Source organism: Mesocricetus auratus, unplaced genomic scaffold (assembly GCF_017639785.1).
Source record: "Mesocricetus auratus isolate SY011 unplaced genomic scaffold, BCM_Maur_2.0 Super-Scaffold_100676, whole genome shotgun sequence".
In the NCBI taxonomy this organism is placed as follows: Eukaryota; Metazoa; Chordata; class Mammalia; order Rodentia; family Cricetidae; genus Mesocricetus; species Mesocricetus auratus.
In genome coordinates this window covers 60,692,728-61,269,443 of record NW_024429266.1, presented here as the reverse complement: position 1 = coordinate 61,269,443, position 576,716 = coordinate 60,692,728, and the positions used below count along the sequence as shown (strand labels likewise).

The 576,716-nt window shown below is 41.2% G+C and overlaps 8 protein-coding genes, 2 long non-coding RNA genes, 1 other non-coding gene and 2 pseudogenes across 26 annotated transcripts in view; 6 read left to right on the top strand and 7 right to left on the bottom strand.

Moving 5' to 3' along the window:
- Map3k19 (mitogen-activated protein kinase kinase kinase 19) overlaps positions 1-34,087 on the bottom strand; it is a 50,894-nt gene extending 16,807 nt beyond the window's left edge. Inside the window, exons 1-6 of the mRNA XM_040737042.1 lie at positions 33,789-34,087; positions 30,115-30,310; positions 27,222-27,410; positions 21,157-21,311; positions 19,644-19,759; positions 17,458-17,570 (exon numbers count right to left, since the gene is read on the bottom strand). Of these exons, the coding sequence (XP_040592976.1) occupies positions 17,458-17,570; positions 19,644-19,759; positions 21,157-21,311; positions 27,222-27,410; positions 30,115-30,310; positions 33,789-33,841 (822 nt within the window). The 5' untranslated portion in view covers positions 33,842-34,087. The remainder of the gene's footprint in view (positions 1-17,457; positions 17,571-19,643; positions 19,760-21,156; positions 21,312-27,221; positions 27,411-30,114; positions 30,311-33,788) is intronic.
- Positions 34,088-47,963: 13,876 nt separating this feature from the next.
- Positions 47,964-103,809, top strand: Rab3gap1 (RAB3 GTPase activating protein catalytic subunit 1). 3 transcript variants are annotated; one of them, XM_040737224.1, is made up of 25 exons: positions 47,964-48,034; positions 48,134-48,189; positions 56,572-56,647; positions 58,038-58,170; positions 60,367-60,445; positions 66,393-66,512; positions 68,784-68,949; positions 71,774-71,873; positions 74,386-74,467; positions 77,780-77,848; positions 80,252-80,325; positions 84,737-84,829; positions 85,462-85,628; positions 87,891-87,980; positions 88,566-88,738; positions 90,135-90,189; positions 90,405-90,776; positions 94,296-94,433; positions 97,104-97,331; positions 99,264-99,360; positions 99,446-99,549; positions 99,855-99,970; positions 100,519-100,621; positions 101,655-101,675; positions 102,412-103,809. In XM_040737224.1, the coding sequence occupies exons 1-25, from the start codon at positions 48,017-48,019 to the stop codon at positions 102,646-102,648; spliced, it is 2,967 nt and encodes a 988-aa protein (XP_040593158.1). In that variant the 5' UTR covers positions 47,964-48,016; the 3' UTR covers positions 102,649-103,809. The 3 variants fall into 3 exon arrangements, 2 of the variants coding, with proteins under 2 accessions (XP_040593158.1, XP_040593159.1); XM_040737225.1 differs by lacking the exon at positions 101,655-101,675; XR_005873642.1 differs by lacking the exons at positions 100,519-100,621; positions 101,655-101,675; positions 102,412-103,809 and having other exon boundaries at positions 99,264-99,347.
- On the bottom strand, positions 65,202-65,658 carry LOC106021927 (annotated as a pseudogene).
- Positions 103,810-114,102: 10,293 nt separating the features above from the next.
- Positions 114,103-257,285, bottom strand: Zranb3 (zinc finger RANBP2-type containing 3). Of its 6 annotated transcripts, none has more exons than XM_013120402.3 (21): positions 256,722-257,276; positions 248,634-248,801; positions 212,647-212,665; positions 195,419-195,597; positions 192,974-193,205; positions 188,782-188,867; positions 176,038-176,209; positions 173,248-173,364; positions 159,668-159,787; positions 156,618-156,737; positions 152,221-152,400; positions 149,400-149,552; positions 138,765-139,155; positions 136,493-136,651; positions 131,153-131,244; positions 128,264-128,365; positions 127,155-127,297; positions 120,914-121,024; positions 119,701-120,091; positions 115,969-116,100; positions 114,103-114,747 (listed from the first exon to the last, which is right to left on the bottom strand). In XM_013120402.3, exons 2-21 carry the CDS (start codon positions 248,792-248,794, stop codon positions 114,649-114,651), a joined length of 3,159 nt encoding a protein of 1,052 aa, XP_012975856.2. In that variant the 5' UTR covers positions 248,795-248,801; positions 256,722-257,276; the 3' UTR covers positions 114,103-114,648. The 6 variants fall into 6 exon arrangements, 5 of the variants coding, with proteins under 5 accessions (XP_012975856.2, XP_021088541.2, XP_040594260.1 ...); XR_005874039.1 differs by lacking the exon at positions 114,103-114,747 and adding an exon at positions 116,975-117,060 and having other exon boundaries at positions 115,972-116,100; positions 256,722-257,285; XM_021232882.2 differs by lacking the exon at positions 152,221-152,400 and having other exon boundaries at positions 256,722-257,279.
- On the top strand, positions 182,645-182,941 carry LOC106021923 (annotated as a pseudogene).
- A 491-nt stretch (positions 257,286-257,776) lies between the features above and the next one.
- R3hdm1 (R3H domain containing 1) lies at positions 257,777-372,730 on the top strand. 9 transcript variants are annotated; one of them, XM_005079876.4, is made up of 27 exons: positions 257,777-257,935; positions 293,710-293,918; positions 297,041-297,251; positions 303,924-303,965; positions 304,451-304,540; positions 309,492-309,606; positions 310,499-310,577; positions 318,697-318,756; positions 318,839-318,979; positions 322,502-322,610; positions 322,702-322,797; positions 325,483-325,520; positions 325,620-325,670; positions 325,752-325,978; positions 328,352-328,606; positions 330,328-330,479; positions 333,747-333,848; positions 336,152-336,466; positions 339,591-339,714; positions 354,817-354,971; positions 360,282-360,433; positions 364,239-364,342; positions 365,678-365,850; positions 366,973-367,117; positions 370,221-370,303; positions 370,695-370,779; positions 371,401-372,730. In XM_005079876.4, exons 3-27 carry the CDS (start codon positions 297,081-297,083, stop codon positions 371,760-371,762), a joined length of 3,426 nt encoding a protein of 1,141 aa, XP_005079933.2. In that variant the 5' UTR covers positions 257,777-257,935; positions 293,710-293,918; positions 297,041-297,080; the 3' UTR covers positions 371,763-372,730. The 9 variants fall into 9 exon arrangements, with proteins under 9 accessions (XP_005079933.2, XP_012975828.2, XP_012975829.2 ...); XM_013120374.3 differs by lacking the exon at positions 257,777-257,935 and adding an exon at positions 266,024-266,160; XM_013120375.3 differs by lacking the exon at positions 257,777-257,935 and adding an exon at positions 281,468-281,679 and having other exon boundaries at positions 325,752-325,930.
- A 4,589-nt stretch (positions 372,731-377,319) lies between these two features.
- Positions 377,320-379,932, bottom strand: LOC121136661. The gene is made up of 2 exons (XR_005873705.1): positions 379,679-379,932; positions 377,320-379,389 (listed from the first exon to the last, which is right to left on the bottom strand). It is a non-coding gene; the product is annotated as an uncharacterized LOC121136661 (long non-coding RNA).
- A 270-nt stretch (positions 379,933-380,202) lies between these two features.
- Positions 380,203-414,193, top strand: Ubxn4 (UBX domain protein 4). Its single transcript, XM_040737379.1, has 13 exons — positions 380,203-380,464; positions 388,369-388,471; positions 392,321-392,349; positions 393,864-393,982; positions 396,274-396,448; positions 396,655-396,748; positions 397,728-397,782; positions 399,410-399,574; positions 401,920-402,044; positions 404,787-404,889; positions 408,767-408,898; positions 411,287-411,489; positions 413,588-414,193. The coding sequence occupies exons 1-13, from the start codon at positions 380,383-380,385 to the stop codon at positions 413,724-413,726; spliced, it is 1,524 nt and encodes a 507-aa protein (XP_040593313.1). The 5' UTR covers positions 380,203-380,382; the 3' UTR covers positions 413,727-414,193.
- Positions 414,194-417,916: 3,723 nt separating this feature from the next.
- Positions 417,917-456,289, bottom strand: Lct (lactase). The gene is made up of 17 exons (XM_040737941.1): positions 455,625-456,289; positions 450,217-450,296; positions 446,668-446,751; positions 444,527-444,629; positions 443,317-443,395; positions 440,422-441,130; positions 437,304-437,949; positions 434,312-435,868; positions 432,652-432,920; positions 429,279-429,569; positions 428,242-428,440; positions 426,999-427,201; positions 424,588-424,700; positions 421,950-422,084; positions 420,464-420,687; positions 419,264-419,494; positions 417,917-418,321 (listed from the first exon to the last, which is right to left on the bottom strand). Exons 1-17 carry the CDS (start codon positions 456,265-456,267, stop codon positions 418,101-418,103), a joined length of 5,787 nt encoding a protein of 1,928 aa, XP_040593875.1. The 5' UTR covers positions 456,268-456,289; the 3' UTR covers positions 417,917-418,100.
- On the top strand, positions 420,593-421,262 carry LOC121136772. Its single transcript, XR_005873897.1, has 2 exons — positions 420,593-420,702; positions 421,100-421,262. It is a non-coding gene; the product is annotated as an uncharacterized LOC121136772 (long non-coding RNA).
- A 3,176-nt stretch (positions 456,290-459,465) lies between the features above and the next one.
- On the top strand, positions 459,466-459,569 carry LOC121137289. Its single transcript, XR_005874551.1, has one exon. It is a non-coding gene; the product is annotated as a U6 spliceosomal RNA (small nuclear RNA).
- A 97-nt stretch (positions 459,570-459,666) lies between these two features.
- Positions 459,667-485,628, bottom strand: Mcm6 (minichromosome maintenance complex component 6). The gene is made up of 17 exons (XM_005079875.4): positions 485,407-485,628; positions 482,780-482,926; positions 480,077-480,187; positions 477,589-477,838; positions 476,434-476,599; positions 476,056-476,201; positions 475,547-475,697; positions 473,903-474,044; positions 472,501-472,642; positions 471,130-471,237; positions 469,138-469,293; positions 466,877-467,005; positions 465,303-465,464; positions 463,584-463,719; positions 462,824-462,979; positions 461,463-461,602; positions 459,667-460,105 (listed from the first exon to the last, which is right to left on the bottom strand). Exons 1-17 carry the CDS (start codon positions 485,511-485,513, stop codon positions 459,989-459,991), a joined length of 2,466 nt encoding a protein of 821 aa, XP_005079932.1. The 5' UTR covers positions 485,514-485,628; the 3' UTR covers positions 459,667-459,988.
- Positions 485,629-495,928: 10,300 nt separating this feature from the next.
- Positions 495,929-543,320, bottom strand: Dars1 (aspartyl-tRNA synthetase 1). Its single transcript, XM_040737752.1, has 16 exons — positions 543,110-543,320; positions 541,322-541,379; positions 539,439-539,531; positions 533,306-533,408; positions 519,727-519,829; positions 517,625-517,705; positions 515,560-515,619; positions 509,546-509,657; positions 507,768-507,902; positions 505,302-505,449; positions 503,354-503,500; positions 501,441-501,483; positions 500,622-500,702; positions 499,253-499,364; positions 499,033-499,104; positions 495,929-496,730 (listed from the first exon to the last, which is right to left on the bottom strand). The coding sequence occupies exons 1-16, from the start codon at positions 543,173-543,175 to the stop codon at positions 496,639-496,641; spliced, it is 1,506 nt and encodes a 501-aa protein (XP_040593686.1). The 5' UTR covers positions 543,176-543,320; the 3' UTR covers positions 495,929-496,638.
- Between the last annotated feature and the right edge of the window lie 33,396 nt (positions 543,321-576,716).

Genomic DNA, 576,716 nt, shown 5'->3' with positions numbered 1-576,716 from the left:
GGATGTAAGACAGGAGGAGACAGAAGCAGTGCAGTCTGAGGTTTGGGGGAAACAATTGCAATTTGAGTTTTCCGTGGAGACAGATTTGCCAATGTTGACTGAGATACAGGTAAGAGCTCAGGTCTGGCCACTTTTCTTTTCTGATAATAATGCAAGTTTTTGTTAGATTACAAAGAATATATTACTACACATACTTCATTTATTTCTTGTATCTGGTAGAGCCAAGAGTCTCTCCATTTACCTAGGAATTGGTTTGAATATGTGTGTGGGAGGGCATGGGTGTGTGGAGCGTTGGATGGACCAAAGCACCTTAACATCAATCACAGAAGACAACCTTGTTCCAGAGTGAGTAAAATGACAAGGCCAGGCCTGATCTGTTGGCAAAGTTCTGACTACTGATTTTTGAGACACTTATTTTCAAGATCCAAGTTCCTGAAATGTCTCCTCAGATGTCACAAGTGATGTATTTCTTTCTGGTCTACAGTTTACTATTAGCTATGGGACCCTGACATATATAATTATCTTGCTATTGTTTAGTGCAAATTGAAGCCAGCAAATTTGGTAATCAGGTTTAGGTGAGACTATTGATTTCATCAGAAAGTCTCAGACTCACTGTGTGGGTCAGATATTAGGACACAGCATTCTCCTATATTCAGTTTGGCTCTAGGTAGGCAGCAAGTATATGGGTAGTCTGTGTGGAGCTGGTCTAGGACAGCCTGAAATTAATTGTGTGAAATTCAGTTTTACACAATAGGAAGGACTGGTACATTGTGGGAGGACCACTCACCTGTAAAGAGCAGTTGGGAGGGGTCAGACATTAGAGAGTTGAAGGAGAAGACTGAAAACTGGAAGAAATTAGAGAATTCTCAGTAATTGGCTTTGGGGGAATCCAAGTGTGTGAGGACAGTGCACTGTGAGATAAAGAATTAAGTGTCAAAGAGCAAGTCCCAGATTCAACTTCAAGCCTGTAATGTGGGAAGTATCTTTGAGCAGAACTAGGAGCTGAGGTAAAGGCCTGTTACTCCCTGGGACCAAAAAACTACTCAGAGCCACAGGTTCCAGGTTCCAGGTCAAGAGTCATGGGAAAGTCACCAGTAAAGAAGACAATGTCGAGCTGTCCCTCTGGCATCATCAGGTAAACAGGCCAGCTTCCCGGCCTGTGTTCCAGAGCCTGCAGATCGCCTGGGAACTGCACAGAGCTCCCAATCCCGGCGGGAGCATCAGGTAAACAGGCCAGCTTCCCGGCCTGTGTTCCAGAGCCTGCAGATCGCCTGGGAACTGCACAGAGCTCCCAATCCCGGCGGGAGCCAAGCACCCCAGACCCCAGATCTTCTCTCCCACCAAAGAGACCAGGAAACTACAGGAGCCAGGGAGACGAGGGGAGTAGCTGTTCCGGATCAGGTACAACAGGACCCAGCATAGGGTCCAGGGGACCAGGTAGGAGGCTAAGCGCCCCAGATTCCTGTTCTTCTTCTCTACCCACGGACCAGCATTTGGACAAGGCATAGAAGAACCACCAGATTACTGGACTTACTAGCACCCACCAAAAGGGAACTCTGGTCCCCAGACCAGGAAGGGGCTCTTTCTGCACCCACTAAAAGAAGAGATGGGAAAGAGACAATACAAAAACACAGTCAGCAACAGAAAAACAAATATGACACCGCCAGATTCTAGAGACTCCACACCAGCAAGACCCCAATATTCCAACGCGAAGGAAGCAGAAGAGAACGACCTTAAAAGCACTTTCATGAAAATGATAGAGGCCCTAAAAGAGGATATTGGAAAATCCCTCAAAGAAATGGAAGAAAAACAAACCAAAAAATGCAAGAAATGGAAGAAAAACAAACCAAAAAATGCAAGAATTGGAAGAAAAAACAAACCAAAAAAGGCACGAAATGGAAGAAGAAATGAAGCAAAAATGCAAGAAATGGAAGAAAAAGCAAAGCAAAAAATGCAAGAATTAGAAGAAGAAACATACCAAATAAGGCAGGAAATGGAAGAAGAAACAAAGCAAAAAATGCAAGAAATGGTAGAAAAAACAAAGCAAAAAATGAAAAAAATGGAGGAAGAAACAAACCAAAAAAGGCAGGAAATGGAAGAAGAAACAAAGCACAAAATCCAAGAAATGGAACAAAAAGCAAACCAAAAAATGCAAGAAATGGAAGAAAGAACAAACCAAAAAATTCATAAAAGGCAACAAACGGACGAACAGATAAACAGAAAATTGCAAGAAGCAATGCAAACGCTGCAAGGGTTGAAAACTGAAATAGAGACACTAAAAAAAACACAATCTGAAGAAAGGCAGAAAATAGAAAAGCTGGACAAACAGTCAGGCACTACCAATACAAGCATTACCAACAGAATAGAAGAGATGGAAGAGAGAATCTCAAGTGTTGAAGATACATTAGGAGAAATGGATTTATCAACCAAAGAAAACCTTAAATCCAACAAATCCTTAACACAAAACATCCAGGAATTATGGGACACCATGAAAAGACCAAACCTAAGAATAATAGGTATAGAAGAAGGAGAAGAAATCCACCTCAAAGGGGCAGAAGGCATATTCAACAAAATCATAGAAGAAAACTTTCCCAACCTTAAGAAAGACATGCCAATGAAGGTACAAGAAGCCTACAGAACACCAAATAGAGTGGACCACAAAAAAATCCCCTCGCCACATAATAATCAAGACCCCAAACATACAGAATAAAGAAAGAATATTAAGAGCAGCTAAGGAAAAAGGTCAAGTAACATATAAAGGCAGACCTATCAGAATTACACCTGATTTCTCCATGGAAACTCTGAAAGCCAGAAGGTCCTGGATAGATATTCTACCTACACTAAGAGACCATGGATGCCAGCCCAGACTACTATACCCGGCAAAGCTCTCAATCACTATAGACGGAGAAAACAAGATATTCCATGACAAAACTAGATTCAACCAATATGTGTCCACTAACCCAGCCCTACAGAAAATTTTGGAAGGAAAACTCCAACCCAAGGAAGCTAACTACAACCAGAAAAACATAAGCATTAGAGAATCCCTCTCTACCAACAGCCAAAAGAACAAAGGGGCGAAATTCCACCCATAATTCCACCAACAACAACCATCGCAAATCGAAGAAGGATGAGCAATCAATGGTCATTAATATCCCTCAATATTAACGGCCTTAACTCACCCATAAAAAGACACAGACTAGCAGAATGGATTCGAAGACAGAACCCTTCCTTCTGCTGCATACAAGAAACACACCTCACCCTCAAAGACAGACATTACTTGAGAGTTAAAGGTTGGGAAAAAATTTTTCAATCAAATGGACCCAAGAAACAAGCAGGGGTAGCAATCCTAATATCTAACAAACTAGACTTTAAAATAAAATCAATCAAAAGAGATGAAGGAGGTCATTACATACTCATCACAGGTGAAACCCACCAAGACGAAGTGTCTATCCTGAACATCTATGCCCCCAATACAAAGGCATCCACATTCGTTAAAGAAACATTATTAGAACTTAAATCTCATCTAAAGCCCCACACAGTTATAGTGGGAGATTTCAACACACCACTCTCACCACTAGACAAGAATACCAGACAGGAACTCAACAAAGAAGCAAAGGGTCTAATAGAAGTAATGACCCAACTGGGATTAACAGATATCTATAGAACATTTCATCCACATAAAAAAGAATATACCTTCTTCTCACCACCACATGGAACCTTCTCAAAAATCGACCACATACTTGGCAACATATCAAACCTCAGCAGCTACAAAAAATTGGAATAACTCCATGCATCTTATCAGACCACCATGCCTTAAAATTAGAATTCAACAACAACACAAATTGCAGAAAACCTACAAACTCATGGAAATTGAATAATGCTCAACTGCACCATCCCTGGGTCAAAGAGGAAATAAAAAAAGAAATTAAAGACTTCCTCGAATTCAATGAGAATGAAGACACAACATACCCAAACCTATGGGACACTTTGAAAGCAGTGCTATGGGGTAAGTTCATAGCACTAAGTGCTCACATGAAGAAACAGGAAAACAGTTATACCAGAGAATTAACATCACAGCTAAAAGCTCTAGAACACAAAGAAGCAAACTCCCCCAGGAGGAGTAGACGCCAGGAAATAATCAAATTGAGGGCTGAAATCAACAAAGTAGAAACCAGGAAAACAATACAAAGAATCAATGCAACGAAGAGTTGGTTCTTTGAGAAAATCAACAAGATAGACAAACCTTTGTCCAAACTTACCAAACAGCAGAGAGTGAACACGCAAATTAACAAAATCAGAAATGAAAAGGGGGACATAACAACAGACTCTGAGGAAATCCAGAGAATCATTAGGTCATACTTTGAAAACCTGTACTCCACAAAATTCGAAAATTTAAAGGAAATGGATGACTTCCTGGACAGCTATCATTTGCCAAAACTAAATCAAGAACAGATAAGCAATTTAAATAGACCTATAACCCCTATGGAAATAGAAGCTGTCATCAAAAGTCTCCCAACCAAAAAAAGTCCAGGTCCAGATGGCCTCAGTGCAGAATTCTACCACAAATTCAAAGAACAGCTTATACCAATTCTTCTCAAAGTGTTCCACACAATAGAAGCAGAAGGGTCTTTGCCAAACTCTTTCTATGAGGCTTCAATAACCTTGATCCCCAAGCCACACAAAGATACAACCAAGAAAGAGAACTTCAGACCAATATCCCTCATGAACATTGATGCAAAAATACTCAATAAAATACTGGCAAATCGGATCCAAGAACACATCAAAACAATCATTCACCACGATCAAGTAGGTTTCATCCCAGGGATGCAGGGATGGTTCAACATACGAAAATCCATCAACGTAATCCACCATATAAACAAGCTGAAAAACAAAAATCACATGATCATCTCACTAGATGCTGAAAAAGCCTTTGACAAAATCCAACACCCCTTCATGATAAAGGTCTTGGAGAGATCTGGGATAACAGGGACATACTTAAACATAATAAAAGCCATATACAGTAAACCAACAGCCAACATCAAACTAAATGGACAGAAACTCAACGCAATTCCTCTAAAATCAGGAACAAAACAAGGCTGTCCACTCTCTCCATACCTTTTCAACATGGTACTTGAAGTTCTAGCTATAGCCATACGACAACAAAGGGGGATCAAGGGGATACAAATTGGGAAGGAAGAAGTCAAACTTTCACTGTTTGCAGACGATATGATAGTTTACATCAATGACCCAAAGAACTCTACCAGGGAACTCTTACAGCTGATTAACACCTTCAGCAAAGTGGCAGGTTACAAGATCAACTCAAGAAAGTCAGTAGCCCTACTATATACAGATGATAAAAGGGCTGAAAGAGAAATCAGAGAAACATCACCCTTTACAATTGCCACAAACAACATAAAATACCTTGGGGTAACGCTAACCAAACAAGTGAAAGACCTGTATCGTAAGAACTTTGAATCTTTAAAGAAAGAAATTAAAGAAGCCCTCAGAAAATGGAAAGATCTCCCATGCTCTTGGATAGGTAGGATCAATGTAGTAAAAATGGCAATCCTGCCAAAAGCAATCTACAGATTCAATGCTATCCCCATTAAAATCCCAGCACAATTCTTCACAGACCTTGAAAGAACAATAATCAATTTTGTATGGAAAAACAAAAGACCCAGGATAGCCAAAACAACCCTGTTCAACAAGGCAACGTCCGGAGGCATCACTATCCCTGACCTCAAGCTCTATTATAGAGCTATAGTCCTGAAAACAGCTTGGTATTGGCACAAAAATAGACAGGCAGACCAATGGAATCGAATTGAAAATCCGGGTATTAACCCACACACGTACGAACATCTGATCTTTGACAAAGAAGCTAAAAATATACAATGGAATAAAGAAAGCATCTTCAACAAATGGTGCTGGCATAATTGGAGACTGGCATGTAGAAAAATGCGGATCGATCCATGTTTATCGCCATGCACAAAACTTAAGTCCAAATGGATCAAAGACCTCAACATAAATCCAGCCACACTGAACCTCTTAGAAGAGAAAGTGGGTGGTACCCTTGAAAGAATTGGTACAGGAGACAGCTTCCTGAACATAACACCAGTAGCACAGACAGTGAGATCAACAATTAATAAATGGGACCTACTGAAACTGAGAAGCTTCTGTAAGGCAAAGGACACAGTCAGCAAGACAAAAAGGCAGCCCACAGAATGGGAAAAATATTCACTAATCCCACATCTGACAGAGGGTTGATCTCCAAAATTTACAAAGAACTCAAGAAGCAAGTCTCCAAAACAGCAAAGGACCCAATTAAGAAGTGGGCTGCAGAACTAAATAGAGAGTTTTCAATAGAGGAGTCTAAAATGGCTGAGAGGCACTTGAGAAAGTGCTCAACATCCTTAGCCATCCGGGAAATGCAAATCAAAGCAACTCTGAGATACCATCTCACTCCTGTCAGAATGGCTAAAATCAAAAACACCAATGACAATTTATGCTGGAGAGGATGTGGTGAAAGGGGGACACTCCTCCATTGCTGGTGGGAGTGCCAACTGGTTCAGCCACTTTGGAAAGCAGTATGGAGATTCCTCAGAAAAATGGGAATAAACCTACCACAAGACCCAGCAACTGCACTCTTAGGCATATATCCAAAAGATGCCCATTCATATAACAAAGATGTCTGTTCCACTATGTTCATAGCAGCTTTATTTGTAATAGCCAGAACTTGGAAGCAACCTAGATGTCCCTCACCCGAAGAATGGATAGAGAAAATGTGGTACATCTACACAATGGAGTACTATTCAGCAGAAAAAATAATGGAATCATGAGATTCGCAGGCAAATGGATGACACTAGAAGAAACCATCCTGAGAGCAATACGTAACTGAACGAAGTACTGGGATTTTTTTTATGCACATTGCTGTGAAAGAGGTGGGGTGATCGGTTAAGAAACTGAGGGGAATAGAAGCTAGAATCATTACAGTATCAACTAAAAAAGTTACTTAAAGAACATGGGACTGCAGTCAAGTCTAAAACCCTAGAAGGCTTTCTAAAATCGATCGAACGAGCCAGTCCATGGTTCATTACTGGGGGAAGCTTAAATATTCCAGATTGGGAGGAGGTTCGCCGTGATCTTCATAGACTTTTACGAAAAGAGGGATCTGAGTCCTTGCCCCCTACGACATTCTCCTTATGGAGATTAGTGAGGGGAGCACTTTTGACAGATAAGGTTCGTCACCGCCAGGTAGTTCAGGACACAAAAGAGGCTTTTTAGAGTTACAAGAGACTGAGACTCAAGCCTCCTTGAGTTCAGGGGCAGAGAGTGATGATGAAGAGACCGTGATTGAAACTAGAGGCTCCATTGTTAGTGAGGATGAGGAGGAGTCTCTTAGTAACAACAAAAAAATGGGTAGACATCTCCGGGTGCGACCCAAAAAGAAGGACTCCGGTCAGAATCGGTTATATCCTTCTCTATCAGACCTAGAAAATGGAAGTAGCTCAGACTCAGACTCGTCACAGTCTGAAAAGGAACGGTTACTTGCTGAGATCGCGGCCCTTAAAAAGAACTAAAAAGATTCTAATTAAGGAAAGACAGGACAGGGAGAGAAACCCTTCCCCATACTCTGAAAAAGGGACTCCTCCTATGAGATAACCCAGTCCTTCTTGGACCTGGAGGGAAGACCCAGAGGAGGGGTCCAATGCTGCCCGGTGGTGGCCCCGGTAATGGAAGTTCCAGACCCGAACAATTCTCGACAGGTCATTCGGCGCCATGACCCTTTAAGTTTCAAAGATATAAAACAACTGAAAGAGGCAACTTTAAATTATGGAGCACAGGCTCCCTTTACACTTTCCTTAATGGAATCTTTTGCGTCTCTTAATTTGACACCTGGCGATTGGCAGCAGCTTTGCAGAGCAGCTCTGTCAGGGGAGATTATTTGATTTGGAGAGGTGAGTTTCAGGAAAGATGCAGCCAGACAGCCCAAAGGAATGCACAGGCCGGACAGCCCCAGAGAAATGTGGAGATGCTTACCGGGAGTGGTCAATACGCCACCATTCAGCAACAAATGCAATATGACATCGCAGTCTATGCCCAAGTGGCAGCAGCGGCCCAAGGGGCTTGGAAAGCATTGCCTTCCAAGGAAGGAGGGGATCATCTGTCCAAAGTCCTTCAAGGACCTTCCGAACCTTTTCAAGACTTCGTAGAACCGTCTCAGTCAGGTAGCAGAAAGAATATTTGGGGGCATTGGGCCTGCGATGCCAGTCATAAAGCAGATGGCATTTGAAAATGCAAATAAATATTGTAAGGAAGCCCTTCGCCCCTATCGCAATAAAAGTCTAAATGACTATATCCGGATCTGTAGGGACATTGATGGGAACTTCATCCAGGGCCAAGTGCTAGCTGCTGCTATTCGGCCCCAAGTGGGGAAAGAAAGACCTACTCTGGGAGGGAGAAAAACATGTTTTAGCTGCGGTAGGGAGGGACACTTCCATAGAGAGTGCCCTCAAAATAGTACTGCGGGTCTCAAGAGACCTGGTTTATGCCCCCGTTGTCGAAGGGGATATCATTGGGCCAATAACTGCTACTCTAAAACTGACAGGGAGGGAAATTTCCTTTCTGCTAATAATAATCAGGGAAACGGGAGGAGGGCCCCGCCCCAGGGCCCCAAAACCAATGTGTACGGGGCAATGACCCCTGCTCTGGGCTGTGGCAGGACTCATTTTCTCCCCCAGAGCAACCCCTTCATATCTCAGACCTCCTTAGAGCCACCTCAGGGAGTGCAGGATTGGACCTCGCTCCCTCTGCCCGGGCAATCCTAACACCGGAAATGGGGATCCAGGCCCTCCCTACTGGGGTGCATGGGCCATTGCCCCCAGGCATGGTTGGACTACTCTTGGGACGGTCCAGTACTATTCTTCGAGGCATCCAGGTACACCCCGGTGTTATAGACCAGGATAGTGAGGGGGAGATTAAAATAATGACATCAGTGGGCAGTGGGGTTGTTGCCATCCCTGCAGGAGAACGGATTGCTCAGATACTCCTTCTCCCTACAGCTCCTTGTGAGGCTAGAAAAATTAAAGAGAAAAGGGGCAACCAAGGTTTTGGAAGTACCGGCCCGGCAGCATTTTGGGTAGCCACTATGGAGAGCCGCCCCCAGCTTACATTAAAGATAGAAGGCAAGTCCTTTAGGGGCGTCTTAGATTCTGGGGCAGATTTCTCTGTCCTCTCAGATAAATTCTGGCCCCCCGCCTGGCCGAAAGAGGAAGGAACAGTGACCCTCCAGGGAATAGGACAGGCTGTGCCCCAAAAAAAGCCTCAGAATCCTAAAGTGGCAAGACTCTGAGGGCCACACAGGGCTTTTCCAGCCATATGTTTTGCCTGGCCTCCCTATTAACCTCTGGGGACGGGACCTCATGCAAGAAATGGGAGTGGTCCTCACCACTCAGGCACCCAAGTCCAAAAGCAGGGGCCCCCAGATGATGCAAGGGAGGGGCTGGAGCCCAGGGAGGGAACTAGGTAAACTAGAACAGGGAGAGGTTTGCCCTGTGGCATCCCTCCCTTTGGAGACCAGGGCCCCAGGGGATAGGAAGGGTTTTGGCCATTTTTGATGAGGGTCACTGTTGCGCCGCCAGCCCCCATACCCATCACATGGCTATCAGATGATCCAGTATGGGTGGAACAGTGGCCCTTACCAGCGGAGAAACTAAGGGCGGCTCACCAGCTAGTTCAAGAACAATTGGAGGCAGGTCATTTGGTTCCTTCCACGTCCCCTTGGAATACCCCTATATTTGTAATTAAAAAATCTTCAGGGAAATGGAGGTTACTACAAGACTTGAGGGCCGTGAATGCGACCATGCAGCCTATGGGGGCTCTGCAGCCTGGCTTGCCCATGCCTGTGGCCATTCCTAGAGACTGGCATTTGATTGTCATTGACTTGAAGGATTGCTTCTTTTCTATTCCCTTGCATTCTCAAGATAGTCCTCGGTTTGCATTTAGCCTTCCTTCGATTAACTTTAGGGAGCCTGCCCTTCGCTTCCAATGGGTGGTGCTCCCCAAGGGATGGCTAATAGTCCAACTATATGCCAGATTTATGTAGCTGCCTGTTTAGATCCCCTCAGACGTAAGTTCCCTGATCTTTACATTATCCACTACATGGATGATATTCTTTTGGCTGCGGCCGAAGAAAGACAATGTTACATAGCCTTTGCAGAGCTACAGGAGCTTCTGGAGGCCCGAGGATTTATTTTGGCTCCTGAAAAGATCCAAAAGAGACCCCTTATACTTATTTGGGTCATCAAATTCAACAAACTGGCCTCCGGCCACAAAGACTCCAAATTGATTGTTCAAATTTAAAAACACTTCATGATTGGCAGAGATTCTTGGGAGAGGTGCAATGGTTTCGCCCTTCTCTTTCTATTAAAACAGGGGCTCTTAAAGCGCTTTATGATATTCTTCCTGGGGACCCTGCTCCAACTTCCCTAGACAGATTACCCCAGAGGCCAGGGAAGCCCTACAATTGTTGTTAAGAAGTATAGAGCAAGCCCACCTTCGGCGTATAGATTATGGGCAGCCCCTTGTTCTGGTTGTACTTTCATCTAGCTTTTCGCCCACTGCCGTGTTCTGGCAGACTGGTCCTATTTATTGGGTACATTTGTCAGCCTCCCTAAGAAGGTAGTGACCCCTTACTATGATCTCATTTTACAATTGTTGTGGAAGGCACACAAGTTTAGCATTCAAACCTTTGGAAAGAGTCCTGATAAAATTATCCTTCCTTATGGTAAGGAGGAGGTGGAACATCTACAGATCTTCCATGATGGGTGGACCCTGTTTATTACATCTACAGGCGCACAGTTTGATAACCAATATCCCAACAGCCCCTTGATGTCTTTTTTCAAACAACACCCTGTGATCTTTCCCAAGATTTTAAAGGAGAACCCTCTAGTTGGAGCTCGCTCAGTCTTTACAGACGGCTCCTCCAAGGGTTTCGCGGTGGTGGTTTCTTCTCAGGTGCAGAAGAGGGTACCCACAGGACAGATGTCAGCACAAGCCGCCGAGTTGTTTGCTTGCTTGATGGCTTTCCAAATGTTTGAGGGAGAGCCCTTTAATTTATATACTGATAGTGTTTATGTTGCCAACATTGTTAGACCTTTAGAAACTTCTCCATATGTTCTTCCAACCTCCCAGGTTCGTTCCTTATTAGTTCAGCTCCAACATCTTATTTGGCAGCGCATCCACCCTGCTTATGTGGGATTTATTCGTGCACATACTAACCTTCCAGGACCCCTTGCCCAGGGCAATGAAATTGCTGACTCCTTGACCCGCCCTAGGGTCTTATTTACTCAGGAGCAGCTGGCCCACCAGCTCCATGAGAGGTATCATCTAAATGCCCGCTCCATTAAATTTCACACTGGGTGCCCCTTATCCATAGCTACACAGATTACCTCTCAGTGCCCTGATTGTGCCCCTTATCATAATTCTCCCAATGAGGGGGTAAATCCCCGGGGCCTCAGGGCCAACCATCTCTGGCAAATGGATGTCACTCACCTGCCACAGGCAGGGAAATTAAAATACATGCATGTCTCGGTGGATACGTATTCTAAACTGATTTTTGCCTCTCTCCACTCAGGAGAGAAGATTAAAGATGTTATTTCTCATTGCCTGCAGGCCTTTGCCTACATGGGCGTACCCGATGCCCTAAAAACGGACAATGGCCCTGCCTATGCCAGCAATCGCTTTGCTGCCTTTTGCAGGGAACATCACATTGTCCATTCTTTTGGTATTCCTCACAACCCCACGGGACAGGCTATTGTGGAGCGCACCCATGCCACTCTCAAACAGTATTTTAAGAAAATAAAAAAGGGGGAGTATGTTACCTCCCCCAATATTCAGTTATCCACCATACTTTACATTTTAAATTTTTTGACCGTAGACCATAATAATTTGTCTGCTATGGAGAGACATTGGAACAAACCCTCCCAGTCCTTGGGATGGGTCAGATGGAAGGATTTGATTACAGGAAAATGGCAGCCACCCACTCCCCTACTAGCTAGGGTCCGAGGGGCTGTTTGTGTTTTCCCTCCAGGAAGTGAGAAGCCCATTTGGGTCCCCGAACGGTGCATCAGGCATGTCGACCCCAATACTACTCCGGATACTAGGAATGCTCACCGTGATAAAGATCCAACCATTGCTGAACACTCAGGTAAGGGAAATATGGGCGTTGGTGAGGATTCCCCCCCCATGTTGATGCCAGTTAGTCATTCCAGCTCCCTGTTCATCAATTTTTATAACACCAATAATACATTGGGAGCGGCTGCTGCCAATGAGATTAAAAAGTCAGAAACTAGACATTCTGAGTTTCCCCCCTCCTAAGCCTGATACCAGGGTCAGGAAGTAGGGGAATCCAAGAGATTCCCAGCGGCATACGCTTTTAATCCCAACACACCTTTATGCAAGTCCCAGGATAGCATCCAAACAATACAGAGAAACCCTGACTCAAAAAAAAAAATGGTACTGGTATTAATTAAAGAAAAAGACAAAGACAAAGGTATATGAAATGGAAAATTTTGTTTACATTTAAGTTCTATTTTGTGAGTCATCTCTAAAAACTTTTGGCCAAAAGCCTGGCCTCTCTACCTTGCATCTACAGAGTTACAAGGAGTAGGTACGGCTGTACCCCATGACTGTAGCTCAAATGAAGGAATGATAAAAACATATAGGACTTTTTAACCTTTTTAGTTCAAGGATTAGCTGGAGTTGTTCTTTTACATAGATTTCAATTAAGGAAGCTTCATTGCAACAGACTAATCATGACCTAGGGAAAAAGGATGACTGAAAGATGCATGTATGTTCTGAATGTATGGTGTGGCCACACCAGTATGTATGAAATGTGATTGTGAATGCGTGAGTGTAAACTGCTTATATGATTAAAAGGATACTTAAATCCCTTCAAAAATAGTTAAGAAGCTACCTAGATTGCTTTAAATATAGCCAAAAGGAACATCCAGCCAGTCTGTTAATGTTTTAACAGAAAAATTTAAGATGCAAATGAGGCCTTGTCAGCTAGTGAGAGCTCTACAGGTTAGATTGGGAAAGACTGCTCACAGACTTCAAATAATTTTCAAAAAGTTATTTGGACACAGTATGGTTTACAATCTTTGAGTGATTTTTCAGAAGTTTTTGGGAAATATTCAAAGGATATGTCCTTTTTAATGGACATCTACAAATAATCTAAGTAATAAGCCCAATTTACCTAGATAGTTAAACAAGGAGGGTAGACAAATCCTTCTACTGTTATGGCCCAGCTTCAACAGTTCAAAAAAATTTTTTAGAAAATAAAAAAGGAGAAATAATGCCCCCAGTCCCCACATGACTCATCAAATAATACACTCCTCATTTAAAAATTTTATAATGTGAATGCCAGTGAGTTTCAGACAGATTCTGGCATGATGGAACTTGAGCAACCATTGCTCAGGTCAAATGGAGACATCCATACACTAGACAGTGGAGAAGACCCTAATTTGGGGTCGAGGGCATGTTTGTGTTTTCTTGCAGGAAAAGAATAAAGCTTCGGCAGCTGTCAGACCATTTAGTGAGATGCATGGAGCAGAGAAAAACTGGACCTGAGACCATGGGAGCCTACCTAAGCCAGTTTGAGTGAGATCTCCTAAATCAGTGTTCCTGACCCTTGATGTCATCGAATCTACAGCCCAAGAAAGAAAGAAAACAGTCAGTTCGAGATTTCCAGTTTCTCAACACACCTGCTGCATCAACCTTCCAGACCCATGAGTTTTCATCATGAAGCCAACAGAGAAAAAAGGACCCATTTAAAGCATTTGGACATTGGTATGGACTATGATGAGTGGCAAAAGCCTCTTTTCAGTATTTGAACAGGACATGGTCACTTGAAATATCAGACTTGATGGTTCCTATTTCTGGAATCACGACTAGGCCAGTGTATTTTTCTGGAGAAATGCAACTTGTCCTAATGTGACAACTATTGTTCATATTTTTCATAATGCTACATGTGTAACATCAATGATTGTGCCCAATGTATCTGTGCAAGTGCACTTTCTAAATGCTTTCCTGAGCAGATCTTGAAATGATTGGAAACTTTATCAAATTGTAAATGTAAATCACATGCGGGTTACCCTTGTAACAGACGAAGGCTGGTAGAATGTTATGGCCCAGATCTGGTGATGGGTATGGTAATGGAGAGGCGCTATGTCAATGGGGGTCCTGGAAATGGTGGCAGTGGCGGTAGGCATTCTGGCTTTATGCCAAGCTCAAACGTGCCTTGTTCCAGAGACAAGAGATCCGTAACCAAGTATTGCTTAGCTTAGCCCATGGCAATCCCGATAGCCATGAAGGTTGGTTACAAATGATTTAAGGTTGGGGTATCTCCGATGACGGGCAACCTGTGGGGAAGACCCCTCCCACCTAAAACAGGGGTTCAAGGTCCCCCAAAGACGGGAAAGGGAGGGTGACCCTACTTGACCTAAGCCAGGAGTGCCTCATTTGAAAATAAAAAGGGGTGAATTGTGGGAACACCAGACCTTGAGCAGAGACCCACTTCCCCTTCTGCCTGGGAGTAGGCAGCTGTAAGACAATGTTTAGTAAAAACATGTTTACTAAAAACGATACAATAAGTTCCTGGCCACTTCCCCTTCTGCCTGGGAGTAGGCAGCTGTAAGACAATGTTTAGTAAAAACATGTTTACTAAAAATGATACAATAAGTTCCTGGGAAAGGCCTTCCCACAGAAACCGCCCTGACCTCGACCTTGTCCAAAGACTAACCGCACCTTCAAAAACCCACACACATCCACCTCTGGGGTCAGAGCAAAACCAGCCAGGGGAGAGGAGAGAGCAGAAGCTTCTCTGGTGGGAGCTTTTCTTAGGAGGTTTTCTTGAACCTTTTTGGAGCCTGTTTAAAGTTCTCTTTATATCATTGAACGAGTCTCTGTGTTTTCAATACCCGACACCCTCCGCACGTTCTCGGACACAGGCCGCGCAGCAGACGTGACATACCACCACTGCCCAGCAGTGGTAAGCATCTTTACCTTCTGAAGCATCTTGCCAGCCTCAGAGTCATTATTGATGATATGCTCCTTTACTGGAAGTTACAACTGATTTTGTGCTTTTAAATTTCTACAACCAGCTTGGGGTGTAACTCAATGTCCCCAGCACCATGTAAAACTGGGCATGGTGGCACATATTTGTAATCTGAACACTTGGGAATAGAGGCAGAGGTATGGGTGGTTCAAGGTCAGTCTTGACTATGTAGGGAGTTTGAGGTCAGCCTGGGATGAATGGGACCTGACTCGAAACTGAGTTTCCAAATGTAAAGGGCATTTCTTGGTCCCAGTCCTATAACTAAGTCCTATAACTCTAGCCTTGTGAACTTTCAAAACACTAAAACTACCAGAAGATTCTAAACCCTGAGAGAAAGAAGGGTAGGGAGAATGTAAAGCATGAGAAACTAGATTGTGAACAGATTTCTTAAAAACGCCATTGGAATGTCAAGGCGATGTCTCAGTGGGAAAGCCACTGGCTGTCAAGAATGGTAACCTGAGCTTGATCCTGGGACCCACATAGTATGAAGAGAGAACTGACTCCCAAAAGCTGTCCTCTGACTTCCATGTGTACTGTAACATGCCTGTGAGTTCCACCCCCATAAAAATGTAATTCAAAAATTTAAATAACATCAGAAGCTAAAAATGTGCTAAAATGAAGAGTCTGACATTGCAAGGAAAACAATAAAGAGTTAAAAGTCATCTAAAATAAATGGAATCTTATGGCATGGTATTTAGTACAGACAAAGCCACAACAACGTCTGTGTTATCCACATATGTGACAGATCACAGATAATGGAATGCCTGTCTCCCAACAAGGACTTTATGTTGGAGTCCTAACTCCCAAAACAATGGTGGTAGGAAGCAGAACCTTTGGGACCTAATTAGTTCATGAGCGTGGAGCTCTTTCAATGGGCTTAGTGACCCTATTCAAGACACCAGAGAAGCAGAATGAGGAATGAACCAAAGACTTCCAGCGTGTGTGTGTGTGTGTGTGTGTGTGTGTGTGTGTGTGTGTGTGTGTGTGTATGATTGAGCTCCTAAGATTCGGGAAGCTCATAAAACTTCCAAGACTCAGGCCCATCCCAAGGTTATATAGGCAGTAAAAAATTACTGGGAGAGGGAGACAGAGAGACAGGGAGACAGAGAGAGAGAGAGACAGAGAGACGAGAGAGAGAGAGAGAGAGAGAGAGAGAGAGAGAGAGAGAGAGAGAGAGAGAGAGACTCTAGTTGAGCTTCCTGTAGATTCTGAGTTTCAAGGATACAGCTTTCCTGGATTCACCACCCATGTTGCCTTTGGGTCACCTATGCTCCTGTATGAAGCCCCCTCACCCGTGATCTTAAAAAAAATCAATGAGATCATTGGGTCACCAAGCTAGCTGTAAGTGGAATCTTTTCTTTGGTTTGTCATTTGTGCCCTGTCAGATGACTAGACATTTGTTGACCTATCCCCAGGAAAAGTCACACAACATCTAGTCTAACTCTTCAGTCTCTAGAACTGAGATATAAATTTCTATTGTTTATGAGTCACTCTATGGCATTTTGTTGTAACAGTAGGAATTAAGATGTACACACACTCCATGTTAACTAGCTAATTTACGTTTAAAAATTATGTCTGTGGGTGTTTTGCCTGCCTGTATATCTGTGTACCGTATTTGTGCAGTACTAGCTGAAGCCAGAAGGCGGTATAGACGTCCTAGTACTGGAGTTACAGATGGTTGCAAACCCCAATGTGGGTGCCAGAAATCAAACCTAAGTCCTCTGGAAGAGCAGCTGGTGCCCTTTACTGCTGAGCCATCTCCCCAGCCCCCAGTTACATTTTGAATTGTAACTGATCTGTAGTTGATCAGCTGGGGACACGGTGTTATATCCCACAGGATCCTGGGACACTAGAGTTGGAGGATCAAGTGTTCAAGGCCAGCTTACACTACATAGTAACAGTATAACAAGACTGCCTCAAAATACACATGATACCGACATTTACATAATTTATATGGTATTTGTGTATGATTATTACAAAACACTGAAACAGTACAAATGATGCAGTAGGTGGGTCAGGCATTCCACTTTTGTTGTTGCTTTTTGAAATTTTACTGTTTCTCTTTTTAAGATTTATTCATTTTAGTTCATCTACACCAATGTCTTTCTTACTTGAGTGTATGCACACTGCCTACAGCTGGTGTCTGTGGAGGTCAGAAGAGGGCACTGCATTCCTCAAAACTGAGTTACAGGTGGTTGTGAGCTGCCATGCAGGTGTTGGGAAGCGAACTTGTGTCCTTTGCTAAGGCAGTGTGCATTCTTAACTGCTGACCTGCCACTCCATCCCCTGTTTTCTCTCTTTAATATTTTCTTTAGCCTGTTTCTTTATGTGGGTCCTCTTACCTCACTGCTGCTGATGCTCTGCAAGATGATGTTTTCAGTTTTGGAAACTGTCACATCCATTGAAGAAGAGCTTGTCTCATGACAGATGTCAAGCAGTGACTCCACATGTCTTTCTGTCAAAAAGAAACAACATGTTCTTTGTGAGATTCAACAGTCTCATGGGAGGATCTGTCTCTAGGTTTCATCGGCTCCATTTGGTCAGATTTCTCTGGAAGGATGGTCAGGCGTGAAACTTTAGGTAATAATTTTCACAGGAAAAAAAAAGGCAAGAGCAGGACTGGGGAGATGGCCCAGGGGACAAGGAACTTGCTATGCAAACATGAGGCCCAGAGTTCAGATCCCCAGAATCCACGTAAAAGCCAGGCAGGTGTAGTAACGGTCTGTGATTTGAGCACTCAGGAGGCAGAGACGGGATCCCCAGGACAAGGTGCCTACCTAGACAAGCAGAAAGTGTATTCTGGGTTTAGTGAGAGAACCTGCCTCAGTAAATAAAGTGGAGCATAATGGAGGAAGAGACCTGATGTCAACCTCTGGCATGTGTGTGAGTGAACACACACACTCACACACACACACACAGAGTATACCTACTTCACACACAAGCATGCGGGGGGGAGAGTCAGTTTTTGGCTCAACATAATTATAGCAATTCACTCTTAATGACTTCATTCTCACAGCCACACCCTCTGTGAGGTGCTGGGACTTGGGGAAGAACTTTTCAACCATCAGAGCCATCAACAGGTATCTCAGGGTTGAGATCCCTGCCTTTCCAGAGTGCTACAGACAGGAAGGATGTCTGCCCTTCACAAGATGAACTGTTGAATGGACTTCTGTTGGTGGGTGGTTGGGTGGGTGCATGGGTGGGAGAAAACCTCTCTATTCTCTTCCAAATAGATTTGCTTACAGTTCTGAAGGAAGTGCTGGTTAATAACTGTCCTTTTGCTCTCTTGAATTGCCCTGGAAGAGTCTCATGGATTCAGGATGATCCCCCCCCACAATATGATAGCAAAGGAAATCAAAGTAAAATGTAATGTGAGGATTTATGAAGACCATTCAGTCATTTAGATACCTCAAACTAACTCTTGGGAGAAGGTTCTGTTGACAAAGTGGTTTCCTGCAGGCAAAAGGATCTGAGTTCAATAGCCCTAAACCTGAATTTAAAAGAAGGGCCAGAGGGATTGCTCAGTGATTAGGAGCACTGATTGCTCTTCCAGAGGACCTGGGTTTGATTCCTTGCTCCTACATGGTAGCCCATAACTGTAACTCCAGGAAATTTGGTGCCCTCTTTTTGCCACCATTGGCGAAAGGCACATATATGATAAACAGACATACAGGCAGGAAAAACATCCATACACATAAATTAAAATAAATACATTTCAAAATAGGAAAAGAAGCCAGCATGGTGGTATGAATTTGTAATCCCAGTACTGGGGGAGGTGGAGACCAGAGAATCCCTGAGGCTAACTAGTCAGTCAGTCAGCCTAGCTGAATAAGCAATTTCTAGGAAAAAGGGAGAGATCCTAGTTTCAAACAAACAAGGTATGGGGGCTGCAGAGATGGCTTATTGGTTAAAAGTACTTGTTATTATCAAAGAGAACCAGGCTTGTTTTCTAGAATCCACGGTGGCACACGGTCACTTCTAACTCCTGTTCCAGGGGATCTAACATTCTCTTCTGGCCCCCGTGAGGACAGTGTACATGTGGTACACATATCGACAAGCAGGCACACGCTTACACACATAAATTAATTACTTAAAAAACAAAAAGTAAGATGTATAGCATCCTTAGAAAAACACTAGGGGTTGACCTCTGACCTATACACACACAGGCACACAAATACATAAGAGTGAGGAGCAAGACTTCTTTGCATCCTTTAGATCATTAGATCATTAATCCTGTGCTCAGAGAGTCGCTGCTCAATAAAGAGTCACCGATTTGATTTATTTAAATGAAGTAGGGTGTAATGGAACACACCGTTGATCCCAGCACTTGTGAGACAGAGGCAGGCAGAGCTCTGTGAGTTCAAGGTCAACCTGGTCTATATACTGAGTTCTAGGCCAGCCAGGGATATATAGGTGTGATCCTGTCTCAAACAAACAAATGGAGTTATTCAATAGATGTGAAGCAGAAAGACAGACTTCAAACAAGACTTTCAAACTGGGGAGTGTGTATCTAGAAAGGAATATTTACCTGGTTTGGGCATAGAATTCATCAGGATGTCCAATAGCTGCTGCTTCCTCCAACTTTCAATTTGTGACACATAATGTATTGCTGACTTGCCACTGAAGTCACAAAGCTTAGGATCTCTGGGGAGAATAGAAGAAGCATCAAAGATTATTAGGTTAAATCTGTTAAGACATAAGAAAACTGACATCAAATAAGCAGAAAACTTAAGTCTGGGACATAATAATGATTTAAAAACATAGGAGGTGGAGTGTGACCTTTTCTCAAAATTTTAAACATGATGGCCAGTGCTGTATCTCCATTGGTAGAGTGCTTGCCTAATGTCTTAGTTAGGGTTTCCACTGCTGTGAAGAGCCACCATGATCACACAGCAACTCTTATAAAGGAAAACATTTAATTGGGGTGGTTTACAGTTTCAGAGGTTTAGTCCTTCATTGCGGTTGGACATGGCTGTGTCCAGGTGTACGTGGTGCCGGAAAAGGATGTAAGAGGTCTACATCTGGATCTGTAGGCAACAGGAAGTGAACTGAACTTGTTGTAGCGTGAGTATAGGAGACCTCAAAGCCTGCCTGCACAGTGCTCTTCCTACTTCCTACAACAAAGCCACATCTACTTCAATAAGGCAACACCTCCTAATAGTGCCACTCCTTATGAGCTTATGGGAGCCAATTATATTGAAACTACAACACCTAATATGCCAAAACCCTGTGTTCTATCCCTAATACTGAGTAAGCAAGGCATGGTAGCCCGTGCCTGTAATTCTAGACTGGCCTCAAACTCAACTGTGGACCTGAGAATGACCTTGAACTTCTAATCCTTCCTTTACTTCCCATGTGCTGAGATAACAGATACCACAACATCTGACAGGAGATTGAACCCAGTGCTCTACCAACTAAGCTACATCTCCAGTGCCCAAAGAACAATTATCTAGACCAATAGTCAGATGTCTTAAGAATAGTGGTCCGCAGTAAAAAAAAAAAGAGTGGTCAGTTTAAATATTAGTCCATTCCTCAAAGTTTGTTTGTTTGTTTGTTTAGTTTTTCAAGACAGGGTTTCTCTGTGTTGTTTTGGAAGCTGTCCTGGAACTCACTCTGTAGACCAGGCTGGCCTTGAACTTACAGAGACCCGTCTGCCTTTGTCTCCCGAGTTAAAGGCACGTGCCACCAACACCCAGCCTCCCATTCCTCAAAGTTATACTGAAGTCCCTTTTATAGTTTTACAAAAAAGTCATATATATTCATATATACATACACACACACTTATATATGAAACAGTCCACACATCTAGGTTTACATATTCTGATAAATTACAATGGAGTCACTGTCTTTTTTTTTTTTTTTTTGAGACAGGGTTTCTCTGTATTGTTTTGGAGGCTGTCGGTCCAGCCCGGCCTCGAACTCACAGAGGTCCGCCTGCCTCTGCCTCCCGAGTGCTGGGATTAAAGGCGTGCGCCACCACCGCCTGGCATGGAGTCACTGTCTTTCAGCTGGTGCTGTGCTGACTGACCACCCATACTCACGCATGATGCCTGAGGAGCTCAGCTAGAACTTCCGCAGGTTTGTAGACTGTTAATATATCCAGACTTTCAAATAGGTCCACATCTCTCACAGCCAGCATCAGAGGGGTCAGGCCATGCAGGTTTGGGAAGTTTATATCCAGGAACTCTTCAGATGCCTTCAACAACAAGAGTTTTGGTTACTGCTGTGTTTTTACTATATGGCTACTAAAACCAATCTTTGCATTTTCATTGCTTGACCAAATTCTCATTTTAACATTTTTTCCTGGAATGGGGATTTCACTGAGCTATACCTCAGCCTTAACTTTAATATAGTCTCCCCACCCAGGTGAAGGCATTTTTTATTGAGTCTTTGTATTTTATTCTTTTGTATTAATTTATTTTTTATATTCCAATCCCACTTCCCCCTTCCTCCTCTCTTCCTGTTCCCTCCACTCCCTCCCTCCTTCCATCTGCTCCTCAGAGAGGGTAAGGCCTCCCCTAGAAAGTCTACTAAGTCTGTCCCATCATCTCATTGAGGCAGAACAAGGCACCTCTCCACCCTCACATCCCTGTGTCTAGACTGGGCATGGTATCTTTCCATACAGAATGGGCTCCACTAAGTCAGTTGTGCATTAACGTTAGATCTTGGCCAATGGCTTCATATATTGTCCCAGTCACACCATTGTTACCTATATTAAGTCTAGTTCGGTCTTATGTAGGTTCCCCATTTGTCAGACATAAGTCAGTTGATCTCTCACTAGCTCAGGTCAGCTGATTCTGTGGGTTTCCCCATCATGGTCTTGACTCCTTTGTTCATATTTTTGCTCCTCCCTCACTTCAATTGTACTCCAGGAGCTTGGCCCACTGGTTAGTTGTGGATTTCTGCATCTGCTTCCATATGTTTCTGGAAGAGGGTTCTCTGAGGGTTGTGACTTTTAAGCTGGATTGCTTTATGTCTGGTATTCACTTATGAGTGAGTAATACTATATTTGTCTTTCTGGTTTTGGGTTACCTCACTCAGAATGTTTTTTTCTAGTTCTGTCTTGAGAATTTAAGGATGTCATTGTTTCTTACTGCTGAGTAGTAATCCATTGTGTAAATAAGCATGTGGAGGCGTTTTAATTATATTTTATATAGAATGCCAGGATTTTCCCTCTTGTGTGTTTTCATCTTGCTACTTCATAGTTGAGGCTGTAAGTCCAATGAGACAAACTGATGGGATGGGAGCAGATTTTTCTGTTATTTTCTAGGTCTTTGAGCTGCACATCAAACCTAGAGCTGATGTCTTCGCATTTGTTTAACCTGTCTTCGGGATTCACAATGACTTTCCAAGTTCTGTGATCATCGATGACTTCAAATTTGCCTATGTGGCCATGTTTCACCATTATAGTTAGGAACTGGACAATGACTTTGAGCACAGCCTGATGGAGCCCTGGAGTTTGCCTCTCTTCTAAGTGTTGCTGATGCTCTTGAGAACATCGGACAGAACATTCATTTATATCCTGGTGATGGCACAGAATGATTTCATAAACTGTCTGGAGTTATAGACAGTTGTGAGCTTCCATGTGGTGCTGGGAATTGAACTTGGGTCCTCTGGTAGAGCAGTCAGGGCTCTTAACTGCTGAGCCATCTCTCCATTTTGTTTTGTTTGTTTTTTTTTACAAGGTCTCATGTAGGTCCAACTGGACTTGTACTTTCTACATAGCTAAAGGTGACCTTGAAGTTTTGATAATCCTGTTTCCAGCTCTGGGGTTACAGGCCTGTGCCACCACACCTGGTTTATGTGATGCTGGAGGTTGAACCCAAGGCGTCATTCATGATAGGCAAGCATTCTACCAATTGAGCCATGTCTCCGGCCTCTTCAATATACTGTTTCTCAGTACCTGTCCTGAGAATCAGATAAAGCAAAAGACCTCGGCCCTGGGTTTCAGAGTTGGTTCCCAAAGCCATTTAACATATGTGTAGGTTATATTAGCAAGGCACTGTTAAATGGTTAATTTTAAAAATCACTTTGATGGGGCTGTGGCTCTGACTCAGACAGCAAGTGCTTGCTGAGTAAGTGTGATGAGGACTTGACTTCAATAACCTGAATCCAAATAAAAAAGCCAGGAGCGGCAGTGTGCACACACGATGCCAGTGCCGGGGAAGCTGTGACGTGACAGGTGGGTCCCTGGGCCTCAATGATCATCCAGACCAGCCTACTTGACAAGCTCAGGGCAAGTGAGAGACTGTCTTCTAAAAAAGGAAAGAAAGAAGAAGGAGAGAGAGATGCAGGAACAGAGGCAGCCAGAGAGAGACAGAGAGGAAGAGAAAGAGAGGAAGGAAGAGTGAGTGATTAAAGAAAACCGCCTGTTACCTGGCCTCCACCTGCACACAGGTGCCCGTATGCACTTGAAGATGTACATATCCACAAGTACACAGAAAACAAGTAACCCCAGCAAAATAAAGGAGGAGAAGTTAAAGGAAGAATGATTCAGCACTTTTATTTGGCACATACACTAAAAAATAATTTGTTTATCTGAAATGTAAATTTAATGTCCTCGCTTCTATAGCTGATAAACCAAACATAATTGGATGTCCAGTATTTTTATTTGCAAAATCTGGTAGCCCTATTTTAAAGTATCTTACTGTGTGTGTATGTAGGTATTGTGTGTGTGCGCACACGCGTACTTGCGTTTGAATGCAGGTGTGTACATACCATAAGAGGTATGTTGGTTTTCTCTTTCCACTGTGGGTCTTAGACATAGAACTTTGGGTGACAGGCTTGACCAGCAAAAGCTTTTACCCAATGATCCTTCTGCTAACCCTAGCAACCCTATTTACTGTCCTTCTAAGATGCACAACACAGGTGACATACCAGTGTTTCCCTGTAGGGTTGCATGCATGACTAGTGACACAATATGAAAACCACTTAGCAGTATGACTTACACAAGACAGGTGTTCCCTGAACATTGATGACTGAATGATTTGCAATAGGAAACCATGTCATTTAACTGCATTTATATAGTCAAAGCAGAAGTGGCATGTGGATATGATTAGTTGCTTTAGTAAAAATAAATGTGGGCTAGGAAAGTGGTTTCACTTATAAAAATGCTTGCTTGTGAGAACCCAAGTTTGTAACCCCAGCACCCTCAGGAAAAGTCCAGTATGGCGGTGTATGCCTATAATCCCAGGAATGGGGGAGCAGAGCCAGAGGATCCCTGGAGCTCGCTGACCAGCTGGTCTAACCAAACTGGTGAGCTCCAGGCTCAGAGATGGAAAGACAGGCAGTGATTGATAAAAACACCCAGTGTTGAAATCTGGAAAGGGTAGAGAGAGAGAGAGAGAGAGAGAGAGAGAGAGAGAGAGAGAGAGAGAGAGAGAGAGAGAGAGAGAGAATATATTCAGACCATCATAATCAAAAGTCTGTTGGAAGGCCAAAAATATATAAACTGCTTGTTTTATAGACCAAAGTAACCTGCTAATTTTCACCTCTGTTTCACTCTCTGCCATGGCAATATAGTCTTTACCTCAGCTTCTCCAGGGGCAAAATGGAGATAATGATATTACCTCAGCAGGGTGCTATGGGAATTAGTTAATTTTTTCTCAGTCTCTGAGAAGAAACTACCTCTTAGATCAATGCTTATTATTATCGAGAGCCGACATGAAGGTTTTGAGCTGGGAGTCGTATTACAACAGCGCATCAACTTAGCATCTCTTGGTTAAGCTTGGGTTCACATTCCAGGCAAAAAATAGTTCCTTAAAGCTTGGTTGTCATTTCTTCAGGGGTGAAAACAAACAAACAACCAAAAAACCAATGTAGTTATAAAAACAGAGATTGGGTTACAGTTATATACGACAAGACTACTATTAAGAAAAATGGATTGCCTTTTGGAAATTTTTCTAAGCTTCAGCTATGGAAGTATGGCATTTTAAACTATCATTGAGTACAACAAAAGCATGAAAAATGTCCTTTTGTTTTGTTACAGTTGTCCTTGAAATCCACCTGGTGAGGATAGCTTTTATTTATTGATCTGTTTATGTCTTTACCATAAGGGATTAGGAAAACAGTGTTTCCTAGCAGCAATATTGATTGCCTTTCAGTTGGAAGATCACATGGGCCACTGCTACAAGTGATAAATTGCTAATAATTAAAGTCCTTGGTTAGCCATACAATTTTGTAAGGTGCTTTGGGCTGAAGTCTCTAAATAAGAGTATTAGCTACCTCCAAAGACAACATTTAATAAATATATTCTTGAGGCCAAAAGATGGCTTAGTGGTTAAAAGCCTGTACCATGCTTGCCGAGGACCTGGGTTCCGTTCCCAGCATGCAGGCTGGGTTGCTCACAGTCACCTGTAACTCCAGGTCCAAAGGATCCAATCAGTTCCCTGCTGGAGTCCAGAGGCACTGTACTCATGTGCTCTAATGCACACACAAACACCCACAATTAAAAACATAAATAAAATCTTTTTATAAATGTATTTTCAGGCTGGAGAGGCATCTCAGTTGGTCAAGTACTTGCCATGCAAATATGAAGACCAAAATCTGATCCCCAGAACCCACATAAAAATCCAGGCCTGTGTTATATAGTAGTTTCCTCTGAGATTAAAAACATTCATCTTGGATGGGCACTCATTAAAACACAGGGTGTTAAAGGAAGGTAAAACTAAAGGATGTTCTAAATGGAGGTCAAATGTTCCATCTTTCAGGGAAGCTCATTAAGACGGCACGTAGACAACTCAAATAGCTTCAGGAAGTTCCAGAAACTGACCAGATTCATTCCCCTACCGCCTACTGAGAGTCCCATTCAGCTTTGCAGCACAGAAGAAGCAGAGCCAAGCTGAACTGCCTGGAAGAAACAGCTGGCAGCCAGCAGCCCACCATCTCTAGATATTCAGACCAACTGAGCTACCTGCAAAGGACATTCTCTACCCTTTTGAGCTACTGCAGGTTGTGGGTTAGCTCTAGGTTCCAGGTTTCAGGAGCTTTTACCTGTGCCTGGGTGGACTTTGGTGTTGCAGCTCCCTTTGAGACATTTATGTTCCTGTAGGAACCTCCTCACCCATATCCTGTAAGTCACACCAACAAAACTCACTAGTTCACCAAGTTGGACTTCGTGGTATCCATACTTTGGCTTGTTTTCAGTTACCTATCTGGGGTGAATAGATGCTTGCTCATATCTTCACAGGAATATTGTCACACAATAGCATGGTGTGGCATGTATTTCCAACCCCAGTGCTGGGGAGTGAGACAGGAAGAGCCTTGGCTAGCCAGCCTATCCTACTTGGTGAGATCCAGGCAAATGTGAAACTGTCTCCAAATAAACAAAACAAAACAAAAAGACCAAGTGATGCCTACAGTTGGTCTCTGGCCTTCACATGCATATGCAGACATGTGCACATGGACACACACACACAAGCAAGTTCCCCTAAAGTTCTTTGGGCACAGCTACATATTGTGCAATGTGTAAGCTCTCTGATTCCCTTTTCAGGATAGCGATGATAATTGCCAGTGGCCCAAAGGGATCTAAACAGCAACTGTGCAAATGGCAGTGATACCCAGGGAGCATCTCTGAGCAAGCTGACAGCGGTCCTCTGGGTCTTCCTGGGGTTCATCATTTCCCTGGGGTGCTGCCTGACTTCTCACTCTTAGATAGAGGGGGTGGAAATAGGTTGCCTCTCTGTTCTTCTAGAATCTTGCTTTCTACTTCTGACCTGTCTGGTCCTGTTATCTTTCTTATCTCTCCTGCCTGAGACTTTCTGGCATTGCATTTGAAAATAGCCTTCTTTTCCTTTGGAAGAAGCCTTGGGGGCTCAGCAGTTAAGACTGCTTGCTACTCTTTTCATAAGGACCAGAGTTCAGTTGCCAAAACCCAGAGTAGGCAGCTCACAGCTGCCTGTGACACAGGCTCCATGAGATCTGACAGCCTCTTGTGGCCTCTGTGAGCACTCATGCCTGCATTCACACACACACACACACACACACACACACACACACACACACACACAATTAAAAACAAAGATTAAAAACTTAAATGTCCTGTATCAGGCATAATCTGTCTTCTGCACATCTGTCCACCCCTCCCCAAGTAAACACTGTAACTAACCAGCAAGTGTTGGAGCTGTTCGAGATCCCCTTGCCACGAACTTCTTAGCAGCTGCATTTGGGGGTCTTGAATTCTCTTGCCTGCCAAGAGCTGTCTTCGTGTGTCACCATTGGCCACGTGGATGGCAGTTTGATTGCTGTAATTGCAGAGGGTGATATCTGCTCCCCTCTCTAGAAGAATCTCAACAACCTGTGAAACAGTAAAGTGATTAAGATTCAAAGACTTGTTTTTATTTTTATTTTAAAATGTTCATAATTACATACGTTGAGCATATTCTCCTCCCCACTCAAATTTTTAAAGGTTTTTTTTTGTGTGTGTGTGTTTTGAGAGCATCTCACTCTGCTACCCTGGAACTTGCTATGTAGATCAAGCTGTCCCCAAGCTCAAACAGATCTGCATACCTCTGCTTCCTGATGGCTAGTATTCAAGATATGTATTACCATACCTGGCTTACAAAGTTACTTTTTGTTTGTTTTGTTTTTCAAGACAGGGTTTCTCTGTGTAGCCCTAACTGTTCTGGCACTCGCTCTTGTAGATCAGGGTGGCCTTGAACTTATAGAGATCCACCTGCCTCTGCCTCCCAAGTATTGTTGGGATTAAAGGCATGCACCACCACCACCTGGTTTATAAAATTAGTTTTTAATTTAATTAATGTTTGTGTATATCTTTGTGTTTGTGTGTGTGTATGTGTGTGTGTGTGTATGAGTATGTGTGCCTTTGTGTGTTGAGGGGAGTGTCATGCAGACCAGAAGACGGAATCAGATTCATTGGTTACTTGTGAGCTGTCCTATGTGGGTGCTGGGATGCCAACTTTGGTCTTCATGATTAAGCAGCAAGTGCTCTTAACTACTGAGCCATCTCTCTAGCTCCATCTCCAGAATTCTTCATGTTTTTGAGTGTCAGCTGTACCTTTAGGGCCAGATAGAAGATTAGTTTAGATATGGCTCTCATTCCTAATAAAGCAAAAGCAGATAAGAGTGGAATAAAAATGGAGGACTACAGGCTGGGGGTGTAGCTCAGTGGTGGGAGCCCGTGCCTAGTATCCATGAGGTCCCCAGCACCACAAAAAATATTTGAATTCAGAGAATTATTATTTACCTTTCTAAATGTTGAAACCAAATCTCTGTGATGGCTGGTGTGGTGGAGCACTCCTTTAATCCCAACACTTTGGGAGGCAGAGACAGGCAGATCTCTGTTTGAGACCAACCTGGGCTGCATAGTGACATCCTGCCCCTCCACATCCCTCAGAAAAAACTCTAAATTAACAACAAAAAGACTCTGTGATATGGGTGATTTCTGAGAACTGTATTTTTAGACTGGAGGTCTATAAATATTTTCTTCTAAGGATGCATAAGCATTGAAATCTTTGTTATTGTTGTAGTTTGAAACAAGATCAGGATCTTATGTAGTTCAGCCTAGCCTTGAGGACCCTGAACTTCTGATTCCCTTGTTCTATCTCCTAAGTGCAGGAATTAGAAGCATGTTCCATGACACCTGGTTTATGTGGTGCTGGGACTCAAACAGGGTCTTCATGCATGCTAAACAAACGCTCTACCATCTGTTTATCATCTGTCTGCCTATCATCAATTATCTATTATTTATCTATATATCTATCATCTCTATCTGCCTGCCTGCCATCTACTTATCTCAATCAATCTACCATCTATCTACCTATCATCATTCTACTTATCTTACGCCTCCCCACACCCCCCTCCATGATCTGGTATTTATCTACATGTCTATTAGCTGTCTGTAGAGGAGCAAGTATTGGGCTCAGGGTCTTGTATTTTCTAGGCAAGTACACTTTACTCCAGCTTAGATTGGCTTATAAAGTCCTGAATGCTTCAAATATTTTTATGTCTTTCTGGAGAGTGAGTAAACTACATTTAAGTGCAAAAGTGATTAGTTTTTCAGTAAGTATGGAATAGGTGCACAGTGTGTGTCACGACTTTTCCCTGGTCTAAACCCTAGACAGTGAACCAGGTAACTACCCAGACTTCAAGCTACTCATAATGTTTTGGGGATGCAGAGACTGCTGAGAAAGCAGCAGTGTGGTGAATGTAAAGATGGGGACGAGCACAGGAGACTGGAGTGGTGTCAATGCGGAAGACCACTGAGCTGTCTTTCAAAGTCCTGGAGGACTTCAGCAGACAGTTCTTACAAAGGCAGAGGATGGAGCTCAGATGGTAGAATGCTTGCCTGGCATGCATGAAGCCCTAGAATTTGTCCTAATACTGCAAAGACTGGACGTGGTGGCCCACATTTATAATCCCAGTGCTTGGGAGGTGGAGGAAGGAGGATCAGAAGCTCAAGGTCATCTTTGTGTATAGCAAGCTCAAGGCCAGTTGTGGTGTGATAGTGTTAAGTATGTTTTGTTTGGGTGGTTTTTTGTTTGTTTGGTTTTGGTTTTTAGGTAGGATTTCTCTGTGTAGCCATGGTAGTCCTGGAACTCACTATACAGACCAGACTGAGCTTGAACTAAGAGATCTATCTGCTTCTGCCTCCCAGGTGCTGGGATTAAAGAAGTGTGCCACCCTGCCCGGTGGTGGTGTTAATTATAACTTGACAGCATCTATAATTACCTAGGAGATAGGCCTTTGGGCATGTCTGTGTGAGAGTTTTTGTTTTTTATGTCTACATTCTTCCTAATAAGCTGTTGAAAGCGTAAAAAATAATAATAAAGGCTGAAAGACCCCCGGATCTATCAGAAAACAGAAGCTGAATTAGACAGTGCTGTCATAATGATCTTGACACCCCCCCCGAGCTAGGGTTTTGCAAGGCCTGGCAACAGAACTTTGTTGGTGGAGGAACAGGAAGCTACTATGGTTCAGAAAACCAAAGGTAAACACTCCTTGCTTTCTGCCAGACTCCATTTTATTCCTCCCCACTGTACCTCTGATAGATTTTCTTCTGCTGCAGTAATGAGAGGCGTATTTCCAGTCTGCGGGTGCTGAAAGTCAAGGTTCCCAAGGACTGAGTGGACTTCAGGAATATGGCCACAGATGCATTCCACATCTCCCCTGGAAACCACTTCCAGGAAATCATGAATCAGTTTGTTTTTGTTCATCTTGCTGGTTCCGTATAATTGCCTTAAAGGGGAAAATGACTTAATGACATGAAGGCCAGCAAAACAGTGGGTGGTTCCGTTGTAACAGAGTCTGCCTTTATTGTTACTTGATTCCGTCTAAAGAAAAACAGGATGGGATGGAGGACGGCTCCGTAGACAAAGTACTTTGCTGCTCAGTGTGTTCAAATTCTCAGACCAACATAAAAGCTAAGCATACTTGGCAACCACCTATAATCTCAACACTCAGGAGGCTGATGGAGGATCCCCAGGACACGCTGCCAGGCTTAGAGAGAGACCCTGCCTCATTAAAGTGGAGAATGACTGAGTAAAAAGCCCAACATAAACTTTAGGCCCCTGTATGTACATACACATGCATGCATACTCACATACCATGTATACACATACATGCACATGTATGCACACTACACACATACAGATGTAAAATATAATACATGGGGTCTGGGTAGATGGCTCAGTTGCTAAGATCACCTGCTCTGCAAGCAGGAAGACCTGAGCTCAATTCTTTTTTTTTTGAAGATATTTATTTATTATGAATACAGCATCCTGCCTCCGTGTATCCCTGCACACCAGAAGAGGGCGCCAGATCTCACTATGGATGGTTGTGAGCCACCATGTAGTTGCTGGAAATTTAACTCAGGACCTCTGGAAGAGCAGTTGGTGCTCTTAACCTCTGAGCCATCTCTCTAGCCCCTGAGTTCAATTCTTTAGAACTCATGAAAAAAAAATGAGTTTGACCCCAGGACCCAATTAGTAGAGAGAATTGACTCCCTGACTTCCATATGTATACTGTGGCACACATTTACACACAGACACAAAGACATAGATATACATTTATACCCACACACATTAAATGAAATGTAATAAAAAATAAAAATATTGGGGCAGGAGAAATGCCTCAGTGGTTAAGCACACTGCTGCTCTACCAGAGGACTTGAGTTAAATTCCCAGCCCCTACATGGCAACTCACAGCTGTCTCTAGTTGTAGTGCCTTCTTCTGGCATGCAGACATTTTTGCATATGAAACACCCATATTCATAAATGCGTAAATAAATCTTTTCTTTTTCTCTTGCTTTTTCCTTTCCTTTTTCTTCTCCTCTTTCTTTTTCTTTTTCTGAGACCAGGCTACTCTGTGTTTCCCTGGCTGTCCTGGAACTACCTCAGTAGACCAGGCTGGCCTCGAACTCATAGAGATCCACCTGCCTCAGCCTCCTGAGTGTGTATGTCCCACCACTGCCCGGTAAATCTCTAAAAATAAAATAATAAATTTACGTAAGTGATATTGTAATGTGCCAGGTAGTAGGGACACACGCCTTTAATTCTAGCACTTGGGAGACAGAGGCAGGTGGATCTCTATGAGTTTGAGGCCAGCCTCGTCTACAGAGGTAGTTCCAGGACAGCCAGGGATACACAGAGAAGCTCTGTCTTAAAAAAAAAAAAAACCAAAAAGTTAAAAATAAATAAAATTTAAAAATGTATATGCACAACTTGCTACTTTTAAAACTTTGTTTTAGGTACATCCATGTATTTTTGTGTAACCTCCAGTCCTTTACTCCATATCTACTGTATTTTATTATTTCTTCTCTTAGTAATGGGCATCTAAGTTGCCTCTGGTGTTACACCCTACAAACAACAACAACACTGTGATAATATCTCTATTGGAGACTTGTTATACATAGTCCAAAAGTCTGCTTGCACCTTATATGTCAAAGATATTCAATTTCACTAAAACATGCCAGAATATTCTCCAGAATGACCTCAGCAAGTAGCAACACCACTTGGAGTTCTTCTAAGCAGCCATTTGGCTGACTGCAGTGACTTAGTCATCATACCAGTCATTAGCATTTAATAAGTGTCACGATTGGAACGTCACTAAAGGAAGCAAGAACAGACAATATGTTCAAAATTAAACCACAGAAAATTTTCAAGCCAGTACACATACGCATCTTAGAAAATCATTTTGCAACTCGGATTTATTCATAAGTTGCTTCTCAAAATGCAGTAGCACTTTAAGGCTAGTAAATGCTTTCATAAACAAGATAATTACAGCCCATCCTTCAATAAAGCTGAAAACCATGTATTCAAATAACAATCAGGCAAGAAATCAGTATTTATGTCATCTGATTATTCATAAAGGAGAACTAAAATCTCAAGTACCCAACTACTTTTCTCCAAGGTTGTTACCTAGCAATGAATGTTTTAGAGTCTGTGCTTTAACTCTTGCGGGTAACCTTTTTGTTTGTGTGTTTGTTTCTCGGGTAGGGTTTGGCTTTGCAGTTCAGGCTGGCCTAGGTCCCAGGTTTGGTTCCAAACTCTCCATCCTCCTGTCTCAAACTTTTGGGTGCTGGTATGGCATTATGTACCATCGCACCTGGATCTTACACAACCTTTAAGAAAGAATTTCCCAAGTAGTAACTGCTCGCTAATATAAAAATAAATGACTAAAAATGTGAATTTAGCGAAACTGTGATGTCCAAGTCATCCAGTCACTAGAAGACCTGCAATGTGATCACTATGTGGTGATCTAAGTTACACTCTAAGATGTCTAAAGAAAGAGAGTAGCGAGTCAAGGACACGTGTAGTGTCTCCACACATCAATCACTGCTTCTTGTGGCTGAGTGACATTTCCTCCTCTGACTTCCAGCCTGAACATTTCAGTGTTAAGTTTCCCATGAACAAAAGTTTTCTTGATTTCCTATATAGAAGTATTTTTTCAAGTAATAATTTTTTTAAACAATGTTTTATGTTCTATAAGGTTTATCTTCTACTGGATAACATTCATCTTTGTTCCTAACTGTATTATGGACTGACTTGTAAAGTCAAAACTTTTATAACTAGTCATACACAACACACTGTTTCACGATGATGTATTCATATGTTTATAATTTCTTTTGATTATATTCATCCCTGATACCCTGTCTCCCTCCGACACCCACAGACCACCTTCCTCTTCTCAGCTGATCTCCCTTCTATTTTCATGTTTTCTGCTGTCTTTGTTTTGTGGCCCAGTGAGTTTTGTTAAGTTGCGTTTGAGAGTGTGGTCATTTTCCCAAAAAAATTTTTTTGTTATATTCTACATTTGGCTTGGAATATTATAGGGAAAAGGCTTAAAGCAACTGAAAACTGACTTTAGGTTAATAAAATGTGCCCCAAAATATGTGAGTTATAAAAATTTGCAAATATTTAGGTAATTAAAGTACAAGATTATCTCTACAAAGTATTCAATGGAAGAGAGTATTTTTATTAATAAACTTTTCTTGTCATTACTAGTTTTTCCTGTGGTCTGAAGGCATTTCCACAAAGTATTGGAAGGGATTATTTGTAAAGTCAAAACTAGGTTTTTACAACTCGAGCTTAGGACACAGTTTCTTCTGTCAGTTTACCTGATGTTCCTCCCCTGGGACATTCTTCCAGGAGGAAAACAAAAAGTTGCAACAGTCTGTGTTATCTAAAGCAGGGTGAAAAATGAAAACTTGGCTTACCTAGTGGTGTTTGGCTGAGGGAGTTTTGTTGAGGAGCACAGCTGAAGGAGCATCCAGACGAGTAGCAGCGCAAATCATCCTACCTCTTCATGGCTCTGATTTCCAGAGCAGCTCTCAACCCTCACTTCAACTAGGCTTCCATTTAAAAGCTGCATAGATTTAGAACCTTTCCTTTGATTCTGTTCCAGCGTTGCACAGTCCAAACACTTTATTTTTAAAAAGTATTTAAAACTGGTTCTGGGTGCACAAACCCTTTGGCTCAGTGCAAGGAGACTTGCTTAGTTTACAGGCTGTCGCCCAGGCAACCAGCCGCAGCAGCGTGTTTAGCTTGGAGAATTAAAAGCAGGATAGTCTCATGGAGGAAGGAAAACAAGTGTCGTACCGGCTTCTAAGCTGCTGTTGGAGTGGTTAGAAAAGTTGGCCTGTACACATCCATGGCTGACCCACTTTACTCACTGAGATGTTCTCTAGAAGAGCCATGCCTCTGTCGTCCCTACTGTGTGCTGAAAGGTTCCCTCTTCAAATCCAAGCTAGGCCAGAGGGATAATACAACCATACAGGCAGGAATGAAGACATTCTGAAGAGACACGGCACCCCAAGAAATTGGAAGTCCCGTGCTGGGAAAGGGAAAGATTGGAGCCTGAGGCCAGCCAGAGGAGGAGCTTGTCTCCCAGGAAGTGATTTCACACAACTTGCAGGTGACACTGGGGCACAGGCAATGATGGTCAGTACTGGCAGGACCACATTTTCCCCAACACTGCTTAGTTATTTGTACCTCTTGCCCTTTGTTTAGACTAAACTTCACATCAGGTTCTCAAGGATGAGTTTGGGTAGGGGTCACTAGTCCTCTTTGTTACTCTTCCCAGCACGGCAACATTGAATAAATCTCTGTTCTCTGCTTTTCACTTATACTCGTCTATTTAAATGGCCTATTGAAGGTGGGTGGCCCAGCCTGATCTATTAAGGATTTCCAAGACTTACACTTTGAATCTGATGACATTGGAATCCAGTCCAATTGACTGTCACTGGATTGGTTTCATTGACCCATTCTTGAGGAATCCTTTCATTAGAACACATTTATCTTTCCTCCTCCTTCTCCCCTTCATTATTTGAAACAGGGTTTTTCTGTGTAACAGCTCTAGAGTCCCTTAAATTAGCTCTGGTGTTCCTGGAATTAGCTCTGTAGATCAAGCTGGCCTCAAACTCACAGAGATGGGCCTGCCTCTGCTCCTGGTGCTACATTTCTTGTCCAGAGAGGCTTGTAGCATCCTAACCACAGGCTTCAGCAAAATTAATGCATTTTTGTCTGACTCATAGGCTACAACTAACCCAGCATTGAGAAAGACCATGAAGACAGAAACGTACTCATAGGAACATACCAGAACATAGGCTAGCTGGCATTGGGAGCTGCTAGGCTTTTCTGCTATCTTCTGAAGGGTGTGGAGGTCTCTTCTTTGAAGTTGTGATATCATACATTCTCACTGAAATGAGATGCAGCTGTGCGGTCAATAAACTCTTCAGATATCTTTGAAAACATGAAGCTTGTGGCTGGAGAGAGGGCTCAGCGGTTGAGAGCACCTGCTACTCTTACAGAGGACCAGGTTCAGTTCCCAACTCCCTGTGTGGTTTGTTCACAACTTCAGTGGATCTGACACCTTCTGACCTCAGCAGGCACCTAAACACAGGTGGCATACACTAACACAGATACACACATACGTAATAATAACAAGTATTTGTAAAAAGAATTTGTTTCTATTGTGGGATTTTCCCTCCCTCCCCCATCTATTCAGACTAATCTTTCTAAAGTTTACTTAGGGTTTGCTCTCTGCTGTACAGAGTTTTTGCCAATTTTTACCAAAGCTCCTGGGTCATTGACAGCCCTAAAATCTGCTTTTATTAATTGCAGTAGTTTTTGTTGTATTTTTTGTGGTTCTTTTAGATTTTCTTCAAACAAAAGAAAGCACACCATTATTCCAGTTGGGTAGCTGAGGATTCAGAGGACCACCAAGTGGGTTGCCAGACTTTACAGATGTAAACACAGAACAGGGTCTTACACAGCTTAGGGTAGCCTCTGTTTTGCCAGGTAGCCTAGAATGGCCTTGAACTTTGGATCTTCCTGTCTCTACCTTCCAAGTGTTGGAGCTGCTAGTGTGGACCATTCCCCACCAGGATGGGGTGCTTAGGCTTGAAACCAAGGATTTGCACATGCCAGGCAAGCACTCTACCAGCCTGGGAATCAGTTTTACATACACAAAAACTAGCAAGGACTGGTCACCAACAGACCGGTACTACAAAATATACTACAGGAAAATCCCCACCATGGCGGGGAATGATATCAGTTCTAAAGTGATATTTTAGAAGTTGAATTAATGGGATATGTTAAAAACATTGAAACTGGGAGGTGTAGGAAGGTGTTGAGGGAAACTTTTATTTGGGACTTAGCCAAATGTGTAAATGGTGCTCATTTACTTGCCAGAAGTGGTAGAAGAATGCTTGGGCTAAAACCAAAAGAGTTATTATGGACCTACTTAAGTTTGAGATGCTTGTTAATCTTCCAAGAGTTGATATCAGGTAAAGCAGATGGATCTGTAAAGGTTTATGGCACAATGGGTACTATGTAGGTGAGAGATAAAAAGTTGAGTCACTGGGGCAGCCTGGGGACATCTCAGAGGAGTTCCAGTGAGGGTCCAGTGATGATGGTGTACCTGAAACCAGAGGCCTTGAACTAGACCAGTGACTCATTGCAATGAACATTTGCTAGTAAGGCTGATTGGACTAAAAGGTTTACTGACACACCTCAGTTCCCAGTGCCACCAGGACAAATGAAGTGTTAGAGAGACAGGAAAGATGGAAGAGCAAATAGGTGGGTTTTTGTGGTTTTGTTTTTTGCTTTTTTGTTTTTTGTTTTGGATATGGGGTGACTGGCAGGTAAACAGAATTGGAGTACATGATGTGAAATTCCTAAAGAATCAGTAAAGAATTTATGTTAAATAAAAAAGTTGAGTCACATATATATGCAAGGCAATTGGCCTCAACGACTGAATGAGAGTAACCAAAGTGGACCCAAAGAGAAGAAGGATGTGAGGTCATGTTTCCTTTTTTTTTTTAAACAAAATCTAATGTATTTCAGGTAGGACTCAAACTTGATATGTAGCTGAATATATACCGGAATAGAAGCAGGGTTCTCATTCATTCATTCAGTATCATTTCTAGTGTGTGTGTGTGTGTGTGTGTGTGTGTGTGTTTCACATGTGAAGGTCAGAAATTTGCAGGAGTCAGTTCTTTCCTTCTACTATGTAGGTCCCAGGGATTGAACTTAGATCTTCAGGTTTGGTAGGAAGTGCCTTTACATGGTGAGCCATGTCACCAGCCTTCAACAACGTGTCTTGAGTATCTTTGTGTTTGTGTATAAATGCAAAGTATCAGTCTAAGCACTGAAGTTATCAGATAAAAAAGACAGATAATATAAAGCCATTAATAGTCATGGAGTTAGATAGCCACAAATGCTGTGAAGAAAATTTCAGCAAGGGAAGCAGAGAGTCATGAGTTAGGGGAACATTATCAGAATGTGCTCATGGAAGATCTCCCTAAGAGGTGACTTGGGGGGTGTTACTCTTCTTGCTTTTGAGATTTATTTATTTGTTTATAACGATTGTGTGCATGAGATGTAGGTACACACATGCATCAGCAAGCATATGGAGGTCAGAGGATAACTTTTGGGTATCGAGTCTCTCTTTCCACGGTGGGATCCAGGGATCAAACTCAGGTTCTCAGGTTTGCATATCAAATGTGTAGCTGTATCACCAGCCCCTAAAAGATGACAGTTAATTTCTTACTTCAAAGAAAGGAAGTAGCTGTTCTCTGGTAGAGAGTTCCAGGCTGCACAGCTGACACAGAGGCACTGAAGTGTGTAAGTGAGTAGTGTTCAAATTCAGAGAGGAGGTTGGGTAAAGGTGTCAGAACTGTAAGAAGGTGTACAGAGGCCAGATCTTCAAGGAGCCAACAGGAATGGGAAGTATTTGACTCTGTTCCAAACGCAGAATTACAGCCTAACATATCACTCAAGGGAGTGACAGGATCTAATTTGCTTTCTGTTGTTTGTTTTTGCACTTGTTTATTTGTTTGCTTGTTTGTTTGTTGAGTGTGAAGGAAAGAGGACAACTTGCAGAAGTTGGTTCTTTTCTTCCACTATGTGCTAAATCCACTCACTTGACTGATTAGCAAAACTTGATACTAGGTAAGATCTGATTGTGTAAGTGTGACTTGAGAACATGATCCTCTGTACACACACACACACACACACACACACACACACACACACACACACAGGGCGGTGGGCAGAACAAGACACAAGACTGTGGTCAAGACTTCCCTCTGGTGGCTAAAATGTTTGAGAGCTTGCCCTCATTGGGATACACTCCTCTGGGATCTAGTGCTTTCTTAGTCTCATGCTAACTTGTCACAGCTAGAGTCATATTGGTAGAGGGAACCTCAGTTGAGAAAATGCACCTACCAGATTGACCTATAGGCAAGCCTGTGGTGAATTTTCTTGATTGATAATTGACATGAGAGGTCCCGGCTCACCATGGGTGGTGTCATCCTTGAGTTTGGTGGTCCTGAGTGCTATAAGAAAGCAGGAGGAACAAGCCATGAGGAGCAAATGAGTAAGTAATACCCCTCCATGGCATCTGCATCATCTCCTGCCTCCAGGTTCCTGTCTTGAATTCCTGCCCCAACTTTCCTCATTGATGGAGTGTGACCTGCTAACTCTAAGATGAAATAAACTCTTTCTTCTGTAAGTTGCTTTTGGTCATAGTGTTTTATCACAGCAATAGAAACTTGAACTAAGACACCCAATGAACTTCTCCAATATATTCCCCTATTACACTCTATTCTTAGGTCATTAGTACTTCGTTTATGACAATATAGTCATCTTTATTTTAGAGTTCTGATTGTCTTCCCCTCCCCTCCCATCCTCTCCCCTCCTCCCTACCTTCATTTCTTCCTTTCTCATTCTGTACTGAGGATTACAGGACTTGCAAATGTTGGGCAAGCATTCTACCAAAGAGCAACAGCGTGTGCCATATATTTCAGATATTTTATGTTTCCAGTATGTTCTTCTTTCTGGAAGACAAGGGATGTGCTTTAATTACTTTCATTTCCTCTATTGTGTTTCACATATAGAAGATTTCTGGTGGATGTTTCCAGAACGGATTGTCTGCCCAGGAAAACTTTAAAGACTGTGAATTTCATGCACTAGCATTTTGCTCACTAAATGAGAACCCAGAGTTTTTAACAGAAGCTGTGCTTTTGTTACATTTTGTCTATGTAGAGATGTTAATCCCTAATGAAATGCATAAGAACAGGTTTTAAAGGAGGACAATTATAGTTTTGAGTGCAGTTTTAGTTGTAGGAGAACCCTGTGAGTACTTTTGGAATGCTTGGGCAGCCTCAAGCTCTTCAGCAGAAAAAGGACTAAAGGGTCTTTCCATTTTAAGAAGCTTTTCTGCTGAGGCAGCACTACTGTCAATGTGAACTGCATCACCAGCATGTTAAGTATGACCTCCTTGTCCTTACAGCATAGTGGTGAGAAAAAGTTGTTTGCTTGTCTATTTATTTTGCTGAAAAATCATGAAGGAGTTTGTTGTTTTGTGTGTGTGTGTGTATGTGTGCATGTTTTAATTATATATAATTGTATATATAATTAATTATATATTGTGTTTATATTAATAAATAGATTATATAAATATATAAATTAATTTGAATATATGATACATGTTATATATTTATATGCATGAATGTGTTTGTGCATGTATGTATATGTGGAGGGCAGAGGCTAACCTCCTGTATCATCCTTCAGATGCTACACAGCTTGTTTTTTGAGACAGAATTGCTCACTAACCTGGAACTCACTGAATAGGCTAGACTGGCTGGTCAGCAAGCCCCAGATACCACTTGTCTCAGCCTCCCAGGCCATGGGATTACAAGCACATGGCATCATGCCTTTCTTCTTCATGCAGGTTCTGGGGACTGGACTCCAGACTCATGCCTGCATGACAAGTGCTCCTGAGCCATCTACCCAGCCCGAGTCTATTGCTTTTTTTTTTTTTTTTTTTTTTGGTTTTTACGAGACAGGGTTTCTCTGTATTGTTTTGGAGGCTGTCGGGCCAGGCCGGCCTGGAACTCACAGAGATCCACCTGCCTCTGCCTCCCGAGTGCTGGGATTAAAGGCGTGCGCCACCACTGCCCGGCAAGTCTATTGCTTTTAAGGAACACAAAGTACCTGGAGCTTTGTTCTAACTGTCTTCTTTTTTACTTGGGAAGAAGATGATAGAAAGAGCAAGAGAAACAGGGCATCTCCGTGAACGGAGAGAAAGCATTGAGGTCTATGGGCTCCAGCAGCTTGGAGAACTGTAAAAAGAGACTGAGATTTCCTGTGATTCTGACTAAGAGATTGCTGGTTTCTTAGCTGAGGTTTTCTGCATCTCAGAGAGGCACTGAGAGAAGGAAGAACTTCAGCTCTGTGAAACAAAGCCAAACAAGGATGGACAATGCTCATAGCCCTGGCTCCTAAATACGGTTGACTACCAGCTTCACTGGAAAGATTTTATAAAAACTCAGAGTAAGGGGCTAGGGAGAGGGCTCACATGGCAAAGCACTTATTGTAGCATGAGGACCTAGGTGAGGAAAAGCTGGACATGTGTTCTTGCAATCCAGGGCTCCTGTTGTGAGATGGAAGGCAGGGACAGGGGGATCCCTAGAGGCTCACAGGCCACCTAGCCTGTGCTCAAAGCAGAAAAACAACGAAGAGACTCTGATTCAAGTTAGGTGGAAGGCAAGGACTGACTACACCTAAGGCTGAATTTGAAAGCCCCCAATTGCAGGGTCTTAGCACAACCATGGAAGGCTGAACTGGGTCCCAGGATCCCAGAGACAATCAGATGCAGCAGGGAGACTAGTGAAGCAGGAACTCGTTTATTGCCCCACAGCAAGCATCTTTTAAAGTAAAAACCCGCAGAGGGGGGAAAACAACCAGCCAATGATTTTAAAGGTCAGCCTATCACGCACCTAGGCACCCTATGCTTTACCTAGTAAACACAAGCTATTCATACAGTGACCCCCATCTGGTTCGATCTTGGCAACCAATCACCCTTTTTTGTAAACATCTCAGGACTTGCCCTTCTGACTTCCCCTCAGCACCATTTTTAACTGGCTCCTGTGCCCTTTACCCAATGTACATCATGGCATTCACTCTCTGTCACACACACACACACACACACACACACACACCACATTAAGCAACTAAAAACATTTTTTTTGAGACAGAGCATATGTAGCCCTGGCTTGCCTGAAACTTGATATGTAGACCAGGCCAGTCATGAACTCACAAAGATCCACCTATCTCTGCTTCCCCAGTGCTGGGTTTAAAGGTGTACAATACCACACCTAGATCCATGAAAATATTTTTAAAGGAAACCCATAAACTTGGCCAGGCAACTTTACCTTCCAGTAAGTGTTGTGCTGTCTGAACCTATCAGGCAAGTTGTAAACTTTAGGACCGTAGTAAGTGGTTTCTAGCTTAGTATCAGCCAAAATAATTCAGTCACTTTATACTTAAACTTCCTGAAGACGTTCACTTGATTTTGAGAGATGATGACTCAGCAGTTAAAAGCACCTGCTGCTCTTGCAGAGGACCAAAGTTTTAGCTCCCAGATCCATGTCTGATGATTTACAGCTGCCTATATTCCAATTCCAGGAGATCTGATACCCTCTTCTGGTCTCTGAAGGTTCCTGCACATATGTACATATAAACACACACACACACACACACACACACACACACACACACACACACACATACCTCTTTAGGGTCTTTCTATCATCTCTTTATTTCTTTTTTTTTTTTAACCTCTATCCCCGTGTAACTCTTCTGTACCTCTCTTGAGTCTTCCTTCTAACTAACTTAATTTTTTTCCTTACAGCTTGTATACCTCAGCAAAATCTTTCAAGCAGTATAAAAATTACAATGTGGTTACATTCTATCTTTAAGTGAATTATTACAATGAATACAAATAAAAAAGTTTTCATATCCCTTACATGACTATTTTACATATTGCAGGTGAAAGACTAATTATCTCCAAGAATCCACATACATTCATCCCCAAGCAACTTGTTATAGGTTAACGGTGTAAACTAGCAAAGTATTTTTCTCTGCCTGGTCTTTTACTGGCAAGCTGCATTTTGTGATTACAAAGACAGGATCAATCACTTTATTATTTATCTTAAATGGTAATCTTAATAAAAATCCCAAAGGAAATACAAATCTAAACTTTTATAAGAAAAACAATCAATCAGGTCTATTTAAATTCTCAGGGTGCACACCCACTCATCAACAGCTTTTTATATCAGGAAGCTGAGGGCAGAAATGGGTACAAGGTATGAATCGTTACTTTTGATCACCAGCCCATTCTAGCAAGTACGGCATGTCAGCTATAATAACTGGCTTGTTTTTGTTCTTGTTTCTTGATCTCAATGAGCCCCTCATTCAACTATGTGTTCTAAACTTGAAATTGTTCCCCAGGATTTTCTACCTCAAATCCATTAACAAAAATAACTTAGTCCTCCTAACAATCTGCATGTCTAAATTCTTTCTAAGTCTGGTGGTTGGATCATTAATCTGTTCCAGCAGCAATGCTTGGAAAAAGTCAGTCGTTATTATTGTAAGTAACAGTAACACTGCCCAGAGAGTGGCTAGAAATCCCTTGAGAGTCTTCATATAGCCCAAATCATAAAGGATGTGGTGACCCCTGAGGCAACAATCAGAGAATGAGGGCTTCAGGACACATAGTCAGGCTTTGCCTCTCCAAGGCTCACTCAGATGTGACTTTGCCAACCACCCAGCCATGTTCCATAAGTTCCAATGCTGCCTGTTGTTTCCCTCGAATGTCCCCTAATGTTTTGTTTAGTGTCCCCCCCCCCAAACCCTGTGTAACAGCCATGGATTCCTGGAACTCACTCTGTAGACCAGACTGGTGTCAAACTCAGAGATCTACTTCCTCTGCTTCCTGAGTGCTGGGATCAAAGGCATGTGCCACCACTGCCCAGCAAGGAGTAGCTATTTAAAAAAATGTTTATTGGATGAAGAGATAGCTGAATGAATGGTGAGTGACTGAATTCAGATTTACCTTGCCTCACATTCTCTGGACGTTCCACACCTAAGGATCTTATTTTGGATTCAAGAAACAATGACTTTAAGCTGGGTGTGGTATATCATATCAGTAATCTAAGCACTCGTGAGACTGAGCCAGAGGATCACTCATGGTTATGAAGCTAGCTTGGATGACATTGAGTGGTCCAAGGCAACTTGTGTTACAGAATGGAACCCTGTCTCAAAAGAAATAAAAAACTAAACCAAAACAAGCAAACAAAAACAAAACTCCCCAAAACTCCAAAATACAAACAAAGAACAGTAGGTCTGGGGGCACAGGTCAGTCAGTATAATGCTTGCCTTATAAGTAGAAGGACCTGAGTCTAGCCCTGAAGCCACATAAAACAAGTTGGGCATGGTATAGTGCACTTGTGATCCGAGTGCTGGAGAGGCAGAGCTAGGAGGATCCCGTGGCTGTCTGGTCAGTCAGTCTCACCTAGATTTACAGTACCAGGTAAAAATTCCCTCTTTTGAAGCAGGTTTCCAGTCCAATCAGAAAGCAATTGGTTGTTCCCCAAAACCTTCATGCCAGTCCTTTATACGGGGGCACATCTTACCAGCAGGTGCGCTGCAGCATGCAGGGCCCAGTGCTGGCGAAGACCATTGATGTCTTTTCTCTCCAGGTGGCTTGCATTGCACTTTCCGACACTATGAAAACCAGCAGCTACCAAGGAGGAAGTTTTCAGGTCAACTCCAGCTCCATTTCTCTATGGCCTGCAACCAAAGTGTGTTGCGTCTTCACCCATAGGGTCTTGCCATCTAGTTATGATTGGTCATAAAGAGCAATTGAACAACCTGTGCTGTTTTGTGGGGCATCTGCCGTCTTCCTGACAAAACAATACCTCATAGGGAGCTATCCCATGTCTGGCACTGAGATGTTCATTTAACTGACCCACATCTTATGGTGGAAATGTTCTTCAACTGTGCTAGTCCAACCTGATTGGCTAGCTGCAGGTCAATCAATGATAGACCTGGTCTCAAGACAAAAGTGGACAGCATTTCTGAGGAACAACACCTGAGGTTGTCACACACCACACACCCTTGAGCATGTATGCATAAAACAATGAAGCGACAAAAAAGTGGGCTTCATTTGTGAAATTACAAGTGTGTCCTGAAAGCCACTTGAATATTTTTCTAGCACTGATTTTTAAGAGTTTTAAGAAATTGGCTAAACATCACACGAGCCTTGCTAAACCACAACATCATTACTTGTGTGTTATCTCTGTCCTCAGATGGAGAATACCGTGGGAGGGGATTATCCTTCACTGACTCCCTCCACAGGATCAACTATACGGTCCAGACAGTAGATGCTTGACAAACAAGAAAACACTCTCTGGCAGTTTTGGCTTTTTAGAGGATCTCTCTTTGAAGATTCTTGTTGTCACACTGTCCTCCGCTTCCAGTTGTAGCTTCTGTTGTAGGCATGCTGGGACAGATCATGGAGAGGTCCTGTTTTGTCCTGCACAGTGCCATCAAGACAGACAGATGAGGATAGTGGAGCCCCACACAAATGGTGTTTTCTTTTTCTCTATGACCTAATTAAACTGTTATGCCCCCACGGTCCCTGGAGGTCCCAGTTGAGGGTGATTTTTCCAAAGCTGCTAATCTCTTAAATTGCCTGTGCGTCAAAATAGCTCCCTGTGGCCATTATTGGTAACACCTTGAAATAACTGAATTATACTAGTGAGGAAATCAGTTTCTAAGGAAAAGCTGTTGCCTCAGGATGTAGGCTGAAACGGTCCTTCATCCTGGAGAAACAGAATCTTTTCTGCTTTTGGAGGCAGTTGGGGGGAGAAATCTAATAAAAGCGTGTCTCCCATGGGTTTCTACATCATTAGCATCCTGGCTTCACACTTCGCTGTAGCAAATAACTTATTTTAAAATTTTCTCCAGGGAGATGACAAGAAGCCAAAAATATCTTGGAAGAAACCTTGCCTTAGCAACCTCGTTCGGCAGCTTCATATATTTTCTAAAGTTTAACTTCAGGAAGCAAAGTCTTTGAGACTGTTTTACTTTCTGAACCATCTTCAGTACTCATCAAGGAGGGAAAAAAGTAATGCCTTGTATTTAACTAGTGTTTCATGGACATTCGTTATTAAAAACTGCTACTGTAGTTGTTCACCTGTCTCAGGCTGGACTTTGAGTTGTTCTTATGTGAACTCAAGCTTCAATATAATCCTACATAGCAGTTGGTATTACAGAGCCCTCTTTACTAAAACGAACAGGTTTAAGGAAGTTAAATAATTTGCAAAAATCTAAATAGTAAATGGCTAAAGTCAGATCAGTCTGATCCTAAGACCCACAGACCTACTTGGCTTTAAGGATCTTAAATGTGAAAAAGAGAATCTGTTCAGGGCCAGAAGAGATGGCTCGGTGGTAAGAGTACTAACTGATCATGTAGAGGACCCAAGCTCAATTCCTGGCAGCTTGGAGAATCTGATGCCCTCTTCTGGTTTCTGGACTCTGTGGGCATTGTGTACCTACGATACAGACAAAGCTCCAAGTAAGAAGAAAAGAAATCCTTTTCCATGTACAAATTTCCCCAGGTCTCTAGCCATTGTTTCCTCTCCTCTTTCTAGTTCTTTGTCAGCTCATTGATTTGCCTAGTCTGGCTGGCCAGAAAGTGCTAGAATTACAGGCACATACTACCACATTTGATGGTTCTAGGGTGAACCCAGGACTTAATGTGTGCTGAGGGAGTTCTACCAACTGAGCTACATCCCCTTATTCCTTTTTCTTTTCTAACTGTGAAAACTTACTATCGCTTTGTTTGCATCGTCAGAATTTATGATGTTGGTCTTTCTTTCTTGTTTTTATATCTAGCCAAAAAAGACACATTGGTTACTTTGCCAGCCTTAAAATGGACCCAAGAGGTTCCAGATATAACATATAGTCCAATGTTTGTTAAGTATACATGAGCCTCTGGGTTTGACCTGAAGCACTACATACACCAGACACCTGTACAATATTTTGTTATATGTGGCATAATTTTTCATAGTTTATTATTTATCTCTTTGTGTGTTTGAATGCACTGCCCACCACATTTATGGAGATCATTTTTAAAAACTACACCTAGTTAGTTAGTTAGTTAGTTAGTGGGGGGAGGGAGGGCTAGCAGAATTGTGGAAGTCAGACGAAAATTTGCAGGAGCTGGTTCTTTCCTTCTACCGTTCGGGTCCTGGAGATGGAACATAGGTTTTCAGGCTTGGCAGCAAGGGCCATTATTTGCTGAGCTCTTACTGGCCTGAGGCAGAATTTTTTTTCTTTTTTAGATTGATTATTTAAAGTCTGGGTATGGTGGCACGTCTTTAATTCCAGTACTCTGGTGGAGGCAGAGAAAAGTGAACTTCTGTGAGTTTGAGTCTGGGCTAGTCTACACAGTGAGATCCAGGACAGTCAGAGCTACATACTAGAGAGACCTTGTCTTAAAAAAAAAAGATTTATTTCTTATCTCTGAGTGTCTTGCCTTCCTGTATATATGTGCCCTGTGCGCATTCCTGTTTCCCATAGAACCCAGAAGAGTGTGCTGGATCCTCTAAAACTAGAGGTATGGAGGATTGTATGCAGTTGTGTGGGTGCTAAGAACTAAATTCAGGTTCTCTGCAAGAATACTCAATGCTCTTAACTTCTAAGCCATCTCTCCAGCCCCCAGCAGAACTCTTAACTGCTAGTTGGCACTCCTGTTCTTCAGTGGTTTAAAAAGTGAAGCATTCCACAAATAGCATGCTGCTCTCCTCAGAAAATATGTAACTTGTATGATATATATGTATATATAAAAATCAAACTATACAATTAAAGTTATATATAATTTGAAAAAAATATATCTTTAATTGTGTAGTTCCTCCCCTCTGGGGAGGTTAAGGAAAGGAGGTTGTGGGTTTATAGGACTGTGGTCAGTGTCTACAAGTTAGTGGAAATCTGATCAAGGTCTGAGGATACAGCTCAATTGGTGGAGCATTTGCCACAGAGTCCTGGGTTCCATCTTCACTGCACAGTCCTAGCTCGGTGCTTCATGCCTATTATCAGGGTACTCTGCGGAGGCAGGAGGATCAGAAATTCCAGTTCATCCTTCTCACCACAGTGAGTTTGAGTCTGGCTTGGGAACCCTGTCTCAACAACAAAACAAATAACGTTTGAATGGAAACAAACTCAAAGTACTTTAGATTTTTAAGTGCAGTTTTGTTTTTTGTTTTTTTTATTTTAATATAAAAAGGACTTTTAATATTCTTTGAAGACTTTTGCATAATAAAAACATAGATATACAAAACTCAATTTTCTCAAAATAACAGTATGTGATCAATGTCAATGATAGATGCCAGAATAACAAATTCAAATTTTTCACGTGGTGTTCACAGTCTGTATCAAAGCTCTTATGAGACTTCACATATAATAAGGTCAGCAACTGTCACATTAGAGAAAATACATACCTCTCATGTGTTGGGTCTTTGCCATATAGGACTGCATGTGTCCCTGAATACCTATGAACGTGGCTCACTACATTTGTAGATTACAATGTCATCTATACTGTCAGCTCTTCTTGAGTCTAAAGAGTACTTTTATTTTTTTAATTCCTTTAAAAATATTTCTTAAATTTAATTTAATGTGTGTGTTTGTCAGAATGTAAGTCTGTATACCATGTACATGCCTCCTATCAGTGGAGGCCAGAAGAGGCATATGATCCCCTTTGGACTGGAGTCACAAACGGTTGTGAACTGTCGTGTGGGCGCTGGAAGTTGAACCTAGGTCCCTTGGGAGAGCAGCGGATAGTCTTAACCGCAGAGCCATCTCTCCAGCCACTACAGGCCTTTAAAATAATTATTAAGCAACCGAGAGGGAAAGTGGAAGTCACTCTAAATCTTTCTACCTGGAGAAAAAAAAGCACCACGCCCTCCGTGGGCGGGTCTGTACCATGGCCACACCCACTCCGCACCGAAGTCCCGCCCACTGTCATCAGTGTCCACCTCCTAGCTCCCTTCTTCCCGGCAGCCCTCGCGCGCGGCCTGGCGCTCCGCTCCGCAAGATGGCGGCGGACAGTGAGGTGAGTTCTCCTCCCTGGGTGCGTCTATCTGTCACAGGGTTCTGCCGGCCGCGTTAGTGGCCCGCGGCTTAATGTCTGCGCTCTTCTCTTTGTCCGCAGCCCGAGTCCGAGGTGTTTGAGATCACGGACTTCACCACGGCCTCTGAGTGGGAGAGGTGAGTAGCGCGTTTGGTCCTCACTGGCCCGGGCGGCATCACACAGGTGACGCTGGTTCCGAGGGAGACGCCCACGTTTCGTGGCTCTTCTGTGGCCCTGGCCAGCTGTGGCTTCTTCCGCTTCACTCGTCGGGGCAGGTCAGACAGACCTTCCGACTCCGCCTTCAAGGAAAGTTGCGTTGACTTCCAGACCACGTCCCTGACACCGAAAACCATTTCCGAAGTCGCCCCTGTGTCTTCTGCTTGCTTGTCGGTTTGCCTCAGTTGTCATCGTGGGCTGTCAGCTGGGCAGCTGCTCTGTTCTCCCCGCGCGTGTTGGCAGACGCTTTCCTTTAGTGGACTGATGGCGGCTCATCTGCCGTCCTCCGACCATCTCCGTCGTCTCTTCCAGAATAATTTATTTACGCATTTAAAAACTTATTTCCTTATTCCTTTACTTTCTGCCCTCCTCCCCCTCCGTCCCCCCTCTTTATTTTTACAAACAGCATGTCTACATATGACTTTGGAATGTTTTGCGTCACGTCATTACATTTTAAATTTGGTTATGTGCCCAGGCTCCCTGAGCTTGTCAAACTCAGATGAACAACTGTTCCGATGAAATTGCTCCATCACCGAAGTTAGTTGGAAGCTAAGTTTGTTAAGACTTGATAGCTTAGGTTGTGATTTTCTGTTCATTGTCCCAGAAACCCTTTAGTTATGGGTACTGAGGTCACTTTATTGTTGCAACGTTTGTAGGCTTTCCAGTTTGTGCCTCTCATATCAAATGGTGGCAGAGGAAAATATGCAAGATCCTTGGTGAAATAGTACTTTGACCTGTGTGTGTCCGTCCCCACACTTCATAACACACTAGCAAGACTTTATGAGCAAGTATTCTGCCCTGACATATACTAAAGATGGGGAAATCTGTACCTTTAAAAAAAGCCCAACAAATAGTTAAAATGTTAGTTAGTAGTAACTACAAAAGTCCAGTTCGACAGGGGAATGTGGACAACAAAATTGTTGAAATTTTTGTAGGGAAAAGACAGGAGATACCCTGCTTTGAAAATGGGAGGTGGATGGAAGCTGGGCGGGGTGGCACTAGCCTATAATCTTGGCTACTAGAAAGGCTGAGTTGGAAGGATCCCTTGAACTAAGGAAATTAAGACCATGGTGAGCAATCTAACAGACCTCATCTAAAGAAAGAAAATGGAAAATGTTTAAGGGTTTGGTTAGACAGAGAAGGGACTGACATTGCTAGTCATCTAAGTGAGGAGCTACCACTGGGGAATAAATAGAAATAAGAAAGTGAGACCCTCTTCCAAAGCCAAGCAGAGGAATCTAGAATTGGTGCATTTGACTAAAAGTTTCAAACTTGACTGTATCAGAATTTGCTGGTCTCTACTCTCAGCTTTTCCCATTAATGTAGATTTTAGGTCAGATCCCAAAATTTGCTTTTCTGGTCCCAGGTAATACAAATGCTGCTTAATAAAGTGGTAAGAGATTTTGGTCAGATGGTACAAGGATTGTTTGATTAAGTTGTTACATTGTGGTAAAATGAGGTAAGCAATTTACCTTGATTCATGAAGTGGAACTGTAATTAGTTGAATAGAATGAACTAGATTTTGGAAGATGAGCTTAATGTAACTCTGAGGGGGAAGGTTCAACCATGAAACTTCCCTTTCTTGCCTAAAAGAATGAAGTAAAGTATCAAAGTAACCAGAGTGCAGTTTTGGGCATGTTGACTCTAAGGTTGATATTTTGAATATAGAAAAAAAATAGAATTTGATCTTGGAGGATAAGTGATAAGGAAACATCAGTGGCCAATTTTGGGAATGGAAAAATGATGGTATTCCTCTAGTTAAATAACTTATAATTTCCTGAGGGGAGCTGGAGAGATGGCTCAGCGGTTAAGAGCACTGTTTGATCTCCAGAAGACCCAGGTCAATTCCAAGCACTCATATGACAGCTCCCAAACATTTGTAACTTGTTTCAGAGGATTTGACACATTCTTCTGACCTCCATGGGCACCAGGCACACATGTGGTGCATAGGCATACATGCAAGAAAAACACCCACATGCATATAAATTAATTAATTAATTAATGTAATGGGGGCTGGAGAGTTGGCTTAGCAGTTAAGAACACTGACTGCTTTTCCAGAGGACCCTGGTTCAATTCCCAGCTAGCAAATGACTGTATCTCCAGTTCCAGGTGATCCAACACTCTCACATAGACATGCATGCAGGCAAATACCAATTAGTTAAACAAACAAACACAAAAAAAAAAACCCAAAGCCTTTTCCCCTGCTGCCTCTGAGTTGGGTAGAGATGGAGGCTCAGGTGCATTCAAGATTAGGACTCACCTATAATCCACAGGAGGAAAGCATTGCTGAGGTATAATGAATGCCAGTACTCCCTTATTATTAGAGTTTCTATGATGGCCTAGCATGGAATGGTATTTTCAAAACTGCCAAAGCCTTGACAACTGCCAAGCCCATCTTTGTGTGCTTGTATGCAATTGTGAGGAGTCTATGTATGTCAGGTTGGTGAAGGCCCTTTATGCTGAGCCATCAAATCAACTTAATTAAGATTGATGACAAGAGACTAGGAGAATGGGTAGGTCTCTGTAAAATTAACTGAGAGGGGAAGCCTCATAAAGTGGCTGGTTGCAGATGTGTAATGGTTAAGGATATGGTAAAGATTCCCAGTCCAAAGATGTCATTGAAGACTACTTCAAATGTAAAACATGAATAATTTTTTGGGGGGCTCAAAAAGAATTTCCTGAGGGGGATATTAAAGTCTTTGCTTGCTCACGTGAAAATAATTTGTTAGCACAGTTATGACGGTTGTCACAAAGTAGGAAATTAAGCTTTTGACTTTTAAGTTTCTCTTGGTAGAATAAAAACCAGTATTTTATAATTCTGAGGCAAGTGGGGAGATTTTGAAGGTTTTCTTTTCGTTTTTGAGGCAAGGTTTCTCTGTAGCCCTGGCTGTTCTTCCACTTGCTCTGTAGACCAGGGTGGCCTCTAACTCAGAGGTCCATTTGCCGCCTGTACCTCCTGAATGCTGGGAAGGCATAGACCACCACTGCCAAGCCCGACTTTGAAGTTTCTTAAGAATTGATTTTAATATTTAGATGAAAAGTTCTTCTCAGTATTGAATGAAAATGAAGATATCACCACTCTTAGGTATGGTTGAGGAGAAGGCTTATTGTAGATCTGAGGGAGACAACAGAAAGTGGCTTTGATAGAGTCCAGACTGAACTAGCCTTGAGAGGGGGTAGCAGTGGAGAGGAAGAGAAGAGGGACCAAGAGACCAAGAGAATGTGTAGCCAAAACAAAAAGAGAAACTAGAAAAAGGGAAGAGAAGCTCGGGATAGGAGAGGTTTAGGGTGGCGGAGAGGTTGCCAGCCTAAATGACTGTGTAACAGGTACTGTGAGTAGGGATTGAGGGAGCCTAGAGGTTCATTTAGATCTTGAAATGCTAATAGGTACCATAAGCAGAGTTTAATGGAAGAGCCATATGTCTCTTTTGTCAGAACTATCTTAAGTCCCTGAGGGAATGCTGGCTTTTGTCTAAATGCCAGAATGGCAAAAAGACTTTCTTGAGACCTAACATGTATTTTATTGAATGAGAAAGGAAGGAAAGAGAGGACATGACTGCTCCAAGGCATGGTGGAGGAGAAAGTTTATTGCAGATATGTGGGAGGCAGGGACATCTGGGAGAACCCAGAGTGGTCATGACCAGACTGAGCTCTGGGCCATGTGAGGAGAGGCAGAGGGGAAGGGAGAGGGGAGAGAGGAGAACCAGGTGCGGCAGCCAGAAGGCCCAAGAGAGCAGACAAAAAAGACCAGGTAACCAAAATGGTTGATGATCTAGGAAGGACAGTCCAGCCCCTGGCTAGAGAACAAGTTGTGCCAGACTAGGCTGGGAGAGCCTAGTGGCCAGTGTCCACTTTGATTTGTTAAGTAGGCTCTTCCTTTAAACTCTGCCTTTTGTCCCAGGTTTGAGACCTAACAGTTATGTACCATACAGATAATTTATTGAGAAAACCTAGTATAAACCTGAAATTACATTTTTCATTTGAAAAAGTACTTACTGAATGCCCATGTGTAAGACACCATGTAAGACTTTGGTGATTTAGTAACTAGTAAAAACAGATAAGGCTTAGCATGTTCGTTGTTCTGGGTTCAAGCCCCAGTACTGCAGTAAATAAGAAAAAAAAAAAGGTTCCTGCTCTTATTTAAAGTATAGTCTAGCAGAAGAAATGGCTATGAGTCAGATAATATGACTGAGTCTGTAATTACAAGTTGACCTAAAAGCTATGAAGGGAAATAGAAAGAAAACACATTCTTCCAAAAGTATGTACAAAAGAGCCTAATATAGGAGAAGGAGTTATGCAACTCATCAGCTAAGATTCAGAGAATTGTTAAAGAAAAAGGTTACTAAAATTTTCTAGTCAAATATCAATATTTGTAGGGTATAATTGCCTCATAACAAGCACTGCTAGAGTTACTAAGTAACAATATTTTAAGATGGCTCTTTTACTCTGAAAATTATATTTTAAATTATTTTTATAGCAGCAATAATACCTTGTAGTAAAATAAAAAAATACCTTTGAGCCTTCCACTGAAGATAGCTGTTAAATTTCTGACATTTTCTTTTGCGTATATGTAAACTTTTAGATCACACGGTATCAATGAGTGTTTTTTTATTTAATTTTTTAATTTAAATTAGAAACAAGCTTGCTTCACATGTCAATCCCAGTTCCCTTTTCCTCCTCTCCTCCCCTGCTCCCCCAGTCCCCCAACCCCACACCCAATCCCAACTCCACTTTCCAGGGAGGGTGAGGCCCTTTATGGGGGATCTCCAAAGTCTGTCATATCGTCCCAGGGCAGGGCCTAGGCCCTCCCCCATGTGTCCAGGCTGAGAGAGCATCCGTCCATGTGATATAGGCTCCCAAAGTCCATCTGTATGTCAGGGATAAATACTTACCTATTGCCTGAGGCCCCAAAGAATGCTGAGGCCTCCTCACTGACACCCACATTCAGGGGGTCTGGATCAGTCCCATGCTGGCCTCTCAGCTATCAGTCTGGGGTCCATGAGCTCTCCCTTGTTCAGGTCAACTGTTTCTGTGGGTTTCACCAGCCTGGTCTTGACCCCTTTGCTCATTGCTTCTTCCTCTCTACAACTGGCTTCCAGGAGTTCAGTTCAGTGTTTAGTTAGCTGTGGGTGTCTGCATCTGCTTCCATCAGCCAGTGGATGGAGGCTCTAGGGGTGGCATAAAAGTATTGGGGAAGGGCATTTAAGGTAGCCTCTCCATTATTGGTTAGATTGCTAGTTGGTGTCATCCTTGTAGATCTCTGGAAATCTCACTAGTGGCTCCCTCTATTATGGTATCTCTCACCCTGTTCTCCTCTATTCTTCCCCTGACTCAACCTTCTTGCTCCCCCATGTCCTCCTCTCCCCTCCTCTTCTCCCTATCTCTTTCTCCCAACTCCTTCTCCCCTCCCCCCATGCTCCCATTCCCCTCAGGAGATCCTGTCCCGTTGCCCTTCTCTGGGGTACCATGCATATCTCTCTTAGGATCCTCCCGGTTTCCCAGACTCTCTGGCAGTGGGATTGTATACTGGTACTCCCCTGATTCATGTCTAAAATCCATATATGAGTGAGTACATACCATGTTTGTCTTTTTGTGACTGGGTTACCTCACTTAGGATGGTTTCTTCTAGTGTCATCCATTTGTCTGCAAATTTCAGGATTCCATTGTTTTTTCTTTCCCGATGAGTAGTACTCCATTGTGTAAATGTACCACCATTTCTCTATCCACTCTTCAGTTGAGAGGCATCTAGGTTGCTTCTAGGTTCAAGCTATTGCAAATAATGCTGCTATGAACATAGTGGAACAGATGTCCTTGTATCAATGTACATCTTTTGGGTATATGCCTAAGAGTGGAATTGCTGGATCTTGTGGTAGACTGAGTTCCATTTTCCTGAGGAATCTCCATACTGATTTCCAAAGTGGGTGTATGAGTTTGCACTCCCACCAGCAGTGGAGGAGTGTTTCCCTCTCTCCACATCCTCTCCAACATAAACCGTCATTGGTGTTTTTGATTTTAGCCATTCTGACAGGAGTGAGATGGTATCTCATAGTTGTTTTGATTTGCATTTCCCTAATGGTTAAGGATGTTGAGCACTTTCTCAAGTGTCTCTCAGCCATTTTATACTCCTCTATTGAGAATTCTCTATTTAGTTCTGTACCCCCACTTTTTTGTTTGTTTGTTTTTTGAAACAGGGTTTCTCTGTATTGTTTTGGAGGCTGTCCTGGAACAGGCTGGTCTCGAACTCACAGAGATCCGCCGCCTTCCTCTGCCTCTGGAGTGCTGGGATTAAAGGTGTGTGCCACTAACATCCGGCGGTGTACCCCACTTTTTAATTGGATCTTTTGGTATTTTGGACACTTGCCTCTTGAATGCTTTGTAAATTTTGGAGATCAGCCCTCTGTCAGATGTGGGGTTACCTTTTTGTCTTGTTGACTGTGTCCTTTGTCTTACAGAAGCTCCTCAGTTTCAGGAGCTTCCATTTATTAATTGTCGATCTCAGTGTCTGTGCTACTGGTGTTATGTTCAGGAAGCTGTCTCCTGTACCAATTTGTTCAAGGGTACTTTCCACTTTCTCTTCTAAGAGGTTCAGTGTGGATGAATTTATGTTGAGGTCTTTGATCCATTTGGACTTAAGTTTTGTGAATGTCGATAGACATGGATCTATGTGCAGTCTTCTACATGCCAATATCCAGTCATGCCAGCACCATTTGTTGAAGATGCTTTCTTTTTTCCATTGTATAATTTTAGCTTCTTTGTCAAAAATGAAGTGAGTGTTCGTAGGTGTGTGTCAATGAGTGTTTCTATGGCTTTTTTTTTCCTTCATTTAACATATGGACACTTCTTATTTCCTCAAATGTCTTCAGAACAATTTTTAATAGGTACATATTAGTCTAGTGAGTGGATGTGTCATTAACTTATGATTGTTTGCTGCAATTGCACATTAAAGTAGCTCCCAGTTTTTGCTTTCATAAAAAAGTACAGCGTAGTTTTAGTGCTCTCTGTGTAGTTAGGGGTTGCTTGGGATGGAACTCAAGCATTCTGATAAGTACTGTACCGCTGGACTATATATATTCCTAGATCCTTGCAGTGGTTCTCCATTGGATAGAGATTGCATTTTTATTTGTTGTATAAATGTGAACTTATTTCTATTTCATTCATCTTCAAATTTAGCAGTTGTCATTTGTGTGAACTCCCCTAAAGTGAATTCATATATGAATAATTATTGTTTGAATTTTAAGGAGCTATTCAAATCACAAGCTGATTTATTACTTGGTGTCATTATTGTCTTAAAAGAAATGTGCTAATTCATAATGCTATTGAAGGAAAAATCTGATGCCTTTAAAAACATTTAACTTTAATTACTCTAGAAGCTCTTTCTAGATGTTTTAGGTAGCAGTGCTACTGCTAGATTGCATTACATTTCAATATAAGCAGCTTGACAGTCTTCATTTGCTGATTTTGAGCTGATTTGATGCTAATCAAATTTAGTCAACTTTTTTTTTTTTTTCCTGAGACAGGGTTTCTCTGTGTAGCTTTGGAGCCTATCCTGGCACTCACTCTGTAGACCAGGCTGGCTTCGAACTTTCAGAGATCCACCTGCCTCTACCTCCGAGTGCTGGGATTAAGGGCGTGTGCCACCAACACCCGGCCAATTTAGTCAACTTTTAAAGATTAACTTATTGTTTTTATTGTATGTAAAAATGTTATGTTTGCATGTATGTATGTGCATCACATATGTGTCTGTTATCCTCAGACCAGAAGGCGGCATTAGTAAGTATTATTTTAATCTGTTAGTTTTTTACTTCTCTTCTAAATTAATTATATTAATAGAGTATTGCTCACTTGGCACTCAGGAGGCTGAAGGCGGTCTGATCTCTGAGTTCGAGACCAGCCTGATCTTCAGAGCTAGTTCCAGGACAGCTAGAGCTGTTGTTACTCAGAGAAACCCTGTCTTGAAAAACAACAACAACAACAAAAAAGAGGATTGTTTTTAATTTATGTTTTGTGGAAAAAAGGCTTTTATTGAGTGAATAGATTCAGACGAGATTGGGCGCGTTCAGGGTGGTATGGCCGTAGACGAGTGAATAGATTCAGATGAATCAAAAATTAAGAATTCTTGAACTAAACAACATTGTTTCCTCTTTTGTTCTATATCCCTAAGTTAGGATCATAGTATCAAACTTGTTGAGCAGTCTCTTATTTCTAATGTTTGGATGTGAGGAAATACCTTTTTAAAGAAATTGTATAGTAATAGGAAAAACATGTTTTATTAAGTATTTAAAAAGTTTCCCCTCCTTCTTTAGGTTTATTTCCAAAGTTGAAGAAGTGTTGAATGACTGGAAGCTGATTGGAAACTCTCTGGGAAAGCCACTTGAAAAGGTCAGATCTGTTTGCTTATCTCTCTAGATTGAAATTTACTTTGAAATCCTATTTTTATGCCCTTTGCTACACATGATGCAATTGAATTAAATGTTTAATTTTAAAATTATATATAGTCTCTATGAACATCAAATGGCTGATGAATTTGAATTTGGATTTGAATTTATAGCAAATGATATATGTGAGATATTTGTGAAACCTATTTACTTATTTAATTGACTTTTTTTTTTTTTGAGACAGGGTCTTAACTATGTAGCTCTGGTTGTTCTAGAACTCATTATGTAGACCAGACTGACCTTGAACTCAGAGATCTGTCTGCCTCTGCCTCCCCAGTGCCAGGATTGTCATCAGGGCTCGCTTGTGAAACATTTTTTAAATCAAAATTTTACATATAATGTATTTCTTGGTGTGGTTTCATTAATTTCTTCTGAGTTTACTTTTCTCAAAATCAAAGTGTTCTTTTAGCCAATAAATATTTTTTCAGAGTTTTTAATTGATCAGAGAGAAATTGGACTTACCAATCGTTCATTAATGAGAAAACATTGTCTACAGAGCGAGTTCCAGAACATGCTCCAAAACAATACAGAGAAACCCTGTCTCGAAAAAACCAAAAAAGAAAAAAGATTGTTTTATGTGTGTGAGTGTCTGCGTGTATGTATGTTCATGTACCAAATACATGCCTGGAGCCTCTGAGGCCAACTGACGTTGGTTGAGTACTCTGAAACTGGAGTTAGAGGCAGTTTTGTGAACCACTGTGGGTGTTCAGAACTGAACCCCTGTCTTGTGCCAAGGCAGCAAGTGCTCTTAACAGCTGAGCCATCTCTGGCCCTGATGTAGAAGCTGTGAACCAGTAACACATTCTTTGCCTGGTATTTTTTCAGTAAATGTTGATTGTCTTCCCAGAATACATGATTATCGCTTGCTTTGTTGTATGTTGCATAAAGTACACAGTTTAAACACGTTATATTTAGTTAACTATTTTTTAAAGCAAATATGGAATTTTCTGTTTATTCATGATTTCAAACATGACATAAAATTATTTGAAAGTTAGGATTTTTGTAAGTTACTTGATATTTAACACTCTGGAGGCTTTTTAAAAAGAACACATTTATTTACTTGTGTGTGTATGCTTGTATGTATGCATGTGCTCGTGTGTGCTCATACTGTGGTATGCAGGTGGAGGTTAGAGGACACTTTGGTCAGTTCTCTGTTTTAAATAGCCACTGTGATTAAAGCATTTATGCTTTTTTTGCCTTTATTATTTAGAGAGAATGACTGTAGACTGCAACTCCCCAATTAATGGGTAGAAAAGGGGGGAATCCTGTGCATAGTAAACACTATAATGACTTAAATAAGTTGGCTGTTTTCCCCATTCTGCTGTTAAATGCAGGGTATATTTACTTCTGGCACATGGGAAGAGAGATCAGATGAAATTTCCTTTGCTGACTTCAAGTTTTCAGTTACTCATCACTATCTTGTACAAGAGTCTACTGATAAAGAAGGAAAGGATGAAGAATCAGAGGGTATGTTTTTGTTTGTTTTGTTTTGGTCCTATTTGTACAGTCTTGACTTTTGAATTTAAGTTCTCATAACTCAGTAGTATCCATAGGAAATTTTTTTTTCTGCATCTGAAGTAGAGGAAGAAGTACAATGACAGTCATTTCTAAATTGACTGAATCGGCACATATTTCTGGAGTAACTAATGTGCTAAGTGTTTGACTAAGTCCTTTTGGATAAAATCTTACATGAGATGTGTATTTCAGTAGGGAAAATGCAGTGTTTAAGTAACTGTAAAAAGAGGTAGAAAGTAATAAATGACATCACAAGGACAGATGAAATTCCACTGAAGTTTTCGTGGGGGTGACTCTTAATCAGGACAGATCAGGTAAGGTTATTTGGAGATTGAAGCAAGTAAGCTGGCCTGTGAAGGAGTACAAGTAAAGGGAATCTGTTGGCTAATAGTACAGTATTTTAGAGTTGCTTGTAGGAAGTGCATTAGAATTCTGATTGTTTGGACTACTTTCTAATTACCTTTCCAAACTAGTGTTATTTCTTTTGTAAAGTAAATACTAAGTACCTGGAGGGTTAATGTGAAGATTTAATGAGGTATTGTTCCTAAGCCCTTATTCTAGTATTGGTCTGTGCTCGGTATTTAGTCAATGAAGCTTTTAATTGTTAGTAGGTCATGTAATCTAAAATCTGTTCTGAGATGCACTAGTATGTAACAGTGAGCAAAGTGTTGAATAAGCACAAATTTCAGTTGCTAATCAAATAGTAGTCCCCCCTCTTCATCCCAAGATGCTTGAAACCATTCACATTATCAAGCCTTCTACATAGTATGTTTTACAAATGCATAAATCTGTGACAAAGTATAATTTATAATTTACCATTATAAGAAATTGCCAACAGCAAATAGTAAAATAGAATAGTTATAGTGATATTTTATGAATAAAATTTATTTAAAATGAGTTGATTTTGAAATTTACCATTAAATGTCATTGGGCCATATTTGGTAGGAAACTCCAGAAAGCAAACCAAAACCATAGATATGATGTAAGAAATTTACCGTCACAGTCTTTCTGGAAAAAAAAATCTGCACAATGATTGTTCCTTTTTTTTTTTCCTTTTTGTCAAAGCAGGTTATCATTTGTAAGCATGGGCCTGAAGTGTTTGCTTTTCCTAGGTAGGCATAGCAGGATACTTTTCTGTTATATATAGTCCTACAGACAAAGCTATATAACTTATGCATTTAGATTTAAGAATAATAACATTGACTAAATAGACACATATGTAGGATAATCATGTAGTAAAATAAAACAAACAGAAGATAAGTATCTGTTTTGGGAGAAAGAAGAAGAAGGAAATGTGTGCATTTTGTGGGGTAATAATCCAAGGGTAGTGGAGTCAGGCTATGCCTACCTAGGAAAAGCAGACACTTCAGGTCCATGCTTACAAATGATAATCTGCTTTGACAACAACAACAAAAAAAAGTAGCAAACATTGTGCCAGTGTTATAGTGATAAATGAAGGAAGCTATTCAAAATAAACAAAGTTTTGTTGATTTCAGGAAAGCCCTTATATTAGAAATAGGCTGCTAGAGTGAGGTGCTTCAGAATAATGTCTCTGAGATGGCAGATGAAGAGGGTTGGTGTAAGAGAAGATGAATGAATTGAAGGTGGTTAAGCTATTGTTGCTTGTGCTGGTGTACTATGAAGTTTCTTTTTTATTTGGTTGTGATCAAAGCTGTAACTAATGGAGAAAGTTAAAGTAAAACTTTAGTTAACTTAGAGATACACATTTAAAGCTGTATCACCAACAGTTAAAAGATTGAGAGCTAACTTTCATTGTTTTGGACTTCTTTATTATTTTTTGGTGTAAAAAAAATTTTAAGGTGTCTAGGAGTAGTGGTGGTAAATGCCTTTAATCTCATGGGAGACAGAGGCAGGTGAATCTCTATGAGTTTGAGGGCAGCCTAGGCTGCAGAAGGAGTTCCAGGATAGTGAGAGCTATACAGAGAAACCTTGTCTCGCAAAACAAAACAAAAGAGAGAGAGACAGAGACAGAGAGCTCTTGGGCTATCTATAAGAAGTGATAAGGATTTGACAGTAAATCTTTAGCAGTTGCAAGTCTGCCCAGTAACACAAGCTTTCCTCAAAGTATGTATAAAATTGCTTTAAAGTTTAAATAGATATTTTTTTAATTATCAAATGTTTCTGTAGATGCTATTCCACAGTCAATGCAAGATTTGCTGTGTATGAACAATGACTTTCCTCCAAGAGCACATTGCCTAGTAAGATGGTACGTATCTTTTTTATTTAGATGTGTGTGTGTGTGTGTGTGTGTGTGTGTGTGTGTGTGTTGTTTGCTTTGAAATAGGGTCTCTCTACATAGCCCTGGTTGTCTTCAAACTCTTATGTAGACAGGCTGGTCTGAAACTTACAGAGATTCCCCTGCTCTGTCTCCCAAATGCTCAGGTAGTATGTGTGTTAAGGTTACCCCAAGGCTCACTCTAGCTTCAGTGATGGACTAGGAAGCTGAACGGACCAGCATCTGGCTGTACTTACAGCTACTTATAGCAGCAGATGCAAAGCACTGTCAGAAGAGGGGAATTCAAAACCTGCAGACACAAGCTTGGAAGAGCTTTTTCTTTTTTTTTTTTCTTCTTTTTTTTGGTTTTACGAGACAGGGTTTCTCTGTATTGTTTTGGAGGGGGTCGGTCCAGCCCAGCCTCGAACTCACAGAGATTCGCCTGCCTCTGCCTCCCGAGTGCTGGGATTAAAGGCATGCACCACCACCGCCCGGCGGAAGAGCTTTTTCTAATGAGGTCCTATAGGTTATTCTCAGTTTCCTCAGCAACAGGTCATGACAACATATGAAACATTGTCTGTCAGGAGAACCTTTTAGAGGCTACTTCCTCAAAGCTTTAAAGGACTTTGTCAGTAAGCATCCTCTGTCTGGATAATGTATACCAAAATTCAAGATTCCTGAAAGGACAACAGGTGTAAATCATAAACCATATTGTCTGTATAAGCAGTTTAGATACACTGAGTAAGTCTTTAATCAACCTGGGAATGATGAGAACCTCTCTAAATCCAGATTCCCAGGTGCTAACCAGGAGCCAACTTGATAGGCATCTCTCAGGGCTGCTGTCTTGGGTTTGCTCTGAGCTCTTTTGCACACTGTGCTTCATAACCCATCATGATACCTACTTTCAGTACTGATGAACAGCAGAGAACACTTAAATATAGAAGATTTAGTGTGTATTATTGTAAATCTCAAGTAAAATGTTGATTTCAAAAAGTTACATGATGGGGAAGTTACATGATAAAATTAAAATCTATATGTCTAAGTATCTGAAATGTGATACATTAGTGTAAGAGGCACTTTACATTTGAAGGATTTCTTTGATCTTTGTCAGTTATTCATTCAGAGTCTCTGAACTTTATGTTGAAGGGGTACAATAAAGAGTAGTATCTAGGGAACATAATTCAGTGGGTAGAGTGCTTACGTGCCATGCATGAGACTCAGTTTGATCCATAGAACCTCATAAACCAGATGTGGTAGTACACAACTGTAATCCTAGTAATTGAGGGGTGGAAGCAGGAGAGACCCTGTTATAAAACATTGCTTTATTGTTGGAAGTTACTTGGAGATTTTTCTCTTTCATCTTTTCTAAAAATTAGAAAATAACACCCAAGTATTTGAAAATTAAACATATTAAATGTGCCTGTATTTTTTTCATTTAAAAAAACATAGTCATACCAAAATATGTGCCCTTCATCAGTGTCTTAGTTAGGGTTTCTATTGCTGTGAAGAGACACCATGACCATGGCAACTATTAAAAAGGAAAACATTTAATCAGGGTGGCTTACATTTTCAGAAGTTTAGTCCATTATCATCATGGTGCAGCATGGTGGCATGCAGGAAGACATGGTGCTGGAGAAGTAGCCAAGTGTCCTGCATCTTGACTTGTAGGCAACAGGAAGTGAAACTGAGACACTGGGGGTGTGGCTTGAGCGTATATGAGACCTCAAAGCCCCCTCTACAGTGACACACTTCCTCCAGCTAGGCCATACCTACTCTAATAAAGTCACACCTCCTAATAGTACCACTCCCTTTGGGAGCTGTTTTCTTTTAAACCACCACAATCAGTAAGCTAGCTATGGTTTTAGTAAGGAAATAGACAGTCACCACACTGTGTGACAAATGTACAGTACAGATTTAATAGAGGGTCTATCCCCGTAATGCACGTAGATCAAGTCTGGAAAATGTTTCTTGGAAGAACTGATAATACACCCTAATCCTGAAGAAGGACACATGATAGTAAGCCAGGCTGTTTGGTTTGAATATGAAATGCTCCCTATAGCCATTAGTTAACTGGCATTCCTTCTATAAGCTTTGGTAAACCAGTATTTGTTTTCCATCTGTATAAATTTTAATGCTTTTAGTAGTTAATAAAAGTGGAGTATTTACCCTTTTATGACTTACTAGCTAATTATGTTTTCAAGGTTTATTTATGTGCATTCATTCTGTTTTAAGGGTACTTACTATTCCATTTTATGATGTATTCCATTGTATTTTATATTGGCTCAAGGTATTCATAGGGCATCCAGGTTGTTTCCTTGTTTAGAATGGGGTAAGTGCCTGGTTTTGTTCTTTTTGGTATATACCCAGAAGTGGGATTGCTAGGATGAGTGGTAGTTCATTTTTAATAAAAAAATAGTATTCTTGAGTTGGACTTCCACTATGTAGTTTTGATTGCCTAGAACTTGCTAGATAGACCCAGACTGGACATGAACTCAGAGATCCTCTTTTCTCTTCTTGCTGAGTGAGTATACCACTATGCCTAGATGTTTTAATATTTTAAAGACTTCCATACTGTTTTTCATAGCAGCTTCACTGTATTCTAGTCCCACTGTTGAAACCAGAGTTCACTGTTTTCTTCCTCCTTTTCATTCTTGGTAATAGCACCCTGATGATTGTAAAATAGTGTCACTTGATGACTCTCTGATTCTGTGCCTCCTTCTAACTACCGATATTCATCTTTTCATGTGATAAAAAAAAGCATTTGTATAACCTTTGGGGAGATAATAGCTGTCCAGATTCTTTGTTTATTTAAAAATCCACTTGCTTAGCTGGCCAGGGTGGTGTGCAGTTTTAATTCTGGCACTTAGGAGGCAGATCTTCGTGAGTTTTAGGCCAGCCAGTGATACACAGTAAGACCGTGTCAAAAGAAAGGAAAAAAAATTACAAAAACATAGTTGTTTACTTTTTGTTGTTGGTAGTTTCTCTCTCTCTCTCTCTCTCTCTCTCTCTCTCTCTCTCTCTCTCTCTCTCTCTCTCTCTCTCTCTCTCCCTCCCTCCCTCCCTCCCTCCCTCCCTCCCTCCCTCCCTCCCTCCCCCCTTCCCTCCTTCCCTCCCCCTCCCTCTCTATCTCTCCCTCTTTCTGTCTGTCTCTCAATGTTTAAACTAGCTCCTTAAAATATTTGATATCGTGTGTGTGTGTGTGTGTGTGTGAGTGAGATTTCATATAGAAAACAATGCATGGGGGTAGAAGACCCTGCAGAAAAATAAAGGGTTCTTTACTCAAGCAGACAATAGTTTATTAACACAAAGGGTTATTTGGCAGCAGATAACACTGTCAGAAAGGCAGATGTTTGTTCTTGTTATTCAGGAACTTCCATGAATGTACTGTACAGATTAATTTCTAGAATTCACTCCCCATTAAGTTGTTTCATCACCAGCAACCTGGGAGTAGGAAATGGTCATTAGGGATTGGTCCATGAAAGTGAGGAACAGATAGAACATTTCTGGAAGAACAGCTAAGAAACTTGCTTTCTCCCAGGGACTCATGTCCTGGGTTCTTTTACTTATCTGCTGCTGCCCCCACATGATGAATGTTTGTTTCATGGGTCAGAGGGGGGAGGTGAGCTGAGAAGTGAAATAATTTTTGCTCATGAATCCTTGTGGAAACCCACAAGCTCTCAGAGTCATAGCAGCATCTAAACAGTGAATAGATTATGAGTTAAACTTTAAGGAGAGTTTTTATATTCTTCACCCCAAGGGTTTTCTTGAGAAAGTTTGATAAATCAGCATTTATAACTAACATAAAATAGGGAAGTGACTATGAGTAATGTCTCATAAATTATCTTTTTTATTTAAAAATTATTAAATATTGTTAATACACTTAATAGTACCAAGGAGATGAGTTGTTGTTAGGTAGAAACAATCACAAACTTGGCCTTAAATTACTATTTTTAAACGTTAGCAGGGACTGGAGCAGTAGCTCCACTGGCTGCTTTTCCAGAAGAATTGGGTTTGGTTCCTAGCACCCATAGGCAGCTCACAACCATCTGTAACTCCAGTTCTAGGGGATCCAATGCCCTCTTCTGGCCTGTGTTGGCACTAGACATACATGTCGTCTATAGATATACATGCAGGCAAATCACTTCTACACATATAGACACAGGCAGCAAATTTGTGGCTTTAAATGACGTGGCAACTAAATGAAAAATGTAGTTACAATAGTAAGAGGAAGCCATAGCTTTTTTTTTTTTTTTTTTTTTTTTTGGTTTTTACGAGACAGGTTTTCTCTGTATTGTTTTGGAGGCTATCGGTCCAGCCCGGCCTCGAACTCACAGAGATCCACCTGCCTCTGCCTCCCGAGTGCTGGGATTAAAGGTGAGCGCCACCACCACTCGGCATAGCCTAATATTTTTAACTCCTGTCTAATATATGTTCTTAAATAAAGGCATGCAAGAAAAATTTTAAGATACTTTACAACTGTGTTTCATTTTAAACAGTACATGTATATTAGGGCTGGCAATTATTTTCCTTCCATTTATGTATTCTACATTGTTGTACACAATACCATCAGTTATATTAGGTGAGATTTCACTTATTCTTTATATTATAAACTGAACTTTTATTTGTGTGTGTGGCATGTAGTATGTATGTGAGTGAGATTGTGTGTGTGTGTATGTGGCATGGCAGACTTGTGTATATAATAGGAAAGCCTTGTGGAGTTTGTTTTTTTCTTTTCTTTTTCTTTTTATTTTTTGGCAGTTCTCCAACTTTATTTGACGTTCAGCAGGTTAGTTCTCATCCACATTGACTGTCTGTAGATTTTTGAATGTGGTAACAGGCACGTAGGGTACCAATGTATACAACTTGTTTGGTGAGTCCTTATCCTCATTACGTTTTCTGGACAATTGTACACGGATACGGTATGGAACATTCCTTATTCCTTTGTCCCAGACTGCTTTATTGAGCCTGGTATTAATGTGCACATCTGGAGTTCCCATCTCTTTCATGGCAAATTTCCGGATTTCCTTGAGTGCCCGAGGAGCCCGAGGAGCACTCTTCTTGAAGCCCACGTCATGGATGCGCTTGTGGATGTTGATGGTGTACTCTCGGGTCACCACCTCGTTGATGGCAGAACAGCCCTTCTTTGCGGGAGCCATTCTGCCAGGCCAAAGTTGGAAAGGAAGGGCGTGAGGGATTGTGGGCTAAAATGTGTAGCCCAGGATGGCCTTGAACTCGTGATCCTCCTCCTGCCTCTGCCTCCTTCAGCAAATCCTACCGGCGTGCGCCACCACAACCGGCTTCTTTTATTTTTATGTGGGGATTGGACGTATGTTGCCAGGCCTGCGTGACAAGAGTCTTTTTTCTGGCTTGTAAAGTGAATTTTTGAGACAAAATTGTTGGTTAGCAGTTACTATAATTACAACAAATGACTTCATTTCTAATAAACAGAGGGGACTGAAGAAGATGAAAGTACTTTTTAAAGAAAACTCAGGACCTGGGGTTAGATCAGTAGTAGAGCAGTTACCTAGCAAGCATGAGACCCTGTTTTTGACCCTAAACTTCCAAGGAGAAAAATGAAAAAGAAATTCAGGGCAAGAGGGCTCATTAGTAAAAATGCTTGGGGCATAAGCCTGACAACCTAAGTTCAGTCCCTGAAACCCAATCAAAGAGAACTGACTTCTGAAAGTTGCCTTTGGCCTTCATGTGTGCACTGTGGTATAGTCACGACCCCCCCCACACACACTCACACTCACTCATACTCACACTGATTTTTTTTTTTAAAGAAAGATTCAAATGTATACACATCCAGTTGTCATGTGGGGTAGGAAAAGGAGAGAGTCAAAAGTCTGGTAGTATAACTTTATCTTAAGTTTTCTGTGGGGAAACTTCCCCCATTTTCCAATAATGGGTGTCTTTACTGGGTGATTCTGTCTTGAAGGTATGGCCTGCGTGAGTTTGTGGTGATTGCTCCTGCTGTACAGAGTGATGCAGTTCTCAGTGAATCCAAGTGCAACCTCCTTCTCAGCTCTATTTCTATTGCCTTGGGAAACACTGGCTGGTAGGTACACTTACAACAGATGTTGAAAATATGTTAAAATACTTTTAATGATATAATTTAGGAAGGTAAATGATTATTAAATGTTACCTTTTTCTATAATGAAGAATTTAGTGTCTACCCTTGCATATTATTATACTAGAAAATGGTTTGAGAGGTTAGAGATGTGCATGGTGGAGCAAGTCTTTAATCCCAGCATTCAAGAGGCTTGGGCAAGAGGATCATAAATTCAAGACCCGTCTGCACTGCACAGTGAAACCTTATCTCAAAAGAAAAATAATGAACCAAGATCTCCAAAAGGAGTATCATAAATAAGTAAAATATTTTTGGAGGTCATTCCTGAAAAAAATGGAATATTCCTTGTATATTTCAAATGAAGGATGAATTTTACTGCAAAAAAATCTTAATTTAAAAATTTGTGTCATATTAAATATTATTTTAGGATTAACTTTTTTATGTGCATGGATTTTTTGAGATAGGGGTTTCTCTATGTAACATCTCTGACTATCCCAGAACTTGCTTTGTAGACCAGGCTGGAATCTCACAGAGATCCACCTGCTTCTATCTCCTGAGTACTGGGAATAAAGGTGTGTACCACACCACTGCCTGGTTTGTGGTTAATTTTTCAAAGAATTATTTTTATGACCCCCCCCCCCTCTTTTTTTGAGACAGGGTCTTATTATGTAGGCCTTGTTTATCTGGAACACTGACCAGGCCAGCCTTGAACTCACAGAGTCTGTCTTGCCTCATCCTCCCTTTATTTAGTACTGGGATTAAAAGTATGTGCCACCATGCTTGGCACCTCCCTATTCTTAGATGTAAGTATTTAAGAACATGATGTTAGCTTTATCCATATTCTGCTATTTTTAGTTGCATTTACTTTGCATATCAGATAGACCAGGAGACTCTAAATGTAAATTTACTAGCAGAAAAATTAATGTACTAGAGTACCCTAAGTGCCCTAAGGAATACTTTGGACCTTTACTTTTTTTAAAGTGTTTGGTAGTATAAGTCTGGCTTTCAATGGTTGAACCATCTTTCTAGCTCTTTCCTTAGAGAAAACCTGACAAAACTGAAGTATTTACCAATGTAGCACTATTAACTTAGGAACACATGTTATTGCCTATTCTTATTATTTAATATATTTGTGTTCAATAAATACCATAGATGTCGTATCAACCATTGTTCCTAGGGGGAAATACACACGCTCTTGTGAGCTTTTGGTCATATTCTTATCATCTGTATATATTATGATCTTGTTTCATGTATGTTTCTGTTTAAAGATGCCAGATCATGCTTTTACACATTAATATGCATTGTAGATTCACTAAGATGGAGATCACAGCCAACTTATAAAAGTGTGTAACATGTTTGAATGAAGCATATCTTGCACATGTATTCTGTCTGTAAGACATATTACAGCCTTCTGGCACTTAGGAACACTGTCTTCATATCCACCTAGATCATGACAAGAAGCTTGTTTATAGTCTGAGAGTTGGAACAGGAAGGCACATCATTGCTAATTTGAGTTCATCTGGGAGCATACACTTTAGATACACAGATTCTTACTGCTCTGCATATTGGCAAATAACTTAGTACTGCTAGTATTGATTTGGGGGTAGTGAGTAGGCTAATTTCCAGATGCAGAAATCTGTGAATAGTAAGAATCAACCAGTGCTACCTACCATTAAATGGTAAAGTAAGAAATACTTCCTCACAAAGTTAGTTTATAATAGTTTCCTTACTAAAGTGCAAGTGGGCTTCATTAGTTCTGGGAGTAAGGAGAGAAGAGACTAAGTGTATCTTTGTTATAAATGAGAATTTGTGATTTAGAGGTCTTCTTCTTCTTCTTCTTCTTCTTCTTCTTCTTCTTCTTCTTCTTCTTCTTCTTCTTCTTCTTCTTCTTCTTCTTCTCCTCCTCCTCCTCCTCCTCCTCCTCCTCCTCTTCCTCTTCCTCCTCCCCTCCTCCTCCTCCTCCTCCTCTCCTCCTCCTCCTGCTTCTTCTTCTCCTCCTTCTCCTTCTTCTGCTGCTGTTGTTGTTGTTGTTGTCCTGGAACTAGCTCTTGTAGACCAGGCTAGTCTTGAACTCATAGAGATGCGCCTGCCTCTGCCTCCCAAGTGCTGGGACTAAAGGTGTGCGCCACCACCTCCTGGCAGAAGTTTTCTTTATTGAGTATTTAAAAATATTTGCAATTAAAGTAACAGGAACAGTGTTGAGGATTATTTACAGTTTAATAAACTTGATTTTTGTTCCTTTTTATCCATGTCCTATAGCCAGGTACCATTGTTTGTACAAATACATCACAGATGGCGAAGGATGTACATGGGAGAATGTCAAGGTCCTGGTGTCCGAACTGACTTTGAAATGGTTCATCTTCGAAAAGTGCCAAATCAGTACACTCATTTGTCAGGCCTGCTGGACATCTTCAAATCAAAGATTGTGAGTTGATATTGGTATTGTCAGTCTTGTTTGGGATCCAGATAAAAGTAGCAGTTTGGTAATTTGAGCTTATGGAAATAGTCTTCTAATATCAATAATGTAATTACAAGAAACTAATGAATTATATATTACTATGTACATTTAAAGAAAATGCCTCATAAAGGACCTGCCTATTTTTCGTATGGATGGTTAATATCCACTAATTCTGTTTTTCTATAAGAATAATTTTGATGGTCCACCAGTTTAGTAAGCTTCAGATAGCAGCTTTTTTGAGACATTGACTTTGAGCATCTTGACTCTGAATCTGTTGGATTCTGAATAGCCCTTTTCTATTTTTTCAAAAATGTTTTTTTTCAATATTCATCCTGTTGACCTTTAGGTTTAATATTCATATTGTGACTGATAGCTGCAAGGCTAATCAGGTCTACCGAATGTATCAATGGTACTCTATAAAAACATTGGACAGCAAGGTGGCTTGGCTAGTAATGGCGCTTGCTGACCAGCATGATCCCCAGGACCCAAATGGTAGAAGAAGAAAACTGAGTCCATTGACCTTTACAAGTGTGTAGTGGTACATGTGTGCACCTCCTTCCAAATGGAAGGAATGTATGAGTGTTTTGCCTGTATGTATGTATGTTTGTGTACCATGTGTGTGCCTGGTGCCTGAGGAAATCAGAGTGGGCATTAGAGATGGTTGTGAGCTACCATGTAGGTCCTGGGAACTGAACATGAGTCTTGTGCAAGAGGAGCAGAAAGTGCTCTTAACTGCTGCACTCTCTCCAACAGCAGAAGCAATTTTTTTTTAAGTCGAAAGCAAAACATTATCATGAAGATGGTGGCCTTTCACAACTGGGGGCGGGGGGGTTCTGAGTGCTGAAGTTGACATTATCTTATGTAAGTGTCAGATCAGCATACCACTGATTTGTCAGGCCTGTCGGACATCTTCAAATCAAAGATTGTGAGTTGCCATTAGTTTTTATTATCAGTCTTAATTAGGTATCCATGAAAAATTAGCAACTTGGTAATTTGAGCATATAAAAACATTCTTATATCATTAATAATGTAATGAGTTATATTCAAGCTTGATTAACAAGCTGAACTCGAATATGTACTTAAAATTTAAAGATTGCTCAGTGGTTAAGAACACCAGCTGGTCTTCAGAGACCTTGAGTTCAATTCCCAGTAACCACATGATGGCTCACAACCATCTGTAATGAGATCTGATGCCCTCTTCTGGTTGACAGGGATACAACAGATACACCTTCTCCCCTTCAAATAAGTAAATAAATAAATAAACAAACAAATTAATTTATTAATGCACAGATTTTTAGGCTGGATGGTTGTGGCACACACCTTTAAACCCAGCACTCATGAGGCAGAGGCAGGAGGATCTCTGTGAGTGTGAGCCAGTCTGGTCTACAAAGTGAGTTCCAAGACAGTCAGAGCTATTACACAGAGAAACCCTGTCTCAAAAAAAAAAAAAACCAATCCCAATCCCAACTGACATATCTGTGCAACCATTACACCTAAGGCTCAGAGAGCATCGTGGAAAGCGGTGTGGAAAGATTGTGGTGTTGAGTAAGGGGGAGGGCAGCGTGTCTTATATGACATGAAAGTAGAAACAGGGCTGTTGTGGATAGGAGAACACAAGGAAGGGGAGAAGAAGGGGAGAAGCAGCGAATACAATTTGAAAAATACACTCCAATGAAAAGTAATTCTCTTAAAGATAATAAACTTTTTATGGAAAGAAAAAAAAGGGAGGAAGAGACTACAGAAAGAAACAGCACTGGTAAATGCCAGACTGTCCTAGAACTTGCTCTGTAGACCTGACTGGCCTTGAACTCACAGAGATTTGCCTGCCTCTGCCTCCCAAGTGATGGGATTAAAGGTGAGCGCCATCACTGCGTGGCTGTAACCACTTTATTTTAAAGTAATTTTATTTGTTTGTTTGTTTTCAATTTTTCTAGACAGAGTTTTTATGGGCAGCCTTGGCTGTTCTAGAACTCACTCTATAGACTAAGCTGACCTTAAACTCACAAAGGCTGTCCACCTGCCTCTGCCTCCCAAATGCTGGAATTAATTTGTTCCCTGACATTGTTTTTAGACCTTTTTTGGGGGGAGGGATGTTGACATGGTTTTCACTGTATTGCCCAGGCTGGCCTAGAATGCCCTGGGATTTTAACACAGTGGCTTAATTTTTTAAAATTTACATAGCTTTTTCATCAGTTGAAAACATTTGTGGGAAAGTATGCAGAAATTACAAAGCTCTCTTACTCTACAAATATACAACCAAATAATAGTGACTTTTCACAGACTGTACTTTTCCAGTTTTAAAACAAGGTATGGGGACAGCATTTCTCAGTGTAATAGTTCTGGCTCTCCCGGAACTCAACTGTGTAGACCAGACTGACTCTAACTCACAGAGATCCTCCTGACTTTGGTGCTGGGTTTAAAGGTGTGCAACACCACTGCCTGACCTTCCAAAAAAAAAATCTGTGTATTTATTTACTTATTTATTTACTTATTTATTTCTGAGGCAAGGTGTCCCTATGCAGTCTTGGCTGGCCTCAAATCACAGAGACCTGTCTGCCTCGACTTATTCAGTGCTAAGATGAAAGGTGTATACCACACAGCCAGTCTCTTCCGTCTTGATTTTCAAAGTTATATACTACTAGTTCAGTCTTATATTTCCTTCCCCTGTTTCGACTCTATACACTGTTGTCTAACACTATAAACTTAAATTCCGGCTTTGAAATGTTGATGCTGACGATTTTGGAACATAGGTTAAAACATTTACATATGTTATCTTTGCATGTGTTTCTAGGGCTGTCCTTTAACTCCATTGCCTCCAGTTAGCATTGCTATTCGGCTCACATATGTGCTTCAGGATTGGCAGCAGTATTTCTGGCCTCAGCAGCCTCCAGGTGAGAACATTTGAAACTCTGTTTAGCCTATTGAATATAAATTGAAAAGAAAATGTATTAAGAAATTAAACTTAAGCCGGGCGTTGGTAGAGCACGCCTTTAATCCCAGCGCTTGGGAGGCAGAGACAGGCAGATCTCTGTGAGTTCAGCCTGGTCTACAGAGAGAGAGTTCCAGGACAGGCTCCAAAACAATACAGAGAAACCCTGTCTTGAAAAATTTTTTAAAAAATTAAAATTATCTAATGGTATTTCATACTAGAAATACCTGTACTCATAAATGTAATTGCTGATTTTGTCTGTCTGTGTAAATTTTTCTCCTAAAGAAAACTTCTCATGTCTTTTAGAGACAGTGTTATTTTATATTTGACAATCTATAAAAGCTGATATGATTTATAAATCATCCCCTGTGATAGAACACTGTATGCATGTATTACCATATACTAGGTGATGATTAAAATGCCTGTTTTCAAAGTGTGAAGGAAGCCACATTCATAACTAGAAACAGTAACGTAGAAATCTTAGAGCAGTTGTGACCCCTCGAGAACCAAATGACCCATTTACAGGGGTCATCTGAGACCATCAGGAAACAGATATATTTATCTACATTATGATTCATAATAGTAGCAAATTTACAGTTATGAAGTAGCAACAAAAATAATATTATGATTGAGGGCCACCACAAAACTAGGAACTGTATTAAAGGGTCACAGCATTAGGAAGGTTGAGAACCACTGCCATAGAGTATTAGGAAAAGAAGAAAAATGAGTTTGTATATAGTCTTATGGAAAACGACTATTGAATATTTAATATATTAAATATTAAATGACTTAGTAAAATGTCATCAGAATTTGTTTCCTGCTTGATTGTTAATTAGCTCAAGAGTCATTAGTTTTAGCCTGTAGTAACCCAAGTTATTCCAAGGACTCAGATATGAACAAGGCATCACCTAAGGTCTAGAAAAGCTCAGCCAGAAGGACATAGAACCTCATTGAAGTTTTTTTTCCTGCGTAATTTGTTGGATATAACTAATTGTACATAGTACTGCTTTTAAAAACCATTTATTTAATGTTGTGTATATATGTGTAGGCATGCTTGTCACCTAAGTCAGCTCCAAATTCCAGTCTTTCAGTTGCAGGGCACCCTGTGTGGGATGCTCTGGGTCTGGGACCTAAAGGTGCTCTCTTGGAAACCTACTCTGCAGTCCTTACTCCATACACTCGCTCCCCAGGCAGCCCCTTTTCATCTTGTCTCCTTTTTGAGACAGGGTCTCTCACTGAACCTGGAACTCACAGTTTCGGCTAGACTGGCTGGCCAGGAAGCCCTCAGGATCTTCCTGTCTTAACCCTCCAGTTGGGGTTACAAGTAGTCACCATTGTGCCTAGCTTTTACATTTCTGTTGGGGATCAAACTCAAGTCCTTATGCAGGCACAGCAAGCACTTTGCTTACTGAGCTATCACCCAGCCCCACTCCATTTTTAAAGTCAGGGTCTCCTTTAGGCCAGATCTGTGAGTGTATTTACATTTTAGACACACTTAATAAGAAAGATTTATAAATAACTAAAAGGCTTATCACTCTACCTCCTTTTTTGAGGCAGGACCTTGCTGTGAATTTCTGTCTGGCCAGTACTGACTTTGTAGCCCAGGCTGGCATTGAACTTCACGGCAATCTTCCTGCCTTAGCATCCCAAATGCTGAGATTTAGGTATGAGCCACCACACCTCTGTATTAATAAACTTCTAGCTTAAAAACATTTTTTTTTTAGCGTACTGCCTTCAAAGAAAACCAAAATAATTTTTTCATGGTTTATTTTGTTCTAACTCTGGCTATAAGATTCAGAATAATTGCTAGGTTAGAGATAATACTGATAATGAAATTACTGTCATACACAATCTTTTGGCAGTTATGTGTACCACTACTGCTTTTGTACTATTGAGTAACTTTGAACTCTAATGTGCAGAAAAGAGCTACATCTAAACATCAGCAGTACCACTGCATGGTTTATAATCTGCTTCAACTGACAAGTGTCCAGTCTTCTTCTTTTCCTTTTTCCAAGGCTACGCTACTAATCAGTTTTAAACCTTTCCCAATGTAGAACCTTGGGTGTATACCAGAGACAGAGTATATATTTAGCGTGTGTGGGTCCTTGGATTTAGTTCCAAGGTGGTGTGGTCACTAATGATCTAAGAACCCCAAGACTAGACTCTTAAATTGTAATTCTGAAAGCTAATAAGGTGCTTGATGAGTTCTGTTGCCAGATTTTTAAAAATGTGGGCGAAACTATTAACATCCCTAGTAGACTGAAGTCTGTATAATCTCTTAGCATTTTCTTTTATAACTTGCTGTCTACACTGTTATAAGCACCTCAAAGCCATTAACTTCTCAAAGATTTAACTAGTGTCTGTCCATCCCCCAAGGCAAAGTCTGTATAGTTCTGGCTGGCCTGGAACTCACTGTGTAGTGTTTATTTCTACTTTTTGCCAAATAAAAAGGAATACATTTTCCCTATGTTTAGATATAGATGCCCTTGTGGGAGGAGAAGTTGGAGGCCTGGAGTTTGGCAAGTTGCCGTTTGGTGCCTGTGAAGATCCTATCAGGTGAGAATTTCAGCCTGTCACTTGAGTTACAGGATTATTTTGATTTTTATGTTTGTACTGATGTTCATTTTATGACACTACTGTTGAAGTAATGCTGGAAATAACTGTTTGCTCTCTTTGGTTTGTAACTTCGCTTGAGAACTTCCACATTGACACTCTTCCTAAGATTTGGTAGACTGTGGGCTGGGATGTGACTTAGTGGTCAAGTGTCTGCAGAACATGCACAAGCCCTGTGTTCAGTCCCAGCACAAAGAGCTTGGCAGTCTGTGGCTGGTGGGTCATGGCCAGTGTCTATTTTTGTGTGGCACATTTTTAAAAGTGTATAAAACACACACACACACACACACAAGAAAATAGCCGATTGTACATGGCTCAGAACACCAAAATATTTGCTCTTTGGCTTTTGTATGAAAAATTTGCCATCTCATCATCTCTATACATGATGTTTTTCAAAATTGAGAAAATTAATCTGTCATGCAGTTCAGCACTTCAAAGTGTATAATTTGATGATTTTTACTGTAGATTAGTGCAGTCACCATCTAAAACATTTTAATACCTCAGAAACTATTCTTTTAAAATTTTTATTATTTGTGTTTATGTCTTTTAAACTACGTAAATTCTGTGATGGATGATTGTTCCTTTAAATTTTGTGTTTTGGGGTTTATCTTGGTAATTCTCATCAGCAAAGATATTTGTTGGATTAGTGGGTTTCATGGGAAACATGCTATCTTAGCCATTTATGTTTTTATTTTTGTGATGTGACCTGAGCATGTGGACTTATTTCTTTGCTTGTGTGTCTGATGTGAGGATCTGGCCTTCTTTAGACAGGGTCAGTGTAGGAGCTGCATGACTGGAGCTGGGTGGGTAAAGCTGGTGCACAGATTGTTTAATTGGACCAGGCAAGATGACTCCTGTAACACTGTCTGGCCTAGGGCGGTGGGAAGGGTGGGAAAGGGAAAGAGAAACTGACCAGGCAAACGTGGTTCAGCAGCTTCAAAAAAATTGGAATAACTCCATGCATCTTATCAGACCACCATGCTTTAAAATTAGAATTCAACAGCAACACAAATTGCAGAAAACCTACAAACTCATGGAAATTGAATAATGCACAACTGCACCATTCCTGGGTCAAAGAAGAAATAAAAAAAGAAATGAAAGACTTCCTAGAATTCAATGAGAATGAAGACACAACATACCCAAACCTATGGGACACTTTGAAAGCAGTGCTACGGGGGAAGTTCATAGCACTAAGTGCCCACATGAAGAAACTGGAGAATAGTTATACTAGAGAATTAACAGCACAGCTGAAATCTCTAGGATACAAAGAAGCAAACTCCCCCAGGAGGAGTAGATGCAAGGAAATAATCAAATTGAGGGCTGAAATCAATAAAGTAGAAACTAGGAAAACAATACAAAGAATTAATGCAACGAAGACTTGGTTCTTTGAGAAAATCAACAAGATAGACAAACCTTTGTCCAAACTTACCAAACAGCAGAGTGTCAACATGCAAATTAACAAAATCAGAAATGAAAAGGGGGATATAACAACGGATTCTGAAGAAATTCAGAGAATCATCAGGTCATACTTTGAAAACCTGTACTCCACAAAATTCAAAAATTTAAAGGAAATGGACGACTTCCTGGATAGCTATCACTTGCCAAAATTAAATCAAGAACAGATAAGCAATTTAAATATACCTATAACCCCTATGGAAATAGAAGCAGTCATCAAAAGTCTCCCAACCAAACAAAGCCCAGGTCCAGATGGCCTCAGTGCAGAATTCTACCAGAAATTCAAAGAACAGCTTATACCAATTCTTAAAGTATTCCACACAATAGAAGCAGAAGGGTCTTTGCCAAACTCTTTCTACGAGGCTTCAATAACTTGATCCCAAAGACACACAAAGACACAACTAATAAAGAGACCTTCAGACCAATATCCCTCATGAACATTGATGCAAAAATACTCAATAAAATACTGGCAGATCGGTTCCAAGAACACATCAAAACAATCATTCACCACGATCAAGTAGGTTTCATCCCAGGGATGCAGGGATGGTTCAACATATGAAAATTCATCAATGTAATCCACCATATAAACAAGCTGAAAAACAAAAATCACATGATCATCTCACTAGATGCTGAAAAAGCCTTTGACAAAACCCAACACCCCTTCATGATAAAGGTCTTGGAGAGATCTGGGATAACAGGAACATACTTAAACATAATAAAAGCTATATACAGTAAACCAACAGCCAACATCAAACTAAATGGACAGAAACTCAACACAATTCCTCTAAAATCAGGAACAAGACAAGGCTGTCCACCCTCTCCATACCTTTTCAACATTGTACTTGAAGTTCTAGCCAGAGCCATACGACAACAAAAGGGGATCAAGGGGTTACAAATTCGGAAAGAAGAGGTCAAACTTTCACTATTTGCAGATAATATGATAGTTTACATAAATGACCCAAAGAACTCTACCAGGGAACTCTTACAGCCGATTAACACCTTCAGCAAAGTGGCAGGCTACAAGATCAACTCAAGAAAATCAGTAGCCCTACTATATACAGATGATAAAAGGGCTGAGAAAGAAATCAGAGAAACATCCCCCTTTACAATTGCTGTCCTGGAACTAACTCTGTAGACCAGGCTGGCCTTGAACTCATAGAGATCTTCTTGCTTCTGCCTCCTGAGTGCTGGGATTAAAGTCATGCGCTCTCACCATTCCTGGCTCTTACTTATATGTTTTGTTTATATGTAATGTAACATTTTATATTCATAAAACAACTTCATATGGATATGCTTTCCTTTCTTAAGCTAGTAGTTTTCAGTTTACTGCCCGTAGCACCACTTTTTAAAAGTTCATTGTTTTTATTATCATGTATTAATTATATATAATGGGCTTCATAGATTTATAAATGTCTTTTGATTATATAATGTCTTTTGATTATGTTCACCTTTCCCATTACCATCTTATCTCCTCCCATTCCTGATCATCCCCTTGCTCTCCCTAATTAATACCCCTTTCACTTTGATTAGTTTTTCCTCTCTTTTTCTTTTGGGGACTCAGTTTTTTACAGGAATGTGGGTGTGGATGAAGGGTCATTTACAAGAGTATGGGCAACTTGCCAGTGATTACACCCAACTGAAGAAAATGTCTCCCTCTCTTAACAACCATTGCCTACACCACTTTACATACATCTTTAGTTGTTTAGGACATTTTCTAGAAATAGAACTACTGGGTCATAGGAAATACATGTACTGTTTAGCCCTTTGGATGTATTTTGTTTTTAATTTTTTTAATTTTAGTGAACTCCATTTAGCAACAACATGGCCTCATCTGACAGAAGGGATCATTGTGGACAATGATGTTTATTCGTAAGTATGTTAAGAACTTTATTCTAATAAATTAACCACCAAGTGCTTGGTACAACATTTTGTTTTTTTGAAAGATCAGTTTTTAGACTTGTTTGTGAGGATTTAGAGATGACTTTTTAAGATGCTGCTTTGGGAAGGTGTTACTTAACTCAGGGGAATGGACTATTTGAATCTTACTATTGCAGCATAGTGGTCCCTACCATTTAGTGTGTGATTCTTTTGAACTCTTCTTAGCTTCTAAGAATTATTGTATAAGCTGGAGTGTAACTCAGGAGTAGAGTACTTGCTCACTGTGTGGCTTGATACTCTACACACACACACACACACACACACACACACACACACACACACATAAATTCATGAAATGCTTCAAAGAAGTAGAGAGGAGGCTGGAGAGATGGCCCAGTGGTTAAGACTACCAGCTGCTCTTCGAGGATCCGAGGACCTAAGTTCAATTCCCAGCACCTATATGGCAGCTCACAAGTGTCTGTAACTCCAGTGCCAGGGGTCTGGCACCCTCACACAGACATACATTTAGACACAATACCAATGAAGATAGAAAATAAATCAATTAAAAAAAGAAGTAATGAGTATCCAGATATATGTGATTTGTTCTCGTGTGTGTGTGTGTGTGTGTGTGTGTGTGTGTGTGTGTGTGTGTGTGTGTGTGTGTATGATGTGACTGTGGATAGGCAATGCCACATGTGTGGAGATCAGAGAGCAACTTTGAGGAGCCAGTTCTTTCTTTCCAATGTGGATTCGGGGATCAAATTCAGGTTGTCAGACTTTTAGCCATTTTGCTGGCATGGATATTTGATCACTGAGTGTTCTAAGTAAGAAAACAATGATGCCCCTGTTCTGTGCAGTGGGAACAACTTGAATATTTCAGCAAAGTTAGAATATAGTGAAAGAAAGAAGCATTTTACTTCCTTTTTATTCTGGGTGCAAAACTGAGAAATAGACACTTTCTCTTTTTACAGTTAAAGGAAACTCATTGTATTAATTGATGGTAAAAATAACAACATGAATGTTCTCACTTAGACAATTAGGTGTAAGGAAGAAAATAAAGGCATTATAGTTTTCAAGGGCTCATTAAACCTTGTCTGTTTGTTTATTTTAAAGATTTATTTGTTTGTTATGTATATAGTATTCTGTTTGCATGTATACCTGGCACACCAGAAGAGGGCACCAGATCTCATTATAGATGTGGTTGCTGGGAATTGAACTCAGGACCTCTGGAAGAACAACCAGTGCTGTTAACCCCTGAGCCATCTCTCCAGCCCCTACTGTAGATGTTTTTAAAGTTTAAATTTATGTATCAATTTGCTTTTTTCTTTTGGTATGTTATGTCTTGTGTTTGCATGCCATGGTGTAAGTGTGGAAATCAGAATAAAATGAGCTCTGGAGACAGATATCAGGGCGTCAGGTTTGGTGGCAAGTACCTTTTACTGCCATCTTGTTGGTCATGAATTTAAAAAGAAATTGTGCATAGTACTTCACTGAGTAGATCCTCTGTAGTCTGCTTGAGGAACAGGATGCTTTTGTTTTTTTCAAGATTTATAGTCCTTATTTTCATTAGTAGTGATATTAAATTAAAAACAGGATGTTCAAAGTGATTGAGCAGGGGGCAGAAAAAAATCTAAAAAAAGATAAGTGTACGTTTTTTATTATTTAAAAATATGTTTGTTTCACTGAATGGTGATGGTCCATGCCTTTAATCCCAGCACTTGGGAGGCTGAGACAGTTGGATCTCTGTAAGTTTGAGGTCAGCCTGGACAACAGATCAAGTTTCAGGACAACCAAGTCCACATTGAGAAACCCTGTCTTAAAAAAACAAAAAAAAAATGCCCTGTGCATCTCATAATTTTTATATTTTAAAATTTTGTTTTGATCTTTGTAGTATTTATTTATTTTTGGCTTACAGAGTTTCATGTCTTAAGAGTTTATATTTTTAACAACTTGCTTAAATGGCAATGTATGTCTGGATAACAGTAAGTTTAAGGGATGCAAATGTAGCTGGGTTTGGTGGTGTATAGAGGTAATCCCAGCACATGGGAGACGGGGCTGAAGAATCATGAGTTGGAGGCTAGCTTGTCTCCAAAAGATACAGGAGAGAATGAAAAATGAATTGTTTTTCCCATTATGGAATGTATTTTTTCCTATAGAATGTTAAATGCATTTTATTTGATTATTTTATTTTGCTCTTTTTTTTTTTTTATTTCTAGACAAGGTTTCAATATGTAGCCCTGTTTGGCTTCCTACTATTGAGCCTCCTGCCACAGTCTCATAAGTGCTATGATTACTGGTTTGTGCCATCCTACCTAGTTTTCATTCCATTGCATTGTGACATGTTTATGAGTCCTAGAGATGATTATAATCACTGTCTTATTTATTACATCTTAGTGATTTGGATCCTGTTCAAGCTCCCCATTGGTCTGTTAGAGTTCGAAAAGCTGATAATCCTCAGTGTTTATTAGGTAAGGTCCATCATTATGCTCCCTTTCTGAAATGTCACATATCTACTTTCCAAATTGGAACCCTGAATACATTCTTTATACTTTATTTCTCCTATCCAAAATATTGTCTTACATTTTATAACCTTCTCAATTAACATGTTATAGAAAACTTCTTTACCAATTACAGTGACTCTTATTAACAGCTATAGCAGGATTTCTTTCCTTTAATGAATCTATACTTCAACATTCTCTATTATGTTCTCACATCTTGGTTTGCTTTTCTAATGTTACTGTGTCACCTTACACATCTTCAGTTGCGTCCTCTTTGTCTTGATGTCCTCCTGGGCCTGCGATGTGATGGCACAAGAGCATTGACTTAGTGTGCACTGGAGCAGGGCTGCTTCAACTCTTTCCAGCTGTGGTCCTTTTTCACTGAGGCTTCTTTGCACGATACCAGGTGTATATAAGATAGGCATACAGGTCAGCATGACGAGGTAAAACTAATTTCACAAAGGTTTAAATCTTAGCATTTTCAACATTTTACAGAGTTGTTTTTAATGATTTATTATTTTTACCTTATGTGCATTGGTCTTTTTGCCTGCATATATGTCTGTTTGTAGGTGTCACATCCCTTGGCAGTAGAATTACAAAGAGGTAGAGCTGCCAGGTGGGTGCTGAGAATAGAACCTGGGTCTTCCCGAAGAGCAGCCACACTCCCAACCACAGAGCCATCTCTCCAGCCCCCAGAGTTGATTTTTTAGTTCTATAAATGTCACTTCTGAAAATGCTGCTTTGCATAAGCATGTAACATAAAACAGCAGGATTGTGTTGAGGGTCATTTCAGAAATTGTTGGAAGTTCAGTTTTAATATCAAATCAAAATTCACTTGAACTATTTGTTATGCAACTCAAGTTCAAAACTCAGCAGTTTTTAAAAGTAAACTATCTACTAGTATAGTCTGAGGATACAGTCATATTTTTCTTACATGCTGAGGAATAAATGGTAAGAAAATTTGTCTTTTTCTGTAAATATATCATTATGTTTATACAAAGGCAGAAAACTTGATATGTCCAGTAAAAATGCTGCAGTACATAACATACAGTAGTGCGGAGTCTCAGCATCTGCAATGCAGAGTGCATACTGAGTGTTCAGAAGCGAACTGCAGTGCAGTTTCCAAACGGCATGTGTGGGCACTGCCAGAAACATCTCAGACTTATTACGTTTGATTTTGAGTTAATTTTTGATCTATATTCAGAAGCTTTTTACTTTTTCCAATTTTTTAAATGTGTGTAGAAATCATTCAATTATGAAACCACAGTTTAAGAAGTTGGGCATTAATGCTGGAGAGCTCCCCCTGGTGGTGAGAATGTGGGAGACCTAGTGGGCTGACAAACAGCTGGCACCCAGGTCCAGAACCAGGGCTATGGTTTGGCCCAACCCAATATTCACCCCATCTATGATCTGCAGGAGCATGTGAAGGGACCAGTCCTGCAGATCCAAAGCTGCAGGATCTCCACAACACAGGGCAACAACAGGATAACCAAGAGGAGTCCCAGTGAGGGCCCAGCATAGATAGTGTAGCAGAAACCAGAGACCTTGAACCAGACCAATGACTCTGCAGTAAACACCTGCAAGTAAAGATATATGGACAAAGGGGTTTACTGCAGGATTCACTGTGTCACACTATAGCTTCCACGACGATACTGATTTTTTCATCTTAAATTTTATTTTAGTTTATCTTTTGGGGGAGGTTGCAAGGGCAGAGGGTAGATATGAAGGGACGGGAAGTGAATGGTATCAAGATGCATGATGTAAATGATACAAAAAAATGAAACTGGGCATTAATTTTTCTGCCAAGTTGTATCACATCTGCAGACCTATTTTATAGATTCACCTAGCAGATTATTTGAAGATTAAATGAAATATAAAGTACCTTGAAAAATAGTAATTGCCATTCAGAATCTATGTCTGGAATTGTTTCTCTTTTTTATCTTTTCTTTATCTTTTTTCCCCCTTGAGATAGGATCTCTCTGTGTAGCCCTGTTTAGCTTTGAATTACTGTGGACCAGGCTCAGGCCTTGAACTTAGAGATTTACCTGCCTCCGCTTCTTGGGTGCTGAGATTAAAGGCATGTGCTTCTATTCCCTTTTTTAGGTTTATCACTGCAGGTTTTCTTAAACACATAACCTTTATGGCGCATTTCCTTATTTCCCTCTTACATTTAGTACACATGAAGTTATTTTCTCTCTTCTATTCAGTCATGCCCACCTTACTTTGTATCACCTAACATGTTACATTAAACTAATGTTATTAAAATAATGCTTATTAATGACAGTATGTTTCTTTAAAGTATTTTTATTTCTGTTAATTCTTTCAAGTTTCATACTTTTTAGCTCTTAATCATTTGTTGTGTGGTATTCATCAAATGTCAACTAACACTTGTCACTTATAGTACCTGATAGTGGAGAAAATGATCATCCTTTTGTGAGTTTGTCTGGGGCCTTTTCGAGACAATATTGTCAGTAATGAGTTGACAGACCCACATCTTACACCCACAAGTCTGAACAACCTTCCTAAGCTCCTGAAGCAGCAGCCTCACCAGTAAAACAGTTTAAGTTGCTACACATCTCATGGCATGCTAGGTGCTAAAAGTGCTTATGCATCTATATGTATATCACACTTTAGCCATTGTCCTGTTCTTTAGAAACTGCAGTGGTTATGTTGTATAATAACTGATGTGTTACATTGGCAAATTTGCCTACTAGACCCCTTCCTAGTACCTTCTATATCTGTTGGCTTTTGTAATAATTGTAGAAGACCTGAGAAACATCCTAATTTTAAGTTACTGGCTCTTGATCTCACCCTAAACTTTCATATTTTTCCCCCAAGACAAGATCTCTGTGTACCCTTGGTTGTCCTGTAGCTCTGTACACCAGGCTGGCCTCGAACTCATAGAGATCTGCCTGCCTAGACCTCCCAAGTACTGGGATCAAAGGCATGTGCCACCATTGCCTGTTTGTGTAGTTTTAATGAAAAAATAATTATAATTTTCTACATTGCTGAAAAAAGGTCAAGAAATATTAGTAAATTCTAAAACTTAAATGTATACTTTGTATGGTATTTCAGTACTGAAAATTCTTGTTAAACATTAATTTCTTGGTGCAAATATAACACTTTTTTTTTTCCTTTTGAGTCAGTGTCTGATGTAGTAGGCTGTTCTTTTTTTTTTTTTTTTCTTGGTTTTTACGAGACAGGGTTTCTCTGTATTGTTTTCGAGGCTGTCGGTTCAGCCCAGCCTCGAACTCACAGAGATCCACCTGCTTCTGCCTCCTGAGTGCTGGGATTAAAGGCGTGCGCCACCACCGCCCGGCTAGTAGGCTGTTCTTTAACTTACCATGTAAGTTGACGATGACCTTGAATGCCCCAATTCCCGCTGATAGAGGAGTGCACCGCCATACATGATTGTAGTTGAAAGGAGTTGACAGGAAAGATACTCAGCCTCCCAGTGAAAAGCTCTGCAACTCTTGAACATGTAGGAAATCATTTTTGTCTTTACAGTGACACAAAGTGTCATTAATATGCAACCAAAGATGTAATAGCTTCATGTTACATTATTTATTGATTCTCTAGTAACATCTTTGTAGTTTATTTTTAATATATTTTGTTTCAGAAGTATTGTGGGATAATAGGGAAAGAAAATGATATATAATCATATTGTTACTTTTATGATTTAATGATAAAGGATATTGGCAACATTGAAACCTGTGGAAAGAGCTTAATATTATGAAGTATATTTTTGTTTTCCTTTCATTCTAGAAGGACATTTTTATTACAGAAATAGAAGCAACTTTTTGAGAATGAAAGTGCTCCTGACACTGGGAGCTGGCTAGTGAGTTCAGGGGAAAGCATGACCCCAAACAAAAGCAGTGCTGAATAGAGACTCTACTCTGTCCCCAGATGGAAAAAAGGAACAAGTCAACTTCTGAAATTGGGCAGTTTTTATCTTCCTCAGAGCAAAACACATTGTTTTCCCCCAACCATAGCTCTTAAGATCAGGGTTTCTTGTGTAGTCCTTGCTGTCCTGGAACTCACACTGTACACCAGGCCGGCCTCGAACTCACAGATTTGCTTGCCTCTGCCTGAGTGCTGGTACTAAAGGTATACGCCACCACCACCTGACTTCCCAGCTACATCTTATCTTACAGCTTTTTTAAGAGACATGTACTTAGGCCAGGAATGCTTATCCCAGCACTCAGGAGGCAGAGGCAGGTAGTTCTCTGTGAGTTCAAGGCCACCTGGTCTACAGAGCAAGTTCCAGGACAGACTCCAAAGCTACACAGGACACCTTATCTTGAAAAGGCTGGGGGGAGGATTATGATAGACCGATTTCTTGGAGTTGTGTCAAAAAGGAGTAAATTTTTTTTCTTTGTAGGTGATTTTGTAACTGAGTTTTTAAAAATTTGCCGTCGAAAGGAATCAACTGATGAGATTCTTGGACGATCCACATTTGAAGAAGAAGGAAGAGGTGACATACGTTTCCTTTTTTTACACTCTTTTGTTTGCTTGTTTGTTTTGTTTTTTGAGACAGGGTTTCTCTGTATTGTTTTGGAGGCTGTCCTGGAACTCACTCTGTAGACCATGCTGGCCTCGAACTCACAGAGATCCGCTTGCCTCTGCCTCTCGAGTGCTGGGATTAAAGGTGTTCGCCACCAACGCCTGGCTTTTTACATTCTTTTTAAAGCCTTGCCTTTGCTCTTTGGAATATATTGTAGCAACTTTTTATCTGAGTTAAGTTGGAGAAGCAAGTGTAGATGGATTATACACCTGCCTTTCTTCCCAGTCTGTACCTAGAGCTTAAGACAGCAAATGCATTTAGTTAATTCTTGCCACCAAAAACATAGTAATAAGATATTTTGAAAAGCAGAGTTTTAAATATTCATGTTTGAAGTCCCCTGAGGAAAAATAATTCATGTGATTTATCTCTGACACCCACACTTCCATGTAAAGCTGAACATGTGTGTCAGAACTTTAAGTTTTATAACTCTGAAAGCATGTAATATTTGTGTAAAGAAGAACTCAAATGTGAATGTCATCAGTTTACTGATCACTTTCCTGCCACCTTTGGTGATATAATTTGCATTTCTTTTTACTTTGTAGAAGTTGCAGATATAACTCATGCTCTGTCAAAGCTGACAGAACCAGCACCAGTTCCAATTCATAAATTATCAGTTTCAAATATGGTACATACTGCAAAGAAGAAAATACGGAAGCACAGAGGAGAAGAGTCACCACTGAACAACGATGTTCTCAATACCATTCTCTTGGTAAGTAGCTACCTCACTTCTATGTGTGTCTGCATAAGCATGTACTCATTATATATCCAGTTCCTTCTTTACGGCAAGCACTGGATTGGAAGTGTAAAGTGCAAAACCAAGTTCCGCATTTAGAGACTATCACTAGTTAGTGGGAAGAAGAGGAGTGGAGTGACAGTCAAACAGGACAAGGAGGCAGTGAGAAGAGGAGAGAGAGAGAGAGAGAGAGAGAGAGAGAGAGAGAGTGTGGGCGTGCGCGCACCAGTTTATAGCCATGCATGTACTAACGTGCATGGGAGTCAGGATGCTTGCTTCCTAAAGAGCACTGGAAGCTAAGTCAAGAAGCACAGGGCTGAGGTTTCATTTTGCAGTGCTGGGGATCAAGCCCGGGGCCTTCTGCTACCCAAGGCCATGTTGAACAGAGGTGTTTGTAGGGTAAGGACGGGCAGGTAGCAGGAAACCCGTATGATACAGCACTGCCCTTTTGTCTTACAGTCCAACACCGCTTGAAACAGATCAGTTTGTGACAGAAATTGAACTTTCAAACTGTTCTTATCAGAACAGTCTAGAAAAATCTGTACAGTGAGGACTAGAGGAAACAAAGAGGAGGGTTGGGTGGGTCCTAGGTACAATGCAATTGGAATTGGAATGGGTGCAGCCTAGGAGCCACAGGGCTGAATGAGTACTGACTCCAGCATGATACTGAACAAGTCACTGCAGTTTTCTCATCTCTCACATGAAGCTGATAGTCCAGCATGATGGTGCACACCTTTGATGCCAGCACTTAGGCAGAGGTAGGTGGATCTCTCTGAGTTCTGGTCTATGTAGTGAGTTCTAGGATAGCCAGAAATACATAATAGAGAGACTTTGCCTCAAAAAGACCAGAAAAAAAATGAGCTGGAGATTGTTGTAAAATTAAAGGGCCATGTGTGTAATAGACCTTTATTTAATGATAGCTGTTTTATTGTAACTGTACTTGTAATACACTCTTGAGGGAAACCCTTCAAGCATAGAGTAATGACGGGAAGGGAATGCTGTGTGTGGATCTCATGCTGACCTGAGCATGTGTCTTGCCATTTTTCTGAACAAGACTCTTAGTCAGGTCTATAGCTGGTACATTATAAATATAGGTAAGATGAGAATGGGATAGCATTTGTAAATGTACCTCTACTGGCTCTTAGTAATTAGTAGTTACTTCAATAAGTTTGATAAATATTGGCTAAAAAACTAAAAAGTCTGAGCATGTGACAAAGAAGACAGATTATTGGGTGTCAGTATCAGTATCAAAGTTTAGATACTAATAAAGAAAGGTAATCCAATACAGAAGACTCCTTAAAAACGTGTCCTTATAACTTGGTAAGGTGGCATAAACCTAGAAGGCTAAGGCCGGAAGATCATGAGTTCAAGTCCAGCCTAGGCTTTATATTGAAACCTTGTCTTCAAAAAAAGTAACCTTAAAAGTTTTCAAAGTGCAAATTATACAGTCAGTTGTCATCATCACTGAAACCTCCCATCTCATCAATGTCTGACTAAACCCACACACACTGAGCTTAGAGAAGATACACTGACCTTTGCAGGCTTAAGCTCCTCATTTCTAGGTCTTTCATACCATGCCTTTAGTATTTCATACATGAAAACCTGTGAATGATCTTACCACAGGTTCTCTTGAATATATAGGTGCTTTTAGGGTGTCTGTTAGCTTTTTCTTACCCAAGATAAACAATTGCATTATCTATATCTATATATGTATATTTGATCAGTATGGAATCAGTGTGTTGCTCAGCTCACAGAATCAAGTGGTTATTTGAATGCAGATTTTCTGAAATTTGTGTATTACTGAAAAAATTTTCTTTTGATTGAATATAGATCAGCTGGACATCACTGTAAGAACATTTCTATACTTTTAACAGCAAATTCACTGGAAAATCAGACAGTGTCTTCTGTGAGTTATAAAAATCAACAGAATAGCTAGGTGTGATTGGTAGCTCACACACTTATTCCCAGAACCTGGAAGGCAGAGCAGGTCTAAGATCTCTGTGAGTTCTTCCATATCCTGGTCTACATATTGAGTTCCAAGTTAGCCAGAACTATATAGTGAGACCATGTCTCTCAAAAAAGAAAAAGAAAGGAAATAAAAAATCAGCAAAGCATGGGGGGGTGGGGCGGGAGGGAAGAGGGAACTGAGAGTGACATGTGTAAAAAGTTAAATAAAAAAATATGAAAAAAGAAATCAGCAAAGCAAGCAAGTTTAACATGTACTACCCCCTTCTCCAGTTTTTGTTCCCAGATGCTGCTTCTGAGAAGCCATCTGAAGCAACTACTTCAATAGACAATAGCAACCCTCCACCAGAGGGTGAAGACTATGTAAGTTGGACTTCAACATTAAAGTATTTTAAATGCACTTAATTTCTAAGGGTTTGCTGAATGTCTAGTGTGGCAATCTCAAGTATCTCTTCATTTTAAAAACCATCTTGAAGTCAGTCAGTAGTGGTGCATGCCTTTAATCCCAGCGCTTGGGAGATAGAGGCAGGTGGATCTTTGTGAGTTGAAGGCCAGCCTGGTCTACAGAGTGAGGTCCAGGACAACCAGGGCTACACAGAGAAACACTGTCTCGAGCCCTGCCCCTCCCAAACATCCCCCAAAAACAAAATCTTGGGAAATTGAGTGGCGTTCACAGTCACTCAAATAATGACCTGCGTAGAACATTTGCATAGATCCCTCTTTTGGGTAGCAAGAGCTTTTAGGAGACAGAAGATAATAGCATAATTATACTATGCATAGCTGTCAGAGTCCCCTTATTTTAGAGTTCTTGTTAAATCATTAAGTTTGTTTTGTAGCAGACTCTTATTGGTTAACTATGATGTGATTCTTCTTACATGCTTTTGTTCATGTATGCAAATTTGCTGTTAACAGGGTTTTATTTGTTTGTTTCTCTTTTGTTAAATTTAGACTCTCTACAATCAGTTCAAATCTGCGCCCTCTGACAGTTTAACATACAAACTGGCCTTGTGTCTTTGTATGATCAATTTCTACCATGGAGGGCTGAAGGGAGTGGCACATCTCTGGCAGGAATTTGTTCTTGAAATGCGCTTCAGATGGGAAAACAACTTTCTGATTCCAGGGTAATCATTTTAATTTCCAATTGTTTAGATAGTATTTTTTTTTTTAAATCAGCAAACACCTGACTTCTTTTAGGAACCCTTCCTGAAAAAGTAGTAAGAAATGTGGATACAGCTTCCTTGGAGGTGTTCAGTGCAATTCATTTATAATAGGAGAAAAGGCCTGACACCCTAACTGTCAGCAGAAGAATGGTTCAGTTATGCTGCCTGTCTGCAGTTTTTGTGAAGAATCAGGGTTTTTTGTTTGCTTGTTTGTTTAAGTGGTGTATTAGGGATTGAACCCAGAGCCTCATACATGCTAAGCAAGTGCTCTACCACTGAGCTATATCTGCAGCCCTCAAGAACCTTAACACAGGAGCTATGTTATGCATGGTTGGTGGCACATGCCTTTTTCCCAGCACTCAGGAGGCAAGAGGCAGAGGCAGGCAGATCTCTGTGAGTTCAAGGGCAGTGTGCTCCGTATAGCAAGTTCCAGCCCAGCCAGAGCTATACAGTGAGATCCTGCTTCGACAAACAAGATTAAGTCATAGAAACTGTATTAGTGATTAGGTATGGTTATACCTCACAGAATGCTTTCAATTATGCTGATATGTAGGTGTAGGAAAAAGATTGGAGAGAAATATAGTCAAATGCTAATAGTTTTCCCAGGTGTGAAAGTACTTTTTTCTTCTTTGTATTTCTAAGCATCTGTATATATATATTTTATCATTTTAAGAAAAATACCTTTAAAGGGCACTATAAGTTCATGAACTAAACATTATCTAGAATCTTTTTGTATGGACACTTCACTAATTGAATAGATCATTTACTGAGCATTCATGGCCATACTTCTAGGCTAGTGCTTGTCTGCCTGTGCTAAACAGAAAGATGTGAATAGTGGAAAATGGCCACTGGCCCACAATTGCTTTGCATTAGGGAGTTTGCCAGTCTGTTTATCTGGATTTTCTCTGGGTGGTTACTGTTTTGCTCTGGAAGTCATCACACATGCAAAAGAAGCACGCTGAATGGAAGAACCTAGTGATTTAGAACCTGAGAATCCACCTAATAATTGAAAGATGAATGCATAGCAGACTTAGTTCATGTGAAGTGCAAAGTACTGTACACTAGTTACTTCCTGTGGTGGGTTTAGAGACTCAAGTTTCCAATGAGCTTGGAAACTGTTGTGAGTTCACCCTTATGTTTCACATGTCTTTTACATTTGCTGTTGATTGTGAGCTAGGAGGATAAAATAAATTTGAACTTTGAATCATATGTACCCTCCTGGAACCTGGCTTTCTTATGTAGAGAAATCTAGTGTTAGCTTCTTGACAATATAGCTAAAAAATATGGCCATGAATAAATAGGCTTATCTGTATAATTTTGCTAAAACTAAGCTTTTTCCTCCCCCTTTATTTGGTAGCCTAACAAGTGGACCACCAGATCTAAGATGTTGTTTACTACATCAGAAACTACAGGTAACAGTTTCCTCACAGCTGCAGCAGTGTGAACACACACACTGAAGCTTAAGCCAACACTTAAGTGTAGTAATGGCTTATATAGGCTGTTTTCCTTGTGCTGCATGTGGGTTGCTTATAATCCCTGTAATTCGTAGCAAGGTCCTGGGAAAAAGCAATTGATACACTTTGCTTTTTATTAATTCATCCATAAATGTTATTTCTGTTTTCTTCAGATGTTAAATTGTTGCATTGAAAGGAAGAAAGCACGTGATGAGGGGAAAAAGACGAGCCCTTCAGATAATGTAACTAATGCATATCCAGGGGATGCTGGGAAAGCTGGAGGCCAGCTAGGCCTGGACCATCTCAGAGATACAGAGAAGGAAAAGGGAGAAGTGGGGAAATCCTGGGATTCCTGGAGTGATAGTGAAGAAGAGTTTTTTGAATGCCTCAGTGATACTGAAGACCTTAAAGGAAATGGCCAGGAGAGTGGCAAGAAAGGAAGCACCAAGGAGATGGCAAACTTAAAGCCAGAAGGACGGCTGCACCAACATGGGAAACTCACTTTGCTGCATAATGGAGAGCCTCTCTACATTCCGGTGACCCAGGTATGTGCACAGGGCTTCCAAACTCAGTTTCCTTTTGATATTGATTAATTTCTTCCCTAGTAGGAGATGATTGCTTTTGGTTAGGGAGATTCCTTAAAATCTGTTTAGGTTTGGAATTGAACTGTGGAACTTCTAGATCTGTGAAATTGACTGGTGTTTTGAACCTTTAGCAAATAGCACTCACCTTATGTAGTAGATAGTACTCACCTTAGATACAGTGATTTATTAATTCTTTGAGAATTCCATGCACTGTGTTTTGACCATACTGTCCCTCACCTTCTTCCCCTGACTTCTTCTAGAACTTGTATCTTCCTTACCCTCCTTAACTTTGTGTCCTCTGTTTTGTTTTTAATAGCCCATCAACTCCAGTTTTTTTGCCTACTGGAACATGGTTTGCCACACCCTTAGAGAAAAACTGACTCTCTTCTCTCTGGGAAGCCATCATCTGTCCATGGCTCCTCACTCATGGGCGAGGGCTCATGAACCCCTTTCCACTCCCTGTTGGAATACTGACTGGCTTGATCCTACGCAGCCAGCTGCAGCTGCAGCTGCTGTGAATCAATGGGTGCAGGGGCCTAGTCATATCCAGACATGCTGTTTTGCTTTTGTCTTCTCCTTGACTTTCTGTGCCCCTCTCCTACGGTGGTCCCTGAACCTCATGGAATTATTATCTCTTAAACTGAGTATAATACTCCAAAGCTATGGAATGGAGAGAACAAAAATAATAGTCCTTTAATTAGGATTATTTTTATTTCTTCAAATATGTTTTAAAACCATTTTATACCATTAGGACATTCAGTGTCTAGGAAAGAATTAATTTTTGGTGGTTGGGTTTTGCATAAATAATATGTGAATACCTATTATTGTAAAAAAATAGCTATTGCCTACTGGTTCAACTCTTACTATTTGAGTTATGTTTCTTATACTTGTTTCTTTGTATTGATATATACATATTGATATTTATGATTTGATTTTGTTTCTGAATATGAGCACTGGTATTCGGCTCTTTGTTTATCCTGTCTTGGTGGTCACCCCATGTCATTATATGTTTATCTGTGCCATTTCTTTATAATTGCCGCATAATATTCTAACACATGGAATAGCTATAGCTTATTTAGTTATTCCTGTCAATCACAAGGTTTTGCTCTTTTAAATGGTCTGTCTCTGCCATTATTACATAAGAAAAGTGACATTACTAGGTAATTGGATAGATGTTCTCAAGCTTCCTTTATAAAGAGGTCGTACCTGCTTTACATCCTCATCAGTGGTAAAAGAAAGGGTAAGAAAAAATTAACTCTCACTCTTTTCCTTTCTCATATGATGCTAAGAGGTTGTAGCTATGGATTCAATAAGGTTCTAGCACTGAAATTACTTATGTTTTACTTCACTTTCATAAACCACATTTCCAGTCAGTATTGTCAGTAGTATACTGATACAGTATCTTTTATTTCCCTGACTTTTTCCTTTTTTGGCTTTTTAGAGAAAGGTTTTACTATGTAGCCCTGACCATTGTGATGATCAGGCTGATCTGTTTGCTTCTGTTAACTGAGGGCTGATCAAAGGTGTACACCACCACTGCCTGACTTCCTGACTTTTTGATGAATCTAAGCATCCTTCAGTGTTTATTGGCCATGATTTCCTGTGAATTTATATCATGACATGTTTTCATAGCTATTACTAAATCTAAGTGGTTGATTTGATTTCTACCTTACCAACAATGTATGTGATTATTGTGTCTGATCACCTTCATTTGATGTGTCAGGGATCCACATGTAGTAATAAGTGAATAAAATGTAAATGGGATTATTTGTATTATGTGTTCACAGAATAATACAGGATTGTTCTGATTAGTTTTTGTCAATATGACATAAAGAGAGTCACCAGAGAACAGGAAACCTCACTGGAGGAATTGGCTCTATAAGACTTTTTCTAGGTATGGTACCACCTCTAGGCAGGTGGTCCTGGGTTGTATAACAAAACAGGCTGAGCAAGCCATGAAGAGCAATTAGTTGCAAACAACATAACTCCGTGGCCTCAGCTTCAGTTCCTGCCTCCAGGTTCTAGCCCTGAATACCTGCCCTGACTTCCTTTAGTGATAGATTTTGACTTGAGAATTATAAGATAGATAAACCCTTTCCTTCTCAAGGTGGTTTTGGCAGCAGAAACCTAGCGAGGACAGAAATATTCTTGGCTTTTGATGTGGGGAGAAGGGGAGAAAGATGAGTCAGGTCTCTTGTAGTCCTGGTTGGTGTTGAATTCACTGTGAAGCTGAGGATGGTCTTAAACCTCAGATCCTTAGCCTCCATCTTCCAAGTACTAGGATTACAGGCATGTACCATCATGCCTACCTACAGTATGTGTTTATATGGCTAATTCTTTCCAGCACAGTTTTATTTTGGATATTATTGTACTAATGGTTCATTCGTGTATTATTTAATAATTTTTCTGTGCCTTCTCTTCCATGCTGTGACTTCATACCTATTAAGATAGCTCCTTAATAGCAGGAGTGAAGCCTCTGCTCTGAAGTGTGGTGTTTCAGTAGAAACTCATGTAATTTGGAAACCTGTCTGCCTGTAATAATCCTGTTTAGTTTGTGGGAGAGAGTGAAGTATATATGTGTCTTGCTTATAACTGCTAGTGTTTACTAAGTGTGTGCCAGGACTTAGCTCTCAGAGAACCTCTGAGAGGAGTGAAGTCACATAGTGGAATCCCAGTGTAGACCTGTCTTGGGAACTGTTTGTCTGGCCACTGTGCCATCTGCCTCACCAGTCATTGTCCACCCTGTGTGTCAGGAAGTCTCAACTGGCTCTTAATTGTTGTCCATTCAAAGTGATGGGTGGTAGCTGTAGAACAGAGAAAACAAACCTTTGTAACTTCACAGCAGAACTAGCATTCTAATACTGATCAGTTACAGTCTGGTTTCTGCACTAAAATTTTTGTTACATTAATAGGCAGAAACATGTGCCGTAAATGCCAGGCCCATTTTAGCTTAGTGTTCTTGACAAGGGACACTTGGTAGTCTTGTCTGTCAGGGATAGGAGACCTAAGAGTCATCTTCTCTTCTCTTCTCTTCTCTTCTCTTCTCTTCTCTTCTCTTCTCTTCTCTTCTCTTCTCTTCTCTTCTCTTCTCTTCTCTTCTCTTCTTCCCTTCTCTCTTCTTCTCTTCTCTTCTCTCTTCCTCTTTCTCTTCCCCCTCCCTCCCTCCCTCTCTTTCTCTCTCTCTCTCTGTTTTTTTCAAGACAGCGTTTCTCTCTAGCAGGCTGGCCTCGAACTCACAGAGATCCACCTGTCCCTGCCTCCCAAGTGCTGGGATTAAAGGTGTGCATCACCACCACCCAGTAGGTCATTTATTCTTAATTTGTTACTTTTTTAAAATGTTAAATTTTTTCATTTCTTTGAATTCTTTCAAATGTGTATGCTGTGGCTACAAGGCAGAAACAACTTTTTTTTTTCTATTTTTGTGATTCTCCTGTGTCTAAAAGCGGCCACTGGTAACTTTTGTCCTTCTGTGCTTCACAGGAACCAGCACCCATGACTGAAGATCTGCTGGAAGAGCAGTCTGAGGTCTTAGCTAAATTAGGGACATCTGCTGAGGGGGCACACCTCCGTGCACGCATGCAGAGTGCCTGTCTGCTTTCTGATATGGAGTCTTTTAAGGTGGGTCACACTTTCAGAGTTCTGGGTCTATTTTCAGCTATTCTGGGGTGAAACTGTGAAAAACACTGTGAAAGTGTTTTTTGACTGTGTCTTTTTTAAGTGTTTGGATTCATTACTTGCTACAAAACTCTACCTCAGCTCCCAAAGGATATATCAGACTCCATTCTTAGGTTTGAAAAAAGAAAATCAACCTGCTTTCCAAAGTTGAGAATTGAATAAATTTTCTCTGTGTTAGGCATGTTGTTTTCATTTGTGTGTGCTCTACCAATTTAAGGCTTTTAGGAAACTCTTGGGATTTAATATGGACTATTTTACTCAACAAACATTTGTGTGCCACACAATATGAGTAGGTAGGGGGAGATACAGTATTTAGTCTCTTGACTTGTGAGAGAAGATCTATGTTTTACTGACTAGTCTTCAAAGAATGCAGGGTCGGAGAAGTGACTCACTTGTTGACCAGTTATGGGGAGTTTCTCAGAAGAGTCAGTGTTTGTTACCTGGAGGGGGTTATTGTGGGCTTGGATAATACTTGGTGTACAACACATAGCATACAGGTAACAGTGACATTTGAGTGTCCTTAACCATAAGATACTATATGATCCAATATCTGAAACTATTTAATTTTATGTGTGTGGCTATTTTGCCTGCATGTATATCTGTGTACCATATGAGAGCTGGGAATTAAATTAGTGTCCTCTGGAAGAGCAGGTGGTGCTCTAAACTGCTGAGCCATCTCTCCAGCTCCCAGTATCTGACACTTAAAGTGCTGACCTAATACCATGAGTAGAAATTCCACATGATACAAAATTGCTTAAGTCATTGTATAAAATCACCTTTGTTTTTTATGTGTGTATGTTATGCATGAAAAGTAAATGAATTTCATGTTTAGATTTGATTCTAAGTTCATTTTGTGACTCTAAAAAAAGTTCAAAACACTCTCAGCCCCATGTATGTTGGATTAAAGAATACTCAACCTGAGTGTGAAAAATAACTCAGATGGGAGACCAGTGGGCCAAAGGCTTCCCTATCTACTTGTGAAGTTCTGGACATTTTCAGGCCTCTGTCTTCCCTTCTCAGTCCACATCTGTCCTCTGTAGGATGGCCTGAGCTTGATTTCTTTCTGAAATACTGTTTTCTTCTTAAACATAAGCACCTTTTCCACTTTTTTTTCCTGCTAGGAGGTAAGTGATAACAAAAGGAGGCCTTTTGTTCTTTAAAATAACAGAAGTGTGTGACTTTTATTCTGCTGTGCAGTAGAAAAAATATTTGGTGGATAAGAGAAGCCAGTTGCTGTCTGAATAGAACCAAAAAGATGGGAGTCAGCTGGTGTGGATGAGTACAGCAAAACGTGTGAACTCCTCTGCAGTTTTGAAGCTGCCTTTCTAGTTCAGTGTCTCTGCAGAGGTGTGTACAGGAAGATACTACAAACTGGAACTATGCAGTTCTTTTAACATTGTGCATGGGCAGAACTACTGCTCTTAATGTGCTTTTGAATTAAGCTGGGTACCTACAAATCTGTAATAACCTTGCTTTAACTAGAAGATAGAAGCATGTATGTAAGGTGGCTCTTAGAAGCACAGCTGTGTGGGACAGATGCTTTTAAAAGTAAGTAGTTGATCTAAATATATGGCTGCTTAGAGATTCCACAATGGGACTGGATATGTGCCCCGAGGCATCCTTAATTGTAAGGGCTCACTCTGGGATACCCCCTGTGATAAATTCTTTAAAAATAAAAAGAAAATAAGCTGTGGCTAAGGTGTCCGTCCAGCCTGGTGTGTTACCAAGAACTTAGGGTAGGGGAAGGCTGTAATATAGGAACTGTATTGTTTTCTATTAAGCTTACTTTCTGTACTAGTCAAGGTTCAAGGATAGCCACCACCCTGTCTTTATTCAGATGGGTGTGCTGCCTGGGTAGGATCCAGACATCTGTGCATAAATCTCTAGTCATTGTCATGGACTGTGGCACAGCCTTACGAGAATGGATTCTAGAATTAGTGGAGAACTTCCTTCTGGCTCCTTAGTTGTGGGATGGTCAGGCTAGACATTAAGCCCTGTGAGTTTAGCCATTACATTTGAAACAGACTATTCTCACCAACAGTGCTTACCATGCCCATCCTTAGTACTCTGCCAATAACACTGGACACTTGAGGTCTCACCATAAGCATTGTGAGGCATTTCTTCTAGACTTGCAGGAAGTGCTGGAAAGATTTTGGCATAAGTCATTGTTAATTCAAGGTGCTTGTGCAATGATTGGAATTTATTGCCTCCACAATAAATAGTGGAATTTCAGTTCCTTAACAGAATGAAAATTTAGATGATGATGTTTTTACTTGAAGTCTTAGAGTTTGGTTGCTGAGTGGACTATGTGTGAAGCTAGCTGATTGCAGGGCTGATATTGACTGACCAAGGAGAAAAACAGAGTTTCTGACATTGTGTTATTTTGGGTGTGCTGTGCATTATTTAACTTACCATACTTCAGTTTATTTACTGCTTTGTTAAGTACTGAGTAGCTATACTACAAAGTTTGTGCAAAATCATGACATGAAAAACTGCCCCTGTTAAAAAGAAAATGCTTTTGGTATTAATGTGTTGTTCAAACTTAAAGTGGAACATGCATGTCAGTAAATGTTGATTTTTTTTTTTCCTTTCTTTTGCTGTTTTTTGCCTTAGGCAGCTAATCCAGGTTGTTCCCTGGAAGATTTTGTGAGGTGGTACTCACCACGGGACTACATTGAAGAGGAGGTGACTGACGAGCAGGGCAACGTGGTTCTGAGGGGAGAGCTGAGTGCCCGCATGAAGATCCCCAGCAACATGTGGGTGGAGGCTTGGGAAACTGCTAAGCCCATTCCAGCAAGACGCCAGAGGAGACTGTTTGATGACACCCGAGAGGCTGAGAAGGTAGTAGGAAATTATTACTAAACCTTAGACATGAGAGTGCAGACTGAGCAAGTAAAACATTGGAATTCAGTAAGTGTTGTGTACCTAATATCACATGTAAGATTTTAGAGCTAGTTGTAAAGGTTTATATAGGACTCTTGCACTTGCATCATACTGTCTCATACTTTATGTCAGAAGTGTAAAAAATAAGCATGTCCTAAGAAATTCCACCAATATTACTAGGGGACTATTGAGAGACACAGGGATCTGAATACATGAATGCTGTTCAAAGTCTTTAGTTGAAAAGGGAGAAACAACCAAACTTTATATGTATAAAAAATGCTTTCAGGCAGGCAGTGGTGGCACAAAACTTTAATCCCAGCACTCAGGAGGCAGAGGCAGGCAGATCTCTGTGAACTTGAGGCCAGCCTGGTCTACATAGTGAGTTCTAGGACAGTCAGGGCTATACAGAAAGACCCTATCTCAAAAATAAAACAAAGCACACACACACAAGCTTTCACTTTTAGAGAATAGTGGCTCTCTCTGGTTCCCGATTGCCCCTTACATCATCCCCATGAGTAAATTTAAAAGTGAGTAAATCCATGCCTCCAGCACTATTAGAGATAGAAATTAATAGAGATCTTCAGATTAACAGTGGGTAGGGAAATGAGCCAGATTCCAGTGGTTCTCCCACTGCTGTAAGCTTGTGGATGCAGGAAGTGGGGACAAGAATCCTGAAAGTCAGGAGAAGGGACAGAGGAGTTGCTCAGCACAGCACTAACAGTGGAGCCTTGGAAAGAATCCATCCTTAGATGTTGTATAATGATACTTCAGGACTCCAGGAGGCCAGGGTGGTACCAGAAGATAAGGTCCTGTTGTCCCATAGTATTTATTTACCTGAACATCAGAGGGCAAGGTTCTTACACAACTGTATGAGGTTCTGCCAGCTAGCTGTATAAAAGTATTGCACATTCAGTCATGTATGTATACATGATAATTGGTAATAATAATAGCCAACTGTGTTACTGGGATGTGTTTACTGTAATTACCTATAAGCCATGTTATCCTGTCAGTAGCCTCAGATGTCTGTTGTTCACCATGTCTTTTGCTTGATCAAGAGGCTGGGCTGTGGTGACTGACACATCATTTGGGTTTGTCTTAAGTAGTCTTTCATGTTCATACATAGTTGTTGAGGTAACTAGGTAACTGTTTTGTGAAAGGTCACATGACATGCAGAGTCAGGAAGCAGGAAGCAGAGAGGAGTGAATGACAGTGCTCAGCTCACTTCTTCGGTTTATGGGATACTGCAACTTACAGTTAGGTCCAGGCTCATACCTCAGTCAGCTTAGCTGAGACAAACAGTCCCTCACAGACAAGCCAAGGGGTTTGTCTAAGTGACCAGCAATAATAACCATTATAGTTTTAAACCAAAAATAAGTCTACCATCATTCAATGATCAAACTGTAAAAAGTACACAAATTATTTCTTAAGGAAGAAATTCCATGTTTGAATAGATACAGAAGGTAAACAAGTTCTGGGTGACACCTCTATTTAGTGTTGAAGCCATGAACATCTTCATAACCCACTGGGAGATGATGCTTGTATATACTGCTGTTGGCTAACGGGAGGATCCATGTATTGTACATTTCTCCGTATGTTTACAAAAAGAACTGAAAAAATTTTATGTTTTAAAAAGTAACAAGCAGAGTGTGGAAGGCTGAGAAAATCAAGTTACAAAACACATTTAATATTAGTGGCTATATCTATGTGGGGGGGCTTGCATGTATAACATAAAGGCACAGGAAAATTTATGTAGTAGTTATTACAGTTCCCAAGTGCAGTGGCACACCCTCATCTCTGCCATGGCTGCTGCTTAGCTGGGGAAGAGGCAGGAATGAGCCAGCGTCAGGCTTCTGTGTCCTGGGGATGCCACCTGCAGTGTTTCTCCCCCAGGTGCTGCACTACCTGGCCATGCAGAAGCCTGCAGATCTAGCTCGGCACCTCTTGCCTTGTGTGATTCATGCAGCTGTTCTCAAGGTAAAGGAAGAAGGTAAATGTCGCAGTTGATTAGTTCCTAAGTGAATTTCCAAAGAAGTATTTTGGTTTTGTTTTTAACTGTTTCTTTTCATAAATAGAAATTCTGGAAAACATTCCTTCAGTTAAGAAGATTATAAAGCAGATCATAGCCCATTCCAGCAAAGTTCTGCACTTCCCCAATCCTGAAGACAAGAAGTTGGAAGTAAGTGTTGTGTCAGAGTTTTGCCAAGAGCTCCCCCCACCTGGCAATACTTACTTTAAAATTTTTAAGCTGTGTTTCAAGTTTTCTTTTTATATTTATTTACGGGATGGTGAAAATGGTGTGCATGCACGTCAGGGCATGTGCGTGGAGGTCAGAGGGCAGAGGAAGGAGTTGGTTCTTTCCTTCCACCCTTGACTCAGGATGTCAGGCGTGGTGGTGAGTACCTTCCCTCCTGAACCGTCTTCTTGCTCCTAAAAGCTCTGTATGTCTGTTGTCCTCATGCTTGTGCCTCCCTTCTACCATAGGAAATCATCCTCCAGATTACTAATGTGGAAGCTATAATAGCCCGAGCCCGCTCCCTCAAGGCCAAATTTGGAACTGAGAAATGTGAGCAAGAGGATGAAAAGGAAGATCTTGAAAGGTACTGTTACTTGTGTACCTCAGTTTGTCTGCAGGAGGGCAAGCTGCTAGTCTCACTTGGAAAAAATGTGGAAGTCCAGCCGGGTAGCGGCAGTGGCGCACTCCTTTAATTCCAGCACTCTGTGAGTTCAGAGACCAGCCTGGTCTACAAGAGCGAGTTCAGGACAGGCTCCAAAGCCACAGAGAAACCCTGCCTTGGAAAAAGAAGTAAAAGTTCTGAGATGTGATGATGGCATAGTGGCTTATGGCTATAATCTCAGTACTTGCAAGGCTGAGGCAGGTTTACATTGAATTTAAGGTCAGCCTTGGGATACATAAGTTGTCTCGGGTTAGCTAGGATTATTGATGCAAACCCAGAAACGAAAGAACAAAATGAAAAAGTTCTGCCCCTCTGAGTAGATACAGAAAAATATTTAATGCTCTTAGGATCAGGCATTTTTGTCATTCATGCTTTCGATGGGTGGGTTTAGTGGGAGTTGACAGTGGAATCCATCCTGAATGAGCTCAAGCTGCCTCGAGAGCATCACACTTCCCTTCTGCCTCCTCTAGGTTTGTCAGCTGCCTGCTGGAGCACCCTGAAGTGTCAGTCACTGGGGCTGGGAGAGGACATGCAGGCCGGATCATCCACAAGCTGTTTGTGAATGCTCAGCGGGTATGTGAATCTCTGCCTGCTCCACACCAGCTGACAGCGCAGAAAGCAACCAACTCCAGGGCTTCTAAGGCTTTGAGATCCACTGAGATAAGTAAAGTGATAAGTGTATTGCAGACCTGAACTGTGGAAATTAGAAGGATCTCACACATTGTTCTAAAAGCTGGTGGGGACTTAGTTAATGAGGGCCAGAGGAACACTATGCTGTGGAAAACCATGTGTATGGCTTTCAGTTTCTAACTAGTCTGTAGTAGAGATTGACTTGAAAGGAAAAGGGTTTCAGACTGTAAGGATTGTGGAAACAGGTTCGGTATAGAAGGAAAAATCCAGTTTGAAAAATTATCTTCTCATCCCCTCCACTCAGGAAAGGGGGAGGTTAAGTTATATAGCCCCTCCACTACTGATTAAGGGGTATTGGTCACACACAGATACCTACAGGTGATTGTTAATGGAACACATTAGTATAGAGTTGACTGTGAGTATATAGGTTTGGGTTTGTGCATAGTTAAATGGGAATGACCAACTGCGATCCAGCCCTGCTTAGTTGAGCTGTTCTAGACACCAGTTCTTAAATTCATGGTTTACCTGTCAGGCCACTTTTTAAACGTCTTCTTCAGCCGGGCGTTGGTGGCGCACACCTTTAATCCCAGCACTCGGGAGGCAGAGGCAGGCGGATCTCTGTGAGTTCGAGGCCAGCCTGGTCTACAGAGTGAGTTCCAGGACAGCCTCCAAAACAATACAGAGAAACCCTGTCTCGAAAAACCAAAAAAATAAACATCTTCTTCAGGAAGAGTGAGGGTTTTCAAGTCATCTCCTCATTAAATGACCCTGCACATCACCTGTTGGGCCATCAGATGCATGGGCCTGAGGCACTGGCCACCTGAGTCGCCTGGTGTCCTCGTGTGCTTTTGTGGGCCTTCAGTGGTCATGCCCACAGTGCATGCTGTTCTGAAGAGACCTTGAGTCTGCCCAGATCTTTAACCACGTCACATGATCGTTCCCTTTCATCACTGTTTCTTTTCTCACCTTTCTCAAGCTGACTGAGTCTTCTGATGAGGTAACAAAATGGCCTTTGTCCCTCGTAGTTCCTCGTCCGTCCCCATCCCTCTAACGTCATAAGGTCATCTTAACTAACCGGCTGGATTTGGCATCCCCTCTGGCTGTACAGCTTACAGTGACTTCATGTTTCCATTGCCCAAAGAATTTCCCCAAGCAATGGCATCATGAAGGGAGACAGCATTGAGTTATGAAGGCTCTTTGGGCTGCACTTGGTGCAGTTGGATATAAAAGCAGATGCCTTTAACTTTGTTCAGCCTTGAACACCTTTCCTTTGTGGCCATTGCCATGGGCATCTGTCAGCTCACTGTCACATTAGCTGTCCAGCAAACAAAGCTAGTGTTTCTGGTTCTGATTTGGCAAGAGAATCTGAAAAGACCTTATTGAGAGAGTAGAGATTTGAGAGCGAGTCTGGCCTGTTGGCATCTGACTCGGCCTTGAGTCACACTGCCTGAAGAAATGAGACACCAGTGCAGCTCCACCATTGCTGAGGCGCCACGATGCCCTCGCTTCTCAGAGCAGAGTGCCAGCCACCCGCCTCTGCCTGCCTCGCTAGTGCTCACGCTCTCCAGCTTCCTGCTTTCCCGTTTTTGTTCTTTTGAGCAATCATGACACACAGTGGACATATTGCATTTCCAAGTAACGCGGGACATTGTGTGTTTCTCGTGTTTTTCATCCACCCTTCAGTAGCTTAGCTTTCAACTAGCTCTTGAGTTTGGCATTTGGTTCTGTTCAAGGCTGCTGCAGTGGTTCTGCCAGAGGAGGAGCTGAAGAGGTCAGGCTACCCAGAGGAGAGGAGACAGAACGCGACATCCGACTTCCCACCTCCTGTAGGCAGGGAGCTCATCCTGAGGGCCACTGTGCCGCGGCCTGCGCCCTACTCCAAAGCCCTGCCACAGCGCATGTACAGTGTGCTCACCAAGGAGGACTTCAGACTTGCAGGTGCCTTTTCCTCTGACACCTCCTTCTTCTAGTGGGACGGAGAAGAGGCAGCTCCTGCCATGGACACTGAGGGCCACCAAGAGGACCTTATCCAGCCAGCAGCAGGAGTCACACCAGCACCCAGCGCCATTTCCAGCACCACACTTGAGCCAGAGGGACGGATAGGAGGTGTCAAAGACACAGATGGCCTGTGTGGAGGAACCACACATCAGTGGGCCTCTCACCTTGGGGACAGTCATCTGTGTAAACACGTAGTGGTCTTTATTAGTATCACGGATGCAAAATTGAGTATCTGTTCGCTCAGGTTCTGGAGTGCCGAGGTAGCGTTTAGCCCCAGAATCTGTGTTCTTGAACTGCCATGTGACATTCTCCCTATCTAGTCACCTGGTGGTCAGCTTTAGTATGCCATTTATGAACATTTACTAGAACTGCAGCTTTGTTTTTCCACGTCACTGTAACCAAATGTATTCCTTCTGACCAATCTGTACGTGAAATGTGGCTGCGAGTTAGCTGTGCGTGTCTGTCTTGTAGGATCTTTGTCCTCTGCTGCACCCGTCTTTGCACTTTACTTCTGTGCTGCTGGCTATGGACGGTGTTTAATGAGGTCGTACGAGCACATCTCATCACACAGCCTGGGAGCATAGGTCAGCGTGCAGTCAGTGAACCACGGGGTTTGTGCTGAAGCCAGCGGGCTGCACTGATGGCTCCTGGGGCTGTAGTGGCCAGTACAGGGGGTGATGGCACCGCCCTTTGTGTGGCTCAGGATGTGTGTCATGCAGGACCTCGGTTTGGTGGTTGTCAATTATTCTGGGACCTGAAATTCCCATTTGAATCCAAAGTAAAAAATGGTTATGCTGAAGTGTAAATTCTGCCTGTGTGGTTTTTACAAATTGATAGAACTGCACAAGCCCTGTGTTATTTTTGTAAAAACAAATCTATATGTATTAATCTGTATAGTGTGTGCAGACTGTGAATCAGGGCCTGTGTGAGGGGCCAGCTGCTGACCCCTAGGCCTCACAGTGCTTTTCTCTGAAGTACTGGACTTTGCTTAGTTTCTGCCTATAGATACTGGCTGAGGCCTGAGTGTCAGACCAAGTAGGAGATGGTTCCTGCAGGACCCTCTGTCTGCTTTTCTGGGTATTACAGAACTCTACAGTGTGGAGGTTTATCTAATAAAAAGACTGGTGTCTGTGTGGCTGCTTGTGCTTCTCTCTCCCCAAGGGCACTTGTCACTTCACTTAGTTCCCACTGCTTCAGCTCTTCCTAATGTTACAAGGTACTGTCTCTAGAATTTTCTTTATGCCTTCTGAAGTGTAGTTACCCATTCTCTTTCTTTGGTCTTATTGCTGTTCATTTTGGACATTGGAAAATACCTCAGCTGACATTTAAGTGTGACAGTTTTCTACGGCTGGCACAACTCTTAAAACGATCATGTATTGCCTAAGATATCAACAAGCCCGTACACATTCTAGACATGGGGCTGTGATTCCAAAGCTAGGGTCCTAGACCAGCAGTCAGTATCACCTGGGTGCTTAGGAACAATGCAGATCATTGGGACTGGGAGATGGAGGCGTTGATAAAGTTTCTGCTGTGAGAAAACCCCAGTTCAACCTCACAACCCAATAAAAAGCCAGGTGTGGTGGTCTGGCTGGTGACACGGACAAGCAGAAGCTCACTGGCCAACCTAGCTCCAGGTTCAACGAGAAAGCCTGTCCCAAAAACTAAAGGTAAGATGTCAAAACATGACTTTTGGTTTTGATTTGGGTGTTTTGTTTGTGTTTTGAAATGGGATTTTCTCTGTGTAACAGCCCTGGCTGTCTTGGAACTCACTCTGTAGATCAGGCTGGCCTCTAACTCAACAGAAATCTACTGCCTCCTGGGTGCTGGGATTAAAGGCATGCACCTTCACACATCTTTATTCCTAGTACTCAAGAAGCAGAGGCAGGCAGATCTTTGAATTCCAGTCTAAACTGATCTATATAGTAAATCCCAAGCCAGCAAGGTCAGTGAGACCCTGTATTGGGAAAGACAATGGTAGAGAGTAATGAGGAAGACACTCAGCATGGACCTCTGCTCTCCACACCTGTGTGCACACACCCACACTAACAATTGCAAACACAAACACTCACCCAGCACTCCCGAGCAGGGCTGCTATATCTGGAATGTTCTCTAGTCTGAGAGCCTCTTTGTTATAGACCTTTCTGAGGGGGTGAGGCTGGGGGGTGGGGGAGGGGGAATCAGGACAGTTCAGACACACTACACAAAATGCACAGTCCACAAACCCTGACATCCTTGGACTGTAGCAAAGGTATCTACAAAACAAAAAATAAAGTCAACGTGGTATTAAAAGCATAGCTCTGGGCTGGAGAGAGGGCTCAGCAGTTAAGAGCACTGACTGCTGGCAGAGGACTAGGTTTTGGTTCCCAGCACCCACATGGGTCTGTAACTGACACCCTATCTGGCCTCCAAGGGCACTGCATGCAGTGTGCACAGACACATAAAAATAAACAATACAACAAACAAAGCCCAGCACTCAAGGGGAAAAGAGCCCATCAGCAGTGTCATGCCACCAGAGGCCATCCACCTACAGGGGTCTCAACATGAAGTTGTTGAGCAACATTGAAGGAGAAAACTCCAATCAATTTATTTGAGCAAAACTGAATCAAACTGCAAATCTGGAAACTCCCTGCACCAGAGCACTGTGGGAACTCCAACCAGCAACAGGGTCACAGCCCTTAGAAAAACGAGGTGAAGCCAATTTGACTCACACCTGTAATCCGCACATTCAGGAGGTCATGGCAGGAGGTGAGCGGAGGCCACTCTACACCATATAGCATGACCCTGTTTCAAACAAAACAAAAGAAACCCCAGAAGCAATGACAACAAAAAGCAGAGTTCAGACTCAGAAAAGAACGGTGAGGTGAGGAATTCAAGTACCCATCCATGTAGAGATGGACCCTCTCTGCAGCACCCAACACAACTGCTCAGCTCTGACTTTATAGTGTGTTGCACACCTCTGGCACACTCCTCCATGGAAGGGGTTCCTCTATTCCCTCTCATCACGTTCCTGGCTCTAGCATCCTCGGAACACCATAAGGCAATTATCTGTCTCAACTGACTCAGACCATGGCTCAGTGGCTCAATATTTCAGTCAGGACACGGTCCACATTCCACATGAAGGTGGTGGACGGTTTCTGGTAGCCTGTCCCACTCATCAGGCAGTGAGAAGACCCTCTGCTGAGAACGGTAATGAGTTTAACTTAAAAAATGGCTCCTGTGCTGAACCCAACGCTAACAACTTTAAAACCCCAGGCTGCAGAGAGATTTCCCTAAATTGTGAGCCGCTCACATACAAGTTGTCATCCGTTCTCATCTACCTAGTTTGTGCATGAGTTGCTGGCTAAGTCAGCCAGTGGGTTTTCGGTGCTGCTTAGTGCTAGAGCATGCACTTAGCATGTCTGAGGCATTGGGTTGGAAACACCCTCCACTACATACACACACACACCAAATTCCAGGAATTCACAGGAATTATACTGACAGCTATGAATGCAGTCCAATACAAAATTCATAAACTTAAAACATCACTAAAACTTTTTGCAATATTTTTTCTTCTATAGCTTGACTGTGCAGTTCTCAAGTATGAACTCAGTAGGTGACAATACTTACCCCAGTGTTCAAAGGCATACCTGCTTTAGACCAAATAGACTTAGGACACACCATAATCCAAGGTTCTGCCTTCTGCATGTATTTCTGGTGGCATTGGGCTGTCAGTCCTGTGAATGCTCCTCAGGAGTCCCCAGGGCCTGTTAACTTGCTGATCAAATGCCATTTTTTTTGTTTTTTGTTTTTGGGCTTCTCTGTGTAACCTTAGCTGTCCTGGAACTAGCTGTGTAGACCAGGCTGGTCTCAAACTCACAGAGATCCACCTGCCTCTGCCTCTTGAATGCTGGGATTAAGGGTGTTCGATACTACAACCCAGCTTCAAATGTCATTTCTAAATACATTTCCTCACTGTTCACCTCACTGCCCACTTCACAGTGCTCTCTCCAAGGACACTGGCCCTTTCCTCTAAGAGACCTTAGTCCTAATGCCCGCTGCCCACCAAGACATAGCAGCATAACCTGGAAGCCTTGCTAGACACCAGTGAGGCTCCTTACCAATGCGAGCCTCTGCTCCTCCCACTGTAATAGCCGGGCTGCCCCCGTATTCCTGGTGCAGACTAGGACCCTTTTCTCCGCCTGTGAAATTGCCTCACCAGAAACACACCAAAATAACAGACACCTGCAGCTTCCCAAGCAGCCAGTGAAGGTCAGTCCTGGTGTGCCATCCAAAGACACGGGGAGCACAAGTGCAGCGCTTTCTTTGCAGAGAGGAGCTTGCTAAGCTGATTCCAAACTCCTGAGCTCAAGTGATTTTCAGTAACAGCTTTGCCCCAAAATTCCCTCACTATAATTTCAAATTATTTCTGCCACGGTTAACCTATTTCTACAAGACAAGTGCAGGTTTGGGTGCTTTTTAAATTTTTAATTTTGAGGCAAGGGCACACATAGCCTAGGCTGGCTTCAAACTCTGTATGCTAAAGATGACCTTGAACTTCTGCTCCCTCTGCCTCCACTTCTGCTCAGGAGGCTCTAGGTGTGCTCCCGCTGCTTGCTGCAGTGTGGAGAAGCAGACTTGGGGCTTCATGCTTGCCACACAAGCTGTTTACAGGCTCAGCTGCATCCTCAGCCTGTGCCTGGGATTCACAGGAAACCGTGGGGTCCCAGACAGCCTGACGCTGGCCAGTTTCTGCCTGCAGCTCGCAGCTCGCTGGCTACAGCTCACACTGGAATTCTGTTTAGTGGTCTTCCCTTCTGAACCCATCAGACAACCACGGCCTCTCTACAGATCAGGCCTGCTTTGCCCCTATCCAGACATCCACAGCTTTGTCTGCACCAGGTGGCACCTCAAACTCAGTATGAAAACCCAAATCCACCCTGGGTGGTGGGGGTGCACGTCTTTAATCCCAGCATTAGGGAGGCAGAGGCAGGCAGATCTCTTTGAGTCCGAGGCCAGCCTGGTCTACAGCCAGGGCTGTTGCATAGAGAAACCCTGTCTTGCAAAACCGAAAATACCGAGGAATGAAACAAACAAAAACCCAAATCCCAACAACACTTACCCATGCCCCCTAGACAGGTGGGAAACTGGGCCTGGGCCCGGCAGGGTCCACACCTGTGACTAGATGCTCCTCGTTTGCTGTGTTTCTGTTCCAGAACCTGGTGATGGGGTTGAAACTGTGACGAGGTAAGATCCTGGAGCAAGCTAACCTGGGTAGAGTTTCAGGAAACCAGAAACGATCCATCAGTGAACCCGAGAGCCGGTAGAGCGGATCCTGAGCCTTCTACCCAGTGTGCTCAGTAGGGGCTGCACGGTTTAATAGACCACAGCTTGGCCGACCAGCCAGCCAGCTGGGGATTGCTCAGCTGGGGTTTCACAACGTCATCAGCCGCAGGGTCTTCTCCAATCAGCCATGACTCGGCCACTGAGAATAAACTGCAATGGTTTGGTCACCTGGTGCCAGGGTGGTCATTCAGTTAAAACCCATGGCTTCCTAACTAACAGGGATGTGTGCGTCGAACTCTGTTGCGAATAATCAAGGGAAGAAATTCTCTTCCAGGATGGTGGTCTTTGCAGAGGAAAAGAGAATGTGACTGAAGAGCATGTGCGCGTGCGCGTTGGTGAATCTGTGCGTGTGAGGGTCCATGGGGGCGGAGTTTACGTGCATGTGGAGCCCAAAGTTAATGTTTGGAATCGTCCTTGATTGCTCTTCCGCCTTATTCGAGGCGAGGGTCTCTCAATCTCAGAGGTGGAAAACACAGCTAGTTTTGTGAGCCAGCTCACTCTAGGGATCTCCTGTCTCTCGTCTGGGGCTGAACTGCAGGACGATGTCGTGCTCACTGGGCTTTTTATATGGTCCTCACACATGCCCCACTCCATCGTCACTCCGGTCCTTTATCGGGACAGTGTCTCAGGCTGGCCTCAAATGTTTCCAATTTGATCTGAACCCCTGTGTCTCACTTCTCACGTGGTGCCCCCCATTGGTTGTAACCATTTCACAGAGACCACCGATGGCAGTTTTCAAGACACCAGCACAAAACTGCTTCCCACGAGCCTTTGAAAAACATTCCCTGGTACATGCAAAAGCGTAGGCCACTAGATCACACATGGGAAGGTGACATGAAAAGCTGGTAGGGCGTTTAGGACTGTTGAAGTGTAAGAGACCCGTGTGTCACCTAGGAGTGACTTACCCATGCCGATCACTCACTAGCTTTGGGACCATGGCAGGTCTTTCTTTAGCTTGGTTTGTAGAGAAAGCCAAACCTATGCTGAGATCCTTGCTCAACAGATGCTAGCGACTGCTGTACTTCGAATGGACAGATGTTTTACAGCTTTAGTCCCCAGAGTCACTGGAGGTATGCCCTCTAAAAGGATGGATGGGATTTTGGCCACATCTTTCTTGTGATTCCTGGTTGATGAGGTGTTTGGCTCTGTCACATGGTTACCATGGTTACTACAGTTACTAGGATTACCATGATGTTACTGTACTGTGTCCCAAAACAAAGGAGCCAAGTGAGCATGCCAAGTGATGGGCTAAGAATGTTGTGCCCAAATTCTGAACCCCCAAATCACCAAGAGGCCCATTTCGATGCAAAAGCAAAGAGTCTTTTATTGTAGTTGTTTAGTGAGCTAACCCCATTAGCTTGGGCCCTTCACCCCACCACCATGGCGAATGGCTGGAGAAAAGACCCTGAGAAACCTCAAGGCAGGGGGGACCTTAAAGGGCAGTGTAAGGGGAGTGTCTAGGGGTATGAAACTGTCTCAGGATTGGTGCGCTTCTAGGTGCTATGTTCTGCACGTCACTGTTGTGCACTGTCCGTAAAGCACACCCAGAGCCGTAAAGCCCAGCCCCTCCAGCTAACTTCTGATTGGTTCCTTGCCACGAGGATGGCATCTGACCTTAGTGACCAAGACAGGAGCGGCAAGGTCATGCAAGCACATGTTAGCCTGTAATGGCTGCTAAAATGGGGAACTGGTCACTACAAGAACACCTTCTGTTTCAAGGAAGATCACTTCAGGTTTTTTGTTACAGTGACAGGAAGCTGGCTAACCCCATTACTATACAGATATAGGTGTTGTGAAGTTCTGAAATCTAACACTGAGATGTGGTTATATACAACTGCAGAAAGGCTGTAAAATATACTAGTCACATATGCACAATTATATCTATCCACCTACCGACTTAGCTACCCATCTATCTTTTTGACACAGGGTCTCCCTATGTCATGTATCCCCTGCTGTCCTGAAACTCACTATGTAGACCAGGCTGGCCTCGAACTCACTGAGATCCACCTTGAGTGCCCCTTGAGTGCTGAGATAGAAAGCATGGTCCCCCATGCCTGGCCCGAAATGATTCATTCTCCTTCCTTCCCCACCCACCATGTGTTTGTGTGTCCCTAGGTACCCAGGTGCCATAGATGCAGGTACAGGCAGGAGGACAGACAAGGTCCCTCACCCCCCCCCGTGTGTTTCGGACAGGGTCTCCACTGTTCACTCCTGGTCACACAAGCTGGCTTGCAAGTTTCTCCTGTCTTCACCGCCCTATTGCGAAGGAGAGCTGGGATTACAGATGCACGCTACCTCATTAAGCTTCACAGGATCCGAACTCAGGTCCTCGCACCCCTGTAGCTCTTTTACCCATTCCCCCAGCCCCACAATGCTAGTTTTGTGTTCCAATGGCCTGTTTCCAGAAAGCCTCCTTATTGACTACAGGAAAGACACTACCCAGTGACTTGAGAGTGAGGAGAGAAAGTCCTAAGGGAGTAAAGCAGGTGGTTAGAACCCAGGAATCAAACAGGAGACAGTGGTATTTCTAGCTACTAAATAAAAGTATGCCGAAGCTAGGTGCCAGACACCCTCCGCAACAGAGATCAGCGGAAAACCTAGAGGTGACATGGGACATTCTCCTGGCGGTTAGATAATCAAACAGAATGGCACAGTGATGAGAAGCTTGCAATTTTCCAGTTCAAAAGAATAAAGGTGGAAAGTGAGAGGCGGGTAAATACTGCCGCAGAAAATGAGCTGCTATCTGCAGTCTATTGTTGATGGCTGATCTCCATGGAACACCCTTTCCTTCACTTGTGAGTTAAATGCTTCACACCTTTATTTCTGAAGCATCCATATTTTAGATGTTCCACTCAAAGACCGGAAGAAGTCTGCTTTATTAAGATGTGTGGGCAGAAAGCCTTCCCATATAGGTAAAAAAAAAAAAAAAAGATCTTTTGCTCAGCCTAGACACAGGGGGAAGGGCCTCCTTGGTCCTGCCTCAAGTTGGTGATGGAACGTCCCCCATGGGAGGCCTTACCCTCTCTGATGAGCAGATGGGCGGTGGGGTGAGGGGAAGGTGGGGGGAGTAGAAGGAGGGAGGACTCGGTGTCTCCCAGAGCTGAGCCCATCCTTTCCAGTTGTTTCTTAGTGTGCCTGCGGGTTTGGCTCTGTCCACACTGACGGTGTGGCCTCCTGTCTCTCTGACGGTGCACTTCTGTACACAGCTCAGGCCCCCCCCCTTCCTGCCCTCTCTCAGGTCCTCCACTTGGTCGTGGCCAGTTTCTTTTTTCAGACAGAGAATCATGTACTATGAAGTCTAAGATGACCTTCAACTCCTGATCCTCCTGCCTCCGGCTCTTCAGTGCTGGGACTACGGGTCTGCACTACTGCTTCTGATTTCTATGGCACTAGGGATGGAACTTTCTAGGCAAGCATTTTACCAATTCCCAGCCAGAAATACGAATCTTCTTTTCTACCTGCTGCGGTGCTGGGGATTGAACCCAGGGCCCCACACGTCCTTTGAAAACAACTTCCTCCAGTGCCAGTCCCGAGTGCTCCCTTTGGGACACACACAGGGCAGCTTTTCCTCAGACACACAGGGCATCCCTGGGGCCAACCTCTCTGTCCTTGTGTTCATTCCCCTAACCATTCATGCCAGTGCACCTGGAAGGTAAAGCAGAGCAAACAGGGAGGCGAAGCAGCTGGGCTGTGTCCGGGAGCGATGCAGATGAGGCAGCTGGGGACCTGCATGGCAAATGCCCCTTCTAGACAAGAACACAGCGCCATGGATCATACCTTGAAATGTTGCGGGGTACCCACCAGAGAAGACTGCTCGGACATGGGCTTAAGTCAGTAGAAAGTCTTTATTACCCAGCCGGTGATTGCACTGGGTGTTTGGGATCCCAGCATAGTCCGAAGTCTTCTTCAGGGTGAGATTTTAAGCACAAAAACTACATCCCGAGTTGGCATACTTCAGTTAACAAGAACAGTTAGCAGAAGCAGAACTACAGAAACCAAAAAGCAAGGTTAGTACATTTAAGAGACTTGCCCACAACTATGGACTTTGATGGATTAAGTCTTTGTTTTCATTTTTGGCAGGTGGTGCTGTCTACATGCTAAGTTTCACAGCCTGAATGGTACTCCCACCATGCAGTCAGTTGTGCTAAGGTCCGGGGGCTGTTACACAACCACCATGCAGAATTTACATTTGAGAACATCTCCTGAGAATTCCCACTGTAGTGAGTGGAAAGCTAACCTACTCAGACTAAACTCTACTGCAAACACCATATGCTGCTGGGCAGTGGTGATGTATGCCTTTAATCTCAGCACTCTGAGGCAGAGGCAGGTGATCTCTGTGAGTTCGAGACCAGCCTGGTCTTCAAGAACTAGTAGTTCCAGGACAGCCTCCAAAGCCACAGAGAAACCTTGTCTCGAACCCCACCCCCAATATACCTCATGTTGGAGGGGAAGAGCAGGTAACTGTGCCTGGCTTCTTGCCTATGAGCCAGATGATTCCTAGGTTACTGGAAATGAGGCAGAAAACTGCAAAGAGCCAGGCATTTGAAGCAGAAAGGAGGCGAAATAATACCGGATCTCATTTACAAGAGAGAGGCCACTTGATCTCACACAGTGAGTCCATTATAGACTTGATAACAGCCTTCTAAAAATAAGGTGTAAACTACTAGCTGCTAATTAAAATTGTAAAATGTTTAAGCATTTTACATGGGTTTGCATCCCAATGGTATCTATAAACAGGTGTCTTCGGGGCTGTAATTCTTCCTGGTGATGTTCTTTCTTTCCACTGCTCGCTCTTCCTGATGGTGTCTCTGTGTCATTTCATTATCCCTATTTTCTTTTTTAAAAGATACTTTTAAAATGTATTTTATTCTCATGGCAGGGGCCTTTTGCCTCTATGTCTGTCTATGCACCATGTGTGTACAGTGTCCAAGTCAGACCAAGGACCTGGATTTTCTGGAACTGGAGCTCTAGATGGCTGTGAGTTGCCATGTGGGGCTGGGATTCAAACCCAGGTCCTCTGGAAGAGCGACCAGTACTTTTCCCACTGAGTCATCTCTCCAGTCCATCATTATCACTTATTTCTATGATGTTACCATTGTACTAAGTGTGGTTAACCTCCTGACTATGTTTTTATATGGTGAATTTTATCGTGCGTGTGTGTGTGTGTGTGTGTGTGTGTGTGTGTGTGTGTGTGTGTGTGTGTGTGTAGAACATGAGTGTGGAGGCCAGAGGCCTCCTCAATTGCTCTTCACCTTGTTTTTGAGTCAGTCTCTCACTAACCCTGAAGCTCACCGTCTTACCTGGTTCTTCCCCAGGGAGCACCAGGGATCCTTCTGTTTCTGCCTACTTGGTGCTGGGGGTTAACCATGCACCACCACACCCAGGTTTTACACAGGCGTGGGGGCTCAGGCTCAAGCTATCATGTTTGTGTGGCCAACACCTTATCAACTGAGCCATGGCCCAATCCCACCATCACTTTATTTTGGAGATAGGGTCTTACTACATGGCCCTGTCTGACCTGGAACTCACTATATAGAGCTGGATGGCCCCAAACTCAGAGATCCACATGCCTCTGCCTCCTGAGTGCTGGGATTAAAGGTGTGTGCCACCATGACTGGCTTGTCATCTTCTTTTAAAAAGAGGTACCAGAAATAAACTTAATAAAATAGGATCAGAAATGGATTGGTGGCTCAGTGGTTAGGTGTGCTTGCTGCTCTTCCGGAAGACCTGAGTTCAGTTCCCAGCACCCTTGCTGAATGGCTCATGGCTCCCTGTAACTCCAGGTCTGGGAGAGAAGAGGCGTCTGCACCAACTGCACTCATGTGCACACACCTCCACACGGGAACACACATACACACAATTAAAAAAAATACAGGCTTTATTTAAAAAACAAAATACTACCAGGATTTTAAAACCACAAAATGAAGACCAGGAGACAAAGGCTCTTTTGACGATTAGCCTGGTTTTACCCATAAAAACAAAACAAAATGCAAAAAGCAACTAGCAAGCAGAAAGCTAGACCATAAGGCTTTGGAGGGATTATGTTTTACGTTCTATCATTTGTTCTCACGATTGCCCAGGGCACACAAATTCTACACAGATACCACGGTCACAATTAGTTTATTTACAAAAGTATCTTTTCAACAAAGATAATTGGCCCAGAAGGAGGCGACATCCCAAACACACACCCAACCCTGTTGTGGGGCTTCTTGTACAGGAAGCAGGCTGGTCATGGTCTGCCCAGAATTCCATAGAATGATGGCTTGCATCCAAAGGTTCCCTGACTTTTCTGGAATGTTCTATTTACACCACACAATTCAGAACCAACACTAATCAAGAAGCAACTGTTACGTGACTGGGATCTATTTATCACATGTTATCTATGCACAATGAAGTGGGGAAGGTGTGCCGGGGACGCAAAAGCTGAACAAAATCTTGCTGAAACATGATTGGCAATCTGCATGAAGCCCACAAGACCACAGAAATGCTTCCCGTCACACCTCAGGTCCTGCTAACACGAGGAGTACTTAGCACAAAATCTAAGTCTTACTTCTTTATTATGTTTAAAGACTTTTCACTCAAAACACTAGACAGACATGAAATGTCAAACCCTTCTACCTGTAAGTCATTTGCTCTGTTTACACCTCTGTCTACTTCTTCACCAGAAACCGAGTGATGTCTGACCCGTGCTTCAATGCCAGGGAGCGCCGTTTCGCCTGAATCCTTTCCTTGGCTTGTTGGGCAGTTCTCTAGAAGTCAACAGATGCAGGTTCTGGTTAGGGGGAAGATGCTTTACTGTAGTCTGGAGAATGTACATTAGCCACATGTGTAGTACTTAGCCTACAGGAGGTGCTCCATGCTACAGGCAGAGTCCCTGCAGCTCTGGCAAGTGTCCTGAGATCCTAAGTTAGTGGTATCAGGAGAAAACGGATTCTTGTAGGAATGTCTCACTGCCCAGAAGACTATGAATCTTGCATTTGTGGACTAAGTGAAGCCATGAATCTCCTCATCTAAGTAAGTGCTTATAATACATCTAAATTTCCCAGAGTTTGTCTTCTTATTTTCTGGGCCCAGCTCAGAAAATTCATTCCCAATTCAACACATAAGACACTGTAGAAAATTAAATGGGATAGAACCGATTCTTCTGCTAAGTCCAAATTAAGAGGGATGGTTCAGTGATTAAGAGCACACTGACTGCTCTTCTAGAGGTTCAGTTCCAGCACCCACATGGCAGCTCACAGCAGTCTATAACTCCCAGATCTGACACCCTCATACAGATAAACATGCAGGCAGAACACCAATGCAAGTAAAAATAAATAATTAAAAATGTTTTTCACAAGAATCCAAAAACCAAACGAACATAGGAAAGGTGGCATTCCTTTTTGTGAGGTCTTTTATTCCTTTACACATAGCCTCATGTAGCCAGCCCCACATGCACTATGTAGCTAAGAATGGCTTTGGACTCTTTTTGTTGTTGTTGTTGTTGAGACGGACTCTCTGATTATCTAACTCTGGCTGTCCTGGAGTTTACTATGTAGACCAGGCTAGCCTTGAACTCAGAGATCCACCGGCCTCTCAAGTGCTGCCCTACCGTGTCTGGCTGACTTAGAACTTTCTTTTTTTCCTTCTGTGCAGCTCTGGCTGTCCCACAGCCCGTGGACTAGGTCTCACTCTGAGCCTCTCGCTTTGCCTCCCACGTTTGTGCAGGGCAGGGAGGGAACCCAGGCCCATGAGTGTTAAGTGAGCACTCTGCCCTCTGAGCTGTACCCTCTGCCTGGAGGATGAGTGACCAGGGTAGCAGCTGTCTTGCATCTGTGACGACGAACTTCCACAGAGCCCAGTGTCAGTGACGAAAGAAGCACCGAGCATTCTGCCTCCAGGTGGGGCTGCAAGCTTGCCCAGCCTTGCCCACCCGTGTGCACACTGCCCCCAGGGCTGCTTGGACTCACACGTGTGTGAGTGTCACTGACCTCCTTGTGGCACAGCGTGCAGAGAGTCTGCAGGTTGTCCAGGGAGCACTGCCCCCCTCCCTCATACACGGGCTTGATGTGATCCACCTGCCAGAAGTGGCCTTCTGCTGGGCTTCTCAGCATTTCATTGAGCTGCAGGAAGAACACAGAGTCAGCAACTCTGCAGATCTGTTATAGGAACTGCGGGCTGTGCACTGTGCAGTCCCTGTAAACAGCAAATCACAGGGAGAAACACATTAAGCTGCCTTTTATAGCTGTTGTTGTAAGTTAAAAAAACACACAAAACTCTAGGTTAGCAATTTGAAAGCAATAAAATGTGTTTCTAAAAGAGTTTTTTCCCCATGTTACCTAACATATTTGGAAAACCTTAAACCAAATATAAGACATCAGGGCTCCTGACAGTTTGGGGGGGGGTGAATTGGTTGTTTTTTGACCCTTTAAGATGCTTGGTATATTTATGAAGCCAAAAGTAAGAAAATAAGAACAGATTGGAAATTAAAAGCTTCTCAATATTAATAAGTAAATAACCATTCATTGTTCCTATATCAATGGCAGACTAACACTGTCTATCGCCCACAATGTTTTATTTGGTATTTTCTAGGTAAGATCTCTAGTATCCTAGGCTGGGATCAAACTAACCATGTAGCCAAGGATGACCCTGATCTCTTGACCTTCCTCTTCCACTTCCAAGTGCTGGGATTACAGCATGCAGCACCTTGCTGGGTTCACGCAGTGCTGGGCCTGGCACCCAGGCTTCCACAGGTGCCAGGCACGCCCTCTACTGTTGCATTCCCAGCTCTGGCCAGAACTTTGTTATTTACCAGACAACTTCCTAGGTTCATGGACTGGCATGGCATGAAATCTCCTGAACAAACTTCTGTACCTTGCATATTTGGAAGAAACGAAGATAGTTGCTTAAAACAGCCAGTATCTAGGCCAGTCTACACACACACACACTTAGCCTGCGATCCCCTATCCTATAATGAGATATGACTGAACATTTTACCTGAGAGAGTAACACCAGCGTGCACTAGGGTGCTGCAGCTGTTTAAGCATCAGAGATTAGTATGTAAGATGTTTTTATTTTTTAGTCTGGGATAAGAAAGAAATTACAATTAATTTTATGAATGCTGGCCATAGGAAGCCATGATAATTTCAACTCCGAATCAGAAAGAAACACAAGTAGAGGCATCATATTCCTGACCTCAAAGTGACAAAGACAGTATACTGCTGGCACAAAAAAAGATACCCGAGGACCCAGAAACAAACCCATACACCATGGACCCGTAACTTTTGACAGTGTTGTGGTGGTTTGAACGGGAACGGCCCCCATAGACTGGTGTGTCTGAATGCTCAGCCCATAGGGAGTGACACTGTTAGGAAGTGTAGCCTTGTTGGAGATAGTGTGTCACTTTGGGGCCAGGCTTTGAGGTCTCATGTGCTCAAGCTATCCCCAGAGTGACCCACAGTCTCCATCTGCCTGTGGATCGAGATGTAGGACTCTTGGCTTCCTCTCCAGCACCATGCCTGCCTGCACACCACCATGTTTCCTGCCATGACAACAATGGACTAAATTTCTGAAGTGTCAGCCAGCCCCAGTTAAATGTTCTTCTCTGTAAGAGTCGCTGTGGTCATGGTGTCTCTTCACTGCAATAGAAACCTAGCTAGGACAGGTGTCAAACATACACCCTGGAAGAAAGGACAACCTGTTTAGTAGATGATGCTGGTCAAACTGCACATTTGTAAAGAAGGCACTTTTGAGAAATGTGTAGGACTCTGGGCTGGACCAGTGACCTGACCAATGGAGTTGACCCCCCGAGTGTTCCCGGTAGCAAGATGGTGCAGTGACTTTGTCTTGCTGACTTTTGTCGCTGCTTGCCTTTCTCTCCTCTGTACTGAACTTTCTGCCTTCTGTTAGGAGGAACAGATTGAGCTTTAGAAGTAACTAGAAATGTCATTCTAAATGGCATACTCTTAGAAGAAAAGACTCCATTTGTCTGCCTTTTGCAGCCAATTTTTTCTCTCAGAGCATCTCTAACTGACAGACTCAGCGATCCAGAAGACGTCTTTATTTCTTTGGTAAACGTGCGGCAGAGCTCTCGACATGCTGAATGTGCCCCATGAAAGACTCCTGTGCAGGTGGTGCCCCCTCACCCCTCACCCCCCACCCCCCGGCTTCTTCCCTCAGCACTCCTGGATGTGATGTCTAACGTGACTGCTACAGCCCCAGACAAGCCACTTTCACCACACATCTTCAGGAAGCCCGAATGCCCAGGCAGCAGGCAACATGGGAGCTTGTCTGACACCCTCCTGAGGGTGCAGTTTCTCCCTCATCAATCAGACCAAGGGAAATCTCAGGAATACTGTTAGAGACATCATGTGTTTCTCTAGATCCAAGAGACACATTAATTCATCTTTTAGAAGTGAATGTTAGCTAATTCTATCACAATGTAGCAGGTAAACTAAAATATATAATTTGTTTCTTAATTAATTTTAGTCTCATTATGTAGCCCTGGCTATCCTGAAACTGTGTAGACCAGGTTGACCTTTGCCTCCCTAGTGCTGGGATTAAAGGCTTGTGCCACCACACCTAGTTAAAAATATATAATTTGTTTAAGTGACAGGAATCCCTCTGATGTTTTAGTGGGCAGGGATTGTTTGGGTGACCCTTTTTTTGATGAAGCACACCACAAAATGAAACATTTTCCTTTAGCTGGAAACTTAGAATAATTTTTCTCAGAAGATCAGACATCTGATTGTGCTTTGAAAGCTAAGTGAATACTGATAAATGTGCTAGGACAATAAATGGCCATAAACTTTTATTAAAGTGGAGTTTCCTTTTCACTGTGAGCTGCATTTTGGGGTTACCTCCTTAAGCCCCATCCTAAGATACGAACATACTGGAAGCAGCTCAGTGTCTGTTTGCCGCTGTGTCTCACCACATAACCTCTTAAAACAGAATCAGAATCCAAGCACATCCCAAGGCCGTATAGCCACAACTCAGGCAGCTGTCGGGACAGGAAAACATGTCAGGGGACACCGTGCGGATACAGCGAGACACACAGAATGAGGAAACGACCCTGTTCTTTCCCTAATCAACCCTGTAAAAAAGGGAGGGGCTAGAGACGAAACAAGGCACGAATGGCATTACGTCCAAAACAAAGACATGCTTTGATCCCAATTTGAACACAATGAATGAGACAACCTTGAAAAGCAAACACGTGCCTACTATAATTGAGGAGTTATCATTCTGTTGGCTGTATTTGTTTGTGGTGTCATTATATTTTAAGAGAGGAAGAGCTGAGAGAAGAGAGAGGGAGGAGCAGGGAGGGAAAGCAAGAGGAAGGGATGGGAATGAGGAGGGCAAGGTAAGAGAGACAGGAAGGGAGGAAGGAAGGGAGTCGGAAAGAAGGGAAAGACAGGAAGGAAGGGGGAGGAGGGAAGAAGGAAGGAGGGAGAGGAGAACAAAGGAGAGAGGGAGGAGGGAGGCAGGCGTGGAGAGAAGGGAGGCAGGCAGGCTTTACCCACGAGATGCGTAACGAACATGAGCTGACTGAACCAAGCGAGAGACAGATGGACGTCAACAGCAAAGATGGTGACCGCTAACGCTGGGGATGGCATGTGGTTCTTTTCTCTCTCCCTGGGTACATATTTTCACAAGGCTAGAAACTGACAGCGTCAATGGGCATTCACTACTGACTGCACCCCTGCCCCTGACATGCCATGACATACCTGCTCCAATGGGAGCTTTGCAGTCCAGGCGGCATCTAGAAGATTCTTCCTCTGACTTTTAGGAGCATCTCTGACTCGAAGAAATAGTTCGTGTGCATTCACACTGCATAGCTGACACACACCATGTTCTGTTGCAAACACCTGGGCCCTCAGGTAACTGTTATTGGATCGGATCCAGAATTCCTCCTGGCATCTTAGGGAGCAGAACCGTGAGTCCCAGGCGCTGGCTTTGGAGCCTTGCTCAGGCTGGCAAGTGGGATGCTGGCAGCGGAGACAGAGCGGCCTCCCTTCCTTATCCACAGCCTGAATGTAGCCTTTGGATGAGGATGGCTCCACAGTGAGGCCAGCTGGGCAGGGACTCAGACACGGGACACAGGCTCTGTCAAGCTGTCTACAATTGAACAAGACACTGTGCAGGTAAGTAATGAAGCTGGGCCATTGCTCTGTAGAGACACTTCAGATCTGGTGTTCAGTCAGGAGGCGAAATAGCTGTGCTCAGCTCCCCATAGTCTAACCAACTTGAGACAAGCCATGCTATAAAAGGTAATTTGACACGAGCAACCCCTTTCAGGCACTGGAATGCCTCCCCACTGAGCACAGACATCAGCCTATGCTAGTCAATGACAGGCACTTGAAATGCCCATTCAGACTAGTGTGAACTCTCTGGAACCCTAGTGGCTATGTTGCCCCTCACTTGACTGGCCCAAACACCTCCTCAGCCTCAAGCACTATGGATTCTTCCTGTTTCTTGGCTGCCTTACAGGGCAAAAGGACTGTTACAGCCCAAGTGACGGACTAGAACAGAACACTTGTTAATTATCAGGTTTCTCCAGGTAAACTTCAAGTTGGTCAGATAAACATTAGAAGTAGAGTACAACATGCCAAGTGCTCACCTGATCAGACCCCAAGCAGGCTGGGCTGATGCCACCGGAACAGTGCCAGGCTGGAGACAGAGCTCAGGTCTCCTGGCATCTGTCCCCAGGCTTGGGGCAGGTCACATAGACTCCTGGTTTGGGGCATTCCTTTTCTCTAATGTCTATGGTGATGAGCTCATGGGCCTCTGAGGGTTGTTAGAAGGCCTAAAAAGCCACTGAATCATGACACTGTTTTGTGACCTCTGAAGTGGTCACACCATGGAGGCTGTTAGCACAGAAACTGGTGTGTAAGCTTGAAGCGTATTCTTTACTATGTGTACGAATCATGGAACACTTACTTTGTAGAAGGGTCTTGTGGCCTGGACTCCCTGGTGATCAGACGGATATGGCCGCCATCAGCTTTCGCCTTATTCATGGAGGCCGTGGCAACATCTTCTTTAGTGATGTATCTAGAACAATTAGACGTCAGATATATTTTTCTCATGCAGGGGTTTCTGGGGAGGGAGAGACATGCTCAGTGTGTAGCCCCTGGTGAGGTGTTCATGCTCCGGTAATTAAGTCCTCAGCCATGTCCCTGTCAGCAGCCCTGAGTGAGTTCACAGGCCACACACACAAAGGTGTGGAAGCAGAAGTGTGAGACGAGCTGGGAAGAGGAAGAGGTCAGCAGGAGGGGACAAGAGAGGGGAATGGGAGTGAGTATGGACATAAGAAGAAAAGGTTTCTATCCTTTCCTGTTTTGAGTCACATTTTGTAGTCTTGGCTGGCCTGCACTCCCTATGTAGACCAAGCTGGCCTTGAACATGGAGAGATCTGTCTGCCTCTGCTTCTGAAGTGCTGGTATTAAAAATGTGTGCTACTCAGTTATTTTCTGTATTTTTAGAAAATTCTTACAATTTTAAAATTGTGTGTGCACATGTATGTATGTACACACACAATGGGAAAGAGATGGAGGGGGGAGAGAGAGAAAGAGGGGAGGGAGGGGGAGAGAGAGAGAGAGAGACAGAGAGACAGATACAGAGACAGAGACAGAGACAGCAGTACCGATAAAGGCCAGAAGAGGGCATCAGATTCCCCCTGAAACAGAGTGATAAGCACTTAGGAGCTGCCCAATGGTGGATTCTAGAAATCAAACCCAGATCCTCCTAAGTATCAAGCACTATTAACCACTGAGTTAGCTTTATAGCCCCTTAAATCTTTTAAAAATAATAATCCCTCTCCCCTTCTCTCTGTTACAAGTCAGGATTGGTTTTCTCCTAACACAGGTTCGGTGGCAAATGCCTTTACCACCGAGCCTGTAGCCAGACCACACTGGGTTGCCAATACATTGTTCACTGTGATCCTGGCAAAGGTAAGGAAGCAAAAGCAAGATGCAATTATGCTTCCTCTGCTGACCATGAAGTCTGGAAATGTGCTCGCCCTTCTGGCTGCTATTTGTTATATGGGAAACGCTTATCTTTGCTCCAAATCAGTTGTCACAATATTCGCTTCTCCAAGAAAATCAAGAGTCATTCATGATTTTTAATTGCCAACTAAACACAGTCTAGTTGAGTAATTACCTAGATCTGCTTAGCCTGTGGGCGACTACCGTGATAGCTCATTAGTGTAGGAGGTCCCAGCCCACTGTGGGTGGCACCATTCCCTGGCCAGATATATGGCCCCACATTGTGTAAGACAGCTAGCATGAACACGGACAGAGTGACCAGACAGCTAACAGGCAGGCAGCAAGCCTCATGGTTCCTCCCTCGAGTTCTCAAGCCAACTTCCCTCGTAGATGGGGTGTGACCTGGGAGTAGAAGCCGAACAAATCCTTTCCTGTCCAAGTTACTATTGCTGGGTCTTTTTCTGTAGCAAGAAAACTAGAATACAGAAATTTTCAAAATTTGGGGGAAGAAAAGAGCAGATGTGGGCATAAGAAACGATCAAATACACGCACGACTGACAGCCTTAAGGGAACTGCCTCTCCAGCTGCACAGAAACGTTCCAAGTGTACCCCTCCTCTTCTGAACTTCTCTTGGAGGCCCCAGCAAGTCACCTCCTCGCTCCAACACTGCACGGGTTTTGTGTAAAGTGATTCGTTTGTTAACTGAGCTCAACTGGATCTCCTATAAGCTCGGGGTTTCTGCCCAAAGCAGCAGCCCCTTCACTCGCCACAGACTTAGCAGAACAAAGCCCTTTGGGTGTGGGAACCAGACCCTCTCATGCACTATCAGTAATACACCTGGTGAAGATGCTGGAAGTAAGAAAGAAAATAATTCAATTAAAGGTGAAGGGGGAATTAGGTAGATGAAATGCAAATTACCCAATTAATTTTTTATAATTAGCACGACCCAGTTTCGAGGCTAGTTTACCCTTACTGGAGATATTTTAAATTCCACATGCATTTAAATATGCTCAGCTTTTTGTTTTGTTTTTTAACATGGGTGATGGGGATTTGAACACTGGCCTTCATGCTCACACAGCAGGGTCTCTTTACTCACTGACCCATCTGTCCAGCCCTCTCTATTTATTGTAATGGTTCCATGACACTCCACTATGTGGAGGATGAACCACAAAATAATCTATGTACTCAGTTTCTGATTAGTAGGCTATCAGGCAACAGCATACATTTATACCCGCCACGTTTTAAAAATGCCCTAAAGTCTAAAGAGGACACGGGTCTCCAAAAATACTTTGGTTTGTGTGTATGGCTGTTTTGTCTGCACACACATCTGTGCACTACTTGTGTGCCTGGTGCAAGCATGTGGGAATCAGAAGGCATCTGGTCCCCTGGAGCTGGAATTACAGACTGTCCTGAGCTGCTCTGTAGGTACTGGGAACTGAACCTGGGTCTTCTTGAAGAGCAGCCAGTGCTCTTAACCCCTGAACGATCTCTCCGGCCCTCCACTGTATTTTTACACATGAACTGTATATATAGGGATTAGGGTGATGGTCCAGCAGTTTAAGTGCTTGATGAGCAAATGTGAGAACCAGGGTTTGAATGCACAAGAACCCATGTAAATGCCAGATGGGTGTGGCAGCCCACCTGCAGTTCTGTCTCAGAAGCTTGCCATATAGTAAGCTGTGGGTTTGAGAGACATGTCTCAGTGAAAAAGATGGAAAATCAACCAAGGATATTCCTGACATCACCATATGCACATACATACATGTGTACATGTACTACACACACACACACACACACACACACACACACACACACGAAACAGAAACACATATACATACTAAATACCCAGAACTAGAACGTTTAATTCCAGGTTAAAAGTCTCCGCTGCTTTGAGCTGGGTTTAGCGCCTTTAATCCCAGCACACAGGAGGCAGAAGTGGTGGATCACTGTGAGTTTGAGGCCAGCCTGGATTATGTAGTGAGTTCCAGGACAGCCAAATAATTCCGTGAGACCCTGTCTTGACAAAACAAAAGACAACAACAAAAGTCTTGGCTGCTGTGTGTTGGGGTAAACCTGACAGGCTGTTCTCTTCTGCAGTACAGCAGTACAGGGCTCCACCAGTGCAGAGCATGCTTGCCCTCATATTCTCGGTAGCACAGCAATGCCACTAAGAATAACAGGGTAGCAGGCATCTGAACTCCCAGGGCTCCTATGTGTGATGGGAAGCAGAGACTCGAGAGTCTTGGCCATCTAGTCAGAGTTAAAAACTGAAAACAACCACTTGCTTTCATGTAAAAGGTTTAAATGTAAGTATTTTGAAACTACAAGAAAACGATTGACCCCAAAGAAGGTAAATGATATCTTTTAAGACTTAGTGTCAAGTTGCCAATATTCCATTTTTCATTGTGTCTTGCAGATATTCATGGAAGTATGCCAGCTCCCAAAAGGGTTATGGTAAACCTCAATTTTGGCAAACAAAAGGAGTCTTCACAGTTACCCACAAAACCAGTGTCTGCATAGGATTCCAGCAGAAGATAAACACTTAAACATTTTTTCTAAAGATTTATTTTAAGTATATGAGTATTCTATCTGCATGTATGCAGAAGAGGGCATCAGATCTCACTATAGACTGTTATAAGCCACCATGTGATTGCTGGGAATTGAACTTAGGACCTTTTGAAAGAACAGCCAATGCTCTTGACCTTTGAGCCATCTCTCCAGCCCCCAGGACAGACATTTTTAAAAGAAGTGTGTGCTTTGGGAAGTGGCTCATAGTGATGGATGTAATCCTGGGCTCTAGGGTGCTGACCTGCTGGGAAAGGATCAGACATAACAGGGCATCCACTCAATCAGTTCTGAGAAACGGAACCCACTCAGGAACCAATGCAATGGTTTCTGGTCTTGGTTATTTCCAGTCATCGTAGACTGAGTTACCTGGACGCTGGCTGCAAGACCTCAGCTTAGATAAGGCCGGCTACTGCTGGGAATGTTTGCGGCAGCTGTAATCTTGTGGGACATCTGACCACTTTTTCAGGAATCCCAAATTTAGTGCTTATGTCTTTTTTGTTGCTCTTCTTGAGACATTCAGAGACAGGGAGAAAGACAGAGACAGAGATAGATATAGAGATAGATAGACAGAGAGAGAGAGAGAGAGAGAGAGAGAGAGAGAGAGAGAGAGAGAGAGAGAGAGAGAGAGAATGTGTGTGTGAATCTATGTATGAAAGTGTGAATGCATTTGGGTGCCCGTGGAGGCCAAGGGTTGATATCAGGTGTCTTGCTGCCGGATCACTTACCACATTACCAAAACAGGGTCTCTTGCTGAATCTGGAGTTCACTAATTTGGCTAATCTAGCTAGTCAACTTGCCTAAAGGACCCTGTCTCTCTCCTGAGTTGACTGCTGCATCAACTCAGCTCATATCTGAGTGCTGGGGATATGAACTTTGGTCTTCAACAAGCCACTTACACCCTGAGCCATGTCTCCAGGCTGCCATCTAATGTGTTAAAGAAGTGAACCCTCCCTGTGCGTGCCTGCATCTCCCTTCATGCCCACGGGCTGAGGGTTTCTAAGAGGTTCTTAAGTCAACTTTCTCTAAAAAATAATCCAGTAGGATGACAAGGGGAGAGAGACTAGGAGTCTAACGCTGCCTCAGGCAGGGCTCGCCACTCAGCCTGGTCCTCCTCACTGCTCTGTGGACACACCCTTCACCCTTCCTCCTACAACTGCCACTCGGTGAGGCTCCAGCGCAGGGTGCCAGTGCTGAGCTGTCCCCTCTATGACTGCAAAGACCCGAAAGACTTCCCTCTCTCTTCCTCCATCCAATGGTCACCAAGGTGTTTAGATGAAGCCTGGTAACAGTTTTCCTCATTCTCCTTCTGTTCCAATGGCTGACTCCTTAAATAAGGCGGTCCTTAGGTATGTTCTGTAGTTGTGATCATCTAAAATGTCTCCATTGTGACCCTTAGGGCAGCTGTCTTCCACCTCTGGGAACATGGTGCCTATGGAGGAGGAGGTGCCTATGGAGGGGATCTCCCCTATGGGGGGAGGAACTAGATCCCCTTGAACTGGAGTTACGGATGGCTGTAAGTTGTTATGCGGGTGCTGGGAACCAAACCCAGGTCCTCTGCAAGAGCTGCAAGTGCACGTGACCACTAAGCAACCCCTCCAGTGCCTTGTTTACTGATGCAACATAGACTTACACAGGAAGGTGTAGTAGGTAGGTTTGTCACTGTGATTTCCTTCACAGAAAGAACTTTACTACAGAGCAGCTGGCAACTTCTCCTGACACTCTTCCTTCCACACCAAGAGAACCAGGGTTTATGACCACAGAGAAAGTCACTGAAGGAAGACACAGATGCTTACAATGCCACATACGGGGGTTAGACATAGACTTTTGGTGAAGATGGAAGATGATACTAAAAATGTGCCACAATTAACCTTGATTTTCCAACCGTGGACCTGACAGTTATTTTCTACTTCTGGAAACATGGTGGTGTGTTACAATAGGACCAACCCCCTGCTGCATGTCAGATGGAGACGCAGGGCATGCTCTGAGTCTCTCTGTGCTAACTGCCCCAGGCTCAGTAGGTTGCAGGTACACCAACCCCTGTCTCTGGCCTCTGTTAATGTAGGATTCCCTATAAGCAAAATTAAGACAATCTGATGTCTTCCAGCAGATCTGACCAAATTCACTACATATATAACTATGTTGCTATGAAATGCTGTAACTATTATTTTAAGTATAATTCTTTTTCCCTCCCTCCTTCCCTTAAAACAAGGTCTAATGTTGCCTAGACTAGCTTTGAACTCCTCATACAGCTGAAAATGACCTTGAATTCCTGATCCTCACACTTCCGCTTCCTCAGGTATGAAATTACAAGAATGTACCCCACAGCTGGCTTATCCAGTGCTACAAAGGGATACCAGGCAAGCACTCTATCAACCAACTGTCCTCGGCATGATTTCCCCAACTTACTAAAATTTCCTTAGTGGTTCCACAAGATGCCTCAGATGCTTACAATAATACATGCAGGGATTAGAAATGGAATCAGTCTATAGAAAAAGTCATGGGGGTGCTGGGGAGGAGGGGAGGGACCTGGGATTGACATGTGAAGCAAGCTTGTTTCTAATTTAAATTAAAAAAAATGAAGAAAAAAAACAGTCTTGGGAAGCAATATACTACAAGAAGGCCACCCTTACCTTTTAACACTGTTCTCTTTGGCCTGTTGTTTTGTGATCTCTTCCAAGGCCAGGATTGGACTACAGAATAGCTGCCCACTTTTCCTGATCATCCTCTGCTTCATGGCAGTCAGACCGTTCCACTCTCGGACAAACCTCAAAATCTGGTAGAAGAAGAGAAATGATGAAGAGTTAACAGTTCTCCTTGTACCTCCCTTTGAAAGTCAGGTTATTTACAACATGAGGAAATCAATGTCTTACAGCATCCTTACACAGGTTGAGTCCTATAGTTTGTCTTTCTTCAACTTGACACATCTCTCATGATATAAATTGCCTACGCCCTTTCATCCAGAGTCTCTAAAGGCACTTCAGCAGCCCAGCATATTCTCTGAACACACAGGTACCAACAGCGAGAATGTACTCACAGAGACCCAAACAGGGTAGAAGTATAGACCTCTGCAGCAGCCCCAGAAAAGCTGGCTTCAGCGAAGCAGACCCTGCAGGGGTGGCAGGGGATGGTGCAACTTCCCATGATCACACGGTACTACATGCCTCAGACACCACAAGACAAAAGCCAGCAATAAATGGAGGGTTATCACAATTGTTCTTTATCAATCAATTGTGGGTAACTGGTTCACTGGCTTTGGTTTTCTATCTATCTGTCTGTCTGTCTGTCTGTCTGTCTATCTATCTATCTATCTATCTATCTATCTATCTATCTATCTATAAAATAGCTCACTGCTACCTCTTCCTATCAGCAGGATACAGCTGACTTCCAGGGTTAAAAACAAAAATGAGCAAACCCATTGTTAGAATTTAACCTTAGAAGACAAAGTGTGATTCTGACAGATGTGTCACAGCTGCTAATCCCATGAATGAGAGTGAAAAGATGTGAGGATGAGTCTGTCCTCACAGCCAGGCCAGGTGTGATCACTCATCAAGGAAACAGATGCCACATTTATTCTTAGCACTGGTGGAAATAATAGACACTGTCTGGAGGGATAAAAACACAGCCTGCAATCTGAATCTGCAACAGTCATAAGGTTTGTTTCATTAAACTAAAATGACCTTTAAAATTGCTAAATATTATTTCAAATAAATGCAACTGTATCATTTCACACTCTTCTTACCTGTGAGCGAGTCTGTTTTAGTTGAAAGCTTGCTGGTAAGTCTTCCCAAAGGTCTAATTTTATATCCAAAGGAATAAAATTACAGCTCATCGGTTTTCCATCCTGATAACAGAGGAGGAGGCCTTGTTAGTGCACTTTAGTCTGTAGGCACTACTAACGACTTTCTAACAAAGTTTAATTCTGATGTAGCATGGCCAGTCTCCTAATTATACACCAGGAGGCACCTTCTAGAAAGGGGTGTACCCAACATGAGTCCCCTGCAGAGCTGAGGTGACAGGGGGAGGTGTCACTCTGCCTGGACACCGCCCAAGCTTTCTGTTGTCAGCCTGGATGCTGCACTCACTGCCCGACATAATTCTCTACTGCCTGACCTTGGAGATACACACGGAGATGATGAACATCTGCAAACTAACACAGAACAGCACATCATGACTCCTATCAAATGACAGCCTTGATAAACATCTGACTGTTCCGTCCCAGGTGGGCTGATACAGCTGTCCATTGTTATTGTCAAGAGGGGAAGGAAGACAGAGAAATTCTAGAGACTCACTTAAGAAATTTGCTTCCCCAAAGCCATGTTACATTACTGCCCCAAGATAGAGTCCATGCCCCTGCCTGCAGAGGAAGCTAGAATTGTATTGAGGAGTGTCACCTCTCAAGCATGAGTGGATGTCATCTCCTTTTTAAAGGAGGGGATGGTTGCCATGTGAAAATTCACTGCGTCCACAACAGTTTCTCATATTCAAATTTCTTAGTCAAAACAAATGCCAGCAGTCCACAATTGTTTTGGAAGAAGAAAACGATGAAGACATTTATGATGTGATATATACTTGTGTATGTAATTACATAATTCTTAATTTGGAGATATAATTCCAAATCCTAGATTTGGAATTTTCCTGGCAATAATCAGCTCTTTCTGACACAGGATGCTAAAGTTCTGTTACTGACTCCCTTATGGGGTACACTCGTAGGCAATGAATTAGGGATTTTACAAACTCCTACTTGTAGAGGTTCCTTGGGCCCTTCTAGGGTTAAAAGGTAAACTGTCATCCCCACCCAGTCACAGCTGAGAAAAGATGTCAACATTCCATCCATCTATACATCTGTTTAGGAAATGACAGTAGTTGCATGATGCCATTTTGATGGTAATGGGATACATAAGTATTTAGAACAGCCATAAAAATGTCTGAGACTGTGGACAGAAATGTTAAGGACAGGAAGCCCAGGCAGGAAGCTGGGATGCTACTTAAGTACTCCACCTTTTATCAGGAGTCCCTGAGTACGATTATATTCTCTGACTCCACCCTGAGGAGGACAACCAGTGTTACAATACAATAGTGTTTACAGACCCAAGGGGCTTTGGAAGCCACACTATGTTCTGACTGGGCAGTCTCTTGGCTCCTAATCTTTATATATCTATGTGGGGTCATCATTCTGCTCCTTCCGTGTGACGGTGAGAGGGGACAGCATGGAGCTCCATCAAGAGGTTGGCAGGTACTAAAGACTGCTTGGAGATGAGTGGGTAAGTCAGACATGCTCCCCAGTCTGCCTCCCCTCATGCAGAGGCTTCCCAATCTGGGCTGGGATTCAGGCCTACAAGGGTAACAAGTACCGCCTTCCTGGTCTCTGGGGACTCAGCCTCATTGTGGTCCACAGTGGATGGTGTGTAGTGGTTTGGTATCTGTGCAGTCATTTCCTTCTGACTGAACATGACTGTAGCATACTGCATATCAAATCTGCTCTTGTAGAAAACACAATAGGGGGCTGAGGAGATGGCTCAGAGGTTAAGAGCACTGGCTGCTTTTCTAGAGGTCCTGAGTTCAATTCCCAGCAACCATATGGTGGCTCACAACCATCTGTAATGAGATCTGGTGCCCTCTTCTGGTCTGCAGGCAGTCATACAGGCAGAATACTGAATGCATAAAAAAAAAAAAAACTCTGCCAACTTCTCCATACTTCTATCAGTATAGTTAGGACAATGATCCTCACATGGCTGCCAAGACCTTCCCAGAGTCACAAGCTGGGATATTATCTGCCCGTCAGGCTCTTATTCCCTTATGAGTGAGTTCTCCTTAACAGTCTTGCAGGTGGATCTCTGAGTTTGAGACCAGCCTGGTCTACAGTGTGAGTTCCAGGACAGCCAGAGTTACACCGAGAAGCCCTGTCTTGACCTCTCTATCCCCATCCCCCCCCAAAAAAACAAACATCCCCATCACCCCCAAAAAACAAACAAGAAGCACTTGTTATTTATATAAATGTTAGTTATTTTAAAACTGAATATGAATACATGAATATTTTAAGTGTCTTCATTTTACCACAGAATGGTGTATCAATAGGTATAACCCATATCAACAAGAGCTCTTAGGGTCTTCAACACATTTTTGTCATAAAAAGGACTCTTCGGATTAAAATGTGTGACCTTTGCTAGCGGAGAGTCTGAGTGGTCACATCAGGAAGCCTTCTCTCTGATGCTCAGCACCGAGGGTGGGGTGAGGGTGTGGGTAGTGGGGGTGGGGCAGTTGAAGATGGGGGCCGGGTGTTAGGCAGCTATAAGACTGTTGCTCCAAATGCTAAGTAACCTACGGGGATGAACTCATTCTGTTCTTGCAACAAACCCTCCTTACATTTTACAGCCGAGGCAAAGGAAGCAGAGAGCAGCTGGATGTGTCCAAGATAAACAATAACACTGAAATCGAGGTCTGTTCCCCTGAAGTCTTAATGACTCTGCTTTTGCCTCTCCTTGTCTGTAGATTTTACACAGGAATTTGATGACAAGCTGTGTGGAGGCAAAAAACTGGGCACCTATCTCATTGTTAAAGATCTCCACTGAAAAGTGACAAAAGAAGCCTGTCTTTATATTCTGAGATACAGAATCTGTGTGACACTTACCTTGGTATAGAGGTGGATCCTGTCTGTGTTCCTACTTGCACAAAACATGAAGGCCTCAGACACGGGAAGGGCTCCTGAATTGTTCAACTGCTCTAATGAAGAAGACAAAAGAGAATCTGAAAGGCCTGTCTAATCTCTGTCTAAAATAGCATATTTGGGGTCTGGAGAGATGGCTCAGCAGCTATGAACATTTGCTGTAATCTGAGTGACTGTGGTTTGACGTCTAACACCCACTTGGGTGGCTTACAATGCCTGTAACTCCAGCTTGAGGGGATGTGATACCCTCTTCTGGCATCTTCGGGTGTCCACACACACGATCATATACGTGGTCAAACACAAATAAAAATAGATCTTCAAAAAATAGCTTATTTCACTGTTGTACAGGTTAGAATGATGAAATAGCAATGTAGAAAAAGTAACACATTTGATAAGCTTGTCTAGGCTTGAAATAAAACTCTCAAGGCAGGTCTTCAAAAAGTATCGGCATGTTTGGAACCTGGGCCTTCTTTACTAATGACTGAACAATAGATTCAGAATCATTTGAAGACATATGGGTTTGTCAGAAGGGACCCTTTACTAACACCAGAAACCATTACCAGACTTGAAGGGGTTTAGGATTTCTCCCTTTTGCTAAGCTAAGCATACTGCAGCTGGCACTAAAGAGTCCCCGTTTGATTATGAGCATCAGGACAGGCCTGCTGAGTGCCACTGATGCGCCTGGTTCCCTGTGGCTGCTGTCTCACCCGCAAGGAGGTGACCAGACATCTTTATTTTCTTATCAGCGCTTAAAAGCATTTAGTTGGTCCCATTATCCAGAATTCTCTAAGAGAGACAAAACTCACAGAGGCAAGTCTACATAATAATTAGAGTCAAAGGGGCTGAGGCTGTAGAGTACTTGTCTAGCATGCCAAAAGACCCTGGCTTGGATCCCTACTACAATTGAAATCAAACCCCCAGTGAGTGCAGTGAATGCCCACTAAACACATCAGTGGCCCAGGAACTGTGATAATTACTATCCTCAGTGCATCTCTCACATGAAAAGCACATTTTAACAGGAGGAAGCTCAGCCCATTAACTTGCTCAACTGTAAAAGGGGCTCTAGAGCTTGTACTCTTAAAATGCACTTACTATTTTTATTTATGTGATGTGTACTCCCGTGTGAATTTATGGGCACTGTGTGCGTGCAGATGCCAGTGGAGGCCAGAGGGCATCAGTTAAAGTGATCGTGAGGCCCCTGGGTTGGGTACTGGGAACCAAAGCCAGGTCACTCTTGGCCACTGGCTGTCTCTCCAGTTGCAGAGCTTATACTCAGTTCAGTTGGGGTTTGTCTGTGACCTCTGAACATTCTTTCCCAGGTCTAGAAGCTCAGCTTTGCTCACCATTCCACTAGGTAATACCAGCATCCCATTAGTTTTCTAGTCTAGGCACTGGCTACTTTGCAAGTCTAGTTTGTGGATTATTCTTATAAATGAAAAAGAAGTAACAAACTCTGAGAACCAGGGAATGAAGGGGAAGGACACATTAGTGGGAACAGAGAGGGGAGGGCAAACATGGTCAAGGCAGAATATGCACATATGGAACTGTCATAGTGAAAAGCCACTAATTCACAAAATTAGCGAGTGTTAATGATTAAAAAATCTCTGGAATTGGTGTCTAACAGTCAGTGGTAACAAAGGCATGTTGCAATTATTATTGCCTTGGTGGCAGCTGTGAAGAAGTTGTGTGAGCCCATGCAAGCGAGCTCATGGCTAAAATGCTACTGCCATAAAGCCATTCATGATGTACATGCACTCACTGCTCTTACATGTATTGGATTTAGTTAACTTCAAGACTCCTAGCCCCCACACGTATGCCATGGCACACACATGGCCATCAGCAATCACACACACACACACACACACACACACACCAGTAATAAATTAAATTAAAAGGTATTTTTCAATATGTTCTAGAATCAAAAGGAAGAAGAAATATCAAAAAACCTGGTTAACGAATAGGAGAGTGCTAGGTGGTGGTGGCACATGCCTTTAATCCCAGCACTCAGGAGGCAGAGGCAGGTGGATCTCTGAGTTCAAGGTCAGCTTGGTCTACAAGAGCTAGTTCCAGGAAAGCCTCCAAAACCACAGAGAAACCCTGTCTCGAAAAACAAAACAAACAGACAGAATAGGAGAGCACAGTTTTCATACCAAAGAAGCAAATATTGGAATAACTAAAATCTCTCAGGAAGCTGGCTCCTGTTTGGTTCGTAGGCATGTTGTGCAAAGAGTCCCCTACTATACACCAAACAAAGCCACTGAAGGCAGGAGGTACTGCTGGTCCAGATCCCTGGACAAACAAAAGGCACGGCCACAGAATGTGGCAAGTTTGGGCTTTGTAATGTGCTGTGCCTCCGTTTCACAAGAGGTTCTTTCTGCTGACCTCGGTCAGAAGATCATTTGTAATCAGTGTGTCTTCATATTGGAAGAACTCTGTATTAATGTGTAAAGATTAGAAGTCATTCTCTGACAAAAGGCCAACAGGGTCAGTGCCAAAGTAGCTGACACTTGGTGGGAGCTGAGAGCTGCATTATGGGAACATACCCTTTTCAGTGTTCCCAAGAAGGGTAATGATGGTCTGAGACTGCAGATGAATCTGTGGAGGACACAGCTTTCCCTCCAGATTTGTATGTTTCTAGTTAGAATAAAACTGCAGCTCCACAGCTTTTCAAAACACCTTTTTCCTGCTGTTTCTCATGGAAATCCATGTTTGCTGGGAAGACATGAAATGTGACTCTTAGATAGTTGAGGAAGGAAGCAGGGACAGGTACAGGGAGATGCTAGTGTGTCTGCAGCAGACAAGGATGACACAGATTTGCAGGCGGAGTGGGCATTCTAAAAGCTACTGACTTTTAAAAAGTACTTATTTACGTGCTAAAGTGTGTGTGTGTGTGTGTGTGTGTGTGTGTGTGTGTGTGTAGGTCAGAGGACCTTCTACTATGTGGGGCCTGGGATCAAACTCTGTGGTCAGGCTTGGTGGCAAGTGCTTTAACCCACTTGCTGGCCCCTGCTTTGGTTTTTTGAGACAGGATCTCCTGTAGCCCAGACTGACCTTGAATTCACTATGTAACTGAGGACAACCTTGAACTTCTGATTTTCCAGCCTTCCGTATGTACCACCACAGCTGGTTTATGTTAATGTTTGGTATTGAGCCTGGGCTTTGTAGGCTAGGAAAGTCTTGTATCAATGAGCTACTCTCCGGTTCTTTGTAGTGGTAGGCTAGCAGATGTCTGTACCAGGGAACCAGTGCACAGCTACCAACCGAGGTCCTAGCAGGGAGGAACTGTCCAACGACAATGTCCAGATTAGTCCCCTGAGTATGTGCAATCCCAGGCCCTACGAGTCTTCAGCACTTTGGTTTGGTCTTCTAAGAAGCTAGGGACACACAAGAGGATGAGCCCCAAGTGTATCCTGTTTATGTAAAGGCTATGAAATCAGATCTAGACCGTGTTCACTCTAACACACGTTTGGAAAGACTCTGAGGGAAGGAAGAGGAAGGCTGAGGAGAAAAAGAAGAAAAGAAATGAGAACACATTAGGTTTAGGCTTCCTTCCTTCCTTCGTTCGTTCCTTCCTTCCTGTAGGACAGTGTTTCCCTGGCTGTCCTGGAACTCGCTCTATAGACCAGGCTGGCCTCAAACTCGGAGATCTGCCTCTACTCCCGAGTACTGGGATTTAAGGCATGTGCCACTGCCTCCACCATCACTCAGCTAGATTCAGAAAACTCTTAAGTGAGCATTTCATTTTGAAGTATGATTCTCACTCCAAACAATATGAGTGTTGCCAGCAGCTAACTTAGAAAGTTTTCTGGAGCCTCATCTAACAATTTAGGATAGTCTTTTTAAATTACGAATTTATTAAAATTATTTATTTATTATGTATACAGTGTTTTGCCTGCATGTATGCCTACATGCCAGAAGAGGGCACCAGATCTCATTAAAGATGGTTGTGAGCCACCATGTGATTGCTGGGAATTGCTGGGAATTGCTGGGAAAGAGGAGACAGAGCTGGGCGGTGGTGGCGCACGCCTTTAATCCCAGCACTCGGGAGGCAGAGGCAGGCGGATCTCTGTGAGTTCGAGGCCAGCCTGGTCTACAGAGTGAGTTCCAGGACAGCCTCGAAAACAATACAGAGAAACCCTGTCTCGAAGAAAAAAAAAAAAAAAAAAAAAAGAAAGAAAGAGGAGGCAGTACTCTTAACCACTCAGCCATCTCTCCAGCCCCTAGGATGGTTTTAAGATGTACACCAATCTGCAGGTAACTATGGTCACAAATCAAGTCAAAAAAGAAAAGAATCCTAAATTACAGTATTCAGCCAGCTGGCCCATGAGAGATGGTATGTACAACTACTGGCTGGCATTTACTGCCCATCACAGCTGTAAGTAACACAAACAGGACCAAGCAACAAATAAATAAAACCTCAACACCAAGGAGTCCAAGTGCAGTCAGTCCTGATTATTTGGTTTTTGTGTCTGTGTAGAATGTGTGAATTTGCACCCGAATGCTGGGTTTACAGGTGCGCATGTAGCTCACACCTAGTTTTGCATGTGGTTGGTGGGGACCAAACTCAGGTTCCCATGCCAGCAGGGCAGGCACTTTACCCACTGAGGCATCCCTCTAGCTTGCTTCAGATAGCCTTGAAATTATGTTCCTTAAAATTGTTTCTTAGAAGAATACTAATTGAGTTTACCCATCTAAAAGCACCCACTGTGAAAAGGATTAATGACTTGCTGAAGAGCTGTTTTTCTCTGTCAGTCTCATTGCTGTGGCCTGACGTACCACCCAAAGACTAACAGCTCTCTCCCTGCCAGTGAGCTCCTGTGGTTGGGCAGGACAACACTCCGGTGGCAGCAGCAATTGCTGCTTGTGATACTATATAGCGTTGATGCCAGCAGAGAGCATCTAGTATTTAAAGATGTTTCTGAGAGAGGCAGATGTTTGTAACATAAAAGGGAATAAAAGGTACTTGGGACAAGGTATCACAAATCTAGTAATGGCATTATGTATTAAAGTATAGGGCACTTATTTATTTAGTTGGCTTAGTTTTCAGACTCACTATGTAATCCAGGATGACTCTGAATTCACAATATTCCTGTCTCTTCCTCCTGAGTCCTGGGATTATAAACTTTCACCACAACTGGTTTATGCAGTGCTGGGGACTGAAGCCATAGACTCACACATAAGTGGCTAAGAACTCTCCCAACTGAGCCGCACCCCTAGCCCTCACATAGTTACTATGTGAACACTAGAAACGGAAGCAGTACCTACGATTCCCTGCCTGGGACGTCACTCTGTCTTCCTTCTCACCTTCCAATGCTGCTTCCTTGCTAGCAGGCACCTGCTCGGGTGCTGGCTGTTCAGGGAGTTGTTTTACACAGTCCAAACTAGCCTGATCATCTTTGGAGGTGTTCTTCTGAGAACCAACTTCCTCATTTTTGTTGTCATCCTGCATCTGGTTGAGGCCAGCTAGAATTATTAAAATAAAGAAAGTTACATGTAATAAGCATAGATTAAAATGTCACACCTCAATTTTATTATTAGAAAAAAAAAGGAAGAAACAGGCGGGCATGGTGACACATGCCTTTGATCCCAGCACTTGGGTGGCACAGGCAGGCAGACTAACAAAACATTCATCAAGGAATCTGCCTTGCCTCGCCTCCTGAAGGATCCCTTCTAAGATGCACAGATACACAAAAGTGTAAACAAACAAAAACTGTATGTACAAATGAGGAGAGTCAACTTGAGCTTGTGTAAGAGAACTGGAGGCAGGAAAGGCAGCTAGCAAAGGGCGGAATCCAGAACCACAACAGAACAATATTAGACTACTGCACATAGAACAGGTTGTCCCACTCACGCTCAGAGCTGCTGCTGAGCCTGGCCAAGGGCTTATACTGTTGGATATACTCTACATAGCACTGGAGAGCAACGGAGACCTTCAGACAGAGGAATAATGATGATTGCAGTTTTGGTGGTGGTGGTGGGTATTTTTCCCACCACCTTTATGTAGCCTTGGCTGGCCTTGAACTCACAGAGATCCATCTACCTCTACCTCCAAAGTGCTATGATTAAAGGCATATGTTGCTATGCCCAGCTGATGCCCATTATTAAAGGGTGATTCTGACTGTTTTGCATGGAAAGATTCCAAAGGGCAATCTAGAGGTTGCTAGAGTAGAGGTTGCTACTGAGCTGATGATGCTTTCATGTGGTAGCAGCAGGAGTTGGATTGGGATATATTTTGGAGTTTAACAATTGAGGGGAGGTGAGAAAGAGATCAAGGCAGGCGATCACTATGCCAACCGTAATGTTGAGATGACCCTGTTATTATAATTTTTATTTCTTCTCTAAGCAGATTGTTTCATGCTCACAAATGTGTTTATTTTTTAAAGTTTCTTGGCAGGTTGCTTACTGAATCATAGGTTTAGAAACTTTCATTGTTGTTCTTGGCATCATATGGGAAAAATCAGAACTATCAAAGATATAATAAATTATGATTTCTAAAAATATAGTGATTGATTTTAAGTTTGATTTTTCCCCTAAGCTAGTCACCTGATAATCTTACTGTGAGCTGACATTATTTTATAGTCTCCAGTTGCTGTATTTTGATGGCCTGCATCAGTCACGGACTGCAGGAGGTCATGTTAACTGTGGCAAGGGCACTACATGGACAAAGTGTGTGGTTCTGGTTTAGTTTCAGAGAACAGGTGCCCACATAACAAATACAATTACCCAGCTGGCCACTTGTCAATTTTGATAGAGTTCTCAGAAGTGAGAGAGGAAAGACTTAGCGACTGATTTTCCTTCAGAACAAAACTGAGAGAACAAGGAGCAGGGAAAATTGTAACATCAGAGTTCTTTTAGCTCTGTCTTTGTTAGAGTCAGTTTTGGAAAGAAAGACTATATATTGGAGAATTGGTGTGAACAACTACATATGCCATTGATAAAATAACCTATTAATAGTTTCTAAAACAGTCAATTGAGCATTTTTTTCATTGGCATATTCTCTGAAACTGAAAACAGAGAGAATACTAATGGCATTTTTTCTGTTACATTGTATTGATTTTGTATTTGTGTGTGTTGGCAGATTCCTTTAGTAAAACCTTGAGAAGAGCTCATGACTTGTCAAGCAAAAACACCATAGCACAATGTATATTAAGCCGGCAAAGTAGTTACCAAATGATTCCCCTTAAATATAGAAATTCTCTATAGTTTCCTTAAAAACAAGAATATTGACTCGTTTTATAACAGCAGGTCTGTGATGGGCAGCACATTTGCTACCATAGCAACAAGGCTTCTCCTGCCCACTCAGCTCACATCCTGCTGACATTAATCAGAAATGCCCACTTGTGTCAATTTAGTGCCAAGCCAGTGACACTCAGGATATATGTTCTTGACAGAACCAGGAGTCACTCACATTGCACAGGGGATGAATTTACAGTCTTCACTCAGTGAAACTCTTACTCCATTTTGAGGGCTGCAGGCTGATGACTCACAAGACACTTTGGTAACGATAGCACTGAAAACTTGCACGGTCTTCAGGCCCCCCATCCCTCCACCCCACTTCACCGTCTTGAGGACTCACCAGCTCTACTCTGAGGGTTCTCACACATCTCACAGTAAGGAAGGACTGAATCATTGATGAACGTGCAGAAGCCACACTGCCAGCCCTTCTTGGGAAAGGCTGGGGAGGCCAGCGGGGACTCCACCTCATGGACACCTTCCATGGATCTGGCTTGCAGGGATGGTTTCTCCTCCAGGGCACTGCTGTGGTACTCGGTACTCACTGACTTCAATCTTTTAGTTTCAGGTTCAAAACCATCTTTGTCATCACTTGCAGTCACTTTTTTAGGGTCAGAGGCCACCACTGTTTTCTCTTTGAATGCCTCTGGTTCATCACAGGATGCTTCCAACTGTCTCCTTTTCGGTTTTGGTAAGAAGAATGATCGAATATCATGTTGTCTTTCTTTTTCAAACTAAAAATCAGTCAACAGTTATCAAATGAGGGAGCAATTCTTCTTAAATGAAAGAACTTAGCATTTTCATTAACCAGACTGGCAGGAAATGAATCTAATTATAGTGCCACTCTTCATAAATACATATAACTCAGTGGAATAAACACGACCAAGCACTGAGTGAACACAGCCATGTCCTTCCTATGCACTTTAGCTTAGCACTTATTGTGGCCTCAACTCATTTAACCCAGTGCTAGCTCTGTGGAGCTGGTATTCGGGTGAGGAAACACAAACACTATGGAGAAGTTAGAAACGTTATGAAATAAAAATATACTTTCTAAACTACCTGCCTTAGATGCACATCAGGTAAAAGAAGGAAATGTGTATGTCAACATTTCAGGCATATAAAATAATATTTTAAGTCAATCAAGAACCTAGAAAAATGCTTTTATGGCCAAACTGTAAACACACTATACACAACTATGACACTCATATTAAAACATTACATTGACCAGGACACATTTTTCAAATAACATTAAAATAATCATTCTGACCTTTACACATACATATACATGTGAATGTGTATTCCCACATGTATTTCATACATCTGCAACATACAAACGCACAGATACATAACACAGACACACATATACACAAATGGAAATAGAAAAAAGAAAACCTTTTCTACATCTTAGAGGATTTCATTAACTTCTATCTCTAGTATCCTAAAATTTCATAATTACCTACATTTATCTATATCTATGTGATCTATATGCCTCAAAATTCTGCTCAGCACTCTGAATACCTTATTAATTTGCTTTTTTTTTTTTTTTTTTTTTGGTTTTACGAGACAAGGTTTCTCTGTATTGTTTTGGAGGCTGTTGGTCTAGGCTGGCCTCGAATTCACAGAGATCCGCCTGCCTCTGCCTCTCGAGTGCTGGGATTAAAGGCGTGTGCCATCAATGCCCGGCTCTTTCTTTCTTTTTATAAACAGTTTAAAACTTTTTTGAATGAGAAGCAAATAAAGCAGATGTCCAAATGAGGGCTGTTCTTGGTCATCAACTTGACTACATCTGGAGTTAAGTAAAATCCAAAAACGGAGGGCACACCTGGGAGGGGTTTTTGCCTAATTTGAAGCTGGAAGCTCCACTTCTAATCGTATCTTAGAGGCGGGAAGACACACCTTTAACCTTCTGCTGGAAGGCTATGGAAAAACATGGAAGAGCAAGGTTTCGCTCTTTGCCTGCTTGCCCTTGCCTTGTTAGAAAGTCCATTCCTTCTCTGGCATTAGAGCCTTTTTCCTCAGGCCAGTATAAACTGAAGACTAGTTGAGACATGCAGCCTCATGGACTGAACAACTACTGGATTCTTGAACTTTCCTTCCACAGCCAGCTACTGTTAGATTAGCTGGACTGCAGCTTATAAATCATTATAATAAATCTCCTTTCTATATAGATAGACTTGTTCTATAAGTTGTTACTCTAGAGAAACAAGATTAATACAGTTATATATGAAATAAACATCAGTGAGCTATCACATACATTCAGTTGTGCTTAATAATACTCATCACCATCATTGGATGCATGTGTGTGTATAGGCCTGAGATTGATGAAGGGTGTCTTTCTCAATTACTCTTCACCTTATAAACCGAGGTAAGGTCTTTTTTTTTTCCGGGGGGAGGTTTTGAGACAAGGTTTTTCTGTGTTGTTTTGGAGCCTGTCCTGGAACTTGCTCTGTAGACCAGGCTGGTCTCGAACTCACAGAGATCTGCCTGCCTCTGCCTCCCAAGTGCTGGGATTTTAGGCGTGTATCACCAATGCCCAGCATTTTTTTTTGGTAGGATCTCTTCTTAACACAGGCTCACTACTTTGGCTAGTCTGTCTGACTGACCTATGCTGATGATACATGTCTCCGCCTCCTTTGTGCTGGAATTACAGGTGGGCCACCATGTGCATCTGACTTTTAGTGGCTTCTGGAGACCCAAGCGCTAGTCATCATACTTGCATCAACATAACTGATTTCCCCACAGGCCATCTCCAGTCCCCCAGTCTACATTTTAAATAATTTTTTTTCTTTAAAGACTTACCTATCCAGCTCAGCATTTAAAGAAAAAAAAAAGTGTATAGGAGTTCTTAAAATGAAAGCAATCTTCCCAACAATTGTAGCATGAATAATAAAAACCCAGAGAAACATATTGTGGTTCAAGTTGAAAATGAGAAAAGCAAAGCAGTCAAGCCACTAGAGAGTTCTTACCTCTACCAAGGCTAGGCCAAAGGGAGAGGGGCTATCCTGTCCTCAGAGTGACTGCAGACTGCAATGCTCTCCACCAACTTCAGACTGCCCTAAAACTGCTCTAAACCCCTGCTTTAGTTCAGTTAGTTCAAGATCAGCCTGGTCTACAGAGTGAGTCCGAGGACAGCCAGGGCTACATAGAGAAACCCTGTCTCAAAAAAAGAGTATCTAGTTTGGGAAAGCATCATTTGAGAAACTCTCATTTTGTGCTAGAGGGACCTGAGAGGGATGTGTAGCAGTGAGAGACTGCACTCTGAAATAGAAGTCAGCCTCTGCTGTGCTCAAGGTCACCAGCAATGTGTGGTAGAGATGGGTGAGTCCAGTGTACCTAATAATGGAAAACCACTGAAACTTCAGCAAACAAAGTCCAGGAACGAGGAAGTGGTTAGAAACAAATAACTAATAATTTCTCAAACCAAAGGATACGCCAAGAATAGAATTCTTGCAAACAGTGCATGATTAGTGAGGACTCTGCCTAATTCTGAGGATGGTTAGGCTGGATAATGAGGAATTCTGTCACAGGTAGTGAAACTGACAAGAGCCTATGTTGGCCCCAGGGCTGCCAGTGGCTGGAAGGGCTGGCGGAAATGGAGATTCCTTTACAATCATCAGTAAGCAACCTGATTCCTAGCATCAGTTGAACTTTCTGATTAGAGCCTCTGGGCACATGAGCAGGGAGTTACTGATGAGGTTTCTTTGACCTTTATCAGCTATGATTGGCAGAAAAATAAGACAGAAAAATCTCTTTGATACATCCTAAAGGTAATTACACACGCTGGTTGGGAAGAGAGAAGGATTAGTGATATGCATTCTTGCAAGCCACAGACAGCCTCTGAGACTGACTACACTTGTTTGAACGTGTGTGCATTTTTTTTATTTTTGGTGGAAGAAGGTCTTTATTTCCTCTACAGTCTCAAAGGAACTCAAGGCCCAACTAAGGTGAAGGTATGAGAATAAAATATCTGAGTTTTACAAGCTCCATTTCTCTCACCAACTTAAAGTAGATAAAGAGGGACTAATTGTTCACAAGTAAAAATGTACACTGGTAGTAAAGGGAACATATATATATATGAGTGTATGTCTTTGTGTGTAGTATTTGTGCATGTGTGTGTATGCATGGGAGTGATGCCCATGACTGTACACGAAGGCTGGAGGACATCGGGTGTCCTGTTCTATTTCTCACTGTCTTATTCCATTGAGCTAAGGTCTCTCACCCAACCCAGACTTCACCTCTTTTCAGATGGGATTGCTGGGCAGCAAGCCCCAGTGAGCCTTCTCTCTTAGTTCCCCACTGTGCTAGGGTTGTAGGAGTTGGGAGCCACGGCCAGATTTTTATGTAGGAACTGGGGATCTGAACTCAGGTCTTCATGTTTGCACGAGTACTCTTACCCACTGAGCTGTATCCCCACCCCCAAGAAAACAAAGTATGAATTTCCTCTTTTTGTTTTCTTTTTTCTTTGAGAGATGGTATGATATAGTCCAGGCTGGTCTGGAACTTGTTCAGTAGCCAAGGGAGACCTTAACCTCTGGCTGCTTTTGCTTCCCTAGCATTAGGATAACAGGTGGAGGCCACCGTTTCTGGCTTTTGGTTTTGCAGAAGTATCTGGATACTTCGTGCAAATCCCTCTGCCTTCAAAGAATACTACTTTAAAATTTAGTACACAAAGCAACTCTTGTGCAGCCACAACACGTGCTCCTGCAGTTCTCTGCACCCCGCTGCAACCGCACTCGGGAGAAGCCCTGGCACAGGAGTGGAGACTGACAGCAGCTGAAAGAGGGTGCTGAGCACGAGGGGTGAGGAAAGTATGGATCCTAGGAAGCCGCTGCACTACAAGGATCTAAGGGATGCAAATGTGGGAGCTGGAGAGATGGTTTAGGGGTTCAGAGCAAGCACGACTGTTGCAGAGGTCCCAAGTTTGGTTTCTAGCACCCACACACAGCTCCAAAGGATCCCATGCCTCTGCCTTCATGGACACCTGCTTCACAAGCATACTCTGACTTTCTTACACACCATACTCTCTCTCTCTCTCTAATAAAAATAACTTGATGCCATGCAGCTTAAAACAAAACACACAATCCCTAACTGTGTCTATCTGCAGATGGGACATCCAGCAGACAGGTGGGTGTTTAGGACATGGCTGGTTAGTAAGAAGAGGAAGCAACTTTGCCTGTGAGATGCTGGTAGAACTAGTATGGTGTACCGCCCTGTGAAGTGTGGAGGATCAGAAGTTCAAGGGCATCCTTGGCAACGCAGTGAAGCTGAGCAGCTTGGGAAACATAAGATTCTGTTTTAAAAAAATGCTTCTAGTGAATTTTTGTTTGTTTGTTTTGAGACAGTCTTATGTAGCTCTGGATGGCCTTGAGCTTGATATACAGCAGAAAGAGACAGTGAACTCCTGACTTCCTGCGTCTAAGATTGTAGGCAAGAGCTACAATACCCATTTCTCTAATGAGTTCTATATTGTACTTTATTATTACGCTGAGTTTTATTGAGCATCCACTTTTAGTGTTAGTGGTTGTTGGAAAACGGTTCAGGAATGGAGTCCTTGAGGAGAATTCCAAGTGTTTGTGAGAAAACTCCAAGAAAACAAAAGAGTCTTGCGACCTTGTTTCTTCAAAACATGGAACTGTTCTTGGAATGTGTTTTTGTGCTCCTCCCAGAGGTATCAGATAGGACTGAGTTTACTTCAGATTGCTCATTGTTGCTTGTGCTGTTATTGAGTTCACTGTTTAAACTATCCTTTATATGCCTCTATGGAAAGAACATGTTTCTGCCACGTACAATTTGTCCTTGTGATTGTATGCAGCTTGGACTCGTGAGAACTCTACTCAGGAGACTCTTCTCAACCTCAGAGTTTTAATTGTCTGAGGCTCTGAATAAAGTTGGCTATTGCATGAGACTTTAGTTCGCTTATTTACTGGCTGCACTGTCCCACCATCTCTCGAGTGGTAACCCTGACATTCCTGGAGTTCTTCCTGGATGCACAGAGTAGGCATCTAAGCATAAGGGACTAATTTTCCAAACAATCATGTTTTCTAAAAATTTTACATTTATCAATAATGTGATTCCCTGTCACTTAGAGGCTAAAGAGATAAGTTTGTTGGTCTGACTATAAGAGGCCAGGATCTCCAAATTCTAATGTTCAATCTAACAGCTTAATGTTAGCATTCATATCATACTGCCAGGACACTTATTTTTTTAAAACATTCATTAGCTTTAATATTATGTGTATGAGTATTTTGCCTTTATATATGTCTGTACACCATATGCATGCCTGGTGCCCACAGAGGCTAGGCAGGCATCAGATCTCTAGAGCTGGAGTTACAGACAGTTCTGAGCTGCTGTGTACTGGGTGTTGGGAATCAAACTCTGGTCCTCTGCAAGAGCAGCTAGTGCTCTTAACCACTGAGCTATATCTCTCCAGCCCTGTGGTTTATGTTCAAAATGAATGACTATTATTTTCATTATTTTTCTTATGGAGGCAGTAACACAGAAATGCAAAATATTTTTATGAGCTAATAAAGCTGTATTATCCAATAGCTATATTATTCTTACACTTACAAAAGTCTGTGTAGTAGTATCACGGACACGATCCAATTCAACATGAATATTTGTCCTTTAATCACAGCAAGTGATTCTCTTTATGACTGATAAGTAAGGAACTTAAAAGTTGGCATTTCTAAATAGGAGATAGGATCTGACCAGACAGACATTTTCATCATCAGTGAGAATTCAAGTTCCCGGAAAAAAAAGCCACACCTGTGATAAAGAGTCTACAAAGCTGATGGGCTGATTAGCACTTCCCGGACTGTGGAAAGATAAAAGTTAAAACATGGACGCAAAAGCTTCTTGGGCAATCTTTACTACCCCATCCCCTCCTACTGCTGGACACTGCCCAGCCTGGAACTTGCTATGCAGACCGGGCTTGCCTTGAGTTTGCAGGGACCCTTCTGTTTCTGCCTCCTGAGTTCTAGGATTACAGGCATGTACCACCACCACACCCGGCTCCCTGGCCTTCTTATATAAGTGAGGTGTTCTGGGATATACAAGCACACTATAAGCTTCCACCAGCCCAAAAGCTCTTGTCAGTAGACAGCATCTGAAAACTATAGCAGAGATTCCCCCACTCTGCTGTAAGCTGCCTGTCTCCTGGTTCTACTAGTGTGTCAAAATGCCTTGACTTATGACTTGTTCTCATCCTGTAACTGTAAAAACTTCGTGGAACCATCTCCACATTGGACCTTGCTATTTGGAGCTAGACAAAGGCATGCTGCCAGGCCATGGGCACTCATACTTATCTCAATAAAGCCTCTTTTAATTCCTTTTGAGGGGAAAGCTGTTTCTTGAAAGGACACAGAAGAAATTCCTCTTTTCGGTTACACAGCTAGCACTTGCTGTGTCCCTATCCTCTGACCACTGTTCAATAAAAACAAAAGAAACATATTGCCTTTGGTGACAAGTGCTGGGAATAAGAATTGCAAAATGCTTCTGATGGTTAATGCATGCTTTCTCTGAAAGGCTGGGGGCTGCTATCAGCTCTGCTTTGCTCATGGTAAATGCAGGGTCCTTTGAGAAAAATCTCCTGGCCTTGAAGATAGGATTAAAATCAGTTATTAGAGCTGAAGGAGTGGAAAGGAAATGCAGACAGACTCATAAAAACAATAAAGCACTTCAGAGCTGGTGCTGATCCAGCGGAGACCAGGCCACTGACATGAGGGAGCGCCGATGTCAGGGCTAATAGACTCTGATCAAAGGCCTCTGTAAGGAGTCATCCTGCCTCCTGTCACTCAGCCCCATTCCTAACAAAATTAATAAACCTGTTTTCCAAATGAGGACAGGGGCATCATGCTGACCTCCACAAAGACCCTGAACGGAACAGCATCCGAAGACCTTCACATCTGTAAACTCCACAGTCTGTTTTCAAGGAAGAGAGTGACAGCAAGGATTTAACAATCTAAGTGGGAAAAAATGTACTTAAAGTACCTTGACAAAGAAATTACTTTGTTCCATCCCTCTAGATTTTCCAAACAGACCTTTCCCATATAGCTGAAAAAAAAAAAAACATTCAACAGTGACCCACTCTTAGGTAAACCCAGTTTCTCTGCAAGCATAAAGAGAACAAAACAAACCAACTCTAGTTTAAAACAAAAGCAAAAAATAAAATAAATACGGAAATAAATTGTGTGCTGGCACGATGGCTGGGGGGGGAGGAGTAAAAGTGTCTGTGGCCTACTCTGACAATCCAAGTTTGATCCCTGAGACCTATGGAAGAAGGAATGAAGACCCCTGAGACTTTTCCTTTGACTGGCACATGCAAAGTACATATTTACTTTTCTGTGCAAATATATATGTTTGTGTTAGATTGGAACCTCCAGATTGCCCCTGCGTGATCCAGACAGCCCCATTCCTGTCTCTTTCTCCAAACCCTGCCATCTCAGAGAATCTCCAACACAGAAAAGGGGACAGAAAGCCCAGTTCCGCATTCCTGGAGACTACTGCAACTCCCTCCACTGCTGCCACCAGCAGCCCAAGGCCTCCCTAAGCATTCCAAAGCTTTTGACTACACTTGGGTACAAACACTGCCTGTGGCAGACACAGTATCACCCCTCGACTACATCTTATATCATCTCTCTGCTTTAGTTCAGGCCTGTGACTTCTCTGGCCTCCATCTCTGGGACTGAAGAATCCACCCGAGAGTTGCTTTGCTCAAATAAAGCTGTTATATGTTTTCAGTTTGGCTTAATCTGGCTGACTTTGTTGGCAGAGAAACCTATTATCTGGGCACAGAAAACCTGTTAGTTTGCATGTGGCTTTTCACATTGAAAAAGTGCCCTGAAACAATGATATTCCAAAGGAGTTAAAAAAATCTTGACTTTCAAATAGTGTCTGGTAGTGAACGGAAGTAGAAAGCTCCTTTTAAAGACAAGCCCAGCTTCAAGCTGGAGCCAGGAGGTGGTGGCACACAACTTTTTGTTTGTTTGTTTTACGAGACAGGGTTTCTCTGTATTGTTTTGCCGCCTGCCTCTGCCTCCCGAGTGCTGGGATTAAAGGCGTGCGCCACCACCGCCCAGCCATGTGGCACACAACTTAGAAATCCTAGTGAGGCAGAGGCAAGGCAGATATCTGTGAATTCAAGGCCAGCCTGGTCTACAGAGTGAGTTCTAGTACAGCCAAGGCTACACAGAGAACCTCTGCCCTGAAAAACCAAAACAAACAAACAAACAAACAAACAAAACAACAATGTGGATTTGAGATATTTTGTTCACCAGAAAGCAAGGAAGCACTTCTAATAAAATTGTGGGACTGAAGAGATAGGTAAGTGTTATTGTTGGGCAAACGTGAGGACCTGAGTACCTATGTCCAAAAATAGTAACTTGTGACTGTACCCCAGCATTATGGGGTGTAGAAACAGGAGGATCGCCGGGCGGTGGTGGCGCACGCCTTTAATCCAAGCACTCGGGAGGCAGAGGCAGGTGGATCTCTGTGATTTCGAGGCCAGGCTGGACCGATAGCCTCCGAAACAATACAGAGAAACCCTGTCTCGTAAAAACCAAAAAAACCAAAAACCAAAACAAAACAAAAAAAAAGAAACAGGAGGATCATTGGCACTTGCTGGCTCCCGATCTAGTTCAAGGTTCAATGGGGAGACTGTGTCTCAGGAGAATATGGGGCGAGTGATAGAGCAGAACAACCACCTGATGCCTTCAGCTGCATGCATGTGTACCTACAGATAAGGGTACCTTTCACCACATACACACATGCATGCATACATGTACGCACACACAGACACACCTGCACACCCAAATAACAAAAGTTCTTTACAGAAAAGTGCAGCTAACAAATATAGCATAAAGATATAAATAGAAAAATCAAAGCCATCATTCAGAACTGAGTCAGGCAAAAGTCACTGATGAAAGCTAAAACCACTGGGGAGGTATAGGGACTGTGTATAGGAACAGGATAGTCACACACTCTGAAACTGTTTATCAGGGATAACTTGCCACGGTTTTTGGGAAAGCTCACCACACAGCACCAGTCACAGTTAGCAGCATGGTTTGCCTTACTTTCTTAATAAGTTTGTTTGTTGGTTTTGTTCTTGAGATGGGTTTTGCTATGTCCAGGCAGGCCTCAAACTTAGGATCCTCATGAATCAGCCCCCTCCGTTTTATTTTTCTGCAGTCAGCACCTCAATCTGTTTCTTTATTACTTGTGTATTTTGAGGCAAACCACTATCCTTCCTCACCTTCAAGGTCATAAAAATATTTTCTCTAGAATTATCTTCTGAAGGTTAGATTTGATGCTGATTGTTTTTCAAGAGAGCTAAGTATTAAGTTTTGAAACTGCTGGAAAATATAAACTCATGTAGTAGCAAAGTTAATTTTTGATTCTTCAAGTTTTTCTGGCTGTAAGTAAAATAGCTTTTCAAGAGCATAAATAATTGAGAATTCCTGTTTAAAATGTTAAATGATAATGTACATTTTCCAGGTATTAAGAAAGGAGAAAAAAAGGGACTGGCAAGATGACTCAGTGGGTCAAGGACTTGCTGTGAAAGCATGAGGACCTGGGCTGGGTGCACGTGTGTGTGTGTGTGTGTGTGTGTGTGTGTGTGTGTGTGTGTGTGTGTGTGTATGGTGTGTGGTGTGTGTGAGTGTGTGTGTTTGTGTGTGTGTGGTGTGTGTGAGTGTGTGTGTGAGTGTGTGTGTGTGGTGTGTGGTGTGTGTGTGGTGTGTTTGTGTGGTGTGTGGTGTGTGTGTGGTGTGTGTGTGTGGTGTGTATGTGAGTGTGTGTGTGGTGTGTGGTGTGTGTGGTGTGTGTGTGAGTGTGTGTGTGGTGTGAGTGTGTGTGTGTGTGGTGTGTGTGTGATGTGTGTGTGAGTGTGGTGTGTGAGTGTGTGTGTGGTGTGTGGTGGGTGTGGGTGTGTCTGTGTGTGTGAGAATAAGAAAGCAGAAAAGAAGGAGGAACATTCTCTTACATGCGTGAACACAGCGTCCTTGCTGAGCCCGTCACAACTGTCACTTGGGGTCCACGCTTCAGCAAACTGCAGAAAACCCCACTTTTCCTTGTCATCTTCTGTAGCCTGGAGTCTCTCCTTCCTGCCATTCAGTGTGCTCCCTGTGACCTGAGCCTGGGAGACAAAAACATGACGATCTTACGGCAGTCACCCCACAGCTGATTAGTACCTTCATTTTAGACTGAAGTCAAAAGTTACACACTGAGAAAATCTTCTTGCTTCAACATGGCTTTAGTAATATGATTATTTTGAATTACAATGTAATCAGCAACTGTTTAGGGAATTTTAACAGAAACATGATACAGTATTCACTTTCTTCATGAAATTTCTATGTTAATGTTTATATACTTAGGAATCTTCCCTAAATATGATTGGAACTCATTGCAATAGAATGTTTGTTTGTGCCCTGACCCCGAACTCATTATGGTGAAATCCTTACTCTCGGTGTGATCATGTTAGGAGGCAGGATCTTGGGGAAGTGATTAGGTCATGAATGTGGGACCCACTTCCACGGGATTAGGGACAGAATGCATTTCTATTTTTTTCTATGGTATTTTGCTGCAGCAGCTCAAATTACTTATACAGAAATTGGTGCCCCAAAAGTGGTATTGCTACCTGGAAGTATTTGAGAGTAAAGTAGGATGGTGGCTGGCAGTTTAAGTATGTATGCTAGATAATTCCACCAAAGTAATTTTAAGGGTATTTCCAGCTAACAAGGAGAGCAGCAGAGAAAGCATCTCTCTTCTTTAAGAACACCCACATAATCATGAAGGGAATGTTGCTGGGAATACAGGTCACAAAGGCCACTATGATAAGGTTTCAGAGGAGAACGAGAAGCATGCTATGGGAAACTGGAGGAAAGGTCACTTTGTTCAAAAGCCAAGAACTTAACTGCATGGACAATGTTCTAGTTATTTCTGGAAGAAAGAACTTGCAAGCAAGAAAACTACATCTCTCTGAGATTTCTGAGGATATGCTGAAGGAGCAGCATGGCTCCTTCCGATTTCTTGTGGTAAATGCAAGAAGAGATAAATACAGAAAGAATTGTTAAGCAGAAAGGTAACAATTTCCATTTTGGGAAATTCTTGGCTCATCAAGATTGCGGAAAGGAGAAAACTCGTCTTGTACAGGACATTAAGGTATATCCAAGTGGCCATTTAATATAACAGCTGGCATGGGCATGAACTGCAAAATCAGTCAACTTAGTAAATCTGAGAAACAACAGACAGAACGGTATCAGTAGAAACTGTGTCAACTGGAGCGAACCAATCACAGACAATATGACGGAGTGAGGGTAGCCTGTCAGCCTTCTGGGACTGCTCAGAACTGCAGTGCAGTGCTGCTTGGCTGGAAAACCAAACAAGGGGAGAAAGACTACACAAGCAACTTGGGGATCACCAGGGTGCCACTCTTGCCACAGGCCCTGGCAGTGTCGCAGAGTGTAGTGACAGATCTGCCTATACGTGGATTTTTAAAAGCAGTGCTGAGGGAGCTTCAGGGTGTGGGGCTGCCTAATAGAGCTCTGGAGTTGTGATCTATCTCCACTCTGACAGACCCTGAAAGCCCAGGCTGGGGTGGGGGGGGCACTACAGACTGTGTGGCTAGTGCCTAGCTAAGACAGGCTGATCTCTCCATCACAGAGGATCCAGAAGGTAGACCTACTTTCCTAGGCAGTCTACAACCCTTACCCAACTTGACCATGCTGGCTCCCTGATGCCACCTCCCATCCTCCAGATCTGGGAGGAATATGATTCCATTCATTACATGCTACCCAGTGTATAATGAATTATAGCATCCACAATGACTAAGAAATCCTTCTCTATAAGCATCCTTCAGTGTTGGGAAAAAGAGACAGTCAAGGAGAGGGTACAGACTGTCTTCTGCTAATATTAGTTGAAAACTCAAGAATCTTTTTGGAAAATATTTGGTAGTTTGGTCTCAGTAACACAAAGGACATGGTCCTTCAAATGTTAGGTTCCAGCTGATTCTAGCCTCGCTCCTAAAGCAGCTTAAGCAGTCATGAAAACACTTGTGAAGCATGTGTGAGGCATAGTCAAGATCCTGAGTAAATCTTAGCATAGGAGAAATAAAATAAAACAACAACAAAAGAACCAATAGAAAAAGGGCTTCCACAGGAGCTAGAAAGATGGCTCAGGAGCTAAAAGCTCTTGCAGAGGACCCACAGTTGGTTCCTTGAACCTACAACCTTTGTAACTCCATCTCCAGGGGACCTGATGCTTTTATCTGGTCTTCACAGACACCTGAACTCATGTGTACATACCCTGACATGAGCACGCACACACACACACACACACACACACACACACACACACACGCACGCACGCACGCACGCACGCACGCACGCACGCACGCACGCACGCGCACGCACACGCACACTCACACACACACGCACACGCACACACACTCAGTTAAAAACAAAAAGACAGTGGTGGCACATGACTTTAATGACAGAGGCAGATGGATCTCTGTACTGTAAGTTCGAGGCCAGTCAGAGCTATTATACAAAGAAACCCAGTCTCAAAAAACCAAAACAAAGAAACAAACAAATGAATAAATAAAATCTTAAAAAGAGAAAACAAAAAGGGCTTGGAAGAAATGAAATAGTCATGCTTGGAAATTGATGCCTTGGTATGGTAGAGGATGGTATGAAGTGAAGTACCTATTATTGTTATTTTGGTAAAAAAGTAGCCTTTGCCTGGATACATTAAAACTCAGCCTCCTAACTCATGCAGTGCACAGACCATTAAAACTCAAGTACTACCTTTCGATTCAGCATTGCCCACATTAGGCTGTCCAGAGTACCGTTTGCAATAAGGTAGTGAATATTCACAGAACTGCACTGTCCGATTCGGTGAGCACGGTCTTCAGCTTGTTTGATATGTCCAGGGTCCCAATACAACTCAGCAAAGACAACATGGCTTGCAGCAGTAAATGTTAAACCCTAAGCAAAACAAAGCAAAGTAACTGAGGCACAAATAAGCTGAGCATGAGATATATACACATAGCATGAGACACACATGTAATATAAAGTCTTCCTGAACACATTTTAGGAGAGAGAATAAGTGCTCTACTGTTCTAGTCAGCTTTAACTGTCAACCGTCTAGAGTCATCTGAAAAGGGAGAAAACAGTTGAGGGATTGCTCAGGTCAGCCTGGCCTATGGGCATGTCTGTGGGGGAATCATCTTGGTTGTTAATTGATATACGAAGGCCCAGCCCACGGTGAGTGGCACCATTCCCTGGGCAAATGGTGCCGGGCTTTGTAAGAAAGCTAGCTGAGCCTGAGTGAGTGAGGTAGTTAGCAATGGTCTCGCTTCAGGTCCTACTTGTGTCTCCGACTTTCCTCAGTGATGGAATAGAACATGTAAGCTAAAAATAAACCCTTTCTTCGCCTAAACTGATTCTGGTCAAAGTGTTTTTATCACAGTTACAGAGATGAAACTAGAGCACTAAGAAACTTGAAACAAGCGAGTCATGCAAATTAGGAAGATTTAACATAGGAACAGCAGATGAAGGCTACTTATTGCAAGATACTCAAGTGAGCTAAAAGGAAACATATCTGACAGACATTTCAATAGGCAGGGTATGGGTACTGAACATACAAACAAAACCACTTTATCCTTTGTAAGAGTCAGATTCACTTTACTGCTGGGAAATCTAACAAAACACATTATAAAAGGGACTGTAACACATAGTATCCATGGCAACTAGGCATCAAGCATTGACATACTCTTCATTTAATTCAAACCACTGTGCTGGAAAGTGAGAGAAACATGTCTGTAGTCAAGCGATTTCTTCCTGTGAAATCTCCCCTGCTATAACTCCAAAACCCTGAAGTTTATTGCCTCTAGTCAGTGTGTTATGCAGCCACTGTATTCTCTGTGCAACTGGCTTTTGCATGAACTTGAAATACTGTGGCAGAAAAGCATTGCCTTATTTTACATCCAATACATGAAAATGTGTCAAGACGCATCGCTCTATGATGGCTGGCTGAGTGAATTTTGAAGCCTGTTTAACTGTGGCCTCATACAGCCAAAGGTGTGGGCAGTGGATGAAAAGTGCCTTGCTTTAGAAATATGCTTTAATCCACATTGTTCACAAGTACTGGAGGGACAGGTTTTTTGAGGCTGTTAAACTATTATTTTTAGTTTACCTTAAAATATTTTTGTGTTATAACAAAACCATAATTTGCTGCCCTATGTAATGAGTAAATATTAAGGAGTGCAACAAATATCCTGAAAATCAGTTGCTTCATAAAATGGGTCAGAAGTAATAAAACCAGGATAAACTAAATGCAATATTAAAGCTTTGGTGCTATTTAGGACTGCAAAGCCATATTAAAGGTAATACTGAAAAACCAAGTATTATTATCAGAGGAACATCATTGAGCTTGTAAAAAGCATATATGATCAGGGCCAGAGGAGAGAGTTCAGTCAAGAAAATACTTGCCTTGCAAATATAAGGACCAGAGTTCTTTTCTCCTAGCCCATGTAAAAAGCCTAGGGTGGTGATGAGTACTTGTAATTCTAGCACGCAGGAAGTGGAGACAGGCAGATTCCTGGGACTCACTACCAGTCAACCTAGTCTACTTGGTAAGCCCTACCTTGGTCTCAGTGAGAGACCCTGTCTTAAAAACACAAGGTGCAAAAGCCCAGAGCTCAGGAGGCAGAGGCAGACAGAAGTCTTGTGAGTTCTGGGACAGAGATGGGTATGTAGAGAAACCCTGTCTCTAAAACCCCCCCAAAAAAGAAACAAACCAACCACCAACCAAACAAGGCAGATGAGTTATAATTCCAGACCCTTGAGACTCACACATGACCATGCTCGCAAGATCACTATCATTTTAAGTAGTCAATCTACAGTATGAGACATCACCCAGACAGCGTCCTTCCTGCTTCTCTTTGTTCTTATGAGGATATCAGCCTTCAAGTATACAAGTGTTGACTTATATAAGAGCTTCAGGAGCAAAACCTTGGGTAAAATATGAGTGCCCTGTACACTTAATTTCAAGATGTCATTTATTTTTTATCATATTTTAACCTCATAATAACTCTGGCTTTCCTGTCTGGTTTCATCTTATCATATCTCCTGACTGGGGGTGGGGGAGGAGGGGAGGCACTCACTCCATTTCTAATTTTAGGTTCTTGGTAATATTCTCTATGGTTGGAATACTCTAACCACACATATGTCAGATTTTAGGATGTTTAATCCAACATAAGGAAGTAATGAGACAACTCCTAGTGGGTCTCTAAATTGTTTCATCTTTATAATTTTTCTACACATAGAATTTTATATACCTCAACAAGCGGGGTGAAAACTGATGTTTAATATATAACAGGTATATGCCATGGAAGTATGCTCAGTCACCACCCCCACCCCACCGTGCCCACATGCGAAAGGACCTGGTTTAAACATTCACATCAAAATGTTTATTCTAATGGCATAAGTCCAAAAGAATCTTAACTTACATAGTGTGGCTACAACTGCCATTATTTTATTTAAGTATATTCTCCTCAATCTGTTTAACATGACACCTGATTGTCAGTGGGCAATGTGGTCTGTGATGGTCTGAATAAGAATGATCCCCACAGGCCCATATATTTGAATACCTAACCCCTAGTTGGTGGAACTGTTTGGAAAGGTCAGGAGGCGTGGCCTTGTTGGAGGAGGTGTGTCACTGGTGCAGCCTTTGATGTTTCAAAAAGCCCACACTACTCCCAGTTAAGGTCCCTGTCTTGTGCTTGTGGAGCAAGAAGTAAGCTCCTAGCTACTGCTCCAGCACCATGCCTGTCTGCCTTCAGTTGTGCCCCTTGCCATGATGGTCATGGACTTGAGCCCTCTGGAATTGGAACCATAAGTCCCATATTTAATGCCTTTTTTTAAAAAAATAAATTGCCTTGGTAATGGTGTTTTGTCACAGCAATAGAAAAGTAACTCAGACACAGACTACAGACTGCTCCTCCTCGTGTTAGCTGGGGCCATGAACTAACTGCTGTCCATTGAGAGGCAATGTGCTTTCCTCTCCAGGAAGCCAACTGGACTATAGATTTGAGGGAGGGATGTAAATTGCCCTCTTAGATAAGACATCCTTGCTTGGAGGCTGGGCATGGTGGTGCATACCTTTAATTCTAGCTCTGGGGAGGCAGATGGATCTCTATGAGTTTGATGCGAGACTTGTCTACAAAGTGAGTTTCAGGATAGCCAGGGCTGTTATACAGAGAAACCCTGTCTTAGAAAAGAGAGACATCCTTGCTTGGAGAAGAAAGCAAATTCTGGAAGAAGCCAAATGTAGTGGTGCACAGCTTTAATCCCAGGACTCTGAGAGGCAGAAGCAGGAGAATCCAAGGCCAACCCTGTTCTACATAGTGAGGTCCAGGTCAGCCAGGGATAAAAAAGTGAAACCTCATTCCAAAAACCAACCAACCAGCCGGGAGGTGGTGGTACGCGCCTTTAATCCCAGCAATCGGGAGGCAGTGTCAGGTGGATCTCTGTGAGTTCAAGACCAACCTGGTCTACAAGAGATAGTTACAGGACAGGGTCCAGCGCTACACAGAGAAACCCAGTCTTGAAAAACTAAACAAACAAGCAAAAAACCCAACCAAACAAACAAAACAAAATAAAATTCTAGAAGGCATGTGGTCCTAAGGACTTTGTGGAACTATTTCTGTGCAAGGTAAAATAATCTGCATGATAAAATTTCATTAATTAATTAACTGTGTGTGTGCATGCACAGAGGTCAGAGAACAACCTGAGTCACTTTCTTTGGTTCGGATGGCCACTGGTAGGATGTCCATACCCAATGGCTGACTCCACATCCATGTGCACATGTGCAGAACTAATTGGACACTCAATGGGTTATTAATTAAAAAAGGAATGAAGTCAGGAGGGAAATGTGTTGGAGGAGGGTGAGGGGAGCTGAAGAAAGTGGGTAAGGGGTTGACATGAGTAAGATGCATATATATGTGTGTGTGAAAATGTCAAAGAATAAAAATAAGAGCCTTCCTTCTGTTATATTTTCCAGTACTCTGAAGTAGAATGAATGCCTTTTATAGCAGACATCCAGATATAATATTATAATTTTATAAACCAAAATGAGCATTCATGAACTTTTTGTTATTTCCATGACACTTTCATATCAAACTTAGACTCAAATCTCTTACCTGGCCAGCAGCCTGAATGCTCAGGATAGCCACACGAGTACTGGGGTCCTTCTGAAATTGATTAACCAGGTGAATCCTTTCTGAAGATGGAACACTTCCATCTATCCTGATGTAACGAGCCTAGCATAAGAGAAACAGCAAAATTAGACAAGCCCTAGGCAGCCTTCTTATTTTACAAATTTTATACCTTATTTTAATAGTCATATAAAGATGCAAACTCCTTAAAATGACACATCAGCAAATGTTATACAGTAGGAATCCTAACAAAATATAACAATTTCTTACTTAAAAATTATTATACATACTATTGTCATGTGTGTGTGTGTGCCATGGTACATACATGGAGGTCAGAATGAGGACAATCTACAGGAGTTGGTTCTCTCCTTCTACCATGTGTGTTTCAGTGATTGAACTCAGGTTATCAGGCTTGGTGACAAGCACCTTTTAAGCTGAGCCACCCTGCCTACCCCCATTCCTGATTTTTTTAACCTCCTTGAAGATAGGCTTTATGTTTCGCGCATCTTAATACTACTGTGGTGGTTTGAATGAGAATGGTCCCTATAGACTCACTGCTTGGTCCCCAGTTAGAAGGACTGTTTGAGGAGGATTGGGAGGTGTGGCCATGCTGGCGGAGGTGTGTCATTGGGGATGGGTTTGGAGTTTTCACAAACCCATACCATTCCCAGTTAGCTTTTTCTCTGCCTCATGCCTGTTGTCTCAACATGTAAGCTCTCAGCACTGTTCCAGCACCATGTCTGCCTGCCTCCACGCTCTCTGACGTAATGGTCACAGATTCACCCTCTGAAACTGTAAGTCCAATAAATGCTTCCTTCTACAAGTTGCCTTGGCCATGGTGTCTTTACACAGCAATAGAGAAGTAACTAAGACAGCCATCAATGCCAAGGACAATTGCTTTTATGCAACAGAAATTCTATGAACATTTTTTAGTGAAGCAAATATTTCTGCAGTAAAATTCTATGAAAGTTCATACATAACCTTTAGGCAGTAGGTAAAAAAAAGTAATAGGGTCATAGGATAAGTTACTCTAGAATAAAACCAAAGCCAAGTGAGAAAGAAAGGAGAGACATTTTTTTTCAGGTATTAGGGAAGTACAGAGAACGGTGCATGTGTTTCTGAAATACAACCAAATATTACTTGGGAAAGTAACAATCTTAAATCTACCATTCATGACCTCTTTTTTCACATTATTAACCCTGAAAGAATTATGGGAGATAATTGTACCCATTGAAGTGAGGAATTAAAACACCCACACACACCTTTAAAAACAGAAACTCATTAAATGTTAAACTGAACTGATTTGTCTTCAAGAACTATTTAAGCTATGAAAAGGGCTGTATGTTAGAAATAGCTAAAAAGAATAAAGTCAACTTCATAAAGGCAAGTTAAGCTGCCAGGTTTGAGGGGGGCTGTGGCATACATCTTTTATCCCAGCACTAGGGAGGTAGAGGTAGTTGGTATTCAAAGTCACCCTCACCTACAGAGTGAGCTCCAAGACAGCTAGGGCTACATAGATTTTGAAAAGTCAAAGAAAAAAAAAAAACAAAAAAAAGTTAAGCCCTTTCAAGTCAGACTGTCCAAGTATCATTAAATGATCCTTTTGTTTTTTTTTAAACCTACATACCTGTACATATGTATGAGTGTGGGTCTCTGGTTTTCCTGCAGTATACAACAGGCTAGCAGGGTTGGCCTGTCTCTGCTTCCCATCTCACAGCAGGAGTGCTGGGATGACACCAGCTACACCTCAGCTCCTCATGCTTACAGAGCACACCACTCACAGAGTCATCTCTCTAGCCCTAAATAGTAGCTTTGTTTCTTCACAAAGTCTTTATTCCCTGATCAATGAACCACTCAGTATCCCTTATGGATTATAAAATCCTCTCAGGCGCTTTCTAAAGAAAATACCTGGTCAGAGTAGGGAAAGATGGAGAGAAATCCACCACGCTCCATGGATATCTACATTTTTAACTCTGTAAAGCTGAGTGAGATTCCAACACATCAGCAGAATGGGTAAGAGGAAGAGAAGTGGACTGATGTGCCTGGAACAGAATCTAGGAAATTTAAGATTAAATAAATGCAGAATAGGAAAATAATATGAATCTATTTATTGTCAATGATTTAAAAATTACTTGTAAGGTTAATGAAGTCTTTCTCAGAGCGTGAAAATCAATGAGAAAGAATCTTCCATGTTATAACATCATACTATGCTATCATAAATCCCTCTGAAGGAAGATACCTGAATATTATGAACACACTAGTTAGTGCCTAACCTGGTTTTAGTTCTGATTTTGAAAACTGACCTGCACTGGCTGTATTGCTCCATGTGTACAAGGCTTACACCACTTGCCAGGACATTTCTTATAGCTGCCACTGCACACTTCTGCAAGTCCTGAGCATTTACAGGACAGATGGCAGGAAAAGCTTTGAAATGAACAATGGGAGATACCATCTCTGATATGAATACTAGAAATTGAGGTGGCTCTCAGAGGATTCACAGAAGATCAGTGCCGTGTGGATATGGCCTGGTCAACTGCGTGGCCAACCACACAGTCCATGAACTTTAACGAGTCTACTCATTCTTAATAACAGTTTTCCACAGAGTACATGGCCTGTGACTTTAAAAGATCTGAAAGTTTCGGGGCAGTGATTTTCACTGGATTTGTTCTCTTCTATTAGCCACATGAGATGCATTTGAGATTATGCCACTCTCCAGTGTTATCTCCAAGAACAGGAAGGAAATCCCTTATGGAGTCAGGACAGAATAGCCTTAATCAACTCAGATAAATTGGACAGAGGAAAAATTTAAGATTGATATAAAGAAGAAAACAGTATGCCATGGTGTTAATATAATATTACTAAAATTTGTAAGAAAATATTTAATAAATTGTTGGTAAAACAATGTATTTTGGAAACATCACTCAAAGAAGAATAAAAAAGTCCACATAAATCATGAGATTAAAAGTTATTCAGTATAGTAAAAATATGTATTTTTCATATAGTGAAAATTATCTTATAGAAAAGCATCACAATACCTTGTTTTCGATGACTGCTTCTGTGCAAGCTTGCAGCATACTTAAATGGTGAGCAAAGACCAGAAATTTAAGCGACTCATTCTGAAGCAACATCTTAATATAGTCCTTCACTGCACCTGCCTAAACATTAAAGTTACATTTTATTAACATTATCATTTTTATTAAAGCACCGCGTCACTTTTAATAAAGGAAAAATAAAAGTTCCTGACACCAGGAAGTGTCTTTAGACGTACATCCTCATGACCTTCAGCTGCTCTGTCTCTAGGCAGCCTACTGAGCTGGAACCCCACATGTAAGGGACATGTGGAAAAGCTATCTGATACGTGCACTGCTTTTTTGTTATTTTTTATTGCTGTGACAAAATACCCAAGAGAAGTCAATTTAAAGCATGGGAATTCCTTTCAGTCCCTGGTGAGTTCTGAGACCGGGGAGACAGACCATCGTGGCAGGCAACCTGCTCAGCTCACAGCAGCTATGCAGCAGGGGGCAAAGGCACCATGGACTAGACAAACATCTTTTCAGGACATACTCCCAGTGGCCCACCTCTTTCAGATAGGCTCTGACAACCCACTCCTCACCACTTCCCAATGATGCCACCAAGTCACAAATCTGCGTGAATTCAGCCACTGATGAGATAGCACCTTTATGGCCCAGTCACCTCCTCAGAGCCCACAGTTAGCAAGAAAGCCTGTAGACAGGGGCCTGGGGCAGCTCAGATTGAAACAGCAACACAGGTGGGCTGAGGGAGAGGAGAGGAAAAGAGAAGAGGATGGGTAAGAGGAGAATGGTACCATTGTTTAGAAGGTTTGTTGTTCAGGACAGGCTATTTGTGTGTAGCTTTTGGAGCCTATTCTGGCACTCGCCAGGCTGCAGAGGATGGCTCTTAAAGTAGTTGTAACCAAATGAAAAGGAAGGATCAGGGAGGAATAAATAAAAGCTTTTAAGAAGACTGGGACTGAAGCTTAAGGCTGAAGAAAATTTGGTTCACCTTCTTAAATTGAGATAGTGAGAGGGGCTTGAGAGATGGCTCAGAGTTTAAGAACACTGACTGCTCTTCAAGAGGTCCTGAGTTCAATTCCCAGCAAGCACATGGTGGCTCACAACCATCTGTAATGAGATCTGGTGCCCTCTTCTGGTCTGCAGGGATACATGCAGGCAGAGCACTGTATATAAAATACATTAGTAAATAAATAAATTAAACAAAAGAGATAGTGAGGTAGATGTAGGAAAAGGCAGTTAGAGAAGTACAAGAAGGCCAGGAGAAATGGAAAATTTGTTTATAGAATGGAGAAGTGTGCTGGCTAGTTTTTGTTACCTCCAGACAAAATAGAGTCATTTGGGAAGACAGACTCTCATTTGAGAAACTGCCTCCATAACCTGACCTGTAGACAAGACTGTGCAGCATTTTCTTGATTAATGATTGATGAAGAAGGGCCTAGTCCATTGTGGGAGGTGGTATCCCCAAGCCAGTGGTCCTAGAGCAAGCAGGCTGAGCAAGCCATGAGAACCAAGCCAGGAAGCAGCACCCCTCCATGGCCTCTGCATCAGCTCCCGCCTCCAGGTTCCAGGCATGCATGAGTTTCTGCTCTGACTTCCCTGGACTTACAAGCTGTAAGGTGAAATAAACCTTTTACTCCCCAAGATGCTTTTGGTCATGGTGTTTCATCACAGCAGTAATAACCATAATAAAACAAGAAGGTTGAATGGACATTCTTAGCTAAAGTCTCTCCAAGTTATCCAGAAAGAGTAAGAAATAAGGATGGGGTGACAAATGTAAAATATGAATAGACTATCTCTTTACTGTTAAATACTAGCTACTGGTTGATTGTGGTGGTATACACCTGTAATTCTAGGAGGTTGAGCCAGGAAGATTACTAGTTTAAGACTAGCCTGGGTTATACAATGCATTCCAGGCTAGCCTGGGCTCCAGAATGAAAAAAAAGAAAAATGAAAGGGAGAGGGGCTGGAAAAATGGTTAAGTGCGTGTTGCTCTTCCAGGGGACCCAAGTTCTGTTTCCAACACCTATGCTGTGTGGCTCACAATGCCTGTAGCTCCAGGAGATATGATAACCTCTTACGGTTCCTCAAAGGCTTCTAAGTGTACGTATACACACACACACACACACACACACACACGCACGCACGCACGGAGAGAGACATATAAACAAAATTAAAATAAATGTTTCAATAAAGTTACTTATGAATTTTGGATAAATACGGCAGGCTGAACTCACTCAACCCCTATTCCCTCTTAGTCTAAATATAGCAAAGGGCATAGGCACAGAAGTCAAGAGCAGAATCTATGGAAGCTAAGAATACATGATGCTTGGTAAGTGATTCTCCATCCTGAGAGATCCTGGGCTGCCAGTGTGGAATGCTTAGAAGTACCTGGTTCCACTGCAGCCATGTAAAAGGCCCTGGAGGGACAGGGCGAGGGGAGCTAGAGAGGGGGCAACATAAGGAAATATGGAGGTAGGGGACTTTGCACAGCTTGTACCTCATCCTGTCCATAGGTTCCACAGGTACAGACTGCACCCATCCTGGCAGCAAACTGGAGTATATCTTTCAGATGGGGGTAAAACAGAATTCCTTGGATAAATGGAATCCTGCAAGCAGTATGGTACGAGGCATGCTTAAAGAAAATGCACCCGGCATGTAATCCCCAATGCAACCAACAGTGGTGAGTGGCAGGGCCTAAAGACAGGTATAGCATGAATTCTAATTGATCTTAATAATAAAAACTAAGAGACAGATATTGGGGTTCAAGCTGAAGACCAGAGAAGCAAAGTAGCCAGCCACTGGGGAGTTCTGACATCTACCAATGCTCAACTGAAGGGGTGATCCACTGAACCTCAGATTGCATTTCCAGACTGCACTGCTCCTCAGACTCACTCAGACTACAAGGTACTCCTGTATCCTCCCACTTTATATTCCTTTCTAGTGCTGGCATTAAAGGCATGGGATCCCAAGTGCTGAGATCACCTTTATGTGAACTGTCTCTCTTTTATACTGGATCAATTTCGTGTAGCTCAGGGCAGTCTTGAACTAACAGAGATTTGTCTGCCTCTGTCTCCCAAGTGCTGGGATTAAAGGTGTGTACCACCACTGCCTGGCCTCTACGGCTAGCAAGTGTGGCTAATTTTGCATTCTGATCTTCACTTGTTAAATCATAAACAAAATAAGTTCTACGCTCACGAATGGATTGATGATAATTATAAAAAGGCTGGAGACTATGAGCAATCCTTTATTCTTTCTATTCTCTCTATTCTTTTGGTCTTCTGCTGTGGGATAAAGAAGCACAAAAGTCTTCATCAGGTGCAAGCACCTTGATATTGGATTGTCCAGCCTCCAGAATTGTGAGCTGGAAAAGCCTTACATTGTTTATAAATGTTCCGGTCTCAAGTATTCTGCCATAGCAGCCAACAAGGGAACTAGGGAGTGGGCACAGTGTATGAGAATCGAGAGGATTAAATTAAGGTCATACTAACAGATACCAAAGGCCTGGGTATATAGTTCAGTGATTATGCACATAACAGGAGGCTCAGCCTCCTGGAATTGCAGGCATGTACTGCCACAATCAACCAGTAGCTAGTATTAAACAGTTAAGAGATAGTATAATCATATATTAAATTTGTCACCCCATCCTTGATTCTTACTCTTTCTGGATAACTTGGAGAGACTTTAGCCAAGAATGTCCATTCAATGTTAATGTACAAATTTCTAGGTTTGATATCTAGAAGTTAGGAAGAAAGGAAGGGAGGGAGGGAGAAAGGGAGGGAGGAAGAACAGGAGAGGAAGAAGAGGAAGAGAAGGAGGAAAGAGAGGGCAGGAAGAAGAGAGAAGGTGGAAGGAGAAAAGGATTGGAGGAAAGAGAAGCGGGAAGAGGACAAAGGGGAAAGGGGAGGCAGAAGGGAAATGAGAAGGAAGGAGAAAGAAAAGGATGATGACAATCTTGGAAGGTACTAACTCCAAAGAAAATAAAATGAATTGTATAGGAAAGAAAACCCAACAAATGAGAACAAAGATGTAATTAAACACAAGCAAGACATTCTGGTGTGCTACTACACAGTTGTGGATACTGTAGTGAACATTTCAAAAAGTTAGAGCTAAAGAAAGAACTTTAAATGTTTCACCATAAAAATGACAAGGTATTACATGCTTGCCCTGATTTAAACACTATATATTAGAACAGTACACGGCATAAAAATAAACAACAGTATATCCCCAGGTTCACCTGAAAATATTCTAAACATGGGTTTAAAAACAGATTAATGAATAATGATTAGGCCAAATTACCATAATTTTAAAAATTAGTAAAATTATGCCACTTGGATGGAAGAGTGGGATAAGAGACAGGTATGTATCTGGGGAGGGGGCAGAGATGTAAAGAGGTAAAATTTTATCATAGCTATCGACAAGTCAATTGATATAGCTGAAATTACAATGGGAGCAGTAATGCAATCTAAGATGCTACAAAAGCATTGTTGAGATTTGAGTGGATTAATACAAAACAAAGAACACTCAGATTTTACAAGACCTGAAAGTGGCAGCTAATGGGGAATACAGCTAGGAGACTTATTTTTTGGAGTGATTGCTTTCTGCTGTAAACATAACTTTAGTAACCTTTAAATAAAAATTGGAAAATACCTATCTAAAATTCATATGTATTAACTGCAAAGCCTCAAGGGTTATTCCACAAGCTGTATTTTGCATGTCTAAGTTTTCTGAACAATGGAATTCATCATATAGTGAGCCTGGAGCCTGGCAAGAGCTTTGGATGTCAGTGCCTCAAAGTGGAAATGAAGTTCTCTCAAAACAAGCAGCTATAAATTCCAGATATGTTGTCATGGCAACAGAAGCACTTTAATAAAGTGCATGTTTGCCTAAAGAGCTATATTTACTGGGATAAGCTTTTTGGTAAGTACATGTCAAGTTGGAATGAGTAAAGAGTACATTCATTATAATCCACATCTAGATTTACAAATGGAACAATTACTGTAACCTGGTCCCACATGCCTTCTTCCCAATGAGTTATTCCCACCCTCCTGTTATTAACAGCCCCTCCCCAGGACCAGAGCTGCTGAGAGAAGGCTCAAGCTCTCTGCACCCATTCTTTCAAACCACTGCTTTAAAATGAGGCTTACGGCTGGGGACTTAGGGCTGGGGAGATGGCTTTTAGTGGGTTATAGCTCTTGCTCCACAGGCATGAGGAACTGAATCCAATCCCCAGCACCATCTCAAAGCTGGGCAAGGATGCACATGCCTACAACACCATTCTTGGGGAACAAAGACAAGAAGGATCCTGGGAGCTAGCTAGCCAGCCAACTTAGTTAAAATGGGGAGGTTCCAGGTAAGTGAGAGACTCCATCTCAAGGGAATGTCCTGGAAAACAATAGAGAAAAACTCCCAATTTTCTCTGGTCTCTGAACCCAGGCACACCTGTACATACATGTGCACATATACGCATATATCACACATACATATATTTACATACAAAAGTAAATGCTCAAAATGCTGAGAATAAGTGTCTACAAGTGCTTAGCCATAGATGGTAGATCTATGTTGAGCCCTCCCATTCCCACCCCAGCCTGAGGCTCAGGGAATGTTTCAGAAAAAGTGGTGTGGAAAGAATAAAAAGAGCCTGCGATTGGGGACACGCTATGCAAATGCTGCTCTCTGGAAATGGCACGGCTCTGGCACACAGGAATTCACAACAGATGTGGTTACCTGTATAACCATGCCAGTTACAACTCCAGCGTGGAGGGGGGACACCTGAGGCCCCACAAAAGTGAGGCTCTGCTAGGAAACATGGAGCTAATTTTCTTTGAGACTGTGGCTTCTAACAGATGTGTAGCTCCTCACCTATGAGCAGCAGCACTAACTGGACTCCCTGGGTTACATTTAAAAGAGGGGACATGAAGTTGGGAGGGAGATGTCTTGGGGGAGGCCATGGAGTTTTAATGAGGAGGAGTGGGGTGGATATGATCAAGATACATTGTAAGCATATATGAAATTTTTGAAGGATAATTTTTAAAAGGAAGAAATGATGACTGGATGGAGTTTTGAGCTGATGGCATACATAGGTCATTGAGAAGTTCACAAAGGCAAAGTTATTGTATGTACGTGTGTGCGTGCACATAAAGACATATGCTCAACGCAAGCATAAGGATGATTTTCAAAAGTTAAGTCTTATAGAGTATGGTAGTGCGTGACTTTAGATACAGCACTGCAGAAATAACTGGAGAGGATCTCTGTGAGTTTGAGGCCAGCCTGGTTCACATAGAGTTCCAGGCCAGTCAGGACTACATAGTAAGACCCTGCCTCAAAAAAAAAAAAAAAAGTCCTAAAAAAATAAGCTTTTAACTACTAGGACTGACCCAGCAACTTAAGTATCATTTGAGATACTGATTTCTAGGAAAGAATGCATCTGGAGTACAAAATACCTACGTACTAAGTGGACTCTAAGGATTCTTTCAGGTTCTGAAGTTAGCAATAGCATTGATTTGCATTTTATTTTACTCTGCACATGAATTTGGGTACCTACAGAAGTGAGAGGTGTCAGAGCCTTTATAGCTGGAGTTACCAGAGCTTTACATACCCAAGATGGGTTCTGGGACTTGAACTCTGGTCCTCTGAAAGAGGTCTACTAGATCTTAATTGAGTCATCTCTCCATGATTGAGGTTGGCATTGTAAAATGTACTCTACATATATTTTTACTATCTTTCATTCTAATCAGTCATCAGCTTCATTGCACTGTCAGATTTTAAATAATCTGAACAAGCATTTTTTGCAATGTTACTAGGTGTGTGTGGTGGCAGCCCTGGTAAAAATCGGTACCTTGGTGATGCTGGCTCAGGTTTTGTGCTAGTTGCAGAAATGCATGAATTTACAACTATTTTTATTTTGCTGAAATGAATATCCGTCTGTTAGGTCAAAGCTTAGGTAATTAATGGAAACCACATACTATATCTTATTTAAGGAAACAATATTTTTAACTGTTTGTTGAGATGGGTCATGGAGCCCATGAAAATACGCCTGTCCCTGACCATGCAGTGCTGGGATTAATCCCTCCAAGTCAGGGGACTGGGAAGAAAACTGGCTCAGTGAGTAAAGTTCTCACCACACAAGAGTGAGGAGGACCTGAGGTCAGGTCTCCCAAACCCATGTAAAACTGGATGCAGTTGAATGCATCTGTAATCCCAGAGCTCCTACGGAGAGATGGGAGATGGAGACAGAATCACCGGAGCCTGGCATAAGCACCAGTGAGCAAGAGACCCTATGTCAAAAAATGCAGCAGACAAGGACTGACACCCGAGGTTTTCCTCTGACTGGTATGCATGCACCATGGCACTCCCACACTGGTACTCATACAATGAGTACCCCCCCCACATACAAATATTAAAAAAGAAAACAAAAAGAAATCAGTCAGATCAGGTTTACAAGAATGCTCCAATCCATCATACCTCTATTTAAGCTTCTCCAACCTACACAAATTCCCACTTGTCCTTTCCTATTACAGCAGAGGTGACCCATATTGCAAAGTATTCTTTAGAGTTGGACAAGCATCACAACGATCCCCGCTTTGACAGCCATAGTTGATAGCTGAGGGAGTGCAGGCACAGAAGCCGCTTCCTCTAAAGCCCTGAAGTGCTCTGGCTGGGATGACAGACATGCTAGGTTTACAGGTGTTCTGGGGATCCAAACTCCAGGCCTTATGTCTGCCTGGCAAGCACTTTAAGGACTGAGACATCGCAGCCCTAATCTCCAATTGAGAGCACCTCCTTTTGTTTCCTCTAAGACGATGTTGGCATTTTATTTGTACTTTATTGATTACTGCTGGCTGCTTCCTACTAATGAACAGGAGGCAGGCTGTCTGCTCCTGGTTCAGAGCCTGACATTTCCCAAACCACTGATCAAGCAGAGGGGTAAGACCTCTGCAGCTTTGGCTTCTCCTAGGACCTGGACAGCAGGGAATACTGTAATGACCTTATTATCCCTCACTGCATTTTTAAGTGGGAGTCTACTCATATTACACTGCTAAAGAAATTAAATAGAAAACACACTTTGTACCTTAAGGAATATGTTTAAAGACATTTGCCTTCAGCAAATAAGGCACTACTTATCCTCAAAGTGCTACTATCCTCAAAGTGACAGGAAAATTTAAATTACAGCTTGGTTTTAGTAATTTTCATTAAAAAAACTGGCATTCTCTTGAAATGGTTTTCTCTAAAAATGAGACAATGTTGTAATGTGCCCTCCACATAAGTGATGATTGGTTGAATCAAATATATCTTGTTTTTAAGAAGATTTATTTGAGGGCTGGAGAGATGATTCAGTGAATTATTAGAACTTGATGCTCTTGCAGAGGCCTTGGCTTCAGGTCCTAGCATCTACATGGTGGTTCACAACCATCTGTAACATCAGTCACAGGGGATCTGCTGCCCTCTTCTGTCCTCCATAGGCACTGCATGCACGTGGTGCACACACACACATACACACAATACATACATGTAAAACACCTACACATAAAAGAAACAGCTCTTTAAAAAGGTTTTTTAAATTATATGTATGCATGCTAGTGCAGATGCCCACGAGAAGGTGTTGGATCCTCAGGCTGGAATTACAGGTAGCTATGACAAGTGATGTGGATGCTTTCAATCAAACTCTGAGCAGTATGCTTGCTTAACTGAGTCATACATTTCTCCAGCCTTGAATATCTGCCACCTCCTCACAGTGTATGATGCTAATTCTAATTCGGGGGAATCTTCCTTTTATCAATTGCATCCATACTAAGTAGTATAAAACAAGATACAACAGACACAGGGGGAAAATGGTCTTTCTTGTTGGAGCTGGAAAGCTCAGGGGTAGGGTTGTTTGCCTAGTTTTGGTTGCTTGGTTACACCAGTTCTAGGCAATCTTTGTGAATTTGTAAACTGCTTCGTCTGTAGGAAATGTATTCCTCCAGTGCCATCCCTACCTCCTTTTCTACTTGAGTAGCTATATCTACTTAAACATTCCTTAAGACATCTTTTCAGTAGCCTTCTTCTGAGTGCCTCCACAGCAGCTGGGTTTGAAACAGTAAGCAAAGCCTTTTGTAGGTGAACATTTATTTCACTGGCCTCTCCAAAGGCTTCACATTTTGAGAAGTAGACACTGTCATTTTCACCATGCCTGCCAAGAAGCCCACTTCATAATAGGAACTCGATGTTACCAATCAGAAAAACACTTTCTTTGTTTTGCTTTTAAAAGGAAGCTGTGACACTAATGCATACACTGTAATAACTAATCTATAATCTGTATGACTTCAATTTAATTTTCAAACTGGTATGGAAGAACTCAGCAACATATTTTGTCACAGAAAAAAATGTAGCCTATAACTAGTTACCTCCTAAAAAGCCCACTTCACTTACATTATTCAGAGTTATAATAGACTCTTAACTATTAGAATTCAATAACAGGTGGGGGAAATGTATTGAGCATCCTCGCTTTGTAAAAGCAGGAGCTAATGGTTTCTGGCTGTATCCAGGAATAGAAACCCGTCTAGCATACCTTGGTGGCTGAAGACAGAGCTTCTGGTGTGGAGGGGCGGAAGGAAGACTAACATCTCCAGCAGCTGAGTGCCAGAAATAGGGTATTTGCTTCGCTTTATCTTTAAGAATGTAATTCAATTCAGAGACAGTTGGTTTTAATCTCCTTTCTTTTCCTTCAAGGGTCTTAATGAGTCAGATGTCAAAATCCTACTAATGAACTACAGCTTCTTAACACAGAGAAAAAAAATCACCCAGAGAGTTTTTTCTCTTACTTTAAAGAAGTATTCTGTATTTAGCATTAAGCACAAAGACAGATAAGCAAGCAAGCAAACAGAACAAGAAGATGGTTATTAACACCAAGAAAAAAAAGTATCTGTCAGGGAAATGTAGTTAGAGCTGGAATGTGATGTATTTGACTGTCCACTGTGAACAGTGATCAAATGAGAACTTATGACTAATCCACAACTATACCACAGGAAAATGGAAGAGAATGAAGAATTGTCGATGTTTTCTTCCAATTTATGTCCTGCACCTTCATTCCCATAAACACGGCTTTCAAACAGAATACTTAAAAAACAAAACAGTATAAGCATTAAAGTTTAACTCATTTTTTGAAATTTGAGTCCTTTATTCCATCTGAAGATTTGCCACACACAGAGAATGGTAAGGTTTTTCAATTCATGTATGTTACTAAGAGTAAAATTTTAGTTTTCATGTTTAAGTTTACGATTGACTTCAAGTTAATGGTATGTGTGTGGGCATCTATGATTGTTGGTGTGTGTGCTGGTTCACATCTGCAACACCAGCACTCGGGAGGGGCAGACAGCACTTGTGCAAGTGTGAGGTAAGCCTGGAGACAATGTAAGACAACCAACAAAACAGAAAGGGGAGAAGGAGAGAAGGAAGGGAGGGAGGAGGGAGGGAAGGAGGGAGGGAGGGAGGAAAGAAGGGAGGGAGGGAGGGAGGGAGGAAGGGAGGAAAGAAGAAAGGAAGGGAGGGAGGGAAGGACAGAAGGAAGGAAGGAAGGGAGGAAGGAAGGACAAAGACAGACAGAAAGGAAGGAGGCAGGTAGGCAGGCAGACAAGCGGGTATGATTATAAACCTGTGGTAGTTAAGACACTGTAGCTTACGGTGAGATATATAGGTCAAGAAAACAAAGTATGGTTTAGAACAGACCCACACATAGATGACTTAGTCATTTTTTTAAAGATGGTCTTGACCTAGTCAGCAGCAGCTATCAGTTTGTCATGAGCTAGAGTCGTCTAAGAAGGGGGATGTAAACTGAGGAACTGCCTAGGTCAAAATGGTGTATAGACATGCATGTGAGGCAGTGTCAGTCACACGGATGACTGACCACACTATGAGCGGCAACATCCCTAGGCAGGTGGACTTGAGCTGAGTAAGAGCTTGCTGAGGGCTGGAGAGACGGCTCACAAGTTAAGAGTACTGGCTGGTCTTCCAGAGGTCCTGATTCAACTCCCAGGGGAACCAACGCCATTTTCTGACCTCCTCAGCTATCAGGCATATAAGTGGCATACGAACAAACATACATGCAGGCAAAACACTCACACAATGAAATAAAATAAAAATAGAAAACATTAAAGAAAAGATTCCATTTAAAAAGAAAGAAGACAGACAGATAGGATGGATGGAAGGGAGGGAGGAAGGGAAGGAGGAAGCTAACTAGCTGGGCACAGGCCGAGGAGTAAGACAGAAACCTCCATGGTTTCTGATTCCAATTCCAGGTTGCTGCCTTAAGTTCCTGCTCTGACTTTCTTCAAACAGGGATTGGGACCTGAAATGAACCTTCTCCTCCTCATGTTGCTTCCGGTCAGACTGTTTCACCACAACAACAATGATGGAACAAGAAACACGATCAAATATATTGCATCGAAAGATTTTTAGATAAAAAAAAACTACAACTGCCAAAAAATTCAGTGAGGAAAAAAATGGTGTTTTAAACACACAAACAATAGAAAAATAGTGTCTTACACACACACTGGGCACAAATTATGACTCAACAGTGACAGGACAATGGAGCACTGTGACAGAACAATGGAGCACTGTGACAGAGCAGTGGAGCACTGTGACGGGACAATGGAGCACTGTGACGGGACAGTGGAGCACTGTGACAGGACAATGGAGCACTGTGACAGAGCAGTGGAGCACTGTGATGGGACAGTGGAGCACTGTGACAGGACAATGGAGCACTGTGACAGAGCAGTGGAGCACTGTGACGGGACAGTGGAGCACTGTGACAGGACAGTGGAGCACTGTGACAGGACAGTGGAGCACTGTGACGGGACAGTGGAGCACTGTGACGGGACAGTGGAGCACTGTGACGGGACAGTGGAGCACTGTGACAGGACAACAGGACATTGTGGTGGAACAAGGAATGCTGTGATGGGACGATGGAGCATTGTGACCAGACTGTAGTGAACCACAAACAGACACTGGAGCAGTGTGATAGGAACAGTGGAACACTGGGAAAGGACAACAGAGCCCTGTAATGGGACAACAGAGAATAGTAATGGTACAAGGAGCACGGTGATAGACAATAAAGCACCCTGATAACACTGTGATGAGATTATGGAGTACTGTGAAAGGACGTGGAACATTCTGATGAGACAGCAGAGCACTGTGCGAAGACGCTGGAACACACAGAGGTATTACTGGAGCACTGTGATTGGACAGTAGAGGACAGCGTAGACAATGGAGCACTCTGATGAGACAGTAGAGGACAGTGTAGACAATGGAGCACTGTGATTGGACAGTAGAGGACAGTGTAGACAAGGGAGCACTGTGATGGGACAGTAGAGGACAGCGTAGACAAGGGAGCACTGTGATTGAACAGTAGAGGACAGCGTAGACAAGGGAGCGCTGTGATTGGACAGTAGAGGACAGTGTAGACAAGGGAGCACTGTGATTGGACAGTAGAGGACAGTGTAGACAAGGGAGCACTGTGATTGGACAGTAGAGGACAGCGTAGACAAGGGAGCACTGTGATTGGACAGTAGAGGACAGTGTAGACAAGGGAGCACTGTGATTGGACAGTAGAGGACAGCGTAGACAAGGGAGCACTGTGATTGGACAGTAGAGGACAGTGTAGACAAGGGAGCACTGTGATTGGACAGTAGAGGACAGTGTAGACAAGGGAGCACTGTGATTGGACAGTAGAGGACAGTGTAGACAAGGGAGCACTGTGATTGGACAGTAGAGGACAGCGTAGACAAGGGAGCACTGTGATTGGACAGTAGAGGACAGTGTAGACAAGGGAGCACTGTGATTGGACAGTAGAGGACAGCGTAGACAAGGGAGCACTGTGATGGGACAAGGGAGCACTGTGATGGAATAATGGAGCACTATAATGGAACGATACAGCACTGTGATCTGGCAGTGACGCACAGTGGTAGGACAGAGGACACCCTGAGGAGACTGTGAAGAACTTTCTCCTTATATGGAACGTTGTGACGGTACAGGGGAGTAGTGGGAAGGAAGGAGAGCACTGTGAGAACAATGGAACGCTATGATGAAATAGTGCGATGGTGCTCTATCTTCCCAGTGCTGTAACTGTATTACTGTTCCTCATGCATTTTATAACCATAAAATTATTATTATTATTATTATTTTTGGTTTTTATGAGACAGGGTTTCTCTGTATTGTTTTTGAGGCTGTCAGTCCAGCCTGGCCTCGAACTCACAGAGATCCGCCTGCCTCTGCCTCCTGAGTGCTGGGATTAAAGGCGTGTCACCACTGCCCAGCTTGGCTCAACTTTTTAAAAGATTATTTGCAGAAATCATGTGTAGAAACCATGCCAAAAGTTAATAAAGAGGACCATCTGTATATTCCTTGAATAACAAGAAGTACATGCGAAACTACATAAAGTAGTGGTTTCATACTGCTGTCTGTTTTCAATACATTTTGGGATTTCTATAATAATTCAAAAATGGCAAAGACGTGTTGTGGTATATAAGTAACCTACTGGGTTAATTAAAACATACTGAAAACTTTTTATGAAGACAAATACATAATGACCCAATAAGGAGTACCTTGGCAATTGCGGTCTGTTTGAACATGCATGTTATCAACCCCATAACCGTCTCCATGGCACCTGAATTTGGAGCTCTCATTAATTTTTGCCATTCTTCAAAGCTGGCATTCAGTTCCTATGTGGGAAGGAATAACATTGCTTAAGAATACAGCATCAAGAACAGAACAATTAATTCAGTCATTCATCAGGTCCTACTTCCCTCTTCTCTGTGTAGAAACTTATAAAAAGAAAGTTCCCATAGATACCAATGCGCTCATTTAAAACCACAATGCAGAGACCAGTCACATGTCTATGCTAATGAGAGAAGCCAGTGACAAGCTATGTCACACCAGAATTCAAATGATTGAAACTTCCTCTTGAAATAGTGTATGAAGTGAAAAAGATCTGAACACATAAGACAATAGGGTGTTGGACTGGAGAGATGGCTCACTCAGCCGTTAAAGGCCAGGCTCACAACCAAAAATATAAGAAAATAGGGTGGTGAAATTTATTTTTGTAGTAAGATATATTATTTAAACAAGCATAAGGATGAAAGAAGTATTACTTATATAAAACATAATATAATCATAAATTAATTCTTCATCTCATTATTCTCTGTAATGCTAAAATAGCAGATAAATTTGTATTTGAGAAATGCCATAGTATCCAATGTTTCTTAGATATTTATTTAACTTCTAAAATGTAACAATGAAAACCTTCATATTCACTCAGTCACATCCAGAGACTGTACAGGTACTGTGCTCCCCAAAAGTAAATCTAGATGAGGATCAGGTAAAATAAACATTTGTCTTTCAGATATGTTAATATTACATCCTACCACATTATCACAGGGTTTCAGATTTCAAGAACAGAGTTATATTCAAGTTATTCTACAGTAAAGCTTAAATTAAAAAAAAACCTTCATGTGTATGATGTGTGTGTCTCTGTGTGCACATGCATGCATGCATTCATGCACTCTATGGCATATGTTTGTGTGTGGGGATCTCACATCCCCCCCTCATTTGAGATAGGGTCTCCTACTGTTCACTGCTATGGCCTGAAAGCTTCTGCGGACTCTGATGTCTCGGCTTCCATTTCATTTCAGCAGCACTGGAATTGCAGATGCAACTATTATGGCACCAGTTTCACCTATAGAGCCACTGCCCCAGCCCCAGCTTATGTATGTGTGCGTGTGTGTGTGTGCATGTGTGCATGTATGTGTGTGTGTGTGTGTGCGTGTGTGTGTGTATGTGTCTCCATAGAACATGAAACAGAGTATCTCTTACTAATTAATTACTGGGGCTTACATTATAGACATCATGAATCCTTAATACTAAATAGTTTTCAAATCATAGTGCTTTTTTCTATATTCAGTGGAAGAGTTTTGAATCACAAGGTGCTGACAGTATGCTGTCCAAATTGGACAAGCATGACACAAAAGAAAGTAACTACTGAACTTTGCAAAAGACAAGGTAGGACAGTACTGCTACACAAGCAAGTCTGCTAGACATGCTAGGCCTTAGGCCAGAGTTCCATGCCCCAACATTGCAGGGAACTTTGGGTGCCTGTCCAGACCGCCTGATGGCCCTGTCATTAGGTAACATTTCATCCTTCTGGGGTCTTTGATGGAGTCGAAGACGAAATAGTTAAGCTTATAGTTTTCCTTATTTATGATAGAAAGCAAATTATATATAAAACTTAAGATTCATATAGATAGTATAGATAATGGAGTATTCTCTCTGATTTTGCCAAATGCAAATGTGATTCTTACTTGATAACTGTTTTTTGTATATATAATTTTACTATGCTAACATTAAAACCTTCCTATTAAATTAGACAAACATGGGGAAATGACTTGAATAATTCTTTTGTACACTGTACAGATGTGTTGCTCTAATTGTTAATAAAAAGCTGATTGGTTGGTAGCTGGGCAGGCGGAGAGTGGGCAATACGGCTGAGACACACAGAATGGTGGGATGAGGAATGTGGAGTCAGAAGAGAGTCTCAAAGACATGCAGAGAAACCAGATGGGCATGCCATACTGAGAAAAGGTACCGAGCCAAGTGGCAGAGCATAGAAAATATGGGTTAATTTAAGTGTAAGAATTAGCTAGGAACAATCCGGAACTAATGGCTGAGCATTTGTAATTAATACTAAGACTCTGTGTCAGTTATTTGGGAACTGGTGGTTCGGTCCAGACAGGAAAACTCCATTTACAACTAACAGCTGTATCTGTTATATATTTGATAATTAAAATTAAAATCTTTTTGTGCTTTTCCTGAAATGATACAAAACCAATGGACACTCTACTAATCAAACCTGTTTTAAGAAAGCAGAGCTCTTGGACCCCAGACCGACAGTGGGGAGGCCAGCATGGGACTGATCTGGACCCCCCAAATGTGAGTGTCAGCGAGAAGGCCTGGGCAACCTATGGGGCCCTGAGCTGTGGATCAGTGTCTATCCCTGGTATACAAACAGTCATCATGTGCCTATAGCACAAAGAGGGATGCTCTCTCAGCCTGGACTCTTAGGGGAGTGCCTGGACCCTACCCAGAGTGAAATGACAGACTCTAAATATCCCCTATGTAGAAGGATTTGGCAATAGGGTGGGGGGGTTGGGGGGAAGGGGAGTGCGGGAGGAGGGGAGGGAGAGGGACCTGGGATTGACATGTAAAACAAGCTATTTAAAATTAAAATAAAAAATGATTAAAAAAGAAAGCATGCTTTCCTGTGAAGCATGATATACAATCTTTAATAGCAAAATTCATAATGTTTAAAGTAAGACTCTCAAGTGAATATAGGCTCTCACCTTGACAGCTACTGGTGGAAGGTCAAATGGAATACGCTGTCTGACTTTAGGAGGTAGCTGGCTTAAAACTTCACTCTTTAATCTTCTGATCATTATGTTGCTTAGTAGCTGGTGAAGTTCACCAAGGTTTGATGCCCCTCTACAATCCCATTGACGCCTTTTACCAAAGTATCTGTTAAGATAAAAAGACAAGCAGCAAAGTTGAATGCTAGAGCAGGAAATCCATGCATGAAGTATATCCTTCCTTTTAATAAAAAGGTGCTGTTTCCTGCTATTTCCAAATGAAAACCAGTTTCAAAAAGCTAATCTAAGGGGCTGAAGAGATGGTTCCAGGGTTAAGATGGCAACTGCTCTTGCAGTGGACAGTCTCCAGCACTCACAACAGGTGGTTCACATTTGTCACTCAAGCTCCAGGGATCTGATGGCCTCTGAGGGCATCTCTCTGTCTCTCTCTCTCTCTCAAACACACACACACACACACACACACACACACACACGCACGCACGCACGCACGCACACACACACACACGCACGCACTCACACACACACACTTTAAAAATAAATCTTAAAAAAATATCCTAAGTATATAATTCTCACAATTGTAATTTAGGACTCAAGGGGCTTCTGCAGGGAGATAACCATGAATGTATACTAGGCAGTCATTCTACCAACTGAGCTACACCCAATCTGATATATTTTCATGCCACTGAAATATGTTGCTTCGTTTTTTGTTTTTTTTTTTTTTCTTTTGGTTTTTTGAGACAGGGTTTCTGTGTAACAATCCTGGCTGTCTGTCCTGGAACTCTGTCGGCCAGGCTGGCTTTAAACTCAATGAGATCTGTCTGCTTCTGCCTCCCGCGTGCTGGGATAAAAGGCGTGTGCCACCACCGCCCAGCAAAATGTTGCTTCCTTTAATGTTTGCATACTCATACTTAAAGATTTGTGTACACATTAAACTGGGAAAATGCTGGGCAGTGGCAGTGCATGCTTTTATGGGGAGGCAGAGGCAGGAGGATCTCTGAGTTCCAGGCCAGCCTGGTCTACAGGGCAAGTTCCAGGACAGCCAGGGCTACACAAAGAAACCCTGTCTTGAAAACAAAACAAACAAAACGAAGCAAAACACAGGGAAAATGCTTATCAATACCTGATTCTGTCATGTATTTTTCCATTCACCATACTAGGTACTTTTGACCACATCATTAACAAAAGAAACCTAAGCTGCCAAACTAACAACACAGAAAGAAGTGGTTGGAAGGACTCTTTAATTTTGTTTTTAGAATGAAATGTCTGAATTAAAATGGAATGTTAAGCCACACTATCTGAAGGTTCATGGGATAAGACTGTATACAGGCAGGCACAGATCACCATAAAGGTCTTATCAGCTTCCTGCAGAGACCAATGTCTGTGTTTCCAAGTGCAGACATCTGAGCTTTTTTTTTTTTTTTTTTTTTCCTCATACTAGAGATTGAACCTAGGACTTTACACATGCTCAGCAAGTTGATTCTCAGCCTGAAGTTTGGGCAATCTACTCTCAGAATGCCACAGTACAGTGTTAAGCATCACGGGGAGGCCTCTCAACCCTCCCTGGAGACTAAGCATCACAGAAGGAAGCATGACCAATTGCTTCCTGGGATTCTACCTCAAGCCCACTGTAAGCAGTGTGCTTGGCATGAAGCAGGGATGACCAAAAGCATTTCTCACTGCAATCTACCTCCACTTCACCTCTTTTCAGCAGATGCTAGAAGCTAGTGGTGACACTCACTCTAAAGAACACTGGAAGCTGGGAAACAGGGCGGGGTGGATCTGGGAGGAGTTAGGGGGAGAAAAGGGGAGGTGTATATGATCATAATGCATTGTATGCACATGTAAAACTCCCCAAAACCGGCATTGTAATGTAAAAAATAAATCAATAAAACAGACTTCAAAAAACTCCCAAAGAATAAAAATATTCTACTAAAGAAAAGAGGCTGGAGCATGGGAATGGCTGCACCCCCTAAACAATCCCACCAATTAAGAGCAGAGTCAGGCTTATTTCTGTGAGTTTGAGACCAGCTGGGTGTGTGTCAGAAGTTCCAGGAAAGTAAGGGCTGCAGAGTGAGACCCTGTCTTAAAGCAAAAGAATTCCTGACCTCATATTTGGGACGCAAAGGGAAGGGCAGAGCTAGAAGAGCCCCCACCCACCACCCACTGATTACTTGCCATTAGATTTGATAGTGATTGTACATAACTTCTGTAAAAATCACATTATGTATTCATTTGGGAGGGGCATATGCCATGGTACAAGTGTAGAGTCCAGAGAACTGTGTGGGAGGCAGTTCTCTCCTTGCACCAGGTGGATCCTGAGGCTCAAAGTCAGGTCATCAGGCTTGGCAGCAAGCACCTTCACCGTATGAGTCTGCTTGCCAGCCCTAGATGACTATTCCTGTGCAACCAACATACTGTCATGAATATCTGTTCAGCAGAGCCTTCTAGCCAATTTTTCTTTTTAATGTTTATGTTATTCTGGGTCCCTTACAATTCCATACAAAATGAAGCCTGGTGTGGTGGCACACACCTTAAATCCCAGCAGTCTAGAGGCAGAGGCAGGCAGATCTCTGAGTTCAAGGCCAGCCTGGTCCACAGACTGAACTCCAGGGCAGCCAGGCTACACAGAGAAACCCTATCTCAAAATAAAACAAAACCAACCAGACAAAAATCCACACAAAATCAACTTGTAAAAGACAGCAGTCCCATTGCCAAGGCAGAGGTAGGCTTACTGCAATCTTGGCACACCTGGTCTACTAGTGAGTTCTAGCCTAGGCAGGGGAACAGAGACTCGCCTCAAAAAGTAAAGCAAAGTAAAATAGAGGCAACAGAGTCTGCAGGGAAAGGAAACTGACTGGATCTGGATATTGGCAGGAAGGTATAGATGGTAACTAGACCCTCAGGATATTTTACTACTTTTAGTACATGGGTCACATGCAGAAGTCAGAGGTCACCTTTTGGGAGTTGGTTCTCTCCTTCTACTTTCATCTATGTTCTGGGGGTCAAACCCAGATTGTTAAGATTGTGTGGCACACACTTTACACACTTATCCCATAAGTTTATAGGTGGATTTAAAAAAATAAAACCCAGCTTGGAAACACTATTTTGTACCAAGTGTTTAATCAATTTTATGAGAGTAAATGGAAATTTAACTAACTAAGGGAAGTGAGCTCTCAGTTTATTGTCCTAAAATTTCATTCTTCCAATGTATACTTCTGGATTAATAATCATGCAGTTTATCTCCTTGCTCTAATTAACACCTTTGCTTATCATTTACCTTTGATGTTAAGAGACACTGTTAATACATCTTGTGCTCCAGACAACATGATTACAGATGTTCTCCCCCTCACCGATGAAGCTTCTTTTTGCAACAGACAGAAACCATTAGAGGAAGCCAGATTGGTGAAAATGCAGAGAATAATTGACTATGGGGTTCCCAGCCACAGTTGATATACTTACACTATAACCACAACACCTAAGAGGGCTTGTACATCATACCATGATGTGGGTACTTAAGAGTATATATCTGATATATCAGTATATACCTATAAACATAAACAATTGGAGCTAGAGAGACAGCTCAGCAGTTAAGACTACAGATTGTTTCTCTAAGACCAGTGTTTGGTTGCTAGAACCCACGGTGGGCAGCTCATAACTACCTGTAACTCCAGCTCCAGGGGATCTGAAGCCCTCTCCTGGCCTCTGAGGTCACTACACTTGTGTACAAAACAATACACAGATACACATATACACATAATTAAAAATAAAGTTATAAAAACAAAAATTTCGTATGTATGGAGCACCATGTACAAATACCACTTTTACTACTTACTTCTAGCCACAAAGGGTGATGGCTACAAACAGCAGTATGCAACAGTGCATAAAGAAAAATGTATGGCCAAGGTGTCTGCACTAACCTCTGTAGGTCTTCATGTACATGAAAAACTGTCCTTATAGCAATCATGGTAAAGTATAGCCAAGGTGTCTGCACTAACCTCTATAGACCTTCATGTACGTGAAGGACTGTCCTTATAGCAATCATGGTAAAGTCCCTCAAAAAAGGAAAGACCACACTTACACCAACCACAGAAACTCTTCATGCAAATGAAGAATTGCCTCATTCCCAGGCCTTCTGCTGAGTCAGCAGGGAACCATATATACAGTTTTCTGAAGCCCCCCACCCAGTACTTCTCCTCTTTCCCCTTTCTTCCCCCTCTCTTCCTGCCTCCTTCTCTCCTTCCTTCCTTATGACTTTTTAAAAATATTTTTTGTGGGGGGTATTTCAAGACAGAGTTTCTCTGTCCTAGCTGTTTTGAATTTTTTTTTTTTTTACTTTTTAAAGACAGGGTCTCATATAGCCCAGGGTGACCTCAAGATCAGTATCAAGTGCTGAGATTACAGGGGTACCCCATCAAGACTAGCTTCAGAAACTAATATACACTGAATTTTTCTAGAAATTGTAAATAATGCTAACTAAAAGGGATAGTCTACATTATTTTGTTGGAAATTCAACCCAGAATACTTTGCCAATGTGGAAAACCATGCTGTTGATGCCCCCCCAAACATTCTGGTGGCTAAGCTGTAATACATATAACTGTGATTTCTTAAGTACCCTTTGAAAATATCAGTGGAGTACTGGCTAACATCCAAATACAGCTGTGGTGTACTGGCTACCGTCTGAGCACAGCTGTGGTGTACTGGCCACCATCACAGCTGTGATATATTAGCTTCCATATGAACGGCAGTATCCACAGTTCTAAATATACCAAATTTTTATCAGTTTTATGACTTACATTTCTCTAGCTTTATAAACCTAGAATTTATAGATGTACAAACCAGTTTAACTTCAGAAATTACCCTTTGGTGGCATATAAAAGTACATATATCACAATTGATGAAGTTTCAGATTTTATATAAACGTAAATATAAACTTTTTTTTACACTCATTTAAAATTGTGTTTTAATGTAGTCTTTGCCTACTTACATATTAAAGTACAAGTTTACCACTACCTTATTTTCTCCCTACATTATGCTGGATTCTTTATTTGAAATTACATGTGCTATATATGGTTATGCTATGAATTTCCTTCCAGTATTCAAAGGGAGTACTGAATATTCATTATGAAAGTGGGCATTAGGACAGTAGAGCTGAGAAATGCTGCCCTTCAACACTGACCATTTTGTTCACTTAACAGCTACTGTGCAGAACACATAAGATGAATGAGGGTTGAGCAGAGACAATCCAAGGTGGTCTGCATTTAGTGACAAAATTTGAATTGTTAATTAATATTCTTCTAAAACAGAGACCACCAGGTCCAGGTGATCTTGAGCTCTACCAAACATTTCAAGAAGAAATTATGTGAGCTGACTAGGAAGACTGCTCAGTAAGCAAAGTGCTTGCCATACAAGTATGAGGACTGGGGTTTCATCCCCAGAGCCCACGGTTCCAATTCAACATATATAAGAATGCATATGTTTAAAGTTCTCACATTAGCCAAAATCTACAACCCAAGTAAGTTCCACTGCTGGCCTAGTTTTTCTCCTTAGTGACACAAAGACAAAAGCCTAGTTCCTCTAAAATGTGACAGATCTTTAAATATTTAAGGACTTGTTCCCCTAACTATCATTTTCTTAAATTTCAGCAGCTTCCTAAGATTGAGCACTGTCTTACTTGTCTTTGGATCACTTGCAGCTCTGAAACAATGTCTTAAATATAGAAGGCAGTCAATAATGAGACATTAGTGGAGCTGAATGTGAACTCACTCATTATTCTGGTTACCCTTTCCCAGATGCATTACATTTTTATCTGGTAAAGGAACAAGGATGACACCAATAGATACGTTAACTTGAAGAGGCTTCATTCCTAGACAAAGAACTACAGGCCACCAAGGAATGCTGAGAGTGGGAGGAATAATCTTCCCAGGGAAGAATTATCCAATATGAACCGTCAGTCCTGAAAACATACACATAGTAACATTATATGGACAGAGGAGGTTGTATTTATCTACTTAGGAACACACAGTCACAAAATTAAGGAAAAGAAGGCTAGAATTTGGGGGAGGGGATAGATGAAAGGGAATAGAAAGAAGAATGGGAAGGAAGAAATGATGTAACTATAATCTCAAAAAATAAAAGTTATAATAAAATTAAATAAAAAAGAAAAGGCTTTTTAAAACATGGCTTTTAATTCCCTCCTGTATCCTTGTACTTCTTGTCTTTATGAGCTTCTAAAAGTATACTCCCCGCATTCCATTTTCATAGCTATAATCTCATCCAGAAACGAGCTCAATCTGGAAAACTAAGACCTTGTGCTCTTGGAGGCTGAGAGATGGTTCAGTACTGAAGAGCTTTCTGCTCTTGCAGATGACTACGAGTGTGAGTCCCAGCACCCATGTCAGATGGCTCTCAATCACCTGTAATTGCCATAAGTACAGTTCCAGGGGAATCTGTAGTCTATGGCTTCCAGAGCCACCAGAAATCTTTCCCCAACATATACATAAATTAAAATAAAACAAAACTTTTAAAAAATGGCTTCCTTTCTACTCCAACCAAGCAGCTGCCTTCTCATCTATCTGCCAAAATAATGCTGGGTCCTACAGAACAGCACCTCAGGCATGCTGCAAAAGATGTTCTGATCCCAAAAAGAGACAAGGACAGAGAGGTGAAGATTTCACTAAATGTTGCAAGGATGCCAAAATCCCTATTTTAGTAAAATGTTCAGAAAGAAAATTCTGCATTGGAGGAACGTCTAAATACTGACTATAATGATACAGCCTTTTATGAAGAACATAAACTTAAATATCTCAAGGAATGGGAAGAATTCAGAAAAACAGGAATTCCTACTGAGAACAGGCTGCAGACACTTCCAACAAGCATGTAGGCAAATATTTAAGTGAGTCAGAAATTTTCGTGTTTATGGAAACCATTTATAATGTCAACTACAAGTTGCAGACAGAAAAAAATGTTTACTTTATCCTCATCGTGAAAATACTGATATTTTATGAAATAATCTTTGGCTTCAGAGTTTGGTTTATTAAATGCAGGGTAGGAGGAAAAGCTAAATTAATAATAATCCTGGTCTTCACTCACTCTCTTAGAGCACCTGTTCATTTACTCTGCACCCTGCCCCTCTCACTGCCTGTACACAGTCCATATCACAGTGCCTTTCCTGTTCCCACACCTTCCTTGCCCATGCGGACTTCTGGGTCTTCGCAGGATAACTAATCCTCCTTGCCCTTCAGCTCCTATATCTATCGTGTTGAAACAAAACTCCCAATATTAGACAGATCTGACTTTAGGCCTATACCATATTGCTGTGGAAATCCACCATTGAGAAGACCGGCTCTTCTACTAATCTGTGTTACTGGTCTCAAATGGTTACTCAGCATTGCTAATCAGCCTATGTTACTAATCTCACTCAGTTCCCATCCTGTAGAAGTTCAGACCATGTCAACTTTCGAGGTTTTAATCCCCTACTTCTTCATTTCTTTGAACACAACAAGCTGTCTCTTTCATACGAAAATGTCATGAGATGCAAACTCCATTGAGCCCCTATCACTCCAGAAACTATTGTATAAACCTATAATGCAAACTCCCTCATATCTCTTGCATCTCAAAAACTACATTATAATCTCAACAATATGCCTTGTAGCTATAAAAAAGGATACAAATATTTATGAAGAAAAATGATCAAAATTCGGAAGTACGAAAATGCTTATGTTTTTAGTGCACTAATCTCTTTTCCAAAAATTATGAATTTGCCTATTCTTCTATTGGTTTAAAATTTTGAAACATGTAAAAATATAGTCCTAAAAATAGTAAAAGAAACTTGTAAATTGCCGTGCCCGCTGCATAGCCTGTATCTGAGAATGTGGCGAGTGTGTTAAGACTGATGACACAGAGACCAGTTGGTTGCGTTAAGAAAACTTTATGCACCCCAAGAAGGCTCAGGAGAACTCCCCAAGAAACACTTTCCTCCAGAAAAGCTTCTGCCATACATACACCCACACATGCACACACATCTCTCTTCCTCCTCCTGGCTGGTGGTTAAATCCCTGACACCAGAATCGGTGACAGCAGGGGGCAGGAAGAAGTGGCTAGCCATTGGGAAGATCAAAGTCAGGGTATTTCAGTGAGCGAGCCCTTATCAAGCCCTTATCAGGAACTTATAGCTCTGGTAAACATTTCTTAAGGCACTGGATTGTTTTCAGTAAACATTGTCTCACAGCTGCCTGCTCCCAGGCTGATGGAGGAGTGGGTTTCCGGCCAAGGTCTGTTGTTCCCACAGCAAATCTTATCACACCTTACTCTCCAACACTTTGCAACTTCATAGTGCAGAGGCTGAATAAGAGATGGAGAGCCGGGCGTTGGTGGAGCACGCCTTTAATCCCAGCACTCGGGAGGCAGAGGCAGGTGGATCTCTGTGAGTTCGAGGCCAGCCTGGTCTACAGAGTGAGTTCCAGGACAGCCTCCAAAGCCACAGAGAAACCCTGTCTCGAAAAACAAAAAAACAAACAAACAAACAAAAAAAAAGAGATGGAGAACACCCTTGAATGGGTACAGAGATTTGGATTAGGATGATGAAATGTGCTAGAAATGAAAAGTTTTATAACTATATGAATGTATCTAAGGCTACCAAACTATATACTTAAAATGGTTAAATAGTAAATTTTCTTATGTATTTCTATTCCAAAAAAATCCCATAATAGCAATAAGCAACACCCACAAAAGAAACAGAAGACACCCACAATGTCTTCCTATTCCTATTCTGATGAATAAGACTATAATTTGACTCCTACCTAACTCTATCTTTGTCTAGAGATCTTGGTTTAGTTCTAGAATGCTCAGTTGAGCTGGACTTCCTTTAGTTCCTCAACACCACAGTGTCTCTCTTGTTCTGGCTTTAGCATATAGAATTCCCACTTCCTGAAGAGGAAGGAAATAGGTTTGCTCACAGGATGCTCTGAGCTGTCTTGACTGGTTCACTCTGGCACACTCAGTCATCACACCCATTCCCTTCCTCCCACACCCTCCCATGACATTCATCAAAACTGCAATTACCTAGTTGGTGCCTCAATTGACAATTCAGTGAAAGCCTGATTTATTTTTTGTGTATTTCGAGACAGGGTTTCTCTGTGTAGCCCTGGCTGTCCTGAACTTCACTCTGTAGACCAGGCTGGCCTTGAACTCAGAGATCTGCCTGCCTCTGTCTCCTGAGATTAAAGATGAACCCTATCACTACCTGGAAAGCTTGAATTATTTTGATCCTAGAGCATATCTGATGGGTAACACATGGCCTGGAATATACCAGACAACCTAAAAAAAGTTTTATTCATGTAAATTTTGTGTGTGTGTGTGTTTTGCCTGAATATATGTCTGTGTAACTCAAGTGTGCCTGGTGACTGTGGAGGCCAGAGGAGGATGTTGGATCCTCTGCAACTGCAATTATAGATGTTAGTAATTGTCATGTGGGTGCTGGAAATTGAACCTAGGTCCTGTGAAAAAGCAGCCAGGGTTCTGAACCACTAAGCCATCTCTCCTGCCCCCTAAAAATACGTTTTGAATGAATGGATTAATTAAAAATCAAGCCAGAGCCAGGAGGTAGGATAAAGTGACCTCATAAACCAATTCAACATATGAAGATTCAAAATCAGAAGTCTGTTGGAACTGAACTATAGACACTCCGTTCTCACATCTCTTTAGCAAAAACCTGACTTTCCAAGCATAAATGCAGAATCCATCCTACATCTTATTTAACTATTCCTCAAACATACCTTGAGTGTTCAGTATACTATCATTTCAGATCCTTGCCATTTGCACACAGAATACTCCTGGATTTAGCCAAAGGAAGAACACTAAATGATACAGTGCTGGAGATATATGGAAGAAAACATGCCCCTGATCATGCTGTAAATGAACATAACACCTTGAGTATATATTATCAATCTGCATTTCCCCTCTCAAGAAAATTCAGACAAGTAATTCTCCTAATTAGTTGAACTGGCATTGAATGTGATGTTCCACACTGAGGACTGAACCCAGCACCATGTGCATAAGAAGCAAGCACAATCTCCCCGGATCTTCTAGGCAAATTTAAGTTTTAAGCACAACATAAGAAAGGACAGATGTCTTCCCAAAGCACATCTCTGTTTTTAGTTTGAGACAGTGTCTCACTATGTACCCCTGACTGGCCTAGAATTCAGAATAGCCTCGAAATCAGAGATCCACTTACTTCTGCCTTCCAAGTGCTAGTATAAAAGGCTTGTGTTGTACACCTGGCTCCAAAGCATATGCTAAGGAGAGCTCTGATAGAGGATGCTTGGCTGGATTAATCACATGTCTTCTTCTTGTAAGTACAGGAGTACTTATTCAAGTGGCCACTTCTGAAGTCTCTCATGTTTAGAGAAAAAGTCAAGAAAAAATGGGGAGGAATACAAAAGAAAATAACAAGATACAGGGTAAGCGATTTAACCCCTGAAAATGCCCAAAGGGACTAAGTGTGCTCTAAACCTTCCCTAGCTTGAACAATGTTTGTCAATTTATTCACTGTGCTTCCTTCTCCAAATCCTGTGTGTATTTATAGCTTCATCTAAATAGAATTCAGCAGAGTGACTAACATATGGCATTTGGGTAAGGGTATCCTGGTTGAGTAATCCCTTTTCCCTGTGCCTCTCAAATCAAGTGGGGTATGTGGTATTTGGTTCTTACAACCTAAGTTCTTTCATCAGATTAAATTTGTATTAACATGCTTCTTTAGGCCATTACTCAGGAATTTAATAAGCTTTTTAAAGACAAAGTAACACTTTTGCTTGAGCATTTCACTTAACTTTATTTTGAATGCAGCATGACATTTCAAATATAAAACATGGGTCTAGGATGGAATAACGATCCACGATTTGCATTCTGTAAAATTATAGTGTGAAAATGACACCTTTCCAGAATAAAAACGCTGTGGAAGAAAATATAGCCTCCCACAGCCTAACTTAAAATGTCAGGAAATGCCTTGATCTGAATCAAAGTTTATGGAACCACAGTGCTTTCAAGGTAAAGAAATAAAGGACTAGAAAGACTTCTGAAATAGATGTAGAAAACATCTTCAAAGGGCTACAGATGGCTTAGCCCTTATGAGGACATAAGGGTCTTGAAGAAAACCTAAGTTTGGTTTCCAGTACCCATCCTGGATGGCTGACACACTAGCTCCAGGAGATCTGACTCCCTATTCTGACCTCCTTGGGTACCTGCATTCACATATGCATATACCCATTTACATACACACACACACACTTAAAAAGAAAATGCTTTTGAGAAGCAGAATGTTGCCCTTGAAATTACTTTATCTAGCAAGTAAAAAACAGAAAACAAAAGCTAACCTTCACAATCACACAACATTTCAAAAGGATGAAATATTTCTCTTTGAAATACTGTTTGCATAATGAGTGAGGTACACACTTCCGTTGTCATATGGCAGATACACAAACCCTAATCAAGAAACAGACAGTAGAGGGCTGAAGAGATGGCTCAGCAGTTAAGAGCACTGGTTTCTCTTCCAGAGGGCCCAGGTCCAATTCCAGCCCCACATGGCAGCTCACAACTGTCTCTGACCCCAGTTCCCCGGGATCTAACACCCTCACATGGACATACATGCAGACAAAATACCAATGTACATAAAATAAAAATAAATGAAAAAAAAGAGACAGTAGGATAGACAAGTAGATTAAATGTTTAGCCTGTTTTAGCTGTCCAATGAGAAATCTAGAAACTGTATATCAAGTAAACAAACTTTGGCATCTCCAGTACAAGAATCATCATTAAAGTTTTTCATTTTAATCAATACCTAGACTCATACCAAACAGACCCATCATGGGAACAACACAAAAATTAGGAAGGATCATGTATGGGAAACATAATTCTGTCTAAAAGGGACTGAAACCCTGAATCAGGATGGTTTCCTGAAACAAAAGTATCACAACACATAACAAGAAGCAGAGTGCAGGAAAGTTCCTGGACACTGACACCAGGCTCCACACATCTCTTCACTTGTGATGGTTTGAATGAGAACGGCCCCAAAGGCTTATACATTTGAATGTTTCATTCTCAGTTTGAGATTTCAAAAGCCCATACCAGGCCCCGTCTAGCTCTCTGCCTCCAAGTGTGGGTCAGATGTAGATATAAGCTTTCAGCTGGTGCTCCAGCTCCATACCTGCCTGCTCCCTTGCTCCCACCATGATGGTCATGGACTCACCCTCTGAGACTATAAGCATGCCCCTAATTAAATGCTTTCGTTTATATGTTGCCTTGGTAACAGAGTCTCTTCACAGCACTAGAACAGTAACCAAGACATCACTGTAACAACAACACCTACCTCATCTAAGCCTGACATCCCAACACAGTCAAATGAATAGCAGAACAATACACCTCCATGTACATACTCATCTCAAGAATAGGCACATTTTCTTTCAACAAGGACTCATTATGTAGGCAAGTATGGCCTATAGCATTTCTGCTGCTCTACTTCCCAAGTGCTGGAGTTAAAGGCATCTGCCACCACACCTAGCTATTTCCTATACATTATATGTAGGTCATTCATACAAGCTTTTACTTAAATTCTTTCCCAGCTACAACAAGTTTGAAAACCACTGGAATAAGGCATGGCTAACAGTGTTTAATGTTTAGAGTTTTAAGCATGTGCAGATAAAGGTTTATGGAAAATAATTATCCTACCTGATGTGTGCATTGCAGTATCGTTTAGCGTACTCCATCCAAGTCCCAAATTTTTGTGGGAAGAGAGCCTCAATCTGCATGAAAAGCTGTAAAAATACAAATGTTCTTAATATAGTACAATATTTTCAAGTAAGTTATTATGATAAAAAATAATTTAAAAATAAGTATAAAAGCAAAAATATTTCTTCCTCAAGGCCTTTCTTTTTTCTTTATCTCCACCCTATCTATTCTTTTTTTTTTTTTGGTTTTTCAAGACAGGGTTTCTCTGTATTATTTTGGAGACTGTCCTGGAACTAGCTCTGTAGACCAGGCTGGCCTTGAACTCACAGAGAACCGCCTGTCTCTGCCTCCCAAGTGCTGGGATTAAAGGCGTGTGCTACCAACGCCCGGCCACCCTATCTATTCTTCAGGGATAAAAATTATCTGTTTCTAAATGTAACAAATAGACACATATATGTGTATTTATATATGTGTATGAACACTCTTTAAAAAAGATTTCTGTCCATCAGCAAACACTGAACTGAACTTCTGGAATCCTGTGACAGAAAGGGAGAACTGATGAGCAAAGGAGTTAAGACTGGGCTGGTTTAACCCACAGAAACAGTTGACCTGACAAGGGGGAGCTCTTGGACCCCAGATTGATGTCTGTGTGGAAAACATGGGACTGACCCAGATCCCATGCATGCGGGTGTCAGTGAGGAGGCCTAGGTAATCTATGGGGCCTTAGGTAGTATTTATCCCTTGCGTACAAATAGACTTTGAGTGCCCATCCCACAGTGAGGGATGCTCTCTCAGCCTGGACTCTTGTGGGAGGGCCTAGACTCTGCCCTGGATGAAATGACAGACTCTGGAGATCCACCATAGAGGGCATAGATAAGCAAAGTACTATAACAATAAAAAACTTTTTTAAATCTTGGAATCTCAGCTGAAGACGGGGGCATGATTATTGCACACAGCTTAATCAAGGACGTAGTTATTACACACAGATAAACAATGGGGCAGGTTTATTAGATACATCTGAACAAGGAGACAGGCTTAGCTAATCTCTGTGGGGAAGCAGTCTTCTCAACATAAACATTCAAGAGGAGAAAGCTATGGTAGACATTTTCGGCACTCTGTCTGCCCCTGCCTCCAGAGTGCTGGGATTAAAGGCACACTACCCACCCAGAATTCTGAGACTTTGAAAATAAGATAATTTGCATCATTCAACTATAGATATTGAATACAATACAATACAATTTATTCAAATAAGTTGACTTAGTCCAGTGGCTACAAAGTAAAATGGAAAGCGAGTGAAAAACTAGAAAAATTATGATATATTTTTAGATCAAGGATTATAATTAGAATTGAGCAAATATTTTCAAGATATAAAATATCAAAATTGTAAGTTAACCCAAAAAAAATCAAACCCGTTAAAATTGAGCCATACATAAAACTGACATATTCTCTCTGAGGTACCCTTGGACAGAAGAACTAGAAAAGTGGATCCCAGAACTAGAGCCAGATGAGATCAATATTATCATGAACAAAACTGATATTGGGTAAGAAGAACTTAGTTGTCTTGAAGAAGTATAGCCAGATGTTGTGGTGGCAAGACCTTTTCAGAAGTCGGAGGCAGGCAGATACCCGAGTTCTAGGTCAGCCTGGTCTACAGAGTAAGTTCCAGGACAGCCAGTACCACATAGAGAGACCTGTTTAAGAAAAAAAGAAAAAACAAAAACAAACAAACAAAAACATGTTTTCTTTGCATTTAGTGCACACAGTATTTTGGTTTGCTTTTGATTTTTTTTTTTTGGTACTAATGATCAAATTGAGAACCTAGTACACTGTATTCATGTTTTGAATGGAATATCATTTGCTATCATCAAAAAAAGGTGATGTGGGGAGCTTTGTTTTACATTTTAAAATGTAATTATTTACCTAAAACCTAATACCTACGGTATACTTTTAAAGTAAATGTAAGATATGTATACTTTTATAGATGTGTGCAATTATTTCTTTTTTTTAAGATTTATTTATTTATTACATATACAGTGTTATGCCTACATGCCAGAAGAGGGCACCAGATTGAATTGTAGATGGTTGTGAGCCACCATGTGGTTGCTGGGAATTGAACTCAGAACCTCTGAAAGAGCAGTCAGTGTTCATAACCTCTGAGCCATCTCTCCAGCCCCGCAATTATTTCTATATGCCTTAAACATACTTAAAACTAATTAGTTTCAGGTTCAAAAATAAGTTCCATCAGTTTTTCAAGACTGACCTGATGTTGTGTGAACTTAATCAACAATCTTGACATAGTTTGCTTTCCAGGTGAGCATGGGTTCCTTTCCAACTTGGAGGCTGTGACACAGCAAGGAGAAGGGGTTGGGAGTTGGGAATAGGGTGCAGGGTACAGAGAGAGTCTGGGGGTGGTCCATGGGCGGGTAGGTGGCCTACTTGGATTTCTGGTGGCTGCAGTGACCTCTTGCTACACAGGGGGGTTTCTCCCCAAGATCAATAATAATTAAATAATTAATAAATTAAAGGGCTGAGTAATGACATACTATTGTGTACAAGATAAAAAATTTAAACATATGCCTGATAGTGAATAAACATATTATTTTTAACTTTTATGCAGTCATAAAAATTAATAATTTTATATTATTGCATTTTTGTGTATATGCTATCAGTCATCTACCTATCTATCTATCCACTCATATATTTGTTTGTATGAAATGGGGTATTTATGTAGCCATTATGTAGCTAGGCTGGCCTCAAAATTTAATCGCCCTGCTTTGGCTTCCTGAATGCTGAGAGTAAAGGTGTGTGCCACCAGACCCCCAAGCTTATTGCTATGTTCTTATTCACTGAGTTTTACATGCTATAGAGATGGAACAGTTGGTGTTAGGGGTTAACCCAGAGCCTTAGGCATTGTAGGCAAGCTCTATATCACTAAATTTATTCTCTGGTCCAAGAAGTATGCTTTTCCTTTTCTTTTGGTTTATATCTCTGTGTGTGGTGTACATGTTCCTGTGGAAGCTTGAGGCTAATATCAGTGTCTTCTTCAATAATTCTGTACCTTATAAATTGAGACAGAGTCTCTCACTGAATCTGGAGCTTGCATTTCTGCTGGTTTAGCTAGCCAACTTGTTGGGGGGATTCTTTGTCTCCTTCTCCCACACTGGAATTACAGTCTGCTGTCACATCTGCCTGACTTTATGTGGGGTCCTGGGGATTGAACTCTGCTAAGTTGTCCCCCCAGTCTAGATACATGTTTTAAAAAATTATTTAAAGTTTACCATTTGGGCTAGTAGTATTACTAAGTTTTTTCATCTCACAACTCTAATAGGCTGCATGCAATAATATTTTACTGTCAGTTTAAAAGGCTCTTTAACATAATAGCTTTACTGATATTAATATACCATAAAGTTCACTCTTCAAGTATGACTTTTAGCACAGTCACAAAGCTATACATCAATCACTGCTATTTACACAACACTCCATTAGCAGTCAAAACCCCTTCCCCTCCCACCCGATCCTGGCCAGCATTAAGCTATTTTTTACTTTCATAAATTTTCTATTCCTGGTATTCATATAAAAAGAATCAACCACAGTGCAGTCTTCTGCTGAATGCACCTGTGTTAACACGAAATACAAATCTCCAATCAACAATCTAACCTCCCAGCTAGAAAGGGAAGAGCAAGCTGAATGAGAAGGCAACCACTGAAATAAAAACACTAAGCATTTTGATGAAAATAGAGTAGAAAATAGAGAAAATTGGCAAGCCCAAGTCGGTTCTTAGAACAATCAATAACACAGACTCAACTTTAGTTAAGCTAGCCAATAAGATGAAAGCTTTAAAAATTAGTAATACATAAGGAAACATAACATCAGTCATAGAGATACCACATAACAGAGAATGATACTATAAAAATGGTCGGAACTAAAGGAGACTGAAGAAGACACTGAACATGACTATGTTCCTAGACTAAGTTCCAACTACATACCTCGCCTGGCCTATAGTGAGCCCTAGTTTGTCTCCATATTCCAAAGTGTAGCTACTGAAGGGAAAAAGAAGTATAGACGAGTTCTGCAATGAGTATAAACAAATATCTGGAGCTAACAAGGTATTTGAAGCATCTGACTTGAAACTCATCAAGCAGAAGACAGATTCAGTTTTCCCATTACACTTAAAGCACAGAAATCCTAGTACCTCCTCAGGCCTTCCTAGAGCTGGGGTTCCCGTAAGAAGAATGGCTCGCCTGGCTCTCTGTACCAGGGGCAGGAGAAGCTTGCTGCGGGCAGCAGTTCTGGACTTCATGTAGTGCGATTCGTCCACGATCACCACTTGGAAGTTCTGGCTATTCAGCGCATCCATCAAAGTCTCTGCATCTGTGGTTATGAGACCATAGCCTAGAACTGTCACTCTGCTGCTTGATATTCTCCTAGAAAAGAAAATCCACCTGCTTAAAAATACCTGTCTCAACAACACACTTGGTGAGAGAGAGGAGAGGGAGGGAGAGAGGGAGGGAGGGAGGGAGGGAAGAGAGAAATAAGAAATGGTCCTACTGCTAAACATCACCTATTCACATTATTTAGATTTTACATTTTCCAACACGTACAATTTGAACAATTCAGTTCAAATGGTTTTTGGAAGATTTGATAACTAGAAAGTCACAATGTACTAGGATAAAAATGTTACTCTATGACAATGATTTCTTCCATGCATTCATTTTTCAATCTGGGTGCTGTTGGTATTTTATCAGAACAACACCTAACAGAGATGTCCACTGCACATTCCCAGTCTTTGCAATCTCATCTAACATAGCTCTCAGGCACTGTGGTACTGGGGTGATGGAACAGGTGAGAAGGACCCTCCCCTTAGACACAGGGCCACCAAGCTAAAATAAAGTGATTCTCTGAGCTTTGGTCTCTACAATACACACCTCTGCAAATGTCTTTAATTACTATTATACGCTTATTCCTATGCACATTTTCTTAGTAATGTCTGAGACCAGTGAGGAAAGAAAATGTGTTTTATTCATCTTTATACACATAGTATTTGCTCCTAGTGTAGAATGAAGTAGTGAGACAAGCTCATGAACACTAAAAGGTACCAACTTTTCATTCTATTTTCACTAACAATACAGGGCTTCACCTGCCACTTTCTTATTCTGTGCATTTAGGCATTTATACATGTGTAGATGGGAGGGAATGTGCTTGTTTGTATACATATGGATACCAGAGGTTGATTTGAAGTATCCTCCTCCATCCCTCTCCAATTATCCAATATCCAAGGTATCTTGCTGAACTCAGAGCTCTCCAACTTAGCTAATCTAGCTAGCCATCTTACCCTGAGGTCCCTTGGATTTTCTCTACAACTCAAGATTGGGATTACTGGCAGGCTAACATGCTAGCCCAGCTTTTATGTCAAGATTCCTTGTCTCCATCTCTCTAGTGCAGGGAATGAAGATAGGCCATTATGCCCACCCACCATTTATCTTGGAGCTGGGGATTAGAAGTGCTTTATCCTCACAGCCATCCCCTATTCCAAGCCCCACTTTCTGTCCTCCGAGGAAGAAGTGAGAGCTCCTAACTTGTGAGCAGCATTTGAAGGCCTGGACACATCTAATCAACATGGAGAACTCTGTGTGTTCAGATAGCAGAAGAGCCTACAGAAGAAAAGTATGGGCTTAGTATTATGAGCTAACTAAGATATACTATGAGGAATAATATTCACCAGACAATGGTGTTGCAGGTAACTGCAGCCATCTTGGTGGCTTCTATTCTGATATACCAGGACTGGGTGGTAGTTCAGCAACAGATGGCACTAGGAGTAATCTCTATATACAGTAAACATACACTGACACAAGTTGGTGCATATCCAAAACTGCTTCTCCATGGATTTAGAATATACCAAGTAACTTTTATGTCCTTGTTAATACCTTCCAAAATTGCACACTCCTGGAGTTGTGGTCTTATCTAACACACCCAAATATTATATAAACAAAAGCCACTACCACTATTTAATCACAAGACTGTGTGCCTCCTAAATAATAATGAAAAGTAGATCATCCAATGCCAAAAAAGATGACAAAGGATAAAGTTTAAGGAAATGTCAGTATAGACATCTAAGTTCTCTAAATTTGTGTCTTTTCAATTTTATGCAGTTTTTCTGGAGAAGTTACCAGTTAACAAGAATTGTCTACATTTTATTAAAGTATGCAAATAGGGCCTAAAATTTTCTTGGATTCATACATATAAATGCTAATGAATTAGGGTTCCAAGGTTAAAAGACTGTAAAACATCCTATACCTATACCTATACCTATACCTGCTTCCTCCTCCATGTAAGCCTAAGTTATCCCTATAAACACTATTTATATTCATAGTGTTAGATAATACAGTTCAGAACAATATCACCAAGAATGATCTAAGAACTAACAGATATTTATTTTTGGTAGAGGTGTTACTTTTGAAGCTCAGAAAGTGCTAATTCTAGGTCACCCATCTCCTTCCTTTTTTTCCCCTCCCGACACAGGGTTTCTCGGTGTATGGCTATGCTAGAACTCACTCCATTTACCAGGCTGGTATCAAAAGGTCTTGCCACCACAACATCTGGCTATATTACTTCTTCAAGACAATTAAGTTCTTCTTACCCAATATCAGTTTTGTTCATGATAATATTGATCTCCTCTGGCTCTAGCTCTGGGATCCACTTTTCTAGTTCTTCTGTCCAAGGGTACCTCAGAGATGAAGGGACGACTATCAGCAGAGGCCATTCCTCTTTGTAGAAGTACGCAACTGCAATTGCCTGAATTGTCTTCCCCAGTCCCATCTAAATACAAATTTAAAAAGTACACGTTACAAATAAAGCCTATATGCTGAAAGAAATTATCAAATATTAAAAAGTGTTACATCAAGAATTTTATTATATCAACTGGAATATATAGTTAATAAAAAGTTCAAAATTACTAGGAACTTGAAGAGTCAATAAAGAAATTATACTATTTTAAAAATCATTTGTGATTAACATTAAAGACAGATGACCCCTAGATATAAATATTATATTGATTTCATTTATAGTTTTTCCTTTTTGAGAACACAACAATAAATGCATTAATTACCTACCTACAGGAAAGATCATGTTACTTAAAGTTAAAATAACTATGAGTCATACATGTTTTCCAAAGGAACTTCTTTTTGTGTTAGATAGCAATTAACAAAGTGGTCTACAAATGGTCAATGGACAGAGAATACGAGACTTGGGAGTACTTGGCACTAAATGGGACATCTATGTCATACCCTTCTCCCAAAGACTCAGGGACTCTCAAGGAAGAGGAGAGGTGGAAAACTCTAAGAGCCAGAGGTGGGAGTTGATTGCAATGAAATTTTTTTAACACAATACTGTAGTTGCATTTATAAGTATTCATAAGACCTATGCCAACTCAAGCCAGATTCCAGCATGGGAGCTAACCCATAGCTGAGAAAGGATTTGGTAATTGATAGCTGATGCTCCAGGGCAGCCCTCACACCCAAAATTATTTGGGCAACACAATTTGACTCAATAGGCTTAAAAAAGAAAAACGGCTAGAAGTTGGGTGGGTGGGGATAGATATGGTAGCACTTGGGGGATGGGGGGGCTGGATATAATCGAAGGATACTGAGTGCAACTCTCAAAGAATTAATAAAATATTATTATATATAAAAACCATTCAGTGGGTAGAGTTTGTCTAGATGAAGCGCTGGGTTCAATTCTCACTGCCGAATAAAATGGGCATGGTGAAACAACCCTGTAATATACATTTATGAGGTAGAGGCTGGAGGAGCAGGAGTTCACGGTCATCCTAAGATACACAGAAAGTTCAAATTAAGCCCAACCTATAGATGACCCTGCCTCAAAAAACAAAACAAATGACCCTGCCTCAAAAAACAAAACAAATGACCCACCCCCCAAAAAAAAGAACAAAAAAACCAATGGGAATGATTCAATTAAAGTTACATTTATGGCAACCAATAGTCCATATTAATGAGAAAATTAGTGTGACCTGTTTAAGAAAATGTTCTTTTATAAGAAAAAGATTACAGTGAATAGAATTTGGGAAGTAATATTTGTGACCTAGGACCTCGCCACTGCCACAGGTATTACTTGATTGCCCAAGTGAATGGGTGCTTTAAGGAAAGGTAGCAACTTTACATTCCCTGGAGTTGATGAAGCAGAGATGAGCAAGGTGTTTGCTGTTCTAAACAGGTGGCACCAAAGCTTTAATAGCATTCAGCTTCAGGCCACATGATGGAACTCAGATTCCTTCAAGTCTCTTGAGGGAACTCAAGTGTAACTACTTTTAATACTGAGGGACTATCAAGCTCAAGGTCAAAATGTTTGACCCAATCTCTCAAGGATAAAATTGAGGAAGCAGGTATAGTGGTGCAGGCTGAAGCAGGAAGGGTCTGGGTTTTAAAATATCCTGGTCTAGCTAGCACTTTCAAAGCCAGCCTGGGTAGCAAAGCCACTCCTATCTCTCTAGGACAGGGCAAATTTGTTCTAGAAAAGAATTTTGCTAACAGAAAGATGACTGTATGTGATTATGTTTTTCTGTTGTTGTTAGATACAAACTTTTAAATCATGGACTTAGAAATCATAATATTGAGAATTTAAAACAGAATAATACTCAAAGGAATAACACACATAATTTTGGTATATGAAAAGAACTACACTCAATAGGTAGCTCAAAAGTTTTGGCCTTAAAGGTTAAAGTAGAATCCTCCAGTGTTTCTTCCCTTAAGACTAAATTACTATTAAGAACCGAAGCTGACTCAATGATAGTATAGATGTCTACATAAGGATTAAATAGAATATATGAACTTTAACAATACATTTTATCAATGTTTTCAAAATAGTAAATCATCATTTCATTTGGAAGAATAATTTCATGTTTTCTATTAAAACTACAAAGAATAATTAAATAACAATGATCTCAATATGGAACTTTAGTTTCAATTTGTTATGCTGGGATTGCTTTTATATAGCAATTTTTAAACACAGACAATGCCAGCTACTGAGAACCTTTTGAATTTGGAAAAAATTCAAGTTTTAGAGTTAAAAGCAGCTAGCACCTTTTTAGTGTGGAAATGGGGGAGAGAGGTTATTTTTAAATCGGATGTTCTATTTGTCCTGGAAGAGGCTCCCTGGGGAAACCACTTTAAGTTAGAAGGTTTAAAAATCTTAAGAGACTTAAAGTAAGGAAACCCACATAGGGAAATATAAGATTTAAAGAGTATTTTCTTTTATTTACTTATTTATTTATTTGTTTGTTTTAAAGCGTGTAGCACTGGCTGTCTGAGAACTTACTCTGTAGGTCAGATTGGCCTCAAACTCAAAGATCCCTACCTCTGCTTCCTGAGTGTTGGGATTAAAGGTGTGCACCCACCAGGATATTATTTATTATTTTAAGGAGCATATGTTTTAGTAGAACTATGTCTTTGGGAGTTTCCTTTTGAGTAATTAAATTACAATTGTCTTTCCTATTGGGAGTTTTAGGTGGTATATGTGAAAAATCACTGTTCTTAGAAGACCTGCAGGGGAGCACAACCACAGGAATACATTCAGGTCCATTTCTTCTTCTCAATAACAAAGAGTCACTGAGGTCACACTAGAGGGACATCTATCAATACTGCACTGCTGGTTAGCTCACCCCTTGGCAGGGGCAGGCCTTCTCTTAAAGAGAACCCACTGATTCAAAAGGTCAAGAGGGAGAAGGTAGGGAAGAATAAAACACCAATTTCTCTCTCCCCTCCTTCTCCCTCCAAACGCACCACATTTGGGTTGATAAAGGTCTCAAGGAGACCTACAGTTTAAAGAATGGCTTTAGAGAAGCTCTGCTGGGCTGGGCAAAGTAGAGAGAAGGCAATAGAAAGGCTATTATTATTATTTTAATATTCTATTTTTAGGTTCATTGGTGTTTTGCCTGCATGTATGACTGTGTGAGGGCATCAGATGCCCTGGAACTGGAGTCATAAACAGGTGTGAGCTGTCATGTAGGTACTGGGAATTGAACCTGGGTCCTTTGGAGAGAGGCCAGTGTTCTTAACTGCTGAATCATCTCTCCAGCTTCCTAGAAAGGCCATTTTAAAGGTCTGTGAGCAAAACTGCCTGAGGAGGAGTCATTTCTCAGAGTAGTAAGATGTTAGGCTTTTATAGGATGGCATTCTTAACTGAAGTTTCTAGAAAGCTCTTATTAGAGCCCCTTTAAAAATGGGATAAAAAGATAGGCATGGATAGACAGATAAAGACAGACATGCACGCATGCATAACAGAGGATAAAATTATTCATGTCATTTCAGCTCTTATGTAACTGTGAAATTCTTTCTAAATAAGTGACTGGAAAGCACAAAAACACAGCTCTAGAAGACACCATAAGCTGTACTTAGAGGAAGGACAAGAGCACTGTTCTATTAGGAGTGGCCAAGAAGAAAGAACACTAAGCTATTTCAGACACTGATCAGAGAAAAAGCTACCAAATTCTTTCAAAAGTATTTTAAAAGTCAGTGCAATACTGATACTAAGGGCAAGAAAAGCAGCATAAATGATAGAGATAAATTCTGTATGAAGGCATTGGTAAACACATTTTATGAGCATTGGTAAAAACATTTAAAGTAGATTATTAAGATACAAAATTCAGAGCCAGGTGTTGGTGGCGCATGCCTTTAATCCCAGCACTTGGGAGGCAGAGGTAGGTGGATCTCTGTGAGTTCGAGGACAGCCTGGTCTACAAGAGCTAGTTCCAGGACAGCCTCCAAAGCCACAGAGAAACCCTGTCTCGAAAAACAAAAAACAAAAACAAAACAAAAAAAGATACAAAATTCAGTAAAATGCCCTGCCTGTAGGCGTTTTTTATAGGCATGTCCCCCTCATCATGTGTTTGAATGGTTCACCTCTAAGGTCAATATTAGGAGACAAGGCCTTGATGGAGAAAGTATGGCCTTGTTGGAGTAAGTGTGTCACTGTGGGGAGGGCTCTGAGGGCTCAGATGTTCAGGACCAGGCTCAGTGGCACACAGCTCTTTTCTTACTACTTATGGATCAAGCTCCTTCTTCAGCAAATGTCTGCCTGCATGCTGCCATGCTGCCATGCTTTCAGCGTGATGATAATGCACCAAACCCCTGACACTGTTAAGCAAGCCCCAGTTAAATGTTTTCCTTTATAAGAGTTGTCATGGTTATGGTGTCTCTTCACAGTAATAAAATCCTAACTAAGACACTGACCAAGAGTTCTAGTTCAAGAACTGTTCAACACAAGAAAATCCATTACTACAATGCATCAGACGAGTAGTGAAAAGAAAGAATGTGTGTGTGTGTGTGTGTGTGTGTGTGTGTGTGTGTGTGTGTATGCCACAGTATGTGGGTACCTTCAGGCTACAAGAGGGTGTCAAATCCCTCTAGAACAGTATTTCCCAACCTTTCCAAATGCTGTGATCCTTTAACACAGTTCCTCATGTTGTGGTGACCCTCAACCATAAAATTATTTTGATGCTACTTCATAACTGTAATTTGATGCTGTCATAAATTGTATCTGATATATCTGATATGCAAACCCAAAGGAGTCGTGACCCACAGGTTGATAACCACTGCCCGAGAACTAGAGTTACCAGTGGTTATGAAGTACCTGATGTGAATGCTGGGAACCAAATCTGGGTCCTCTGGAAAAGGAGGACAGGTGCTCTTAACAGCTAGGCTGTTTCTCCAGTTCCTAGATGATAATCTTTAAATGTTGAACAGGCAACTAACATAATTTAATTTTCATTCCTAAGATTTTAAAAAGCTCTTAAATTGCCAGGCAATGGTGGCACACACTTTTAATCTTAGAATTTGGGAGGCAGAGGCAGGTGGATATCTATGAGTTGAAGGCCATCCTGATCTACAGAGCTAGTTCCAAGACAGCAGACTACACAGAGAAATCCTGTCTCAAAAAACCAAACCAAACCAAACCAAATTATTAACCATTACTAAGAAGATAACCTATTCATATGAGGAAAAAGTATGTATCTGAACCAAAAATAATAAGGACCCTAAAGGAAGACTTATATGAATGGTGATGAGGTTGCATTTTGGGGATCAATAATGACTAAACAAAATAAAGTCTAGGAAACAAAGAGCAGACACTAAAAACTTGCATTTGATTATTAACAACTATAGACCAGTTCAGATATAGATTGTATAAAAAAACAAATGCACAGTACTATGATGTGTTATGTACTTTTTGATGTGGCAACACTATAATTAAGTTGAACATAACATTAGAATTAGGAATAAAGTATGCCATACTGAAATTCAGATCAGTCTTTTAAAATAACATTTTTGCAGTTATACATAATGACACATACAATTATGGTGGAATGAAGTAAATAAAATTGTAAGTTATTTTTGCTTTCAAAACAAGAAGTCAAACGCAAGTTAACCAAACATTTAGAGAGACAAAATGTTTCCAAGGCTGTTAGGAAGCCTGTAGCTGAACAAGTAGTTGGACTAATCTGTCAACTCATGTGTTGATACATAGCAATCAGTTTAGAACCCAAAAAACGATCTTGAAATTTCAGTTGGGAAATTTTTGATTAAGAAATGTCAAAGATTCACTATGCAGATTCAGAACTAAGACCCATTAAAAAAAAATGAGACACACACACTGCCACCATCCAAGTGAAAAAAAGGAGGCCTTGATTAAGAAAAAGCATTAAAGGGTGGGAGAGATGGCTTAGTGGGTTATCTGTCTTTCTGGCCTCCATGGGGACTTGCACACACATGTGCATACCCTGGCATACATGTACACAATTAAAAGTTTTTTTCTGTTTTTAATTATAGAAAAAGAAAGATGAGAATTAGCTGGGTATAGTAGTACAAGTCTTTAATCCCTGCACTTGGGAGGTAGAAGCAGACAGATCTGTGAGCTCAAGGCCAGCCTGGTCTTAATAGTGAGATCCTGCCCATTCCCACCTCCCCCAAAATAAACCAAACAAAACAAACAAAAAACAAAGCAAAAGAAAAACATTAAAAATTGATTTGCTTAAACGGTTACAAGTTACGGATGCAGTTTAGTTGTTGAGTACTTGCCTAGCATGCAGGAGGCCCTGGGTTCTATTCCCAGTATTTCATCAACTGGGTAAGGTGGTCCATGACAGTAATCCCAGTACTCATGAGGCCAAACTACATGAGAGACCCTGTTCCAAAGGGAACATTTGGAGGTGGATTATGTGGGAGGTGTTAGAGGAGGCATGTGGTGGGTGGACAAGACCAAAATACAGTATATATACATCTATGAAAATCTCAAGAAAAAATAAAATGTTTTAAATGCAGAAAGATGAAAGAGGCAAGCAATAAAAAAATAAAATGCTACTTAAGGACATCCTTAGCAGCTGTAAAACTGTCACAACTGGCTAGAATGAAACCCAGTGAGTTGGATGTATCTCTAAGGGCTAAAGTATAAAGGAAGCCAGGAAACCCAAGGCTCAAATTAGAAATGAGGGCTTTCAAAGAAGTCAGGCTGTAAAATCAACTTCCTCATTCTAAGATAAGGTTATGGAATATTACAAACAGTAATATTTGCCATTTAAATGGTTAAAGCTGCATAGGAAAACAAACAAGAAATGGATACCAATGGAAAAGAAAGAGAAAACCAATGCCTTTTAAATACCAGTTAAAATTAGATTTCATACATTTAGAGGATATCACAGTATTTTGTTTGTTTGTTTTGCCTCAAAGTAAACCATGTCAAAGTAGACTTTTGGGGGTCCAAACAGGATAGTTTTCTTCTTCATGAATTTGTATAGGAATAGGTTACCTTGGTGTTAGAAACTAACACAAATTAGTATCTCTGAGTCTGTTCCAGGAAACTGTTTAGAACAGGTTGACCACAGCATGTCTGAAGGGTAGCATGCCTCGCTTGTTTATTGACAAGGGAAGAAATGGCTCACAGCAGGTAAGGGGTATTATTGCTGGGTTAGGGGATTTGAACTATATGGGAGCAGAACACACATAAGTAAAGGAAGTGTATGTATTTATTGCTCTCTGCCCTTCACTGTGAGTATAATGTAACTAGGTGTTTTCAGGTCCTCCCACTTTTGAGTTCTGTTATGATAAATTGTAAACTACAATTCAAGGCTGAAATAAACCTTTCTCTCCTAAATTGCTTTTTTGTCAGGGCATTTTATCACAGCAAAGGAATAATTACATCTGTGTTAGACATAGTTACAGGCAATTTCTTCTATAATGCCAAGTCATCATGAATTCACCATGAATCTCGAAATCTATTTGGTTTCTGATATTTTTCTTGGGGAGGAACACCCCACTATTTCACCAATATTACTTAATCGATTATTAAACAACTGCTCTCTTCTTTAGTAGGATTAATAATGGTTTCAGATTTCCTTAACACCTCTAGGTACAGAATTGGCCCAAAAGTGCACAGTCTATCAATTCTTACTGAATTAACTCAAATTTGATCTATAAAAGTAAACAAGATATATCAAAATTATAAGGTCATTGAGTCTTTTCAACTCTTAACTATGAAATTACTTTCAAATAAATGACCAGGAAGCAAAAGAAGCTAGCCACATTACTCATTTATAAAATATTATCCACGTCAATAAAAAAAATGACTGGTTTTAGGGAACCAGTTGAATAGAACAAAGGAAATACATCTGAATTCAAAAGAAAATATTACACAAGAAAATCTTCCTAAGAAATAAATTTCAAGTTAGGTTAACAGTAAAAATAAATGTTATTTGAAACGTATTAGCAACTATAATACAAATCAGTATTATAGGCGTATATGGGTTTATGCTAGGAATCTTAGTACTCAGTTTTCAGTCAGCCTGAACCATATACTGAGTTCCAAGACAGTGTGAGACTGTCTCAAAAAAGCAAAAAAAGGAAAGAACAAAGGGCTAGAGGGGGAAAGGAAAGGGAGAAAGAGAGGAAGAGAAGGAAGGGATGGAGGGAGGAAGGGAATTCAAGGAGAACCTTAGTCAAATACTAAGTTCAAGGCAACCCTGGGATATTTGAGAACCTAATCTCAGAAAATTGTTAATAATTTAAATCCATACTATGTTATAAACTAGTAAGGGTTTAAAAGTTATGAAAATAGTGAAATAAAAAGTAATAAATGATAGGAGTTAATGTTAAAATTAAAAAGATAACTAATTCAAGCTCTGTGCTAATAATATATTATAAATTAAACTAAAGAGTGGGGACTGGGAGGGGGCTGAGGGGTTTAGTGGGGGGTTGGGGGAGGAGGGGAGGGAGAGGGAGCTGGGATTGACATGTGAAGCAAGTTTGTTTCTAATTTATACAAAAAAAGAAAAAAATATTAATTTAGGCCAGGCATTGGTGGCACATGCCTTTAATCCTAGCACTCAGGAGGCGGAGGCAGGTGGATCTCTGTGAGTTTGAGATCAGATTGGTCTAGACACACAGTGAGAGACGGGACAGCCTGGGCTACATAGTGAGACTCTATCAGAAAACAAAGCAAAACAAACAACAACAAAAAAACCACCATAAAATGTAGATCTCAAACAAGTATTCTACAGTGACAGGAATACTTAGCCGACAGGACTTCTTCATATATCTATTCTAATACTGCTTATCATTGATGGGTTTAGGACACATGTCAATAAAGATAAAAGATTCATAGTATTTTGACTCATAATTTACTTAGAGAAGAAAATAGAACTGAAGAATAAGAACAGACAAGAATCTTAAAGTAGCCAAAGAGATTAAATAAGACGTTTCATGTATGTCAATAACTGATAACCCTAAGTAGTAAGAAAAATTTTTATTCTCAGCCTACAGTGCTGAAAGAAGCAGAAACATACAAAAGATCATATGGAAAATTCACTGCAAAATTATTATGGTCAAAAAATATTAAATGGCTGTTCTAAAATTTTTGACTAGTGGTTGTGATTTGAACTAGGTCCTTCCACTCAAAAGAGATGATAAAATCCCAACCCTAGAATGACAGGATTTGGCCCGAGTTGGAAATATATTTGTTGTAGATGTACAGTCTTCATCCTAGAGGTTAAGTCCTTAATTCTAATGATTAGTATTTGTGTAAGAGAAGACACATAGACACACAGAGAGAACAACTTAAGAAGATGGAAATAGAAAAATGAAACGATAACATCTGCAAGCCAACAAATGCCAGGCACCCAGCCCTTACAGACAGGTTATTCCCGGGTGCTCTGAAAAGAACAGCCAGGCTGACACCTATCTCAGGGTATGCCCTCACCACCAAGCCACAGCCCCAGCACTCTGACACTGACTTCAGACTTCCAGCCTCCAGAACGTTGACATAATACAGATTTAAACTTATTCGTTCAGTAATACTTTATTATACCAGTAACAGGAAACTGATACACCGTGCAATACAACAATTCCTTGATTTCCATTCAACCCATGCAAAAACTGATGCCCACAGGAAAACCTGAAGGGACCCATTACACCCATATTATGAGTTACACCCATAATTATCAAACCCTAGAAGAACCAAGATGTTGCTTCACTGGGTTGAATAGAAAAAAAATGTGGGAGACTGGACAGATAGGTCAGAAGTTAAAGCTCAGTGGTGGTGGCATATGCCTTTAATGACAGCACTCTGAAGGCACAGACAGGCAGACCTCTGTGAATTCGAGGCCAGCCTGGTCTACAGAGTGAGTTTCAGGACTACACAGAGAAACCCTGTCTCAATAAGAAAAGAAAAGAATGCTCAGTGCTTTTCCAGGTAACCTGAAGTCAGTTTGCTGGTGGCTGACAACTTCTTGTAACTCCAGCTCCAGAATATCTGACATCCTTTTCTGGACTCCACAGGCAATGCACTCATGTGCACACAGCCACAACACACACACATACTCACTCACACGTTTAAAGATTAAAATGCAGCTTTAAAAAAAAAAGAAAAAATTGTGGTATTTCCACATTATAAAATATCAGTACTCAGTGACACAAAAGGAAAGAAAGAAGAACTGCTAAGCTAAGAAACATGTGGAGAGGTTGAATGCAATGGCGCACACCTTTGATCCCAGCACTCTGGAGCAGAGGGAGGACCTCTGTGAGTCTAAGACCAGCTTGGTTTACAGATCAAGTCCCAGTCCAACCAAAGCTCCCTGTTTCAAAAAGACAAAACAAAAGGTGTGGAGGAATCTTATGATGGTTAACACTGCTTGCCAACTTGAAAGGGTGAAGAGCAAACTAGGAAACTGACCTCTGAACATGTCTGTGAGGAATTCTCTAGATTGCTAATTGAAGCGACAGGATCTACTCTAAATTTGGGCAGCACCATCCTATGGCCTGGGGTTCCACACTGAATAAAAGGAGAAAGCAAACTGAACACCTGCACTCACCTCCCTCTGCCCTGACTGTAGTGCAATGTGACCAGCAGCCTCGAGCTCCTGCAGGTGCCTTCCCCACAGCAAAGAACTGCATCTGCAGACTGTGAGCCCAAAACCACTCCTTCCCTAAGCTGCTTCACTCAGGTATTCTGTTGTAGCCACAATATGTAACTAGCACAGCCTTAGACATGTATCTCTATGAGAGTAAAACCAGGGCAAAAAAGCTGCATTTGATTCTAGCTATATGACAGTTTTGAAATATAGTCATTAACTATATCACTGATGGCAAGAGACACAGAGAATCGTATAGGACACTGAAACTATATTGTTATACTGCAATGAAGTGTACAGAGCATTAAGCATTGGTTAAAGTCCACTGCTGAAAATTTAATAGCTCAAAAAATAAACCTGAATATGCACATATATTTAAAAAAATAATTGAGGTGGTTAGGAGATCCCAGAATGAACTGCAGAATGCAATTTGTTCAGAAGAACCAATGTCCCCTTCTAGCTTCTCTGGGCTCCAGGCACAAACACAGAGCAAAGACACATGTCCAGACAAAACAGTAATACACATTAAGTTTTTTTTTTTTCCAAAGTGTGAAACATTATCACTGAACGGCATTTCAGAAGAGTTGAATGCTGCTGGGCATTGGGGGTGAACGCCTTTAATCCCAGCACTCGTGAGATAGAGGCAGGTAGATCTCTGTGAGTTTGAGGCCAGCCTAGTCTGCGAGTTCCAGGACAGGCTCCAAAACAATACAGAGAAACCCTGTCTCGAACCCCCCCCCAAAAAAACAGTAGAGTGCTGGAATTTGGATATGAATGGCACGGGCATGCATACACACAAAAACATCCATTCCAAAAAAAAAAAAACTGTTCTAGGTACTAGGGAGATGGCTCAGGGGTTAACAGCACTTGCTGCTCTTATAAAAGCAAACCTAGATTTGATTCCCAGCATCCACAATGAGAGGCTTGGCGACTGATCGCCTGTACCTCCAGCTCCAAGGGATCCAGTGCCCAATCCTGGCCTCTGCAGCCAATAGACTCACATGCACATATACACAGAGAGATGCATATTTATACAAGCAACTTAAAATAAAAATAATGTTTTTAAAACTGGAAAAACTTCTCAATGAATTGAGTATGTCAAAGGAACAGCTGACTGGAAGTCTCTGATGGCCATGGCTGGTAAAACTTGAACAAGATAAATAAAAGAACAATAGACTAAAACTCATGCTATAAAAGGAATAAACATGAATCTTTATTGATAAAAATATTTTAAAAGATGAATGAGGGGTTGGAGATTTAGCTCAGTGGTAGACCGCTTGCCTCTTTCCCTCACCTCCAGAAAAAAAAATAGAAAAAGAAAAAAAAAAGATGAATGTATGTATGAGTTCCAAATAATTTACCTATTTGCCTAAAAGGAAGTGGAGCATCAAGCTTCATTCCTGCAGTGTGAGATATGCATATTTACTTTCCTTGAAAACACTGACTTGGGGGACTGGAGAGATGGCTCAGAGGTTAAGAGCACTGGCTGCTCTTCCAGAGGCCCTGAGTTCAATTCCTAGCAACCACATGGTGGCTCACATGGGATCTGATTCCCTCTTCTGGTGTAAAGGTGTGCACAGATCAAGTATTCATAAGCACAAATAAATAAATAAATAAATCTTAAAAAAAAAAGAAAACACTGATTTGGGAAGGGCGGTGGTGGTGCATGCCTTTAATCCCAGCACTCGGGAGGCAGAGGCAAGTGGATCTCTATGAGTTTGAGACCAGCCTGGTTTACAAGAGCGAGTTCCAGGACAGCCTCCAAAGCCACAGAGAAACCCTGTCTCGAAAAAACAACAACAACAAAACCACTGATGTGGAAAGGAAGGAGGAAAAGAAGCCTGACTCTACAGTGTAGGAACCTGACCAATGTTACCCCAATCTAAGTAATCAGAGTAACGATGATGAGTCTGGTTGACAGGATACACTGAGAAAGGTATATATATATATATATATATATATATATATATATATATATATATATATATATCTCAGGCTGGGCTGAAACTCATGTATCCCAGGTTGATTCAAGAGACCCATCTCAGCCAGCAGAGAGCTGCATTATAGGTATGTACCCCTATGTCTGGGGTGTGTTCTTAGTAAATTGTAATTAAAGTGACATTTTTTTTCCTACATTACCTAAGTCTGACCATTAAAGAAAACAACATAAAAATCCTAACGAAGGGATACTCTACAAAACACACAATTGCCATCTCAATTTTAATGCCTTTGGAGTGGAAGCCATCTTTCAATGGGGTTCCCTGGTATCTCCAGACACCTACTGACTTCTGTCTGCAGGGAAACTAACTTTCCAAGCTTGACTTCTGCCTTCAGAGACACTCATATCTGTGAGCTTAAACCAGCAATGATCACCTCCCTTAGTCTCTCTCCTCCAACTTCCACAAAACAAATGGGAACAGTAACTGTGTTTGAAAATATTTACCCATTGACATGTCCAGATTACCCACCAGATAAACCAAGCCTGGAACTACCACTACATTGGAAAATGGTTTCATTTTCTTTGAAAAAGTAAAGGAATTGATACTTTAATATACCATCCTCCTCTCTCTGATAAATGTTTTTCTAGTAATAACAGCAAAACCAAAGAACTCATTGGTGGTGCAGCTGTAATGCAAGGTAGTAACTAAAAGTGGTACCTAAGAGGAAAGGAAAATACTCAGTTCCCAGCACTCTTGTAGTGTGTCTCACAAAAGTGTGTACCTCGGGGGGACCCAACACTCTCTGGCCTCCATAGGCACCCAAACAGACACACCCAATACAATTCGCATCATTTTTTTAAATTAAAGTTTTAAATACAAAAAAAGATACTGTGACTTCCATGGGTTCCAGTTTCCCTCCTATTGCTGTGACATACGCCATGACCAAAGCAATGGAGAGGAGGAAAGGGTTTATAATACCTTACATTTCAAGGTCACTATACATCACTGAAGAAAGTGAAGGCAGGAACCTGAAGGCAGGCATGCTTGCTATTCCACATACAGCTAACTCTGACCAGGGGACTTACTCATAGCCTAGGAAGTGCTGCAGAAATGATGGGAAAGCTGCTTAGTGGTTTTCTCATAAACCCATGCTTAGTTAGTGTTCTTACACAGCCTGGGACAACTTGTCCAGAGTATGGTACCATTCACAGCGAGCTTGGTCCTCTTACATCAACTAATAATCAAGACAGTCCCAGGAAGGACAATCTTACCTCTCAGCAAAATTCAACGAGACTCCAGTGTCAGGTGACTTAAGGTTGTTTCAAGTTGACAATTAAAGCTAATTAGGCAAATCTATTAATAGGCTAGTCATATAATCTAGACTGTTCATTCTGTCATCTTAAATAAAAAATGTTATAAAAGTTCTCTAAATAACCTTCTAGAATAAACAATAACCTTTAAGTACTTGAAAAGAATGTAGAATGTATTTAGATTTAATTTTTTTTCCGAGACAGGGTTTCTCTGTGACGTTGGAGGCTGTTCTGGAACTAGCTTTGGTAGACTAGGCTGGTCTTAAACTCACAGAGATTAAAAAGATTTAATCTTTTTACAAGGTACCATCAATGAAATTGTGTGATTTGTGTTGACAAAAAAAATTAGTGTTTAAAACATAATCTTGTAAACAAAAATTTCAATAACTCCATAATTCTTAAATAAGAAGAGGCAATTCTTAAATATGTTTCAAAGATAATTATTAGAAGTTTCTTTTAAGATAATTATTAGAAAACAACATATAACAGTACACAAATCCAAGTACCAATTGAGATCCAAATGACATTATTTATGCAACAGAGTTTGTAACTATTAGCATGTTCTGGTGAGAGAGAGGCCAGGAGAAGGGGACTATAATCAAAATATATTCTATCCATATAGGAAATTCTCAAAGAAAAAGAAAATTATTACATTAAAAAGTACATAAGTGTCTCTTTATAATCAATGCACATTGATCGATAATGCACGTTTCATTATTACATTGATTGAGACAGAAAAAAAGTAATTAAACAGTTTCAACAGAGCTTACAGTTCATTTTATGAAATGTTGTGACTTTGTTGCTTATTTAACATATAGTTCTGTAATGTAACTGAAACACACAATGACTGCATAATTAAACTGAATTAAGCAGAACTTCAACCATCATTTTAATTTGTAGTCAGTAGCAGTAATACATAGTAGCTGGATTACACAGTGTTTCAAAGACTCAAGTGTGAGAGTAAGGTAACAGGAAAGAGTAGAAGAGGAGAGATGATGCCAGTCACATGCTTGTAAAGCTAGAGAGGCAAGATCACACAGACAGCTAAGTCCCCAACATCCCAAGTGGTGTTCAGGCATCTTCAAGAAGGTTCAGCCACATGGGTGTAAAGCCGCTCTAAGGCTTCCAGCTACTGATAAGTCAGTCATCATTACCAAAACAGACTCTTCAACAATCAAAAAGCAACTGGCCTTCAAACTATAAATTGCATTTCTTCTCTAGCTTCCATGTCACCTTGAGTATGAGCAAAGGAGAAGTAGGATATAGAATGACATATAATTAACATACGTGTGTTCTTTTTACTTCAGAAGTCCCCCTACCCCAGACAGGGTTTTTCTGTATAGCCCTGGCTTTTCTCGAACTCATTTTGTGGACAGGCTAGCCTTGAGATTCCACCTGCCTCTGCCTCCCAAATGTCAGAATTTAAGGCCCACCATGTCTAGCTACATCAGAACTTTTTTTTAATAGTTTACTTATTTATATTTTATGTACATCGGTATGTCTGTATGTGGGAGATGGATCCCCGAGAACAGAGTTACAGACAGTTGTAAGCTGCCTTGTGGGTGCTGGGAGTTGAACGTGGGTCCTTTGGAAGAGGATCCAGGGCTCTTAACCACTGAGCCATCTCTCCAGGCCTCTACTGCAGCAATATTATATTTAAAGAACATCAATTCTACTCACCACTACAGAGAATATTAGTGGCTCTAAAGTATGTGCTTAGATATACATTTCTACAAGCTTGATTTTTTTGGTCATTTTTGTTTTAAAGAACTCATCTGTAAAGGTGAGGATTTTTTTCTTAATTAGCATTATCAGTTAGGATGTAACATCACAAATCTTGTGACGTCCAACAGATAGAAAAGAATACTCTTCAAGAAATTGGGAAGATGCCTCAGAGGCTAAAGTGCTTACAGTGTAAGCACGAGTACCTGAGTTCGGATCCACAGAAACTACATACAAGCAGGGCAGACACTGCGCTGCCTGCCTATAATCCCAGCATTTAGGAGGCAGAGAAGGAATCTCCAGGGCAAGCAGACCAGCTAATGTAGGTGAATACGTGAGCTCCAGATCCAGCAAGAGACCCTGTGCCAGTATATAAAGGGGCAAGCAATCTAGGGATATACCTGTTGTCAACTTCTGACTCTATGTGAATGTATGTACATGTATGTGCAATGCTCCAGACACATATGAACGTGCATATACACATTCCTGCACATCACACACATATGCACATGAAACAACAAGAAAAGATTCATCTTTTAAAAACTACAGAAAAGAAAGAAGCAATTACGATGAATTAAAATGGAGGTGTTCTTTTTTTTTTAGTACTGTGGAATTATTAAATGGCTTCTTTAAAATTCATTATTCTAGGGCTGGGGATGATGGTGAATAGTAGAGCACTGGCCTAGCACATGTAAGTACCCAAGGTAAACAACCAGAACACACACACACACACACACACACACACACACACTAGAGAGAGAGAGAGAGAGAGAGAGAGAGAGACAGACAGACAGACAGACAGACAGACAGACAGAATACAAATAATCTCATTAAATAATTATGGCTTGGGGGGCTAGAGAAATGGTTCAGTGCTCTTCCAGGACTGTGGCAGTTCATAACTGTCTGGTGACTGAATGCCATCTTCTGGCCTCCACAGGCACCAGGTACAAATTTGGTACAAACATACATTCAAACAAACATTTGTATAAAAAAATTAAAATTCTCAAAAAGGTTTGAAAGAAGACAAAAAAAGCTAGCATGAAAATTGCTGTGAAACTGAAAATAAGAAAAGAACAAAACAACTCATGTTAGGAAAAGACTACCAGGTTAAGAGTTCATAAGGAATTCTGTAAATAGGCTAATGTCTACTGAGAACACTGGAGACTGGGTAGAAAAGAAACTGACCAAATCTAAAACTTTGTATAGTATACGTGTGTGTGTGTGTATGTATGTGTTTTAACTTTGTATTTTATGTGGACAAAACTGGTTGTATTTGAAAGTTTATACACAATACACATAATTATATGTACTGTACACAGAAGTATTTAGGAGGAAATGGCTATTATACAACTACATTTTTTTCTGTTTGTGTTTCCCCCACTTCATAGATAGGTACATGAAAAAACAGAGGCAGATTAAAAAAAAAAGAAGAACAAGAACAAGAAGATAGTAAACACTAGTTTATAAAAGGCTGTAAGGTACTCACTTCATCAGCCACCATACACCTGGAAAAAAGAAAAACAAAGTAACAAATTAATTTCTTAATCATCAAAGGAAAGAATATTCAGAGTTCTGATTAAATAACCATACCACAGGACACTTTACAAAGGCTAAAAGGTTACATTAGAGAGGTGTCTGTAAGGGCATGAGAACACAAACAGTGATGATTTCAACTCCATAGCTGCCAATGACACGGTGTATGTGGGAGGGTCAGTGCTTCAGGTAAGTTATTACCACTGCTCACTGTGCAGGGAACTGCACAAATTTGTGAGGACCAAGTAAGATGGCAAGAGACTGTGAAGAATGCCTTCTGCCTCCATTCTTAAACTGTAAGCCTAGCTGTTCTTATAGTTGAGAATGCCGATTAAGGAACAGGGTGCCGGCACACGCCTTTAATTCCAGCACTCTGGAGGAGAGGCAAATGGACCTCTGAGTTCAAGGCCAGCCTAGTCTACATAGTGAGCTCCAGGACAGCCAGAGCTACATAGTGAGAATCTGTTTCAATTAATAATTAAGTAATAATTAAATGAACACAAAATGAAAGACTTCATTTTATTTCTGTTTCTGTAATAAATTTGTTTTCTATTATTTTGCTAACTTCTCTCTACTTTATTCTTGCGTGGGGGGAGTGAGTGAGTGTGAGTGTGTGTGTGTGTGTGTGTCCCTGCACACACGTGTGTGTTTTCTATGTGATCACAGGCATATAGAGGTCAGAGTGAAAGGTCTCCAACCTCCTATTTTGAGAGAGGTTCTCTCACTGAACCTGGGGCTCATTGTCCTGGGTAGACGAGCTGCTTACTGAGCTTTAGGGAAGTCTCCTGTCACCACGTCTCCAGGGCTAGTATTACAGACATACAACCCTTTGTCTGTACTCAGGTCCTTCTGCTTGTGCAGTAAGCATTCCACCAACGGAGCTATCTCCCCAGCTCTATCTACTGTACTCTTTTTAAAAAATTAATTTCTAGAAGTAAAACTGACCCAGTGAGAAGCAAGGACTGAGATTCTAACTAGAAGAATACAGAGAAACAAGAACATACAAGCATCGTCAGGATAATCAGTGGCAGGTTTCAGACAGCAAGCACAACATGGGGACAAAAATAATCTCAACTAAAGAAAAAAATTAAAATTAAAATAAATTAGTAGGAGTTGGTCTATTACACTATTTAGATAAAGTAGAAAACTAAGAAGTAACATGGTATTTTTCCAGACAGATTAATGAATACACACTTTTTCATTTTAAAATCCAAGCCAGAGGCTGGGAGGATGTGGAGGATCTGATTCCAGTGTCTAAAGCACAGAAAACCTGGGCATGGTGGTGCTCAGCTGAAATCCCAGCATGGAATAACTGAGAGACAGGAGGATGTTTGGTGCTCACTGGCCAGCCAAGATAACCAAAATGGTGAGGTCTGGGTTCAGTTACACACCCTATCTCAAAAAATAGGCAAGCAATATAGAAAATAGCCAAAGTCAATCTCTAATCTCTACAAGTACACACACAGGTAAGTGCACTTGTCTCAAATAAGGAAGTAAAATCCAACTGAAATTGATTAATATGTCTCTTGACGAGTATATTATTTATTCACAGTCTATTGTGTAGCTATCACTGTTCTGGGGAGATAGTGAACTTGAGTCTTTCCTTTATGTACAGTGACTGGAAGAAGAAAAAAAACATGATTTAGGTGACAGTAAGTGCAGTAAATGCTCTTTAAAAACTACAATAGGTACATACCATGTTTGTCTTTTTGTGACATGGTATGCACTCACTCATATATGGATTTTAGATATGGATCAGGGGAGTGTCAGCCTACAATCCCAGTGCCAGTGAGTCTGGGAAACAGGGAGGTTCCCAGGAGAGATGCATGATACCCCAGAGAAGTGGAATGAGCCAAGATCTCCTGAGCAGACTGGGAACATTGGGGGAGGGGAGAGGGAAACAGGAAAAAGAGAGGGGGAGAAGAGGAGGGGAGAAGAAGACATGGGGGAGCAGGAAGGTTGAGTCAAGTTAAGAATAGAGGAGAGCAGGATGAGAGATACCATAATAGATGGAGTCATGATAGGCTTGAGGAGAGAGCTGACACTAGTGAGATCTCCAGAGATCTACAAAGATAACACCAACTGGCAAACTAAGCAATAGCAGAGAGACTACATTAATAGCCCCTCCTTAATGATAAGATTGATGACTACCTTATATGCCATCCTAGAACCTTCAGCCAGTGACTGATGGAAGCAGAGACAGATACCCACAGCTAAACAAAGAACTGAACTCCTGGAACCCAGTGACAGAGATGGAGGAGTGATGAGCAAAGGGGTTAAGACCTTGCTGATGAAACCCACAAAGACAGCTGACTGGACAAGGGGGAGCTCTTGGGCCCCAGACTGATGGTTGGGAGACCAACAGGGGACTGATCCAGACTCCATGAATGTAGTGTCAGTGAGGAGTCCTCAGAAATCTCTGGGGCCTTGGATAGTAGATCAGTGTTTACCATGGCCTACAAATGAACTTTGGAAGCCCATTCCACACAGAGGGATGCTCTCTCAGTCTGGACACATGGGGAAGGGCCTAGGTCCTACCCTGGATTAAATGACAGACTCTGGAGATTCCCCCCAAGAAGGGCCTCACCCTCCCTGGGGAATGATATGGGGATTGGGCGGGGGGGGGGTGGAGGGGGACGCTGAAGGGGGCTGGTGGAGGGGAAGGGAGGAGGGGTAGGAGAGAGAGCTGGGATTGACATGTGAAACATTCATGTTTCTAATTTAAATAAAAACATATATTGAAGAAAAATTTTATGCAAATTTTCTCAAATGGTTAAAAAAACTACAACAGGTAAGGAAAAATAGAGACTAGGGAATGGAGGGAGGGGAGAGAGTCATGAAGGAGTCTCGAGAAGGAGTATTTCAACAGGGATTAGCAAGTGCAAAGGCCCTGTGCAGCTAAGGAAGATCAAGGAAGCTAATGTGGCTGGTGTACAGGGAGAGTGGGAGAGTGAGGTCAGAAGGGAGTGGCTTCCAGTCATGGACAGTCTCCTAAGTGATGGTGTGAAGCCTGGACAGTCTTATAATCCTTTGTTAAAAACATTACTCCAGGGGCTAAAGAGATGCTCAACTGTTAAGAGCACTGGCTGCTCTTGCAAAGACTATGGTTCAGTTCCTAACACCTACATGGTGTCTCACAAAAGGCTGTAACTTCAGTTCTAGGAGTCTGACATCCCCTTCTGGCCTTCATGTGTTCCTGCACTCATAAACTCAAGTAAGCACATATACACTGGTTCACAAATAATAATAATGAACAAATAAGATGTGTGTCAGGTATCACAGCACACATCTTTAATACCAGCACTTGGGAGGCAGCCTGGTCTACATAGTAAGTTCCTGGTCAGGCAGCATTAATAGTGAGACCCTTTCTCAAAACAAGACAAACCCTCTAAATTAGATGTGTTGACTCATGTCTATAAATCCAGCACTTGAGAGGTGTCACCCCGTACACCATGACACCCTGTCTTTGTTTGTTTCAGTTTTTTTTGAGACAGGGTTTCTCTGTGTAACCCTGACTGTCCTGGGACTTGCTTTGTAGAGCAGCCTGGTCTCAAACTCAGAACTTCTTGCCTGTGCTTGCCTCTGCTTCACAAGTGCTAGAATTAAAGGTGTGCACCACCACCAAAAACCGGCTGACAACCTATCTTAAAAATAAAAATAAAAAAAAACAGAAAAGATTATCCAAGAGAAGCACAGGAAGTTGTTAAGGAGGAGGGGAGAGGAGGTCATGGGGGAGCAGAAAGGTTGAGGTGGGGGAAGAATAGAGGAAAGCAGGATGAGAGATACCATAATAGAGGGAGTCATTATAGGGTGGAGGAGAGATCTGGCACTAACCAGTGAGATTTCCAAAGATCTACAAGAATGACACCAACTGGCAAACTATGTAATAGTGGAGAGACTACCTTAATAGCCCCTCCTTGATGATAAGATTGATGACTACCTTATATGCCATCCTAGAACCTTCATCCAGTGACTGATGGAAGCAGAGGCAGATACCCACAGCTAAACACTGAACTGAACCCCTGGAACCTAGTGACAGAGAGGGAGGAGTGATGAGCAAACGGGTCAAGACTGTGCTGGTGAAACCCAGAGAAACAGCTGACATGAACAAGGGGGAGCTCATGGACCCCAGACTGATGGCTAGGAGGCCAGCATGGGACTGATTCAGACCCCATGAATGTGGGTGTCAGTGAGGAGGCCTAGGCAATCTATGGGGCCTTGGGTAGTAGATCAGTATTTATCCCTGGCATACAAATGGACTTTGGGTGTCCATCCCACAATGAGGGATGCTCTCTCAGCTTGTACTCTTAGGGGAAATGATACTCTGGAGATTCCCCATGGGGGGACTCACCCTCCCTGGGGAACTGAGTGAGAATTAGGTAGGATCTGAGAGGACTGGTGGGGGACAGGGAAGGAGGGGAGGGAGAGAGAGAGCTGGGATTGACATGTGAAGCAAGCTTGTTTCTAATTTAAATAAAAAAACTACCACATTATAATTATAATAAATGATGATTCACAGTCATATTAAAAATAAAAAACAAAAAAATTGAGAAAAATTATCCATTGTTAGGGCTGGAGAGGTGGCTCAGTGGTTAAGAGCACTGGCTGCTTTTCTAGAGGACATAATTCCCAGCACTCACATGACAAGTCACACCTGTCTGTAACTCCAGTTCCAGGGCTTCTGACACCCTCACACAGATGTACATGCAAGCAAAACACCATTGAGCAGAAAATTAAAAAAAAATAAAGTATTTAAAACAACAAAACCCTATCATGTTTGCCAGACAGTAGGTATGCCAACATCTCTACAATTCTGTTGATTTTAGAAATAACTTGGCTTTCCACTATTTAAAAAAAAGTTCTAAATTCATTGTTAATTGGTTGTACTGTAATTTATCTAGTTTGACTATAGATATTAAAAAGACACTTTGCATTTCACTGAGCTATTTCCAAAGCCTGAGGCTCCTCACACTCATCATCTACATACAGTATCAATATGGACACCAGTATTTGCAGGGTGCTCACATTCAGTGTTGGCTATTTTTTAATTGAATTCAGATACAGATAAGAAACAGAAAAGAAGAGTATTATGCTTTCTGAAAACAGTTTTATATACTATCCAGTTTTCTATTCAAAGACACAGTTTAACTGAATGATTTATATCTAACTTGAAGCTTTTCAATTTCTTGACATAAGAAACAACTTCTATCATCACCATATCTCTTTTCAATAAATTACATATATACAAAGAAAACAGCTTGACTCTGCAAGAGAATTCTGTAATTCCACAGAAGATTCTGTGAGGGGCATAGACACAAAACGGGCACTCTTCCTCTGTGGGGATTCTAAGTACTCTGTGCTTGCTACCTGAGAACAAGATGTGTTTAATCAGTTATCATAAAAACTTGAACCTCAGAAGTAGACTATTGTTGCAGGAAAAATTTTGGTCTTGTAGGCACTCATATAAAATTATTCCAGTTAGGAGGTGGTGGTGCATACCTGTAATTCCAGAACTTGAAAAGCAGAGGCAGGTAGATCTCTGTGAGTTTGAGGCCAGCCTGGTCTACAGAGTGAGTTCTAGGACAGCCAAGACTGTTTCACAGAGGAATTCTGTCTTCAAAAAAACCAAAAACCAAAATAAAACAAACAATTATTTTAATAGTAGGAATCAACTCCAAATCATGTATGTGTATGAATGTGTGCATGCATAAGCCTACACTCATGTACATTTGTGTTCTTAAACTATTTTATCAATTCTAACATAGTAACATAGGTGTTATATAAGAGGTAATATTGTCACCCGTTTAAGGCCAAGTGACAATTTTTGTAAGGGGGGGAAAGAATGTGAGAGACAAAGGAAGAGGAAACTCCCATGAAACTGTTTTCTGGACATGCCATGCACTGTACTTGTTAAGGCATAGCAGATGTGGCTTGACACTGTAGTTATCCCAAGACTCTTCCAAATTCTTGCATACTTTTCTAGAAAGATAATCTATACATATAAGTTATTCCATATCAAAAAGAGCCTATGAGCTACATCTTTTCTAATTTAGTATAAAATCTGAAATATATAAAAATACATAAAACAATATCACAGCATCATAAAACTAAGATAAAGAAAATTTTGATTGAAATAAAAAATGATCCCTGCTCGCCGTTTTGGCAAATGGAAATATGCTCTGTCCCATCACCTTCATCTGCTCTGAGCTTGGCGTCTTTGAAGTCTTGGGTAGATAGAAGCACCACTTCTTGGGAATGTGTGCATGAACCTGAACATCTCTTTGTTCTCCTTGGAGCTCCTGTTTCAGTTTCTTCCTCTTCCCACCCTCACTGATGTTTGGCCTTTACACATTTAAAAACCTGTTCGGGGCCTGGGGGATGGCTCAGTGGGTACAGTGCTTATCATGCACACCTGAGGATATGACTGTGAATCTTTAGACCTATAGAAAGCTGGCCAGGGTAGCACTAATCTGTAATCCCATTAGTCCTATAGAGGGGTGGGAGGGAGAGACAGGACATCCCCAACCACAGAAGTGTGCAAGCCAGACAGCCTGGCACATACAGGGGTGAGGATGGACACCTAAGGCTGTCTTCTGATTGCCACATTCATGTATTTACACACACATATACATACGCTGTTTGGGAGCATGTTTTTTTTTTAACCTAGAGAGACTGAAGTAATCACAACACAGAATGGATACTGACTATTTGACAAAACAATGAATAATTATGTTAAAAATTCATAAAGAGTTATTTGAACAATTGAGTCTCAGATTCTTAGACTTTTCTCAGAAATTTCTATATTGAAAACTATGAAATCTAGTGCTTATTTTGCTTGAATAACAAATTAGTTGTTGTATTTCTGGAAAACCTCAAAGAATACTTTTATTTTCAAGCTTAGGATTAGAAATACTTTACCAAGTCCCATTTTGAAAAAAAGTTATTTATTTATTTGTACATGTATGGACTCTTTGCCTGCATTTATATCTGTGAAGCACAGGTATGTAGTACCTCAAGAAGCCAGAAATGGGTGTCAGATGCTCTGGACTAGTCACAGATAGTTGTGACCATGGAATCATAGATTGCTCTGGAATCTATGTTCTTACTTGCTAACCATCTTTCCAGCTCCTAGACTTATCTTTTGAATCTCACACATTTTGTGAAAAGCCTGGGTAAAATACACCAAGTGACAACTGTCCTTTGCAAATAAAGAGTACCATAAAACCCTTATTGTTGTTTTGACGGTGATACTAAGTCTTGTTTGACACAAACCAAAGGGCTAGGTTGCTTTGCTCAAGGATATCAGCAATGGGATTATAGGAGTATTAGAGAACAGTAGCTTCAGACTTAGCTAGTATAACTGGAAAAAAAGGATTGACTTAAAAATAGTTTTTAGAAACTGTTTCAATCATAATGCAGACCAAAATCCAAAACCAAACTCAAAATGGTTCAGTCGCTAATGAGAGTCCATTATCCTAAAACAAGGATCAAGAGTGGGACAGTCCAAGGTCCATTAATTCTAGAAGTTTTAGTTTTAATTGTCAACTTGTCCAACCAAGAATTATATGGGAAGAGAGTCTCAACGAGAGACTGTTTAGATCAGGTTGGTCTGTGGGTGTCTGTAGGGGACTGTCATCATTGTTAATTGGCATAGGAAGACCCAGACCATGGTGGGCAGCACCATTCCTTAAACTGGATCCTGAACTATACAAGAGTAAAGAAATTTGGCTGCAAACACAAACAAGATACTTTGATGTGATGTGACTAGCTGCTTGAGGGCTTGCCTTAAATTCCCCAAATAATGGACTATAACCTGTGAATATAATCCAAAAGAAACCCTTTCTCCACTAAGTTGCTTTTTGTCAGTGTATGTTATCACAACAGACACAAAACTGTAACAGAGGCCTTATCATCTCATCCCTCTATTCTCCTGGTCCATCACCTCAGGAGCACATGGCAGGCACACTCACACAATGCTAAGGGAGAGGAAGAGCTGAAGAAACGTTAATAGCTACCAGCTAAAACCTTGAAAAACAAGTTAAAATAGCATTTAGTGGTTTTGCTCATTTAGAGCTTTTTTTTTTTTTTACCATTAATCAGTCATGCACAGGAAAGATATAAAAACTCCTGAAAATTTCTGAGTAAATGAAGAGAAGCAGGGGAATGCAAATAAGTCTTCTTCTGTATGTCCTGAAAACCTAATGAGTTATTTAAAGAACTGCCTCTTCTGTTTATTAGCTTTAAAAAATTAAACTAGTCCTTATACTTAGTAATATTGTAAAAATATTATGCTTCATTAATCTGACCCCATTAGCACAAAATTTCCACGTAGCTTTTACACACAACTTTGTAAAAGACAGGAAACTAGTCTCTGTGTCCTACTAGACGTTTGGGGGGGGGTGCATCTCAATGGTTAAAGGTGCTTGCTACCAAGTCTGACAACCTGAGTCAGGGTGGAGGGAGAATCAACTCTACCAAGCTGTCCTCTAATGAGCATGCTACTGCCCACCCTTACCCCCAAGAATGTAAAAACAGTCTTAAATAAAGTAATTCAGGTATACTTGATTGAGTCTATGGAAATTTTGTAAGTAAACCAAAACAACTACAATAAAGACAGACAACTTCAGTAACTTCAATTTCATTGACAGATATAAGGATGAGGTAGACAGTGTTGGTAGAAATAACAGGGTCACTAAGCTCTCTAACTTCGGACACAATGTGACCAGCCTCATGCCCCTGATATCATGTCTTCCCTTCCAGGACATACTGTATTCTCAAACTGTAAACCAAAACAAACCCTTCCATTCTTAAGTTGATTTTGTCACATATTTTATTACACTGATGAGAAAAGTATCTCATACAAAAGAATAAATTTTATATTGTATATATTTTAACACAATAAAAATTATTTTTAAAGCCGGGCGTTGGTGGTGCACGCCTTTAATCCCAGCACTCGGGAGGCAGAGGCAGGTGGATCTCTGTGAGTTCGAGGCCAGCCTGGTCTACAAAGCGAGTTCCAGGACAGCCTCCAAAACAATGCAGAGAAACCCTGCCTTGAAAAACTAAAAAAAAAAAAAAAATTATTTTAAAAATAAGAGCAGATTAAAATGCCAAATATGAGGCTTTCAAAAAGCCAAGAATACAGACATAAGATATCCTGAAAGGTACACAAGGAATGCTTATGAATAAAAAGTTTAGTTCTTATTTCCTTCATCATTTACTTTAAAAAGGGTTAAATGTGTGCACCACCATGCCTGGCTTACTTTAAGATTTTTTAAAGATTTATTTTTTTTTTATTTTATATGCAATGGTGTTTTGCCTGCATGTATGTCTGTGTGAGGGTGCCAGATTCCCTAAAACTGGAGTTACAGTCATGAGCTGCCACGTAGGTGCTGGGAATTGAACCCAGGTCCTAGTGATGTTCACTAAGAAGAAGAAGAACAACAACAACAAAACCCCTCCAAAAACAAACAAACAAGCACAACCATTCAGCAACATGGATAGGAAGGGGTTAGTACACTGTGGTACATTCTTAGAACAGAATCTTGTAGAGCACTGAGAATCAACACTCTGTAGTTACACAATATGACAGGGTAAAGCCCACAGAAGTCATCAGCTAAGCAATATAGCTTTTAGGGGAAAACCAAACTTAATGCAACATGATGTGATTTTACTTATAAAATATTCTGACATGAAAAGCAAAGTAACTTCAGAGTTGGAAAAGGGACTAATAGTGTATGAGAAAACACCCTGTTCCTTGGCCAGTGGTTCTCAACCATCCGGATGCTGTGACCCTTTAATACAGTTCCTCATTGCAAAATCATTGTCATTGCTACTTCATAATTGTAATTTTGCTCTGTTATGAATCAAAATGTAAATATTTTTGGAGCTAAAGGTTTGCCAAAGGGTCACAACCCAAAAGTTGAGAACCACTGAGTTAGGAAAATATATTTCTGGATCCAAATCCTGGTGAATGCCTTTATGAAAAATTCACAGAGCTATTCATGTGCATTGGGGGCCCTTTCTGTGCACATGACAAACTTTAGTTACAACTTATATCGGGAAAAGCTAAGCATGGTGCCAGAAACACAGATTTCCGGGCGGGGGTTGGTGGCGCACGCCTTTAATCCCAGCACTCGGGAGGCAGAGGCAGGTGGATCTCTGTGAATTCAAGGTCAGCCTGATCTACAAGACCTAGTTCTAGGACAGCCTCCAAAGCCATAGAGAAACCCTGTCTTGGAAAAAAAAAAACCAAAATCAAAACCAACAAACAAACAAAAACAGATTTCCAGGGCACCAGAGGCTGAGCCATGAGAACAGCAATTTCAAGGATAATAAATTCAATGTATTGTTGAAATACATTGGAGAACTTACCTCAAAGCATGGTGGCACTTGCCTTTAATCTCACCACTCTGGAGGCAGAGGCAGGCAGATCTCTGTGAGGTCAACGCTAGCGTTGGTCTATATAGTGAGTTCTAGGACAGGCAGGACTATACAGTGACATTCTGACTTAAAAACAACAACAACAAAAACTCTATTAATTTATTCATTTGTGTGCATGTCATACAAATGGAGGTCAGAGGATAGCTTGTAGGTAGGTGTTAGTCCTCTTCCACCAGGCAGATCGTAGGGATTGAAATCAGGTCCTCACACTTGGTGGCAAGTGCTTTTATCAGCTGAACAATCTCATTTAGTTATCTTAAACAGCATCTCCTAGCCGGGCATTGGTGGCGCATGCCTTTAATCCCAGCACTCGGGAGGCAGAGGCAGGCGGATCTCTGTGAAACTGTATTAAAGGATCACAGCAACATGAAAGTTGAGAATCACTGCCACAGCGTGAAGAATAATCCCATCTGCCATTCTCACCATCCTCTTGCCATAAGCAATTCCACTCCTGAGGTCAGTATTGATAACCCTCAATATGGTTTCTATATCAATTGCATCATTCCTTAAATACAGATATTATCTGTTGATTCCTTTAGAAAGAGAAAATCACAAACATATCTTTCCTTTCATCCTTACCAGAAAATATTTATGCTGAGGCCAGAGCCTTGGGCCTGAATAAACACTTGTTAATGAAGAACTTTTGAAAACAGAAGGCAGGTTTTTGAAAGTCCCCCTGCTGGTTCAAATGTGCAGCCAAGGTTGGCTGAGACTGAATCAGAGATCTGCCCAACTGTCAGAGTTCAATCCCCAGACTCACATAGTATAAAGAGAACGACTTCTACAAATTGTCCTCTGACCTTCACACATGTGTTATGGAACATGTACATATACACACATACAAAATAAGTACACATAATTTTTAAGTTAAAACCCAGGTCTCTGAATTCCCAGTCTAACAGATATTGTAATTTGCAGATTATGAGATAGCCTAGGCTCACAACTTACTAATTAGACAAGCATGATGTCCAACTTTCGATCCTCCTGCTTCCATCTCCTGAAAGCTCCTATTCAGTCATGATCACCACACCCAATTTATGCACTACTGAGGATCGGCCTAAGTGCAGTATTCATGCTAAGAGAGCATTCCGTAACTGAACTGTATACCTAATCCAATATACTTCTTTTACTTTTCTTTTACCTTTACTGTAAAATGAAATGAGAGTATTCATGCCTTTCTTTTCCATATGTGAATGACACCCACATTTTCACAGTTCAGAAAGTCCCAAGAATGCAATGATGGAATCAGAAGTTAGATAAAATCCTGAATCATTCTATCTGAGCCATTCATTTTGCCTTATTCTTTTCTCAATTGAAACTTATACTTTATATGCTTTGGGATGCAGTATCATCACTGTAGCAGTAAATTAATCTCTTTATCTAGTTTTGATACATTTTCCTCACTCCACAGTGTCCAAATTGTCCAGTAAAAGCTCAGGCTCAAATCAGAGGAATAAGAAAAAAATCATACTCTGATCAGAGAAGAATGAATATCACATCATTGTAATTTCTTCTTATTATTAATGCCCTATTATTATTCTTTCAAACAAAGATACAAAGAGAAGAAACCATGATCCTTTGTTCCACTGGAGAATAGTATTTGCTTTTTTGATTTAAAAAAATCCATTTTGTCACACTGCTTGTCATTTAAAATCTGAAAAAGAAAAGGTCTAAAAAAGTAAGAGCTGAACAAAAGCCAAAGAATTCATCTGCTTCCAACACTTACTATATCTGTAAATTCTCCTCAAAAAGAAAACCTTGTAACGATGTAGTTAAATGTAGAGGGGGCTGATCTAGACTGCCGACAACCTTCTGGAATACTAGCTTTGAAAACAACTTAAAGAAATCATTTTGATTTGATCCACACTAATTTGTCAGTAGATATAAGAATTAAAAAAAATTCAAGTGACAAATCTTCTGTTAATTTGTCTCAAAGATTAGTCTAAAACCCTGACTTTTGACTTTTTTCTGCCTTCCTCACTCATGAGGACCTCGTCACTGATGTGGCATTCCTCACTAAATGAAGCTATCCTTCATGGGAAGGGGAATATATGAGAGAGAGAATGTGATGAATGTGGAAGTTGTGTACATGAGAATTTCGAGTGTCTCTCCCAGATGTGACTCAGAATTCTTATGTCATTGTCAGCCACACAAAAAAGTTATACTCCAGAGATAATTTTAAGTTCTGCTGTATATAGACAGTTTTGAACTTAAATAAATTATGCTTCTTGTTCAAATCAGATTTTCAGAAACACATCTAATTTAGTATTGTATTTTTGCATTAATATTTTATAATACAACTAATACAATATAAACTGTAATTCAACAGAGCTATACTGTCTAATAGGGTAGTCACTAGTCATTCGTGATTAATTTTAAATGCAAATTAATCAAAATGAAAAATTTAGCCCCTCTGTCATGCTCTGTAAGCACAGTAGCCATTAGGTGCCACATAAGACATCAGAACAAGTATGTCACTATTATAAGGAGTAATTCATAGGAGGACTAAAATGACTATGGAGGCTGACAGTCCCAGTAAGAGTGCAATTTCCCCATGGGTACCATCATCATTCCTGGGTAACTTATACATATACTATTCTTTTGTTATGCTATAAATAAGAATGACTGGTAACAATGGTTAGATCTTTACAAAGAAAATTTAGTGATAAACAGCATACATGTAAGATAGGCTTGGCAGTAAATTCATATGTCATCATCTATGTGATAATAAACCATTTAGGACTAAAAATAAGTAAAATTATGAGCCTAAAATGGGAAACACTGTACCTGCATTGAGAAACAGCAGGTTCATTGGTGCTGGGGAACGATGAATTACTTTTAAATTCAAATATAGCTTCCTTGCTTTCTGGCTAAGAAACCTTAACTTCACTGAGGCTAGTTCCTTCACTCAAAAAACCCTAGATATCAGTGCATACCTCAAAAGACTTAGCAGGATTACAATTTTAAAATATATAAACCACTCAGCAGGTTCTCTATGCAAAGTGAAAATTCACTGAACATTCCTATCCTGGAAGAGATTACATTCCAACAAAAACATTTCAGAATTCTAGAGGAAGAGGATGAAGTGGTGTTAGTTTTAAAGAAGAGTCAATGGGAATAACAGAACATTACATAAAAAAAATCAATGGAATTTAAATAGAATAGTAATATTGCCTTTTTATTTCAGATGTTTATATACCTATCATATCTATGAATGTATGTATCTATCCTCCCTTATACCTATATATCACATTCTATCACTTATCTGTCAATCATCGATCTTATATCTACATATCTATCATTTATCAGTCTATTCTATTTATCATCTATTTTATATTTATGTATCTATCATCAATCTATCCATTCATTTATCATTTATTATTTGAGGACAAGATAAAACCAAAACAGGAACTGGAAAGATGGCTCAGTGGTTAAGAACACTGACAGCTCTTCCAGAGGTCCTGAGTTCAATTCCCAGCAACCACATGTTGGTTCACAGACATCTATAATGGGATCTGATGCATGTAGGCTCTATTTGCAGACAGAACACTATATACATAAAATAAATAAATCTGTAAAAAAAAAAAAAAGAACTGACAGTTGTGACAACGTATCTCTTTGCTTAGGAGCCTATGAGTTTCTCCTTCCTATAAATGAAATCCTTAAAGACTACTTTAAGGATTTGTTCCCAGAGTTCAGAATATAGCTTGGTGATAGAGTGATTGTTAAGCACATGTGAGGCATTAGATTCAATTGCCAGAGCTTCAAACACACAAACATACACACACACACACACACACACACACACACACACACACACACACACCTTGTTTCCTATGATTTCAAAAAGTTGTAGCAATAATCTACAGGTACAATTCATATCAATAATTCATATAACCAGGCATAGTAAAAGCACCCTATATTCAAGTAGTTTTTAAATACTAAAATCCTCTTCCCTTAACTTCTTCCTCTCATTACCTTTTGTCCAATCTACAATCAACCAATCTTACCACGTCTCTAACAAGTAGAAACTAATTTAAACATTATGGGGATCAAATGTGAAATTGATATAAGTCTGACATATGTTTTGAAAAAGCATCAGTGGTGGGGGAAAGAATAAGAGGTTGGAAAGTTGCTGAGGATAGAGACAGGCCTAAGAATGCTCATTATTGGACCACGTAAGGTAGCACATGCCTTTAATCTCTGCACATGGAAGGCAGAGCCAGGAGGATCTCTGTGAGTTCAAGTCCAGACTGGTCTGCATAATGAATTCCAAGACAGCCAGGGCTATGTATAGAGACCCTGTCTCAAAAAACAAAAACAAACAAACAAGAATGCTCACTATGTTATTTCTATTCTGTTTCATGATGTAAATCATTTTAAACCATTGCTAAATATTCCAAAAAAGGACAAATTATTTGCTACTCTTTCTCCTATTTTTGTACAAAAAAATATCAGATGAATTATTAAGTTGAGAACTAAATTTACCTTGAAGATAATCAACTACTTTGATCTTAGAGGAAAAAAAGTTCCAGATTCATTTATCTACAAAATTATGAACTTCTATATTTTAAGTGTTGTGTCTGTAGAAGGTGCAAATTTCTGGATGTGGTGGTATACACCATTATCCTAGCACTCAGTAGGCAGAGGCAGGCAGATAACTGAACTCAAGGTCAGCTTGGTCTACAGAGTGAGTTCAAGGACAGTCAGAGCTACACAAAAAAATCTATCTCAAAAAACAAATATATGCAATAATCATAACTTTGAGAAATGAAAAGGATTCCCTACCACCACCAACACACACTCAAAAATGGCTGAATCATAGTCTCCAGGATGAACTATGGTCATTTACAACTGACAGATAGGATCAGTTCTTAAAACAAAATTGAGTTTTTGTTACTTTTACATGAACCCTATTTATTCAAAATAGGGTTTCTCAAAATATTTATTTTTTAAATGTAAAGAAAGGCTTTCTGCCTCAAAAAGTAAGGAGCTGAGATAATTCGTAGAGCTGACATTCCTACTTATTACTGAACAGTCCACGAGGCCTCGAGCAACTTCAGAACACAGCTACAGTGGCTCACGAAGCATGTACAAGCTAGAGATGCAAGCCATAGTGCTTTCCTCAGAACAATGTACAAAAGGCCATGTGTCTTACAATGGGGGCTGATTAGACCCTAGTGTGATTCTGGAAATAACATTTAAAAATATGAATTAAGAAAAAAAGATCAGATTATGTCATGAAAATTCTTAGGAAAAAAGCCTGAGAAATCTAGCAAAGTTGGAAGGATCATGTGACTTAGCAATAACCAGATGAAACCAGGAAGCGGCTTTTCCCTAAGTTATAAAGCATATGCTACTTTGGGATCAACCCTTCACATGGAAAGGGTTACCTGCCTACTTTATGTGAATTCATTTCAAGAAATGTTGACAAGTCCTTCTAAAGAGCATGTGCAGTACTGAGGGTGACCAGACACACAGACACAGACACAGACACACACAAACACACACACACACACACACACACACACACACACAGTGAGGGGAGGGAGTGATATACAAAGCTCCTCTATGCCATTTAGAAACACTTAGAGTTGAGCAGACATAAAGAACTAAAAATAGTCTCAGTCTAGAGTACATACTAGCTCCAAGAAAAACAAAATTCAGAGTGGAAGAAAGCATTTTAATCCACAGAAAAGTGGGAGTACAGAACTGAATTTGTTAAGAACTGTAATGGTAATCCAGTTCCCTGGGCATGATAGATATTCTATATATCATCAAAAAATGATTAAATCTTTGAAAAAAGGACAGTCAGGCAAAATATCTTAGATTCAAAACACATTGGTCCAAGCGTCATCTTCAAGTTCACATATGCATTTTCCCTTTGGCTGTCATCATTCTAACACTGGTTCTTATGAGAAGACAATGAAATCTGCATCCAGAACTGTAAGTCTGAGTTATTACACATGGCAGTCAGCTTCAAATACATATTCAGTGTCATATTCGGAAATTTGATCTATTCCATTGAAAGTGAAAAACACAGGAATTGAGAAAAATGTTAAATGTCCTTACAGTATTTGTTGCTAAGTTCTTTCTAAAATACTCAGTTTGATTACACCCTTACAATGATAATGACAATGATAACTGTTTCAAGACCTGAAATTTTGGACTTTTAAAAGGTTTTCATTCAAATATTCCTAGGGACAGCAAGATGGCTGACCTAGTTGGCTTTCACTGCTGTGATAAACACTATAGCCAAAAGAACTCTGGGGAAGAAAGGGTTTATTTCATCTTATATTTCCAGGTCATAGTCCGTCCCTAAGGGAAGTCAGAGAAAGAAGCTGGAAGCAGGAACTGCAGCAGAGGCCATGGAGGGAAGCTGCTTACTGGCTTGTTCCCCAGGGCTTGCTCAACTATGTATGCAAACAACACAGGACCAGCTGCAGAGGGGCATCAACACCCACAATGGGCTGTGCCCTCCCACATCCATTATTATTCAAGAAAAAAACCTCATAGAGTTGCATATGGGCCAGTCTGATGAAAACATTTTCTCAATTGAGGTTTCCTCTTCCCAGTTTGTGTCAAGTTGACAACAAAACAAAACAAAAAAAACCTAGCACAACAGCTTGGTGGGTAAAGGTGTTTGTCACCAAGCCCAATAATCTAAGTTTGATTTCCAGGATCCACATAGCAGAAGAGAACTGTGCCCTCTGTCAAATAAATGAAATGAAAGTTATAGTGTGGATGATCTCATACTAAAAAGAAATTCCTAAATGAAGAAAAACAGAAATTGAAAAAGGAATCTGTGTATGATACACAGATATGAGGGCACACATGTGGGGGGGTCACAGAACAACTTCATAGAGTAGATTCTCTTTTCCTCCATGTAGATCCTAGGGATTGAACTCAGGCTCATCAGGCTTGGTGGTAAGCACTTTTACCTGTAGATATAATCTAAAAGAAAGATAATCTAGATGTTAGTAAGGAAATAGCCATATACTATTAGAATATATAACCTATTGAGTCAAAAACAATAACTGACATGAAATAACAACCTAGAATTGAGTGTTATACAAGAGCTAGTCTACAAATATAGCTGACCATCTAAATTAGATACTTCAAGAGGGACATCAATTAAATGCTGGTGACTAAGAAGAATCTGGTGAAGAATCTGAAAACCAGGCCATGAAGAAGAAATGAATAATCATTATAAGTAAAAATGTTTTAGATGTGCGTCAGGCATGACAGCAATCCTAAATATATATGCAAAGGCTCTGCAATTCCAGTTTTAGACGGTTGCTAAAATGAGAGGAAATGTAGTGTGGGTGAGAAAACAGGAAACTGTGAGTTAAGAACACTTAGTTTGGGGTGGGGATAGCCAGTAAGTGCTTTCCCCACAAGCCTGAAGGCCTGAGTCTGATGCCCCAGAATTCATGAAATGAAACAAAACAAAACAAAACAAAAACAGCTATAGCTATGCATACCTATAATCTCAGCACTAGGGAGGCAGAGACAAGAGGATCGCTGGGAGTCAATGCTCAGCTATTCTAGACAAATTGGCAAGATTCAGGTTCAATGAGAGACCTTGTCTCAAAAGGTATGAAGGAGAGCCAAGGAGGAAGACAGTCTACATCAATTGCTGATTCTCCACATGTACAAGTGAACAGCTGTATGAATATATACATATAAACACAACTATGTATACACAGATAAAAATAAAATTTGTTTTTAATGAAAAGAACTTGCAGTTCTACCAAAAGCTATGTTTGGGAATCAAGTAGTAACTACAGGCACCAATTTTCTCTTCTATTAAATGGTCCATAACATTAAGCAAGCTTTAGAATTTATAATTGTGTTATTTGAAAAGTGACTACAAATACAGGTACTTAGAATAAGTTTACATTCTTTTTTATTTTCTCTACACAATGTTTTTCTGTGTAACTTTGGCTGTCCTGGAACTCACTCTGTAGACCAGGCTGGTCTCAAAATCCCAGAGATCTGCCTGCCTCTGACTCCCCAGTGCTGGAATTAAAGGCGTGCGCCAGCACTGCCTGGCAAGTTTACATTCGTTAAGTGTAATGCTGTTACTATTTCTGTGGTGTCAGGACTTCACTTTCCCTGACGGCCATGAGCTGTGGCTTTATGTCTCAATACAATCCTTCTCTTGGTTACTTGCCCTCCCATGTTCACACTTCAGCAGAGCCAGTCTGCTGCTTTATGCCAGGCAGTTACAGCTTTCTGCATTAAAGCCCTCAGAAACCAACTCTCTGCCTAGTTGTAAAGATTCCCAGAAGAATTTCAAGAGTACTTTCAGCAAGTATGAGGCTCATACAGGTACAGTAGACTCCCCTTATCTTTAGGGATACAGTCCAGGAACCCCAGAGGATGCCTGAAACCTCAAACAATAACAAATACTAGATAAATGATGTTTTTCCTATACATACATACCGACAATAAAGCTTATTTTACATGTTAGACACAGTAAGATATTAACAATTAATAGAAAAACAGCAATTGTAACAATATGAAAGGGTGAAAGCTATATGAATGTGTTCTCTCGTACACTCAAAAGGAATTACTTAAACAAAAGCACAGTAATTCTGTGACAATGGATCTGATAACCAACATGGCTAACAGGTATGTAGTATATACAGTGTAGACATGCTGAACAGAAGATCATTCCCATGTTACATGGGTTAGGGTAGCATGCTGCAAAATTTCACCATATTACTTCAGAATGGCATGCAATTTAATACTTATGAATTATTTACTTCTAGAATTTTTCTTTTTTTATTTCTTTAATTTTAAATAACTTGCTTCACATGTCAATCCCAGTTCCCTCTCCCTCCCCTCCTCCCGCACGCCCCCACCATCTCCCCCAGCCTCCCACCCTATCGCCACTTCCTTCCACATAGGGGATATCTAGAGTCTGTCATTTCACTCAGGGCAGGGTCCTGGCACTCCCCTAAGAGTCCAGGCTGAGAGAGCATCCCTCTTTGTGTTATGGACACACGAAGTCCGTTTGTATGCCAGGGATAAACACTGATCCACTGCCCAGGGCCCCATAGGTTGCCCAGGCCTCATCACTGACTCTCACACTCAGGAGGTCTGGATCAGTCTCATGCTGGCCTCCCAGCTGTCAGTCTGGGGTAGAATTTTTCATTTAATAACTTTAAACCACAATTGATGCAATTGAAATTATGGAAAATTGTGATGAGGAAGGATTTTCTTCTGACAACTTAAAGTACTATATGTTCAAGCAAAGCAGTCCAAAAGCTGACCCAGAGATAAACCAACCACAGTTAATTTGGCAATACTAACCTTAGCTCTGTATCTACACCACACTCACGTCCTTCCAGCCTAGGTAGTATTCCTTCAAGCACAGTCTAACTCAGTTCTCCAGATCTCTCTTCTTACATTCCCATAATAGCTCAGTATTGATTATCTCTTCTTTGACCTGTTTCTCCTTCTCTTTGCTGAATAGTTTTTATTAGCATTCACACATGCTAAGCACAGCCACTGTAAAAATAAACAGAAACCTCTCCTGGTCCTTACTTTGCTTCTCTGGCTTCCAGCTGCTTTCCTCCAGTTCCTCAGAACCAAGCTTCTAGCCTCATTTTGTGTTGTTCTCAGTCCCAGTCCTCAGACCCACTGAGCTATGTCCAGTTCTTTAAGTCAGGCTCTGCAAGCAAATGGATGCAGCCTCCAGCATTTCTGTTGGTAAAGACAGCTGGATCAGCTCACCTCTGTGCCTTAGTTTCTAGCATATCAAGTGGGGCTACCAACTTAACAAACTGTTGATAAATGGCCCAGTGTCTAACTTATATTTTTAAAATATGCAGTAACAGTAATACCAGCACTCATGTAGCTGAGGCAGAAGGATTGCAAATTCAAGGCCAAATGGGCTACAAAAGCTGGCCTAAGCAATATAGAGAAACCCTGTCTCAGGCAAACACACACACATACATACACAAACACACACACACACACACACAGAGAGGGGGGGTGAGTTAATTCTTCAATATAAGCATAGCAGAAAATTAAGCATCTCATCATTCTCTGTTAGTACCTGATAGTTGTATCATTTGTGAGTGACATCATTAATGCTTAATATTGATCAGACATGGATAAAAAAGTAATCAGTGCAAACACAATGTGGTTAAGGCTGAACTATTACAAAGTCTTTCTTAGAAAGAAACAAACAAACAAAACAAAATAATAATATTCTTAACAAACATCTGTGAGCTGGTGAGATGACTCAGTTAGGTAACACTGCTTGCCATCAACTTTGATGACCTGAGTTCAATCCTGGGATTCTACATGGTTGACAGAGACTTAACTCCACAGAGCTGACCTTGGAGCTGCACACATCCCCAATGGGACACACACACACACACACACACACACACACACACACACACACACACAATGTAAAAAAAGGCTATTCTACAAAATAAGGGAAAAACCTTCTAAAATAACACCTGTATTCCTCTTTAACAAATCTCCCTACATTCTGTGTTCCTTTTGCCTAAAACAATTTTATGAAAATTCCCTTCCTATATCCTACCTTACTGAGCTAGGGAATGCATATTTGACCTTTAAAATCCAGTTTGTAGCAATCCTCTGAGAATTGTTCCAGATCACATGTGTTTCTGGCTACTAGCTACAGTCAGGATGACCTGTTACTGTCAACACACTGCCACTGTGGCATCTACCACAGTATAACAGTTCTTTTGTGTATGTTCTACTACTGGACAATAGCTTCTTGAACATAAGGCACTGTCATTCAATTCTACATCCCAACAGCTTCTCTGTGGCCAATACACAGAGAATCACACACACTTATTTGAAGTCATCCCAGAAAGAAAGCAAGATACTTCAACCCTAGCTTGAGAATGTAGGTTTAAGAAACACATCCTTTGTCAGGTGGTAGTGGCAATCAGGAGGCAGAAGCAGGTGGATCTCTGTGAATTCAAGACCATCCTGGTCTACTGAGCGAGTTCCAGGACAGCTAGGGCTGTTACACAGAGAAACCTTGTCTCGAAAAACCAGGGGTGAGGGGAGAGAAACACATCAAATTCTAGAAAACTCTCCCCCCACAAACACTTACACACACACATACAAAAGCATATAACATCTTTAAAACAAAAATCACTGATAACATTCTATTGCCTAGATCTAAACACCAGGCTCATAACAGTAAAATCTGCCTATAAAGTATAACTTGGATTGTATGCCTTTTAGGACTTTAGGACTTTTGTTTTTTTGTTTTTTCGAGACAGGGTTTCTCTGTATTGTTTTGGAGGCTGTCCTAGAACTCACTCTGTAGGCCAGGCTGGCCTCGAACTCTGCCTCCTGAGTGCTGGGATTAAAGGTGTGCGCCACCAACGCCTGGCCGCCTCTTAGGACTTTTAATGGGTATAATATTGTTATTAACCTTTTAAACTTTGCAGCAAGTTTGTATTCTCTAGGATGCAAATAAGCCCATACCAATGACAAATGTGAAAATCTAAGACCTGTCAGTGGGGCCTTGGAATAGGCATCCAAGGAGCTGTATTTCTCCAGCAGTAGGGCCAACAGTCCCACACAAGCTGTCAACTTATCCATAAGTGTACCCATATCTCTTAGCTCCCCTTAAGATTAAGAAGGAAGAACTTCTTGAGGGGGTACTGTATAGGGACCTAACAGCTCAGGTTACAACACTAACTACAATGTGAAAACAAACACAACAAGCAGGTTTCATATGCAACAGGCAGGCAACTATACTTCTTGAGTGAGTAGGTAGAGAAAGAGGGAGCCAGGGGCAAATTGGTTCAGACCAGTGACTGCCAAGACGGGTATTACTGTGACTGAGAACTGTCCGTGAGCCTCATTAAGCCCTCTCTGTAATAGGATAGTTTTGAGCCCAATGGAAAAGAAGCATTCACAATAAAAGTCCCCTCCTTACCAAGAAAACCACCCATACTCAAAATCTTTCCTGAAAGGGCATGGCTATTCCAACTCTTCACCACAAAAGAAGTATACATCCTTGCTGTGTAGCTACTGTGCCAGCTGGTCCATCCTCACACAGGTGCTGTTTCTTCTCTGTAATAAACTCTCACTTGACACCAACAGCCAAAAACCAAGTCAGCCAAACAAAAGAAAACACCAGAAAATTCTCCATATAAACAAAACTGTATTTTTGATATTCAACTTAAACACTTTTGGGACAATAGAAGAAATATAGTTAATATTATTTAATGCTACCATGCAAAAGTGTGCCTTCATTAAAATTTAACTCTCAAAAAGACAGAATCTGAAAAGTGGAACACTATATAATACATTGTCAGTAAAATAGCTTGGTCTGTTTATCAGACTGGGGAATCTGACCTGATAAAACATTATTTAATTGTACTGACACTTTATTTTAAACATATCCTAAAATAGTCTCACTGCTAGTTTGCTTTATTCTCTGGATCTTAAGTTTAAAAAAAAAACACAAAAACAACCTGAAGCATAGCAAACTGCTTCAACTTTGAAACAGGCCTTTTGTCTTATTAACAATGTTCAAGATTTAAAAGATTTTAATTTTTACAAACAAAGATATTCACCAAACCAATGAAGGAATTACTGAAATTTGTTTAATGAAACTGTTCCATTAAGCGGACTGCTGGAATGTGGAATAAAGAAGAACAGCACATATTGGCTTTTTCTAGTGTGGGTGTCCTGGTATCCTCGGGATCTTTCACCCACTCATGAGTCAGTTTTACATAACAAAGTAATGTATAATTTCCCTCCTACTCACAAGCCAACACTTCGAAGCTAACATTTTACCCTGTGTTATTTAAAGAACATGGTAACTTGGAACATTTTAATATTTTGCAAAACGTATAAACAACCAAATTATTATCATGTCAGTAACAAAGCTCTTTGGCTTCAAAGAAGCATTCCAGTGTATTTTAATGCTATAATGACTTAGGAAAAAGTATTTGGAAAATATATAAAACTGTTTGGAACAAAATAAAATGTTAATTTTTAAGTTTTATATTTGATTCTATGTATGCATGTGTGTCTATGTGTTGTATGTGCATTCGGGTGCCTGTGCCTGTGGACAGTATTAAATCCACTAGACCAGGAATTACAGGCAGTTGTGACTGATGTGGACACTGGAAAACAAACTCGGGCCCTCTTGAAGAGCAGCAAGTACTCTTAACCACAGAGCTAACTACCCAGCTCCTAAAACTATTTTCTTAATCTAGGTAAAATTGGTCATTTTTGGCCATAGAGAAATCAAGAAAATAGACAGTAAATTAGCAAATATATATTTACTGGCGAATTGTTTCCACAGCTACTAAAGTAATAAGGTTCCAGAAAAGTAGGATTGGGGGCAGGTGGGCAGGATGGACTTTGTTTTCTCCACAGTATATATTTCTTTCTAAATGGCAAAGATATATATGTGTGTGGATGTGTTTACCACAAATAATAAGTAAATATCAAGATCATTTTGTTCTCTATGCTAAAACTCTTACACTCCCAGTATTACTAGAATTTCTTTCCTTGACAAAACTTTGGAAATCATGACTATATTAAGACCTTTCTCATTTAATTACTTATTATGGTGGGAAATTTTTCAATTTTCTATTATTAGAAGGAAAGAATCTTCAAAAAAGAAGGAAGGAAAGAAGGAAGAAGGACAAAGAAAGAAGAAGGAAGGAAGAGGAGAGCATGATTAAATGAAGATAGGTTTAAGAAGGGAAATCATCCCTCACAGGTGGTACAGACTCAGGCCATTGTGAAGAGATATTGTCTTGGTTTCTTACTGCTGTGACAAAATACCTGACAGAAGCAACTTACAGGAGAAAGGCACAGCCCATGATCTGGAGAGGACATGATGGTAGTAATGTGAGGCAGCGGGTCATGCTCTATCTGCAGGCAGGAAGCAGAGAGAGATGGTGACATCCGGCTCACTTTTTCCATTTTCTTCAGTCCAAGACCCCAAGCCATGGGATGTGTCTTCTCATTTCCATTAACCCAATCAAGAATCTCTCACAGGCATACCTAGAAGCTAATAATCCCCCAAAAGTATGCTTGGAAGCTTGTCTTCCAGGTTTACAGTTAACACTGACCATTACAGGAATCAACTACATCTGGGGAAACTGACTATCAAACAACAAACTGTTGCAGCAGATGGCATCACAGCACATGAAGTGTTCTCATTTTACATGTCCTACACAAAATAGCTATGGCTTGCTTAAAGGCAGCAGAAGCTGGGATTATCTCAGGGTGATCAAACACCCAAGAGCAGAATTTTCTTTTTCTTCTGATGAAGAACCATGGCACGCATTCCATTATAATCTACAGCTGCAATTTTCTCATGGAAGGCGGGCTGACTGAGCCAAGGAAGCAGTGATGGGAGGAAGGGAGAGAAAATGGGAAAATCAACCAAAGCAAAATATGTATAAAAATGCTCCCAAGAAAACCTGTTATTGTGCATGTTAGTAACAAGGAAAAAGGAAAATGGATTCAAATCTAAGATGTCTTTTGTGAACTTATGAGTCCTTAAAACATACTATTCTGAGAGTTACAAATTGAAAGTTTAGGCTGGAGAGATGGCTCAGTGGTTAAGAGAACTGGTTGCTTTCCCAGAAGCCCTGAGTTCAATTCCCAGCAACCACATAGTAACACACAGCCATCTATAGTAGGATCTGATGTCCTCTTCTGGAATAAAGGTGTATGTACAGATAGAGCACTTATACATAAAATAAATAAATATTTTTTAAAAATTGAAAGTTAGATATGGGAAGACGGCTCAATGGTTAAAAGCACTGTCTGCTCTTCCACACTGACCTGGGTTCAATTTCCAGCACCCTCATGGCAGCTCACAACTGTCTATAATTCTAAGATCTAACACTCTCACATAGATATATATGCTGGCAAAACACTAATGCACATAAAATAAAAATAAATTACTGAAAAAGAAATTGAAAGTTATAATAAATTTTCTATAACTAAATCTCTTCGACCTTTAGATTCTTTACAGGTAAAAGAGAGTTAGTAACAAGTATCTGTCTTTCTGAAACGGTGGTAGCCTTGCACTACAAAGGCTCTACAGCACTGGTTCTCAACCTTCCTAACGCTGCAACTCTTCAATACAGTTCCTCATGCTGTGGTGACCGCCAGTCATAACATTATTTTCACTGCTACTCCATACTATAATTTTGCTGCTATTATGAATCATGATGTAAATATCTGATATGAGACCTGGAGGAGTTGCAACCCATAAGTTGAGAACCACTGTTCTAGAGCATAACAAGGGGAGTTCCCGATGAGTACATACATGATGAGGTGGAAGTGTCTAACATATCATAGTTTCATTTGAAAAATAAATTCACTTACCTAATGCATTCGTATGTACTAAGGAAGTAGTATCGTTCGATATTACTAGTAGACTTAGTTTCCTATTGTGGCAAAACATACCTAAAACCTACTACTTCAATCTCTTTAAGTTTGCAGTTCGATGTCATTAGCCACATCTACTTTACTGTGCACTTAGTGTTACAGTCCACCCATTAAACCTTTTGTTTTAACTCTTGGGGCTTCTCCTTCTCTTGCCCCAGATAAACATTTATTTTCTGTCTGTGCAAATGTCACTACTCTATGTAACTTACTAGTAGAAATCCTATTTGCCTTTCACCTGTACATTAAGTATCAAACACTCCTGTAGCATCACATTTTGTAATGACAACTTATCCTGGTCCCAAATATGTGCATTCAAACAGTATCAAAACATTTATATAGATTCAAAAACATCCACTTGCAGGTCAATTTTATGGTGCACATGGGATTCAATATTCAATAAGTAGTAGCACTATTTCATAAAACTCAGGTACTATATATTACATTTTTGCAAGATTGTAATATCCTTTTAAAAAAAAAAGAGCTAGGCAGCTATGCACACCTTTAATCCCAGCACTTGGTAGGGAGAGGCAGGCAGAGCTCTCTGAGTTCAATGCCAGCCTGGTCTACAGAGCGAGTTCCAGGACAGTCAAGGCTACGCAGAGAAGCCCTGCCTCAAAAAACCAAATTAAAAAAAAAGAAAGTAATGTGAAAATACACATTGCTTTTAATTTTTTAAGTAATATTGCATCATTTTGGTAACTACAAGATTACACACAGTATCTTCATATTTGTCTTAGTAGTATCAAGGTCAGCGTCAGATTCTGGTACTGTTAGAACAGATGCTGATACAGTTCTGAGAAATCCCAGGGTTTTTTAGTAGGGGAAGGCCACATGAGACCTCACCTGCTTTCCCCACCATACAAGGATCTATAGGAAATAAATGGTTGCTGAGGGGAAGGACATTTTCTTCATGGCACATGGAGGCGCTGATAAGTTCCTGTAAATAATCCTTCATCCACGATCCCGTAAGAAACCCTAAGTAAATTCACTGGGACACACACACATAGACATGAAAGCAGAAGGGGCTGGTTGGAAAGAGAAAGGAGATCAGCACAAGTGGGAAACACATAAGAGAGGGAAATTGGGGCAAATATGATCAGAATACTAATAACCTTTCTTTTAAAAAAATCTATGGCTTGGGAATAGAGACATGGCTCAGCAGTTTAAAGCACTCACTGTTCTTTAAAAGGACTTGGGTTCCATTCCCAGTACCTACACGGTGACTCACAACCATTCATAACTCCAGTTCCAGGAATCTAAAGGCCTTCACTTCCACAGGCACCAGGCATGGATGTGGTACACATACAAATATGCAGGCAAACAGCTATACACATAGAGTAAAAATAAATAAATAAATGAATATTTAAGAAATGAGTTTTAGCTTAATCATACATTTGCTAACACAATAAAGTATCACATATTCAGAGTTCAGGAGCTTTTTGCTCTAAGTTACAAATCTTAAAATAAAAGAGGATTTATTCATGATGCCAGCAATGACCACAGACTCAGAACCAAGATGCAAGTTCAAAGACCTTGCCTTATTCCCAAAACACACCACTAAAATACTCCTATTCACACAGTATGACCCTTTGCAGGACACTGGAGACTTCTGTGCCTCCCTCTCAATCTCTTCTCTCTCTCTCTCTCTCTCTCTCTCTCTCTCTCTCTCTCTCTCTCTCTCTCTGTGTGTGTGTGTGTGTGTCAGAGAGAAAGAGAGAGAGAGACAGAGAGACAGAGAGAGAGAGAGAAGAGAGAGAGAGAGAGAGAGAGAGAGAGAGAGAGAGAGAGAGAGAATTTCTTGGCATATGTCTTTCACAGCACTCAGGAGGTAGAGGCAAGAGGATCTCTCAGTGAGTTCAAGACCAGCCTAGTCTACATAGTGAGCTCCAGGACAGTCAGGGCTACATAGAAAGACCTTTCCTTACAACAGCAACAAGCAGCCCCCATGCACCGCCACACTGTTGAGGATCCATACAACTATTTAATCTCATTGATGTAAGTTTTCCATTATGTAACACACCACAACTATTTCTATTTTCTGCTAATGGACAGTTTAGGTAGCTAATGAACAGTACTGCTATGAACAATTTTTTGGTACCTATAAACTCAGAGAGATGAATTACTGAATTTTGGAACATACTAGCTAATGTATAGTAGAAAGAGTCAAACTACTCCCAAAAGTAGTTTCCCTTTCTAGCCACAGTGTAACTTAGCTATACCTTCACATCTTTACAGGAAGGATAGTTCTACATCTCTATATACATAGATATTTGAGCCATTAGGATGAGTGTGTGAATTTTCTAATTTTCCTCACATATGTATTTTCAACAACAACAACAAAAACTATGTTCAATATAATTTATTATTATTCTTTAAATTTGTAGACTACAGAATTAAAGAAGGCTATTTCCTAAAAAGAAGTTTTTTAAAAAATCTAATGAAAAGGATTTTAAAAAGTATTAAGTTCATCTGTTAAAAAGTAGAATTGAACTGGGTTTTAGTGGCACACGTCTTTAGTATCAGCACTTAGGAGATAGAGGCAGATGGATCTCTGTGAGTTCAAGACCAGCCTGGTCTACAAAGCGAGTTTTAGGACAGGCTCCAAAGCTACAAAGAGAAACCCTGTCTCAAAAAACCAAGAAAGAAAGAAAGAAAGAAAGAAAGAAAGAAAAAAAGTTATCATGGAGAGATAATTTTTTTGTTTCTTTTCAAGACAGAGTTTCTCTATAGCCTTGGCTGTCCTGGAACTTGCTCTGTACACAGGTTGGCTTCAAACTCAGAGAGAACTGTAAGCCTCTGCCTCCCAAGGGCTGGGATCAAGGCGTGCGCCACCACTGCCTGGGGAGAGATGAAGACTTAGTTAAAAATTTTGTCATGAATTTACACATAAAGAAGCATTTGCTTCTATAACTAGAGATAAAGCAATGGTACAGGAGCTCGGGAACTTTTGCAAAGTTGGTAAACAAATTAAATATCAGTAGATAGAGTCACACATAACTGAAATGACATTCAGTACAGCCTCCTGGGGCCTGCTGTGCCCAGTGCAGCTACCAAGGCAGAATCAAATGGAAAACTGGAGAGATCTCGGAGCAGTGGATGGTCCAAGGGAGACTAAACCTAGCACAGGAGCATAACCGCCAAACAAGAAAGGACAACTGGGGTCCAAGTTAGCATATCCTATGTGGTCAAGTACCTAGAGCAGAAAAATTAGTTGAAAGTCTTGCAGAACAGAGAGATCAGTACAAAGTCAGAATCTTAACCAATAATCTCTACAGGACTCAGCATTAATTTTTCAATCTCTCATGTACTTAAATATGTATTATTTAAATATATATTGTGGATGACCTTAATTATATTATAATTGATATATTGTCTAGAGGCACAATTGGGAAATTAGAAAACGACTGATGAACAAAAATTTGCTAATAACCAGTATTATCAAGTAGCAGACTTTGGGTTTTTTTGTTTTGTTTTGTTGTTGTTGTTTTCGAGACAGGGTTTCTCTGTGGCTTTGGACACTGTCCTGGAACTCGCTTGGTAGTCCAGGCTGGTCTCGAACTTACAGAGATCCACCTGCCTCTGCCTTCTGAGTGCTGGGATTAAAGGTGTGCGCCACCAACGCCCGGCATAGCAGGCTTTGTTAACACTGGCCTTCATTCAGCAAAATGTGAAGAGTGTCTTAGTTTCTTTTTCCTGGAAATGGTGGGTGTGACTAACTTAAACGTTGGCTGTACAGGCAGCCAAAGCACAGCTTCCTATAATGTCAGGATCTTGGAAGTCAAGACAGTAGGATTAGAGTTTAAGGTCATCCACAAACACTTAGCAAGTTTGGGGCCAGGCTGAGCTACATAATACAGTGCTTCAAGCAACAGAAAAAAGAAGGAGGAGGAGGAGGAGGAGGAGGAGGAGGAGGAGGAGGAGAAGAAGAAGAAGCTGCAATTTACATAAATAAATAAAATGTTAAGCAATAGCAAATCAAGAAAAAGAGGCAAACTATGCTCCTGGACTGCCAAAATGGGAAGTTAGAAAGAAACACTGATCACTATGGGGGGAAAGCTGGGGAGTTAGCAGCTTATTTTTCTATTGCTATGAAGAGACACCATGACCAAAGCTATAAAAGAAAGCATTTAATTGAGGGCTTCCTTATGGTTTCAGAGGGTTAAACCATGATCATCATTGGAAAGCAAGATGGCACAGAGGCATGGCACTGGGACAGTAGCTGAGCGCTTACATCTGATTTATAAGCATAAAGTATACACAGAGAGGGGGGGAGGGAGGGAGGCAGAGAGAAAAACAGACACAGAGTAAACCTGGCATGGACTTTTGAACCCTCAAATTCCACCCCTAGTGACACACCTCCTCCAACAATGCCTTACTTCCCAATTCTTTCTAAATAGTCCACCTACTGGGAACCCAGTCTTCAAAAATATTAGCCTATGGGGACTATTCTTGTTCAAAACACTATATACACTAAACAAAAAATGAATTTAAAAAGAAAAACACTGTAGTGAAAGAAGTCAGAGCAGGGTTGCCAAATTTAGGAGAAGAGTTGATTAGGAGCAGGTGGCTGATGGGCATATTCTGTGCTTACAAAACCTATCAGAACCTTAAAAGTACACACATAAAACCTGAGCATTTCAATAAGTTAAAACTTACCTAAATTTTAAGTCAAAAAAGCAAAAACATGTGGCATGATTTGGTAATCAAAATTCAGAATTATAAAATGCTAGATGTCATAGCGTACATATGAGAGCCTAGCATTTGGGAGGCAGAATTGGCAGGTCAGCAAGACAACCTGCCCTCCGCTACATAGAAAGTTCAAAGCTAGCCTGGGCTATAGAAGATCATGTCTGAAGCAAACAAAGATTCAAATCACAACCCTAAGTGTCCCTGAAAACAAATTTTATATTTATGGTACATGGCTGACCTGTGAAAACCCAAGGGAAGAACTCAGCTTTGCTAATCTTCATCATGAGACCTTTCTAATCCCTGAGTTTTCTACACATTAAAATTCCTAATTACTGAGAAAATTTATGACACCAGAAAATGCATTAGACATCCTAATCAGTTTTCACTGTCAAGTTGATACTTTTTTTTTTTTTTTTTTTTGAGACTGGGAGCCTGTCTTTGCTTTGGAGCTTGTCATGAAACACACTGTGTAGACCAGGCTGACCTCAAAGTCATAGACATCCACCTCCCGAGTGCTGGGATTAAAGGCGTGCACCAATGCCTGGCTAGTTGATACATCTTTAGGTGACCTAAGAAAGGTTTCGATTGAATGACTACTGGATCAGACTGGTCTGTGTGTGCACACATAAGCACATGTGTGAGTGCATTCGTGTGTGTGTGTGACAGAGACAGAGAGAGACAGAGATAGGGAGGAAGGGATATATATATATATATATATATATATAGAGAGAGAGAGAGAGAGAGAGAGAGAGAGATAGGAGGAAGTCTGTATGCCGCCATTAACCATGTGACTTACTAGAGGTGCATACAGATGTATTATATCAGAGAGAGAGAGAGAGGGAGAGAGAGAGGATTATTAATTATGTTGAAGTGTCTAGCCAATTGTGGGTGATCTGGAAGTGTAATTCAAATAACCCTTTTTCTCCTGTAAATTTGATTTCAGTCAAACTGTTTAATACAGCAATATAAAAGAAACTAGAACATTAAAAAATAAAATGTATAGAGCAACAAAAAACAAAATAAATTTCAAGTATATAAATAAAAATGCTCTAAATATATACAGAAATAAAGACAGAACTAAACCGTGACACCGAGCAAGATACAACAGACTTGAACTGGATATGCTAGCATTTAAAAATATACTGGTGAAATTAAGAGCAAAGTTCACAATGATCCTATTCTCTAATTACAGGAAAGGAAAGGACTGACTGTTCTTTGACATTAGTCAGTTAATCCCAGAGCTGGACACAGAAACCCAGCTAAACCTTCAACATTTCTTTTATGAAAGTCTCCATCATGCTTCCCAAAGCCTGGTGTGATGGCAACTGTTCTGTGTAGAGAATATTGAATAATACAGCTCTCCCATGTGAGCAACAAAAACAAGTGGTTTTAGTCTTACAAACATTAATAGTTTCTTTCTCGGGACAAGAGTAGCAAAAGGTAGCAAACTAGAGTGAAGTAAGCACACACAAGTGTATGTAAAATGTGCACAAACAGGTAAACATAGAGGCACATCCACACACTTATGTTTATATATACATAGAAAGCAAAAACTAAAACTAAAAAAAGGTAGGAGATATAAAGGACACTGAAGAAAGGTCTAATACAGATGTAAATAGTGACCAAGGAGTAAAGAACAAAGATAACACTGGGATCTGACCAGACGACTCAGTGAGGAAAGTCACTTGCTGCCAACCCTGATAACCCTTGTTTGATCCCCAAGATGCCACAAAGTGGAAAGAGAGAACAGAAGTCCCAAAAGTTGTCCTTTGACCTGGATAGTACATTGTTGCATGTGCATGCATTCACACAAACTTGTAGGGATGAGCCCCATAAAGCTTTCCTCCCTAGGGGCTGAGATAAGGAAATTTAGGATAAAAGGAAGTGAAAGAGAAAAACCAAAAGGGGAAAAAAAAAGACACCTGGTACAGGTAACAGCTGTAAAATCTTTAATGTGAATGCATACTACCACCAAGTCAGGAAGTAGAACAAAGGAAGCCATACCAACTAAAACTTCTGGATAGTGAGAAAACAGTAAAAAATTACAACTGAAAGGCAATTTACAACAATGAAGTATCTTAATTTCCTAAGAATAACTGTGGTACTTGATATGGAAGACCTAGTCATTTTAGAGTACAGAAATCATGTGCCTGTGGGAAAAGATGCTGGAATTAAAGTTTCTCTTGTGGGACTGTGAATGAAAGTTGGAATCACAAAGAACAGATTACTCCAAAGCCAGAGGAAAAAGAAAATCACCAGACAGATAGAATGTCTATCATCAAGCAATCAAAGACTGCTGAGAATGTGCAAGGCGTGGGAGATCTGCCCAACGTTAGTAGGAATATAATTAGAGCAGATGCTATGGAAATGACTATGGAGGCTCCTCAAAGTACTGAAAGTACAGTCAGGCATCATGGAACACATCTGTAATCCTTGTGCATAGGAGACGGGACAGGAGGATCATGAGTTCAGCCATGGCCACATGGCAAACTCCAGGCCAGCATGGGATCCTCTCTCAAAATCAGTTAGTTAAATAAAACTCTACAGAACTAAAAATATAATCCCCATATGATCCAGATCTACCACATGGGTACAGAAGTAAACGAGTCAAAGATAGCAAACAGGAAAGATACATGCACATTTCAAGTTTACTGAAACACTATTCACAGTAGGCAAGTCACGGAATCGGCCCAAATGCCCAGCAATAGATGAAATGGTGAATAAAGTGTGGGCTATAAGCATAATGAAGTTTTATTAAACCATAAACACCAAATGTAATTTGAAGGGAAATGGATGGAACTGGGAATTACCATGTTAAGCAAAGTAACCAAAAGATAAAGATCACATGACTTCTTTCACATGTAGAATCTACATGAAAAGTAGAAAGGAGACTGTTTGGGAAGAGGAAGGGTACCAAACTGGGGGCTAGGCCAGACAGGTAAAGGTATTTGCCATGTAAACTTAGTGACCTGAGTTCAAGCCCTGGAACTTGAGGTGGAAGGAAAGAACCAATTTCATAAAGTTGTTCTCTGACCTCACATTCATGTAATAGCACTTGTGCCTTTCTTAATACTTACATAAAAATGAATATTAAGATAAAATAAAGTCTGGAGAGATAGCCCAGCAGTTAGGAGTACTTCCTACTCTTGCAGAGGGCCTAAATTCTGTTCCCTTCACCCAAGCAGCTAACAACTGTTTTTAACTCCAGCTCCAAGAAATCTGATACTCTCTTCTGGCCAGCTTTGGGCACCTGTAAATACGTTATACACACAGACATGCAGGCATATACATAAATAAAAAAGTAATTAAAATTTAAATTGGCAGGCTAAAGAGATGGATGGGTCAATGGGTAAGAGCACTTACTCTGCAAGTATGAAGACCCGAGTTCAAATGCCCAGAACCTACATAAAAGACCAAGAATGATTGTGTGTCTGTAAATTCAGAGCTGGTGGGGACAGAGACAGGAGGATTGCTAGGACTTACTATCTCCAGGTTCAGTGAGAGACAGTGTCTCAAAGAATTATGATAAAACAGGATATCCAATATCCTCTTGTCACCTCCAGGCGTGCACGCACGCACACGCGCACACTTAAAAAATAAATTTAAAAAGGTTCCTAACAGATGAATAGAATAAATGTACAACTGTGTTATAATACATCATAACCAGATGATACATATGACTCTTTAGATTTAAATTTAAAAGAATTCAAGCTAGCCAAAATTTAAAGTGCACACTTGCCTTGCATTAGCTACACTTTTAGAACCCAATAACCACGGGTTGCTAAAATGGGTATTGATTGGAACTATCTATGTACAGAACATCTCCATCCTGGCAGAACATTCCATTACACAGCAGTCAACTAGAAAAGGACTTTGACTTATGACAATGATATCACTACATATCAGTGGGCTAAGTCAGCCTTTGCTTTAGATTGAGAAAGATCAACTGAATGTGCACATGTAAAAGTAAATTAAAAAAACAATTGGACATTCACTTTGTACCAGCAGTAGAATTATTCCAAGTGAACTGCAAATCTAATTGATATGAAAAGTGAAAGCAAAAATATTTTAGAAGAAACTACTGGCAAAAGCTTGTTCTTCCACTGAATCTGGGATTCTCATTGTGTCCTGCCTTGGACAAGGCAGCTCCTAGTTGTCCAGGATTCAGAGGCAGGATTTCCTCCATGAGTTTCCTAGTTCTTAGGTCTTTGGAATCATAGTAAATTGTGTTACCCATTTTTCTGGCTCTCCAGATAACAAGATAGCAAGTGACATATTGTTTCTGTACAATTTGGGTTCCCCTATGTATGTTCTTATTCTCATTAATAAAACCATTCCTAAGGCAAGATAGGTGGCCTGCACGATATCCTCTTCATTACTGGGCAGCAGGCACACATTTCTAAAAAAAAAAAAAATGTGCAAAAACTGCAAACCATAAAAATACTACCGGTAAAAACTAGTTAAAATGGTACTAAAAATGGAGAATTTTGGATTCTGGAGAGATGGCTTAGTCAGTGGGTAAAGGTGCTTGCCACCAAGACTAGCAACCTGAGCTTGATCCCTGTGACCCATATGATAGAAGGAGAGAAACAACTCCAGCAAACTATCCTCTGCCTTCCACACAGGACCCATGGCATGTACACACACTGTACACACACACACACACACGAGAGAGAGAGAGAGAGAGAGAGAGAGAGAGAGAGAGAGAGAGAGAGAGAGAGAGAGAGAGAGAGAGAGAGAAATTTTAAAAAATAGGGAAAAGATTATGACAGGCCTGAAACAGATCCTTTCTTCACAGCCCTCAGAAAACATCAACTTGGCCAAAAGCTTGCTTTTGGACTACTAACCTCTAGAAAGTGAGAGACAATACATTTTTTTGTTAACTGCTTTAGTGGTGGTACTTTTTTTTATAACCCAAACAAGCCATGCTAGTATTTAGTAAAGTAGGATCTCTGTGAATTTGAGGCCAGCCTGGTCTACTGAAAAAGTTCCAGGACAGCCTCCAAAGCTACAGAGAAACTCTGTCTCAAAAAACCAATAAAGAAAGAAAGAAAGAAATAGCAATTTTAAAACAAGATACCAGAAGACCTGAGTTTAATCCCCAGAACTCACATGGTGATTCTGGCACACTGACCTCAACAAGCGTACTCTGGCACACATGTCCAGCAAGCATAAATAAATCCAATGCAGTTAAAACTCAGCATTGTTGAATGTATTTCCACCTCAAGTGTAAGTCAATTATAGCTTATGGATAAAGTCTATTTCATCACAATCACTTTCACTATAGAAAAATTTGAGATATTTGATTAAACAGATCTTGGCTTTTTAGCATTTTTTTTAATTTTAGCATATATTTTCAAGGTACTTTACCTGCCATCTCTTTGGAGGGCAAAAATGATGCCATCTTTTTGGAAAGGAAGCAGCTTTTCTCTGAGCTTGTCAGGTAAAAAATCCAGCTGTGTAGTTGATTTGCTCATTAAACAAGGAATCTGAGGTGTAGGAGCCTTCTTTTTGTTACCAGCTGTAGGCATGGTGAGCCTGAACGGAACCACAACAAAGAAAGGGGTGAGGGGAGACATTATGAACCACACTGCAGAATGCCACAGGCATGAAATTACATCACTTTCACCTAGCTCTGGAATACTGGCTACATACAGACTACTTAATTCACGTTCCCTGAGTACGCTGCTGAGAAAACTCAGGGCACTGGGTCCAAAAGTGCCTTTATTTCATTTTGAAACATAATTTAGCCATACCCATTTCAAGCAAATAAATACAACACTGAAAAAAATCATATATCAACTGGAGTTTTACAAAACTAGTAACATTTAAGCCTTTGAATATTTTTTTTCCTATTATGGTGCTGTGGACTAAACCTGGGGCTTGCAAATACAAAAAAAGTGCTCTACAACTGAGCTAAAATTCCAACTCAGATAATTTGTTTAGAAAAAAAAAGAAATGAACGTATAGCTTAATGGGATTTTAAAAATATTTGGGAAGATGGCTCAGTGGGTAAAAGTGCTTGCCCCACAAGCCTGAGGCTTCATCCCCAGACGTCAAGTAAAAAAGGAAAGAAACGACTATACAAAGTTTTCCTTTGAGCTTTGTGTATGCCCCAACACATAAGATAAAACAATCAAGACAACAATCATTGTCTAGGAAAATCTGAGGAAATAAAGATTGAGTAAAATTCACTTATAAATAATTCTCTTAAAAAGTAAGACTTGCACTGGGCACAGTGGTGGCAGCACTCAGAGGGCCAGCCTGGGCTACCACACTGAGTTCCAGGCCAGCCAGGGCTACATGGTATAAACTTTTCTCAAAAAGAGGGTGAGAGGGAAATGATGTGCCAGTGAACACTGGAGGTCTAGAATGAGAAAATCCAGAAAGGTAAAATTTTCAGACCATATAGCCAAAATAAGGCAGAAATAAGACAAAGGTGTAGGTCTTTCCTCTGTTGATCATTGCAAACATGCCACAGTGGTACATTCTGCTTTGTGGCTAAATCACAGTAGAAATACCTGTTTTTAATAGTCTGAATATTTGCCCTAGAAAGAACCATAATTAAAAATTTGTAACACCAAACCTCTTGAATTTCATGGCGCTGTGCATTAAGAAGTATGAGTCTCAGTCTCCACATAGAATAGACTCTGTGTTGAACTCTGACTATTTAATAGTAAATATAGATGCTCTTTGAAAATTTTCCATAGGGAAGTACTTGGTATTAAGCTAGGATAGAACAGGGACTTGTTTACTTAGATCTGGGGGTTTAGAAGAATATATATATATATATAATGCATATATACACAGACATATATACATATATCCTTTATGTATTTTAATATAGTATATGCATATGTTAACTTGCATATTATATATTAAAATTGAAGCCTGAATAATAAACTTACTAACCAAAGCAGAAGGGATGAAAAAGAGTTCTTGGAAGAAGTACATACAAGATCCCTGGCTTGGGAAGAAAAGGAAGACACGGGGAAAGAATTATGAGTCCTTACTTGATGATCCTTCCATTGCACTGCCTCCTCATTTCCTCCTACTTTCACTAGATTCTAGAACACAGAATCCTCAGTTCTCATCCCACCTTACTGCTTAATTCTTCCCAGTCTAGACTTCACTCCCGGTCTATTTTAAAGGCAGATGGACCAAGGATCGGCTCCTAGTAGCTTTCTTTATTCTTGCCTGTTATCTTACTCATGGTTTTTCATATTATTTCTCATACAACAACTTCTGCATTTATACACGAGGAACACTTGTAAACTTCAGATTCATATCTAACTTGACATCTCTACCTGGGTAACAGGCATCTCAAAGGTTCCAAAAGTATAATTCTAATTCTCTTCCCTAATCTTTATTTCATTCATTTATGGCCTTATGCGTTGTATCCGTCCAGGTACTCACACTCCATTCTGTCTAAAATTGCACACCCATCTACCAGCAACTCCTGTTGACTCTACATTCTAATTATATCCAGAATATCACCATTTCTAATCATCTACTTGCCTGATCTGAGTCATCACTGTCTCTAGTCAGAACTTCTGGGAAAACTTAACCAGTCCTTTGCCTTAATCCTTCTTTCGATACAACATCCAGTGAGGTACTCTGAAAGCCACCTTTGGATGGTGCCGTTTCTCAGAATAGCTCTTGCCTTTACTCAGATCTCAGTGCCACTACTAGCTTTCCATCTTTTCCTCCATCTGTCCCCCTGCCATCATCTCTCCATCACTTACCTATTTTTATCCTGTTAATGCTCTTGTACTTTAAGGTCATAGCTTTGCACTAGACGATATGTCATACCATTCTACGCCCAGAGGCCTGCACGACTGCCTCCCTGGTGTCCTTCACATTCTTCTAAATGGTCATTTTACCAGTAAGTAACTTAGCCACTCTATTTAAATTCTAACTCCTCATAGCTCTACCCTGCCTCCATTTTTTTTCCTACTTGATAGCCTCTATCAGCTTACAAAGTACTATGCAATTTACATCTTTTGCTGTTTATTCTGTTCTCTTAACATGGATATAGCTTCATAAAGGCAGGGGTTTATTGGGATTTTTGCTTTTTTTGTAATGAAGATTGAACAGAGGGCATTCCTTGTGTATACTAAACAGGCATTCTACCACTAAGCTGTATCTACAGTCTTCCTTTTACTTTTTATTTCAAAACAGGGTCTGACTAAGTCAATTAAGCTGACCTTGAACTTGGGATCCACCTGCTGATGAGCCTCTGAAGTAGGCAAACTCAAGATTTCTTTCTGTTTTGTTTACTAATGTTAAACACCCAGAAGTGCCTGGCACTGAGTGCTCACTATTATTCTTCTCTTCAAAGTTGCAAAGGACAGGCTGGGTGTGGTAGTGCACAGGCCTTTAATCCCAGCACTGGGAAGGTAGAGGCAGGCAGATCTCTAAGTTCAGTGCCAGCCTGGTCTACAGAGTGAGTTCCAGGACAGCCAGCACTACATAGAAGAACCCTGTCTCAAAAAAAAAAAAAAAAACAAAAAACAAAAACAAAAACAAAACAAAAAAATCAACCAATAAATAAAAATAAAGTTTCAAAGGTCAAGAGGACCATGCTGGGTCCAGAGGTAGGACAGGAGCTAAGGATGAGAAGATATAAATTGTGGCCACGAGCATGCACAGTGCTAGTGTGCAACTAGACTTCTTGAGAGATGCAGCAGGGTGGGAACTAAAGGACTAGTACAGTGCTGTCCATGATTACATGTAGAAGTCGCTGCAGTAAACAGAAAGTATATACTAAATTAAAATTATAGCAAATAAATTAGTGCATTTTGCGGAGTAATTAGATTAGAGCTGGTGCTCTTAATAGATAAGCTACACTCCAGACCTGATATAACAATATTTATAGGTCATCAGTAAACTAAAGGCTAAATTTAATAAATTAGAATGTTTAATTTGAAAAATTTAATATTATAAAATAGTATATCGATTACAATAAACATAGAATTACATAATATTTTCTGATTCACTTATAAGGCTTCCTAAGCTAGCATATCAAATATCAATTACTTTAAAAGCTAAGATAACTTTCATTCCATAGGCAGCTTTTTTCAGAAGAGTGATAAAATAACTCCCATTGATTGGAAGGCAGTTATGCTCACCAATATACCATCAACACCACACCAAATCCCACTTATTAGATAATCTCTTCCATGGAGGCACTATGCTAAGGAATTTTACAAAACTTGTAATTCTCAAAGCAACTTACAAAATATATATCTTTTTAGTTTTTTATATTTATTTATCCCGTGGTGTGTCCTTGAGAGTACCGTAGCATCTGTGTAGAGATCAGAGAATGTTTAGGGGCCAACTGTCTTTCCACCATGTAAATCCTAGGAACTAAACCCAGGTCCTCAGCCCTGAAGCGCCTTTATCCACTATGCCATTTTGATGGCCTACAAAATATTGTTATCTGCATATTAAAATTGATTCTGAGCTATTAAATAAATTACACAAGTTTCAGAACTGACTAATAATGATACCAAGTCCAGGACTTAGACTGGTCTGATGTAAAAGTCTGAACTTTTCCATTCTAAAACATTGCTCCCAGATCACTTATCTGACAATATTTATAGAGTGCCTATCATCTGCCTGTAATTCTAGCACTGGAGAGGTAGAGGCAGGAGGACCAGGAATTCGAGGTCAGCCTCCACTACACAGAGAGTTTTAAAGCTATCCTGAGCTACTTGAGGATTATCTAAAAACAAAAACATGACCAAAAGCTAGTGCAATGATAGACAGCAGAAGCCCCATGTTTACAAAGTTTACAAAGTAATTCCAGTTTTGTTCTTTATACCAAAGAATAATACAAGTTAACTACAAAATATGGAAAAAATTTAACGATATTTTTTTGTTCACTGGAGAAGGGAAATTACTTTTGACATCGCTGTTAAATTTGAACACTAAAGTAATTTAAACTCATTTTGGGAAAAACAGCATTTAAAAGTTAAAAAGAAACTTTTCAATGTGAGTAAAGAGTACCCAAATATGTGACAAACTAAACAAAACAAAAACAAAAAAACTAAAGCATTGCAAGGACTGAAACTAAACAGGCTACTTATAAGAAACTAGACATCAATAGGCAATATATATGTATATATATACATATATAATATATTCAGCATCAGAGGGGTTCAAATAGATACAAATTCTATTAATGAGTTATCACTTTACAATCAGATTAGACAAAGAGATGGGAAATAGGGGGCTGAGGCCATGGCTCAATGGGTAACATGTTTGCTGTACAAGTCTGAGGACATGAATTCAGACCTCCAGAAAATCAAGCTGTAACCTAAGCACTAGGGTGGGATGGAGTGCGTCAAAGACCACAGGGTCCTGGCAGTTCCCAAGCCAGCCAGTCTAACTAATAAGGGAAGCTGTTTAAAAAGTATGGTGGAAGCCAGGCGTTGGTGGCGCACGCCTTTAATCCCAGCACTTGGGAGGCAGAGGCAGGCGGATCTCTGTGAGTTCGAAGCCAGCCTGGTCTACAAAGTGAGTTCCAGGACAGCCTCCAAAGCTACAGAGAAACCCTGTCTCGAAAAACAACAAAACAAAACAAAACAAAACAAAAAGTATGGTGGAGAAGAGATTGGGGAAGGCATTGCAGACTGAAAGTCTGTCTCCACATGCAGCCACACAAGGGAGTGCTGCTGTATACCACACGTACACAAACACACAAATAAGTGGGAAGCAGGCTCTCTCAAAGAGTAAAAAAAAAAAAATGGAAATATTTCTTCTGGAAAATAATTAGGAATTAGAGAGGCTCTACAGCTAAACATACTTTCAAAAAGCTGGGCAGGTGAGATGGCTCATAGTTAAAATTCCTGCTGCCAAGTCCAATGACCTGAATTTGATCTCTTGGCCCCAATTAGCAAGAGAGAATTGGCAACCACAGTTAAGCTCTAATCTCCATACAGAGTCTACAGTTTAACTTGTGTACACACATGTAAAAGTTTGCACTCCCATGTTAGTTGCAGCACTGGCCACAAAAGCTAAGAGAGAAAAGCAACCTGAATGCCTACCAATAGATGAATTCATTCACAAAGTGTGACATGTAAGTACCAGGGACTCAGTATTGCAAAGGAAATCCTACCACATCCTACATGAATGAATTCTGGAGACATTAAGTTAAACACAACAAGGTTCAAATGGTTAATACACTGTAATGTCCACACTTAAGAATACTGAAGATGGTAGATTTTGCTATATGCTTTCACTATGGTAACAAAAAATTTTACTAACTGGAAACAGCCATTAGCAAGAAACAGGTAATATTTGAGCTACACCCTGGAATACAGGGAACCATAAAAAGTAACAGTGATACTGTCAAAGTCAACCATTAAGCTTTAAATAAAACAGTAGCATTTCACTAAAACAGGTCTTCCAGCTGAGATGCTGGAGCAATGAGTCAGTGGTTAAGAAAACTTGATGCTTTTGCAGAGGACCCAGGTTGGATTCCCAGCACCTACATGGTTGCTCACAACCATTTGGAACTTAAGTTTCAGGAGATCCAATGCCTTCTTATGGGTATGTATGTGGTATATATACATACATGCACTCATAACACATAGAATACATCTTTTAAAAAATAAAACAAAACAAAAATAGTGTTTTTCTACTGGGCATGGTGGTGAATGCCTTTATTCCCAGAACTCTGATGACAATCGAAAGCAGAACTCTACGGTTCATAAACATTTGAGAAGCAATGGTTTAGGGCTGAAAAAAATCAAACAGAACTAGATATGTATCTCAGCCTCAAACTGTCTTGACTAAGGGGTCAGACTTTAAATTCTTATTGCACTTACTGAGCCCCCCCATTTCTTCAGTTACTAAACAATACCAAGACTAAGAATGTAACATACAGAGCACATACCTAGCAAATGCTAGGCCCTCAATCTGTCTCCAGCACTCGAAAATAAAACTCAGAGCTGGGTTTTGGAGTACACGCCTTTAATCCCAGCACTCAGGAGGCAGACACAGGCGGGTCCCTGTGAGTTCAAGACCAGCTTGGTCTACAAAGAGTTCTAGGACAGCCAGGGCTGTTACACAGAAAAAACCTGTCTCAGAACCAAAAACAACAACAAACTACATATATGGCTGGGGAATATGTAAACACACTTAACCCATTTTTGGCTCAAATAAAATACTCAGTAATATGATTGTCATTATTACTACTTATTAACTTGATTTACTCTGGATGAGTTTATGGGGGGAAAAGTCAATTAAGCTTTTAGTGATTCTAATGTTTGAACATCACTGGGCATTCTGACTCCACGATGGGAACGATGCAGCTCAAGGGTGCTTTGTGCTTACTACAACTGTTGGACAGGAGGTGATGCCTTCATTAGCACACACAGGCATGTATGCATGCAGAAGTACTACATTAAAAAGCAAAGACTTTTTTTTCTTAAACAGAAGACTGCATTGGTTGTCTGCAAGCTACAGATACACATTTCTGCATCTAGGATTGCACTACTCAGGTGTTTCATCTATGTGGTGTATGAACACCTCTTATCAGTACTGGACATAGACTTGACAATACTTCTGTAAAAATAATGGAAATAGACAAACACGGTTTTTAAATCTAAAAGTAGAATGCAAAGAGAAAACCAAATCAATACACAAAACATGACTATGAAGAGGATGGGTTTAGGGAGATATTAAAATACCAAGTAATGTTAATTTTGTTTATTCCTTCTCTTCCTATTTAAGAAAAACAAACAAACCTTTGTGTGCATTACTGAACCCTTTAAGACTGGTATACTCACTACTAGTCTAAGTGTTCAATAAATATTTACAAGAAAAGTTGCAAGACTATGTCTCCATAAAAATGATGGAAGAGACTTTGAGTAGCATCGGGCTTGAGGTGATCAGTCTGGGCATGCCTCATTTGATAAGTTTACTAGGTTGTGAATTCTGAAGTCTTTTTTGATGATGTCCTTTGTCACTGGAATATTACAAGTGTCACCTGGTTGCCATTTAATATTATGGATGGGTTACTCAAAGAGAGAATGGCAACAAGACCATTCCTACAGTCCAACAACCCGAGCTTTCTTCCTTCAAAGGCAACTTCTGGAGAGTGTTTGACTAAATACAAGGAATTAACTCAAAGTGAGGATACAAACCCACACTGCGCCACGTACAGTGGCTAAAGGCAAATTATGAAAATGTCCTCTACAAACTCAAAAAGAGGCGCAATCTACTAGTGCACAGATCTGATAAGAAACACTGGGTCCGCAGGATAAGAAATTACATTAGGGGCTCGGGCATTTCACACATGACATTTCATCTCTCTCTCTCTCTCTCTCTCTCTCTCTCTCTCTCTCTCTCTCTCTCTCTCTCTCTCTCTCTCTCTCTCTCTCAGTGCATTTCACATTTCTCTGTGTGCGTGTGTTTATTTTAGACAAGGTCAATTACTCTAAAACTCACTCTGTACAGCAGGCTGTCAACTCAAAGCGATCTTTCGGCTTCCAGCTGTAATAGGCATGAGGCACCACGTCGGGTATATTCACTTTCCCATCCCTTGGCCTACACAGCACTACCAGACCAACAAAACGGGTGCGTTAACTTCAGGATCTCCAACTCCCGCCAAGCTTTTTGCAAGAGTCCGAACCTAAGCGGAAGTGACGTTGGGATGACCTGAAAGTGGGAGAGTTCAAATACCAGCGCTCTAAAACCCTGTGGTATCCTGAGAAAACTCCCCATTCTTCTTTTATATTTTCGCTACTCCTTCAGTGAGGCTAGAAGACCTGACTAGAACTTCGCGACCTCATTCATAAATCCAAATTATTCAAAACTTTCCCCCTACCCTCTAGAGAAGAGGGGCGCACGGTAACCTTTGAAGAACTACAATTCCCATGAGACACAACAGGAAGCAAGTGGAGGAAACTGTTATAGGGGTCGCAAGGCATCTTGGGAACTGTAGTTCCGTAAGCCAAAGTGCACAGCAGTCCTGCCCTCCACCACTAAGACTGGAGAAACCAGGTGTTCCGCTTGCAATCCGTTACCGCTAAGGGGAGGAGCCTCATCTTTAAAGCCTTCCCACATCTCCCACATGAAGGACAAAATTCTCCTTTCATCCTTAGAACCTCTACAAATATTCCCTTAAGAAATACAGTTGTTTCCGTATCTCCAGTGATTAAAATCTCACGGAACACGACTACCTCAGGTCCTACTCGTGGGAAAAGGTGGTTCTTTCACAAGTGGGCAAAATGGCTGTCCTCCTAGCTTCATCATTGGTTGTCTTTTGCGTCCTTCAAGGACGATCGCTTGCCAGGGATTGGTTCTTTCTTCTTTGGGGGTGGAGATAGATATAGCCCAGTTCTACCGCGGCCCCGCAGCGATAGTGGGGTGGAGCTAAAGTGGAGTTTAAACGATGATTGGGTAATCTTTATGTCACTCGTGGTTCACGTAGCGTATGAGGGAGCCGGCTACCCGTCAACGCGAACGGAGAGGCGGGACTAGTGCGTGGTGGGAAGGGGCGGGATCCTGCCGCCGCGGCTGCCGCTGGAGCCGGTGTCCGGGCTGGTGATGGGGTTAATTCCCTTCCGTGAGACTCTTCCTTGCAACCAGCCGGCCCCGCCGTCGCCCCGCCGCGCCGCGCTCACGCCGCCTCCTCCTGCTCCTTCTCCTCAGTAACGCGGGTAAGCGATGCCGTCCCCTCCCCCGCGGCGTCCCGGGAATAACGCGCTCGCTCCCCTTCCCCGCCCGCCGACCGGTAGCGCTAACGGAGCGGGAGAGTGAGGCAGCCAGGGAGCGACGCGCCGAGGAGACAGCTTCCCTCCCCGCCTGCCCGCCCGGGGCCGTGGGGTTCCGAGGCGAGCCCGCCCGCCGCTTCCACCGCACAGTGCCCGCAGCCTCGCCGGGGGCCATGTGCAGTGCCAACCCCTTGAGGCCTAGCGGGGGAACTGGGGACAGGTTCCCCGAGCGTCCCTGATGCAGCTGCTGCTCTTGTGAGCCCTGGAGATCCGAGGAGGACCGAGGGGAGAAGCAGCCACAGCCAGGCCGGGCTGGAGCAGGGGCCGGTCGCGGCTCTGTTCTCCCGGGCCCGGCGCAGATGACCAGGGCTGCTAGTCCCGCTCCGGGGAATTGTCACACACACCGAAAAGGAAACCGCACGTCGTGCCTGTACTGCTAGAAAAAAAAAAAAAAAACAGTGGAGAAATTAGCAAGAAAGTTGAATGACTGTCAGAGCCTTGGTCACTGATGGTCCTACAGGGACGTTATGATGTTGTTCGCCCCCCTCACCCCTTTCAGTCCCTGTGTGTTGGGAAGTTTTTTTTCTCTTTTCTGTTTTTTGGGTTTTTTTCTTTTTCTTTTCTTTTTTTCTTTCTTTCTTTCTTTTCTTTTTTTTTTTTTTTTTTGGTTATTACGTTCAAGAGAGTGTCACTGTTGTTTGAACTTGCTTTTACAGATAAATAAATTGGGCCTGACTGTTGTGACCCTTCTGAATTGGGTCCTGAAATAGCAAGTCTCCCAAACTAGTTAGAGGTGAAGAGGTATCTTCACTAAATAAGGTGATTTTGTGAAGAATTAAAAAAATAAAAAGAATTTCCAGCATGAATGAATATGCACAAACATAGTATACCTCACCCCTAAGGTTACAGTTTCCCGCGGTGAGTTTAAACAATTCCACTCTCCATCTTTTTGGGGGGAGGGGGGTGTTCGAGTCAGGGTTTCTCTGCCTGTCCTGGAACTCTCACTCTGTAGGCCAGGCTGGCCTCAAATTCACAGAGATCCACCTGTCTCTGCCTCCTGAGTGCTGGGATTAAAAGCGTGCACCACCACCCAGCTAATGAAACTCCTTAAATTTAAATGTAATTGATTTCAAGAGCATTGAGTCATAAAAAGATGGCTAAAGTCAAACTGAGAACCCCTTTTTGTAATACTAGAATCAGTAAGGTTCATGTAACAAACATCATTCTCAACATTTTTCATCCTTAGCTATATCTTAGGGAATTTTCCTATAATTGCATCAGGTTTTGATAACGTGCCCATCTTTTCCAGTTCCAGTCTGCTTTTTTTGGCCTGGGAGAATATGACTTTAATGGATCTGATAGTCTATAATAGGCACAGCTACAGACCACCTCATTTCTAAGATTTACTAGTTTCTGTGGTAAATGTTTGTTCTAAAAAAAAAAAAGGTCTGCTCTTTGATGGGCTGTTCTTCCTAAAAGTTTTAGGAATCTACCATATTCTCAAAATAATGCAAGTAGATACCAACGTGAAATAGATCCATTAATTTGGATCAAGAAGGAATCTGGGTGTGTGTGTGTGTTTTTCTTTTGTGTGACATAGCTTTGGAAGATAAGTTCCCTTAGCTCTTCCATGAAGTTCTTGTAGCATATGTTGCCTAGCATATTTCCAGAAATTTGATGATTAGTCATTTATGCAATATTTTTAGGTCTCCTGAATTCTTAGCAGGGAAGGACTGGTGAAAATACAGGAGACTGCATTCTTTACTAGTGGTCTTCTTTTTGAGGCTCTGTTGAGTTTCCTCATCTGTGGAATGGGAATGGGAATGCTTAATCTGTGGAGTTGTGAGGCCTAGATAGAGAATGTAAAGCTACTAAGATTGAATGTCATATGTCTATATTTTGTTAAATTGAATTTAGTTTTTGTTTTCTTGTTAATTTTTATATTTTGAGAATGAATTTGTTGTTCATGTGCACAGGGTATTGTTGCAGCCTCAAAATCTCTTCTGCTGTTGAGTATTGTAGGAGTGTTCATCTACACAGTGGCTTAAAATAATAACTTATGGCCATTTTTGTTTGTTTTATCACATTTACTTAAGGGGGGTGGCACACACACGTGCCATGGCACATTTTGGGAGGTTAGAGGACAGTGGTACAATTTGCTGAGGTCAGTTCTCCTCAAATCATGTTGGTATCAGGGGTTGAACCTGAGGCAGTCAGTTTGAATGCCGAGTGCCTTATGCACTAAGCCATCTTGCTGGCCTCTAGCCATGTATTGTTATTTATTTATTTACTTATTTTGATTTTTCAAGACAGGGTTTCTCTGTGTAACATTGGAGCTTGTGCTGGACCAGGCTGGCCTGGAACTCAGAGATCTGCCTGCCTCTGCCTCCCAAGTGCTAGGATCAAGTGCAGAGATCAAAAGCATGCTCCACCATTGCCCGCCCCGTGCTTTGCTTGTTTGTTTGTTTGTTTGTTTGGTTTTTTGAGACAGGGTTGTCCTGGACTCGTTCCATAGACCAGGCTGTCCTTGAACTCACAGAGATTCGCCTACTTCTGCCTCAGGAGTGCTGGGATTAAAGGCATGCACCACCAATGCCTGGTGCCATTTTTTAAAGCAGAAACTACATGAGAAATTGGTCATTGGGTAACTAAGAAAATTTTTACAATTTGTTTTCCTTTTGTTTAAAATTTTTGTATTTGGAATGTATTTCAAGTATATTACCCATAACAATGATTTACTTTGTATTGTAGTAGTAAGGTTTTGTATGTTCTGACTTTACATAGTTAATATGTTTCAAGATCTAGTTTACAGTTGCTCTCCTAGTCATTGTGCTACCAGAGAAGGCAAGTGACTATAATACAAAGTTAAGTTTAAGCAAGTTATTTGAATTTATGTAACCATACCAGAATGTTGTGCTCCAGGGTTATTGGTTTGTTTTTGTTTTGTTTTGGATTTTTTTGTTTTTTTCCTTAGTGCTGGGGATTGAACCTCTAACCTCACACATGCTAGCAACTACTGTACCAATAAGCTAAATTCTTTCTCTTTAGCAGTCCTTGAATGTTTCTTTTCTTTGAAATAACATGTTCCTTTTCATTTCACACATAAAGATGTCCTTGGAGTTTGTGCAGTTGAGGCAATTTAACCTTAGCATGCAAACAGGAGTATTATGAAGTGTTGTGACAATGATAGCCAAGGTTGACAATATCTGAACAAGGGTTACTTCTCTGAGGTGACTTACCAGGTAGCAAAAGAAATTTTCTTTATTGAGCCAACTGCACTTGAATACTTCTCTAAGAGAACTTACCAAGCAATAAAATAATTTTCTTTTAAATTGGTGTTTTAAAATATCCTGTTATAGTCTGTTGGTGGTGCACACCTTTAATCCCAGCACTGGGAGGCAGAGGCAGGTGGATCTCTGAGTTCGATGCCAGCCTGATCTATATACAGATACAGTTCCAGGGCAGCCAGGGCTACACAGAGAGACCCTGTCTTGGGCGGGGGAGAATCCAGTTATAGCCATTTGGGTTAACATTAAGCTTTAATTCTCAGAAGTAAGGAAGTGTAGTAAGAGTTGATACAGTTTTTTTTAAGTGTTATACAAATCATGCTAAAGACTAATGGGTCTGTAATACACTGTTCCTACTTGAATAGAAAACTTTCTTATTAACACTTTTTGTGAACTATTGTAAAAATATCCAGCAGTCACCAGGTGGTGGTGGCGAATACCTTTAATCCCAGTACTCGGGAGGCAGAGGCATGCGAATCTCTGTGAGTTCGAGACCAGCCTGGTCTACAAGAGCTACTTCCAGGACAACCTCCAAAATCACAAAGAAACTCTGTCTCAAACTCCCCTCCCAAAAAAAAAAAATATCCAGCAGTCATGTGTCATAGAGGGGTGGTTACAAGTAGGGATGAAATTTTTGCATTGCTCTTGTTGCAAAACCACAGAACCAATGCTCTGTTTCTATAGTCATTCTTACCTGTAGGAAGAATAATGTATTTACAGCTTTAGATAACTAAATTGACATTGCAGATGAAAGAAAAAGAAATATGTCAGTTTTTCTCAGTATAATGCTAAACTTAAAAAATATATTAAATTGTCTTTCACTTAATCCTTGAGGATCACTGTAATCTTTATTAGTAATACAAACATGTACCATGCATCAAATAACATAAATAAAATTTCTATCAAATTAACTTTGGTCCTTGTATAAGGGCCAAATTAAACAAATTTGCTTGTATCTGATGTTAGCCTACATATGAATATGTGTAATCTCCAAACTGTAGTTTAATTAGTCACTGACTAAATCATGGCTCAGAGGTAGTTCCCTGCCAGGATTTCCCAGCAATTTGATTTTTTTTTTACAGGTTTTGTTCTTTATTTGCATTTGCATGTTGTTAGTCTTCACATAAGTTAAACATTTCCTTATGTTTTCTTTTGTTCTTTCATTTGCTAGTTGGTAAGTTTGAGGCTTTAAAAATTATTTATTATTACTTTAGGTATATGGATGCTTTGCCTATATGTATGTCTGTGCACCTCTTATATGCCTGGTACCCTCAGTGGTTAGTAGAGGGTATCAGATCATCTGGAATTTCAGTTATAGACTGTTGAAAGCTGCCATGTGGTGCTGGGAATTGAACCCAGTTTCTCTGAAAGAATAACCAGTGCTGAGCCATTTCTCCAGCCCTTGTGACTCTTTAATTTTTACTGAAAAATCACTTCTCTAGACAAAGTATATGTTTTGAGCCTCTCATTATGTAAATACTAGATCACTTAGCATTTTAAAGGGGTAGCTCTTTGGTTGGCTTCACTATGTCATTCACAACTTGCTGTAATTTCCTTCCAAAAGAAATTAAATTAAGGAATTGTTTGTTTGTATTCCTGACCTTGAGAGGCAATTATCTGATGCCTGATGCAAGGAAATTCCTACCATTTGGCTCCTGGCAGTTTCAGTTTACTGAGTGACAGATTGAAGCTGCCTTTGTAGACTAGTGCCGTTAGCTTTACTAACCTGTCTTCTGTGTGAAATGGGCTCCATAACTACACTCAGGTGTCACCTTGCAATTTGCGGTAGAAGTTTATTCAACTGCAGATTCTTCTTGATGCATTGGTCATCGTACTATGGGAAGATCTAGAATACAAAAAATGAAAAGTTTTAATGTGAAATTAAAATTTTATGCAAGAAATAGTTTAAGTGAGTGTTAGTTCTCCCCCCCCCCTTTTTTTTAATCTAGAAAAAGGAACTTCCATATTATAGAGTTGCTGTTTAAAAGAAATAATTGGGTGGTTGCTGTTTTCTGGCAATAACCTCAATGCTCCTCACTAAATAAGTTAAACTGATGTAGCCATACCATCTATGCATGGGATACTATGCAGCAATAAAAGGGGCAAAGTATTGGCACAGCAACGTCTTGGATAGATCTCAAAGAAAAATGTGATAACTTAAAAATCTTGAAAGGTTGCATACCATATGGTTCCACTTATGTAACATTCTTGAAACGAGAAAACTAGGATGATGATGATGGGAAAGGAGAGCAGAATGGTAACCTGGGGGATGGATGTAGGGATGAAACAGTTCAGTATCTTGATTTTAGTGATTATTGGCTACATAAGCTTATACATTTAGTAAAAATTGCACATGACTACATGCTCAGATTAGTTAAGTCTTGAGTGTGGTTTTGTTTTGTTTTTTGGTTTGGAGTTGTGGTTCTGAAACAAGGTTTCACTGTGTAGTCCTTGGCTGGCCTGAAATTCTTTATGTGAACCAGACTGGCCACAACTGAATGAGGTTTTAAACTAAATAAGTAGCAACATCTTAGTTTTGGTAGTAAAAGATATTCCTGTAATGGTATTAGGGGAAGCTAAATGAATGGTATATTTTAGATTTTATTATACTTTTTTTTCAGTTTTCTGTGAACCTATAGTTATTTAAAAGTTTATATATATATGTTCTAATAATTTTACAGGCAACATATCTTTTTAAATACATGTCGTCTGTTAAGATTTCTTTATATTTTTGTGTAGTTCATTGAATGATTTTTATTGGATAACTTACCCAGTATAAATCATTTCAGGAATTAGTCTGTGCTTTTCTTTACCCTAGAATATAGTGGAGACATGGTTACTAGTGTTTCAAAACTAATTGAACTCCCAAGGGATTTATTTTATGGTTTGCTGGTTGTTGTTTGAATTTTGTTGTGTATATGGGTGGGTGCTTCCTGTGGTGCATGCATGGAGGTCAGAGGGCAACTTTCAGAAGCTGCTTCTTTCCATCACAGTGGTCCTCGGGAGAAAACTCGGCTTAACAGGCATGGCAGCAAACACCTCTACCTGCTGAGCCATCTCACTGACCCAAATTCATGTTTTATTATTCCAGACTTTATAGCACTGTTCTTAGAAGTACCAATTGCATACAGCTAAATGTTAATATTCTTCAAAACTGCTCTCATTGTCTCATGTGTCTGTCACTCAGATTACTTAAGGTAGAGTGTAACTGGACATTTATCTCCCACCTACCAGCTCCCAGATGACCACTCTGAGACTTAATGTTAATTATAATTGTTTAGCCGATGGCTTGGGCTTATTATTAGCTAGCTTTTACATTTGAATTAACCCATTTCTATGCATCTGTGTATTGCCAGGTGGCTGTGGCTCTACTTCATTTTCTGCATGTCTTGTTTCCTGGCTTTCCCCTTCTCCCAGTATCCCTGTTTGGATTTCCCACCTAGCTATATTCTGCCCTGCCATAGGCCAAAGCAGCTTTATTCATCAACCAATCAAAGCAACACATAAGCGCATCATACAGAAGGACATCCCACATCAGTACAGAGAAAAAAAATTACCTTACTAGTGAACAAGTGACTGGCATATCAAGTAAATTTTAGAGTTCCTTTATAGCTAGGTAACTGAGGTAATTTCTGATTTACTCACCATTTAAAGAATAAACCTGTTGTACTGCAAGATAATTTATTACTATTATTAAATGTTTTTCTAGCCAGTATCATGGCACTAGGTTGAGGAGTAATCTCAGAAACAAAAATTAGAAATAGGAAAGACTGTCTGTTGCAGGAACACTGGCAGCAGAAAAAGACAAGGTAGGAAATGGAACGATGAAAAAACACTTAGAATACTCCAAAAGCACAGCTATTTAGGGCCATTTAAGTGTAGAAGTAAATTTTCCATGTACTCACTTTAAAGGATCAACACATTTAGTATATTACAGTCAGGTTTTGTTGTTGTTGTTTATGGTGGTTTGTTTTCTTTTGAGAATGATACAAAAAAAGACAAGGGCCAGCTTCAAAATTCACTCATCTTTGATTTGGTAACCAACTAGGATATTATGGGTATTTTGTAGTAGGCATTAAATCACATTATTTTGCATGTGTACATAGGTGTTTCACACTTAGCCAAGTCCTGTGTAATTGTGATTTTTGTCTGTTACACTGAGGTTTGAGGGGAACATGTTTGTTCATTGAGTTCAAGGAAATGTGTCTTTCTGATTCTGTTGCTTTTTTAATTTCAGTGGCATGTCAAAAATAATTTTCTAACTGGATTTGAAAATGAGTTTTATTATCCAATTCACTAAGCTTTAGATTTTCACTCAGTATTACATTGAAGATAAATGTCTATTTTGTAAGAAAATAACAGCTCATTTGTTAGTATTAGTATTAACAAATGGGCATGGTGGCACACAGCTTTAGTCCCAGCACTATGGAGGTAGAGGCAGGCAGATCTAAGTGAGTTCAAGGGCAGCCTAGTCTACAAATCGAATTCTAGGACAGCCAGGACTATACAGAGAAATCCTGTCTCAAAAAACCAAAAACAAAACAAAACAAAACAAAACAAAAAAAACCAACCACAACAAAATAAGTGAACCTGAGCTGTTCAGTTTTGGTAATTGCAAAATAGCAAAGTTAGCATAACTTGTCTATGCTATAACTGAGAAATAATTTCAGGTTATTAAGTAAAGAAGTTTAATTTGTGTACATTTACAGATCCCAATAGAAGAGATTTTTCAGCATTGTAAACTAAGAAAACCTAACCACCAGGGGTGTGTCACTATCTGCAATGCCAGTACTCTAATCCCAGCAAACTTTATCGCCTGGGGATCTAGAGTTGTGGGCAAGCCTGGGCTACATAGCAAGACTGTGTCTTCACAAAGGGGAGGGGGTAAGTACACATAACACATACATGAAAATACAAATGTGTACCCTGCAATAATTATGAAAGCATACCTGTGTGTCTCTTATGTTAATAGTTTGATCTAATGCAAAAATCTTAGCACCTTAAGTCAACCAATCATAATTCAAAGAGGGTGACAAAGTCTTGTTACTGGTGCTAGGTATTTTATCAAGCCCAAAATGCTAGATCTAGATGCTATGGTAGTTAAAAGATGGCTTTGAAGGATGTTGGTAGAGATTTGGGCACTTCAAAAAACTAGATCAACTGGGTTTGGAGATATACCTGCCCAAGACTCAGGTGGCTAAAATAAAAGGATTGCGAGTTGGAGCGTGTGGGGCTTCATAACAAGGGCCTGTCTAAAAGCAGAACTAGAAAACAAAAGTCACCAGTGGTTTATTACTTGGCCTTACTATTGAAGTAACTATAATGACTTTTAAAAAATAAAATAAGGAGTTGCTTAAAATTTGTGGATTAGCGCCGGGCGTTGGTGGTGCACACCTTTAATCCCAGCAGCACTCGGGAGGCAGAGGCAGATGGATCTCTGTGAGTTCAAGGCCAGCCTGCCCTACAGAGTAAATTCCAAGACAGCCTCCAAAACAATACAAAGAAACCCTGTCTCAAAAAAAAAAAAAATGAACTGGACTGTGCTATTTAAAAAAGAATTTAAACCTGGTGTGGTTGCTCAAGCCTTTAATCCAGCACTCAAGAGGTAGAGGCAGGTGGATCTCTGTTACACAGAGAAACCCTGTCTCCAGATACCTAAATAAATAAATAAAAATTTTAAAAATATAAGTTTTGAGAAATAAGGCTTGTTGTTGTTTTATTTATTTTTGGAGGTGCTGGAGATCAAACCCAGAGGGATACATAAGGTGACAAGTACTCTGCCACTGAGCTAGATCCCCAGCATTGTTTTTGATTTTTTTAGATGAGGTTCCACTCTGTTGCCCAGGCTAATCTTGAGCTTCTGAGTGCAAACAATCCTCTACACCCTGAGTGCTGGGATTAAAGGTGCGTACCACCACCTCCCTGCTGAAAATAGTTTTTAGTATACAATTTATTTTTATTTTATGTCGTTGGTGTTTTGTCTACATGTATGTCTTTATGAGGGTGTCAGAAACCCTGGTACTGAAGTTAACAGACAGGTGTGAGCTGCCATGTGGGTGCTCGGAGTTGAGCCTGGGTTCTCTGGAAAAATCAACTAGTGCTTTTAACTGCTGATTCATCTCTACAAACAAATTTTTTTTAAAAAAATGATGTTATATGCATAAGTGTTTTACCTGCATACTGTCTGTGCACCACTTGTTGGATCCCCTGAACCCTGGAACTGGAGTTAGAGATAATCGTGAACTGAATTAAACCCAGGAAGAGCAGCCTATTTTCTTAAGCACTGAGCCATCTTCCTAGCCCCCCAAAAGATTTCTTTTAATGGATAGCATGGTTAAGATGTAGATTATAGTTTGTCTTCTGTGCATGTAGGATCTCCTTTGTTAATACTGGTTGTCAATGTGCTTAAGACATGCTTAGTATTAGTATTATTAAATCATACTTTGGAGTATGTCTGTATGGACATTTCTAGAAAGAATTAAGAGGGGAACACATTACTGAATGTGGGTGGTACTGTCTGGTAGGCTAGAACCTCAGATGGAATTCCTCCCTCCCTCCCTTCTTCTGGCATGCCCTCCCCACAAAAATGAACAAAAACTTAGGAAACTGAGCCAAACTAAATCTCTTTCCCCAAGTTGTTTTCTTGAGTATTTATCTCGGAAGCACAACAGTTGACTAACAGAAAAATCAGTATTAAAGGAAGTGGTTAGTGCTGACTGCTTTTAACCATTATGTATAATCTGAATTTAGAAACAAAAGCAGGTCAAAACGATTTGGAAAACTTGGGAGTTTGACTACAAAAGAGGTGCAGTTATGTTAAAGTTGTGGATAATTATAACTTAGTTATTAGAGAGAGTAGAGTCATTAAAAGAGGCCAGGTAAGCTGGGCATTGGTGGCAGTGCCTTTAATCCCAGCACTTGGGAGGCAGAGGCCAGTCTGGTCTACAAAGTGAGTTCCAGGACAGTTAGGGTTACACAAAGAGACCCTGTCTTGAAAAACCAAAGGGTGAGGATGGAGGGCGGAGAAGCCAAGTATTTGACATTGGTATAATAGGAAAATTTCATGGAAAGCATCTTAGAAATTGGCCATACCTGACCCATGGCAAGCAAGAACTTAAAGGTTTTAACTCATCTAAAAGACTGATCTGAGGAGAGAGTTCCAAGGCTATCTGCTGGCACAGTGCCACCTATGAAAGTATTTATTAAGTATTCAGCCATACAGGCAGAGGATCTGCTACTCTAGTCCAAGGGAGCTTGACTAGTACTGAATTTACAGCAGAAATTAGCATTCAAATGATGGTGATTTTGCTGAAGGATACAAAATAATGTGTCATAGAGGCCTCCACCCACATCTCAAATGAAGATTTTGGTAGGCAAGCAGTGTAATATAGAGTCAAGAATCCCTCCTGCAGGCAGTCCCTGAGTAGGCAATGCAAGAAACTGAAGACAAAAAACAAAAAATACAGTAGAGAGCCCAGGAGGTTAAGAGATGCCAGGAAATCAGACAATTGCTGAGGAAAACCATAGGACATGAGCAGAGCCAATGCACAGAAGATACCATATTGGCTACATCTAGAAAGCCATAGGGGCAGTGCTGCCCATGACTTCTGGGGCTTACATCACATTACCATGTTCCCAGGCCCCTAGACATATGGGATATCATATTGGATATGATGTTTGTCTTACTTTGGTTCCATTCCTCCTTTCTGTGCACTCATTCCTCCTTTTTGAAATAGGAATGTCTACTCTGTTCCATTTTGTCTTGGGAGTATATAACTTATTTAGTAATTGCATATGAGCTCACAGCTAACAGTTGTCTGAGTCAGGAGAGGCTTGGGGCTTTTGTGGAGTTGTGGAACTGTTAAGACTTTAGGGACTAGATTGAATACATTGTGCATTATGCGATGGTGGTGAGCCTTTGGGGGACGGGCAAAATGCTGTGGTTTGAATATGAAATGTCCATATAGAATGGGTTTGGTTGTCTGCTGATTGGATTTTGCAGAGTGATTGGACCCTGAGGGCTCTTACCTAAAAGGGGATTGATGTCTTGATGAATTTTTAATATGATGGTATTATTAGGAGATGTTAAAAGAAGGAAGGACTTGGTTGGAGGAAGTTGGTCACTGGGGGGTTTGTGCTGGGAATATGTATCTTTCTCCTACCTGTTCACCTCTGTTTTCCAGTTGCTATGAGGTAAGATCTTTGCCATGGTCTTCCTCCGTCATGTTCTGCCTCACCACAGGCCTAGAGATAGAGCCAGCTGACCACAGGCTGAAACCTCTTAAACCCTGAGCCAAAAAAACCTTTCTTCCTTTCAAGTTGTTTTTCTTAGGTGTTTGTTACAGTGATAGAAGCTTGATTAACCCAGATGTTAATCTGAGAAAAAAAGTGTCATAAATTATCCACAGAATGTTATTGTACATTGTGTTATTTTCAAGATTTGTCTGTTTTTATGGAAGAGGTTCTCCTAAATTTTGTGCTAGTATCTTTTAATGCATAGATCTTTAAATAAGGGAATGTGAATAAATAAGCACATGTCATATTATCCACATGAAATAGTAAATGCTCAAAAAGCAAAGGGTGGGTAGTCTGGAGGATTAGGGGATGTTATGGCACAGATAGTAGATCATGAAAGAAAAAGACTGTTAGAAGAAACAGTTGCTCTGTTAAGCCATACATAAAATTTTCCTCAATAAGAATAACTGTCTAACTATTGGAAGAGGGTGTTGTTCCCCAATTTCAGATGAATATAAGCCTTTCTTTTTCAAACTTACTTCCCAAGTTTCTCTAGAATTTGTCAATTCCTGACCACATGTCAGAGAGTGATAGACAATAGAACATGTTTGGCCACACGACTGTACTTGTGAGCCCTTTTCCAGCTATTATTCCCATCCTTATTGATATATTTTACTTTTTTCTAAAACAAATTTTTAAATGGAAGAAAGATTGCTTTCCCTCAAGAAGATAAAAGAAGGAATTATCTTTTTTTTTTTTTAATGTGTTGTGTTTCCTGAATGCCTGGTGTCTATGGAGGACAGAAGAAGGCATTGGGTATTGGGTGGCCTAGAACTGGAGTCACAGATGGTTGTGAGCCACCGTGTGCTGGGACTTGAGTCTTCTTCAAGAGCAACAAGTGGCTCAGCTGAGCCCTCTGAAGCTATAGCACCTTCACATTGTACCTTATCAATCTTTCCCTTGGAGATACCTGATAAGAAAATGTTGTGTGGTAGACATAACAAAAGACAAAAAAGATGAAGGACCCTGTGGTCTTTCATATTCATCCTAGCCTTGAATAAAGATTAGTTACAACTCTTCTGTGAGTGTGTGTTATATATAGATCATTCCTTTCTCATATAAAGTAGTCCAGCATCTTGTAACACAGTATAGAATTAACCTGGGCTGTTCTGCTTACTATATGGGTTAGGGTGGGTGGGTAAGCGCACACATACACACATAATATACACAGCCCTAAATCTTAAAGAAAGAGCATCTTGATATTGTGAATGGTTGGATAGTTTTTATTTTCTAGTATGGTAAAACACAGGTAATGAGATTTACCATCTTAACCATTATAACCATTTTTTATGTTAACTTGAATGTATTTAAGTTATAGAAAAGTATATGTCCATCTCTTCACAGTTACTTTATTATGGCCCAGTTATATTAGGTCAGTACATTAACTATACCATCTTGTTGCATATTAGTTATCTAGAACTTTATCGTATTTTGCAGCTGAAATTTTACATCCTTAGGCAAGTGTCTCCCCATCTCCCTGACTTTCAACCTCTTTACCTTCAGTAATCACCATTCTGTTGTGTTTTATTAATTTGATTTTTATTTAAATGTAATCATGACCATGCAAGTTTTTGTTTTGCTTGTTATTGTTTTCTGTGTTTGACTTATTTCCCTTAGGGTAATATGTAGTGATTGTTAGTAATCTAACATAAAGCTTGCCTGAAGATCAGAGTGCAGCTCTAAGCTACTAGTTAGCCATAGAGGACAGGCAGTGGTGGCAACACCTTTAATCCCAGCACTCGGGAGACAGAGGCAGATGGATCTCTCTCTATGAGTTCAAAGCCTCTCTGGGTTACATGAGAGTGAAATAGTTCATACCTTTGAATCCAGCACTTGGGATGACATACCTTTAATCTCAGCACTAGAGAGGAATATAAGGCAGGAGCTCAGTGCAGCAGTGCAGTCTCAGGGAGTCTGAGGTTTGGTGGAGAGCATTGCAGTCTGCAGTCATTCTGAGGACAGGAACACTCACACACACACACACACACACACACACACACACACACACCACCTCACCCCCCCCCCCATACACACCCCTTGATCTGAGCCTTGGTAGAGGTAAGGACTCTTTAATAGTTTGGCTGCTTTGTTTTTCTGATCTTCAGAACCCCAATATCTGTGTCTGGGTTTTTATTATTCGTGCTATAGTAATACCCTTTAGGTTATATTCATATCAAAAATAGCAAAATTTCCTTCTTAAGGGGTGAAGAAGATTCCTTTTTATGTTTGTGTGTACCCTTGTCTTCAGAATGTGTTGGAGATTGGTTCCAAAAGCACCCCTCTATAACCCAAATCCACAGTTGCCTTAAAGTTTATTATTTTTTGCATATAAATTAATACACATCCTTCCATATATCACTTATGACACCTATTACATACAGTGCAAATACTGGGTATGTGTTTCTTTTTTTTAAATTTTATTTATTTTTTTTATTTTGTGTGCATTAGTACTTTGCCACGGGTGTTAGGTCCCCTGGAGCTGGAGTTACAGATAGTTGTGAGCTGCCATATGGGTGCTGGGAATTGAACCCAGGTCCTCTGGAAGATCAGTCATGGGTATGTGTTTCTTAATGCTGTTTAGAGAGTCATGACCAGGAAACAATTTGTCTATATATTCAGAGTAGCCACAACCATCCAAATTCTCACTCCATTCCACAAAATAAACAGTGCTTCCATGAGCCCTAGAGAATGACTAAGGATCTCTGAAATGCTTGGTGGCCACCATTATATATGCATACATACCATTTATTCATGTGGCATTGACAGATTATGAGAGATACACACTTTGCTTTTCAGAATTTTCTTGGGTTTTGATTTTTGATTCTTAGTTGAGGCTATAGATGCATAATTCTTAGATAAGGAAAGCTAGTTGTCTATTCCTTACTGATAGACACTTATGTTGTTTTCATATCTTGCTACAGTGATCATGAAAACATGTATAGGTTATCTGATTTTTGAAAAAATATGAACAATGCACAAAAATAATTAAAAATACATTACAAATTTAAATCAAGACCTAAAATAAAGTTCTTAGAAGAAAATACCACTTTAGCATTGTGCTTTAATAATATTTTGCTGGATATGAATTAAAAACACAGGCAACAAAAGCAGAAATGGAACAATAGGGAGTATGCCAAATAGTTAAATTTCTATACACCAAAGAAAGCCCAAAGGGATAGGCAGCCTGTGAGAAGACAGAATTTGATAACTCTGTCAAAGGGCCAGTATTTCAAAGTTTGTAAAGAACCTTTACATTCAATTAAAACAACTTAAGACACATGTTCAATTCTTAACTATGGCCTGAAATTCTAGTATAATTCATTTCTAAATCATGCATTCCTGGGCCAGAAGTGACAGCTGAGTTCAATGCCAGGCAAAGCTGTTGACAAGAGTGATACTATTCTTAAATGAAAAGGACCTGAGTGAGCACTAAGGACCCAATGGTAACAAGAGTCAGTAAATATAGTGAGACCTCTTTGAACAATATACATGAACCCATGTACAAGATAAAATTTTTACATCAGCTCTTATAATAGATTAGATATATGTAATTTTTGAAACTGGGAATGGAATCCACAGTGATAGAGAAGTATGTCCTCTGCTGAGTTGGTGGCAGATTCCTGTAACCTGGCACTTGGGGGACTGAAGGCCAGCCTGAGCTATACAGTAGAAGGGGGAAGGAAGGACGGGAGGATTGATTTTAGAAGACATTGTGGATAATGGTAAATAGCAGTGAGTTGGGGGAGGTTAAAACATTGGAAATATTGAACCACTACCAGTTGAAATATACTGCTGATTTGTAAGTGTGTTTGTTTTCACCCTTAAGGCATACTACATGTTGGTTAATATAAAGAGAGCAGTGTTCTCCATTGGTATCTTTCCATAGTAATAGAAACATTCCATGTCAAAGCTTCCCACGGTGTCTACTACCACTTTGGTGCTGAGTAATTGAAATGTAGCTAATGTAACTAAAGAATTGACTTTACTTCTCTATTTAATATTAATAAAATTTAAATAGCCACTTGTGGGTAAATATGTACTTCAGTAGAAAGTCCAAACTTCCACTTTGTTCTCTCTTTCCCCCCATATTTAGTACTTGTAATACACTGGACAGCTTACTAAACTTACCTTGCCCTTAATTTCTACTTATGTAAGATGAAGATAAATGTTAGATGTATCTCAGGTGAGTTATTTTGAAGATCTAATTTAGACTTGATTCATGTAAATGTGGTTGATATTTCTCTGGCATATGGCATTTAGGTGTTAGTCATTTTCTTATTTTCACTGTTAGAACAAAAGCTAAAGAAACAAAGGGCAGCTGAGTGGTGGTGGCGCAAAACAAAAAAATTTTTTTATTCTGGGGAAAAAAAATGGAAGCAGCAAGACTTCACTTGCCTGGTCTCCAAAGCTACACAGAGAAACCCTGTCTTGAAACCTCCCCCCCCAAAAAAAAAACAAAGAAAGGAAAAAGGAAGAAATAAAGGGTCAGCAATCCAACCACTAAAGGCTTTTATTGTTCATCTTTAGTACATAGTACCTGATCCATTTATTGGCTGTGTACACATCATGAATATAGAAAAAAAAGTTAAAATATATTTGGGAGTACTTAGGGGCTGTCATTTCAATATTAAGTATTACCAGCATGTAAAAATTGTTGCCAAAAGAGATGATTTTTTTTTTCAAACCAAAGTTTAGGGATGGCTTGATGTATACTGAACCCTTTAAAACAGTCTCATTTTGCTGAGCGTGATAGTGTACACCTTTAATCCCAGAATTTGAGAGGCAGAGGCTAGCAGATCTCTGAGAGTTCGAGGCCAGCCTGGTCTACAAAGTGAGTTCCAAGACAGGCTCCAAAGTTACAGAGAAACCCTGTTTCAAAGAAACAAACAAAAAAGTGTCATTTTAAAAAATATTTTAAAGCTATTTGCTTACAATACCAATTTATCTTACTGATTCACATCCTTATATGTTATATATGTAGTGCTAGGGTTGAAGCCCAGGTCTTATGTGTACTGTGTAAGTGCCTTACCACTAAACCACATCCTCAGCCCCTTTAAAAATTTCATTTGAGCCGGATGGTGATGCACACGCCTTTAATCCCAGCACTTGGGAGGCAGAGACAGGTGGATCTCTGTGAGTTCAAGACCAGCCTGGTCTACAAGGGCTAGTTCCAGTTCAGCCTCCAAAGCCACAAAACAAAAAACAATTTCATTTTGAGGCAGAATCTTGCCAAATTCCATGCATTGGCCTTGAAGTTGCTATATATCCTAGGTAGATTTTAGGCTTGTGATCTTCCTGCCTCAGCCTGATGATTAGCTTGAATTATAGACTTGCTCCTACACCTGCCTAAAAGGAGATTTGTACAGTTAAATTGCCAAATTACCAGTAGTTAGATTCTTGTACTGAGCTCCTTAGGCCTTTTCATTTCCCTGCCTCCTACACCATAATTTACTGTAATCTTCAGACAGTTGTACAGGGCTTGGTTGTCTCTCATTACTGCTTAGCTGTAGATTCTGTTTATCCCTAAGCATGTTTAAAAAATGGTCTGCCAGACCCTGGCTTTAGCTTTTCATGATAATAGTAGTAGACTCTGTTTAATAGCTAGGTTATCATATATGGAAGTTCATCTACTTCTATGGTTTTTATGTCTTTCTCCATTTGGGATATTTCCTAAAACCATCTTAGGATAAACAGGGCTGATTTTTGTTTGTTTGTTTGTTTGTTTGATTTTGATGAGGTATGGACTATTTAAAAGTGTTTTTTCAGTCTTATCTGTTACAAGTAACTTTCTTTTTTGTCAGTTAATATTTTGGGGTTTTAAAATATTCCTTATCATATGTTTATAGTTTACTGGTTTGTAGAGGTTAGCATTTGGATCATTATGCTCACCTGAGGTTTTTAAGGTTTTGGTTTTAATCCATCTTGAGTTATGAACTAACTGTTTAATGCTTGATGTTTTTGTAATACTGAATTGGGATTTTTATTTGTTTGGTTTTGCTATTGTTTAGGACAGTATTAAGTATCAGTAGAGCTGTATAAGGATAATCTAACAAAGTTGACCTACAAAATTGGTCACCAGAATGGCTAGAGGTAAGTCTAGAAGCCCTATCATAGAGGGAATTATTAAAACCAATTATGGAAATTTTAAAGAGAAACAGGACAGTGATTCCAAGATGGTTAAAATGCAATTCCTCTGATCTTCACAATAGCCGACTAATGGTTTGTTGGAATGAGGCATATAGGTACCAGTAAGACTTTTCAAAGTTTCTGAACTTTGACAGATATTTGGCTATCATCTCCCAGTGTGTTTGGGTATCATCACCCAAAGCTTACATCGCTATTTGGTATAGATTTTTATTTTTGAGACATGCTATCTCCATGTAGCCCTATCTGCCCTGTGTCTCTAAATGTAGACCAGGCTGGCCTTCCAAGTGCTGGGATCAAAAGTGTGTGCTACCACTTGACCTGGTTCTTTCTTCCCAGGTATTCTGGGCTTGTGTGAAGGTGATTTAAAAAACAAAAAATCTAACTATCATACCAGTATACGCTCCTTCAAGTTGATCTAGATTAGAAGTTAAATTATAGTTAGAAAATATTTGGTGCAATAGGAAGTATTGCAGCTGAAGGAAAAATAATTGGTTGAACAATCTGATAGAAATATGTTTGTACTAGAGAGAGAAAAATCACCCCATTGTTTTGTACCCTGATGGACTCAAGTGTGAAAGAATTTCTTTGTAATTTTAAGAGGATCAGGAGTAATTCTTGCAGTACTGGTGGCTGTGTGAATCTTTGAGTAACTCTGCAAGATCCTCTACTATGCACACAGAGCAGCATACAGGCTGAAAAATCCTTGTTATTTCTCTTTATAGACTGTTCTCTTAGGATCCAGTATAATTAACTCATGCTCCCTCCTGAGTATTATACACCCAGGCACTTTGAATACTATTGGGCAGTAACATTATTTATTCCCAAACAGAGATGATTACATTGTGCACATAGATGATATACACCATTGTAGGGAACTGACTGCTTATTGCTTGCCAACACATACCAGAGCAGTTAATACCCTTAAAGTATAGCCACATTTAGCTATTTCATCTTTTCTAAAATTAATTTTTATTTAAATTATAAACAGTCTTATTTTGCATACCAATTAGCTATTGCATTTTACCTTTTGAAAAGCAAAATTGAGTTTTTATTTTTAATTAAATGTCTACAATAGAACAGTATTCATAACAGCTTCTTTTCATTGAAGTCTAAGCCATACCTTGGCTTAAATCCTGGGTTAGGCTTCTGCTGCATCTTCTCCCTGTTTTGCTTGCTTTTTTGTTGTTGTTGTTATGTTGACCTTCTGTTTCTCTTCTTTTCAGCCGTCCTGTTACTCTGTTTATAACTTTGTACACTCATCCACTCTTTCTCTCTTTAGAATGGGGTCTATTTTATTAATTCATTTTGTTTTGTGTGTATGAGTGTTTAACCTGCATGTGTGTTTGTGTGCCGCATGCATGTATGCCTGGTGTCTTTGGAGGCTAGAAGAGGGGTTAGGTTTCCCTGAAACTGGAATTACACATGGTTGTGAGCCTCTCTATATGGGGGTGTTGGTAATCAAACCTGGGCTCTCTAGAATAACAAGTGTTCTTAACCACTGAGCCATCTCTCCAGCCCCAGTCTGTTCTTATCCTGGCTCTTCTCATTTAGCAAATCACAGAGGCAGCTTGTGCTCAGTCTTACCCAGGAAACTTATGGCAGACTTAATAAATGTTCTAGGGTGTCTGAAAAACTATTTGGAAAAAATGGTGAAATTTGACCTTTATCTTGCTCTGTGAGAATGAATACAAAAGTGTCTATGTAAGTTCACGATATTGTTCAAAATGGCAAAAAAGGAAATATCTAAATGTTTATTAACTAGTAATTCAATAAAAAAGCATGTTATGACATCTAGTGAAATATGATTCATCAATTTAAATAAATGTACTGATGCTTGTTCTTTATTACTTCCTTTTTTATGTTTTTTTGGGGGGGGGGTTTTTTTTTTTTGGTTTTTCGAGACAGGGTTTCTCTGTGGCTTTAAGGCAGAGTTTATCCAGAGTTTTCTTGCTCTGTAGACCATGCTGGCCTCAAACTCAGAGATCTGCCTGCTTCTGCTTCCTGAGTGCTGGGATTAAAAGGCATGCACCACTACCTCTAACTGAAATCTTTCAGTTTTAAACTCTCGTCTTTTTTTAATGGTCTTTCTTAATTGAGCCAGTATTTGATTTCTTTCCTTTTTACATGGAGATAAAATAGTGTACTAATTTAAAGTAACAGCTGATTAATTTAAAGCCAGTCATATTTTTGATCTAAGAAACTGCTCAGGACTTTACACTTAATCTCTGTCTTAAACCTCTGTCTTTCTATTTTGATGATGTCTGTTTTGGGGGGTTGTCACAAGTACTAAGAAAAAGTCTTGTACCTAGCTAGCATACTATACATTTTTTAATAACAAAAAGAGACAAGCAGTATTATATTAATTTCAGGTAATGAGTTGTCAGGCACTCAAATCTCTTTAATGTAGCTGCAGGCTAACAATATTCAGTAAGGAGGAAACACTTGAGATCCTGATATTGTAGCTCAGTAGGATTTATATGTGCAGTCTTAGCCTGCACAAGACCCCAAATTCAGTTGTACACAAGATTTTTATAAAAATTGCTGCATGAGAACTGGTAAGATGGCTCAATAGATAATTCACATGGTAGGAAGAGTCAACTCCACAAAGTTGTCCTGTGCATGTATGTGTACACACACAAACACACACTATGAATGAATGAATTTATGTATGTTGGGGGGAGGGAATTGCTACATGACATCATGCTGTGCCTTAAGATAGCTGGAGAGTCATTTTAACTAGATGTGAGAATGGTCAGTATTCTAAACTGGGATTATTACATATTTAGGGATGAATACAGCATAAATGGCTGCATTGCATCAGGAGACAAAGAACAATTTATGCTAGAGTATCTTGTCTGAGGAATTTCACATTAAAAAATTAGTCTACAATTTCCTTCCCATTCTCATTTCTCCATTGTGCCATCCTTTATCATGTATGTTCTGTTCAATACAAAGATGAAGCCAAACTGGGCGGTCTGAATGCCTTTAATCCCAGCACTTGGGAGGCAGAGGCAGTTGGATGTCTGTGAGTTCAAGGCCAACCTGGTTTACAGAGCGAGTTTCAGGACAGGTTCCAAAGCTGCACAGAGAAACCCTATCTCAAAAAATATACATACATACATACATGCATACATTCATTCATTTTCAAATACTGGCCTAAGTTCCCCCAAAACAATCATTCTAGCTCAATTTTTCCAGAAATAGTTGCTGCTTCTAACAAAGGGTACAAGGGATTTTTCTCAAATAAAATCTTTGCTTTTTTTTTGCCTTTTTTTTTAAATCGAGCTATACGTTCCCCCCCCCACTTGTCTCCTCCCCTCACCCCTTCCACTCACGCCCCTGCGCCCACACCCATGCTTCCAATTTAATCAGGAGATCTTGTCTTTTTCCCCTTCCTAGGTGGATCCATGTAGGTCTCTCTCTGGGTCCTCTTTATTACCTAGGTTCTCTGGAGTTAAACAACCGTAGTCTGGTTGTCCTTTGCTTTATATCTAATATCCACTATGAAAAAAAACTTTGCTTCTTGTGGCAAGCATAATTTCAAGACAGCTTTACTTCAAAATTACAACAGAAACCTGTTAAGAAACAGAGAACATGCTGACATACATAATAAAATGAAAAGCCACTTATGTATAACAAAAACTAAAATGCTTCAAGTAATTCTATTTTTAAGATTTAGAATGATTAGGTCTTATAAATTCAACATTCTGAATTAGTGAAGAATCATAATTAGACATTTTCAAATACTTTTATTATTGCCAAGTAGAAGATTCCCTCTAATATGAAAATAGTCTTATCTCCTGATAGTAAACCCCAGTGGTTCACAGTGCTAATTGATCAGCTGAGTTAAGTTGGACTCAGTTCTCAGCACTGGAAGGGGAAGAGAAAATTTAGTAATAAACAGCCTGTTTAATCTTAACTTCCAACTAAGACACAGAACCTTATTTTCTTCCTTTCCTTTTTTTTTTTAACAATATCTTCTAATCCGTTTCATTCCTTATTTTTTTCATTTTCTATTTAAATTAGAAACAAGCTTGCTTCACATGCCAATCCCAGCTCCTTCTCCCTCCCCTCCTCCCCCGCCAATCCTCACTCAGATCCCCAGGGAGGGTGAGGCCCTCCATGGAGACCTCCAGAGCCTGTCATTTCATCTAGAGCAGGGCCTAGGCCCTCCCGAAAGAGTCCAGGCTGAGAGAGCATCCCTCATTGTGGGATAGGCAGCCAAAGTCCATTTGTATGCCAGGGATAAATACTACACAAGGCCTCCTCACTGACACCCACATTCAGGGCGTCTGGATCAGTTCTATGCTATCCTCCCAACCATCAGTCTGGGGTCCAAGCGTTCCCCCTTGTTCAGGTCAGGTATTTCTGTCAGAACCTTATTTTCAATGCTACAGCATAAATTACCTAACTTGGCTTTGTTATCCATCAATGTTGAACCAATTTAGAAAGTTTCCTTTCTTTTCTCTCTCTCATTTCTTTCATGATCAGATCATCTTTGTTGAATGGTCAGAGAAATTTGTGGAGTTGTATATATTTAAGTCTATGAACATGAGCCAGAACTTTTGGTTTGGGAGGAGGTGTTTGTTTGTTTGTTTGTTTTGGAAAGGAATATAATAGTACTTACCCTAGAAAGACTATCTCTTGTCTTGGTGTTTGTTCCACTTCTGTAAAGAACCCGGCTTATCTCATAAACTGTAGGACTATACACTTCCTATAAGGCATTTTAATGGCAAAGAAAAGTGATTTCTAGCTGGTGGTACACATTTTTTTCAGTTATTGAAGACAATATTTGAGCATTGTCTGATAGGATCTGTAGAGCATTTCTGCACATTTGTAGAAATATGATCTTTTGTTAAACAGGAAAGGAAACTAAGGCAGATGAGAAAAAGAAGACTTGTTCCAGTTATTCAGTGGTTTACCCAAGAGACAAAAATAATGTTCTTAATTTTATTTTGTCTTCTCATGATTGATGAACACTGAGTTTCTTTTCATATGATTCCTTTTCTTATAGATAATCCATGGGCTAAAGTAGAATATTGAGCATCTGACAGCAGGCTGAGCCATCCTGTGTCATAGCTCTGTCACTGTCTCCATCTATTGGTGTGAAGAAGTAATGCTCTTGCCTGGATATACAGGCTTTTTTATTTCAGCAAAAATAGTTTAAACAACAACGAATTGTGCCCTAAATGCACCCTCTTTCCGTTTGAGGATGTTAAAGTGTCATGGGATGTCAGCTTTTGTGTGTGTGTGTGTGTGTGTGTGTGTGTGTGTGTGTGTGTGTGTGTGTGTGAGTGACTTTTAGTGGCACTAGAGAGTTACTTAAAATTTATATATATTGTAAGTGAATGTTGTGGTACACTCCTTTATAATCCCAGTACTCTCCGGAGGCAGAGTCAGACAGATTGGTGTGAGTTGGAAGTCAGGCTGTTAATGAGTTTCAGGTCAGCCAGAGCTACATAGTGAGATCCTGTCTTGAGAAAAACAAAACCCTAAAATTATATATATTAACCATACCAGATTCTTTATTTTATTCTTTAGAAAATATGCCCGTTTTGCATCTTGATGAAGTTGGTATCATGATCCAAAAAGTATTTTAATAGCAAGAAATCTCCAAAATCCTGACAGTCTTTGCACATTGAGATTCTTGGCTTTTATAATCATTGCTTCTGACTTGCTAATGAAGAGCTCAGTATAGCTTCTGATGCATTCCAAATATTCTGGGTGGTGACTGGCTAGAGGATTACTGACATCACAACATACAGCTGTTGATTTCTATTGTCTCTTAGTCCTCAGTAAGTGCTTTATTCTGCTTCTGGTGTCTGACTAGTCAGAGAGAGACACACAGAGAGAGTCTGTGTCTGTGTCTCTGTAGAGGAGCAATGCAGTCAGTGTATAGACACTATGGAACGTGTACCTTCAGCATCTCTGTATGATGAAACAAATGCCAGGACAATGAAGGTATGTGATTCTGAACTCATTTGTTAAATGCATATGAAAGGTAATCAAAAGATAAATTATTATGTTTGTTTACTTAGTACCGTATTTTTATTAGTGGATATATGCAATAAAATAAAAATTTGGGAGTTTAAAACATTTATTTTTACAAAGATCTTTGTGCATTTAAATGGGTAAGAGTCATGTACTTTTCCGCAATAATGCCAGTTTCTCCCTATACCTCAGATTATCAAAAAAAATTTATATCATGTGGATAGTGCAGTTTACCTCTGTGCTGATTTGTATTTATATACAGCAAAATAATTTGCCAGTTGAAAATAAACATGTCTTGTTCAAGTCTTTTAAAATGGACAGGTTATATGGCGTGTTCAATTTTTAAATTTCCTTATGGAACAAATACAGGGTGAATGGGATACTGGCTGGAAATGAAGAAACTGAACACCTTAACTTTCAAAACCCATGTTAATATTTGTGCCCTTGATTGGGGAGGTGTAGGTAATTTTTAAAGTACTTAGGGAAAAAAAAACCTAGGTCTGTTTTTGCCGTGGTTGGCATAATGAATGTTACAAAAAGGGAAAATTCCAGTCTAACTCTAATGTTTGAAATTATCTGATGTCTGAAAACTTTGACATCCACCTTGTTTTCTGGTTCCTCAAAACTGGACTCTTACCTCCTCAGTTATGCTAATAATGAGAGCATATTCACTTGCTTTTTTACCTGGAATTAGTTGAAATTTCAAGATTTGAAATTGCTATGGTATTTGTAAACATCTTCCCTTGTATAATAGTTCTTTTGTTCTTAAGAAATAACTCATTTGTTTTAGAGAACATAGGAAAATCACTAAATGGCTATTTATAAATACTGAGTATCATTTTTCTGCCTCCTTTTGTTTCTCCAGTTCCCAATTGTTTGTAATTAGATTCATAAATACACTAGTACCTGTGATTGAAGCTAGACTTTTATCAGATGTATCATTTCAACCTCATGCCTTGGAAAATATCAGAATTTCTTCTTAAGTTTCAGATTTTCTCAATTTTATATTGAAAACTTCAAAAAGAATAAAAATTAAAATGAGCAGTATTACATTATACTCTTAACTGCTCTCACCCTAGCATCCTAGTTCACCTTTAATCCACCCCCCCCCAACCACTGTTCCTTTGGGGTTTTGTCTGTGGATCTTCTTGCATTTATCTCCCCCTCTTCCATCCTCTTTCTCACTTTGTCTCAGACCGTGTCCATTAGAAAACTGTCCATGTACTTGCTGGTTCCCCTCTTCCCCTCCTTCCGCTTCTGGTCTGTCTCTCTGACGACCTGTGTCTGGCCATGTGCTTCTCCTTTCTCCCCACACCCTCATCCCTCCTCTGTGTCTCACCTCATTCCTCTGTGCTTCTCTCATTGTCCTGTCTATATATAGCTCCTGCTTCCGACCACTGGTCTTTGGGGATTTTGGTTTCCATTCTTCCCTCTCATGCTCTTTCTCCCACTGCTTCATATATAATAGGTGTGCAGTTGATTTTAATCTGTTTTTGTTGTTATTGCTGTTTGGTCAGCAGCAGTTACTGGTTACGTTTTAATTTATGTTAAATTCTGTTCTCTTTCAAACTAGTAGGTAAAGAGTTATGATCCTAAGGTTATATATTTAAAACAAACAGACTTTTAGTCTTTGTTCAATTTTTTAGGACTTCATGCGTGGGGGCATTATAATTAGATGGAAGTTATTACATATTGAGAATTTTTCTAAATGCTTTGCCTTCCCATGTTATACATGGGTAAGTTATTAATAGATGGAGCTTCATCTCTTAAATGTTTTTTTCTATTGAATTTTCAGGTTTATAGAAAGCAATTAAAAATCAAGATACTATAGTTAATTCCCTATTCATAATAGTGTTGTTGGTTATGAATAAACTTGTATTTGCAATACCTTTATAATCTTTCTATATCATATAAATGCTGTTTTGACATATACCCACCCCACCCCCAATGAAATCTAGCATTTTTACTGCTACTGTTCTTTTAATGACTCTATTGCTTTGTTACTGTTTCTTCTATAAGATTAGATCCTTGATGTGGGAAGTATGAGGTGGAGGTGAAATTAGAAAAAAAATAATTGTCTCTATAAGCCTTATCACTCCTCTATAACTAACCAATACTCGTTTCAATTGATTTGTGTTAATTTTGCTACAAAATACAGCCTGACAATTCCTAATTTCCAAATACAAAATACAAAATAATATTTTTGAGAAAAATTATGCCATAAAGAAAATTCATGAACCACCTGATAATGCATGTTGGGAACTGAACCTTGGTCCTCTGAAAAAGCAGCAAGTGTTCTTAATCTCCAAGCCATCTCTCCAGCTCCAAAATATTTTTAAATAAAAAACCCTGCTGATCTCTAGCAATTTGACAAAGGCTTTTCAGTCTGTATACTCAGTTTTATTTACTCCCTAAATTCCTCTAAGTCAAAGTTCTGCAGAGTAAATTCAGTGGAGTGAAGGAAGTGCAGTTAATATCTCAGTACTCAGCTCTATGTTCTCACTTGAGTACCGCAAGTTTATATGAATGTAAATATGTATTTCTTGGGTCTTAGTTCTCCAGTTACTTGTATGTGACTAGCATATTGTGTGCAAGATAGTTTCTGTATATATTTCAAACTGAATTCAAAATTGCTGGCCTATCATGCACTCTAAGTGCTAGGATTACAGATAGGTACCAACAGCTCTTATTTCATACATGCATGTTATAAAACGGTATGCATTATGTAATATATAAATATGTCACATTAAGTGATATATGTAAATCTGATATACAGCTATACATTATTTTATGCAACATATTTCTGATGTGTTTATATGGCTATATGTAGCTAATATAAATCTATGGATATACATTTACATAATATTCATGCAGGAATATAAGGTTTGTTAAGATTTTTGTAGTGCTTGTAAGGAGCCCTGATACCCTAAAATCTCGTGGTCTCTGAATCTGTGTGTGGGAGGAAACGTTTGTGCAAGTGCTATGGCTGACTAGGCAGCCCTTGGTGTTAGTGAGGTTTTTTAAGAATTTGTCATGGTCTAAGAATTGCTACTTTATCTGGTCTATCAATTGCTACTCAGTCTGTCATTTTTAACTTTTATTATTTTCAAGTGTTCAAAGGAATGTGTGGCTCCCACAGATGCCACACACTGTGATTTCTCAAGCGGTTTTTGTTGTTGTTCACCAAAGTAGGATCTCATGTAGTCCAGATGGGCCTTAATCTCTATAGAAAGTGATTTTTCTTCCTCTCCTCACTATCACACTTGGTTTGTTCAGTACCTAGGTATGGAACACAGTCTACCAAGTGAGTTACATTCCAGACCAGACATGTCTTCAAAATAAACAGTGACTTACAACCACTGAGCATATGATCTTAGACTTTCATGCAGGGCTGGGTGGTGGGTGATTGTAACAGAACATTCTATTGTCCCAGTATTTTTATAGTACTGTACACCATGAGCAACAACAAAAATTGAACAGCGAATCAAGTATAAAACAACACAAAAGAAATTCACTAAATATTGGCAACAAAATGAGGCATAGCTAGAAATAAGGGAAGTCATTTAAAACGTGAAACATTACACCCTTTCCATTCATTCAACCTGCAGCCATAGGAAGCTGAGCCAATATGACAACAGTGTATGTACTTTAAAGAGAGTGTACATGTTTTTCAGTTTCTCTTGCTCATTGTCATGTGATGGATCTCTAGATACAGTGAGCAGCCCCTCATATGGTAAAGTTGTTTGTAATTTACAGTACTTGTAGCTTTATAGTGTATGAGGGTGGGTAATGGTGATAGAAGGAAAACATCTGTTCTACCAAAAAGCTGTTTTTAAGCTATTTGTTAGTAAATATAAACTGCTCTTTTACCAAAAGAAGAAACAAAACCTTTTGAGTAAAGGTAATGTGTTAAAAGTTACAAAACAGGGTGTTTGCCAGTTGTTGCATATTTAATTAAAAAGCTATGAAAGAAGCATTCTGCATCAGAAAGGACCAGTGTCATGTTAGATAATAGGAAGTTCCACAGGTTGGTAAAATATATTAAGCTATCAAAGAACCATTGGATAGGTTAAGTAAATACGACATAAGCTCAGTATGAACTTTAGAAGACGGGGATGGCAAATTTTTATCTTTGAAACTCTCAGAAGGTTTTTTTAATTGTGACTTTGAAATGTCAGTCATGGGTAAAGGGTGTAAAAAGATGACTTCATTCTCAGTCCAGAGAGAACTATTAAGGGAAAGAGAATTTTAAATTATGGAAAACCACATCAGAGTCTAGTTAAATTATCATACAAACTTGAATGTTTGCAGTTGCAGCTTAGCATAAAATAGCTGTAAACACATTGATAGCATGAGAAATGGTTGAATAAAGAAACAGTAATCTAGGCGTGGTGCCTCATGCCTTTAACTCCAGGAGAGGAAGGTATTGTTTTGCTGCAGGTGCTGCGGCGATGAAACATGAATCACAAAACTCAACAAACTCACATGGAGTTTATTAGGAAAGGGAGCGAAGGGAAGGCTAGTTGTTGGAAGGGGGAAGGGAAGAAAAAACGTTAAGGAGACACAGAGACAGAGAGAGAACAGGAAAGAGGAGGGAGACAGGGAAAATCCGATCTGTGCTAGAGAAGAGATGAGCAGGCAGAAAGAGAGTTAAGTGGGCGGGGTCTTTCTCTTAAAGGGGTCCTTTGCACCTCCATGGAACCTGGGCTGACCAGGGTACTACCTGGATGCATTCTGCCAGGTGAAAGGGGCGGGCTGGCATAACGCCTGAATCCTAATAGAAGGGAGGGGGGAGATTGAGATTTATTATGCTGATAATGGTGGTAACCTTTTATATATAATACTGTGAGCCTTGCTTAGACTACCTCAGTCAAGCATAAAAGGAGTCTAGCCTAGTGCCCATCCTGAACCAGCTCCTTAAATAAACTGCTCAGAGGCTCATGAGTTACCTCACAGGAATAAAATTACCAGGTCCACCATGAATGACAAAGACATTTCCATTATTCTACAAATACTAGGTACAAAAGCCAGCCAAATCCTTCATTATACAATACTTGTTTCTTTAACTTGATAAAATATAATGTCCTTTATTAGGGAAACAATAAATTCCTCATTTATGATATAGCTGAGATTAAGGCTTGGTAATTATTGGGAAGGAGTTCGAGGCCAGCCTGGTCTACAGAGCAAGTTCCAGGACAGGCTCCAAAGCCACACACAGAAACCCAGAGAGGGGTGGGCTGGATAATTAGCTGGGCCTTGGGAGCTTGGGAGGCAGGGGCAGGTGGATCTCTAGGTTCAAGGACAGCCAGGAGAAACCTTGTCTTGAAAAAAAAAATGGAAAAACAGAAGTCTTACACTCTGATTAGTTCTCTTTGGCTGATTCTGTACCTTAAAACATCTCCAAATAAATAATATACGTTAAGATTTATGGAATGAATTTTAATCAATTCAAACTCAGTATGGAAACAAAAGAAAATCTGTGTTCTCTCTTTTTTTCGTGCCATTGTCTTGAGCTCTCTTCTCACTTTATCTGCAACTGTCCAAAAATCTTAATGTCAGGAATACTCTTCATTGTTTATTTCCTGAAATTTAGTTATATGGTAAGGCTAGTCTTGTTCTTTTTACTCCAGTAGTATTTAAAGGGGATTTTATTATATGCAAAAAGATCCCTTCACAGCCTTATTCATTTTAGTCCTGCATTTAGCACAGTCATGGCAGCCTCTCAGTAGCTTGTACTGTAATAGGTTCAGACTTAAGCTAAATACATCCTGCCATCACTAGCAGAGATATATTAGGAAGTTATAAACTCACCTTTCATTATATTATCCTTTGCCTGAACTTCCCACTGAATTCTCCATATTCTATACAATAAACAGCTATGGTTTTCCAGTTGTTTTCCAAACGTCTATTATGATCTGCTATCCTCTCACATTATTAGTTCATTTTCCTGCTGAAGGTTCAATTTCTTGCAGTTCTGGAAGCCATTGATCTTCGTGATGCTGTTTCCTAGAATTTTCTACACTATCCTTAGAGAACTGGAACCTTCCGTTCCCCTGCTTCTGTATGATAGATGTGGTTACCTATACAGCACAAGCTGTTAGTTTCCTGCTTTGCTCCTTTGGTTCTCTAATGAAAACTGTACCTTCTATTCTGATTCGGGCTAGGATCCCTAGTGTTGTAGCCAAACTCTGAACCCCCAAATCACCAAGAGACCTGATCTGATGCAAAAGCAAAGTCTTTAATTTTACAAGTTAACTCGGTTCCCAGGCCGAACCTTGAGCAGCTGTGGGTCAGGGAATATATTGGGGTAGAGCAAGGGGAGTGTCTGGGGGGTCCACTAGTTGCTTAGCAACAGTCTCAGGATTGGTGTATCTTGGGGCTTGGTTGACTTGTCCTGTGTTGATTGGTCAACTGCAGCTGCTATGCCTAGAGGCCCTACCAGGGTGGTTGCTAAGCTCTGTATTCCATTGTTACTGGTGAAGCACATCCAGAGCCTGCCAGCTAACTTCTGATTGGTTCCTTGCCACATGAAGGGTATCTAGTGACTAGAAGGTCTGGCAAGGTCAGGAGATCACATAATGCTGAGTCAGGGGCCTCTGTCTTGCTGAGTCTTCTGATGCCTGTCATGGCTGCCAAAGCAGGGGGCTGGATGAGGTTCTGGTCCCTTCACTAGTTAATGTTAGCATGAGTAAAGTTCTTTTAGTACTTTAGCATTCCTAATGAGTTTTGATTTTGAGGGGTAGGGGAGGTGGCCTTCTGTGTATATGTGCTTTTTTTTTTAATGTATATCTGTGGAGGTCTCAAGAAAACTTCAGGTGTTGTTCCTCAGTCGATATCAACTTTTTTAAAGACACTAACTTGGACTCACCGAGTAGATTAGACTTGCTGGTCAGTAAACCCCTGGGATCCACATGTCTCTGCTTACCCAGCACAGGAATTACAAGTGTGCCCTTTCATGCCTGACATTTCCGTGTCAAGAAGAGCCATCACTTAACTCTCCCATGCTTATGGGCTTCCTTCCCATCTGTTATGGTGCAAGTTCCACCCAAGCCCCCTCTCCTATCTTTCTGCAAACCCTGCTGCATCTCAGAAAGCCTGCCAAATGATGACCCCCTCCCCCGAGATACTCAAGACCACTCCCACAGGGTATTTAAACTTCCCCAGAAAATAGACTCGGTTTTCTAGTCTTACTTTCCTGTCTCCTCTCAGGGAGGTTGGAGTGCCAGCTGCAAGTGCTGTATCCATTATGGGCTTTTTCTAATTTCGGTTTGATTTGGATTGCTGCATCAATGGAGAGGCATATCAGGGTGTAGAAACTTTTCGTCTTCCCCCAGTTTCTCATTCCCACATAACCCTGCCATTTTGGCCTTTTGTCTTCCTTTCCTTGCTCTCTCCCTTGGTCCTCCTCTCTTCCTGACCCCTGCTTTCTCTCCTCTCAAGGCCTGGTCCATTCGGCTGGCCATGTTTTGTCTACTACTTTCTATACCTGCTCTGGACTATGCTAAATGCTTCTGATTGTACTCTCCCTCCTAACCACAAAAAAAAAAAAAAAAAAAAAAAACTTGCCCTCAACCATACCTTGGAGCAAGCATGTCCTTCCTCACTTTATACATCTGGTGCTGAAACCTCTGGGTAGGGCATCAATGGACTGCCTTCCAAGGAGCCTGGCCTCCCAACCAAGCTGTTGTTTTGATTCTCTTAATGAAAGGGCTGCAGCAAGGAAACCAAAATAGTGGTTCTGTGTGGGAAAAGTTCATTCCAAAATGCCAAGGCTGTTTCTCAGGAAAACAGACAAAAGTAACAGGAAAATATCTCCAGGATTATAAGGGAAAGGGTACTTGGAGAAAGGGAGCCTGTTAGCTGGGTCAGGAGGCTTTGTAGGGACTGAGGGAGCCTTATAGGCTTGTGTGAACTATGAAATGCCAATGGGTACCATAAGCAGCTGTTAGTGGAAGAGCCATTTTTCTTTTTTGCTAGAGACAAAGAGAATGACTCTTTTGGAACTGGCTTCCCAAGTCCCTGAGGGAGTGCTGGCTTTTGTGTAAATACCAAAAATTGGGAATGGAGTTTCATTGGACCTAACAGATATGTTAGAGAGGCCTCTCCAGCATTTTATTTGTAAGGCTTTTGTGTATTGTTAAATCATCTTAAGAAGAAAGACTGTGCCAAGGTAGAATAACTTAAGGAACTGAAAAATAAAATTCTCAATTCTAATTTCAAAACACCCAATGTCCTCTATAAGTATGAAACAAAAGAGAATGCTCATTTTATATCATTTTAATAATACAAAGAGTAGCAAAATTGGATCACAGTATTTTACATACATTGAGTAAGAAGTTTACCAAACTGGAGAGTAAATTATAAATTGTTTCACTCCCTTTTCTGTGAGTTTTTCTTTCATATAAAGCTAACAAGACCAAAGTAACAGATTCCCAGAACCAAAATGGTTGCTTCATTTGTTGGTGTTTTATGTATATAAGTGTTTTACCTACATGTATGTCTATGTGCCATTTGCATATCCAGTGCTCTCAGATATCAAATGAGGGCCTTGGAATTCTCAGGAACTACAGTTCCAGAGGGTTGTAAACCACTGTGTGGGTGTTGGGAATTGAACCCTGGTCCTCTACAAGAGCAACACTTATTTTTAATCCCTGATCTCTCTAACCCTCTGCTATGAATTTCAGTGTTCACTTAAAAGCCTCACAATGATAGGAACTTTGGAGCCTTCCCATCCGTTATGCACATATTCCACGGGTCCTAGTGTTTATTTTCCTCTACTAGAAAACAGGGTATTTCTAAAAACATGCCATGGCTTATCTAATCTCAGATTCTTGGCTACCTAAATAGGGTCAGACATGGGGTCCAGCTCATGGAATGAATCTTAAATCCAATTGGAAAGTGGTTGGTTACTCCCACATTTGTGCCACTATTACACTACCATAATTTCCAATCCCATCACCTTTGTGGATTTCAGGGTTTGTAGCTGGGTTGGTGATTACTGTTGTGCTTAAGTTGCAAAGATCCCCAGAGACCACTGGGGAGATAGACCCACTGAACTGTAAAAGCAAGGTTTTATTGTTCATCCAACCATGACACGGATGACATCTGACTAGCCAATGCAGCAAGCTCCAGAGGATGTGAAATTCTCTGTCTGCTGCTATGTTTTAAAGACAAGTCACAGGAGTACATCGGGTACAGGTTGGTTTCTGATTGGTTGACATTTGGGAACAATTAGGAGAATTTCTCAAAGTCATATTTTGACATGAAATACTTGTGTACCGGGCCTGGAGAGATGGCTCAGAGGTTAAGAGCACTGGCTGCTCTTCCAGGGGTCCTGAGTTCAATTCCCAGCAACCACATGGTGGCTCACAACCATCTGTAATGAGATCTGGTGCCCTCTTCTGGCGTGCAGGCAGAACACTGTATACCTAATAATAAATAAAATTAAAAAAAAGAAATACTTGTGTACCAATTATTCTCATTAGTGCTCAGAGGGAACATTTTGTGATTTCTATGGCTTTGTCTTGTTACTTGCAAGTGGCCTGTTGTTCATAGATACCAGTAGTTTTTAGAACTGTATCCTGGAGACTACAGGATAAGTTTTGGTCTCCCCTGGAGTTTCTTTTGTGGCCAAACAGTTCCCAGGAACCAAATATCTAGGAGGCTAGGGGGTTCTGGAGTTTCTTTGTGTCATGTGCTGAGTCAGAGACCTACATATCTTTTTTGTAGCCTGTCATGGCTGCTAAAGCAGGGGCTGAGTGAGCGTCTGGTCCCTTTATTTCTAGATTGTTAGAAGTGAAGCCTTTGAGTTTAGTTTACTCCTTTCAGTTACCTTTGCTCCCCAGAGTAACTTCTAGAACCTTGAATACTTATCAGTAGGGATGAAGGCTCTAGTTTGGTATCAGTTCAACTTGTCCATGTTCAATGAGATATATAAATACTGTGTTCAGTAATAGGGCCTTACTGTCAATTGGTGGAGAGCAACCAATAGCCTTGGCAAATAGCCTGAATTGTTTGGGGGTTTTCATAGGGCCCCTTTGGCCAACAACTTAATTAGCAGTAACCTAGTCCTAGCACTGAACGTTTCACTTGGTGATAAAAGGTGTCTAGGTGGAACATTGTCTCTCCTGTTATTTGGTGACTTCATTTAGATTTCTTTCATATATGTATATGTTTTGAGAAGCTTCTGCAGTAGTAGGTTTCCATACAACCCCTCAATTGGCCCTTAGTGTTAGTTGTCCCTCCCCATATTCCTATCTTTACCCCCTTTTTATTCCTTCTCAATTAATCCTTTTTTGTTCTAGTCTGCCCAGTCTTTCCATAACTCTGTATTCTATTTTCCCTCCCTTGGGAGAGCCTCCACTCCCACCTAGACCTTTATTCACCTAACCTCTGCACTTATATGGATTGTAGCATGCCTGATGAAGAGCCAACATCCAAATATAAGAGAATATATTCCATATTTTTCCTGGGTCTGGGTTGCCTTGGTATGATTTTTTTTTCTAGCTCCATCCATTACCTACAAATTTCATGAGTGCGTGAATGTGTGCGTGCGTGCGTGCGTGCGTGCGTGCGTGTGTGTGTGTGTGTGTGTGTGTGTGTGTGTGTGTCTCAAGACAGGGTTTCTCTGTGTAACAACTCTAGCTGTCCTGGAGCTCACTTTGTAGACCTAGCTGGCCTTGATCTCATAGAGGTCACAGACCTTCCAAGTTCTGGGATTAAAGGTGTGCACTACTACTGCTCAGCAGATTTGTTATTTTTTAACAGGTGAATTATATTATATTATGTAAACATACCACATTTTCTTATCCATTTATTTGTTGATGGGTATCTAGGCTGTTTCCAGTTTCTGACTATTATGAGTGAATAGAGCACCAATGAACATGGATGAGAAAGTATCTCTGTAGTAGGATGCATTCCTTTGGGACTGAAACAGTGGTATAGGTAGCTCTATTCCCAGTTTCATGTAACTGCTACATGACTTCCATAGTGATTGTGTACGTTTGTATTCCTACCAGCAATGCATGAGTGTCTCAATTATTCTACATTCTCAACAGCAGAAGCTGTTGTTTGTTTTAGTGATCTTGGCCATTCTGGCTGATGTATAATGAAATTTCAGGGTAATTTTGATTTGCATAAATGTTCCTATTTTAAAGCAAATTTTGCAGAGTTTGTATAAGATTTGAATTGTTCTAATATGCATGCACAACAGTTACCATTAGTGCTTTTAGTATTAGATCTCATTGTGCTCAACTGTTGTGCCTAAAATTATTATATTACTCTGTTTATCGACAGTTCAACTGTCAAAAGAAATTGGAAGAGCCATGTGATCTTTTTCCATGTTCTCTATTTGCTTTTTAACTTTCTCTTGCATCAAACAAAATAAAACTGACTTTAAAAATACAACATGGGAGGGCTGGTGAAATGTAAAGTGAGGAAAGGCAACAAACCTGAGTTCAGACCCCTGAAACTCGCCAAAAGAGAGAGAAAACCTATTCCTGCAGGTTGTCCTCTGATCTCCACAGGTATGTGCTATGGCACACATTACCATCACCAGTACCCTAAATAAGTTTTAAAATGTTTTAAATATTCTTTTAAAGCTCTAAGATATACTGTTGTTATCCTGAATTACAGCCTTAAATCCATAGTTACAGTTCTAGGTGAAATCATAGCTCTTGGAGTTTGAGTGATTCATGAAGTAGAGCTGCCATCTTCCCTGCTGCACTAACCATATTGCATATTTGTTCCTTCCTCTTCTCTCTCCCTCTCTGCCCTTTAAATCAGCTCTCTTGTCTCAGGTGACTCCTTCTGGTTTGTATTAAGTAATACACCTCAGAGTTACTTACAAGTATTTTGACTCTTGTTTAGGACATGAAAGTAATACAACCATCAGTAGTAGCTTTTTAATTTCTAAATTACTGTGTAGTGTTCCATTTTCCTATCCTGATTTGTTGTTGTTTTAGGTTTTTTAATGTTTTTTTTAATTTGTTTTCATTTTAGGCTACTGAAAGGTATGATATATTTGATCCAAGACAGTCCATTTCAGCCCAGGAATCTACAGTGGTGACAAGGACATGGGACTCCTCCTGCCAGATTACTGTTGGTTCAATACAATTGACATCCTGGCTGACAACTGTGAAAAGAAACCTTTGGTTATTTTATTTTATTTTTGTGGAACACCACAATCCCAGATCCGTAGGACACATCAGGTAATGTTCTTCTGTTTCTTTGGGTATCCTATTTTCTTTATAGTTCATTCATAAGGAAATGAAGGAGCCTGAAAAATCTTCCTTAGCCTTCTCTCTGCTTTGCAACCTGAATTGTTTTCAGAATGAGCCAATGAACTTCTGGTTTGGGATCAAATTACAGAAGGCATCCTGGGTGCTTGCTTGCTTGCTTGCTTGTTAAGAGTACCCTAGAATATTGCCAAATTTCTCTTACTCCAGGTCTCTGGTAGGTCAACCCCTCCCTCTCACAGGTGCTGGACTGCAGCCCTGCCTAAATAAGATGTAGTTTTGTTTTTTATTTTTTTTAATAAAAGCTTACAAATGTACTTGTATTTACCTGTTAAAGCTTTTATTGGGAGGGAGGACCCTTTTAATTTTCCAGCTTGTTAAAGAGAAGACAAGTTTACTAGTAGTTCTTTTCATGTGACTTTATTATGAAACCTGTCAAAAGTATAGTATAGTTGAAAGAATTTTACAGGGGGATCTCATAAATGAACCATTCCTTGATTTTTATAGTTTTAACAGTTTCCATACCTACTTGACCCACTTTCCATGTGTATCTGTAGCTTTTGCTTAATCTCTGATACATTTCTGTTCCCAGTATCTGGAATGAAATTCCCACTGTTTCTCTTAAATTCACCAATTACATGAAATATACTGCCGTGTCCGGCGCTAATGTCTGTGTTTAGTCTCTCAGAAAGCGCATTTTCTTCCTTTTTAATTTTAATTTTTTTTTTTTAATTCTCTCATATATTACATCCCAACTGCAATTTCCCCTCTCTCTCCCCCGGTAGTTTCCCCTTCCCTCTTCCCTCCAACTACCCTCAAAAAAGAACAGGCCTCCCAGGGACATCAACCAAACATGGCATAATATGCTACAATAATACCAGCTGGATTAAGCAACCCAGTAGGAGGAAAAGGATCCCATAAGTAGACAAAAGAGTCAGTGACCTTTCCTGCTCCCACTGGTAGGAGTCCCACAAGAATACTAAGCTATTCAGCCATTACATATATGCAGGGGCCTAGGTCAGACCCCTGTAGGCTCTCTCATCTCTTTGAGCCTTCATGAGTCCCAAATAATTCATTTTCTAGAGTTTATGGTTGTACATGTTGTTTGGCATTGAATCACATGAGTCAGAAGACATTAGTGCTTTATTTACACTATAATACAGAATTGTTAACCCAGACTTGCAAATATGTTTTATACAGAATGTTGCTTTTTAACTTTTTAAAATTAAATCAGGGCAATCTTTTTGTTTTGGTTTTTGTTATCTTTTTGTTTGTTTTTTGATTTCTTTGTGTAGCCCTGGCGATCTTGGAACTGCTCTGTAGGCTAGCCTTGAACTCATAGGTAGGTGGTGAACTACATCATTAGCCAGGCCCACTTTTGGGCATGGCTAGGGGCGTTATGGGGGAAGGTATAAAAGACTGAACAACGGAAGTCTTGGTCTCTTTTTCCGGTGTCTAAAATGCCATTAATCACCAAATTATTTACTATAACAGGTAACTTGGGTCTATGATATTGTATAGAAGTTTGCCAAAATATATGTTTTGTATTTCCTCCTGATATAATTGATTCATCCTCTGGAGCTAACGTATTATCCAGTGCCGTATTATTTACAATGGGCAGTGGATCTTCTAATTGTCCTGGGAGAGGCTGTCCTCCACTGTCACTGGGAATGACCGGATAATCTTTCTTTTTGGGGCCTGCTTGAGGCCCCGATTCCCGTTTCCTGGCTGTAAAGATCTACCTTGTCTATCTGTAATCGACCAGCATTCGTTGGTCCAATGTTTTCCCTTTCCACACCTCCTGCAGAGACCAGGAGGCTGAGGTCTTCTGTTTGATGCATTCCTGGTAAAAGCATTATTTCTAGGAATGCGTTGTCTACAGTTCCTACTCAGATGTCCTATTTTACCACAGTTAAAGCACATGGCATCTTTACGTCTGTTAAAATTTTTGGAGATTGTCTCCCCTACCCAGGCCTCTATATCATCACGGGTAGGGTATTTGGCATCATGGTGCCTCCTCAAGCCTGTAGAAATAGCTTCACCTACCCAAGCTCCTGTATCCTGACTTTTACATTCCAGGTTCGCTGTATATAGGACCCATTCCTCCAATGGCACTGATCTTATTTTTAATGCCCAAATTACCTGCCTGCATTGTGGATTTGCGTTCTCACATGCCAAAGATTCTATAAGGAGTCGCCTAGATTCTGGATTTGCTACTTGTACTTCTATTGCTCTGGATAATCTCTCTAAAAATTCAGTGAACCTTTCCCTTGGACCCTGTACTACCTTGGTATAGGGTTGCATTATCTCTCCTGTTTCACAAACCTTATCCAAGGCATTCAAAGCAGCTGTATGGCATAAAGACAACCCAAATGAGCCGAGTAGTTTTCCGCCGCCGAACTGGAAGCCGAAAGCCGGAAAAAGAGACCAAGACTTCCGTTGTTCAGTGTTTTATACCTTCCCCCATAACGCCCCTAGCCATGCCCAAAAGGCCTGGCTAGTGACTTAGTTCACCGCCTACATCTGTATACGTCTTTACATCCGTCCGTATACATCTTTAGTCATGCCTAAAGTGGCCTCTAGTAAGTCCCATGGCTAATGGCGGCACACGGCTTCCTCCTACAATAGAGATCTTCCTGCCTCTGCCTCCTGAATGCTGGGATTAAGGGCATGCACTACCACTGTCCAGCCAGAGCAATTTGAAGCTTGGAATTTTAGGAATATAGGTGTAAATTGTGACAGGAAAATACATTTACTATATGACAATAGTGAGTACTCAGAGTACAGGAGGATGTGGAACAATGTTCATAGTATTCTTTAAAGAAAGATACTTTAATGTTACCGAAGTATACTTAAGTAATTATTTAGCCATCACTTCCCATTTTGATCTAGCTCAGGTCTCTTGTGACTGTATTGTGACATTTTAAGGAACGTCTGCTCCAAAATATTATAGTCCTTGAAGGTAGGAATTTTGTTTTTATTTATATCCATTCTGCATTATTCTTGGAAAATAGAAGTACTTAGCTACTATATGTAGTAACTGAATGTAAAGAATGCTTCAAACTAAATTAAGATTACTTTTCTTTTTTGCCAAGGCTTCAAGTTCCCTGTAGAATTCTAAAATAACCTTTGCTAATGAGGATGTCTGATATTGTTATTATAAAAGATGAAACTGAAACAATGAAGGATTTGGAGGCAGAAGTGAAAGATACAACCAGAGTTGAAAATCTTATTAAATCAGAAAACTATGGGAAGATTTTGGCAGAGAAGAATGAACATTGTATTGACAACAATATTGATTTGCAGGTAAACAAATTTTTCTCCATGGCTACAAACACCTAATATTCATTGTATAAGTAAGCTTCTTTCATGTGGAACTCACTTTTCACAGTCTTCTTTTTTTGTTTTGTTTTTTCGAGATAGGGTTTCTCTGTTTAGCTCTGGCTGTGCTAGAATTTGCTCTGTAGACCAAGCTGGTCTTGGTCTCAGAGATCCATCTGCCTCTGCCTCCTGAGTAAAGGTGTGGGCCACCACTGCCCAGCCACTTTCCTCAATTATAAAAGAGTAAGTTGACTCCTTGGTACATGTTTACTAGCTTATTTTTTAATTCTCTGGACAGCTTGCTGAGTCTTGGGTTTTTGATTTGATTATATGTATCACATGATATGATTCCTTAAATTTATGTGTAACTGTTATAGTTTTATTGGCTTTCTACGTTTACATTTTACTTCTCTTCCCATGCTGTAATTGATAAGAATTTAACCTCAGAACTCTTAGAGGTGAGAGAAATAGAGTGGTCAAACCTGCCAAAGATCTACTGACAAAAACAGCCCTCTAGTGATTTCTTAGTCCATCAGCCATTTCTGAGTAAAGAAGCTTGGGGGAAAGGGCAGGTGTCATGTAATATTTTTTGTTGCTGTGAATGCATGATAATTTAGAACCAACCATTGAGGCTTTTAATTCCTGGCAGAGATTGGAAACTTAAGTTTGAGGAAATGGCTAGACACCTGGTTTAGTTAGACCTTTGGTGTACACTTCCACGATTTGTCTAGTATGGCAGTCCCAAGGTAGCCAGATGAATTATATGTCAGCTCAGGCATCCCAGGGAGAAGATTCTAAGAGAGAAGAACGCTAAACAAGGCTTGGCTCCTGGCTCATGTCTGAGAACCTCCTTCTCACTATCTTTTAATGGTATATAACATGATGGCAGTCTAGAGGAAGGGTGCTTGGATCCTGTCTGTCCAATAGGAAAGAGTTTGCGTTAATTTGAAATCTACCACTGAACCATGCTAAAATGTTGTCTTTAATATTAATGACTTACTTAGCTTTTCCTGGCTGTGACAGATACCTGAGAACAACTTAAGTGAGGAAACATTTTTTATTTTGGCTGGTTTCAGACGATGTTTGGCTGGCTCCAGTGACTTTAGGCCTGTAGCAAGCAGAAATACAGAGAGAAAAACTTTATGGAAACTCTTCATCTCCTATCAACCATAAAGCAGCCTTGGCCAAGACACACCTCTGCAACCTACTTCCTCCAGTTAGACTTCACCCCCCATAGTTTCTCACCTTCTGACAGATTATTTGAGTTTTATGTTCATCAGTAGACTGAGAAATTTAAGTCAGAGACTTTCCTCAAAGGTGTACCTTATTAATATCTTGAGTATCTCAAGCCATTAAAGTTGAAAATTAAGATCAGGAGCTGGGGAGATTGCTCAATTGGCTAAGTGTCTACTGCACAAACATGAGTTCATGTCTCTAACACCATTGTAAAAACCAAGTGTAGAGGCATGTGTCTGTGCTCTTAGTGCTTAGGCAGTGTGGAAGCAGATAAGAAAACCCCTAGAGCTTGCTGGCCATCCAGTTTAGCCAGTTCATTGTGAGACCCTGAAAGCATAGAGCACCTGACATTCACTATTGATATTCACATGTGCATGCACATGCAATACACATACACAGAAGTACTCATCATACTTATGAATAGGGAATTATCTTTTGAGAAAATACTCGGGCATTGGTGGCACACGCCTTTTATCCCAGCACTCGGGAAGTAGAGGCAAGCAGATTTCTGTGAGTTCAAGGCCAGCCTGGTCTACAGAGAAAATACTGTCATTAATAAAATGGTTTTATTTTTGTGTGTGTGTGTCCATGATATATGTGGGCAGGTATGCCATTATGGAAATGTGTAGTTCAGAGGACAGCATTTTAGTCTTTGTTCTCTCCTTCCATCTTTATATGGGCTTTGGGTATCAAACTCGAGTTGCCAGACTTTCAAAACAAACGACTTTATACACTGGCTCATCTTGCCAGCTCTATTTTGTCATTCTTAAAATAACCACAGGACTTTAGCCAAATGCAGTTGCATGTGCCTGCCATGCCACCATTTGGAGGCTGAGGTAGGAGGATAGTAACTTCTAGGTCAGCCTGGGCTACATTCTGTTATTCTGTCTGAAAACAAAATGAAAACCATGAACACACCAAAGAAAAACAAATCTTATACTACTTGCCAAAGGTTACTGTTTGACTTTGTTTCTTTTATTGATAAGGGCATCTCATTCCTCTGTTTCTTCTTTCACTCATAAGTTTTGTATTTTCCTGTAACATGTCTGACACCAACTTAGACAATGATGTTAATTCCTTTAAAAACATTTTATGGTTTTAAACTGAAACTGTTTTCCATTAAGTATAATGAAAGGGTAATCTCTCTCTCCTCCCCTTTCCTTTCTCTCTCCCTCCCTTCCTCCCCTCCTATTTATTTTGGTTTGTTTAAGATACCATGTCATGTAGCCTAAGCTAGGCTTAAATTCACTGTGTCCCAGTCTGCCCTTCAATCCTGACCCTTCTTCTTCTGCCTCTAAGTGCCACTCATGCCTAACTTAAATGGTAATTTTTAAGAAATCAGGAGACATTACATTTTTCCCAGTCATTTTTAGTTAAACTCTGTTTAAAAAAAGAAAATGCCTTCTCTAATCAGTATGTTCTTTAATGATGCACCACTATTCTGATTTCATTAGAGAATGTTTACAGAAAGCTTTTTGCATTTGTGATTAAGCTGATAAGGACTTGGGCTGAAAAGATGGCACTTGCTGCTTTTCCAGAGAACCTAGGGTCTGTTCCTGGTACCCATATGGTTGCTCACAACAACTTAACTCCAGTTCAGGACATTTGGCACCTTTTCTTTCTTTTTGTTTTTGTGGTTTTGATTTTGTTTTTGTTTTGTTTTTCAAGATATAGTTTCTCTGTGTAGGTTTGTAGACCAGGCTGGCCTCGAACTCAGAGATCTGGCTGCCTCTGCCTTTGACACCTTTCTAGCCTCTGTAGGTATCTGGTATGCGCGTGGCATATAGGCATGCATATAGGCAAAACGTACGCATAACTTTTTTTAACTAAAAAAATGGCTTCAGTGCAGTCTCCATACTGCATCTAATGTACATCCTCATGGTCAGGCTTATCAATAACTGATTAACTCAGATTACTGCATTACCATGTGTGTGCTTGCTCAGGGAAATAACTTGAGGAGCATTCCTGAACTACACCAAGGCTCAGTTAGACTGCAGGAAAATTTCAAGCCTCAGGAGACAGAGGCAGGTCGATCTCTCTGAGTTCGAGGCCAGCCTCATTTATAGAGTGAGTGCCAGGACAACTTCCAAAGCAATACAAAGAAGCCTTGTCTCAAAAAAAACCAAAAAGGTTTTTGGCAGCCTGGCATTGGTAGTTTTCCCTCCCCATTTTTACCTTTAGCTAAGAAGATTAATTACTCTTAATCTTCTCTGTTGTACAGAAATGCTTTGCAAATTAGTAACCTGCAAGGTGTGGTTTTACTTAGTCAAAAAGTTTCAGCTGTTACAGTTTATTTTGTTAATAATTGAATTAAAAAATAAAAAGCTTCTAGGTATGGTGGAGGAGAAAGCTTATTATGTAGGAGAGCATAGACAGAGGCAGGGACATCTGGGAGAGTCCAGAGTAGTCATGTGAGGAGAAGGGGAGACAAGAGAGGGGAAATCAGATGCAGCAGATTATATAGGGAAGGGGATGCCAGCCAAGAAGACCCTGCCTGTAACAGAGACTGGGGGATGCTCGGACAACCTGGCAGCCAGGTCTGATTAGGTATGTTAAGTAGGCATCTCAGCCATTTGTCCTGGCTTTAAACCTAATAATAGTAAATTACTGGTTATAAATAAAAATGACTCCCTTCATGAAATAAGTTGGTTTCCTCTAAATTGAGTGGTATTTGAATGGCAATTACTTTGTGTTAACATACAATATACCCATGAAGATTACTTGGATCTTCCTCAGTTTTTCTTCAAACTCTAGTAGCTGGTGTCTCTGCCATTGTGTCATTAGTTTAAAACTAAGAATGTTCTATATTCTGTGTCCATTTGTTGACCTTGTTCTGTCTGTTCTTTGATATAAACTATACAAGTTGGGGTTTGTCATTCAGCTTTCTAAATTCTAATTCAATTAGTATTTCTCACTACTAGTAAGGGGCTTAAAAGAGTTGCTACATTTTTACTGTCACAATAAGGTTCTGCTAAAGGTGAAATGTGTGCTCTAAATAATTAAAATCCACTTTTAAAAAATGTTTGTAAATCAGCCGGGCGATTGTGGCACATGCCTTTAATCCCAGCACTCAGGAGGCAGAGGCAGGTGGATCTCTGAGTTTGAGGCCAGCCTGGTCTACAGAGCAAGTTCCAGGACAGCCTCCAAAACAATACAGAGAAACCCTGTATCAGGGAAAAAAAAAAACAAATGTTTGTGAATCAAACTAGGAGAATTACTATTTAAAGCCAAGTCTTGCTGCCAAACTGGCAACAGAAAAAAATAAATGAATGAAGGACATCTACTTTTATAAACAGAAATCATTTTCTCTGCTCTGTTATGTGTGCTGGTGTATATGGCAGATATTTTTAGTATTATTGTATAGTATGTATCTTTTGCTATTTGAAATGAAAAGAAATAAGTAATTTTAAGTAATAATTTAGCACTTTACTAATGTATTGGTATATTTCACTCTAGCACTTTACTAATCTATTGTATTTGTTTCCTCTTGCTACATAACAGACCGACACAGCTTAGAGAGTTATGACTCCCTGTTAGGAGCTTACAGTAGACTTACCTGGGTTTCCTGCTTAAGATTTTACAAAATCAAAATCAAGACTGTTAGCCACTCTGATCCTCTTTGGAAGAGTTTGAGGAAGAATAGGCATCAAGGTGCATTCCTTTTTCAGCAGACCTAAATTGGAGAGTTGGTATAAGGTCCATGTTTCCTGGGTGGCATTTTGTCTCAGCCAAAGAAAACTCAGCTTTTAAGAGGTTCATTGGTGGGTCAGACTTACTCAGTTTTTAAATTTGTATCTTAGGGTCAGCTGGCTAGGAGATGAGCTATTTCTACAAAATTCCATCATAGCAGAGCCAAGCTTTGTGTTTTGTTAAGTAGTAAAGAGATGGGGAATCATTCTTGGGGGGTGTCTTTGGAATTCCATCTCCCATATATGTATGTTATCTATCACATATGTGTGTAAGTGGAATGTGAAGTCCCTGTACTGATTCTGATGCTCTTGGGTTCATTTTGACTAATTTGTAACTAATTCTGGACTGTGAGGCCAGAACTGTGTCTTATTTCCGTGTTTTAGATGTGATTTACATAGAGTGAAAAGGAGAGCAAATTGAAACTGATCCACCAACTTGCAAGGAGTCCTCTTAGGCAACATTCCTCTGTGCAAACATTCAGACCATTTTTCTTCCAGTAGTTTTGTTCTCTCTCTCTCTCTCTCTCTCTCTCTCTCTCTCTCTCTCTCTCTCTCTCTCTCTCTCTCTCTCTCTCTCTCTCTCTCTTAATCTCTCTCTCCCTCCCTCCCGCTCCCCCGTCCCTCCCTCCCTCAGTCTCCCTCTCCCCCCTCTCTTTCTCTCCCTCTCTCCCTCCCTTCTCCCTCCCTCCCTCTGTCTCTCCCTCCCTCTGTCTCTCCTTTTTATACATGGCTTTCTGTGTCTTTTATTGTTAACTTGGTGATATAGAGTAAAAATTGTAAGAATACAGTGTTTTAATCATTGAAGGCCTTAAGATCAAAAATTGAGGTTTTGACATTTTCATACTCTTGACTGTGTTTCTATTGGCCTCACACATAAGTCTTTTGGGATGTTAAGATACATAATGACTCTCTCCATTTTTTAAAATGTGAAGCTTAGTAGCCTGAGGATTAGCTTGAATAGGTATTGTGTTTGATGCTGAATTGACTCCCTACTACTAATGAGAATAGATACCTGGTCCTTAACCTTATGAGGAATTGGATTTGAAATAATAGATAGGAAGGAGGCAGAAGAAAAGAGTTTGAAATCTGTCTGGGTCAGAGTTACAGGCACTATAGGCTCAAGCACAGACTACAGCTAGTTACTTCTGTGAGTTCTCTAATGGGGTGACTAGTGATTTGATGGTTGTGCTAAACATGTTTATTGGAAGTCTGCCTTCTGTCTCTCATTTCTGCTTATTGCCTTACCCAAGACCTAGTGAGTAGCTTTCATTACTAAAACTGGTGGTGTGTCCTTCATGTTTTACTGAAAAGGCTCGGCAGATAAGTGATGAAAGCAGTATAGACTCTGACTCTTTGTACTATTCAAACATTTTCCTTGGTGAGGTAGAAACCTTTCTGACTTCATCTAATAGAAATTGTCCACTTACCCCAACATTGGTGAAAATGTTGCTATAAAATACTGAAAGTACTTTATTTTGCTATGAAAAAGTCTCCTTTAAAGTTCCATATTGTGTTCATTTAACACAGAAATTTGCTGATATAAAGAAAAGGCCAGTCTTCAGAGGGGTTTAGTAACTTCCCCCAGTGTGCATCTGGAGGAATCAATACTCTTTCTCTGAACCACCTTTGATTTCCTTATTTAGAAAACTCTGAGGTTTAGGTGTAAGAATTAAGAAGCAAATTTTCTGTTTGAGTGTGGAATTTAATAAAATCTTTCTTATTATATATTCAGCGGCCCCTGCAGTCATTTGGACAGACAGGAAAAAGGTCTAAGGTATAGTAACTATTTGATGTGCTGGCATGCCAAGGCCTTCCTTCATGCTTGATGAATTCTTGTTTTCATACAGCACTACATTCAGTTTAGTTTTTTCATCTTTTGTTTGGGGCAGAAAGCTTCTTTTGTTTTATTTGGGTTTTTTTGTCTTGCCTAGTTGCTTTTGTGCATTGCTTTTAATTATCCTTGGCGGGAGTTTTTGTTGTTGTTCTTATTTTTTAACTATAGAGAAAAATTGCTTTCTCACCATTTGTTGGTTTTGAAATTGGAATTATTCCCATTCTTGCTATTGCTGTAATTTTTAAAATTTCAGTTGTTTATTTTTACTTTCAAGGGTGATATTTAATGATATATCTAACTTACACATTTCATCTACTTTTTTATTCATGGTGGAAACTAAAAAGAAACTTAGACACTCTCTAGGGGGCTTTTGAATATGCCCTAATTTATGAAATGTAGTGTTAATTTTAAATACTTCTCTTTAGTCAAGCTCAAAGTTAAAGCTAGTTCGGAGCCTTGCAGTGTGTGAAGAATCTCCACCACCCCCTGCAGCAGAGATATCACAGGAGACCCAGGTAAACAACAACAAAGCAAAACAAAAATTATTTGAAGATGTGGTGGACTGGAGACATTCTTTGATATGGGTCAATAAAAGTTGAGTGTGAATATATTCTTTCTTTTATATCTAATAAATGAGACTGCTTTGACAATACTTGTTAATGAAATACAGATAAGTTAGGAAAACTCTTTATTTCAGTCTGAGACTTACAGTAGAGATTCATGATTTTATAATTACCTAGGAATGTGACTTTAAGAAAGTTATAAATTAGCTGGGCGGGGTACACGTTTAATCCCAGCACTTGGGAGGCAGAGGCAGGTGGATCTCTGTGAGTTTGAGGCAAGCCTAGTCTACAGGTCTAGTTCCAGGACAGCCAGGGCTACACAGAGAGACCCTGTCTTGAAAAATGGAGGAGAAAGAAAGTTATGTTATTATTTGAAAATATCAATATTAAAGTACTTTCAGTAATTATATTTCCACTTTTAATTTTGGGTTTTAGGAATTTTTTGTGTTCTTGTGGCTTCTTTGGGAATTACCCTGATTTCTGCTTAATACTTTAGTTAGTTTGAATACATAGTAAAGCCAGTGTCTATTTCACAGAGTCTTTAGTAGTTGTCTAATACTTCTCTGTCTGAGCTTGAAGCCTATATTCTTTCTAATGTGTTGATTTGTTTATTTGTTAATCATAACTGCAGATTGCCTTTGTCTGGTGCTGTCTGCATGGCTTTTGGTTCTGCTTATGATCATGGGTGTGATTAGCCAGGCTTGATAGTGAGTGGCTTTGACATTAGAAGAGGGTTTAGCAACTTAAAATTAAGTTTCTAAAGCAGAAAGACGACTAGTACTTATTTAAGAAGCCAGAAAAAAAATGCTAAAAGAAAAAGTCATGGCATGGAAATGTGATGTGGAGTGGTGGGATCCACCTTCACCCTAGAGGCAGAGGCAGGTGGATCTCTTCGAGCAGGCTATTCTGGTCTATATAGCAAGTTCCAGGCCACCCAGTGCTAAACAGTGAGCTCTGTCTCAAAAAAAAACTTTTCGTCTCAAAAAAGTTTTTTGAAGCAAATGTCAATTGTATGTTTGTTGATTCATGTAAGCCTTTTCTGCTTTCCCATGGCTTAAGTGACGATCTTGAAAAGATACTGTAGATACTAAAGTTATCTGTGGCATGCGTATGATGTGTCTTTACAAATTACTATATTTCATTTCTCACAAAAAAGAAAGAGGAAATTTTTAAATAAACTGTAGATAAAGATAAACTTTAAAATCTTCTATGATAGTTCAAGTGTTCAGAATACATTTGTGACCCCCCCCACTGGAGCTAGATATGTATGTATTTAATTAGATGTATTTAGTAAAAAAGATTTTCCAAGGGAAGTCAGAGATAATGTCAAAATGTTTTACTGAGTATAGTTGCCTTTAAATTATTTTTAAGCTAACCCTCTGGACACTTCGTTTTACAGAATGTAGTTGCTTCATATTAAATATTGCATGCCTGGATGATAGTAAAACTAGTGAGTTGTTGCATATTCAGAAAGGGAAAAAAACAATTGTTCTTTGAAATAGCAAGTTTTAAAAGTTCTCTTATGGACTGGAGAAATGGATCAGCAGTTAAGAGCACTGGCTGTTTTTTCAGGGAGGGACCCAGATTTGATTCCCAACACCCACATGCAGCTTACAACCATCTGTAACTCCAGTTTCAAGGGATCTGACACCTCTTCTTGTCTCTGTAGCACCAGGCATGTATAACAGCCCTGGCTGTGTTGGATCTTGCTATGTAGACTAGGCTGACCTCAAAGTCGAGATCTGCCTGCCTCTGCCTCCCTAGTGCTGGGATTAAAGGAAAGAGCCAACACTGCCAGCTTGGAAATTTCTTTTATAAGTAAGACTAAAGAATATGGTTGTTCATGGAGTATGTTTTGAAAGCTAATTTCCTCATTCTCTTGACAAAATTCTGTACTATCTAGCTTTGGCATTAATGATCCAGGGAGTTTGAAGAAATAGGAAAGAGTGGCCATTCAAGAGTGTATTAATTCAGAGACATATTAATACCTTCTGAGAAAAATGTATTGTGATCTTTTTTTAATTTTTCCATTTATTTTACTTCATGTGAAAAATGTTGGGGGCAATAGGGCTTATCTTACGATACTACAGAAACCTGTGTAATAAAAATTCCTCTGAAAAATATTTACCAGGATATATGTTGGCTATTAGTATGTATATTGATCATATAATGTGTATTACATTTTTAAAAGATGTTACGTCAGAATTCAGTTATTCTCAGATTCTCTTAAACACAATCACTTTTGTTTGGTTAATAATCTCTTATTGCCTCTCTCAGTACAAAGTACTTTTTTAAAAAAAAGTAGAAACCTCTTTTTCATGCCTTGAGTTGACTAAAATGCATTTGAAAGAAAATAAGTGTTCTGCTATCTGTTTTCATCCTTCATACAGTTTCCAACAATTTTTCCCCATGGTGTGTTAATTTTTGGTGAATTAATATGGTGGCATAAAGCTCATTATAAAAAAGGTTGCGAAGCAGTTATAAGAGAGATGTCACTCATGTGTGACAAGAGTTTATAATAGGAAAGTGATCTTCATCACAGATGTTCTAAATGTCATAGTAAAGAGTAAGAAAATTGCAGTTTCCTATGTACATGTTCCCATTATTTATAGTTAGAAAGTTGACATTGCAGCCTTCAGCATTCAGAATGGGTTTTCTTTATTCAAGTATTGAAAATAGGGTAAGCTGATAACATGACAATAGCCTTCTCTACTAATGTTGTAAAATATAGTTTATCTTGATTAACTTAATATCTATAAATTAATACCTATAACTCAGATGAAATGCTAGAGAAGTAAAAATCTGCTAGTCATTAGAAGGTCTAAGAGTTAAGTGTGGAGTCTTTTCCCCTACATACATTTCCTTATCCGCCTAAGCAGTAAGAAGCTTCAAAGAAGGAAAACTCCTAAATCTTCTCCTAAAACATAGTTGTATAGCCATTTGCAAATATCTGAAAGTTATAGGAAGAATAGAAGCAGAAAAAAAAAACTCAGAAAATAAATCAGTCACAAATGCATCATCCTGGGTTTGGTAAGAAAGACAGAAAAGGTGAAAAGCGGGTGTTCATCATCCTGGTAGCAGATTCGATGGGTGGCATTTACTGTGTGTTCGGAGCATGATTCTACTACTGAGTGGTATCCCCTGCCCCTGAAATTTGGAACACGTGTGGAATGGAAGAAAAAATGAAAAAGAAGAAAACAGTAGCTAATTATCTTATTGTTGTATAAATAACCGAAATTCTACCAACAGTTGTTTGAAAATAATTTTATGTGTGGGGGGGTTTCAGAGAAAATTTGCTGGCATTAAGTTTGAAAATCCTGATGTTTGTATCCTTTGTGTTACTAACCACTTCTGCTACTACTATCCGGAAAAGATAAGTAATGAACAAAAGTGTGATTTAGTCTAAGAATAAGCCACACTTTTATTTTTAGTTGAAATAGCCTGAAGTTTATTGTTTATTTCTTGTAATTTTGCCTGAATAAATATAGCTCAACATGATCTTCGCCTTTCAGGGTATATAAATTAATTTCCTAGTAATCTCTGCTGGCTCTGAAATTGCTTTAATAACATTATTTTCAACACAAGATTATTCTTCATTTTGGACTTTGACAGTATGACTACTTTATAGTTGTTACATATCAGGAAGAAACAAAATCTTATTTGATACCTTTCTAAAGCAGCTGTGTGGTGATAAAAGGAGGCACAGGGATACATAAATCTCAAGTGAGAAAACAGGTGCCATGATTTTGAAAACTTTTCTGATTACATTTTTGTATTGCAAGAGAAAGAAGGGAGTGTGATGGGGCTGGATAGATGGCTCAGAGGTTAAGAGCACTGACTACTCTTCCAGAGGTCCTGAGTTCAATTCCCAGCAGCCATACGGTGGCTCACAACCACCTGTAATGATATCTGGTGCCCTCTTCTGGCCTGCAGGCAGAACACTGCGTACATAATAAATACATAAATCTTTAAAAAAAAAAGGGGGGGGTTGCTTATGAGATGTTCAGAAAATCAGACTTGGGTGAGCTCAGTTGGTAGAGTGCTTATCGCATGCACAAAAACCATGGGTTCCACCCCTAGTACCATAAGAATCAGGTGTAGTATTGCACATTTGTAATACTAGCACTTGGGAGGTGGAGGCGAGATTAGATGTTCAGGACCATTCTCCTTTATATAGCAAGCCCAAATCAAGCCTAGATACGTTAGACACTATCTCAAAAAGAAACTGAATTTTGTTATTTTCCTGGTTGATAATTGTGTTAAGCATCTCCACCTGTAACACTAGGTCTAGAAAACCTGAGTTCTTATCTTTAGGGTGTTTTGTAAATAAATATACTAAAAACTATGGCAAGAAACATTTATTTTCTTCAAAACAGTTTTAAAGGTCTGCTTTAATTGATACATTTAGATGAACATGTTAGGTATAATTTTGGTTTTGAGATAGCACCTTAACTATGTTCCTGGCTGGACTGAAACTCACTATGTAGACCAGACTGATCTCAAATCCAGGTTTCCACCTGCCTCTGCTTCCAGAGTGGTTGGATTAAAGGTGTGCACCACCATGCCTGACTGACAAACTGTTTTAACCTTTTTTTCTCAAGACATTTTTTAAGTTTCTTTTTTGTTTGTTTTAAAATGGGTTTTCACTATGTTGACCAAGTTGACCTCAAATTCACAGCATTCATAGATTTGCCTGTCTCTTCCTGTGAGTGCTGGTATTTAAAGGCCTGTGACACCACACCTGGCTTAAGTTGATTTCTAATTTAGAAGCTTTAATTGGATAAAATGAAAATTTCTTGTACCCTTTGTTCTTCATACAGTTTTGAGTTACTCAGGAAATGCTAATACTTAATATCGAAATAGTTTATATTTTCATGGAGTAACTAATTTTTCCTTCCAACAGGAAAAAATTCAAATCCAATTAACACAATCATTTGAAAAAGAGGAAAAGCCCTCAAAAGATGAAACAGATAAAGAAAAAGCCAGTGATAAGTTGCCCAGAAAAATGTTATCAAGAGGTTAGTAATTTGTTTTTTATTTTCTAGATAAAAGTTTAGTTTCATTATAAATATTTCTTTACCCCTTGAATAACACGTGTCACATCTCTATATTGAAAATGGCAGAACAGACTGGCGAAATGATGTAATGTTTACTCATCTGGTATATCATGGTTATGTATAATGTTAAGATTCTCCAACCAAAAATTATACAGTTACCAAGAAGAATGGTCATCAAAATCTCTTTCCAGTCTCACTCATGTTCAAATGCCAGAATCAGAGTTTTTGCTATATTGGTTCAATGCAAACAACTGGTGTCATATTAAGAATATTGTTGGAAGCCCTAGAATGTGTCTTCATAGGAAGTTTTAAGGATCTTCATCATTGAGCACTACAGTTCAATAAAAATGCTCTATTAGTTTATAAACTCTGTTGTGTTGACCAGTACTGCCAGGATATTGTATTTAAACATATAAATACACATGAGTATTTGGGACATACATTGAAAGCAAACCTTTGGTACTGAATTTCAAGAATATTAAATAATTTTAGAACTAAAATTCTTCCAAATTATTGTTTCTACTTAACACACATTCAAATGAATTAAGCTCTTTAAATTTACTACAAACAGAAATCAGGAAACATGCTTTGAACATGAGAATATGATGAGTACATGAGGATCATTGAAGAAATCATGATAAATTTAGTCTGACATTAAATTTAAAAATGTGTATGTTCATGTAGTTATATTAGCCCATGTTATGAAAAATATATGCCTTCATCATAAATTTCATTTCCTACTTTGTCACTTTTTTTCTTCATGGGGAATCTCATTTTACTTAAGGTAGACATAATGTACAAAAAGGGAAGAGATTTGTGTTGAATACTGGGTTTTTGTGTTGTTGTTTTTTAGATTCCAGCCAAGAATACACTGATTCAACTGGCATAGATCTACATGAATTTTTAGTAAATACATTAAAAAACAATCCCAGGTAAAAATTAAATTTATAAGGTTTACATTGTTTCTAGAGTACCATAATCTTGCTATAAATGTTTTCATTATTGAGTTTGAATATTAGGTTAAGATTGTAGCCACATGAAGTACAACAAACATTTTAGTTTCTTAGGACTAAGATGTTGGTCTACTAAATGCAAGTGTATAAATATCTTTGCATTATGCATGCTATAATGATGTGTAAATCATTCCTATTCTTTAGGAATTTTCAGAAATAGAAGGTCATCAATATATTTAGACTCTGAATTGGGATTAAGAGACAGATTTAATCTTGAGTATCTTTCTATAACATCCTCCATCCAAGTAAGAACTCTGTATACTGAAACCATTATGAATGAATCTTGTTCTTTCTTGTTTATTTTATAAACTTCCTACACTACACAAGCTTTTTACACTGCTTATTTGAGTCAACACTTGAATTATGATATCCATTTTGCCTAACATAGGAGGTGATTACTTTTAACCTTCTGCCAAAGACCTTTGAGGACTCACCAAAAGGCTGTCCACAAAGCACCTCACCAGTACTTTCATGGGGTAGAGTGTACCAAGTTGAGACCCTTTTCTCCAGTTACTCGCTTTGCAGTGTGTTATTTGTGTAACAGTGGAGTAAAGAGAGTGTCAGTAGGAAGGAGCACCTGGGAATCAATGTGAGTGGTGCTTTAGTCTCTCTGGGACTTTGTTCAGTTGTGCCCCAGCACGATTGCTGACTATTGCTCTCATTCAAATTTGCTGTCTACTACTCACTTGATTTTCAGTTTTGCACTTAGCCCCTGAAGGACATCTACCAAATTTGAAAATGATCTTTTCTCCTATAAATTTGAAAGAAAACAAGGAAAGGTATATGGGAAGGTTTGGATGGAGGAAAGAAAAGGAGGAAATGATGTAATTGCATTACTCTAAAAAAGAAATAATTTTAAAGAGTAGTCTTATTTCAGTGATTTGACCTGAAGGACCATATGTCTGAAGTGAACAAGAAAACAAACAGTTCTGCATGATTCTTTCTTTCTTGTTACAATTTTATTTCTTAGTAGTCTCAGTAGAAAGATAGATTCACTAGTTCTCTGAAGAGAAACTTAATGATATTTTATGTAAATATAAGGAAGTTATATGGTATTCATTATCTCTGCTAGAGACACATGCTAAATAATTAAAGTATAATAAATGTTGTAAAACCGGCTTTTTCAGCTGCTGTGAAAACCAGAGGGAGGGGCTAGGGAACGGCTCAGCTGTTAAGAGCACTTACTGCTCCTCTTCCAGGGGACCCGAGTTCAGTTCGCAACACCCACTCATATCAGGCAGCTCACAACTGCCTGGAACTGTAACTCCTGGGGATCTGACATCCTCTTCTGACCTCCACAGGCACCCACATACATGGGTATATATCTACATAATCTGTGTGTGTGTGTGTGTGTGTGTGTGTGTGTGTGTGTGTGTGTGTGTGTGTGTGTGTGTGTGCCTGGCTTATGTAGCGTGTGACTGACTTTGCTTTCTGAATCCTCAGGCAAACTTTAATAAATCATAAATAGTATATCACTACAATCCCTAGTATGAGGACAGAGCCAGGGAGGCAGGTTTGAAAGTTGTTCAGGAAGTAAACAAGTTAGGAATTGATGCTTATTTGAATATGGAATGCTACTGAGATTAGCATGTAGGTTTCTGGCTGAGCTAATAGCCAGTCTTGCAGCTGAGAACTGGCAGGCAAAATAGAACAGGATGGACAATTAAAAGGCTCCAGTTATCAAGGTAATGCATCAGCATTGAGTTACAAATTGTGAAGTCCTCAGTAAAGATAAAGCTTATTGGAGGTGAGTTTACATTTAAACAAATGATAAAGACAGAATTATCTTAAAATGCTAAATTTAAAAGATAAAGCCGGGCGTTGGTGGCGCAAGCCTTTAATCCCAGCACTCGGGAGGCAGAGGCCAGCCTGATCTACAGAGCTAGTTCCAGAACAGCCTCCAAAGCCACAGAGAAACCCTGTCTCGAAAAACCAAAAAAAAAAGATAAGCATAAAGGGAAAGACTTGATCTCAAAGCTAGCAGAAGAATCCTGAAGATATTTGGCCTACATGTCAGCCAGAGTGTTATAGAAATAATCTGCTTTCCCAGTAAGAAGTCACTGGGAAGAAATTTAAAAAAGAAAGCTCTTTACTACAAAACAAACAAACAAAAAACCTTGAGTCTGGCTGTGGCTAATGTCCAAAGAAGCCGGCCTTGAACAGCAGATTTTACTAACCTATATACAGCTTAGACACACATGCTGTCATCTTTAAAGGTTACACTTTAAACAGCTTAAACAGAGACAGGAGACTCCGAGTTTGGCCACTTAGGTAGATGGGAGGTTTACAAAGCAAAAACATTGCCAGAATTCTTTCTTTTTTTTCTACTTTGTGTGATTTAATGTCTCCTAAACAAATCTATTGGTAAATCCTTTATTACATTAATTCTATTACTTTGAGCTTCTTCTACATCAATACAACAGGTTTAACAGAAGAAAAACAACAAAGAGATAAATAGATGTACCCAATTATCCCATCAGAACTGAGTGGATTCAGGAATAAATGGAAAGATAGGAAATATATAGCTAGTCTGAGTAAGATCCAAATAGGTAAAACTTTCCTCTTAACCTTTATCAGAAACAACCAAACAAAACTCAACAAGGAACATTTTCTATTTATGTGATTCTGTTTTTATTTACAAATATAACAGTTTTTTAAATTATCTGCTTGTCCTTTTTAATGTGTGATTTAATGCTTTTAATATATTCACAGGTTTTTAGAGCTTTTTCCTCACTTTTAAAAAAGGCACCCTTTAGCTGTCACTGTGCTAATAATAAAATTAATAATTACCCCTGAATTTCTAAGGTGTTTTCTATCTCTTTTTTTTCCTTTTCTGGACCATCATTTTAATCAACTTGCCAAATGCATGGTCTTCATTTTGTATAGTTTCCATTGCTTTATCAGTGCTTTATTTCTTCTGTATCAGGAGTTTTATTTAAGCTAATGAATGGGTGAATAATACATTTAATGCCTGATGTATACATTATTATTAATGTCATTGTGTTTAGGGATTTAACTTTTTGTTAAATGGCTAAACTCTTGCTGGGTGGTGGTGGCACACGCCTTTAATCCCAGTCCTCGGGAGGCAGAGGCAGGCGGATCTCTGTGAGTTCGAGGCCGGGCTGGACCGACAGCCTCCAAAACAATACAGAGAAACCCTGTCTAATAAAAACCAAAAAAAAAATAATAATAATAAAAAAGGCTAAACTCTTAATGAAGGAGATGGTTAGTGCTTGGTACACAATTAAGTACAGCAGATTTCCACTAAAGGTTTCAGGATTGAGTATGTCCCAGAGAATTCTACTAGATGCTAAGTTTATTTTTCCAGTTATTACATTTATGTAATTATTTTGTATGTGGGTATGTGTGTATCACCTTGTAGCTATGTGTAGGTCACAGGACAACTTGTCTGAGTTGGTTCACATGGATCCAACCAGGCCTAATGGCAACAAACTCTTATACCTACTGAATTATTTTACTAGCACTGTATTTTTATTTTTTATTTTTAGCAGTTCTGGGGATTGAACTGTTGGCCTCATGCATGCTAAACTGGGCTATATCCCCAGTTCTTCAGTTTTGTTCCTTTATATCATTAAATCATCTCTATTTTAATTCTTAGACGATTAAACTTAATTTGAACTAGTAAATAATGAAGTATCTAGAATTTCTGTTTGCAAGAAGTATTTTCCATGGCTTTACTAGCTAGTCATTACACCTGTGAAGCAAGGAACGTGAAACTGTGTTTGACAGAGTTACATTTACTTACATAATTATATGCCTTGTTTTTATAGCCACGTTTGAGTTTCACGTTTGAGTTTAAATGTTTTCCTTTCCTTTTTTTTTTTAATTTCATGTCCATTGGTATTTTGCTTGCATGTATTTCTGCGTAAGACTGTCAGATATCCTGGAACTGGAGTTACAGACAGTTGTGACCTGCCATGTGGGTTCTGGGAATTGAATTTGGGTTCTATGGTAAAGCGGCCAGTACTCTGAACTACTGAACCATCTTCCCAACTCCCCACAGTTGAGTTTAATAAGTACAATAAGGTAGCATATTGTGTAAACTAATGGAGGAGGGAGCAAGACTGTGGATAAATGTTGGTAAGGGATTTTGTAATTTGTGTTTGCTCGTATTTAGTTCTGTGTTCCTGTAAAGTACTCGTAAAAATTAACTTTGATTAGAGTAATGTTACATCACTCTCTCTTACATAGTACAGAACCTTGACCAGAGGCATGAAGCATTGAGTGGGAGATAATCTGAGGAACCATTTTTGTTTTCTGACTGTTGAGTTTGTCATACTATCTCTAAAGTTAGTTCTGTTAACAATGACCGGAACACTGTAAACCCACATATTTTTTCTCCTTATTTTAACTTTAAGTAGTTTTATGTGATTCTGATTGAAATCCTTGTTTTTATGGGTTTAACAGTAGCATATATTAGTTCATTTTTTAACTTCTATCTATTACCAAAATACTTTATAAGTTATACCTTGTTTATAAATTTGAAAATTTAGGATCTTAGACTACTACAGTGAATAAAATTAAGACCTTAGGAAAGTTACTGCTCCTTATGTTTCTAGTACATTCTACTAACAGTGGGGAAAGTTTGTTTAAAATAATTGAATATGATAATGATATAAAAATCACCTGCAATACATAGGTTACCATTTTAGGTAAGAAAACCCTGACTTTCTATCAGTGGTTTATTGAATTGTTAGATTTCATTTTTTCCCTCTAATTGCAGCACATTCAACCCAAAGAACATTTGAAATACCTTCTATCAGCTATTTATTTATCTTCTATACAGAAAACCAATTTAAGTACACTACTCTGAATTCTATTAAATAAACCAGTGCTGAAAATTATATCATCTCAAAGTATTTGACTCTATAAATTCAGATGAAAAAGAGGATCTAGGGGCTGGAGCCCCTAACTCCAGTTCCACAGGATTTTATGACTTCTGTCCTCCACAGTCACCAGACACAAACATGCTGCACAGATATACCTGCAGGCAAAGCACATCAAATAAATAAGTATAAAAATTTTTAAATAAAAAGAAGACTTAACAGTTAAGCATATGTATCTGTTTCATGGGGGAGATTCTATGGAAGAAAAAGTGCTCTATCTTTTCCCCAAATTTAATAGAAGATTATTTAAGGATTTTATGAAATAGATTTATTAATCCCATGCAAATTATAATTTGTTTAGAACCTGAATATTATATGGAGTATAATCCATTACTTATATAGTGATAACTATGATGCATAGTTTTAAAATACAGAAGAAAGAGTATTAAGAGAATATAAAATGATCCTCTAGGCAAACTGCCTAAGGAACAAGGTAGTTCAAGAGGTACTTAAGGAACGAGGTAGAACAGAGGTAGTCTGGAACAATGAGAATTTTGTGAGTTCCTCTGGAAATGTACCCCAGCTCATGCCTATTTTGTAAGAATATTACAGAATTTGAATTCTAAGAGCAAAGGGAAACCTCTCACAGATTCAACCATAGGAATACTATGGTTACATAAGGATCCTACAAGACTAATATGCATGTTCCACATAGAACATGTTAGACCAGAATGGAAAATGTTGAGATCCTGATTTCTGAGACACAGGAGTGTGGCAGTGGAACCAAAGAAGGTAGATAAAATTGTAGCAATGATTAACTCAATAGAAGAATTATATTGAAGATGGTGTGGGATTCAGTGATGTGTGAGAATTTAGGAGGCTAAGGTAGAAGACTCTTTAAATTTGAAGGTAGGCAGGATTACATAACCAAGGCTCTTATCTTTAAAAGCAAAACAACAGGAAAACAATTTGGGCCTAATGATACAGGCCTGCGATGGCAACTACTCGGTAAAGTGGGGGCTGGGGCAGGAAAATCACAAATTCAGGACTTGTCTGGATCTCAGAGCTTGAGTCCAAAGCGAGCCTAGACATGTCAGTAAGATCTTGTCTTTTAAAAGAGGGGCGGGAGATGAAATCAGTAGGAAAAAAATGGGACTGGAGAGATTTCTCAGTAAGTATTTGCCACACAAACATGACCATTTGAATCCCATCACTCTTGTGAAAAACTAAGCTTAGGGGCTATCGTGGTTAAGAGCAATTGGGTGGGACAAGAGTTTGGTTCCCAGGATTCATATTGGGCTGTTCCTCCTGCATGTATCCCTGCAGGCCAGAAGAGGGCACCAGATCTCATTATGGATAGTTGTGAGCCACCATGTGGGTGCTGGGAATTGGACTCGGAACCTCTGGAAGAGTAGCCAGTGCTCTTAACCATTGAGCTATCTCTCCTGCCCCTGGTTTGGTTTTTTTTTTTTTTCTTTTTCTTTTTTTGTTTGTTTGTTTTTTTTTTTTTTTTTTTGCAGGGTTTCTCTGTGTAGCCTTGGCTATCCCATAACTCACTCTGTAGAGTGCTGGAATTAAAGGTGTGTCACCCTGCCTGGCATAAAATCTTTTTTAAGAAGTAAAAGAAAGAAAGCTGGACATGCCTATAATCCCAGTGCTGGAAGGTAGATATTGCATAATCTTATGGGCTCACTAGCCAGCCATACAAATCTGAGCTTCAGGTTCAGTAAAAGACCCTGTCTAAAAATATTAATAATAACAACTTAGAAAGTCATCAAGAAAGACAACACAGCTTGAATTCACTCTGATCATGCTTATATGTATGTGCACACCCACATGGACATGTGTATATACATACTGTCTCTCTCATGCTTCCCCATCACACACAGACACATAGGATGTAATCAACCTAAAATTCTCATTCTGTCATACCACAGTAAATAGAAGGTGGTCCTTTTTATTAAGATGAGGAATAGCAAAAAAAGAATCAGGTCAGAGAGCAAAATTGAATGTTACTAGAATTTGGATTTGGGTTTGAAATTGTTGAAATATTATAAGCATAGTTTTCTCTTTTTGAACTTTGTAAATGTGTAGTTAACTTTTTGTTGAATAAATGAATAGACTAAAATGTGTTATTCAGTTTTACACTAAAAGGTATTCAGTTTTATGGGACTTGTTTTGTAGTGCATGGAGAGGGTCAAACTCACTATTGATGCATGGGCATTTCAGTGACCAAAAAATAGCTACCTGCTCTTGTGTTAAATTTTAGAAAGTTCTTCTCTGTAGTATTTATTTTAGAGAACTCCTTGGGCCTTACTTTCTTGAACTTAAAATCTTTAGAAGACAGTCCAAAAGCTATTACTAGCTTTAAGTTTCTATGAGACTTTTTGTTTTGTTTCCCATGTGAACATGAAATCTGCAGTGAGGAGAAGAAAACCCTAGAGCCATATTTTCAGTGTAAATGAACCAAGATGCTGGGCGGTGGTAGCTCACTCCTTTAATCCCAGTACTCAGGAGCAAGGGGCAGGCGGGTCGCTGTGAGTTCAAGCCAGTCTGGTCTACCGAGGGAGTTCTTGGACAGCCAGGGCTGTTATACAGAGAAACCCTCTCTCAAAACAAAAAGAACCAGGGGAATGATTCCATTGACTTGTTACAGCCTAAGTGCCCTGAATAGGACCTTAGTCACTCAAAAGAAATACATGGAGGTACTCACTTGGATACTGATTAATTTCAGGATTAATGTCCAGGATTAATGTGAATGTCTTTGCTTCATTTTGATTTTATAAGAAATTTTTTCAAAAATGTTAAAAATGAATAATAGCAACTTACAGAATGATGAATAAGAGCATTGGATTGCCTCAGGAGTATTCATTACTATCAATAGCATCTCATGTTCTTTAGAGCACTGTTTCTGTGACAGTAAAGGTGACATAGTTGGCTCTTAGGATGTACACTGCCCTGTCCACACTAGTGTATGTGAAAAACTCTACCAAAAAAGGTTACATTGAAAAAAAGATCATCTCTCATTCTCTTTTTAGGAGGCTTATAAATACATTAGCATCAAGATTGTGATAGCTCTTTGTTGTTTCTAGGGAGAAAGGTAGTAGCTATGTAAATTTCATGACCTGTTGACATTTATCATTACTTCAGTGCTAAGTTTTACATGTAAGAGTCTCCATACTTTCTTTCAGGGACAGAATGATGCTGCTGAAATTGGAACAAGAAATTTTAGATTTCATTGGTAATAATGAGTAAGTTCTGACATTTAACAAGAAAAGAAATTGTCATTATAATTCTCCTTGACTTACTAAACTAGCTGTTCTCTTCCTTCAGGTCCCCACGTAAGAAGTTTCCCCCAATGACATCTTACCATAGGATGCTGTTACACAGAGTGGCTGCCTACTTTGGATTAGACCACAATGTTGATCAGAGTGGAAAGTCTGTCATAGTGAACAAAACTAGCAACACAAGAATGTAAGTGTCCAGAGTATGTCCTGTGGACTAATACTTGCCTTCCTACAGCACCTTCCATTTGTGGTAAACTCCATGATAACTTTTGTGTGATAGAGCCACAGAATGTACTTAAGAACAAAATGCATACCTGGATTCAGACAAGGAAGATGAGACTTGTGAGGCACAGCAACAACAGCACAACTTCAGAGGACAGAAGAGTGTGACAGCCACTGTCTTAGTGAATTGTTAAGGTTGATTTAGGTGTCCATGGCCACCTTCAGGCAATTTTGTTTATTATAAAAAAGAAAAGGCATTGAGGAGGTTTTGACACCTTCGTATCAGTCTACCATATCTACCATTTCTAAAATACTGTTTTTGGTGGTTTGATTGGGCTTTTTGTTTTATTTTGTTTTGTTTTCCTTTTTCTACCTCGAATCTGAAGAAACTGGAACTCATAGTTAGTGTAGTGTCTTCCATACTGCTGTGTTCCTTTCTTGGGCCATATCTGATTTGCTGAGGAAAATTTTTAAATGATTAGAAAGAGCCTTTGTTTTAAAAGTAATTGCCTTTTAAAGGCCATTAAAGACTATGCTTACAGCTCAGTAGTGTAACACTTGCCAAGCAATGCTCAAGGATGTGGGTTCAATCCCTTGAGTTATAAAAAAGTCTCATTTTCTGTAACACTAGGATTATAGGCCTGTGCCAACCCACATGGTACAAAGCATTCTCTGTATCATTTTCATTTATGGTAGAAAGAGACCTAAGATGATAAGTAGCAATCAGTTTCATTCTTCACTTCATTATTATTTCTGCCTTTCCTCAGGTCAGTTATCTTTCAGAGTCTTGTCTATGTATCATTCATTTTAAATGGTTATATTTAATTCATCTAGTCCCTTCAATTATCATGGCCTTTACCAGTATAGCTAACATATTACTTGCCAAAGCAAAATTGATGCTCGCCAATTTCAAACAGTCTTTGTCAACTAAATAGATAGTTTTCATATTTTAAATGATTATTCCTACAACAAAAATTAATTAAAGTAGTTGTCTTGGATGGAAAATCCTCATTAATCCCTGGGGGTTATTAGAATATAACAACCTGATTTAATTTCATCATGTCTGTCCATTAATCTTATAGAAATATCTTTTATCAATTAATCTTTTCCCAGTTAATTATATAATGACTAAAGTAGGATAGTATTCAGTAAGATAAAGGTGAAACTGAAAGTGGCTAGAACTTTACTCTCTTTAACCAGTACCTTTCAACATTGCTCAGAGCTGCTGGATGCCCAAACACATGAACATTAGCAGGCATTTTGACTAACATTTTGACTGACAACTCTCTAAGGTTTTCAATACAGTGTAACCTCAGTTATTTGAATTCCATGAATGATGTCAGAAAAGTTTTAGGGTTCTATTTGTAAAGGTAATCAAAATTTAGTTAAGCAGAGATATTTATGAATTACGGGTTATTGTAATTATAACTGTTTCAGATCATTGAAGTTACACTGTATTCTTACTTTATATCTTCTGGGATCTGAAGAAGGTTGTAAATCAGAAAACCTTAGAGATCTGCTCCACATTGAATAAAAACAAACTTACCTTTTCCTCATAGGGAGATTACCCGCTCCAGCCTTGAACCAGTGGTGTTGTGGATGTCAACAACCGGGTGTCCACTGGGGTGTCTCAATGGAGCGGGAAGTTGCCGATTGCAGGGCAGTAAATTCAGGCATCCTTAAAAGAAAGAGGTAAGACAGTCTTAAGGTTAGCTGAAATGCCTGCCATATTTTGTGTGGGAATCCAGCTGTTCTTAGAAAAGTTGCCAGGGCCTTGGTTAAACCCCAGAGTTCACTTTAGATTAAGAGTCCTAAATACAGATACCTCAAATAAGAAAATGTCACTTTGCACAGCTACAACTATAGGTAATAATAGGAAGTAAAGCAATAATATGACAAATGGCATACTGTCATGGTCAATACTAAATGCATAACCTTTCAAACTCCTAAAGAAAACAGACTTCTCATCATTTTGGTCCTGAATCATTGTGCTCTAATCTTCTTTACTTTGGTATGGATTTTTTTTTATTTGCTCTGTTTCACTCATTGTTTTACAGTACAGATTTTTTTCATCTTGCTTAGATAATCCTCATCTTTAAATCTCTTTTTGTATAACGTACAGGAGTCAGCTCCAGTGTTTTATTAAAAATTTGGTAAATTGAGCTAAGTGTGGTGGCACATGACTTTAATCCTAAAACTTAGTGGGTAGAGGCAGGGGGATGTCTGTGAGATTGAGGCCACCCTGGTCTACACAGCGCTTTCTGGCCAGCCAAGGTTACACAGTGAGGCCGTATCACACAGAGAAAAATTATTCGCCAGACTGCAACAAATACTTATCCATGTTTTTTGGATTCTGTTTATAATGAGATATTTGATCTTGATTTGCTGAAATGTCATTGCTTGGGTTTATGATTAAAATGTATTGATTGCCAGGCATAGTGATGCTCACCTTTCATCTCAGCACTCAGGAAGCAAAGTCAGGCAGACCCTGGGAGTTAAAGGTCAGCCTGGTCTACAAAGAAAATTCTGAGCCAGCCAATAGCTATACAGTGAGACATTGTCTCAAAGAAATGAAATTTTATTCATGGTATTCTCATATTACTGGTCGAATTAACTGTTGAGAATATATTAGCTGAGGTCAGTTTTAACCTAAGCTTACTATCTAAAGTCCATAATCACTTATTCGTCTTCCAGGTTTTAGTGAAACTTGCAGCATTTCTAATCTGAAAAAAGCCAATATACTACAGAATGCTTACTAAACTTCATAGTCATTGCCTTAATTTCCAGTGTTAATTTCTACATGAGAGCTTATTTTTTCTAATCTGTTTTAGCTATATAAAACAAAGCCATGCCCTGAAGTCTCTTAAAATTTTAGTTAATTCAGTCCAAAATACTTGATTGCTTTCATTTAATGCATGTAATACAATACTTAGCTTTTTCTTGGTCCATGCATAGACAGCAGAGACAGGATATCAGCCTTGGGGTCTGACCCCATGGTCTCCAACTGGGGTTTAGTCATGTGTTTCTCCTTTGACTTTTTCACAGGTACTTTAACCCTCTGAAAGTTGGTTACCTCAGTATTTACTATAATGACAGAGTTCTACAGGATGTTCTTCCTTTACCGTTCATTTCAACTTTAGAACAACTCTGTAAGATAGATGTATTATATAATTCCCATTGAACACATGAAAAAAATTGGAAGAAAAAGATTAAGTATTTATGTATATCTTAAAGCTAGTACTGTGTTAAAAAGCTGGACTTGACCCCAGAGCCTATGCTGTATTTAAAAAAACCTCTGCATTATCCTGTAGAATAGTGTTTTCTCATGAATATCTTACTATGGTGAAGTGAGATAATAGTAGTGTGTCTTAAGCAGCACTGATAAAATAGCAATGTTACTTTTTTATTAACTTGCATATAATATTGTTTGACTTTTCTGTAAATACTGTACATTAAATTTTTTGTCCCTTTGTCTTGTTTTTTTCAGACCTGATCAGAAATTTAATGAACATATTAAGGATGATAGGGGTGAAGACTTTCAGAAACGATACATCCTTAAGAGAGATAACTCTAGCTTTGACAAAGATGATAGCCAGGTAATCTTGAGAAAAATGCTATATTCTTTTAGTTATACCAATTATACCAATAGTTCATTTTCCTAATAATTAATTGTTTTTGCCTCTTTAGATGAGAATACGTTTAAAAGATGACAGGAGAAGCAAATCTATAGAAGAAAGAGAAGAAGAATACCAGAGAGCTAGAGATCGAATATTTTCCCAAGATGTATGTACAGACTTACCCTTAGGACTTTATATGTAACTACATTCTAATCCCATCCCTTAAGCTATTGATCATGTTGTTTTTAATTTGATTATATACTCATCAGATCATGTTTTTGAAGTAAGCGTATTGTTCATCTTAATTTGATAGTACATTGGAACAATACTGTAAAGTTTTACCAAAATTGAACATAGGAATCAATAGAGGATGGGAATGAGTTGCTATTTTTATAACTTTTTGAAAGCTTATAACAAACGAGGATTTTACAACATCAATAACTATAAATCTTATGTTAGACGTGTATCTTGTAAGATAATGCTAGTTGATCTCTTAGATTAACTGTCATTATCTACTTTATAAGTGGTATATTAGCAACATCTACATGCACATTTTATGCATATTTTCCAAAACAGAATAGATTTGGTTTTATCAATATTGGTTGTGTACCTATTCTTTGCAATACTTAATACTTTTCAAGGATATAAGAATGAATGTAATACATGATTCCTCTGCCACAGATATAAATGTCCCCTCTGTTGAAAATAAAACAAAGCACTAAATAACTTTACAATTTAGGCCATCAATTAAGAATGTATAATATGTGATAAACTGAGAATTTATATTAAGTGCTATGCTGGACAGTCATGATTTATATATGAAACAACCCTTTGCTGTCAGTATTATTATATTTGTATCTTACAGATAAGGAAACTCAGGCAATAGATAACTATGTAAAGTAGCCAGAATAAATACACAGAGAAAATGACTGAGTAGGATTTTTAGTCCAGATCTACTGAACTCATCATCTATATTAAATAAATGATTTTTAGTACTCTATAAGCTAGATGGCATATTGCCATTGGCAAGTTGTCAGAGACACACAGATGGAAGTAAGAGAGTCATAGTAGACAGAGAAGCACTACAAAGCTGAACTGGGGAGGGGATGAAAGGGTAAGCTTCTGAGAGTTTATCAGTTTAAGTAGAAATTCAGTATTTGCAGAGGCTCACAGCAAAAGAACAACTTAAAATATGAAGAATTGGATGATTTAAAGTAGCCAGAACATAGCCTGGCAGACAGCATAAGTAAGGAAGCTTTAGACTTGGGAACTTGACCCTAAACCTTTATTAAGATACCTGAACTTGCCAGGTGGTGGTGGTGGTGCACGCCTTTAATCCCAGCATTTGGAGGCAGAGGCAGGTGGATCTCTCTGTGAATTCGAGGCCAGCCTGGTCTATAGAGTGAGTTCTAGGACAGCCTCCAAAGCTACAGAGAAACCCTGTGTTTCTATAAAAGGCCATGTACTTGAGGCTGCAGAGATGGCTCAGTGGTTAAGAGCACTGGCCATTCTTCCAGAGCACCTGGGTTCAATTCCCAACACCCGCATGGTGACTCACAACTGTCTGTGACTCCAGTTCCAGGGCGTCTGGCACCCTCACATAGACATGCACACAGGCAAAAAAACCAATAAACATAAAAATAAATCTTAAAAAAAAAACCAAAAGGCCATGTAATCAATATTTTAGGTATCTTGAGCCACACATTTGTATCTGCTCAAAACCGATTCTGAAATGGCAGCTACCATAATACATAGTCATAGTTGTATTCCATTAATCTTTATGTCGAAACAGGTGATTGGCCATATGTACCTGACCCCTGTGACAAGGAGTCATGAAAGATGGAAGAATTACATTTTAGAGAGCTTGCTTTGGCTTCTGCTCTATAAAGTGAATAAATAGGGCAAATATGGAAGACCTTTGCAATAATACAAACAGGAGTGACAGTTGCCTGACTTAGATTGATAGCATTGGAAGAATTTGACTATAAGCCCTTAAGGCCTATCTGCTTATTCTCTGCCTTATCCATATATTCTGTGTGTTACCACTACCGCAAGTAGAAATGATCACTGTTATAGTGAATTGATCAGCCTTTGTTTTCACATTTAGTGTGTGTGCGCATGTGCATGCGAGTGAGACAGGAGGTCAGAAAACAACTCCAGGGCCTGGTTCTTAACTTTTACTATGTGTCTTATAGAGCTTGGACTCAGGTCTTCTGGCTTGGCATCAGGTGCCTTTACCTTCTTTAGTTTTTATTTATTTGTTTATTTATTTTTTGGTCTTTTGAGGCAGGGTTTCTCTTTGTAACAGCCTTGATGGTCCTGGAACTCACCCTGTAGACCAGGCTGGCCTTGAAGTCACAGAGATTCACCTGCCTCTGCCTCCCAACTGCTGGGATTAAAAGTGTGTGCCACCATCACCTGACTTGGTACCTTTACCTTCTGAGACATCTTCCCAGGGCCTCTATCAGCTTTTGCTCACTAATAATCAAATATTTGTGGATAAAAGGAAATATGTAGACCTTGAATATATGATTAATGGTACTGAGGGCATCCATTTTAAGAAGAATATTTAAATTTCAAATTCATTTTGACAGTGGATGGCTTCTAAAATAGGTGTCTATTAAAAGTAGTCACAATGTCTTCAAGACATAAAAAAATTGCATTGTTATTCACTGAATCTTTTGTGGCGTGTGCTGTTATGTTTTTAGTTGTAAGCCTAGCCTTTAGCAGTTAAGCCGTCTCTCCAGCCCTTGGGGGGTATAAAGTTAACTATATATGATCTTTATTGTTACCATTGGTATACAGATGACTTTGTGTATTTGACAAACTTTATCCCTTTTCTTTTTTCCAGTCTCTCTGTTCCCAAGAAAACTATATTATTGATAAAAGGTAAGGAAATCTTTAACATCTGTCCTGGTTATTATCTATACTGGTTATTATCTAATTGATACTAATAACAATTTAAATGTCTTATTAAAATGCCAACAGAATCCAAGATGAGGACACTAGTGGTACCCAGCAGAGGCGCCAGATATTTAGGTATTGAATTGTTTTCCAGTCAGTGGTAAAATTTGAATCCCCCCCCCATTAGCTTTTCAATGTTTTATTTCTAAATTACAGAGTTAATAAAGATGCTTCAGGGAGATCAACAAACAGCCACCAGAGCAGCACTGAAAACGAGTTGAAATACTCAGAGCCACGACCCTGGAGCAGCACAGATTCAGACAGCTCCCTCCGGAATCTGAAACCTGCTGTAACCAAAGCCAGCAGCTTCAGTGGAATCTCGGTCCTGACAAGAGGTGATAGTTCTGGAAGCAGCAAAAGCATAGGCAGGCTTTCAAAAACAGGTATAAGTATATACCTAGAGCTGTACAGTCAAAATGTTACTTTGCCTAAAGTTTTAGCTTCTGATCACATGGCGCTAATTATCCCACAATGTAAAGTTACCTTCAGCTCAGTAGACGCCTACAAAGCACAGAAGGAGTGATGGCCACACTGACATTAGGAGTAATTTGGTCCTGGAGATAGAATTACAAACTGAAGGAAAGTACCTTGTCTGTTGCTATATAAACTTAATCTCATAGTTCAGTGATTCATTTCTTGCATGGAGGAGGTGACTGGAAATTCTTCTTTGTTTATTTATGGTTGGAAAGCATTGCTTCTCACCTAGGATTGTTTAACATTAGGTGTATCTCTTACTGGCAATTGTTGATTGAATTTTTTCATGAATTACCCTGTTAAAAATGGATAAAAATGTTAAGAAAATTTTGAGGAACTTAAAAAACAAAGGAAAATAATATACCTACAACTATTATAAATGGAAATTTAAATAGTCTGCTAATTCTTTTGGCTGCTTTGCACTACAGATACATTGGTCATAACATTTTCTCTTTATTTTCACTACAAAATTTCATGTGTCTTTTAGGACTTTTATAGATTTTGTTAATCTCAAAATAAACATGGAAATCAGAAATGGCTATTTCTCCCTAGCCTGTTTGGATTAGGTAAAACATACGAGAAGTATTGTACAACTACATTTGGAAGGTATATTAAGACAGCAAAATTTTTTTGATATAGTATATGCTTCAAATTGCTAATGTTTGTGGATTCCAATTCTCACCTTACTTAAATATAAATCTATTGCAAATGTCTTAGTGGATATGATAACATATTGCTAGAGACAGTAAATTTTATGAAAATTTGCATACTTACCTGCATATACTACAATTTCATCATAACTGAAGGAAAATAAATCTCTGTTGTGAGGAAGTCATTTAAAGAGTGCAAGATTCACCTACTTCTGCGTCCCAGGAGCTGGGATTAAAGATGTGCATCACCATACTGGGCCTAATTTAAAACCTTTTAAAAACTTGGGGCCAGGGGCCACTAAGGTTACTCAGCCAGTTAGTACACTTTTTTTTTTTTTTTGGTTTTTCGAGACAGGGTTTCTCTGTGGCTTTGGAGGCTGTCCTGGAACTCACTCTGTAGACCAGGCTGGCCTCGAACTCACAGAGATCCACCTGCCTCTGCCTCCCGAGTGCTGGGATTAAAGGCGTGCGCCACCACCGCCCGGCCAGTTAGTACACTTTCTATATAAACCTGATCCCATAGTAGAAGAACTGATTTTCAAGAGTTGTCCTCTGACCTCCATCTGCATGTGATATTTATACACACACATACACACAAGGGTAATAATAAGGAAAAATAAAATGTAAAGAACAGCTTTTGCTGTTTTATCTTGAGACGGTGGTATGTTTTTATCCTTTAAGAGGTAAAAGCGATGGTGTTCCCCCCAGTAGTGGTGCACACCTTTCATTCCAGCACTCAGGAAGTAGAGGCAGGTGGATCTCTGAGTTCCAGGACAACCATGGCTACCCAAAATAAATAAATAAAAATAAAATACCTGTCTCATTTTAAAAAAAAAAAGGAAAGAAAAAGTTGAAATGTCATTTTTATATGACTTGGAAGAAAATGTTTCTTCAGAAGGCAGTGTGTATGGTGTATCATAATTATTCATCACATGGATGAAAATCATCATCCCATAGTCAACTCCCTTAATAACAACCTAACCAAACTACAAGTTAAAGTTTGGTAAGAAATAAATTTTAAGCTGGTCCTAGCATACATACTTGAATGTTTTTCATACTATTTCTGCCACTAGGTAAAAGAGAAAGGTAGTTGAGTTTACATTATAGGAGGATGCTGATTATAAATCAAGATGAAATTCTGTAGTGAAACTTAGCAATTGCTTCTTTCAATAGATAATTTATTATTTCTATTGTTTCCCACACCATTCTTAATTCTTCTGTGTTCTTATAGATGAGGGTTTCTGATACGTGAGATTTTGGGGGGAAATTGTAATTTGTATAATCCTAAGTGTTAATCTGAAAGGTAAAATGTATATAATGTGCATCCTTTTGAGAGTGTTAGTAGTATGCTTCGTTGGCTGTCTGTACCTTGTGTTACTGTAAACTTGGTAAATTTCATGCTTTGGCTGTGACTTTTCTGACAGTTTCTGTGGTGCTGCATGCTATATTAAACATATTTAGGAGGGTAAACAAAAAAGAACCACTGGACAGAAAATCATAGTAGCCATTGCAGTTATGTTGTCAGTGCATGTTATATAATAATATGAATTGTATTATTAGGTTTTTAACCCTGTGTTTTTATATTTTATTTGTGTGTGTTTAATACCATGTTTTTCATTATTCTTGCTCTAGGCTCTGAGTCTTCAGGTAGCGTAGGGTCCTCTACAGGCTCTCTTTGTCACAGCCAGCAGCCTCTCCCAGGTTCAGCTCTTAGCCAGCCTTCTCATGGCACACCTGTCATCTACCCGGCAGCCAGCACTCACAGCTCTCTTTCCTTTGATGGCGGCCTCAGTGGGCAAGGTGCATCTCCTAGCACTAGCTTCCTTTTGCTTCCCTTGGAGGCAACTGGCATACCACCTGGCAGTATTCTCATCAACCCACAGACAGGTGGGTATCCAGAGAGATAGTTTGTAAGTGTCATTGTCCTGAACACTGTAATAAAAATGTGTAGGCTGTAAAATGCTGAAACTTTTACTCATATTGTAAGAATTTTCCCCATATGACATCTATGATGTATTATAAACTAGCCAATAGCCTGACTATAATTAAACAATACTTCATTCAATTGAAGTGATTCAACTACCTGTGAGAAAGCTTTATGTGATACAGCATTTTTATTCTGTAGCAAATAATATGCACTTTATGAAGCACCAAGTAGATAAAAGCCTATAATGTCCTTGAGAATATGATAATTGATTAATACATAATATCTAAAAGACATTGTTTAGCCAGGTGTTGGTGGCATATGCCTTTAATCCCAGCACTTGGAAGGCAGAGGCAGGCGGATCTCTGTGAGTTTGAGGCCAGCCTGGTCAGCAGAGCGAGTTTCAGGACAGCCTCCAAAACAATACAGGGAAACCCTATCTCGAAAACCAAAAAAAAAAAAGGACATTGTTTAAAAAAATTGGTGGTAGTTAATATTGACAATATATGTTCTTAGTCCTTGATATAAACTAATAATTATTATTTTTGAACATTTAATGTAGACCCTATCTAGTTTGATAGGGTATTGCTCTAGTGCTCCTACTGAGCTCATTATAATCAGAATGTTTTGTAAAGGGCAGGAGAAATGATTCAGTCTTTTTCGAAGTTCTGGCTTTTCTTTCTGAAGATCCAGGTTCAGTTCCCATCACCACATACTCATACTTTAAATTCTTAATTGATGACCTTTATAATGGCCCTTCTGGGTAGGGGAAACCCCATTTACAGTAGGGAAATGGAAACATAGTAGATACAGATAAGTTTTTTATATAATACGTTTTACTATGCATAATCTATAGCCATTAAACTGATTTCATACTTACAAGTTTGAAGCTGTCAATTATTTAAACATTTTTAAGCCTTTTTTTTAGTTAAATATTTTTAGTGTGGGCTATAACTAGATTGTTTCTCATCCCCTTGAAAATTTTTGAATGGTATTCTGATATCTTGGAGTCAGGTACTTTTGTGTTTGAACTGAAGTGTACAGTGGCACTAATGACCATGGTAAGGCTAGCCAGAAGTAAGAGTGCTAGGTCTTTTGATTGTTGTTGACCATTTTCTTTTGTTTTAGTAGCTGAACGACAGTCCTGTGATTGACTACCTGGAGCAGAATGAGATTCAGAAATCAAAACTTTCAGAAAAAGATTTTTTAAAGATTGCTTTTATGTTTTGTGTTTATGTTATGTGTTTTGCTTGCTGTATATTTATGCACCAGATGAGTTCAATGCCTGCAGGAACCAGAAGAGGGCATCAGATCCCCTAGAACTAGTGTTACACAGATGGTTGTGAGTTGCCATGTGGCTGATGGGAACCAAACTTGGGTCCTTAGGAAGAGCAACCAATGCTCTTAACTCCTAAGCCATCTCTCCAGTCCCTCAGAACACATTGATTATCCAGTGAGCTCACCAGAATCTGAAACAATACTCTGTCCCCCAAAACCAGTAACATTTGGATATTTATACTAAGGAAAGAATTAAAGGATGTTAATAGCTTCATTTTGAATCAAGCTAAGAATGACTTTTGCCTCAAGGAACTGGGAGTTGTGGATGTGTTTTATAAATCGGTAGTGATAGTTTTGTTTTCAGTCCCTGTGGCATATTGACTTGTTCCTCTTTTCATCTCTTTAGGTCAGCCCTTCATAAACCCAGATGGAACTCCAGTTGTGTACAATCCTCCTATGACTCAACAGCCAGTTCGAACCCAAGTGCCTGGTCCTCCACAGCCACCTCTGCCACCCCCACCACCTCAGCAGCCAGCAGCCAGTCACATTTTCTCACAGGTGCACAAATCCATGATTATGTAATGCTAAGTTCACCTGCCTTTGCATATGTTAGGGCTAATGACTGAGATAGCCAAATTAAGTGTTTCTTACAGCTTTAATATTCTGCCCCCAATGACGTCCCATTCAGTCACAGGAAGAAAGTGCTAAAAATCAAATACTTTGAGCTAATAAATACTGAAACTATATTAGGAAAGGGGGAGTAGTTTTATCCCATTGTCTTAAGTGGTAAGTATTTTATCTCTTATTTTACAGCAAGAAGTAGAAAAGACCTAGTGAGCAAAGTGAGTTATTAAGATTAATATATCCAACAGAAGAAGCTGCACTGGGTTGCTCAAGCCATGAAGCATACTCTATTCTCTTGTGAGGGTGGAGTGTGGTGGGTTGGTATTCTGAGAGTAGATTTTTCAAATTTTTATTAAATTTATTTAATACTTGTGCACACATATACACATGCACACATTTGCCATAGCATGCATTTACTGATCAGAGGGCAGCTTACAAGAGTTGATTCTTCCCTTCCACCAAGTGTGTCTTAGAGATAGAACTCGGGTTGTCAGGCTTGTGACCAAATGCTTTCACCTTTGGATCTATCTCTTGGGCCCCTGAGATTTGAATTAACTAAAAGCAGTTTGTTTCCGCACTCTCTCTCCCCACTCCTCTCCTCTCCCGAGACTAGGTCTCACTATATGACAGTTGGCCTAGGACTCGCTATATAGACCAGGCTAGTCTAGAGCTCCACCTGCCTATGCCTCGAAAGTGCTGTCATTGAAGGTGTGTACCACCATATCTGTCTTTAAAAGCTTTCTAACTCATACCTTGAATTTTTATAAATAATTTAGAGTTTATGCAGATATGTTTACACTTTCTCGTTCCCTAATAATTTGTTATCTATCTTTAGAGAACTTGATTTTATCAGTGTAATAATCTGTTTTCATGTCAACTTTTAAAGGTTGTGTAACATATCAAAGATAGTTTATATATGTACTCATACACCTTTTTCTGTAGAAGATCATATAATCATTCCACTGGTGAATGAATCTCTTATAATTTCTCATAAGAGATATGTGGTGATAAGCTTGAACTAAAGAAACTTCATCCCATTTTCTCACAAGGTGTGTCACTTATATATTGGTAAGATACTGTATAATGGTATAGCGTGTGGTGAATAACATGTAAATAGTGTGACAGTGGTGAAAACAACTGGTCTCTGCAGGTAAGACTCTTGGTGGCTGTGTCAGTGTTTTCTTTGATCTCTAAAGTAGGACTTAAACAGTTCTAGAGGCACTTGTAAGATCATACAAACCATCCATTTATCTAGCGCAGATTGCATAAAGCTCTGCCAAAGATTTCCACATGACCTTTTTAACCCCATTTGGTTGGATACACTTAGGATTGAGTGAAACTCCTTCCTTGTCCTGCTGTGCCATGGCTTCATTCAACTTGCTTCCAAAGAATTTCTTTCTTTTGCTGTTATATTTGCATTTGTTGTCTTTACACTGCTATGTATTTCACCAGGAGCTTTATAGGACTGACTTCCACTTTTATTTAATTTGATGGAAATAAGGTTAGTACAGCTTTAAAAAATTTCAACGATTTCTTTGTGGTTATAGATTATTATCTCAGATTACTGTCTCCTAGGAATGATTTTGCCTATTAATCCTCAGATTTGTGGTTAAGATCACGTGTAGAAATAACTTTGTCCTATGCAGTTATGAGGACATCCTAGATGAAGTTATAGAGAGTGGTTTGGAAACAGATGCATTAAAGAGCTAAATTTCAGGTCTTGAGGTAAATATCCCACTTTCTGGTTGATTTAGCTTATAATTTTTTTAAGTGTTGCAGTTAGATTATCACAGAAACAAAAACTCATTGACTGGATACCCAGTTACTATGATTTGTGCAATATCAAACACAGTAAATCTGAATGCCAAATACAGCTCCTTCTATATCCTGTACACACAACATAAAATCAGCTGCTACATGAATGTTGTTTTGTAGCCATAGTTCAAGTATGGAAAAGATAAGACTTTTTTTTTGTCAGTGTGGCATCAGGGTTTTTCTTCGACACGCCACTCTTCTTTTTGTTTTGTTTTGTTTTGTAATTTTTTTATTCATTTTACTTACCAACCACAGTTCCCCCTCTCTTCCTTCCACTCCCTGCCCCGCCTCCCTCCCAACCCACCTACTCAGAAAGGGTACTGCCTCCCATGTGGAGTCAACAAAGCCTTCAGCTGCTCTTCTAACTTTCTCTGCCATTTAACACTCTGGAAGACATTCATTTATACCATTGGTTCTCAGCTCAGAGTCCTTCCATTCCCCAGCAGATGTAAGGTTCTGTTCATCTGACACTTGAATTGGTCAGATTGACTGACTGAAGAAAGATTGTCTTACTGTTTATGTGACTCAGTGCATCATGTAGCCAGTAGTGTGGTTTCCAGCAACTGCACCTCATTAGCTTGCTTCAGCTTCCTCAGCTGACTCACAGCGGAAGGTTGTCAGGTCCATCAGCAGCTCTACAGATCATTTTACTTTTTTCATGCTTTTCTTTTCCACTTTTTTTTTCTTTTTTGCCTCTAAGCTGATCTAAACCTTTTATACTTTTAGATTATTCTCTTGATTTTGTGGTTTTTAAAAAAGTATGTGATCATTATAAATCTTGTTGTTGCACACATTTTTTCCCATGGTCGTAGGCCACCCACCATGTACGCTTTGGGGACTGAACTGGATCCTCTTCAAGAGCACATTCTTAACCACTGAGACAGCTCTCTAATCCCTGAGGTGTTATTCTTAACAGTTTTCTCACAAAATGGTTAAATTTTAGTAACATTGTCTCTGAGAATTTAAACATTTTATCAAATAGAATTGGTACAGACAGATACCATATAAACTTATACGGTTTTTATTTATAATTTAATGGTGTAGAACAACATAACCATAGGGCAGCCCCTTCATAAAAATCAGGAAATAAGAGTAAGAAGTTTTGTTTTTATTGACATAACTCTAATAATTGTGTTTCTATTAATCTGCAAAAAGTTACATTTGTGACATAAAAGTTATTATTCTCATTATGACATTAACTTGAGCCTAGGTATGTTCTTGCTGTGTGGAGTTCTTCATTTGATACTGTTTTTCTTGTTGATTCTCTTGTAATTTTACTGACTTTATAAATGTTAAAGCTGTTGCCCCAAAGTATACATGTCGGTGCTGTGCAGCTCTTGTACCATTTTCTTCCGACATTAACTATTTACTCCCTGTTCTTCCTAGCCTGTTGGTCCTCTGCAGTCCTCTTCTCAGCCTGTTCCGTGCTCTCCAGCCCCTTACCCGTCCCCGCTCCTGCCAGTCTCACCCACCCAGCAGTACTCTGTGGTACTGTATCTCTTTTCACATCCTTGTTACTATTCGCAGTGCTTAATGAATGCTTCAGACTGCTCAGTGTGATGTGCTCTTTTCGTTTTTATTACAGGCATAGGTAACAAAGGTGTTTTCTAATTCATATTAATAATTTATTCCTTTTGATAAGACCGTGATTATATCAGCTTATCATAGTGACTGTTTAAAACAGCATTCCTGAGTTTTCCAAAGGGTTATTTCAGGATGAATGCTGTAAACTTAATATTCTTAGATATTTTAGTTATTTTTCTCATTTAAATCATTTTTGAATGTGTTTAGTCTTGGGATGGCAGTGTCATGAGGTTTCTGTTGCTCTGACTAAAACATCATGACTAAGAGCAACTTAGGGAGGAAAGGGCTTATTTCCTATTACAACTCTCAGGGGTCACCCTATCTCCATGAGAAGTCAAGGCAGGAACTGAAGCTGAGGCCATGCAGGGGTGCTGCTCTTTGCCTTGCTCCTCACAGATTGCTCAGCCTGGCTTCTTACTCAACCCACAATGAATTGGGCCTTCCAACATCAATCACTATTTAATAAAATATACCACAGACTTGCCTGCAGGTCAGTCTTATCAAGACATTTTATAATTGAGAGTCCCCTCTTACCACATGACTCTAGTTTGTGTTGAGTTGTTTACATAAAGCTAAATCTGGACAGGCAGCTTTCCTCTTGAGTTCGTATTTTGTATTCTTTGCCTACTGCTGGTTAGATGTAGTACATCAGAACCAGTTACTTTAGATGAATTGTAGCCTGTACTATAGAGGACTTCCTCTGATTGTATCATCAAGGACCACTTGACAATTTCTGACTGTAAAATAATACCTTAATCCAAAATATGTCCTGAATTACAACTGTCACTGTCTGTATATATATCTCAGGCCCATATCACAAGGAGTTAACTGTGTGACTCTGAAACATTGTATCTTTTTGCATAGCTTCTACATAAGAAGTTTTCTTCCTTTGAAGTGTGCTTCTGGGCATTTTGCTTGCTTTTACTGGGGATATTCTATGTTGGTACCATTGACTATCCCATGTTGACACTATGCTTCAAATCAGATTATAAACTGTAGCTGAAAAACCGTTCTCAGTGCTTTTTGGAAAATGCCCTGATGAGGATGCTTTCCTTTTGAACTAAGCCACCTTATTTACCACATTCATCTCTGAATGATTTTCTGAAATAACTTTCAGCTTGCAGGAAAGCGAAATACTACTTTCTGTGAGTGACCCTTGACAGTGGTGTGTACATACACTATGTCTTGTAAGAATATATAACCACATTACTTTGTAATTTAGAACTATTAGCCATTTTCATGTTTAGAAACCATTTTCAAATATGCTGTTAGTCTGTTGCTTCCTGAGAGCATGCATTCTATTTTACCTCTGTACTATCATTTGAGTGACCAATAAGAGCTAATTCTTATTCTGTCAAGTTAGGAACTATATGTCATGTGGCTCATAAATTATAAGCCCCTGCCTTATCTGGATACCACTAGTTGTTCACCAGTGATCCAGAAACAGGACATTCTAATTTACAGTATTTTACTGTTGGACTTAAGTGACAAACTGAGAAGCACTGAAAACAGAAGTTATTAAAGTAATGACTAGTTAGATTTTGATGGTTGACGATACAGAAAGGCATCAAACCTGCACCCTGCCTTCTAGGAAAAGAAGGGTATTTAAAAGTAACTCCTTTCAGACAATATTGATTGTCCAATTTTACTTCTAAACCCAAGACAGCATTTAAAATTCATTAAATACATATAGTTGCATTGCTTAGCTGAAAAATGCACCCTAATCTTTTCCTAATATTATGATTTCCATTAGGTATATTTTCTAAATAATATGTTATGATTGCATCATAACATACCTTCCCTCCTGTATTGCAGTTATCACTTTCTTGAACCTGTTTTCTTATATCTTGTTTCACATACAAATGATGTCCATAGATACACAGCTATAGCTTGCTTATAAATGTATATAGAGCCTGGTGGAGATAGCTTAGTTTGGTGGAGTGCTTGCCTCACATGAACAGAGTCTTGGGTTCTATCATAAGCACAGCACAAATTAGACATTATGGTTTACAACTCTAATCGCAGCACTCAAGAAGAGACAAGAGGACCAGAAATTCAAATCATCTTCAGCTGCATGAGTTTGAGGCTAGTCTAGGTTACATGAGATACTCAAATAAAATAATGTATGTGTATATATAAAGCTCTATTCATTGGTAAGTTTGGCTCATGAATAAAAGGCTCACTAACTGTCAACTTCTTTTCAACAGGATAACCTTGGTTCTCAGTTCAGCCACATGAGTCTTGCCCGGCAGCCATCAGCTGATGGTTCCGACCCTCATGCCACTATGTTCCAGTCCACTGTCGTTCTTCAGTCTCCACAGCAGTCTGGTTACATTGTGACGACAGCACCTCCACATCCTCCTCCTCCTCCTCCTCCTCCTCCTCCTCCGCCACCACCTCCCCCTCCTCCTTCCCTACCACCTGGGCAGTCAGTCCCCACTGCCGGTTTCTCTGCCTCTGGGCATCCTGTCAGCCAGCCTGTGCTCCAGCAGCAGGGGTATCTTCCTCAGCCCTCACCACAGGTGCGTTGTTTTCATGTTCTCTCTCACAGGAGCCTCTAACTTGGGAACAATTTGTGAGATAATATAAGCAAAGCCCAGAGTTATGTCTGTAGATTATCAAGCATCTGGGCTGCAGCCACATGACAAGTAGCTACGATTTAGTTAGGTGGCTTAAAGTATGTGTCCTTTGAATTTCCCTCTGGCTCTAAGAAGTGTTTTGTTTTCCTTAAGTATTTTAGGAAAACATAAGTGTATGTGTTTATTAGGGTTATTGTTGTGATAAAACATCATGACCAAAAGCAATTTGTGGAGCAAAGGGTTTATTTTATTTGGCTTACACTTCCACATCATAATCCATCATTGAAAGAAGTCAGAGCAGGAATTCAAAACAAGGCAAGAATCTGGAGGCACAAGCTGATGCAGAGGTCACCAGGACTTCTTGCCCAGGGCACCACCTACAATGTCCTGGGCCCTTTCCTATCAGTCACTAATTAAGAGAACGCTCTACAGCTGGATGTCATAGATGCATTTTCTCAGTTGAGGTTCCCTCTTTTCAGATGTCTCCAGCTTGTGTCAACTTTACATAAAACTTGCTAGCACAGTGTAAAAGAACCGCAAAGTATGTATGACAGCATTCCAAGAACAGACCAGGTTGAATAGATGTAGCATCATAGTGGCAACTTTTATGTTCAGAAAAAAAAATCTTGTCACTTACTTTTATCTTAATTTTTCTCAGTATTTTTTGTAGTTCTTTTGGAGGGAGGGGTGTGGGTTGCAGACAGAGTGTCTCTGGTTCTCCTGGAACTTGCTCTGGAGACCAGGCTGGCCTTGAACTCAAGAGATCTGCCTGCTGGAAGTAAAAGTGCTTACCACTCACTGTGCTTGGCTGTTTTACCCTTTTCATTAGATAGATATTACACATTTTATTAAGTATACTTGAAGTATTTAAAGTTTTTACTTGCATCTATAAATGGGATTGTTTTTAAATTTCACTTTTTTATTTATGCACAATAAAGAGAATTTGAGCATATTGATCTTATATACTCTGGATTCCCTCTTTCCCCTGTTCTTCTGCTGTTTCCTCTGAATTGAAACATTCCATCTTGGTGGGAGGAAGGAAGCAAGCTTATACACTCAGGAAACTTATCAAGAAGCTTCTAAAAACTGAGAAGACTTACAAGGGCCTCCCTGATGTTACAGTAGCACATGCTAAGGGAGGAGCCTCTCCAAGGAGATTTTAACTGCCTGGTTGTTCAGGGAGTTGAAGTGATAGGGTTTTCATGAGTTGTCACTCATACTGCTGTGGGATTTTCAGTGGTGCAAATCACTTGTAGTCATCCAATAAACTCCTTAGGTTCACTAAGCTAGATGTGGGTGGACTCATTACTTTGGTCTGTTGGTGCCTTCCAGAGGGAAAACTCAGACAACACCTTCCCATGCATGCTCATTTGCATAGTATAATTTAAGTTCTTTATTGGTTTTTGTTGTTGTTTTGCCGAGTTGGTTTTTGTTTTTTTTGTTGTTGTTGTTTCTATAGGTTAATTTGTTTTGGATTTGCCTTTCCTTAAATAACCATTTTTAATCCAACCAATGATTTTACACCTAGTAGGGAAATACCCTACCATTAAGCTATGCCAGCCTTCCTATAGTCTTTTTATTGAGTTATTTTAGTGAGGCTTTTGGCTTTATAGACTGCTTAGAATTGTGTATGTGACAGATTATTTCTCCATACAAGATTGTTTCCAATGCCTTTTATTTTGTCCCACACTGCAACTAAGCTAGGTCAGATTAATTTAAAAGAAATTTGCACTGGGTGTGATTACACCCTCTCCTCTCACACTGTCTCCAGTCATTTTCTTTAATATAAGATGGAGGGGTAAAATGTTTCAATTGGTGGTGGGTACCTCACAGACACTTATTCTCTGCATTTTAAACAGTAGTGAACCTCTGTAACAGTCTCTGGTGCAAAAAGAATTTTCTTTGATGAGAGCTTAAGAGCTACATTTATCTGTGGATATAGGGTAAATAGAGTACAATTTAGGAAAATGGCAGTCATGGGCTCTTTCTAGGATCTATAATCTCTGCAGACACAGGTAGTTGGACTGGTTTACTGTACCAAGTATAAATGCCCTCCTAATGAGTGAGCATTAAGTCTAGTTAGATAGCTCCAAGATAAGAGTGCTGGTATTGCATCATAGGGGATGTTTTTTCAGGCTTCATTGTTGTGATTGTAGAGTTTACAGGTGGGTAGGGCTATTGATTGCTTTTCTCCATTGGCAGTTTACCTAGCACCCTTTGATAGTAAGAGTGCTTGTTCTAACAGTTCCAACACAGTTCCTCCAAGTCCTATGTCAAAAGTGTATGGTGTCCTTAACAGTAAGGTCATATCTTCAAGGTCTGGTAGGCAACCTAGAACAAAGCAGTTTTCAGTAGTTTTTCAGTAAAGCAAACTTTGTTTTATGTAAAAGAAATGTGAAGCAAATACAGCAATAAAAATAACATCTGAATGTGATGGATAGGCACAGAGGTAAACGTCCTTTGTTCTCTTTTGTTTGGTTTTGTGGGGTTGTTCTGTTTGGTTTTCTTTTTTTTCCCCCCTTTGGTTGGTTGGTGGGTTTGGTTTTGGGGGGAGGTGGTTCAAGACAGGGTTTCTCTGTGGCTTTGGAGGCTGTCCTGGAACTCACTCTTGTAGACCAGGCTGGTCTTGAACTAACAGAGATCCTCCTGCCTCTGCCTCCCGAGTGCTGGTATTAAAGGCTTGAGCCACCACTGCTCGACTGGTTTTTTTTGTTTTTTTGTTTTTTTTTTTTTTTTGAGACAGGGTCTCTCTACTAGCCCTTGCTGTTCTGGATCTCACTCTGTAGACCAGGCTTGCCTCAAACTCACAAAGACCTACCTGCCTCTGCCTCCTATGTGCTAGAATTAAAAGTGTTTGCTACCACTGCCCAGAGAAGGATACCCTTGAAATATATCTTAGATCTGGGCTTTATAGTTTGAAATTTAGTTAAATATAGTTTACATGTAAAAATTCAATTGGTTTGAAAAGGTTTGGTACTGTATTTACTGCTCATTGCATTCCTATGTGCCTCATGGAAAAATTACTTTTCCAAATAAAACTGTTTGTCCTCACTGTTTATGATTATAGATGCCAGCCTGTTACTGTGCTCCAGGCCCCTATCACTCCAGCCAGCCTCAGTACCGACCTGTCCCTTCTGTCCATTATAGTTCACATCTAAACCAACCACTGCCACAGCCTGCACAGCAGACAGGTGAGTCAAGTTCTGATGCCAGGATTTTCAGCTCTTCATTTGTGAACGTTACTGTTTCCAAATTTACTTCAGTTTTTACATTAAGAGATTATTATGCCTAGTCTTTGAAGATCTCAGGTACATGTGTGTGAGTGTGTAAGCCAGTCACATTTAAAGGAGTGGGAAAATCTTAACACTTCTCCAGAAATCTACACAGATTTGTATGATAAAGGGATGAGAGCATAATAGGAAGGTTCTGCAAGGCCAGGAGTCTAGTGAGTAGCTGTTGAATCCTCACTGCCATGGTAGTAGAAGCCCTCTTTGTATTCTATTAATTCCCCAAATAGAAATGTCAGAGAGACATTATGCAAGATGGCCTCCATACACTAACCAGAATCAAAGAACAAAGCCTGCTAAATTTGATTCATTTGAAATTTAGTTAGCTAAAGGATGACACTTTATGTCAAAGATGCCTGTCTGATGAACTGTATTCTTATTTCTGTCTTATTTTCAGTTTGATAATTACTTAGTGAAAAAGAAGTAGAATCTAATAGTAGACATTAAAAAATATTAAACCTCAATCTTCTTTCCTTTTTGCCATTTTCTTCATAAATTTATTAAATTGAACCCCAATCTCACTTTTAAATGCTGTCTTAAAAGGGCTGAGTAATAACTTAGCAGATAGATTGCTTTGCAAACTTGAGCAACTGAGTTTGGTCCCCATTACCCACAAATGGGCACAATGTAATATATGTAATATAGCACTGGCAAGGTAGAGACTGGTGGATTCCTGGTACTTGATTCCCACCCAGCCTGGCCTAACTGGTGTATTCAGAGCTAGTGAGAGACAAGGTGGACAGCTCTTGAGGAACCATACCCAAAGACAAACTCTGGTTTGTACACACATGTGCATTCAATTCCACAGACATACAGAAAGAAAGCTGTCCTACTGATTCTAATGAACTCACTTCTGTTTCCATCCTGGTCGTATCTTGCTATAAATGTTTAATTAGGTGTTTAGCTAAAACCTTGTGTTATATCATTTGGAGAATTGAAATTAGAATCTATTACCGACTTTTATAGAGCATTTTGAGCTACTTGTCAGTGTTGGAGGTACAGATTCTGTGCAGAGCCGTTTCAACTCTACCTGCACAGAGGAGTCTGCTGCTTCAGTACTGTCTGCTAACTCTTGAGAGCTACTTCTGGATTGGCCCTTCCAGTAAAAGTACTCTTCTTCTTGTATTAGTACAGAGTACAGTCACCAACTACCATTATCAGATAAGAGTCATAATTATCACAACTCTACAGCCATACTTTCCTGTTCTTAACCTGTTAAACCTGGAAGTTTTGTGTTCTTAATATGCAGGCTTTTCTCTCTTTTGTATGGACTAGCCCCTATATTCTGTGCGCAACAGATTTTTTTTTCTAAAGGGTTTTGAACATCATCTGACTGTTTTAACTGAGCTATAATTTGTTCTGTTTCAAATGTGACTCCTTTTAATGACAGATTTTCCTGTAACCTAATAATACAACCTATGTCAAAAATATAAACATTATGTAGTTTAAATACAAGAGACATCAAAAGTTGTTCCCTGCTGTCCAGGTGGCTCAGCAGGTAAAGGTGCTTACTGCACAGCCTGACAGTCTAAATTGGATGCCCATAACTTAGACAAAGGTAAAGGGGTAAAGTACCAACTCCACAAAGTTGTCTCTAACTTCCAGACTTATGTCATGACATATAACCTCTCCCTCTTTTTATACATATGCACACATCTTACAATGAGAAATTACAGCTTTTTAGTCCTAGTACTCAGAAGACAGAGGTAGGTGGATCTCTTGAGTTTGAGGCCAGCCTAGTCTATAGAACAAGTTCTAGGACAGCCTGGGTTATTACACAGAGAAACCCTGTCTCAAAAAATTGTTTATCCTTAGGAACATTGATCATAATATTGCTCATTTCAGGTCACATACACGATTGTTTTCTAATAAAAATGATATTCTAGCTGGGACCAGCCTAAGGTTAGAAGGATCATACTTGGGCTGCATAGCAGCACCCTGTATCAAAAGTTAAAACAAAAATATAAGCATTTTTCTGTGCTTTCTGAGCCTGAAAATAATTGACTTCTTATATTATTTATATCTTGATTTTTTTTTTTTTAGCCTTCCAAAATTGTAACATCTGATTTGCTTTTAATTATGTTTTTTTCTCCTGTGGTTCTGGAAATGGAAGTCAGGGCTTTGTCTATGCTAGGCCGGCTTTTCCTGCCTAGTGACATCCTTACCTATGATGCCTCGATAATTTTATAGAAAGTACATTGAGTTTTGGAGAGTTGGCTTAGAGATCAAGAGCACTTGCTCCTCTTACAGAGTACCCAGGTTTAATTCCCAACACCCACATGAAGGCTTAAAATCATCTATAACTCCAGTTCCAGGGAATCCAATGCTGTCTTCTGACCTCTGTAAGCACCAAGCATTTAGACACATAAAATAATCTAAAAATTGTTTTATAGAAAAAAGTAGACTGACCCTCATGCCATTCATTGAAATACCTTTTATGGGATTTTCTGTGTTAATAAACCCTGTTAATAAGGCAGCAAAGATCCTCCACTGGGTGTTTATGCAAGTTTTTATTTTTGTTCTATTTTTATGGTAAAATTTATTTCTTCCCATGATCAAATTATCTACAAAATAAGACCTTAAGTCACATGTTGGGACTGAAATGCTAGTTCAATTATATCTCTGCCCACAGATAGTCCCACTTAATGAAAAATAATTAAAAATGCAAAATAGGCATAATATGGTAGGAAGGTGTTGATCATTTGTGATACTTTAATTGTGCTCTTCCTGCTGTTAGTTAAGATGGAAGAGAACAACAGTAAACCAGACTGCATTTAGACAGCTAAGTTGCAGAAGTGGACAGCCTGTCCTTCAATAGTTTTTGACATCGTCTGCCACCTAGATATCAGCATAGTAAATCATTCTGATGAAAACCTGTTCTTTTCTTTATTTTATGCATTATTCTAGTAGTTTATAGCTTGATTTAATTATGTTTCATTCTGTTTAAAGAATAAGAGGAGCGGGCAGTGGTGGCGCACGCCTTTAATCCCAGCACTAGGGAGCCAGAGGCAGGCGGATCTCTGTGAGTTCGAAGCCGGGCTGGTATGACAGCATCCAAAACAATACAGAGAAACCCTGTCTCGTAAAACCAAAAAAAAAAAAAAAAAAAAAGAATAAGAGGGAATTCTCAAACATTTTTACCTGAAATGACACATGATTTTGTTATGCCTGTAAGTATAATAGAAAAGTTCCTTTTAAGGAAGTGCTCAGCAGCCAAAATTATCAATATGTTAGTAATTATATTAGCCTCTTTATAGAACTGGTGGGAATTTGAACTCTTTTTAACAAAGTCATATAGTTTTATTTATTTATTTAGTTGGTTGGTTAGCTGGCTGGCTGACTGTCTGGTTGGTTTTTCGAAACAGGGTTTCTGTATGTAGTGCTGACTTTCCTAGAAATTGTTCTGTAGATCATGCTGGCCTCGAACTCACAAAGCTCCACCTGCCTCCCGAGTGCTGCGATTAAAGGCATGTGCCACCACTGTCCAGCCAAAGTTTTAATCTTTTTGGTTTTTTGAGACAGGTTTTCTCTGTGTTGTTTGTTGGCTGTCCTGGAACTCACTCTGTAGTCCAGGCTGGCCTTGAACTCACAGAGATCTGCCTGCCTCTGCCTCCCAAGTGCTGGGATTAAAGGCGTGTGCCATCAATGCCCGTCTCAAAGTTATAATCTTAAAACAATAGTTTTCTAGTTTGTTAACTTTTTTTATACCCTGGCTTTATGTCTGAATCCTAATATAAGAACAAAGAAACCAAAATATTAGGCAATTTCTGTTTCTGTTTTTTACTGATTTCTGCCTCAATTTTCATATGCTAACATAGTTTCTGTCTTTACTTTTAATACATTTTCTTAATTTCCTTATTTTTTTACCATCATGATTAAAATGTAAACTTTTTCTACCACTTTTTTTTTTTTTTTTTTTTTTTGGTTCTTGTCAACCATGCTTCTGTATGCTGAAAGAACTCACAAGGCTATTTTCTTTGATTTCATGAAAGAATGGGACTGATCATTCAGCCAAATAATGAAAAATTGTAGCAAATTTTCTTTGATATGGCACTACTAGTACTTAAATGCTTTAACAAACATTTTCCCCTAAATTAACAAACTCTGCTGAGTCAACCTGGGCCGTGGTGGCACACATCTTTAATCCCACCCAGCACTTTTGGGAGGCAGAAGCAGGCAGATTTCTGAGTTGGAAGCCTGCTTAGTCTATAGAGGAAGTTCCAGGACAGCTAGGGCTGTTACACAGAGAAACCATCTTTTGCAAGGAGGGTGGGATTCTCAGACCACACAGAATATGGACAATGGAAATAATGGATTTTCTGTTATTTTCTTCTTTGTGGAATAAACATTGTGAAAATCTTTTTAGATAAAATGCTTTCATTTTCTAACCATATCTGTGGCAATGTATTGAAATCTCCTTGAGAATAAAATTCTATATACTATGGGACCCCAACTGGAGCAATATTAGCATTGGGTATAAGAAGAAGGTTTCCATACACAGGGTAGGGATGCCATATATTATTTCATTAGGGAGAAATCACTTAAATGAGAAACTTGAGAACCCAACGTTAGTGCTCCACTGCTCTCCAAGGCCGGACCAGAACCCCCAGAGAGCGCGAGTGCCCCTCTCCTCAGCCCTAATAGAACAACATACAACATCCCTGTCCTCTTATATCTGGTGTGGGATATTCATGGGGCTTGGGGAAGTAAGTTCACCTAGCCCCCAACACTTGAGCCTGGTGAGGTGAGCGCTCACTGCTGCAGCCACTGCTGGGGTGCCTAGGTCTCTCCCTACATAGGGGAGTGAAGTTTTATTCTGTTGCGAATCTGAAATTACTGACTGGTCATTCCAAATAAGATTAAGTCAGTACATCAGCAAACACTGGTGGAAGTCTTGAATGCAGACCGTTAATCAGAATCCTAATGGCTCATGGTGTTTTTTCTCTAAGTTTTTTCCAGACTTCATTTTTGTTTATTTTTCATTTATGGGTATTTTCCTTTCTTGTGTGTCCTTGCATTACATTTGTGCAGTGCCCAAGGAGGCAAGTAGAAGGTGTTGAGTCCCCTGGAGTTAAAGACAGTTGTGAGCCATCAGCGGACGCTGGGAATTGAACCTAGGCCCTCTGTAAGAGCGGTGAATGCTCTTACTAAGCCATCTCTCTATTCCCACAGTCATTTTTAATTATTGCTAGTTGTGCTATAAAGCCTGGGGCTTTCAGTTTGCTCACTTATGAAATTTAGATGGTGTTATTGTATTGTCCAGCCTCTGTGAACTTAAAAATTGGAAGAGTCTGTGTATCTCTTTCTAAACCAGTCATTTCTGGTTTAGAAAGGTGAACATCATCTGGGAGATGGTGGCACACATTTTTAATAGGGGTAAGGGGGCAGATCTCTTGTGAGTTCCAGGCCAGCTGGGGCTACACAGAGAAACCCTGTTTCGAAAAACTAAAAAGAAAGAAAAAGAACATTAGAACTGACTTAAAATAGCTTAGTGTCTTACTGTTGATAACTGCTGTCAAATAAGCAGCTATTTCAAAAGATCTGTAATTTGCCATTGCAATATTACAATTTATTATTTTAACCCTTTGCTTAAAAGGTACACCTTGGATACTATACAGTATAATGGACCCACAGGTAGTGACTTTAAAAAAGACTTCAGGTCCTGGCTGTATGATACATAGCTGCTTTCATTCTTAGGACTCTTTTGAAAAGTTTGCAGCTTCACCATATGTGTTTAATATTTTACTATAATTGGCCTTGTCCTGAGCTGTTGGATTCGGGGCCGTAGCACTGTCTGAGAGGTGTACATTTCTCACAGTGAACCGGTCTCTTTTTCAGCTGCTTCCTGGCTTCTTTTTACTCAGGTTTTAACTGCTTTTTTCTTTCCTTCCTTTCTTTTCTTTTTTTCTTTCTTAGTGCTGTATTAAGTTACTGATATTTGTTGGTTTTTTCCTTTATCTGTAATTGCCTTTTAATCTTACATCATACTTAGAAATAAGGATTTGAATTTAAATGGCAGCCTTGACTTCATATAATTTACTTTTTAAAAAACTATTGTTTTTTTTTTCTTTTCCAAAGCATATTTGGATGGCAGATTCAGTTTGATTTGCAGCTTATCTAATAAAGTTTAATGGCTTAAGTATTCCAAACTCACTGGTAGATGTCAAATTTGGCTCTTCCGCTCTTGTTATACAACTTTTTAGGGGCATAGTATTAATTAAAACATGGACCTGATGGACCAAAGACATCCACATGCATTTTAAATTGATCAGACCCTTACCAAGATAAATAATTCGATTTTCTTCAAGACTGTTACTATTGCATGCCTATGAAAGGTAAAATAATTCTCTGAAACTAAATCTGATCTTAGTTTTATAGCCAGCTGGTAAATTCAAATATCATTGAGTTTTATCTTCAATCTTAATTTTTCAAATAACTCAAAGCCATGTGATTATACATTAAGGTTTTTTTACCAGCATACTATACTAGCATAATGGTGAGCCAAACTGTATAAGGAACACTTTAGAGTGAACAGGATTTCCAGTGGGAAGAATATAGGCAGCATTGCAGGTCATAGATTGAAAAGTACCTGGGGATTGAGGGGAGCTGGGAATATAACTCGGTAGAGTACCTGCCTAACACGCAGGAAGCCATCTCTAGCACCACATGCACTGCATGTTGCTTGTGGTATCTTAATCCCAGTATTTAGGAGGTAGAGGCAAGAAGATCAAAGTCGTCCTTTTTTACATAAAGAGTTCAAAGCCAGCATGGGCTAATTAAAAAACTGTGTCTCAAATCATAGCAATGAAAATAAATAAGTGAAAGTAACTAGAATGTGTTAAGGTTTTTTTTTTTTTTTTTTTTGCTTTTGTTTTTTTGGTTTCGTTTTTTGTTTTTCTTTTCTTTTGGTTTTTGGAGACAGGGTTTCTCTGTGGCTTTGGAGGCTATCCTGGAACTAGCTCTTGTAGACCAAGGTGGTCTCGAACTCACAGAGATCCGCCTGCCTCTGCCTCCTGAGTGCTGGGATTAAAGGTGTGCTCCGCCATTAAGATTGTTTTTAATTTAAAAAAAGTAACTAGAATGTGAAAAGCTAGGAATAATCTACGCTGTTGGATGACCAGAAGTAAATCATGCTGATAAGAAATTTAGTTAGTCACACAGGGGGACTATAAGAACAGAACTGATCATGTATTTCTCTACTGACAATATAATAGGAAATTTATGTTACTAGGTGGTGGCCCTGATTTTACTTAGTTTTTTATTGATTCTGTGAGCATTTCATAGTTTTGCATGAGCTGCATAGTCAGGAATTGTATAATAAGTACAATTCCACCTATTTCCCTTTCCCCTCACTATTAAATCTGCTGCCACTGAAATATGGAGCAAATGTATTTGGTAAGTACTTACAGGTTTCCTTGAGTTATTTAGGATAGTTATTTAAATAACTAAGAGCTCTAACATCTGTGTGGCTGATTTTATTCAGGTTGAGTTTTGCTGACCTTTCTGTTGAGCTGAAGCATGAGAGTAGAAAGATTGGCAGAGGAAAAACACTAAAGAAGCTGTGTTAGCAACTGTCTTTTCCCAAGTACAAGCAAGAGATGGCTTTCATTGAACTAGCCTATATACCAAATAGTACCAGACAGAACACATACCTGTTTTATAATTTAAGATTCTTTTACATTTCCATATCAACATCTAGTTCACATAAATTTAGATTCAGCAAAATGACTTTTTAAAAGCTTAACTTTGCTCACACTGCTTCTTTTGTTCAAGTCTAATCTGGAAAAATGTTAATACTGGTAAGGAAAATACACTTAGATTCCTCAGCATAGTCATGTTAATAAAGCATTTCTTCAGTTTGTCTTTCTATCTGATTTATGGCTTATCTGTTTTGAAGGATAAAGAAAATCTAGCTTGTTAGTCTAGATGGCACTGTGTTTCCTTCTTAACTCTCATCTGTTGAAATGAGAGAGAGTTAAAAATAGAGTATTCTTTGTAATCTTCCAGAGTCGTGCTTGAGCCATCAATTCATATTGCCCTTCTTCTCTTAGCTTGCACAATTGTTGGTGCTTTCCTAAGAGAGTCTTGGCAGAGGTGGGATATTATTGTAGCAGTATGGTCCTTTAACAAAGGATGGTAGTGATTCAAAACACCCATATTGATAACTGTATGTTAATTCTGTTTGGAATCAGTCACTATTGGTGTTGCTCTCCCATCAGATAGACAAATTCCAATGAAAGATACCTTGCTTTTTTCTAACTTTCTGTTATTTCTAAATAAATCACACAATTTTCTTTTTTGTTTTAAATCTCATATATTGAAACTACTTTTGATGAAGAATAATTTATGTTGTACTGGGGGGTCTGAAATATTTTGTCAGGATACTGGAAATGCTCTTACAGCATTTTTTTTAACCCAATGGTACTTTTCTTTCTCTAGGAATCCACTTCTCCTTCTTTATCATCAGTTTTATATTTGGCAATCTTCAAACTATATTTTTGAAATTATTGAAACTAAGTACCCTTTCCTCTTATCTGAAATTAGATAAGGAACTTGAACCACAGAGCCACTTGTCCTAGGTAATACTCCTAGTAACACAGGCTTGATGCTGTAAAACTGCTTTGTTTAAACAAAAGTTCAGAGAAAATTTCAAGCAGTTTGAACACTTTTAAGAACATGAATTTTATTCAACAAATGCACATAAAGTGAGGCGTGTATGTCATTAATGGCCTACTATTATGGGGTACTAAGTGATTAATGACTTTTGGTCTCCATAAATAACAGATTTTTGAAATACAGTATTACCCCTCCCCATGTTTTTAGTGATTGCCATATTTCTAACTTTATGATTACAGTAAAGTTTGGCTAACAGGCCCCACAGTTATCTTGCATTATGGAAAGCCCAATAAATAATCTCTTAATATCCTGCTCTTTAGAAAGTATAATACAAAATTACATACTTGTTAGGCATTTCCTGCATTTTTAAATTATTTGAATGAAGGATCAAACATTTCATAATGATTTCAAGAATAAAATCAAGTCAAATATCTATCCTAAAACCATGAAATTTTACCTCCTGATTATTAGTTTTATAGAGGATAATATGTTAAATGATGTTTTTGGTTGTGATAGTCTTAGAAAGGTCCTAATGTAAAGATTCCTGATGTCTCCTACCAGTGTGATTCAACCCTGGCATGTTTTCCTGTCTTGATGCTACAATGAATGGAAAGCACCTCGGTTGATGGTGGGAAAGTCATTGCTTCAGACAACACCAAGACGTGAAACAAACATGAGGTGTCCTAATTAAAGCAGGGTTGGCTCCACTGAGTAAGTCTGACATTGTGGAGAAGATAGCCAGCATCTGTAAAAATCTCTTGTAGACTCATCCAGAATAGGGCAACAGAGTCCTTCTTTCAAGCCAAAGCAGCCTCAAACAAAATTACAAAGCTGAATCCTCAAGAGGATGAGTGTAGATTAGAGAGGGTTAGAGACACAGAGTTTTGGGGTCAATCTGGGATACATTAACCTTTGGGATTGGTCACCCTTTCCTAATTGTTTCTACTGAGAAATCTTGTCTGATAATAAGGTAGAGGTATAGCTTTGAAATACAGGGGTCACAGACCATGCCAAGATAGTGGGGACACTGAGGACAGCATGAGTTGCTCGTATAAACTTTACTCTGGATGGCTTTTTAACTCTCAAGTCCATGTGTAGCTGCTTTCTGGAGTAACTGCTTATTCTGATTTCTATTTTTGATAATTATGCTTGTTCTCACAAATACTCTTTAATTCAAGTGAACAATTAGTTGGCTGGCTAATTCTGATTTCTTGCCAGCCATGGTGGCACATACCTCTAATACCAGTACTTGGGAGGAGACAGACTGGCAGAGACCAAATGGGTCTACATAATTAGCTCCATGTAGGCCAGGTAGGACTACATAGTCTCTATCTTGAAAGAAAAAAATAATAATAGTTAAAACACAATAAGCAAACAAAATGAACTCTAGATTTTTCTACAAGTAAGCTTACCTAGAGACTTAGGTGTGTTAAACTAGAGTAGATGTCTTCTCCAACAAAAGTTCTCACAAAATCAAAGATCTCAGATGCTAATTATTTGAGTATTTCTGTAGTACTCATTCCACTTCTGCACTTGTCCTTGGGGAAGGTAAATCTTACATGCAGATCCCAGCCAGCTATACACTGACCGGCTTGTGACCTTGGACTAAGGTATGAAACTTTCTGTGCCTTTGTTTCCTCACCAGAAAATGGGGATAATTGTGTCTTTTTGAAATAATTGTATCTATGAATGTGGAATGAGTTACTTCATGTGCACAGAGCAGTGCTGGCATGTAATAAATTTATGAGTGTCAGCTGAGAATACTATCTTTGGATACCTTTGAAGCAGTGATACTTATCTGATACTCTAAATGAAAAGGCATAGGAGTTTTGGACTGAATTTTATGCTAAAGGCAAGAATAGCATGGTTTGTCCTAAAATAGTCTTTTTAGCTTTTTAATACATACTCCTTTCCTTAAAAGGTGTTAGAGATCAACTGAGTTATTTTCTTTTCCATTAATCGTTATACCTAAGGTCTAAGTGTTTTATGTTGTACTGTGTTGTTTTGTTTTGTTTTGAGACCAGGTCTCACTATCACCTTGGCTGGCTTAGAACTCATTCTAGATAAATAAGGCTGGTCTCAGACTCAACAAGATCTGTCTGCCTCTGTGCCCTTTGAGTGCTGGGATCAAAGACATGTATCACTACATCTGGCCTAATCATGTCTTAAGAAATTTATTTAGGTACTGGCGAGATGACTCAGTAATTAAGAGCATTTCCAGAGAACCTGGTTCAGTTCCCAACACTCACATGGAAGCTTCCTGCCAACTGAACATTCAGTTCCAGGGACCTGATACTCTCTTCTGACCTACCTTGTCACTTGATGTACATAGGCACAGGCATACATTCAAGCAAAACACCCCTATACATAAAAATAAATCTTGGGGAAAATCATCATTTTAAAATAAATAAATCTAATTTTTTAGTTTAAAAGTGAAATTTTCTTTAAACACTTCTTTCCCACCACTTTGTAAAATCTCTCTTAAAAGAAAAGACAAGGTTAACCACACATAGAACAGTAAGTGGTGATTATAGATTAATGTTTGCAAGGTTTTTTTTTAATTTTCTCTGAGTATCGTTTATCATCACCTGATTATCACATTTGTTTCAGAAATATTAAAATAATTCTTTCATATTTGTATATTAGTTACAAATTGAAAAAGCTTCATAGTCTTAGTAATTGATTCAGTATTTTGTGGTTAATGACATGAAATTTTTGTCTCAGTTACTGAATAGTTTCCTTCAGAGGTTTAATGCACTAATCAGCCACAAACTCCAGCCTAATGGCATTTATATTTATGGGATTACCAGTTTTGTGAGGGTGACTAAATATATTTAACTTCATAAACTAATGCTATATTAAAACTTAAACTGTTACCATCAGAAAGCATTTTCTATAATGGGTTGTGAGAAACTAGCCTTTCAGCACATAGTAAATCAGTAGATTTATGTAGGAGAATGTTTTAATTTGTTTCTACTCTAAAATGTGTTTTCCCCCATTATTTTAAGTATACATACTGATTCCCTTCATTTTAGCTGAGTGCTAGTTAATATTAGTTGCTTTATTCTGAAGGGCAAGGATAGGTGTTAAAATGTCTTTCCTTACTCTTAAATGGTGTATCATTTCCTTTTTTTTTAATCAGTATACACAAAGGCAAGGAATAATTAGTAAGAACAAGTTCATGTTACCACTAGTTTTAGGGGATGTTTTATAAGGCAGTGGACAGAATTGGCACAAGAGAGCATCTTAGGAAAGAGACATTTTCTTTTATAGTGCCTATCATTCTTATTTTTAATAAATCCACTATTGGTCAATTGTTTTTGCTGCTTGTGAATGAAGTGTTAATATAAAAAATGTAGACACACGACTCAGTGGGATAAATAGATTAATTTCAATCCAAAGGTAGTGTGGTCCACAGCACAGCCATGCCATCCTACTCACACTGGATCTTCTCTGATCTCAGAAAGAGAAAAGTGTGACATTCAAAGTGAATAATGCACCCAAGAAGTTTGTAAAGTGTTCTCACCTTCCTCTTTCTCCCTCTACCTCTGTGTGTTCCTGTGAGGGTCTTTCCAGATACAATTAAGTGGAGAAGACTAGCATGTATGTGGGTGCACCATCCCAAAGCCTGGGGCTTTTTAACGGAAGGGGGAATGAGGGAGGGAGCAAAAGCCTGCTAACACAGGCATTCTTTCTCTCTGGTCCTTGGCCACCGATGGAAGCTGCTCTGCTCTGCTCTACCCTTCCCTCCATGATGGACTGAAACCATGAGCCAAGTAAACAGTCCCTCAAGACAAAAGTGTGACTCAGAAAACTGGTACCACTCCACTCATACAATGTTTCTTCACTGGGATTCTCTTCTACCTTTGTTGTTGGCCCTTTAGTCCACACACTGTATCTATTACAGACCACTGTTCTGTCCATCAAATGTAATTTTCCCCTTTATTCAGCCCTTTAGTTTTTGTTGGAATATTCTTTTTCTTTAAACCAAATCACAGACATTAATACCTCCATACCTGTAAGAATTTGTCTCCCTCTTTCACAAGACTGTTCATTCTTCAGTTTCATGGTTTTATTGTCTCAGAATCATCATTTCTTAAAGGTGGTCTCATTCTCATCGTTCATGTCACCCCACTGGCAAGTATAATACAAGTTGTCCTCTGTAAATGATGACTATCCTGGATCAGGTGTTTTAGATTTCCTGTTGCCATTATCTCCAAATGTTAATGTGTTTCATGTGTCTGTATATGGCAATTGATAAAAATTGGGAATAGAATTTATTGGTGTAAGTTCTGTAATGTACCGTCCAAGTAATCCTACATTAAATCCTGTTATGTGGTCTCTGTAGCTCTTCACTTGAATATCTTCTGTGTCAGTGTGTTTTCATAAGAAAGTCTTAGGAAAGATGCCACTAAGTCAGGTCTCTAAAACCTGACAAGTGCATATTAGACTTTTTATTTTGTGTAAAAACAATATTGGTAGTGTAGACTGGCTTTCTCCCATACACACCTTTTTTTCCCCTTAAATAAACAACCTTGATCTTTTTTTAATAAACTGTAAGGATAACATTGAGAATAGGCATTCAATTCGTTGGTTCATACATTACTTAGAATGTGAGAGGTCATGTGTTTGATTCTCCAGCACTTCTCAAAAACAAAAGTTAATATCCAGAACACTTGTTTATTGGAGTAGTATGACTATTTAGATTAAAATACTTATAAAGTTCAATTATATTATAGTGAATTCTGCCAGGTAGGTTGTATGTTTGTGCGCGTGTGTTTTGAAAAGTGGCATCTCAGACATAATGTCTCATGGTTGTTTCCCATTTTTGTTCCTGTCTTAATTTTTTTAAAGACAAAAATGCATCAGTGTATTTGTGTTAATAGTTAATAATTTATAAAGTTGTGTATGACTTTTATCATTTGCTGATAAAAGAAGATAGGATTGAATGTTGTTAAGCCAAAATATTTTTTCACTTTTTCTTCTGTCCATGTTCAAACTTAAGCAGTATAGGAAATGCACAAGAGAGGCGATAGTAGACAATGTATTATCAGTCTCTTTCTTACAGAGAAGAGTCTAGAACATGCATTTTTATGCAGAGTTAGAATGCCATGAAGTCAACTGCATTGATGATTGATGCCCTGTTTGCAGTCAATGCCTGAGTTTTTTTGTTTTTTGTTTTTTTGTTTGTTTGGTTTTTTGGTATAGTTCCTCTCACTTTAGAGGAATTTATTTAACAAAATATATGGTACAATCAGGGATACAATCTCACCACCCTTTACCTGCTATTTACACTGGCAGGACACTGGTGGGGTTTGTTTTGTTTTGTTTTTTGTTGTTGTTTTGTTTTAAGTTCCATGAAGCTAAATGACTTGTTTTTAATCAGTTGTTTGTTTGTTTTTAATGAAAATATGATTTTTGGTAATGTTTGGAAATGTTGCACTAATTGGTATTCACAAAAGAATGTTCTTAGAGCCTGGCAGTGGTGGCTCGTGCCTTTAATCTCAGCACTTGGGAGGCAGACACAGGCAGATCTCTGTGAGTTCCAGGACAGCCATGACTGTTTCACAGAGAAACCCTATGGTGGGGGAGGGGCATTGATGTTCTTAGACTCAGGAAACAAAATACAATTGATATTCAAAGTTTACTTCATAAAAATAAACATGTTCGTCTTAGGTTAGCAATCATATTTAATCTTAATGATACAGTTCTCTCAGATGAAATTAGTAATACCGTAAGAAAATGATTCTTAAAAAAGAACTAAATAGCGCATTTTGCTGTATATTTCTAACATATTCCTAAATGGATTCATGTCTTGGTATGGTTTGTTGTTTTTGTTTTGTTTTTTGTTCTTTGTTTTGTTTTGTTTTGAAAAACTTGAAACCATTCTAAAAACCTGTCCCTTACACATACATAGTCATTTTGTTCACCAACAGGGACACTGATGACATGCAACTTATACAGGTACATAGGTACACATACATTCCATCTTTAATATTCTCTTATTACATGAAATTCTTAGCATTTTTTAAAAGAATGGTACATATATTTACCTCCTAGACAGGGTTCTCACAAATTATGCAGGGCATCCTAATCCCCAGAGACTAGTTGTCATTAAGCATTGTGATACCAGCTAAATAGTGCTTGTTCTTTGTTAGCCAAGACTGTAACCCTTAACCATAGAAGAAATCTGTATATATATATGTTTTGCTTGTATAGATTTGGTGGGCCAGGATCAAATTTATTTCATTGTAAATCTTATAATAGGCTTGGAGATTTGTTGAATAAAAGTCTGACATTTCAAATCATGTAGAGCTTGCTTACGATACAGAAATATACTATTATTTACAATAAACTCAAAACAAGATGTAACTCATTTTGCCATTACAGGTTATCAAGTTGTGCCCAACCAGCAGCAAAACTACCAGGGAATAGTTGGAGTTCAGTCACCCCAGAATCAGAGCCTCATGGGAGGTCAGCCAAACAACACTGGAACTCATATCCAAGGAGTGGTCATCCCCTACCCTTCAGTGCCATCATATCAGGTTTGTTTTCTCTCACCTGCTTTAGGGATAGATGATTTCAGATCAGCTGAATCTCTAGCTCTGGCAAGGCCTTACTCCTATTAAAGCCAATCTGGGCTTTCTTAGAAACCGCCATGACAGCCAGGCTATCCAGAAGGGCCTTGCTTCAAAACAAAAATAAAATAAAAAGCATGATTTCAGTATATTATGTCTATCCTTTTATGTCTTCCTTCCTTTCTTCCTTCCTTTCTTTCCTTTTTTCGCTTTGCTTATTTTAATTTTTGGTTTTTGGTTTGAATTTTTGAGACCAAGTCATATTACTGTAGCCTAGCTCAGCTTGGAGTTTACTATGCAGCCTCAGCTGTATTCAAGCTTATGGTTCTCCACAGGCATGGGCTATCACACTCAGCTACTCTATTCCTTTAATGTTAAGGAAATGCTTTTGAAGACAGAGCATTATCATCCTAAGAGTTTTGTTAGTTATATCATTTCCCATCACTTTATTACTTTATTCATTTGTCTTATTAATATTTAGATTATTTGAACCACATTGATAATGGCCTGTAAGTTTTACCTGGTACTGTATTTCCAACTATACAGCTATATAAGCAAGGGTTGCACTATATTGTTCACTTCCCTTGAAAGCCTTCTTTGGAGAGAAAGGAATAGAAAGGAAAATAGATGTGATGAATAAATGTTTGATATAACAAGATATGGTTATGCTGACCACAAATCCATATATGTAGGATTTATGTTTATGTGCAGTTTCACAAACAAGACTACTACTTGCTTTAGTCCCAAAATATTATGATTTGTTGTTTATTTAAAATGCCATGGTAGGCTAGTTGAGGTGGCACACATCTTTAATATCAGTACTCAGAAGGCAGAGGCAAGCTAATCTCTGTGAGTTCAAGGTCAGCCTGGTCTACATAGTGATTTTTCAGGACAGCTAGAGCTATATTGTCGGACCCTGACTCAAAAAAACAAAACAAAACATGGAAGGCCAGGCATGGTGGTACACATTTAATCCCAGCGCTTGGGTAGTAAAGGTAAACAGATGTGTATGAGTTGAAAGCCAGCCTGGTCTAGATAGTCAGGGCTACAATGAGACCTTGTCTCAAATAAATAAAATAAAATAATGTCATGGAGTTTGATTTTATAGATCTAGAAGAGAAAGATTTGTTTCCCAGACAAACAAATTTCTTTCCTGTGGGGTGTTTGGTTGGTTGGTTAGTTGGTGATTGGTTGGTTGGTTGTTTAGTTGATTAGTTAGTTGGTTTGGTTTTTGAAGACAGGATTTGCCTGTGTAGTTCAATCTGTAGAACAGGCTGGCCCCAAACTCACAGAAATCCGACTCCTGCTTTCCGAGTATGGGATTAAAGGAGTGGACCACACCTGATCTAAATAGATATTTTTATTATGATGTTAAATTTGCTTTTCCTTCTTCCTTCTTTAGGGAGTGTCCTAGTTTACTTTCTGTTGCAGTGATAAACACCATGACCAAAAGCAACTTGGAGAGGATAGGGTTTGTTTCATACAGCATAGGCTAGGCCATTAATCAGAGCAGGAACTCCAGCAGAACTTACGCAGAAATCATAGAGGAATGCTGCTTTCTATCTTGTTCTTAGGCTTACAAGCCCACCTGCCCACAGTGGATGGTACTCATACATCAATAAATTATAAGAAAATGCCATACAGCCATGCCCGCAGACCAATCTGATAGACCAAATATTCAGGTCATAGACTTGCCCTTGGTTTTTAAGGACTCACAGTCTATTTTGAGAAATGTCATTTTACATGGAATATAGTTTTTGTTGGTGTTTTGTTTTTGTTTTTCAAGACAGGGTTTCTCTTTGTAGCTCTGGCTATCCTGGAACTTACTCTGTGAACCAGACTGGCCTTGAACTCAAGAGATCTGCCAGGTGATGTGATTAAAGGAGTGAAATTTTAAATGGAGCTGGATGTTGAAAATAGTTCCTGCTTTTTTGTTTTGTTTTTGGAGAGAACATGTTGTTTTTGTAGTTCTGGAGATTGAAGCATTAAGCTTGCACTATAGCGTGCATTTTTTATAAGTTGTTTCTCATGGTGTACCAAGCAGTCCTTACACTGGGTAAATGTGAAGACAAATGATTGGAAATAGTGTTGTGGCCGTCTGTGAATAGAAGCCTCCTTTGTCATGTTTCTGCCATTTTGGGTAGATAAGTACAATAGTGATACACTATCATCTGAAAAATAGGTCGGGCGTTGGTGGTGCACACCTTTAATCCTAGCACTCGGGAGGCAGAGGCAGGCGGATCTCTGTGAGTTCCAGGCTAGCCTGATCTACAAGAGCTAGTTCCAGGACAGCCTCCAAAAGCCTCAGAGAAACCCTGCCTTAAAAATCAAAAGAAAAAAGAAAAAAGAAAGAAAGAAAAACGGGCCAGGTCAAATGATATGTCCTTAACTGTACTGAAGCCACAAATTCTTTTTTTAACTTTTTATTGATTCTTTGTAGATTTTTTATCATATATCCTGATTCCACTCATCTCCCTGCCCTCTTGCTTCTGCTTTCTCCCCTGTGACCTTACCCCCAAAAAATAAAACAAAATTTAAAAGCATAGCCTAAAAACCAAAGAAGAAAAAAATCTCAGCATGGAAGCTGTAGTGTTTCCAGTGAGTCATCCAGTATACCTCTTAGTCCAAATATATATATATATATATATGGACTTTTTTTTTTTTTTTTTTTTTTGGTTTTTCAAGTCAGGGCTTCTTTGTGTTGCTTTGGAGCCAGTCCTGCTACCCACTCTGTAGACCGGGCTGGCTTCGAACTCACAGAGATTCACTTCCCTCTGCCTCCTGAGTGCTAGGATTAAAGGCGTGTGCCACCAACGTCCAGCTAGTCCATATATCTTGTAAGTGTTCTTTGCAATGGTTTGTTGGTCTGGCTCGAGGCCTCTGGCTTCTGCTACTCTATCAACACTGTTATTTCTTATTCACATTATATTTGAATTATTGATAGCCTTACCTGGGACTTCTCCTCTTGTTGTGTGTCACAGGGATCCTGTGACTTTGGATCTGGTGCCCCTTCACATACTCTAACATTCATAGATTAGGTGGATGTTGGGGTTGGCTAACTCAGCCCTGACTCCAGGCCTGGGTGGTAGCTAGGTTGGTCAGCCTGTTGGCTTCCCTCATCATCACCACTGAGAGACTAGGGCAAGCTCTTCAGCATGTCCCCTTCTAGCTCACCCAGCACTGCAGTCAGACAGCAAGGAGCAGGGCCAGTTCTCCTGCTCTTATGCCCTTGGATCTGGCTCAACTACGCCTGCACCACCAGGGCTATCTCTACTGTTTTGTCTAGTCAAGGTGTATGCAACAATTGCTGCAGTTAGTGAGGGACAGGGCCAGCTCTTCTGTTCTCTTGCCCCAAGCCCGGCTCTCTCTCCTGCTTGCTGCAGTTGGCACAGGGTGGAGGGTGGACAGCATGTTTCCCCCACCCATGCCACCACATGGTATAAGGGAGGGGGCAGGCGCCACTCACTGCTCTCACAGCCACAGGACTGGCTAACCTGAGCACCTCCCTCCCCAACAGAGTGAGCTCAAGTGTGCTCCCCAGGCAAGGTGCAGGGCCTTCTCTCCCATGTGCTGGGGCCAGTGGGAGGCAGTTTGAGCTCTCCCATTCTCTTGCCCCCAGGGCTAGCTCTCCTGCCTGGCATAGGTGGCAAAGGGTCATGGAGAAAAGGTATCTCTTCCTTACCAATGCCACCACATGGCTGACTAGGGGGCATGGGATCAGCTCTCCTCCTCTCACGCCCTCTGAGCTGTCTCACCATCATCCTCCTCCCTACCAAGAGGGTCACCTGTGCTACCCAGCTGAGGTGCAGTGCCACTTATCCCACTCTCGTGACCCCAGGGCCAGCTCTCCCACCCGCAACAGGGGACAGGAGAGGGGAGGGGTCTTCTCTCCCTTGCCCACTCCACCATATGGCAGATGAGGGGTGGGACTTGATCTCCCATGCACTATCACAGGGTCAGATCACTTGTGCCTCTCTCAACTCTACTATGCTGCCTGGACTGGGTTCAGGACCCACTCTCCTTTGTGCTCCAGCCAGTGAGGGCGGTGTCAGTTCTCCCATTCTGTGACCCTAGGACCAGTTTTGCCTGCCTGCCTGCCTGCCTGCCTGCCTGCCTGCCTGCCTGCCTGCCTGCCTGCCTGCCTGCCTGCCATAAGTGGTGGCGGGGAGGCGTTTCTCCCTTGCACACATCACTGCATGACAGACTAGCTCTGCCACTCTCACTTCAGGGCTGGCTCACTTGCACCCACAACTGCCAAGGTCAACCCTATAATGCTGCCCAGGTGAGGTACAAGGCCAACTCCCCCAAATGCTTCAGTTGGCAAGGGGCAGGGCTACTTTTCTATAGAACTACAGCCAATGAGGGGTGTGGTCAGCTCTGTGCAGCCATATCCTCACTGCTTTCCATGACAGACCAGGGCCATGGCAGAGCCATGGACCCAGACATGGCCTCTGACAGCAACGCATGTCCCTGGGTGGCAGTGCAAGCTACTTAGATATATATGGCCCTGCAGATGGACAGCCCTTGGGCACTAAGATGGCCCTAAGTGGCAGCCCTGACCCTTGACATCCATGTGGCCTTTGGTGGCAATACTGGCCAGTGTCTGGTAGGTAGAGATGGTGCCTCTTCTGGATGACCAAAGCTCCGTAGCTCTCAGTATGACTTAGTGTACATCATTGATACCCTCCCTGAATCCTTTGTCTGAGTTAAATTAGATGGCTCTTCATTGTCACATGACCATCTGTTTGCTCAGGGCTTCTTTTTTAAAATTAACTTTTTAAATGATAAATAATGTTCCTCAAAAATTGAATGCACTTAGCCTATTATATGAGTCGTGTCTATTGATTATTATGGTGCTGTGGTGACCTTATTGTAACTAACAATAAGTATTTTTGGAGCCCTGGTAATGGTTTTCTCTGATGATGGAATAAGCCAGATCAAGCCAAATCAAAAGACCAGGTGTAATGAGCCAAGTGCCCCCCTCTTTGGCCCCTCCAGCCCCCCAGAAGTGAGGCAGAGGCAGGAAGAAGAGAAATCGCATGGCAGTCTAGGGACCAGAGCTTAAATACCCTGTAGGCATAGTCTTGAGCTTTGGAGGAGAAGCCTGGACTTTTGACAGCCGGTCTTTCTGAGGGGGACAGGGTTTAGAGAGGGAAGAGAGGGGCTGAGATGAGTTTCCAGCCAAACTATGCCTTACAAATTTATAGGAACTTGACATGAACGTCTACAAGCTTTAGAAAACATTTTTTTCTATTTAAATTGTCTTTCTAATTTTAGGTTTCACTGCCTCAAGGTTCTCAAGGAATTGCCCATCAGACTTACCAACAGCCTGTTGTATTCCCTAACCAGTCTAACCAAGGATCCCTGCCTACAGCGGGGATGCCAGTCTATTACAGTGTCATTCCACCTGGTCAACAAAGTAGTTTAAGGTGAGTGTGACTACACAGCCTGCTTCCTTCACCCTATTCACAAGAATATAGTGTGCTGCACCATTGAAAGGTGGCCAAAGGGCTACAGTTAACTAAATTACTAAAATCATTTTCTCTTACAAAACAGAAAGGGTATGATGTTGTCTATTTAGCTAGTCTTTTTTTAGATTGATTTATTTATTTTTATCTTGTATGTATGTGTTTTTCTGTGTGTGTGTAAGTGCAACACATGTGTGCAGTGTCCAGGGAGGGACTTTAAATTTAAAGGGCATTGAATCCCCTGGATTCAACTGAAAGGTGTGACTCATCATGTGGGTGCTGGGAACTGAACCTAGATCCTCTGTAAGAGCAGCTGAACCATTCCCAAGCCCCTTTCTACCAATTTTTAAACATTTGTATAAGCTAATTATCCCAGCCCCTTTGAAAATAGGCCATAAGGATTTAAAAATCCTTTGAAAATAGAGCCTGGAAAGATGGCTTAGCAGTAAAGACCACTTGGTGGCTCACAGCAGTGTATAACTGCAGCTTCAGGGGATCTAATGCCTCTGGCCCGCACAGGCACCTGTACTCATGTACACCTATTTGCCCACATGCAAACATCCACACCTAATTAAAAATAGTAATAGGGGCTGGAGAAACGTGTTAGCAGTTAAGATTACTTGTTGCTATTTCTAGAGGACCCGAGTTTGGTTCTCAGCTCCCATTTCTTGCTGCTAATAATTTCTTATAACTCCAGCTGGCTTACATATAAATAAAATAAATCTCTTAAGAAGTAATTGCTTGGGGTGGGGGAGGGAGGATGGAGGGATGGGAACTTGAAGGAGTGGGGTGGATGCAGGAGACAGGATAGAGGGGGAGAGTAGCGAAAGAGAAGTCTTGATGGGGTGGCATTTGGGGTTAGGGAGAAACCTAGCCCCAGGGAACCTCCAGGAATCCACAAGGATAACTCCAGCGAAGACTTCTAGAAATAGTGGTAAGTGTGCCTGAACAGGCCATCTACTGTAATCAAATTGGTGACTACCCTAATGGTCATCATAGAGCCTTCATCCAGTAATTGATGTGATTTTGTAGCAATAGCAGAATAAATAACAACGATTTTAATTGAATGAATAAAGTAAAAAGAAAAATGTTCTTTTCACTGCTAAATAATTGCCTTTTCAGACTATCTCATTTCTTCAATAGTTACAACTTTGTTTATTTTACTTATTACATGGAGGGAGGGGTGTGGCACACGTTTACTTACTACATGTGGGGGGACAGTTGGGCACACAGGTGCCAGAGCACATGAGTGGAGATCAAAGAACTGAGCATGTGAACAAGATCAAGTGAGAGGGTCTCTGGGCCAAGGAAGCCTGAAAAATCAATCCTCCAGACTGTTGCTTAGGCTGTGTTATTTCTATAGGTCAGTCTTTTCATATACTATGTTCTGAGCATAATTAACAGCAAAATTAGTGGGGAGGGGCACAAAAAACCACTATTAACCTCTAAACCATTTTTCCAAGCCCTCAAATCACTTTATTAAACCCTTCCTTTAATTCTTTTCTCTTTTAATTTATTGGAATTGGCTTACTAACATTTAAGCAGCAAAGCTAATTGTTGATATTAAGAAATCATCAGCTCGAATTGCATATGAACCTGTGCGTATATTGCCAGGAATCGAACACAAACATTTAAAAATGCTACATACTGTTAACGCCTCCAACCTTTGGACACTTTTTAACATGTAAATGTAAACAAATATATATAGAATACCTGTGTGTTGACATTTAACACTTATAGTGACTGTTGTATTTTTATCTAAACTTCTGCTTCTGCCCACTCCTGTAGTATTTTGGTTTTTCTTCTTTAAGATTTGTTTATTTTATTATTTTATGTGTATGCATGTTTGCATGTATGTGTAGGCACCACATGCATGCCCAATATACTGGGGGGTCAGAGCGGGGCATTGGATCCTCTGGGACCGGAGTTTTAAGGCAGTTGTGAGCTACAATTCTGGGAATCTAGGTCCTTTGCAAGAACATCAAGTGCTTCTTACCACTGAGCCAACTCTCCAGCTCATCCTCCTGTACATCCCATGAATATTATTTTATTCATGAACATTTCAGTATATTTAGCCCTAAAGATTTTTTAAATGCATATGACCATCATGCCATTTACTTGGTTTCGTTTTGTTTTTACAATTCCTTACATAGTAAAGTACACCTCATACATGTTTTGTAAGTTCTGTATGTGTCTTGAGAGTTTCCTATCTCTGGATTTGACTGATCATATCTATGGTTTCTTCTAACATGGGTCTTTATGGTTTATAATTCATTGGGTACTCAAGTTCGAAGTATTGTTTTTTTAGTATAATTACATGAAATTGTTGTGTTTCTAAGTGATACTTATTGAAAGTTTTCAATAGGGAGATGGCTAAATAGAGACTGATCAGGCTGTTATAAATTAAGATTCCTGACTATTGGGAAGGAGGGACAACTGTGGTGTTTGGTGTTTAAAATGAATAAAATATATCTATGTATACATATATGTATTTTAAAAAGATTCCTATTTGATAGCTCATTATTATTCTATAACTTCAAATCATCCTGAACGAATTTAATAAAAGAAACTTTGAAGATTTATAGTAAACCTATATTAGTTTGACTCTAAATGGTATTCAAAAATATCTCAACAACAAATTAAGTTTTTGTTTGCTTTGTTTGGCTAATTTCCTTCTATTTCTTCCTGTTTTTATGTTAAAATACGTCAGAGTGTTTTATTGCCTTTATCTTTCCTACATTTTTCCTTTTATTTTTACTTATTTATTGGTTTTTTTGTTTGTTTTTATTGAGGCAGGGTTTCTCTGAGTATCCTTGGCTGTTCTGGAACTCACTTTGTAGACAAGGCAGACCTTGAACTCAAAGATCTGCCTGCCTCTGCCTTCGGGGTGCTGGCATTAAAGGTATGTGCCACCACTGTCCAGCTTTAAAAAAAAACAAAAAACAAAACCAATGTTTTATTTGCTTATTTTGTATATAGGGTTCCGCCTGCATGGGTGCCTGTAGGCCAGAAGAGGGCACCAGACCTCACTACAGGTGGTTGTCAGCCACCATGTGGTTGCTGGGAATGGAACTCAGGACCTCTGGAAGGGCAGCCAGTACTCTTAACTACTGAGCCATCTCTCCAGCCCCAATTACACTACTTTTTATTTTATAAATTAGCGACTTCTAAGCTGGGTAGTGGTGGCGCACGCCTTTAATCCCAGCACTGGGGAGGCAGAGGCAGGTGGATCTCCTAGAGTTGGAGCCAACCTGGTCTACAGAGGGAGTTCCAGGACAACCTCCAAAGCTACAGAGAAACCCTGTCTTGAAAGAAAAAATGTGGTTTCTTTTTTAGTTGTTTTAGGTCTTTTGTTTTTTGTTTCCAGACTGGGTTTCACTGTGTAGCCCTGGCTGTCTTAGATCTCAATCTGTAAACCAGGTGGGCCCTGAATTCACAGAGATCCATCTGCTTCTGCCTCCTGAGTGCCCAGTGTGACTTCTTTCTTAAATCTGTATTTGAACACTACAACAGAAATGTTAGAATGATCGTAAAATTTTCAGTGATATGATTAGGAGATTGGTTTTCAGTGTCTTGGTCAGTGCTTTGAATGTTAAGTAGTTTTTACTGAATGATCACAGTTCAAAGAAAAGCTAAGTGAAGTTTGACTCCTGCCTGCCAGATTGAAAAATATATCCATTTAAATAATTTTGGAGGAATGTTTATTTCAGACTCTTTAGTCATCTGCATTTCATTGTATTGTTTTCTTTGGTGTTTTACCCTGTAGCTCTGCAGTCGGTTACTTACAACATCCAGGGTCAGAACAAGTACAGTTTCCTCGAACCTCATCACCATGCAGTTCTCAACAGCTCCAAGGCCACCAATGTGCAGGTATGCCTAGACAGCTGTCACAGAGGTCATGGTTCATTCATTTGAGAATAGTTGGCTGGTTCTCAGCTGGCGGAATGCTGACGTGCACTCACATGTTCTGTGGTGAGTCAGGTTGGCATGTGCAGCTCAGGCCTTCTTTTTCTAATACTAGGCTCATTCTTCTGCCATTATTCTCCCCCTTTAGGGGTTTGCTAATCTTGGGGATCCTTTCCTAAACCCTCTTGATTATTTTCTAGATTTTTCTGGGTAATCAGATCATGGTCTCAGTACTACCTTTTGTTAACACCTGGTAACTCTTGCTCCTACTGAAGCAAAATCATGTAGCCAGTTTTCTACTGGGCATATCTACCCAGTTCCAAAGCATATCAGCCTCGCTCTTTCCTCCTCTACATCTCTTACTACAGCCTCCATCTAGTGAATAGTACAGAGGTTTCAGAACAGTGACTCTTCTGTGGCTCCCTGCCACACTCACAAAGTCACTACTTTGTCTATTTCCCAACACACACATAGTTACAAAACCATTGTCCTGTAACAGAAATTTCTTCACGTCATTCTCTGAGTAAAAAAGCTCAAATATGGGCTGGAGCTATGGCTCATCAGTCTGCTCTTCCAGCAGACCCTTGGTTTGGGTTTTTGGTTGGTTGGTTGGTTGGCTTTGGGGAGATTGGTTGGTTGGTTGGGTTTTTCTTTTTTTTTTTTTTTTTTTTTGTTTTGTTTTGTTTTTGTTTTTTGTTTTTTTTTGAGACACAGTCTCTCAATGTAGTCCTAGCTGTCCTGGAACTCTGTGTAGACCATGCTTGGGATTGAAGGTATGCACCACCATGACTGGCCTTCCCCTTATTTTTGGTTAAATCCTCACAAAATTTGTCTTTATTTGGAAAACATCTATTTTACACATTAGGAACATTTATAACATGTATTTTATGCTATTCTTTACTAGGTCCTTCTAGATGTTGAGGTCTAAAGAATTCCAGCTTCTTGTTTTGTGTTGGTTTTTTTTTGAAGTTTTTGTTTGCTTGTTTTTTGTTTTCTTGAAGGTTTATGTATTTTGTTTGTTTGAAATAAGTTCTCACTACATAAACCAAGCTAACACAGGCATGATTCTTTTTGCCTCAGTGTCCTAAGTGCTGGTATTCCAGGTTTTGTTTTAATGTCTTTTTAAACACACACAACTTATATGTAGAAGGCTGCACTAGAGCTTATATCTGACTTGTATACATAGGTATAAAATCTAATTTAGAAATATGAAATTATGTTGTTTTCCTAGTGTTCCAAAATAACCATTAGTTGCTTAAAACACACTGATTTCAGTTTACTAATTATCCTGATTTCCAGCTGTGCCACAGCAGCCACCTGGTGGAGGAATGGTGATGATGCAGCTCAACCTACCAAACAATTCACAGTCTCGGGCACACTCACCCCCACAGTGGAAACAAAACAAGTATTACTGTGACCATCAGCGAGGGCAGAAGTGTATGGAATTTAGCAACATAGATAATATTGTCCAGGTAAGACATTTTGTGATCGGTTTGTTGTTTGATTTTTGAGTCAGAGTCTCAATGAGTAGTACTGTGATTGGGAAATCACACTGTTCTGCTCACCTCTCCCTTTCTAAGATTAAAGCTATAAGCCACTGCATGTGGTTTGGTTTGTTATTTAGAAACAATCCTTTCATCACATATGATGACAACACTGTATTTGAAATCCTTCTAAGATTAATAAGGACATTTAAACAGTCCTTATATCCAGGCATTTACATCAGTATTCCAATATTATTTTCCAGCTTTTAAAATAAGGTCTTCTATAGTCTAGGCTGGCCTCAAACTCTTGATCCGTATACCTTACTTTTATTTGCCATCTTATTTATATTCAAAATAAAATTGACCTAAAAATGTCAAGAGACCTGGGCATGCTAGTTCATGTCTTTACATTTGCAGCATTTAGAAAGCTGAATCAGAATTGCAAGTTTGGCAAATAAAAAGCATCAAGCACCAGGTATCTTCATTACTTTTCTATTGCTATGAAGAGGCGCCATGACCAAGACAACTTATAAAATAAATCCTTTATTGGGGCTTACTGTTCCAGAGGGTTACAGTCCATGATCATGGTGGCAGGCAGGCATGGTGCTGGAGCAGTGTCTTAGTGCTTGCATTCACAAGCCCAAGGCAGAGAGGGAACTAACTGGGAATGGGCTTTTGAAACTTCAAAAGCTGCCTCGGATGACTCACCTTCTTCAGCAAGGCCACACCTATCTCCTAATCCTTCACAAAAGTTCCACCAACTAGGGATCAAGCATTAAAATGTAAGCCTGTGGGAGCATTCTTATTTAAACCACCACATTACTGAGTGAGTGATACCACATAGGCGAATATGACAGCACTGTTGCCAAGTTACAGAGTAGGTTTCAACAGTATAATAATCTTTGTCATTTTTGCAATAATGATGTGTAAATGCAAATGTATAGGAATAATCTGCAAGTGTTTGAAGGTGAGGTTTCTTCATAATGATTTAAGTTTTTGGACAGGTATCAATTTATATTTATTTGAGTGAATAAAAAATTTTGTCCAAACAGCAATTTCCCAGCAGCCTGCCCCAAGTGTGACCTAATCTCCTATCTCCTGTGATTACAGCACAGCCCTCAACTCAGCAGCCCCATCATTTCACCAGTGCAGTCACCGGCTCCAGCGCAGCTGTCTACCCTAAAGACCATCCGTCCCTCGGGACCACCACTTTCCATCATGTCCCAGTTTGCTAGACCGTTTGTTCCTGGGCAGGGTAAGTATTCATGAAACTGGTCACAGCTTCAGGGAACTGTAAACCATCCTGGTGACACCTGTCATTCTTCTCTGTATAATTACATACATTTGTTTATTTTGCATGTGTGCATACATGCGAAAATCAGAGGACAACTTGCAGGAATTGGTCTCTCCTTCTACCATGTTAGTTCCAGGAATCAAACTCATGTTATCATGTTTGGTGCTAATGCTTATATTTGTTCTATATTTATAGTGTGTTTAGTAAGAAATTGATTCAGTAAGCATTTATAAAAAGTTTAATGTGCGCTTTTGCAATTAGAATATATACCTCAAGCTGGGCATTGGTGGTGCACACCTTTAATCCTAGCAATCAGGAGGCAGAGGCAGGCGGATCTCTCTGAGTTCGAGGCCTGCCTGGTCTACAGAGCAGCCTCCAAAGCAATACAGAGAAACCCTGTCTCAAAAAACCAAAAAAAAAAAAAAAAGAGTATATACCTCAGTGTTCTTAGGGGAACAGACAGGCCTGTGGATGATTATGAACTACTGTAGAAATAATTTCATTTACCTCTAGCCAAAATAGAAAAGAAAAGAAATGAAAACCTAAGTGTCCATCAGAAAGCATAGGCACATTATAGTTTGGCCATTTGGTACACTTCTTCCATTTTAGAGCCACGCTTTAAAACTTATTTTTGTTTTAAAAGATGCATAGGAGTATGTGTTTGCATGTGAGTCTGAGCTTGTGAGTGCAGATATCTATAGAAGCCAAGGCATCATTGTCCCTGAAGTTACAGATGATTTTGAGCTGCCTGACATAGGCGTTTGGGAACTCTAGAAAAGCAACAGGTGCTCTTAACCACCAAACCATCTATACTCTAGTTCCCAGAGCCATATTTTAAAGAATCACTTATAGGGCTGGAGAGAGGGCTCATGTGTTTAACTTCTCTTACAGAAGACCTGATATCATTTCCTAGAACCCACATTACATGGCTCACAGCCACCCATACTTCCAGTTCCAAGGTATCCAACCCCCATTTCTGGGCTCTGCAGGCATGCCCTCATACACAGATACAAACACATTTGCCAATTTTTTTAACTAAAAAGAAATTATTAAATGGGGAAACATTCAGCCAGGTAGTGGTGGCACACACCTTTAATCCTAGCACTCAGGAGGTAGAAGCAGGTGGATCTCTGAGTTTGAGGCCAGCCTGGTCTACAGAGCGAGTTCCAGGACAGCCTCCAAAGCTATACAGAGAAACCCTGTCTCACAAAGTCAAAATAATAATAATATACACACCAGAATATCAGAAGTGATAAAATTGCCAAGGTGACTTGTATCTTCTCATTTTTTAAATTTTTTAAAATTTATCCATTATTATGAATATTTTATTTCTCTCTTGTTTTCTCTCTCTCTCTCTCTCTCTCTCTCTCTCTCTCTCTCTCTCTCTCTCTCTCTCTCCCCCCTCCGTCCCTTCCTCTCTCCCTCCCTTCCTCCCTCCCACTCCCTCTTCCTCTCCCCATCCTTCCCTTCACCTCCCCTCCCCTTCCCTCTCCTTCGGATCAGGGTGTAGCTCTCAGCTATTGCTCCAGCACCATGAGTGCCATCATGTTTTCCACTGTGATAATAATGAACTAAGCCTCTGAAACTGTAAAAAACCTCAATTTAATGTTCTCCCTTGTAAGAACTGCCTTGGTCACAGTGTCTCTTCACAGCAACAGAACAGTGATTATAACATGGCTTCATGGTTAAGAGCACTGACTGCTCTTCCAGAGGACCCTGACTCAATTCCCAGCACTCAAATGACAGCTTACAATTGCCTGTAACTAGTTCCAGGGAATCTCATGTTTTCTTTTGGCCTCCATGGCTCTGTGTTTATGTGGTACACAGACATATATGCAGACAAAGCGTCCATACACACAAAAAAGTTTTTGGTGATTTTGTTTTGTTTTTTAAGAGTGCATATTGTTGTTGTAGAGGAACCACCAAGTTCAGTTCCCAAAACCCACATCAAGCAACTAACAGCCACTTGCAACTCCAGTGTCAGGAATCCATGCCTCTGAGCTCCACAGTTACCTGCACTTGTGTGTGCATACACATCTGCAGATATATATGCACACTCATGATTTTTTATATATTTTTAAAGTAAAAAATAAACAAATTGAAATGGTGAAGAGCCACCTAGCCCAGCCTTTTATAAGGAAGCATCTATTGCCACCTCAATTTTTTTTAATGTATTTTTTAGGTATCAATGCTCTGTCTGCATGTATGCCTACATGCCAGAAGAGGGCATCAGATCCCACTATAGATGGTTGTGAGCCACCATGTGGTTGCTGGGAATTGAACTCAGGACCTTTGTAAGAGAAGCCAGTGCTCCTCGGGAAGCAGAGGCAGGCGGATCTCTGTGAGTTCGAGGCTAGCCTGGTCTACAGAGTGAGTTCCAGGACAGCCTCCAAAACAATACAGAGGAACCCTGAAACCCTGTCTCGAAAAAACCAAAAAAAAAAGAGTAGCTAGTGCTCTTAACCTCTGAGCCATCACTCCAGCCTGCCACCTGCCACCTCAGTCTTAACACATTGGAAATAAATTCTGTCATAATCAACTAAATCTAAGGTGTCAAAATTTTTAAGCAACTTTCTGTGTATCCAACGTTTTTGAGCATTATTGATAATCTCACCATTGTGACATACACAACTCTGACTTATTTAGTGTGTTTGTGTCTGTCTGTCTGTCTGTGCGCGCGTGTGCGCTTCTGGAAGCTTACACTGGCTCTTTGAAGAAGTTAAGGAACTTTGTCATTTTAAAAAAAGGACATCTGGTTAAGATAGCTCAGCAGTTTAAAGGAACTTGCTTCCAATTCTACTGACCCTAAGTTCAATCCCCAGTACCCAAAGGAATAACTAACTTTCCAGGTTGTCTTATGGCTTCCACACACCCCATAATTTATTTAGCATGTACAGACTTACAGACACACAAATAAATTTTTAAAACACATCTGTTATCTATGCCTGTTTACCACCAAACATGTTTTCTATGTTTATCTTCTTTCTGAACAGTTAGCAAACTCTGGTAAGTACATTACAGCCAAGAAGAGGGAACCATGAAAAGTGTTTTTAATGACTTTCAGGAGATGCCAGGTATCCACTGCTTGGCCAGCCCCTGCAGTACAACCCTCCTACTCTTCTGCATGGACACATTCCACACCAACAGGTATGACAGCAGTTCCTACTCACAGGCTCTGTTGCTGAACACCTAACTGTTTCTGAGAATGTCAGAGGTGCTGGGGCTAGCTGTCTGCACTGGCTGAATTCTGGGAATGCCTCAATCAGCTGCTGATACTTGTTAGTACTGGCCCAGTGTAGAACAGAGCAAGGGACAGGGTAGCAGCTGCTCGGCTGATAGTAGAAGATGGGGGTAGCCCCAGGTACAGCAGCCTTGTTTATGCAAACCAGTCTGCAGCCTGGAACTAGTGAGCTGAGCTACAAAGCAGACCCAGCCTGGAACTAGCATAATTTTTGCTCAAGTTCATAACCCAAAGTGTATTTGGGTGCTGTCTTTTCAAATATCACAACTTAGTTTGTAACTCTTCCTGGTTTTCTAGGGTCAGTCTGGCAGCAGGCATGGGAACCGAGGACGCAGACAAGCTAAGAAAGCTGCATCCACTGATCTTGGAGCTGGCGAAGCAGGTGTGTCCATAGATGTTGGTCTCAATACTCATCCCACCACACCACTAAAATGGGGCCCATTCTTCTACAGTTCTTTTAAGAAGTTCCTAGAAAGTCCTCCATCCGCACTTAAAGGTTCTTAGATGTGATGTGAATGTATACATAGTAAGGCCTTGGCAGGTAGCTTTAGGAGCAGTAAAGAGGGCCACAGGGAAAAAGAGAAGAGGCACAGGGAGAGAAAGGGCTCGTTCTCACCAGTAGAAAACAGCCAGTGAGAAGTTGTCGTCTTTCTGTGGTAAAGTGCTTTTGCCTTAATACTTCAGTTCTGCCAACCAACTGTTGGTAGGGATGGCAGGTGCTGTTCTTTTTATTTTACATTGGGAGTAGGCAGCTCAGAAAGGGTTTGCCCAGTGACCTGGTCTAGAGAACGCCATTGTTTAGTGCTACACCTTATCAGTGAATACTGAGATGAGTAGGTTAGCACTTAGTGTTAAGCTGGAATGATTTTAAAGACAAAAGGAGATTTTGTGAGTTTACATGATGTCAGAACATTGTTTTCTGTGTCATCTGGGGCAGCAACATTCTTGATCCATCATCTCTGGTGATAGGTGTACATTAACTCTCTTACCTTTTCTGTGCTAGTTGTTGGCAAGGTCTTGGAAATCACAGAACTACCAGATGGAATAACTCGAATGGAAGCTGAGAAACTTTTTGGGGAACTCTTTAAAATTGGCGCCAAGATCCGATGGCTCCGGGACCCCCAGTCTCAGCCCCAGCTACATCGTCATCCTCTCTGCTGCGGCAGTGGGGATAGCACTGTCAACCCCGAGCGCTCTAAACCCAGTGACCTGGCCTCTACGTACACTGTCTTAGCCACCTTCCCCTCCATTTCAGCTGCACAGAGTGCACTGAAGAAGCAGATCCACTCGGTGAACAAGTTTAAGCTGAGAATGAGCAAGAAGCACTACGACTTCCACATTTTGGAAAGGGCAAGTTCTCAGTAAATCAGCCACCTTTGGACCCCTCTATAGTCCCCCTGTCCTCTCCCATCTGATTGGCTTGATGTGTGGAGCGGATATTAATATAGAGACTCCTGGGATTTGTGGCCACATGTTACAACTTTTGGAAGAAAGGCCAGGGACCCAGTAAAGGGAGGGGGAGATACCCATTTCCCCCCAGTGGCTATAGGAACCCACACAGGAATGATACAGAGTTAGCAGCTTTTTCTAAGGAAATGCTGTTCAGATGCCTCCTAACTTTTATAGTTATTTTGTTTTATATTTCTGAATTCTTGTATCAGATCCAAAGCTCTATTGTACAGCAAATTATTCTTCAAAGTGATTATAACCAATTGCAGCCTGTATTTCTTTTTGCGGCGAGTACAGTGTGAACCAGCTCAGACTTTGGGAAAAAAAGAATGCAGGAATGGAATAACCAAGTCAAAACCATGTCATAACTATCCTCTGGGGGTGCTGAGGGTGCTAAGGAGACCCACAAATAGACAATTACTCCTCCACTGAATTGCTAAACACAGAAAAGTTTTCCAGGATATCCAGAACTCCCCAACAGGGTCCTTCCTTCATTTAGGTAGTATGGCCATTAAGTGTAAGGTAATTATGTTCTCAATGCCTCTTAGTAAAACCACTTAGGTTAAAAAGAAATAGGAATCATCCTAGGCAGGAAAATTATTCCACTTTCTTTTAAGTGTCCTTCCAATAACTAAACGCCACTCATCTGCATTCTCCTCTGTGGATATTTTGTCTCCTGAGGAAATGAACTTGATGAGTGCTGAAAACTTCTTAAGTGGTTTAAATTTTGTTTTCATTGTTTGCAGCGGATTACTGGACATCAAAGATTCATTGCACTTATGAACAAGGAACCTTATTTTCAGTTTCTGTGTAATTTTGCAAGGCTGTACAATGTGCTGATGCAAGCCTTTTTCAGTTCAAGAGAATAAATGTTTACAAATGTAGACCAGCGTTGTCTTTTTTTTATTAGAAACATCTTTAGGGGCTGGTAAGGTGACTCATTGGGCAAGAACATTTGTTGCATATCAATCTCTAGAACCTATAAAGTTAGAAGGAGAGAACTCACTCCACAAAGTTGTCCTGTGGCCGCAGTATGTTTTCCCATGGTGCCAAAAGCAGTAAGAGAAAATAACTAGTATCATAGCTGACAATGAAATAGGATCTACACTCTCATTCAGGCTAAGAAAAGTTAGTTTTCCTGGTCCCATCATTGAGGGACTTGTGGCCTGTAAACAGTAGAAATAGACCTCAGAATAAAAAACAGCATTCTTGGTGCTTGATTAAGTGGGGGCAGCACATCCACACACAAAGCAGCTAAGTTATTCTCCACATCAACAGTAGAAAAATGTCAACCTAAGTCCTGAGCAGAGACCAGCCAGAAGGTCTTTGTGAAGGTGGTCTGACCCTTCCATATCAGCAGTCTTCGTGGTCCAGTATCCAGCTACTCAAAGGCCCCAGTCTGGGATTCTGGAAGCTTTGAGAGCTGAGACTGAAAGAACCCATCAGCCTTCACCAACATAAAACACTGCAGCAGAGTGCATTGTTTCTGATTTATTTCTAACTAACTATTTTGGATCGTTTTATTCCTGGCACAGGAATATTAGAAGGTCATAAAGAAAAGACAGAAGGAAATCCTGAGTCAGAAACAGAAAAATGATCAAAGTAGTTCTTTGGGGATGACAAAAGGAAGCATTGAAATAGATAAAACTATTAGCTAAGTTCAGTTTCAATTTTCTTGTTGTTTAACAAATTTAGTTGTTTAACACAAGCCTTAAACTATGTGTGGTAGTGCAGGTCTATAATTAACAGTACTCCGAGGGTTGAGGCCAGAGTTCCATTTCCAGGATTCATGTGGTAGGAGAGAGCTGACTCCTACAAGTTGCCCTTGGACTCTGACATGCTATCACACACAGTCAAACACACACAAGTAAGTACTCCAAGCTGAGGATGCAGTTCAGGTGGTACAATGCTTGTCTAACATTCAGAAAGCCCTGGGTTTGATCCCCGGCACCACATAAACCAGGTATGATGGTACACACATGAAATCTTGGCACTAAGGAGGTGGACGCAGAAAAATCAAAAGGTCATCTTTGGCAAGTTTGAAGACAGCCTGGGCTGCACCAGACCCTGGACTACCAACCTGAAATTGTGGCTGGTCTGACTTAGATCAAGTCTGTTATAATGGGGCTGGGGGGGGCGTTATATACCATCTGAAGGTGGGGATAAAGATGTCACCAAGAAAGCCTCCATCAACCGAGAGTGACCCATCTTCAAGAAGACAAAAATACAGGGTCACAAGGTAAAAGAATGAACATTGGACAGATAGAAACCTCTAACCTCTGTTTACACATTTTACTTGAGCCTCAAAATAGTTCAAGCAAGGCACAATCACTCAAACCTATAATTCTAGCACTCATGATAATGGTTGAAAGTTCTGGTCTACATAGTAAGACTGACTCAAATAACAATAATAATATTCTTGGACCAGAAAGATAGCCCATTGAGTAAAGATGCCTGCCACCATGCCTGACAAGTGAGTTCACACCTCAGAAACCACGTAATAGGAGAGAACAAACTCCTGAAAGTCATCCACGTGAATGCCATGGCAGACATGCATCCCATGTTATACATACATATGCACACACTTGAAGAAATAGATGTAATGTAAAAAAATAGTAACATTAATCTATCAGTAAGCTATATCCTAATGAAGCTTAGACTTCTGTCAAGACAGTGACACCTATAATCCTAGCACTTGGGAGGTAAAGGTACAAAGATCCAGAATTAAGGTTATCCTCCTCGGCTATACAGGTCATCATGAGACTGTCTTAAAAATAGAGACTAGACATAAAATTAGCCCTGTGTCATGGTTAGAACAATAGAGGTCAGTTTGTCATACACTGTGTAACATACTTGGATTTGATTTTGCTTCCTATGGTTTTAGTCACTTGTATTCTAAAAATATATAGAAAATTTAAAAAAGGGATTTGTGCCAGACGTTGGTGGCGCACGCCTTTAATCCCAGCACTTGGGAGGCAGAGGCAGACAGATCTCTGAGTTCAAGGCCAGCCTGGTCTACAGAGCGAGTGCCAGGATAGGCTCCAAAGCTACACAGAGAAACTGTCTCGAAAAACTAAAAAAAAAAAAAAAAAAACAATCTGTAACCTGACATTGGTGGCACACATCTTTAATCCCAGCACAAGGGAGGCAGAGGCAAGCACATCTTTGTGAGTTCAAGACCAACCTGGTCTACAAGAGCTAGTTGAGGACAGCCTCCAAGGCTACAGAGAAACCCTGTCTCGAAAAACCAAAGTGGGGGGGAATTCAAGGTCGTCTTCACTACAGAATTCCCTTAATAGATCCATACATCCCCAGAACAGAACTTTTTTGAAAATTACATATATTTGAGGTGGGGGAACCTGTGCAAGTCAGAGGATAAGTCAGTTCTCTACCACGAGTCTTCTGGTGCTCACTTGGGGGCAGGCTTCTTTACCCACTGAGCTATCTCGCTGGCCCCAGGATGAAAATTCTAAGTGGTATCAGACAATATCACCCTAGAAAACTGGAGTAAGTTTCTCTCTGTACAATCCAATGTTACCTCCTGTACAGTATGTGTTGAGTAATCAGTCTACAAATGCAGTAAAAATCAAATGTAGATTCATGATAAAAGTAGAGGTTTTCAAAAATACAGATCAATGAGCTGGAGCGGTCAGCTTGTCATCTCACCCGCCTCCAGTGTTGTGGTAAAAGGTTGGAGTCTAAAGCATCCTTTCGCTTTCATCTCATCTGGACAGTGGCACCAGGGTCCTGAGGGCTCGGTTGGCCCTCAGTGCCCTCACCAGCTTCTCCACACTGAGGCCGGACTTTTTAACACTAGTCTCATCATGGGGTGTGTGTGTGTGTGTGTGTGTGTGTGTGTGTGTGTGTGTGTGTGTGTGTGTTGTGTGTGTGTTATATGCACATGTATGCAGTTGTCCAGAGGAGGTTGTGAGGTCCCCTGCAGCTGGAGTTACAGGCTATCGTGAGCCACCTAATGTGGGTACTCAGAACTGAACTGAGTCCTCTGCAAGAGCAAAGTGTGCCTTTGAAGGTAGAGCCTCTCTCCACAGAGCCCTTCATTCATATTTAAATACTACTTCCTTCAAGTAGCTAGCTTCTCCAGTGGTCCCTTTCAGTCCCACTTGAGGCTATTTCTGGTAAACTATAATTAATAACTTAACGTAAATTAATAATATCCTGTAGATCCCCTTCTCAGCGTTTATCACAGTGGCAATTACAAGAGTAATTGGCCAATTCATTGCCTAATGTTTTGCTACGCATCGGAATGTAATCCTTGAGACAGATTGTATATAGCTCTTGTTTACTAATGCCTCCTCCACACCACTAATGTATTTCTCAACAAGTATTTGTCCAGTGATTAAATTCAGAAACCATCTAGCAAAACAAAGGCTTTGCATTCTGAGAAGTACACGCATAGTTTTCTTAAACATGATTTGGGCAGGCCTTCAGAACAATAGCTAACACCTCTAAAGCACTTAATTACCAAGTCCTTGCTAAGCACTGACAAGGCTGCTTTCTGTGTAATCACATAGCCTATAGGGCAGGTTCCCTCTTGGCTGTAATTGTCTAGTGAGGCCAACTGAACTGTCAGAGAGGTTAAGAAATTAGTACATGGTTATGCCAACTATAAATGGAGGTATTCACTACCAGGCCTGACTGTTTTCAGACTTTATGGGCTAACTCCTTGTTAGTGCCCCACATCTTGCCACTAACGCCGCTTTATTTTATTTTATTTTATTTTGGTTTTTTCGAGACAGGGTTTCTCTGTGGCTTTGGAGGCTGTCCTGGAACTATCTCTTATAGACCAGGCTGGTCTCGAACTCAAAGATCCGCCTGCCTCTGCCTCCCGAGTGCTGGATTAAAGGCGTGCGCCACCAACGCCTGGCTTCTAAGGCTGCTTTATATTACTCACTTGTATCTGCCTTTGATGCACAAAAGGAATGTCAGAGTATTTTACATAAGAAAACTTGATTTTTGAATGAAGCTAGGACAAATGCAAATGTTTTTTCTTCCATTTTTATTTCATACGCATCCACAAACTTACAGTTATCGAGTTATCTTCTTCCTGGCCTATAGGCAGGTGAGTTTTATTCCATATAGACAACTTTCTTTATACCTCTCTCAAGAAAAAAAAAAGTTTTGTTTATATGATTTTCTTTTGTGTGTCTACTTTTTTAAATAACAATTTTTATTTAAATTAGAAATAGTCTCATTTTATATACCAATCCTAGTTCCCTCTCCCATCCTCCCATGCCCCCCTCTTTATATGATTTTCATACAAATTATTAAGTATGGCTTGTCATAATGGTGCATGTCTTGGGAGGTAGAGGCAGGAGGATTTCTATGAGTTCAAGGCTAGCCTGGTCTTCACAATGAGCTCCATCCAGGAAAGCCAGAGCTACATATTCTGTATATCAAAAAAAAAAACAAACAGTTACAAATCCATGCATACAAATCAAAACAAAAAATGCTGTTTCAAGTAAGACATGGAACTTTTATTATTTTGAGACAGAATCTCTTTCATGTTGGCTTCAAGGTTACTTACTCTAGGCCAAGGATAACCTTGAACTTGCCTTAGCCTCCTAAGAGCTGGGATTTTGTTGCATGTCACCCCATCCAGTTCATGCCATCCTGGGATTTAAGCATGCTAGGGGAGTCCTCTACCACTTCCTCACACCGTGAGCGTGGTTTGTTTGTTTTTTTGTTTGTTTTTTGTTTTTCTGAAACAGGGTTTCTCTATGTAACAGCCTTGGCTGTCCTAGAACTCAAATCTGCAGACCAAGCTGGCCTCAAAATCACAGAGATCCACCTGCCTCTGCCTCCCATGTGCTGGCATTAAAGGCATATGCCACCACTGCCCGGCCACTCTATTTTCAAACCATACATAAAAGCATAAAGTTGTATACATTAATGGGCTCCCATGTGTGTTTCAATACATGAATACATCATAGAATGTTTAAACCAAGCTAAACAAATCTACTTCATTTATCATTTCTTTATTGTGAAACTTCAAAAATCAGTCCACAGGACTGAATTTTATTTCTAGTAATGTAGAGAAGGATGGAGGAGAAAAAAAATTAAGTCAACCCCGAATTGAAGTAAAAAAAAAATTCTTAGTTCTAGAGAATGGTGTCCTATATAAAGAGATCATTGTTACAGTTTTTTTTTAATTGGTTGAAAAATACAAACTCTGTTGTAATTTGTTACCTATTTTTAGGTAACATTGTTGTTAATTATGGAATAAGGACCAGCAGATGGACAGAGCACAAGCCATGGAGAGCATATTAACCATAGTTTATTATAGCGAGACTGAAAGGGGGGAGACAGACATGGGGGGGGAGAAAGTGGGCAGGGGTCTGTCCTTTTAAAGGGGTCCTTTGCACCTGCGTGCAGACTGGTTCTCATGGAACTCTGGGCTGGCCAGAGTGCTGCCTGAGGGCATTCTGTCAGGTAATAGGACAACAGGACAGGCCATCGAAATGCCTGAACCTTTCAAACAAATTGTAGAAATGGAGTGTTTTTATGTCCCCTTAAAGACTGTCAGAGGCAGGAGGGGAAATCTGATGTAGAACATGTAACGTAATTACTTATGCAATGTTAAGCCACATAAATCATCAGATCTGCCAGGCGTTGGTGGCGCACGCCTTTAATCCCAGCACTTGGGAAGCAGAGGCAGGCAGATCTCTGTGAGTTCGAGGCCAGCCTGGTCTACAAGAGATAGTTCCAGGACAGCCTCCAAAGCCACAGAGAAACCCTGTCTCGAAAAACCAAATAAATAAATAAATAAATCATCAGATCTTATTTAAGAAAAAGCATATAATGTTATGAAAGTATTACATATAGATTAATATTTATTTCAATGTCAACCAAGCACAAATTGACATATCTTTAGGGTACTCTTACATAACAATGGAATGAAACCATTGTTTTCCTCTTTTGTATTACCATAGAGAAAGCAGTTGGAAAATGAGTGTTCAAAAAGTGGTCATACGACAGGCCGTGGTGACGCATGCCTTTAATGCCAGCACTTGGGAGGCAGAGGCAGGTGGATCTCTGTGATTTCAAGGCCAGCCTGGTCTACATTTTGAGTTCTAGGATTGCCAGGGCTACACACAGAGAAACCTTGTATCGAAAAAAAGCAAAACAAAACAAATTGGTAATGGATTATGGATGATAGCACAGGCCTGTAATCTCAGCACAAATAATGCTGAGGCAGAAGGATGGTGGATTAGTTACTTGTCGCTGTGATTAAATACTTGACAGAAAACAAGTTCAAACAAATATTTCTTTTGGCACTGTTTAGCCATATGACAGAAAAGGCATTGTAGCCTTCCCCTTTTCTACTTACTATGGGCCCCCGGGCTGTAGGGATGGTGTCACCCACATTCAGAGAGACTTCCCTCTTCTCTTAAATTCTGAAAACCACCTCACATATAGCCCAGAGGGTGTATCTCCTTAGTGAATCCAAATTCAGTTGAGTTGACAATGAGGATTATAACAGATGCCTGTCCAGTCCGAGGCCAGCATGGACTGCATAGCAAGCCTGGTTTTGTAGGAATAAAAATAAATAAGTTTACATAGCATAGTGGCTAGAGGTTTTAGAATGTGATCCAGTTACTCAATGCCCATTATATCCCCGAAGTCCAGTGTTCTGCCAATACCTCCCCCCCCAGGTAAGGTTTATGGTACTACAATAAACTACGGTTGTCCCTTTAGTCTTTTTCTTCTTTCGTTAGTTTGTTTTTTGATTCGGGGTTTCTCTACATATCCTGCTTGTCCTGGAACTCACCACACAGAGCAGGCTGGCCTCCAGCTCTCAGGGATCCACCCACCTTGGCCTCCTGCGTGCCGGGAGCAAAGCCCTGCGCCACCAGGTTCCTCCGAATCCTGTCTTTTTCACAGAGTCAAACCCAATAGAAACTGAAGGCTTCCGGTGAACACCTGTAAAGCTTATTTTTATTTCTTTGTGGAACGGATTGCCTCCACTAGTCAAAGAGTGATAGCAAGTCGCTATCTTTCATTTATTCTTACAGCGCTGCGGCGCTCACTACTGCCGCTTTCGTCGTGCCTCGAAACCACGGTGTATAGTTCCTCAACAAGGAAATAAGCCAGCCTCGCAAGACTACAATTCCCAGGGAGCCTCGCTGCAGGCGACGCCGACGTGCCGTAGCGGTTAGTCATCCTTCCTGAAGCCTCCTTCCCCTTCCTGGAGATCAGAACCTGAGGCGCCGCGGGCAGGCGGGCGGGCGCGCGCGCGGACGGGCTTACCTAGCCGGCGGACCGGGCACGGGGCCGCGCGACCCCTGACGACGCGTGCGGTCACGTGACACGGGGGCGTGCTTCCTCTGCCCAGCGCGCTCCGGTGCGTGTCCCCAGGGGGCCCGCTGTCGGGCGTCGGAGCCTCTGGGTCCGCAGACGAGGCGTCCGACGAGCCGGTGGTTGCCCGGGCCGCGAGGCCGGAAGACGAGGCGGGCGGGGCCGGCTGCGGGACCGCGGCGACGACACACCGAGCGAGCTCCTGGGCCTGAGGGGAGCGATGCTGTGGTTCCAGGGCGCCATCCCGGCGGCCATCGCGTCTGCCAAGAGGAGCGGCGCTGTCTTCGTGGTGTTCGTGGCAGGTGACTGGGGAGCGGGCCCGAGGAGGCTTCTGGGTTTTCCTTCACTCTCGTTGGCGTCGAGCGAACGCTGTGGTCAAGTCCGCTCGGGCCTGTTCGGGTCCGCTCGTCTCCGATCGGCGCCGGCTCGGTTTTATGTCGCTTGGCTCCGGGCTTGCCTCGCTGCGGGGCCGACCCGGACGTCAAGCCTGTTGAGGCCGCGGGCCGGGCCAGGGCTCCTTGGTGCCTCTGGGTCGGTTTGGGACGCGGGTCACCCTCTGCTTCTGTGTGGGGAGCTCAGTCCAGGCCCTGTCCCTAAAATCTGAACCCTGCCGGGAGACGCGCCCCGCAGGCCCTGGCAATCGGGCTTTCGCGGGACCCCCCACGCTGGTGCCCCCTTGGTCCTCTGGGATCCCCTTCTCAGGGAGCTTGGACATCGTTTTACATCTTGGTGTTCAGGTGGCATTCGGACGGGCCATTAGGCGGACAATTGGGTCTAATTAGTTGTGAGCTGTCAAGAAAGCTGTGTCATCGGTAAGCCACAAAGAAACCACCCGAAGTCCACAGTAGCTGTTTTAGAATGTCCCTGAAACTTAAACTTAAGCTTCACAGAAGGGTAATCTAAGATTTAATAACTACTTTATTACAAGTTGACTCTATATGTTTAGCATAGTTTTAAAAGTATACATTCAGTCGTGATTCTTCTCTTTTAACATACAACCTAGTTTTCCAGACCTGTGCTAACTCATTTGCCCTGTGTTTCTCCAGGTTATTTTTTTTTTAATTTTTTAAATTTCATGTGCTCATTGGTGGTTTGCCTGCATGTATGTCTGTGAGAATGTGACAAAAGTCCTGGAACTAGTAGAACGGTGGTGGCCCACGCCTCTAATCACAGCATTGAGGTGGCAGAGGCAGATGGATCACTGTGAGTTCGAAGCAGCCTGGTCTACAACAGAGTGATTTCCAGGACAGCAGAGCTACACAGAGAAACCCTCTTTCGGGAAAACAAAACAAAAAAGTCCTGGAACTGGAGTTACACTGTTGTAAACTGTCATGTGGGTGGTGGGAATTGAACCCAGGACCTCTGGAAGAGCAGCCAGTGTCTTTAACTTCTGAGCCTTCTCTCCAGCCCCTGAAATGTTATTTCTTCACATACTTGTGTTTAGTAACATTTTACTTACATCTCTTAATAGTTCTACAACTTTGTCTGTTTCTGTGAAGAAAACTGACTGAAATATGAATTTGATTCAGCCTTACAATTTAAATGTATGGTTGTTTTGTTATGTTAAATTTTTAGCTTAGTATTGCTGTTAATTAGAGCATAAATCATTTAGATTCTGTTGGAATTGAATTATACTCTAAATAATCTTGTAATCTAGTAAGGACAATAGTCGCATGAGAATGAAAAGAATATGACACTTCAGTATGAGGTCAATAGGTTTATGAGATTTTAATATGATTGTAAGCCATCACATGGGTCTGGGAATTATTGAACCCATATCCTCAGGAAGAGCAGTTAGTGCTTCTAACCACTAAGCTCTATCTCTTCAGACAGCCGTAGTTTAGAACATTTTAAACTGTTCTTCAATATTTCAATAGTTTTTTGGGGGTGCTGTTATTTTCCTTGTTTTTATATGTGAGCACCTTAGGAATGGAGTTGTAAAGTAACTTGAACCAGGCTCAGAAAAACGGCATTTGGTTGGTTTGCATTTCTTTGAAACAAAAGTCTCACATATAGCTCAGGCTGGCCCTGAACCCCTGATCCTCCTCTGTCTCCCAAGTGTCAGGATTACACAATTGTACAACCACACAGGTTAAAATTTACATTGTTTTTGTTTTTGGTTTTCGAGACAGGGTTTCTCTGTATTGTTTTGGAGGCTGTTCTTGAACTCACAGAGATCCACCTGCCTCTGCCTTCCAAGTGCTGGGATTAAAGGCATGTGCCATTTTAACCGTGGGTTTTTTTGTTTTGTTTCGTTTTAAAGGGTTTGACTACATTACCTTGGCTGGCTTTGAACTCACTAAGATCTGTCTGTCTGCCTTTGCCTCCCAAGAGCTGGCATTAAAGGCATGTACCACCATGGCCTAGCAGCTGTTTTGTTTTTGTTTTGTTTTGTTTTGTTTTTGTTTTTCGAGACAGGGTTTCTCTGTGGCTTTGGAGGCTGTCCTGGAACTATCTCTTGTAGACCAGGCTGGCCTTGAACTCACAGAGATCCGCCTGCCTCTGCCTCCCAAGTGCTGGGATTAAAGGCGTGCGCCACCAACGCCCGGCTTTGTTTTGTTTTTTTTAAGCAGCTGTGCAGTGATGGTGCATACCTTTAATCCCAGCTCTCAGGAGACAGAAACAGGAGGAGCTCTGAATTCCAGGCTAGCATGGTCTACACAGTGTGAGTTCCATGACAGCCAGGGCTATGCAGAGAAACCCTCAAAAATAAGCAAAAAAAGAGCAGTTGTAGGTTATATGGTAAAATAAATCAATAGATAAATGAGCTCTAGAATCATGGTGTCCTTGTTTTTTTTAACAGAATATTCGATTAATGATATGTAAACATTCCTATAAAGTACGAAAGTTATCAGTTAACTTGAAAGAACAAACTTCCCCTTCATGGTAGATCCAAACCTGGGGCTTCATGCATGCCCGGTAATTGCTCTACCAATGAACTACACCCCTAGTGCAAACTGCTAGTTTTCATTAACAAATATTGAAAAACTGTTGAAATACTTGAAGTCTTACACTTTATACAGCTTTATACATATACACACTCCTCAATTAACTTTACTGGGATTTGCTGGTATTAAATATATTTAGAATATCAGCAACTATTGAATGCTTACAGAAATACTATTAGGAATGGACAGTGGAGTCTGTCCCTTAACCTCTTCTAAGATACAGTTAGTTTTTCTAGAGTTTTAGCTAGGTCGTCCCAACACAAAGTAGGATGAATGTTGCTCTAAGAATATATAGACATGCTGGGCAGTAGTGCCACACATCTTTCATCCCAGCACTTGGGAGGTAGAGGCAGGCAGATTTCAGTGAGTTCAAAGCCAACCTGGTCTACAGAGTGAGTTCCAGAACAGCCAGGACAGTTACACAGAAGCCCTGTCTCAAAAAACAAAAGAACAAAACAAACAAACAAAAGTCATACAGACAGTGGGATCATACAGCAGCAATATTCTGGTAATATCTAACAGGTAAGTCCCATCTTCTAATGTCAGACATTGTGACATGACACTGCTGTCTACAGAGTTCATATCTTAGAACCTCAGAATTAAATTACACCATCACCACCCAATCCCCAGCCTAATGACAAATAATCCTTAAGATATTGTAAATGTACCGGGCATTGGTGGCACACGCCTTTAATCCAGCACTGGGGAGACAGAGGCAGGTGGATCTCTGTAAGTTCGAGGCCAGCCTGGTCTACAGAGTGAGTTCCAGGGCAGCCTTCAAAGCCACAGAGAAACCCTGTCTCGAAAAACAAAACAAACAAACAAACAAACAAAGATATAGTAAATGAGTTCACAGAATTTTATATGGTATAGTAGACATAGCTATTCTTATGCTTTGACTCAAGACCATGGATTATACATGCCTTGGCCCTAGAGCTTTGTTCATAACTTGAAGAATATATCTGTAACTTATGATTTTCTTGATCTGAGATCTCATTAATATACCAACCTTTCAAAAAATTAAACTTATTAAGAAATGAAAAAGATAGCTATAGCTAGAGGAAGTGGTTCCAAGAGTGTCCAAAGAATTATTCCAGGCTCAGAACTTGGGAGGTAGAGGCAAGAGAACTGTGAGTTCTAGGTTTAAACACAACACCACACACGCACACACACACGCATGCACTCACATACGCACTGTGGGAGCTGGAGAGATGGTTTAGTGGTTAAGAGTATTTACTGCTTTTGCAAAGAACCTGAGTTCTGCACCCATGTGCCTGCTCATAACCATCCACAACTTCAGGCCTAGGGGATTTGAAGCTTTTTCTAACGCCACAACCTCCTGCACATATGTGGCACACTACTTAACATAAACTAAAAAAAAAACTTTTGAGACAGAATGTTTCTCTATGTAACAGTCCTGGCTGTCCTGGAACTCACTCTTTAGATGAGGCTAGCCTTGAACTCAGAGATCTGCCTCAGCCTCCTGAGTACTGGAACTAAAGACCTGTGCAACCACTGCCTGGCAAAGTAAATATTTAATTATTTCAGGGAAAATGTTTTAGGCAAGTTTTTTATTTTATGAAATTATTTTCTCTGTCTTTTTTTTTTTTTTTTTTTTTGGTTTTTCGAGACAACTGTGCCATAGTACAAAAATCTCCTGAGGAGATTGAAGCAAAGATGTCTGTCTAGTCAGTGGTGTTATAAGGCAGGCTGAAACTGTTCATGTCTGATACTGTTGGTTGTCCTCTTTGGCTAACATAAACCAAGCCTTTAAGGTTTAAGCAGTCAAGATTTCTTAGGTTGGATGGTGAGGCTGGAAGACTGCAGCTGTCTGTGCTTCAGAGTTTGTTGATACAGTTTTTTAAAAAATTTTATTTTACTTTATGTGCATTGGTATGAGGGTGTCAGATATTCTGGAACTTGAGTTACAATGGTGAGCTGCCATGTGGGTGCTAGGAATTGAACCTGGGTCCTCTGGAAGGGCAGCCAGTGCTATTAACCACTGAGCTATCTCTCTAGCCCCCTGCTGGCACACTTTTAAGAGTCTCCATTTTGGATATTGCTGCTCCCTCCAAGTATAACATGTTTTCTCCTAAAATCTAGGGTCACCTAATTTTATGATGTAGTTGATAATTTGATTCAAAATAAGACACAAAAGATACTGACAATCGCAAGTAGTAATTCTAGTGGAACTTAGTAAATACTAAGAAGCCTCTCATTGAAGATTTCCCTCAGCTACTACTGCCATCACAAAGCTGAGTCAGGAATAGACAGTGCCAGTGGGAATGTGACTTTGGGACCCTAACTTATCCAATATAGGTAAGGAAATGAAAGACACCAACTTAACAGAAAAACTGTAGTTTCCTTTTTAGGATTAACTCAAGCTTAAATATGTTTATTGCCTTCATTTGTTATTCTCCCCCAGGGTTTCTAGCTAAATGTCACCATTGTACAGTCTGTTAGATAATCCATGTTGTGGGTAGCCCTCATTTACTTCTCAGATTCATTTGTTTCATGTTCTCCATTGTCTATTATTTTCCCAGACACACAGACCTTTCTCTGTACATGTATTTCTGCATGGTGAACTTTTCTGTATTCGGTGTGGCTCAATTCTTTGGCTGTACCTTAAATGTCACCTTAGAGATGGATATGGTGGTGCATGTCTTTGATTTCAGCACTTGGGAGTTCAAGGCCAGCCTGGTCTACATAGTCAGTTCCAGGACATTCAGGGCTATGCCGAGATCCTGTCTTGAAAAACAAAGTCATCCTAGAGAAGGCTTCTCTGACCATGATAAAAGAGATTTTGTTTATTTGTATGTGTGTTTACATGTTGGGAATCAAACTCATATTTTCTTGTTACTAACTGAACTGTCCTCCCAAACCCAAACACTCCCATTCATAGCAATTACTGGTAGTTGTCTACTTGTTTGGAGATAGATGTACATATATTACATAAGCCCAACGCCTAGAACAAGCAAACTGAAATAGAATAAAATAGTGAATGAAGAATGACTACATAAGACTTTCGCCTCTTAGACAGACAGGATCTCTATGAGTTTGAGACCAGCCTGGTCTACTGAACAAGCTCCAGAACATCCTCCAAAACTACAGAGAAACCATGTCTTAAAAAACAAACAAAAAAACTTCCCCTTCTTTAAAGTGAATATAAAAAGAATGCTTGTTTTTTGTTTTAAGTCAGGGTTTCTCAGCCAGGCGTTGGTTGGCTCATGCATTTAATCCCAGCACTTGAGAGGCAGAGGTAGGTGTATCTCTGTGAATTTGAAGCCAGCATGATCTACAGAGCAAGTTCCAGGACAGGCTCCAAAATAATACAGAGAAACCCTGTCTCGAATCCCCTCCCCCCCCCAAAAAAAAAGGTTTCTCTATGGAGCCCTAGCTGTCCTGAAACTTAGTAGTCCAGACTGACCTCAAACTCAAGAGGTCAACCTGCCTTTGCCTCCCAAGTGCTGGGATTTAAAAGGGTATTCTTATTGATTTTGATCTGTCCTATTTCCATGTCCAATTTTTTCATAGGCTGTCATCTCAATCAGATATGCAGTCAAGTATTGTAGGCATGCCTGTATGCTCACTATACTAGACATTTAGATGTTTATTCCCGTAAACATTGAATGCCTCCTATATGCTTAGATACCTGTTGTAGGGATTTCAGTCTTAAGATAACATGAAAAACAGTCTTTGCCCTCCTGGAATATATTCTAATTGGGAGAGAAAGACAGTAAACAATAAAGATAAGGTGAATAGTGTATTAGAAGGTTGGTAACCTGTGATGGTTTTATTGTCCAAGTTTTTTATAGTGAAGTTACATTTTTAAAACTTTTTTTTTATCTTTATTAAATGGTGCTGGAGAGATGGCTTAATGGTTAAGAGCACTTGCTCCGTTTATAGAGGCCCTAAATTAGGTTCCTAGAAGTTACATGATAGCCAATTTCTGTATAAGAGTAGACACCCTAGTAGGACTGGACAAGCTAAGACCATTTGTTCCTCTCTCCTAAGACTCTGTTTCAGTTCCCAGCATATCATGGCAGCTTACAGCTGTTCATAATTACAGTTCCAGAGGATCTGAAGCCCTCTTCTAGACTCTTACTCACCCCCAAAGACAGGGATTCTCTTTGTAGCCCTGGTTATCCTGGAACTTACTCTGTAGGCAAGGCTGGCCTTGTAACTCAAGAGATCTGTCTGCCTCTGCCTCCTGAGTGCTGGGATTAAAAGTGTGTGCCAGGCTGGAGAGATGGCTCAGCGGTTAAGAGCACTGACTGTCCTTCCAAAGGACCTGAGTTCAATTCCCAGCAACCACATGGTTGCTCACAAACACCTTGAACGAGCTCTGATGCCCTCTGCTGGCATGCAGACAGAAGATTGTATACATAATAAATAAATAAAATATTTTTAATAAAATAAAAGTGTGTGCCACCACTGCCTGGCCTCTTCTGGCCTCTTTGAGTACTAGACATTTATGTGGTGTATACATATATGTATGCAGACAAAATACACATAAAAATAAGTAAATCTTAAAAAAATAAAAGACCCAGCAGGAAGAATCATTTAGGCTACTATAATCGTCTGGGTGACCTCTGCTAGCTTTGTTCAAGGCCGTAGCAGTGGAAGCTATAAGTAGTAATTATATTTGCATGTATTTTTAGACAGTCAACTGAAGTGATGGGATAGAGGTTTTGGTGCATGTTTGTGTGTTTGCTCTACTGGGGATCAAACCAAGGGCTTTATGAACTCTAGACAAGCACTCTACCATGGGACCACAGCCACGGCTTCATACAGATCAGTGTTTAAGTTTGGTAAAGTTAAGAGAGTGCTTGCTAAACTGAGTGTGGGAGAGCACACCTTTAATCCCAGGACTTGGGAGGCAGAAATAGCGAGTCCAGAACTACATAGAGACCCTGTCTCAAAAAAAAAAAAGAAAGAAAGAAAGAAAGAAAAACCTTTGCTGCTCTTACAGAGGGCCAGTTTATTTCCTAGCACTCACATGGTAGCGCACAACTGTCTGTGTCTCCCATTTCCAGGGGTTCCAAAGCTGCCACCTATTCCCCTCAGGCACTGTACGCTTGTGGTGCTCTTAAATGCATGCAAGGCAAAGCACTCATAACACATACAATAAAAATAAAACTTGAAACAAATATTTGTGAGTTAGATTTTATTTGGAGTCCTAGTTTCACGGAGGGAAGAATTTAGAATTAGCATTGCTGGCCTTGGCATTTCTAAGAATCCTTGAAATGTTTTCACAGGTGATGATGAGCAGTCTACACAGATGGCTGCAAGCTGGGAAGATGAGAAAGTGGCAGAAGCGTCTTCAAACAATTTTGTAGCTATTAAAATTGATACCAAAAGGTATGCTTATGCTTTAATGTTTCATTACTTTTTTATTTTGTAATCATGGTCTTTTGTTATGTATGATGATACTATTAGACTATTAAGAATGTCAATTTGGGGGCTGCAGAGATGGCTCAGAGGTTAAGAGCACTGGCTGCTCTTCCAGAGGTCCTGAGTTCAATTCCCAGCAACCACATGGTTGCTCACAACCATCTATAATGGGATCTGGTGCCCTCTTCTGGCCTGCAGGGATACATGCAGACAAAAGACAATATATATGCTAAATAAATTAATTTTTAAAAAGTTTTCAATTTTATGGGTACAGATTTCTAAGGCACTAAGATATACTGAGAACTTACATTATTTTTTAATTGTTTTGAATGTACCACCACACTCAGTTAATGGGAATTTAATTTTGAGGGGAGTGAGGTGGTTTCCAGACAGGATTTCTCTGTATAGCTTTGGAGCCTTACCTGGAACTGGCCGTGTAGAGCAGGCTGGCCTCAAACTCACAGAGATCCACTTGCCTCTACCTCCCAAGTGTTGGGATTAAAGACGTGCGTCACCACTACCTGGCTAAATGATTTCATTATGATTACTATTTAAGCTTTATTATAAAGAACTTGCAAATCAAAATTAATATTTTTACCAGAACTTAATTTCTGGTTGCCATTTTCAAATTTATTGTTACACTTTGCTAAGAAAAAAATTCAAGTTTCTCTTGTCTGCTATACATCTATGTAGCATGTAACAAAAATTATGATTTTGGGGCTATTAAAATGGATCAGTGGGTAAAGACACTTGTCATCAAGCCAGAAAACCTGAGTTCAATCCCCATGTCACACTTGGTGGAAAGAGAGAACCAACTTCACAGGTTGTCCTCTGACTTGCACTTGCCTGCCATGGTGTGCACATGTCCATGTACACAAGCACCCACCCAACCTACACACACACACACACACATGCACACAATGCATGAATAAACAAATGTAAAAATTTACTGTCCTGGAAAAGATTTGTAGTGTCTAGTTTGGAAGAAGTTATAAGTGACTATAAAGCTTATGTTGAATCTCTCGGCAACAAATGATTTCCTATATCTTTTGGAATCTCTTTTGTGAATGGAGCCATTTAATTTGAAAGGAATAAGGAGATAGCTCTCTGAGTAAAGTCATTGGCACCAAGCCTGATGACCTGAGTTTGAACCCCAGAACCCACATTCTGGAAGTAGAGAACTTACTCCTATAAATTATCATCTGATCTCCACATATGCACCGTGGAGTGCATGCTCACTTAAGTGTGTGCACAGACACTTATAAAGAAATAAGTCACCGGGCTGATAAACATGGCTAATCAGGCTTACAAAACCTCAACTAAATTAAGCCAGGCAGTGGTGGCGCACACCTTTAATCCCAGCACTCGATGGCAGAGGTAGGTGGATTTTTCTGAGTTTCAGGTCAGCCTGGTCTACTGAGCAAGTTCCAGAACAGCCTCCAAAGTTATTCTCTCTCCTTTTTTTGAGTGTGTGTGTGTGTGTGTGTGTGTGTGTGTGTGTGTGTGTGTGTGTGTGTTTTGAGACAGGAATTTATGTAATCCAAGATGGCCTCAAACTTGCTATATTGCTAAGGACCTTGAGTTACTGAACCTCCTGCTTGAAATTATGCATGTGTGGCCGGGCGTTGGTGGCGCACGCCTTTAATCCCAGCACTTGGGTGGCAGAGGCAGGCGGATCACTGTGAGTTCGAGACCAGCCTGGTCTACCGAGCGAGTTCCAGGACAGCCTCCAAAGCCACAGGGAAACCCTGTCTCGAAAAACCAAAAAAAAAAAAAAAATTATGCATGTGTGTTACCATACCTGCCATTTTACTTTACTACAGGCTTACAAAGTTGTGTAAGATGGTCTTGAACTCATTCAGTAGCTCAGGCTAGTCTAGAACTTGTTCTTCTGCCTCATCCTCCCAGCTAATTTGGATTTTAGTCAGGCATAATTTTCAGAATGTAAGATCATTAACTTATTAACAGTTGCAGATGTCTTTTTAACATTGACCTCAAAATAGATAGCATGCTTGGAAAAACATTGTCAAGACATTCAGGGGGCTGGAGAGATGGTTCAGTTAAGTATACTGGCTGCTCTTCCAAGAGGACCGGGGTTCAATTCCCAGTACCCATACAGAGGCTCAGAACCACTTGTAACTCCAGTTTCAGGGGACTTGATGCCTTATTCTGGCCTCTGGGCACATGTGGTGCACATACACACACATTAAATACATGAATATTCAGAAATTTGCCTGGTGCTGTGCAGTGGTAGCTCACACCTTTAATTCAAGCACTCTGGAGGCAGAGGAAGGTGGATCTCTGAGTTTGAGGCCAGCCTGGTCTACAGAGTGAGTTCCAGGATATCCAGGGCTACACAGAGAAACCCTGCCTCAAAAAAAAAAAATTGCCTGTAAGCTTATAAAATTTTCACTTATTGTTTCATATTAACAAAAATAGTGTAAAACAAACCTGTTTTCTTGTTATTGAACTATATAGCTTATGTTTTATTTTGTTTATTTGTATTTGTGTGTGTAAGTGCCTGCTTGAGTTTATGTATATGCCCCACATGCACTCAGTGTCTAGTTGATACTACTCTTAAAAAGTCTCCCTTATTCCTGACTCTGTGTGTATATGTGTGTGCATGTGCGCACTCATTTGTGGTGTGTTTTGCTAGTGATTGAATTGAGGAATGATACATGCTAGGCATGTGCTTTGTTGTTATCTGAGCCCTCTCTCCCATCCCTGACCACCAAGTTTTTTACTGGTGTTACATAAATCATTAAAGTATGTTTTCCAGTTTTAAATTTAATTATTATGAATAATTGTAATTATTACTGTAGGGGTAAGGGACACACTTGTAATAGCACATATATGGGCACCTTGGTGGAATTGGTTCTCTTCTACCTTCCTGTAGGGTCTGGAGATATTTAACTCAGATTGTCAGACTTACCAGCAGCTGCCTTACCTCATGAACCATCTCAGTGGCCCTCTGACATTTTTGTAGAAATGATGGTGTTTGACAACTTCTATACCCTTCCCCCATTAATTATTTTAGAAAGTTTTTCTTGATGGATATTTAGTATGTTTTAATCGTTGTCACACCGGAGTACTATGTTATGTCACTGTATCTTGTTACAGGTTATTTTAAGATTTATGTGTACTATATGAGTATCTGTATGTGTGTCTGTGCACCATGTGCATGCAGTGCCCAGGGGAGCCAGAAAAGGGTTAGATTACTGGAACTGGAGTACAGATGGTTGTAAGCAAGCCACCATGTGCTTGCTAGACGTCAACCTGGTTCTCTGAAAGAGCAGCCCATACTCTGAACCACTGAGCCATCTCTCTAGCCCCCAAGATTTCATTGTTTAGGTATATTTGCTATTTATTAAGGCAGCAACATGAGATTTAGTTTTTCCTGGAGATGGGTTCTCACTTTGTAGTTCTGACTGTCCTGGAACTTACTATGTAGAAGAGACTAACCTTGAACTCATAAAAATCCTACCTCTGCCTTCCTGGCACTGGGATTAAAGGCAGATTCCACCACACTCATCAAGATAGACATTTTTAACTTGTAAACCCAGCCACTACTTTAAGGGTTATAAGAAGAAGGGATTGTTTGATCTGAAAATTATGAAACAACAATTAAAAAAACCAAAAATGTCTTGTGAAATAAAATTCATATTTCTTTCCAGCTTATTCCTGTAATAAGTAATTTTTAATTTTTAAAATACACATATGATCGGACTGATAAATTTAATGAAAGCAACCCAGTATTTGGAAAACAGTTGAATTCATGTATGATTTTTCTCTTGTTTTTTTTTTTTTTTTTTACAGTGAAGCCTGTCTGCAGTTCTCACAAATTTGTATCCTTTCATTGAAGAATTGGGTTCATGTATGTTATATTTGCTTTTCTTTTTGTAATTAATTTAAGAATTAGTTTAATTTAGGAGAATTTAAACCTTTTAAGAGAAGCTATGTTGCAGTCTTTTGAGGTAATGCAGTGTAGTTAATGTCAAAGTAGATGTTTTTCTTTTTTTAATTTATTTTTATTTATGTGCATTGGTGTTTTGCCTGCATGTATGTCTGTGTGAGGGTGTCAGGTCCCCTGGAACTGGAGTTACAGACAGCTGTGAGCTGCCATGTGGGTGCTGGGAATTGAACCAGGTCTTCTGGAGGAGCAGCCAGTGATCTTAACGGCTGAGCCATCTCTCCAGCCCTGATGTTTTTCTTTTTTAATGTAAATATTTGAAGAGCAGTATGGTGTAATTTGGTAGAAATGTTAAAAGTCAGTAGCATTCTAGACAAATGCTCTAACACTGGCTGGGCTAGACCCACTGTATAGTATTGTTTTGTTTATCCTGAGATAGCACCTAACTAAGTACCCTTGGCTGCTCTAGAACTTGATATTTATCATTTATTTTGGGTCTGGTAGACTCATTTAAATGTCATCTTCACACATTTTTTTTTTGGGACACAGTATTGTAACCTCTTTGTGGGGCTTCAGTCGGATCCAGCCAGCTTGCCTGGTTCATACCTGAGAGGGGTGAAGGGACTAGACCCTCTCTCAGCCCGCTGCTTTAGCAGCCATGACAGGCTACAGAAAAGACATGTAGGCCTCTGACACAAGGAAACTCAAGATCTTCTGGCTTCCTGGAGCCTAGGGCCAAAACTGAACACAAAGAAACTCCAGACCTCCCCTAACCTCCTAGATACTTGATTTCTGGTAACTGTTTGGTCACAAAAGAAACTCCAGGGGAGACCTAAACCTCCCCTGTAGTCTCCAGGATACAGTTCTGAAAACTATTGGTATCTATGAACAACAGGCAACCTGCAAGTAACAAGACAAAGCCATAGAAACCACAGAATGTTCCCTCTCAGCACTGACCAATGAGAATAACTGGTACACAGGTATTTCATGTCAAAATATGACTTTGAGAAATTCTCCGAATTGTTCAGAAACCAACCCGTACCTACTGATGTAATCCTGTAACTTTTGTCTTTAAAACCTAGCAGTAGACAGGGAACTTCACTCCCTCTGGAGGCTGCTGGGAAAGCTAGCCAGACCAGGTCCTTGTCATAGTTGGATGAACAATCAATAAAACCTTGGCTTTTGCAGAAAAAAAAAGTCGGTTGCAAGAGGCAAAATGGGTATAATGATGTAGGGAATGAAATGCGTTTTTTCACTCCAATATGCTGTATAAGCCATTAATTATTTACATATCACATGTACTAAAGACATGATACGGTAATTGAGGTGAGAAACATGTTAGCTAGTCACATTGTGAGATCTACTAAGATGATGTGTTTTGCTTTGTTATTGGTTTTATAAAACTTCTTGTCTCAAGCATGAATTATTAGACTTAATTAACCTGTACAGATCCTGTAGTATGTGTCCCATCCAGTTTCTTTATAGGAGACAGCGGAATCCCTTTGGAAGTAATAGCAGGGAGTGTTTCTGCAGATGAACTTGTTACAAGAATTCACAAAGTCCAACAAGTAAGAAGGAACCAGAACTTTTTTTGGGGGTGGGAAGTTTCAAGACAGGGTTTTTTTTCTGTATAGCTCTGGCTATCCCTGAACTGGCTCTGTAGGCCAGGTTGGCCTCAGACTCACAGAGAGATCCACTTGCTTCTGCCTCCTCAGTGCTTGGATTAAAGGTGTGCATCCCCACCACCAACTTCTTTCTTTTGTTGTTTTTGTTTTTGGTTGGTTGGTTACTTTTTGTTTTGTTTAAGTTTTTTTTTAAATCCTCTGCAGCTCTTTAGAAGATTTTTTTTTATTCTGGCTTTGGTTTCATTAACTTAATGGATCTGTTTAAATTGTTTATATCTTCTTGATTTAATATTTACTAGGTCATAGGTGTTCAAGGAAATACCCATTTTGTCTAGATTTTCCAGTTTTATTTAGTTATATTTACTTTTTTATTTATTTCGGTTTTTCGTGACAGGATTTCTCTGTGTTGCCCTAGCTGTCCTAGTACTCACTTTGTAGACTGGGCTGATGTCAAACTCAGAGATCCATCCGCCTCTGCCTCCTGAGTGCTGGAATCAAAGGTGTGTGCCACCATGCCTGGTGATTTTCCAGTTTTAAAGAAGACATTTTATTTAGTTTGTGTGTATGTATGACTGATTGTATGTATGTGTACCACATGCATTCAGGTACTGAGGTGCTCAGAGGGCATTGGATCCCTTAGAACTAGGTTATAGATGGTTGTGACCATCTGATGTGAGTGGCCCAAATGCTCTACCAGAGCAGCAAGCACTGTTAACTTATAAGCCATCTCACCAACCCCAGTGATTTTCCAGGGTTTTGTTTGTTTGGTTGGTTGTTTGTTTTTTGTTTTTGTTTTTCGAGACAGGGTTTCTCTGTTATTGTTTTGGAGGCTGTCCTGGAACTCACTCTGTAGACCAGGCTGGCCTGGAACTCACAGAGATCCGCCTGCCTCTGCCTCCCAAGTGCTGGGATTAAAGGCGTGCGCCACCAACGCCCGGCCCAGTTTTTTTTTTTAATGAATCTTTATTTTTCTGTATTTCATTGACTTCTACAGTAACCTCCCCCTTTCCATTAAATATTAGTAATTTATGTCATCTTTCTCTTTCTGTTACATTAGTTGGCTGCGGTTTTGTCAATCTTTTTGGTTTGGTTTTCAAGACAGGGTTTCTTTGTGTGGCTGTCTTAACTTTGTAGATCAGGCTGATATCAAACCCCTGTTGCCACTGCCGTCCGAGTACTGGGATTAAAGGCGTGCACCACCATGCCCAGCCATTAATTTCAACCTTATTATTTCTTGCTATCTAGTGTTTCAAGATTTGGTTTGTTCGTATTTTCCTGGAACTTTGAGGTGCAAGGCTATTTTTTAATTTAATAATTTATTGAGTGTAGAAGGCAACCACAGCACTAAGATTGGTAAAAGTAAAGACCTGCCTTTGTGTTTTCAAGGCTTTTGAGCATTAGTCACCCTTCTAGAGGGATGCCTATGTGAGTATCAAGTGCACTCCTAGAACCTTAATTCTCAGACTACAACAGTGAGGAAGAGAAGAGTGACTCCAGAATTCAGTTCACAGCAGTCTGTTTGGACTTCCTTTCTCTCAGGGGCTGTGGCAGGCCAAACTGATGCTTCCCAACCTGTGTATGTTCTCTGACGTCAAGCCTCTGGGTAGCTCAATTTTTAACAATAGGTATTGTCTGAAGATAACACAGAACTGCCCTCTGAATCCTATAGCTTGACAAAGCAGTATTACCCCAGCCAGCCATCTATCTGAGGAAATAGATAGAGGGCCAACACCTGCAGTGATTTGGGGCCCTTGAGAAAAGTGAGCTTGTCCTGAGGACGATATGCTTCTCTTCATCTGCCTTGTCTTTGGAAGTGTCTTGAGTCCCCTCGCCTGGCCAGAAGGTCACTCTGCTTTAAAACCTTTTATGGGCTGGAGAAATAGGTCATCCCCCAGTACTGAAGAAGGAAAATTGTGCTCTGGTCAGCTTGTAATTGAATTCCATAATGTGATTTTGTTTTGAGGAAAGGTCTCTGTATAGCCTTAGTTGTCCTGGAACTTGCTATGTAGATCAGGCTGGCTTTGAATCTACAGAGATCCACTTGTCTCTGCCTGGGATTGAAGACTGGTAGGCTCCCATGCTCAATCCATAGTATGGTTTTTTGTTTAGCCTAGCACTTACGCTTTCAATTTATCTTACTGAGGGTTTAGTATTTCTACTCAGGTGTGTGTGTTTGTGTTGATAATTCATCTACAATTAAATGGCTATAGAGTTATAATTTCTTTTCTCCCAAGATGCACTCATCTAAAGGTGAGACATCAGTGACAAATGACAACCAGTCAGAAAGTTCAGTATCTACCCCATCTGCCTCACTTGAACCTAATGACGTGTGTGAAAATACTGAGTCCAGGAATACAGAGCTTTGTGAGACACCTGCTGCTTCTGACACAAAGTCGGATACTGCAACAGGTACAGGAAGACTATTCCTTCACTTCATATTTAAGGATGTGCATTAGTCTCACTGTAGCATCCCTGACAGATAATGTCCAGCCTTTCCATCAGCACAGTGGTGCATTTCTGTCATCCCAGTATTCAAGAGACAAAGTTAACAGGTGACTTACATCTTTTTCAGTTGCATTACATGCAGCTTTTGTTTTGCTTTTTTAATAATTAAGGAGGAGAATGCTCAAGTCATGACAACCCCTCCCAGGAGCCTCATGGATGTTCAAACCAGAGACCAGCAGAGGATCTCACTGTTAGAGTGGAAAGGTTTGTTTTTCATTGTGTAGATAGCATCTTGTTTTGAAAAATTACAGTTTCCGGGGGCTGGAAAGATGGCTCAGCAGTTAAGAGCACTGACTGGTCTTCCAGAGGACCAAGGTTCAGTTCCCAGCATCCACATGGCAGCTCCCAACTGTCTGTAACTCCCAAGATCTGACATCGTCACACAGACTTGCATGCAGGCAAAACACCAATATATATAAAATAATAAATTATTTTTTAAAAAGATTACAGTTTCCAGCCAGGCATTGGTGGTACATGCCTTTGGTCCCAGAACTTGGAAGGCAGACACAGGTAGATCTCTGTGAGTTCGAGGCTAGCCTGGTCTACAGAATGAGTTCCAGAACAGTTAGGGCTACACAGAGAAGCTCTGTCTGGCTCAGTGCTAGAATACTTAGCAAACATGAGGTCCTACAAAACAGTAATAATGATGGCAATAAAGTAAATAAAATTACTTCAAAATAATTAGTGTCTTGGACACTTGCAGCTGTAAATACAGGCAGTTGTGAGCTTCAAGAAGTAAGCTATGGAAATCAAACTTTGTGGTCCAATGCAAGAACAATATAAACTTTTAACTGCTAGAATTTATATATTTTTTAATCACTATCAATCAGATAAATCATTAAAAAGTGAGAACTCTAATAGTAAATATAGGATAAAACAGCTAGGGTTGGAAAGGGGCTTCTGATAGACTCCTGTGGGTTCCTGGATTTCTGTAGAGATGAGATGGGCAGATAAACTATTATACTTTCAGGAGGTTATGTTTTGGTTTCTATATTCCCCTTTGTTTTAGCTAAATGAAACTTTTTTGAGACAGTCTGGTATGTAGCCCCTAGTAAACCTGTTTCCTAAATGCTGATCTTAAAGGTGTGTAGGTGTGTGCCACCATGCCTGCTGCCCCCCAATGAAATTCTTAGTTGTGTTTTGAATGATAGATTCTATCTTGGTGTTTTGTTTTTTTAAACAGACTAACAAAGAAACTTGAAGAAAGGAGAGAAGAGAAACGGAAGGAAGAAGAACAGGTAAAGCTCACTCTGTTGCTTGAAGGAATTTTTGATTTGTTGTCCAATTTAGCAGACCTTGGGTGATATCCTTAGAGCTCAGTGTTGTATGTGGTAAAGGAAAGTGTCTGTTCTCTGCACTTAGGTTATACTGTATACATTTTAGGGTCTTGGTTATTGTTTATCTGTTTGTCATGATTGGTATGCAATCCATGCTGGCTCCTAAATCTTAGGGTTGCAATGACTTAACTATGCCCACCTGTTTATTTTCTTTTTATAAATTTCCAGGAATAATTGAATAATCTTTTCCCCCCTCTGTGCATTGATCTTTTCATACTAAGTATCTAAAGAAAATTGATCTAAAATTGCTAGATTTGAGGAAAATCATATTTATAGACATCTTCCTGAATTTATCTAATGCTACATTCTAGTGTACTCATCATCTTTCTCACAATAATTGTGCCTCATTTAGTATAGAGTGCAGCCTTCCCACCAGCCTGGTTCCAGAGCCACATCAGTCCCAAATGAGCACCTAGGAGGCTATATTAATTATGAAGCTGTTGGCCGTTTGCTTGGTTTCTTACTGGCTATCTCTGACTTAAGTATTTACCTCATAATTGTTAATCTAAGTATTTCTCTTACTGGAGAAAGGAGTCCGGACCTCTTGTTCCTGTAGCGGCTAGATCATGACTCCCTGTGTTTCTCTTTCCCAGAATTCTCCTCGACTCCTAGTCCCACCTATCTTGTTTCCCTATTGATCAACAGTGCTTTATTCAACAACCAATAAGAGACAGATTTGAGAATGACATCTCCCATCTTCCAAGCCAAATAATTCATTGCCATGTTGTCCTTGGAGAGTAACACATTTGCTGTAGAAACTATAGACTTCTAATTCTGCTTGGATACAGATTACACTGAGGACATTGTGCTCTAACAGAACCATTTAAAAAAGTTTATAAGTTGATAGGCATTTGATCATTAATCATGATGTCAAAAATTTTTTCTTAATATTTTATGTGTATCTGTTTTGCCTATATGCATATCTGTTACCACTTGCATGCCTAGTGCCTATGGAGACCAGAAGAGGACACCAGGTCCTCTGGAACTGAAGTTACAGACAGTTGTGAGCAGTCATATAGATACTGGGAATCATATCTAAGCCCTCAGGAAGAACAGCCAGTGTGCTCAATAACTGAGTCATCTCTTCAGCTCCACTCTTTTTTAATTTATTTTACTTATTGGTTTTTCAAGACGGAGTTTCTCTGTGTAGTCCTGGCTGTCCTGGAATTCACTCTGTAGTTCTGCCTGCCTCTGCTTCTGAGTGCTGGCATTAAAAGTGTGCAACACCACCCAGCTTCTTCAGCTCCTTTTAAAAACATTGCTTTTAATTTTGTATGTGTGTATGTGTGTGTGAGTCCATGCGCACTAGCATACATGCAGAGATCAGTGGACAACTTGCAGCAATCCATTTTCTCTTTCCATTATGTGAGTTCATAGTGTAAGCTTTGGGGCAGGCACTTTCACTCACTGAACCATCTCATCTGTGCTTTTAACTGCACTCTATAGTCAGCTTTCCTTACATCAAAATATTCTCTGGGACAGGAGACTGGATTATGGTTTTGGTTCATGAAACTTTTCTTTGATTCAGAGAGAAATTAAGAAGGAAATTGAAAGGAGAAAAACTGGAAAGGAAATGTTGGATTATAAAAGAAAACAAGAAGAGGAATTAACAAAAAGAATGTTAGAAGAAAGAAGCAGAGAAAAGGCAGAAGACAGAGCAGCCCGGGAGCGCATCAAGCAGCAGATAGCATTGGTGAGCTTTGCTGTGGGCCCCACTCATTCATGTTGAGACAGCTCTTTTCTGTGTAGCCAACAGAATCCCTGAACGTCTCATAGCTGAACCTGCTAAGTGCTGCTGGGAGTATAAAAGTGAGCCACTGGCGTTTAAATTTATTTTAAATGCTTGATTCTCTGACATTTGTGAGATGGTTTCTTCATGTGGGATAGCTTTTCAGTCATTACCAAACAGTGCACACAGTAGCACATTTTAGTAACTAAAAGAATATAAATCTGGGCTTCCTTTTTTAAAGGAATTATGTATTGAATTGCAATAGTTAAGAAAATATTAATAGAGCTGGAGAGATGGCTCAGCGGTTAAGAGCACTGACTGTTCTTCCAAAGGTCCTGAGTTCAATTACCGGCAACCACATGGTGGCTCACAACCACCTTGAATGAGCTCTGATGCCCTCTGCTGGCATGCAGGCAGAAGATTATATACATAATAAATAAATAAAATATTTAAAAAAAGAAAATATTAATAGATAATTATTTTAATTTTTAATATTCTCCCCCCCCAACCTGGCTACTCCTCAAAAAAATGTTTTTAAAAGTTTTTTCTTTTTTTTTTTAAAGGTTTATTTGTTATGTATACAGTGTTCTGTCTGCCTGTATCCCTGCAGGCCAGAAGAGGGCACCAGATCTCATTACAGATGGTTGTGAGCCACCATGTGGTTGCTGGGAATTGAACTCAGGACCTCTGGAAAAGCAGGCAGTCTGAGCCATCTCTCCAGCCCCCTAAAATTTTTTCTTAAGATTTATTTATTTCATATGTATGAGTGTTTTGCCTGCATGAATGTATGTGTACCAATTGTGTGCCTGCTGCCCTCAGAGACCAGAAGAGGGTGTTAGATCCTCTGGGATGGTTGTTAAGTCACCATTTGGTGCTGGGAATTGAATCTATACAAGAATCCTATATAAAAATGACAAGTGCTCTAAACCACTGAGCCAGCTCTACCCCTGACCACCCCATCAAACGTACGTGTGTGTGTGTGTGTGTGTGTATGAATACATGCATGCGTGCGATTGCGTGTTGAATGAGTATATGTGATGACATATTTGGGTGTCAGAGGACCACTTTGTGGAGTCAGTTCCTTCAACCTTTATAAGGATTCTGAAGCTCAAACTAAGGTCACCAGGCTCATACAAAAGTTGTTTTTACCCTTGGATCCATCTCGCTAGTCCAAGATAGGAGTTTTTGTTTTGTTTTGGTGGTTTTGTTGTTTGTTTCTGATGTATTTGTGTATTATATGTAAGTGTGTCTATCTGCATATGGACATATGCATAAGAGTGTAGATATTCTCAGGAAGCAGACATGTCAAATCTCCTGGAATTGGAGTTGCAGATGGTTGTGAGCATCCCTGCATCTGTATTAGGAGGTGAACTCAGGTCCTCTGGAAGAGCAGCAAGTGCTCTTAACCACTGAGCTTTCTGTCTGGCTACCCAAAACCATTTTAAAGTTGTTTTCTCCATGTTACTTTGTTTTTTGACACAGAGTCTCACAATATAGCCCTGGCTGCACTGGAGCATGATATGTAGACCAGGCTTGACCTCAAACTCAAAAGATCTGCCAAGTGCTGGAGTTAAAGGCATGTGCCACCCCACCCCATCTGTTATTAAGAATTTTCTAAGAAAGCACAGCTTTAAAAGATTGTCTCTCTGGACATGGTGATGTAGGCATGCAGATATAGCTCTGTGAATTCATGGCTAGCCTGGTCTACAAGCCCTGTCTGAAGAAAAAGAAATCCCAAGAAAACAAAGAATTTGTTGCTTTGTACAAAGTCTTTATAAAAGCATTATTTAAAGAGAGATATGTGTGTGAATGTTTTGCATGTGTGTATACCACATACTTGCAGTGCTCACAGAGGCCAGAGGAGGCTGTTGGGTCCCCTGGGACTGGAGTTACAGAGGTTTGTTAGCTGCCTTGTGGATGCTGGGAACCTGTGTCCTCTGAAAGAATAGTCAGTGCACTGAACCACTGAGCCATAAAAAACCTATCAGTTGCTTTTTAGATTCAGCTATTGTATACATATATGAACATTGTTTATTCATGTGGTCATTCAACAAATACTCGTTAAACATCAACTTTGTGCTAGACTTTGTTCCTAGCTATGGAGCCAGTTCACCTTTTTTATAATAACAAGTCAGATTCTTGACATAGCCTAAATGAAGAAAACAAAAACAAGTCAAAAACCTCAAATCCTAAATGTGTAAAGTGTGCATGTGAACTTAAGGGAATTCATGTATCTGTGCTTATTCTTTGTGTTAAGAAGTGTGTAGATTCTGACAGAAGTCATGTGTCTAATGGTTTTTACTTCAAAGGATCGTGCAGAGAGAGCTGCTCGTTTTGCAAAGACAAAGGAAGTAGAGGCTGCTAAAGCTGCTGCCTTGCTGGCCAGACAGGCAGAAGCAGAAGTCAGAAGGGAGTCTTCTGCTCAAGACAGAAGGTACTTCTTACTTTATGAAAGTCACCTTGAAATAGCCAGGCATCTAGGGCTGCTTAGTGTTTATTTATTTTTATTATTTATTTTGAACAGAATCTCCCTATATTGCCCTTGCTAACCTGAAGTTTCTTATATAGGCCAGGCTGGCCTTGCACTCTCCTGCCTCCTCCAACTACTGGGTTTAAAGGCATGAGCCACCAAACCCAGCTCCTGCTTAGGATTTATGTGCTTTTTGATACTGGAACAATTGCTAACTTTCATAATCAAATAGTATGACTGGGTATGGTGGTACACACCTTTAATCCCAGCACTTGGGAGGCAAAGGAAGACTGATCTCTGAATTTGAAGTTGTCTGGTCTACACAGTGAGTCCCAGGCCTGCCAGGACTACATGGTAAGATCCTGTCCCAAAATGGAGAGGTGGCTCATCACTTGAGTGCTCACCGTGTATCTTATGTTTTTGTTGGAGCCTAGTCTTTAACGGCTGAGCCATCTCTCCAGCCCTCACTGTGCATCTTAAGGACAAGATTTTAGATCCCAGCACCCATGTAACAGCCCAGAATCCACGAACGGAGCAGACAGGATGGCTAGCCTTGCTGACTTCCAGGCTAGCTGAGACAGTATAGACCCCAAGTTCAAAGGAATAGGTGGAGAGTAACAGACATCCTGTACCTTTTGGCCTCTGCCAAGGTATATGAGCATACATGTTTGCATATACTCTCCACAGACACATGCAAATTAAGTCTATCCCTCTTTCTTTTATTTATTTATTTATTTATTTAGCCTAAAAAGGAACTTCCATCGACTCTAGAAAGATGCTGTTGGTTGGATGCCTTGAAGCTACAGTTAAGGCAGCTCACAACCCTGGCAGCTGAGACCAAACTCAGGTCCTCTGCAAGAGCAATGAGTTCTCTCAACTACTGAGCCATCTCTCCATTTCTGACTTTTCTCTTATTGCTTTGGAGCCTGTCCTAGAACTGGCTCTGTAGACCAGGCTGGTCTCAAACTCACAGAGATCCCTCTGCCTACCAAGTGCTGGGAATAAAGGCATGCACCACCAACGCCTGGCCCATTCCTGACTGTTACAAAATTCTTTTGGTTTTTTGAGACAGGATTTCTCTGTATTGTTTTGGAGGCTGTCTTGGAACTCGTTCTGTAGACCAGGCTGGCCGACTTTTACAAAATTCTTAATTCTGAAATTTATAAGGAATTGGAGAAAACACTTCAAAGTATATATTTAGTGAAGAATTTATACCTGAGCTATAAAAATCATGTGTATAATTCAACAATGAAAAGATTGTTGGGGAAAGGATTGGGATAGTTATTTCTCTCTTTTTTTTTTTTTTTTTTTTTTTTTTTTGGTTTTTCGAGACAGGGTTTCTCTGTGGCTTTGGAGGCTGTCCTGGAACTCGCTCGGTAGACCAGGCTGGTCTCGAACTCACAGTGATCCGCCTGCCTCTGCCTCCCAAGTGCTGGGATTAAAGGCATGCGCCACTAACGCCTGGCGAGATAGTTATTTCTCTAAAGAAGATATAGAAACGGTCCATAAGCAAACAAGATGTTAGGCATATGCCTATAATCCTAACCCTTGGGAATCTCAACCAAGAGCACAGCAAGTAGCCGGGCAGTGGTGGCGCACGCCTTTAATCCCAGCACTCGGGAGGCAGAGGCAGGCGGATCACTGTGAGTTCCAGGACAGCCTCCAAAACAATACAGAGAAACCCTGTCTCAAAAAACAAAACAAAACAAAAAAGAATAATGAGCTAATAGAACATTGGATGAATTTTGAAAACAATACTGTATGAAAGATCACATATAATATGATTCTTTTAGATGAAAGGTCCCAACTAGGCAAATCAGTTCATGGTTGCTAGGTCCTGGGAGAGGAATGGGAGTGATTGCTAATAGGCTCGGGTTATTTTGAGATATGATGAAATATCCTACTGTTAGTGTGATAGCTACATGGTTCTGTTTTTTTTTTTTTTTTATTTAAATTTAGGGGCTGGAGAGATAGCTCAGCAGTTAAGAGCACTGACTAGTCTTCTAGAGGTCCAGAGTTCAATTTCCAGCAGCCACATGGTGGTTCACAACCACTTGTAATGAGATCTGGTGCCCTCTTCAGACCTGCAGACATACATGCAGATGGACTACTGTATACTTAATAAATAAGTAGATCTTTAAAAGAAATTTTTTAACATTTATTTTGGGCCTGGGATGGAGTTGTGTGTGTACCAGTTGTCCATGTGAATGTAAAACAAGAGCTTTCAGGAATTAGTTCTCACCTTCCTCCACAGAGGTAGGCTCTTAGGGTTGAGCTGAAGTCATCTCACCAGGCTTGTTTTGTTTTTGAGACCAGATTTCATTGGGTATGTAACCCAGGCTTGCCTCTAACTTGGTATCCTCCTGTTTTAGCCTCTTGAGTGGTAGGATTACAGGTTGACAGGCTTGCATGGCAAGTACTTTGCCTGCTGAGCCATCTTGCCTGTCTGAAAATGTACATTTGTTTTCAACTGAATTTAAAGAGCAAAGGGAAGGAAGAAAGGATGGCAGCAGCTGCCATGGTACATGTGTGGAGGTCAGATGACGCACAGGTGAGTCAGTTCTCTCCGTCCACTGTGAGGACCAAAGTCATATCATCCAGCTGAGGAGCAGGTGTCCTACCTCACCAGCCCTTTGGTGGTTAATGTGTTGGAGAATGTGTAGGTGAAGATGCTGACTCCAGCTTGACTTGTTTCTTTTTTCATAGCACCGTTGCAAGAATTCAGTTCCGGCTGCCTGATGGTTCTTCCTTTACAAATCAGTTTCCTTCAGATGCTCTGTTAGAAGAAGCAAGGCAGTTTGCTGCACAGGTGAGTTCATAAAGACATGTGTGGGTATCAGAATCTTTCAGGAGAAGCTCCAAAGCAGAACTTGAGTGACAGGAGATAGCCTGAGACAGAGGGGGTTCTGGCTTGTATTACACATGATGATAGTACACAGTTAGCTCAAAAAGTTCTAAGAGGCAGGAAAAGCTAGTGGCCTCTTAGACATCTGATCTGAGGAGTTGTCTGTCCTAGAAAGGCAGTGGTTTCTCTTTATTTTCTGATAGTTAATTAAACCTTAGCCATTTTTCTGTTGGCCAATACAAAAGATCAGGAATTTACTTCAAAAGTGTGGAAATATTCAAAATCTAAGTGGCACATGAAATTTGATAGCATAGGAAGTAAGATAGGGATGTCCAGTACTTGTTATTCTTTTAGTCCTGACTCAAACGGACTCTGGTTAAGTCATCTTTTAGGATCTAAGCTCTTTGTACATACCAGTATTTTTCTCACAACTTCAGGGTTAAAATTAGGAAGTTGGCGGTGGTGGCGCATGCCTTTAATCCCAGCATTCGGGAGGCAGAGGCAGGCGGATCTCTGTGAGTTCGAGGCCGGGCTGGACCGACAGCCTCCAAAACAATACAGAGAAACCCTGTCTCGTACAAACAAAAAAAATTAGGAAGTTGGGCTTCATTTTCATGAGTGAAACTAGTTTCCTTGGGTTGGAGTTTTCCTTCGGATACCTTCTCTAAGGCTGGCTTTGTAGATAAGTATTGTTTAAATTTGTGTTTTTCTTGGAATATCTTGTTGATAGGCCATGCTTAGTTGTCACCCATGGGAGGTCTGCCCCTTCTTGAACAGAGGTGGAAGAGGGCTGGATTGGGGGTGAGGGGCAGAAGGGAGGAGGGAAGGAAGCTGTGGTCATGATGTAAAGTAAATGAAAAAGTTTAGTATGAACCCAGTGGGTGAGTATTTTACGGTATGTAGCCCTATTATTAAAATATAATAATAATTTAAAAATTGGGATATTGGATTCAAACCTTTTCACCAAACGACTCAAAATAGTCTCTCCACCATGTGTATATGTCTGTGTAAAGGTGTCACATCCCCTGAAACTGGAAAGGCGGTTGTGAGCTGCCATGTGGGTGCTGGGAATTGTACCTATGTCTTCTAGAAGAACAGCCAGTGCTCTTAACCACTGAGCTATCTCTCCAGCCCGCCATGACTGAATTTTGTATTTATGTTTGTTAAAGAACAGTGAAGGATCTATGGTTTTATCCCCCTCACCCCCCTTTTTGGGTTTTTTTCTTTTTCTTCTTTTTTTTTTTTTTTTTTGAGCCGGGTTTCTATGCATAGCCCTGGGTGTCCTGGAACTCAGTATGTAAACCAGACTGGACTTGAACTCACAGAGATCTGCCTGCCTCTGCTTCCCAAGTGCTAGGAACAAAGAGGTATGCCACCACACCTGGCTAAACAAAATTTTTTTAATCTGGGCTTGATAACAGGGGCAGGAGGATCCCTGTGAGCTCAAGACCAACTTGGTCTATGTAACAAGTTCCAGGCCATCCTGTTCGGATGATAACTCTGTTGCACTCTAAATTCCTGAATCTGAGATTATATGTATGGTGTGGGTCAATGACCATTTATGTCTCAGGATGAAGAAGCTCACTTAAAAATATATTAATTTTTATTTTATGTGCATTGATGTTTTGCCTGCATGTGTGTGGGTGAGGGTGTTGGATGCTCTGGAACTGGAATTACAGATAGTTGGGAGCTGCCATGTGTGTGTTGGGAATTGAACCTGGGTCCTCAGGAAGAGCAGCCAGCACTCTTATCTGCTGAGCCATCTCTTCAGCCCGAGGTAGCTCTCTTAAAGTTACATACAGGAATTCTGTAGTGAAGCTAAGGTTTTAGTGGATACTACTGCAGTAAAACAAGTATGACATAAAACAAACCACTCACACGAACGTTGCTCCCCCAGTGCACATAAAATTAGGTTTATATTCTGCTGTAGCTAAATCTGTACTAGTATTAGATCTAAAACCTAACAGAAAAGGATGGAGATGTCAGTGATTAGAAGCACTAGGTGCTCTTATTACAAAGGACCTGGGTTTGACTCCCAATGCCTACATGCAGCTTGCAACCATCAGGAACTCCAGTTCCAGGTGATCCAACACTCTCTTTTGGCCTCTGTGAGCACCAAGCACAGCACCCATGACACATAGAATAAAACTAGGTTAAAAACAAAAGATGTTTAAAAAAATACCAAATGTAAGTGGGGCATAGTGGTGCATGCTTTTAATACTAACACTTGGCAGAAAGAAGCAGGCAGATCATTTTAGTTCAAGGCCAGCCTGTTCTACATTGTAAGTTCCAGGACAGTCAGGACTAGAGGGACCCTGTCTCAAAACAACAACAAAAACACAAATGTGACAGAGATATGGGTACCTGAAAGTAGCAGATGGTCTGGCTTTATTCTCAGTGGTCAAAACACAGAATCAGCTGAGATGTCAGTCAAGATATGAGAAGACAAAGAAAACATGACATATACTCAGAAGTTTCTTTTTCTTTTTTCTTTCTTTTTTTTTGGGGGGGGGTCAAGACAGGATTTCTCTGTGTAGTTTTGGAGCCTGTCCTGGAACTAGCTCTTATAGACCATGCAGGCCTCAAACTCCAAGTGCTGGGACTAACGGTGTGCACCTCCACCACCCAGCTTATACTCAGTAGTTTTATTCAACAGAAAAAAAAAGAACAAAATAATATCATTTATGCAAAAACTGATGGAACAGATATCATAGTAAAGCAAAATAAGCTAGACAATTATTACAGCCTTCTTTTATGTTGAACCTAGATTTCTGTTTACATTTGAGTGTATACATAAGTATATATACATAAAACATGCATGAAAGTAGAAGGGGTACTACAGAAAGATTAGCAGAACTTGGGAAAGGGAGTAAGAGAGAAAAGGATTAGTGGATATGAACATGGAAATGTTCTATAAAATACTGTGTCATAGTGAAAACTCATTTTGTACACTAATCTAAAAGCAAAAGAGCATGTGCTGTTTGACATAGAAGGTGAAATAGAAAAAAAATTATCAGTGACTAAAACCGTTTGTCGCTGTTTGATAACTTGAGTTTGATTCCTAGAACCCACTCTGAAAGGAAAGAAGCAACCCCTGAAAGTTGTCTTCCACACACATGCGCACCCACATTCACACACACCTACACTCTGTCATAAACTAAAACAGAAAAAACGGTGTCTGTCTGTAGAATTCTGAAATGGGTTTGCCTATGTATTGAGGGAAATAATGGTCACTGTGGTTTTTATTTTAATGTATGTATTTGGAGACATGAGCTTAATGTGTATGCCAAGAAATACAAGTGTGTGTTGGTGAGTCATTAGCCTAAGTTTTCCAAATGCAGCTGCTGCTAGACTTGTTAAAGACGCAGCTGCCACTCGGTTGCTTATTTTGCGGTACTGTGTGGGAGGTGGGGGAGGCGTGTGCACCACAACACATGTGTGGGGGAGGTCAGAGGACGACTTGAAAAGTCAGTTCTCTCCCTGGACACCTAACTCAGGTTGTCAGGCATGGCAGCAAGCACTTTCAACCAGCAGGCCCTCCAGCTGGTCCACAGAAGAGAACTCTTGTTCCCACACGGCCTCTATTTACCTGCAGCAATCTGAATAAAAAAAGACTGGTCATATTTGAGGTGTTAAAAGCCTTGCTAACCCATTTGGATTTGGTATGTCTCAACTACTTTTTAAAACATTTCTCTTGCTACATGATTTTTAAATTTATGTCTAATTCAACTTTGTAAATTAAGCAACTTTAACAGTCATTTAAGAGTCTCAAATGATACATATTGTTGGTACCTTTTAAAGTCACCTTTTTTAAGGCTTAAAATTGACTTCTCTGTTCCAGACTGTTGGCAACACCTATGGTAATTTTTCACTGGCAACCATGTTTCCCAGGAGGGAGTTCACCCGAGAAGACTATAAGAGGAAGCTGCTGGATCTGGAGCTCGCGCCCAGTGCCTCCGTGGTGCTGCTGCCAGTACGCACACAGTTGTGGGCTCTGTTCTTGGGTTTCTGTCTATTCTGTCCTTGGTCATTAGACTTGGCAGAAGAGAAAAGGCTGTGGGTAATTAAATACAGAGTAGCAAAAATTAGATCAATCTACAGTACATTTATTCTGTGTTTCAGAAATTTGCAGGCTAATGTTTTGTGAAGCTTTGATTTTCAGCTGTTTTGTATGCAAAAAAAATTAACAAGAAAACACTGAATTTTCTCTGAACTCTTAGCTTATGATTCTACTGTCTGCCACATTAAAAATATATGTATAACATAAAATAATTCTTCAAGTATGACTTTTTTTTTGAGACAGGGTCTTATTGTGTCCAAGAGCTCACTGTGTAAACTAGAATGGCCTTGAACTCAAAGAGGTCCTTCTTCTTCCCTCTGAGGGCCAGGACTAAAGCCGTGTGCCACCACACCTAATAAGTACAGCACTTTTATCTCTCCTGGAGAAAAGAGGCTCAGGAAGCTAAGACATTGCCAAGGTCCTACCTAAGGTATCAGCTGAGTCTTTATTTCCTGGTCAGTGTAGTTTTCCCTGCTCTAAACTAGAGCTGCCATCAACTTGAAACTGCAATCAGAATTTCATGGTGTTCACTAGAATTGAAATCTTAGTCTTTTACTTATTTATTGTTCTTTGTTTTTTTTAAAACCTTTCTTTAATTAGTGAGACTTTTATTGTCAAATTTGTTGATTTTATTGCCAAAGTTTACCTTTTTAAAAGTTTTTTTTAATTTCATATACATTGGTGTTTTACCTGCAGGTATATCTGTATGAGGGCATTGGAGCCCCTGGAAAAGAAGTTACACACAGTTGTGAACTGCTCTGTGGGTGCTGGGAATTGAACCCCAGTCCTCTGGAGGAGCAGCCAATGCTCTTAACCACTGAGCCATATCTCAAAGTTTAGGTTTTTTGTTTGTTTGGTTTTTTGTTTTTTTTTCGAGTCAGAGTTTCTCTGTATTGTTTTTGGAGGCTGTCCTGGAACTCGCTCTTGTAGACCAGGCTGGTCTCGATCTCACAGAGATCCTCCTGCCTCTGCCTCCCGAGTGCTGGGATTAAAGGCATGCACCACCAACGCCTGGCCAAAGTTTAGTTTTCTTAAAAACAGTTTGGTTCACAGCTAAATCGATGGCTTGGCGATTAACATAAGGTGCTGTTCTCCTAGATGACACAGATAAAGTTCCCTACACAGACAGCAGCTCACAGCTTTCCAGTTCCAAAGGATCTGATGTCCTCTTCTGATGTACCTGGGCACCAGGCACACACGTAGTACACATACATAATATAGGCAAAACATTAGTACACATAAAAGAAGACTGAAATTTTTTTAGTTGATTCAGCCAAGTTTGATGCCATATCCCCTTAGTTGTAGCACGTGGGAGGCAGAAACAGGTGGATGTCTCTGTGCGTTGAAGGCCAGCCTGTTTCACATAGGGACTTCCAGGCAGTGTGTTAGCACACATTGTGAGGTGGAGAGATGGCCCAGCAGTGAAGAGCACTTTCTGCTTTTGCAGAGAACCCAGCTTTGGTTCCTGGAGTCCACATGGTGGCTCACAGCGATCTGTAACTCCAGTTCCAGGGGATCTCATGCCCTCTTCTTACCTCTGTGGGCTCATGCACACATGGGATGTACATACATGCATTAAAGGCACACACATATGTCAAGGGAGTCAATGCAATGGAGAAACTAATATGTTTATTAACCGGATAAAACTTAAACACAAGCTGGGAAGATGAGAAGCGTGGCAGGCTTCCAAGAGAGAGGGCTTTGCTTTCCCTTTTTTCTTTTATATCCTTACCTGTCCCTTCCCCCAGTCCACGCCCAAAGGGGTGTGGGCAGTATTGTGGGCTCACCCCTACAAACATACACATAAAATTGTTTTTTTTTTTTAAAGTAAAAACAGCTGGGCAGTGGTGGTGCACGTCTTTAATCCCAGCACTCAGGAGGCAGAGGAAGGCGGACCTCAGTGAGCTCCAGGACAGCCATAACTATACAGAGAGACCCTGTCTTGAAAAACCAAAAAAAGAAAAAAGTAGAAACAGCCAGGTGTGGTGGCAGTGGCAGAGGCAGATCTTTGTGAGTTCAAGTCCAGTCTGGTCTACAGAGCAAGTGCCAGGACTGCCAGAGCTACATAGGGAGAGCCATCTTGAAAACTAGAAAGAAACAAAGACAGACAGACAGCTCAGTTTTCCCCAAGAGTCCATAGGCACTTGGAAAGCAGTAAAAGATGGCCGCTTTTACTTGGACTGAGACAAAGTAAGCAGACTCTCATTTCCAGATAGAAGAAGCCCCTGAAACCTAAGTGTGACTTGATTGTGCTGATAGTCTTTACTTGCTTATTTACTTCTCATTTTTTTTAATTTCTAGGCAGGACGGCCGACCACATCCATTGTTCATCCTTCCAGTGGAGACATTTGGACATTACTGGGGACAGTGCTATATCCATTCCTGGCCATATGGAAACTAATTAGCAATTTTTTATTTAGTAACCCTCCTCCTGCACAGACTTCAGCAAGAGCCATATCCACAGAACCTTCAAATCGTGCACCATCCAACAAGTCAGAGAAAAGGTATATGTTCTTGCTTCCTCTGTTGGTAAAATACCCAGGTCATGTCCAACAGCTCTCTTACTCCTCAGTACTAGGAAAGCAAACCCCCCCCATTCTCTGAACTCTCTTTATTTCATAATTACCGATACAAGTTTTCCTCCCTGGTATGTAATATCTTTCTTGCTAACCAATATGTTGCCCTGGCTGGCCTCGAACTTGTGCAGATAAGGCTGGCGTTACACTCACAGCCTAATCTGCTCCTCCTCCTTTCTCTGCTTCCCAAGTGCTAGGATTAAAGGTTTGTGCCATCACACCCAACTTGTTGCTAGCCATATTTTGCCTAGTACAATGCCACTGGTTACTTAAAGTCTTGCATAATTTCTTTACAGGGAACTGTGTATAGAGGAATTTAATCTGAATTTTCTTTTATCTGTTGACTGATTTCCTTGTCTGGGTCACTCAGAAGAAAATCACACTGAAAAAAAAAAACTAGATACTGCCTTGAATATGGTGCCTCTAAGCCATACTTGTTGGAGTACATAGTGATTTCTGGCACTTGAAAGCCTGGTGGGCAGACAGGTGGAGAGTGGGGATCATGAATTTGAGTCCTTTCTAGGCTACACGGTGAAACAGAGCCAAATGGGAAATGAAAAACAAGAAAAGGAAAAGAATAATGATGCCTTCAGACTTATTTTTAATTAGTTTTTTTTGGGGGGGGGTTAAGACAGGGTTTTTCTATGGCTTTGGAGATTGTTCTGGAACTAGCTCTTGTAGAACAGCCTGGTCTCAGACTCACAGAGATCCATCTACCTCTGCCTCCTGAGTGCTGGGATTAAAGGCATGCCTCACCACAGCCCGACTTGCTTTTAATTAAGTATAGGCCTTATTTGCATTGCAGATCAAAGATTTGGTTGTACTGACAGCACTGATAGCTCTAGCCCATACTCTGATGACATATTCTAAATATGTTAACAGGAAGTGTTATCCAGAAGGTGAGGGTATACCACCATCTGACGAATGATGCTTTTTCTTGTTAAACACACTCTCAGCATTTGTCTTGAAGGGGGTGAGGTGTTTTGTAACTCAGGCTGGCTTCTTAACTGTCTATGACTTTGAATTCCTGACCCTCTTGCCTCCATTTCCCAAGTACCGGGTTGTAGTTGTTCGGGTTGTAGTTGTTCGCCACTACACTCCCACTTAGGCCTATGTTAGACATTGTAGCAAATCCATCAGCCATTGCTCTGCTGTCTGGAGAGACCTAGTCTGATGTTTCTCTGACTGACAGGATGGTGATTTGTCTGAGTACTGTGATTAGCTGATATGGCCTTTATCTTGAGTGTTAGGCAACAAGATCAATAACACCCTTAGTCTTGCTGAAGAATGGGTGGAAATATTTAATCTGTAATTACTATAGTATGGGACAGGATGCAATGTGAACTGTTAAAACTTGAATTTGAGACATGGTAGAGTATATATGTGAAAGGATAAGGCTTTTTGTTCCACCATTTTTCCATTTTGTTGTTAATAAAATTCTTTAAACTTGTGGTGGTGGTGGTGGTGGTGGCAGCATATTCCTTTAATCCCCACACTTGGTGAGTTTAAGGCCAGCCTGGTCTACAGAGAGAGTTCTTGGGACAGCTAGGGCTACACAGAGAAACCCTGTCACACATTCTTTTAAACTTAGACTCTTTCCTTCTTATTTGTTCTTGGTTATAAGTCATTGGTAAAGGATGCAAATGACTGACAATTTCTATCAGTTAAAGTACAGCTGGAGCTTTGTATAGCTTCTAGGGTGACCTGTAAGTTATATCTTAGTATGTGTGTCAACTTGTATGAGGTTTTTAAATTTAGTTAGCAAATGATCATGTTCTGAGGTTTAGTAAGTCATCAGAAAAATGAACAATATGATTTGGTTGGTTTGACTTAGAGAACTGAGAAGATTAAATTATTAAAGACTAATAAGATTGATTATTGCAGAAGATGCAGATATCACCCATAGACTTCATTATTGAGCTAAAAATATAGTTGACTGTCCTATATCAGCAGAAATGTGAAGAAGCAGCTTTGTCTTGTTTGTATTTTATGTCACCTCCCCTGTTCTCCCTCTTTCTCATATCAGGGAACCAGTCCGAAAAAGAGTACTGGAAAAACGAGGGGAAGACTTTAAGAAAGAAGGGAAAATATACAGACTGAGGACTCAGGATGATGGTGAAGACGAGAACAACACTTGGAATGGAAACTCTACGCAGCAGATGTAGTATAGCGAGCACAGTGTGTACAGTCATCACTGTTTCCCTTAGGATTCCACTCCGCTAGACTTCTGCTGGAGAAGTGGGTCTGCTTATGTTATCAGAACATATATACAGTCTTTATTTCTGCTTAGAAGTTATGAGTTAAATTTGTTTAACCTGAAAGTCAAACATGAACAGCTGGATGCTGGGTCCTTATTTAGGGTAACCAGCTGCTCGCCCAGCCACCTACCAGTTCCTACTCAAACTTTACAGCTCTGTAGCCCAATGTTTCATTTAAACTACTTTTTGCTGCAAGACTTTTAAGCCACACAACGTAATTGGTATGTCATTGGGTAATATGACCCTAGAGCACTTCAACTAGCTGATCAGGTGATATCCGATGTTTAGCATTTCTCTTTGCACTCAGCAGCTGCAAACAAAATCTTGTAGTTTTTGATCTTACTTAAACCTTGAATAAAAAAGTTTTCCAAAAATGAGAATAATCTTATTTTTGCTGTGAGCATCTTTCTGTTGTACAGGGCTGTATCGAGGTCACTTTTGTCTGACTTTTCTCCTCCTAGTGCTGCCCTGAAGATGTCAGCAAAATAACTGGCTACCTTCCTGTAAAAAAAGAAAAATGTAGGTATTCTAGATCTTAACGGACACCAGGTCTCAAGTGTCCTAGGTCATTGAGGCATTTGTTTGTTTCATAGTCTGTTCTCACCGATGTGGAACAGATGAGAATGACTAGTCTGCAGCTTAGTTTGCACACTCACATTTGTACTAGTTCACAGTCAGCCATCACTTCTAGGACCCAAGTGTAGGATTAGGGTAGAGTGCAAAGACACCCCTTCCTGCACTGTGGTTACTCCTAAGAGTTTGGAAGACATTCTCTAGCTTCCTGCTTCTTCCACTAAAAGTCATGAGGTTTGACACATGGGGTATGTTCTTAGAGTGCCTGTGTGTCAGGGAACCCTGACCTGGACTTGTGATAGGAGGAGGAACTTTGTTTCCTGTGGGATAATAGGCTTGGGAGATGGTAATGCTGGCAGGAAGCAGAGTAGCTGCTGAGCTGCCGGGGCACAGAACCTTTCTAAAAACATGCCCAGAACTTTAAATGTTCCATACTGTGACACAATAACTTTCTAAGTAGTGGTCATCATTGCAAAAGTTTAGCTATGTGTAGACTAATTACTAATTCAAAACTGGAAACAACTAGACGTCCTCTGTGGGCATAATTTCTGTTGAGAAATGGTACATACTAATGCAACACTTGCCATGTTTACTGAATGCCTGCTGTGTCAGTGAAAAGAAGGTAGGAGACATAGCATAGGCATAGGATGAGTCCATCTTTGTAAGTTTTGTATGTAGAGGACAGTGTGTTAACGTGTATGTAAAGAAAGAAGACATTGTTAATGGATGGCTATATATCCTAGTTCTCTTGTAGTCTTAAATTTTTCCAGTCATCTGCATTGATCATATAACTTACATTATTTAAAGAGAGTTTTGCCAGGTATAGCGGCTCACACTTAAAATTCCAGCACTTAGGAGTCAGAGGCAGTCTGAGTTCAAGGGCTATCCTGGTCTACATAGCAAGTTCAGGCCAGCCAGGGCTTCAAGGTAAAACCTTGTCTCGAAACAACAACAAAAATGTGAGCTTTATGCCGGGCGGTGGTGGCGCACGCCTTTAATCCCAGCACTCGGGAGGCAGAGGCAGGAGGATCTCTGTGAGTTCAAGGCCGGGCTGGACCGATAGCCTCCGAAACAATACAGAGAAACCCTGTCTCATAAAAACCAAAAAAAAAAAAAAGTGAGCTTTTAAATTTTTCTAGCAACCATCTCACTTAAAATCCAGTCTTCTAAAAATGCAGCAAGCTGGGTGTGGCATCTCATGTCTATAGTCTGAGTACTTGGGAGGAGGCAGGAGTATCAAAAGTTCAAGAATATCCTCAGGTACAGGTTCAAGTCTAGCCTAGGCTGAATAACAGCAATAGCAAGGCAATATAAGATTTTAAAAAAAATACTTTCAAGTGGATATGAATCCTGGAAAAACATTAAGTACCTCAAATTTGTCTTGCAGAAAAATCAAATACAAATCTTAAATTCATGTTTTAGTAAGGTGATTCCTCCTTAACTTTAGATCTTACAAAAGTACCCATGGTTGAAAAAGCTCTAAAATATAAAGAAAATGGTGTCTGTGTCCTGGCATCTACCATTCCCCCAAGATAACCTCTATTAATAATTTCTAATGTAATTTTCAGAAAAGTTTTATGCATATAAGCAAATATGTAATCTTTATTTTTAAATAAATGGGATCATATTGTATGTACTACCCTGTATCTTGCTCCTTCCTTACAGTCTCGAAGATCTTGACCTGTCCCCACACAGCCAGCTGCCATTCTTACTACTGTCTGTAGCGTTTTGCCGAACGTAAGGCCCCAGCTGATTACCCACCATTGGATGTATTCCATGCTTATTGAACATTGCTTGGTTTAAGCCAGACAGTGGTGGCACACCTTTAACCCCTGCACTTGAGGCAGAGGCAAGCGGATCTCTGAGTTCAAGACCAGCCTGGTCTACACAGTGAGTTCCAGGGCAGCCAGGGCTACACAGTGAAACCCTGTCTTGAAAAAAATGGAAAGAAAAAAAAAGTTGGTTAGGTCATGTATGGTAGCAGATTTTTATCCCAGCATTATGGAGGCAAAAGGAGGAGAATCTCTGTTTGAGGCCAGCCTGGTCTACACAGTGAGTTCCAGGCTGACTCAGGTTGCACAGTAGGACCATGTCTCTAAAACAAAATTGATTGTTTGGTTTTTCTGTTGCAAACATGAGCGCCTGGAGGAGAGATGTACTCTGACTGAGAAAGGTGATAATGGGATATGGTTTGCTACCTTAAAGGATATTTGAGGTTTGGATTATGAGATGCCAGGTGAGCTCTTTTAAAGGCTGTATGAGTTAACATACTTCTCCATCAGTGTGTGAGACTAGACCCCACCCCTATGCCATCCTTCATCATTGTCAACACTATAGATGAAGGTTATGTGTAATTTATATGCACTGATGATCTTGAATGAACATGGACTTTGGGGGTGTGGGTTGAGACAAGGTCTCACCACAGGCTCACAGGCTGTGTAGACCAGGGTGGCTTTGAACTCAGGGATCTATCTGTCTGCCTCTGCCTCCTGAGTGCTGGGGTTAAAGGTCTGCAGCATGACTAGTGAGATGGCTGTCTTTCATGCTCCTGGCCATGCTGACTCATTTTGAAACTGTCTTTCAGTTCTACTTTACTATTTTTCCTACTGATTTGTAGAAACTATGCACAATAGAAAACCCTTTATGCTGGGCAGTGGTAGATCTCTGTGAGTTCAAGGCCAGCCTGGTCTACAGAGCAAGTTCCAGGACAACTAGGGCTACACAGAGAAACCCTGTCAAGAAAAGAAAAAAATTTCTGGCTGCTGAGCTAGAATCTTTGGATAAGATTTTTTGTTTTTAACCATAATATATATGGATGGGTGTTTTGCCTACATGTATTTTATGTGGCATATACTTGCAATGCTCACAGAAGCCATTAGATCCCCAAAAGAGATCATTGGATCCCCCAAACTCAAGTTAGAGATCAAACCCAAGTAAGTCCTCTGGAAGAGCAGCCAGAGCTCTTAACGCCTGAGCCATGTCTTCAGCTTCCTGGATAGGAAACTTGTGTGGGTATACTGTAGGTGAGGAATGCTTGTAATAAAACTACAGATAGAATCACTCTTACTCATCTTTCACATTTTTACTGTTCTATATGTATGGGTATCTTGCCAGCATGTATGTCTGCATCATGAGTGCCTGGTTTCCAGGGAGGCCCGAAGAGGGCATTGGAGCCCTGAACTGGGTTACCAACCACCGTGTGGGCACTGGGAATCAAACTCAGGTCCCCTGAAAGAGTGGTCAGTGCTCTTAATTGCTGAGCCATCTCTCTAACCACATAATAATCTCTTAAAATTAACTAAAAATTGGGGGGTGTGGGGATAGGAATTGAACCCACATCTTTGAATCTGATAGGCATGCATTTGCCCCCATGCTATGTATGTCCCTGACCTACCGTCCCCCATTCCCTGCTCCCTCTCACCCCCAATCAAGATTTCATGATGTGGTTGTGGCTGGTCTCAAACTGGAGAGCCTCCTCTGCCTCCTGAGTACTAGGATCATAGACAGACACGTACTATCATAGCTAGACCTGCATTTTATTTTTATTTATTTATTCATTTAGTTGAGTGTGTACCATCAAACACTGAAATGAGCACACTGAACCACCAGACAGTTGAGTCATTTCCACAGCTGTGGGCAGGAGTCTGTGCTAGCAGAACTGTCTAAAGAACCCAGGCTTCTCTGCACAACTGCAGAGGCAGTGACTTGTCAGAAGGAGGAAATGGGACTCAGGTTGTGTTGGCTTGGCTGTGTTTCCCGTTGCTTGGAGCGCTTGCAGTATTTGTAGGACAGAAACGCCAAGCTGCAGACTGCAAGTAGCAGAAGAGCGAAGAGCACATACAATGCCGTGTGGGCTTCTGTTTTGCCCAGCATCAGGCCCAGGAAGGGCACGTCCATCTTCGTGGGGCTGCTGCCAGTGGGTCCAGCTTCTAGGAGAGGACAAGAGGGGCTCAGCTCAGGCTCTGGAACTGTTAGCTCCCAGACTGTCACAGCTCTGGGAAAGTCCTCTAATCCTGCAGTGCACAAGCTGCATAGTACCCCCCACCCCTCGCCCCAACGAGCTGTGGTGTTGGCATGGGTCCCCTTCACTGTTGGGTTGTTTTTATCATTGTGGGCGTGTGGGGGCAGAGGACAGCTTTCGAGAGTTCTCTCCACTTTGGGTTCCTAGTATTGAACTCACACCATAGCGCTTTTACCTACCGGGCAGCAAACCATCTCACTGTGCCCCCCACCCCCACACCCCTTTCCCCCAGAGACTGGTCACATGTAGCCCAAACAGGACTCAAGCTAGTTAGGTAGCCATGGATGACCTTGAACTTCAAATTCTACTGTGTCTGTCTCCTCAGTGCTTGGATTACAGAACTGTGCCACGGGACCCTGTCTGTGTGCTGCTGGGAGTTGCACCCCATCACTGGACATGTGAGATGAGCTCTCAACCCACTGAGCCACATCCCCAGTCCTGTATGAAGCATCATTTCGGGCAACTAAGCTACAGCCTGAATTGGATAATGGTCTTTTATTGTCATAGCCATTTACATTTTATAGTCACCCAATAAGTACTAGCCCCAGTGTTTATACAATTCTCTAACTTGACCTAGAAACTGCCTGGAAGCCTCTGTCCTTCTCAAGGAAGAAGCAACAGAGAGTTAGAGGTAGGACTGGATGTGCTCATTTCTACAGTAGAGCCCAGTCTCCAGGAGTAGGCAAGCTCTGGAGAATCCTGTAGCAGCCCACAGGCACCTGAGTGCCTGCTAATGAGTGAAGGGAATAGAAAGGTAGGAGAAGGCCAGGAACTAGAGGAAGGTGGGTGGAAAGAGCCGTTCCCTCTCACCCTTGCCCTTCAATGTTGGACCCTCCCAGTGCCCCCTCACCCTCTGGCTGGTGGAGACAAGGATGAGGTCCTTGTGTAGGGTCAGGAAAGCCATTGCAGCGGATCACAGAGGCGTAGTAGTTGGCCGATGCCTTAGGGATCCTTGGCAGAGAAGGGTCAGAGCGGTTCAGAAAGTACACACCAAACCTCTCTGAAAAGCCTGTGGCCCATTCGAAGTTGTCCATCGTGCTCCAATACGTGTATCCTCGTAGGTCCACCTTATCCTGCACAGCTGCTCAAACACAGACCTGGTGTGAACACTTCACATCAAGACACCTGTGTGCCAGACTGCCTGAAGCCAAGCTCATAGTTGTCCCCACTGTCCTGCTTTGTAGAGTGTGAGTTCCAACTCAGGCCCCTTCCTGTGTGCCGGCAGGTCCTCTGTAGTGGACATGCAGGGTCATCAGTCTTTCTAGAAAGGCTCAGTTCTGAATGGAACTCGGATAGCCTGAGCTGCCTGCACAACTCTCTTCTGTAGCTCAGGGATTGGTCTGAGTCAGGACCTTGAAATACTGCTAGCCATGGAGTGGTGGGAGCATTTAGAAGCAAAAGATCTGAGCTGTAATAAGACCTGGAGCCCAGTGTTTACATATATATCATACATAGCTTGTAGCTATATGTCCGAGTGCTGTGTGTGGGTACACATAGAGGCCAGAGGTGAGCCTCAGATGTTGTCCACCTTGTCCTTTGAGACAAGAAGGCTAGGCTGACCAGCCAAAGAGCCCCAAGGTCCTCCACTGTCTACCTCTCCAGTGGTGGGATTACAAGCAGTCACACTACGCCCAGCTTTCTACATGGAGTCTGGGATTGAGTTCGGGTGGCACCATTGTACAACGACCACTATACCAACTGAGCTACCTCCACAGTCCTTTGCCTTGCAGACAGAGGGCCCTGGAGCCGCCCACAACTCTTGGCCTGCCACAGAGGAGAGTAATGTTCAGAGAGCCAAACAGCAAGAAAGACGGGTGCAGAGGACTCGGGCAGCATCTAAGGTGGAGCCAGTTCAGGCTTTACTTGCTGTGGGTAGGTAAATCTAGCAAGGAAAAGACCTCAGCCATAACCAAATGCTCAAACTCAGTCAAGCAAAGGGCCTTGTCATTAGTGTCCCTGAGGATGCCAGACTGCCCTCCTACAGACACTGTGATACTCCAGCAATGAAGGGGCTCATTGGGGCCGGGCAGGCCGGAGTGGGAACTCTTACCTTTGAGGGCCTCATTGATGTAGCTGCGGAGGTAATAGATCCTGTCGGTGTCGTTGAGTTCTAGCTCTCCCCGTCTGGACACTCCGTTCTCTGTGACATAAATTGGAGGGTTGTTGTATTCCTCCTTCAGCCAGTTCAGGATCCTCCGGAAGCCAAAAGGGGTCACCTTCAGCCAGGAGGAGCCAGAGTCTGGCCAAGAGCTGTCTGCGATGGAGGCAACTCCCCTGCAAGTTCACAAGGTAAGGGTGAGGGAGGTCTTGTTTATAAGCTGCTGGGAATGGTCTTGGTTGTGGCACCTAACCTTCCGAGGTTCCTATCACAGAGGGCGGGCGTCTCACACTAATGTCCCCAGCTCCTGTCCCCTACTGAAGTATAAGTGCTACCTTCACAGAATGGGTCCCCAAATCTGGAGGTCCTCATCTGTGTAGGGGGGACCACTCCAAGTGTCCACATCCCTGGCCCTTGTGGACTGATGGAAAAGAAAGGGGTTCGTTCATGGGAGAGGGGTGCCCGCTGGAGGGGGACACAGGCTGAGGTATCTGATGAGCCCATTATTTCCATAGACAAAGACTTCTCCCTCCCCAAGCTCTTCACAGCACTTGATCCCACTTAGCAACTGACTGTTGCATCTCATAGGCTCTGGTTGGTGGAGGTTTCTGGGGAGACAGTCTCAGAACTGCAGGACTTGGTGGAGGACATGAGGCTTGTTTGTGAAGACAGATCCAGAAAGATGTTGGTGTGAAAAGATGCAAAAAATGGGCTGGAGAGGTATCTCAGTAAAGTGCCTGCCTTGTAAACATAAGTGCATGTTCTTTTTTTTTTTTTTTTTTTTTTTTTTCCCTGAAACAGGGTTTCTCTGTATTGTTTTGGAGCCTGTCCTGGAACTCTCTCTGTAGACCAGGCTGGCCTCGAACTCACAGAGATCCGCCTGCCTCTGCCTCCCAAGTGCTGGGATTAAAGGCATGTGCCACCACCACCCATCGAGTCCATGCTCTTAAAAAGTGGGGGAGTCTGGGCATGGCAGCGCCTGTTGTATTTCCGGTGCGGGGAGGGTGGAGACGGGCAGATCGCTCTGCACACACAAGCACTCACACATACAAAAGATACAAAGAGATTCAGGTGCACACAGACAGCCCTTGCTGTTTATCCACATGAACTGCAACTAAGAAAACAGTTATGAAAATGTGTCGATGTCCTTTCGCATCACTTCTAACATCATTCATGCAAGGACTTCTTATTCTCGTTTCCTAATGCCTCCTCCATGAATATACACTTTTATATTGTAGGGCACAGATAAAATATTTGGGCCTTTGTATTGAAGGCCAAGGACGTGTGTTAGGGGAAGCAACTGGGAGACGCAATGTTGGGTGGCTGTCACTTGCTGTAGATCTCAAGCAAACCCTGGTATACATACCATCAGGTATGCTATGAGTCCAACCCCGGTGAAGGACCCTTTCTGCCTCAGGTGCCCTGCGGGTCGTCTTACCTGTCCGCTTCAAAGGAAGAGGTGGTGGCAGGATAGTTGAGGTTGTAGGCCAGTACAGTGGTGTAGTGGTTGAACCCGAAAAAGTCAAAAGTACCCTTGATCCTCGTCTTCTCACTCTCTGTAAACTCAGGGAGCCTGGAAAGAGGGAGCCATTAGGGGAAGAAGCTTCAGGAAGAATCACATTTGAGGAGAGACTGTCAGGACGGAGTGGGGAGCACTCAGCACTCCAGGCCCTCGGCTGTGACTAGAGCAGCTCCCTGGAAAGGGAAGCCCGTCAGGCTCCTGCCTGATGCTACAGCCCCTCTCCACAAAGAGCCACTCGGCCCACTGGCCTCACTGCCCTGATTAAGCTCCCTGCAGGCTGACCCCTCACCCGCCTCTGGCCCATTTGCTTCAGACATTCTGATTTTTACCATGTATGGTACATTTGAAAACCAAGAGCACATCTGAGGTGATTGCCTTTGAACCGTTCCTTTATGTTCTGGAATGCAGTCTCTGTCATTTGTGCCTCCCGGCCCTCCCTCTGTCCCTGCGCTTTCCCAGCCGGCTTCGTCCAGTGCCTTCCAATGCTTCGCCTCACCAGCGGGGAAGTCTCGAGAGCTGAATGCTGCACTTCTGTGCTCTGATGGTTTCACTGAACTTGTGTTCTCAACCCTTGCTTCTCTCTGGAGTCTGCAGTAGCTCCTCACCTGGTGGCCCCAAGGCCTGGGCCGTCCGTGTGTGGCTTCCATATGGCCTTACCCTGCCCTGCAGAAGGCTCGCCTCAACTCTCCTGCATATACTCTGCTTATTCTGACTCTGTCTATACCCATAACCCTGAGACACAGCGACTTTTGCTCCCCCAAGTTCTTGTCCTTCTGAAGGCCCTGCTCCACCAATGCCCTGGTTCCTGAATCCCCAGGTCTGCCAGCCTCCAGGTCTCTCTGAAGAGCCTGAAGAATAGAATCCCATGCCATCCCCTCTTCCCTGCTGGAACCTGTAGGAACCACACTCTGCCTGTGGACCCCACTCACTTAGTTCTGACCCAGATGTGCAGTAGCTGCTCAGCTAAGCACTGTGGAGGGACCAGAATTCGCACCCAGAACAAGAAGCCAGGCAGCCAGAGAAGCAGTGTAAATTAGATGTACAGAAGTAAGAAAGGTGGTAAGTCCCGAGGCAAACGGAAGATAAAGAGAAACAGGTTAAAAGAGCTAGCCAGAGACGGCTAAGCTAGGCCAGTATTCAATACGGTCAAGTCTTCATGTCTAATTTGGGAGCTGGTTGACCCTAAACAAAGACCGTGGTGCAGGCACCTTGTTATGAACATCGCTTTGGTGGCGGAGCACCCTTGCCCTAGCCTTTGTCACTCATCTTTAGTAATGAAAGCACCTTGGAAGCCATAACTGATAGCTGCCCTCACGGGAAGCAAGGATGCTGTGTTGTAAACCACTGCCATCTGCTGGTTTACAACAGAATAGGATGAACTGTCTCTGGAGTGATGCAATGGGTTGCTTAGGAGTGGGCACTCTTGGGACACTTTCCACACCTGTCCAGGACAACAATGACAATAATAGCATCTGTCTTGTCAGGTGCAGTCCCGTGCCAGCCTCTGAGCTTAGTTTTGTTTTCATTAAAAAAAACTTGTTTCTTGCCAGGTGCTGGTATTGCACGCCTTTAATCCCAACACAAGGGAGGCAGAGGCAGGTGGATCTCTGTGAGTTCAAGACCAGCCTGGTCTACAAGAGCTAGTTTCAGGACAGGCTCCAAAGCCACAGAGAAACCCTGTCTTGAAAAACAAAACAAAACAAAACAAAAAACTTTGCTTCTCGCTGGGCAGTGATGATGCACACCTTTAATCCCAGCACTTGGTAGGCAGAGGCAGGTGAATCTCTGAGTTCAAGGCCAGCTTGGTCTACAAAGTGAGTTCTAAGATGGCCAGGACTGTCACACAGAGAAATCCTGTCTTGGAAATAAAAAGCAAACAAACAAACAAAACAAAACTTGCTTCTCGGGCTGGAGAGACGGCTCATCGGTTAAGAGCACAGGCTGCTTTTCTAGATGTCCAGAGTTCAATTCCCAGGAAACACATGGTGGCTCACAACCATCTACAATAAGATCTGATGCCCTCTTCTGGCCTGTCGGCATACATGCAGATGGAACACTATATATAATAAATGAAATAAAATCTTAAAAAAAAAACATTTTTCATATGAAATATTTTGAATATGTTTTCCCTCCTCCAACTCTACCCAGATCCTCCCCACCTCCCTGCTCCTCCAATGTTGTTTTTTCTCTCTTTCAAAAACAAAAATCAAAACAAACAGCAACAAAAAGACCCAGCCACAGATGAGTGGCTCGCTCAATTCTCAGAAAAGCATCTTCTTGCAGTAGAGGGAATTGACAGAGAGCCTCGACCGGACAGAGTGTGGAGTGGGAGACTTGGAGCACTCTGTGCTAAATGGGTGTCTTTCTCAGCCCTCCTCCCCTGAGACCTATGTGAAAGAGCCAGGGGTGATGGCTGGCTCCAAGGAACAGCGCCCTCCAGACACGACAGGCCTCAGCTGTCACACATGCTGTCACACACCATCTTCCCAGCAAGGACACAAGCCCTAGGCATGGCGCCCTGCCTGGCACTGACACATCGCTCACTCACACTTACCTCGACTTGTTGAGGCCTGCCGCCAGGCTCCTCTCTAGGATCCGTGTCTTCATCACCTCCGGGTAATCTCCGTTACTACTGAAGATGGGGTGTGAAAACCAGCCTCCCATGAACTGTGGGGTGGAGGGCAATGTTCGCTGAGGCTGACGTGACATGGGAGGGAGGCATCTCACCTCTCCCAGGACCCAGCAGGCCTAGCGGAGGCCGTACCATCAGGGTCATTCCCTCCCTCCTGTCAAGGTCTCCACTGAACGTGAGTGGTTTTGCATGCTGGCATCTGCTTACTATACTAGAGACTCCCAGGGACAGTATAAGCACGTCCCTGTTTTGAGAATTAGAAAATTAAGGGCACTAAAGAATTCCTCGGGATTTAAGAAATTCTTGCCGCCCAGAGGTGACAGCTACAGTCTGGCTCTAACCCTACTGTGGTCAAAGGGGAGAGTGGAGGAAATTAGCTTCAAGCCCGTGTTGCATCTAGAGAGACCTACATATAAACAAGATCTCATCGTGGCACAGACAGGCCTCAAACTTGCTATGTAGCTAAGGATGACCAAAAACTCCTGACCCTCCTGCGTCAGTCTCCAAAGTGCTAGGCTCACAGGCACGTATCACCATAACCAGTTTTATGCAGTGCCAAGGACAGACCCTCAGACTCCATGCATGCTAAGCAAGCACTCAGTCAAAGGAGTTACCTCCCCGGGCCCGGACTAACAATTTTTAAAATTGTCATCAGTGGTGGCGGTGGCAGCGATGGCGGTGGTGTGTATGATGTGGAGCAGGGACGGGTACCATGGTGGACATGTGAAGGTCACAAGTCAACTCTGTGGAGTCTCTTCTCCCCCACTTTTTAAAATTAATGTATTTGCATTTTATATACACTGGTGTTTTGCTTGCACATATGTCTGTGTGAGGGTGTTGGGTTCCCGGAACAGGAGTTCCAGACAGTTGTGAGCTGCCCATGTGGGTGCTGGGAATTGACAGGGCCTGTGGAAGAGCAGTCAGTGCTCTTAAAGGCTAAGTCATCTCTCCAGCCCATCTCCTTCCTTCTATCTGAGGATAGAATTCAAGTCACCAGGCTTGCACTGGCAAGTTCCTTCACCCACTGAGCCATCTTGTCAACCTATAGACAACTTTTTAAGACTTAGAACTCAGTCTCTGGCTGAAGAAGAGGTTCAACTGTCAAGTGTATTTGCTGCTCTCCAGAGGACCTGAGTTTGGTTCCCAGTGCCCTGCTCATGTGGCTCACAACCGTTCCTGGATATCAGATGCGCTCACAGGCACACATACATACACATAATTAAAAATAAAATAAATTGGGTGGTGGTGGCGTACACCTTTAATTCCAGCACTCTGGAGTCAGAGGCAGGTAGATCTCTGTGAGTTCTAGGCCAGCCTGGTCTACAGAGCAAGTTCCAGGACAGCCAGGGCTTCACACAGAAACCATGTCTCCGAAAAACAAACGAAATCTTTTTTAAAAACTCAGCCTCTTTTTTTTTTTTTTTTTTGGTTTTTCGAGACAGGGTTTCTCTGTGGCTTTGGAGGCTGTCCTGGAACTAGCTCTTATAGACCAGGCTGGTCTCGAACTCACAAAGATCCGCCTGCCTCTGCCTCCTGAGTGCTGGGATTAAAGGCGTGCGCCACCAACGCCCGGCAAAACTCAGCCTCTTATAACTCATCCCCTTCATCACAACAAATCTCTATGTAGAAACATCTAATTCACAGATGAAAAACCTGAAGAACAGAACAGTTAAGTATTTCCCTTCAAGCTCACATCAAGTAAGCAAAAGTGAGATTAGATCTAAAAGCTTTGATTCCTGGTCTCCATCTATTTCTTTCAAAGTAGAGTGGGAGAGAAGATAGCCAAGAAGAGATGGTACCCAGAGTGTCAGGACCTTATATAGAAGTCCATTCCACCTTGTCATGAGTTCAGAGAGCTCAGGATCATTCCTATTGTCTCTAAGACATTAGCTTAATGGCTACAGGATGCCCTGGCCTTGGTGGTAAATGGCTCTATCTAAAGGACATTAGATTTGGGCCCACGTGAGTTTACACTCATCCTGAAGGCTAAGTGATATGTGCAGCTATGAAGCGTCTGATGGCTGAGTAGTACGTGCAGCTAGGTGTGTCTTTGGATTAAGGGAAGTAACTGCTATTTGTCCTCTATACATGATAATAGAAGTCTTCTGCCGTTGTCCCCACCTTTGGTTGGTTACTTAAGATGATGCGTGAATAAACAGAAGCACATTCAGTTTGGACTGAAACTGCCTTCCTGACACTATCCTATGTCTCTCTCTTGAACGTCTCTAGCCTTTCCCCCATCCACACTCCCCACTCAGGAACGGACCCAGGGCTGATCGGCTGGTCCAGACTGCAGACCCACAAATACCAGTCCATGACACCAGAGGACACACCTGGACATATCTCCTGGCAGCTTCGACGTCCTCCTGCTTGGAGGGATCCCTGGGCTCAGCCCAGTCACTGCTGATGGTGATGGAAATCACACCTTTCTGGCTGGCGCGGTACTTGTCATTGTAGAGATGCCAAGCCTCAGTGTGAGCCTTTATTAGGTTGTGGCCAGCAGTGTATGGAGCCGTGCCAGGCCTGGAGGAGATTCCTGGAAACACACACAGGGATATCAGTGGGAAACACCATCTTCTCTATGCATGGGAGGAAAGATTTGATACCTGGGAGACTGGCATTCCGATCCCAGATCTCCCTCCTGCTGGCTGGCAGACAGTAAGTCAGCCTCTTCCCAGGAGAATATGAAGTAAAGATGTAAGAAAGGACCCAGATGGTTCATGGGCAGCAGCCGGCAGCACTCTGGATGAGAAAAGGCACTTGACCTTTGTTGGCTTATGTCCCCTCCTCCGTGGGACATCTACCATCATGTATGCTCAGAAGTTGACATCCTAGAATCTAGGGGACCACTATGAAGTCAAGACTGGAGGACACACCCAATGGCAACAATAGCACATGCCACGAGAACAGTGCTCAAATTGAAATGCCAACTAAGAACCACAGAAGATGCATCCATATGTGATTTGAGAAATAACCTCCCTAACCCATTTCAAGCTTAAAGTGGGGGGGGGCGTTGGTTGTGTGGGTAGGGACATGTGTTAATTTGTGTGAGTATAGGTGGAGGCTAGAGGACAGCCTTAGGTATCATTCACAGAGACACCATCTACTTCTCCGAGACAGGGTCACCAGTAAGCCCCACGAGCCACCTAACTCTGCCTTTCCAGGACTAGGATTACAAATCCATCCCTGGTTTTCTGTTTGTTTGTTTGTTTTGTTTTTTACATGGGTTCTGGGAAGAGAACTCAGACCCCCATATTTGCATGGCAAGCACTTTACCAGCTCATCCCTCCCCCCAGGCCTGTAGAGGCAGGGTTTCCAACACACTGCCTAGCCATGACTTCTCAAGCCACCTGGGTTCCAGGTCCTCAATCTGTTAAGAATGCTACAACAAAGCCGGGCAGTAGTGGCGCATGCCTTTAATCCCAGCACTTGGGAGGCAGATCTCTGTGAGTTGAGATCATCCTGGTCTACAGAGCGAGTTCCAGGAGAGCCTCCAAAGCCACAGAGAAACCCTGTCTCGAAAAAAACCAAAAAAGAAAAAAGGATTGTTACGACAAGTTGGGCCAGGGCCTTTACCTGGAGCCTTTACTCCACTGCCATAGCCTTGGGCAGCAATGACGAAGGGCTCATTCAGGGTGATCCAAAACTTCACCTTGTCCCCCAGCTTCTGGAAGAGCACATCTGCATAGTCCCTAAACAGCTGCACAATTGTCTCGTTCTCCCAGCCCCCGATGTCTTGCAGTGCCTGAGGCAGGTCCCAGTGATACATGGTCACCTGAGGAAGGGGGGAAGCCAGATCAATATTCTATCAACTATTTCCTCGGGAAGCTAGCAACATGAGACATGCAGGGACAACGACATGGAAAGGCGTGGGGAGTCCTGAGCTATCTCCAGAATGGGGTAGAAGACGCTTCATTCTTTGGTTCTGTACCATGTGAATTTATGGACAATTCAAAACCCAAGTGGACGGGGCTGGACTGACAGCATCCAAAACAGAGAAACCCTGTCTCGTAAAACCAAAAAAAAAAAAAAAAAAAAACCCAAGTAGAAAAGCCATTTGGTGCCTGGGGTGATGGCTCAGCAGGTAGAGGTGCTCGCCACCAAACCTGATGATCTAGGCTCAGCCTCAGAGAGGTCAGCCCTGTGGATTTGTCCTTTGCACACGTGCACATGAGCACATGTACACACACACACACACACACACACCTACCTTTTAGGGGTTGGCAATATGACTCAGGTGATAGACTACTTCCCTAGCATGCATGCCACCCAGGGTTCCACCCCCAGCACCACAGAAATGGCATGGTGGTGCAGGGCACACCGACAAGCCTAGCACTCAAGAGATGAAGGCAGACACATCAGAAGTTCAAGGACATCTTCAGCTACATTAGGAGTTAGAGGCCTCTTTGATGTAGGAGGCCTTCTCTCCAACATAAATAAATAAATAACAAAAGAATAAATAAATAAGACCCTATCTGAAAAATAAATAAATGGATATAAGAGGCAGACAGCACCTTAAAAATAAATGAGTAAAATAAAATAAAAGCCCAGCATTTTTTTTACATACTAAATGGGTCCTGTTGACTCACTGCCTCCAGGGACCAGGCCCTCACCTGTGGTGTGATGCCAGCAGCCAGCAGAGCATCTATGAATCGAACATAGTAGTTGAGTCCTGCTTCATTGATGAACTTGGTGGTTCCGTCGGGGAGGACTCTAGTCCAGGAGATGGAGAATCGGTAGTGGGACACACCCAGGTTCTGAAGGGTCACCACATCTTCAGCAATCTTGTGGTAACTGTCACAAGCCACATCTCCTGTGTCATTATTCTCAATCTTCAGTGGTGTGTGGGAAAATGTGTCCCAAATGCTGAGTCCTTTGCCATCTGCTCTCCAGGCACCTTCAATCTCAAGACAACAAGAGGTAGTCTAAGTCATCTGACCAAACACAGACTGCCCTCTGCATCACCTTGGGGAGCCTTCCCCATACACCCTGTGGCCAGTTACTAGTCACCTGCACACATGGCAGCATCACGCTGCACTCTGCTTCTGGGCTGGCTTCCCATATCACCAAGTAGTATAGGCATCTGTGTGTGTGTATGTGTATGTGTGTGTAAGAGAAACAGAGACAGAATTTTGTGTGTACGCGTGTGTGTGTGTGTGTGTATGTGTAAGAGAAACAGAGACAGAGAATCTCATATGTGTGTGTGTAAGAGAAACAATCTCATATGTGTGTGTATAAGAGAAACAGAGACAGAGAATTTTGTGTGTGTGCATGTGTGTGTATGTGTAAGAGAAACAGAGACAGAGAATCTTGTGTGTGTGTGTAAGAGAAACAGAGACAGAGAATCTCATATGTGTGTGTAAGAGAAACAGAGAATCTCATATATGTGTGTGTGTGTGTAAGAGAAACAGAGACAGAATCTCATGTGTGTGTGTAAGAGAAACAAAGACAGAGAATCTCATGTGTGTGTGTAAGAGAAACAGACAGAGAGAGAGATCCATATAGAGAGTTCTTCACTGGAGAAAGGAATACAAATATGGAAAAAAAAGGGCTAGCATTTCCTTATGGAGTCATATTTGAACTGGATGTATGGATATGAACTCATGGCTTTAAATACACAAAGTGTGGGACTGGGGGATGTGGCTAAGTTAGAAGAGGCCTTGCATGGCACCCATGAGGCCCTGAGTTCTATCCTCAGCACTGCATATATCAGGAGTGTTGATGCATGCCAGTAATCCCAATACTTGGAAGGTAGAGACAGGAGGATCCGAAATTCAAGTTCATTGTTGGCTACAGGGTGAGTTTGAAGCTAGCCTGGAATACATAAGACCCTGTCTGATCTATAATTAGTTAGTTGTGTAAATTTACACAAATGTAATTGTTGGTACATCCACGTGTTTTTCAGTTCTGACTACTGAGAGGACCTACAAGTTGTGACACTCCAGGGGCAGTGAGGATACAAGTGTCCAGACTGCTGGCTGCTATGAAAAACAGCCAGGGCTTACCTGGTCAAGGCTTGCCTAGCATGCATGGATTCTGGGCTACTCCACCCCAGCTCTGCATAAACCAAGCTAGTGCTGCACAACTGTAACCCCAGCATTTGGGGAGATGGAGGCAGGATGGTCAAGAGTCCAAGAATTCTGGGGTGTTCAGCAAATTCAAGGACAGCCTGAAATATGGGACTCTGTCTCTAAAACAACAACAACAAAACTGGAAAGAAAAAAGGAGGAAAGGAAAAGGAGGAAATACGGGAAGGACAAGGAGAAGAGAGGGAGGGAGGAACGTGGTGATACTTTGTTTGTGCTCTAACAAATAAAGCTTGCCTGAAGACCACAGGGTGGAGCTTGCCAATAGCAACCATAGAGGTCTGGGGATCTGTACAGACAGACAGGAAGTGAGATGGCTGGGCGGGAGAGGAATGTAGGTGGGAGGAGACAGGAGCCCAGTCTCTCTTTGGCTGGGAAGTTGAGGAGGTGAGGTATGGCTGTGGTTTGCTCCTTTATCTCTCTGATCTTTCAACATTTAACCCTATACCTGACTCGGGCTTTTATTATTAGGACCTATTAGAAGAGGGAGGGAGGGGAAGAGAGAGGGAGTCCTTTAAAAACGGAATGCTGATCAGACCCAAGTTGAAAAACTCTGCCACAGAAGACTGATGCTGTCTGCCGGAAACATAATAGGACGAAGCCTTTGAGGCCTTGGGGTTGCCTCTACTGAGCCTTAGTGTAAGGTGTTGGCCAGAGCACATAACAGAGACCTGGGGTTTCCTCGAGTTGAACAAACAGGACAAATCAACAGGCAGTTAATGTTCACCTACTATGTGTCAGTCTGGCAGCACTGTGGCTGACTCTATCATGTGCTGGGGTGGGCACTGGAAGCTGGCAAACCCCAGCAGCAGTGACTGTCTACAGGAAGCCCAAATAGACTCATCCTACTGTAGGTTGCCTAGGTCACAGTATTTTATGACAGCAACAAAAAGTAGCCAGAAGATAAGGGACATGGACCCAAGTTGCCTATTGCTTTTTCTCTATGGTACTGGAGATCAAACCTGGAGCCCCATGCCCAGTAAGGAGTCAGCTGCCTGCACTGAGCCATACCCCTTGCCCATTCACCTTAGCTATTGTTTTCCCGAGGACAGACAATAGCATCGCATATATTGTATTTACCTCCTTTGCCATGAAATTTCAGAAAAAGCCCATATAGGCAGGCTGTCTGCATAGATGAACTGGTGAGAGATGGAGGCCTCCAGGGAAATTATGCATTTGCCTGCCTCTTACTGTCGTGTGAGGCACCTGGATACACACACACACACACACACACACACACACACACACACACACACACACACGTCTGTCGTGGCTCTACCTGATCCATCTGACCCTCCAAATGTCCATCTCAGCCCTTGACAAGGTCTACAGACACCTAGGAGACAAACATCTGGCCAATCTGTAAAGAAGTTTCTAAACTGGAGTAACTAAAGTGGGGAAAATCACCATGAATGTGGGAGGTACCGATTAGAGGCTGGAGCCCTGGACTGAATAAAAGGAGAAAGTGAGCTGAGCACCAGCATCCATCGCTCTCTGCTTCCTGACTGTGACTGCCATGTGACCAGCTGCTCACACCCCTGCTATCAGGACTTCCCATCATCATGATCTCATGATGGACTGCACCCTTAAAACTGAGACAAATCTAAACCCTCAAGTTGCCTGTGTCAGGCATTTATCAAAGCGACAAGACAAGTAACAAGACAGCCCCTGCCCACACAGATCTAACTGAATTTGGAGGTGTGAGGCACCTGGACACACACGCGCGCACACACACACACACACACACACACACACACACACACACACACACACACACACACACGTCTGCACAGGTCTGCTGGAGGCTCTGGTTTCTGTATGCCAGCCTCCCCAGCACTGTGCAGATGCTTGGCTCCCAGCAGCAAGGAGGAAAGTGAGCCCACGGCTCCAAACTCCTCACCTGATATGCAGCAGAAGCTGCACTCCAGACGAAGCCCTTGGGGAACTCTCCATACAGGAACTCATCCTCCTTGGCCAGGGGCATGCCGTTGTTGGTAATGACCTCTGTATAGTATCTGGCTGAGGCTCTTGCTGTTCGAGGCCTGTTCACATGGTCAAAGTCAACGTGATACAGTCCAAACTTGACTGTGTAGCCCGACAGCCACTCGAAGTTGTCCATCAGAGACCAGGCAGAATACCCTCGAAGGTCCACACCATCCAGCCTGTAGGCTAGGATATGACAAAGAGACCAGACAAAGCTTTAGCCAGTGGGTAGGAGCCTCGGGAAGGCCAGCCATGTGCTGTCACTGGACTCCAGGCTATGTCCCTAAACCACAGAAGTGTGCAGTCACATGCTTCCTGGGAGAGGAACATGTCACCACATCAGTTTTACTTTTTGTTTGTTTCGTTTTGTTTTCGTGTTTTTATTTTATTTTATTTTATTTGAGACGGGTTCTCTGTGTTGCCCTAGCTGTCCTGGAACTCGCTTTGTAGACCAGGCTGGCCTTGAACTCACTGTACAGTCAAGGATAAACTTGGATTTTTTTCTGCTCCTTCTGTCCCTACCCCACCAGCAGTAGGACTGCAGGTGTATATCACCATGTCCACTTTAGGGCTGGGACTAGAGACTAGAGCTTTGTATTCCAGGCAAGCAGTTTACTGAGTCACATTCCCAGCTCTAGCAGTGGACTTACATTTTTATTTATCTGTGTTTGTATATGTGTGTGAGTATGTGTGTATTTATGTGTATGTTTGTGTGTCTGTATGTGGTGAGTATATATGCATGTGTGTGTATGCATGTGTGTGTATGTGTGTATTTCTGTGTGTGTGTAGGCCAGAACACAACCTCAGATGTCAGTCACTTCTTGGGTGTCACTCACTTTTCCTGTTCAGGGCCTCTCATTTAACCTAGAGCTTGCTAAGTGGGCTAGGCTAGCTGGCCAGAGAGTACCAGGAATGCACCCCTTTCTGTTTCCTTGGCATAGAGATTACAAATGTACCCTTCCTGGCTTTTCCCTGGAAATTGAACTCTGGTCCTCATGCTTGCAAGACAAACACTTAACTAACTGTTCCCTGTCCCATGTCCACAAGGGAGACTTTCAGAGTGCCTGCCAAAGCATGGAGACGCATGACGGACAGAGGACAGGAAGACTGGGCACATGACAGATGGAGGGCAGAGAGACTGGACACAGGACACATGACGGACAGAGGACAGGAGAGACTGGGCACATGACAGACAGAGGACAGGGAGAGTGGACACAGGACAGACAGAGGACAGGGAGAGTGGACACAGGACAGATGGAGGACAGGGAGAGTGGACACAGGACAGATGGAGGGCAGAGAGAGTGGACACAGGACACATGACGGACAGAGGACAGAGAGACTGGACACAGGACAGACAGAGGACAGGGAGATTGGATACAGGACAGATGACGGACAGAGAGACTGGACACAGGACAGACAGAGGACACAGGACAGAGAGACTGGACACAGGACAGACGGAGGACACAGGACAGAGAGACTGGACACAGGACAGATGGAGGACAGGGAGACTGGACAGATGACAGACGGAGGACAGGGAGACTAGGAAGTTTAGTGAGAGAAGCTGAAGCCTCATGTACCTTTCAGAGCCTCGTTGATATAGGTTTTGTGGTAGAATATCCTTTGTGTGTCGTCCAGCGTGGGGGTGTCAAGCCCCTGCCCATTCTCAGTGATGTAAATGGGAATGTTGCCATACTCTTCCTTGATCCAGTTCAGCAGCCTCCGCATCCCCCAGGGCACGGCTGCGTGCACTGCCGTGGAGGTCAATGAAGATTCCATATTGCTGACCATTAGCTCCTGGTCATCATCATAGCTGGGGGGGTTCAGCCTAGGAGTGCTGTGCTGCACAAATACGGACGAGTAGGTGTTGAGGCAGAAGACATCAGCGGTACCCATGATGTAACCCTTCTCCTCCTCTGTGAAGCTGGGCAGGCGGGACTCAGCCAGGTGCTGCAGCTCACTCCTGTTCCCCACATTCCATTTCATTGCATCTGGATAGTCCCCGTTTCTGAAAATGGGGTGGGCAAACCAGCCCAGGGAAAACTGCAGCATCCGGTCAGCAGCTTCCACATCTCTTTGGAGCCCTGGGTTCTTGGGCTCCACCCAATGGGTGTTGAGGCTCAGTGAAATGACCCCATTCTGCTCCTGCTTGTATTTCTCAGCATAAGTATGGTAGACTCTAGCATGAGCCTTGATGACTACATGGCTGACCCTGTAAGGTGCCCAGCCCGGGTCCTGCACATTTGGGGGAAACACCCCTGAACCGTAGCCTAACAGTGCCAGATACAAGGGCTCATTAAAGGTCATCCAGAACTTGACTTTGTCACCAAAGGTCCTGAAACAGAAGTCTGCATAACTGTTGAACAACTCAATCAAAGAAGGGTTCTCCCAACCTCCAATGTCCTGGAGAGCCTGGGGCAAGTCCCAGTGAAACAGCGTCACCATGGGGAAGATGTTGCTCTCCACCAAGCTGTCAATCAGCCTTTTGTAATAATCAACACCATTAGTGTTGATGGAATCGTTTCTTCCTGTTGGGAAAATCCGAGACCAGGAGATAGAGAACCGATAGGCCTTGACCTTTAGGGCGCGAAGAATGTTTAGGTCAGCATCCATTTGGTGATAGCTGTCACACGCTATATCTCCGGTGGCATTGTCTTTCACATTATTCCCCGGGGTGTGGGTGAAGTTGTCCCAAATGCTGGGGCCTTTGCCGTCAGCATCCCAACCTCCTTCGATTTGATAGGCCGAAGAGGACACACCCCACAGGAAGTCATCCCGGAATGTGCCATGATAGAATAGGTCTCTTTCAAACTTGGGCTGGTTGGAGAACTTCTCCCACACTGTTTTCGCCTGGGAGGGCACCTCAGATGGGAAGTTGAGGCTGGCTGTGGCTCTGGAGGAAAAGCCAGCTCTCATAGGCAGTGGGTTTCTTCTTACTCTCTCTGCAGGGAAACCGTTCTTTTCAATGACGCTGGTGAAGAAGTGGGCAGATTTCCTGGCTGTTCTTGGCCTGCTGCTGTCATTGAAGTTGACATGGTACAGCCCAAACCTCTGGCTGTAACCTGCGGGTCCTTCGAAACCATCAATGAGGGAACGAGCAATGTATGAACGGACATCCACCAAATCCTCCTTGACAGCTAAAAAGAGAAAGCAAAAGTCAGATGTGTGCAAGTGCATGAGTGTGTGTGTGTGTGTGTGTGTGTGTGTGTGTGTGTGTATGTGTACCCGTGTGTGAATGCGTGGGAAAACCAGAAGACAACCTCAGATGTTGCTCCCTCATCTGAGGGATGCCATCTCCCTATGTTTTCTTCTCTCTCTCTCTCTCTCTCTCTCAATTTTAAAATCATCTTTATGTATGGGTGTCCTGCCTGCATTTACATCTGGGCACCATGAGTGTGGTACCTACAGGGGCCAGAAGAGGGCATCAGGTACCCTGGGCCTAGAGTCCCCGAGGGGTGTGAGCTACCATATAAGTACTGGGAATTGAACTCAGGTTCTACAGAAAAGCAGCCAGTGCTCTTAACCACTAAGCCATTTCTCTAGCTGCCACCCCCACCCCCACCCTGAGCATGTTCACCTTGAAAAACTAATAACAAAGTGACCCAGGCTGGCTTCCAATTCTGTAGCTAAGGATAAACTTAAAGCCCTGAGCCCACTGCCTCCACCTCCTCAGAACTGGTACTACAGGCACACATTCCCCAGCTTACACAGTGCTGGGGATGGGGTCCACTACTGTCACCGTGCTAGGAAAGCACGCTCCCAACTGAATTACATCCCTGGCCCATGTCATCATTTTTGAGACAGGCGCTCTCACTAAGTATTCCAGGATGACTTTGAACTCTCAATCCTCCTGCCTTTGATTCCAAGTGCTGGAGATAAAGGGAAACACCACCACACATGTCCAAGTGTCTGTAAGGGTAAAAGTCACATGAAGATGGAGGCATAGACTGGAGTGAGGCTGACCTCCTCTCTCTGTCTCTCTCTCTCTCTCTCTCTCTCTTTCTGTCTGTCTCTCTCTCTCTCTCTCTTCTCTCTCTCTCTCTGTCTCTCTCTGTCTCTCTCTCTCTGTCTCTCTCTCTCTCTCTCTCTCTCTCTCTCTCTCTCTCTCTCTCTCTCTCTCTCTCTCTCTCTCTCTCCCTCCCTCCCTCTGGAGGAGATATGGACGACAGTGCTAGGCTATTAATCTGGTCTTCTCAGACAGCTGATCCTCTGAATAGAGCAGTCCCTGTCCCTGCTCATTGGCTTCTGTGAGTGGCAGGTATCATGGACTGACTCTAGTTTAGTGACCTAGGGGCTGAGAACCACTTGCCATCCCTTTCAGCTTGGATAAGAGGGTACATGGGGTCAGACCGAGCATGGATGTATGGCTCAACTGCAGAACGGGGATGTGCAGTGCACACTAGATGGCCAGCTGAGGGAGATGGAGCTCAAAGGGGCTATGCACTGAGGGGAGCCAGTGGTTGGGGTCCTATCCTAAGTGTCGGTCCATTCTGTATCCCACTATAGGTGGGGAGTCTCCTTCAGAAGGGATGGCATTTATTCAGCAGGCCTCAGGACCAGCAGCCTTCTTACCCTTGAGCACTTCGTTGATGTACAGGTTGAAGTAGTTGACTCTCACTGAGTCATCAAGGAGATCCCCTCCTTCCCCTAGCGGCATGCCATTCCCAGCCAAGAAGATTGGAACGCTTCCTTTCGTGTATTCCATGGAAGCAAACACAAGCAGCCTCCTTATGCCCCAGGGCACTACCCGGATCCAGGGAGATGCAGTCTGGGGCCACGTGGGGTCTACGTGCTGGGAGAAGCCTCCAATGTTATCGTAGCTGGGGATGCAGGTCTGCTGCCCAGCCTTGCTGATGAGGCGCGATGTATAATGAGACAGACCGAGGAAGTCTGCGGAGCCTTTCAGGAGCTGCTTCTCCTCTGCAGTGAACTCTGGGAGCTGGGCCAGAGGACCGCCACACTGCTGGTTTATGTGCTGGATCTGGGCCCTAAGGGTGCTGGGATAGTCTCCATCCACAAAGATGGGGTGTGCGAACCAGCCCAGCATGAAGTGCAGGAAGCGCTCCGCAGCAGCAAGGTCCTGGGGACTCTCCCTGTCCAGGGGCTCTGCCCAGTCTGAATTGAGCACAATGCCCACTCGGCCCTGCTGCTGCTGGCGGTGGTGAAGGTCGTAGTGATGCCAAGTTCTGGCATGCGCCTTGAGGATCAAGTGAGCCACCTTGGGAGGAAACAGGAAGAATGTCAGCAGTGCCGACAAGTTACTGCTGAAGCCAGCAGAACCTGGCACGGTGGTGCCAGCCTGAAGTCACAGAACTCAGAAGGTGGAGGCAGGAGGATCAGAGGTTCCTTGTCTACATAGCAAGTTCAAAGGCAACCTGGACTCCGTGGGGCCATCTTTCAAACAAAGGAAAGAGCCATCACAGCTGTACAGTAGTATGGAGTAGCACGGATGACGCAGTGGTGAGGAGACCAGGGTCACTAAACTAAGCCACAAAAGCAAATACAGAAGAGAACCCAGAGGGGTGTGGTGGTACATGCCATCAATCCCAGCCCTGGGGAGGCAGAGGCAGGCCTGGTCTACAGAGTGAGTTCCAGGACAGCCAGAGCTACACAGAGAGACCCTGTCTTGAAAACCTAAAAAGAAGAAAGAAAGGGAAAGGAAAAGAAGGCCCAGTACCGGGGAGAAGCACTCGTAGGTACAAGAATCTTACCTGTGTCCATTTATTCGGGCTGAACTGTGTCCCTCTAGAAGTACGTGTGAATCCCTAAGCCTCAGTGTGCCAGTGTTTGGAGAGGCCCTTGGAAGGGGACTGGGTAGGAAAAGGCTGAGGCTGCTGTCCTTACAGAAAGAGCCACCAGTGAGGGGCTCTGTCTGTCATCGTTCCATCCCAGAGGACAAGGTAAGAAAGCTGCCTATAGAGAGGACAGACCACACTGGAAACTGGAGCAGGCCAGTCAGTGCCTTGATCTTAGACTCTCAGGCCCGAGACTGTGAGGAACCTGTCTGAGGGCCAGCCTACGGTGTCTTGTCCCAACAGCCGTAAGACAAGGCATGAAGTGATACAGAGCAGGACCTGAAGGAGGAGGGTGTGGCTCTAGCTGCTCCTGAGGTCCAGGACCACAGAGAAAAAGAAGAGGGAAGAAAAAAAAATTATCTTGACAATCAACATTGTCAGCGTAACAAAATCTAGAATCATCTAGTGGACAAACCTGGGCATGTCTGTGAGGCAGTTTCTGAGGAAGATTCTAGAATGGATTGACTGAGGTGGGAAGGCCCACGCTAAAGGCGGATGGTGCCATTCTATGGGGTCCTGGACTGAGGAAAAGGGAGAAATGGAACCGAGCACAGCATCCATCAGTCTGCTTTCTGACTGTGGATACCGTGTGACCAGCTGCCTCACGTCCCGCCGCCATGCCTTCTCAGCTATGGTCAACTGTACCTTAGAATTGAGCCAAAAGGAGCCCTTCCTTCCATTAAGTGTTCTGTGGTTTGCTTGCTTGCCTTTCAAGACAGGGTTTTGCCGGGCGTTGGTGGCACACGCCTTTAATCCCAGCACTCGGGAGGCAGAGGCAGGCGGATCTCTGTGAGTTCGAGGCCAGCCTGGTCTACAGAGTGAGTTCCAGGACAACCTCCAAAGCTACAGAGAAACCCTGTCTCGAAAAAAAAAAAAAAAAAACCAAAAAAAAAAAAAAAAAGACAGGGTTTTTCTGTGTAGCTCTGGCTGTCCTGGAACTTGGTGTATAGACCAGGTTGGTCTTGAACTCAGAGACCCACCTGCCTCTGCCTCCCGGGTGCTGGGATTAAAGGTGTGCGCCACCACCACCCAGCCTCTAAGTGCTTTTGACAGGGATATTGTCATAGCAGTAAGAGTAGTAACTACTACAGGAAGGAAGGAGAAGAAAACGTCAAGACTTTCCCAGCCCGGTCTCTGTAAAATATCTCAAGAGCCACACTATAAACACTTGGGAAATTCTTAACCATAAGAAAAGCTTGCGAAAACCAGGTGTGGTGGCTTGGTCTGTACTTTAGAGGCTGAGCCAGGAGGATATTTCTGTGAGCTGAAGACTGAAAATTGTGATTTTTCAGGTTAGCTTGAGCTATAATCTGAGACCTATCTCAAAAAAAATCAATGCAAATAAATAAATGCTTCAAGGCATATATATATATATGTATACACACACATATATATGTATATATACACACACATATATACAAATATATATGTATATATATATATAATTGCATGCTAGCCTAGAATGCACAGAGCACATGGTGGCATGTCTGTCATCGCAGCACCAAGGAGGTGGGGATTGAACCCAGGACCCTGTACATGATAGAGTCTGGAACTTGTCTTTGGAGTCATGAAGACTGACCAGGGCTGAGGGTGTGGCTCAGGTGGAAGACTGCTTGTCTATTATGAAAGGAACCCTAGGTCTATTCTCATCTCTGTTTAAAACTCAGGCTCAGTGACAGATGCTGTGACCCCCCTCTCAGGAATACATGCAAGAGATCAGAAGTTCAAGGCCATCCTCAGTTGCATGACAAGTTCACTGTCAGCTTGAGTGTATGAGACAATAACAAAATGTACTTCTCCTTCCCTCTCTCTGGTTTTCTTTCAAGGGCAGGAAGGAGAGAGAGGGTCAAATGTGTGTTCTAATTGATAGGGGTTGCAGGGATGGGAGGCAGTACCTTAAAAGAAGCCACTCCTGGGTCAGAGACAGCTGGTGCATGCTGCCCAGTGCCATAGCCTGCATAGCTTATCACCCACGGCTCGTGGAAGGTCACCCACAGCTTCACACGGTCCCCAAAAGTGGAGAAGCAGAAGGTTGCATAGTCCAGGAAGGCGTCCACCACACTCTCGTTCTGCCACCCGCCTTGATCCTGCAGGGCCTGGGGCAGGTCCCAGTGGAACAGCGTGGCCATGGGCTCGATGTGGGAGTCCAGCAGGCTGTCTATCAGTCTGTTATAGTAGCTGACACCCTTGAGGTTGAGGCTGCTCTTCTGTCCAGTGGGGAACAACCGGGACCAGGAGATGGAGAATTTGTACACCCCAGCCCTGAGGCCTCGGACCAGGGCGACATCAGAGGCTGGTTTGTGGTAACTGTCACTGGCCACCTTTGCCGTGGCTTGGCCCTCGGCAGCATTCGGGTTACTGTAGTGGTCCCAGATGCTCGGCCCTCTGTTGTCTTCGGCCCAACCTCCTTCCACATTAAAGGCTCCTGTAGACACGCCCCAGAGGAACCCTTCTGGGAACACATCTTGCAGGAAGGCATCCCTTTCTGCCCTAGACTGGTTAGCAAAGGCTGCCCAGACTCTCTGGTAGGCTGATACAGGGGAAGAGGGCACGGCTGCTCTCTCAGTCTGAAAGACCAGGCTCCCGGTTAGAGAACAAGATAGGCTGTGGGATTGAAGTGACATAAAAGCACACAATTAAGGACTGAGGTATAAATGCCCCAAAGGGTCATGCATGGTGGCTCATGGCTTTAATCTCAGCACTCCAGAGGCAGATGCAGGCAAATCTCTATGAATGTGAGGCCAGCATGGTCTACAGAGTGAGTTCTAGGGCAGCCATGGCTACAGTGGAACCTTAAGAAGTAAGAAGAAAGGAGGAAGAGGGGGAAGAGAAGAAGACAAAGAGAGAGAAAGGAAGGAAGGAGGAAGAGAAAGAGAGAGAAGGGGCAGAATGAGGAAGAGGGTTGGGAGGAGGAGGAAGAGGAGGGGTCAGGAAGAGGAGGACCGTCTCTGACTCCAGCGCTGGGGTGAGAAGCATGTACCACATCCTTGGCCTTCATGCTTGTTCTGAGGGTGCACGGGCCCCATGGTTACAGAGAAAGCACTTTATGTACTGAATGACCTCTCCGGTCCCAATTGCTCTTACAATTTTTTAAAATAAGGATTCTTTGGAGCCTGTTGGCTGTGCTTCAAGGAAGTGATTCATCTTACGCTGAAGAGCTGAGGTCAGGAACTTACTTCCCAAAGCTTCGGTGGACTGTTCAGATCTATACCTATTCCCTTGAAAAAAGGTATTACATTTATCTACTTTTTAGGTTTCATTATTTACTGCTGTAGTTGCTGAGGTCAGGAACTTACTTCCCAAAACTTTGGTGGGCTGTTCAGATCTATACCTAAACCAGTTATCTTTTTTCTTCCCTTGAAAAAAGGTATTACATTTATCTACTTTATAGGTTTCATTATTTACTGCTGTGGTTGCTGTATATGGTCAACTTCATGGAGTTCGTTCTTTTCCTCTGCCTCTACATGGGACCTGGGAATCGAACTTGGGTCTCCAGGCTTGTGTGGTGTGCTAGATAGTTTTTTGTCAACTTGACACCAAGCTAGGGTCATCTGAGAAGAGGAAAGCTTGACTGAGAAAATGTTCCTGCCAGCCCTGCCTGTCCAGAAGTCTGTGGACACTTTCTTGATTTAATGATAAATGTGGGAGGGCCCAGCCCACTGTGGGTAGTATGACCCCCAGGTAGGTAGTCCTGGGATGTACAAGAAATGAGACAGAGGGCTGGAGAGATAAGACAGCTCAGAGATTCAGGAACACTGGCTGCTTTCCCAGAGGTCCTGAGTTCAATTCCCAGCATCCACATATTGGCTCACAGATGTCTATAACTGTAGTTCCAAGAATCACAGCGCCCTCTTCTGGTGTGCATGTATGCAGACAAAACACCCAAATGCATAAAAATAAATAAATAAATCTTTAAAAAAGAAAGAGGGCTGAACAGGTCATGGAAAGCAAACAAGCAAGCAGCATTCCCCTATGGCCTCTGCTTCAACTCCTGCCTGAGTTCCCACCCTGGCTGCATGCCATGAAGGACTGTAAGCTGTAAGAGGAAAGAAACTCTTTTCCTTCCCAAGTTGCTTCTGGTCAGTGTTTCATCACAGCAACAGAAAGCAAACTAGGACACAAGGCATCAGCTAGCCCTACATCTTATTTATTTACTCATTTGTTTATTTAGGGGCTCTGTGTGCAGGAGTGTGCACATGACAATCTGTGGGTGTCAGGCCGTCGGGCTTGACTGCAGGTGTCTTTACCCACTGAGCCATCTAGCTGGCCCCATAACCTGCTTTCTCTGCCACATACATGCACACTTCCCCCGGTTCTGAATCTCAGCTCTGCTAAATATGTAGACCTAGGAGAAATCTGACAGTGAGGCACCCAGAGTGTGAGGGCCCAGGAACATCTCCATGAGGCTCTGCTTTTCCAGCTTCCCTCTGAGCCTCCATCTCTCATCTGTTAAATGGCTACAGCCTATTTGCTATTGTAAGAGGCAGGGACAAGACAGAATGGCCTGGCTTTAGTTCCCAGCATTCACATGGAAACTCCAGTTCTAAGGGATCTGACACTCTCAACCTCTGCAGGCTCACTCAGGCAGGTGCACATACATACACACTCAGGCTTGGGCATGAACACACACACACACACACACACACACACACACACACACACACACACACACACACACATACCAAACAAACAAAACCAAGAGACAAGGACAATGGTCCCCAGGGACTGTCCATGTAAACAACAGCAGAGCCCATAGTGCCAGTTACTTGTAGTTAACTGTGCAACATTACCTCTCCTCAGAACTGGATGGACAGCTCAGGAACGCATTGATGTCGAACCCAACAGTCTGTACTTGGTCTTTATTTATAGCTGTAAGAAAAGCAGCTTAGTTGACTGTGTGTGGAGCTCAAGCACAAACATGCAATCAGTGTTTGCCTCGCCCGAACCCCAAGCGATGACTCTAAGCCCTTGTGGAAATACCATCGATGTGTCTGACCTGCTGAGGACTAGAACGCCGGTCCTCACATTTCAGGGTGCATACCAATCACCCAAACATTCAAAAGACAACTGGACCCATCCCAGAGTCCTGGACCCAGGAGGTCTCAGGGCAATCTGCTTGTGTTTTCCCCCTTTTTTGGTTCTTTTTTTCTCTTTCTTTTTCTTTTTTCTTTTTCTTTTTTTTTTTTTTTTTTTTTTTTTTTTGAGACAGGCTTTCACTGTGTAGCCCAAGCTGTCCTGGCTGACCTTGAACTCAGAGACCCACCTGCCTCTGCCTCCAGAGTGCTGGGATTAAAGGTGTGCACCACCACTGCCTGGCTAGGAAATTTTTGAAAAAGAAGGCTGGGGAGTTAATTGGTAAAATGCCTTCCTAAGCTCAACCAGACAAGCTGGGCATGGGTTGGAAGGGTGACACTGGTTAAGGAACAGACTGCTCTTCTAGAAGACTAGAGTTCACTTTCCAGAATCCACTGCAGTTGGCTCACAAATGCTGTAACCCCATTTCCAGAGGATCCTACACCGTCTTCTATCCTCATGCACCTGCATCAACATGTACAGACACACACACACACACACACACACACACACACACACACACACACACACACACCAAAAAGGCTATGCTTGGCTTCAAGGCCTGGCTAGCCTACACAGTGAGTTCTAGAACACAAGATCCTACATGTAGAGGTTTTTAACATCTTAGCTGCCACTGGGGCTACCCAGAACAAGACTGTGTTTCTATGCTGTCAGTTCCCATCGGAGGCCTGAAGGTTTTCGTGTCCATACTGGGCCCCCTTGGTATCTGTACAGAACTTCTTAATGTCTTGGGGCAGTAGGAACTCATTGCCAGAGAAGGCAGGGGACTTTAGCCTCATTTGGTTGGCTCTAGTCCAGCCATTTCCTAGGCCCCTCCCTCATGAGAACCCCTGATTTCAGTATCACTGCCCAACAAGCCAGTGTACCAAATATCACTCAATATCTGCCACATGTTGGTCCACTCACCTTCAAACAGGCTGAAGAGCAGTGAGGAGGGGCTCTTCCCTGAGGATGGGCAGTCCTGAAGTTTTAGCGTATAGATGAAAACTTTCATTTTGGGCTCAATGTTCTAGAAAAGATAAAGACCAACAAGCGTGTCTTTAGGAATGGGAACAGGTTAGATGCTACATGCTCACCTTTTAGAAATGACCTCTGGCCATCCCACTTATTGAGGAGAGTGACTTGGACTCTGAAGAAATGAGACACTAGTCAGTGGCCATAGGCTTCCAAAATAATGCGATACCCACACCAGTTCATGTTACATGGAGTTCCTCATAAGCCAGCAACAATATCCGGGTCAAGAGCAAGGTTTCTGCTTGCATCAGGAGCCTGCAGTACCGAAAAAGTTTAACCAGGATGCCACATCACCATGCTCGTGAGCATCCGTGGTTTGCTTAAAAAATATCCTGGTTTGTGAGGCTGAGACATACTTGGGTTGGTAGAGTATTTGTTTAGAATGCATAAAGCCCTGACTTCCATCATCCCCAGTGCTACCTAAACCAGACTTGGAGGCAGGAGAATCCTAAGTGCAAAGTTAGCTACACAAGGCCAGCCTGGGCTGCATGAAAACCGGCCTCAACTATATTCAGTTTGGAAAGTTGCACACAGGTAAACAAGCTGGCTGTGGCAGAACAAGATAGTCATGTCTTCATAGGGGTTCCCATACTTCCCTTTGTTCTTTGGATTTGTTTTAAACTTTCTGTAGTAGAGAGTCTGTTTGAGCTGACTTGTGGTTAAGAGCACCCACTTCACTGTCATGAGTTCAGATCCTGTGTCACAAGGCAGGCCTCCCACAAATGTCTGCCACTCCAGCTGTGAGGGATGCGATGCCCTCTCCAGCCTCTGTGCACACAGGCAACACCTTTCCCTCCCACTAGGAGGCACATACATTTATACAAATATGTATGCATTCACACAGAGACACACACAGACATTGTAAAAGTCAAGGGCACTGCCACTGTTGAAATCTCAGCATGTGCGGTTGATTTCTCTCATTCTTTTTGTTTCTTTTTTTATTTTTGAGATTGTCATTTAATTACATTTCTTCCTTCCTTTCCTTCCCACCAAACCCTCCAATACATCCCTGCTTCACTCTTTCAGATTCATGGCCTCTTTTCATCCATTCTTACTGCTTGCACGGATGCATTTGTATGTTTCTGTACATCTAGTCCTAAACACAACCTGTTGAGTCTATGTTATTTGTATGTGTTTTCGGAACTCCGACTGGCGTGCTCTTCCCTGGGGAGGACCACCTCTCCTGCTCCCAGCTTTACTGTGGTCTGTAGTTCTCCATGCAGAGCTGAGGCTTCAGGGGATTTTCTCCATCCATTCATTGGTGCTGTCCTTGCTCAGCTCGTGCCTGGGCGGTCATGTTGGTGTGACTTGTGGCTGTAGCTTCTGATGTTACCAGGAGTCACAGTCTCACAGCAAACTAGCTGATGCTCTGGCACTTAGTGACCTTTCTGTCCCTCCCTCTATTTTTTTTCATCATCTTTGCTATAGAGAGAAATTATCTTCAGGCTGGTATGTCTGACTTCACTTGAAATTAGTTTTTGTGGTGGTCAGGGTTTGGTGGCCTCTGCACTTACTCTTTTCATGGCTACTCTTTTCATGATGCTCTCTCTTCCCCACTCCTCTCTCTCAAACATGGTCTCATGTAGCCCAGGCTGGCCTTGAACTCATTGGTTAGTTGAGAATGACTTTTAACTCCTGATCCTCCTGTTCTATCTCCCAAGTGCTGGGGTTATAAGCATGCATTACTACACTTGTTTTAAGCTATGCTGGACATGGAACTCAGGGCTTTGCTCAGACTAGACAAGCAGTTCTACCAACTGAGGCACGCAGCACACCCAGGGAGAGCCCACAGGAATCCACAGCAAGCCCACGGAGAACCCACAGGGAGCACATGGAGAGCCCACCAAGAGACCACAGGGAACCCACAGCAAGCTTACACTCTGATGGTCTCTTTAAGTGGGAATCTCCGAATCTGCGGCTTGGCAGGTCAGACCACTGTGGATGGCTCAGTCCAGGCCATAGTCAAAGCATCACATTTCTGCTGTCCAGAACCTTTGCCACTCACCATCAAGATGGAAAAGCTCTCACATTACCTGCAGTTCACTCAGCTTCTGTGGTAGGGTCGCCACATTTTGGCACTCAGAGGTCAAATCAAGAGAGAGGAAATCAACGGAGTCCTGGAAATAAGGGAATTCAACCATTAGGAACAAGCCCCTCCCCAGAAGTCTCCACATGCATAACCCAGTCCTGGGTTAAGAGAAAGCTGGGGATGCGTGTGCATGACTACGGCAGGAGCGTGAGTGTGTGCCTCACTAGTAAGTGTGAAATGGATATGGGGGATGACCGTGGGGCACCGACAAGTAGAGGAGCACTAGGGAGGGAATCAGAGTCTGCAGCTTCCCCCAGGCACCACTCTCCCCTTGTGATATCTGGGACCCTCTTGGGTCTGTGGTTTCGTTTTAATTTCAGGCCATAGTTTAAAGTTCACTGCAGTTGAGCCTGGATTGATCAGTTCTACTAGCAGAAAACACAGCACAATGCTCTAACCCACACTCTAGCTAAGGACTCCAGCCAGCTCTTCTGAGCATTTAGCTCAGTAGGTAGAATGTGCACGGCCCTAAGTCTATAATCAGCACCACGTAAACACACAGCACAGTGGTGCCTGTCTGTAATCCAGCACTCTTATCCTTGGCTGTAGGAGTGAACCCCACAAAGCTACCCGCCCAACAGGGCGGGGTCAAGGTAGAGATAAAAGGTAGTGAAAGGAAAGGGGGCCTCCCTCCTTTCTCCTGGAAGCCAGCCACGCTTCTAACTCCTGGTATGTGCGATTCTCTCTGATAAATAAATATATTGTTTTCCCTATAGAGTATCGAGTATCCTTATATCTGGTGAATTCAAGGCCAGCTTGTACAACATGAATTCTTGTCCTTCCAATGGGCCTGCCCAGTGCATGCCTCTCTCTGGCCATGGACTCCCTGCTTCGCCCCGTGTCTATCTTATTCCGGCCAAGGCTTCCTACCCTTTTACATGATCCCTGCCTTCTCTGGTATCCCTCCTGTCCTGTCTCTCAACATTTCCAGCAAAATTCTCCCTACTGTTAGCACCTATATAAGAGTGTCCTCCAACGCACACACTTTTAATCCCAGCACTTGGGAGGAAGAGGCAGGTGGAACTCTGAGTTCTGAGTTTGAGGCCAGCCTGATCTACAGAATAAATTCCAGGACAGCCAGGGATACCTGTCTCAAAAAATGAAAACAGAGTATCCCCCAATAGGAGGCTCTTACTGTTATGATACAGCCTGGGGGGATCTTGGCAGATTCCATGGTGGGCGAGGTTGACTGAGGCGGGGACAAACATGCCAGGCAGACAGAACTTAAGTGAGTTTTATCAGAAAGGGAAGGGAGCCCTGTCTCGAAAAAACAAAGAAACAAACAAACAACAACAACAAAAGGTGGGGAGGGGGAAGGAAAGACAAAAGAGCTAAACAGATACAGAGACAGAGAGAAGACAGAAGAGAAGAGGGAGACAGGAAAAGTCCTGTCTGTCCCAGGGGAACAGTGGGAAGGAGGGAAACAGAGAGAGGGAAAGAGAGGAACAAAAAGAGAAGAGTGGAAAGAGGAGAGAAGAAAGAGAACGTAAGTGGGCAGAGGTCTTTCTTTTAAAGGGGTCCTTTGCACCCGGGCTGACCAGGGAACTGCCTGAGTACATTCTGCCAGGTGACAGGGGCAGGCCAGTGTAATGCCTGAGTCCTTACACTTACCAGGGATCCTGTCTCACCTGAGGTGTTCTTTCCCCACTGGAACTATTAATTTAGACCAGTGGAGACCCGGGGTTGGAGATATGGTTCACTCCTGCTAGGAGTGTTTGCCTAGCATGCACAAAGGTTTAGGTTCCATCCCTAGCGTGATACAAACCAGGTATGGTGGTTCATGACTATAACCCAGAACTTGGGAGGTAGAGGAAGGAAGATCAGGAGTTCAAGGTCATCTTCAGCTATGCAGTGACCATTAGGCTAGCTTGAGATAAAAACAAAATGAATAAACAAATAAATGAGTAAATAAATAAAAGCAGTTACTAGAGGAAATAGTCTTAGCACCTGTAGGCTGGGGCAAGAGGGTTGATTTTAGGGCTATTTAGTGAGACCCTGTCTCAAAACAAAATAGTTAAAATGAGGCAAAGTGGTACATGCCTATAAACGCCAGACCTCAGAAGATGGAAGCCAGATCAAGAGTTCAAGGTTAGCCTGGGCTATAGAGGGAAGACCTATTATAAATAAAACAAAAAACAAGTTGTAGTTTAAAAAAAACACAGAGAATATAAATCAGGATGGTACTTTAAGAAGTGTGTATTTTTTTAGGTTTATTTATTTTTATTTTTGGTCAGCATGTGCACGTGTCCAGGGAGGGCATTGGTTTCCCTGGAACTGTAGTTACAGATGGTTGTCAGCCACCATGTGGGTGCTGGGAATTGAACTCAGGACCTCTGGAAGAGCAGGTGATGCTCTGAGCCATCTCTCCAATTCAAAGTGTGATTTCTTTTTTTATTTTATTTTATTTTATTTATTATGTATACAGCCTTCTGCCTGCATGCCAGCAGAGGGCACCATATCTCATTCAAGGTGGTTGTGAGCCACCATGTGGTTGCCGGGAATTGAACTCAGGACCTCTGGAAGAACAGTCAATTTTCTTAACCACTGAGCCATCTCTCTAGCCCCCAAAGTGTGATTTCTTAATGGAGTCAAGCTAAAACATGACAAATCATGAGCCAGGGCTTTTTCCTTTTATGGTAGCTATAAACCTGGGGAATGGCAATTTTTCAGAAGAATTTATAGAGACGTCAAACCAGGGCTGGGCTTGGAGCGTGGTTAGTAGAGCAGTTGCCCGCATTCACAAAGTTCTATGGCAGCATCTCATTAACCAGGTGTGTCTCAGGCCTGTAATCAAGCTGTAGCACTCAGTAGGCAGAGGCAAGAGGATCAGAAGTTCAAGACAATCTTCTGCTGTATACTGAGTTCTAGGCTAGTGTGAGATATATGGGACCCTATCTCAACTAAAAATAAAACAGCAAAGAAGCAAATAAAAATCTCACTTTTAACAAATCACAATTTAGCCAGGCATGGTGGTGCACACCTTTAATCCCATCACCTTGGAAGCAGAGGCAGGTGGATGGCTGAGTTTGAGGTCACTTGGCCTACCTAGTAAGACTGAGAGAACAGGCACATGACCATCTTACCTTGGAGGCACCACCACTATGGTCTGAAAAGCAGCCCCTTCTCTGTGACTACATTACAGCCACCACCACCCATGCCCCACTCCTGTGACAAACAGTTTCAGTTTCCCTCAATCAGTGTCACGAAGTTAACACAAGAAGCATTCCTGTACGTCCTAGGTTAACAACGAACAACCCTGGGCAAACCTACCCTCAGCCCTTTGAGAAACCCACCTCCCCCTCCATGAAAACACCCTAGCCAGTGGGAGCCACTACAGTCTCCCCTGATGACACCCTTCTCAGGCCGACTCGGGAGTAACCCTGCCCCACTGCCTTGGCATGGCCTCACGCCCGCTCTCCTCCTTACAGAGGGCTTATCTCAGAATAAGTGAGTACAATCACATTCTCCTGGGCATTACAGATGCCACGTCTACCTTGGTGAGTGCAGCCAAGGATGGGTCTCGCAGAAGCTCGGGGATATCTTCAGCCTTCAGGACCACAGAAAGCCTTCCTCCTAGAACCAAATAGGAAAGAGCAATAGCTGAGGGAGGGCTGAGGCTTTCTGAAGAGACAGGTCACTACCATGACTTCAGCCAGCTGACAGACTTTAGAAAACAAAGTGGCTAACAATACAATGTCTAAGAGACCAGTTTTTGAGTTTTATTTGGATTTTTTTTTTTTTTTTGAGATAGGGTCTCACTATGTGACACTAGCTTCCTGGAAGTCTGAATCTGTAGTGCAGCTGGCTTTGAACTCACAGAGTTCTGCCCATCTCTGCTACCTGAATACTTGGACTACATACAGCATTTGGAAAAGTCGGAATAAAAAGAATTATCCTAAAGTGACAAAATGCTCTGGGCTGAGGATGTAGCTCAGTTGGTAGAGAGTTTGCTTGCATCAAGCCTAGGGATTGACAATCCCCACAGCATAAACAAGGTGTGGTGGTGCATGCCTGTGATCCCAGCACTTGGGAAGTAGAAGCAAGGAGGGTCAGAAACTTGGCTGTATCCCCAGCTAGCTATATTTCCGTCCAATCAGGACCAAGGCTCCCACCTAACACAAAACAGAACCCAAAGTCAGGGCGCTCTCAGGAAGCTGCTCTGTCTTTGTCCTCATCGCAGCTACAGTGCCTTGATGGGGGAAACAAAGGAAATACTGATGTAGCACTTGTTTTGCTTAGCTCTCACAGAACATGGTGATGGTTCTCAAGCTGTCATGTATACCAGGACTGCCTGTAGGACAAGTTTAAGAAAAAGAAATCGGCTGGGTGGTGGTGGCACATGCCTTTAATCCCAGCACTTGTGAGGTAGAGGCAGCAGACCCTGTGTCAAAGAAAAAAGAAAAAGAAAAGAAAAGAAAGTAAGTAAGTTTGGAGTAGGGACTATCTCTGGGAGGCAGTCTTCATTCTGATAAGATAAAGCTGTCTCTAGTAATTTAGTGACCAGCCCAATGGGGCCACATTATAACCTTTAGATTTCCACACTTAAGTGAACCTTGCATTAGCACACGTGGATGGGGTGGTGTGCCCCAGCCAATGTCCAACCTTTCAAAATGTACCACTTAATCGAGTGCCAACTCTTCTATCGGTTGTGGTCTGCAGTGGGGTGGGGTTCCTAGTGCTGGCTGGAGTGCTTCCCTGTGCTGTCTGCGCTCTGCACTTCCCACCAGAGGGCCGTTCACCCATCTTCCACAGCATTTAACACTCTCTCACAGCCGTATGGAATGGAAACTCAGTATGGTTTTGATTTGCATTTCTCTAACGGTTACGGATGCTTTGTGGTTTTTTGTTGTTGTTTTTCCATTTCTGTATCTTCACTGGAGAGATGTCTACTAAAGTCCTTAGCCCATATTTTTTTTTGTGGTGGAAGGGGTAGGATTTGAGATAGGGTCTCATTATGCCTCCCAGGTTGGCTTCAAATACAGTCCTCCTGAGTGCTGAGATCACAGGCATATCACTATATCCAGTTCCTGCTTCCGGTTGTTGTTAAGTGGATTTTGTTTTTTCCTGGCCAGATATGATACACACCTTTAATCCCAACATTTGGAAGGCAGAGGCAGATACATCTTTGTGAGTTTAAGGCTAGCCTGTGAGTTCAAGGACAGCTAGAACTATACAGAAAAAAAAAACTGTCTTGGGGAATAAAACTATTTCTTCTTCTTTTTTAAAAAAAATCTGTTTATTTTTATCTCATGTGCATTGGTATTTGCCTACATATATGTCTATGTGAGCATATTGATCCCTTGGAACTGGAGTTATAGACAGTAGTGAGTTGCCATATGGGTGCTAGGAATTGAACCTGGGTCCTCTGAAAGAGAAGCCAGTGCTTTTAGCCACTGAGCCATCTCAACTGCTGACCCCCATCCCCCTTGGATCCTGTTTCTTGCCCAGATTTGCCTTGAACTTGTTATGCACCTGAGGATGGCTGTAAACTCTTATTGCTCTTGCCTCTGCCTCCTGAGTTAAGCTGTGCTGGGAACGTGACACAGGGCTCCATGCACACCACGTGCTCTACAGACTTAACCACATTCTCAGCCCCGTCATTTTAATTAGTTAATTAGATTATGAGTCAGGATCTCATGTGTCTCAAAATGGCCTTGAGCTTGTGGTCATCCTGCTTTCACCTTTTCAGTGCTTGGGTTACAGGCATGTGTTACTATGCCCAGTTTATGCAACACAGGAATTGGAACCCAGGACTTCCTGCATGCATGACAAGTACTCTGCCAACTTAGCCATACTCCCAAACATATTGCTCATTTAAATTTTGGGATATTCTGGGCTTGTTAGTCAAGTACTTTTATCTGCTGGGCAGTTTTGCTGGCCTCCATTTTGCTCATTTTAAAAAGATTTATTTTCATTTATGTGTGTGTGTTTATCTAAGTCACTGCCATGTGTGTACGAGTGCTCTTGGAGGCCAGAAGAGGGTATTGGATCCCTTGGAACTAGAGCTACAGGCAGTAGTAAAGGAATCAAACCTGGGTCCTCTGCAAGAGCAGCCAGGGCTCTTAACAGCCGAAGCTTCTCTCTAGCCCCCATTTTGCTAGTTAAGATGGAATTATACCCCTCGGGGCTCAGGGATCCACATGGGGAGAGGTGTAAAGACTGTAACAGGCAGAAGTGATGGACGACTCCAAGGAAACAGTGTCTCCCAGACACAACAGGACTGATGCACATATGAATCCAGAGATGGCAGGGCACACAGGGCCTTCTTTCACAGGTTCAAGCCACATGGGGCTGGGATCCCAGCACTGAGGGGGTTAACAGACAGAAGCCACCCCCTCCCCAACCAAGAACCTATGTTCCATTGATACCTGTTTTAAAAGGAAAATTAGTTTTCTCCAATGGCATCTCACTGGGTATACTAGCCACATTTCAGGATAGGGCCCATGCTCAGGAGCAGTTGGCTAACACAAAATGAAATCAATGCTATTTTTGTAGACTTTGTATCTCATGATGCTTTGTTTGGGTACTTTTTGTCTTACTGTTCTTTTGCTTGTATATTTTGTTTTTCCCTTTTGTGCTTCTGTGGGGATTCTTGTGCATGTATGTTTCTAGTGGAAGGAAGGAAGGAAGGAAGGAAGGAAGGAAGGAAGGAAGGAAGGAAGGAAGGAAGGAAGGAAGGAAGGAAGAAAATTAGGTATGGAGGTGTGGAGGCTCTGGGAGGAGCTGGGTGAGGGGTAAAGTGTCATCAGAATATATTGTATGAGAAAGGTTTTTTCAATAAAAAACTGAATTATATTTTGTCTTGTACTAAGTTCCTTCATGAAGAAAGATATCAGGCCTGGCACAGTGGTGGCACATGGTTTTAATTTGAGTTCTCAGAGAGGCAGGAGGATTTATGTGAGTTTAAGGCCAGCCTGGTCTATATAGGGGATTCCAAGCCTACCAAGGCTATGTAGAGACAGTCTTTAAAAAAAAAAAAAAGCTGCTGTAGTGGAGCCCATTCTCTATGGAGAGACACCTTGCCCAGACTAGACACAGGATTAGGGGTGGGGTGGGTAAAGACGTGCCTCGGTCCTCCCTCAATGAGATGATGGGACAGACTCAGTAGACTTCCTAGGGAAGGCCTTGCCCTCTCTGAGGAGCAGATGGGGGGGGAGAGGGAAAGTGGGGGGAGCAGGAGGAGAGGAGGGAGGAGGAATTAGGATTAGAATGTAAAAAATACATTAATAAAAAAAAGCAAAAAAAAAGTAAATTATAAAAAAAGCTGCTGTATTTTAGTTCTTAAATTTTGTGTTATTTTTTGTTTTGTTTTGTTCTTGTTTTTATAGACAGGGTTTCTCTGTGTGGCTTTGGAGCCTGCCCTGGAACTCACTCTTCTGTAGACCAGGCTGGCTTTGAACTCAAGAGATCCACCTGCCTCTGTCTCCAAGTCCCGGGCTTAGGCACTTTGACCAGTTAAAAGTTGATTTCTTTATATTCACACTTATGTATAACAAAAATGTTGTATCATTTAAAACCGGCAGAATAGGAATAGAATGGAAACATTGCAACAATGGGTATAAATAGCTTTGTGGTCTTAAAGAATACAGCTATTTTAAAACACTGGTTTCATTTTTTTATCTCTTCGTATTGCAGGGGGCAATGGGCTATGGCTATGTAGCACTGGCTAATCCTGAACTCACAGAGATCTGCTCACCAGGCTGACTTTGAACTTACAATTGTCCCTCTCAGTGTTTCAAGTGCTAGATTTACAGGCATGCACCACCACACCTGGCTAATCTCAATTTGAAGGATAGGCCCTATCAAGAGGAATTATCAGAGGGTGGGCAAGAATGTATACATAGCAATACTCACTGAAACATAATTTGCGAACAGTAAAAAGTTAATACAAGTTGTAGATCACTTGCCTCCCATGTATAAGGTTTCAGTTTTAGTGTCTACTGTATATTCACAAATTAGTCTTCTCATTACCCATTGATGTATTATTTATCTTTGCCTCCCTTGATGCACTGTAAACTCCAACTAAAAGGTTTACCCTTGTTTTCATAGGAGAGTGGGGGTCTCCTTGTGGAGACTCAGGACAGTACTCTTCTCTCCAAGGCAGCTCCATGTTCAAAGAAATGTTAGGAGAGTGTGGGAGGAGTCCTGACTACAAACTTCCCTTCCAGGAAGGACAGAAGACAGTTGCACAGACTTGACCCTGCTGAAGGGTTTTAGAAGATAGTTTTCAAGGGTTGCAGAAATGGCTTAGCAGTTAAGAGCACCGGCTGCTCTGCCAGTGGTCCCGTTTGATTCTTAGTATCCACATGATAACTCAAAACCCTCTGTAACGTCAGTTCTAGGGTATCTAAGGGCACGGGCATGCACATGGTACTTAGGCATACATGCAGATAAAACACCTATATATAATAAAATAAAAATCAGAGAGAGAAAGAGAGAGAGAGGGAGGGAGGGAGGGAGGGAGGGAGGGAGGGAGGGAGGGAGGGAGGGAGGGAGGGAGGGAGGGAGGGAGGGAGGGAGGGAGGATTTGCAGCTCAGGACACAGCTTAGAGGTTAGAGCGCTTACCTGGTGTGCACAAGCCCTAGCACTGCATAAAACTGCATGTGGCGTTTGTCAACTCAGAACTCAGAGGGTGAAGTCTTGAGGACAGGAGGAGGTTCAAACTTACCTACTGACTTCACAGTGAGCCAGGCTGGACTACAAGGGACACTATCTCAAATGAAGTTTTCAGACGAATGCTGGGCATTTATGTGTCCCCTTTGGGAAAGGATTCTAAGCAATGCTTAGATTTGGGGGTCTCCTGGAAGCCCACAAGGTGAGGGGACATGGGTCCTGCGTAAGGAAGCAAACGGAGGAGGGCGGTGAAGGTTGCTGCCATGCCACATGTCAGCGTTACTCACCCTGAGAAGAGAACTTTTCGTGGTACACTTCAAAGGCTTTCCTGTGAGCATTGCTGAGGGTTTGGAGAGCAGAAGCTTTTGAATCCTGGTGGGGGAGATCCACCATCACTTTCTCCAAGTCACTGAAGGTGAACCAGATCTCAACAAGGTCCCCAAAGGACTGGAAGGCGAATGCGGCATAGTCGGCAAAGAGGTCAGCAAAGTCTCTCTGGATGGTGTTGCTGGTGGGTGGGGTCTGGTGACACAGGACCACCATAGGCTGAAGCTGGGCAGCCTTCAGGGACTGCAGGAGTTGTCGGTAGCACCGCACCGCTTCCCGGTCTGGATTCTTCGGGTTTCCTGTTGGGAGAAGCTGTGCCCATGATAAAAGTACTTTGTAGTGGGTGACCCGGCTGGTGTGAAGGCTGCTGAAGTACTGCGGCAAGGAGGAGGGCAATGGCTGCTGGCAGACGTAGATGTCATCGTTACCAGCTACCAAATCAGAGCCCTGCGTTCGCAGCGGATAGTTCAGGTTAAGCACTAGGTCACTGGTTATAGGACCAGCGGCTGAAATAAAATTTCTGTCAGAGTCCCAGTCAGTCCCCTGGCATGACAGACTCAGGAGGACAGTGCTCAGGAAGAGTGCTGTCCAAGGCAGATCCATGTTCAAGGAACTGTTAGAAGCATGTGGAAGGAATCCTGACATTTTATAGCCACAGCTGAAGCTGTAAACAGTGATTATTCACACAATATTTAACTGAATTATCTAGGGTAGTTAAATCAGAACTTGTTTCAACCAGTGTAATCTTCAAAAAAAGATGTGTTTTGTGTTTCTTATACAGGTTGACGCACTTATGTGCACATAGAGGTCAGAGGTAGATCTTTGGTATCTTCTCTGATTGTGAGCCCTAGGGAATTGCCTGTTCCAGCCTCTTTGGTGCTCAATTACAAGCGTGTATCATCATACCTGGCTTTTTACATGGGCGCTGAGCATCAAAACTCAGGTCCTCAGCTGGGCACGGGTGGCACACACCTTTAATCCCAGCACTCAAGGAGGCAGATCTCTGTGAGTTCGAGGCCAGCCCGGTCTACTGAGCGAGTTCCAGGACAACTTCCAAAGCTACAGAGAAACCCTGTCTCGAAAAGCCAAAAAACTCAGGTCCTCATTGCTTGTACAGCAAGCACTTACTAACAGAGCCATCTCCTGTCCTAATCTCTACAAATTTAAATAACATGAGATAGTATTGGAATTTCTAGGGTGCCTGGGTCCTGCAGCCCCAACAAGCTAGGCTCAGCCACTGTCCTCCCAAATGCCAGACCCACAACAGTGAAAAAAAAAAAAAAAACCAAAGAAGTATTCAGTGTGGACATGGTGGAAAGAATAAAGAGGTGTGTTGAACTTCAACCCCATCTTCAGGCTTCTGCCATGAGCTTTGTTATTTAACAATTTATTTAACGTGCATTGGGGTGAAGGTATGAAATCCCCTGGAACTAGAGTTACAGACAGCTGTAGCTGCCATGTGGGTGCTGGGAATTGAACCCAGGTCCTCTGGAAGAACAGTCAATGCTCTTAACCACTAAGCCTTCTCGCCAGTCCCGAGCTTTATTTTTTAAGATTTATTGCTAGGTGGGGGTGACACACATCTTTAATCCTAGCACTCAGGAGGCAGAGGCAGGCGTATCTCTGTGAGTTCGAGGCCAGCCTGGTTTACAGAGGGAGTTCCAGGACAGGCTCCAAAGCTACACAGAGAAACCGTGTCTTGAACCCCCAAACCCCCCCCCCCGAAAAAAAAAAAAGGCACAGCTTAGAGGTTCTGGTCAAGGTGTGGCCCTGCCCATCACTGGCCCATTCGGCTTATCCTGTACAGGGGTCTGAGAAGTGTTGGCCTGTGTGCAACTCTTTCATGGAAGGTAAACTCCCTCCCTGACTGACATCCAGCTTCAGTTTTATTCTTGCCCTGCCCTAAGGCTGCATGGAATTCCAAGGGGAAATCCTAATTCCTTGTTCAATTGGTCTCTAGACAAAGCAAGGATGTTATAGATCTCTTTAAGTATCTTCATTGCTGCTAGGAATGAAGGTTATAATGACAAACTTCAAGCTCCCCACTTAATACAAGGACAGGAACTTGAAAATACCTGAAAAGAAAAATGAGAATGGCTCTCTGGGAGTTTGAGGCTAGCCAGACCTAGTAAGACCATGCCTAGAAAAACCTACACCCAGACAAACAAAACGGGGTGGGATTGGAAGGTGGCTCTGGAATTTAAGAGCACCTATTGCTTTTGCAAAGGACCCAGGTTTGCTTTCTAGCACCCAAATGGTGACTCACCAGGGGATCCAAGGCCCTCCTAGACACGCATGGTGTCCATACATACATGCAAGCTAAACACTCATTCACATAAATAAATCTTGTGAAAATGGGTGCACCCCTTCTTTATATACATGTGCACATGAGGCAGCTCTGGTCATGCATTGTTCACCTTTTTATATAATTTTAGTTAAAAAAGTTGGGACTCTTTCTACCATGTTGGTCCTGGTGATGAAACCCAGGTCCTCAGGCTTGTACAAGTGCTTTAGCTGCTGGTCTAGCAGGTACCCTTTTTACTTTCTAGCTGGATCTTTCACTGGCTTGGGACTGATCTGGTAGGCTAGGCTGCCTAGCATACAAATACTAGCGCCTGCAACGCTTCCCCAGGCAGGGATTACAAGCATACACTACCACATCCAGGTTTATTTACTCTTTTCATACTCAGTTCCTTGTGTTTTAGGGGTAACCGGTAAGCACTGTAATGACTGAGCTATCTTATCAGCCAATATAAAAACTATCAAGCTTTCAAGCCAGATGGGAGTCAGAGGCAAGCCAAGTTTGAGGCCAGCTTGGTCTACAGAGTGAGTTTCAGGATAGCCAGGGCTACAGAGAAACCCTGTCTTGAAAAACAAAACAACTAAGTTTTCACATTAAAATATGACAGTTTCCAAGAGTCTCTGAAGAAATACTGTAAGGTCAGATTTGGTGACCCATGCCTTTAACCCTACTACTGGGGAGGCAGAGGCCGGTGGGTTCCAGGCCAGCCAGACATACTGAGACTCTGAGTTAAACACAACACACATAGAGCTCCAAAGTGAGATTCTTTAAACACACACATACAAACCTCAAGAAGTATTACTTTTCTTTCTTTTTTTAAAATTTTGACAGGGTTTCACTAAGTAGACTTGGCTGTTCTGGAACTCACTCTGTAGATCAGGCTGGCCTCAAGCTCAGATCCACTTGCCTCTGCCTCAAGTGCTGGGATTAAAGGTACGCAACACCACTAACAGGCTTTATTTACGTATTTCTTAAAATTTGTAGATTCTAGTTAGAACTGTGTACATGTGCAACAGCATACCATATGGAAGTCAGAGATAACTTTGTAGAGAGAGAGGTTTGCTTTATATTGTGAGTTCTAGGGGTTGGACTACGGTTGCATAGCAAGTATCTTTCCCCGCTGAGCCATGTCAACATATATTAATTTCTATTTAAAACAAAAATTTTGTCAGGTGGTAGTGGCCCATGTCTTTAGTCCCAGCACTAGGGACACAGAGAGGTAGGCAGACCTGAGTTAAAGGCCAGTCTAATCTATAGAGGGAGTTACAGTACAGCCCTGTCTCAAACAAAACAAAACAAAAGGGAAGCGGGCTCTGCTGGTAAACAAATGAAGTCAGTTCTGATGACCGGAGTCCAATCTAGGGAGCTCACGTGGCAAGAGACCTACTATCTAGCAAGTTCTCCTAGGATTTGCACACAGATAAACAATATTTATACTAGAAGCCAGATGTGGTGGCACACCTACAATCCCAGCACTCAAACTAAAGCTAGAGGATCAGGTGCTTTCAGCAGCACACATACTAAAACTGGAATGACACAGAGAAGATCAGCATTGCCCCTGCACAAGGATGACATGCAAATTCATGAAGCATTTCATATTTAAGAAGAAGAAAAATAAGATGATCAGACATTCAAGACTAGTAACTCAATCATAGAAATGTAGGCAATAATCAAGAGCAGAAATGAATCCAACAGACAACTGCAGAACAATGTATTTTATTTTCATGAATAATAGTAGTTGGAAACTGAAGAAGGCAATTTCCAGATACCTATATAACAAAAGCAGCAGGCCTATACACAAAGACAAAGATCTTACAGAAAGAACATGATTGGGTTCCGACTTCAATAAAACAAGAAGCACAAAGTGCCTAAATCTGTCCTAGCATGAGGTTCCTGGGGACATGAACTCAGCTCTCCCTCTTCAAACCATCCAGAAACTCTCTCTCCTGAGTGTCATCAGGCTCGGGGCAGAGGGAGGACACCACAGGTCTTGCCTCTGGCCACAAAGTTACCTTCACCATCTCAATCTTCAAGCAAGTAGTTAGGGTTGACTACCAAGTAGGGATCTTCCTCGTAGCTCTCACTTTCTTCGGTGGAGCCTTTCAGGCCGGCCTGGGTAAGCTCAATCAGAACATGATCCTGCGGAACAGTTTTGTCTTCAGTCCAAATCCATACTTTTATGTCTACTACTTACACATACTCATTTCCTGTGTAAAAGCCCTTGGAGGACCAGAACCACACCTTAAAACCACTACCAGTGCCCGGTTCAATTCTCTTCTTATTAAGATGCTGACCTCTACTGAGCATGTATAAGGCCTTGAAAAGCTAAGAAATTCAGGGTTTTTTTTTTTGTGATTTTGATAAGGTATCAAATGCTTGTTAATACAATTTCAAAAAAGGAAACAGTGCTTGAATTTAAGATTATATAATTGTGAAAAAATGCTTCAGTTTCATTTAACATTGCCAGTTAATAACTGCTGCACCTCCCCTCCCACTAGTTTTTTGAGACAGTCTATACAGCCAGACTGGCCAAAAACTTGCAGTTTTTCTGCCCTTAGTTGCTTGAACACTTTTAAAAGTGTGTACTATAATGATCAGCAAGATTCTATTTCTATTTCTCTCTTTTTAAAAATGTATTCTCAAGAGTTACAGCAGTTCTTAGCCACGTGATGTGGGAGCTGGGAATCAAACCTGGGAGCTCGGGGAGAGCTTATAACCACTAAACCATCTCCTCAGCTATTATTGATTTTTGTGAACTATCATGCCAGGGCCTCTCACATGCTAGGTAAATTCTATTTCTAACTGGACTAAGAATGGGTCAAAGCTGCTATGGTGGTATATACCTTGCAATACCAGCACTCAGGTGGCTAAGGCACAAAGACCTTGAATTCTAGGCCAGTGTGGACTTCACAGTGAGACACAATCTCTAAGTAAACAAACAACAAAACATCTAAAAACAATTCATCAGGACATTTTCTCTCTGAACAAGTAAAAATAAATGTAAAACATGTCACCTGTCCTCTCCTTTCTCAGGCCCTAAGCAATTTTTGCCAAACAAAATGGAAAAGAAACTTGGAACAAGAATGATACTGGATGGGGAGGGAGAGTAGGAGGAAGATGAAGCAGCAGGCATTGCTAGTGGACTGGTTGAGAACTCACCACACAGCCAAGTGTGAATCAAGTGGACAGGGTGAGAGCAAAGGGGTAAAAAGCACCACACAGGGGCTATCGAAACAGCATAGACCTAAGTCTGAGCAGCACATGTAAACCCAGGGTTCAATACTAGTACAGTCAAAGACACTACAAAGTAAGATCCAAAAGCTACTTGCTCAGCTTTTACCTAAATTCTGCGTATTTCAGGAAAAGAAGTCCCTTCCTTGTTGAACTATACCCCACTGATTCAAAAGAAACTCACCAAAAAGCCAACTAGGAAACCTGCTGATATAGGGACCCCCCACCCACCCATTACCCTAGAGCCCAGGCAGTGGATACATACGTAATGAGTTAGACGATGAACAACTTTCTCTATGATTCTCTTTTTATTAATGAGCTCCTCTTCAGAGTCTATTTCTGACTCGATTTCCTTCAGGTACCAATTAACAAGCTCGCTCCTCTTTAATGCCGACTCATCCTCCTCTATAACAAAAGCATATTATTTAAAAGGACTGACCTCAACAAACTACACTGCCAATTTATGGCGTGCACCTGCACACACAAACAAAAAACAAAAAATCCAAAACCATACTTTTGATTTTAGAAACTGCAAAAATAAGGTGCAAGAGTTAAGGCCAGTGGTTTTAGAATATGTGTTTAACATGTACTAAGAACTATATACAACCCTTAGCACCACACACAAAAGATACAAAAGCAGACATATTTGTAAGCTCTTCAGAGTACTTCATTCTCTTTGTTCTTTTGAGATGGGGTCTTTCACTGTGCAGCCTTGGCTGGTTTGAAGCTCACTATGTAGATCAGGTTTTGAACCTGCCTCTATCTCCTCAGTGCTGGGACTAAAAGTGCAGGTCATCACACCCAGCCAGAATCTGACTCAGTTCAAGTATTAGGTGAAAGTCTCCAGCACAGACTGGAATTTTGCATGGTGAATTAAGCCTATCATGTTCTTGGATCTTTTCAATTCTGAGCACACATATTAGGCAGCTCACAACCTACTGTAACTCTAGCTCTGGGGGATCCAAATCCCCCTTTGATTTCCATGGGCACCCAACCACAAACGCTTACATGAATACACACAAAGAATTAACTACGAGTCTTAACAGATGACCTGTTTTTCTTCCTGCCCATGGGTAACTGGAGAATGGTGAAACTGATAATCACAACAAGCAGTTAAGGGTTAAAAGTGTGCCAGTGTGCCAGTAACCAGGTAATGATGGGCAGAAGAGAATTTCAATACATTTGTGGTAGTTATATACATTTGGTTCAATTTGACTTTAAAATAGAAATACCCTGGGAGACAGACCATTTGTTGGGAAGAAAGCAACTAAAGTAATTTCTACCTGCAAAAATGTTATGTTCTAGCCAGGTGGTGGTAGCTCATGCCTTTGATCCCAGCACTTGGGAGGAAGAGACAGGCGGATATCTGAGTTCAAGGCCAGAATGGTCTATAGAGCAAGTTCCAGAACAGGCTCCAAAGCCACAGAGAAACCCTGCCTCAAGAAAACTTAAACAAAAAAAAAGTGTGCTTCAATATCATAAACTAAATATATGAACAAGAATGATCTATAAGTCAACATAAAGTAAGTAACATCTCTTCTGATAGAACAGAATGTTTAACATCAGAAGTGGCAGAAACAGCATGTCTGAGTGTCAGCAAGTAAGCAGTGTGAGGCGCACACTCACCTTCTTCCATTTTCCTGAGGTGGAGCACGATGAGGTTAGAGATTCGGCAGTACTCAGCGAAGCCCAGCCGCAGGGAGGGCTTGGAAATGGGCTCCTGATTGGCATCTTCATTGAGGCCGCTGACCCCATTCACAGGGGCAGGGCTGTCAGCATGACCTAAGAAAAGAAGAAACCACCTGAGTCTTGTCCTTGTGTCCAACAAGACCTCATTAAACACTCTAGCATTCATGCACATACTGCTCAAGTTTAATATGAACTTCAGGAAACAACCATTTTATAAATAAATGTGAAACAAAATCCTACTAGTGAAGACAACCGACTTGCAGCAGGGCATGGTGGCACACACCTATAGTCTGTGCGCTTAAAAGGCTGACCCAGAAGGCTATAAAGTTTTCCCTGCACCCAAAGTCAGTTTGTAGTGTTATGAACAAAAACCTGTTTCAATGTGATTGAGACACGTTTAATAATCTTTTTAATTATCATTATGTGTATGGACATTTGTGAGCATGCCGTAGTGTGTATGTGGAAATCAGAAAGTAACTCTATGTGTTCAGTCCTTCCTTACCATTACATAAGTGCAGGTTAATGAACTCAAATCACCATGTTTTCCAGCAAGGACATTTAACCACTGAATCATATACTGGCCCAAGAATACTTTAAATTCAAGAGCATCTACTTCACAGCCATAGACAGGTGCATTGGCATGATATCCTGCAAGATCAGCTTCTATCTACAGACAGGTAATGAGCAAGCTCCTCACCATTGATGCCATCTGGCCCCTCATCCGTTTCCATCTGGATCTCTTCCTCTTGATCTAGATTGACATCAGGCGTTTCTACACGGATGATTGATTTATTCAGTAACCGAAAAGCTTCCTTCACATGTTTAGGCTGGACCTAACCCAGTAAGGAGATAATTTAGGTATGTAAGATGATATTTCATCCCAAACAGCTAGGAAGACAATGCTCCTGCCCATGTACAGTACTAACTCACCAAAATGGCTTACATGACTGATAATATCATGTACTGGCAGGAACAAAGTAATTCTCATACACTGCTGTCATACATAAACTGACATAACTGTTTAGTAGATTCTTTCTTTCAATGAAGGCACTTGGCTGTTATTTCCAAAAGCGGTGTGTAATTCCTTTCCCTTATGCTTTTTTTTTGGGGGGGGGGGGGCTGCATTTATGTCTGTGCACCACATACATGCAAGGCATGCAGAGGTCAGAACAAAATATTGGATCCCTTGGGAATGGAGTCACAGACGATCTTTAGCCATCATGTGGTGCTGGGACTAGAACCTGGGTTCTCTGGATGAGAAGCTAGTACTCTTACCTGAGACATCTCTACAGCCCAGCAGTATGCACTCTATTTGTTCTTAAATGTAGAGTCGCCTATCTCCCCAGCTCTACTTTCTTTCCCTATTTGTTTTTTTTAAGTTTTGGAGACAGAATTCTCTGTGCAGCCTTGGCTATCACAGAACTCTGTAGATCGGCTGTCCTCAAACTCAGGAGATCCGCCTGCCTCTGCTTCCTGAGTGCTGGAACTTGGCATCCCGCATCCCCTTCCTTTCCAGCACCGAGAACCAAATTCAGCAGCCAACACAAGCACTCTACAGTCAGCTATATGTCCAAACTTTGTTTCACTGATTTATTTTTTGAGACAAGGTCCCATGCAGCTCAAGTTGGTCTCATACTTGAATTGTGGCTGAGGGAAGACCTTGAATTTGTTTCTGTTGCCTCTACTTCCTAAGTGCTGGGATTATAGGCATGTGATACAATGCCAGGTTCAAGGCCAGGTTGAGCCTTAAACATCATCTTAAAAACAAGTGTAACTATGATCCCATCCATGGGGGTCTATGGCTCAGGAATAGGGGTAAGTCAGGATATCAAGTGAGACGCTACCCAGCCCTTTCACAGACAAACTTTGAATTCTAACTGAACTCTGTATATAAAAGTACACAAAAGCCTTTTGTTTGAAGTAGAGATGTGTGGCTTCCAATACACTCTTGCCCCTGTACCCTAGGGGCTCAAAGAGCAATTTAAAACCCATGGACCTAAGAGTGTACATCAGTGTCAAGTGTGTGGTTAGCATGTACAAGGCTCTGAACTTAATCCCAAGCACACACAAATCAAAATAATAGCCAAATACAGAACATACTGACTATATAAACCTTAAGAAGGAAGGCTTCCCCTGAGTCAGGAGTCACAGTCACATTTGTATGCCCAGCCAGAGGCCAAGGACACATAGAGATTAAATATGCTTCTCCTGGAAAAACGGTTGATTACACACCTCTATCTGCACTCCATAACTACTGACTATAATAAACATGATTATCTGCTACTATCAGTCTAACTAGCATACTTCATAACTGGGAGAATAGTATCAATTGGTTGTGGAAAGTTCCATAATAAAGATAAAAACATGCCTACAAGCCAACTCATGCATTCCTGTGTTATCAGAAGGACCATGGTACCTCGTCACAGCAGTGCATTCGGGCCATGGATTCTGAGAGACGGATCATGCTCTCTAGCTGTCGCACAGTGATTCTCCATGAAGACTTGGTGACCCCAGAGCCATCCCTCTGTCGGAGGCGTTTGTACTGCTCCACTATGAAGTCCTCTGACTCTTTGGAAATCTGTTCAAAACCAGTCAAGTAAGGGAGACTTTATACTCATTTTCCTTGATGGGCCATATTAAACTTCACTTAAAAAAGAGGATTCCAGGTAGGAACACTCTGGGAACTTAGGACTGAAACTTTGGGCTAATACAAAGACAATGAAGTACTTCAAAAGCTGGCACTAAGAAGTTTATAAATTCCATATACTAACTTTATGAACAGGAAGACAGTAGACTAGTTTAAGCAAATGACCATTTCTATTTAACAAATGAAGCAACGGAATAAAATGAAATGCATTTTGTACCTCAAAGATGTCAAAGATCATTAAATTAACACTCAGACTATATTTAAGGCTCAGCTAATGAACTCATGCTTGCTTTAGGGGAAAAAGACAGCATATACTGACTTAAAAGGCCCTTAGTTTTTCAGAATAAGAAACTTGGTACACAGAGGGACCAGTATGTAGTCCTGGTGAAGATATACTCTTCATACAAAAGTCACTCAAATCCTATTTATTTAATTTTATTGCTAGACAGGGTTTAACCATGCAAACCACTATGCCTGGCCAAAACCTTTTTCTTAGTGTCTAATAGTCAAATTTATTCATACTAAAAAATAACCTCCTCTCTCCGGGCGGTGGTGGCACACGCCTTTAATCCCAGCACTGGGAGGCAGAGGCAGGCGGATCTCTGCGTGTTCGAGGCCAGGCTGGACCGACAGCCTCCAAAACAATACAGAGAAACCCTGTCTCGTAAAACCAAAAAAAAAAAACAAAAACAAAAAACAAAAAACAAAACCCTCCTCTCAACCATTTCTGAAGAAAGTAGTACTCAAAAAATCAAAACACAAAACTTAAAATTTAGGGAGATTATACTTGCCAGGTTTTAAAAGGAATATACAAAATTGGGAAGGGAAAGTGGTTGGGATATGAAGAATGAGGTCTGGATGTGGGATTTATCAAAACACAGTATAAATTCTCAAGTAGTAAGTTATAAAGGTTTAAAGACATTAAAAAGATAAATACAGCTAGGCACATCGGCACATTCCTATAAACCAAGCAGTAGCTAAAGCAGATTATGAGTTTGAAGCCTGCCTGCATAGTGGAGACCCTGCCTTAAAAGATTGAAACCAAAACTAAAACCAAGTATCCTTTATTTAAACCCTATTTTATTTTCTTTTTATAAAGATTTATTTATTTATCACATATACAGTGTTCTGTCTACATGCCAGAAGAGGACACTAGATTGAATTGTAGGCGGCTGTGAGCCACCATGTGATGTGGTTGCTGGGAATTGAACTCAGGACCCCTGGAAGAGCAGTCAGTGCTCTTAACCTCTGAGCCATCTCTCCAGGCCCTTGAAATCCTATTTTAACACCCCCCCACACACACACATACACATGACTTATCTAGGTACAGCAAGACAGATTACCTTGGGCTTAAACTGGCGGGCAAAGAGAAGATACCTCCTGATATCATCAAGGGAATAAACTCGGTCAATCGATTCTTCAATCCTTGAATGTAAGTCTACTATGCGCCTTGCAATAGCATAATCTGTCACCTAATTCAAAACAAGAAGATAACTTCAGTCCTAATAGTATTGACTCCAATTTATACCAGGTAATTTATAGTTACAAATGATCTCTCATCTGGGCATACACTCAACGTCTGTAATCCCAGTACTTGGGAGACAGAGGCAGGAATAGCAGCAGTTCAGCAAAGTTAGTCTTAACTATGTAAGACTCTCAAGGTCAGTATAAGCTACAGGAGACCCTATCTTGAAACCAAGAAAAAATTAACCTCTATGCTCCTAAAAGAAGTTATTAGTAGGTATCAACATTCTGAGCAGAGTTTTTATTTATTTTTCATATTTATTTATATTTTGCTTGCACGCATGCCTATCTATGTACAATTTCATGTCTGATGTGCACGGGGGTGAGAAGAGAGCATTGGATCTCCTGGAACTAGAGTTATAGATGTTTGAGAACCATCATGTGAGTGCTGGGAATTGAACCTGGGTTTTCTGCAGTAACAAAGTATTCTTAACTGCTGAGCCATCTCTCCAGTCCCATTAGCAAAGTCCTTACAATAGATGTTTTTAATTAAAAAATACATTTTATCTGGGTATGGTGGCATATGTTGTCTTTAATTCCAGCACTGGGGAGGCAGACTCTCTTTGATTTTGAGGCCAGCCTAGCCTACATAGCAAAAGCAGGTCAGGAGGTGGTGACGTATGCCTTTAACCCCAGCACTGAGGAGGCTGAGGCAGGCAGATCTTTGTGAGTTCAAAGGACTGCTAGGGCTATTACACAGGGAAGCACTGTCTGAAATCCTGCCCCCAAAAAACACAACAAAAATTAAATTTATTTTCTGTTTATGGTGTTTTGCCTCTGTGTATGCCTTTGTAGCATGTGTAAGCTCAGTGCCCACAGAGGCCAAAAGAGGGCTTCCGATCCCCTGAATGGTTGTGAGCCACCACATGGGTGCTAGGAATTAAACCTGGGTCTTCTGCAAAAACAGCAAGTGCTCTTAACTGCTAAACTACCTCTCCAGTACCCTAGTGCCTATCTTTGCCTCACTTTAGAAAAAACATATGCTATGAAAACAGAAGAAAGAACTAGAGGGGGGGGGGACAGCGCCCAGCCAAAACAAACAAACAAAACAGATGGTGGTAAGTAACCAATTAGAGCAAAGTTATTGTCACATGAATGGAAATGACACAGGGCCTGAGGGCCTAGCATGGCAGCACACACCTTTAGTCCCAGCTTTTGGGAGGCAGAGGCAGATCTCCATGACTGAGGTCAGCCTGGTCTACAAGGAGAGTTCTAGGGTATCAGGGGCCACATAGAGATCATGTCTCAAACAAGAAAAAGCTATAATAAATCTAGTAGCATATGCTAACTTAAAAAGTAATTTTAGGGAGCTGGAGAGATGGCTCAGAGTTCAGAGCACTGACTCTTCTTCCAGAAGACCCAGGTTCAATTACCAGCATCCACAAGGCAGTTCATACCTGTCCATAACTCTAGTTTCAGGGCTTCTGAAACCTTCACAGACATCTATACCAGCAAATACCAATGCACATAAAGTAGGTTATACAATACCAATAGCAGAGCATTTACAGGCCCTCAGTACATGACACTGTTTCCTCAGTATGTCTACAAACAACCCTCATAAAAACCCCATAAAGGAGATATTAATTTTATTTTATATAGAAGCAAAATGGGTCCCAGAAAAGTTAAATAATCTGTCCAGGGTCTTGATAAGTAGTGGAGACAGAATTGAGCAGTCTAGCTCTAGTGTGTTCTCTCAGCCACTACATTTTGATCTGGAGTTAACTGTGGCCATATTCTTGTAAAGAGGAAGAGGAGAAATCCAAGCCCAACAGTCACAACAGCAAGGCACTTTTATTTAGATAATGTTTCAAGTCAGATTGGAAGCAAAGTTTTACATTGTAACTACTGAATAGAGGAACTCTCTGCTCAGCGAATGAATATAGCATGAATTACACAAAACTTTGTGGAGTGGGGAGGGCAGGCTGTTTGTGTGTTGCCACATACATCTGAGCTGGCCAGACAGAACCTATAAATCTAAGAACACATAACTCTGGCCAGGAGTAGTATACCCGGGGGGCACAAAAGGTCATGAAACTGAACTGCACAAATGGAAAACATGAACAACAGCGTAAGTGGTTACCTCATTACACTCATCCACCAGGATAAAGAAGAGGTCAAAGCGAGACATGATGGGTGCTGACAGACTGATGTTCTGTTTCAGGGATTTTGATCTGTCGTAGTGTCCACTGACAGGGTTTGCTGCAGCTAAAATGGATGTCCTGGCATTCAGAGTTGCCTGATCATGAAAGAAAACCATGAGTCTAAAGAACAAACCGGCCTATATAGATACAAGGAAAAGGTCTGTTTCATGCAATTAGCTAAACAGAAGCAACAGGTGTAGCAGGCTTTCTTGGACCACAAGCTCCCAAATCATATCACAGAGACATACTGTTAGTTATGAATGGACTTAGTTTAGGCTTGTCCCAATAGCTCTTACAGCTTATTTTCACCTGTTTCTCTTCATCTATGTTTTGCCTTGGGGCTTTTAATCTTTCATTCTGTATGTCTTATTTCCCTGATTCCTTTGTCTGTTGCCTGCCTGGTTGGCTGGCTCCTGGCATCTCCTTCAAGCCTAGATTCCTCCTCCTTATTCTCTCTTCCTGCCAGTCCCACTTACCCCTCTCCTACTGAGCTATTGGCTATTCAGCTTTTATTTAGATCAATCAGGTGCCTTAGGCAGGCAAGGTAAAAACAAATGCACCCCATCTTTACACAGCTAAACAAATGCAACATAAACAATAACACATCTTTACATAATTAAAACAAATATTCTGCTACATAAACAAATGCACCACATCTTTACATAATTAAATATTCTATTCCATAACAAAAAGGAGAAAGCTTTTTTACCAATTGAGTCATCAAAATTCAAGTATGATAACACGGCACAATAGACTCTTCTACATTGGTGATGTTGTCCCTTATGAGTCCCTTAGCCAGCACTCAGCTAGGAACTTAGCTTACTAACTAGATACAGAAGGTACTGAGTTGACTATAGTAACTGTATCTTGTGACACACAAGACTGAAAATGACCTACCCAATATATGGTTTGTGCAGTTGAATGCCACGAGCTAATAAGTCACAACTGACCTAGTAGGTGCTACTATAGGAAGACTGACAATAAAATTATGAAGTAAAAGGAAAAAAGGACTGTATGTACATGCTTGTGTTTAGGTACTCCCAGAAGGGATATAAACTCAATACATACGTAATATCCACTGTGCTAGGAGATGCAGGGGAAGATTTCTCTTAAATTTATAGACTCCTATATTACTTTAAAAAATTTAACTAACCAAATCTACTTTCAATATTTTAAAGATTTATTTTTAAATTATGTGTATGTGTATCTGTGTGTGTAAATGGATGCGCATGCAGACCCTGTAGGAACCAGAAGATGCTGGAATCCCTGAAGCTATAAGCTGTCCACTGTCAGTTCTGGGAACTGAACTTGGGGTTCTCTGCTAGAACAGTACATGCTCTTAACTGCTGAGCAGTCTGCCTGTCTACCAAACCTACTTTTAATAAGTTAAGATTCTCTCTAATGTTGGTCATAATATGGTACTTATTTTCACTTAAATTATCTGTTCATCTTTTTTGAGTGTTTTGTGGTACTGGAACTGATAGGTATTTTTATTATAGAAAATATTTATGTTTTAAGTAGCATGCTTACCAAAGAATACAAGTTTTGTTTGTGAAAATTTTGCTAAACACAGCTGACAAGAAAGCAAGGCAGATTAAAAACCCCTTCCACGAAAGCCTGGTGATGTGAGCTGAGTGTGACCCATGGAATAAAAGAACCAAATCCACAAAGTTGTCTTTATCATGGGGGGTGTCACATGCATGCTGTGGCACTCCCCATGATAAAACATTTCTAAAGCTTATTTGTGAGAAATTAAAAGAAATGCTAAAAATTCCATCAGTACACTGACTTTCTACCACAGCAATATATGTGCACTGGACCCTCAATAACACCTATATTTTATACTTTAGATCAGCATTATACATTGAAACAATGTATTACACCAAGTGGATATCATTAACATTAATCTGCATGGCTAAGGGGATACATACCTTTACTCCTGCTTTAGTGATAGATATGGTCTGCTGCTCCATAGCTTCATGAATAGCAACTTGGTCCCGCATGTCCATCTTATCAAATTCATCAATACAACAGACACCCTATAACCAATCAGATCTAGCATTAATGAATATCCTTTGTAGGTCTACAGATATAGCTTGGTGGTAGTCATTTTGCCTAACTTGTATGAGGAAAGCAGGCAAACTGACTTGTAAAACAGATGTAAAATGATAAACTTACAAAGTTTCCTACCAGAGGACTTTCCATTCCCTAGGCAAATAAATGGAAGATAGGATACAAACTTTTTTTTTTTTTTGGTTTTTTGAGACAGGTTTTCTCTGTGTAGCTTTGGCACTCGCTCTGTAGCCCAGGCTGGCCTCGAATTCACAAGAGATCTGTCTGCCTCTGCCTCCCGAATGCTGGGATTAAAGGCGTGCACCACCAATGCCTGGCTCTACACAAACATTCTTAATTGCAGTTTAGGCAAAACTGTCCAACAGAACAAAGAGTTGGAAGGGAATCTCATTTGACTCACTTAAACTAAGAGCAAAACAAACACTAAGAGCAAAACTAGTAATATGCAGACAAGGTAATCTTCTCAACACTAAAAGTTCAGCATCAAGAGACTCGGGCTGGGTATAACGCTGCACACCCCTGTGGAAGGCACAGGCAGAGAGATCTCCAAGAGTTCCAGGTCAGTGACAAACACAGACTGACTATGTTTTAGCCATTCATTTTAGCCTGGGAAAGTAAAGAGTGAAGGAGTACTATAATGAATATAAGCTTGCATACCCAAACAATTGATCTTTGTCAAATATGTTTGTAATATACTATGTATTCGTGGAATAACCTATTTAGAGATATTAAAGTCTGCAAAGTAACAATCACATTCTAGGGATGCTCACAAAGTGTCACTAAGGACAGTCTTAGCCAGGTGCAGTGGTGCACACCTTTAATCCCAGCATTAGGGAGGCAGAGACAGGCAGATCTCCGAACTCAAGGCCAGCCTAGTCTACAGAGTGAGTTCCAGGACAGCCAGAGCTACATAGTGAGACCCTGTCTTGAAAAGTAAACAACAAAAAAACATAAAACAAACTTAATAATGACAGTTTCAACTCAAAATAGATTAACAAAACCAAGTAACATTCAATAAGAACTATTTTTTTTTTACAAGACAGGGTTTCTCTGTATTGTTTCGGAGGCTATCGGTCCAGCCCGGCCTCGAACTCACAGAGATCCGCCTGCCTCTGCCTACCGAGTGCTGGGATTAAAGGCGTGCGCCACCACTGCCCGGCAAGAACTATAGATCTTAATAGGCAGGTCAATGGGTATTCTGACTATCCAACAATGTACAATGTTCTTACATTATCAGCCAGCATCAGTGCGCCAGCCTCAATGACAAATTCATGAGATTCTTCATCCCTCACCACAGCTGCTGTTAAGCCAGCAGCACTGGAGGCTTTGCCACTGGTATAGACAGCTCTGGGGCTGAATTCATCCACATGCCTGTTTAAGAACAGCACAGAGATTCATTAACACATCAACATACTACATGCTCCAGAAATAGCAGCTGACAGAGTTCTATCTCCTTTGGCCTCTTAACTGATGATCCTATCTGATCACCTGAATAACAGACAAAAACATCAACTTTAAACTTAAACAAAAAACATTAGCTGGCTGTATTGGTACAAGCTTCTGACCTATGAGTTTGAGACCATCCTGGCCTGTATAGCAAGACCCTACCTCAAAACAAAACAGAAAGCAGAATCTTTGATGCTCAGAATAACAATTTTCATAGACGTTTTACTATTACGACAGGGGAGAATGGAAGCATATGTATAAAAGAAAATGCAGCACAAGCACAGAGTATGTGCAGCCTGATCACCACAGCATGCGGAATCTTCAGTGTAGTCCACTGAGTGAGGCACACTACACACAGTAGGGAGACACGCACCAGTTACACAAAGTAAAATGGTGCTTGCTGAGCCACAGGAGAGGGTTGTAGAGAACTGTGGCTTAACAGGTATAGTGGTTCTGTTCAGGAGAACAAAAATGTTCTGGAGACAGAGAATGCTGGATGTTGGGAATCTCCATTCCAGTCTCACTACTCCCATTCTAGACCTCGCCCTCTCAGAAAGATGGCCATGATCAAGACCATGCCTACAGGGTATATAAGACCTGACGCTGGGCTGGAGAGGTGGCTCAGAGGTTAAGAGCACTGACTGCTCTTCCAGAGGTCCTGAGTTCAATTCCCGGCAACCACAAGGTGGCTCACAACCACCTTGAATGTGATCTGGTGCCCTCTGCTGGCAAGCAGGGAATATGCAGGCAGAACACTGTATACTTAATAAAAAAAAAAAATGTCTAAGCAAACCATATAGGCAAAACACAATGCTGTCACAACAGGCAACATTGTGGTTGAGAGCACAGTGAATAGAAAAATAGAATTCTTTAAACATAATTATTACTTGCAAATCTAAAATTCAGCTTCAGGATGAGGATCTTGCTCAAGAATTCCATATCCAAGACCCTGGACTCACTCCCCAGAACATAAAAGATAAAACAAAATTCAACCTGTGATACACTTGAAATACTTAATCATAAAACTTACAACAACAAAATGTTCTAGGCTTGGCACAGTGACATATGCTATACGGAAACCGTCTCAAAAACAAAACCCGCAACTGACTGCATTTTCGGTAGCATTGCTGGCCTACAAGCACACACATTGCTTTTCCCACTGCACTACCTCAGGCAGGCACTTACTTGAGAAACTGGCTCTTAGCTGTACTTGGATCACCAACAATGCAAACATTTATGTCCCCACGAAGAGAGGTCCCTTCCCCTGTTGTCTTAGGAACACCACCAAACAACATCAGTAAGACACCACGTTTTACTTCATCATTGCCTGAAAAGAAGAGCCCCAGATGAAAAAGTCATTTTTCAGAGGGACGATGAGATGGCTCAGCAGGTAAAGGTCCCTGCTTCATAAGCCAAAGACCAGAGTTTGATATTGGGAACCCATGTAAAGGTAGAAGGAGAACTAACTCTATTATAAAGTTGTTCTCTGGCTGTCAAATGTGCCTTCCCCTTGGCATAATATACACACAAGGTAACTTAAAAAACAAAACAACACTAGAAAGAAAGACAAAAACAAAAGCAACTGGGTGGTGGTAGCACACACCTTTAATCCCAGCACTTGGGAGGCAGACAAGGCAATCCCTTAAATTAAAGGACAGTCTATAAATAACAACAAAAACAGAGATGGAGCCGTTTGGCTGTGGTGGATTATACCTTTAATCCCAGTCCTGTGAGTTCAAGGTTAGCACAATCTGTACATAGTTCCAAAACAGTCAAGACTACATAATTTTCCACTTTCAAAGTAGGTATGAATTCAGCGGATTTTTTTTTTTAATTTATGACTCTTATTGGGGGGGAGGAGTGATGGCTCAGTGGTTAAGAGCACTAGCTGTTCTTCCAGAGGTCTTGAGTTCCATTCCCAAAAACCATATGATGGTTCACAGCCATCTGGTGCCCTCTTCTGGCATGCAAGGATACATAAAGATATATAATAAATAAATCTTTAAAAAATATAATTAAATAGCCTGGTGATGGTGGCACATGCCTTTAATCCCATCACTCAGAAGGCAAAGGTAGGCAAATCTCTGTGAGTTCGAGGCCAACCTGGTCTACAGAGCTAGTTCTATGACAGCTAGGGCTGTTGTTACACAGAGAAACCCTGTCTCAAAAAAAATAAACAAGTAAATAAATAAAAGAATGGTCTATAGATAGAGCCCAGGCTATACTCAAATTCACAAGCATCCTCCTGGGTCAGCCTCCTCTTTGAAGGCAGGGTATATGGGTGCCTCGTATGACCCAAATTTTAACAAGTAACTATGTGGAATTAAAGGTCCGTAGCTCCAAGACTAGGAAGTAAGGACAGCGTCCCCCTCCCTGCTTTGCTCTCATATTCTGAACTAAGGGAGCTACTTCGTGGTTGAAGACCTGCCCACAGGATATCTCATGTGGTAAGCAATCCAAGCTTGTAGCTATCCACTGACGCTAACTGAGCCCCTGCATGAGCTTTTGCTCGAGCTCCAGTCTACCTTTTGGGTGCCCATAGCCTCTGCTGACATATTATAAATGTGTTGCTATTTTGTCTGCATGTATGCTTATGTACCATGCAGGCCTGGTACCCTAAGAAGTCAGAAGGCACTGGACCCCCTATAACTGGAGTTACAGACAGTTGTGGGCCACTATGTAGGTGTTGTGAATCAAACCCAGGTTCTCCAGAAGAGCAGTCAGTGATCTTCAGCTCCAACAGCAATCTCTTCATGAAGATCCCTGAACCAGCACCACCCATGACACGTTTCCTACTGATTGCAAGTTTACCTCACAAACAGCTCTTACCATGGATAGTAGGGAACAGGCTGGTACAGAGATTGTGGTACAGGTTTTTGTCCTGACTCATTTCAAACACCTTTTCCCACTCCTTCACCGTCATTTGGTTCTTAATGCTCTCAGCTGTCTGTTCCTCATCTCTGAGTTCTTTCCCTCCAAACTGAGAGGTGGAAGAAAAACAAAATGAAAAAAGCATTAGAGTCAAGGCAATGTAACAGAGAAGACATTTCACGATAATGAAATTACTGGGGAGGTCAAAGTTGTACCACAAAGCTTTAGTTAGTAAAGGTATGTAGGAGCTTGCCATTTGTCCAGTGAGGAAAACAAAGGCTATTATCGCTTTATGTTACTCTGAGCTGTAATAGGAAGTTCACTACTGACATGAAAATGAAAATATGCCTCAGGAAAGGGCTTTATCAAGCTCTGCCATCTTAGTCAATCTCACCACTAGGGTTAGGGACCCTGTGCTCAATCCCTAGCACAACAAGCAAAAATAAATAAGCAAAAATAAGACTTACCCTTGGGTTTGTTGGTGCAACATAACAGGCAAGGAAGACCAGCCTGTATGAGAGATCTCTGACACCAAGGGCCCGGAGGCCTCGAATGCCTTCTGTCTCATATCCATCAACTCCACTGACTCGGGAGTTAGTTTCTGCACGTGCTCCTATAAGAGATAAGGTATTTCACAGTTCAAACACTAAAGATGCTAATAACTAATATACTGAATAAGTCAAAGTTGAAACAGCAGCTTTCATAGAAAAATCTATTTAATGTCTTCATACATCCGTGCTCACCCTGATTGGTAGCCAAAAAGGTTATGAGGAAGATTTGAGAAGTCAGATATTCTAAGGAGCAGGTGACCACCACTGGATAAATCTGAGCAACAAATTACTAACCTGGTATACTAAGCTTGGAGACATCAGGCACAACTATCAGTGTCCCTGTGAAGTCACACTTGTCACCAGCTTGGGCTGACTCCACAGCTTCAGCTCTCAGGATAACTTCTAAACTTCGAGGGATACTTCCTCGGGGAAGTTCCGCTTGAGTCTCTTGAATACGAACCTAAACCAAGACCAACATCAAAGTAAGGGATGTCCTTATATGCTGTGCAGCTGAAACCAACTCTATAAATACCCGTGTGGTGTGGTGTGTGGTGTGTGGTGTGTGTGTGTGTGTGTGTGTGTGTGTGTGTGTGTGTGTGTGTGTGTGTGTGTGTGTGTGTGTAGAGAGAGAGAGACCCATTAGTTTAGGGATCTGGCTGTCTCTGCCTCCTCTGCAGAGTTCCAAGTACATGTCACCACATTAGGCTTTTTATGAGGGAGCTAGTGATCAAATACAGTATAACAAAAATGTTACCAACTAAACTTCCTCCAAAGACCGTACCCTGGAGAAATTTGACATATACCAATATTCATCTAACAAGTTGTACTGAGGACTAGAGAGATGTCTCAGCAGTTAGGGGGACTGGTTGCTCTTCCAGGAATTGGATTTAATTCCTAGCACCCATATGGGTCACAGCCATCAATAACTCCAGTCCCAGAGCTCCAATGTCCTCTCCTGGTCTCTGTAGGCACTGCATAAATATAGTACATAGACATACACGCAAGCAAAACACCCATATGTGTAAAAATAAACAAAAATTTTGTGCCCTCAAACTTTTAGTCACACAGTTCAATTGGTTAGGCAATTACATCTATTGGTACTGGAGAAATGGCTCAGTAGTTAAGAACCACTGTATTTCCCTAGAATCTATTTGTGAATATGCCATGGGTAACTGAACATTTAGGTTTTGGCTATTTCTCCGTCTTCAGTTCTTCTGAAATAGCTGTACTTCCCCCTCACAGAAAGTAGAACATTTTCAAGAATAAAACTTCTTGATGATGCAGCAAATAAACTTTATGAAAAGGGAGAAGAAACCCTAATACTTATAAATTCCTTGAAAACTGACATCTAAATTATCACAAAGTTCAAAAAATAAATTAGCAGTAAATCTGATCTAATCAATTTGTCTAATACACACACACACAACTAATCTCAACAGAAGTAAATACCTTTTGAAAATCAACAAATCTTGATTTATTAGTGTCTAGCAGGAACCTCTTCCTGTTGGCACACACTGGATTTCGGCAGATATTCGGCTGTGTGTATTTGAACTGCTGCTCTACGTCCTTGATCACTGTTTGACAGTCCAGGCACAGGAAAGTTCCACTCACAAGCTCAGGGTGAACTGGATGAGTGCGCACCACCTGCCCACTGATGCGGGTGAGCAACCCAATCCTGGATGAAGTGAGCTCACGAATCCTGTTTGAAGACAAGTGTCACATTTATAGATATCCTTTCCATCTTTCTTTTTTTCCTTCAGTTCTGGGGATTGAACCTAGGACTTCATACAGTGAGCTACCCTAGCCCACTTCCTATTTTCTTAGTGTAGGAAACCTATGAATTTTTTCTTCTTAAAGTTTTTTTTTGTCTTAAATGTTTAATTATGTATGAGTGCATCTCTCTGTGTGGGTCTGTACACGTGAGGGCAAGTGCTTTCAAAGGTCAGAGACACTGAACCCTCCTAGAGTTACAGCCTTCAAACTCAGGTTTCCTCTGCAAATAGCAGTTCACCCTCTACCTTCTGAGCCATCTCTCCAGTCCATAATTTCTGTTTTTATTAGAAGTGATTAATGATGAACAAGCTTTAAAAGAATGGAGACAAATTATTCCATAGAGTCTCCTAAAAAGAATGGTCTTGTCAAGATGCCCATTGCTAATTTATGTAAGACAAATTCCTAACAAAAATAAAAATGAGCCAGGCAATGGTGGCATACAACTTTAGGCCCCGCACTCTGGAAGTAGAGGCAGGTGGATATTTGAGTTTGAGGTCAGCCTGATCTACAGAGTGAGTTCCAAGACAGTCAGGGCTATTACACAAAGAAACCCTGACTTGAAAAACCTAAATAAATAAATATGAACATGAAAGATAAAAACAATGAAGAAATAAAAAGGCTGGATGCCTTAACATACATCTGAAAACAGTGTCTGGTTGAAGGGGTAAACTGGCAGATCTTGGGTACCTGCTGGCCAGCCAGTCTAGTCAGAGGACCATCTGAGGCTATGTGGAAAATACTGTTTCAGCCAAGTGGTGCTAACACACACCTTTAATCCCAGCACTTGAGACACAGATGCAAGCAGATCTCTGAGTTCGAGGCCAGCTTGGTCTACAGAGCTAGTTCCAGGACAGCTAGGGCTATCTCACAGAGAAACCCTGTCTCAAAAAATAAACAATACTGCTTGTGATTAAGAGTACTTGCTGCTCTTCTAGAGGATCTGAGTTTAGTTCCTAGCACCCATATCAGTTCATAAACATATAACTCATCACTCCAAGGGATCTAGCACCCTTTGGGCACTGTACACACTTGGGATTCATGAATACAAAAACCCATATGAATAAAGCTTTTAAATTATTTTCTAACGATAAGGGGGCTACTTGGGCATGTTGGTGCATGCGTGTGTGTGTGTGTGTGTGTGTGTGTGTGTGTGTGTGTGTGTGTGTATGTATGTATGAATGTTATGTGCATTGGTTATTTGCTTGTGTGTATGTCAGCTTGTGCAAGGGTACTGGTGCCCTGAAACTAGACAGCTTTGAACTGTCATGTGGGTTCTGGGAATTGAACCTGGTCTTCTGGAAGAGCAACCAGTGGTCTTAACCATTGAATCAATGGGGTATGCCTTTAATCCCATTGGGGAGGCAGAAAATCGGTAACTGTGAGTTCAAGGCCAGCAAGTGTACATACTGACTCTATATTCATTAAAGTCCGATACTTTTTTGAGACAGGGTTTCACTACATATCTCTGGATGACCTGGAACTCACTATGTAGATCAGCTGGTCTTGAACACTTAAGAGATCACATGTCCTGGCACCTTGAGTGCTGGGATTACGCATGTGCCAACGCTGACCTTACTCATGAATTTCTGCAACTTTTCTTACTCGTGTTATACACCCCCCATCCTGTCTCTCAATTTCACTAAAAGGTGCTTTAAAAAAATGACAAGACTGAGTACCCACCTCACTTCACATTGCCCATTCTTAGTCTATCTCCATGGAAAAACAAGTTTCTCTAAACTAAATTTTCTGGGTAATAGGTTTAAACACTTCAAAATGTCAATCTGAACTGGGTATGGCAGCATATGCGAATAGACTGGATGACTGAGTTTGAAGCCAGCATGAACTACACAGCAAGACCTAACCTGTAAAAAAACCAACACAAACAAACTAGAGGTACTTTAACAGCATCCGTGCATCAGCACTTACTACAATCTTGTCATTACCAAGTATAAAAATTTTTACAGCAACAAATCTGTCTTTTATATGACTTAAGTAGAACACTCAAGACAAATGACAGGAAAAATGAGAACACTGAGACTCAGCAAAGTAACAGTAGTTTGTATAGTATATAGTCAGCTATTGGCATGGCTGGGGCATTTCTGAATGCCCCGTAGGTGGTATTGATATGATGGAGCCTTTAACTTCCAAAAGACTCTTTCCTTACTTGTGTCTTGTAGGTAGGTCTTGGAATGCAATATAAAAATCCTTGGCAAAAGGGATCTCCTTTCGGTCTTTGACAAAGGTCTTCAAGGCTCGACACAGGTAAGGGTAGACTCTGAAAAACAAACAGGACCAGTGAGAGCTTACTCTTACCAAGCCTGTCTTCTTTTTCATGCTTGTCAACTCTGAGACCACAGCATCCCACTGGTTACAACCAAGCTCTCCAACTTAACTGCAAGACAGTGCTTGCTTTTACCTGGCTTATCCATCCCTCTGACCACTCTTTTTTCCCTTTGTGTATACAGGTGTTGCTCCCACGAAAACATGTGAAGCCAGAGAGCAGCATGCTGTGTCTTCCCGAATCATCTTTTTTGTGTGTGAGATAGGGTTTCTCTGTGTATCCGCACCACTTTTTACAGTGGTCTCTCTCTGATTAGCTATACTAGCTAGCCAGCAAGTACCCAGGATCTTTGTCTCTGCTCCCCAGCCTTGGGGTTACAGGTATTAATTAACCACCACTCTAGTTTATGTGGGTACTAAGAAATAAACTCTCATCCTAAAACTTGTACTACAAGCACTTTTACCCATGGCACTATCTCCCCCAGCTCCCCTTCAACTGTTTTTGATCAGCTATGACTAAAATATTTCAGAGTCCCCCAACTTCCAATCAACCATGAAAATAGGACCACATCTCCTAATCTGTGTCTTCTCTTTTATAATTATTGACAAAAATCTGTATTTATACAAGCATTTATTTAGAACAAATGTAGATGATTATTTATGAACAAAGCTTTTTTGTTTGTTTGTTTTTTTGAGACAGAATTTCTCTATAACAATTCCAGCTGTCTTGGAACGCTCTTTGTAGAACAGGCTGGCCTCAAACTCACAGAGATCCTCCTGTACCTGACTCCCATAGTCCTGGAATTAAAGGTGTGGACCACCACTGCCCAGCATAGCTGTTTTTTGTCAACAAAAATCAAAGTGAGCTAAAGTTATTTCTAACCCCAAAACACTCAAGCTATGCTAGAATGTGGTGGTGTACACCTTAACCCCAGTACTTGGGAAGCAAAGACAGGGAGATCTGAGTTTGAGGCCAGTTTGGTCTACAAAACAAGTTCCAGTCCAACCAGGGTATATACTGTAACCCTCTCTCAAAACAAAAAAATAAAACAAACTGACACACCTAAGCTATTAACATGCTTCCACGGAATTTTACATTGAAAATTATACATTAGGCCAAAAAGGACAGGATGCTTCATCTGTACTATTATCTCCAAAACTATATACACACATAGGAAGACATCGAAATGCAGTGAGATTGCCAGACACTGGTGGTGCACACCTTTAATTTCAGCACTTTGGGAGGCAGAGGCAGGTAAATCTCTATGAGTTCGAGGCCAGCCTGGTCTACAGGGACAGTTTCAGGACAGCCAGGGCTATAGAGAAACACTATCTTGAAAAACAAAAACAAACAAAAATGTAGTGAGATCCTTATAAAACTTTATAGTTGCAGACTTGAGAGGCTTTTGGACGCTTGCTTCAACAGACCTGCAGCTTGCTTCAACAGACCTGCAAATAGCTATCAATGAGTAGTAAGGTTAAAAGAATATAATTTGATATTTTTCTACTTTTCTTTTCTTTTTTTTTTTTTAATAGATACACTTAGGGTTAGCAAGGTGGAAAAGCGGGTGAGGATGCTGTCACCCGGGCTGAGAATTTGTATTCAATCCCCAGGATCTACAAGGAAGTCTATAACTTCTATAAACTTTTAAGAATTGCACACATGCACCATGGCATACCTCCCTTTATAAACAAAACTTTAAGAGACAACACATTACTTCCATAACAAGAAAAAAAATTAAAACTTTTTTTTTTTTTGGTTTTTTTCGAGACAGGGTTTCTCTGCATTGTTTTGGAGGCTGTCCTGGAACTCGTAGACCAGGGTGGCCTCGAACTCACAGAGATCCGCCTGCCTCTGCCTCCCGAGTGCTGGGATTAAAGGCGTGCGCCACCAACGCCCGGCTAAAAAATTAAAACTTTAAACAGAACAAATACAACATTATTGCTATAAGTACCCCTTAAGAAGACATGAGTAGTGTGTGCTTGTAATTCCAGCTGTTCAGGAAGTAGAGGCAAGATCTCCAACCAAAATTCAAGATCAACTTGGGTAGCACCACAGTGAAATACTGTCTGAAAAATCAATATCCTTGTTGCAAAACCAGAACTTACTAGACGTTTACTACAAGTACCTATTCCAGAAGTGAAATAGGATAGGTAAAGATCAATTAAAATGAGAAAGCAATAGCTGGCCAGTGGTGGTGCACACTTTCAATTCTAGCAAGGACTTGGGAGGCAGAAGCAGGCGGATCTCTGTGAGTTCGAGGCTAGCCTGGTCAACAGAGCAAGTTTCAGGACAGCCTCCAAAACAATAGAGAAACAGAAACCCTGTCTCAAAAAACCAAAAAAACAAAACAAAACAAAAAAAAACCAAACAAACAAAAAAACACACCAAAAAACAAACAAACAAACAAACAAAAAACAAAGTAATTAACAAAGGTCTATGTTAAAGACAGACCAGCATTAATAGGACCACTTCTTGTACCAATTATGACACCTGCCCTTCCTCCTTACATGGAACACATCCAGGGCAAGAAGCTGGCTTCTCAGGCTTCATGCCTATTCAAAGGAAAGATGAACTCGCTCTTACCTATAAAACTCTTCCTGAATGGTGGTAGAAAGTTGTTGATTAAATTGTTCCAGGTCTGCAAAACTCACAACCAGTGTGTTTCTCTCAGGACGAATCAGCTCCTCTGCGAACTGTAAGTACTTAATTTCTCCATCACTACCCTGGAACCTGTAGATACATACAAAGTCACATTAAACAGGAACTAGGCAGGAAAAATAGAATCTGGATATTAGGTAACCTGGTATACTGGTGCAGTAGTGTACTCCTTTAATCCCAGCACACAGAATGAGTTCTGTCAGTTTCAGAGAGGCCAGGCACACAGCAAGACCCATCAAACAATAAAATAAACAAACAAATAAATGGAGATGGGTAGATGCTGGAGATACAGTTCAGTGGCAGAATTCCTTCCCCAACACATTAGGAAAACAAGCAGGCAACCAAAAGCAAAACACGGGGGAACCATGTATGGTATGGGGATTGATGGTGGTTTTGGATAATGAAACTGCAATAGAAAATTTAAAAGCAGCTGGGTGGGGGTGTATGCACACCTTTAGTTCCAGCACTTGGGAGGTAGAAACAGGTGGATTTCTGAGTTCAAGGCCAGCCTGGTCTACAGAGCAAGTTTCAGGGCAACCAGGGGTACTTAGAGGAATCTGGTCTCAAAAACCAAAACAAAAATAAAAAAGAAAAATATAGACTTTATTCTGTGAATAAAAACAAAGCTGCTTCTGTGAAGGAAGTTGATACCCCACCCAGTCAGGGTTTCTCTGTAGCTTTGGAGCACCAGTCCTGGAACTTGCTCCGTAGACCAGGCTGGCCTTGATCTCACAAAGATCTGCTTGCCTCTGCCTCCCCAGTGCTGGGATTAAAGGAGTGGGCCACCACTGCCTACCCAGCAGGAACCTGATTTTTTTAAAGATTTATTTATTTATTACATATACACCAGATTGAATTGTAGATGGTTGTGAGCCACCATGTGGTTGCTGGGAATTGAACTCAGGACCTCTGGAAGAGCAGTCAGTGCTCTTAACCTCTGAGCCATCTCTCCAGCCCCAGGAACCTGATTTTTAAAAACAAACTCTTGTTTATGCTCACCTCCAACGCCTAACTACCAAGTAAAGGTACTTTTTTTTTTTTTTGAGACAGGGAGGGTTTCTGTGTGCCTCTGGCTGTCCTTGAACTTGCTCTGTAAACCAGGCTGGCCTCTCTCAGAGATATGCCTGCCTCTGATTAAAGGTGTGCCCCACCTCCCAGTGAGGGCACTTTTATGACCTGCTGGAAGACCTTTGAGTGGTAGGGTGGCTAGAGCTGAGAATGACTGAGGTGGTAGGCCTACTGTGCGCTCAAGGGAAGAAGCAGGCAGTGTTTACTGCCTGAAAGGTTTATAGCAGTGGTTTTCAAACTTCCTAATGATGCCACCCTTTAACAAAGTTCATGCTGTGGTGACCCCCAATCATAATATTATTCTGTTGCTACATCACAACTGTAACTCTGCTACTGCTATGAATTATAATCTGGTATGTTACTCCCAAGGTGTCAAGACCCACAGGTTTATACTTTTTTATCAAGAGTCCTGAGTTGGGTTGTGAAAGACAAGCAGTTGTACTGATTGCCAAGAACATTACCAAAAGTAGGAAAACAGAATTTAAATCAGTTTTAAGTACAGCAGAATTTCATAAGATATCAGTATTAGTCAAGTAGAATTATAAGTAATATTTGGTAGCAATGTACATGCCATGTAATTTTACGCTGCCTTAAAAAGAAAACTGACTACAATAACTTGTATATTTAGCAAAATTAGCTACACACACTACTTATCCGGGGTACCCATAGTCATCCAATTCAGGGTTGTAAATGTGCAGTTTTAAGTATGTTAGGAACGGAAAGCACTAAACTTTTTAGTAGGTAGAGTTTGTGTGGAAAGATGAAAGTTTCCAACAGGGATGCTTATACAAATTGAATGCACTTCAAGATGCTACCTTTTGCGTACACACACCCCCAAAAGGTCAAAACATTTACGTTTTTGTTACACACTGGCATAATCTGTTAAAAAGCAAATAAATAATTCTGGACAAGTCAAGGTGTTTGCACTCTATATTGGAGGCAGAAGAGTAAGGAACACACTGGTATGTAGCTGCTGGGTGATGTAAGCCAAGGGGTAGAATCTACGAACCCTAAAGGACGGCAGGGAAGGGGAGGGAGGTAGGTGTCCAGAATAATTCTTTCATTAAGCAGACCAGAACTCACCCCACTGCGCAGTCAGTTATCAAGCCATACGTTTCCGCTAGAAATAACCTAGCTGAAATAACCTAGCAGGGCTTCGTCCTACTCCCAGCATCGCATCAACCCGGCATGGCGATGCGCATCTGTCATCGCAGCAGCACGCGGGCCAAGTGGAGGCAGGAAGATCGCTAGTTCAAAGTCATCTTTGGCTAACAGCGAGTTCGAGGAGACCCAGTCTCAGAAAGCAGAGAATGAGAGAGAGAAAAAAAAAAAAAAAAGCCAAGTATGGCGCAGGGAAGCACTGGGTGGGAAAAGGGCTCGACGCGGCTCTGGGTTCCGGCCCGGTCCGGCTCCATCCCTCCCCGGCCCCGAGCACGCGAGGCCCCAGGCTCCTCCCGGCCCGCTAGCCCCCGGAGGCCACTCACTCTTCCAGGAAGTCTAGGAACAGCTTCTGGCATTTCTCGGCCACCTCGTCGCGCACCTCCGGGTGCTGGCTTCCGGCGCCGGCATCGGCGGCCGCCGCGAGGTCCATGGCAGCGCTGAGAGTCGGAACCGCAGAGGAGAGACCACCGCACAAGAGAGGCCGCAGCTGAGGCCGGCCCACACAGCCGCGGGTTCCACGCGCTGCGCCGTCCGCGCGACCGCTTCGCGCGCGCCTCCGACAAGACCCGCCCTCTCACCCCAGCCAATCATGGAGTAGGAGCTGGGGCACTTCGCGCCAAACCTGTCCAATCAACGGCGGTTTTTTCCAGAGTCCCGCCCACCACACGCGAATTTCGCGCCAAATGCAGACTGGGTGAAGTTTTTTGCCCATGCGCAATGTGGTCTCGCCCACCCTCAGATTGTTTTGGCTTCTGGAGCTAGGAAATTGTTTGCATCTACGTCATGGTGGACTTTTCGCCTTTTCTTTTCCTTTTTTTCTTTCCTCTTCTTTTCTGTCTCCCTCCCCCCTCCCTCCTTGCTTCCTTTCTCTCTCTCCCTCTCTTTTTCTCTTCCTCATTCTTCCAGAGTTTATGTAGCTTTTTTTTTTTTTTTTTTTTTTTTTGGTTTTTCGAGTCAGGGTTTTGGAGCCTGTCCTGGAACTCGCTCTGTAGACCAGGCTGTCCTGGAACTCACAGAGATCCGCCTGCCTCTGCCTCCCGAGTGCTGGGATTAAAGGCGTGCGCCACCACAGCCCAGCATTATGTAGATTTATTGAGAAAAAAAAGACTTCAAAGAGTTGGAAGGGACTCCAAAGAAGGAATCCCTTTTCTCATGTTTTCCGGATAGTTTTCTAGTCTTGTGAGATAAGATAGGGCACTGTGCGAGAGGAAAGAAGCCACTGAGGTAAGCCTCTCTGACCTGCCTGTCTAGCTGCATGAAAGGAGCTGCAAACAAACCCAGGAGAGCGCTCCCTAAAAGACAGAAGACTGGAGAGAAGGCTCAGAGATGAAGAGAACTCGCTCTGCAGAGGACTGGAGTTGGCCTCTCTCAGCTCCAGGTGATTTGATACCCTCTGTTGTCCTCTGTGAACACCAACATGCGCAAGTGCACACACATACATTTTTAACAAGTCAAAGACAGATAAATTCTGCTGGAGGAGGAGGCATGGTTTCCGGATCCTCCTGACACAGTAAAATCTGCAAAACATTTGACATGATTTTGACGTAGGGTCTCATGAAGCCCAAGCCGGCCTTGAATTCCTGATGGGACCATCACATTGAGTTCATGTGCTGGGACTGAACCCAGAGCTTCCTGCGAGCTAGACAGGGGCTACCTTGCTATTAAATAAGCCACATGGCCAGCCCTTTGACACACTGACTTTGATACAGTGGTGCTGATGACTTGAAGATGCGTTTCACCAGTACTTTTTTTCTGGGTCTCCGGGACACAGTAAACCTAGACCAAAACAAACAAACCAATTTAAAATATCACTTTCTTGGGGCTGGAGAAAAGGCTCAGCAGTTAAGAACACTGGCTGTCTTTCCAGAGGTCCTGAGTTCAATTCCCAGCAACCACATGGTGACTCACAACCATCTGTAATGAGATCTGGTGCCCTCTTCTGGCTTGGAGGCATACATGCAGACAGAACACTGCATACATAACAAATAAATAAATATTTTAAAAAGAAATATTTTCTTGAGGCTTACAGGATGTTAAAATTAATGCCTGGCAGTGTAGATAAAAAAAATTTTTTAAGACAGGGTTTCTCTATGGCTTTGGAGATTGTTCTGGAACTAGCTCTTGTAGACCAGGCTGGTCTCGAACTCACAGAGATCCACCTGGCTCTGCCTCCTGAGTGCTGGGATTAAAGCTACCACTGCCTGGCCAAATTAATATTTTAATACTAGTGTACTGACTGGTTTTGTGTGTCAACTTGACGCAAGCTGGAGTCATCAGAGGAAGGAGTCTCAGTTGAGGAAATGACTTGATGAGATGCACCAGTAAGGCATGTTTTCATTTAGTGGTCAATGGGGCAGGGTCAGCCTAGCCCATGGTGGGTGATGCCATCCCTGGGCTGTTGGTCCTGGGTTCTATAAGGTGGGCTGAGCAAACCAGTAAGCAGCTTCCCTCCATAGTCTCTGCATCAGCTCCTGCCTCTGGGATCCTGCCCTGCTTGAGTTCCTGTCCTGACTTCCTTCAGTGATGAACAGCAATGTGTAAATTCAAGTTTAATAAACCCTTCCCTCCCTGACTTGCTCTTTGGTCATAATGTCTCATCAAAGCAATAGAAACCATAACTAAGCCAGGTGTTGGTGGTGCACAACTTTAATCCCAGCACTTGGAAGGCAGAGGCAGGCAGATCTCTGTGAGTTTGAGGCCAGCCTGGTCTACAGATCGACAAAATAATACAGAGAAACCCTGTCTCAAAAAATAAAACCACCCCTAACTAAGATAACTATTAAGGTATATGCTATTGAGATCTGCAATTGAAGGTATTATCTTACTCAAAGATGTTGAAGACTTGAAGCCTTCATATGCCTCCATCCTTCAAAATTCTAAGTGAGGTTTTATATATGAACAAAACTGATAGACTGATATATATGATTTATTAAGATTAGCATACAGGCTTTGTTCCACCTAGTTCAGCATTGACTGTCTCACAGCAAAAAGGCCAAGAATCTAGTAGTTGTTCAGTCTACAAGACCAGATGTCTCAGTTGGTCTTCATCGTGTACTGGAATCCTGAAAAAAGAGGTTCTAATACCATCGTAGTAATGCCTCAGCAGCAGGAGAGACGAACTTGCCAATGAAAGTGAGGGCAAGAAGGCAAAACCAAAAAACTTCCTTCTGTGTCATTTTATGTAGGCTACCATCAGAAGGTGTGGCCCATATTTTTTTTCAGACTTTCTTTGTGTAACTCTGGCTGACCTGGCATTCACTTTGTAGATCAGGATGGTCTTGAACTTAGACATTGGTCTGCCTCTGCCTCCTGAGTGCTGGGCTTGTGGCACCACCTCTTGTCTTTGGGTAGGTCTTCTGATTACAGATTTAGTGTAGATCTTCTCACCTCATAGGACCCAATCAAGAAAATCCTTCACAGGTGTGCCTAGCTGCTTGGGTTTTAGTTGATTCTAGAAGTAGACAAGTTGACAACCAAGATTACCCCCATACCTCCCCCTTCTCTCTCTCTCTCTCTCTCTCTCTCTCTCTCTCTCTGTGTGTGTGTTTTGTTTTCTTTTCGATAAAGTTTTAGGCCAGCTAGGACTACAAAATGAAATCCTCTCAAAAAAAAAAAAAAAAAGAAAGAAAATGTTATATTGAATCTGATAACCCAACCCCAAAAAGTTGAACGTGGAATGGTCTCATTTGTTAATACAAGTTGCTATTTCTCTCTCCCACCCTCCCTCTCTCCTCTTTTTGTTGGTTGGGTTTTTTGTTTGTTTGTTTCGTTTTTTTGAGACTGGGTTTCTCTGTGTAGCTTTGGACCTTGTCCTGGAACTAGCTCTTGTAGACCAGGCTGGTCTCGAACTCACAGAGATCTGCCTGCCTCTGCCTTCTGAGTGCGGAGATTAAAGGCATGTGCCACCACCGCCTGGCTACAATGGCACATCTGTCTTTTGGGTAAACAATAACCATCTAATTGGACTTAAGGGTCACTCAATAGGGAGAGAATTCATGTCCGGTACTGAGAACCTAGGCATCTATTTGCGATTAGTAATGCCTTAGATTAGATGAGAATCTACTGCTGTCTTTTCTCTAAACCAGCACAAATTCCCAACTGCATTCTAATACCTATCTTTATATTCACAGATAAGTGTAGCCCATCAAAGAAGCTTCTTTGTGGTAGTCAGAGACAGTATCCCAACTAGTCAAAATACAGAGAACACTGACTGTGAGACATCCATCCTCAATTGGCATGTCTACAAAACAATCACTACACATCTGCTGCGAGAGTCTTCTATGTATGGCAGGGAGCTGCACTCATGAAACCATAATATGGTCACTTAAACAAGACAGAGAGAGAGAGAGAGAGAGAGAGAGAGGGAGAGGATATTAAAAATATTAAAGAAGTCATGACTGGGCAGGGGACACTAGAGGGATATGGAAGAGAGGGGTTCGGGTAGAAATTATATAAATAACAATATTCATGAATGGAATTCTTTAAACCATATAAAAATTAAAAACCTAGTAAAAAATAGAAATTCATTACTTGTAGTTTAGAGCCTCCACAGGTTAACTATTTCTGTTACAGAGTAAATGCAATCATAACATAGTTTTTTTCTGAGATAAAGCACATCTCTCCTTGTTGTAAGATGGAAAATGAAAACCTCTGAAGACCAGGTGTTGTGGCACACACTTTTAATCCCAACACTGGGGAGGCAGAGGCAGAAGGATCTCTCTGAGGTTGAGGTCAGCCAGGGCTATGAAAGGGCTGAGCCCTTGTCTCAAAACACCAACCAACCAACCAAACACCTACCCACTCCCAAAAGGAAAGCCTCACATCCCACTCTCTCAGACATAAAAGAGATTCGTGTGCAGATGTGGCAAGGCCACACAGGCACAGCCGGCTGATCATCCCATCACAGCCCCAGGAGACTCAGCAAAGGGATGGCAGGCTGGTGAGTTATCATCAGCTCAGGGAAAGAGGAGTTCATGATTGCAGAAATTCCAAAGAGCACTGAATGATGGCAGCTGTTTGTGTTTGTGTGCACTGGTGTGTGGAGGACATTGGAATTGGCTGTAGCGCTCAGGCACTGTCCACCTTGTTTTTTGGGATCTCTCACTGGTCTGGAACTCACCAGATAGGCCAGCCTGGCTGGCCAGCATCTCCAGCAGTCCCCGTCCCCTGCTTCTGCCTCCCCACTTCTGGGGCTACGGGCAGGTGGCACTGCACCTGGGTTCCTTACATGAGTTTCAGAGATTGAACTCAGAAACTTTTGCTTGCACAGTGAACACTTTATTGAGTCATCTTCTCAGCTCAGCAAACACAAGACCTTCATTTTTTGACTCAAAAGAGTATCATTAGCATCTTTGTTTCTTTAATTTTATTATTATTTGAGTTCGAGGGCATAAGTGTGCCAGTGTGTGTGTGGAGATCAGAGACCAACTCTGTGGAGTCGATTCTTTCCTTCCACCTTTCTGTGGTTTCTGAGGATTGAACTTTGGTCATAAGGCTTTCGTTATTCATTGAGCCCTCTCCCCAGCCACATGAAGAGATTTCTGCATTATCATTATTAAAAACATTAAATGAAATTTTGTAAAAGTAAAATTACATCATTTCCCCCTCTTCCTTTCCACCCTCTCAAATCCATGGCCTCTTTTTGTTGTTACATACATACATACAAACACATACATATATAAATACAACTCCTGAGTCTATTTAGTATTGCTTCTGTTTGTGATTTCCAAACTGATTGTTTAGTATTGGGTAACCAACTAGAGGGCTCATCCTTGGTAAAGACTGTTTCTCCCACTCCCAGAATTCCTTAGTCACCTATAATTCTTTGTCTAGGGTGTGGGACCCCAAGAGATTTCCTCCTTCTATGGTAGCATGTCTACTGGTGTCCTTGTTCAAATCTTGTTTAGCAGCCATGTTGAGGTATCATGAGTGAAGTGTTCCTGATATTTCTAGGAGACACAATCCTATAGTCAATTTCCTGGTCCTTTAGCTTTTTATAGCTTTTCCATTCCCTCTTTTGCAAAGTTCTCTGAGGCTTAGGTGCAGGAGTTATGTAATAAGTGTACTCATTTGAGCTGGGCATCTCGCCAACAGTTCTTTTCTGCATTTTGACCAGTTGTGGTTTTCTGTAATGGTCTCTCTTGATTGCAAAGAGAAGTTTCCTTGATGAGGGGTGAGCATGGGTAAAAGGATTAGATATTTAGAATACAGTTAGGAACTATGCTGGTTTAGTAGTGGTAGTACTAGATTCTCCTCTAAGACCTATGCCTCACTAATCCCAGGTAGTTCTCTAGGTTTCCAGTACCAAGCATGCTTTCCCTACAGTTGAACTGGCCAATTAGATAGTTGCTCATTATTGATAAGCTATTGAGTACCACTATTGCACTCAAAGGGATAGCTTGCTGTGCTGGTCATTATTGTGGTGCAAAAGCATATGACAGGGTAGCATACTGGCTGCTTGTTTAGCACTTGATGGTTCTATGAAAGCCAGTCCCCAGGAAGATGTCTTTCAGGTCAGATCCAGCTTGGATTCTCCTAGTTCTGTGTACTGTCTTCAGTAGTAGGGTCTTATTCTCAACCTCTGGGGGGCAACAAAGGGAAATAGCACTAGCCTATATTGTTTTTGGGAATCTCTTGCACTCTCTTGACCAAAACTCAAAAGGCAATTTCTCATGCCTGGTACTTGGGTTTATTATACAGTCTATGGCTCTTGGAGAGAACCATTGTCAGCCCTAGTGGCATGACATCATTTAAACTACATATGTATATATGCACACACATGCACTTATACAGATTTTATGTAATTTTAGGTAAATATTAATGTAATTCTATGGCTTTCTCAAACATCCTTAGTGTTTATCCCCCACCTCATTTTTCCTATCTCCATATGTTCTCTCTCATTTTTATGATTATATAACCTGAAGTACTCAAGACACCAGGAAAGTAAAAAGGTATCATGGGGCAGGGGAGTGAATAACAGAGTATATGTGATATCATTACTTTAAAAATTACTTTATGCTGGGCGTTCGTGGTGCACACCTTTAATCCCAGCACTTGGGAGGCAGAGGCAGGCGGATCTCTGAGTTCGAGGCCAGCCTGGTCTACAGAGAGAGTTCCAGGACAGCCTCCAAAACTACAGAGAAACCCTGTCTTGAAAAAAAAAAAACAAAAAAAAATTACTGTATTAAGAAAAATCTCTATACAACTCTTCCCAGATTCTCCCCACCTAGCCAACTCCATGTCCTTTCTTTCTCTTTAGAAAATAGGCAAATAAGGCTAGGCAGTGGTGGTGCATGCCTTTAATCCCAAATCCCAGCACTTGGGAGGCAGAGGCAGGTGAATCTTAGTGAGTTCGAGGCCAGCTTGGTCTACAGAGTGAGTTCAAGAACAGCTAAGGCTGCACAGAGAAAAACCTGTCTCAACCCATTCCCCAAATAAGCAAACAAACAAATAAAACAGAATTTAAAAAAGAAAAAAAACAGGAGAAACATACACATAAGCCCCTTAAAAACACAAAATTGGAAATCATAATATACAAGCAAAAGACTGATAAGACAAAAATGCCCCAAAAAAGCAATGCTACAAAAATACCATTGAATTCATTTTGTGTTGTTCATCACTGCTGGGCATGGGACTTACCCGTTTGTGTGGTTAATATATCCAAAGAAACTGTACTGGAGACAGCTTCCTGGTTAGGGGTGGGAGATTGTGTCTACTTCCCCCTCTAAGCACTGGGACTTTTGGCCTGAACCTGTGCAGGCACTATGCATACTGTCTGTCTCTGCGTTCCTATGTGCATCAGTCCTGTTGTGTCTGTTTTCTTGGTGTCATCCATTCCTACTGGCTCACAATCCTTCCTCCTCCACTTCCACAGAGCTTCCTGAACTTTGAAGGGAAGGATTTGGTGAGGACATCCTATTTACTATTTAGTGTTCCAAAATCTCTCACTCTCTGCACACTGTCTGGTTGTGGGTTTCTGTGTTAGTTCCCATCTACTGCAACAGGAAGCTATTTCCCTCCCTTTGAGACAGGGTCTTGCTATGCAACCTGAGCTGGAATGAAACTTTAGATGCCCCTGCCTCAGCTTTCCTAGAATTGAGACTAGTTATATCAAGATGTGTATCACTAAACTTGGCTAATCAGAGGAAGAACATTTAATACTCTGGTTTTGAGTCTGTTGTTCAAGCTGACCTGAAACTTATTTTGTAGCTGAGGACAGTCTTGAACCTCTGATCCTCCTGCTTCTATCCCTAAATGTTAGGTTACAGGCATACACCACAATGCTTTGTTTATGCAGTGCTGGGGCTCAGACAAACACTCTACCAATAGTGTTGTAGCTCTAAACCTTTGAATGGCAGAACAGAACAGTACCCTCACATTTCCAGGACATTTCCTTCACGTGTCTCAAATTTGTTGTAGTCTACAAGATCATACAGTGAGATTTCAGTCGACAAACTCACCAGGCTACACATTGGAATTCCACTGGAGAAAACTCCCCACTTGTAAAGCCTTGGGGATACCTGACTTTTGAATAGTCACTGTCATCCCTCTTTTTCATAGAGGAATCCATTCCCCAAACCCCAGCACATTCAGAGCCTCAAAAGACAGTCATTGAGTAGGAGACACAAACGTCTGACCCCACTGGCAAGCAGGACTGGCAGCACCAATTCCTCTAACAGCCGACTCACGAAGAGTGCAGCCTACTGGCCCTTGCTCTACCTTAACTACCAATATTCTGTACTCACCTCCACCTCAAGAGGTGGTTTTTCAAGACAAGTGTTTCTCTGTATTGTTTTGGAGACTGTCCTGGAACTCGCTCTGTAGACCAGGCTGGCCTCGAACTCAGAGGCGCCTGCCTCTACCTCCTAAGTGCTGGGATTAAAGGTGTGTGCCAACACCTGGCTGATACAAGATCTTAACATAGGAAATCAACCATTTGTATGCCTTTATTCCCAAGATCCAGGAAAAAGCATCGGACTGCTTAGCCAGCCCCAGAGAAAGGAATCCCTTCTCATCAGGCCATCAGTGGTACTAATGCCCACTTCACTTAGCCCTTTGCTTGGCTTAAAGCTGCAGCTTTTGGCATGTAGCTTCTTCATTTGATATAGTGTTGAGAGAATTTACTAGTAGTTAGAGAAAAATGCTAATATGAATTAAAGGCCCATTTTCTTTCCAGTTTATACAAGTCACCATGATTACTTTGTTGGCGCTGTGTTTCCAGATACACAAAAGCAAACACAATGCATATAGTGCCTCTTCCTTTTTTACATTAATTATAAACTTCCAGTGTTTTTTCCTTGTTTTACACTGACCAATTATGGACTTCTAGGTTAACTAACCATGTAGATGTAGTGTTATGCACTAACATTCTTCTCCCTTCTTGAGTTTCCCTGGGCACTTCACAAGTCACATACCCGCTGAGACACGAAGCACCCATTTTTCTCAAGATTTTATCTGCCTTCCTGGTGCTGAGAGATATGCACATCTGACATCCCTGCTAATTGTATCTGTATTGGGTAAATAAAATGGAAGCCTTGTGGGATAGAAGGAAACCCCTTTGTTGAAAAGATAAAGAGCCTCGAGAGGAATGTGTGTGTGAGCAGATTTGTTGTCCTTTTCCCTCAGATTCCTTTTTGCCAAGCCTTACCAGATTGCTGTAAGCCCCTAGTCTGCACCCTGAGAAAGAATCGAGGCTGGAACTTGATCGCTCTCATTACTAATTGAAGTGTTACTCTTTGGGAACATATACATCTAGACCCACAGACCCCAGTCATAGGAAGGATGAACAAATTCTCAACTGAATCCCTCACTGCATGAGATGCTGAGCCGTGACTCCTTCCATTTCTGTACCCTGGACCCCTACAGTTTACTTAATGCTGACCACACATTGTTTTCAAAGGCATATATGGTGCCCACTCCATGTACAATAGTATGCAGGGGTGTTCTAACTTTTTGACAGTTCAATTATGTTATCTACAAATGTTGGGCCACATTCATAGCTATTTATATGCATATACATACACAGATCCCCTCTTCTCCCTCTACAGGGTCTCTCACAGAGGTTCCTAAAGAGGTGGAGATGAAGGGATGAAGGGCATGGCTGACTTGGAAGGCCCGAAGCTTTGGAGTCACCCACAGTCAAGCTTGAGAAAGTTAGTTCCTGATCTGTAGACCCCAAGGTATTTTGTTTCTGCTTTGTGGTAAAGTGGGACCCAGCTAACCTGTAGCACAGAGTTCCAATGTAGGCACATCAAGTTTTATCACCCCTAGGATAGTCTCTGGAACAAGTTTTACAGGGGAGAAAAATGTAACTCGAAAGTGTGTTGTATGTAGGCTAAGGTCCACTGCTACCCCGTCCAAGTGGGAATGTCTGGTATCACCAAGCATCTAAAAATAGATGTTTTGTCTCTAGGGATAGTGCTACAGTAGAGCACAGTATCAACTCCTGCTTTGGCAGACAGGACACTGAGCTGTGCCCAGTATGTGGTAGCCATGACAGACCAGTACATACTGTCGCCAGTGTTTCTTCGTGGTTCATTCTCTCAGTGGCACCGATACATAGTAAGATATTTACATGTTTGCATGTTTCTGCTACTCTCGCATGTACTTTCTTTTCTTGTGAGACAGGCTCTCATGTAGCAGAGGATGATCTTGACCTTCTGTCCCTCCTGTCCCCACATCCTTAATGCTGGGGATTACAGGCACACGTTGCCATGTACCATTGGCTCTGTTATTACTTTTCTTATCTAATATTTACGTAAGGCAGTTACTTTTTATTTTCCCAATGTATATATGTCAACAACCAGTTATATAATCAGATTTCTATAAAGTCACACAAAACTATCATTAGCTTTAAGTTTTTATTGAATTTCAACCTCAGAATTGAACAATGTTTTGTTTGGTGTTACTGTTTCTAGCCAGTTTTCTCATCTGCTTCACGTGATTTCTGCAGGTAACATTTAAGAACTCATACTCTATTTTCCCATGACATACCAATTTTGTATATGTTAAATCTTGGTTATTTCTCCAATTCTTTCTTAATGTCAAGAGTTAAAAGTTCAAATACTGAAAATTTATGATATTAGTACTATGGCCACCATAATATAGAAAAAATTTATGCATTCTTAAACTGCTTAAAATTCCCCTAATATTTCTGTAGTGATAGACTGAATTTTAACGATAGAAATTTCTCATTTAAAATGTTCAAGCAGCCGGGCATTGGTGGCGCACGCCTTTAACCCTAGCACTCGGGAGGCAGAGGCAGGTGGATCTCTGTGAGTTTGAGGCCATCCTGGTCTACAGAGCCAATTCCAGGATAGCCTCCAAAACAATACAGAGAAACCCTGTCTCGAAAAAAATAAACAAAAAAAAGTTCAAGCATTTCCTATTGAAACATATCTGAAGTTTAAAATGCTTTTTCTTAAATTAATTTGTACTGAACTACTTAAAAAATAATCGTGGCACTTTAGTAAGACAGTTATTCTACTGCATAACTTAAGTTTCTCAGGTATAGTCTGACCAATAGCAGATTATTGGAGAGAATAAACAGTGTGGCTTTAAGGCGTGAGTCGTTTGGGGTCACGAGGGAACATTGATGTCTGACGTACATTATGCAATCCTAAAAACAGCATCGTCACCCTTTCCAATCCTGTGAACAAGAAAATGACAGTTAATCCCTTTTTTGAAAACCTCATTTACCAGTTCTAACAACTTTTTGGTGGAATGTATCATTTTATTTTATAAAATAGCTCTATAGCCGGGCGGTGGTGGCGCACGCCTTTAATCCCAGCACTCGGGAGGCAGAGGCAGGCGGATCTCTGTGAGTTCGAGGCCGGGCTGGACCGATAGCCTCCAAAACAATACAGAGAAACCCTGTCTCGTAAAAACCAAAAAAAAAAGCAGCTCTATAAAAAAACCTAACTCCATAATTATTAAATTATTTTTCCTCCTTCCCACAACATAGACATTCACGAATATATTCTCCACTTCTGAACCTGACCACTCTAAAATAGCAGCAAAGTAGAATCATACAGAATTAGCCCTTTTGTATCGTCTCCACAGTTTATCTATGCTGTAGCATACATCAAACCCCACCCCCCACCCACACACCAGAAACTCTATCTGTAGACCAGGTTGGCCTCTAACTCACAGAGATCCTCCTGCCTCTGCCTCCCTGGATCTGGAAATACAGCTAAATTCTTTTCTTTTTAACACTGATTGGCCTGATAGGCCATATTTAGTCCAGAAATCCAAATGTTCTAAAATCTGAAATTTTGGGAACATCAAGAAGCACTCAAAGACCTCAAAGGTAAAGTCTATAAAATTATTCCAAAATCCAAGAAAATACAAAATCTGAAATACTTCTGGTCCTGATCCGTCACCAGTACCACACTCTGCTGCCCATTTACCCACGACGGAAGCCTGGCAGCATCCATGTCTCAGCCACTATGAAGATGTATGTATGCACAAGTACTTCTTCTTCTTCTTCTTTTTTTTTGGTTTTACGAGACAGGGTTTCTCTGTATTGTTTGAGGCTGTCGGTCCAGCCCGGCCTAGAACTCACAGAGATCTGCCTGCCTCTGCCTCCCGAGTGCTGGGATTAAAGGCATGCGCCACCACCGCCCGGCTGCACAAGTACTTCTTTGATGTGTCACTTCCAATTCTTTTGGGCACATCACAAAACTGGACTGCTAAATCATATTGTAATTCTTTCTTTAGGGAATACACATAGAAGTGAACTGTTGGATCCTATGATAAATGAATCTCTTTCTTTGAGGAACTATAACCCTGTTTTCTGGCAGTGGGCTTACTGCCCTTCCGTATTCTTCCTCGTGTAATTATTCCATGCTAAGGTAGCAGCCATTCTAGCCATGCGAAGGTGGACCTTTCTAATGACTGGTGCTGCTAAGCATCTGCTCATGTGTTCACCAAACATCTGCATCCTCTTTTGGAGAAATTTCTGTTTAGGTTCTTTGCCCATTTTGAACTTGAGTTTTACTTATTCTGGATATTCATCTTATAGAATATATAGCCTATAAATATTTGTTCTGATTATTTGAACTGTCTTTTTACTCTCATCTGTTTTTAACTTTAGAAAATTATTTCTATAATTACACATCTGTGTATATGGACATGTTTTCAGGTGCCCGTGAGCCCCCTGATGTGGTCGCTGGGAATCCAACTCCAGTTGTCTGTAAGAGTAGCAAATAATCCCAACATCTCTTCAGTCCCCCTTTACTTTCTTTCCCCAATTGCCCTCTGTTCCTAAAGTTGGTGCTGGGGATAAAATCCAGGGACTAGGCAGAAAGGCAAGCATCGATATGTTACATAATTGCTTTTCCCCCTTTTAAGTGCTGGGGGTCAAACACAGTCTTGTACATGTTGCCTATCTTTTGATGCAAAATTTAAAATTTCCCCTAAGTTCAATTTGGCTATTAATCACCTAGCTGTGTGTACCATAGGTACTGTATCTAAGAAACCATGGTCAAATCCAATGTCTTGATGCTTTTGCTGCTTACTTCTGAGAGTTTTATAGTGTTAGGCTTTTCATTTAGGTCTTTGATCCATTCTGCGTTATTGTTTTTATCTGGAGTTAGATAAGGGTTTAACTTTATTCTTTGACATGAAAATATCAATTCTGTTCTAACCACGTAGAAAAATGACTGTTCTATGACTTTTAAGAATTATTTTTATTTACATATATGTGTGTGAACACATGTGAGTTTATATGCTCTAACATGTGCACAGGAGTCTGCTGAAGCCAGAAGATGGCATCAGGTCCCCTGAAACTGGAATTTGAAATGCTTGTGAGCTGCTACATGGGTGTTGGGAACTGAACTCAGGTTCTCTGCAAAGGGCAGCAACTATCAAGCTATCTTTCTAAGCCTCTTGTACAGCCTTTGCTTTTCACTTGAGTTTACAGAATCATCTCTAAGCAATAGCAGCATTACCAATGCCTCCACCAGCATGAGGAGGGGCTCCAAAGCGGAAGGAATCAATGTAAGCTTTGATTTTCTCCAAATCTATAAAAAGAAAACATAATTTATCATCTTATTATAAAAAAGGTATTACTACAATGAAGATTTGGGTAAAAATCTTATGAGACATCTTTAAGATGTTTACGTGTTATTTTTCATAATATATACTGTTCTAAATATTTTAATTACTTACCAATTCCATGGTGCAAAGCTCTTTCTGTTAGCAACTGAGGATCATGTATCCTTTGTGCTCCAGACAATATTTCTTCTCCTCTCATGAACATATCATAAGAGTTGGAGTGTTTCTGCAGAAGAAAAATGAAATGAACCACCATCATTCTTTAGGTACTATGTTATCACATTTCCCATGATACACATGTGGGGAGAAAAATCTATGCTGTCTTTCCCTAGTTAACGACTACCCTTCAACATAATTTCCTGTCTATGGCAGAACTGCTAAGGGCAGTTTTTGTTCTCTGTTTAGATTTCCATTCTCTTTCTACCACACCTCCTAATACCCAGAACACCAAACAGCAGTGCTCAGTTTTTTTTTTTTTTTTGGTTTTTCGAGACAGGGTTTCTCTGTGGCTTTGGTGGCTGTCCTGGAACTCACTCTGTAGACCAGGCTGGCCTTGAACTCACAGAGATCCGCCTGCCTCTGCCTCCCAAGTGCTGGGATTGAAGGCGTGCGCCACCAACGCCCGGCATCAGTGCTCAGTTTTATTTTACTTTATCACCTAAACCTAAAAAGTTTTAAAGTACAATGTGAATTTTGGTCAAAGTACCAATAAGTAAGTAACCTATTTAAGAAAATATTTAAGGAAAATTAAATTAAAACTGCGTTAACTTATGCTTAACTTGTGGCCTATCAGGCATTTTGGTTCTATCAGTTTTAATTCTCATGTAAACAATGGCTCTGACTCCCAGATCACTTCAGCATTGCCTGAAGCCACAAATGCTAACCTCTAAACCTGCCCCAGATCAATGATTAGGAACTCTAAGGGTAGGGCTCAGTATCAGATGTCCTCTAGTCTGGTGCTGGTGGTGTACACCTGGGAAGCTGAAGCAGGCAGACACCTGAGTTCTAGACCAACCTAGTCTACACTGCAAGTTCCACATAGTAAGACACATAGTAAGATCTTATATTAGAAAAAATAAATAAATAAAACAAACCCTAAGCTATATAGATGGTTCATGTTTACTAAGGACTAGAAACTACTGCAAAACAAAACCCCATAAAACATCTGGATTACTAACGCTTAAAATATAAAATAAGCTTTGATTTTCTTCAAATCTATCAAATGAAACCAGAACTTACCACATTAGTATAAAAATTAGAAAGGTAAATTCTGAGTTTGAGGTCAACACTGAGATTCTAGCTAAACTCTCGGGTATCTAGTACTATATTTGACATTTACATCCCCAGTAAATCTTTAGGAAAAATGACTAGGAACAGAATTTTAAGTTAGGTTCTTGGGACTAATTTACTACAGCATTCAAATGTGGTTACTAGAAAGTTCTTTCTTCCCCACAAATAGGTGATTTGAAATAAAATTACTCACAGGATTTCTTGGGTCAGGCATGGTGTAGAAAGGTCTTACAGCCAATGGATATTTATCAAGAACATAAAAGTCTGTATCATACTATTAAAAGAAAGAAACTACATTAAGTCTATATAATACTTTGTGGAAATGTCTAAATATTAATTATTGAACTAACATAAAACCCCTGAATCATTTCCCCAATAATACAGTTTTTTGTTTAGATATCTAAATAAAATTGGGTAATGTTCTTCAAATGAAAACTACTGAAATAAATACTATTGAAGCGTTTGACATTTTCTTACTACCTCACAAGCTTAGTTAAAAAGAAATTACATTTCAACTCTTACTGACTGCATTCCCCTTTGTTAAAAGTGCAGATGGCAGAGAATGGCAGCAGAGTGACAGGCTGCTGATACAGCAAGCTCAGGGTCTAGCTAACACTGCAGGACTTCAGAAAAAGCTCAACCAGCAGGAGGAGCTCAAGGACTTTCTAAGCTTCATTCAATTAGTGTCCTTTTAAAAAGAACAACACTCCTTTGGCTTTAGTTTTAGAAAATAAGAGCAAGAGGGCACAGGTAAGAACTTTTATAATTTAGAGCCCTTCCTCACTAACCTGACAATCTGAAGTGTCCTTTAGAGGTACTTCTGTATGACTGCATGAATGTCACACACCGAATTAATCAAACTGTTGGTTATAATCTGCTAAACACTTGTCTTTTTCTAAGAACAAAAGTGCAGTTCTCTTTACTAACTCTAAGAGGATGATAAATATTCTGCTACTGGTGTCTCTTAAGGTACATTTCAGATAAAAAAAATCAATAAAAATATGAATCCTACCTTTTCCTTCACCAAACGACCCAACAGCTTTTCATTTGGTGTACTGGAAAAGAAACACTAGTGTTTGAAGATGAAACAAAAATTTTTTTTTGGTTTTTCCAGAGAGGGCTTCTCTGTGGCTTTGGAGGCTATCCTGAAACTCGCTCTGTAGACCAGGCTGGCCTCTAACTCAGAGAGATCTGCCTCCCAAGTGCTGGGATTAACCACAGCCTGGCTCATGGTTTTTGATATTTGTATTTAATTGTGTGTCTGTGAGTGGTTGTTGGAGTTACACAGGTAGTTGTGAAGTAACCTAATGGGAGTGCTGGGAACTAAACTCACTGTCTCTGGAAGGGCAGGCAGACCTCTTAACTACCAAACCATCTCTCCAGGCCCCATCAAGTAATAACTTAAAATACTTTATAAATTAGTCAGGCCCCTTTTTATTTGAGGCTCTCGGAGGATAATAAACTTTGACCCAAACACACTGTCAGTTAGCTGTTCACCCTGCTTATTTTTTAAGACAATCATTTCAGGAAGCTTGCCTCCTCCAGCTACTTAGCATACATATACATTTTCAACCAGGAAGAAATAAGCATTTTGTTGATTCAGAACAGGAGGGAAACTTTACTGTTTTTACTATACTGCTTTCACTGGAGGGTCTGTCATAAACAGTCTCCTCTTTTGTTACATCACAAAGGTTTGTGATATGACAACAGTACAACCAAGTCTTTAAAGGCAGTCTGGCAAAGAGGCACCTTCTTTAGCACTTTTGTTACTTAAGAACTCCCAAAATACCTAAAAATATATTGTTTGAATTGAACTAGTTACAAAATTTATGGTTTCTTTTAACAATAAAGGGTATGCTGAAAAATATTTTTCTTTTAAATTTTACATACCAAATCCAGATGAAGTATGATTTTTGGAAAGAAAGAAAGAAAGAAAAAAAAAAAGGCAATCGCCACCTTTTTCTTCCACATATCTACTATGTACTATTGTGATGACTTTTTAACTATTTTAACCAGAAACTCTGAATGAAATGTTATGTCGACAGCAATTTCCTTTCTATCGTTAGTATGCAATCTTTTCCTAACTTATAAGGAGTAATTTAGGTAACAACATATAGCATATTGATAACATATAGATTGGTAATTTTATGCCCAATACTGTAGGAGTGAGATTTAGACTATTCTTTTTGTTTGTTTGTTTTGTTTTTCAAGACAGGATTTCTCTGTTGTTTTGGAGGCTGTCCTGGAACTAGCTCTTGTAGACCAGGCTGGCCTCAAACTCATAGAGATCCACCTGCCTCTGCCTCCCAGTGCTAGGATTAAAGGCGTGAGCTACCAATACCTGGCAAGATTTAGAATATTATTTACCCTTGAAAGAAAAGTAACATTACAAATACTGGGAATCAAACCTGGGTCCTCTGAAAGAGCAGCAAGTGCTCCTAACTGCTGAGCCATCTCTCCAGTCCTTAATATGCTTTTTATTTACTTTTCAAAGATTATTTATTTGTTGTGTGACTGTTTGTTCTGCAAGAATAGCAAGACTTTTAAGATTCTTATCCTCAGAGCCATCTCTTCAGATTTTTCATTCATTTTGAGGTAGGGTCTCTCTAAGCTGCTTGGGCCGGCCCAAAACTTGCTCTGTAACCCAGGCTCTGTATCCCTCCTGAATACTTGAGATTACTGGTCTGTGCCACCAGGTTTGTCTTTCTATATTCATAGAAGGGTCATAAATAGGGAGAAAAACAAAAAGTTATCAACAAAATCACTGAAGCCTAGTCAAACAATATTAAATATAATATTTTAATGTTTATCATGTAAAGCAGTATATACAATATACCAAAGTTAATAGTTATCAGGTGAAATACATTAAACCTAAGCATTAAAGTTAAAAAGAAAGAAAGAGAGGAAAAAAGGTCAGAGACCAACCTTAGATCTTCCTCATCGCCCATGTCAACTCCTGCTTCTCTAAGCATAGCCAAAGCTTCACAATACTCCAGTCTTAAAGTTGGCTCCAAAAATTTGAATGGCTCACATGGGAACTGCTTATTCACAGTTTGAATTTCAGTCTGAAACCTGTATGTTCAATATTTTAGTTAATAAAATGTTGGTTAAATGTTTCTTCCAAGAGGTCACTGTAAGCAATCTATAATATTGGTCTTTGAACCTGTGACTGTACCAAGAAAAGCATTATCAAAATTTTAAGAACTAACATACTTAAAGTACTTAATTCCATTTCTTGGCTTTATGCTTTTTTAAAAAAAATCACAGTGGCATTAAAGGATTAAAAATTACAAAAATTATTTATTTATGTTTTGTTTTATGTGCTTTGGTGTTGTACCGGCATGTATGTCTGTGTGAGGGTGTCAGATTTTAGAGTTACAGACAGTTGTTAGCTGCCATGTGGGTGCTGGGCACTGAACCCAGGTCCTCTGGAAGAGCAGTCAGTGCTTTTAACCCTGAGCCATCTCTCCAGCCCAGGATTAAAATTTTTATTTTCAACTCTTCTAAGCTAACACTGTTAGAAACATAAGCGGGGCAGCAGGGTTGTGAATGCCTTTAATCCCAGGACTTGGAAGGCAGAGGCAGGCAGATCTCTGTGAATTCAAGAACAGCCTGGTCTACAGAGTGAGTTCCAGGACAGCCAGAAAGCTGTTACACAGAAGCATTTTAAAAACAACCTGATTTTAGTTGTAAACATGTCTTATCCTCAAGAGAACCCCAAAGCATGTCTGCCTTGTTCTGCCTTCCCACCACACTTTCTAAGTTATTTAAGGCATGCTACTTCTCCCCTCCTGTGATGTCCCCACAGTACCTGCACAAAGCAGCTGAGACAAAAGATAACTGTAAGGAACTGTGTTTCTCTAGTGAAGGATGCTTTCTTTCTTCTGAAACAGGGTCTCACTATGTAGCCCTGGATAGCTTCATTCTTGTAATCCTCTCTGACACTGTCTCAAATGCTGCCATTTAAAGCTGTATATACTTGGCTCAGAGATATTTTAATAAGACTTAGAAGAGCATATTTTTCCTCAAATGTTTATGGATGAAATGATAGTAGAAACTTGATTCAAATAGAGACAAGGGAAATGGGCACAATAAAAATGAGCCATAGATCTATAATGGCTAAAACAATGTGTTAAGTACATAGGGTTTGTGAGGCTTAATATCCCTAATCTAAAAACTTTTTAAAAATAAGGGCACATACTTCTCTTGCAGAGGACTCCAGTTCAGTTCCTAGAAGCCACATCAGGTGGCTCTCATAGCCACCTATAACTCTAGCTTCAAAGAAAGTGACACCTTCTAGACTGAGGACACTTGCACACACATATGCACAATTAAATAGTAAAAAAAGAAAGAAAAGTTTACTCCCATATGGTACTATAGGTGTGTGCTACACTTGGTACAGTCACTGATTTGAAAACGACTGTTCCTTTGACATTATGTAATCCATGTCTCTCACTGATTTGAGCCACTGATAGTCCTTCGTCTATACTGTTGTGCAACATAAACACAGTGGAATATGGCACTGACAGTCCAAATTACAAGAGACAGAACAACAAATGGTTTCCAAATGACCTGTGAAATATAAAAAGAATGCTGTTTTGCAAACTGGGCCTTATGTTTATTAAGGAGGTTAGCAGCAAAACTGAGTCTATATAGTAAAGACACAATCTTGGTTCATTTCAAACACTCATATTACATAACAGAAAGAATCGATATCTAGAACAAGTTTTGGAAATTTTCTTAAACTATCAATGTGAAAATAAGAAAACAAAAAAACTGTATCATTCCCTATCACCTCCCCACCCACCAAAAAAACAAAAAATTGCAATTGTTTTGAAATTAAGGGTATTTCAAGATATTAAATAATTTCAACCTTTCTTGAAGTCCTTTGAATATTTGCACCAAGGTGTCAGCAATTTCTTCTACAACTTCATGGTAATGATAATTAAAAGCCATTTCAATATCCAAACCAACAAATTCAGTCAGATGTCTATGGGTATTGGAGTCTTCAGCTCTGAAAACTGTTAAGTTAACCAAAGAAAAACAGCACAGTATTTTAAGTCTTGTGTAAGTGAGGACGTAAATGCAGAATCCTACTTGGTCGTGCCCAAGTGGTACTATTTTCCCAACCCCATAGGGTAAGATGGAGCACCGATAAGCCATCTGTTTTAGCATTCTCCTAGACAGCAAGTTCATTACCAACTCCCAAGTCCTAGAACCAAATGCAAATTAATAAAAGAGGCTCTTGAGAACCCCTAGGGAATGCAAAATCCTGAGGCACCACCTCAATAATTAAAAGCAGACTCAATTATGACCAACATAGTGAGTCTGTCTCCATTTTATTAAAAAGTGGCTCAAGCAAAATGAAACTGCATAAATGAAGTAACATTATACACGTTCCAACTCCCATGCTTCCTTTGATTCCCCTGCAGTCCTTCTGACGCGCTCAACTCATCTCCCACTGCATTGACGTGTTAACACTCCTGTAGCACATGCCTGCTGGGAAGCTCAGACTCCAAATGACTACTATCACAAGACAGAAGATGATGAAATTCTAGAACCTTTACTTTTCAACTTAACCTTAGCCTACACTTCCAATCTCTAACTACTCTTATTTCTGTTTTCTCTGGTAGTCCATGCTTTTTACCTACCCTGTTCACTCTACCAGAACATTATCTCAGTTTTTATATACCCTACTATGTTCTTAAAGCTCACATTAGTTTGAATTTTCTTTCATGGTGACTCCAGCAAACAATCTTTCTACACTAGCTCTTAATTGTTCTGATTCTTCTTTTGCTTTTTTTGTTTTTTGTTTTTCAAGACAGGGTTTCTCTGTGGCTTTGGAGGCTGTCCTCGAACTAGTTCTTGTAGACCAGGCTGGTCTCAAACTCACAGAGATCCGCCTGCCTCTGCCTCCTGAGTACTGAGATTAAAGGTGTGCGCCACCACCACCCGGTTCTTCTTCTATTTTTTGGTTTTTCGAGACAGTCTTCTTTTGCTTTTGAGACAAGGTCTTGACTGTCTAGAACTTACAATGATCCTCCTGTCTCAGCCTCCTAAGTGTAGCAGGGTTACAGGAATGAGCCATCACATGGCTCCCTGACACAGACTTAAAGCAGGGATTAACATTTGTTTCCATACCTTTCAAGGCATGATCTGTAAGAGGTGTACCAGCAATTACCTTGGTGCTTGTGAGAGCTAAGCCTCAGGTTTCACTGCAAATGTACTACTAGAACCTACATTTACATCCCTATTGGCATCAGACGAGTGCCGTTGATTCTTTTAAGGACACAGACCCCAGCCTAAGAATATGTATGCAATATACGTCTGGCAAATAATAATTTCAGATAATTTACACTTTTTTTTTTTTTGCTTGTTTTTAGACAGGGTTTCTTTGGGTAACAGCACTAGCTGTCCTGGAACTTGTTTTGTAGACCAGGCTGGCCTAGAACTCACTAAGATCCACCTGTCTCTGCTTCTCAAGTGCTGAGATTAAAGGCATGTGCCATCACTACCCGGTTAAAACATTTAACTTTTGTGCCAACTTCTCTATTAGCAAAAGCTTAATTTAAGCTTTGTTAAGCTATCAAAAAAGTTATATATACAATAATTTGGTAGGTTTAAAAATATTTATTTTGACAGGCGTTGGTGGTGCACGCCTTTAATCCCAGCACTCGGAAGGCAAAGGCATGTGGATCTATGAGTTTGACACCAGCCTAGTCTATAGAGCGAATTACAGGACTGACTCCAAAGCAATACAGCGAAACCCCATCTTGAAAAACAAAACAAAAAAAAATATTTATTTCATGTATATAGATGTTTTGCCTGCATGCACGCCTGTGTATCATGCACAGAGGCTACATCATATCCCCTGGAACTGGAATTTTAGCTGGTCCAGCAGTTAAGAGCACTACATTCTCTTCCAAAGAACCTAGGTTTGATTCCCAGCACCTGCATGGGAACTGAGATTCACCTCCCTCTGAGGCCCAGAATTAAAGATGTGTATCACTATGCCTGGTTGGTCCTCGAAGCATGTATTTTTAAAATGAGATATTGTCATACACAGACACGCACACACTTATGTCATTTCTATCTTTAAGTTTAGTATCTTTTTCTTTTCGGTTTTTGTGAAATTGAACCAAGAGCTTTGCACACACGAACAACTCTTAAATTCTGTATAGTATCTGTATAATCAGCAGATAAAAGGATTCAAGCTTTCAAAGAATCTAAAGTCTAGTGTTTCTAATATCATAACTACTCTATAATTAATGGACTTAATACAACTATTTTACTCAACATAATTTTACAACTAATCAGCAAATAAATGACAATATCTTACCTGGTCCAATGCAGAAAACCTTCTCAAAATCAGCACATATGCACATCTGCTTATATAGCTGTGGGGACTGAGCGAGGTAGGCATTATTTTTAAAGTAGGACACAGTAAAAACATTGGCTCCTCCTTCACTGGCAGCTGAAAAACAAACATTTCTATCATCATAATCAATTTTATGTTAATCCATGTCATTCTTAGTTTTAAAAAAGGTAGTTCACTTAAAAGAAAAAAGAATACCTAGAAAATCAAAAATTGCAGGTAAATGGTCCCCCTTTTTGGAATCCATTTCCTACCTATTACTTGAAGGCTGTAAAAACTAAATGAATAAATAAAGGGCAAAAGATACTCCCTTTTTCCTGAGACAGGGTCTCACCATGTCAGGCATTTTTCTTCTGTCAGAGGGCAATGTTCCATTTTTTAATCTATATCTAAATACTACTCTTTTTTTTTTTTTTTTTGGTTTTTCGAGACAGGGTTTCTCTGTAGCTTTGGAGGCTGTCCTGGAACTCACTTTGTAGACCAGGCTGGCCTCGAACTCACAGAGATCCGCGTGCCTCTGCCTCCCGAGTGCTGGGATTAAAAGCGTGCACCACCAATGCCCGGCTAAATACTACTCTTTTAATAATGTATCTGTGTATATTGTTTTGTCTACATGTACGCATGTGTATCATATGCACACCTTGTACCAGAGGAGGACAGAAGAAGGCATTGGATCTCCTGGAACTGGAGTTACAGAAGGTTGTAAGCAACTGTGTTGGAACTAGGAACTGAACTTGGGCCCCTGCAAGAGCAATAAGTGCTCTTAACCACTGAGCTATCTTTCCAGCCCCAAGAATGACATTCTTTTTTTTTTTTTTTTTTTTTTTTTTTGGTTTTTTTGAGACAGGGTTTCTCTGTACTGTTTTGGAGCCTGTCCTGGAACTCGCTCGGTAGACCAGGCTTGGTCTCAAACTCAGAGATCCACCTGCCTCTGCCTCCCGAGTGCTGGGATTAAAGGTGTGCGCCACCACCGCCTGGCAAGAATAACATTCCTTAAAAATATTTACTCATTTATTGTAATGTTTGCCTGTCAAGTACATGTGAAGGTCAGAGGACAGCTTAAGAAAAATTGGTTCTCTCCTTCTATGTGTCCTGGGGATTGAACTCACATTGTTAGGCTTGGTGGCAGTGGCAAGGCAAGCCCTTTACCGACTAAGTCCTGCAATGATGATGATTTTGAGACAAGCTCTCATTACGTAGTACTGGCTAGCTGGGAACTCACTATGTAGACCAGGCTAGCCTTGAATTCACAGAGATCTACCTACCTCTGCCTCCAGAATGCTGAGATTAAAGATGTTTGCCAGCAGGACCAGCTAGAATGATATTTATAACTCATCTTTTAAGTGTTATGTAAGCAATTCTAACAGGGTAAAGTGATCAAGACAAGATTCTCCCACAAGGATGACACCAATAGGTATTTAGTGATTTTTTTACAATGAAGTTTACATAAAATCAAACTGCTGTACCAATTTTGAAGGACATTAACATACTACAAAAATACAGGTGGCCTAACTGACACTGTAGGAATTGTGCTTTGTTACTACTTCATTTCCTCATTGTTACTACAAAGTGACTCTTGAAGGAAGAATGTAGAACACTGTGGATGGTGGTGGTATTGTCCTTATAAACAGTCCCATGACATCAAACCTTAAGGGACTCTTGGTATTATTTCAGTTTAAAAATCAACATAATCAACATTGGGGGGGATTTTTAATTACAGGATATATTATCTTGAAGCGTACCTGAAATAATTTTAGGAGTTTGGATTTCCACAAAACCTTTGTTAATTAAAGTTTCTCGGAAGAGATGGCAGATGCCGGACTGGAGACGGAAGATGGCTTGACTAGTTGATGTCTGTAAGATAGCATGAAAATCTAATTAAATCAACCTGGCACACCAAGCAAGTTAAACTATGCCTGCTCTCAGCCATTTTTAAAGTCCAATAGTACTGGAGAAGCTGGAGCACAACAGCCCAAGCCAGAAGGTGATGAGACACACTGCAATCTAATGAATATATGTGATCATACTGAGCATTCTCACTAGAAATGCTTCCTGAGCAGGTGTTCTAATTTGTAAGAATGCCACTCAAGAGAAATATTTAACAATTGCTTATAGATTCTCTTGGAGACTGTTTTTAAATGCAGTCCATTGAGTGAGATGTATCAATATTTAGGTAGTATATAAACATTCTAAATAAGAGCTCAGCATGGAGTAATAAGTTACTGAAGACAACATATACATTCATGTTACTAACCACCAATTATATACTAACTGTAGATAGCTATGCATTTGTTCCTTAAACTAAGAAAATTAATACAGAAAAAGTTCAGCATCTCACAATGGCACATAAGGCAGCGAGCAGCAGCCTCTAAGAGTTTGCTGCTGTCTGTCACCTTTTATATTTTCTTTAATTTCCCGATTTACATCCTCAGTTACTTCGGCTCCTTTGTTTACTTCAGCCTCAATCACTGGCCAGAGATCTCTAATAATTACCTGTGCTACAGTTAAAGGAAGTGACTTATCAATAAGTCTTGCATAATACATTAAAGAAAAAAAGTTGTTTTTAGAAAGACTTTATTTATTTATTAAGTATACAGTGTTCTGTCTGCATGTGTTCTTGCAGGCCAGAAGAAGGCACCAGATCTCATTACAGATGGTTATGAGCCACCATGTGTTTGCTGGGAATTGAACGCAGGGCCTCTGGAAGAGCAGTCAGTGCTCTTAACCAATGAACCATCTCTCTAGCCCAGGGGAGAAAAAATGTTATAACCAGGTAGGTGTTTGGTAAATACCTGGCTTCAACCCACACTGGGATAGCCACAACTCATCCTGCCTAGGTGCGCACTGCACCCCGATGCAGACACTAAGGACCAGGGGGTTACTCAGCATCTTCTTTATAGGAAAGAACTCCTTGAGTTTTTGGAGATTAGGACTTTTTTTTTCTTTTTTCTTTTGGTTTTTTGAGACAAAGATTCTCTGTATTGCTTTGGAGGTTGTCCTGGAACTCACTCTGTAGACCAGGCTGGCCTCAAACTCTGAGATCTGCCTGCCTCTGCCTCCTGAGTGCTGGAATTACAGGCGTGCGCCACCAATGCCCCGCTAGGTTAGGAGCTAAAAAATTTTTTTTATTCATTTTATTTTTTTATGCATGTGTCATACCTCATGTGTCGAGATCAAACACTAACTTAATGAACTTAGCTATCGTTTTCTATCATGCTGGAACCAGGGAAGGAACCAGGCTACTGGGCACGAATGAAAGCGCCTTTATACCTTGAGCCATCCTGACACCCCAAACCAGGACATACTTAAGCAATGGTATTTTATAATTCTAATTCAACGATACAAATCAGTAACTTCAACAAAACAATGGAGATAACCTTTTTAAAGCCTCTAATCTGTTATAACTATTTAATTATTCACTTTTAAGACATTCACATCAAGCTGGAGAGGAAGAGTTATGGCTCTACTTATTTATTTACTTGCTCAATTATTCACTTGTTCATGTGTCATGTGATTTAAGGAAACACTGGTTCACTCAATCACTACAAACTATATTTTTCTGCTTTCTAAAACCTAGCAACCTGTAAGTCAAAGAGGTATGACACAATTCTCTTTAATGAAATATATTCTGTAAAGGCCACTAGTACACTTCATCACTATTTTTTTTAAAGGTTTTTCAAGACAGGATTTCCCTGTGTAGCCTTGGCTGTCCTGCAACCCACTCTGTAGATAGACCAAGCTGACCTCAAACTCACAGACATCTGCTGCCTCTGCCTCCTAGTGCTGCGATTAAAGGTGTGTGCCAACACTGCCCCACTCACTGTTTTTTTTAGCTAGCCTAACTAAACTTCTTTTATCTTCTTATCAAATGGACATTAAGCTCTGGACTGATATAACTCATAGCATGAATAGAAATTTGACTTAATTATGTTCTTAAGAAACAAATTTTATAGCTTTGGAGATGGCTCAGGGGATAAGAATACTGGCTGTTCTTCCAGAGATCCTGAGTTCAATTCCCAGCAACCACATGGTGTCTCACAACCATATCTAGTGGGATTTGATGACCTCTTCTGGCATAAAGGCATACATGCAAATACAGGACTCAAACACATAAAATTAAATAAATCTTAAAAAAAAAACTTAAAACAAGACCAAAAAACCCACAAAAAACAAAAACAAACAAAAAACAAAACCCCACCAAATCTAAAAAATAAACACATCCCTACCACCTACTGTGCCCCCATTTTTGGCTTCCTGATTTTATCAATAAATCTGTCAATGTGAGAAGAAAACAGATCCATGTTATATATGAGAAAAACATCCCCTCCCCCATTAGGTTCCTCAAGGGACTTGCGAGGCGCTGGAACATGGGTTTTAGTTTATTAGAGAAGGAATTGGGGCTATAGCTCGGGGCTGTGTCATTTGCCTTGCATACTGACACACTAAAAGTCCTGTGCTCCATTTCTATCACAGAAGAAGAAAACTAACAAGAAGACAGCAGTGAAACTCAGCAGTGGACTTCTTGTCCAGAATGCATAAGACCCTGCCTGGGTTTAATCTCTAGCACCACAGACACAAATAAAAACCAAGACAAGAAACTGAACACAATTATTTAGATAATTCCAGCATGTCCCAATTTCTATCTAGCACCTATATGCCAGGGAATATTCTCTTTTAAATGGTCCTCAGATATGAGTTGAGTGCATACCTTCAATGCCAGCTTTTAGGAGGCTGAGGTAAGAGGACGGGGAATGAGGACCATTGAAATCAAGAATGAGGTTGGCAAGAAAAGTCAATCAGAACTTATTTTAAACATAAGGTATTCTTTAAAAAGCAGCAAGAAACAGCTTCAAAGAAAATGCTCAATTATTTTGATTATCTGTAATGCTGCCAAGAATTCTGACACAGAGAATAAACCATACTTGTACTGAGTGCACACCACTTAACTTTGTACTCAGGACATAGTTATTACTAAGAAGCTTCAATATCCGTGTATGGCAACTTGCCTCGAGGAAAACACTGCTCAATAGAGCAGCCCAGAGCCTGAGAATCTTGTACTCTACTGCCGAGTCAGGCTTCAGCATCTGCTCCTTCACAAAGCATCCTTATGACATTAGATGGCAGCAACTAAAATCTAAGTAATAGAAAAGGGAGTTTTTGTCTTTTGGTCAAATCCAGTCGTTCTAGGTAGAATAATACTTACAAAAACTGAAAGTTTATTTTCTGTCAACCCTTTTAAAATATAGATCAATTTTAGCTGTAGATAACTCAGTTAATAGACGAGGTAAAAACAGAAGGGGAAAAAAGCAAGACTCTACTTACAGAATTATTTTCTCTTAGGTCACATTATTAGAAAACAACATTCAGGGGGAAGAATCTGAATGTTGACAGGGAGAAAAAAAAAAAAAAGATCAAGCAAGCCCAAGTTTACAATGAAACTGTTAATGGCTGGGAAGCTGGACTGAGGAGTAAGAGATCTGGTGAGCATCCTCATCTGAAAATCTGAACTGCTCTAAAATCTTTCTGAACACTCATGATGCTACAAGTAGAGAAATCCATACTTCAAGACCATGTTTCATGCAGACTATTACTTAGAATATTACATATAAAATAACCTTCAGACTATGTATATATATGGTTATAAATGAATTTCATATTTAACTTAGGTCCCATTCTCTAGGGTATCTTAGTTTGTATATGTACACATTCCTAAATCTGAAAAGACTTCAAAATATTTCCAGTTCCAAGCACTGCTGACAAAAGGCATTCTGTCATAAAAAACTGGATAGAAAGTTATTTCTAAAATTATACCTCTCTTAATTCCAAATGAGCTATTCGCTTTTTCTTAAACCAACTTGATGTAGAATTTATAATTAATTACAAGTAACCTCTGTAATAAAAAGCTGGAATCACAGCAAAACTGCAATCATATTACTACACTAAGGAGACTTTTGGCAGCACGCAGGGGTTGTATACAAGACAAATGTGTTACAGGCTGAGAATGGGTGGTTTGCAACACAACAGTGTCAGGCACCTCTACAGCACTCTGATTCAGGCCAACAGTTACAACACACCCAGGAAACTCCCTCAATTACCTGAGACCATCCAAATCTTTGTTAAAAATGCCATTGGCTATGGCAATTACCCACCTAGGATTCTCACAGCCCTCCCAACGTTGTCTGCTGCTCACATAAACCAGTGTTACTTCAATTTATTTTTGCCTCTACTCATTTCTGTCATGGTGGGTTTCATTTGTATTACCATTATTTCCCTTTCAATCATGGTGCATCCTTAGCAGCAGGTCCCATAAACGCATGATTTTAATTTGCAAGTTGTATCATGTAACTATTAAAATATAAGACATGCATCTGTTTAACACCCAGAAATCATTGTGTATCTCCAGTTTTAGAAAAACATTGTAAAATTGCAATGTCATAAATCCCAATATGCTGGCAAACAAACTATACTGCCAAGAATAGCTTTTGTATTTCAAGGGTATAAAAATTCATTAGAAATATAGATTTTCATTTTTTACTTGAAAAAAAAAGTACTGAAGTAGACAATGAGCACACAGACACTTGACTACCAACTGTCTAATTGTTGTAAGTGTTCCAGGATTCCATGGTTTTGTTAATGACTCTTAGAAAGGCATAAAAAATATACACTTCAAAAGCATGTAAGTATTTTGTCTACTTGTTACCTGCATACCCATTACCTGCAGAGAACAGAACACATCATTACTGGGTCTGCTCTGAAACTGGAGTTGTAGACATTGAGCTTCCACGAGAGTGCTGTGTGCTTGGAAACAAACCTGGACTCTTGGCAAGAAAGCAAGTACTCTTTCCAGGCCCCGCTCCCCCCCAATGGATTTACTGACTTATTTATTTTTGGTTTTGTGAGACAGAGTTTCTCCAGCTTTCGAGGCTGTCCTAGAATTCTCTCAGTAGACCAGGCTGACCTGGAACTCACAGATTTGCCTGTCTCTGCCTCCCAACTCCTTGGGAACAAAGGTACGTACCACCACCACCTGGTTTAACTTTTTAAAATTAAAAATGTATGTTTGTGAGTGTTTTGCCTGCATTTATGTCTGCATATCATGTGACTGCAGTACCCACAGAGGAAACAGGGCATGTAGGTCCCTGGAACTGGAATTACAGACAGTTGTGAAGCTGTCATGTGGGTGCTGGGAAACCACAGTGCAAGAACAGTAAGCCATCTGTTATTTTTTTTTTTTTTTTTTGGTTTTTCGAGACAGGGTTTCTCTGTATTTTTTTGGAGGCTGTCGGTCCAGCCTGGCCTCGAACTCACAGAGATCTGCCTGCCTCTGCCTCCCGAGTGCGGGGATTAAAGGCGTGCGCTACCACCGCCCGGCAAGCCATCTGTTCTTAACCACTGGGCCATCTCTCCACTTTCCTATTTTGTATGTTTCAAGAGTTGACAGTCTCCTTCCATCATTGGGTTCTTGGAACTAATCTCTCCGATTACTATGCTTGGTGGCAGGTACCTATACCAAGAATTACAATCATTCTTTGATTTCTCCCTATTCTTAGATACAGATAAAACTCATCAAGATAGTAAATACTTATTTTTCCTCTCGGGGATATACTCTTTACATAATAGCTTTCCCCAATTAAGAATAAATTACTGCCGAGCGGTCGTGGCGCATGCCTCTAATAGGCAAGTGGCAATTAGTTTTATGGTATCCCCACCTATCTTGGTATTGGCATACCCACATCAACAAACAAATGAGGCATACCCGAAGATCAATGACTCTGTTGTCTAATCTTGTATCCTGGTTAACAGTAGCTCTTCCTTCCTAAAAAAAAAGGGGGGGGGGGTGATAAAAACATATTTTACCAGTATTTTGAAGTACACACATGCACATCACACATTCTACTCTTAGTGAGAGATGTGTATACGAATATTGTACATGGAAACCAGGGAGTCAAGATAATGAACAGAGTAAGAGGAAAGCCAGGAAAAAGTTACTGTTAGAGGCAGAGATGATGCTGGGGATGGAAAGGCATGACTCTAATGCCGGCACTTGAGAAGCAGAGGAGGCAGGTGGATCTCTTGAGTCTGAAGCTAGCCAAAGCAACATTGTGGGAGACTGACTCACTCTCACTCTCACTCTCTCTCTCTCACTCTCTCTCTCTCTCTCACACTCTCTCTCACACTCTCTCTCTCTCTCTCTCTCTCTCTCTCTCTCTCTCTCTCTCTCTCTCTCTCTCTCTCTCTCTCACACACACACACACACACACGAGAGAGAGAAGGGAAGTGAAGGGGACGGAGACTCAGACTAGAGGGTGAAGCATGTTATAAAGGTGTCAATACTGGAATTGAATTCTCATGTCTCTGGCTGTAATACATGGAGTTAACTAGACTAGCTCAGTGAGCTCTAGGTTCAAAGTGAGATACTCTGTCTGTCTCAATATGTAAGATGAAGAATGATTAAGGATTCCTAGTATCAACTTCTGTAACCACATACACATATGCACTGGCACCCCCATACACTCAAAACCGTCAAAGACAAAAAGAGATGGTAAAATGAGAAGGGACAGAAACACCACTGCTTTCTTTCCCTTCTCCAAACTTGCTCATTACTGGGGCACCAGATTCCCCCACCTGAATTCTTAGTATATCCTGGATTTAACCTATGAGCCTTGCTAACAACTAATAGAAGAATAACATAGAGTAGCAGTTTTTAGAAGTGTGCTCAAAGGAACACCATCGGGCCCCTCCCGCAAGACTCGCTGATATCTCCCCTTCCCTCTAGACAGGCTTTCCTGGAACTCATTCTGTAGAACAGGTTTGTTGGTGAAGTCTTATGCCAATAAAGCACTGTCTGGCTAATAGGGAATCTAGATAGGAGGGACTAGGAGTCCCGGAGGACTCTGGGAAGGAGAAACAGGAGAGAGTCAACATGTAACGCCATGGGGTAGGAGCCCGGAACTATTCTCCGGTAAGAGACATACTTAGATTAACAATTATGGGGTAATTACTTAAAGCAGAGCTAGCCAGTAAGAGACAAGCAAGGCCATCAGCTTCATAATTAATACAGCGTCTTGTGTGTTTATTTGGGGACTACAATGCGGCAGAGCCCAGGCAGCTGGCGGGGGATAAACCAAAGCGGATAGCAAGGAAAAAGCTGCCCTTAACACAGGTTAGTGTCAACCTCAGAGATACACCTACCTCTGCCTGGGATTAAAGGTGTGCTCCACCATGCAGGGCTAAATTTCTTTTTTTATTACAATACTTTTCATTTTCACTTGAGTGTACCAAGAACTTTGCAACAGCTATATGATTAGTAACTCTACAACCCCACGGATCCAAGGACCATTATGAGAATCTAGGACCCCAAAAAAGTCTGAGATATGATAGTAAATTTAATTGATTTAATTAATTTTGATGGAGAGTCAGGAAAGATCAAGGAGTGATTTTTTTGCTTGCTTTTCTTGTTTGTTTTAGTCTGTTAATATTATTTGCATTTGTTTTTTAAATTTTATTATTATTTTTTTAAACTTTCCCTTGGGAGGGATGTTACAAGGGTGAAGGGTGGGTACAGATTGGCAAGATTGTGAGATTGGGGTACATGATGTGAAATTTCCAGAGTCAATATAATTATGTTTAAAAATTAAAAAAGACAGTAATTTAATTGGACTCAGGCCTCCTGAATGCTAGATCTTCTATTACTGAGTTATACCCCCGGCCCCTGTGAATTTACGACAAAAATGGAACTACAGGAACACTCACTACAAGGAGGGCACTGGATTCCCATGCTACAAACTACTCAGAGCAAGCACATGCGACATAAACTTTACCTCTTCACCTTCCACTTCAGGCCGGATGGCGTCATCCAGTTGCAAGGGAAGGCGAGGTTCAGCTAAACTGATCACATAAATCTGAAAGCAAGAAATTGTCAAAAATATTAAGAAGTAAACAAGACTGTTATCTTTTGTTTAAGAGACAATCTACATGGAACTATGTTTGCATACATCTTTAACTGAAACCACTTGGTGAAGTAAAGATGATATCCATTTTTAATCTACCTAACAGAGATAATATTGTTGGCTCTATGGATTATTTGAAGACAACTAAGATAACACAAATACTTTGTAAACCCTAGGTACACACCAATGTAATAAATAAGGCCTAGCTGTATCAACAAAAGCTGTGATTAGGGAAATCAATCTCAAAGCTTCAATTAAAATGGGGTCTGACACAAGAACCAAAGCATTAACATAGGTGTTGCTATTATCAACAGTATTCAGGCAGTGCTACCACTATGACCAATGTCAGTCCAGCTAGGCTTTGCCCATCTTCCTTTCTTTATTCTTTGTTGTCTCCTTCAATTGTCTGCATCATCAAACATCAAATCTCACTTCTTGCCATTCTGAAAGAGCTGCCACAGAGCATGTTCTTCATGTTGTCAAAGTCTCGATGCTCATACACGCCAATTTCACATTTTAGTGATAAAACACCAGTGAGTCCACGAGTAAGGAGGAGTTTTCTCAACACCCTTAAAAACATAACCTTACCACTCGCATCCTGAAATTACTAAGCCTGGTGAATCAAAGGGGAATCACCTCTAGTTAAGTCAGGAAAGGAAGCTGTGTTCTCTGTTTGTGGCCTACCTTGGCCTTCAAAAGTGTCAGAGGCTCTACTCTAGCCACCAAAGGAGAATTATCTATCATGGTTCCCTACACACAAATTTTAGGCTTCCTTTGGTTAATACAATCTTGACCTTCAAATCCAAAACTGGAGAATCCAACAGCTGAGACTTTCACAATCAGTGGAAATTCCACCCTCTCCTTCATTGGGTTCAAGTTCACATAGTACTTGGCACAAAACATACAAGCAGTAACAGTTGGCCGAGTACATAAGAGTAAGGGACAGTCAATTGTTTATGGCATATTCAATGCTTTGTAAAATACTATATTATTATTATGGCAAAACTTACAGGTAAGTTCCTATGACTTTAGTATTCATTACTGACACTTTTAATGTTAAGAGATATGTTCTGCCATTGAGCTAGGACCCTCCCATGTATTAAAAATACAGGTTTGTTTTAGTCATTAAGTTTTCTTTATTAGAGTACTGAAAAACACATCAGTTGGAAAGAACAAATCCTTTTTTTTGTTAATATAAATGAACTTCTTTAGTAGACTCAACAAAGAACAAAGTACTGTGTCAGGCCAGCTCAGCAAAAACACAAGATTTTTCCATATCTCAAAGTTCTACAACAATTAACTCCTATTAAATTGAACTAATTTCCAAATTAGCGGGGTATAGATGTGCTGATCTCTCTCAATCTACCAGCTTTGCTTATGTTTGTCCCTAAGTGCTCCACCCTCTCCCTCCCTTCTGTGGGAAAGGGGCTCGGTGTATGTGTTCTTTCTGAATTCATATCCCTCAAGGTTAAGGGAGGGAAGAAACTATCCCTTGTCTTGAGAATCACTTTAACAAACATTATTTGTTTATATGAATGTGTGCACACATATGAGCATATATGTTCATATCACAGGATATGAGTGGAAGCCAGGGATTGGTTCTCTCCTTCTATTAAGTGGGTCCCGCAGAACAAGCTGATTCAATAATTAACAAAAATCTCAGAATTCTACAATTTGTTGTTTCTTGTTTTTATCTAATGATAAAGAACAGGCAGGCCTCAAACTCACAGAGAATCTGCCTACCTCTGCCTCCCGAGTACTGGGATTAAAAGTGTATGCCACTATGCCCAGCTACATCAATTATTAAGAACATACAGATTTGCTATATGGTCTAAGAATTACTCAAATCTATCCATAATTTTATCTGTCTCTTACTCTTTCTTTTCTTGTGTTGCTAGGGTCAAATTCAGGTTACCATGCATACTAAACTGTTATCTCCAGTCCCCACAACATTGTATTATAGAATTAGTTACCTTCTGGACATGTAACTCAACATCTTGCTGTGTACAGCTTCCAATTTTCTGATTTACTTTTCTCACAACGCCTTCCACGTCAACAATACTTTCTTTGTTAATGCTGTCAAGAGAAAAAAAAAACCCTTAACTTTAATAATCTTATTAAAGGTGTCAGAATTCATTTGCTATTTAAGCAGCAGAATACGTCAAACCATTCTTTACTACAGGAGACACTTTCGATAAAACCAGCCTCTTCAACCTATTTAAAACAAGCTATTACACAGAATACCTTGTGAGATTCTGTTAAAGAGATGACTTTTTTTTTTTAAGATGCCACAGCTTAGAAACAATTTATAAGATACGTGGGACATAAAAGGCAATTGTACTAAGAGAATTGTAAAAAGTAGTAAAGTCTCTGAATTATTCAAGAACCCTTTCCCTCTTACACTTGAGATCAGCATTTCCTCTCCTAAGAAACCCTGACTTCAGTAAATGCAATTACTGTTATGTAATGGGATTAAATAGGTCAGTCGACTGAAGTTTCCCAAGTACTAAGAATATAAGGGTGGTGCTTTGCAATTACATCTTCATTACCTAAAAGGTTTTATGCTCACACTGTCCCTGGGTTATGATTGATAACCTAGCTGTCCACTCACAATATAAGACAAATATAAAATAACCACATATATGTAAACCAGACTGGCCTCCAACTCAGAAATCTGCTTGCCTCTGCCTCCTGAGTGATGGGACTAAAGGTGTGCAGCACCACTGTCCGGCCTTAGATTTTTAAATTCTGAAGCAGAATTTTATTACATTATCTATTAAACACACAATTATTTCCTGGTTCTGGTTATTTTACATATAACCAAGAATAGGTATAATTTGAAACGATTCACAGTCAAACTAAACCAGGTTTGTTTATTTTTTGTTTTGCATAGTCTTCTATTATGGAATGTGACAATGCATTTGGTAAAAATGTTTAAGATTTATGGAAAAGTTGCTTTCATTCTGATACAAAATTGCATTTTCAGTAGTTGTGTTATTAGATACCTTAGAAGCCACACAGTGCTAGCTTTAGACTAGAACACAGTGAGTGACAAGGCCATCTGCTTTGGAATGAAAAGGCCGAAGCCTAGGCTGTACTGTCTAGGGTTCTGTCACCAACTACCTTTCTTTTTCTTTTTCTTTTTTTGAAATAGGGTTTCTCTGTGTAGCTTTGGAGCCTGTCCTAGAACTGCCACTCTGTAGACTAAGCTGGCTTTGAACTCACAAAGATCTGCCTGCCTTTGCTGGGATTAAAGGCATGTGCCTGGCTACCAATTACCTTTAAAAAAATTAATAGTACATATAGCTCTTATCTCTTGAGTATCCTGTACCATAGCCATCACTGAAAACCTAAAGAAAAATCATAATTTGTAATTAAGAAGTAGGTGGTTACCTCTAAACTTGAAGGATCAGGCTTCTATTTACAATTAAGAGCATTTCCTGCCATTGGCAGTGCAGTGTTACTCATCCTTGTCTAACCCTGCCTCATCTGTATGCATGAGTCCACCTGAGGCCTGAACAGATGATTCGGGGCCTGTTTCACATGTCTCCAGGACGGATGTTTTCCCTTCAGTGATCAATACAGGGTACTGGTACCAACCCTACTCCAACCATAGCTCCAATTTTCCTGTTGTCCCTAAACTAATGGTGCTATGGTTTTACTCCCTCTGACTCCTATGCAGAGGCCTTTGATAGTCCTCTGGACCGTTCTGTTTAGCAGACAGCCTTCTTCAAAGCTACTTAAGTTAAATATTGCCTTTTTCCCCCAATATAATATTTTCATTGATTATCTGGGAATTTCACATCATGTACTCCAATCACACTTCCCAGGCCTCCTAGGTCCACCCCCTCCCCCAAAGAAGTAAAAGAAAAACGCCCCCCCCCTTGAGACACAGTTTCTTTATGTAGCCTTGGCTTGCCTAGAATTTTCTATGTTGGCCTTGAACACTGAAATTTCCCAAATTCTTCCTCCTGACTGCTGGGATTAGAAGTGTATGACACAATGCCCAGTAACATGGTTTAAAAAAAACCACTGACTTACTTTGTGCGTGTATGTGTGCATGCATGCCTGTGTATGGTGCATGTAAACCTGTAGGAAGCCGTAAGTAAGTCTGCCTGAATGTGTTTGTTGCCATGGACTCATACTCATGAGAAAACAGCAAAGCTTTCCTGTGGTCCATGTATAGAAAATATTCACAACAGCTTACTTCCCCTAAATATTTACTGCCTGAAAACTCCCCTACAGACTATTCTGCTAAGAGTAACTATGCCTGTCTTCTCTATTCAGCTGTATACAATAAACCCTGCTTCTTGGTTAAACTATGCAATAATCTGTTTACCTCTATAAACAAACATGCTGAACTACCAAAGTGTTGAGGTTTCTCCATCATATCACAGTGTCTAGTTCCTGTGTTTCTGTTCTTCATCCCTTATCTCCCCAGTCAGATCAAGTCCCTGGAGCCACACAAGGACTCAGCATATACCACAGCATGAGCGTGGAAGTTGGATAACAACTTGGGGAATCAGTTCTTTATTTTGACCACATGGGCACAAGGAATAAACTCTGGTTATCAGGCTTGGCGTAAGTACCTTTCTGTGTGTGTGTGTGTGTGTGCCATGTGTATGACTGGCGTAAGTACCTTTCTGTGTGTGTGTGTGTGTGTGTGTGTGTGTGTGTGTGTGTGTGTGTGTGTACACCATGTGTATGACTGGTGCCCGAGGCCAGAAAAGGCATCAGATTGCCAGGAACTGGAGTTACCGATAGTTGTAAATGCCATGTGTGCTATGGGTACTGGGTACTGAACTCAGATCCTTTGAAAAGCAAGTACTCTCCTTCTTCTTTTGGTTTTTTGAGACAGGGTTTCTCTGTATTGTTTTGGAGGCTGTCCTGGAACTCGCTCTGTAGACCAGGCTGGCCTCGAACTCAGAGTGCTATGATTAAAGGAGTTCGCCACCAACGCCCCGCTGAAAAGTACTCTTAACCACCAAGAAATCTCTCCATCCCCTCAAGAGCTCTGTTCCTAACAAGTGAGTTTCACACTAGTCTCCTTCCAAAAGAGTGGAATGTGGGCAGAGACCCTCTGCTTAGCACTGGCTGGAGATTTAATGGAAAAACAAAAAACAAAAAACTCCACAAACATTTTGTCTTTTCTTCATTATTAGTACCAGATGTTCTTCAGAATTTGGACAATCCATTTCTAATATCTTTATACATCTAAATTTATGCCTTTACCTACTCCTATTTGCAGAAATGAATGAATTCACAAGGAAACAAAACAAAAAAAATGTATAACAAAGAACTAACTCTAAAACGTGCTAGTAGAATCTGTAAAAAGCTGAGATTTTTCTGTGTATTTGTATGTGTGTATGTATACTTACAGTCAACACAGTAACATAGCTACTGATAATACATTTTGGGGGGGGTCGTAAAGTCCAGGCTGGTTTTTAATTCATTATGTAGCTGGGGCTTGCCTTAAACTCCTTATCCTTCTGTCTCCATCTGAGAAGATTACAGATGTATACCACTATTCCCAACCCTAGTCTAACTGTATGATTTTTTTTTACTCACCACACATGTAAAGCAGTGTACATGACATAGTGTGTCACCAGAAAGACACTGGACAAGAAAGCTTTCAATTCCACATTTGAAAACAAACATGTCTCTATGTCCACATTTCGAAAAAGGGTTTTATCTATCAGGTAACCAAAATACTTGAGTTAACAGAGGATGTGCAGTGAAAAATAATCCCTGACAGAAAGCAGAGGAACTCCCAGGAGTACAGGAGGAGTGGATGAAGTAAATTGAACACATCTTTTCAAGAGCTTAGTCAGCTGTTTTTATTATTAATGCCTGAAACACACTGTCACGGCATTGTTTTCCATGCCTCTTTCATTTTTCAACCACTCTTCTGACTCGCCATATAATTAGTCACTCAGCAAATAAGATAAATTAGCACTATCTTGATAGCAAAGGGAATAGGCAAAACAGATTTCACACCATTTATTAGGAACTACTGAGCACCAACTTAAAACTTTAGTTATAACCAACAGTTTCCACAGAATAAAATTACAAAAAGGACCATTCTTTATATTTGATAAAAGCTTTCTACAATGAACTGTTGTTATATAATCCATGTTGGCCTTGAGTCCATGGTCCTCAGTTTCCTGAATGCTAAGGTTATAGGCATGTGCCACCACACTAGTCCACTTACCTATTTTCAGTGGGTCTATTTATTTAATACAATCCCTTGTCCTAGTTAGGTTTCTATTGCTGTATACACAATGATGAAGAACAACTTGGAAAGGAAAAGGTTTATTTTTCATCTTTTAGCTGTATTTCATCAAGAGGGAATCAGGGTAGGGACTCAAGGCAGGAATTGAAGCAGAGATCATGGAGGAGTGCTGCTTAGCTTGCCCATCCTGCTTTCCTCATACAAGCCAGGACCACCTGCCATGGGGCAGCACAGTCCACAATGGGCTGGTCCTTCCCACATGAATAATTAATCAAATAAAAGCCCTATACACCATTCTGATGAGGACATTTTCTCAACTGAGGTCCCCTCTTCCCAAATGACCCCTGCAAGGGTCTCTGTGACCATTGTGGCCAGCAGAGTAACAACCTGTAGGAGGCAAGAAAGTAGTTGAGTTCAGTAGCTGATACTGGTTCAAACTTCAATGATCTGACCCTGAGTAGTTTTTTTAGGGCATACTTAGGCAATGCAATTTGATGAAAATTTTCCTGGTGATAATTAACTTAATATTATATATACAAGTTATGACTACATTGAAACTATTAATAAAGTACATGTGACATTTCCCACAAAGATGTGTTCTACAGATTGACAAGTTCAAGATAAGGGTCTGGGGCTAACAGTTCTAGAGACTTGCCACACTTTCTGGCCCCTATAAGCATTAGGCACACACACTGTGTACTTACAAACATTCAAGCAAAATAAATGTTTAAAACCCTTATTTTTTTAATTATAAAAGATTTATTCAGATTCAAGTACTAATCCAACTCCATCTTCTATGGTCACTGTTTTCTATTTGGTGAATAACTCTTCCACATTTTTTTTCTCACTTGAAGAGAATATGGAATGTTTTATAAATCTTGTGTCACCATTCCATGGTATTTTGCTGAATTTATCTGTATATTTTTAATGCTGAAGAAGCTTAACACACTTTTATTTTTCAGCTCATAAAGGTAATCTTAATATGCAACTCTAAAATGCTGCTTCCATTCTCTCTCAGCCATTTCATTCTAAGTTCCAACTATGTGAGAAGTGCTTTAGAGATGTGTACTCCATTCCATTTTGTGTGTGCTTGTGCTTACCATGGTGTTCATGAGGTCAGATAATAGATTGTCTGTCCTTGCCATCTAATTTATTATAGTTTCTTGCTTATATGTCAGGCTAGCAAGCCAGAGATCCCAGGGCCTCTCCTGTCTTTACCTCCCATCTCGCAGGGATTCTGTCTTCATCTCCCATCCATCTCTCTGTAACAGTGCTGGGATTACACAGTTTTCACATGGGTGACTGAAATTTATGTCCTTAAGTTTGTACATCAGCTGGGCGGTGGTGGCGCACGCCTTTAATCCCAGCACTCAGGAGGCAGAGGCAGGCGGATCTCTGTGAGTTGGAGGCCAGCCTGGTCTACAAGAGCTAGTTCCAAGGACAGTCTCCAAAGCCACAGAGAAACCCTGTCTCGAAAACCAAAACAAAAAGTTTGTACAGCAAGGGTTTTTATCCACTGAGAAATCTTCTCAGCCCTAGACTTAATTTTTTAAAAAATTATTTATGTATTTATTGCTGTGTACATGGATGTTTTGCCTGCATAACATGTGTGTGCCCAGTGCTCAGGGAGACCAAAGAGGGTGTCAGGTTCCCTGCAACTAGAATTACAAATGGTTTCGAGATGCCATGCAGATGCTGGGAATCAAAGCCAGTTTTCAGCAAGCATAACCAGTTCCCTTAACTGCTGAGCCATCTTTCCAGGCCTCCTCTTAGACATTTTTTCTTTTTTTCCTTTTTGTTTTTTCGAGACAGGGTTTCTCTGTGCAGCCCTGGCTGTCCTCCATCACAGAGATCCTCCTGCCCCGCCTCCTATGTGCTGGGGATCAAAGGCATGTGCCACCACTGCTCAGCTACTTTATTTTTAAAGCACATCTTTATCAAAATTTCAACGTTGAACTGAACAGGCTACATACAGTCATTTCTTCCCCAGCAGATAAACTTGCTCCAACAAAGAGTTAAAGCATGTAGGCACAGCTGCTTAAGAAGCAGCAATGGATAACAATACAAAGTTGGCTTTTTTGGATCTCAACTTTAGATAAGTATCTACCCTTACCAGAGCGCTTTTAACATGTCTCTGCAGTTTTGAATCTCTTTTCCCTTGCTGACCCAAGCTTAGCCAAGTGCCTGGACTAGAGCAGGTGCGTGCTAAATAAGGGTTCCAAGTCAATGAGTCTTCTGAGTACTTTTTTTTTCATTTTCCAGCTATAATAGTTAATGTAGTAAACAGAAATTTTATACCTACCAACCAGTGAAATATCTATTTTAGGTGAAATATCTCAGAGGAAAGAAAATAAACAAAACTAGTATGTAGCTAGGTGACTCATTAGAGAATGAGGAATATACTTGTGACTCACCAGCTATCAATAAATCATTAACCACAATGACTAATACAAAGAAAAATAAAGTCAAACACATACATATTTATGTACAGAATACGCTTTGTTTTCAGAGTCAAAACTGCCTGAATTGTGGAGTAAAGGGAGGATTGCTGAACAAGCACAAAGAGTGATAGTACCTTTTAACTTTAAAAACTACTGAAGTGGAGGCCAGGAGATCTGATTTTGAAGTCAGACTCGTCTACATAGCAAGTTCCAGGATAGTCAAGGCTCTATGGTAGAGACTGTCTCAAACAAAACAAACATTAAAATAAAACTATCTATATTAGTTATAATCCTTTAAAGCTGCTGCTGTAAGGGTCAGTCTAAACTTCAAAAACATACTTATATATATTAACTGTCGTCCTTTATTAACAATTGGTACGGGAAGACTTCCACAGTACCTAACCAATAAAATAAATCTTGACTTTATATTACTGTAACTGTAAATGACAGTGAATTAAAAACAATTTTTCAGAAGAAGAAAAAAGAGGCTTTTTAGCTAAAGAATTGATGGCAATGTAAAGTATGGCCAGAAGCACATTCTTGCACAGGAATCACATCTTCGGCTTCCAGAAAACCTACACACTTACAGAAAGACTACCAACCATTACAAACACACAATTAAGATTATGGCCTTAAAATCCCTATGGAGTCAGATGTGTCAACTGCCCTTCGTAATTCATGCAGTTGCTCCATTTTTCTATTCATTCAGTCACAAGAAAATTGATCTAACAGATTGATTAAAATGATCTGCCCAAGTGTCCTATGGCACTGAATCTAATTAGTGAGCCAACTTTTGGGTAAGAATATCGATGAACTGGATGAACCTGGGACACATATTTTCCTTCATATTAAATGTCATTGTTTTTTTTTTCAAGGAAAAAAATTCAAAAGCTCAAAATTAGCAATACAGTTTAGTCAATAAGGCAATAGACAAGAACCTCAGATTTAATATCTAAAGTAAATGCTAAGATCATTATCTACTTAAGATATTAAAAGCGACCTTGAATTTTGCCATTTAAGTGATTAGGAAACCCCAGCTGGAACTATCTGATTTGGTATTTTTAATAGCGGAGTCCTAGCTTTTCTCCACCTGGTAAAAGGCCAATGGGAATAGGGTTAAATGTAGGCCTGTTTGGAATTAACATATAAAACCCATTCTTTCTCCTACTCTGTTGTTTAAGAGTTCACATGTTTTATTGCCTAGTGTCCTTGGGCAGCAATCTTCAAAATGTAAACACTTAGAGCGTTGATCAACAGGATTCAGGTACTCCTCCAGCAGTGAAGTCAGCCACAAGCATTTCATATGTAAAAACAGACCCAGCAGAGGATGAAAACTAAGTGAGGCTTAAAAGCAGCCTTTCCATCATACACATATTTCTGTGGGTATTCTTTTCTAAACCAGATCCTGGCAGCATTAGCTGGCCCCCTCCCTAAGCAGCTGGCTCCCCCAAACAATGCGCTACAAAATATTCTTTTCAATCACTTCATGCTTCATTGGTCCTCAAATTTTTAACATCAGCTAAAAACATAAGTAAGCCTTTCATTTTATTGAAGCACAACACCCAGAACTAGTTTAGAGGCTGATCATGTACTGTTTTGATATTAAAAGGAGGCCACTAGAATATTTTGCAGAACTCATTGTTTTCCAAAGTTTTCTTGTGTAATTGTACTTTAAAGGATAAAAAAGGAAAGATCTTCAAGAATTCTGCTAAATAATGAAAGTATCTGAAGTCTCTAAGGGTTAAATCTTGATTTTTCACTGTCAGGTAGAAGAGGGACAGATATCTCATAATCCTATACATGCACTTGGTCTTGGTGTGAGAAGGCACCAGGAGTCTGTAGGGCAGGAACTGAGAGATGTTGCCAGGCAAGAGGAAGAGAAAGCAGCAGAGGGTAACAGAGTTCTAGGCGAGGAACAAGATGATGGGGAGCAGTGTGGGAAGGGTTCTAAGAAACCAGGATGATGGTAGAGCATCGGGGCTATTTCTACTGAGTCCCCCACACTTGGAAGCCATCTTCTATTCCTGTTATTTTCCTCATTCCCACACAGCAGTAGTTAGAAAACAGGTAAGGCTTTTCTCAAGAAGACAATTTGATGGAACAATGCCAACAAGATAATTTGTTACCAATCTCTGCTAGGCATCGTCAAGGAGAAACACAATGCCAGTGATCACAGTGGTAACATGGGTGACCTCAACCATGAAGAAACTCAGAGCACACACTGATAACATCCCCTGTGACCCGAGTTATTAGCTATACCCATTTACACTTGACGTCCCACCCTCCCTCCCACTCCAGGCAGCTTTCACAACCACTTCACAACAGCATAAGCTACATCTCTGGAGGCTTTTGCACAAGCAAACTACAGATACTTTTTTCAAAGAAAAGTGCCACATTTACTACTTGTGTATTTATTGACTGCCCAACATTTGTGAAATTGTTCAACCTACCTTTAGAAAGTAAAATTCTTGCCCTTTAAAAATGTGCCATGGATTAAAGTTTTCAGTGTTATGCTATTAGCCTCACTTGTCCATAAACTGTGACTGTACAAGTTCACACAGCATAGTGATATTTAGGGATGTGTATGTCACACAACAACACAATTGACAATGTCTTAAGCACCACTTAGCAGCAGGCACTTAGCAGAAGGCAAACAGTCACTTTAAATCCTAAGTCTGTAGTCACATTTCCCCAACAGTTGCATTCCCCACAGCTGCTTCCCTGGGTGATTTTGCAGCTCATTCCTCAAAATGGCAGCGAAAGGAATTATAAAATACACTGCTGACAGGCCAAAGACGTACTTTATGTGGGATTGTTAGATCTATTGGTAACGTCAAGGTTTCATGTTTATAACTATTAAATTTCTTATTACTGAAATTATGCAGAAAAATTATCATTGCAAACCAGAAATTCAGCTACAATTCTTTTTCTCCCACTGTTTTTACAGCATGCTTTTAAAAATAACGGGGTGATTCCTTGGGAAAGCATTCATGCTTTATAAAAGAGACTGACTCATTAGTATTAGCATTAGAAAACCTTTAAATTAAATTTAAAATTAAAAATATTTCCCTTACTGTGTAAATCAGAATCTCCAATGCTGTGACAAAATATTTGACAAAAAAACTTAGAAGTAGGATTTATTTTGCTGTGGGTTTGAGCATTTCAGGCAAGGAGTTTAGAGCAGCTCACCTCACGGAAGCCCAGAGAAAGGAAGCCTGTGCTTGTATCCCAACTCCGACTCTCCACTTTCATTCAGCCAGGCTCCTAGTCCAGGGGGGCTGTCTCTCCCTAGTTAATCTTTTCTAGAAACACCTCACAGGCATAACTGGAGATGTGCTTCACTTAGATTACCTGCCTCTGCCTCCTGAGTTCTGGAATTAAAGGTGTGTGCCACCATGCCTACCTAGCCCAATGAATTATATTTTTAAAGTTTCCCTCTAATTTGACTCTAACTTGGGGGTAGTGTCTAATAAGCAGACCTGTTCTATGGAAGGCTTTGAGCTACCATCATAAAGAGGCAGGCAAGTTGATATAGAGGCTACAAGGTGAGCCCTACCCTAGAGACAGAAGCTTAGTCAAAACACTCAGTATTTCAATCCTGAATTTTCTTGGTTAAAGAGAGAAACATCAAACCAGTGTTATACTCATGAGGAGTTTGCATTAATTTTCTTAAGAAAGCTGTCTTATCAAGTAGCCCAAGCAACTACCAACACCTAAATTATAACTATGAATGAGTCTTTGTCACAAGACAAAGTTATAATTACCTCACAAGGTAACCAAAGCCATCAATACACCTACTATTAATTGCTCTGGCTTAATTCTTTAGTATATTAGTGCCAAAAGGTATACAATTATAATCTAAGTACCACGTGTTAAGGCTATTGGAGAAAACTGGCTCCATCACTTGTATATAACTAAAGGCTTTGTAATTTGTAATAGCTTACCTTTCCCACACATTGCTAACTGTATAAAGTCTAATTTTTAACACACTAATAGAAACAAACTTAAAAAAATTACAGCTTATCTGTTTAGTATAAATGTCATCCAGATCTTGATAGAGTTCTATTTCATAAACGATGAATATAGAATTATCTATATTCTTGTTTAAAAGAAAATTAATTTCTTGTATTTGTGAGTAGGTGAATGAATGCCCATGGTGATTAGAGGACAACCATGGACATCACATTCTTCAAAAATCATCTACCAGGGCTGGAGAGACGGCTCGGCGGTTAAAAGCACTGGCTGCTCTTCCAGATGTCCTGAGTTCAATTCCCAGCAATCACATGGTGACTCATAACCATCTATAGCGGGATCATGCAGATTGAGCACTCATATACCTAAAATAAATAAATAAATCTGAAACAAAAATCATCTACCATTGTTTTGAGATATGGTCTCTCATTGCCCTGGATCTTGTCTAGTACAATAGGTTGGTTGATCAGTAAGCCCCAGGGATCCTCCTGTCCCTGCTTTACCAGTGTCGGTATAAGAACACATCACCATGCCTGGATTTTTCAATGGTTTTTAGAGATTGAACTTAGGTATTCTGCAAGTACTTTATCAACTGGCTAGCCCAAGAAAAATCATTCTTGACTGTCGCTTCTGCACGGAAGCCTGGCCTTTCTTTATGAATATGGGAACACTGTGAACTGCATTCTGCTTGGGAGACTATTTGTAAGTACTTCTATCAGCTAATTAATTTTGGCTGACAGATCAATTGCTGCTATTTGTTTATTTCCCAGGAATTCCTGAAAGATGCAAACAATCTGAGTACTTTTTGTGGATTATGTTAGATATCACAGACTCTGACTGCCCACAATCAGGAGGAGGCCCCTCAGTGAATATTAAAGATTAATGGGATTTTCAGAAGACTTTTCTTTATAAATATTCAACATACGAATAGTTACTTTTTAATTTATTATATATACAGTGTTCTGCATGCTTGTATGCCTGCATGTCTGAAGAGGGCGCCAGATCTCATTACAGATGGTTGTGAGCCACCATTTAGTTGCTGGGAATTGAACTCAGAACCTCTGGAAGAGCAGGCAGTGCTCTTAACCTCTGAGCAGATCATCTTGCCAGCTCTCAGAAGACTTTTCAACTACAATATCCTCTTTAGGAATGTAACACTGAAGCTATAACAACCTAACAGAAGAAGTATGTGCTATGTAAGCTTATTCATTTCCCAGAACTAAATGATACATAAAAGACAAAAAATCCACAGATATTTTTGAGGTTGATTTTTACCTAGTATTTTAGGAATATTAAATAAAGTTTAGCACAGACATCTGTGATTTCCATGGCCATCTTTTTCCTTTTATACCAAAGATTTTCTATATAGATACAACGTATCAACAGGGATCAGAGTTAGTATGTACAAGTGGACACACACTAACCTGCATATCACAAGCACATTCAGTCTATGAAAAAAACCTAATGACCAGACCAGAGTGGATATCTGACAGCAGTCTAAGACCAAGGAAGAGGTGGGGCTACCACACTGATAGGACTACACTAAACTTACCATTGAGTTATGAAATCTGTGGTGCCAAAAATTTTAAATGTAAATACAGATGTTACTATGTAATAATAAAACTGACTGAAGTAAATCTCTAACCCAAACCCAGTTGCTAAGAACTTCACTGTCTTGGGGCCAGGGAGAGTTCAACACAAATTCAGATGTTATATTAGATCATTTGTTAGTTTCTTTCTATTCCAGAATTCATGAATCCATCTACACTAGCTTGTCTTTGAAGACATGCATCTAGGGATTGGAGATGGTTCAGCGGTTAAGAGCACTTGCTATTCTTCCAGAGGACCCAGGTTCAGTTTCCAGAAGCCACACATGGCTGCTCATAACCATCTGTAATTCTGGTTTCAGAGGCTCTCATGCCCTTTTCTGGCCTTTTGGCACCAGACACACATGTGTCATACATACATGTAAGCAAAACACTCATACACATAAACAATAAAAATCAGTTAAAAATGTAAAAAGCCTCCATCTAAAGAATTCAGAGATTTCAAAACAATCAATAGAAAAACACAGTATTTGCTTTAGATTTTACTTACTTTAAAAATACCTACTCTTATTACTTAAAATGTAGACTATCTACCCATCTCCCTATGTCTTCTTTAATCATTATTATGGGAATACTAAATTAAAAAAAAAAAACAGCTAACAAAACAGCCACATCATGAACCAAAAATGAAACGAAACTCTCATTACCTCAGAGTCAGAGCACCCACCACACTTCTTTCCTATCTCAATGCCCTGTTTCTTGCAAACCAAACCAACAAAACCATGTGCTTCTGTAGAGCTCTGAGCTAGACAGCACTACCTTTGCAGCTGGGGGGAAAGCAAGTTTTATCTCTTTTTTCCCCCCCTAACTCTTTGGTGTCAGAGTTAAAAGTTGTAACATTATTAATGCATGTCTGACTTCCTTCAGGGGGAAATCATCTGAGAAAGTACACTGCCTTATTTTATGTTCTTTTATTATTCCGTCAGAAAACTTGTTGCTCATTATGCAAATCTCAAAGGGGAGGGGGGAGAGGAGGAAACGAAGCTCAACAACACAACAAAATCAAGTTGCTGTGTGCCCTGTTGAGTATGCCAGGCTTTTTGTTGCTCTACTTGAAAGTAATGTGACTTGTCTGTGAAGAGTGCAGCTTCAGCAGTTCCAAATGAATCACAAGCCTGTGCTCCATATTTTCTCTTTTGTGAGTTTAATGTATTCAAGCAACACTGAACTGACAATTTAAATAACTACATTTTTAAACAAACGAAGCATTGATGTTAATGTATGAAAATGGTCCAAACCCCTGGGAGTCTTGGTTCCCACCATTGTTTCTTCTGACAACAGGATATAATTGCTTACTTACTTGGCAGCAAATTTAACCATCTGCTTGCTCGCATGGTCTCCCACAGCCACAAGAGCCTGGACATTAAACTGCTGCTGCCTCAGGACTAAGAAGCACTGCTTCCCTGCAGGAGACACAAAGAATGTGGTACACCATTCTAGGTTTTACAAAGGAAAAAGCTTCTCTGCTTTAAAATTAGGTCAAAATCTATGTACTCATCAGGTATATGCATGTGTTACAATGCAGGTATCAGCATTCACAGTCAAAATATCCACACTTACTTAACTGACGAGTTTTAACACCAGCTTCAATAAGCATCTGACAGGTTTCTTTTGAGAACATAGGTAAATCACGTATTTACAGCTAGAGATACATAAATCTAGAAGATTATTTTGTAACATTAAGTTACAAGTTGTTTCAGATGACTTTCATCATTCAACCAATAGCTTCTGTATTCTACTGGCAAAGACATGAGTTAACTACCATGGCAACTTCAATCATGCAATCACAAAAGTGCTAATAAAGTGTTTACTAGTCAGAATACAAGTGCTCTTTGAGGGTGGTCCACCTACAGAATTCTTCCTTCCAAAGGACAAGTTAAAGAGGACATAGAGTAACAGGCTACGTCCTTTCACATTCCATTTCTCCAGTCCCTTGTCCTCTGCAATAGTCACACATTTTAAAACTTCAATCAATTTCACTTTTGTCAGTAAAATTCCAAAAAAAGTCCTATAACCAGTTTTCTATTCACATGTTGTGGGTCTCTTGCTTCCCCTTCTTTCCCAGAGAGCTGTCATTTCTTATTCTTAACCTGAAAATCAACACTCGTGCATCCTTGTGCCATCCATCCCTCTCCCTCCAAAGCAGATAGATCACTGTAAGTCTCTGATCAAATTCTAGAAAACCATTTCCTCATAAAAGTGAATCATCTTCCCAAGACCACTTTTCTCATCAGACTGTCTTAGGAAACATCACAAGCCCATCATTTTTATTAATCTTTTATATTAAGAGTTAGCCTTGCAAAAAAGAAAACAGAAAAAAGTGAAGCAGATAATTACTATTTTCAACACACAGTATTTTAAAATGCACTCATGGTACACTCATAAATTGTTAGCCAGGCATGGTGATACATGCCTTTGATCCCATCTCAGCACTTTGGAGGCAGAGGCAAGGTGCATCTTTGTGAATGAGACCAACCTGGTCTACATAACTACAAATCAAAAATAAATAAAAAATTTAAAAATAAAAAGGCAGGTTGCAAGCAAAATATCAAAAGAGATATAACTTACTGACTTAGCAGTTACATAATCGACAGATATATCAGGAAAAAAGATACTACTTTCCCCTCTTGTTTTACAGTACAATCAAATACAAGTTAAATGTAAACAAATTCAAAGGCATTTAAGGTATTAGATGATAAAAATTATCCCCAAAGCTTGCACCTAATCAAAATGGCATTATCTAAGTATACTACTACAGAACCAACTGGATCTCGTCCCACTTAGAAGACAATATAATAAGAAATGGAAGGCACTGTGTGTGTGCATGCGCGCGCACACACACACACACACACACACACACACACACACACACACACACACACACACACCTACCTACCTCCCAGTGCAGGCTGAGAGGAAACAGCATTTTAGCTGCTGAAGTAGTTCACATAGAAGCAACTCAGTCCTCCCTGCATCCCAAAGCTACCCAGCAATAAAATACAGAGAATTCGCTGGGCGTTGGTGGCGCACGCCTTTAATCCCAGCACTCGGGAGGCAGAGGCAGGCAGATCTCTGTGAGTTCGAGGCCAGGCTGGACCGACAGCCTCCAAAACAGAGAAACCCTGTCTCGTAAAACCAAAAAAAAAAAAAGAAAACAAAAAAAACAAAAAACAGAGAATTCTAAAGCAGCACAAAGACCCTGAGCAAACAGTTCTGAGGGGTGCACAAAGGGTCAGCAACTAAGGATTAACACTCCACCTAATGGTTTGGTAGAATAAAGACTTCAAAACCTATTTTTTCATTTGTTTGGTTGGACGGATTTCCCGAGATAGGGTTTCTCTGCCCTGGAACTCTCCGAGTGGAACAGGGGACAGGTCTGGGATTAAAGGTGTGGGTCACCCACCACCCAGCAAGATTCTGAAATCTGAAGGCCAAGGATCATATCCTATCACTTCTCTAAAGTGGTCTGGGGAAAACTATGAAACCACTGTAGGTCTCTGTTTTTCATCTGCAAAATGGAGACTAGCATACTTCTTGAAGGTTTAGTTTTCTTTTATTTTGGGGATTATATATTTACTTTTTATTGTTAACAGCATTTCTAATATTGGTGACTTATTTGAGGAAGGACTGTGTCATTCCTATTTTGCAGGTGGATAACTATGCACAACTTTTACGGGATGTGAGAATATGAAGCTAAATATTCAGCAGACATTTACATTAAAAAACTGATCACATTGTATATACAGTTCCAATTTTGTTTTTGTTAAGTATATTAAGGGGCTGGAGAGATGGCTCAGAAGTTAAGTGCACTTACTGACAGAGGTTCAGTTCCCCACACCCACATGGCAGCTCATAATTCTCTGTAACTCCAGTTCCAGGATCCAACAACCTTTCTGCTGATCCCAGAGACTATACCCATGTGGTGTACACACATACATGCAAACACTCATACACATAAAATAAATTTTAATTACGTAAAAAAGTGTATAAGATTGATTGTTTAGGGGGAAAAACCATCAGAAAGTGACTAGTAACAACTTACAGGAATTTTGCTCTTCCTATTGTTCTATATTCAAAACTTTCTATAGGCCAGGCATGGTGGTACACACTTTTAATCTCTGCACCCTGCCCTGTGACATTAAGGCCAACTTTATCTATATAATGACTTTCAGGCCAACCAGGAATACATAAACTTTCAGAAATAAAACAAAACAACCACAACATACACACACACACACACACACACACACACACACACACACACGCACCTTTCAATAATAAACTCTTTCCTAATTAGAAAATTTCTTAAAAATATGTATATGGGGCATGCACACGTGTGGTCTAGTGTGTGTGCCTACATAGACATGTGCGTAGGCCAGAGGTTGATGTCAGGATGTCTTTTCCTCAATAGCCCCCCAGCTCCCCGACACACAGACACAGACACACACAGAGTCAGTGGACAACCTGTAAGAGTTGGTTCTCTACTTTTATTATGTAGATTCCCAGGATATAACTCAGGTCGTCAGGCTTGGTGACAAGCACCCTCACCCACTAAGCATCTAGTTTGGCCCTTTACCTTTTATTTTTGAGACAGTCTCTGAACCTGAAGCTTGCCATTTTGACTACTCTAGCTGTCCAGCAGACTTTGAGGAATGCTCCCTCACTTCAGTGATGGGGTTATAAATGCATGCCAGTGTCTGGCTCTTTTTTTTTTTTTTTTTGGTTTTACGAGACAGGGTTTCTCTGTATTGTTTTGGAGGCTGTCGGTCCAGCCCGGCTTGAACTCACAGAGATCCGCCTGCCTCTGCCTCCCGAGTGCTAGGATTAAAGGCATGTGCCACCACCACCCAGCCAGTGTCTGGCTCTTAAGAGAAGTTCTGTAGATCAGAACTCAGGACTGTATGCTTAGGCAGCAGGCACTTTATCACTGAGTAGCCTTTTAGGCCAGAAAAAAACAACAATTAAAAAAATATTTTACACAATCATAAACAAGGCACAGAAGGCAAGTCAGGGTTAAAAAGAAAATAGAACACATTCAGGATGCCACCCTTGGGGGGGGGGGACTGGGGACAGGATTCAACACACAGAGTAAAGAGAACGTGGGAAAGTTTACGAGTTTAACACAGAAGGAAACAAAAACCTGAAAATCTGACACATCTACTACTGAAAAGCAATCCAAAAGGGCAAAGTATATTTTTAAAAATCCTTAACTTATTAGATGTAATCCTAAAAAGTAAACCTCTTCTACTAGAAAGAGGAAAAAAAGAAAGGAAGGAGGAAAAAAGAAAGAAAGAAGGCTACAGACTAGGGAGAGAGGGAGGGAGGGAGGGAGGGAGGGAGGGAGGGAGGGAGGGAGGGAGGGAGGGAGAGAAAAGGCCACAGGCCAGGAAGGAGGGGTGAGAGCAGTCCCTGAGCACACTCTGCTCTAACACTAGATAGAGTACACCACCAGCACAGAAGTGTCTGACACATCTGTGGAGCCCAAGAACCAAGAATGGGGCTACAGAGAAACTCTGAACGAAATCCAGGAAAGGGGGGAAAACTGAATAAAGCTGGGTGTCGTGGTACACACCATAATCCCAGAACTTTGGAGGAGAACAAGAAAACCCACAGCCACACAGTTAAGGTTGAGGCCACTGTGGACTATATATAGGGAACCATATCCCCAAAACTTAAACCCCAAGCCATCAAACAAAACCCCTAACAATCAAAAAACAAAACCCCAAACCCAACCCTAAAACAACAAAAAATCGGGGCAAAGAGCCTCACTAGAAGAGCATGTTCAGGACTCAGTCTGCTCCAAGAAGAAAACCAGTAAACAATGGGACTGGGTACTAAGTTCCACAATAAAGGAAGAACTACCCTTTAAAATGATAGAACAGGGGCAGTTAAAAGCACTGCCAGCTTTTCCAGAGAATACTAAAAGTCTGAGTCCCACCAGCCATGTGGCAGCACAAAACCATACATAACTCCAGTTCTAAGGGACTTGAATAAAAGTAACAGGGTTAATATATAGAAGTTCTTAAAGATTTATGAGACAAGAACATTGAATCCTGCCCCCACCAAAAACCCAAAACAAAACAGGCAATAATTAAAAACAGGTAACATGAAAGAAAAAGAGTAAGTAAATACAAGGAGCAAGATATTATTTGTCATGAAAGTAACAGAAGTTGAAGCATATGATGGCAATATACTACTTACTTCCCAAACATAGCAGTTATACAGTATAAAAGAAAAAAATATCAGGTTTATCTCAAACAATTTCAATATATCATTTTTGAGACAGCCTACACACCCAGGTAGGTCTCAAACTGGAATCCCTATTTTACTGGGATTACAGACGTGCACCACCACTCTCAGCCTCACTGATGTGTTTAAATCTGAATAGAGAAACTACAGAGATGGCTCAGTGGTTAAGAATGTGTAATGAGAGAGGCTAAGTGCCACTCCCAGCATCCATATCGGGCAACTCACAAGCATGGGTAACTCAGTAGCTAGGCATCTAATGCCTCTGGCCTGCAAGGGCACCTGCACCAAAAACACTAGTTAAAAATAAAGTACAACTCACAAAACAACAAAATCCCCAAACAAACAAACAAACAAACCAAATCTAAGAGACATGGAAGAGATTTTTAAAATTGAGATTTAAACAACCCAATTGTTTCTACTGATGCTAATGCATTTTTAGTTGGCATTGTCCAAAAGGGAAGAGAGCACTTATGGTTCAAGACACAACTAGTGAACAAAACTGTTAAAAATCCTCCCCCCAGACAGGTTTTTCTGTGTAGCCCTGGCTGTCCTAGAGCTCACTCTGTAGACTAGGCAGGCCTTGAACTCAATCGATTAAAGGCCTGTACCACTACTGCCCAGCTAAAACTATTAGATTTTTTTTTTTTTTGGTTTTTATGAGACAGGGTTTCTTTGTATTGTTTTGGAGGCTGTCGGTCCAGCCCAGCCTCGAACTCACAGAGATCCGCCTGCCTCTGCCTCCCGAGTGCTGGGATTAAAGGTGTGCGCCACCACCGCCGGCTTAGATTTTAAATAGTTACATATGACCTATGACTACCTAATGCAACAGCCCAGTCTTTGGTTTTCTCCCTCAACTTAATTCTCTTATCGAAATAATTACAACTCTAAGAGTATAACACACGAACAGAGGGTAGAGAAATGGACCAGCAGTTAAGAGTATGAACAACTTTTTCACAGGACTCATATTCCATTCTCAGGACCCAAGTTCTGTTCCTGGCACCAACATTAAGCAGCTCACAATGTCTGAAAACCCAGCCCCAGGGGATACAATGCCCTTGTCTGGACTCTGCAGGCACCTGTTCGCATACATACACATACCCACAGACACACACAAAAGCAAAACACAAAATTTTTTAAAATTAGCATGCTTAGCAAAATAGTTATAATCATTGATCCAATCTTACCTTTTGCTCTGCTTGTATGAACTCTTGCACGGACCCAAACAACATCATCAGCCTTTTGTACTGTCAAGTCTTTAACTCGAACCAAAACTCTATCTGTAATACACAGTAAAGCCATTTTAAAATTTAGATTTACAGTCATAATTATTTGTCTGAACCTAGCTAAAAAACTTGGTAACACTTTAATATTTGGTTAGTGTTCCCCCCCATGCAATATGCCCCTTTATGAACTGTACTTCCTAAATACAATTCTCCACTATCTTCACTGCAGTTACCATCTTCCCCACTAGCATGGGTTCACAGGAGACCGTGAGGCAGTGATAAAGGAAGCAGAGATAGAGAAACAAAGTACTAAAGATGCACTAATAGTCTCTAATGCAACATTCTCAACCTGTGGATATCAAACCTTTTGGGGGTTGGAGGAGCCTTTCACAGGGATCAAGTATCAGATTATCCTGCATTTCAGATATTTATATCATAATTCACAACAGTAGCAATGTTACAGTTATGAAGTAGCAATGAAATAATTGTATGGTTGGAGGTCACCACAACATGAGAAACTATAACAAAGGGTCGCAGCATTAGGAAAGTTGAGAACCACTGCCTTAAGCCAATGGTGATTTGTTTCCTATAGTTGGTATATGAACCCATTGGCAGTAGATGAACTCTAACCATTATGCACCCTAACAGTAACCAAAATAGTACATTCAGAGTCCCCCAAATAGAAAAAAAGCCACTATTGTGTAGAGATAGTGCTATGAAACAACATTCAGAAATCATTCCCTCTTTTTTGGTTTTTCCAAGACAAGAGTTTCTCTTGTATAGCCCTGGCTATCTTGGAACTAGATCCGTAGACCAGGCCTGCCTCTGCCTCCCAAGTGTTGGCATTAGAGGTACTGCCTGGCTACAGAAATTATTCCTTTTTTAAAAATATTTTTTGTATATGAATGTTTTGCTGGAACATGGACCTGTTTGCCACCTGCGTGCCTAGTGCCTGTGTAGGTCAGAAGAGGGCATCAGATGCCCTGGAACTGGAGTTACATAGTGGTTGTGAGCAACCATATGGGTGCTGGGAATCGAACCTTGGTCCTCTACAAGGGCAGTCAGTGCTCTTAACTACTGAGCCATCTCTCCAGTCCCCAGAAATCATTTGTTGTTTTAAATAAAATATACTAATTTAATTAGGGGAAAGTTTGAGCATTAAGACAACAATAATTTGAGGATGTTCTAAAGATCAAGTTACAACGTATGCCATCTACTTCATCCAACTACACTAGTCTCATAAGGCAGAGACAGCTGTAGAAAATGTGTTTGCAGAACACTATGGTTCTCAAGGTCAAAAGCAAAGGGCATGGTGTACCAAGCCACCTTCTGCATTCACTGTGCAAACCCAGGAAAGACACACTGTGAAAGAGAAGACAAAGCAGCCTGAGGTTTAAAAGGTAGACTTGGCCAGGCAGTGGTGATGCACACCTTTAATCCCAAGACTCAGGAGGTACAGGCAGGTGAATCTCCATGGAGGCTAGCCTGGTCTATAAAGAGAGTTCCAGAACAGTCAGGTATACAGTGAGGGGGGTTAAAACATAGATTTGAAAATGCCCAAGATCTGGTTAGGAGTGGTCAGCACACACTGGTTAAATCAGCACTCAGAGGTATAAAGGGGAGGATTAGAACGTAAAGGCCATTCTCAGCTACACTAGGAGTCCAGGGTCAGTCTGGGTATACCAGTACACAAAACTGTTTCAAAATAAAAATTAGAAAAAATTACTGAGCCATGAATGTCATTCAAATTTTTCAAAGTATTCCTTTGGAGTAAGTAACACTTTGGTAGATCCTATTTTAATCTTCATGAAGTGTTCTCCTAGAATTAGTAAGAAGATACTAACCTGGTTTTTCTTGTGATTGTATCATAGAGGATACCCCATATCTTTCTTTAGCATAATCCTAGAAAAAAAGTATTTTTTGTAGTATGACTTTAAACACATAAATACAAGCACTTATGTATTAATTTGCAATCATTAGTTTGAAAGCAGACATTTTAAAATATTTTGTTTACTTGTGTATGTACTTACTGCAAACAGAAAAGCACCCAGTTTCTAGTTACGTATTTATTATATATATGAATGTATCATGCATAATAGCACTCTAGTATAATTTACACATGCATAAAATGCATCTTAACTACCTTGTCCGAAAAGAAGATTAATCTACTTCAAAGGAGAGATATAAATTTCCCCGTGAAGGGAGTAGGATAAAGTGCTACAGTTTTATTAACTTCCTATTGCAGGAAGAGATGTTCAAAGGGAACCAATGCTTTGGGTAAGGTTTCTGAACACCAGATGTTCAGTGCTGAGAAACTGGAGCTGCTGGATATACGCTATCTACAACTCTGTTTTTGTAAAACACCATTAATTCACTTACTTCCTATTTCCAAAACCCAGGCGCCTAACAACAGGTTACAAGACACTTATTAAACAGGTATGTACTCTTTCATTTAATCATACATCACCCCTAAAATGATCCTAAAAGTTCCTTCCACTTACTTTCAGAGCTCTATCACAATGTCTACTTAGTCTATATTTCTACCTATACTACTTACAAGGGTACACTGATAATGTATAGGATTAGACACACAAAAAATTTTTTCCTTAGATGTTTTGCAAGGTAGTTTTGAAAGATCTGACTGTACAGTTTCTGTCCTTCTAATGGTCTTTGGAATTCTGTCTTCAATATGAGAAACACTGTTTTTTCTATTTGTTTACAAATACACCAAAATAAAACATGTTATGGGTCTTACCAAGCAATTACTTTTGAATATTTGTAAAATATATATTTGAGAAATAACACCTGGGGCACAGTAGAAAGACTGTCACATAATGAAACCCGAAGTCATAATAAATAGGTGGCAGCGTGTAAACCAAAGGGGGGAAGTGTTACCTTTTCTATTTAGATTTCACACTTCAGCAGAGCTACACTGAAACTTAATATTCTGAGTTATGATGTAGTTATCACAAATGTTGACTTTCTCCACCAAAAAAAAAATTAGGAGCCAAAGATTACGGCTTAAGTATTACCACAATACACCTAACTTGAAGGAGGGTTTCAAAATTCGATTTCTGGAAAGTGATAAAGGATCCCTGAGGGTTATCAGCAGGTCACAGAGAAAGGAATTAAGATAACATGTGTTCACAGCTGTCACAAGGAAAAAGTCATTTAAACACACCAGCGGCCAGTTTTGGCAAGAGATTGTCATTACATGCCAAACCATGATGAGGGCTGAGAGGATATCGATTAGTAGGGCTTTCATCAAAAATTTCCGGGGACTGGAATGGTGTGTTACGTGCAGGACGTGCTAACTCAGGCAGGCTCGTGCGAGTGCCGCCGCAGCTACTTCCGGTTCATTGGGCGCCACACGTTTACCCGGCTCCCTCCGCCCCCGGGAACACGCTTCTCTTAGGCCACGGTTCCCAACACACAGTCCCAGGCTGCTCGGGCCGCGCGCCCAAGACGTGGCCCTGTGAGTCCTCGGGGACACTGGTCTGCGGCGCGACACCCCACGCCGCCCGCCGCCTGCAGGAAAAGTGCTGGCGGGAGCTCCCAAAGTAGTGAGCGCCCCGATCGCCCCACTCCCTCCCTCGGCGCGCTCCCCGAACCCGGGGAAGAAGGAAACCCACTTCCGCCGCGTCCACGATCTCCCGCGGCTTCTCCTGACCCTTGCGGCTGGCGTTGGCGCTGGGCATCGGGACACTGGACTTGGGGAGTGGATACCACCCTCCCTCGCAGGCTTCCGTACGGCAGGCCAAAGAACGTCTCCCTCCCCGCACCGTCTGGCCCGCCCAGCCCGGGTTTTAAGCACCAGACACCGCGTGCGGCTCTGGCTTCGGAAATATCGCGAGAGCCACACCGGCGGTCTCGCGCGCGCGGTCGCCAGTTCCTCCCTCTGCCCCGCCCACAGTCGCTAGCGGGCGTTCCCGAGGCCTGGGTGTGGTCTCGTGGGATGGGCTCCACGTTGTGTTCCTTGGGGAGCCGCTGGAACAAAACCTGCCCTGATGTCTAACTTGATGCCCATTAGTTGTCTTCCCTGTGTTCCCAAAACAACTTTTTTTTTTTAAAAGACAGGGTCAGTGTAGTGCTGGTTGGCCTGGAACTCGCAGAGATCCTCCTGCCTCTGCTTCTCTTAGTGCTGGGATTAAGGGCATGAAACACTATCCAGTCCGGGTATCACTGTGGCACTCTCTTTTAAATCACAGACAACTTATTACATCATCTCTGCAAGTTCAGGCCCGAATCTCCGCTTTTGGACGTTAATGCCTTCACTGCCCTCTGGAGTCACTGCCCACTGTCCCTTGGGTCAGGGGCCTCTGGGAAAGCTGTCCCTCTGGGTGGGAGCGCCGGGTGCTGGGAGCAGTGTGGGCAGGTATAACCTGTACTTTTGCCTTGACTCTTTGCATTGTTAAAGGCAGTACATCATGTTGGTTGTCCAATGGGTGGATCTCCCCAAATTAGACTTAAAAAATGTTACTGGGTTTTTTGAAATGTGGGGTTGCAATTACAGCACTCAGGAGGCAGAGGCAGGACAGTGAAACCAGCCTTGTCTGCATAGTGATGGTTGGTGTTGGTAACTCTGGGCAGGAATGTAGGCTGGTGCATGCTGACTACCTAGAAGACACGTTTTAATAGTCTGCTCCTGCTTGCTCGAAACAGAAGAATTTATTCATTCCTTAGGGAATGATATTGAATATTTATGACCAATAATACAACCCATTATACACAAAAGACATCGATGAATTTGTTTCATTTTTTAAAAGAAGTGTTAATTCCCTCAGGCTTAATACTAATGTACAAACGGATCGGCAAAAAGTCTGAATATAAATTCTATTTGTTGTCATTTTGCTACTGTAGGAACCTCATATTTCAATGTGTCCACAAGCCTTCTTAATGTACGTCTTTTTGTTTGTCGTCGTTTTGCTACATACTTCATAGTATGGCTCCTTTGCCTTGACAGAGTATTCTCATTTAGGTCATAACTTTGGAGTAATGATGTAAAATGTGTAAGAAATATCAACTATGACTGTTTCCTATCAAATATTGTAAAACTTGTGTTTAGGACCAGGAATTCAACTGTTTTTATCTCCCTGCTCCCTGTAAGACTTTTATGAAAATGTTTTAATCTTCCGTACCAAACAAAACCTTTATTTACACAAAGACCGCATCCTCTGTTGTAGGAATTTGGTGGCCTGGAGCAGTGACCCCTTCCCTCTTCCTCCTTCATCTCCTGTGGGCCAGTTCTTTTGAGAGTAGCCAACCGAATAAGACTGTGAAGTGGGCCCCAGCCAACAGCTGAGTTAATAAAAACCCAACGTACTTCTTGTCTTGGGGTGTTTGCTCCTCAGCACACACCCTCTTGATCAAGAGTAAAGCTGCCTTGTCCAGGGCCTTCCGTTGGAATGGTGGTCTCTTTCTTTGTGAGCCCGAACTTACCTCTAGCAATATGAGCTCTTGCTTTCTCTCCTAATAGTGGCAGAAGACAATCATCTGCCGTATCAGTAGCCACATGCTATACACCCGAGGTCTCCCAAGTGTCAGGGCCAGCATCGACTGACACAAAGGGCTGAACTGTGTTGCTCCCCTCACCCCTACACATTCATATTTTGAAACCCTAACCCAGAATGTAACTGGATCAGGAGATGGGATCTTACAATGTTAGCTAGGTTAAAATAGGGTCACTGTGTGAGCTTGTGCGGGCTACTCCTATGTCAACTTGACACACAAACTAGAGGTATCTGAAAGGAGGAAACTTTTGATGGGGATGTCCTTCTCTTATGGGTTGATGAATAAAACACTGTTTGGCCAATGAGGCAGGAAATAGGCAGGACTAGGAGATGAGGGCAATTCTGAGAAAGGTAGGCAGGCCCTGGCCAGAGATGCCATGCTGCCAAAGGAGTAACAATCTGCCAGGCACAGCCTTGTGGCAATACATAGATTGATAGAAATGGGTTAATAATTCAGACAGCTGGCCAATAAGAAGCCCCAGTCATGGGCCAAGAGATTTATAATTAATATAGCCTCTGTGTGTTTATTTGGGGCTCAAGGTTGGTGAGACCAGTTGGGACAAAATTGAGAAGATGCCTCCATAAGATCCAGCTGTAAGGCGTTTTCTTAGTTAGCGAGTGATGCCATCCCTGTGCTGGTGGTGCTGGGTTCTATAAGAAAGCAGGCTGAGTAAACCATGGGGAACAAGCCAGTGGCATCATCTCTCCATGGCCTCTGCATCAGTACCACCTTCCAGGTCCTTCCATGAGGAGCAGCAATGTGGACGTGTTAGGTGAATTAACTCTTTCCTCCCTCCCAAACTTGCTTTTGGTCAGGGTGTTTGATGACATGGAATAGAAACCCTAACTAAGGCAGAGCCTAGATCCAGTGTCCTTATAAGAGGAGGATTTTAGAACATGAGTACTATGGGGATTACTTACAGGAAATTTTGGATCATAGCAGTTGGATGCATTCTTATCTGTCTCTCACAACTAAGAATTTGGCTCCCTCTTTAAGCCCCTCCCCCCACTTTTACAAGAAACATAACACTGGAAGCAGAGTAAGGTATTCTTTTTTTTTTTTTAATAATGCTGCTGCTAAAGTGGTAGCTTGTAGAATTAATGCCTTAATTCATCATCAATTACTTATCCGTCCTTCCTCCTTATCACCTGCTGGAATTATATACAACAAGGTAACGAATGGCATTATAGAAATGTATGCATGTCACAATTCTCTGCAATGATCTGTAACTCCTTATTTACAAAAAATTATAGACTTGATAATGATGGGAAAGACACTTTTTAAAAACAACTTACTGATAAAGAGCCCACAGAAATCATTGTGCTACTAAATAAAAATGTAGGTTGACTATTCCACACTGATAGTTAGGATATATAGATAACAATATCCCAAAGATCCCCTTCAAGGTTTTGTTTTAGAAGCCACCCCACAGGTATTACCTAAAATTACATCTAGAAATCCTGTAGAGATTGCTTTTAATGCTTTTAGGATAGCTCTTTGTCTTACGAGTTTATTCCTGTGAGAAGACACCACGACTACAGCAACTGTTATAAAGGAAAGCATTTAATTGGGGCTGGCTTACAGTTTAGTTCATTATCATGGTGGGACTTGGTGGCATGCAGGCAGACATGATCTGGAGAAGGAGCAGAGCGTTCTACATCTGGATAGACAGTCAGCAGGAAGAGAGAGTGACACTGACCTGGCTTGAACATCTGAAACCTCAAAGCACACCACCCCCAGTGACACTTCCTCTAGCAAGGCCACACCTATTCTAACAAGGCCACACCTCCAACAATGCCACTCCCTATGAGTCCCTGGGGGCCATTTTCATTCTTCAGAAAATGGCCCCCAAAGCAAGTGACGCTATTGGGAGGTGTGGCTTTGTTGGAGTGGGTATGGCCTTATTAGAGGAAGTGTGTCACCATGGGGGGCGGGCTTTGAGGTTTCCTATGCTCAGTATACCATGCAGTGTCTCAGTCAACTTCCTGTTGCCTTCAAGATGTAGGACTCTCAGCTACTATGCCAGCCCCATGCCTGCCTGCATGCCACCATGCTACTTGCCGTGATGATAATGCACTGAATCTCTGAAACTGCAAATGAGCCACCCCAATTAAATATAAGAGTTGCCAACATTATGGTATCTTTTCACAGCAATAAAAACCTTAACAAGATAAAAGTTAGTACCGGGGACTGGGGTATTGCTGGGATAGGCCTGACTGTGTTTTTGTTTGGAGTAACATGGACTTTGGCATTTAGGATTAGGAAAGCAGTGGAATGCTTTAAGCACTGCTTAATGGACCATACTAGCAGGACCAGGGAAGACGGTGGTGTTGAGTGTGATTTGATGAACAGGTTTCAGAGGAGAAGAATGTTAATGTGTGGCTTAAAGACTGGTCTTTTGATATTTTGGTGAAAAAAAAAGGGGGGGCTGCTTTTTGTCTTTGTCCGAAGTTTCTGCCTGAGGCTAAAGTGAAGAGTTTGGGATTAATTTCTGTTAGCAGGGAAATCTCAAAACACCCCAGTATAGACTCTATCACATGGTTATTAGTGGTAACTCTAATGAAAAGAAGCAAGCTGAGCAAGGTTGCTATATTTGTTGCTCTCATTAGTCTCATAAAGGGCTGAATGGCCAATAGCTGAGCAGCTAGAGGTTAGGAAGGACTTTTGAATAAAAAAGAGAGCATTGGGAAGAAGGAGGGTGGAGTGGCCAGGAGATTCAGAGAGAAGCAAGAGGAATATGCTGTGCTGAAAAAAGGTACTACCAGGTGGTAGACTGTAGATAAGAAATATGGATTAACTTAAGTTGTAAGAGCTACTTAGGAACAAGCCTAAGCTATCAACCGAGTATTTATAATTAATATTAAGTCTCTGTGTCTTTATCAGGGGAGCTGGCAGTCCCCATTAAAAACTCTGCTTACACAGGGTAAATTACAAAATGTAAAATTTAAGGAGAAAAAGAGCACCAGGAAGTCTGATGGAGTTAAATCCTGTATTCAAGGAGATAAATGGATTAAGATATGGAATAAAGGAAGTGGCAACCTCAGAGTGAGGTCCCACCTAGCTAAATTTCCAACTTTTGAAAAGTTGGAAAAAAAAAATAAAGAAAAACTTAGAGCCAGATGTGGTGGGGCACACCTTCCAGCACAGGGAAGATAGAGGCTGGCAGATCTCTGAGTTTGGGGCATAGTCTGGTCTACAGAGTGAGTTCAAGGACAGCTGAGTTTAGGCAGTGAAGATAACCATGGAAAACAAAAAGCTGGTGACAATGTAATTAAGCAAGTGGACCAGGTTCCAGTCCCAGCAAGCAACAGAACTCGGCAGCTTTGGCCATGTGGTTCTGGCTTTAGAGTCAAGGGGCTATAGAACTTGCCTCTATGACTAAGGAAAGCTGCGGAGGCCAGGCATGTTATCAGAGATGTCCCTGAATGGAGGCCTAGAGAGGTCATTGAGTGAAGCTGTGAACTTGAAACCTGGATTGCTTTGGAAACTCCAAGATGTTGAGTCATGGGATGTCTGCCTAGAAAAGCTGTTAACAGAGTGGAACCAGCCCAAGAGAAAGAAGTGTGTTGCAATCAACAAACTGAAAAGAGTTGGAGATCTGAAGAGAGTTTTTTTTTTAAGATCTATTTATTTATTAATACAACATCCTGCTTCCATGTATGTCTGCACACTAGAAGAGCGCACCACATCTTATTATAGATGGTTGAGAGCCACCTTGTGGTTTCTGGGAATTGAACTCAGGCTCTCTGGAAGGGCAGCCAGTACTCTTAACCTCTAAGCCATCTCTCCAGCTCCTGAAGAGAGTTTTGACATCAGACATGGAGATGTAGAGTTTGGAGTTCGCCTGACTGGTTTTTGGTCTTGATTTGGTCCAGTATTTCCTCACTATGCTCTCTTCCATATGTTTTGGAATGGTAATGTATATCCTATACTATTATATGTTGGGAGTATTTGATCTGCTTTCTGCTTTTGATTTTATAGTGGATTACAGTAAAGAGATAGCATGAATCTCAGAAAAGACTTTGAGTTTTAGATTTTTAAATAAGTTTGAGACTACTAAAACTATGGGGATTTTTAGAGATGTACTGAAAATATTTTTGTATTATGATATGGCTATAAGCCTTTGGGGGCCAGGCAGTAGAATGTGGTGGTTTGAAAGAAAATGTCCCTCAAAGGGAGTGGCACTATCAGGAAGTGTGGCCTTGTTGGAATAGGTAGGGTCTTGTTGGAGTAAGTGTGTTACTGTGGGGTCGTCTTTGAATTCTCCTATGCTTAAGCTATCCTCAGTGACACAGTAAATTTCCTGTTGCCTGCATAGCATCATGTAGCAGCTCCTCCAGTACCGTGTCTGCCTGTACACTGCCATGCTCCCTGCCATGATGATAATGGACTGAACCTCTGAAACTGTAAGCCACCAACTCAATTAAACATTTTCTTTTATAGGAGTTGCTATGGCCATAGTGTCTCTTTAAATCAATAAAATCAATATAAGACACCGATTTCCTTCAGCTTTGTTGACTTCAACACATTTCTCTCCCTTGGGTTGGTTCTACATCCTGCCTGCAGCTTTCCTTGGCAGGTATACCAGGGCTCTGGCATCTCCAACATCTTGGAGTCTCCAAGGCAATCAAGGTTTTGCCTTCACAGCTTCATGCAATGGCCTCTCTGGGTCTCTGTGCAGGGACATTCCTGCCACACACCTGGCCTCAGTGACTTTCCTTAGTCTTAGAAGGAGATTCCCTAACCCCTTCTTATATCCTTGACTCTAAAGTCAGCACCATGTGGCTGAAGCTGCCAAGTTCTGCTGGAACATGGCACCTTCATTCAAATAGCAGCCTTCTGTTTTCAATGTTTTTGTTTTTGTTTTTCACTGCTTATGCTTGACTGTCCTGAAACTTGATCTGTAGACCAGGCTGGCCTTGAACTCAGAGAGTCTCCTGCATCTGCCTCCTGAGTGCTAATATTAACTCACCCTGCCCTACCCCAAGCTTTTCTTTATTATTTTTCACAAATTGACAACTTATCTGGGTGGGGTCTTGCCCTGAGCTCACTACTCTTTTTAATCCATTTAGCATCATGTTTTCTTTAATCTTTATCTCCTAGAGCTCAGGACTTAGCTCCTCCATTAAACTTCCCAGTGCCCCTTTTCTCCTCAAACTGTATGTTTTTTTTTTTGTTCAGTTTGCTCCTTTTCATTATAGATCTGCATAAGTGTGAACCACTAATAACCAAGCAGCACGATTAATACCAGGCTGTCTGGAAATCTCCTCTGCCAATACGGTTAATACAACACTCCTCAGTTTGCCTCAGGCATATTTTGTGAACAAAGGCAGAAAACAGCTAGATTCTTTGCCAAAATATCACAAATATAATTTCTAGGCCACATATTTAAAAACAAAATTTCTCTGAAACCTTTTGAGCTGGGTCCCCACAATCTGAATCACGGTCAGCAACACTGTCTCCCACGATTCTACTAGGATGGCCCATTAAGCCCCACTTAAAACATCCCATTGTTTTTCTAGCCCACAGTCCCACAGCCCATATTTCTCAAAAAAACAAACAAACAAACAAAAAAACCAAAAAACATAGTCTGGCTTATTACAGCAATATCTCAATTCCTGGAACCAACTTATCTTAGGGTTTCTGTTGCTGTGACAAATAGCCATTGCCAAAAGCAAGTTGGGGAGAAAAGGTTTTATTTGGCTTACACTTCCATGTCGCTGTTCACCACTGAAGGAAGTCAGGATAGGAACTCAAATAGGGCAGTAACTTGGAGGCAGAAACTAATGCAGAGGCCTGGAATGGGGCTGATTATTGACTTGCTCACCATAGCTTGCTCAGACTGCTTCCTTATAGAATCCAGAACTACCTACCAGCCTAGGGATGACATTACTCACAATGGGCTGGGCCCTCCCCCATCAATCCCAACCATTCAGATAACTCTAGTGTAGCAAGCTTTCTTCCAAGACTATCTTTGGATCACCAGTCCCTAAATAATGACATGGAGACTTAATATTAATTATGAAAACTTGACCTTTACCTTAGGGTTTTTCCTAACTAGCTCTTATAACTTAATTAACTTGCTTTTATTAATCTATGCTTTGTCACAAGGCTCGACTACCTCTTCTCTGTACCATATGTCCGACTTGTTCTGTATCTCGCTGGCGTCCCCTCTGCCAGGGAACCCCACCTATTCTCTCCTGACTAGTTATTGGTCATTCATCTCTTTATTAAACCAATCACAGTGACAAATGTTCACACAGTGTAAACAAATATTCTGCAACACACTAGCTTGTGTCAAGTTGACATAAGCTAGCAAGCACACCCTCATCAACTTGACACACAAATATATCACTGCTAAGCCATAACCTCTCCTTTTTTGCTTATCTCCAACATCACACATTAATAAAGACATTACAATATAAAACATTTACAAACTTAAAAGAGTCCCACAGCATTACAAATTTAAACACTTTAAATAAAAAAAAACCGTCTCATTGAAACAGCTAATCTCTTTAAAAATTCAAAGCCTTTTAAAGTTCAAACTCTCTCAACTATGGGTTCCAATAAAATAAAAAAAGATGGAATACTTTCTTGCTTTAAGAGGGAAGAACTGGGGCATAGTCACAATCAAATCAAAGCAAAGCCAACTCCAGTTGTAACTAATTTAGTGTCCAATACCTGGGATCCACTCACAATCTTCTGGACTCTTCCAAAGGGCTTGGGTCACTTATCCAGCTCTTTCCTCTATAGAACACAAACAGTTTGCCATCTATGCTCTAACTGGCTCCACTCCACTGCTGCTGCTGTCCCTGATGGTCGTCCCATGACACTAGTGTCTCCAAAATGCTGTGGTCTTCTACTGCAACTGGCTGCATTTTCACCAGGAGCTTCTCCTGGGCTCTCTTCACGGTGCCAAGCCTTAACTTCTCTGTATTACCCCTTCGGTCCTGGGCCTTCAACTGCCACTGAGGCTGAACTTTCATGAATGGCCTCTCCTGCCCTCCCACAATGTCAAGCCTCAACTGCTTTCCACGACTGCTTCATGCCTTCAAAACCAATAGTACCACCTGGGTGACTCTTCCACTATCAAGGCTGGCTGCTGTCATGAGGTACAACCTTGGCTGCCTCTGGAACACAGCTTCTGTGTGTTGAGACACTTGCCAGAAGATTTCACCTCAGTGATCCTGGTCTCTTCTTAATCACCTCTAACTTTTCAGCTCCAGCTAACCAGCATCAACTGTCCCGGTAATGCAGTTTCACTTCAACGGTGCTAGTTGATCATGTTAATCATGACTGTTAATCATTGCTGACCCTTCAGCCCCAGCTGACCATAATGACAGAATCTTAATGGGAAATAACAAACATCCCTGACTGAGTCTTTAAACTTCCCTCTGAAACTTCACAAGCCAGGCCTCTATTTTCTGCTCTTCTCTCAACAGTCTTATCTTCCAAGCTCCCACAAAACAGCTCACAGAAGTCTCGATACTCAATTGAAATCCTAGCCCAAAGTTCCTAAGTGTTCCATTTTTCCCCAAACAAAATCATGGTCTGGCCTATCACAGCAATACCTCACTCCTGGTACCAACTTCTGACTCAAGGTTTTATTGCTATGAAGAGTCACCATGACCATCACAACTCTTATAAAGGAAAACATGTAGTTGGGGCTGGCTTACAGTTTAGTCCACCATCATCATAGCAGACACAGTATTGGAGAAGTGGCTTGGAGTTCTACATCTGGATCATCAGGCGGCAGGAAATGAGAGTGACACTGGGCCTGGATTGAAGGTCTGAAAGCTCAAAGAGCAATCCCACTGACACAGTTCCTCCAACAAGGCCACACCTCTAATAATGCCACTCCCTATGAGTCTGTGGGGGCCATTTTCATGCAAACTGCCACATGTTTTCAAAAGGACAAGGAGCTTATATTTTATACATAAATTCCACATTCTCCACAAAAAGACTGTATTCCTCCCACTTTGTTGTACAGCCTAACAGTCTGACCTCACTGTAATCAATTAGCTTTAATTATGTTTCCCAGCCATTGAGTCTTTATCTGACTGCACACTGTGCTTAAGCTGTTCCTCTTTTAGAAGGGAAACTCATATTCATGCTCATTCTAATTGGCCAGGTCCAGTAACATCTGCTGATGTGCAAGCCTATGTGCTGGCCTCCTCCTCAGCCCTAATGCTTTCTTTTCAGGCCACTCAAAACTCACATGAGCTTCTTTGGCAAAATGCAAAATCTTTACAGGTGCAATTCTCTTCACCTTGTGAGCAAGCTGAGCAGATCATTAGGGCCTGACCTCCTTGTTCTTCTTTTACCCTGCAGCCATCTGCTAGTGCAATTAATCCTCAAGCGTTAAAGTCTAAAGCCATTTGGCAAACAGATCTTACTCATACTCCAGAACTTAGATGCTTAAAGTATATTTATGTAACAGTAGATTTTTTTCTAATATGATTGCTGCTTCTATTCACAAGGGTGAAATAACCTCAGATGCCATTAATCATTTATTATATACCCTTTCTTTTCTAGGATTCCCATTATGACTAAAAACTAATAATTGTCCTGCTTATTCTAGGACATGCTTTAAAGAATCTTGGTGTTGTTTTGCCATGCTAAACATTGATTTTAGGCTTTTTAACTTACCAATTCAAGAAATAATTACTGGGATAAAGAGAGGTTTCACAAGTGGCTTATATGATTAGTAAATCTACTGATATTGCAACCAAAAAATTAGAAATTAACCAAGAGGTGGGTGAATTGATAACCATGGTTTTACAAAATAAAGCTACTATAGATTATTTGTTATTCAAGCCAAATCTTGGTAGTCAACAATTTCTTGTTATGTATTGCTTTAATGTGTCAGATTTTTCTCATACTATCAATGGTCAAATTAGTGGTCTGCATAAGGATAAACACAATTTTTCAAGTGACCTTTGAATGGCCATCATGGTTTAGATGGTGTTCCCCTATCCTTGGTCCTCTGCTAGCTATTCTTATAATTCTGTTATGCTTGTCTGCATTAGTTAGACTAGCCAGGCAGCAAAGCATTCAACCTTGGTGTCTATTACAGCCACAATTTTCTCTTTAAAAAGTAAAAAAAGGGGAAGATGTGGGAAGTGCAGAGGTTCTTGTAAAACACACAGAGTTGTCTCTTCAAATGGAGGGATGTATAACTTGTTTTCCTCCCAGAAGACTGGGAGCAGATGTGATTAATAGACTGGGCAACCTTTGTGCTATCTATGTAGCTGACGTCACACAGGATCCACATCTAGACACTTATTATGAGCTTGTCAATATAGAGAACTTGTCTTTATGGAATGTATCACAGGTAGTCTGTGGTGGTTTGAATAAAAATAGCCCACCATCTGCCCGTAGGGAGTGACACTGTTAGGAGGTGTGGTCTTGTTAGGTTAGGTGTGGAGTTGTTGGAGGAAGTGCATCATTGGGGGGTGGGCTTTGAGATCTCAGATGCTGAAGCCTGGCCAGTGTGTCACTTCTCTCCCTGCTGCCTCCCGATCCAGATGTAGAACTCTCAGCTACCTCTCTAGAACCATGTCTGCCTGCACACTGCCATTGCTCTCCCCATGATGATTGATAATGGGCTAAATCTCTGAAACTGTAAGCCAGCCCCGGTAAAACGTTTTCCTTTGTAAGAACTGCGGTGGTCATGGTGGTCATGGTGTCTCTTTACAGCAATAGAAACCCTAACTAAGGTATAGTCAATCCATGAAAGTCATCTTTATGGAAAATGTCACATGTCCTTTACAAAGAGTTTTGATGTAGTCATGTATTACTTAAGCTTTATTGTGCACACTGGATTGAGTTATTTATAATTAGGAAATTTTTCACCCAAGTTGTGCTGTGCTTTAATATGCCTAAAATAAACTCCTTGGAGAAAGACTTTCAAAGTTTGAACCAACATCAGCTACTGAGTTGTGTTGAACTGAACTACCTTCTTGCCTCTGGTAGATCATTACTCTTCTGGCCACAGTGGTCACAGAGATCCCACAGAGTGTATATAAAGGGACCATGAGGAGACAGTCATCTTTAAGACAATGAAAAAGGCCTCTGAAGAACTAACCATGTTGGGAACTGGAACTTGAAATTTTGTCTTCAAAAAATGCTTCAGATTTTTTTCCTATTGTTAAATCACCTAGATTATAAAACTTAGTCATAGAAATCTTAATAAGTAATACACTTGGGAACTTGTTAGAAATGAAAAGTCCCTTAGTCTCATCCCAGTCAGAAGCTCAAAGGTGAAAACCAGCAGTTTGTTTTAAAGACCCTGCACATGATTCTTAGGCACATACAAGTTTGCAAAGAGCTGATCTGGCTGTTCAGGTTGTAAGCACTGGCCTGGCCTGCTTTCGTACCTACTCTACTGTTTACTGCCGTGCATCCGAGGGTAGCTAGGCAAGGGTTCTATCACTGAGTTACAGCCTCAGCTTCTTCTCTACATTTTAGGTTGTTACGGTGATAAATGAATCCATCTAGGTAGAATTTAGAGCTGAGATTAGCGTGTGGTTAATTCTCTGCACTGTGAGATATTACTATAGCAGGTAACATGTAAATGTTAAGCCTGGAATTAAAGGTATTTGAGTTTGTAAAAGTAAATAACCAAGTGTATTGACAGTATTTGTAAGAGAGGACCTGAGGAATCCGAGGAGTGAAATACACTCTTCCAATCCCTATTTCGCTTGCTTGAAATTCTTTTTCTTTTCTTTTAAAATTATCTTTATTTTGTTATTCTACGTGTATGCGTATTTTGCCTACATGTGTGTCTGGATTTCCTGGAACTGGAGTTAGAGACAGATGTGAGCTGCCATATGGGTGCTGGGAACTGAACCCGGGTCCTCTGGAAGAGCAGCAAGTGCTCTCAACCACTGAGCCTTTTTCTCCAGCCCCCTCCTATTTTTTCCTTATTATTTCCTGGTTGTGATTGTGATTCGGAAAATGTAGATGGTGCCAAGTTCTTGGGAGTTTATGCAAATAATGCATAGCACTCATTGTTAAAAGGCTCTTCATCCTCTCGGAAGGCCTATTGTCATCAATTTTGTATCCTGTTCCCACGAGAACAGCACCTCTCTTCTCCTCTTTGCACTTTGCTTCGTTTGTGATGCTTAGGATCAAGCCCTAGCCCTGGTGCTTGCTAGGCACACTCTGCCACTGAGCTGCAACCCTCTCTATTCTCTTCTTGATGGATTGATTGCTTAGTTTTTTGCTCGGATGACTTAGTCTCATCCTCCACTGGCCTGTTTGAATCCACCTTCTTTTAAAGTACTTTTCCATCAAGGCCCCTCATTCCCCCTGTTTTCCAAATGCCCTCTTTCCGAGGCAACCGTTTTACTCTGCAGCCGCTGCTAGAGCCGAGGAATGTTTTCACTGGCTGAGTTGCACTGTTCAGCCTTGTTTCTGTGTATTTGTATTTGATCGTCTTCAGTAGTTTATGGGAGTTGTAAACACACTGGGTAGAAACAACTCAATAAATGACAAATTGTAAAATGAATAATAAAAAGTTATAGTCTCATAAAATAAGAACGGGGCGGGGGGGGCACCTTCCCAAACAGAAGTAAGCTGGCCGTCATAATGTCTGAAAATAATGGAGGGTTGCTACTTCACCATCAATAAGGTTTTGAGTCCCAAACTTGTTTTTGTAATTGTCTCCTGTTCCTTCCCTTTCCGCTCACCTTCTTGCTCACTCCGGATAACTGTTTCTTTATCTCCCAGCGCCCAAATTTCACTGCTGTTTCTTATTGCTTTCTTCCCAGCATCCAAATCTTTCCCTGCTGTCCCCTTTTAAACATTACCCATGTCTAACTTATCTCCAAGTGCAGACTGTCTACATTTGTGAGGCACTGGAGAATTTAAGGTAAGCCATAGTTCATCTGGCTGGATTATGGCTGATCACATTTTGTAATTCTCTGTACAACTGCAGCGACATCTAGAAATCCTGAAAAGGCCTCACAACCCCAAACATTTACAGTTTTAAAAAGAACTATGGCCGAAGCGGTGGGGGAGGAGTGTGACACGAAGACCCTTGTGTCCCCGCCTGGCTCCTGCTGGTCGTTATTCAGGCTTCCTTCCAGGGCTTCATGCTTCTCTCGCCTCAGTACAGAACCTTCTGCCTTTCACATCTACGTCTACCCCTGTCACTATTCAACTACGTGGCTTTAGCCTCTGCCTTGCTTCGTGATAATTACTTCTCTAACCCAATTATCTGTTTTCAGTAATGGCTATGAATATGGTTCCAAGTAGTTCCTTAAAATAGAAGGAACTATTTTCTATGCTTTGGACAATAACCCTACGTCAGGTGTGTGCACCTGTATTTTATTAACTTAAAATGCGATTTACTTCTTGGTATCTGTGGCACAAACTCAGGTTGGTTTTCCTAATTGAGTCACTCAGTCTAAGCACTGTTAAAACACAGGGGCTGGGAAGATATCCTCAGGGCTTGATGTCCAGTCATTTTAGATAAATCACCAAGCACTAGGTTGATGGGAGACCCTATCTCAAAGGGTAGGAGGAGAGACTTGAGGAAGATAGCTCATGCTGACCTCCGGCTTCCACATGCACACACACCCACCCCCTCAACACACGAGTGCACATATGCACATACACAGGGACAAAGAGAGAAAGAGGAAATGCACATACACAAAGAGAGAGGATGAAACTCGCTCCTTACTGATTACTTAGCTACGGTAGATGATGCTTCCAAAGATGGCCCCAAGAACATCTCCTGACCCACTTGTCCTTTTGCAACTTGACTGGACCATATCCTTTCTCTCCTGTTGCCTTGGATGGGTCCATGACATAATTTAATCAATATAATGCAATCAACAAGACTAGGCCTTAAGAATTTGTCAGCTTCTGCCTTTATGTCTTGGAATGTCCTTTCTTGGAATCCGCCGCTATTGCTATGAGGAGGCTTAAGAGGCCACACAATGGAGAATAATTTCATCTGCGCTCCCAGATGGCTGTGAATGAGGTCAATTTTGGTGTCCCAGCCTACTGAGCAGAGCGTCAGACAATTGTCCATGTGCTGGAACTATTGATCAATCCATATAATCATGAGCAATAGGGGATTGCCAGGTTTTGCTTGTTGGTTTTGATTTGTTTTTTCAGGGATTTTGTTGTTGTATTTCTGTTTTTGCATTTTGTTTTTTAAAGACAGGGTTTCTCTGTGTAGCCCTGGCTGTGCTGGAACTCACTCTGTAGACCAGGCTGGCCTTGAGATTCACCTGTGTTACTCTATAAATAAGCAGACCTAGAGACAGATATTGGGGTTCAAGCTTCAAGGTGAAGTTCAGAAAAGAAAAGCAACCAGCCACTAGCTCTCACCTCTAGCTCAGGCTGAAAGGGTTGATCCACGAGCTCTTCATCAAGCCTCAAACTGCTGCCTCTCCTCAGTGTGGCTGGAGAATGAATGCCTACTTCTATCTTTTATACCCCTTTAGTGCTGGGATTAAAGACGTGTGATCTGTTACTCTTTTAGACTGATTCAATCTTGTGTATACTTAGGCGGCCTTGAACTCAGAGAGGTCTGTCTATCTCTTAGTTGTGAGTCCTTGGATTAAAGATGTGTACCATCACCTCCTAGCTTCTGGCTGCTGGGATTAAAGGTGTGTACCTGGCTTCTATGGCTTGTGGCTGACTTTGCTTTCTGAATTCTCAGGCAAGCTTTAATAAATCATAAATAACATATAATAACACCTGCCTCTGCCTCCCAAGTGCTAGGATTACTGGCATGTGCCACCACTGCCCGGCATGAATTGCAATATTAAGCCATTGCATTTTGATGTGATCCACAATGACCCATCCTTGACTCTAAGCCCCCAGTTCAGCTAACTCACATTATCATACTCAGACCTCTCTGCAAGGAGGAATGATTTCCCTTGTGGGTCTTTACAGTCACTGGTGACTCTATTCACAAAGTGGCTCAGCTACCTTTTGACTGCTTTTAATGTTTATATTGTGGTAGTTTGAATAAAACTGTACCACATAGTCTCATATATTTGAACACTTGGTTCCCTTTTGGTGTCACTGTTTAGGGGTTGTTATGGAGGCTTTAGATACAGCCTTGCTGGTAGAAGTCATCTTCGGCAGATTTTGAGATTTTATAGCCTCACCTTACTTCCTATTCTCTCTCTGCTTTTTGTGGTTGAAATGTGGTCTCTCTGCTTCCTTCTCTGGCCGTCATGCCTTCCCTGCCATTATGGACATCTAGCTCCTTAGTACCTTGTATTGGTTAGTTTTTGTCAACTTGACACAGACCTAAACTATCTGGGAAGAGGGAATTTCAGCTGAAGAATTGCCTCCACCAGATTGGCCTGTATTTTCTTGATTAATCCTTGATGTGGGAGGGTCCAAGTCACTGGGGTGGGGTAGTGTACCCTTAGGCAGGTGGTCCTGCATTGTATAAGAAAGCAGGCTTACCAGGTGGTGGCGGCACTTGCCTTTAATCCCAGCACTCTAGAGGCAGAAACAGGTGAATTTCTGTGAGTTTAAGGCCAGCCTCGTCTACAGAATACATTCCAGGACAGCCAGAACTACACAGAGAAACCCTGTCTTGAGAAAATAAAAGAGGCGGAAGAGGAGGAGGAGGAGGAGGAGGAGGAGGAGAAGGAGAAGAAGAAGAAGAAAGAAAGACAGACAGACAGAAAGAAAGACAGAAAGAAAGGAAGAAAGAAAGGAGAAAAGAAAGCAGGCTGAACAAGCCAACAGGAAGTTTTCCTCCATGACTTCTGCTTCCCAGCCTTCAAGTTTCTACCTTGAGTTCCTACCTCAATGAACTATGCGCAGGGATATGTAAGCCAAATAAACCCTTTCCTTCCCAAACTGCTTTTGGTTATTGTGTTTTATTACAGCAGTAGAAACCTTAACTGAGTCAAACCTGTAAGCCAGAACAAACACCCATAAGTTGCTTTTAGTCATTGTGTTGTAGCATAGTACAATAAAGAAACTATTCACACACTAACCCAGGCACTACTATATTTTTTAAATATTCTAAGTTTTTAGGCTATCTTTTTGTTTTGTTTTGTTTTGTTTTGTTTGAGACAGGGTTTCTCTGTGTAGCCCGGGCTGTTCTGGAACTCATTTGGTAGACCAGGCTTGCCTTGAACTCATGTAGATCCACCTACCTCTGCTTTCTGAGAGCCAGGACTACTGCATGACTGGTCGTTTTTTTTTTTTTTATTGGTTGATTGATTAGTGATTGCATGTCCGGAAATTGAAACCTAGACCTTTTATGTGTGCACTCTACCACTGAGCCACAACAACTTTTATTGACTCCATTTCTGCAGATGGGAAACCCAAGCATCACATGTCTAGCCGTTGAACTATCACTGCCCATAACTAAGACTAGGTTAATTCTAAAGTGACTTAAATGAATGAAGTGTTACTCCTTTATGTTGCTTGATTTACATAAGACGTTTCTTTAAGGTGACAATGAGCTCATTCGAGGAGTTTCCGTTACAGGCTGTGTATCATGCTACCCGTAACACTTAGAAAAGTCTAAATGTTTACATATTTCTAAAGTCGCAGTTCAGAGTAGGCTAGAAGTTACTGTTTTTCCTGTGCTGACCACCCCAGAATGCACTATATTGTGAACAGGCATGGAGCCCCAAAAGTAGGCAAATGGGGGGTGGGTAGGATGCCTCTGTGTATGGGGATTGGCAGAGCTTTTTTATGAATTCTCTCACCCCACTGAATGAGGGTACTTTCTCTTTCTGTGGAAACAGGGTCCAAGCAGTCTGAGAGAGGGTTGCTACTTACATTACATGTCAACCCTGCTGCTTCCTTCAAGGTCCACAGCAGGTGCAGGCTGTCCTCCAGGTGCCTTGGCAATGTGGTGTGATTTTTGCTTACAGTCTACCTGCTTCCTATCTGCCTGAAATTATCTCAGAGGCTCCGAAGGATGTCCAAATGGAGCCAGAATATTTAATAGGCCTATGTCCTCATGATGCATTAAGAGCAAGGCCTTGAGAGGTTGACTCCCCTCGGCCTGCATGTCTGCTGTGCAGCTTTAGGAAAGTTGCTTTCTTTCTCTGAGCATCAAGGTCCTTATCAGTGTTTATTCTGTGCATTTGTTGAGAATAAGTGTGTTCTGTAGTCAAAGTCTTGGATAAGCCAAGCGACCATCAGAGCCCCTATTATTCTCTCTTGGAGTGTGTGCTGTGCATCTAAGGGACCTTAAGTATAGCTTTAGGATGCAAGCTGCCTCAGATCCCTGTGGGTTCAAGGTCAGTCTGGTCTACAGAGCGAGTTCCAGAGTTCCAGGACTGACTCCATAGCTACTGAGAAACCCTGTTTCGAAAAAAATGAATAAATGAAATGAGTGAATGAATGAATGAATGAATGCAAGCTGCCAAGGGCCATCTTGGTGTTTCTACTCCTATGCTGTCTTTCCTTAAGAAAACTACAACCACCACTATCTAGCTTAGAAAAGCAGGTGTGTTTGTGTGTGTGTGTGCATGTGTGTGTGTGTGTGTGTGTGTGTGTGTGTGTGTGTACATGTCATGTGGGTGTGTGCACATGAATGTATTTATAGTGTGTGGTATGTGTATGGTCAGAGGTCCATGTTGGGCATCTTTTTTGGTCAATTTTTTAGATAACACCTCTCATTCAACATGGAGCGTCCCTGGTCAGCCATCTGCCCAATGAGCTCCAGGGATCTGTCTATCTCTACCTCTCCAGCACTGGGAAGAAAATTATATTTCAAGTTCTATCTACTTTTTAATATGGTTTCATCCTTTAAATGATTGGAGATAAATGGTGTAAAACAGACTTCTATAAATTTGCAAACTTATAAGTCTAGAGGAAACACTTTTAATCCAGTATTACAGTTTTCGGAGTCCCTTAAAGTTGTATGAAACATCACTTGCATCTGCTTGTATCCCACTTTGAAGAGAGGTGATTCATAATTACTGCAGACTCAAAGGCATCCATGTTTGGACAGAAGACTAAAAACTAAAGAAGAACATTCTTTTAAACTTTCCAATGGAAGTGATTTGCAGGGTTTCTCTGACTTAAAACAAAGCAGGCACGGCTTGCAAAGTACTATAAATGGATCCTGTCTTTGTTAGTCAAGGACCAGTTTCTTTCCAATGTGCTCCTAACAAAGCAAACCCCTCTCCACTCCTCCTGGCACAGGTAATGCTGAAAGACAGGCCTCACAGGTGGACCGGCGCTGACTGCTCTATTGTGGCCAACAAAGCCCAAGGCTAGCCCCAGCTGCGCTCCTGTCCCTGGGAAGCCACTGATGGAGCTTACCTATAATTACAATCTGTACTGGAAACATAATTCTCAGGATGACAAATGCCTAAATTATGTGCCCAGACTGGCACCTGAGGCAAAGCCCTAAGGGCCAATGGTTGTAAGGGATACATGTGGCATTCTAGACAGTAGGGATTAATAAGCAAGAGTGGCATCACTCAGAACCTCTGAAGGGGCAAGTATTCAAGGGGTCCTCTGATTTCCATAGTGTGTCCTTGAGCCTCAGGGCTCTATGATTTACCCTGGCAGTGCAGCAGCAGCCTGAAGCAGGCATGGCCACATCAACAGTTGGGGATTTAAAGCAGCTGTCTGGGTCAGTAAGATGGCTCAGAGGGTAAGGGGGCTTGCCATCAGGGAGGACTCAAGTTCAATTCCAGGGACATACTTGGTGGAAGCAGAGAACCAACTTCAGGAAGTCAAGCTGTGATTTCCACATGGGCACTGCGGCATATGTGCACATGTACACACACACACACACACACACACACAAATAATAAATAAAGGTTAAAAAATAAAGCTGCCTTCTTTGTGTGTGTGTGTGTGTACATACATACACCTAGACACACAAACACACAGACATATGCACACATGCATGTACACACGCATATGGAGGCCAGAGGTCAACCTCCAGTGTTGTTCTAAGGTCTGTCTATATTATTATTATTATCATTATCATTATTATCTTCATCATCATTATCACTAATTAATTAATTAATTTATTTGGAGACAGGGTCTCTCCCTAACCTGGAGGCTACGTTGCCTGCTAGTGAGCTGTAAAGGTCTGTTTGTTTCCTACTTTCCAGTATTGGGATTAGAAGTGTGCACCACCACATTTAGGTTTTTTCTTTGTTCATTTTGTTTCTCGAGACAGGGATTCTCTATGTTACAGCTCTGGCTGTCCCGTAGACTCACTCTGTAGACCATGCTGGCCTTGGACTCACAGAGATCTGCCTGCCTCTGCCTCCCGAATGCTGGGATTAAAGGCACGAGCCACCACTGCCTGGTTGACTCTTAGATTTTTGTGTAGGTTCTGGAGGTCTGAACTCGTCTTCATACTTGCAAGGTGATCACTTCACTCACTGAGCCAGCTCCCAGCCCATAACGCAGCATTATAGGGTTTGATGCTACTTCCTCTTCTTTGTAGGCCCTTTGGTCCAAATTGTAAGAAGGATTCAGCACATCGATTTCATTTGATTTTCTAAAAGAAAATTATTGTTGGCCTGTAAAATAAATAAAGATTCTGTAGGGATGAGGGAGGGAGATGCAATTTCAAGTAATTTAAGTGCTCAACAGATGATGACTATTTCTGCAGTTGTCTCTAGTTAACAGATAATTTATGAATTAAGGAATATATAGCACAAGCCTCATGGAATCTGGGAATTGGGGCAATGTTTTTGACCCACGGAAATCATTGAAATAAACTGGGTGCACCTGTTCCTAGTCATGTCTTGGGAATACGTGAAACCCCAGCACAGGATGAGCGTCTGTGAGTGTCAGCCTAATAACAACAAAACAAAGTTGGCAGTGGACTAGGGAAGTCCGAGGGGGGATGGGATGGGGAGCCGCCGTCCACAGTGGCTAACTCGGAGTTGATGCCCGTCCACCAGGAAAGGGAGGCTAAAGCTTCCACATGACTTTCCCCCCTCCTCACAAACCTGTTGTGAAATAAAATACAAATCCTTCCTGAGTATTTCCAGCTTCCCTTCCTGGAGGAAGTTTTCAGTCAATGGGAAACAAAGCCTTATTCAAAGGATTAAAGCCAGAGTCATTCCATTGTGTAAGGCTTCAATAACATGGCTTTCCTTCCACTGACTGAATTTTCAATTCACAAATCATCTCAAAAACAGGAAATTTGGGGGAAACACGTGCTTACGATAACAAACAAGGATCTGTCCTGTGGGATGGAGGGCTGTGAGGAGCTGCTTCCAGTTTAAACTGAGGTCCCTCCCCCACGGTGCTGCATTCTAGGAAGAGCATGCCTTAAAAGAAAAAGCCATATGGCTTGTAACATCAAACTTCTCCATTCCCACCCCACCCCCAGCCCAGCATTGCAAGGAGGAGGGGGACACTGCACTCCGCCAGATTTTTCATAGTCTCGCTCCAAGGCAGTACTATGGAGTTAACAAGTGGTTATCTGAAATACTGTTTCTCGCTGCTATCCCTGAGCTATCCCTCTCACACCTCATCCAAACATCCCTGGTCGTTATTTAATAGACAGGATTGGTCAGGCCAGCAGGCCTAGAGAGAATGCTCCAGCAGGGTGTGTGTGTGTCAATGGCAGGTGAAGAGGCATAGGGAGCGATAGGAGGTTAAAGAGATTGTAGAAACAGATCGTGTTCTGCAAGCAACACTGTTGGTCTATCAGGGTAGAATACCATGTCTGAGCTGTAGGAAAACTCACGGTGCGGATCTGTACCAGCTGCTTCTGATTCAGCTCCTGGGTGGGATGGACAGGGTGGCCCAGGAGTCGAGAATGCTTGCTGGTCAAAGGACCAGTTTGGATCCAGCTCCCAAGTCCCACGAGAGCTTGTGACTCTGGATGCTAAAAGAATCATCCTCTGGGACCCAGGGCTCCTAGAACCATAATTTTCTGAGTCCACAATTCTTCAATATCATGTTTCCTGAGGCCCCATTCCTCTCAGTTTCTTCAGTTTTGCTGCTGTTTCAGGAAAGGGTCTCATGCATCCTAGGCCCGACAACTTGAAATGTAGCTGAGGATGATGTGCGGGTCTGATGTTCCCTCCGCCTCCCCGAATGCTGGGATTGCAGGTGTCTGCCACTACATCCAGTTTACATAGTACTCCCTTCTCTTAGCCTGAAGGGCTGTGCTTCATCTCAGCTTGGCAGATGTCCTTTTACCCAACAGCGGTTTCAGCTTCATCGCTCCATAGGAAGAACCACCTCTGTGGTGGTTTGAATGGCATGTCCTGGTAGCCCAGTTGTTTGAGTACTTGGTGGCTGTTTGGAAGACTTAGAAGATGTGACTTTGCTGGAGGAGGTATGCCATTGGGGGTGGGGTTTGAGAGTTTAAAGACTCATGCCGTTTCACATTCTATCCCTGTTTCCTGTTTGTATTTAAGATGTAAGCTCTCAGCTGTTCCTGCTGCCTTCCTGGCGTTTGCAGCCATGTTTCCCTGCCACGAGGGTGATGGGCTCTTGCCTCTCTGGAATCACAAGCCCGAAGTAAATTCTTTCTTTGCATTGGTTGCATAAGTTGCATTGGCCATGGCGTTTTATCACAGCAATGGAAACAATCTGCAACACAGCCTTTCTACCCCATTATCCTGTTTTAATTATTAATTAAATTTTTGAGACAGGATCTCAATGTATCCTAGGCTGTTCTCAAACTCACTATGTAACTTGAAGTAATTTTGAACTTCAAATCCTTTTGTCTCTACCTCTTTAGTGCTGGGATTATTACCAGAGTGCTCCACCATGCACAGGGGTACCAGGGATAGAACACGGATTGGAATCTCAGGCAAGAATTCTACCAACTGAGATAACATTCCCAGACCTCCTTATTATCTGAAAGCATTTTATTAGTTCTTATTTGGCATTGCTTTGTTTAGACCCATGTTTCCAGTGCCCAGAATAGTTTCTGGAATGTTCAAAAGTGCTCAGCAGACTATTTACTGGACAAATGAGTCAGGTTCTGGGGATTGGGTTTAGGTTTTATGAGCGATAGGTAAGCACTTATCTGGCGTACAGCTCAGTCCAGGCTGGCTTCAAATCCCCCAGATATTCCTCTGCCTTGGCCTCCCAAGTACTGATATTACAGCAATGAGCTACCACACCCAGCCTGAAAGCAAATATTCTTTTACTTGGTAAAACAGAAATGTAGCAACGTATGGACCTCAACAGTGCATAACTTGGTATGGTAGTATATATCTATCACCCCAACACTGGGGTATGGAGACAGAAGGATCAGAAGTTTAAGGTCATCTTTGCCTATTAGATTTCAGGTCACTCTGGATTATATGAGCCCTCATCTCAAAAACAAACAAAAAAGAATATATGCTTTATGTTTCTACAAACACACACCTTCTTTTGATAGTTCTTAGGATCAAACCCAAAACCTTGCACATGCTAGATGAGTGCTTTACCACAAAGCCTATCACCCTATCGTAATTAACTATTTAACACACTTTAAGGGTCAGGACAGTGAGTTGGATTAGCAGGTAAAGGCACTTGCCAAAAACACTGATGACTTGAGTTTGACACCGGCAGCTCACACAATGGAAAGAGAAAACAACTTTCAAAGATTGTCTTCTGACCTCCACACAAGCATGAACACACACACACACACACACACACACACACACACACACACACACACACGCAAATGGAATCTTGGAGCTGGAGAGAAGGCTTAACCAGTAAAAGCACTGGCTGCTCTTGTAGAGGACCTAGGTTCAATTCCCAGCACTCGTCTTGTGGTTCACAGCCATCTGTAACTCCAGTTTCAGAGGATTAGTGGATTTCTGACCTACATGATCACTGAACACATGTGATATATAGGCATAACTGTAGGCAAAATACTGATGCACATAAAATAATAATAAATTGATGGGGGAAGTCCTATGTATATGTCAATAAAGCACTGTTGGGCCAATAGGGAACCAAGATAGGTGGGACAAGGAGTCCAGGAGAACTCTGGGAAGGAGAAACACAGAGAGTCAAGATGTAATGCCATGGGTTAGGAAGCCCGGAACTATTCTCCAGTAAGAGAAATACTTAGATTAACAATTATGGAGTAATTACTTAACTCAGAGCTAGTCAGTAAGAAACAAGCAAGGCCAACGGCTTCATAATTAATATAGCCTCCTGTGTGTTTATTTGGGACTGATGCGGCTCTGGAACCAGGCTGGTGGGAAGGCTTCTTTCAAGGAAAAGGCTTCTCATTACATAATAAATAAGTCTAAAAGAAGAAAAACCTTGAAACAACATTCCTATAAATGGGTTCTATTCTTCTTACATGTGTGACTGGTTTCAGAGTCAAAGGAAAACTTTACTACAGAGTATCATATATCCCAGCCTGACCTTGAATTCACTGTGCAGCTGAGAATGACCTTGAACTTCTGATCTTCCTGTCACCACCTCCAAAATGCTGGGATTTTAGGTGTGGACCACCACACCCAGTTTATCCAGTGCCTCATGCACTCTACCAACTGAGCTACAACTTCAGCCCTTCTCCCCCTTTAAAGAAATGACCTTATAGTTATACAGATTGAAAGGCTTCTTTTATTGTTATTTTCTTTTTTTTTTTTTTTGGTTTTTACGAGACAGGGTTTCTCTGTATTGTTTCGGAGGCTGTCGGTCCAGCCTGGCCTCGAACTCACAGAGATCCGCCTGCCTCTGCCTCCCGAGTGCTGGGATTAAAGGCGTGCGCAAGTTATAGGGCAGCCAGCTCCATGTAGAGAGACCTTGTCTAAAACCCCTACACACACCACAAAAAACCCCAAAAACAAATACAAAAGAAAACTCTGTAATATAAAGAAATTTTTAGCTTAAACTTTACTTAGGCTTACTATTTTTAAAGGTTTTTCGTGTGTGTGTGTGTGTGTGTGTGTGTGTGTGTGTGTGTGTGTGTGTGTGTGTGTATGTGTGTGTGTACCTGTGGAAGCCCGAAGAAGGCAACAGATATCCTGGCTCTGGAGTTAGAGGAGGGTGTAAGGCAGTTGGCCTGTTGGGAACTAAACGTGGGTCCTAACCACTGAGCAATCTAAAAGGAAATGTTTGGTTACTTAGTCACAAAATCCGTTTTTGTTTCCAAATCACAGCATTCCCTTTTTACCATGGGGGGGGGATCTATGGTTAAGGTTGTTTGTTGGTTTGTTTTGAGACAGAGTTTTTCTGAGTACCCCTGGCTGTCTCAGAACTCACTTTCTAGACCAGACTGGCCTTGAACTCATAGATCTGCCGGCCTCTGCCACCACTTGACCCAGGTTCAGCCCAGGCTGGCCTCCATCTCATGATCCTTCTGCCTCCTTCAGTAAATCCTACTGGCGTGTACTAGCACAACTAGCAATTAAGTTTTAACTTGCAGAAAATTTTATGAGCACAAGAATTTTTAAGATCATTTTTATTAGCACATATAACTTGCACAAAATAATGAATTTAATCATGGCATTTTGGTGTGTGCACATAACAGACTTTGATCTTATTCACTTTTGCTTTCCTAGGAATTTTAATGCAAGCAACCAACATGAGGGTAGTGATAGACAATGCCCAGTGTCAAGCCAACAAAAAAAGTTCAATCATAATTCAGCAAAGATACTAACTGACTCAGCAATATGCTGAACTGTATCTCAGCAAAAAACACCAAAAAACAACAACAACAAAAAAAACCAGCCAACTATGACTCTGCAAAATGTCAAACCAAGTTCAGTAAAAATGTCTAATCCCTGGGCAATGGTGGCACATGCCTTTAATCCAACAATTTGGGAGGCAGAGGTAGGCAGATTTCTGTGAGTTGAAGGCCAGTCAGGTCTACAGAACAAGTTCCAGAACAGCCTGGGCTACACAGAGAAGCCCTGTCTCAAAACAAACAAACAAACAAACAAACAAACAACAAAAACCCAAAAAACAAAAACAACAACAAAAAAGTCAAATCAATATTCAACTAGACCCCAAATCATGGATTAACAAAAGCACCAAATTGTGCAATCAGCAAATAAAGCAGGATTGAGTGAAAAACCAACCATGAGAAAACCAAAACAAACAAACGAATGAAAAGCAAGACTCAGCAAAAAACCTAACATGAGTCAGCAAAATTCCCATCCATGACTCTGCATGATGTTCTCTTAACAGGGAAAAAGCAGGAACCAAACAAACCACCATGACTTAGCTCTGTTAACAGAGGCAGCTAAATAAAAACTGGTTCAAGATCACAAAACTAGTGGAAGAATACATCTCCATTTTATCAAAAAAATATTCAAATACACAATAAATTAGAAAGAACTTTGGCAGGGAATACCCACATAACTCCGTCTATGTAGCTGAGTCATGTAACTCTTTGTTCCTGAAGCCAAAATTTCAGAAGTTCAGAAGTTATCTGTAACAAGTACCTTGTAAGACCATTGTCAATGTTCCCTCAGAATCTGTCATTCAGGCCTTTAAGTGACTTTAGAGTTCCTGGCTGATTGAATGACTGCGGAGAGTTTGCATAGCTGACTCAGTCTATCCACAAGTGCTGTTTTGGAGACATGAACTGTGTGACTCCTACAGGAAATCAACTCCTGTCTGAGAATAACAGCTGAAGTTAAATCCCATAAGCCAGGAAAAACAGCCACACAATCACAGTAACAGGTGGCTGGTGTCAAAACAGAGTTCAGTCTGGCTGCTCAGCACCTGCTCTGCAACCACAGCCGGCCTTGTCACTCCGCCCGGGTCCACTTTAGGTCACCCCTGCCTTGCCGCAAGGAAGATGAGCTACCTCTCGGAGCAAAGCTCAGTCGCGGTGGCTTAGATGACTCTGGTGGTCACCCTTATGGTCCCTGTCACAGAAGAAGAGACAGTGAGAGAAGTTGGAGGCCAGATGGGACCTTGGCAATTAACTATTTCAACACCTTTTTTTTTTTTTTTTTTTTGTGGCTGGCCAGGCCTAAGTCCAGGCAAATGAAGTAAAAAACTTGCTCAAGATCTTGGGACCTATGAAAGAACACTCCACACCCCTCCACCCTTTTTGTGAGAAAAAATTCAAGTACATGAGAAAATTAGGCAGGAATCCTCTTATACCCACTTCTTAGATTCTATTTATTAAATTCATTTAACTATATATCTGCTCTTCCTTGTGTCATTCTGTGGTAGTTTAAATGTAATTGGCCCCCATAATCTCATAGGGAGTGGCACTATTAGAAGATGTGGCTTTGTTGGAGTGGGTATGGCCTTGTTGGAGGAAGTATGTCACTGTGGGGGCGGGCTTTGAGGTTTCCTATGCTTGGGTAACACAGTGTCTCAGTCGACTTCCTGTTGCCTGCAAGATGTAGGACTCTCAGCTAATATTCCAGCACCATGTCTGCCTGCACACCACCATGTTCTTTCGTCATGATAGTGAACTAAACTTCTGAGACTGTAATCAAGTCACCCCAAGTAAATGTTTTCTTTATAAGAGTTGCTGTGGTCCAGCCAAGCACTGAGCTGAACTCTTGGAGTTCAGTTGAAGAGAGGGAGGAAAGTTACCTGAGCAAGCTGAGGGTGTGTGTGTCATGTTTATGATGGGGAAAACCACAGAGACAACTGACCCAAGCTAGTGGGAACTCACAGACTCTGGACTGACAGCTGGGGAACCTGCCTGGGATTGAACTAGGCCCTCTGAATGTGGGTGACAGTTGTGTGACTTGGTCTGTTGGGGAGGGGTCCTGGCGGTGGGACCAGGACTTATCCCAGGTGCATGAACTGGCTTTTTGGAGTCAATTCCCTATGGTGGGATACCAAGCTCAGCCAAGATACAGCCAGGAGGGGCTTGGTCCTGTCTTAACATGGTATACCAGACTTTGTTGAATCCCCAAGGGAGGCTTTCCTCACTCTGAGGAGTGAATGGAGGGTGGGATGGGGGGAGGTAGGGGAATGGGAGAAAGAGTGGGAGGGCGAGTTCGGGTTGGAATGTAAAATGAAAAAAAAAAGAGTTGCTGTGGCAATGGTATCTTTTTACTATAACAGAAACTCTTAGACACATTTCATCTTTTTTAAAAAAATTACTCAACAATTTTTAAATTATGTTTATTTAATTTATTAAAAAATTTTAAATTATGTCTATTTGGTTATGTGTACATGAATGTAGATGCCCACAGAGGCAGGAAGAGGGCATCAGGACCCCTGGAACTGGAGGTTAGCTGCCTGGCCTAGATGCTGAGAACTGAGTTCCAATCCTCTGAAAAAGCCCACACACTCCTAAATGCCAAGCCATCCCTCCAGATCCGTACACTGCTTTTTAGATGCCTTTCAGGGTGAACTGCTGACATTTGTCTTCTTCCCCTCAAAGCAGTTGTTTTTAATTTCTCATCTCATTGTTTTCTTCTCCTCCTCCTCCCCAACTTCTTGCCTTTTAGATCGACAATTAATAAATGGGACCTCCTGAAACTGAGAAGCTTCTGTAAGGTAAAGGACACAGTCAGCAAGACAAAAAGGTAACCCACAGATTGGAAAAACATATTAACCAACCCCACATCTGACAGAGAGCTGATCCCCAAAATTTACAAAGAACTGAAGAAGCAAGCCTCCAAAACACCAAAGGATCCAATTAAAAAGTGGGCTACAGAACTAAATAGAGAATTCTCAATAGAGGAGTCTAAATGGCTGAGAGACACTTTAGAAAGTGCTCAACATCCTTAGCTATCCGGGAAATGCAAATCAAAACAATTCTGAGATACCATCTTACTCCTGTCAGAATGGCTAAAATAAAAAACACCAATGACAGTTTATGCTGGAGAGGATGTGGAGAAAGAGTAACACTCCTCCACTGCTGGTGGGAGTGCCGACTCGTACAGCCACTTTGGAAATCAGTATGGAGATTCCTCAGGAAAATGGGAATCAGTCTACCACAGGATCCAGCAATTCCACTCTTAGGCATATACCCAAATGATGCACATTCATACAAAAGGACATCTGTTCCACTATGTTCATAGCAGCATTATTTGTAATAGCCAGAACCTGGAAGCAACCTAGATGCCCCTCAATTGAAGAGTGGATAGAGAGAATGTGGTATATTTACACAATGGAGTACTATTCAGCAGGAAAAAAAAACAATGGAATCTTGAAACTAGCAGGCAAATGGATGGCACTAGAAGAAACCATCCTGAGTGCGGTAACCCAGTCACAAAAAGAGAAACATGGATTTTAGACATGGATCAAGGGAGTGCCAGTCTACAATCCTAATGTGGAAATGCAATTATTTCTGTGGTTGATTTAGGGTCCCTTAGGTATGCCTTTACCAACCTTAATTTATGTTAAGCCTTCAATTACTTATAAATCAACAGCTCTGATTTGTCCCTTCTCCCTTCCTCTGGTTTACTTGGAGACAGGGTTTCAGATAGCCCAGGCTGACCTTGAACTCAATATATAGCTGAGGATGACCTCTGCCTCTGGAGTGAGTGCTGGGTTACCACTGTGAGCAGCTATGCCTGGTTTAATGCAGCACTGAAGGTATTACCCAGGGCTTCATGAATGCTTAGGCAAGTGCTCTACCAACTAAAAAGTTTCTGTACCTGTAAAGCTTCTCCACCAATACAGCAATCCAGATTAGACCAAATCAAACTGAATTAGAAAAAGCCCACGTTTAATGGCTACAACGCTCCTGGATGGACTTCCAGTGCCCCAGAGAGGAGAGGGGCAAGAGAGACTGGAAAAATCACGAGTCTTTTTTCTGGGGGACAGTTTAAATACCCTGTGGGAGTAGGCTTGAGCATCTCTGGGGGAGGGAGGCATCGTTTGGCAGGCTTTCTGAGATGCAGCAGGTTTGGAGAGAGACAGGGGAGGAGCTTGGGTGGTCTTCCACCATAACATCCCAGACTCTTTGGGTAGATGGATGCCAGGGGCTGGGGTGACGCTTCTGCCATAACACCAACTGAGCTGCATCCTCACTCCTCTGCCCACTTAAAAACAAACAAACAAACAAAAAAAACCTCTGTTAATTGTGTATGTCTAGGTATGTGCTTGAGAGTGTGGGTACCAGAAGGTATTGGAGGCCTGGAGCTGGAGTTACAGGACATTGTAAGTAAGCTTACACATGAGTTCTGGGAATCCAGTTCTGGTCCTCTGGAAGAGAAGTATATGACCTTACCTTTGGAACCATCTTTATAACCTGCTCTGTTATAGGTGTGGATCCCAGATAAAGGTGTGGTTAACGAGTGCCTTTCACAGTAGGGTGTGACAGTCAGGACATCCTCTCACCACATCACGGGCTGCTTTCTACCACTTCTGCTGTTGCCACCAACCTCTAAGTTTCCCTTTGTCACTTCCTCCTTGTCACCACCAACTACCAGCATCCCTGTGCTCCTCACTTTCCAAGGTTGAGTCAGATCTAGTGTCAAAGTCTTGAGGAAGAAGCTGCCTAAGGACATGGCCAGGTGTGTCTCCCTTGTTCTATACTCACAGTTCTCCTCAGAGTGGAGGAGCATGCTCTTCTCACTCTGGATTCTTAGGACGGTTTGCAAAGCTGGCTAGAAAGTTGGGCCTGTGGTTTGAGGTTCCGGCTACCTTTGATTTTACAATGAGCACCAAGTGAAGTTGAGTAACAGGTCTCTTGCCCAAGCAGTAAGAGTCACCACAAAGCATCCGAAAGGCAACCGGTGACTGTTCCATCTTCAAGGTCAAGTATCTCTGTGCAGGAAGTATTGACTGCTGTTATCTATGCTCCCTGTACTTAGAAGAATGTGTGATCGTGTGTGTGTGTGTGTGTGTGTGTGTGTGTGTGTGTGTGTGTATGGGTATGGGTGTGTACATACAAGCATTTATGTGCATGTACAAATGGTAGCTCACTTTTTAAAAACACACTTGCTTTGTGTGCTTGAGTGTGCATGTATGCATGTGTGCAAGTGTACACATGTGTATGTGTTAGAGGGTGCTCGTGGAGGTCAGGTATCTTGGAGTTGGAGTTACAGGTGTTTGCGAGTAGCTTGATATGGTTGTTGGCACCTGAACTCTAGCATTAAATGCCTTAACTGCTGAATCATCTCTCTAGCTCAGTGGTTCTCAACCTGTGACCCCCCTTTGGGGGTCAGATGACCCTTTCACAGGGGTCGAATATTAGATATCCTGCATACTACATATTTACATTATGATTCATAATAGTAGCAAAATTACAGTTATGAAGTAGCAAGGAAAATAATTACATGAGTAACTGTGTTAAAGGGTCACAGCATTAGGAAGGTTGAGAACCACTGGGCTAGTTCAATTAAGATTACTTTGATACAGTCTCTTAGTGAACCTGGAACTCACAGGTTTGACCAGCCTTGTTGCTAGTAAGTTCTAGAGGTTCTCCTGTCTACACCTCCTCAGTGCTAGAATTATGGTGCCCATTGCTTATGCCTGGCTTTTTCTAGGTGTATGCTTGGGATTGAACTCAGATCCTCCCATTTGTGCTGTAAGCATTTTACTGAGACATCTCCCAGTCTCTCTCCACCTTTATTACTACTGTTGTTATTATTAGTATTTAGATCATATGTATGTGCACCATGTGCATGCCTGGAACCCCCAGGAGGTCAGAATAGGACATTGGATCCCCTAGAACTGGAGTTACAAGTGGTTGTGGGTCACCAAGTGTGTGCCGGGAATGAAACCTGGGTCTTCTGCATTAACCAACAAGCCACCTCTCCAGCTCCACCCCATTGTTTGAGATCAGGCCTCTCACAGAACCTGAGCTAATTGATTTGCTGATACTGGCTGGCTAGCAAGCTCCTGTCTCCACTTCCTCCATGTGGGATTACAGAGGTATGCTGCTATTATCTGGTAATTTTTTTTCTAGGGTTCTAGAGATGTCTTCCTTTGTGCTTTTGTGTGGCAAGCACTTGGCTGAACCATCTGCCTAACTCCAGAATGATTTTCATACTTAAGAACTGACTTGGTATTGCTTACCAAAAGGATGGTGTTAGAGAGCGGTTTCCTTAAGCGTGCCCTACTTTATATTTTGAGTGCAGTATGCTTTTTTTCTGAGATACACCCAGCTTTACCATTTTTAACTCAATGAAGACTTCTCTGTTGCAGTGGTTCCTAAATTTCAGCAGCCCTCAGATTTCACCCAAAAGGCTCAGATTTCTGAGCTGAGCACAATTGTAATTATATATATTCCTAGCATTCCATATGTGGAGGTAGGAAGGTGAGAAGGTCAAGGTTATCCTCTGATACATAGTGAGTTCCTGGTCATCTGGGCTGCATGAGAACACATTTTGAGAAGTCAAACTACAAATTCTCTACTGATACTTGGGTCTCACTCAGAGTTTTGAGTTTCTCGGTTGGTGAGGAGATCAACCTAGACCATTTCAGATGAGTGGCTAGTTGCTGCTGCTGGTCAAATGAGAAAGTCTGCTTGAAGAGAATGCAAAATGATAGTACTTATTAGACTACCTGCCTGTCTCCTTCTTCCACTGGGTAGCAGTGGGTCTCAGCCCTAGCTGCTCATTTACATTTGAAGCTTTTAAACACAGGGTCTCAGTGGAATGGCCAGACCCTACCTTAGACCAAATTAGGTCCACAGCTGTGGGGATGGGACATGGGTATATTTTAACAAAGATCCCCAGATTGTATTAATGAGTGGCCAGGATGGGCGAACCATAGGCGTATAGCAAGCTCTGCCTCTGTTCAGCATTAACATATGTTTTTCATTTGACAAATAGATGTTGACCACTTACTATATGTCCGGGTAAATGATAAAGTATATATATGAGAAATGGTCCCTGACCTCAGGCAGGGATAGTTCACGTACAGGAATATTTAAACAGAAAGCTGGCGTGTGATGAGTGCCAATTAGAGGAATAAACCATTATTGAAAACAGACGGCTTGATGATCCAAGGTAAGTCAGCAAAGCATCGGGGCCCGCAGCATTGTTTATGATAAGTTATGTATGCCTCTGCCACGCATGAGGCATGTCCCTTTGGTGTGGGAAATTGCTCATTTGTTGGTTCATTGAGGATGCTGTGACTGATTCACCATGGTGGGTCTGATTGAACTGTGGAAATGATGGAACATTCAATCAATAGCTAGTCAGCTGGCGACTATTTCTTTGCTAAGTATGCTATTAAGGCTGTTTTCAAAGTCCCATGCTCAATAAGCACTAACCTTTTCAAGCAGAGAAATACAACACAAATTAGGATTTTAATTTCTGGATTTTAGTAAACATTCCTTAAATATGAAAAAAATGCCAAATTTACTGGTGACTCAAAAGACAGAAATATTTGCAAAAATCAAGCATATTTAGTTAACTTTTCTACAATATTCATTTTAAACAGTGCTTGTTAAATACTATTACTTTTATAACTCAATGGGTTCATTGTGATATTTCCATAGGGGTGTACACAACACCAAGAATATGTTCTTATTTGCATGCATTAGAATATAGAAAAAATTTAATGATTCAATAGCAGCTGGCCTACAGAGGAGAGCATTTCTAGAAAAGAGAAAATAGGCTCTGGTGTTACTAATCTATAAGGGCAATACTTAATTCACTATATTGTGTATTTGGGTTATAACTTCTTTTGTTGTTGTTGTTGTTGAGGTTTTCTTTTCATGTCAAGGAGCTTTCTCAAGAATAAGAGAGACCCAGCGACAACAAAAGAAAATTCTTTGGAAGAAAAAGCAATAAATACTTTAAAAATCGTGGCATTTATTTTCATTCAACAATACTGGAGGCGTCATGTCAGCCATCAAGGGGAAGGACTGGAAGAAAAGAAATGTACCTTGGCAGCAGGGAAAGATAAAGTGCCTACTTGAAGCAGGATATTACACGTGCCTTCAGA

Coding starts and splice junctions, on each gene's coding strand:
- Rab3gap1 (XM_040737224.1), top strand. Junction 68,950..71,773: donor ACATCTTCAAATCAAAGATT/GTGAGTTGATAT, acceptor ATGTGTTTCTAG/GGCTGTCCTTTAACTCCATT. Junction 71,874..74,385: donor CTGGCCTCAGCAGCCTCCAG/GTGAGAACATTT, acceptor CCCTATGTTTAG/ATATAGATGCCCTTGTGGGA.
- Zranb3 (XM_013120402.3), bottom strand. CDS start 248,794: ATGCCTACAGCTGGTAACAAAAAGAAGGCTCCTACACCTCAGATTCCT. Junction 188,868..192,973: donor CTCTAGGAAGGCCTGAGGAG/GTACTAGGATTT, acceptor GTATTTTTACAG/CTTTTCATGCAGATTGAGGC. Junction 176,210..188,781: donor TACTGCAATGCACACATCAG/GTAGGATAATTA, acceptor TTATCTTAACAG/ATACTTTGGTAAAAGGCGTC.
- R3hdm1 (XM_005079876.4), top strand. CDS start 297,081: ATGAGGATGTCTGATATTGTTATTATAAAAGATGAAACTGAAACAATG. Junction 330,480..333,746: donor CCAGTCACATTTTCTCACAG/GTGCACAAATCC, acceptor TGTTCTTCCTAG/CCTGTTGGTCCTCTGCAGTC. Junction 367,118..370,220: donor ACCGTTTGTTCCTGGGCAGG/GTAAGTATTCAT, acceptor AATGACTTTCAG/GAGATGCCAGGTATCCACTG.
- Ubxn4 (XM_040737379.1), top strand. CDS start 380,383: ATGCTGTGGTTCCAGGGCGCCATCCCGGCGGCCATCGCGTCTGCCAAG. Junction 396,449..396,654: donor AAAGTCGGATACTGCAACAG/GTACAGGAAGAC, acceptor TTAATAATTAAG/GAGGAGAATGCTCAAGTCAT. Junction 399,575..401,919: donor TCAAGCAGCAGATAGCATTG/GTGAGCTTTGCT, acceptor TTTACTTCAAAG/GATCGTGCAGAGAGAGCTGC.
- Lct (XM_040737941.1), bottom strand. CDS start 456,267: ATGGATCTGCCTTGGACAGCACTCTTCCTGAGCACTGTCCTCCTGAGT. Junction 420,688..421,949: donor TCTTCCTTTGAAGCGGACAG/GTAAGACGACCC, acceptor GTGAACTTGCAG/GGGAGTTGCCTCCATCGCAG. Junction 419,495..420,463: donor CATCAATGAGGCCCTCAAAG/GTAAGAGTTCCC, acceptor GTGTTTGAGCAG/CTGTGCAGGATAAGGTGGAC.
- Mcm6 (XM_005079875.4), bottom strand. CDS start 485,513: ATGGACCTCGCGGCGGCCGCCGATGCCGGCGCCGGAAGCCAGCACCCG. Junction 472,643..473,902: donor GCTAAGAGCCAGTTTCTCAA/GTAAGTGCCTGC, acceptor GTTCTTAAACAG/GCATGTGGATGAATTCAGCC. Junction 469,294..471,129: donor TCACTAAAGCAGGAGTAAAG/GTATGTATCCCC, acceptor TTTCATGATCAG/GCAACTCTGAATGCCAGGAC.
- Dars1 (XM_040737752.1), bottom strand. CDS start 543,175: ATGCCCAGCGCCAACGCCAGCCGCAAGGGTCAGGAGAAGCCGCGGGAG. Junction 517,706..519,726: donor TTGAGTTACATGTCCAGAAG/GTAACTAATTCT, acceptor TCTTGCTTTCAG/ATTTATGTGATCAGTTTAGC. Junction 499,365..500,621: donor TGCCTGACCCAAGAAATCCT/GTGAGTAATTTT, acceptor TTTCTTCTGCAG/AAACACTCCAACTCTTATGA.